Raw genomic sequence first — 489,965 nt, 5'->3', positions numbered from 1 at the left:
CAAAGGAAGCTGTTCTTGGATACTCTTCAGCACCTCCTTTAATCCTACAAGTTGGTAACCATAACACGAGGGCACAGGCTCTGGGCATGCCAGCTACTGATAAATGTTCCCCTGTCCCAATATCAGTTGTACTTTAATACAGATATCCACTGCCTCCTACTGCGGGGAGTTCCACAGTTGACTGATTTATAATGGGAAAGGAGAAATACTTCATTTTTAAGGTTGCTGTGTGTGACTCACAGGGCACCTGCCAAAATAGTTGCATATATGAGGATATCTACCCAGAGAACTTCAGATATTGGGCAGCATAGAAATGTAATAAATACAATACATTATCGGTTTTCTGATGGCACTCTTCAAGTACTTGAAAGGTTGTCACAGAGAGGAAGGCCAGGATCTCTTCTCGATCATCCCAGAGTGCAGGACACGGAATAATGGGCTCAAGTTACAGGAAGCGACCACTGAGAAGGCCCTCTCCCTCATTGCTGCCTTCCCTTCGAGGAGGCACTTGGAGGAGGGCCTTGGATGCTGAATGTAGTGTATGGGTAGATTGTCATCCCCTCCTGCCCCCCATGCCCCACACACACACATGTATCCCATTTTAACTTGATTCCAGAAACTAGGCTTGATTTGCTGTACAGTCCATTCACCGCTCTTTCCTTCAGGAGGATATGGAGGAGGGGTTTGCTCAGCCTCCTATGTTCCTGGCTTCCTCATTCAAGCCTGGGTTTTAAACTAATTTTCTCGCATAAAATTTAATTCTTAAAGATTCTTCATAACACCTAAAAACCGATGTACCAGAGCACAAGCTGCCAACAACTAGTAACAAATATGGAGCAAGTCCTATTCAGTAGCTTCCTGCAAGAAGAAAAGACAATGTATCTTACATCATTTCCCATTATATCCTGACAGCCTATTCTATGGAAAGGTTTCTCATGAACCAGATGTTAGTTTGAAACTAGGACATTTCAGGTAAATCGATTTGTGCTCCTTTTAATGAGCACATTATTCTAATGGCCCAGTTGTCTTATGTTTGTTCTTGGATCCTATGTTAGAAAAGTGGCTCATTCGAGGGTGCCAGAAAACGGTTGTAAGATATCTTTCGTTAATCTAAAAGTATTGAACAGAAATGACAGCAACCTGTCTTTTCGGCAAGAACGCATCTAGTGCTAGGGGTTTTTCAACCAGTAGAATTACATAAGGTATTAAAACTGGAAAGAGTATTTGCTTCTCCAAATAGTCCAAGATGACGCTTTTATTCTCTCCCCCCCTCCCCCCACATTGTGCACTATAAAGGGTTAGCCAGCATTTTCAAGCCAGTAAAATTATCAGGTGCCTTGTATCCTGGAGGCTTCTAGAGAGAATGGAAGCAGAGAACGTGCTCCCGATGACGTCAGCCGAGTAAATAATACCGTGCGTTGAAATCACCAGAGTATGCATTGCCCTTTCAGCAACAACGCTATACAGACCAGATGCCTCTTTTTGTGCCCTAGTTCTTTATTTTAAAACCAAAAATTACTGCAAATTGGAGTAGGAATTCAAATGAGCAGAAGAGAGGAAGGGGCCCAAAGAGAAGCAGAACCTCCCCACCAGCACTATGAAAAGTTCTGGGCAAGGAAGTGATGTTTCGAAGGGCTCCATTCCATTTGTCCATAGACTTCTATGCAAACATGGAATCTCCAAATTCAGATCTGTTTGTGTGTCTCTTTTATTCAGCCCTCAGATAAGAGACTGGAAGCATATCTTGCTCACTCGTGCTCTCTTTCCTAGCCCAAACAAGTTTCCAGTTTTTTAGTAACCTAGAATAAATCTCAGCAAAACTACACAAATGTACAAAATGTTGCCTAACTCATTTGGATCTCAGGATTTGTATTTCCTGGTGGCAGAACCCACACGTCAAATGTTTTGATGTCCAAAGCTGTACCCCACATGCTGGCTCTGGCCACCAAGCAGTCCCCTTTCTGTGGCTGATGGCTGTCTGGACAGATATGGCTCCAGGTAATGGTCTTACATTTATACAGTGCTTTTCAGTGCGCAGCAGTGAAGCAGTGCCAAGGTTTGAGAAGTGCCCTTTGGCGAGAGCAGCGTGATGTGAAGCCCTTTGCATGGATTTGTCAAGTGTGGGAAGGGTTAAGCCCTCCAGCTCCCCTTCTGCTCATTCATCTCAAACTTTCAACAAGTGGCAGTCACCTAGGCAGATGCGTTGGCATGGCAACGGCTCCAAGGAGACACTGTTCAGCCTGGCCTGCAATCACCTTGAGCGCTGCCCTGCGTGCTCTGCACTCGCTCTCAGCCCCCCCCCCCCGCCGCCATTATGGTTACAGCAGCACTTTGATTAGCGTGAATAATTCATACGCCTCTTGGCAGCCTTTCCTGGGGCGGCTGCACCACACACCAGGGGCCGGTGAGGGCATGAATAAATTTCCCACTGGGGAATGTTCCCCAATGGACCAAAGACATCAGTTCATATTCAGCGGGGCTCTTGACTGAGTTGCTTGTGCTGGATGGATCCTTTTATCCAGCTCTTCACAATTGAAAGTTTCTTTCTGTGCATTACAGTAACTTGGACTAAAAGTTGGGACAGCCAGTTTGACCCAGTGGCAGCAATAATCCTGAGTATACTGGACATTTCAAGGGCTCCAGCGACCCTTGCAATACCACTGCAAGGTGGGCCACAGTTATCCCCCTAATGTAGGGAGTTTACTGACACAGTTGCTTGTCCAGAGCCCAGCCTAGGGTGTTCACTGCAGAGGCAAGATTTCAGCTGGAGGCTTGCAGATTCGCAATGTACATTCTTAGCCATGATGCTGCTCCAGCTTCCAAACCTGGTGACTGAAACTGGATTTTACTCCATGGGAGCATTGTGGGACAGCATCCTGCACCCAGTTTCCTAGTTGTAGGCTGGCTGCCTTACAGGAGACTGTACGTTTGAGAGCCTGCTACAGTATTGAGTCAACAGACACCTGAGTGTAGATCTGAGAGACTGGAGATGCCAACGTTCATCTTGACTTGGCCTCAAGACTCAGAACTTGTCTCTTGGCCTCGGTGCTTCATCTGTAAAATGGGGTTAACCCCGATTTGTTTTTACATTACTGTTGTTATTGCAAAGACAATAAACACTTCGCATTAGAACTGCTAGATAAATGATTAGTAGCAAGTGAACCTATTTGCCTCTTTGGAACATCAGAGGGGACAGAATTCAAGACACTGGCTGGACCAGGAAGTATCCTGCGATCTGCTAGTTGAACCAGGTTATTCATTTCTCTTCCTTTTCTTTCCCCCACCCCCAGTCCCACAGCTGGCCTCAAGATTTGAGGGGTACACCTCCTGCCACAGCAAGGCTTACAGCAGTTGTCAAAGAAATAGGTTCTTTTGAAATTTGACAAAATGAACCCATTATCATTATTATTATATTTAGGCCACCTTTAAGGGTAAAATACCCTCAAGGCAGCATACAGGATAAAAACCATACAAAAATATACAAATAGGCAATAAAGATTCAATCACCTCCCTTTCTCACGCTCTTTCCCTAAAAGAAAATCCCGGTGTGGGCTGCACAACCACACCCTCCCACCCCACCTCGCCCTTTCACCACTGGAGTTGGGCATCAGTTTCTTTAGGCTAGCTGAGCAAAGGGGCCCCATATTGATTCAGGCAGCTGTGGGCTTGGCTGACCCTGTCAAGTGGAAAGAGGTGACCATGTTACCACACATCTGCTCCTGATGAGTGGCAAAATTCTCCCTTCTGCTTGATAAGATGATACCCATGCAGGGCCAACCCTACCAATAGGCAGAATGAGATGGCTGCCCCAGGCAGCAGATTTTTAGTGTCATGAAAGGACAGCAAATGCTTAGTTATTTGTCATTGTATTTTCACTGCCAGGGCTGGGGAGAGGTGCTTGTAGGATTTTCTGGCTCATGTGCCAAAATAACTTGGCTGGCTTTGGGTACTGTGCACCTTGACTTGGGTGGAGGGGTGGCATGGGGGCACCATTTGCTGCTCTGCCTCAGGAAACAAAATGTCTTGGGCCGGCTCTGCACTGATGACTAAGGTCCCCAAGGTGAGAGCAGTCTGTAGCTAAGTGGGCCCCCTCCATGATGTTCCAGCATGTATTTATTTTGTAAAAGAAAATGTGTAGAGATCAGGAAAAGTTTGCAGGCAGAATTCTATCCAGTTGCTCACTGGGATAATTGAACACTATAGGCCCCTTATTTTTTTAAACAGTTTACAAAATAAATTTGTCTTACTATTTAATTAAATTAAGGCAGCCATCTTGTACCTGCTTACCTGGGAGTAAGTCCCATTGAACTCAGTGGGACTTACTTCTGAGTAGACATGGATAGGATTGCACTGTAAATACTTTAAATATATCAACCCACCTCTGTTCATGTTCTGGTTGTGCTTTGATGATTCTGTGCCCTCTTACCACAAAATTTCCAGCCACAGACTTGCCTTGCAGTAGTTTTGGATAACTATCTGGGTTTAAAGAACCACCTTGCCAAGTAATGACATGTATATCATGGTAAATTCCCACTTGACCATCTGTATCTTGCCACTGTTTTATTGTATGTATTGTGTTGAACAGACTGCGTTCATCTAATGTAGCCCTGCATTTCTGAATGCTGGTTTGTACATTGTGTATTCTGACATGGATGCTAATTTCCATGTCAGGAGAAGTGTGCCTTCCTCCCCACCCCACCCCACTCGTATGAAGGGTTTATGATTGGGTCAACCAGAGCTGTAGTTTGGAAAGTGTTTAAGCAGCTCTGCCAGTTCTCATAACCACCCCACTGATACTGACATTCCCAGGATGCTTTGGGTGAAGCCATGATGGTTCAACCATTTCCCAAGATGTTTTGGTTTTGTGGCTCCCAGAAACAAAGCAAGGAATTCTGTGCCTAGGAAAATGTGTCTTCCTCCTACGGGTTACAAAATATTATGATCGTGCCATAGAATGTTTTTCCTCCTCACCCTGTTCCTCTTAGCTCGTGTCCCCAGTGCACTTCAAAGCCCTGTGACTCCCGAACCTCCTTCGCTTTATCAACTATTTATTTATCCTTGTTCCAGTTCAAAGTCCAAAACTTTTCCCCCCACCGCCACCCCACCCTGGTTTGTTAACGTTTTTCTCGAAAACACACACATTTTTGATAAGCCGCCAGCAGGGCTGGGTTGCATGTTCTCTTTCTGTCAGTACCAAGGGGAATTGATTCTGGCACTGCATGGATTGCATCAAGAGTTGCTCCAGAGGTGAAGGGAAGAATGAGTCGGAGGAACTTTAGTTCTTTTATCTATATTTAACACCCATTACTATGACAACTAAATACTTCCCCTTTTTATTTGTTACAAGTTTTTTTTTTTTTTAAACAGGTTGGACAAACATGCACCCTTATCAGTGGACTAAAGATGACCAAAAACCTCTTGACATTAAATAAATAAATAACAGTGTGAAAGAGTGATAGTCTAAAGTGCTGAATAATTATTAAATATATACAGCACCATCAATGTACATTGGCTAATTTTATTCTGCAAAGCACAAAGAAAAAAGAAGAAAGGTCCTTGCCCCAATGACATTACACTCAAAATTCTGACAGCAGGAGAGGATTCAAATGGGGAGGAGAGGTAGCACCCCTAGGTGTTCTCTGGTGGAGTTACCAGCAGTCCAAGGCTTGCAAACCAATCTTTCTTTCTTTTTCTTCCCTTCCTTTGTTCCTTCCTTCCTTCTTTCTCTCAGTCAACAGCAAGACTTAATAGCATGATTAATGCAAGGAGGTAGTTGGCTTAGCTCCCTCTTTCCTGGCTGCTCCACCAATCATCCCCCATGGAAAAAGTCATGGGGGGAACATCAACATCAACTCTAGGGACAGAAGTAGCAGGGCCTGCACATGGACAGAAAACATTATGGTGTGGTTTTTCTCCTGCAGTGTGTAAGTATGTGTGAGAGAGAGACCTGGGGCTAGCTGAAGCATTTGCATTGCTTGCCTTTCTGCCCTCTGATGGGAATTCAAAAGAAAACAGAGCCCTTCTGAATGCTGATTGAGGCAGTGACTGGGACAGAGCCAAAACCAACTCCAAGTCAATGGGCTCCCTGGCAAAGTTTCCTCACATTCCTCCGGGCTGCCTGGTCACAAGGCAAAGTGCAATGACGCAACCCTCTCTATTTACCCAAAGAAGCCACGGCCCAGCAAAGCCCTCTTTCCTGGCTCCTTCCCTCCCCCTGATGCTGCCTGGTGCCTGCTGAAGAGGTCAAGCCTTCTGGAAGGCACGTTGATGCTGGGGGAGTCAAGATGTGTGTGCGTGTTTTAAGAGCAAAAGCAAAAGACGCAGTGCCTCCCCAGGGCTTAAAAATGTGCATTTGCTGCCTGAATCACGCCCTGGAATCCACTCACCTGCTGCATTTTGGGGATGTGCTCTCCTCTCCTCTTTCTCCAAGGCTTGTTGGTTCCCCAAGTACCAGGCAACGGAAGTAATTTGAACTTTGAGAACCAACAAACATGGTTGCAGCCAGCCAGGGCGGAAGGGGGAGGGAGGAACTGCCTACCTCATTATTTTAAAGGGTGGTCCAGCTACCTTGCCATTTTATCAGGATTTCAGCATTTAACCTTTTACTTGTGTTAGGTTAAGAGAAAATAGAAGCATTTAGAAAGTTAAATTTCAGTAGTGTACTGTGTGTGCAAAATGGGTACAGTTGGGGGGAGGGGGGCAAAGAAAGAACCATTTTACAAATGCTTAATTCCTTGATAAAATGCTTCATATATGTATGTTTTATGTTTTGTAACTTGGATGTGCAGCCCTGTGGTTGAGATCTTGCACTTGAGTTATTGGCTCTGCACATATTCCTACTTCTTGTTTTGTGCTTGTGGTGGCACATTGTACTACTTTGGATTGCGGTAGATGGCTGGTGCTGGCCTCATATCAGCTGTGGAGGCTTCCCTTCTTCTGGAGTTAAGACTCTCACCCCAGCATGTTTGAAAAAGAGATGCTCAGAACTCTGCAGGTGATTGGATTAAATAGAATGACTGTGTTAATAAATACACCTTTTTCAGCACCTAAGGGGCTCTGTTGTTCCCTTTCTGGTTGTTGGTTTGGTGCCAGCTCCCCCCCCCCTTTCCTTTGGGGTAAAGAAATGCACAAGGCAGTGGCTGATCTCCGCCTCTGGTAGCTTGATACTGTAGGTACCAGTGGAGGATATGCTGCAGCCTGAGGCTCTGAGCTACTCAGTCTCCTTTTCTTAGTATGCTAACTGTTGCCCATTTGGGTTCATGGCAGCTGTACTTACAAGGTTTGGTTTTGGTGGTGTTGCGAGCTAGATTTCTTCAGTACCATTACTATTTATGCAGCACATGGTGCTTTTAAAAAGAACAGTTCTGACAGGTCCTTACCAGCAAGGGGCTTACAATTTAAAATACACCCAGAGAAACAACAGAGGAAATACGGTGGGGGTGGGATGTGGGCAGGAGTAAACAGGCCAAGAATATGGGATTATGTCATTTACGTGAACTTTGGCTTAGCTACAAGAGGCTATTGGGACTAGGGAGCTGTCTGAAAGGCTTCCTGGAAAAGGTGAGTTTTGAGAAGGGACTTCTAGACGCAAAGGAGGGTGTTACTGGGAGGCATAAGGGGCAACAAAAAGGGCAGAGTCATTTGAGAGAGCACGAGACCTTTGGGTAGCAGAGGGGGAGCTGGGCAGCCAAGATCACAGGAAGGGATGTGGTGAGACAGGAGCTGAGAGATGGGGGAGGGAGCAAGGCCATGGAGGATTTTGAAGGCAAGTATAAGATACTTCATTATTCTTTCTTCCGCTCCCCCCACTCACCCCCAGTGCAGCACTGGTTCTGTACCAGAACTCACAAAATTGCGCCAGGGACTCTTGAACCTAAACCTGTCCACTGGCTTGGGCAGTTTGCAGCTCTATGCATCCTGAGTGTCAAAAACCTGAGTGTGACAATACCTTAGCGCACAACCAATGTTTATGCTATTTTTTCATGTCAAGAAAACCTCTTTGAACTAGTCTCCCCACTCCCCCTTAACCTGGTCAGTACAACAACGCACAGCTTGATCATAAGCAGGGTGGGGTCAAATGAGGCAGCCTTCACTGACTTGTAGGTCTGAGGTTCTCTATCTCTGCTCTACGCTTTCTCCCCACATGGTCTTTCTTTCCCAAGAGTTTGTCCTGTTTGCATGCCAAAAATCCGCCCCCAAGAAGACACAGGAAAAGCTTCATTCCGTCAACCCTTCAATATTTGCTCTTCCGAGCAAGCTGTTAGCAAAATGTTTCTTGCTGGCTTGAGCTTGTTTTGACGGGTGGTTCCTCTTGCTGGAACATTGCCCCAGAATCTCTGTCTCCCCTCCAGCTTGTTTATGAAGCTATCACTGTTGACATTCACAGGGTGGTGGTGAATTATTCCATGTTGATCAGAAAGAAGTGTGTGTGATCTAGTGTATGAGATGTTTAGATTGTCAAGAATGGTGATTTTGCACCAGATACCAGACTCTGCCTACACTGCTTGTCCCCGCTCCACCAGAAGAGATTAATGCCTCTGGCAGACTCGTTCCTCAGTAGCCAAAGTCTCCCGATGGGGCACTTCTAGCTTCTTTGGTGCAAATCACCAAGCCTGCTGTCTGTCAACCCCAATAAACAGTGCAATTATTCCCTTCTTTTAAAAGGAAATGTTGGGGTGATGACAGAGCAGTCAGTTCTGCACGTTTTACTTAGCCTTCAATAACTATTTCTCTGTTATTTCAAATATTCATTGGCATGTAATAGAAAGACGATGAGACGTCTACTGATACCGTAAGGCTAACACCCTTATTGTGACATCATTTTATTTAACATATTAAATGTTTTTCTACCAAAAGAAAAAGCCAAATTAAACTATTACAGAACATAAATTCCTACAAATAAAAACAGAATGAATTATGGGGTTTTCATAGGCAGGGGTCTTGGATGGGGTTGTGCTCCCCCTACAGGGTAGAGGAACATAAGTCTAGGGATTCTCTTGGATTCACCTCTGTCACTGGCGGCCCAAGTGGCCTCGAGAGCAAAGTGGCCTCGAGGGCCCAAGTGACCTCTTACAAACGTTGGTATGACAGCTATGACCATTCCTGGACAGGGATATCCTGGCACTGTGATCCATGCATTCGTAACATCAAGATTGGACTACGATCAAGTACTTTATGAGGGGCTGCCCTTGAGGTTGGTTCGGATGCTGCAGCTAGTGCAAAATGCAGCAGCAAGGTTGCTCAGTGGAGTTTCCCACTGTGTACATATAACTCCTGTGTTGAAAGCTCTGCAGTGGCTTCCAATTAGCTTCCAAGCCATGTCCAAGGCATTATTGCTGGTTTATAAGACTCCAAGCAGCTCAGGACCAGGTTATATAAGACAGGGGTGGGCAGAAGGTAGATCTCCAGAAGCCTCTGCCACTGTGGCCAATGGTGAGGAATGCTGGGAGCTGAAATCCCAAACAGCTGGAGATCTATGTCCTGCCCACCCCTGAGCTAAGAGACCACTTTCTCCCACATAGGCCACTGCGGTCCTAATGTTCTGAGCAGAAGGACTTGCTTACCGTACCTCAGCCTACTGATGTTCATGTGGTTACTGTATGGTGGAGGGCCTATCCCGCTGGGGCACTCACCATGCGGAATGATCCGCCCACTGCGAGCAGGTGGGTTCCCAGTGTGGGGTGTGTCCACCGACAACTTAAGACACATTCATTCGAGCGAGTGTTTTCCTGACTGCTAGCATTGCCAGCTACCCGAGGATATTTTTATACGATATCTTACTGGTGTTTTGTTACGTATTAATCCATTTTATTATATTATGTTATGATTTTATTTTGTGAACCACTTTAGATTATTTTTAAAATGAAAAGCAGCATATCATTCTCCTAAAACATAAATACTTCAGCCTTCCCCCAATCTGGCGCCCTCCATATATGTTGGACTACAACTCCTATCATCCATAGCCAGCATGGCCAATGGCTGAGATGGGAGTTGTAGTCCAACACATCTAGAAGGCGCCATGTTAGGGGAAGACTGGTTTACTTCATCAGATGCATATTTCACAATATATTTGTTAATCTTTCTGCTAGCACAGGACTCATTTTTATTAGAACAGATGAAGGCCCAGATTACATAGTTGGTAGGACTGCATAGTAAAGCTTTCCCTGGGCTCTACCATTTGAGGGCAGGAGTTTGTATGTGTGAATGCAAAAAACTTGCAGACAGATACAGAAAAATATGAGGGAGAATGCTGCGCTGAATCCTTCTCTCCTGATGAGCTCGTTTTCTATATGAAAGACATGGGGGGGTTATTTTGGCATGGGGGAATACTCAAATGTGAACATACACCTTTGGCCGGAAGTGGTACAGTCCAAAAAAAACTTTAGCGTGGTATTCTGCAGCTTCTCTAAACTGACCGAAATAGGGTTACCCTTTCGTAATGAAAAGGGTTCCCTATGTTTTTGGGGTGGTGCTAGCAGGGAGCAGGATAGGGGCTAAAATGCAATTGTTAATGCAAAAAGACAAGAAAGGAACATCACCCTGCAGCCACTGAGCAGTGGGCAGAAAACATTTGTGGGGAGACAGCAGCTTGGCTGGAGCAGCCTCGCCCCTGGAACACAGGCCAAAGTGCCTCTGCCTGCACCTCAGTGAGGCCATAAATCATTAGCCCAGCAGGCAGAATAGGTGGGAATTGTTTAAAACTGTAGAAGTAGCCTGTGACCTGCTCAGAATCTAGTGCTGGCCAAGGAGCCTGGCCTCTTGTGGCTCATGGCCTGACATACCTTGCTGTATTGCTTGGATTAGTAATCCAGAGGCAACTGGATCTGTTACTATGTTTGATGGGTCCAGGCATGCCAAGGGAATTCACAACCCACCTATTGGGATGAATTCCCCTGTTATCAACAGCACTTTGACTGTCTTGTTAGAATCTGCAAAAGGGTCCTGAGGTGTCCAGTTTTGCTTAATGAAGTAGTAAGAGGCACAGACTAGGGCAACTTGTGGAGTTGCTAGCTGAAAAGGGAAATGACCATGCCACACTAACAGTATTTGGCAGTCAGCGTGATACACACCAAGACTTCTGAACTGTGTTTATCTACGCAAAATTTGAAGCATGCAATGTCAGCTTTTCATTGCAAGTGGATATTAGCGGCTGATATTAATATTGATAACAATCAGTGGGCTCCCAACTGGAAGGTTAGTGGAGCTGAAGAAGCTGCTGGAGCAAAGGAATTCCTAGGAAGCAAAGACCCTCTTATTTTCTGTCTATGCCAACATCTCCTAGTTGAGAGCTCTGGCAGAAATAACCGATATTAATAAGCAAATCTTGTCTCAAAGCTGCAGTTTCCTAATCTAATAATAGGCCCTGAGCTTGCTGATGGCATGATTCATGCCATGTTGCATAAACCAGCTGCAAGGATCACTCCAGTCTCCAGAACATCGGCTTGAGACGTTGTGACTTACAAAACTCCCAGGTGCTCTATTTGCCTTTCTGTACCTGGCAAAGCATCCATAAGACTCCTCCCTGCCATAATAAGAAAATGGGAGGGGTGGGGAAGGGGGCTGCATGGACATTTTGCCCAAAGTGCAAAAACTACTTTAAGAAGTCACTGGTTTGTGTAATAAGATATTCCTAGCAGTGAGGAGGGCTAGCGGTTTGACTTTCCTGCAGATGTTAAAAAGCACAGGAGAACTTCTTCGGCATGTGAGCAGGGGGAAACCAGCGCAATCAGGAAGTGGCAAAAAGGCAGCTGTGCTGGTCCCAAAACCACAGGGCCCTTTGAGATGGTAAGTATTAGAAAGAGGGCCTTAAACTAGAATTATAAGATGGCATGAGAAACAACCAAAGCCTTGTGAGGGCAGGGTCGGGGGGGAGGGATGGACACTCAGTAATTTCAAGTAGCCTATAACAGGGAAATACCAGTGTACCTTTCACCACCTCAAACTAGAGGAAACTTATTTTGTAACTAACAAACAGAAGCACTATTTTAGGATGAACAGCCCCTCCTGCCTCCTACCCAGCTGTTCCACTTAGCGATACATGGTGCAGGCTAGTCTCCTTGGACACTTAAAATGCCAGCTCCAGCTTCAGAGAGGCCTCCTTTTCCCATCATGAAATAAAACACCCATTGCTCAGTCTCTTGCATGACGTCAACAATTTTCATCTACTTTTGAGTCCATGGAGAATGCAGCTAGACGGGGGAAGGGCAGGGGACAGCGCAGAGGGAGAAAGATGAGAGAAACCCTCTCACTCCTACACATATAGCACTCAGAAGTTCCATACATATTAATGTGTTTGGAGAGGCCAAAGACTATTTTTTAAATCAACACTAAAGACAGCCTCATAGCTGAATGAAACAGCCGTGTTCCATAGCAAAGGGTGTGCAACAAAAAGGAGAGCTCTCTTTTCCATCTCTTCCTAAATTTAGAAATGCTATGAAGCCAGACATTTCACAAAGAGCCTAGGATATAGAGAAGAGTAAAAAGAAAACTTCTAAAAAATGACGTTTTGGCAGCAGCTGACAACAAAGACAATGGATGTCATTAAAATAAAACCTGCTCACACAGAAGTCACGGTCCACGAAATTACATAATTAACAAAAGTCACAGTTTTTGAAAGTGCAAGTTATTCCCGCTCACTCTGAGTCGAGGAGGGCCATTTTCCCTTTAGACCCACTGGAGAGCTTTTGCATTCCTGCTGCTACTGCTGCATTCTCTCTCCAAAAAGGCCTCTGAAAAAAACCCCACTCCCTCCAGGGCAGGCAGGATGTTCTGCGGTGGAGGGGAAATGCTGAAAGACCCAGAGCACAGTGCTATCTTGCAGCCAGGGACTGGGTCATTTTCTCAAACAGAGCTTTCTGCTCCTGTTGACTCCCCAGCATAGAGACAACAGACTGTTCGATTACACCTGGCTAGTATTTTCCTAGAAGAATTTCTGGAAGTAAAGCACAGAACTCCAAACAATGGCAGATCATATCTCCTTAATACCTTTGCAGGACAGCCAACCAAAAATCGGAAACCTTCACAAGCATGTTTTTTCTCTCTACCACCCTATGCCACACTTACAAAAATGGGAGTGGACAGGTGGGATTAAGAAACCTGAAGCAGAAGCCAGTTTCTCTGGCTGGTTCTCTTTGGGTCCTGGGAGACTCTAGCTTCCAGTTCTTTTCCTGGCTTGCTTCAAGCGCCGGGGCTTCAGGATGGTATAGTTCATGTATGTAGTATGCTGGTCAGAGAGGAAGGGAACATAGAAGGCCCGAAACAACTTTGAAGACCTGGAAAACCAAGGAAGGTTTTAATAATAAAATGCATGACATACCACTACAGATTAATCTAGCAAACCTGACGATCCCACATGTAAAGTTGGGCATTGAAATGGGCTCATCCACAAACAGACGTGTTGGACAACAACAACTCTCATCCCCTAGCCAGCATTGTAGTCCTGGAGTTGAGGAAAGTTAACGTAGGGATTTCTGGAAATCCTCAGCTATGCAGCAGAAGCGGATTTTGGAAATAGAAAGACAATGGCCCCAAACTTTTCCTGACTAGGAAATTGCCCTCCAGGAGCCAGAGAACGGGGAGGGTAGTTGAGCATCAATTATAGGGAGATGTGTGCATTGGGGAGTGGGGCAAACTGGCCTGAAATGTGGCACATACTTTTGCTTCCTCAGCTGGGAGCCCTAATCCATATGGCCTCTTCCTCCACCAGAACTGGAGCGCTCAGCCAATGCAGAATTAAATGGACCTGGACAAAGCTGCTGCCTGTGTAGCATAATTAGTTGCTGGCTCCAAGTGCTCTCTAATTCAATTAGCAGCACCATTTATCAGAGCCAACTGAGAGTTACTGCGGCTCTCACTGACGTCAGTGGGGGACTTATTGTCTCCCAGAAGCCTCTGGTTCAGCAAGCGTGAATCCAGCAGCCGAGGTCATTCTGTTTCCCAGGGAAGCAGAGCGGTTGTGGCAGGAAGGATAAAGGCAAACTGGTCAGGCAGCACTGCCACCCACCCCCAGCCCCCACTGACTCTCTAGCGCCACCCCTGGGCCTTTTCCTCCAGGCCTGTGTGTGTTTCGCTATCTTTACACAATCAGTTCCAAGCACAAAGTCTGGCTCTCTTGGATGTAGAGTGCAGCCACACAAATGGGCCCACCCATGGCGAAATGCATCCAGAGCATGGAAGGCTGCCTGAGCAGCAGCAGCTGTGGTCGGTCTGGCGATGAAGGACTGATGGATTGATACAAGGCCTGGGGGGCAGGGAGGCAGCTGGCACCTTCCCCTGGAGGGTTCAGAAGTTCGGCTGCTGGCTGTACTGCAGTGGAGGTCAGCCTGGCTGAGTGAGGAGCAGTCAGCCTAAGGTCTAGGTCCGTTAGCCATCAGCCACATGACCTCCCTCCACCCTCCCTCTCCTCGGTCAAATTCCAGTCTCTAGAAATAGCCAATAACCACTAACCATTCCATTCCCCCCACCCCCTTCTCTATTCAGAGCCACTATGTTTGGATCAAAGGAGAAGCTGGCAGAACTCAAGCAAGTGCCAAAATCCAACATGCCCCACAGCCTTCTCTCAATCCCCCACCCCCCCGCATCTGAACCAGGAGCACAGCAGGCAGCAGATTGGCTATCTATGCTACAGGCAAGTCAGTGGAGGACCTTTCACCAGTGCCAGATTCCTACAAAAAGAAAGGGATGTCTGCTCCTGGGAATATCTAGAGATTACATTTATGCCAGGACGATGCCTCAGTACCTCTTTTCAATTGCAAGCCCCTCTCTCCTGGGACATATGAAGTAAAGAAGACAATAATCCCTCTGAGTTTGTGCAGTATGGAGGGTGGAATCCCAGGCAGACTTAAGTTTGGACAACTTCCTTTTCAGAAACTAAGATACTGGAGATAGTCATCTCACTTTTGGAAACATCTATACTAGCATCAGAAGCAAAGCGTTATTAAAAGTTCACATCCGAAAAACACTGAGCATGCCGCTTGCTCCCCACTCACAGGAGTATGCGCATTTACACAACCTATGGAAATCATGGACTCTGAAAACACCACCTAATGTCTTTAGAACAGAGGCTCAGAACCACTTTTAGCCCAAGGGCTGGATTCTACTTCGGAGAAGTCGGGGGGAGGGGGGCACACTGCAAAGGCAAACGTGGTGGGGCAAAAGGTCTGGGGCCAAGCATACCCCAAGCATCAGCATACTTTAGCTTAATGCTCTTATTGCTCGTAACTCAGCCTCAGGAGAGGCATTTCAACCTGTTAGAATGGGGGGAAAACTGCACAAAAGCCAAGAAACCACCAAATGACAGGCAGTTAGGGGAAAGGGGGCAAGGCCAGGGAAAGGGGGTGTGGTCAACTGGGGGACCCACGACTGCCAGGTTCGGCCACCAGGAGGGCCAGATTTGGCTGCTGGGCCTGAGGCTCCCCTTCTCTGCCTTAGAACATGGCCACAGCTAGACTCCGCATCAGCAGAAGGAGACACAGACACAGGCGCCTGCTTGGCCACTGCCTCCCCTGGTTGCCAGTGCTTTGAGCTCCACCCCCTGCCATCTTCTGGAGCTGACAGTCAGGCTTCTCTCCCCAGCTGGAAACCTATTAACACATCTCCCACTGCCACCATCCTCCTTGGGGAAATTCTTGCAGTGTCTGCTTCCCAACCACCCACTCACTGAGCTATTATACAAGAAAGGTAACAATTCTCAATCATGTTCTCTCTCTCCCTCCCTCTCTAAATTACAAAGAGAGAAATGTGGGGAACACCAGGGAAGTCAGGCAGGCAGCGAACACTAGAGCTAGAGACAGCGCTTCTGCCATCGCCAAGGATAGGCAGGAAGGGAAGAGGGAGTGGACTGCACTGAACCTTTGAAACACTCTCCCCTTTTCCCAGCTCAGGATGGCTCGCTGGGCTGGCAGATCCTTTCAGAAAGGAGGCACCCTGGGATGGGTAGACATGGAGCAAAACTGTGGCCAGCACAGGCGGTGCTCAGCAATTTCTGTGGTGGGGTGGGTGGGGAGGAAGAGGATAACACAGGGGAAAGGCAAATTTAGAAGTGAGGGGATGTGATTAACTTCACGTCCCAGTAGTAGTTTTAGCAGTCCACGGCTCACTTGTTGGCAGGGGTACGGAAGAGAAGAGCTGCTTGCTGGCCATTAACAGCCCTCTCTACTGGGGGAAACATTCCTTCTTGACCACAAAGACGCGACTGGCTGACCTCAAGCGTGACTCAAACTCTGTGCTGAGCCATTCCAAAAGGCAATGACTGGAAATGGCTTCATGCCTTCCAGCTCCCCAGTAGTGCATACTGTTACTGTTCCAGGCCAGCAGCAACAAGTGTGTGTGTGGGGGGGGGGGAGCAGGTGCAGGACGGCTGCATAGTTAAGGGCCGATACATTCAGCTGGTGTGCCTTTTTTTCAGGGCAGTCATTTTAATTGTCAGGTTCACCATCACAGGACCCATGCTCCCTGCCTTAGTTTTCCAGAGCTCCTCAATGCTTCCTAAACAGAATCTGCCCTCTGTAACACTCCTTTCCCTTGTGTGCGGCCGTCTCTTACCTTGAACTATCCAGGAAGGGCTTGTAAGCGATACTGATCCATTCATCTTTGTTCGCTGCATACCTTGGCTCCCTGGGCGCTTCAGTTGGGGTGTCTAAATCCACCAGGTAATGGCATTTGGAAATGTCAAACTGTATGAAGAGAGGGCATTTTGGGTAGGTTCCCTCTCCTTCAGGGATGCAGCCCAAAACATCAGGGCTCTCTCTCAGCAGGGACAAAAGAGCCCTGCCTGTCCCAGCCATACAAGAGGAACAACTGGGGTGCACTTGTGCAGCTGAAAAGGAGATGTGCGAGTGTCTCACACACCCACATTGTGGCTGCATATTGTAATGTGCAAAAGAGCCCTGAGGCTTAACTCGTATGTGGAAACAAGTTCCCATAAAAATCAGTGGGATTTCTCTGTGTTAACATATTGAGCGCCCTTCCCCAACCCAGTGCCCTTCACATGTGTTACACTACCACTCCCAGAATCCTCTGGCCAGATGCTGGGAGTTGTAGTCCAACACATCTGGAGGGCACCAGGCTGGGGAAGGCTGGTCTCAAGGGCTAGGAGCATCAGATCTGCTTGATTAATGCAAATCTACTCAGATTAGGGCTGAATGGAAACAGTCCATGTCAGTTTCATCAGCCTTATTCCTAAAGGCCCCTTTGTCCTTCCTCATTTGTATACCATAACAACTTGGCGACAGAAGTTAAATTTGCCAGAAACACTGAGAGTCAAGGCACCAATAGCAGAACCAGTTTTTATAACAGAAAGCACTTCCTAAGTTATTTAAATCCATTGCGGTTCTCCAGCTATTGCTCCAAATGTAAAGGGACAAACAGGAAATAACCACTGGTCAAATAGGAAGTTCCAACTCCCCACTGCTATGACCTTAGGCAGGGCAAAGTGATGATGTTTGGGGGGCAGGGGTGCTGCCAGAGTCTTAAAAAAAGAAAAAAGAAAAGACAGTGCCACTTACGTATCTAGAGGGCTCTTCCCGGTTTTGGTCATTCATGTCTGTTGGAATGATGCGTGTGGCCACTGGTCCCTTGGCAAATGGTTTTGGCAACTGGCCCCTGAATTCTGACGGAATGAACTGAAGCTGCCAACTGCAAGAGTAAGAGGGATAGAAAAAAATTATATAAAAGCCTTTCCCCCACCCCCTTTAACTTGCACACAAAAAGACACAGGCAGGGGCCAAGCAAGAGAACGGTCATAAATGCAGCGAGGGCTTACCACTTAACGCTACGCAATGACTCACACTCCCAGGGATTTGCAGACCATGGGATAGTGTTGTGCACGTGATTTCCTGGATTGCAGCCTTAGTAGGAAAACTAGGGGTGCGTTTTCACAATCCCATTATCAGTTGTTAACTACACTTCATATTACAAATTCTAGGTGCTCCCCCGCCCCCAAACTTAGAGGGATGCAAAACAGGGAGAAATGGAACGCTATAGCTGTGACAGGTTGATAAGCCAGGGATGGCGGGCGGAGGAAGACAGCAGCATTCCTGGGAACATAAACAGAACAAAGACCCATTGTCAGGAAGAGGGAAAATGAACAGGCTACTGCTGGCACAGGACCTTTTAAAAATCCACATTTTACCAGTAAGTGCCACAGAATGTTTGAGAGTCAAGTATCATTCTGAGCACACCTGCTGCAGCAGGACCAGAGTTACCCTAACAGAAGGAGCTTCAATGGGGCAGGGGATTTGGACAGGCGTTTTGTTCTCCACACTCCATAACCAACACTTTAAGAATGCAGCCCTTGGCTGCCATCTGGACCCTAATCACCTGCAAGTCAAGAACTAATCTCAGCTCATGTAATGGTGCTGCAGTTTTGATGTAGAGTTTTGTTCCTCTTAATAACTGCTCCCTTGTGCCGGGGTTGGGATTTAATGCCTCATTCTCTCTCCCTCTCTCTTTATTTAAGACGCCCATCTGGCACTTTATGATCTAGGTGCCCTTAGGTTATTAAAACCTTGAATTTACAGCTACAGTAACGTCTCTGCAGGGGCGCTGCCTTGGTCTGAAACAGCGGAGGCAGTTAGAAGTGAAGCCTGATAAGAGTGTCAATGATGCCAAGAAGACTCAAATGCAATACGGTGTCAATCAGTCGCCAAACCGCTTTTTTAAAAGCCCCAAACCCTTAACATTCTGCCAATCCAAATTCAAGGTCAAGACAAGCAGTATTGGGCACAAGCTGACCTGATTTCCATTGTATCTCTTCCTTTGCATAAGTGATTCTGGGAAGTGCTGCTATCTTGCATAACTGAGGCTGGTGTGGGGAGGGGTAAGGAACTTGCCCCCTCTGGACCTCTAGTTAGCTTATTTAGCCCCAGCTTCCTCCCCCACCTTCTGAAACCAGCAGGCATGGCCTTCATCCTTTCCACATAAGGCCTAGAAACCTTGTTTTCTGAATGCCTGAAGTGGATTTTCTTAAGAAACTGAATTCTGCACCCAGCACCTCATTCTGCATTTTTCCTGCAGAATTGCGACATACACCACTGCCCAGTATTCTTCAGTAGAGAGAGCTGTGGGTCACATTGGGGGGAGCTGAGCTAGTCCTGCCACCCCTCTGGGCACTTCCCTTTCCATCCCACAGACCTCAATGCCTTTCTCTGACCCTTGCAGTGGCCAACAACAACCCAGTCCCAGCCACCAGCTGTGCATGTACAGGGGGAATGTGGGCAGTTGTGACCAGAGGGCTGGCAGTTTCTGTGACTGGCTGACTCAAAGGATGTGTGTGACTGACTTCTCCCAGGGTGGGTGAGTGGGGCACAGGTCATCGAATGGGTCCACCCAAGAATGTAATCCTGGTCTATTCCCAGACATACTCACTGAGAAAGATGAATCTTCACAGACGTAAGAACGTAAGAGCCATGCTGGATTAAAACTAAGGGTCCATCTAGTTCAATGTTCTGTTCACACAGTAGCCAGCCAGATGCCCTAATGGGAAGCCCACAAGTAGGGCAGTGCAATAGCACCCTTCCACCCATGTTCCCTAGCAATTGGCTCTGATACTGGAGGTAGCATATAGTCATCAGGACTAATAGCCACTGACAGCCATCTCCTCCACGCATTTGTCCAATCCTCTTTTAAAGCTATCAAAAATAGTGGCCATCACTACATGTTGTGGTAGTGAATTCCATAGTTTAACAATGTGCTGTGTGAAGAAGTCCTTTTATTTATTACATTTGCAGTCAGGGCCAGAAATATTGGAACAAGGATAACTGTTTTGGCAGTTGGCCTCTGTACACCACCACATTGAAGTTGAAAGGAAACACACCCAGATGGGAGCGAAGTCAGGACTTTCAGCTGTAATTCAAGGGGTTTGACAAAAGTGGGGCACTAACCATTCAGGAAGGACAGCCAGTGGCATACACACATACACCCATCATTGGGGGCTCATAAGTAATGGAACAAACCAACATCATCTCAAACTTAAGGACTGCCTTTAATACCTAGATGAAAATCCTTTGCAGTCAATGACTGCCTGAAGTCTGGAACCCATGGGCATGACCAAATGCTGAGTTTCCTCCCTCGAGATGCTTTGCCAGGCCTTCACTGCAGCTGCCTTCAGCTGCTGCTTGTTTGTGGGTCTGCCTTCAGTCTTGTCTTCAGTAAGTGAAAAGCATGCTCTACTGGGTGTAGATCAGTTGACTGGCTTTGCTGTATGTTTTGGGTCATTATCCATCTGCAAGATGAAGCGGTGTCCTATCACTTTGGCAGCATTTGGCTGAATCTGAGCAGAAAGTATAGCCCTATACACTTCAGAATTCATCCTGCTGCTTTTATCAGCAGTCAGATCATCAATAAACACCAGTGACCTGGCTCCATTGGCAGCCATACATGCGCATGCCATAACACTGCCTCCACCATGTTTGACAGATGATGTGGTATGCTTTGGATCATGAGCTGTTCCTTTTCTTCTCCATACTTTTCTCTTCCCATCATTCTGGTACAAGTTAATCTTGCTTTCATCAGTCCAAAGAATCTTATTCCAGAACTGGGCAGGCTTTTTTAGGTGTTTGCTGGCAAAGGCTAATCTGGTCTTTCGGTTCTTGAGCGTTACCAGTGGTTTGCACCTTGTTGTGAAGCCTCTGTATTTACATTCATAAAGCTGTCTCGACTGTAGATGTTGACAATGACATGCCTACCTCCGCAAGAGCGTTCTTGGTCTGGCTAGATGTTGTGAAAGGGTTCCTCTTCACCCTGGGCAGCATTCTGCAGTCATCCACTTTAGTTGTCTTCCGTGGTCTGCCAGGCCTTTTGCTGTTGCTGAGCTTGCCAGTTAATTCCTTCTTTTTCAGGATGTTCCAAACTGTTGTGTTGGCGACTCCCACTGTTTTTCCTATCTCTCTGATGGGTTTATTTTGTTTCCTCAGCCTAATGATGGCCTCCTTCACTCGCATGGACACCTCTTTGGACCTCATGTTGGGGGTTCCAGTGAACAGCTACCAAATGCAAATGTCCCACTCAGAACCACCTCCAGGCCTTTTATCTGCTTGATTGGTCATGGGGTACCCAGGAAACAAGCCACACCTGGCCATGCAGCTGCTTGTCAACCATTCGTTCCATTACTTATGAGCCACCAGTGATTGGGGGGGGGGGTGTATGCCACTGGCTGTACTTCCTGAATGGTTAGTGCCCCACTTTTAACAACCCCCTTGAATTACAGCTGACAGTCCTGACTTCGCTCCCATCTGGGTGTGTTTCCTTTCAACTTCAATGTAGTGGTGTACAGAGGCCAACTGCCAAAACAGTTATCCTTGTTCCAATATTTCTGGCCCTGACTGTATATCCCACCTTTCTTCTACCTTTCAAGGTGGCTACATGTGGTTCCCAGGTAGTCTCCCCTCCAAGCACTGACCAAACCCAAACCTGCTTAGCTTCAGCAAGGTGGTTACCTCATGTGCCTTCAGACTATGCCCTGGACCTGTCCCAAATCTCCACCCACCAGCTTCGTAGGATGACCCCACGTTCTAGTATTATGACAAAGGGAGGAAAATGTCTCCCTATCCACTTTTTCCATGCCAGGCATAATTTTGTACACCTTTATCATGTCTCCCCTTACTCACCGTTTTTTCTAAACTAAACAGTCCCAGACATTGTAACCTTTCCTCGCTGGGGAGTTGCTCCAGCCAGACATATGTGAATTCAAATCCAGAAAAAAAGAGCCATCACCTGTACTCTTGGCATCCACATGCCCAGGATGTGTGTATGTGTACCTGGCCCCTTGTGAACCCTCACAGAATAAAGCCTGCTTGTGCTTTTGACAATAAACTTACTTTTCTGGCAGGAGGAAGCTGCTGGGAAACCGGTGCCATTCCTTCCCTACGCAAACATGAACCGGCCTCCCCTCTGGCACCGTATGGATTGTTGGGTCAGTGGCAATTCTGTGGAATTCTGGGTACAGGTCAAGAGGCCCATGGTAACCTGTGGGGAAGAAACACTGCATGTAAAAAGAAATGAGAAGATCTGGCGGTACCTTTGGGGCTGAAGAATGCTGGCACCCCCTTAAAAGCCAGCGTGAGCTTCCTTGAGCTTTGACAAGCTCCAAAAACTATGGACACATATCCTCCTGCTGACCCACCCTAGGAGAGCCAGGTCGGCCCCCAGGAGCTGGTAGGGAATTCACACTCAGGGAGCTGCTTGATGCCGAGTCAGACCTAGTTAGTACTGTCTGCACCGACCAGCAGCGGCTCTCCAGGGTTTCAGGCAGAGGCTTTTCCGGCCCTATCAGGAGTCACCGGGGATTGAACCTGGCACCTTCTGCGTGCAAAGCATATGCTCTGCCACTGAGCCACGGCCCTTCCCTCAAAAGTACAGATGGGGGCTGGGGCAAGAATGACTTGCCTAAGGGTCGTGGCACCGGCAAGATTCAAACCAGGGACTTCCTGATTTGTACCTCAGTCTCCTAGGCACTTATGCCAGTTCTTCTATTAAATCTTGTAATTCCAAAAGGGGCCCCTATATGTGATTTGCTAAACATCCTAGTTGGATGACTTAACAGCGAGTTCAGAACACACTGAAGGGCTTTTATGAATTTTCAGGCCACCTAATCCCGAAGGCTCTAGATGGGTAATGGTACCCTTAAATCCATATAAAAGCAAAGGGGGGGATTCAGAGGTGTTAAAATCCCACCACTCCCACCAGAATTAATCACCATCACCAGTACAGGCAAAAAAGGCTGACACCCCCACCCCACCGAAAGAAGCCCCGGCTCAGACTTTGGCAACTCTCCCAGAAGCAGAAACTCTAAAGTTGCAATTCAGGCACCAGAAATGCCTTGCCACTTCCTACGCAGATGGTAAAGCGCCCCTGTCCACCTAAGAGATCATTGCCGGGGAGGACCAGACAATCCCTGCAGCATGGTGGGGTATTTGTGAATTAGTCTGCGACTAATACATAGGAGGGCAGCCTCTCCAAAACCAACCTCTGAACAAAGCCACGGAACGCGACAAGGACAGGAGCCCGAAGACAAAGACCGTGCCCAGTGCCAGCCAGTTAGAAGAGACCGTGTAGTGCTCCAGACGATAACGCTGGAATATGAAGTGGTAACATTTCTAAGAGGAAGGGAAAAACCAAAACATGAATGTAATTTAGACTAAAAGAGGGGAGGCTAGAGTAGGGACCACTCTGATAACTATGGAAGCAGAGGATGGGTTCAGTGAAGAAACCTCAAATGGCTGCTCCACACCTGTTATTTCTACATAGGTTCAGGAAAGACACTGCACGAGACATGCACACCATCACACGGGGAAAAAGAGTCACACAAGTTTCTGGTTTGCCAAGAATGCACACCTCCGGAGCAACAGCAGTTTCTGGACATGCATAATTGTGGCAAAATACATGCACACCACCTTCAAATGAGATGATTTATACCTTTTAAAAAAAACGTATTTTCCCCTCATTCCCATGTAGGAAAAATGTAATGTGTGGAAACATGCCTGAAAATTCCTGAGAATTGGCTACCTGACTGTGATATTTCAGGCCCTATTGTTGCAGGCTTGTAGGAAGGCCCTGGAGACCTATTTGTTTACTCTGGCCTTACCCTGACTATGTTTTACTGGACAGTTAAACTCTGTAGCTGCAATTATGCTAGGTTTTAGGAATGTTTTATTGCTGGTGTCTGTTGTTTTATGAAAATGTGCTGCCTTATTACTGTATCATTTTGTTGTAATTTTTATTAGATGAATGTTAATGTTGTAAATCACCTCAGGGGGGCTTCTGCCCTGAAAGGCAGCCTAGAAATATTTTAAATACAATAAACACATATGTCACCAACTGATGGCCTTACTACCTCGACTGCTTGTCTAAATCCACATGAAATCTCAGATGAATGGGGCTAGTGCAGGAAAACTTGTGGCAGGATTTTCAAAAATTAATTAATTAACTTGCACTTCAAATAAATGCAGTTCGGCATCACTGACTATTTTGGTGCCAGTCGCCCACCTTTGTGCTTTTTGGCACATTCCCACACCGACTTTGTGAGCACCTGTTCCAGCAATATACTGCACAGCTGGGAGTACAGGTAGGGGGAAAAAGACTTGTAGTGTGTGCTGGCTATGAAACTGCATCAGTTCTCAGATGGGACAAAACCAGAATGGAAGTTGAGAAAAAGATACTAGACACAAAACAGCCCCCCGCCCCCCAGGGGTAATCTGCAGATTCACCTGGCAAATATCTTAGAAAATTGCAGACTTCTCAGGATCTCCCATCTTCCAGTCTGATTAACCACTGGGGATGTCAAGATGCGGCTACATATGTCGATCCATCAAGCAGATACTTAAAAAAAAAGAACGCTATCTAGCCAAGGAGGCAGCACCTTGGAAGAAAAGTGCTGCATGTTGATGGTTGGTATTCTGGGATTCTGCTTGCGTGAACAATTCCACAGAATCAGATGCTGAGAATCTCATCTTTTTGTTTCACGACAAAGGTTTCTAGCCCTTACGGTTAAAAGGCACACAGTGCTCAGGCCTGGAACTGGTGCCTCAGAGCCATCAGGGGGAAAAAACACTGCCCCGTGTGGACATGTCCTTTGTTTAGGTGAAGGGCCCTTAAGAAATACCACACTCTTCTCCACTTGCACCCCCACACTATCATCACCTCCCTCCCAAAACACACCTGGAGGGCAGAGAGTGCCACAGCTCCACAGAGACAAATAAGGGGGTAGATGGGATACAGAAACCTCTCCTCTTTGTGAGGCTGGGTGAAGAAAACCAGGATCCAGATGTACACGGGAGAAAGCGTCAGCCAGTAAGGGCGGCCCAGATTCTGAACTGGAAAAAACAAAAGGTTGGCTGAGGGAGGGTCCCAAAAGGAGAGGGGTTCAAGGACCACATGGGCAGCTGGCCCAGGACCCCGCCGCAGAATGTAGGTCTTTACTCTTTGGCTGTTTCTTTCAACTCTCTGTGACAAGGGCTGCAAGGTGGAGAAGTCAATGCAGGCTTCACATACTGCAGAGGCAGCATATCTCGGAAGACCAGATGTGAGGGACAAACGACAGAGGGGAGATCACTGCCTTCATGCCCTGCATGTAAACTTCTCAGAGGTGCCTGGCCTGTTGCTGCTGGAAACAGAATACTGGACTAGGTGAACCCTTGGCCCAATCTAGCAAGGCAACTCTTATGTTCTTCTCAAGAGTGACCCAAAGCTTAATGGAGCTCAGATGCGAATCCTGAGTCCCATATGAGCAAGGGCTTCTTCCGCTCCTTTTCAACATCGGAATGCTTTGCACATGTGGAGCACCAGGTTCACATCGCAGCACTTGAGCGCACACAAAGCCATGAGATTCCAAGCAAGGATAGATAATTAACTAACACGCATACTCTCAAGTCCCACATATAAATACCACCAGGTTTATTAGCCCAGCAGCAGGAAAAACGAGAGCTCTCTGGAATGCCAGCTACCTGCTAGGTGCTGTACAAGTTCATCCAAAGGGGAAATCTTCCAGGAGCTTAAGATATTGAGGCCAAAGATGCTTGCTTAGGGAGGGGCACTTCCAAAACCTCCATCACTTCATTACAGTAGCAACAAGAGTAGGCCAAGAACTCTCAAAGCACACTGTTTCTCTGTTTAAAAACAAAACAAAACACCCTTCATCGCCCCTCAAATGAAGCAGGAAGTCATTTATTTGAAAATAATAGCAGTTACTCCAATTTGCAAAGGTTGCGGAGGCAGCTCAATATGTGTCAAAAATGTGAATTGCCCCCAAAAGGAAAAGCTTGGGTGTTCAACAAATCAAGACTGTACAGCATTTCACAAGACCAAGAGAACAAGGCGTGCAACAGAAGGGACCCCCCACTGCTTAGGGACACAATCTTCTAAGCAGAAAGGCATGAAATGGGTAGTTGCAGCAACCCCCGCTGCTGGGCTTGGCTGGCAAGAGACCTGCCTATGTCCCAGTGCACACAGTGCCCTCTGCCGAACATGGGAGGTTGGTGCACTCTGCTGGATGTCCCTGGAAGTACAAGCTGTCATGTCTTACACCAAGGGTGGGGTGAGGTGCGGGGCAGAAAGTAGAATGTGGACCACTGGTCAATGTCTGGTGGGCCTTCTAGCACCCATTGGCTGCTGGGATTTTATTTGTTTTTGTTAACAAATGTTGAACATTGGTCTAATCCAGAATGGTGCTTCTTGCACTCTTAAGTAAGACAGCATACTCAGGGTCATCTAACACAGATCAGTTAAGGCTTAATTGTTTAGAGATCCTGAGTATATACTCCTGCTTTGCAAATTTATCCATCAGTGAACTTCAGCAATGCTAACAAAAAAATAAAATTAGTCAGTGCCAGACCAAACCAAGTCCATCCTCTGCCTAAGACATAGTGAGAATTCTTTCGAGTTCCTCTCTGTTCATATTTCTTAACAATGCAATGTGCAAAGAAGGAGTTTACACTTCTCTCCTGTAACATAGCTGGGCTGCTGCCATTTTCAAGTTGTTTACTTCCTGTAAATAGAGCTGGGATAAGTTAGCCTACAGGTAGCAAGGAAATTGATTTTTAAAGAATCAAGTAAACTTCTCTAAAAAGGCAGAATGGTGTGGGACTCGGGGAGGGGTGGGGGTGGACAGGAGGCATGCTCGCTGGTTTCCCTTCTTTTGTGTTTAAAGCAACCCTGGATGGCGTGCTTCAGCAATGTGGTAGCTCACCCAAAGCACATACAGCCATTGAATTATAATAGTAAAAACTGCAGAAGTAGAAAAGGCAAGGAAACTGAAAATAGGCAGGTTGTATGGGCAAAGCATACTATCAACTTATTTTAAGAACATATACCCTGCTTTTAAATTTAACAAGAGATGTCCAAAGCTGCTAAGCACCACCAGTACAGGTCAGAGACAGGGTACAAGGCCCTGCTGCCCAACTGCTGGAAGATCTTGCTCAGGCCCTACTCAAGACTTCCAAGATTTCCCCAGAAACGGCCTAGGACTTCTAATGCTTTTCTGGCAGTCAAAGGGGCTAGAAAGTTGGTTTAAGTGTATTAATTTTTTAAGCTGAAATTCTCAGCATACCAAATTCTGCACCAGATTCCTTGTTTGCACAGCAGTTCCATGGATGCAAAGGATATTGGGCAGAGTTTTGCCAGTGCCAGTGAATAAAGCTGCACTCACAAAAGAAGCTCTCCTCCAACAGGCATAGCTTGAGACATCACTTACCATGAAATTTCTGCAGTAGGCTTTCCATGAGGGAGGTCAACGGCAAGGCCAGGAGCGCCAGGGCAAAAGCCACATTGAAGTTCAAGAAGCCGTTTACAAAGTAGAAGGACCAGGGCTCCGTTCCTAGGGGAAGATAAAAAGGCAATTGTAGGAAACCTTTTCAAGGATCTATATTCCCACATGGGTCACTGAAGAAGGCTACAGAGCCAGGATATGCCCCATTAAACAAAGCAGCGGCCACACTCTAATGTAGGAGATGCAGTCTCCAGGGCAGTAGCAAAGTTGTCATACCAACAAATTCCGGACCAGAAATTCCTCAGGCCTCTTAACAACAGAAGGAGCAGCTCTGCTGGACCACAGCAAAGGCCCGCCCAGCCCAGCATCCCGTTTCCCACAGTGGCCAACTGGACACCTCTTCTGGAAATCCCACATGCAGGCCTGACGACCACAAGCCTCCCTCATTATTGTTCCCAATTATCTCATATTCCAAAATATACCGCCCTTGACTTGGAGGCTCTCTATACCCGTCACAAATAATAGCCATTAGGTCATCCATCCTCAGATATGACTTACTTTTTAGCTTGTACACCTACAATAATGTAGTTATGTACTCACCTAAAATGTAGATGTTACACACAAGTATCAAAAACATGTACATCATAGAGGAACACTTGCCAGAGAGCTGGGATTGATTGCAGTTCCTTACTGAGAATACACTCAGTGGTAAACACAGGTTTGTTTAAGGGGCTGTCTGTCTCTCTATGGACTTGGTTATTAAGATCTGCAGGAGGGGCCCTTTTGATGGTGCCAGCACCCGCAGAGGCCTGTCGGACACGCATGAAAGGGCTTTCACCTATGGGCTAATGGAACGCACTCCCCCAAGAACTGCAATTGGCCCCCGTTTTGTCTGCCTTTAGAAAGGGTGTAAAGATTCATATTTTCAATTTAACCTTTTAAAATACATAGTTTTAATGTTATTACTGTTTGTAATGTACTTGGTTTTTTATTTTATTGTTTTAAATTGTTGTATGCTGCCTTGATGGTGTTGTAGCAGATAAGACGATACATAAATGTTAATAATAAATAATACATTTGTTGTTGGCTAAAGTCTGAAATGGCTTTTCATGGCCTGCTAATTTAACTGGCATAGTATCTGCAAGCGTCCAATATTTTATTTTCCCCTTTTTCTGTCCTACATTTTCAAGTTAATATGTCCAGTAACTTGCTGGCCTTAATTATGCATTCTTTAACCCGTCTGGGACAGCGAGCATGATTGTCATGGTGCCCTCAGTTCCATGGCAGCAGGTTCCTCCCCACAACAAAAAACGAATGGTTCTTCCTACTCCTCCCTCCACTTAATTTTTCAGCAAAGACATTTTCCCAATTTAGAAGGTTTGGCAGAAGCGCAGGATGTTCAAGGGATTAGAATAGTTCTGGGGTAACGCTGCACTGCGTATCTGGTGCTATAAAAAGCACACGAGGAACAAAACCACTTGCAAGCCCCAATTTAGAACAATTCATTCAGCAGCTGATCACACAGAGCCCTGTGACGCTAACACCCTCTCTGAAATCCTCCTCCGCCCTGGCACTCCAGCGCTCTTCCCCTGGTTTAAGATCTATGGCGACCCACAGAGGAAGGCAGGCTGCCTTCAGGTGGTGAGGAGGTTGCCAGAGGAGGAATGAGATTGTTGTCACTCCTCCCAGTCCAGCATACATATCCTGGGAAGCCATTATAAGCAGGGCGGGGGACAGCCCTCAACAGAGAGAAGGAGTCAACCCTCATATGCACCAACAGGGAAATCAACCCCCTCATTGTGTGGGTTTTTGAACTTGTGGTGATCCTTTTCAGGGCCAACGAAGCCTACACAGCTTGCTTCCAAGCCAGGGACAAGAGCAAAGTAACAAGGATTGCGTTGCTTGCCTTCGTTCCCCTGGACGCAGCTTTAATAATATGCCACTCTGAGCTGCCATGCCTTAGAGCTGTGCTGATTAAATTCTGGGCCAGTCTGGCTACCATGTTACACAACACTGTTCAGGCACAAATGGAAAAGCACAGCCACTGCCATGTGGATTATCATGCAGCAACAAAACACAGATAGCATTGCTGGAGCCAGTATTGCCACGAGCAAGGCCGTGCTTGTTTTAGTCCTCATCCCCTCCTAAAAATAAGCCTAAGTACATGTAACTGAACAGAACAGAACATGCATTCTTCCCTTGTTTACATTTGACTCCATCTTCCTGCCCTCCTTTTGTCGCTTCCCCTCTGTCAAATTATAGATTGTAATCCCTTCGGGGCAGCCTTCCATATGTTTTGGACTACAACCCCTCTCAGCCACAGCCAGCATGGGCAAATGGTCAGGATGATGGGAGTCATAGTCCAAAACATCTGGAGGGCATCAGTTTGGGTAAGGCTGGGTTACAGCATTGGACAGGGAACACCTAGGATTCAATACCCCACTCAGGCATAAAGTTCTAGGGGTAAACTCGACCAGTCACCACCGTTTAGGCCAGCTTCCCGCGCAGGATTTCTTCGTTTATCATTAAGTACTCTTCTATCCAGCTTTTCCTTTGGAAAGCTCAAAGTGACTTACTTGGCTGACAGCCGATCATGATGTGCTAAGGTAGTTGCAAGAAGGCAGTGGGGGCACTGCAGGTACACCACCCTGAATTCCCTGAAGGATGCAATCATGATGAAATAGAACAACCCTGACTCAGCCATGAAAGCTTCCTGGGTGGCCTTGAACACATCACTCTTGCTCAGCCTAACCTGTTCTTCTGCCTTGGCCTCCTTGAAGGCAGGAGAGAACTGTGAAATTAGGAAATGGAGCCATTTAGACTTCAGCACTAGCAAGCAGCTGTCAAAGGCCAGTGTAGTGGAGTGGTGAGAGTGACGGACTGGGAGTCAGGAGGGCCGGGTTCTAATCCCCACTTGGCCATGCAAGCTCACTGGGTGACTTTGGGCCAGTCACAGACTCTCAGCCCAGCCTACCTCACAGGGTTGTTGTTGTGAGGATAAAACAGAGAGGAGGAGGAGAATGTAAGCCGCCTTGGGTTCCTTGCAAGAGGAAAAAAGGTGGGATATAAATGCAACAAACAAACAAACAAAGGTGCAAGGATCCTGATGGTGGAAGCACAGGTTCAGCAGGCCTACAGCAACCCGTGGGTTCCCTTTGGGGTGACAGCATCTTGCTGGGCACCCTCTGAGAATATCTACTTTAGCTCTGAGGGAAGCCCTGCCAGCCACTTGCTTCATAAGCACCATGCAACAAACTCCTTGGCCTCAGTGAAACAAACTGACAGTTCAGCCACCAGAAAAGCACAGACTGACGGCAGATCAAGTCCTGCTGTTGCTACTCAGGACTTGCCTGCAATGTGCTGAACCATGAAGAGCAGCAAAGGCCACTTTACACATCTCCCTGTTTGATCAACTCACACAGCTTTTGAGCGACACGCAGGGACTTGCATCACAGTGCCATTGCAACACAGGTCACATGCTGGCGCCATTTCCACTTAAAGAGGGGCTGGTGGTGAAATCTGACAGCTGAAGAGCAGGGAGGAGGAGGAGACACCACCGCCGCCTCCTCAGTAAGCAATCAGGAGTCGAATGTGCTTTCCCCAAGGTGGCTTAGCATCAACAGTCCTGTCATCAGTCGACAAGCCTCCCCACTGGCCTTAGAACTCAGGACATTTCACCTAAGCCACGGGATTCTTTTCTGTTTACATGGATGGGCAGTTCACTGATGAGGCCGCCGCCGCTGCTTCTGCTTCCCCTCAATACCTGTATCTGATGGACAAGATAGGATATTTGTAAGATGGAAAGCCGCTATAGCAGGGCTGGGCATCTTTGGAAAGTCCAAGGGCCATTTTCAGCCTGGGGCAGTGTACACTCCAAAAGGTGCCTGGGGAAAACATCAGCAGCAAACTTCTACAGAGCATTAAAAGGGACCAATTTAGCCTGCTCTTAAGCTAAACTGCTCTGTAGTGCTAAAATTGCTGATTCCCTCCCCCTGTGCTTTTGCTGAATTCAGCACCATGGGGGCCACACCAGGGGCTTGCAGGGGCTGCATGTGGATCACCCCTGCCCTACACCAATTTCTACACAGAAATTACTCACAAGATGTTCTCTCCACACACAGCCTGTCTTTAACCACCACTAACTGTTGTTGATATGCAGGGGTAGAGCACACACACTGCATGCAAAAGGTCCCCGGCTCAAATCATTTCTATACAGGGCTGGGAAAGACCCCTGCCTAAAGATCTGCTCAACATCAGGGTGGACAGTACTGAGCTAGAAGGACCACTGATCTGACTTGGTTACAGCAACTTCATAGGTTCCAGCCTTTGCCTCTCATCTGTTGAACTACAGACAGCAAGTTCCTTTGGGCAGAGATCTGTCTTTCTTTGCTTATGTTACTCTAAGTGCCCAGTACACCAACAATGCTGTATAAAAAAAACCCTCTCCTGTTCCTTCACTGCCACCTGACTTTTTCCACTGCTTTCTGACTTCCCTCACAATGCTCAGTTGTCAGCCCCTGAACCTCTCTCCAGCCCACCTTCAAGCACCCCGTCAAGCAGGAACTACATCAGGATTTTGCCATGGACAGTACAAGGCCCAGCGTACCACCCCTATATATCTGAGATTACACAACAGCAGTGCTTGGTGGATGGCTACAACTGTGGAAATAATCTAGGCCTAAAGCCTTGCAGGCGGAGCAGAAATGACATCATGGCACACAGCCAATGGTGGTTGGGTCAGGAGCAGATAAAAATGCAGGTTGGAGAGCCAAAGCCAGTTGTTCCAGGAAGAGTTTCTGCAAGAATGTGGCCTCCGAACTCCCATGCCATTTCATCAGTGGCCTCCTGCTAAATAAAGCTCATCAAAGCAGGGTCCAGTTAACTCTGTACCAAGGAAAGTCAAATTTAGTGTTGAGAATTAACAACAACAACACATTGTTTGCTGGCACTGAAACTAAATCTTGGAAAGAGAACATATTAGGCATTTGGCCAGTTCAGAATTTTTCTGCAAGGTGACAATGGGCAAGAAGTGGAGGAGAGAAGACTGGATAGAGACAAGAACATGGCGGTGAGGTACATGGGCAGCAAGAACAGATGACAGAAGCATGTTCCAAATTCTGAGGTGTCAGTGTCAAGTTTTTGTAGCCTGGAGTAAGCTACTTTACTCCAGGGTGTCCTGAATAAATTCTAGCCCTGAACAATAGCCATAGGAGAAGGAAAGGCAGTTGTTCAGAATGCTATTTTTCTGACCATCAAAAACCCTCTTTCAAGCCCTGTTTGTTTCTCTTTTCAAATATTTATTAGCAACCATGAGATGTAGAAGCTTGCTTTTGAAAAAACAAACACATGCCAGATTCCATGCTTGAGAGGTGAACCCAAAGACAGGTGGGACCGACATGGAAGTTTAATCTAAAGCCAGAACAAACAAAAATCCATGTAAACAGGGACCTGTCCTCGAGTCACCTTTGAGCATGTGCCTCAGTATCAGAACACTGTCTCAACATCCACAGCATTCTGCTCTTCATTGTGTTTTCAGGCTAGACAGTACTAAAGCAGCCCTCTCAATAGCATGAAGACATTACATAAGTGTCATTCTGAATAAGACACTTCAGAATTCAGTGGTCCCCAGAGAACAGTGGAGCCAGCTCATGCTCATGCACAAAATGTGGAAAGGTCAGGCTCAATACACTGACAGAAGGAAGAGGCTCCAAGGTCTTGTATGATGTGTTCTGCCATCATTTTGCAGAGATGAAGGACTCGCAGAAGGACAAAGATCACGCTGCCGTTACATACACAGGAAGCCAAACGCTGCACTACTTTAGGCACAGAACTGCCTCCAATTCAGGGCCTCAAAAAGACCTCCACCCGAGACCGTGGAGGCCCACTGTCAGTACAGAGTAATCAATATCAAGCAAGATGCACCAGTGGTCTGACTCAGGGTAAGGCAGCATCTTATGAAGCGATCATTCTTACCTCAGCCAAGACATCCAACTGCAAACTGATCTGCTTCCCAGCCCACAGCATAAAAGGGCATCCTCATTTGGAGCTCATCATTTGGAGGGGGTCAGGCATATGTCCATGTGCACCCAACTCCCAGACTACACACAGCCTGCCCCCGCCACACTGCACATGGAAATGAGACCAACACTACATAGAAATCCCACCCAGATCTTGCAGAAGGTGCATCTTTCCACAAAGCACCCCTCCCCATCATGCTTCCAGTTTAGTGCAGAAGTGCCAATCTAAGAACATGCTTGAATGCCCTTTGATCCCCTGGCGCCCGGATGACAGCATCAGCAACTCAAGCAAGTGCTTGGAGCAGCCATACATTTGGGGAAGCAAGTAAAGCAGTGTGGAATCCAAGACATTTGCTCTGGGAATCCCTTGCAACACTGCAGAGACTGCTGGGCTGCAACTCTTGGACTGTGCAGCAAAGCGGTATGAAGAAGCTCAACAAATTGGGTCAGCCATGGGAATAGCCTTGCCCCACCATCAAAAGGGAGGACAGGCTGGTGGGAACATGGGACAGGTCTTCTCTGTGGCAACACCCCAATAATGGAATTCCTTCCCTATGGAGGTGAGACTGGCCCCATGTTTGCACAGTTTTAGGTAGGCGATGAAAATAGCTTGAGTCTGTTCTCTGAGGTTTTAATGACAGGTTTGCTGTTGATTTGGTTCATTTGAACTTGTTTAATATTCTTTTTCTTTATGTACCCCACCTTGGGGGCTCTGTTTGGGGCTGAAAGGCAGCTTATAAACAACAAATAAATAAACCCACCAGAGCATGCACCAATTTTTACAGCATAGCTTGTATGATCAATCTCTCCAAACCTACCACCCCAAAACATTTCCTCAACTCCTACTCACCATAAAGATCTGGTCCGTGTGATGTGAAGACATTATACAAGACAATGTTGAGAGGAGCTATCACCAGCTTCCCATAGTGGTAACTGTCAACAGCCACCAGGGGCACCTTCAACAAGAACCATGTCACTCTTTATAAATCGGTTTCACATTTTGGGCGATTTCATATCAACGCTTGAATTTCCCACATTTATAAACTAAATACAGCTAAATTTATAAGCTAAATAGAGGCATCAACCAGAACTTAGGGCTGAACTACAAGTTACGGCAGACAGGAATGCCAGTGAAAATGGCATCCTTGAATCAAGTGCATGTGTGCGGATACACACATACACCCCTGACCCACAACATGTAGCATCACGTCTCCCATGTTGTGACATTATCACAATGTATTTTGCCTTGCCCCAATTCTACATTATTATCTACTGCTGGCAGGGGCAAAGTCGGCTTGCTGGAAATGCACACTGTGATGATTCAGGACGCAGGAGAGGATTTTACATGTTATGGGGGAAGAGAACTCAATACAGGGATGTTATTTTCAGCAGCAGTCCCCATGTCCAGTGTAAGGTGTCATTCTGCCCTTACCTTTAACTAGAAACCTGCAACCAAAGAATTGGCTTGTTAGTTCAAATTGTGGGAGAAGGGCTGTAGCTCAGCAGTAGAGCACCTGCTTTGCATGCAAGAGGTCCCAGGTTCAATCCCCAACATCTCCAAGTAGGGTTAGGAAAGAATTCTGCCTGAAACCCTGGAGAGCCTCTGTCTGTCAATGTCAACAGTACTGAGCTAGATGGACCCATGGTCTGACTCCGTATTAAGTAAGATTTCCATATTCCTACGTTCCATGTGAAATTCACTCTCTTTCACACAGATTCATATGCAAACCACATACAGACATGTCCTTGCTGACATCGTCGGGTCACCGGGTCACCAGGTCACAAAGTTGCAGTGGTCTAGGACTTTGCACCCCTCTGCTCTCTTAGCTCCCTGGCCTTCAATCTCCAGACATCTATGTCCTCCTTGCCTATTTCCTTTCTGCCAAGAATGCACAGCCTGTCTTTTCCCAGGCCCCTGCGTGAGGTTTTGCGCCAACCCTACTTTCTGTTCAGCTCCTCCATTCATCAGCCCTTCACCTACGCTTCTCCAGCTTCCCAGGCCACTGAACAGCTGCTTTGTTTGCTTAACAAGCCCTTAACGTTCTTTTACTCCTGTTCTGTCCTCACTGAGGGAAGGAAGGAGACTATAGCACCACTGCTGAACTGAACTTGACACTCTGCTCCCATCATTCCATTTTCCCCTCTAAGCAAAATCAATTTGGAGGACTCACCAAGAACACCACCAGTGCCACAAGAGACCACCTCAGGAAGCTCTTCCACCTTCTTTTCAGGATCAGGAAGTCAAATGCAATTGGAAGCCTAACAAAAGGAGCACCAAGAAGATATTTTTGTCACCCAAGGCCCTTTTCCCCTATTCTCAAACAAACAGCAACAACTATTTGAATCCCTGCTTGGATGTTTAATTGATCGATTATCCATGGAAAACTCCCTCCACCGCCAGCCCCCAAACAACCATCCAGAGACTTTTAATCAAGTGCCTACCTTGGAATATATCCCATTTCTAAATTATTCAAGCTTTTTCTTAGAAATTCACTTTATTTTTAAAACAGCAGAGAGTAGGGCATGAAATTTAGAAATGGTGGAAACTGAGAAGTAGCATGGGAATGCAGATGGCCAAAGCAAATATAGAGACAAGAGGGTTTTTGGAAAGGGCTCTCTAATGCGGAGGTGGACAGACTTCAGCCTTGAAGAATCTACATTGTTTTTTAATAGAACCCCGAGATCCACCAAGTTGGAGCCTGGTGCTAAAAGACGTACATGTAGAACTGAAGAATTCAGAGCCCAGGAATTTGTTTTGGGTAGCAGACTGAGTGGTACTTGCAGTTTTTAAATTCAAAAATCCATTTCTAGTTATACCGTCTGCTCCCCACAAGCTTTATTCCTTTCAGCAGGATAATTAAGGATGGGAGAGGGTGACATTTTGCTGCTGCTATTGTTAAATTATTGAGAGTCAGAAATCCATGCTACTCTATTGCAAATTACAGAGAGAGAGAGATTTGCCTTCTGCCCACCCCTACTCTAGAGACAGAAAAAATGTTGCAAATGCAGGGCAAAAAGAAATACAGTGAGAACATGTGAATGTGGTGCAGAGAAGCAGGAGATAAGTTAGAATACTCTTATAAGTAAGAGAGAATCCCCTTTTTTATTGGGAAAGTGGTATGATAAAAGCTTTTTGCCATCTCCCCTCCCTGCTCCTTTTCCTTGGGAAATACTACTACTACTATGTAAAACCTGCTTAATACCTACAGTGCAGTGTCTTAAAATATAACCTGCAGTGGCAGCCTTTCAAGCTCTCTGCTCAGAATTCTGCAAATCACAAGATGACAGACATTTCTTACTGCTGATTGTTAAAATAGAGAGAGGTGTGTGTATGTTTTCCGTTTATATGTTTGTATGTAAATGATTTTATATTATGTACAATATTGTATTTTTAAGGTTTTTAATCTTTGTAAGCTGCCCAGGGAGCTTTGGCTATTGAGTGGTATAGAAATGTAATAAATGACATGACATGAAATTTCTTAGCTTGAAAAAAAATCAATATTCAGTATTGGTTGAACATGTCCAATTCCCCATAACTGCTGAAAGTTCTCTTCCATTCTGAAGTCACTTGCCACATATTCTTGGAACTTCCTTCTGCAACCATGAGGACTAGAAAACTTCTTAATTAGAAAGAGTCTTCAAAAGCTGTGCAAGCGTCATAGAGTATGGATGGGAAGGGATACAAACAACTCTGTCCCAAAATACAAAATTCACACCTCTCCAAGTAACAGAAATTACACAGCTATATCCCCAAGACCAAAGTTACCAGGCCTTGAATGCTTCCATCCCCCGCATCCCCATTTTGCTTACCCAAGTGCTGCACTGAAAGGCCAGCCCATGATGGCTCCAGCAGCCACGCCCAGGACTGCCAGAGAGATTTTATCCATGTACCACCCAGTCATTGCTATTACTGTGCTGTACATGCAGAAGCTGCTGGGGAGGAAGGCTGAAATGAAAAAGAAGCAAAGGGGAGTCAGGATCTGGGAGCACATAGAAAGCATTTGCACTGCATCGCAGAGAACACAATACCATATCAAGGCTCCTTGGCAGGAGGAGGAGGAGGATTTTCCCAGCATAGTCCTAAAAACACGCAACACGGGAAAGGGGCCATAGCTCAGTAGAGCCCTCTCTCTGCCTGTGACCTTGAAAAGCTGCTGGCAATGTCAAAGCAGACAATGCTGGGCAGGATGGACCAGTGGTCTCACTTAGTATCAAGCAGTTCAGGGGGAAGAACCTCAAATTCCTCAGTATTAGCCAGTTCAGGGGGAGGAAGTTACACAAGAACTAACATAAATCACCCTTGGAATCCTTCCACTGGAAAAGGTGTTTCCTAAGCATCCCCTTGCTGACTGGCGGTCCACCCACCTTCCCCACTGGAAATATTTTTCAGCAGATCCTCTCTTTCTATCCTGAGATGCAGAGAGCTCAGGAGGCAAGTCAGGAACTTATTACAGCTACACATGAGGGATCTAAGCTAACTTCTTCCCCTCTCCAAAAATTTGTGTGGCCCCATGGTAAGCAAGGTGAATGGCTTTCATGCCCTTACTCTGCTGAAACTAAGTCCAGAAACACTCCTTGTACCTCGCCATTTCTTTCTGCAGAACCTGGATGCCCAGATGTCTGCATTGACCACCTACTGAAAATCCTTTTCGGAATCCTGAACCTCTTAGTATTTATTTTTGTTCAGGTTTCTAGTCCACACAAAGCTTGAGAAGTACAGGCAGTGTCAGCCAAATCTCAGTCAGGGAAAGCAAAAGAAGGGGGAGGAAAAGTTCACTTAGGAGTGTGACTTCTGCCCTCACACAACCTTCTGCTCTCTACCACTGGTCCATGTACCTCCCTCTGTCGTCACTATCCGAATCCCTACTGAATCAATGCAAATTCTGCACACACACAAAAAATCTCCTTACCAGATTCCAAGATGAAGTCGATTCCTACCTAATTCACTTAACTTACCAGCTGCTGAGCAGAACATCCCAGTACTGAGCACCAAGAAAGCCAACATGAGACGGCTCACATGCAGCCCGAATTTCTTGCACACTGCCCTAAGGAAGCAGAGAGGAGGGGCAGAACATGACATCGTTCCAGAAAACAGCTAAGAACTCACAGCATAACGAACAATACTGGGCTAGATGGGTCAATGGTTCACTATACTGCAGCTTCATTTTTAGATGAGCCTTATAGCTCAGTGGCAGATCATGTGGGTTGTGTTGGGGTTCCCTTGTTTCCCTGCTGAACTTCAAATAGCCAAATCAAAACACAGACAAGAGGCTTCTATCCTCGGCTCTTTAATCCTTTTACTTCAATGGGTCATACAGATGCAGTAACTCACAGTCTACAAACAAAATGTCTTCAGGGAGTTCAGAGGGAAGCTACAAAGGTTGAAAGTTGCCCACCGTTTGAGAGAAGGTGGTCACGCTTACCTAACTTAAGGGCGGGGGGATCTCCCTCTATCTCGTGAGGTCTCTACATGTAGCTGTTCCCGCTGGGCCAATCTGGCAGATCGCCTAAGCTCCACCCCTGCCATCTCTCTCTTGGCTCTGAGTCTGGTGTCTAAGAATTCAGACTCTCCAAGCCCCACCTCTCCCTGTTTGCCATCTCTCACAGGGGTGTGTGAAGAGAGGCCTTCTCCATCCAGCTGGACTATTGAAACCTGAGGTGTCTGTCTCTCCCTGTCTGGGAGAGTCTGGGAAAGTTCCTCCCACACGTTTTGCGGTTCCTCTTTGGAATCTGAGCTACTCTGCCACTACCTATGCTCAGAGGCACCCCTGACAGGTTGCGTGCAGAAGGCCCCAGGATCATCTCCAAGTAAAACGAATCTCAGGTGTCTGGTCTAGGAAAGACTTGGGAGAACTATTACAAGCTACTGTAGACCATAACGGGCTAGAAGTACCAATGGGCAGTAGAAGGCAGCTTCATATATTGTAGCCCTCAGGGCTCCTCCAAACTGCTAGTGTGACAGGAAGACAAGCTAATAACATGTTCTCTGGCCAATTCTACACTACGATTCCAGCTACTGGCATGTCTATGTAGGTGGCACCATACTACTACGTGTTATAACCTCGCATCTAAATAAGTCCTTTGAACTTCTCTAGCCAGCTCCCATTGCCTCTACTCCCTCATACCTTTTTTCTCTGTTTCCCAGGATCTGCTGGTATCCTTGCCCCAACCATATGTCAGCTGAGACTGAGGACTACCAAAAGCAGGAGGAATGCGATACAGCAATTCTGAGTTTAATACTGAGTTTAGCACTGTTTTATATCTTAGGTAAGACAACCCCGAAACTGCTCCAGCCCTTAAGTTCTCTAACTGCCTCAGGTCTTACAACATACCAAAGAACTGTAGGTATGTACTTGCCCTGGTGGTTTACCATGGCACAGTAATTTGGTGAACCAAGGAACAGCCTTGCGATAACACCCATGTCAACAGCATATTATTCACAACAGTAACAGAAGAAGCATTTTCTGTACTCACTTATAAAAATAAAGCTCACAAACACAACTCATGAAGGCCAGAAGACAGCGCAGGAAATAGAAGATGAGAACCTAGGAGAAATGGTTACAGTTTTAATCCTTTTAGAAGCGAACACTATTACACCCACCCTCCTCACCCTATGGTAAGACATCATAATGCCAGAGGTTGGACCAGATAGATTAATCAGTCTTTTAAAAGCATAGGATACTTGGTGAACAAAAAGAACCAAAGGTTGTTTTCAACTCCCGGGAGTTTTGGACAGATCCTAACCGTAGGCATTACCCTATTCAATGTGCAAAGTGGGTTAAATACCATACATGCCACTGCCACCATTACTCTGAAGGTGGTTTTTACACACATGTAGCAGAAAGGAACAGCCTGGGTATTCACTGTGGGGTCAGCAGAATATGGTCCAGCCTACAGTCTCCAGTTATAATAGTTGTTATCATGTTTAAAAAGAGACATTGCTTCCTTTGGTAGACAGTTGGCTTAACACACACACACACACACACACCAGCAAAAAATAGTTTGACAAGGATTATTATGGTTTTCACATCACATGATAAAGTAAATAATGGATTTCATGGGTTAAGCCACAATGAAAGTTAACAATATCAGAGCCCCATGTCAAAACAGCTGGCTGGACAACTTAATTGGTGAAATCCCTGTCCCGTCCCCCCCCAATACAATGACTTCTGTTTAGAGAAAGGCACACATGGTCCGACTGCAACAATGACATAGGAACAAGGTCCATGGTGGTGGGAGAGACTGAAGGTGGGAGCAAGCTCATGTGAGCCACAAAGAGAACAGCCCAGACACCGGGGTCATCAGGTCTTTCTAGCAACTGAACCCGGAGGGGCGGAGCATGAGGACACAGGCACTCCCCCAGTCTATAGTAACTATAGCTTCCTTGGGAACAAAGGCCTCCTCACAAGTAGGGTGCTAGGAAATGGAACAGGAAATAGGTGTGGCTTGGAAGGCTGCCTATAAAAGACAGAAGGCTCACCGCAGCTACTCTCAATATTGGCCTGGAGTCAAGGAGAAAAACTATGAATGGTTGCCAATGCTCTTCTGAGGCCTTGGGCAACTGGTTGGAGTGGTCTGGAAGGAAAATCCCACCCAGCACAAAGATAAAGTCAAGATAAGCATGTTACCTTGTTTGTTTGCAGAACTCTGGCATGGAACAAGGCTGGTAAGGCATGGAGCCACAGGTATGCGTAGGAGCGGATAGCGTAGATGGGAGAATATTCCCATGTCTGGAAGCCTTTACCGTAAACGAGGTAGTGCATCTATAGGATGCATTACAAATACAAGTCAGAAGGTGTCCTTATTCTTGTTTTAGTAGCATACATGTGCATACATCACACACACATGGATAAGAATGCTGAAGGCTAGGCCAGTTACAGGCGAAGTCTTGTCAAGAAGAGTGCTGGACTTGCAATGGCCATTCTTGTCCCTAGAAAGCCAGCATCTGCAGGATCGCAATCCTGCATCACACAAGACCAGGGGGTATAGCTGAGATATCACAACTTTAAATCCAGCAGCAATTCAAAAGCTAGATTAAATGTTTACCCACTTGCAACCCAGCAAGACACTTCATTACAGGCAAGGAAGCCACTCACAGGTTCCCAGTAGTTAAATGTCTCGTCACAGTCAGAGATGTTACTCAGCAGGGCAGCACAAAACCTGGCAGAGATTAGACACTTGAAAGCTGTAGATCCTTCAGGGGCCCAGACATGCCCTGCTTTGCTCCCAGATGGCCTAGGCAAGAGCCGAAAGACACAGGTGTTAGCCCTATTCATGGATGATATAGGGGGATGGGATCAGTGAGCAAGGTGACTGAGGCTTCTGGATTTAAAAATGGAGCATTCTTAAACATCCAGAAAGCCTTACAAAGTGAATATATCTGTATCCATGCATTTAAGACCTGCCACTTTTGGATAATTGCAGAGCGAAACTGCTGGTCTTGGAATATAACCCAATATGCAGATTGCTCAGTGAAAGCTGTTGGGAGCTGATTTTTAATCCATCAAAATACTGACTAGACCAAGCCTTGGTTGCCCTGTAGCCAAGAAGGGATGAGATCTCTACCCCACAGGACAGGTTGCTAATGGTGCCTATTTAAAATGCCTTCTCTCAGTTATATAAAGCTGAAAGTTGGGGTGGAGGGGGGTTGAATGCAGTGTGGGTCTGCAGAGGATAGAAAAGGTTCCTCCTGTGCAAGCACCGGGTCATTACTGACCCCTAGAAGAGAGACTGAAAGAACTGGGCATGTTTAGCCTTGAGAAGAGAAGACTGAGGGGAGAGATGATAGCACTCTTCAAGTACTTGGAAGGTTGTCACAGAGAAGAAGGCCAGGATCTCTTCTTGATCATCCCAGAGTGCAGGACACGGAATAATGGGCTCAAGTTACAGGAAGCCAGATTACGGCTGAACATCAGGAAAAACTTCCTGACTGTTAGAGCAATACGACAACGGAATCAATTACCTAGGGAGGTGGTGGGCTCTCCCACACTGGAGGCCTTCAAGACGAGGCTGGACAGCCACCTGTCAGGGATGCTCTGACTTGGATTCCTGCATTGAGCAGGGGGTTGGACTCGATGGCCTTGTTGGCCCCTTCCAACCCTACTATTCTATGATTCTATGATATGATTATGATTCTAGAGGGACACCGCTTACACTGGCGTTTTCATGGCAGACTATAGCAGGATGGTTTGCCATTGCCTTCCCCAGTTGTGACTACCTTTCCCCCAGCAAGCTGGGTCCTCATTTTACCGACCTCGGAAGGATGGAGGGCTGAGTCGACCTGAGCCGGTTACCAGGGACCCAGCTGCCGCTGGGATCGAACTCGGGTCATGGGGAGAGTTTCGGTTGCAATACTGCCGCCTACCACTCTGCAGAGACCCTATTCTGACTCCTGTGGGGCTCTAGGCAAATGGGACAACACCATCTGTCTGCTTTATGGCAACCATTGGCAGTGGCCGACTGAGAATCAATGGCGCTAGAGCAGCCTTCCCCAACCAGGTGCCCTCCAGTTGTGTTGGACTACAACTCCCAGCATCATTTGTAACTCTGATGCTGGGAGTTGTGGTCCAACACATGTGAAGGGCACCAGGTTGGGGGAGGCTGGGCTATAGGGTTTTAAAAGGGTGTGTGTGTCTTCTTCTTTTTAAATCAGCTTTCCAGCAAAAACAAGTAAAATCAATGTGACATTTGCTCAGTATAACACACCTGGGGAGGGCGGGGGGGCGACGACGACGACGCTTAAATCTGTAAGGAATTAATATCTGATTCCCCCCACCCCCCCTCGCGCAGCCACTATAGAACCCCCCTTCCCATATCAACCCCCCCACAACTTTTTAGAATCATCGCCCTCCCTTCCACCCATCCTAATTCCCACTCCTATCCAAACACCCCCATTTCTCAAGGCGTGTTTTCCACCCCTCACTAGCTACCCCCCTCAGCACCCGCACCCTCCGCAACTTCTCAAGGGGACTTTCCTGCCCCTCACCAGCTATTCTCCCTCCCCAATTTACCTCAGCCCCCCATTTCTCAAGAGGGCTTTTCCACCCTTCACCAGCTCTGATCTCGCCACCTACCGTTTACCTCAGGCAGCCCACCCCCATAACACCCCCCCGTTCCTTCCTCACCCCCCACGCCAGTATCGGCCACCTACTCGGCTTTGGCCTCCTCAGGGGCCGGCGGGGGCGCCTCCTCTCGCTGCCGAGCAGCGGCCGCCCCCGCCGCATCCCCGGCTCCCCATCGAGGCCGCTGCCGGGGCCCCTTGGCCGCCATGCCGGGTGTGGGCAGGAGTCAGGCCTCGCCGGCAAACTCCTCCCCTGCAGTCAGGAGCGGGACGCGTCAGAGCTGAAGGCGGCGGTCGCCATGATGGGTACGGGCAAAAGGCACGCGCAGGCGCAAGCCCTTCTCCAGTCTCCTGGCCGGGTGAACGTGTCTCCTGGCAGGACGGAAAGCGGATGCGCCGCTGTCCAGCCTTCCTGTTACGCGGCACGGAGGAGAGGTAGTAGCCTTCTAGCCTGTACCACTTCAGATTGCAGGTGAGGATGCATGTGCCGTTTTTTGAATGCGCCCTTAAAAAAAAAAAAAAAGTACACCTTGTATGTAATAAGCTAGTTCACGAACGTCGCCTTCCTCCTGACATGCTAGTTTACTACATGCAAGGACGTTATTAAAAACAGTCATGAGACCATTCGAAAATGTGACCAAAGTTCTTGCCCCCGCAGTCTTTTGTAGCGCAGGCCAGAATGCCACCACCCCAGTGCACAATGTGCAGAGCAGTTCTGAGCGATGTTATTCCACGTGTTGTTCGCCAAGGTACTGACACGCACACCCACGGGAAATGCATTGCTTGCATTGAGGGCAACCTACATAGCGTGTAGTACACACCACCCCCCCTTCATGGATCACTGCCTTGTTGTGGCGAAGGGGCTTGCGTAACTCAATGAAGCCATAAGCTATGCCGTGAAGGGCCACCCAAGACGGACAGGTCATGGCAGAGAGTTCTGACAAAATGTGGTCCACTGGAGAAGGAAATGGCAACCCACTCCAGTATTCTTGCCAAGAAAACCCCATGGAACGTATCACAAGGCTAAAAGAGAAGACGCCGGAAGATGAGCCCCTCAGGTCGGAAGGTGTCCAATATGCTACTGGGGAAGAGCAGAGGGTATTTCCAAGTAGCGCCAGAAAGAGTGAAGCGGCTGGGCCAAAGCCGAAAGGACACTCAGCTGTGGATGTGTCTGGCGGTGAAAAGAAAATCCGATACTGTAAAGAACAATATTGTTTAGGAACCTGGAATGTCAGATCAATGAATCAAGGTAAGCTGGAGGTGGTCAAACATGAGATGGCAAGATTGAACATCGACATCTTGGGAATCAGCGAACTAAAATGGACAGGCATGGGCGAATTTAATTCAGGTGACCATTATATCTACTACTGTGGGCAAGAATCCCTTAGAAGAAATGGAGTAGCACTCATAGTCAACAAAAGGGTGGGAAAAGCAGTACTGGGGTACAATCTTAAAAATGATAGAATGATCTCAGTACGAATCCAAGGCAAACCATTCAACATCACAGTAATTCAAGTCTATGCCCCAACCACTGAGGCCGAAGAAGCTGAGGTTGATCGGTTCTATGAAGACCTACAACACCTTCTAGAACTAACACCAAAAAAAGATGTCCTCTTCATCATAGGGGATTGGAATGCTAAAGTAGGAAGTCAAGAAATCACCGGGATAACAGGCAGGCATGGCCTTGGTGTACAAAATGAAGCAGGACAAAAGCTAATAGAGTTTTGCCAAGAGAACATGCTGATCATAGCAAACACTCTTTTCCAACAGCACAAGAGGCGACTCTACACATGGACGTCACCAGATGGTCAATATCGAAATCAGATTGATTATGTCATTTGCAGCCAAAGATGGAGAAGCTCCATACAGTCAGTAAAAACAAGACCTGGAGCTGACTGTGGCTCAGATCATGAGCTGCTTATTCCAAAATTTCGGCTTAAATTGAAGAACGTCAGGAAAACCACTAAACCGTTCAGGTATGACCTAAATCATATCCCTGATGAATATACAGTGGAGGTGAGGAATAGATTTCAGGGATTAGACCTGATAGACAGAGTGCCTGAGGAACTCTGGACGGAGGTCCGTAACATTGTTCAGGAGGCAGCAACGAAATCCATCCCAAAGAAAAAGAAATGCAAGAAAGCCAAGTGGCTGTCTGATGAGGCTTTACAAGTAGCTCACGAAAGAAGGGAAGCGAAAAGCAAGGGAGAAAGGGGAAGATATACCCAGCTGAATGCAGAGTTCCAGAGAATAGCAAGGAGAGACAAGAAGGCCTTCTTAAATGAACAATGCAAAGAAATCGAGGAAAACAACAGAATGGGAAAGACTAGAGATCTCTTCAAGAAAATTGGAGATCTCAAGGGAACGTTTTGTGCAAAGACGGGCATGATCAAGGACAAAGAAGGCAGGGACCTAACAGAAGCAGATGAGATTAAGAAGAGGTGGCAAGAATACACAGAAGAACTATACAGGAAAGATCTGAATGTCCCTGATAGCCATAATAGTGCGGTCACTGAACTTGAGCCGGACATCCTAGAGAGTGAAGTCAAGTGGGCCTTAGGAAGCATTAGTAACAACAAAGCTAGCGGAGATGACAGTATTCCAGCCGAGCTATTTAAAATCCTAAAAGATGATGCTGTTAAAGTGCTGCATTCAATATGCCAACAAATCTGGAACACTCAACAGTGGCCACAAGACTGGAAAAGGTCAGTTTACATTCCAATTCCAAAGAAGGGCAACGCCAAAGAGTGTTCAAACTACCGCACAATTGCGCTCATTTCACATGCCAGCAAGGTGATGCTCAAAATCCTACAAGCCAGGCTTCAGCAGTATGCGAACCGAGAACTACCGGAAGTACAAGCTGGCTTTCGAAGAGGCAGAGGAACTAGAGATCAAATCGCCAACATTCGCTGCATCATGGAGAAAGCAAGAGAATTCCAGAAAAACGTCTATTTCTGCTTCATTGACTACGCTAAAGCCTTTGATTGTGTGGATCACAACAAACTGTGGCAAATTCTTAAAGTGATGGGAGTACCAGACCACCTTACCTGTCTCCTGAGAAACCTGTACGAGGGTCAAGAAGCAACAGTAAGAACCAGACATGGAACAACCGATTGGTTCAAAATTGGGAAAGGAGTACGACAAGGCTGCATATTGTCACCCTGCTTATTTAACTTATATGCAGAGTACATCATGAGAAATGCCGGGTTGGATGAATCAGAGGTCGGAATTAAGATTGCTGGGAGAATTATCAACAACCTCCGATATGCAGACGATACCACCCTAATGGCAGAAAGCGAAGAGGATCTCAAGAGCCTCTTGTTGAGGGTGAAAGAGGAGAGTGCAAAAGCTGGTTTGAAACTCAACATTAAAAAAACTAAGATCATGGCATCTGGCCCCATCACTTCCTGGCATATAGAAGGGGAAGAAATGGAAGCAGTGACAGATTTTACTTTCTTGGGTTCCAAGATCACCGCAGACGGTGACTGTAGCCATGAAATTAAAAGACGCCTGCTCCTTGGGAGGAAAGCTATGGCCAACCTAGACAGCATAGTAAGAAGCAGAGACATCACCTTGCCGACAAAGGTCCGTCTAATCAAAGCTATGGTTTTCCCAGTAGTAATGTATGGCTGTGAGAGCTGGACTATAAGGAAGGCTGAGCGCCGAAGAATTGATGCTTTCGAACTGTGGTGCTGGAGAAGACTCTTACGAGTCCCCTGGACTGCAAGGAGGTCAAATCAGTCCATCCTAAAGGAAATCAACCCTGAGTGCTCATTGGAAGGACAGATAATGAAGCTGAAGCTCCAATATTTTGGCCACCTAATGCGAAGAGAAAACTCCCTGGAAAAGACCCTGATGCTGGGAAAGACTGAAGGCAAAAGGAGAAGGGGACGGCAGAGGATGAGATGGCTAGATAGCATCACGGATGCAATGAATATGAACTTGAGCACGCTCCGGGAGAGAGCGCAGGACAGGAAGGCCTGGCGTGCTATGGTCCATGGGGTCACGAAGAGTCGGACACGACTGAACGACTGAACAACAACAACAACACACCACCCCTGAACATGTTTACTTGAAAGTAATCCTAATGACTCCAGTGACAATTGCTTCCAAGTTAGTAGGCATATTATAATTGTGTGCATTTACTTGGGAGAAAGCTGGACTGAATGTGGAGCTGGGACTTGCTTCTGAGTAAATGTGCATAGGGAGGGGCTGTTGAGCTGCCGTTTCACTGAGCGTGTGCTCCAATTGTGCAAACATATCTGCCATCTCATCTCAAAAAACATTGGAGAACAAAGCAACAGGTTGGACGTGCAAAGTAGGAGTTACTGCTAAGTAAACATGTTCAAGATTGATTTATGAAATGCACAAATCTTTCTTTTTAATAAACATCCCAGTGTGCATTACAATTTATTTTGTGACAATAAAATAAAACAAAGGCCTCAAATGATGGGAGAGAAATGGGGTGGGGGGTGAGATCCTATGCATACATACTTGATGGTAAATCCCATTTATCAAAATGGGACTTAGTTGCAAGTAAACATACTGATAGCTACGGTGTTTTGCATGCCTTACATGCTTAACTGGATCCTGCATACCTATCCATCATTAAGTGATCTACCCCTATTATAGACTAAAGTTTTCCAAACACCACCTGTTGCACACAAACCAAGGAACAAGACAAAAATAGTTTTATGCCTCCATCTGTTTCATGTCTGTTTATATATATATATTCAGGCACTGTGAAAAATGCCCAGCTAGGAAAATATACCTCAGCCTATGCATATTTACTCAGAAGTAAGTCCCACTGAATTTAAACAGATGAAAGGCACAATCCTATGCATGCTTAGACAGAGAAAATGCCTACAACTCCCAGCATTCCTCTGCCAGCATTGCTGGCTAGGGAATGCTGGTAGTTGTAGGCTTTTTCTGTCTAAACATGCATAGGATTGTGCCCTTAGTCCCAAATAAGTATCTATAGAATCATCACCATGCAGTGAAATCTTAGCTTATGCATGCTTACTCAGAAGTAATTCCCACCATATTCAATGGTGCTTATTGTCTAGTAAGAGTGTCCAAGGTCACACCTTCAGTGGCATGCATCTCTGTATATGCACTTTGGAGTTCAACAGCAAATATATCACTGAGTGCTAAGTGTGTGAAAGTGAAGCACTGTAGTGTAGTAGCTAAGATGGACTGGATTGGGTTCAAGTAAGACCTGCATTCATCCCAGCTTTTGAGCATCCAAAATGATTAGTCAAGAACTGGCTGGCATCAGACCAAAAAGGTAGCCCATTCTTCTCCTTCCAGTTATGGCTGGACCCTGCTCAAGCTTAAACTCAAAAGGATTCTGTTACAGTCTCTTATTTTAGCCAAAGTAACAACTGCAGTAATCCCCTCTAAAAATGAGACAGCACTTGATTTGAGTCTTTGAAAGGCCTGCAGTTATAAATATCTCTGGATTTTGTCACTCATTCTCTTTGCATTCAGCCGCCTACAGGTGCAGGCATTTCTGAATTCAGATGTGCTGCTGCTGCTGCAAAAGTGTAGTGGAAAGAGCAGCCTTCTTCAACCTGATGCCCTTCGGATGTGTTGGACTGCAACTCCCATCATGATGGATGGAATTATGGGAGCTGTAGTCCAACACATCTGGAGGGTACCAAGCTGGGGAAGTCTGGGAGTGTTTTGGACTTCTGATGGGGAAGACCCAAGTTCAAATTGTTGTTCAGCTACAAAGTCTGCTAAGGGTGCAATCCTATGCATGCTTAGACAGAAAAAAGTCCTACAACTCCCAGCATTCCCAGGCCAGCATGCCTACTGACCTTAAGCCAGCCACCATCTCACAGCCTACCCTACCTCACAGGGTTGTTGTGAGGCAGAGAAGGAATGAACCATCTATGACCCCATGAGCTCCTTCAATAGAGGGCAGGTAAAATGTCATTAAGAATTATCTCCAGTGCATCCCTTAAAGATGCCAGAATTCCACTTTAGAAATGTTATCCTTCAAATACACGAACTGAATAATTAAGCACATAAAGCTTAGGAGTTTCTTCTGTTTATGCCATTCAATATAACAGAAACAGGGTAGAAGAAACATATGAAATGGCCTTATATTGCATCAGGTCACTGGTCCATCTAGTCCACCACTGTCTTCTCTGACTGGCTGTTGGCTCTTTGATTAGAGCTAGATGCAATCACAATAGTCTACAACAACAAACTTCATATAAGAACCACCCACCAAGAGTGATACAAATGAACAAGATTTAAACAGATGAACTTTATTATATTAAGGGGCATAAGGGGGGGGAAAGTGTCAGGCGTATATACCCGTCAAGCCCACCCAGCCGTTATGAAAGGCATTTGGCTGGCCTGATGCAGCACACCGTGTTAAAAGCACACTCCCACTGCAATATCCAGACTTCTCACAGCAGCCTGAATTTGGTCTCTGACAAACTCTGTCTGTGGAGGACGAAGAGCTACCTCAGAGTCACGTGCAGAACACGCTGGATTTCTTCCCTCAGCTTTATCTGCAGGGCTGCCACCTGCTGGCAAGTGAGCGCTTTGTCACAAGACTGGTAAGTGACCCTGTAGCAGAGGCTGGTTTGTGCCGTGTCAGGGTGCAAAAAGCTGTCCAACAGTTGGACAGACACAACTGTTTCACCAGATACGCACCTAGCAATGGTATGAAACTGGGCTTCGTTAAATCTTTCCAGTTCTGGAACCCAGAAGCTGATGTCGTGCACATACGAGGGTGGATAGAGTGAAAAGCTCTTGAAAGGGCCTAAACGCCCTCCTGTAAACTGATTCAGGAAACGCTTATCAGAAGTCCAGAGCATGCGCCAGTCAAAGATTCCACATACTTGCATGGCCAGAAGATCAAGGTTCAATGAAGCACAAACAATTTCTTGATCAATGCTCTTTGGCTGCCATGGAGCAGTGCCAATTGACCCTACACAAATTTCCTTTGGGTCACAATTAGAAGCATCAAGGGTCACAGTGATAAAATATTTTGATTCATGCAGCTGGGGTTCAGTAGTTACAAAGGCATTTAGTTGTGTAGTTTCTGGTCCGACTGTTGTACAGTCCAACTTGACACCTGAAGGCTGGAGAAGCAAGCTTAAAGTGCTTGTGAGGTTTTCTGCTAGGGCTTCTGCAAGTCCTACACGTTCTAAGCCCTTATTAACCACACAGATAAAGACAGTCTCATGAAAAATGGGCAGAGCATGAGCAGACAGCTTGCATTTCCTAAAGACCGGTCCACTGAGGACCAGGAGAGTCCCAGGTGGAAATTCTGCTTGTTGTACGACTGTATGAAGAGAAAGCAGCAAGGAAGGTCTGAGATAATACTGTCCCAAGACCCAGTTGCTTTCCCAGAGCATCAAGTCATGACATTGATCACTACCACCCCAGCCAGGAAAACCAGAAGGGAAGGCAAAGGCCTCTGTATCCCTTGCAGTTTTGTTAGCCACAGCCTTGGGGTTTGGGTTTCTTTTGGCAACAGGAACCATCCAAAAGGCATCCAGAAGGGAAGGGGAGCTGGGGCTGCCTTGGAACACCAAGGAAATGGAAGAGTTCACTTTCTGAACTGGGAAGGATTTGCCAAGCTCATTGATGAGCTTTTCATTTATTGTCCTTACAGGATGCTCCAAATTCATATCGAGGAAACACCTATTTCAAATAGTAAAATATAGAAGAAATCAACATTATCAAGCAAGTCACTAAAATTAGTTTATATATATTATAAAACAACATATTATTCACATAGTACCAAATGTACGAAGTGCTATATGATCCTTTGCCCATTCATCATTATTCCCATGTCACAGATGGAAAGACTCAATGGCTGCAAACCTATCTTCCACATCCAAGCCAGACTGGGTTGTTTGTCTCCTATCAGGTGGAGCCCCTTTTCCAGTAACAACAGCAGGAGATCATGACTTGTCCAAGGTTACACAGAGATCCCATAAATCAGGATTTGACTCTAGCAGAGATCCATTAAGCCACACTAACCTTTACATAGTACAAAGTTTAAGATTATACTTCAATCCCAAACATACTTACTTGGAAATAAATGTAACTGAAGTCAATGGAACTTACATCCAAGTAAAGACAGTGAGGATTGGACTGCAAACCATAAATGCATCTCAATGCTAAGACAATAGCACACAGTTTCAAATTTCTACTTGAGCACAGTGATCAGTTAAGTGGCTATGTTTTGCATGGATAAATTCGTAAGATCTTGACACTCAGTAACATACCTGTTAATTTTGTCTAGAAATATCTCTGGAACTAGGAAGGAAACCAATTTGCCTTCCAGCTCCGTTTGACAGATCATAGGTCTGGGATGCGGAAAAGGCAAACTCCATGTGAATATGTGGTTCAGAGCTCCTTCTACACAGAAAGATTTATCCTGACTCCTAGAAATAAACAAGGCAAGAATGTTTTGAGGTACATCATCTGACACTTTTGACTAGCATAAGCATGAAGCCAAAAATTTAAGCTGAATTACATGAACTGATTAACAGTAAACCAATGAGACTGAAAATCCTGGGTGATAAATGCTAGATTGTCTGAAAGCATGAGGTGGGATCTTCGAAGTAAGACACTGGAAGTTATCTCAGACTCCTTCCAGACATCCCTACATTTTTGTAGGTCTTTACTGGAGGTAGAGCCAATCCATTCTATCAACAAAGTCTTGAGAACTCTACTGCTAAAGAAAAAATAATCTTAAACAGGAAGTTTCATATTATACTACCCAAGTAACAGATGAAAGACTGTTGTGTATGATTTCCCAGCCTACAGAACATGCGTGGTGTTTCTTCCATTAGAGGAGGCATCACAAGAGGCAGGAACAGATGCTAATATGGTGGTTGCTATGGCAACACCCCAGATGACATCTGAGATGCCACCAACTGCTGTGCAGTACCTGCAGGTTACCTGTAACCTGTGCATTTATATCCACAAGCATCCCTGATATTAAATGGATGAACATCACTCAGGATAAATCCCGCCTCTGCTGCCATGGCCACTATTTGCCAGCTGTTGTGCCACTCTCTCACTGGCTGGTCTGCAGGGGTGCCACCCTGCCCTCTGCAAAGTGCCACATGGACCTCTCCTTTCTCTGCCAGGACTTCTGCGCAGCTGGAATAAGAACAGACAAAGGATGGGCAGCATTCTCCTGTGGCTGATGCAGCAAGTGGGCTGTTTCCAAGAAGTCTCTAAATTGTATTGCTTTTAATGATTGGGAGTGGGAGAGGTATGTGAAAGGTACAGTTGAGGAAGAGGAAAGAAGAGTGTACATGACTGATTGGTTACTCTGCCTGGCCTCTTCTGAAAGGAATTTTTAGCAAAGTCATCAAAATATTGCACAGAAAGGACAACATGTAGGGTGCTATTGCATGGTGCCTGTTTCTTCCCATAGGCATCTGGTTAGCCACTGTGGGAACAGAAAGCTGGACTAGATAGGCTTATGGTCTGATCCAGCATGGCTCCTCTTACATTATGTAGTGCTTATAATTTCTTAGCTATGTTGCGCTAAACATGGACTCTTACAGTCCTTGTAAGTGGGAAGGTAGGCTGGAAAAGTTGCAAATGGAGTTAATAACTCTGGGTGGCAGAGGTCTTTGTTTTCTACTTGTTCTATTCCCTCATTGCAACACTATCAGCTTCCTCCTGCCACTACACTGCCCTTGCAGAAATCTTCCACTTACAGTGAAGATTTATATATTGGGCTGAAAATAAAGCATACAAACTGAACCTGCTTGCCTGTACAAAGCAAGCAAACCTAAAACATATCTGGCTCATGTTTATCTATCTTACTAGCAAATCTACCTGGCTTCATATGGATGGGGATAGCCCTTTGTTTGATAGAGCAAAGCCTTCAAGCAAAGTTATGCAGCTGTCAGAGTTGGACACATTGCACCCACCTCATCTGAGTGAAGCTACAGTGGCTGGCCCCCCTAGACATGGCTATGTGCTGGTTAGGGCAGTCTGCCACCTAGAGACTGAAGGTGTTACTGCAGGTGTCAAACACATTACAATTAATTCATGCATTTTAAAAATCAAATAATCCCAAGCTTCATTCCCCTAGGGTCCCCTTAGTATGCATGCAAAGTTTCAGGTGTCTTGGTTTCAGGGTTTTGGAGCTATGGCATAGACAGAAAGACACATTTCCTCTTTTATTCTTATTAAGAAAACTGAAGACAGAGCTTCTGATACAAAGTAGTTATAGCACTACAACAGACACACACAGTAACAGAAAAGAGAACACTGTCTTGCTTTGTTTTGTCCTCACCTGCAGAAAAACCTGGCAAGAAGCTCCCTGTTCTTTTTCACTCCAGCTTTTCTCCCACAATGGGGGAAGTTGAAATAAATGCGAACAAAATTTCTCTCAGATGGCAAGAAGTACTCTTTCAGTTTTGTGCAATCAACACAAAAGTGAACTTCAGCTCCTGAAATATTAAAAGAAAAATAAATGGGTGGCTTAAGATAGTAGAAGGTTTTGGATCAAGTTCACCTAAGGCAATGAACAACAAAATGTAAGTATAAAAGTATACGTATACAATAAATATAACATTACAATAAAACTTTAAACTACAAAAACCCAACTATACACTAAAATATAATTCAGCTAGTAATTTTTTTCCCCAGAGCTACATTAATAAAGCAACAGGATTTTCTATTCCCAGTGCTGTGAAGAAGACTGGAAGCAAATCCACAGAGTCCTTAGGGCTTTTAGGTGCCCCCTCCAAACCGCACTTCCTTGCCTAAGGACAATACACCAGCCGCGCACAGAATCCAGACATAATAAAAAGCTCCAGGCAACCCACTTACAACAAGGAACTTCAAGAAAGGCCCAGGCAAGGTTGCAAGACTGCCATCTGGAGATTCTTTATATAGCTCTGAAAGGGCTGAGGAACAAGATGAGAATGCAGTTGTGATTTCCCCTACACGCCATTCCTTTCCCAAGTCCCTTCATCCAGCCTCTTTCCTCTCACCTGCCATGGTGCAAAAATGAAGTCCAGCTTGCTGGAGCAAGCAGAGAAAAGGACAGCTGGCAGAAGCTGGGCTGAAGCAGCCATGGTCACTTATTCAGCATCTTTGCAGGCCTATGAAGGATCGCCACCCCACTCCCCAGAGTCACAAGACAATTTTGACCTGGAAGAAATGGTTCTCCAAATACAGCAATCAGAAGATACACACCAAGCAGGGTTTTTTTTCTTTTTCTTTTTACCTGTGTCCCTCAGATATTGGATGTTGGACTTGGCAAGAGCTTGTCCAGAAACTGCGTCTTCACTGTCATAGCAGGTAGCAACAATGTGAGTTTCACAGCCCCTCACTTCACATAAAGCAGCTGAGAAGGAAAAGTTTCCTTCTCCAACCAGGAGGAAGTGCGGTCGATGATGCAGAGACCTCATGGTGGCAAAGTCTTAAATTGAGAGAAAGTAAGAGATGAGGCTGGTTTCCAAGATATTGTCATCCTAAGATACAAAAGGTCTGCAAAGGCAGCACCTTCTGACAATACAATAGGGGCCAGCACAGCTAATAGCAGAGCAGCATACAAAATAACCTTCTTTAGGCAGGCCAGAAATTCAAAGAACTCACAAGCAAACTAAGCCTGAAATCCTATGCATGGTTACACAGAAAAAAAAGTCCTACAACTCCCAGCATTCCTTCCCAGCATTCCCTAACTAGCATGGCTGGCTGTGGAATGCTGGGAGTTGTAGGACTTCTTTACCTAACCATGCAAAGGATTGCACCCTAAGTGACTTTAAGGGGGGTAGTGGAGGACTTGGGGATGAATCTACAGCTTCCCTTATAAGCACAGCAGCTCTTCGTGGTTTCCCACTTTGAGAACTGTGACCTTTGAGCAGGGGTTGGCAACTTGTAGTCCTCCATATGTTTTGGCCTACAACTCCCATCTGCCCTAGCCAACATAGCCAATGGTCAGGAATCCTGGGGGTTGTAGTCCAAAACATTTGGAGGGCACCAGGTTGGGGAAGGCTCTTAGAAGGCACCTGGGCCATTGACCACTCCCAGCTGTGCTGTCAGAACACTGCTCTTGAACTAGTAGGTCGCAACCCACAAGTGAAGTTGACCTGAGCTCATGGTGCAACGTTTGCTTTGCTTTTTTTAAAGTAGAAATACAACGGTGGGGTTGCGGGGAGGGGAGAAGGTCCATCTACACTACACATCTGTACCCATTCTATATTAGTTTTAGCTATCATAGCAATCCAATCCAAAATCCTGGGAACTGTAATTTAATGGAGGCACGAAGCATTCCGTTAGAGATGCCTTCTCCGACCAGCCCAAACTGCAATTTCCATGGACCTTAGGAAAAAATAAGAGCAGTTAAGCTAACACGTATCCAGTGCAGATGTCCTGAGGGGCGTATGCGTGTGGAATAAACAGGGTCCCATTGTTTCAGGTTGGGGTTAAAAGAGCTAGCTGCATGCTTTCTCTCTGAATCGGTGGCATACTGACGCCGCCAACCCACGGAACCTACTGGGACATAGGGGCAATTGACTTACACAGAACCCGGCTTGTAACAACAACCCATGGGTTGTTTCGACTACAACTCCCATCACACACACACCCCAGCCAATCAGAGTAAAGATGATAATGAGCTAGGTCAGCCTTCCCTAAGCTGGTGCCCTCCAGCTGGGTGGGTTATGGGCATTCTTGCTGGGGAGGATGGGAGTTGTAGTCCACCACATCTAGAGGGCACCACCTCGGGGAAAGCTGTACTAATTAGCAGAGTTTCCCCTCTCTCGCCGCCACCCCCGGCCACACGCACCTCTTCCCAGTCCGCCTCAGAAGCCGGCCGGCCGCCGCGCTCGCTTTGCGCGTCACTTCCGCCAGCGAGCTCCGCCCCACTTCCGGCGCGCCTCGCTCGGGCGGTTGCCATAGAAACGGCTCCTTCCTTTTCCCTGAGGCGCGCGACCGGGTCGCTCACCGGAGGGAGGGGCCGGGTGGCGTCCATCCCCCCACGCCCTGGTGGGGCGAACTCCTCTGAGACGGAGGGAAGGCGGCGGCCTTAGGTAGGTGATCGGGAGGGGCCGTCTTGACCGTAATTATTAGCGACCTGCCCTTGGCCGGAGCAGCTGAAATGGAGCCTCCTTGTTCAGAGACAGTCCACCAGCTTTTTTCGCCTTTGACGATATAGTTGAGACCACTGTGGCTACTGGGAGAGCAGCATACAAAACACCCTTCTTTGGGAAGGCCAGAAATTAAAAGGAAGTCTCACAAGCACAATAATAAATAAGGTAGTAATAATAATAATAATAATAGTAATAATAATGGACTTTTAACATCCATGAAGGCAGCCCTCCGTAAAAAAACAAAACAAAAACTTCTTGGAGGGTAACAAGAAACAGAATTTTAGAGTTGGAAGGGGCCTTGAAGGTCGTCTAGCCCAAACTCCCTGATCAGTGGAGGAATCTTGCAAAGACAGCATCTCTGAAAGACAGCCATCTAGCCTCTGCTTGAATACCTCCAGCTCAGGAGACCCTCCAGCGCGTCCTGAGGCAGATGGTTCTGCTGTTAAACGGCTCTTATCCTTAGGAAGTTTCTCATCATGCATTTAGCCTAAATTGGCTTTCCCACAGTTTCCACCCATTGGTTCTAGTCATGCAGCCCTCTGGAGCAACATGTCTGTCCCACCTTTGGTTTCATAGCACTTGCACTGTTTGAAGTCAGCTGCCATATCTCCTGTTAATCTTCTGTTCTCCAGGCTAAACATACTCAGCTCTTTCAACCACTCCTGATAGGATTTCATTCCCAAATGCCTCACTCTCCTCTGGTAGTTATCCCCTCAATGAGCTCTACTTTGTCAATGTCTTTTAAAAAATGTAACACCCAGAACTGGACACAGTAATCCAGATACAGCCTGACCAACGCAGAACAGAGTGAAACTATGGCTTTGGGACATGTTTTGTTGTTCAGGACATTACACTTCTGTTAATGCAGCCTAAAACTGCAGTAACTTTTTTTAGCAGCTACATCACTTCTGGTTCATGCTCAAGAAGACAGGTGGTGGTGGAGGACGAGGAGAAAATGAGAGTGAGGTCACACCTCCCCTCATAAGCACAGAGAACCCACAGAAGCAGGTTCAGGGAGCAAGAAACAAGGTTGTCCAGCCACTTTGTGCCCTGCTTGCAGGCTTTCCAGAGGCATCTGGCTAGCTACTGCTGGAAACAGAGAAGCTGGACAATTTTCATTTATTTTTGTATTTGTTTATTTTTGTATGTTACTCTTCCCCCAAGAACCTCAGGGTCCCCTTGCTCTACTTTTTATCCTCACAACAACCCTGTGAAGTATGTTTGGCTTAGATACAATGACTGACAAAGATCACCCAATGCATTTCATGGCTGAGTTAGGGTTTGAAGTTGGGTCTTTGCAGTATGAGTCTGATGCTCCAACACTAGGATGGGAAACCTTGAGCCCACGGGCCAGTTTGGCCCAACAGCCCAGCCCATGAAGCCATGCCCCCTCAAAAGGAAGAAGGGGAAGGAGAAGTAATACATACGTTGATAAGTAAGTGTGCCTATGTATCCAATACCAGGGGCCCTGAAATTTTAGCCTCCAGTTTTCCTCTTACAACTGGTACTTCCAGGAGCTGTCTGAGTCCCAAAGTTGGGGCTTAGCCAGCTCCTGGAAGCACCAGCCCAGTGGGCTTCACTAATCCTTTGCCTTCCCTATGAAGTTCCCCCACTGCACCACTTGCCTTTAAACCAGGTAGGAGCTCATCCCTAAAAGCTCCTTGGAAAGAGCAGTGAAGTGCCTTTGAACATGTGCAAAGTATTTTCTGTTTTATTTCTGAGAGTCAAAACCAGCATTGGGGGACAGATGGGGTGCACAGCTTGGCTGCATTGGCAGGGTTGTGTCCCAGCTCCTCATCCGTACCGCTCTATGTAATTCCTAATAAGGCTGAGAAAGTAAATATAATAGAAAAAGATGTTGTGGCATTAGTTTTAACCTGTTTAGATACAATGCTGCAGCCTTAACTAACAAGATGGTTCTAGAGAACTCAAGGGGTGTGTAGCACAAGTGATCTTTGATAGTTTCAGATATCAAGCCTCATTACACAGCTGATGTGGCTGCTCCAAAACTTTGGTAGTATTTCTACCTCTGTATTGTTAAGCATGTTTACTCAGAAGTAAATTCCACTGAGTTCAATGTGGTTACTCATGAGTAAGTCCATGGGGGATTGCAGCCGTAGCCATTGCTTCGCGCCTAGGTACTTTGGCAAGGTCCAGAGGTAGCAATGTGGGGTAAAAGCATTTCACCCCATGGATGCACTGAGGCCAGTGACATCAGTCCTAGCTGATGATCAAGAAATTGCATCACAAACAAAAGTAATCAGTTTTTCTAGTTGCCTGCCTCAGTTGCTCCTACCACCTCCCTTTGTCAGAGCTGCTAAAGCCTTTCGCACTTTCCAACTAAGAACAGGACAAAGTAGCAAGGAAATGTGGGATTTGGATGAGACCAGTAGTTCATATACTACAACAGTTACTTCTGATTCAGAGGTATTCCCCTGCAGAATTCCACTTCCAGATTTCAGCCCAATCCATCCTCCAAGGTGTTCAAGCTTCCCTTTCCCACAGAATAATAACATCTGAGTTTGCTTTCATGGTATAATGGTAATTCTCATGGCAACCAATTTGCTGCATACATTGAAACTATCCCCAATGTACTTTGGTTAAAATCAAATCTTTCAAGAATAATATCATTGCCAGTTGTCAGGAAGTCAGACTGATTTTGGTGTAGGAAAAGAACTGGAGAAGCAAAAGGCTGAAACTGACATTTGTCAGGAATACAAAATTATTGCCTAAGCTGTAAAAAGTAAAAATAGTTATTCTCTGGCAACAATCCCAATTGTACTTGTGAGGAAGTAAGTCCCATGTAACAATGGGCCTTATGGAATTCTTATAAAAGCAAGTTTGGTTGCAAGACACCTAGTGTAGTGCATGAGCATCAAGCACATTAGTGCAGCCTTTCATTTGAGCACTAGCCTGCTCCCATAGGTGTCATGGAAGTGCATGCAGGCAAGTGAGTGGGCAGCATGGAGGGCTCTGTTACTCCTCTGAGCCCAGCGTAGAACCAAGCGGACTGCCAGAGGAGAGAAGTTCCCTCCTTTGTGCCCAGCATAGAGATTCAGCTCCCTGTCCCTTCTCTGCCAGTCACCAGCAGGCTAGTTTTCAGGCTAGCAACTTTTGTGGGCTCAGTCACAAGTCTGTATTCGTGGCCTTGAATAAATGGCAAATAGCAGCAGTATTAGAGGACACACATACTTTAAGAACAGTTGTTCAATTTGTGTTTTCTCTGGGCTTATCTACACTACAGATGTACAGTGCAGATTTATTCAGAAAGAAGTTGTGCCAATTCTGACTGGACTTTCCCTAGTAAGTGTGCATAGGACTGCAGCATTACAGTGCAAGCTTGTGGTTGTTTATTTAGAAGAAAGTCCCACTATGTTCAATTGGGATTTCTCCCTAGTACAGTAGTGGGCAACTTGTGGCCCTCCAGATGTATTAGCCTACAACTCCCATCATCCCGCACCATTGGCTATGCTGGCTAAAGATGATGGGAGTTATAGGCCAAAACTTCTGGAGGGTCACAAGTTGCCTGTACCTGCCCTAGTAAGCGTGTTTAGGATTGTAGCCTTAACCTTATTTAATAGTTATCCCCTCTCCCTAGGGGAGTCTGGGAACTGAAGTTCCGTGAGGATGCAGCTGGGGATCTCGTAACAGAATTCTCAGCACATCTTCAAATAAATTCCCAGGATTCTTTGAAAGAAGACAGGACAATTAAAGTGGTCTAAAGCAGATATGTTTGTAATGTAGCTATGCCCTCAGTTGTTGCCTGTTCTTATTTTTCTTTTCTTTATCTCTTCCCAGGCCATGTCCCTGTCTTGCTTCTTTAACCCCCATCATGGCTGTTTATTACATGCCAATGGCCACGGGGAAGTGTGGACAGATTGGAACAGCACGTCCAAGTTCTTCCAGTACGGCTGGAGGTGCACCACCAATGAGGACTCTTATGCCAACAAAACCCTTTTGGGGAACTGGAACGAGGAGCGCTATGACATTCGGAAAGTGCTGCAGCCCAAGCCTCTCCCTTCCCAGGTTAGAGTGTCGGCTTCCCACCGACCTGCTTGTTAGCTTGCAGCATAAACTGAAATACTTGATTCTCTAGCACTTTGTGTGTAATTCTGTTTGTAACATGCCAAATGCAGGTGCTTCTGGATGAGACTTTTATTGTGCTATCACCCTGCCTCATTCACAGAATTTTATAGGGCATCTAAACATCGTTATCTTCCACTCGCAACCCTCCCATGTTTCCCTACCACTCCCTCCGTCTTTTTTCTCACTACAGAAAATCCGTTAAGGAGAAAAAGATAGAATGCCTTCTGATTGGTAGCCGTAGGGTCCCTCCATCTAGAAGCACGCATGTCCTACTTGTGGGTTTTCCGCAGGCAGCTGGTTGGCCATTGTGTGAACAGAATGCTGGATTAGAGAGACCCTTGGTCTGATCCAGCCTGGCTCTTCTTATGTTCACTCCCCTGATTCAAACCCAGCCTTGAGAGATCAGATTCTTGGTCTTGGACTGAGTTCACCTCCCTGCTCAGCTATGAAGCTCTCTGGGTAACCTGGGGCCAGTCATTCTCTCTCAGCCTAAGCTATCTCACCCCATTGGTATGAGGATGAAAAGGCGGAGGTGGGGGCAGGGCGGGGAGAGAAAATGTGCAGCACTGATCCCCTTGGAGGACAGGTGGGATACAAATGTAATTCATATATTAATAAAATAATTGTTCTGATGTAATTTATCTTTGAAGCTAAGCGTGTCTGGATCTGGATTGGCCCAGTATCTAAATAAGATATCACCATGCATATTGCTCAGAGTACCATGAGGAGGAAGCACAATACACAAAATGTATTATTAGATAGCATTCCTCTGTATTCTGTTGTCTTTGCTTGCTTGCTTTCTATGCAGTTCCTCGTTTATTTTCCTTGGCTGCTATCCTATGCATACTTCTGTGGGAGCAGGCCCATTCCACACAGCAGGGCTTACTTCTGAGTAAACATGCATATGAGTACAGTATTAGTCACTTCATATTTCCCCCTGTTGCTGATTATCCCTTCTGCTGAGCTTCAAACCAATCTGCAAAACAGTTTGCAAGTGGAGATGCTTTAGTGCTAAGGCTCTTCCTATTAAGGTTCTACCTGATTTAACGAAGTTGACTTCTTAACTAACCATGCATTCAATCTGGGCTTTCCCTTTCAGTATGCTCACTACTATGAGTCTACCTACTCGTCAGACTACTCCAAGGAAATGCCTCACAGTACAAGAAGTAGGTGCATGAAACTGAAATGTAGGCAAATAATTTAAGGGCAGCAAGGAGATTTTGAGGGCATCTAGTCCCTCCCTCAGAATTGAATCCTCCTGAACCCAAATATTCCTAACAGATTTGTCCAAATAGGAAGAATACAGACAGTGATGGTGTATAATCTGGGGTTCCTTGTGGGGCCAAAAGTCAGGTTAGAATTGCAATAAGTAAAGAAATAGCACTCATTTACTTCTGGGATCAATGTGCACCACTGCAAAGGGGCCTGTAGGAACAGGAATAAATCCAGCAAAATGCATCCAGATGTCCAAGCAATCTGGATGTGCCAGTGAACTATTCCACTCCCTCTCCCTTCAAACTGGTCAACTATCCTGGGTGACTGTTCCTGTTTAGAAAGTGGTGGGTACTGGAGCGTGAAAGAGAGTCCATGGTTTTGAAAGCAAGAAACAAAAACATACAAGATTCTGTGTGTGGTATGCAAATTACACAGGTGAACAACTCCACCTGTAGGTGATGACCGCCACCAAGGTGCAAAACCCCCCACAATGCAATTGTGATCAAACAGGGGAGCCTATTTTGCTTTCCTAACATCCCACCTCAGGTTTTCAGCTCCCTTTTAGATGGGCAGAAGCTCTGGTTGCCTTTGGCATCTGCCAAGTTAGCTCAGTGTGTTTGTTCCATTTGGCTGGCTTGCAAATCCCCAGCTTCCTGCCTTGCTTTGAGCTCCTCAGCCTTGTCTTCTCTCTACTCTTAGGAGTTACACGAGATGCTCATTGGTTCCCTGGACACCAGCCAGAGCTGGAGCCTCCTCCAATCAAGCCAACTGCTCGGTCGTGTTACATGATCGATTATGCGCCTCCACACGGCAGGGGAGCCTGCTTGTTGGTTGACGGGAAGCCCAAGGAACCAGAAGGGACCCAGCTGAAGCCGTAAGATAACCAAGGGCCTCTCTTCAGCCTCAGGACCACTTGGAAGGCCCTGCTTACAAGACTCAGTGGCCCCCAGCTCCCTTCCTGATCTATCCACTGGAAAGCCAGGCTGCCATGCAGCAGATCACAAACTGCATCTGTAAATAAAAGAATGTGCGCCAGAGTGAGGAGGAGGTTTTCTGTGGTTCTTGGGGCTTCATGTCTCCGTGTTTCAGTTCTGGTTACTGCCCTTTTCCTTCACATTCTGTGAAGGGCTGTCTGACCCTGTGCCTTCCTAGCCATCCAGTTTGTTTAGCTCTGTAGCCAAGGATAGAAGAGCCAGTAAGGTGTTTTGTTTTTTAAAAACATTGGTTGTGGTTGCTCAGCAGCAGCAGCCCTCTCCATGTGCTCAGATTCACTCTCTTTTTTTTAACAATCAATTCACATGCTTTAGGACTGAGTCCTGTCTCAAATGAAAGCTGCCCCTAAGAATGAGGGAAGAAGCCACCAGATGCTGACTCATTGGTTTATTTGTTAGTAATCAAGCATAATCGCTTATCTTAGCACAAATAAATAAGAACAGCCAGTCAGTGAAGCTGTCTGCTGTTTGTGTCCAATGGAAAGGCTTTCTTGAACATAAAAGGGTGGGTCTCTACAAGCCATCTACTTCCTTGGCCCTGCTGGTAGGGCAGATTTCTCCTCCCTTGCAATGGGGATGCTGCGCTCAGGAACTTCCGTTGACTTCCTTGGTCCATTCACTGTCAGGACGCCGTCTGAAGAAAGGGAGGAGGTGATGGAGAGGGGATCCACGTCAGCTGGGATCCGGTACTTCCTGCTGAACTCCCTGGCAACGTAACCATGTTCGTCCTTTCCGAACGAGAGCGGGGGGGGGGGGGGGGAAGCACAGCATAACCAAATATGGCTAGTCATGAATTGTGTACTTTGGGGAGAACCAAGAGTTCAGTGTTGAAGCACCTGCTTTGCATTCAAAGGGACCTGGGTTCAATCCCCAGGCTCTCCAGTTGAAGGAGCTGAGGTAGCAGGGCCAGGAGGTAGCAGGGCCCCGCCCGACTTCTTGGAGAGCTGCTGCCGTTCAGAGGAGGCAGCGCTGAACGAGATGGGCCAGTGGTCCCTTCATACGCTTCAGCTCTGGCCTTTACAGGCTTAAACCAAAATACTAAGAGATTAAGTGGGCCTTCCTATTTCCTCTGCCTGCAAACATCTTTTTGAGGCTCTTCTGTGTGACAGGTAACATGGCAATGTTAACATCTCCATCCTTGATGGGCACCCTTCTTTAGAAGGGGTCAGCCCTGCCATTCCTCCCACGCCACCTCACCTGCCAGACACGTTAGTTAGAAGATTAGACCAACCTGGCGCTCCTCATGTTTCCCAAGAACTTCAATCACGTCTCCCAAAACCTTGACTTTTAGCTCCTCGGGAGAGAAATGCTTCACATCAAGGTTGACAGAAAACTTGTCCTTATCCAGTCGCATCTGCTGACAAAAAAACTGGTTAAGGCAGTAATGGTATTTAATGTCTACTACATGTTGGGTGCTCTATGTAGAACAAATAATCAGGCATGGACCCTGTTTGTGGGCTTACAGTCTACAGGAGGTTGTTGGCTATTCCATTTCTCCAAAATGAAAGACTGCTCTGCTTGCTACCTTCATGGTAGTGTGGAAATGGAAAAGATACAGAAAAGGGTGATGAAAATCATCAGGGCTGTGGAGCACCTTCTTTAGCAGAAAAGGCTAAAGCACCTGGAGCCTCTGAGCTTAGAAAAAAAGACAACAGAGGGGGGCGGGGAAAAATTTGTAAAATCCTGTATATGAACAGAGACATTTTTCTTCCTCTCTCATAACACTAGAACTGGGATCATCCAATTGACTGACAGGAAATTTAGGGAAGGCAAAATAAAGTCCTTCACACACCGCATAATTAATTTATGGAATTTCCTGCCACAAGATGCTCAGATGGCTTTCAAGGGGGGTTAGACAAAATCATGGAGGATCAGGCCATTCATCGTGATGGCTAAATAGATCCACTTCAGAGGCAGCGTGCTTCTGAATACCAATTGCTAGGGAGCAATAACAGGAGAGGGCTATTGCCTTCATGTCCTGCCTGTGGGCTTCCCAGAGGCATCTGGTTGGCCACTGTGGGGAAGACAACGCTGTGCTAAATGGGCCTTTGGTCTGATCCAGCAGGGCTCTGATGTTCATCATACGGAGAAAGGGGAACATGGCTTTGATGTGATGAATTCTCCACACCAGTATCATAGGTCCAGGAAGGAGCTCTTGTGCTGGCATGGAAACTCTCCACCAGAGGAAATGGAAAGACTGAAGAGATCCACCAATGTGACTATCAGAACCACCTTTGTGAGTGAACACTCTAAAAACAAAAGTATATAAATCAGGATGCATGTGGACGACAATGAATTTCTCATGTCACACAAAAGCATCAACATGCCCATAAACCCAGCTTTCCTTGAGCATGTGCTTTCTTCGTATGTTCATTCTGCAGGAGCCAATCTTTTTGTTAAAACTAAGATGAAATATCTCTGTTCCCCACTGAGTGCCTTTTCCCATGCAAATCTCTACCACGGGAAAGCCCTTCACCTGACATACAATTCTCTTCCGGTATTCCAGGGGTGGGCAACATGTGTTCCACCAGATGTTTTGGCCTTCAACACCCAATGGTAAAGGAGGTTGAGAGTTGTGGGCTAAAACATCTGGAGGGCCACAAGTCACCCACCCTTGCTTACAATCAAGCCCCTCTTTAAATACATCTCTTCACCCTGACTTGTCTGGATTGACCCTCCCCCCTTTTACTTTATCTTCCTTTCCTCCCTATATATGTTTTGTTCTTAGATTGTAAACTAGTGAGCAAGGCCTGCATTGGGTTTTTTAATTTTTGTACAGCCCCTAGCAGTTTTAGGCTATGAGAATAATATGAATTATGCATGATGCAACTGCAAGTGTCTTAATAGTAAATACTGTAGTCCAAATAGTCCAAACTGACGGAATCTTCGTGCATGGAATGAATGATAACTATAAGCAGGCAATAATAATGTTAACTTTCAGCCAGAACATACAGGAATGGCCAGTCAAACAGTTGCCAAACTTCTAGTCATTCATGGATGTAATTTCTACCCTTGTCAACTGCAGTATTCTTGCTCCTGGGAGATTCTCAACAGTAGCCCACAGGCTGTGGAACTTGCTTCCTTCGAAAACCTGGTTGTATTTCAGAGGTTGGGGCCGCAACCCACAAGAACATCTCCTGCATGAGCTGCATAGACACGGATACTCTTGCACAGCTCTCCTTAATTTCAGTAGGGCATGCAGAAGAGAGCTTCCCAGTAGGGAAATGTGCCCAAATCTACCTTTGCGAACATTCTTACACTGATTTTTGCATTTCCAGGGTTTATCACTCACATGCAGTCTACATTTGAATTTTAAACTCTCTCTTTTCTGCTGTCTATTCTGTGTGAATAATTTTCATAGATTATTCCAGTCTAAAAGGTAAAATTAGAGTGCTTCCAGAGGAGGCTTTCATTATGCTACCACCCTTCCTCATTCACAGAATTTGCTGAGGGATCCTGATGATTTCTTCAGTTTGTAGCCATCCTGTGTTTTCCCACTGCTTCTTCAATCTCTTTTCTTACCAAGAAAAATGCCTTTTCTTTGGTAGTGCTGGGAGCTCTCTGTCTGGAAACACCCTTCTGGTCACTACAGAAAACAGGTTTTAGTGGCCAAGGTTAAGGGGGATGTTGATTTCCTTGGCCTTTATTCTTAGTGAGAATGTTGTTTTTGTCATGGATGTTTATGACCCTGTTTTAATGCTAATGCCCTTCAGCTCATATAAATATCCAGCTAACACATTTAATCAATAAAGGGCAGTGATTCTGAAGGTGACAGGCCTACCTCCACCTGGACCAAGCGCCTATCTGAGAATTAGAGCTCGTTTTTTTAACGAGAAGATATATTACCTCTGAGAGTCTGCTCTCTAGCCAGCTTGGGTTCCTTAGGATGAACGGTCTCAAAAAGAAAGAGCTGAGAGCCGAGGAACCGGGGAGCAGTTCGGATTCCAAAAGGTGCTCCCCGAAAGTCTGGTTGAAGATGTGGCTGGGCAACAAGGTAGACAGCAGAGGTCTGCGGAAGAAGGGGTGGTGAACGGTGATATCCATCTGGCTTGGTCCCGAAGGAGACAGTGGGCAGCAGTGCGCTCCCACAAGCAGCAAGCTGGGGCTTTATATGCTCCCTGGTGCCAGGCTGTGCCCAGGCTGAACTCTCTGGAACGGTGATGTCAGGCATTTCATTATCCCTGCTCCCCCATCTGCACCATTCAGCACTGGCCAGCAGATTAGTTGCAGATTTGTACACTCCACTCAGCACCCACATTGCTGAGGGAAAAGGACACAGCTAAATTCTAGCAGGTCAGCATGAAATCTCCTCAACCCACTCCTTTCTGGTTTTTGTTTTTTTTAAGTGCCCGGTCAGGCTGATCTGGCATTCTCCGCTACTTCAGATGCCAGCGCGCATCATGCAGTTACTATCTTTGTCTCACAAATAGAGAAACAAGGGACTTCTGTCTCTCTGTTGCTCGGAATCTGGTTTGTGATGCGGTCCATTTGTCCATCCCGTCCTTCCTGCCTTCCCTGACTGTGTTATGGCAGGAAATAGTTACTCAGGGAGCTCTCTCTCTCTCTCTCTCTCTCTCACTCAGAACTAAGAGTTGGAGTTGCCCAGTGAAGTTGATCTGGGGCAAGTTTGGGGCAGACAAAAAGAAGTATTATTGAATTCCGTGTGGACTTTGCTTATAAAACTCACTATCACAAGATGTGGTGGTTGCTGCCAGTTTAGGTAGCTTTTTGAAACAGGGTTAAATTGATCAATGGAGGCTACAGCCCCTGATATCAGCCAGGATATCTAAACACAGGACTTCTGTGATCAGATGCTGGAGGCAAACAGTGCATAACCACCATCTTCGGGCCCAGTTTGCTATCTTCCATAGGACTTGGGGTGGTTATTGCTGGTGGAAAGGTAATGCTGGAGTAGATGGACCCAGCAAGGAGTAGATGGACATAATGCTGGAGTAGATGGAGCCATTTCTTTCCCTCCCTCTCTCCCCCCTCCCCTTCCTTCCTTCCTTCCTTCCTTTCTTCCTTCCTTCCTGGCTCTTGTAGTCCAACGTGCCTGGAGGGTGTGACATTGGTGGTGCAGGCTGTATCCAGTTGGTGCTTCTGCCCTATTTGGATCTGGAGACCTTGGAGTGTTTACTTCCTTTTGTCCCACCCTTGAGCCAAATGCTTTTGATACAGGCTGCTAAGAATAAGAGGTGACTCATCTAACCCACTGGGTTAAATTTAAAACTGGGTGCATTAAGTCTGATTGCTCAGGCTCATGAAAGGATAAGCAGGGCCACTGGCAGACATTACACCGCCTCCAGCTGAGCATGACATGAATGCGGCCGAACCTGTTCCCAGTCTCTGTTCTTCTTTCTTCGCCCCCACAACCCTCCAAGGGTGTAACCACTGCAAGTGTGTTGGTGGTATCCCTTGCTCGGCGTTTCCTTTTGTCAGATCAGTAGTCGTGCTTGTATGCTGTGGCCGAGCCTAAGCACCCCAGCAGAGACACCTTGAGAAACTCCCAAGTATCAAGAAGCCAGTTCCGTGTACATGGCACTGTTTCTCCATTACCTGTTGCCAGGTGGAGGGCAAAAACAGGCCTTCTGTGACCTGCTTTGTAAGCTTCCTAGGGTGTCTGGCTGACCCCTGTGGGAAGTGGGATGCAAAACGAGATGGACCCTTGGTTTCATTCTCCAGGAAAACAATCTCTGTGTTAGTGCAGCACCTGTCCATGTTTCCTTGGAAGTATGTCTTACTCTCAAGTAAGACTGCAGTCCTAAGCACGCTTATAAGAGAGCAATGTACCATTTAACACAAGGCACTTGCTTCTGAGTAAATGTGCATTAAATCAAGCTGTAACTTTGCTTGCTTTTATGCAACAGAGATGTAACTAAACTTGCATTTTGACTTGGTGAAGGAGCTGACTTGAAATGTTGCTCCTCTTTGAAATGTTCGCTTTCAAACTTTGCCCTATTTTATGTCTGTGTTCACCATTCAGGATCACCTTAAAACTAAAAGAATTCCTTAAGTATTGTCGATAAATATTTATATTGTCCCCAAGCTCTGAGGCATGTAATAACTTGTGAAATTCAATCATTTGCTCTGATGAGCTCTGTGTGATGAGCATGATCCTCCAATGCATGTTTACTCAGAAATAAGCCCCACTGAATTCAATGGGACTTCCTATTAAATGAGTTTAGGGCTACAGCCTTAAATCCTAGAGGTGCATCTACTCTACAATTTAAATTGTACCAAGCACACTCAGTTTTACCCCACACAACTTAACCTATGCGTACAACGCATGAGTGCATGTGCGCACACACCATGCTTATTAGAATTCCTGCACTATTTAAAAAGAAAAAGAAAAGCAGCTTTGGGGAGTGATTAGAAGCGGAAGGAGAGAGGGGTGCTTACCATCAGCTTCTCTGCTCCAAATTGACCCCCTTGTTAATTTTTCTGCCCATGGGGCTCACAACACGGGCACATTTTTGCCTAATGTGCAGTTAGCCCTAAAGGCTGCAATCTAATACACCAGCCTTCCCCAACATGCTGCTCTCCAGATGAGTTGGAGTACAACACCAGTTGGCCTTAGCCAGCATGGCCAATCGCCAGGGATGGTAAGAGCGGAAGTCCAAAACACCTTTAGGGCACCAGGTTGGAGAAGGCGTGCTCTACACGCTTACCTGGGATGTGTGTTCTAGTTAACTCAGTGGGACTTCATCTGAGTAGACATGCATAGGGTTGTGCCATAAAGATAGGAGCATGTGGGACGACATCTTATCTAAGGTAGAGGCAACAGCGCTGTAGTGTGTGTACCACAGTTCTGTGCATGCCAGAGGTACACAGAATTTGCTACTGGGAGCAGAATTTGGTACTGGGATCCTACAATCTCAGCTGACTTTTTTTTTTATTTTAAGTTGCTAGTTCTTATGGCTGCAAAGGAATGTTTAGGAGTGGGTCCGCAATGCTTGGCGAACTCGCAGGAGAGCAATGAAAAGTTGAAAAGTGCAGTGTAGTGGTGAGAGTGTTGGACTGGGAGCCGGGAGATCCAGGTTCTAGTCTGCACTCGACTATGGAAGTTCACTGGATGACTTTGGGCCAGCCACAGACTCTCAGCCCAACTTACCTCACAGGGTTGTTGTTGTGAGGATAAAATGGAGAGGAGGAGGATAACGTAAGCCGCCTTGGGTTCCTTGCAAAAGGGAAAAAGGCAGGATATAAATGCAATAAACAAATAAATAAATAATCAATATCCACTTATTTTTCCTCTCCTGTCGCCAGCACAAGCTGTGCCGCTGAGGAGTTCCTTTTCATTCTGATGGACAGTGTGCAGGAGAACATCCTGCCGGATTGTGCCCTTATGAGAAGACTTTCCACTGGGAAAGCAGGGCTCTTTGTATTTTGAAATGGCCCAGGCTCTCCCTCCAGCCATCCCGCGACAGCCAGGACCAGATGGGGTTGAAGTGGGACGGAGCTGAGCTGTTGGGTTGGGGGACGGGACAGGCACACTCTGCCTGGTAGCTTATGGCAAGGGACCAGGAGTGCTACAGCGCCAAGGTCGAGGGCAGGCTGCCTTCTCCAGTTTCATCTCATGTAAATAACAAGGCAGACAAGACGTCTGTGCACCTGCTACCCCAAAGGATGCTCAAGAGGTCTCTGGTTTCACCCCATTAGAATCTTTTTTAAAAAAACAAAATGTTTTTATTAAGTTACGCTGTGCAGGCAAAAGTGGGGACCTCTTCTGACATTCTGTGAAACGTTTCTACAAAGTGCATAGCAAAAGGCAGTTTAACTCATTTAGTTCATACTTGCAACAAGCCTGTAAGTAGACAGCTACCCCACTGCCCGTTTTATAGAAGGGAACGGATGCCAAGAATAAGTTTGGGTGCGGTGGAATTTGAGCGCATGTTTCCCCTCTGGGTCCAATATATTTAGTCCACACTGACTCTCTACATCAGCCTCCTCCATCATGGTGCCCTCCAGATGTTTTGTACTAGAACTCCCATAACCCCTGACCATTGCTCATGCTGGCTAGGGCTGAAGGGAGTTGTAGTCCAAAACATTTGTCATGTTGGGGAAAGCTGCTCTGTATTGCTGGCGAGAGGGGGAAACCCTTGTTACTGATCACATTTGCGTCTTGTCCTGCCTCCACGGGTCTCTGGAAGGTTTGCAAGGGGGTGGTCCAGTTTATCTTGAAAGAGGCTCTAGTACACCCTCTCCTGAAGAGGCTCTGCCTGGACCAGGAGGTGTGTGACAACTATTGCCCCATTGCCAATATCCCATTTTGGGGCAAGGTGCTTGAGCATGTGGTGGGTAGGTAGCTTCAGACGTTCTTGGAGGAAACTGATTATCTGGACCCATTTCAGTCTGGTTTCTGGCCAGGGCACGGCACTGAAATGGCCTTGGCTGCTCTGAATGGCGACCTACTCTGGGTGAAAGACAGGGGGAGTGCTACCCTGTTGATCTTCCTGGATCTGTGGCTTTTGATACCATTGATCATGGTGTCTTACTGGATCAGCTCTGTGGGATGGGAGTTGGGAGCACCATGCTACAGTGGTTCGCCTCCTACCTGCAGAGCCGATTCCTGAGAGTGGTCTTGGTGAATTCCTTGTTCTACCCCATAGCTATTAAGCTGTGGGGTGCCACATGGTTCTGTTCTATCCCCCATGCTGTTCAACATCTATATGAAGCCATCAGGTGAGGTCATTAGGAGTTTGGGGGTGGGTTGTCAGCAGTACACTGATGATGCTCAGCTCTACTTCTCCTTGTTGTCAGAGGCAGCTGGGGTGGTGAAGCTGCTGGACCAGTGCCTGGAGGCTGTAATGGGATGGATGAGGGCCAGTAAATTGAAGCTGTATCTTAACAAGATGGAAGCTCTGTGGATTGGTGGTTTCCAAGTCCGGGAATTGGGTAAGCAACCTCTCCGGGATGGGGTTGCACTCCCCCTGAAGGAGCAGGTGCATAGCTTGGGAGTACTCCTGGACTCCGTGACCTGAAGTAGTTGGGGCCAGCTTTGGCTGATCGGCCAGCTATGGCCTTTCCTGGACAGGGAAAACCTAGCCACAGTAGTGCACGTGCTGGTGACTTCCTGAGTAGACTATTGCAGTGCACTTTATGTGGGGCTGTCCTTGAAGACAACTCGAAAGTTGCAGCTAATGCAAAATGTAGCAGCTAGGCTGCTGACCGGAACACCACATAAAGATAATGTAACACCACTTTTAAAGGAATTGCACTGGCTGCCAATATGTTTCCGGTCAGAATTCAAGGTGCTGGTGATGACATTTAAAGCCCTAAGCGGCTTGGGAGCTCAATAGCTGAGGGATTGCCTCCCCCTATATATGCCTGCCCGAGGACTGAGAGCTGTTGGAGGAGCCCTCCTCTGCATTCCACCAGTGCGAGACATACATTATGGTGGGACGTGGGAGAGGGCCTTCTCTGCTGTGGCACCCTGGTTGTGGAATGCCCTCCCCTTGGAGGCCTGATTGGCACAGACACTGGTTTCATTTTGGTGCCAAGTTAAAACATGGCTTTTTACCAAAGCCTTTGAGGGCTACTTGGATTCCCTGAGTTTGTACACTGTTAACTGTTTTATTGTTTTAGATTTTAAATTGGTATTAGCTAGCTTAATGATTTAATATGTTTTTAGCTATTTAAATTATTTATTGTTTTACACTGTTTAAATTGATTTTATCTGTACGCCGCCCTGAGATCGTAATGATAAAGGGTGGGATACAAATGTTTTAAATAAATAAAGAATCTTCACGACAATCCTGTGAAGTAGATTAGGTTGAGAGTGAGACTGGCCCACAGTTGTCCTGTAAAGGTCATGGCGGAGCATTGGGAATGTGTGTTTTGGGAGGGATGCATGTATGAAAGACAGGATTCTCAGATATTCTCAGTATCTGTATCAATTATGTATGATGCCAATGTTTGGTTTCTAGTCTGTTGTTTTCTCATTGTCCATGTGATGGTTTAATACCATGCACAGTAAAACTGACACCAAAGAGAAACTTGGATGGTGGCCCCCTTCAGGAGCAGGTCTTGATAAAGAGGGGAGCCTTTCTCTCACTACCGGGTCAGCACACTCCGGGCCCACACATTGGGAATTAGGGGGCAAGGCTTCTAAGCAAGACCTAGTACCTGTCTGTGATTAGAAATCAGGATGTTCCTCCTTTCTGCCACACTGTCCAGGGCACACTTCCTTTCTGTCTCCCTGGCAGGATAAAGATGGCCATTTACCAAGCAGTTATTTAGAGAAGGCCCCAAGTTCAATCTTGGGCACCTTCAGGTAGGGCTAGGAAAGACTCCTGCCTGAAATCCTGGAGAACCATTGCTGCCAGTCAGTGTCGACAGCACTGAACTAGATGGAACAAGGGTCTGACTCCGTATAACACAGCTTCCTATGTTCCTGCGTACATTTGTTTACTCAGAGGTAAGTCCCACTATGCTTAGTAGGCACACATAGGATTTTTGCAACCCTGGAACCTATAACCACTAGCTAACCTGATTGCCAGAGCCCATATAAGAAACAAAGCCCTACGAGGAGAGACTGAAAGAACTGGGCATGTTTAGCCTTGAGAAGAGAAGACTGAGGGGAGATAGGATAGCGCTCTTCAAGGACTTGAAAGGTTGTCACAGAGAGGAAGGCCAGGATCTCTTCTCAATCATCCCAGAGTGCAGGACACGGAATAATGGGCTCAAGTGACAGAAAGCCAGATTCCGGCTGAACATCAGGAAAAAAATCCTGAGTGTCAGAGCAATACGACAATGGAACCAATTCCCTACCACACTGAAGGCATTCAAGACGATGCTGGAGAGCCATCTGTCAGGGATGCTCTGACTTGGATTCCTGCATTGAGCAGGGGGGTTGGACTCGATGGTCTTGTAGGCCCCTTCCAACCCTACTGTTCTGTGAGTCTATGAGTCTATGATTCTATGATATAGGGAGACAAGCAAGCCCTCTTGGAATAAACTCTCTCACTTGAGATCTGTAAACAATGCTTGCACAGTGGCATGTTTCTGTTTCATCATTGGAGCAGCCACCCAGAACAACTCTTTGGGTATCCTTGCTATGTGAACATACATTACATGGATGGTGTCACTAAAGGCACTCGCCAAGGCAGTCACGGGGATCACCATGTGACAGGGTGGCCACTTATGAATCACCAAAAAAGAAGAAATGCATCACCCAACAAAGAGGAGAGTGCTTTGCATAAACTTTGAATATATATCTATAATTGCAGTTTAGAATAATTTATATAGAAATACACTACATCTCACCATAGATAAGGTGTATGAGAGAGCACCTCCTCCCTTATCAACCTGCCTGGTCAATGAGGTCATCAGATGAGGCACTCCTGGTGGTTCCGCGTGGACCTACGGCCTGATTGGAATCCACCCAGAGAAGAGCCTTCAGTGTGGTGGCCTCCTTTCAGAGGAACTCCCTGCTCCTGAAAACAACTTTATTTCAAGAAGCCTTCCTTGATTGACCAGCCACGGTTTTACTGGCATTCTGTTTCTTTTAAACAAACCCTTTTAATAGGGTGTTTTTATTATTTTTATCTGTTATTGTTCACCACTTCAGAATCTGTTTAGATGCAGAGCGGTATATAAATGTTGTGAATAAAATAAATAACTAAATAGTGTGGAAGACTGTGGCCAGGTGATCAGGGTGTCTGCCTGTGGAGCCTGTAGTTCAGGTGCTGTCGATGGGCCACTGTTCTGATGGTTCTTTAAACCAGAATTGGACAGGACAGCCTTTCAGATAGAGGACTGCCCTCTGTAAAAGAGGACACATGGCCGTGCTACAATGGCACCAGAGGGGAGGGCAAAGCCTGTGGGTTTGATTGCCCAGTTGTCCCAGGACTCTGCTGGTCTGGGAGAATCACAGATTTCTGACATTTCTAACAGCTGCAACCACATTGTCAGAGACGGCAGCAACTTCATGCTGCCTTCAAACAGTGAAAAGATGTCTCTCCGGTGGAATGTAGCAAGGAGCATTCTGGTCGTCATCACTGGGGGCGCAGCGTTCCAGGGCCCGACTGTCTATTTTGGTCCCGGTTTTATCACTTACTCCTCCCCGTGGAATTTGCCCGATGAAAACGTCGCAACCGAGCTGCCGCCTTGGTGAGGAGACGCTGAAACAGGTACTCAGAGAGGTTCATTCCCAGCAGAGACGATGGCTGAGCGCACCATCCCTCACGCCCACCCCATGAGTGCAGAATACGAGTTTGCCAACCCCAGCAAGATTTACGATCAGAACTTTGGAGAAGGTAAGGAAGAGGCCAGCCGGCCGGCCCCACATTTCCCTTTCATTTCACATAGTCAGGGCAGAGACAGTTGCATTCATACTGTTCCAAAGGTGGGCTGATAATTCTGACTCTGTGATTGTGAGAATTTTCTGGAACTGCTAAATCTGGATTTAAAAAGCGCCCACCATACACATACACATGCAGAATTGTAGAAAAGTTCTTATGAGCTTGCATGGAAAGAGTGCTTGAGGCCATCCTTCTACCACACTTTTGCCACCCTGACTGTGTGAACAAAAGCAGAATGGATAGCAGTTGTGTGGCAATGGCCATCTTCATGGGTCTGATGAGACTTTTTGAAAAATAAAAGTAAAATAAAGGACTGGAAACAATGTCATTTTCTGGATTTACCCCCACGATCCAGCTTGTGTTTAAATTTTTGTGTCAGGCCAAATCTTGTGTTTCCCTGACAGTCTGATCCCATGCATGCTCACTCAGAAGTAAATCCTACTATATTTACTTATACCTATTGCCAGGTAAGTGTATAAAGGTTTGCAGCCTGACACTGCTGTCCAGAATTGTAGGAAGCAGCGCTGGTCCGTTAGAGAGAGAAATAACCTCAAAGCAACACTAGCATAATATTTAATAGGACCAATGGAAAAGTCACAGGAGGAGCGAGCGAGCGAGCTTTTGAGTTAATCGAAATTCTTTTTCGGGGGAGATGTTTAAGCAAAACAAAACAAAAAATGGGGAAAGAAACAGACACTGCTGGACATGATGGGAAACCTAAGCCAGCAATTTCTAAGTCAGTTGGAATGGTGGAGGAGTTATGTGGACTAAGTGTGCAATCTCAGGCATGGCTACTCAGACGTGAGCCTGACTGAGCTTGATGGGACTTACTCCCAGGTAAGGGTGTACAGAAGGCTGGGCAACTCCTGGGGCTTGGAGAGGCACATTGGACCTTCTGGGACTGCGCAAGGGCTGACGCTGAAGTGGCCTTTGCCAAAATTGCAGTGATCCTGCTGTTTAGCAGGCTCTCAGGAGATCCATTCTGCAAGGAGACAGAGCGCGAGAGGGGAGCCATTCTAGCGCATCCTGCTTCCCTGCAGAAACAGCAATTCTGCTGAGAAACGGGGTGTGCAGGGAGTATGCACCCTGTTTCTCAGGTGAACTGCACTCTGGACAGCCCCACGCAACAGGTGTTTGGCAGGCTGATGTGAGTCTAATTCGGCTGGTTCACAGCTTGGATTGCTCCTTTAGGGTTCTGGCTGAAACCCGGAGCAGATTCACCACCCCACTGACATCGGAGCCTCCAGCCTCCACTAGCTAAAGGCTCTGCTTCTGTATGTTTTCTTCATTTACTCCGCAGGGCATAAGAAGAGCCCTGCTGGATCAGACCACAGTCCTATCCAGTCCAGCATCCCATTTCCCATAGTGGCCAACCAGATGCCACTGGGAAGGCCACAAGCAGGACATGAGCGCATTGATCCTCTCCTGCTGCAATTCCCCAGCAACTGTATTCAGAGGCACGGTGGTAGTATGCAGCCATCACAGCCTCTAGCCATTGATAGCCTTATCCTACACAAATTTGTTGAATCCACTTTTAGAGAGCCAGTGTGGTGGTGTAGTGGCTAGCATGTTGGACTGGGAGCCAGGAGATCTGGGTTCTAGTCCCCACTCGGCCATGGAAGCTCACTGGGTGTCTTTGGGCCAGTCACAGACTCTCAGCCCAACCTACCTCACAGGGTTGTTGTTGTGGGGATAAAATGGAGAGAAGGAGGAGGATTATGTACGCTTCCTTGGGTTCCTTAAGGGAGGAAAAAAGGCGGGATATAAATGGAATGAATGAATTAATTAAAGCTGACTAATTTGGTGGCCATCACCACATTTTTTGGTAGCAAATTTCACAGTTTCACTATGCATGGTGTGAAGAAGTCTTTCCTTTTGTCTGTCCCAAATCTCCCACCATTCAGCTTCATTGGGTAACCCCGGATTCTAGTATTATGAGAGAGGGAGGAAAACGAGACCCTACCCACTTTCTCCACATTGGTCATTTTATACACCTCTATCATGTCCCTTTTTTTCTAAGCTGCAAAAGCCCAACTGTCATAACCTTTCCTCATAAGGTTTTTTTCCCTCTGCATTTTGGTTGCCCTTTTCTACACCTTCCTTAGTGATGTGATTATTTGGTAATTATGCCTCCTGTCAGAAAGGCAGTTAGCAGAGAAAAAACAAAAGGCAGAATAGAATGAGCATTTACCAGTCCCATGTGCACACAAGGCTAAAAAAAGGAGACCACACCCTTCTTTAGTGAAGAAAGGTAAAAGAGTTTACTCACAATGTGCTTGCATTTATTATAAAACAGAGTTTTCAAAATCAGAGTTTGTTCAGTTCATTTTGTGTTCTATAACACTGGCAGGAGTAAGAAAGCAAACACAAGTGCTCCCAGCAATGGTGGAGGTCCGGCCGGGGGAGGAAGGAAGGGGAACAGCAAAAGGAACAAATCACAGGAAACCACACTGTAAGCTAGAGAGATTCTAAGACTAGCTGTAGCCTACATTCTCATGAACTAAGTAACTGCAACACTGCTCCCTTCCAGTAACTTGTAGATGAGGTTGCAATATTCCCAAAACTTAGCTCAGCGATAATCTGTTCGAAGTGTGGTGACCAGGACTGTACACAGTATTCCAAGTGTGGTTGCGCCAGAACAAAGCTGGGCTGATGGCAATGTGGAAAATTAAAAGGGGTGGTGGTGGTTTAATCCAGCCACCTGACGCTGCTTAGAGTGCTGGGCCAGGAAAAAAAAAAGTAAAGAGGAGCCCAGGGCAGGTGCAAAGAGCACCCGCTCCAGAACACTAGGGCCCTGGCTGCTGCCCAAGGATGCCTGGTGCTGACACCAGGCCTGGAAGCATCCCTCAAAGGCAATAAATGGGGAGAAAAGTGGGATTTGCTCAGGATAGGAGCCACAAATTGGGTGACCAGGGATAGTAGCCAATATTAGTCCTACTTAGAGTAGACCCATTGAAATGAGTCCTATTCATTTCAGTGGGCCTACTCTAAGTAAGACTGATTCGATCCCAGGTGTCCTCTTTCACAGAGGCCTGTCCTCTATTTGAAGGGCGGTCCTGTCCAATTTTGGTCTAAAGATAAAGAGCCCTCAAAACTAGTTAGCAGACTGAACAGGCAGGCACACAGGTCACCTGCTCACGCCCTCTTCCACACTGTGGTGAGATGTACTCTATTTCTATTTCAATCATAATATTTATTTCTAAATTTGCATCTATGCACATGGATTAGCGTATGCAAATATCGTGCAAATCATTGTCCTCATTTGTCCTCTTTTTTATGATGCTTTTCCTCTTTTTTTGGTGTTTCATACGTAGCCACCCTTAACTAGCCTGGGGAACCGGGATAAGCTAGAGCATATGTTGTGGAAGTAGAAGGGTAGCATTCCAGGCATAAGGGAGGGAGAGATCTGGGGCATCTCTACACCAGCCTAAAATCCTGCCTTTAAACTGGGGCTTTCTGCTTCACCTGCTTCCCCGCCCCCCATCTGAGCCTTCCATATCTTTCATTGATCTCACTCCCCCTCTTGCCACTTTTACTCTTTTCATGGAGGGAACTGAAGAGGAACATAGCAGGGTAATTTGATAGCTCATTATCTGAGATCTATTTAAAAACGGAACAAAGGGCATTTAGTGCAGGAGACGCCCTGGAGGGTCACCTGGGCGTCATCTAAAGTGCCCGCAAACTTCCGTGAAGGAGCCATCTCAATCGCAGGATAAAAGCTCCCTGTGAAGAAAGCCCTAGTCATGAAGATTAGACCGCAAGGCTCAGTTGGGTTGGCTTCTTTTTTTGCAAGAAGCTAAAAAGACTGCCAGCTGGAGAGAGACCCCTCTCAAAGAATGAGATTTCCCTCCCCACTCCCCACCCTTCCTGCCACTGATCCAGGACAGTTTGTGGAATGTGGTTGGCAAGAAGCTACTTTAGGAAAATGCTGCCAAGCAGAGACTTTTTGGAAGCCCAGTTAGGCAACAAAAAGCTGAGCTGGTGGGTTGTACACAAAGCCCTGGCTGGACTCGTAGTGGAAAAGAATGCCGAAGGCAGCATTAAACTATTCAGCACACTTCCAAGCACCACCAGAACACAGTGGAAAGGGGGGAGCCCCCAAAGAGAAACTGGTGGGATGACAGCGACGGATGCATAAAAGAGCTTTTGTTCTTTGTGCCAGGCTGCAGTCAGTAATCCTTGCTAGCCATGAATGGATCTGTCAGTTTCACTTTCTCCCACATTCAATTTTTAGTTATGTTTGAATTTCAAGTTCTTTCTGTCCCATTGATGAAGAAATTTGAGGATTTTGGTAAGACCTCATCCAAAAAGCAAACTGAACAAAATTGTCCCCCATGCCTACTGATCCCTTGGCAAGCACCATGTGCTTCTCTGGCTTCTGGGCCTGGCATAATGTCCAGGCTGAAGATGAAAGGTGCCCATGCCATCCGTAGGCCATGCACTTGGGAGTGACAGCAGCAACAGTGCGGGTGATAGGTGTGGGGAAGCAAGACAGAAGAGAGTGTGCTACAGGAGTGGAGAGATGCCCAGAGCGTGGGAGAGAGATGGTTTCCCCCTCCTCTCCAAATTGGAGACTCCAGAACCTGAGATGGCCCAGTCCACTTGGCCTGGTAACAGACTGAACATATGACTTTATATTTAGTCAAACCATTTATTTATAATTTATTGATTACAATTCTTCATCTGCTGCCTTTCAAGATACAAATCCTACCAAGGCAGCTTATGAGTAGCATAAAATAATATATATTATTTTATATAAAATAATATATAAAAGTAATGTATAGTCATCATGACTAGTTACCATTAATAGCCTTCTCCTCCATGAATGTGTCCAATCCCCTTTTAAAGCCATCCAGATTGGTGGCCATCACTACATGTTGAGTTAGTGAATTCCATAGTTTTTAATGATATGCTGTGTGAAGAAAGACCTCCTTTTGTCTGTCCTGAATCTTCCACCACTCAGCTTCATGGGATGACCCCAGTATTATGAAAGAAAGAGAGATGCTTTTCTCCCCATCACTTTCTCTACACCATGCATTATTTTGCACACCCCTATCATGTCTCCCCTCGCTCGCCTTTTTTCCAAGCCGATCAGCCCCAAACATTGTAACTTTTCATCATACGGGAGTTGAACCAGCCCCTTGATCAATTTGCTTGCCCCCCCTTTTTTTAGTAAGTTATGTTTTCTGTACTCAATTATAGCAGAATCTATGAATGACTATTGCTTCTCTCTTTTAGGCATTTCCCCTGGAGAAATTCTGACCCCCACCTTATACCATGGCTACTACATCAGACCTCGGATTAACAAGCAGTTGGACCGAGGGATCTCAGAGGTCAATCTCAATGATCACAAATTCCAGGTGTTCCTCGATGTCTGCCAGTTCACGCCCGATGAGATCACCGTCCGGACCGTGGACAATCTCCTGGAGGTGACGGCTCAGCACCCACAGAAAGCTGACCGACATGGCTTCATCTCCCGCGAGTTCACCAGGACCTACATCCTCCCACTGGATGTCGATCCTCTGTTGGTCAAAGCCAGGGTGACCCATGATGGCATCCTGAGCATAGAGGCTCTGCGGACAGGGAAGGAAGTGAAGGCCAAAATCAACGAGGTGAAAATAACGTGCCAAGAACAGCCAGCAGGGAAAGAAGGAAGCTCAGGGGAGAAATCCCGGCCCTAAAACATCCTTCAGCACTGCCACAACTTTGGGCAGGGTGGGTGGGTCTGAAAGAAGGTTTTCATGTCCACCAAGTGAATGCCCACTTGTTTAGTTTAGTAGGCTCTATCTGCTCAACAAAGGTACATTAGTTTTATTCAGGTATCACGGCTTCCCCCAAAGAATCTTCAGAACTGTAGCTTGATGGAATGCTGAGAATTCTCTTTTGGGTATCCCTAACCTCCTCGCAAAGAACTACAATCCCCAAGACTCCCGTGGAAGAGGGAAAGAAAGGCCCTTAAACTAGTTTAAGTCTATAATATGTGCGTGCCCCAAATGAATTGAACTTCCTTTTTCCTCTCAAACCATTACAGCACTGCTGCTGTAGTACAAACCACCATTAGTTAACAGTGGTACTGGCCTGTCAGTGATCTGCATCAGTGTGTTCACACGCCCATGATAACAAAAGTTGTGGGTGGATTGTTCCTTTTGATGTGGGGTTGTGTTTGGCAACTGATTACGTACCTGCACTATTTTCAGCTCCAGAGTATCAGCAACCCTTTCCACAGTTATGTTCTCTTAAAATTCCCTGTTGCTCACCACTCACCCCGACCCACACACAAACCTTCTTTTCTTCCTAGCAGCTTTTACTCATCTACTGATTAAATGTGATTTTTAAGATCAAACGAAGGAGTCTGTTTTCAAATCTATTGATAAATAATACCCTGAAGGGGGAAAAGGGAGAAAATAAATAAATATAAGCAGTTAAGTGCAGGTGAAAAATAAATCAACTTTAAGCTGGTTGTAGAAAAACACAGAAAAAAGACTGGGACATCTTGTAACTTGCATAGAGACCTATGCTTTTAATAGAAGTCTTTCTCCTGTCATATTACTATTGACATTAACCTCTCTCTCTCTTTTAATTGTTAAATGTTCTGAGTGTATGAATTTGTTTTTCAAAAAACAGTCATGGAAATTGTGTGCTTGCATGCACAAGCCTTTTTGCCTAACACAGTACCTCTGTACCCACAATAGCACTACCAGTTGCCATGTGTGTACTACTGAGGGAATGCAAGCACAACAGCCCCAAAATGTTTTAATGGTCCTGGACAAACATCACTTGGTGCTTAACTGGACCTGACAGGGCAAAAGGGTGCTGTGATGGCCAAGAGCTGTAGGAACCATAGGGATGTATTATTGTATGTATGAAAATGTATTTCATTTATTTCTATACTGCCCAATTTCCCTCTGGGTGGTTCACAAAAATTAAAACCATGGAATGCAGCATAAAACAATATAAAATATAATTTTATTTATTTACCTCTATACCGCCAAATAGCTGAAGCTCTCTGGGTGGTTCACAAAAATTTAAACCACAGAGTGCAACATAAAACAATATAAAATATAAAAGCTTAAAACCACAATATAACAATACAACCAGAATGAAACCTAGCAGCAAAGCAGAGATTTAAAATACAGATTGAAAACATCAGAGCTAAAAGATTAAGAAGCTAAAATGCTAAAATACTGGGAGAATAAAAAGGTCTTCACCTGGCACCAGAAAAAGAACAACATAGGCGCCAGATGAACCTCTCTAGGGAGCTCATTCCACAGCTGGGGGGGGGCCACAGCAGAAAAGGCCCTCCTCCTGGTAGCCACCTGCCTCACTTCCTTTGGGAGGGGCTCCCAGAGAAGGACTCCCAAGGATGATCTTAGGGTCTGGGCAGGCACACATGGGAGGAGGTGATCCTTCAGATAACCTGGCCCCAAGCCATTTAGGGCTTTGAATGTTAATACCAGTACTTTGAATCGGGCCCAGAAATGGATTGTACAGATTTTGTAAAATCCATTCTGTCTTGTGTTTCCCAGATTGCCAGGTGTCTTTTGTTCCATCATCTGCTCATTGACGGAATCAGGTTTTTTAAACCAGAATTTTGTTCTACTTATGCTCATTTGCATTGGTGCCAATGTGCTTTAGCACTAATGCACGCTTGTGTAAATGTTAGTGCAAATCCCCCCCAGAAGTGAATAACTGGTCTGCAAGTCTGTGGAATCCACACAACTTGAAAAAAACTGATCCACTGCAGAACCCACAGATCAGATTCATAGGAATCCGAACTCATTTGAATCCATCACGGATTTCCCTGACGTCCCTAAGTAACCATGCTCAGGATATTCAGTGTTACAAGAATCCGCACTACAGTCTCAAATGGGGTGAATGGATATATTTCAGCTGGATATACTGTTGTTCAGTAGTTAAGTCGTGTCTGACTCTTCGTGACCCCGTGGACCACAGCACGCCAGGCCTTCCTGTCCTGCGCTCTCTCCCGGAGTGTGCTCAGGTTCATATTCATTGCATCGGTGATGCTATCTAGCCATCTCATCCTCTGCCGTCCCCTTCTCCTTTTGCCGTCAATCCTTCCCAGCATCAGGGTCTTTTCCAGTGAGTTTTCTCTTCGCATTAGGTGGCCAAAACATTTGAGCTTCAGCTTCAGTATCTGTCCTTCCAATGAGCACTCAGGGTTGATTTCCTTTAGGATGGACTGATTTGACCTCCTTGCAGTCCAGGGGACTTGTAAGAGTGTTCACATATGTTTACTTTCTCGTGCTGTGAGAATAAGACAGCCATAAAACTACAACTGAAAGGCCGCACATGTGTGCCGTATCTAGTAAGCCACATCATTTGGAAGGCTCATAAAAAATAAAATGAAAATTCAGGTGTGTGAACCACATGTCTGCAAGGCTGGGTACATAACAGTTTCTCATGTTGAAATCACTTTCACGTTCAAACAAGCTTGCCCTCTTGATTGACTTCTGCCTCCACAACAAACCTGTGAGAGAGGCCATTCTTATTGAGCCCCATAACATGGCCTTTTGTAGTGCAAGGGACCTCAGGGTACATTGCGTGAGGGCCATCAAAAGTTGATGTGAAACAGCATAAAACTGAATACAAGAAGTCTTATACAGTCAGGGCCAGAAATATTGGAACAAGGATAACTTTTTTGGCAATTGGCCTCTGTATACCACCTCACTGAAGTTGAAAGGAAACACACCCAGATGGGAGTGAAGTCAGGACTTTCAGCTGTAATTCAAGGGGTCTGGCAAAAGTGGGGCACTAACCATTCAGGAAGGACAGCCAGTGGCATACACACACACCCATCGTTGGTGGCTCATAAGTAATGGAACAAACCAACATCATTTCAAACTTAAGGATTGCCTTTAATACCTGGATGAAAATCCTTTGCAGTCAATGACTGCCTGAAGTCTGGAACCCATGGACATGACCAAATGCTGAGTTTCCTCCCCTGAGATGCTTTGCCAGGCCTTCACTGCAGCTGCCTTCAGCTGCTGCTTGTTTGTGGGTCTTTCTGCCTTCAGTCTTGTCTTCAGTAAGTGAAAATCAGGTGACTGGCTTGGCCATTGAAGAACATCCCACTTCTTTGCCTTGAGAAACTCTGGGGTAGCTTTTGCTGTATGTTTTCGGTCATTATCCATCTGCAATATGAAGCGGCATCCTATCAGTTTGGCAGTATTCGGCTGAATCTGAGCAGAAAGTGTAGCCCTATACACTTCAGAATTCATCCTGCTGCTTTTATCAGCAGTCAGGTCATCAATAAACACCAGTGACCCGGTTCCACTGGCAGCCATACACGCCCATGCCATAACACTGCCTCCACCATGTTTGACAGATGATGTGGTATGCTTTGGATCATGAGCTGTTCCTTTCCTTCTCCATACTTTTCCCATCATTCTGGTACAAGTTAATCTTGGTTTCATCAGTCCAAAGAATCTTATTCCGGAACTGGGCAGGCTTTTTTAGGTGTTTGCTGGCAAAGGCTAATCTGGCCTGTCTGTTCTTGAGCATTACCAGTGGTTTGCACCTTGTTTTGAAGCCTCTGTATTTACATTCATAAAGCTATCTCTTGACTGTAGATGTTGACAATGACATGCCTACCTCCACAAGAGCGTTCCTGACCTGGCTAGATGTTGTGAAAGGGTTCCTCTTCACCCTGAGCAGAATTCTGCAGTCATCCACTTTAGTCGTCTTCCGTGGTCTTCCAGGCCTTTTGCTGTTGCTGAGCTTGCCAGTTAATTCCTGCTTTTTCAGGATGTTCCAAACTGTTGTGTTGGCCACTCCCACTGTTTTTGCTATCTCTCTGATGTGTTTATTTTGTTTCCTCAGCCTGATGATGGCCTCCTTCACTTGCATGGACACCTCTTTGGACTTCATGTTGGCAGTTCCAGTGCACAGCTACCAAATGCAAATGTAACACTCAGAACCACCTCAAGGACTTTTATCTGCTTGATTGGTCATGGGGTATCCAGGGAACAGGCCACACCTGGCCATGCAGCTGTTTGTCATCCATTCGTACCATTACTTATGCGCCACCAACGATGGGTGTGTGTGCATGCCACTGGCTGTCCTTCCTGAATGGTTAGTGCCCCACTTTTGTCAAACCCCTTGAATTACAGCTGACAGTCCTGATTTCGAAAAGGTGTGTTTCCTTTCAACTTCAATGTGGTGGTGTACAGAGGCCAACTGACAAAACAGTTATCCTCGTTCCAATATTTCTGGCCCTGACTGTACGTTTTAAAAGTTATTTAATGCACCCAGAGTGCAGTCCGATGCCTGTTTAGACAGAAAGTTGTCCTACAACTCCCAGCTCTCGAGCCAGCTCCATAAATACATGATGCTTTATAGAGTGACAACCCCCTCAGCCCCAGATCCCTGCCCCCAAAACCTTGCAATCTACATTTCAGCAGAAGGGGAGACAGCAGAGGGTGGAGAGGGGAGAAGGGCAGAGGCAAGGGCAGCTGGGGCAAAGGCAACTGTTTCAGGGGTTTTGCTAAGGTTTTTTTTTAAAATAATTAATCAGCGCTTTATTAAACAATTAATAACCCTTTGAAAAGACATGCCATGTTTGTCAGCCATCCCCAGTGCTCCTTGGCCAGAATGTAGGGATGATCCAATAGCAAGTTTCCTTCTTACTGAGCAGTTGGGTAGGAAGCAGCAGTGTTTTCCCTTATATTTCTGCAAGCAAAAGAGGGCTAGAGACCTAACCTTAAAACCAGAAAAGAAAGAAATGCAAGCTGGAAATTCAAGGCAGGGCCTGGAATATGCCTGGAGGGGGCACCTCCTGTCCCAGGATAACCATGGCCCTTCCGCAGAGAGCATCTCGCCTAAGTCACCTGGGGAGTCCCGAGCAGAGCTGCCTCTCGCTCAGGTCTCGCCAGGCCCAGCCAGCAGCCCTCCACCCTCTTTCCTACTCTGGTTTTCAGTGGGCCTTCCATACAAGCTTTAAAAACATTTCCATCCTGCCTTTCTTTCAAGAGGCTGAAGGCAGTGGGCATACACAGTTCTCCCCTCCCCGCCAAGTCTGTCCTCACAACAACCCTGTGAAATAAGTTAGGCAAAGAGAAGGTGATGGCTCATGATCACCCAGTGAGCTTCATGCCCAAGTGGGGATTTGAACCTAGGTCTCCATGGCCAAAGTCAGGCACCCCGTCCACAATAAGCATAGCTGCACTTAGGCCTGCAGTCCATATGCCTGCAACATCAGGGGAACCATTCACCTTTCAGGGCAGTTCTGTATTCACAGGTCCGTCTCCCTTCCATCTTTCTTGGTCCCGAGTGGCTGTAATGAACTTTAGGATGAAATTCTCCATGGCTGGGCACTGTCCCCCCTGCTCCAGTCAGTATCCAGTTTCCTTCTAGGCACATTATCCCCCCCCCCCCCGACCGACACACACACACACGTATGTCTCTCGTCAGGCCCCAAAGGAGTGGGGCTTGCTTCTGGCCCCATGCACAGCCTGGAATCACAGCCCCGGACTTTTGTCAACTAAGCACAAAACCCTGCACGATGGCATTGTTCAGCCTGGGTGCTGAGACCCAGACTCCCTTTTGTGCCCGCAGACATATTATGAAAAGGGAATGTGGACTGGCAGCCAAGAAGCAGCTGGCAGGGACAGTGTTTCTGGTGCCTTTCTGTTTCCGCAGTGGAGCTGAAACCCAGCCCATGTCCAGAGAGGGGCTTAAAGGAGCAGACTTGCAAGCTAGAGTTTGTTTCATTTCTGAGTCTCAGCGCAGGGCAAGGGAAATGCAGGGATATTTTTGAAATCAAAACAAGATCCAGGGGCTGCATTCACATACGCAAAGCCTGATGTGACTGGAGGGGTGATTCAGGGGTCCCGGGTCCACTCCGGCGCCATCTGCACTTTGAGTGTGCCAGCACAGAGCGGAGGCTCACTGTCTCTTAAATGAGCAGATGCTCTGTGTCTCTCACGCAGGCTTCCCCAACCGCGCACCTGCCAGATGTTTTGGATCACAACTCCCATCCTCCCCAGCCATGTTTTGCGGTCCAAAACATATGGAGGGCGCCTGGCTGGGGAAGGCTGCGCCAAAGCTGGATATAGTAGGAATCAGCCGGTGCTCTTTCCAGAGCATAGAAACGTGTTGAGGTCTGTGTGCTTCCTTTGCACGTCTCCCCTGCTTTCAAAAAACAAAATGGCGAACACCAGTGGAGCCGTCTCCATGGTCCCCATCTAGCCCTGGTCCGGCCTTGGCTCATCCGTTCCAAGAACTGCCCACACGTTGGCAGATCTTCGAGGGAATGATGAGGGGCAGATCTCCCATCAAGCTGGCTTAGAATACTGAGTCAGACCATCTAGCTCAGGGCTGCCCTGACTGGAGGTGGGGGCCTCTCGAGGGTCTTAGGCAGGGGGCCTTCCAAGCCCTCCCTCCTGATCATATATCCCCTCTGCTCTCAGAAAGTCAGTATGCATGGCAATACCAGTTGCTGGAGAACAGAAGCGGGAGGGCGCTGTTGCACTCTTGTCTTGCAGAGGGCTTCCCATTGGGGCATTTGGTCGGCCACTGTAGGAAACAGGATGCTGGGTGAGAGAGGCCTTTGGTCTGCCCCAGCACAGCCCTTCTTATGTTCTTATTTGAAGATGCCAGGGATTGAACCTGAGATGTCGAGGCCTTGATGGAGACTTGGCACCGTCCTGATTTTCCTCTCTACTGCCCATCCTGCCTTCTGCCATGGGAGAGGGAGCCAGCACCAATCCTGAACTGTCTGTTTCCCGCCTCCCAGCTGAGCAGATCAGAGGAAGCTGCTCCAGCTGGTCCAGGGACTACAGAAGCAGGCAAGCTCCCAGACAGCAAGCGACCAGAGCGAGCGAACAGGGGGAGCAAACGGGAGTTGGCCAGGGGAGTTGCAGTAGTAGAAGAGCCAAAGGAGACAGAGGCAAAGAGGCAATGAGGCAAAGAGATAAGTGGGCTGCAGGAAGCCCAGGGGGCTGTCTTTTTTCCTTCTGAGTGGCTGTGAGCTCACTAGGTGCTCCTGAGAGCTCCAACTGAATTGGGGGTGTGTGGCCTGAGTACTCCCAGCAGCTGTGGGCAGGAAGCCTCAATCTGTTTCCCACCTCCCAGCTGAGCAGAGCAAAGCAGAGGAAGCTGCTCCAGCTGGTCCAGGGACTACAGAAGCAAGCAAGCTCCCAGAGAGCGAGCGACCAGAGGGAGTGAACAGGGGGAGCAAACAGGAGTTGGCCAGGGGAGTTTGGCAGGGGAGGTCAAGGGGGAGGCCCCTAACATTTTTTTAAAAATTATTTTTCTTGTAACACACACTTCCACACCAGTGGGACTCTGCTTTTAACCTCTAGTGAGTAGAGGAGCCGGCACAGGCTAGTCTAGAACAATCACAAAGCTAGACACAAAAAGGGAAAAGAGGCTATGGAAAGAAAAGACTCTCCAGTGGTGGTGACCTGCAAGGTGTGTGCCATGCTTGTTTTCTTGCCTGAGAACAACATGGCCTACACCTGCAACAAGTGCAAGTTGATCACGCTGCCGGAAGAAAAAGTAAGAGGACTGGAGCGGTGACTGTCGACCCTCCGGGGAATAAGAGAACAGGAAGAGTTCTTGGACAGAATGGGGGAACTACAGCAGCAAAGTGAAGACCAGAAGCTTGAAGACCAACAGCAAGATGAGGCAGAAGTGGGAAATGCTGAGGTGAAGAAAAATGCAGTAGAAGATACTCCTTGGAAAAGAGTGACAGTTAGGAGAAGAAGAACTAGATGCCACTCTGCACCAGTGGAAGCAGTGGAGCTGTGGAACCGATTCCAGGTACTTGAGGATGAGACTGGAGGACAGCCTGCAGAGGAAGAATGGAGAGAACAGCTCTAATAGCGCCCAATAATAGTCTTCAGAAACATGTAGGAAGAAAGCCAGACTATGAAGCACATCGTCTTTGATGTCTATATGCTGTTGCCCAGAGTATGGGAAACAAACAGAATGAACTTGAACTATTAATACAAGAGGGAAATTATGACTTGATAGGTTTAACTGAGACTTGGTGGGATGACTCTCATGACTGGGATACAGCAATTGAAGGATATAACTTGTTCAAAAAGAACAGGAGGAACAGAAAGGGAGGTGGGGTTGCACTATATGTGAAAAATACATATCTCTGCACAGAAATACAGGAGGAGGAGCTTGGTAGCCCCATCGAGAGCATCTGGATCAAAATAAATGGAGCAAAGAATAAAAGGAATCTGGTGGTATGAGTCTACTACCGGCCACCCAATCGAGGAGAAGACGAGGATGAAACTTTTGAAAAGCAAATAACCAATATTTCAAGGAAGCATGATGTAGTAGTAATGGGGGACTTCAATTTCCCCCATATTTGTTGGGAGACAAATTCTGCAAAACATGGTCCCTCCAGGAAATGCCTGACTTGTGTGGCGGATAACTTCCTCCTACAGAAAGTAGAGGAAGGAACTAGAGGATTGGCTATCCTTCACTTGATCCTAACCAACAGAGATGACTTTGTGGATAAAGTAGCAGTTACAGGAACTCTGGGGGAAAGAGACCATGTTATACTTGAGTTCTTGGTTCTAAGGGAAACAAAAGCTGAGTGTAGTCAAACGCGTACCCTGGATTTTAGGAAAGCTGATTTTAATAAAATTAAATTTTAATAAATTTATTTATTTTTAATAAACTCAGAACAATGATCAGTAAGGTCCCATGGCAAGCGACTCTAATGAGAAAAGGAGTCCAAGATGGGTGGGAGCTTTTAAAAAGGGAAATTCTCAAGGCACAATTACAAACAATTCCAACAAAAAAAAAAAGGTGGAAGACAACAGAAGAAGCCAATGTGGCTTCACAAAAAGCTGAGAGATGACCTGAAAACAAAAAAGGACACATATAGGAAGTACAAAGAAGGCCAAGCAACAAAGGAAGAGTACAGGCAGGTAGCACAGAATTGCAGGGATTGCGTCAGGAAGGCTAAAGCTGAGAACGAGCTGAGGTTAGCGAGGGATGCTAAAAGCAACAAAAAGGCTTTCTTCAGATACGTGCATAGTAAAAGACAGAGGAAAGAAATGGTGGTTCAGCTATTAAATAAGGATGGCAAAATGATAACAGATGACAAAGAAAAGGCAGAGGTGCTCAATTCCTACTTTGGCTCAGTCTTCTCCCAAAAGAGGGTCTATGACCCCCCTGGCAAAGGCGAAGTACAGGCTGAAGGGGCAGGATTGCAGCTTGAGATCGATAGGCATACGGTCAAGGAACACCTCATTACTTTGAATGAGTTCAAATCTCCAGGGCCAGATGAACTGCATCCTACAGTAATAAAGGAACTGGCAGAAGAACTCTCAGAACCACTGTCTATTCTCTTTGAGAAATCATGGAGGATGGGTGAAGTGCCAGATGACTGGAGGAGGGCTAATGTCATCCCTATCTTCAAAGAGAGTAAAAAGGAGGAACCTGGGAACTACAGACCAGTCAGGCTGACATCAATCCCTGGGAAAATTCTGAAGCCAATTATAAAGCAATCTATCTGTAAGCACCTTGAAAACAATGCAGTGATTACTCAAAGCCAACATGGATTTGTCAGGAACAAATCCTGCCAGATGAATCTGATCTCATTTTTTGATCAAGTAACTTCCCTTGTGGACTGTGGGAATGCTGTGGACATCATATACCTTGACTTCAGCAAAGCTTTCGACAAAGTGCCCCATGATATCCTGATGAGCAAACTACCTCAAAGTGGGCTAGATGAAACAATGATCCAGTGGATCCACAGTTGGCTACAGAATCGGACTCAAAGAGTGCTTATCAATGGGATCTTCTACAACTGGGGAGAGTTAATGAGCAGGGTACCACAGGGCTCAGTGCTGGGCCCAGTGCTCTTCAACATTTTTATGAATGACTTGGAGGAGGAGGTGCAGGGAATTCTGATCAGATTTGCAGATGACACAAAACTGGGTGGGATAGCGAATACTTTGGATGACAGAAACAAAATGCAAAGTGATCTTGATAGACTGGAGCGCTGGGCTGAAAACAACAGAATGAAAGTGTATAGGGATAAATGCCATGTTCTGCACCTAGGAAAAAGAAACTAAATGCACAGTTTACAAGATGGGGGATATGTGGCTCCACAACACTGCAATCGAGAAGGATCTTGGAATTGTCGTCGATCACAAGCTGAATATGAGCCAACAATGTGATGTGGCTGCAAAAAAGGCAAATGCTCTTTTGGGCTGCATTAACAGAAGCATAGCTTCCAAATCCCGGGAAGTACTAGTTCCCCCCAGTCAGCACTGGTTAGGCCTCATCTGGAGTATTGTGTCCAGTTCTGGGCACCACATTTTAAGAAGGATGCAGCCAAACTGGAGAGGGTTCAGAGGAGGGCAACAAAGATGATCAGGGGACTGGAAACAAAGCCCTATGAAGACAGACTGAAAGAACTGGGCATGTTTAGCCTTGAGAAGACTGAGGGGAGATATGATAGTGCTCTTCAAGTACTTGAAACGTCACAGAGAGGAAGGCCAGGATCTCTTCTCGATCATCCCAGAGCGCAGGACACGGAATCATGGGCTCAAGTGACAGGAAGCCAGAATCCGGCTGAACATCAGGAAAAACCTCCTGACTGTTAGAGCAATACGACAATGGAACCAATTCCCTAGGGAGGTAGTGGGCTCTCCCACACTGGAGGCGTTCAAGACGAGGCTGGACAGCCACCTGTCAGGGATGCTCTGACTTGGATTCCTGCATTGAGCAGGGGGCTGGACTCGATGGCCTTGTGGGCCCCTTCCAACTGTACTGTTCTATGATTCTATGAAGCTGCCTTGTACCGAGTCAGGCCCTTGTTCTATCTAGTGGTGTCTATGATGATTTTCCAGTGTCTCAGGCAGAAAAGGGATTTCCCCATCACCTGCTCCCTGGGAACCTAAGAAAAGCCCTGGACTAGATGGACCAAGGGTACATCTAGTCCAGCATTCTGTTCACACAGTGGCCAACCAGCTGTCAATCAGGAACCCACAAGCAGGGCATGAGCACAACAGCACCTTCCTGCCCATGTTTAGGGATGTACAAAAGTCACTTACTTTTTGCGGATTATGTTGATGGTGGGGGGGGAGACATTCCGTCACTCCCCCCGGAATCCTCGACGGGGGGGGGGGGAGGCGATCCGTTCCTCCCCCCCCCCCGTAATCCTCCACGGCCAGCTGTTGTCTGCGGTAGCTCCGTGGAGCAGCCGGCCAGGCCCAGCCTGGCCAAAGCCGTCTGCAGCTGGATTTCCGGCTGTGGAGGGCTCTGGGGAAAAAAAACAAAAAAAGCATGTACGCAAATGGCGGCGGCTACGGCCGCCGCCATTTGCGTTCGTTATTTTTGCCGTCTTAATCTACGTAAATATTTATGTAGACTAAGACGGCGAAAATAAGGGGAACGCAAATAGCGTAGCGGACGCTATTTGCGTTCCCCTTATTTTCGCTGTCTTAGTCTACGTAAATATTTACATAGCCTAAGATGGCCCAAAATAAAGAATGCAAATGGCGGTGGCCGTTGCTGCCGCCATTTGCGTACGCTTTTTTTTTTTTTTTACCCAGTCATTTTAGGCTACGTAAAAACTTACGTAGCTTATCATGTCTTGGTAAAAAAACCCACAAAACGCCGCAAATGGCGGCAGTGGCAGCCGGTCGGAAGACCAGCTGCCGCTGCCGCTGCTGCCGGAGCCGCCGTCACCCGGAAGATCTGCCCCAGGTAAGTCTTGTCCTGGGGGGGATTCAGGGGGGGCAGGGGGGTGGCAGGCCATTCCGCCACAGATTTCGGGGGGCCGAATGCACTGGCATGGCATTCCATGGCGGAATGCTCTGCCATCCCTACCCATGTTCCCCAGCAACTGGTGTACACAGGCTCACTGCCTCTGGTACTGGAGGTGGCATAGAGCCATCAGGACTAGTAGCCACTGAAGGCTTGATTCTCCCTGACAGTTTGAACTGGGGACTGAACGCGCTCCCCATCCCCCGCCTTCTGCATGCAAAGGATATGCTCTATCAGTGAGCCATGAGCCTTTCCTGGGCCACAGGGCACCCCCCACCTACATTTTGCTGGAGATCTGAGCGGATGGAGTACATCCTCCTTCTCCTGCGCTTGCCATATCCTGCAGAGGCAAAATAATTTATGATGCAGAAGAGCAGGCTGAGCCCCTTGGAGCCCTGGCTTTGTTTCAAAACTGGTCTCATCTTTGTGTGTGTGTCCGCCCTTTTATTTTCCTGGAAGAGTTCATGCGCCTTTAACAGCTGCATATATTGCGCAGAAATCAAACAGGTGCTCGCTCCTCTCCCCCTGGCACGGAGAAGATGCTGTTATGGGAAAGTCTTCGCCTGTTGAATTTCCTACTCGTTTTGCAGCAGTTCATGGCTCAGGTACCTTGTCAGGGGAGAAAGAAAAGTCAAAAGGTAGTTGGCCGCCCTGCTGTCAATTAAGGGTGTGCCCGCCACAACCCGGTGAAAAAAGGGACGGAGGATTTATTTATTTATTTCATTTCTATACCGCCCAATAGCCGGAGCTCTCCGGGCGGTTCACAAAAACTAAACCGGGACGCTGGGCCCGGCCCAGGTCGCAGTCTTCAAGCTGCGCCGCGCAGCAGAAAGCCAAGCGAGGAGGAGCCAAGCGCGCGGCCCGGCGTTGGCCGGGAGGCTCGCCTGGCCTTTGGCACGGGCCCGCTTCTCGACGGAGCGTCCATCCGCCCCCGCCGCGCGCCTGCCTCGCCCTGAGCGGCCGCCCCGGCCAAGCCGCGGGCGGAGGAGAGCGAGGCAGCGGCCTCCTCGGGGGAGGCGCCCAGCAGAGGGCACGCGCGGCTTCGCCTCCCTCGCCGGAGAGCGGCCCGGCCCGGCCCGGCGCGCCCTCGGCGGGATCCGCCAGGGGCGGGACGAGGGGCCGGGGCATGCAGGCGCCGCGCGCCCGCAGGACGAGGCTTCGCCCCGCGGCGCGCCGACATGGGCAACCGCTGTGCCTGCGCGCGGAGCTGGTGAGCCGGGGCGCGGGCGGCGCAGGCAGCCGCGCGCTTGGGGGGAAGGCGCTTCCCCGGCCGGGGCTCGGGCCGGCCCAGGCCCCGCTCCCTCCCGGGCCGGCTCTGCCGAGCCCCGCGGCTCGCCGGAGCCCCGGGAAGCAGCCGCGGGGAGGGGGCCGGTCGGGGGTCGCCGCTCCGCGGCGCGGACTGCCGCGGGAGGAGGGCCCGCTGCCCCGCCCCAGGAGCCCGGCTCGTCCTGGCCGCTGCGCGCGGCGAGCCGGTCGGCAGCGGGGGGACCCGCGCTTGCGCGCGCCGGGGCCTGCGCCGGAGGCAGGCGCCAGCGGCGCTCAGCCCCAGGCGCAGTCCGCTTTCGGGGCAGAGCCCCACGCTGGAAACTGCGCCTTAGGGACAAGGGAGGCTCTGAACATGCACAGAGCGCTTTGTCCGTACCTGCGGCAGCGGCTGCACATCAGCCATCTCCAGCGGGGCACCCTCCAGAGGTGTCGGACTGTACCCCCCCTCCCCTCGCCTCCCCTCCCCACCCCACCCCATACTGGCTGGGAGATTATGGGAATTATATTCCAAAACATCTGCGGGGCACCCGTTGGGAAAGGCTGCACCAGAGAGGAGGCGGCGGTCAGAGGGCATGAACGCGAGAGGCAAGCTGTGCTCGAGCGCCTCCCCTTTATAACCAGCAGCCGTTCCTCGAGGGGAGAGGGAAGCAGGCGGCTGGCTACCCTGCCCAGGGCTCCAGCCACTGTAATAGCTGGAGGCAGGGTTGCCCGCGTTTCCACTGGTCCCCTCTCCCGTGCCAGGAGCAGCAGTTTGTTCTGCACAGACTTTGGCAGGCGACTGTGTTTATAATCGCCACGCCGTGAAAAGTTTCGCTGGCTAGTTTCTGCATATCACGTGGCGATGAAACGCATAATCCCAGATCACGCCGGGACTGGGCGGGGAGGTGATCAGGTGGCCCTCCTCGCCAGCGTGGAAGCCGCCTCACAGCCCAGTGGGATCCGTCTCTACTGAGCTCCTTGGAGCACCTGGGTGGGAACTAAAATCTCTTAGATTTAGAGAAGAATAAGAAATGCTTGTCCTCCTGTTGCAGATGAGGGACTTAGCATAAGAAAGAGTGCTGTGCATGACAAAAGGCAAGATTTGAACGAGACACCTCCTGACGGTTCCTCAGTCTCTTAGCCATTCTCTTTTAGGGGGTTCCAGCCGCAGTTTGGGCGGTTGAGGGACTAAACAAGCTTAACCGGGTGTGGGCTTCCAACAGCTATTTTGGCTGTGTCAGTAGCTCCTTTACCCTAGATTTGGGGTTTCTCTCCTCTCCTTGTGTCCCAAGTTGTGGGGGAGGGCTGATCTCCAGGCGGGCAGCGGTATCCCCTTCATTTCGGCTGCCCAATTGTGTTTACCTCCTAACTAGTAGAAAGAAGCGGCAGGAAGGTCCCCCTTCTCTGGCAAGTGTGGAAATATCTCCTGGAAGAGTAAAGCCCGTGAGTCTCTGCGTTTGTGTGTGAGTGTCTGCCAGGTTGCGCTAAACAGGAGGAGGAAAGGCTCCCATGAAAACAAATCCTGATTTTCAGTTTTGCTGTGATGTTGATGGATCGCACTTGAACAGAGAAACAGCATCATCTAGTGGAGAGAAAGTAGGATGTTTTCCCTGATAGACTAAACTTTTCTAAATTTGGCGTAGGGGTGGCTTTTCAATTCAGTGGTTCATTTCTAAAAAGAAAGGTACATGTCCCATTCCTCCCCACCCCACCCTGTTCTCGCCTGGGATACTTTGCATGACTCCTGGATCTTCCAGCACTAACTTAACAACAAACGACGGCTTGTAAAATCGTGGACCATACCAGCAACAAGAATTAAAATCGCACCAAACTATTAAGTGCAGATAGGTCATCTTAGATTGGAGTAGCTTGTTGCTTTGTGTGGGTAGTTCAGCATCAATCTGGATTGGGCCCTATGTGATTAAAGTAAGAAAGGGAGAGGAAGAGAGAGAGGAAAAGAGAATTGAAAATAGTGCATGTGTGCGTGTGTGTGTAAAAGAGAGAGAACCCTCCCTCCCCCCTGCACTTTGCAGTAATGATTTGAAGTTACTTGCCTTAATTTCTCTTCTATGTGCAACTGGGGGTTGGTGCTGAAACAGAAAGATGTGGGTCAAATGGACTGCTTCTGTGTTACTGCGTGGATCTCCTGCTGCCCAGTCTTCTGCTTTGATGGCATGATCTCGAAGTTAATTTGCCTCAGTTTCTCTTTTCCGTACAATGGGTTGCTACTGTAGATAACTGACCCCTTGGCTCTGCCTACTGCAACCACTTGGTTTTGCCCACCATTATTTGCCCTGCCCTCTGCCCCACCAGTCCCAAATGGGCACCAGCTGCCACTGTCTTAGACCCTGGACTTAATGGCAGTGGAGGCTGGTGGCTCTAAAGGAGTTATCCAAGGTGTGAAACACCTTCGAGAGGGTTCTGACTGGTTCTGATTGAAACCCAGGGCAGACTTACCGCCCCACTGACATTGGAGTCACCCGCCTCCACTGCTTAATGGTTTTATGGGAGGCCCCCTCTTGATGTGGCAATGTGTATTATTCCTCTTCGAAATCTGGTGAGCCAGCTGTACTGTGTTTGAGGCCCCTCCTACGCATTCTACTGGGTGGGGCCCTTGGCGTCCACCCCAAAGTCCTACCCCGAATACACAACTACACCAAACTGCTGGTCTGCAGGCACCCTTGAGATGAGGCACTGAGCCTCAAGATGAGGGCAAACCCAGCTTCCCATGGCCATTCAAAGCCAGTCTGGGGCAATGAGGATGAATGAACAGAAGAAACCAGATCTGAGACAGCCCTTTCCCATCCTTGTGCCCAAGACCCTGATTAATGACTAGGGATGTCTGGATTTTGTAAAATCCGTTCCATCTGTGTTTCATGGATTGTCTGGCATCTTTCATTCCGTCATCTGCTCATGGATGGAAACAGATTTTTTGGGAGAATTTTGTCCACTTGCGCAAGCATTAGCACAAGTGTGAATTTGCGCAAATCTCCCCAAAAGTAAAAGAATAGTCTGCGAGTCCACACGACTTGGAAAAAGCCAGTCCACTGTGGAATCTGCTGGTGGGATTTGTAGAAGTCCAAACTCATTTGAATCCATTGCAGATTTCTCTGACATCCCTACTGACGGCACAAGGAACAGGAAGGCTTCTCTTTGCTCCAAATGGGAAATTGCATTGCCTTGAATTGCCGTGATCCAATAGACTCTGGCGATGGGCTGCAGCCTACTGCAGCAGATCTGAACTTGCAGAGAACCAAATTCCCCTACCCCAGCGAGAAATGTTGTGGTGAGGGAAGGTCCTAAAGATACATCTGTAAGGGGTGAGGCCAGGGTGAATATCCATGCATAACGCAGCCGGAACCTACATATAGGTAGCAACCTGATTTGTTGGAAAGTGATTTAGGATACAGTCCTATGCATGTTTAAACAGAAAAAAGTCCTACAACTCCCAGCATTCCCCAGCCAGCTTTTTTCTGTCTAAACATGCACAGGATTGCACCCTTCATTGCTTTACATATTAATAAAAGTAACATTTTATTTTATGCAGTGTGTTACTCATTTTTATTATGTTTACATTATACCTTTCCTTTAAGGAAATCAAGGTAGCATACCTAGTTCTCTCCTATCCTCTCCCACTGGCCCAATTATATCTTCAGAACAACCGTTTAGGGTAGGTGAGGCTGAGAGATTGTGAATGGCCTGAGGTCACCCAGTGAGCTTCGTGGCTGAGTGGGGGTTTGAACCCCAGTCTTCTTAGGCCTAGTCCAACCACTATAGTACTCTGGTGTACCATTTATTTTAAATTATTGTGTTTAAAATAAGGGCCTAGGGCAACTTTTCCTAACCTGGTGCCCTGCAGACATTTTGGACAGCAACTCCCAGCTTTCCTGATCATTGGCTGTGCTGCCTGGGAGTGATGGAAATCCAAGCCATTTGGAGGGCACCAGTTTGGGAACTGCTGGCCTAATCTGTTTAAACATGGGGTGGGGAGAAGTTAGGCTAGGGGTGCTCAGTTTGGAATAGGAACACTTGGCTCTGCCTGCCAGTGCTCACACAGGAAGCCCTTTATAGCTCTTCCTGTCTGGCAGGGTCCAGTGGCTGGCCTGGATGGCGGGGACAATTCCAGAGCCTGAGAAAACGTCACTGGCCTGGAAAACGCTCCAAACAGCCTTTCTGGAGCTCACCCCATGGGGCAGCTGCACTCAGACACAAAGGTCCTGGTTCCGAGCCTGCTGGTTCCTGACTTTGACATCTTTTATTTACGCAGTAATTACAGAGAATTCATGACTGTAGAGCTTTGAATTCCAGTGTTTCCATTGTCCTTCAGTCTCTTCTAAGATCAGCTTTGTAGCATTTTCCCAGGGCTGGCCCTACCATTAGGCAGAGTGGATCAGCTGCCTTAGGCAGCAGAAGCTGGGAGGTGGCAGTAAGGTGTTTGAGGAAAGAGCTGTAGGCCACACAGCCTGCGTTGTGCCCCATAAGCTAGCTTGCTGCCTCTGGGTGTGGTGGAGGATGCGTTCCCATTGCCAGTGTTGAAGACTCTGCTCAGCTCTGAGACCTGGCTTGGTACTTTGGCTCTGACTCAACTCCTAGCTCCCCTCTGACTGCTGCTTTTTTGCCCAACCTAGACGGTCCATTCCAGAGAAAACAGCTTGCCTGGAAACACCCTCCTTTTATTTGTAATGCTTAGAACACCTTTTAAAGTCCAATCTATACTGTACACAAAATCGAGCTTTCCTAAGCTTTACTTGCAACCTTATTTCAGGTTGCAAGTAAAGAGTTGCATGTTCTTGAGTGTGTGCGTGTACACATATTAATCCTACTCCCTGAGATTTCGTTTTTATTTGTGTGTGTGTGGGGGGGTTGGCAGGAGGGGAGAGCAGAGTGAACCCTTCCCCCTCCAGCTGCAATCCCCTTGAAAATCACCCCGTGCATGGCAATTAAGCTAAGCAACCTCCCCGCTTCCATTGGCACCAACCCCGGTGCAAGCTCTCTTGCCGTGTGAAGCAGGAAAGAACACTTGCCACCATATTGAGCCCCTTCCCCCTGCTGCCGCTGCATTGCACCCCTTTTTCCTGTCCTGTGCCACCTTACCTTTGCAGCGATGCCGGCTCTATGGAGAACTGCATGACTGCAAGAAGCACCTGCCTGGATCTTGTGGGAGCCCCGCAGCCACTTCTTCCGACTGCACAGCTCTTGACAAGTGAAGCAGAGGGCGGGGGGCTGCTCCAGAGAGCCTTGCTGGTCACTCTCTCACTGTGGCAAATGCCATGGCAGGAGAGTGGCCAGCGGGGCTTTTTAGAGCACCCTCCAGAGGAGGTGGGGTAGTGGCAGCAGGCTGTCCTGGGGGTAAACAGTGCAGTTCACCACTCTGCCGCCTGATGTGGGCACTTCACTCTGCTTCATGGGTGGGCCAGCCCTGATTGGCACCAATGGATACTCGGGGCTCTGGGGAATAGCACTGGGTTCCTAGGAAATAGATTTGGAGCTGGGGCCCTATGGACCCAGGCCTAGCAACACTCCCACTGCCTGGTTCTGTTGGCTGTAAAATAAGGAGCCTTGAGTCACTCAGGTGTGGCAAAATTAGCCAGACACTGCAGTCAAGATTAGCAATATCCCAGCTGTGAGGCAGCGCTCACATGCAAAAAAACAGGGCGTGCACGTTGTGTGTGAGTAGGAATAAGTCTCAAAGGGTATACTTTATTGAGAACATTTTGTATTTGGGGTGGAGAGGCAGCAGCAGCCAAATTGCTCGAGAGCTCTCCTGTTCTTGTCTATTCTAATTCTAGCTGATCTGGTTGAGGCTGGGAGATGCACCATCCATCTCCACTGGGGATGTGCTGCGCTGGAGATTAGCCCACAGACAACCCTTGGAATAGCTGCTGCCTGCAGGCGGCTTGTTAAAACGTCCTCCACTCTGCCAGGCAATACAAGGGAAAAGTAGCTTGGAAAGCCGATACCTGGCCTTGTATTTCTTAGGAAACAGGCCAGGGATGCCAGTGATTATATTTAAACCTGGGCTATTTCAATTGCACTGCACAGCCTTGCAGGAGAGAGAGAAGAATGAGTGGATGCTGGTGTTGAGAGATGGGCAGAAAAGCTGCCAGTGGATCTTTTATGCTGCTCTATCTGACTCCCCTTTATATGGCAAGAGGCAGCGTGTTCCTCTGTCGTTGCTAGCAAGATGGAGAACACTTAAGGGCACCATCCTATGCATGTTTAGACAGAAAAAAGTCATCCAAGGCCCAGCACTGGGTGTTGGAGGACCTTTTTCTGTCTAAATATGCATAGGATTGCATCTGTAGACTCTTAAAGTTTAGAGAAGAATGCAGGATGTATGGTTTTTTTTTTAAATCCACAGTGCAATCCTATGCATATTTACTCAGAAACAAATCCCACTGTGTCCAGTGGGCCTTACTCCCAGGTGAGCGTGTGGAGCAGTGCAGCCACAGTGATGAAGGTCAGTAGCTCTGATTCACATGGCAAGCTACTAACATAAGAACCTAAGAAGAGCCCTGCTGGATCCGACCAAGAGTCCATCTAGTCCAGCATTCTGTTCACACAGTGGCCAACCAGCTGCCCGTGGAAACCCACAAGGAGGACATGAGCACAACAGCACCCTCCCACCCATGTTCCCCAGCAACTGGTGTACACAGGCATACTGCCTCTGTTACTGGAGGTGGCATAGAGCCATCAGGACTAGTAGCCACTGAAGGCTTGATTCTCCCTGACAGTTTGAACAGGGGACTGAACATGCTCCCCACCCCCTGCCTTCTGCATGCAAAGGATATGCTCTATCAGTGAGCCATGAGCCTTTCCTAAGATACAGTGACTGGTTCCACAGGGCTTTGAACTCTGGGCTTCCCAGTCCTAGTACAACACTCAAATGACTAAACCCCCCACCAAAGCCTCTGCTTGAAAATGGCAAAGAAAAACAGAACGCTCCAATTCAGCAACATGAACAATCGCGTTGGACTACAGAAAGGGCTCAAAAGTTTTGGATCTCATGGAGACAAAAGGCAGCTACAGAACAACTTGTCCTGTGTGACTGTGTGGAGGAGAGCAGGCATCCTTATTACGGAACCTCACTGGTAACAAAAGGCAGTGTGTGGTTTGGGGAAGGGGAGAGCAGCGGTGGTGGCCTGTGTTGTATAGTCTGCTCTCTCTCTCTTCCCAGGATGCAGTCAGGGTGGACTTGCTGCGGGATGCTTTGCTGTCCTGCCCGCCTTTGGCTTCCGGGGAGAGCTGGGGTGCGTGTGCTGCTTCAGGAGCTGGGCATTTGTTTCTACAGAAGGTCACAGAGCTGCTAATGGTGGCTCCCTGCCCAGCAGGACTTGTCATTTCCAATCCTTTCCGTGGAAAAATGGCTTTTTAGATGGGGAGGTTAGCAACCGCTTCCCCGCCTCTCACTGCCCTCCCGCCACTGTGTTTTTCCATATGCCATTCAAGACAACATCACCAGCGCATCCTTAAATATCCAAATAACATTTGTGGGACGTGGTATTTCCTCCTCCCCTCTGGCATGTTGTGGGAGCAATGCTGAGGCTTGGAGTGGCAGTGCCGTAATGCGGAGCTGGAACGGGGTTGCCGCCTGTCCCCTTGCCCCGGCAGAGGCAAGATTCTTGATGTTCATCCATCCCGGCACTGCCTCTCTCTGTGGAGAGAAGCTGCACCTGTTGAATGTTTGCAGCTGCCAAAGGCACAGTGATTTGGTTGCTTCATACAAACGGAAATGTCTTCAAGAAGCTCAATTTTATTTGCAGGTTATTTCATACACAACCCGAAGGGCAGAGTAATCTTATACTCCAGCATTTATTTATTTGTTACATTTATATCCTGCCCTTTTTCCTCTTGCAAGGGATTTAAGGCAGCTTACATGGTCCTCCTCTTCCTCTCCATTTTATCCTCACAACAACCCTGTGAGGTAGGTTAGGCTGAGAGTTAGTGAATGGCCCATAGTTGCCCAGTGAGCTTCACATAGCCAAGTGGGTACTAGAACCTGGATCTCCAAGTCCCAGTCCGACCCTCTAACCGCTGTGCCACACTGGCTCTCTAGTATGCTGGAGTAGAGAGAGAGAGATGCCACCACTATGCTGGCACAATATTTGCCGTGTCCTATGCTATCCCAGCCCAGAACAGGAAGGGGAAAACTCACGGCCCTGAAAAGCACAGAAAGGAGCAATAACAACTGCACCTTCTACTGCATGGGAGGGCAGCATCTGGCCTGAGGGTCTAATTTGGCCCGCAGAGGTTCCCCATCCAGTGTGCAGAGACTTCCTGGATTCCTCGGGGTGCGGTGGGGGCTTGGCTTACAGTACAGGAATCTCTACTGTTATCTCCCGTCTGTGATGGGAGATAACAGTGCGAGCAGGAGCAGGGTGGGGCAGAAGATGGGAGACAGCTGCAGCAGTTGGAGTTTATAAAATTATTGTCCCCTTCCCTGCCTTACCTGTGTGGGGTGTTCTGTCCAATTATGCCCAATTGTGGCAGTGGAGTGGGGAGTTGTTGTTGGGTGTTTGTATCTGCAGTTCCAAGGGGAGGCATCTGCTTAGGATTCGAGGCAGAGATGTGTTAGCAATGGGATCAAGTTCCCATGTGTGCTCTGAAGACAGGCTGTTTTTTGCAAAGTGCTCTCTTTTTCTGAAAAGCACATGTTCTCCCTGTGTCCCATCACCGGAGTTCCCCCTTGTGAGCTCTCAGTGTGCACAGCCTGACACCAGAGAAAGCTAGGCCCAGGCCTCTCACCCTGTCTTCTGAGCTGTGGTCTTTCTATGTGGGGTTTATCTTTTGGTGGCGGTGTGCTGTGATTGGGTGCAGATTTGCACCAGATCCTGTACTCCCTTGTGTTGACGTGGCAGAGTGGGGTGGGCAGTCGTTTTGTTTTGTTTTCCCTTCCAGTGAGTTTGTTTGCTCATTTATTTATTATATTTATATACCACTAAATATAATAAAATGCCTAAGTGGTTCACATATAAATATTAAAATCACATTTAATAAATATTGAAAGCACAAAATTAAAAACAATTCCAATTACAATAAAAGCAATACAAGGAGCAGTAAGATGGAGTGGCGTGATGAATGTAACCACAACCTGAGCATTTGAAGGATGCCACATTTTATGCCTCCTGAGCTGCATGGGAAAGGGTTTTCCCAGGGGCAGGTGCCACTACCAAGAAGGCCCGCTGTCGGGAAGGAATTTTTCTTACACTAGCTCTGCAGCTGGGGTAAAGTTCCGCTGAGGTTTGTGGCATGTTCAGGATCTGAAGGGGTATAAGGTACCCCTTATAAGAGTTAGTGAATGGCCCATAAGCCTGCTCCTCCCCTGTCCCGCTCACATCTCCACCCTCTTTGGCTGCTGCACCGGTGGAATTGTGCCAGCACAGTAGATACACCAGAGCAGAGTTGTGCTGGTGTATCTCACATTTTGCTGCCATCTTTATTTGGGTTCATAAGAGTGGTTTTGTGTTTTGGAGTTCAGAATCCACCTCTGCCTTGTACTTCGATTCTTGGGCAAGTTAACTTTTCTTTTAGTCTGACCAGTTTGCTTTCTGGGAAATGAGTGTTTTGTGACCAGCCATGCCAGAATGGCAGCCATTTTCTGAATGGGCAAGACCCACTCACCCTCATGACAGACATTTTGTGAGAGCGCCCATGACAATTTCAAAATTTCAAATGTGCCCACAGACCCAAAAGGGTCAGAGACCCTTGCCTTAGGCTGAGCAACTCTGGCCTGGAAGGCTGTCTTTGGTAGGGGGGATTTGCCATTTTGGCCACTAGATGAGGGTGACCAGGTGCAAAAGAGGATGGGGCTCCTATACCTGTAAATGCTGGGCTCCACCTCAGGATCCATTCACAACACAGCTGGGCTCCACCCTTAAACCTGACAAAGCTCCAACCCCCTTTCCTGAATCCACCAACGCACACACACACAGCGCTGCCTTCCTCCTCCACTCCAGGCCCTGCTCAGACACCGGAATGTTCTATTTCAAGAGTTGGCAACCCTAAGAGGAGAAAAGATGGCATCCTTAGGCAGGAAACGAGATTGCCAATGCTTCGCTGAACCTTCATTGCCTCTTTTTCCTGCATCTCCTGTGCCAAAGAACCTGCCCATGACCCTCCTTGCTGCTTGCAAATCAAGCCTGCCTCTTCACTCCTGGCTCCTCTGTGTCGCTCACAGATCTTGATCCAAAGTGTATTTATTTGGATGTCATCCTGCTGAGTTTATTTATGTATGTGTTTGTTTACTTTTGAAATGTAGATTAGATTACATTTATTATTTTTATCCTGCTTTTCTGTCCCAAGGACATGCAAAGCAACTTCCAGAATAAAAAGGAGAAGTAAAAAATACACAATTGTCATGAAAGCAAAGCAGATAAGAACCACCACCAGCAGCTAAAACCAGATCCAAAACAGCAAATTCAAAAACCAGAATGACATAATGGCAGAAAGCTGGCAGATCAAAGGCATGTAAAAGAAAAAAAAAGCCTCCAATAAGCACCTAAATACTAAAAGAGAAGGGGTCTGACAGACCTCCATGGTGGTGGGAGTGTGGGCCCCGTGGAGGCTGGTGGCAGTGGGTCAGTGTATCTGTTCCGGGTTTCAGTCAGAACTCTAAAGGAGCTATCCAAGGTGCTTTGGAGTGGTTTGCTGCCCCGCTGACATATATTGGGGCAGTGAATCTGCTCTCATATAGGGGTGAGACCAGCAACAGACCTTCAGGTGCTGATCTTAACTAAGGGGCAGGCTAATATGGGAACAGATGGTCCCTGAGGTAACCTGGCTCCAAGGCATTTAGGGCTTTTAGCGGCTAAAACCAGCACTTTCAGTTGAGCCTGGAAACAAATAGTGCAGCAGATGATGTAAGACCAGAGAACTATGCTCCAGTCTCTGCATTCCAGATACAGAGCTTTTCTTCACGGTGTTGTTAATCAGCTGTTAATCCGCTGTATCTACTTTTGGTTTCATGGCAGAATTGAGATTTGAGCATTACAGGAGGAACATTTCCTTTCCTGCTTTTCCGCTACATAGCTTCTAGGTGGCACTGTGGTATAGTGGAATAGTGCAAATACACAAGAGAAAAAACGGTTTCTTTCACTTTAAGAATTAAATGCCACATTTCCCCTGCTCTAAAATAAATCGCTGAAAGTGCTGTTACACACAGAAGTGAAACTGGAGGATCATGATATCATCTAAAGAACCCATAAACAATAATGAGTAGGGAATGACAAGCACATGATAAATGCCTCATGCAGAATTCTGGCTGTGTCCTTTTGGGCCAGTTGAGGTTTCCAGACCTCTTTAAAGACAGCCCCATGTAGAAAGCATTGCAGTAATCCAGTCTGAAAGTAGCTTATGTGCTGCTGTTCTTCCCTCCACCAACTTACTTAAATTCAAGGGATGGGAGAGGAAGCATATAGTCCCCCAACCTGCTCCTGATCTTTTAGCCATGGTTCGAGATCTCACCAATGTTAAATTTGCCCAGGGTCTATATTGCCATGGATGGGGATGAAGGAGCACCGTATTTCGGACTCTTTAGACCTGAAAACATTCCTTCTAAAAACGAGTAAGCAGGAGCCAAGATCAATAATCAAAAGAGCTGCCTAGCCTGGTATTGCAAAACACATTTCTCTGACAAACAGCTGAGGGCAAGGTTGGTGTACACAGAATGAAGCCATTCACTTTAAAATGTGTCAGCTACCCCTAGAACTGTGGGACTTTCTGTCTGGTGTGTTTAAGATCAGAGCTGTCAAGCAGTAATAAGCAGAAACAGGGCTCACGCAGGAGATCTTTCAAGCGGATTCTTCCTCCTGAATGTCTCCTTAGCAATAAGCAGACATTCAGGGTGCACAATCCATCTGCATGAACCCTGTTGATAGTGCCCTTCTGAGTTCAAAGCAGAGACTGTGCATCCTGGGTGTGCCTGACATATTACGGTGGTAAATCATAATTCCCTCTATTTCTGATGTTCAGAGGTGAGTGCCGATACTTATGCAGTAAAAACAGCTCCTCCATGCACAAAGGGGAGATATATAAGTAGGCTTGGGGGAACCCCATGGTTTGCAGAAGTACAAAAAGAAAAGAAAAAAACTCTTGAGAGTGGGGATCCCCAAAACAGCCCAATGAGGATGTTCAGTGGCCACAGAATGCTAACTGACTGTCAGGAGTGGGGTGAAACAAAACTGGGTGGGAATGGAATTTAGTATTGTGGAGGACGGCATGGCTGACTCACTGGAACACTGAACAGAAGCACTCCACACTGCAACATTTTGTTACAGGTCCCTCTTGTATATACTAATAGCCAACTCATTTTCCGCGTGCCTATCCTTATGTAGCCAAAATGACACTACACAAGCTCAAGACGGAGGTATCAGCAGGCTTGGGGGAGAATTCCGAGGTTTGCAGAAGTATCCCAAAACTAGAAATAATCCATCGGGGAGGGGGGAAAATCCAAACAGCGCAATGAGCACTGAGCATGTTCAGCAGGCATGGAATGCTGAATAGGAGATCATTTTGTTGCAGATTTCACTTGTAAGCATTAATACTTATTTATGAAGTAGCAGTCCAAGTGTCACCAGAGGATTTATTTATTTATTTAATTTCTTAATTGCCCATCTGGCCGGTCACCCAGGCACTCTGGGCAATGTACAGCAATACAAACAGTTTTAAAACAATAAAATTCTACATTAAAAACATCATATTTCTAAAAATACCCTAACCCACCCCAAATGCCTGCTTGAGCAACCACTTTTTTAATGCTTGGTGGAAGCTCATTAAAGAGGGGGCATGGCAGAGTTCCCTAGGGAGGGAATTCTACAGAGTGGGGGCTACCGCAGAGAAGGCCCTCTCCCTTGTCCTCACCAGCCTAGCTGTCCTGGCTGATTGGATAGAGAGAAGGCCATCCGAGGCTGATCTTGTTAAGCAGCCTGTCTGGTGTTACTGGAGGCTCTTGAGATAGGCTGGGCTGGAACCATATAGGGTTTTAAAGGTCAAAACCAACACCTTGAATTTGGCCCAGCAAACTACTGGTAGACTGGATTCAAAGTTCATGCACCTCTCTGTCTCTTTTATTTTAGGAGCTGTCCTTCACCGTTTAAGAGGAAAAAAGAAAAGCCAGGTAAATATAATTCCCCTGCATGCAGATGTTTGTAATGCATGGGTGTAAGTGAGGCATGGGACTCTTATTTGGAGCACCCTTGAATGTGGCCAGATGTTTACCAGATGTTTGAAGCTTCAATCCGCCCTGTGCGTATCACCCGAATCTTCTGCCCTGTTCCAGGGATACTGAGCTCGTAACACCACAATTCTGACCAAACACAGTTACTCGAGAGTAAGTGCTGTTGGTTTCATGTGATCATGTTGGTGATCATGGGCACAGTCCCCTGGGAAATCTCTTCCTGAAGATTAAGAACTTCTGGGGGAGGTATGGGGTGTGGGGAGCAGGGGGAGGTGCTATCAAGGTGTTTTTGCAAGTTCCATTTATTTCAATGCGTCTTCCTCTGGAAGAAGGTTCTGGTGGATTGTGCCTTGTGCGAGGAAGACAGTCCTGGTTCAGATGTAGCACTCCTGATTTCTAACCACGGGCTAAGAAATCGGGAGTGGGCTGCAAGATCACCTGCTACCTCCCCCAAGCCCCTCCTCTCACAGGTAAAATCTCCCCTGCCTTTCTCCTGATGGTCTTGAGCACAGACTTTCTTCTCCTGGTGGTCTTGACCATGGCCTACCTTTATTGGCCTTAGCCATAGTCTTCTTGCCCCGATTACCTTGAGCATTGCCTTTCTTTCCCCAGTAGCCTGGACCATGGCCCTTCGCACTGACTGGCTGAGCTACGTTTCTCCTTTTCCCCCTGGTCTTAACTGTACTTAAGGAGTATGTCTGCCCTACCCTGAAATATGCTAACCAGATTTCCTCTTAGTCATGGTTTGCAAACCAGCTTCAAACCTTGGTTCTGATGGTTAGCACTAACCATGCGTAATGTCAGTGCAGGTATAACCCTTGACTGTAGCCCTGTTCAGGTGTTCAAAACGAATGGATGAAGAAGGCCATGGGGTTGCAAGCATAAGCCCTTAACCTCAAGCCTCTGGCCACATGGGAGGGAGCTTCAGACTGTGGCGCATTTAGCATGAAGGTCTGAATGGGGCCTTTTTGCTCATTCAGCTGAACATGCACAGGACTGAAGCTCCCTGAAGGGACCAGGATATCAAAGGTGGGCCTTTCCTCTTCCCTCCTCAACCCTTTTATCTTGTCTGTCATGTCTTTTCAGATTGTAAGGCTGAGGGCAGGGATGGTCTTGCTGTACAGCTTGCATGTAAGCCACTCTGGGAGTCTTTTTGGCTGAGGAGAGGGATAAAAACACTTTACAAAAATAGTAAATTATAAATATATAACATGTGCAATCCCGCTCCTCCCCTTTATGCATTCATTTTGTTTAAACTTTATTAAATGTACCAAAGAAAATTAAAAGTGGGGAAAAAACATAAATACAAATATCGACTTCAATGCATTACAACTATTAGATGACAATATAACTTAAATTAACAAAGAACACAAACCCAGTATCTAGTATATTTATATATATGTATTTTAAAAATGAGAGAGAGAGAGAGAGAGAGAGAAAGAAAAAGAAAGAAAGAAAGAAAGAAAGAACGAGCGAGCGAGCCATGCTGGATCAGACCGAGGGTCCATCTAGTCCAGCATTCTGTTCACACAGTGGCCAACCAGTTGTCTACCAGGAACCCACAAAGAGGGCATGAGTGCAACAGCACCCTTCTACCCATGATCCCCAGCAACTGGTGTACATAGGCATACTGCCTCTGATACTGGAGGTAACACATAGCCATCAGGACTAGTAGCCACTGATAGCCTTTTCCTCCATGAATTTGTCCAATCTCCTTTTAAAGCCATCCAAATTGGGGGCCATCACTACATCCTGAGGTAGTGAATTCCATAGTTTATCTATGCGCTGTGTGAAGTAGTACTTTATTTTATCTGTCCCGAATCTCCTACCAATCAGCTTCATGGGATGACCCCGTGTTCTAATATTTTGAGAGAGGGAGAAAAATGTCTTGCTATGTACTTTCTCCACACCAGGCGTAATTTTGTACACCTCTATCATGTCTCCCTTGCCTTCCTTTTTTCCAAGCTAAACAATCCCAGCTGTTGTAGCCTTCCCTCATAGGGGAGATGCTCCAGCCCCTTAATCATTTTAGTTGCCCTAGTAGAAGAAAAACATTCTACTAAAAATACATTTAATTACAAAACAATCAACTCAATTAAATTAGTCCAGATTGCTTGGAAGTTCTCTTCATTGCCTCTCCATCAAAAAAAGCCACTTCAGTTGTCGACAGACACATATCAGCTATCCACTGCGGTAAATCAGGAGTGGATTTGCCCTTCCAGTGCTGAACGCCTTGTGGGGTGGGTCAGCAAAGCTGGTGAAGGAAGGTTGGGAGGAATTCATGATGGAGAGAGGAAGTGCATGATCTCACACCCTGCTCTCAATTAGCCACGGTTGGAGACATCCTCTCCAACATTTTCTCAGATGAACATGAAGACATGCCTGTTATATCCCAAGGATTTCTCCGCTCCTCATTCCCACTCTTCTGTTATATGTCTGTGACCAGAAATAGGGACAGTTCCTGGTAAACAGTTGGAGGCGGAGTGTACGTTGAGATCAGAGTGTTATGTCTACCCAGGCCATGAGGATAAAGGAATATCCTCATTCAGATTGTTTGCACCGAGCTGAAAGCATCATTGTATCCTAAAAGCAAGAAGGGGCCAGGAGCGGCAAACAGAAGAGCTACCTGGCAGCTCAGTGCCGACCTAGCCTTGCAAAACACATTCCTTGACAAACAGCAAAGTTAGGAGAGAAATAAACAGAATGTTCCTAAGTTTTCTCGGAGGGCTTGAAAAGAAAGCTCTGACCTTGTGTTCCTTCTGCTAGATGTTGCCATGGACACTGTAGTCCACTGCACCCCAGTGTCTCGTGGAAAGCTTTCTGCCAAAGAAATAGCTCTGAGCTTTCTCAAGGGAGAGGGAGGGAGTCATGTGCTCACAGTCGTTCTGCTGAGTTAAAAATTGGCAAAGGTCACAAAGAGAGGTCCTCATGCATGACACAGGATTACTCCAGCCTCAAATACCTGAATACTAACTAACTCAGGCTTTGCCAGTCTTCCCCAACCTGGTGCCCTCCAGATGTGTTGGACTACAACTCCTGTCATTCCCATGGCCAGGCTGGGTGAATGTCTACATTCACAAAAGAGGATCTCAAGTACTGTTTTCTGAAAGGCCACATTCTGTGATTGTCAATTTGTTATTCAAACAACATGGTTTTTGGATTTGGATTGCCAATACATTATTCAAACAAATGATTAGGGATGGGTGAACAAGCAATGTTCATGTTTGCCCAGATTCTCCGAACATCAGCTTTTCGTCTTGTTTACAATCTCCATTTGATTTGTGCAAACAGGAAAATTGTGCAAATTGAATGTAATCAAACAGAAAGTTGCGCAGAAAATTTGCGTCTTTCTCAAAGTTGCACAACTTCCCCCATAGACTAAAGTGTGAAATTGAGCAATTTTAAAATTGTGCAGTTGCAAACTGGTTGTTGGATAAAAAATTGCGCATTTTTCGAATGCGACCATGCGCTCGACGATTTGCTGACATTTTTGGAGAACATGTTCTCCTGCTTGTGTCCATGTTTGGGGTTGCAAATGGGGCTTTTGTGGGCACAAACAAAATTCCTGGACATCCCTACCCATGAATTTACAGTCCTGTGTTTGTACAAAATTCTTGTACATTCCTACACATGACTTTGCAGGCATGTATTTAGTGGCAGAATCACTGTGTTGGGCTTTTGCAGTTTGTTGTTGTTGTGGAAACAATATATATTTGTTCTCATTCTCCCTTCACAAACAACAAAGGATTTGGATTTGTGAAATATTCGTTTTCAGTAGATCCGTAGAGAAAGTACGAATGCAGTAAGCATGTTCCCATCCATCCACTGTCCAGGTAGATGGATGGGAACCTGGGTTTGAATAATGGAATTCTACTCCAGGAAGCCTATTGGAAACTTCAGAGGGCCCACATATTATTAGAGGCTTCCCCAAACCCATGAGGTCTAGAAACTTGGTCTTTTTAAATTAAATCTTACATTCTTAGGATTCTGCATGAGCCATCCTATTCTAGTTTAGCCTCAAGTTCCAATAATTTGTTTAGGACCAGCTATATTATTTCCCCAGTTATCAGCTGTTTCTTCTACAGGTACAAGAATCCATAAGCCAAGTATACAGCAGCCAGAAAGCAAAAAGGTAAACTGCCTCCCAGGAGATTTTACTACTAATTGCAAGAAGTTGCTTTCAGGTTCTAAAGGCATAATGTGTGCTACTGACTCAGTCCCATCTTAGTGAGTGGTGACCTTGAGTTGAACTGCTGCATAGTAGTCCAACCTTACAACCTTCCCCTCAGCCCAAATTCGTACATGCAACTGGCCAGATGGGTGGCTATGAATTACAACCATGTGAGCACAGCTCCCTGTGTTTAGTTGATTTTGTCAGTGGCTACATACAGCTCAGTCCATTTTTAGCCACATTACTGCAGTACATCTGCTTTGTTGCATTTATGTTGATGCATGCTTATCTGCAATTCTGATGTCATTAGCAATTGTGAATGCATAACTATGGGTTAATAGATACTCTGGAGTCCCTAATCTGGAATTATTCAAGAATTTGTACATTAGCTCTTGTATTCTTGTGCCTGGTGCTGGAAGGACCTTCATTTCAACCCTTCATTTCAATGGGTCTTGAGCAAGAGAAATTTCTAGTGGATTGTGTTCCATGTGAATTAATAAAATGAGGCACCATATGGACATTCCACCTTGTGCACTAACATTTCTTGGGCTGGCTCTAGTTTAAAGGATTTGCCTTCTTTAATATTTCTGTCTGTTCTCTGTGAAGGGCTTTGATGTTGCTCCAGTTTACGATGATGTCTCAGACTTCCCAGTCTATGCCACCGTGAGCAAGCCCAAGTACATGAAGCGTGATGACACCAGTGTGCATTATGCAGACATTCAGGTCTTCAGCAAGATCCGGGAGCGTTCGGCTGAAGAGGTGAAAAGCTTCCAGTCCCAGAACGCCACAGAGTACGCCACACTCAACTTTCCCCAAGCCCCACTGAAGTATGACAGCAAGAACGGGACTCTGGTATAAGAGCTGAAAGCCCTCTTGCTGTCCTTTGACAACAGAAGTATGTCACAGAGTGAGATGCTATGGATTTCATGCCTGATGTCAGGAGCTGGGCTCTTTTGGTCTGCAAATTTTTAGAGAACCTTCATCTTTCGGTGCCTCTGGTTGGGCATTGTTGTTGTAATGGGAGCAAAACTTTGGCCTTGGGTGTGCCAAGAAAAGGACCGTTTGGGGGAGAGATAACAAGAGACATATCTAAGGAAAGTGGAATCTCTCCTATGTGTCCTTTTAAAATATGAAGATATCACGGGGGAAACAAGCCATGTGATGAAATGGGTGCAACTGGAAACTTGGAGTAAAGAATATAGACGTTTGCGAGATCTTTTTTTTCTCTCCAAAATCCATAGTTGCTGGATTTCGTTACCATGTTAAGTATCTATGCCAGCTGAAATTACAGCTGGGGAGTACAGTTACGGAAGTAATGTGAGAGCAATTTAATTTTAAAAAGTAAACATGTACTAGCATAATCTAAAATGTTATGGCAAGGTATTTCAGGACAAAGTTACCAGAAACTTTTTCATCTGAGTTGCCCTTAACTCAGCTATAAAATCCCGTTCACATCAAGAGGATTATTCCTGTGAGGAAGGGATGTCAAGTCCTTTATTTGTTGGAAAATTCAGCGCATATCTCCTCCTGCATGGAATGTATTGGTACAAATTCACTTTGTCCCATGTAAGAAGTGGCCACTTTCTTTGGCACCTTAGCACATTTTCTCTGATATAAGAACATATGTGTAGAGAACACAAATAGGAACAGTGTTTATTGTACAGTGTCAAGATAGGACTGATATTTAAGATAGTTTTTGAGGCAGAAACGTCACCACAAGGTGGCTTTCCCACCCAGTTTTCAGCAGTTGTTGTTTTGTGGAAGGGGCATTATGGGGTAAGATTGCAAGTTTCCACATCCTAAAACCAGTTTATTTTCTAGTACAGGCAAGGGATGCAAGGTCTGCCAAGGCTTTTCGAATTTCAGTGGGCACTTGCAAAGTGGGCTCATCATTTCAGGGGAAGTGCTGTGAGGGGTCTTTGGTGGAAAGCACAGATGTTACCTGCAGGCTTTGCAATTGTTTGCTGTTGTTAGGAACATAGGGAGCTGCCTTATAGTGAGTCAGACCACTGGACCATTTAGCCCAGTATTGTTGACAATGACTGGGAGTGACTCTCCAGGGTCTCAGAAAAAATTATTTCCTAGCCTTACCTGGAGAAGCCAAGGATTGAATCTGAGACCTTCTGCATGCAAAGCAGGTGCTCAACCACTGAGTGATAACCCTTGTTCTGGCATATTTACTTACGTGATAACTTGCACATCAGAATTACTCTCTTAAAAATGAGGATCATAAATGGCATAAGCTTATCTTTGGCACAGTAAAAACCTGCAGCACAGAGCAGAGCTGCAGTTGGCATCCCAAGGCACCTGCTGAGGCTCACGACCCTGCAGGGGGCTCCTAGAGCTTTCTGGTCCTGCTGCTGCTCTCCCTGCCCCATCCACCTTACTATCACTGCCTGTTCACCTGCCCTAGCTGAGCATGCAAGCAGAAGCAAGAATGAAGAGATGGAGCATCACCTGTCCTGATCCACCAGAGATTCCACTGGCGCAGGGAGGCAACGGCCCAGGTAAGATGGTGGGAGGCAAAGCTGTGAATTAGAGCTGACCTGCAGTGGGAACATGGTCAGGACCCTGGACAGAACTGAAGGTGCTGATCCAGAGGCCAGAGGCTAGGTTTCAAAGTCATTGTCAGCAAGCCTGAAACTACAGCAAGAGTTCAAGTTGCCTCTGCACTGGCCTGCAGCAACTGCCAGAGTTTTATGGTATGACCAAGAGCATCAGTCTGAAAGCTCCACTGCCTCTGAGGGCTACATCCGATCAGATTAAAGGGTCAGGGCCTTTTTATGTAATCGTTGGCTCTTTATAGGGCAAGGGTGGGCAACTTGTGGCCCTTCAGATGTTTCCACGTGCAACTCTCATTGGCCCTAGCCAGCATAGTTAATGGGGAGGGATGCTGGGAGTTATAGGCCAAAAACAGCTGGAGGCCCACAGGTTGCCCACCCCTGTTCTATGGATGGATGTTTGGAGTACTGGCATATTAGGCAGGGAATGCTCCTCCTTGCTGCTGTTCAGAGGAATTTGATGTCTACTCCTTGGAGTCTGATGGTATTGGCACCTCCTTGGGGTTCAGGGGTACAGGATTTAGGGTGAGGGCTCCTACTAGGAAGGCCCAGGGAGTGATTCAGTCTCCTCTTTGGAGCTACTGCTGCTTTAAGACTCTACCTCCAAAGGCCCTTGGTTTGGGGTCTTGACATCACCCTCCACTCCCCTTGTACCCTCCCTCTGGACAGTTATGGGGATTGGGCATAGTGAGGGCAAGCAAATGGACAGTGGTGAAGAGGAGCTGGGCCCACTCAGAGAAGGGGTGGTGGTGAGGCCATCTTCTTCAAGGACCGTCCAAACCCTGGAGCCATCATTGGCCCAGAGCACAGTTGGGTCATCCACAAAAGAAATGGCCCCTCTGGACAATTCCTTCTCCCTCCACATATTGCTAACCTCACCAGCCCTAGAGACTTGGCTCTTTCCTAGAAAAAGATTTGGGGTGTAGAATAGCAATGTAAACATGGCACCTGCACACTGTCTCATTCTGGACTTGGCTATACACGATGGTAGAACTGCATTATGTTGTCACAAATAAATTGGTTCTTCCATGTATATATATTTTTTACGCTTGGCAAAACTAGAAATGGGACATGTGAAATTTGTTTTCCAACCAAGTCATTTGATGCAACTGGATAAACAGGGCCTTGGGCTTTTTTATATTCTGCACTTGAAATAACAGGAATAAAACCGGCCTCAAATGAGCTACAGAAAGCCAGGGCTTGCATTTTATTTCCATTTGCCCAGGGGAACTCTAAGCTTGCAGATGGATGTAGTATTACATGATTGGTTTTAGAGGGACAATGTATTTAACAGATAATCAAATGTTCTCCAGGGAAATACAGCAATTTTGCCTGTTCAACAGGCGCTAAATAGATAAAATGTGAACATTTAATGTGTTTTGAAACAATTTACCTGGAGAACTCATTTTTATTATTTGCACTGAATTTCATAGCTCATGTAGATTTCCTGTGCCTATTTATTTCTAGAACCAGAATTAGGCCAGACCAGAAATTGATGATGTTTGGTTCCTAAACTGCTTTTGTTTGGGCTATGAGCCAGAATCCTGACAATTTCATCTTCACTTTTAAGAGACTGTACTTCTAGTCCTCAAAGTAGCAGAAGGAATACATAAACAGAAACCAAGAGGTAAAACAAGGAGGATTTCACTTTATGAAATCTTGTTATTTCTAAGCTGATTTCAGATTTTAAGAGGTTTACTCAGGATTTTGAAAGTTGGAATTTGTAATAACAAGTCCTTAGTCGCTTTTGGTTAATGGTGCAGCTGGTGAGAAGATATTTCATTGGTTGTTTAGTAAACAATTGAAGCATGAAATTGAAGCATGAAAAGAATTTCCTCAGCTTACAATAAACTGGTCAATATGATTAGCTATTTATTTGCTTTTCAGCAGTATTGTATCTTCTTGATGATGAATCATGCATGTAGCAGGAGTTAACTGAGCTGCATTGCCATCAAAGATAAAAAAAAGCATACCTGTTACTGTCCTTGAACAAAGTATAACAACTAAATATGGTGCCAGATCTCAGTTGCTGCTCATCTTCAAAACATTTTGAAAGTGTTTCCGACTTTGGAAATTGCACAAATGGCATCACAGAGGAAGCACAAGATGTTCCTTACTTGAGGATTAGCACCAGCTAAATTATGTTAATTGCATGTTAATGTAAACATACAGATCAGCTGTCATTTGTAGCTCAGGAAATGTGACCTTGATGTCACGCAGGGTCGTGTGCATCCCTGCATCAAATGATCCTTCAGTATAAGGTCCTTCAATGGATTAATTTTAGCTGGCCAGCCTTATGAACACTTGTATGTACGGCCTCCAAAATGACTCAAAGCACACCAAGAAAGGTGGACTACATGTTTTTTGGTACTCCTGATGAATGTATGTGGTTGAAATGTTTTGCTGGAACTCCAGAAAGTCTTTTTTTTTTTTTTTTGTCACTGTCATTCTTGTTCATGTTTACTTTCAGGCATGCATTGAATAATTAATAAAAGTTGAGCTTCCTGGGTCATAAAATTGGCCCCATCACATTGAGGTACATCGTGGAAGTTCTGGACTGGCTTATACTGGCAAAATGTAGAATTAAGCAGTTTGTTATTCTGTTAAATATTATAAGAAGGAAAGCTATTCCTGTTTATCTTCAGCAATAGCAAAGCTGAAAAGCAGAGAAATCTGTATATATCCTGAACCATTCTTATTTTATTATAGTGATTTGTATAATGAAAAGTATAATCTAATGAAGAGTTCTACAAATAGAAAATTTTTGGGAAAGCGTCTCTATGGAAATTGTCTCTGAAAGGCATTTTTCTCCTTCAGCATTGTATTAATTATTCATGAAATTACTGGAAATAGTTAATAAAGAATGTCCTGGCTCCTGGGTTTAGGGGCTGCATGTTTTATAATTAAAAATAAATATTTTTATAGTCAACATAAGAGATTGTGCTGTTTCTGATTGCTCTTTGTGAAAAGATACCACCCTAATGATGTATATGATTTTATTTTGAACCTTGTTATGATGAAAGCATACTGGCTATTTGATTAGAAGCTCACAAATGCTCAATCCAAGAACCTATTTTAAATGCAAGTGCTCAGTTTTGAAACAAGTTGATAAAGAGAACAATGCCTCTGAGTGTATACAAAGTGCATTACGTCACAATGAGGTAATTGCAACTCATTCCTAAACATCTGGGCCTAGACTTATCAAAGAGTGCGGTTCCATGTAGTTTGAGCCCCCAACAGCTCTTCCCTAAGTCATCCACTGCCCTTTATCCATTTTGTGGGTCCAAGAATTGCTGAGAAAAGAAGGAATGCTTTGGGTTGTGGTGATGGGTGAAAACATGTAAGGCACTAGGGAATGGGGCTGGTCTTAATAGGGTGGTCATTTAGAGGACAAAAGCTGACACAGATTTGCATTAAATGTGCATATGCTAATATGTGTAGCTGTGCAATTAGAAATAATTACTATAATTATTCATTTAATTCATTTAATTCCTATTTAAATGAAACTACAGTCCCACTCACCAAAGTTGAGAAGATGGTAACCAATTTAGCTGTGTGCTTGTGCAGTCTGCTGTACTAGTGATATCTGTTCATGGGCAACTTCAAGGCCCTTGCTCTTTAAACCAGACTTGCACTGGACAGTCCTTCAAATAGAGGACCATCCTCTTAATAGCCTTGCAAATAAAGCACTGTCCTTGGTAAAGTAGGACATGTGGCCACCCTAGGCCTCAAATCAGGCCCTCCTGAACTAGAGCACACTCTCAGGTCTCTCAGCTAACTAGATGGAATAGACTCTATGGGTCAAGGGCCACCCTCTGGGTGGTACACACATAAATACTATCAGTTGACCCCACAAGCCAATGGGAACCCACAAAGGCCTGTAAGGCCTAATCATCCAAGTTAGCTCCTCAGTCTGAACAAGTTGTGCTTGCTCTGGAACCTGACCATCTGCCCATCTTCAGCCACATCATCCACTTCTGGCTGGCCCTTGGGACTTTGGTCTGTCTGTATGGGAACCAGAGATCTAGTTGTGATCTGTATCTGAGGTTGGCCGAGGCCTGATGAAAAGGGACAACTCCTTCTTTTAAGGAATGTGCTTTTAAAGTGGCAGCAACTCTATCTACTTAAGATGTACAAAGCAAGGGTGCATAGACTCAGGATCTCATTAAAAGGGCTAATTAATCTGTGTTCAGTGATCCTGAGTGTCCACTCTTGCTTATGAATTTTAATAAAACTCTTGCTGGATCAGACCAAAGTCTTAGTCAAAATTCAAAATTGGCAAGCATTAGACTAGACTGTGCACCTAAAACCAGCCAGTAGTCCACCAATGGACCACGTTCTCTGTTCTACCTGCCCCTACTCTACATAGTTCTCAATGAGATGGTCAACCTGTGTACAGACACTTGCCTAGCTGAATGTTCCTCCATATAACGTACATTTATGCATATAGAAAACTGGCTTGTCAGAGAGTTGGTGAGGTAACTCTCTGTGCCTGATAGGCTAGCTTTCTCTGTGTAGGGATATGTTTGTATGTGGGTGGGTGGGTCAGGAAGGCAAGAATAGTCCTGCAGTCTGACATAAGATTTTTTCAGATAATGCAAGACCTCCTTCTAAAGAACTCCTTTTCTTTTTCACTGTCTATTCTCTTTGAGAAATCATGGACAACAAATCATGTTTTGAAGATAGGGACAACAAATCATGTTGTCCCTATCTTCAAAAAGGGTAAAAAGAAGGAACCTGGGAACTACAGACCAGTCAGTCTGACATCAATCCCTGGGAAAATTCTGCAGCAGATTATCAAGCAATCCATCTTTAAGCACCATGAAAACAATGCAGTGATTACTCGAAGCCAATGTGGATTTCTCAAGAACAAATCCTGCCAGATGAATCTGATCTCATTTTTGGATTGGGTAACCTCCCTTGTGGACTGTGGGAATGCTGTGGACATCATATACCTCGACTTCAGCAAAGCTTTCGACAAAGTGCCCCATGAGATCCTGATGAGCAAACTAGCTCAAAGTGGGCTAGATGAAACAACGATCCGGTGGATCCACAGTTGGCTACAGAATCGGACTCAAAGAGTGCTTATCAATGGGACCTTCTCAAACTGGGCAGAAGTAACGAGCAGGGTACCGCAGGGCTCAGTCCTGGGCCCAGTCCTCTTCAACATTTTTATGAATGACTTGGAGGAGGAGGTGCTGACAATGCTGATCGAATCTGCAGATGACACAAAATTGGGCGGGATGGCTAATACTTTGGAAGACAGAAACAAAATTCAAAGTGACCTTGATAGATGAGCACTGGGCAGAAAACAACAGAATGACATTTAATAGGGATAAATGCCAAGTTCTGCACCTAGGAAAAAGAAACTAAATGCACAGTTACAAGATGGGGGATATGTGGCTCAACAACACTACAAGCAAGAAGGATCTTGGAATTGTTGTAGATCACAAATTGAATATGAGCCAACAATGTGATGTGGCTGCAAAAAAGGCAAATGCTCTTTCGGGCTGCATTAATAGAAGCATAGCTTCCAAATCCCGGGAAGTACTAGTTTCCCTCTACTCAGCACTGGTTAGGCCTCATCTGGAGTACTGTGTCCAGTTCTGGGCACCACATTTTAAGAAGGATGCAGACAAACTGGAGAGGGTTCAGAGGAGGGCAACCAAGATGATCAGGGGACTGGAAACAAAGCCCTATGAAGAGAGACTGAAAGAACTGGGCATGTTTAGCCTTGAGAAGAGAAGACTGAGGGGAGATATGATAGTGCTCTTCAAGGACTTGAAAGGTTGTCACAGAGAGGAAGGCCAGAATCTCTCTCGATCATCCCAGAGTGCAGGACACGGAATAATGAGCTCAAGTTACAGGCAGCCAATTCCGGCTGAACATCAGGAAAAACTTCCTGTTAGAGCAATATGACAATGGAACCAATTCCCTAGGGAGGTGGTGGGCTCTCCCACACTGGAGGCATTCAAGATGATGCTGGACAGCCATCTGTCGGGGATGCTCTGACTTGGATTCCTGCACTACAGAGAAGGGGGTTGGACTCAATGGCTCTGTAGACCCCTTCCAACCTTATTATTCTATGATTCTTTGAGGATCATCTGGTGTTCTTGTTTTGTTCTTCTCCTTCCTTTCCCCCCGTTTCTTCAACTTTCTTTTTATCTCTCCTTCTCCCTGCTTGGTTAATTATTTATTGATTTATTTGTTATGTGTCTGGAAGTATGAAGAGTGGTTGGATATGTAAAGGGCTAATTTAAAAATCCATACTTTTTAATTGGGAGGAACATTTTACAGAGGATTTGAAATTGCAAGGACTCTGTTGAAGGGACAGGGGAGGCAGGAGAATTAAATGGGGAATGGAAAAAATATATACATAGTGTTTGAAACGCACTAATCTTCTTAAATATCCATTCCCTCGTATTTTTTCTTATCTCTGTGCTTCCCCTCTTGAGGCCCTTTATGTGCAGAACTCTCTTTTCTTTTAAATATTGGGTTGGCTTCCTCTTTATCTAAACTTTCTCTCTTGTATTTTAGTCTTTATTCCTGGGTTAATTATTACATAATTTATTTCACTTTCTTCCAGCTTGTGCAAAGTTCCACTTTCCTTACAACTCAGTCATGGATTTGTGGTATTCTTTCTTACATTTTTGTACAGCACCTAGCACATGTTATAAATAATACATGAAAATGGCGATGTATCATCATCATCATATTATTGGTTGACAAGTTTATAGTAAAATTAATCACGAACCAGTCCCAATATGAATGTGTACACTAAATTTTGGCAAGTCTCTTGAATGTGTATGAGTGCTTTCTGTTTTATTGAGGCTGAAATCCTATATACACTTACTTGAGAGTAAATTCTACTGCACTCAATGGGACTTACTCCTAAATAGACATGCAATGCATTTCTGTTGATATCTGTGTGTACTTTCGTTTTGTTTTTTTCCTTGCAAGATTTTCATTAAATACAATAGGGTGGATCCAGACTTAGGGCACAATCCTATGCATGTTTAGACAGAAAAAGTCCTACAATTCCTAGCATGCCCCAGCCAGCAATGCTGGCTGGGGAATTCTGGAAATTGTAGGGCTTTTTTCTGTCTAAATATGCATAGGATTGCACCAATACAAAATTGCGTCCTACAATATTTGTTCTTCAGTCGTTCAGTTGTGTCCGACTCTTTGTGACCCCATGGACCATAGCAAGCCAGGCCTTCCTGTCCTCCGCTCTCTCCCGCAGTGTGCTCAAGTCCATATTCATTGCATCGGTGATGCTATCTAGCCATCTCATCCTCTGCTGTCCCCTTCTCCTTTTGCCTTCAATCTTTCCCAGCATCAGGGTCTTGTCCAGGGAGTTTTCTCTTTGCATTAGGTGGCCAAAATATTTGAGCTTCAGCTTCAGTCTCTGTCCTTCCAATGAGCAGTCAGGGTTGATTTCCTTTAGGATGGACTGATTGGACCTCCTTGCAGTCCAGGGGACTCGTAAGTGTCTTCTCCAGTACCACAGTTCAAAAGCATCAATTCTTCGGCGCTCAGCCTTCCTTATAGTCCAGCTCTCACAGCCGTATGTTGCTACTGGGAAAACCATAGCTTTGATTATAGGAACCTTTGTCGGCAAGGTGATGTCTCTGCTTCTTACTATGCTGTCTAGGTTGGCCATAGCTTTCCTCCCAAGGAGCAAGCGTCTTTTAATTTCATGGCTACAGTCACTGTCTGCGGTGCCCTTGGAGCCCAAAAAAATAAAATCTGTCACTGCTTCCATTTCTTCCCCTTCTATATGCCAGGAAGTGATGGAGCCAGATGCCATGATCTTTGTTTTTTTTAATGTTGAGTTTCAAACCAGCTTTTGCACTCTCCACCTTCACTCTCAACAAGAGGCTCTTTAGATACTCCTCGCTTTCTGCCATTAGGGTGGTATCGTCTGCGTATCTGAGGTTGTTGATAATTCTCCCGGCAATCTTAATTCCGACCTGTGATTCATCCAACCCGGCGTTTCTCATGATGTACTCTGCATATAAGTTAAATAAGCAGGGCGACAATATACAGCCTTGTCGTACTCCTTTCCCAATTTGGAACAATTTGGTTGTTCCATGTCCGGTTCTTACTGTTGCTTCTTGACCCTCGTACAGGTTTCTCAGGAGACAGGTAAGGTGGTCTGGTACTCCCATCTCTTTAAGAATTTGCCAGTTTGTTGTGATCCACACAATCAAAGGCTTTAGCGTAGTCAATGAAGCAGAAATAGACATTTTTCTGGAATTCTCTTGCTTTCTCCATGATGCAGCAAATGTTGGCGATTTGATCTCTAGTTCCTCTGCCTCTTCGAAACCCAGCTTGTACTTCCGGTAGTTCTCGGTTCGCATACTGCTGAAGCCTAGCTTGTAGGATTTTGAGCATCACCTTGCTGGCATGTGAAATGAGCGCAATTGTACGGTAGTTTGAACACTCTTTGGCACTGCTCTTCTTTGGAACTGGAATGTAAACTGACCTTTTCCAGTCTTGTGGCCACTGTTGAGTGTTCCAAATGTGTTGGCATATTGAATGCAGCACTTTAACAGCATTATCTTTTAGGATTTTAAATAGCTCAGCTGGAATGCTGTCATCTCCACTAGCTTTGTTGTTAGTAATGCTTCCTAAGGCCCACTTGACTTCACTCTCAAGGATGTCCAGCTCAAGTTCAGTGACCGCACTATCATGCCTATCAGGGACATTTAGATCTTTCCTGTATAGTTCTTCTGTGTATTCTTGCCACCTCTTCTTAATCTCATCTGCTTCTGTTAGGTCCCTGCCTTCTTTGTCCTTTATCAGGCCCGTCTTTGCACAAAACGTTCCCTTGATATCTCCGATTTTCTTGAAGAGATCTCTAGTCTTTCCCATTTTACTGTTTTCCTCAATTTCTTTGCATTGTTTATTTAAGAAGGCATTCTTGTCTCTCTTTGCTAGTCTCTGGAACTCTGCATTCAGTTGGGTATATCTTCCCCTTTCTCCCTTGCTTTTCGCTTCCCTTCTTTCCTCAGCTACTTGTAATGCCTCATCAGACAGCCACTTTGCTTTCTTGCATTTCTTTTTCTTTGGGATGGATTGAGTTGCTGCCTCCTGAACAATGTTACAGACCTCCGTCCATAGTTCCTCAGGCACTCTGTCTATCAGGTCTAATCCCTTAAATCTATTCCTCACCTCCACTGTGTATTCATAAGAGATATGATTTAGGTCATACCTGAATGGTTTAGTGGTTTTCCCTATGTTCTTCAATTTAAGCCGAAATTTTGGAATAAGCAGCTCATGATCTGAGCCACAGTCAGCTCCAGGTCTTGTTTTTACTGACTGTATAGAGCTTCTCCATCTTTGGCTGCAAAGGACATAATCAGTGTGATTTCGATATTGACCATCTGGTGATGTCCATGTGTAGAGTCGTCTCTTGTGCTGTTGGAAAAGAGTGTTTGCTATGATCAGCGTGTTCTCTTGGCAAAACTCGATTAGCCTTTGTCCTGCTTCATTTTGTACACCAAGGCCATGCTTGCCTGTTATCCTGGTTATTTCTTGACTTCCTACTTTAGCATTCCAATCCCCTATGATGAAAAGGACATCTTTTTTTGGTGTTAGTTCTAGAAGGTGTTGTAGGTCTTCATAGAACCGATCAACCTCCGCTTCTTCGGCCTCAGTGGTTGGGGCATAGACTTGAATTACTGTGATGTTGAATGGTTTGCCTTGGATTTGTACTGAGATCATTCTATTGTTTTTGAAATTGTACCCCAGTACTGCTTTTTTGTTGACTATGAGTGCTACTCCATTTCTTCTAAAGGATTCTTGCCAACAGTATTAGATATGATGGTCACCTGAATTAAATTTGCTCGTGCTTGTCCATTTTAGTTTGCCGATTCCCAAGATGTCGATGTTCAATCTTGCGATCTCCTGTTTGACCACCTCCAGCTTACCTTGATACATTGCTCTGACATTCCAGGTTCCTAGACAATATTGTTCTTTACAGCATCGGACTTTCTTTTCACCACCAGACACCTCCACAGCTGAGTGTCCTTTTGGCTTTGGCCCAGCCGCTTCACTCTTTCTGGCGCTACTTGGAAATTCCCTCTGCTCTTCCCCAGTAGTATATTGGACACCTTCCGACCTGAGGGGCTCATCTTCCGGCGTCATCTCTTTTAGCCTTGTGATATGTTCCATGGGGTTTTCTTGGCAAGAATACTGGAGTGGGTACAATATACAAAAACAGTATTATTCCAGAAAGCCTTCCTTTTCCCTTTGCAGAATTCTCGCTCCTCTTTGTTAACTGTTATATACTGTTTTTATGCAATGTTGTTTTTATTGTTGGATTTTTTGTTAAATTGTTTTTAATTTAGTATTTGTATATAGGCAGGTTATAAATTGAAATAATAATAATAATAATGTTCTTTCTAAACATGCATAGAACTGCATCCTTACAAGGTTGTGTCCTCCAACATACAAACAGTTGTAGGGCTTTTTTTCTGTCTAAACATGCATAGGATTGTGCCTTCAGTCATGCTTACAACAGGCCCATTGAAATCAATGGGGAAAGTCAGTCATGGTTGACCGAAGTCCCATTGACGTCAAGGGCTCTGCTCTAAGCATGATGTAAAATGTGGATCCAACCCGATGTGTTAAAACTAAAATTAATAAAATGTAAAGAATAAAAAATAACATTAAAAATGTATCTGGCCTGTCAGGCGGGGGGTCCTCCACACACGCTCCCCTCGCAGAGGGGCGAAACTGCCGCAGGCCGCCGGGCGAGGAGGAGAACTAGGCCGCGGCGCCCGTCGCCATGGCGACGAGAACGCGCCGGCGGAGCTGCGGCCTGGGAGCGGAGTGCGTCCTGAGGGCCGCGCCAAGCACCTCGCGGGGGGCAGGCTGGATGAGGTCCGGCTGAAAGGACGCGGGCGGCGGCGGCTGCTTGGCGAAGCTGGGTAAGGTAGCCACGACGCCGGGGCATAAGCCGTTCTCCCCCTCAAGTCACCCCCGCGCCTCCCCCATGGCTCCAGATCCCATGGAGGCATCCAGCACTGCGCCCCCAAAAGCAGGCAACCCCAATGCCGCGACGCCTTCGCTCCTTCCCGGCGTCCTCTCACCGCAAGCGACTTTCCCCCGCAGTAGCAGCACCAGGTCTCGTGGGAAAGGGCAGGAGGAGCGGAGCGGGGGGACTGTGCAGTTCTACCCAAACCAGCAAAAGCACCGCCATCGCGACACACTCAAAAAGTTATTTGCAAATGCTCGTTCGTTACTAAAAAGGGCAATACAGGGATTTTGCTTGCTGGGGGGGCCGGGCAGGTTGTGCAGTCTGGTATGATGTCTCATGCATTTCCCTTCCCCTCCGGCTTGCAGAATTACTTAGGGCACAATCCTATGCACGTTTAGACAGAAAAAAGGCCTATAAGTCCCAGCATGGATGAGGAATGCTGGGAGCTGTAGGACTTTTTCCTGTCTAAACATGCATAGGATTGTGCCGTTATTTTATTTAGCGATGACCCTCTTCAAGCGAAAGGCCTTTAAGGGCGCAATCCTATGCAAGAAACAAAGCCCCACAACACCCAGCATGCCCCAGCGTGGGACTTGTGGGACTTTTTCCTGTCTAAACATGCATAGGATTGTGCCGTTATTTTATTTAGCGATGACCCTCTTCAAGCTAAAGGCCTTTAAGGGCGCAATCCTATGCAAGAAACAAAGCCCCACAACACCCAGAATGCCCCAGCGTGGGACTTGTGGGACTTTTTCCTGTCTAAACATGCATAGGATTGTGCCGTTATTTTATTTAGCGATGACCCTCTTCAAGCGAAAGGCCTTTAAGGGCGCAATCCTATGCAAGAAACAAAGCCCCACAACACCCAGCATGCCCCAGCGTGGGACTTGTGGGACTTTTTCCTGTCTAAACATGCATAGGATTGTGCCGTTATTTTATTTAGCGATGACCCTCTTCAAGCGAAAGGCCTTTAAGGGCGCAATCCTCTGCAAGAAACAAAGCCCCACAACACCCAGCATGCCCCAGCGTGGGACTTGTGGGACTTTTTCCTGTCTAAACATGCATAGGATTGTGCCGTTATTTTATTTAGCGATGACCCTCTTCAAGCGAAAGGCCTTTAAGGGCGCAATCCTATGCAAGAAACAAAGCCCCACAACACCCAGCATGCCCCAGCGTGGGACTTGTGGGACTTTTTCCTGTCTAAACATGCATAGGATTGTGCCGTTATTTTATTTAGCGATGACCCTCTTCAAGCGAAAGGCCTTTAAGGGCGCAATCCTATGCAAGAAACAAAGCCCCACAACACCCAGCATGCCCCAGCGTGGGACTTGTGGGACTTTTTCCTGTCTAAACATGCATAGGATTGTGCCGTTATTTTATTTAGCGATGACCCTCTTCAAGCTAAAGGCCTTTAAGGGCGCAATCCTATGCAAGAAACAAAGCCCCACAACACCCAGAATGCCCCAGCGTGGGACTTGTGGGACTTTTTCCTGTCTAAACATGCATAGGATTGTGCCGTTATTTTATTTAGCGATGACCCTCTTCAAGCGAAAGGCCTTTAAGGGCGCAATCCTATGCAAGAAACAAAGCCCCACAACACCCAGCATGCCCCAGCGTGGGACTTGTGGGACTTTTTCCTGTCTAAACATGCATAGGATTGTGCCGTTATTTTATTTAGCGATGACCCTCTTCAAGCGAAAGGCCTTTAAGGGCGCAATCCTCTGCAAGAAACAAAGCCCCACAACACCCAGCATGCCCCAGCGTGGGACTTGTGGGACTTTTTCCTGTCTAAACATGCATAGGATTGTGCCGTTATTTTATTTAGCGATGACCCTCTTCAAGCGAAAGGCCTTTAAGGGCGCAATCCTATGCAAGAAACAAAGCCCCACAACACCCAGCATGCCCCAGCGTGGGACTTGTGGGACTTTTTCCTGTCTAAACATGCATAGGATTGTGCCGTTATTTTATTTAGCGATGACCCTCTTCAAGCGAAAGGCCTTTAAGGGCGCAATCCTCTGCAAGAAACAAAGCCCCACAACACCCAGCATGCCCCAGCGTGGGACTTGTGGGACTTTTTCCTGTCTAAACATGCATAGGATTGTGCCGTTATTTTATTTAGCGATGACCCTCTTCAAGCGAAAGGCCTTTAAGGGCGCAATCCTATGCAAGAAACAAAGCCCCACAACACCCAGCATGCCCCAGCGTGGGACTTGTGGGACTTTTTCCTGTCTAAACATGCATAGGATTGTGCCGTTATTTTATTTAGCGATGACCCTCTTCAAGCGAAAGGCCTTTAAGGGCGCAATCCTATGCAAGAAACAAAGCCCCACAACACCCAGCATGCCCCAGCATGGGACTTGTGGGACTTTTTCCTGTCTAAACATGCATGGGATTGGGCCCTAAAAAACTAATAAAAATTAGTGTGGGTACTGGAAATGTTAAATGGAAGGTGTCAAATGTGTGTGTTTGTTATGTGTATGTGTTTAAAGGGATACTAGGGACAATCTTACCTTCCCCTCATTAGGTAAATCAGGGCATGTTTGTTCTTTCCATTAAAAAAAAAAATTGTTATTATGCCCGTGATGAGCATTTTAGCTGAAAAGGGCATCAGGATTTGATATCTTCAATTAAACTGTCAAATGTACTACTGTTTGAATCTATTCTCATTGATATAAACATGCAGAATGGCCTCTATATATCCAATTGATTAGATTAGTTTTTTAAATTATATTCCACTTTTCCATAGAAAACTGCAACCAAAAGTGACTCGCAATACATAGAAATAACCATACAGCAATATTAGCATTGGAGCACACCTCCTCAGTATGTGGCTGCTGGATCACCAGTTGTCTGTTCTCCATGTTTTTACCCAGATCTAAGAACTTTACTGTACTGAATTTTGAAGTGTTTAATATTTAGAATTATTGGGAGCATACTGAAAATATAGAGATCTGTGGTACATAAATGTAAAAATATTGTGCATTAATCAGGAAATATGAATGTTGATGTCAAAATTGTAGTCCAGAGTGCGACAGTCAAGCTGCTACGTTACCGTTACCACACATTTTTTGGACTGGGTTCACACAGCATGACAGGTTGAGTATGGGTTTGAACCATGGGTTGTTCTTGAATCATGGGTTGCTGTGTTATGTGAACCTAGCTGTGTGAACAAACTATGGTTTGTTAACCACAAACAATCCATGAACAGAACACTTGGTGTCTTGGTTTGTATGAGATATCACGCACACAATGAGTTGTTTAACCCCCAATGAGGTGTGCTGTGTGCCATTTGGAATATGTAACCCCCATAGAGGCGATTGGGGGGTTGCTGTGTTGTCTGAACCTGGCTACCATGGTTTATTTGGGAGTTAAACAACCCTCACATAACCCTACTACAAACCATTGTTGCTGAGTTGTGAACTGTGGGTTGTTTGTGATCAACAAACCATGGTTTGTTAGCATGGCTGGGTTCACGCAACACAATAACCTACAGTTCAATAACAATCCATGGTTCAACAACAACCCACGCTCAACCCATATTTAACCTCTACTCTGTGTTATGTGAACGAGGTCTTTGTGTGGGACAGAGCCACTGCCTTAAATAGACAGAAATCATGATGCTTCTTCCTGGTGCAGAAATACAATTACACAGCTCTGAAAGGCATGGAACCTCTGTCCATTAAAAACAATAATTAGCCATCCTAATGGACAGAGACTTGCTCATGCCACTTCCTCTGACATATCACTTAATGTAAAAACAGACATGGACCATATGTCAGCTGCAATCCTAAAGCATACTGAAGAGCCTGGAATAACTGACGACTCTAGTTCAGTCCTTACAATCACTAATATGGATTGGGAATCCTCACTCTACCTACATATATCAACAATGCCCTTATCTGGACAGAGACAGCCTAGCTACAGTTATCCATGCTCTGATTGTCAGGTTTCCCTATCTCCCCAGCACACTTGCTCAGGCAATCTGACACCGGACACCCAAATCAGTGAGATTTTTTCATTGCAGGAAGTCCTATGGCAAAAGCTTAATGGTTACACTCTTCAGAAATCATATAGCTGATGATCAGTAGCTATAGGCTCTATGTAATTCCAGAACAGTCCAAAGCTAAACACTACTACAGTGACTGAAATCTTCATCAACATGGTTTCCCTGTTGCCATCTCCACGGTTCTGAACACAAGGGAAGGGACTCTGGATTTCTGATGCCTGGAATTCCAGGCAATTCTTACATGGGGTTCCAAACCCCAGACAAGGAATGGGAATGATTCCTGGAATGACCCCTCAGGCAATCAAGGGATAAATTCTTGAAAGGCCTAAACAAATCACACCCATAGAGAGACCAACTTTGAATCTTTTGTTGATAACTCCAGGCTACATGGTCGAGGCCTATCAAGATCAAGGGAAGGGTAAACCCAGACACGGGAGGAGTTCTGTGCCACTGCTTTTTATTAGTAACTCCACACTGCATGTGTCTAGGCAGAGAAAAGTCCAAAAGTCGTAGATCAAACCCAGCCTGCAAGTACGCTGAGCTGATGACAAACAAAGATACAGTCCACAGCAAACGAGAGTTCAAGTCTATGAAAAGCCTCACAGTACTTTTCAATGCAAGTCTTTAGCAATCCAAAGTTCCAATTAGGGGAGAGTTCACGTGCAGAGTGCTTCCAAAAGCCCAGATGATGATGCAGCCAAACAGAGAAGGCTTCGAAGAATGAAGACAAGATGTTCCTAGCAAAGGCTCTTTGCCTTTGCATCAGCTTAAAAAGGAAGGCATGACTGTAAGACACCCCTTCTGGATCCCTTGACAGACAAGGGCCTTTAGCCTTTCAGCAAGGCCCCTGTCTAAATAGGGCCTCACTGCTCAACCCTCTAACAATGATGCCTCAGCCTGGGCAATCATTCAGCAAACCCCACCCCACTTCTGTCATGTCCTCATAGACAGTTCCAGCCTCCTTGCCTGCCAAGGCCAGACCAGCAGGTGGACAGGGAGTCGGGTGACTCCCCTGGCTCTGCTCTGAGAACACTGACAGAGCTGAGCTCACTCGGAATTTGGCATTCCAGAGGCTGAATAGGCCCAAAGACTTTCAGGCTACTTCTAATCAAATCCTGGCTATAACCTACAAGGCCCACTGCAGTACGGAAGCTAGGCCCTGATACTGGTAATCTCTCGTCTGGATTACTGCAATGCGTTATACATGGGGCTGCCTTTGAAAATGTTCCGGAAACTTCAACTGGTCCAAAACAGGGCAGTGAGATTGTTAATGGGGACTTGCCAGTGGGATCAATTATGCCAGTACTTTTCCAGCTGCACTGGCTGCCAGTCCATGTCCAGGCCCAATTCAAAGTGCTGCGATTAACATTCAAAGCCCTAAAAGGCTTGGGGCAAGATTATCTGAAGGATCGCCTCCTCCCATATGTCTGTGCCTGGACCCCAAGATCATCTTCAGGGGTCCTTCTCTGGGAGCCCTTACCAAAGGAAGTGAGGCTGGTGGCTACCAGGAGGAGGGGCTTTTCTGCTGTAGACCCACAGCTGTGAAATGAGCTCCCTAGAGAAGTTTGCCTGGCACCTATGTTGTATTCCTTTCAGCGCCAGGTGAAGACCTTTTCCCAGCATTTTAGCATTCTAGTTTTTTAGCTCTGCTGTTTTAAATCTGTATTTTAAATTTCTGCATTGCTGGTAGGTTTTATTCTGGTTGTACTTTTATATTGTAGTTTTAAGCTTTCATATTTTATTTTGTTTTATACTGTACCTTATGGTTTTAATGTTTGTGAATTGCCCAGAGATCTTCTGTTATTGGGTGGAACAGAAATAAATAATACATGCAATTGAAAAAATGGCAGAAAAGCCATGTCTGTCATTTAAAAAACTGGATTGGTGGGCTAAAAGAATAGCGTGCTAGAAGATAACAGGCACATAATGGCAATCCGTGGGTTGTTTAGATCATGTGTTGTTGGGGCCATGAGTTAGGGAACAAGCATGCTGACTTCTGCATGTTCACCACTTCCATTTTGAATCAGCTTTAATCAACAACGCAGGATTGGGGCATTCCTTGGTTTGTTTGATGTGATCTCTGAACCTGGCATTCTGGGTTGTTTAGGGTTAAGCAACCCAGAGTTTAACCCAGCAGTAACCCGTGGTTTGTTGTTGGGTTACACTCTGGGTTGTTTAACACTACAACTACCCAGAGTTCTGGGTTTGGACATCACATCAAGCAACCCAAGAACAGGGTGTTCCTGGGTTGTTGATTAAAGCTAATTGAAAGCAGCGCGCTCACTCCCTTGCTCATGGTCCTAAGAATTCATGGGTTAAGTAATCCATGTACTGGTGTTGCATGCGAACCAGGTCAGTGATCTTTGGACTCAAAGTCTATCTAGTCTCCACTATTAATTATTCTTATGAATTACTTCTTACTTTAAATCCCTGGTGTTACACATGCCAAATCCCAGAGTACAGGGTTTGAAATTAGGGGAATTTTGTCAGGCCTGTGGAAAAATGAACACTTTGTAGGCATGTTCTGTTATTTTAACAGCATATCTAATTACACTTTTCCTGACATCCCCTTGTCTTCGTGTTGTTTGCTGCAGGTTGTAGAGAAGACATCTCTTGTAAAAACTGAAAATGGACTGTTGTTTGTTACTGCAGTATTGTCACTCCTTCCTGATAGCAGGGTTTCAATCTTCCTGACCCAGCTTCCAAAGGACTGAAATGGGGACCCCTGTCAAAACAGAACCTTGTAATCTGTCACACCCAACTGAAACTTCGGTAAGGATAGGAGGACTGAATGGTTTGAAGGGTACATATTATAACTTTTCCCCCCAATCACTGTAATTCTTGCATTGTTTGCTCTTTCCCCTTTGATCTCTCTGTGATGAGGTAGTATAGTGGAGATAAGTAGAAAATGATTTTAGCATTGAACTAATTCTCACAAAAAACCTCCACTTCTTATTTACATAGGGCAACCTACTGTCTCACATTTCCAAAATATATAATAATGCAAACTGGGCTGTAGATGTTGGACTGTAACTTGTCTCTCCCTCAACAAGCTGGAGGAAGAACCCATGGTTTGTTGCTGCGTTGTTGCTCTGGCTTGTTGGGGGAGAGACAAGCCAGAGTTCCTGGTTCACATGGAATGCTAAACATACTGTGGATAGAAGGTCCATGGGTTGTTTTGCCACTCCAGCTTGCAGTGGGAGCAATCTGTTGTTGTTGTTCAGTTGTTAAGTCGTGTCCGACTCTTCGTGACCCCATGAACCATAGCACGCCAGGCCTTCCTGTCCTCCGCTCTCTCCTGGAGTGTGCTCAAGTTCGTATTCATTGCATCGGTGATGCTATATAGCCATCTCATCCTCTGCCGTCCCCTTCTCCTTTTGCCTTCAGTCTTTCCCAGCATCAGGGTCTTTTCCAGGGAGTTTTCTCTTTGCATTTGGTGGCCAAAATATTTGAGCTTCAGCATCTGTCCTTCCAATGAGCAGTCAGGGTTGATTTCCTTTAGGATGGACTGATTTGACCCCCTTGCAGTCCAGGGGATGCGTAAGAGTCTTCTCCAGCACCACAGTTCGAAAGCATCAGTTCTTCGGTGCTCAGCCTTCCTTATAGTCCAGCTCTCACAGCCGTATGTTGCTATTGGGAAAACCATAGCTTTGATTATACGAACCTTTGTTGGCAAGGTGATGTCTCTGCTTCTTACTATGCTGTCTAGGTTGGCCATAGCTTTCCTCCCAAGGAGCAAGCGTCTTTTAATTTCATGGCTACAGTCACCATCTGCGGTGCTCTTGGAGCCCAAGAAAATAAAATCTGTCACTGCTTCCATTTCTTCCCCTTCTATATGCCAGGAAGTGATGGGGCCAGATGCCATGATTTTAGTTTTTTTTAATGTTGAGTTTCAAACCAGCTTTTGCACTCTCCTCTTTCACCCTCAACAGGAGGCTCTTTAGATCCTCTTCGCTTTCCTCCATTAGGGTGGTATCGTCTGCGTATCTGAGGTTGTTGATAATTCTCCCGGCAATCTCAATTCCGACCTGTGATTCATCCAACCCGGCATTTCTCATGATGTACTCTGCATATAAGTTAAATAAGCAGGGCGACAATATACAGCCTTGTCGTACTCCTTTCCCAAGTTGGAACCAATCGGTTGTTCTATGTCAGGTTCTTACTGTTGCTTCTTGACCCTCGTACAGGTTTCTCAGGAGACAGGTAAGGTGGTCTGGTACTCCCACCTCTTTAAGAATTTGCCACAGTTTGTTGTGATCCACGCAATCAAAGGCTTTAGCATAGTCAATGAAACAGAAAGAGACGTTTTTCTGGAATTCTCTTGCTTTCTCCATGATCCAGCGAATGTTGGCGATTTGATCTCTAGTTCCTCTGCCTCTTCGAAACCCAGCTTGTACTTCCGGTAGTCCTTGGTTCACATACTGCTGAAGCCTAGCTTGTAGGATTTTGAGCATCACCTTGCTGGCATGTGAAATGAGCGCAATTGTACGGTAGTTTGAACACTTTTTGGCACTGCTCTTCTTTGGAATTGGAATGTAAACTGACCTTTTCCAGTCTTGTGGCCACTGTTGATTGTTCCAAATTTGTTGGCATATTGAGTGCAGCACCTTAACAGCATCATCTTTTAGGATTTTAAATAGCTTAGCTGGAATACTGTCATCTCCACTAGATTTGTTGTTAGTAATGCTTCCTAAGGCCCATTTGACTTCACTGTCTAGGATGTCCGGCTCAAGTTCAGTGACTGCACTATCATGGCTATCAGGGACATTAAGATCTTTCCTGTATAGTTCTTCTGTGTATTCTTTCCACCTCTTCTTAATTTCATCTGCTTCTGTTAGGTCCCTGCCTTCTTTGTCCTTTATCATGCCCATCTTTGCACAAAACGTTCCCTTGAGATATCCGATTTTCTTGAAAAGATCTCTAGTCTTTCCCATTCTATTGTTTTCCTCGATTTCTTTGCATTGTTCATTTAAGAAGGCCTTCTTGTCTCTCCTTGCAATTCTCTGGAACTCTGCATTCATTTGGGTATATCTTCCTCTTTCTCCCTTGCTTTTCACTTCCCTTCTTTCCTCAGCTACTTGTAAAGCCTCCTCAGACAGCCACTTTGCTTTCTTGCATTTCTTTTTCTTTGGGATGGGTTGAGTTGCTGCCTCCTGAACAATGTTACAGACCTCCGTCCATAGTTCCTCAGGCACTCTGTCTATCAGGTCTAATCTCTTAAATCTATTCCTCACCTTCACTGTATATTCATAAGGGATAGGATTTAGGTCATACCTGAATGGTTTAGTGGTTTTCCCTATGTTCTTCAATTTAAGCCGAAATTTTGGAATAAGCAGCTCATGATCTGAGCCACAGTCAGGTCCAGGTCTTGTTTTGACTGACTGTATAGAGCTTCTCCATCTTTGGCTGCAAAGGACATAATCAGTGTGATTTTGATATTGACCATCTGGTGATGTCCATGTGTAGGGTCGCCTCTTGTGCTGTTGGAAAAGAGTGTTTGTTATGATCAGCGTGTTCTCTTGACAAAACTCGATTAGCCTTTGTCCTGCTTCATTTTGTACACCAAGGCCATGCTTGCCTGTTATCCCGGTGATTTCTTGACTTCCTACTTTAGCATTCCAATCCCCTATGAAGAAAAGGACATCTTTTTTTGGTGTTAGTTCTAGAAGGTGTTGTAGGTCTTCATAGAACCGATCAACCTCCGCTTCTTCGGCCTCAGTGGTTGGGGCATAGACTTGAATTACTGTGATGCTGAATGGTTTGCCTTGGATTTGTACTGAGATCATTCTGTCGTTTTTGAGATTGTACCCCGGTACTGCTTTCCCCACCCTTTTATTGACTATGAGCGCTACTCCATTTCTTCTAAGAGATTCTTGCCCACAGTAGTAGATATAATGGTCACCTGAATTAAATTCGCTCATGCTTGTCCATTTTAGTTCTCTGATTCCCAAGATGTCGATGTTCAATCTTGCCATCTCATGTTTGACCACCTCCAGCTTACCTTGATTAATTGATCTGACATTCCAGGTTCCTAAACAATATTGTTCTTTACAGCATCGGATTTTCTTTTCACCACCAGACACATCCACAGCTGAGTGTCCTTTTGGCTTTGGGCCAGCCGCTTCACTCTTTCTGGCGCTACTTGGAAATACCCTCTGCTCTTCCCCAGTAGTATATTGGACCCCTTCCGACCTGAGGGGCTCATCTTCCGGCGTCATCTCTTTTAGCCTTGTGATACGTTCCATGGGGTTTTCTTGGCAAGAATACTGGAGTGGGTTGCTATTTCCTTCTCCAGTGGACCACATTTTGTCAGAACTCTTCACCATGACCTGTCCGTCTTGGGTGGCCTTGCACGGCATAGCTTATGGCTTCACTGAGTTACTCAAGCCCCTTCGCCACAACAAGGCAGTGATCCATGAAGGTGGGGAGCAATCTGGCTAGTTCCCAATAACACAGAATTTTAAAAAATGGTGAGTTGTTGTGACGTGTGAAACAGGCCAGTGAATAGTGATCACTGTCACCATCAGATGGTGATGATGGCAAAGGAACTTGAGATTGTATTCTTTATATTACTGTTTGTGTACGCAGGATCCTCAAGGAAGTTAGCTCTGTTTACAGCTACAACAGCTAAGTGGAATCTCCATATGCTGAGGCAGTATACCGTAGTTCCTGATGCTGGAGAGAAATGGGATGATGATGATGCCCTCCTTATGAGCACCCAGAGACGTTTGGTTGGTTACTCTTTGAAATAGAATGCTAGATCAGATGGGTCTAGTTTGATGCAGCAACTCAATTATTCAGTTCTTACGATGGCACAGTATATTACAATTCATAAGATGTGTAATTAGAAGATTAAATAATTATGCACTTTGTTCTCTTTCCACTAGCTTGCACCGAGGGTGTTATCTGTGTTTCGGTTGAAAGTACTGAATGGTCTACACATTTATGAAGAATTTCTGAAGACACAGTAGTAGCTTTTATCCATTGTTGGATAGTAGCATGGTGTTATTACAACACTCTTCTACAGCCTGAAACATTAGCACTTCAGCCTGGTGTATTGGACAGGTAGAACTTTGTATTATAGCCCTGTATTGGCCCCAGGCCTGTAACCAAGCTATCAGTAGTGTTAGAGGGGCCTAAAGATCCGTAATGCTTTGCTTAGGTTCATTATTAGTGCAGTTCCCTTGCTAGTGGGCCTCTGAGCATGTGAGATGAGTCAAAGGTCGATAGTAGCAGCCTCAGCACATTCCATGCTAATGAAGGCTAGTATCTTATCAGGGCCTAGTATGTGCCTGGGAAGTGAAGCTACAGTCAGGGCCAGAAATATCGGAACAAGGATAACTGTTTTGGCAGTTGGCCTCTGAACACCACCACATTGAAGTTGAAAGGAAACACACCCAGATGGGAGCAAAGTCAGGACTTTCAGCTGTAATTCAAGGGGATTGACAAAAGTGGGGCACTAACCATTCAGGAAGGACAGCCGGTGGCATACACACACACCCATCATTGGTGGCTCATAAGTAATGGAACAACCCAACACCATTTCAAACTTAAGGATCGCCTTTAATACCTGGATGAAAATCCTTTGCAGTCAATGACTGCCTGAAGTCTGGAACCCATGGACATGACCAAATGCTGAGTTTCCTCCCTCAAGATGCTTTGCCAGGCCTTCACTGCAGCTGCCTTCAGCTGCTGCTTGTTTGTGGGTCTTTCTGCCTTCAGTCTTGTCTTCAGTAAGTGAAAAGCATGCTCTATTGGGTTGAAATCAGGTGACTGACTTGGCCCTTGAAGAACATCCCACTTCTTTTCCCTGAGAAACTCTGGGGTAGCTTTTGCTGTATGTTTTGGGTCATTATCCATCTGCAATATGAAGCGGCGTCCTATCAGTTTGGCAGCATTCGGCTGAATCTGAGCAGAAAGTATAGCCCTATACACTTCAGAATTCATCCTGCTGCTTTTATCAGCAGTCAGGTCATCAATAAACACCAGTGACCCGGTTCCATTGGCAGCCATACATGCCCATGCCATAACACTGCCTCCACCATGTTTGACAGATGATGTGGTATGCTTTGGATCATGAGCTGTTCCTTTCCTTCTCCATACTGTTCTCCTCCCATCATTCTATTACAATATACAAGTTAATCTTGGTTTCATCAGTCAATCTTATAATATACAAGTTAATCTTGGTTTCATCAGTCCAAAGAATCTTATTCCGGAACTGGGCAGGCTTTTTTAGGTGTTTGCTGGCAAAGGCTAATCTGGCCTGTCTGTTCTTGAGCATTACCAGTGGTTTGCACCTTGTTGTGAAGCCTCTGTATTTACATCCATAAAGCCGTCTCTTGACTGTAGATGTTGACAATGACATGCCTACCTCCGCAAGAGCATCCTTGACCTGGCTAGATGTTGTGAAAGGGTTCCTCTTCACCATGAGCAGCATTCTGTGGTCATCCACTTTAGTTGTCTTCCATGGTCTTCCAGGCCTTTTGCTGTTGCTGAGTTTCCCAGTTAATCCCTTCTTTTTCAGGATGTTCCAAACTGTTGTATTGGCCACTTCCACTGTTAATGCTATCTCTCTGATGGGTTTATTTTGTTTCCTCAGCCTAACGATGGCCTTCTTCACTCGCATGGACACCTCTTTGGACCTTATGTTCGGAGTTCCAGTGAACAGCTACCAAATGCAAATGTCCCACTCAGAACCACCTCCAGGCCTTTTATCTGCTTGATTGGTCATGGGGTACCCAGGAAACAGGCCACACCTGGCCATGCAGCTGCTTGTCAGCCATTCGTTCCATTACTTATGCGCCACCAACGATGGGTGTGTGTGTGTGCTACTGGCTGTCCTTCCTGAATGGGTAGTGCCCCACTTTTGTCAAACGCCTTGAATTACAGCTGAAAGTCCTGACTTCGCTCCCATCTGGGTGTGTTTCCTTTCAACTTCAATGTGGTGGTGTACAGAGGCCAATTGCCAAAACACTTATCCTTGTTCCGATTTTTCTGGCCCTGACTGTATGTTTATGCCAAGCAGCAAGTGTCTGTGCTTGGAAAGTTTCCTTCTGAACAAGCACTGTATGCCTATGCTGGGAACAAATGCTAATTAATGCTTGCTGTTGTCATGCTGCCTCACTACTAACATGTATGGTATAAAACCCATTTTACCCCATGGCTCTGGGTTCAGAGAAGCTGTCTGATCCAACCATTGGGTATGCCTGTGTGCTGATTGTACTCAATAAAGTATCTCCTTTTAAGTAAACCTGGATCTGATTTATCACTATCTTGGCACCTCTAAATTAAAGAGTTCGAAGTGTACTGCAGGGGCAATACAAGCCCCAAGTGATTAATCTTACCTTAAACAGTACAAAAGTGGTAACTTCCATCAAATGCATCTCATCTTTATTATCATCAGTGGCAATTTTCCAGTTCACTATATTGAGAAGATGGCTCACACTTTTACACATAGAGATACAGTTCTGTATTTAAGTGAACTAATAGTAGATGTTATTTATTGGAAAGTGAACATCATTTTTTGAGGGAATTACTTGCAGGTTAATTTCTATTTTGAATAAACTAAGAAGCTGGGGCTGCTATGTAGTTCAGTAACGAGGAGAGAAAACTAAAAGTGTCATGCATGAAATAAGAAGAGCATTGTATTTCAAAAAACTTGCAAAGATTTTGTCTGGGCAGGGAGATGATAGATGTGAAGTGCTTCATTAGTGGGAGAGAACATACATTTTATTGAAATTGGCCACCAGAGGGCACTGTCATCAATGGATTGTAATTTTGTTTTTTGAAGGTCACAGGTGGGCAGTCCACACAAAACAGCTCCCGTAAAACCCTTGCTTGGCTTCCTATATTTGTATTCACTTGAGGCTGTTTTAAGTGGTAGCTCTTATAATGAAGATTTTTTCAAGAATAATTTCAGGTGAACATCTGGAGTCTTGTGTAATTGTGTGTTGGACCATAGCTAGTGTCTGGGAATGGGGTAGGGAGTTCTGTTGTGGGTGGGTGTTGTACAGGATGCCTGAAGATGGTGATGTGATGTTTATGTTGAATTGAATCATAGAATCATAGAATAGTAGGGTTGGAAGGGGCCTGCAAGGCCATCGAGTCCAACCCCCTGCTCAGTGCAGGAATCCAAGTCAGAGCATCCCTGACAGGTGGCTGTCCAGCCTCGTCTTGAATGCCTACAGCATGGGGGAGCCCACCACCTCCCTAGGTAATTGGTTCCATTGTCTTATTGCTCTAACAGTCGGGAAGCTTTTCCTGATGTTCAGCCGGAATCTGGCTTCCTGTAACTCAGGTGTCAGCTGTGAGCCAGACAGCGCTGTACCAACTCTATATGACGGCTGCGCCCCTACCTTCCCGATCATCTGCTCCCATCTGTAGTACATGTCCTGGTCTCCTCTCATTTAGACTACTGTAATGCGCTCTACGTGGGGTTACCCTTGAAGACGGTTCGGAAGCTGCAGCTGGTACAGAACGCGGCGGCTCACCTGATTAAAGACAGCCGCTGGTGAGATCACATCACTCCAGTGCTGAAGGAGTTGCACTGGTTACCAGTTGTTTTCCGGGCCAAATTCAAGGTGTTGGTTTTGATCTTTAAAAGCCTATATGGTTCCAGCCCAGCCTATCTTAAGGAGCGCCTCCAGCAACACCAGACAGGCCGCTTAACAAAATCAGCCTCAGATGGCCTTCTCTCTGTCCCATCAGCCAGGACAGCTAGACTGGTGAGGATGAGGGAGAGGGCCTTCTCTGTGGTGGCCCCCACTCTGTGGAACTCCCTCCCTAGGGAACTCCACCATGCCCCCTCTTTAATGAGCTTCCGCCACGCGTTAAAAACATGGTTGTTCAGGTAGGCATTTGGGGTGGATTAGGGTATTTTTAGAAATATGATGTTTTTAATATAGAATGTTATTGTTTTAAACTGTTTCTATTATTTTACATCGCCCAGAGTGGCTGGGTGACAGGCCAGATGGGCAATCAATCAATCAATCAAATAAATCAATCAATCGAGCCCATTATTCCATGTCCTGCACTCCGGGATGATCAAGAAAAGATCCTGGCCTTCCTGTCTGTGACAACCTTTCAAGTAATCGTATCTCCCCTCAGTCTTCATTTCTCAAGGCTAAACATGCCCAGTTCTTTCAGTCTCTCTTCATAGAGTTTTGTTTCCAGTCCCCTGATCATCTTGGTTGTCCTCCTCTGAACCCTCTCCAGTTTGTCTGCATCCTTCTTAAAATGTGGTGCCTAGAACTGGACACAGTACTCCAGATGAGGCCTAACCAGTGCTGAGTAGAGGGGAACTAGTACTTCCCGGGATTTGGAAGCAATGCTTCTATTAATGCAGCTCAAAAGAGCATTTGCCTTTTTTGCAGCCACATCACACTGTTGGCTCATATTCAGCTTGTGATTGACAACAATTCCAAGATCCTTCTCGCTTGTAGTGTTGAGCTACGTATCCCCCATCTTGTAAGTGTGCATTTAGTTTCTTTTTCCTAGGTGTAGAACTTGGCATTTATCCCTATTAAATTTCGTTCTGTTGTTTTCTACCCAGCGCTCCAGCCTCTCAAGATCACTTTGAATTTTGTTTCTGTTTTCCAGGGTATTGGCTATCCCACCCAATTTTGTGTCATCTGCAAATTTCATAAGCATTCCCTGCACCTTGTCCTCCAAGTCATTAATAAAAATGTTGAAGAGCACTGGGCCCAGGACTGAGCCTTGCGGTGCCCTGCTCGTTACCTCTGCCGAGTTTGAGAAGATCCCATTGATAAGCACTCTTGGAGTCCGATTCTATAGCCAACTGTGGATCCATTGGATCCTTGTTTCATCTAGCCCACTTTGAGCTAGTTTGCTCATCAGGATCTCATGGGGCACTTTGTCGAAAGCATTGCTGAAGTCGAGGTATATGATGTCTACAGCATTCCCACAGTCCACGAGGGAGGTTACTTGATCAAAAAATGAGATCAGATTCGTCTGGCAGGATTTGTTCTTGACAAATCCATGTTGGCTTCGAGTAATCACTGCATTGTTTTCAAGGTGCTTACAGACTCATTGCTTGATAATCCGCTCCAGAATTTTCCCAGGGATTGATGTCAGACTGACTGGTCTGTAGTTCCCAGGTTCCTCCTTTTTACCCTTTTTGAAGATAGGGACAACATTAGCCCTCCTCCAGTCATCTGGCACTTCACCCGTCCTCCATGATTGCTCAAAGAGAATAGATAGTGGTTCTGAGAGTTCTTCTGCCAGTTCCTTTATTACTCTAGGATGCAGTTCATCTGGTCCTGGAGATTTGAACTCATTCAAAGTAATTAGGTGTTCCTTGACCATATGCCTATCGATCTCAAGGTGCAATCCTGCCCCTTCAGCCTGTACTTCACCTTTGCCAGGGGGGTCATAGACCCTGTTTTGGGAGAAGACTGAGCCAAAGTAGGAATTGAGCACCTCTGCCTTTTCTTTGTCATCTGTTATCATTTTGCCATCCCTATTTAATAGCTGAACCACCATTTCTTTCCTCTGTCTTTTACTATGCACGTATCTGAAGAAAGCATTTTTGTTGCTTTTAGCATCCCTCACTAATCTCAGCTCGTTCTCAGCTTTAGCCTTCCTGACGCAACCCCTGCAATTCTGTGCTACCTGTCTGTACTCTTCCTTTGTTGCTAGTCCTTTTTCCCACTTCCTGTATGTGTCCTTTTTTGTTTTCAGGTCATCTCTCAGCTTTTTGTGAAATCACATTGGCTTCTTCTGTTGTCTTCCACCTTTTCTTCTTGTTGGAATTGTTTGTAATTGTGCCTTGAGAATTTCCCTTTTTAAAAGCTCCCACCCATCTTGGACTCCTTTTCTCGTTAGAGTCGCTTGCCATGGGACCTTACTGATCATTGTTCTGAGTTTATTAAAATCAGCTTTCCTAAAATCCAGGGTACGCGTTTGACTACACTCGGCTTTTGCTTCCCTTAGAACCAAGAACTCAAGTATAACATGGTCTCTTTCCCCCAGAGTTCCTGTAACTGCTACTTTATCCACGAAGTCATCTCTGTTGGTTAGGATCAAGTCAAGGATAGCCGATTCTCTAGTTCCTTCCTCTACTTTCTGTAGGAGGAAGTTATCCACCACACACGTCAGGCATTTCCTGGAGGGGCCATGTTTTGCAGAATTTGTCTCCCAACAAATATGGGGGAAATTGAAGTCCCCCATTACTACTGCATCATGCTTCCTTGAAACATTGGCTGTTTGCTTTTCAAAAGTTTCATCCTCGTCTTCTCCTTGGTTGGGTGGCCGGTAGTAGACTCCGACCACCAGGTTCCTTTTATTCTTTGCTCCATTTATTTTGATCCAGATGCTCTCGATGGGGCTACCAAGCTCCTCCTCCTGTATTTCTGTGCAGAGATATGTATTTTTCACATATAGTGCAACCCCACCTCCCTTTCTGTTCCTCCTGTTCTTTTTGAACAAGTTATATCCTTCAATTGCTGTATCCCAGTCATGAGAGTCATCCCACCGAGTCTCAGTTACACCTATCAAGTCATAATTTCCCTCTTGTATTAATAGTTCAAGTTCATTCTGTTTGTTTCCCATAGTCTGGCATGAGTATATAGACATCGAAGACCATGTGCTTCATAGTCTGGCTTTCTTCCTACATGTGTCTGAAGACTATTATTGGGCGCTATCAGAGCTGTTCTCTCCATTGCGGTGCATGAGCCTTCATCCGTTGTTATCCCCAACTTTACCTCTCCCTTCCCCGTAGGATTCAGTTTAAAGCCCTCCTGATGAAGTTCTTCATGCTGTGGCCAAACACATTCTTCCCAGCCTTTGTGAGGTGCAAACCATCCCTTGCCAACAGCCCATCTTCCAGGAAGTATAGCCCGTCGTCCCAGAATCCAAATCTCTCGCGCCGGCACCACCTTTGTAGCCAGTCATTCACCCGGAGTATTTTTCTTTCCCTTTCTATCCCTCTTCTAACTACTGGAAGGATGGATGAGAAAACTATCTGGGCCCCAAAGTTCTTGAGTTTCCTTCCCAAACCTTCAACGTGATTTCTTCGTAGCTCCGCTTGGTGGTATCATTTGTTCCCGCATGGATGAGAAGAAAGGGATACCTGTCAGTGGGCTTTATGAGTGCAGGCAACTTTTCAGTCACGTCTCTAATCCGTCCTCCCAGGAGACAACATACCTGGCAAGTCCACAGGTCTTCGCGACATACTTGGGTCTCGATCCCACTCAGCAAGGAGTCTCCCACTACTACTACTCTTCTCTTCTTCTTGTTGTAGGCCTGGGTTTCATTGCCTCTGCTTGACTGGCCTTCGGCCTCTTGCTCACTCTCATGCAGGTTCCCCTGTAATTCTTCCTCTGCAGGCTGTCCTCCAGTCTCATCCGCAAGTACCTGGAATCGGTTCCACAGCTCCACTGCTTCCACTGGTGCAGAGTGGCGTCTAGTTCTTCTCCTGTCACCCTTTTCCATGGAGTATCCTCTACTGCATTTTTCCTCACCTCAGCATTTCCCACTTTTGCCTCATCTTGCTGTTGGTCTTCAAGCTTCTGGTCTTCACTTTGCTGCTGTAGTTCCCCCATTCTGTCCAAGAACTCTTCCTGTTCTCTTATTCCCCGGAGGGTCGGCAGTTGCCGCTCCAGTCCTCTTACTTTTTCTTCCAGCAGCATGATCAACTTGCACTTGTTGCAAGTGTAGGCCATGTTGTTTTCAGGCAAGAAAACAAACATTGCACATACCTTGCAGGTCACCACCACTGGAGAGTCTTGTCTTTCCATAGCCTCTTTTCCCTTTTTGTGTCTAGCTTTGTGATTGTTCTAGACTAGCCTGTGCCTGCTCCTCTACTCAGTAGAGGTTAAAAGCAGAGTCCCACTGGTGTGGAAGTGTGTGTTACAAGAAGAAGAATAATAAAAAATGTTAGGGGCCTCCCCCTTGACCTCCCCTGCCAAACTCCCCTGGCCAACTCCTGTTTGCTCCCCCGTTTGCTCGCTCTGATCGCTCGCTCTCTGGGAGCTTGCTTGCTTTTGTAGTCCCTGGAGCAGCTGGAGCAGCTTCCTCTGCTCAGCTGGGAGGCGGGAAACAGACTGAGGCTTCCCGCCCACTCAGCTGCTGGGAGTACTCAGGCCACACACCCCCAATTCAGTTGGAGCTCTCAGGAGCACCTGGTGAGCTCACAGCCACTCAGAAGGATAAAGGACAGCCCCCGGGCTTCCTGCAGCCCACTTACCTCTTTGCCTCTGTCTCCTTTGGCTCTTCTACCACTGCAACTCCCCTGGCCAACTCCTGTTTGCTCCCCCCGTTTGCTCGGTCTTGAAAAAGACTGAAATCTGCCATACAAACAGGGATGAGGAGGACAGCTTCAACTGCTTTTATTTGTAAAGAACACATTTACAGTTCCCAAAGCATCTCCCTTCTGCAGCTTTATCCTGCAAATCCTTGACCTAGAAGTAATATTATATCTGGGTACATTCTGAGCATTAGCAAGGCCACACATTATTTATTTATTTTTCCATGGCACACTTGATTGTAAAATTCTTCCAGCACTGAAACGGAGCCAAGAGCTCATTCTCTTGGTTGTTTTTTGTGCAGAAAATGTATAAATGGGTTTCTTTATCTCTGGTGCAGGGTCTGGGAAAGCTAGGATTCAGGCTTGAAATCGGTGTTGGTGTTTATTATTTCTAACGTGCCTAAAAGCTGTTTGATTTTAACTCTAATCCAGATTTGCAGTGTTTTGCTACTTTAACAGGGTGCCAGATTGATAGTACTGCATTCTGTTTTGTGTTCCAAACACAGAATCAAGCTTATATGAGGGTCTAATTCTCTTATAGCAGAAGCTGGTTGTACACCAGACCAAAAATCCACTGGCTGATTAAATATTTACATCCTTGCCAGAAAACTGCAGAGAGCAGTCAGAGAACATACTCCCCCCCCCCCCCGATATTGCATGGCACCTTTCTCAGATATAAGTCAGTAGATGACAGGTACTCTGGCCATTGTAACCTCCCAACAGTTCAGTCATTTCCTCCCAAAGACCTAATGTTAGAGTACCATGGGGCCTTTTGGGGTTTAGTAACCTTAGGCTTAGAGAGTGACCTGGCCAAGGCAGTATACAGCCAAGTGAGATACAACACTGCATGTGTCACTTGAAGTTGTGTCTTTTTCAAATAGTCAGTAGCTACTGTGTGTGTGTGTGTGTGTGTGTGTGTGTGTTTGGGGCCACAGGTTAGGTTTAAAAAACCCTTTTTCCTCCTCCACTGCTGTCCTGATGAAAACCATCCCCACCCCATGATAGCTATTAGCCCCAGGATGGAAGCTCCCATTGGCTTCCATCCCAGGGCAAATAGCAGTTGTGGGGTGGGAGCGATTTTTGATAGGACAATGGCAGGGGAGGAAAGGTTAAATCATCCCTTCCTGTGTGCTGCAGACCTGACGAAAATCAGGCCCCCACCAGTGACTATTAAAAACCAAAACCAAGACAGTACTTCAGGTGATGTATTTAATGTCATGTCTACTTTGGCCCTTAGTGAGTCCAGCTCATTTTATTTTGCTAACCTTGATTCATTCTCTCTGTGGCTGACAAACTGCATGTCATACCACCTGCTTGTTTTTCAAAGCGCGGTGTCATTTGTTTATTTATTTGAAGAATTTATATTCTGCCCTTGAATAAAAATATTTTCAGGATGTCTTACAAATGAAACAAATAAACAAGTAGAACAATAAAATACATAGTACAATTCTTAGAATAAAAAAACAGCAAAGTCAAAAGATAGCAGACAAAAGCAGCATAGATAAAATGGTGAGTTACAAGGTCTGGGGGAAAAAAAAAGGTTTCCTGGCAACAAGAAGTCATTGGAGGAGGTACCAGGAGAACCTGTCTGGGCTCATAACCCCACTGGATTGGGGCCTTGTGCTAGAAGATGAGTACCGTGATGAATATAGCCTCAGTCCCTTATTTGCATGAGCCATTGCCATGCATAGTGTACTTGGCTTCCCTTTCAAAGTGGCGTGAGTGTGGCACTGTGCCACGGTCGCCTCCAGTCCAGTCCCTGTTTTGTAAGGTTTTTCCAAGCAATGGTGCCATATGGGGGGCTCATGGTGGAACTGGCGATTAGTACTTCGGATGATTTTATTACCCCTTCCCAGTACCACTTCTGTTGACAGCAAATTTGCCTCCCAGACAGGCCAGAGTAGTCTCTCTCCTGTGAGCTCATTTATTATGACTTCTACAGCTGAATAAAAGGTTACATTGTCTGCTGTAACTTAGCCGCAGAATAAGCTCTCCAGAGCAGCTGGCAACATCCGCTGCTTTGGTCAGGCAAAATGTTTCCTTGCCTCTGGTCTGTGGGGTGGAAGCACTGTTGGAGCACTAGGTCTAACTTCAGGGATGCAGCGCATTGTTCAAATGCATTTGATCCCTATGGTTCACAAAGGCAGTGCGCATTGATCCGTGTGCCTGATTGGGACCACTGCAGAATCACCAAGGAGTGCGTGCGTGCGTGTGTGTGTGTGTGTGTAGGCACCATGGCTCAGTGATAGAACACACATTAAAATTAATGCATTTGAACCCAGGGGAGATTTATAGGCTGAGGGACATATGCTTGCTCCCTCCTCCCTTCTGTGGAGCAGCCTCCTCAGGGAAATGGAGTAGACAGACCCCTCCCTAAGGGGGTTATAGGGGTACAGCATGGCAGGGGCCATGCATAGGGGTGCCAGTGGGGATGACTTCACTCAGACGTGGCAGAGATAATGTGTCCAACTCTGACAGCTGTGACAATTTGCTTGAAGGCTTCTCTGTATCAAACTGTAGGTTATTCCAACCCATATGAAGCCGGGTCAGTTCGCTAGTTAATAATAAAAGTCATAGCTTCTGACTCCAGGGTCTCCTCATTTATCAGTAGGACCAAACCTCATTAATGCTCAGTGAAAACTCACTAATCCTGGTGGAACAGCAGATGCAAAACCTGTGGAAATATCTGAACAGCTGCCATAATCAATGGCTCCAACAAACAAATCTTTCAGGAGACAGTTGGAACTTGCACATGCCTTTCAAAACATGTGGTTTTTCTCACCCGATGTCCTCAGAGCTGGCATAGCAGGGTGAAGCCAGACAGTCGCAGGAGAAGGGCACAGTCCTGTAGGAAGTTCTTCTGCCAAGTCTCACTCAAATGAACAGGGGTCTCCCATTCATTTCAAAGCTGCTTGTGTAGGAGAACTTCCTGTTGGATCTTGCCCCCAAATGGTAAAAAGCAAGAAATTTTATCTTCAAACTGTCTCGTTTATCTCTACTTCAGTTTTCTGCCTACCAAGCAATGTGTATATTTCATTTCATGATTGAGATAGCTTTTGATTAACCGCTGGATTTTATGTTTTCAGAAAGGGGGATCAACCGTTGTTCGTTCTTCCCAGCAAGCTTTCAGAGGGTCCCAGGTGCAAACTGAAAGCATCTCTGTACCTGGTACAACTTAATTTGAATGTCTGCAGCCTCCTCCTGCTTTCCATCTTAAGACTGTAATCAAATGCAGACTCCATGGCTTAAACATCAGCCACTCCCCCACCCCCATCTTTTGTTGTTGTTGTTGTTGTTATTGTTATTGTTGCTTTGTTTACCATGTTGCCTTATGAAGGGTTCTGAAGAACTTCAAAGCTTGCACAGTACTTTGTGACCTTTGAATTGGCCTAATAAATGTATTAGGGCTATAAGGAAACATTCTTTTGGAATTTGCTTTTGGCCCGCATAGCTACCTTTGCTTTTGATGTCACATTTACATAAGAACAATGATATAATTCTCATCCTCAGGTGTCAGCTTGCACAAAATGTGCTTCATGTCTAGAGTGCAATTTGACTCACCTTTTTTTTAACCTGAAAAAGAGCTCTATGTGAAGCTCAAAAGCTCATCCACCAAGAGGTGTTGGTTTGATAAGCAGCTTGATCTAGTGCTTCTGTTTCATAAGTAAATAGTGCACAGAAGGGGTTAAATCCTGTATGTACCTCCGTCATCACATTGCTATCAATATTATTCAGTAGGATTATCTCAGTCTTTGTAGATTGGAAGGTTGGTTTATCCCCCCCCCCCCCCCCGGTACTTCTGATGTAGGGCAGGGGCAGTCTAAGCAAACTCTCTGCTGTGAAAATGTCAGCATCTGGATTTGAGAATTTATTGAAAAATAGAACATTTTAAAATGGTAAACCACCAGATTTGTTAAGAACTTGAAGACACTTAAATATCTGCCACCGTGTTACACAGTTCATTGTAAGAAAGCATTCAATTTGGCTTCACTACATACCCACCCCCACCATTATCCTAAGTTATTGGATGCTTCAGAAGAGGAACTTTGACATTCTGCATTGTTAATGCCCAGATATTGGTTCTGTGGGCATTTTTACTATGCAGCAGTAGGCAAACCTTTTGTAATACAATCTGGGGTTTGGGGGCTGGGTGGGTTGGTGGGTAGGTGGGCAGAGCGGATGGGTGGGCAGAGAGAGCAGCATCTAGGCATCATAACTGCAGAGACTGGGAACATTCTTTTCTGTCTCCTGAGGCTACGGGGCTCATGCTTATTGCATGAGAAAAGGTTGTGTATAAATCTTAATCCTGGATGCATTGAGACAACAATTGTTTTTATCTTAAATGTTTTAAGAATAATGAAATTGGGACTTGATGGCTTTTTATGAAGACCACACAGCATTCATTCATTCATTCATTCATTCATTCATATTCTGTCGCTATCTTTCTCTTATATATAGATATAATATAATTTAGAATCTTGATTTTTTTGAATTCTTGCTCTCTACCATAACAGTTATGCATGTTGTTCCTGGCCTTTTATGCACTGCACAGCTTAAACTCCAGAAGCGGAGAACTCCAGTTTTCTTTTTCTTTTCTTTTTAAAATCAGGTTTCTAGACCTTGTGGTATCAGAAGAATTGGGCCACTTCTGCTAAAAGATGCAAAAAAAAAAAAAAATTGGCTGGCTGGGACATGGAATTTCACTACTCTAGCTTGTGCTCTCTCCCTTCTCTTAGCCTCATTTCCTGTCATTCTGTGTCTCCTATGTTCTTACATGATTTTTGTCTTACCCCATCTTCATGCTAGGTCATGTTTTTTAAAATCCCCAAATTTATAAAAGAAAAAAAAAAAAGATTGTGACAATGAGAATGAACAGTCAAAGTTAAGCCAATATGTGGAAATAGCTTATAATTTGTTTGTGAGTGCCCAGCATAGGACTTTTTTTTTTGAAACAACAACAGTATGTAATTGATACATTGGTTTTTGTTCCAGTTCCTTGTAGTTTCTAATACTTGTGCTGTAATCCTGTGTACACTTATTTGGGAATGAGTCCCACTGAGTTTCTTCTGAGTAACAATACATTGGATTGAACTGGAAGGCAGAAACATTCTTCATTTTAAGTGTGCTATTTTGTTCAGGAATGTACAGCCAACTTCACATGGCGAAATTATTAACTAATGACTTCAATAGTGGTGGGAGGGAATTGTCCCAGGACCATTCTTGCATAATACTGCATCTGGTTTTGTAAACCTAAGCAGTGTTAAATATCCCCATCCCATTTTGTTCAGTGAAAAAGAAGGGGGATGAAGTCATTGGTTGAGACAAGTAAATGTTTGTCTGCATCATCACATTTTCATGCAATCTGTCCCTAAAAATATCAGAAGGAGCTGGTGCTGGCTACATCTCATCACTGTCTCTCAGTTGTTCCAGATCAGTATTCAACCTCATTGGTTTCTTAAAGATACCTACTTTCCCAATTTTATACCCCAGATAGATCACAAGTGGTTCCAGATGGAGTGCTCCTAGTGGTACCACTTAGAAGGCATTGTGCAGCCATTCTGTCTTTTTCTCATTAATGGATTTTCCATTTAGAAAAAAAGATGGAAGAAGTGGTGGGAAAACACGGGAGGGTTACAGGTGGAAAAATTCCACGGATGAGGCAGTGTGAGGGTGCTATAAAAGCCTCATGTGGAAGCACGCATTCTCACAGGGGTATACCATGCTCTTTCTGTATGCTGCATTACATTTCATAGAATCATAGAATAGTAGGGTTGGAAGGGGCCTATAAGACCATCCAGTAAAATCCCCTGCTCAATGCAGGAATTCAAGTCAAAGCATCCCTGACAGATGGCTGTCCAGCCTCGTCTTGAATGCCTCCAGTATGGGAGAGCCCACCACCTCCACACCCATACACTACATTTATTGGTGTATAATGGATGCATAGCTATAATTTTGCAAATTCAGCTCTATTTTTAAAAATCCCAAGTGAAGGAAGGGTGTTGTATGGGAAAAGTGCAGTAAAAATGAGTAGTACAATGTAATGCTGTTGATGCTTACTCAGACGTAAGTCCCACTCTGTTCATTTGGGCTTACTCTTAAGTAAGCATGCATAGCCCCTTCATGGATCACTGCCTTGTTGTGGCGAAGGGGCTTGCGTAATTCAGTGAAGCCATAAGCTATGCTGTGCAGGGCCACCCAAGACGGACAGGTCATGGCGGAGAGTTCTGACAAAATGTGGTCCACTGGAGAAGGAAATGGTAAGCCACTCCGGTATTCTTGCCAAGAAAACCCCATGGAACATATCAAAGGCTAAAAGATATGAGGCCAGAAGATGAGCCCCTCAGGTCAGAAGGTGTCCAATATACTACTGGGGAAGAGCAGAGGTATTTCCAAGTAGCGCCAGAAAGAGTGAAGTGGCTGGGCCAAAGCCAAAAGGACACTCAGCTGTGGATGTGTCTGGTGGTGAAAAGAAAGTCCGATGCTGTAAAGAACAATATTGTTTAGGAACCTGGAATGTAAGGTCAATGAATCAAGGTAAGCTGGAGGTGGTCAAATGTGAGATGGCAAGATTGAACATCGACATCTTGGGAATCAGCAAACAAAAATGGACAAGCATGGGTGAATTTAATTCAGGTAACCATCATATCTACTAGTGTGGGCAAGAATCCCTTAGAAGAAATGGAGTAGCACTCAAGGTCAGTAAAAGGGTGGGAAAAGCAGTACTGGGGTACAATCTCAAAAACGACAGAATGATCTCAGTACGAATCCAAGGCAAACCATTCAACCTCACAGTAATTCAAGTCTATCCCCCAACCACTGAGGCCGAAGAAGCGGAGGTTGATCGGTTCTATGAAGACCTACAACACCTTCTAGAACTAACACCAAAAAATATGTCCTTTTCATCATAGGGGATTGGAATGTTAAAGTGGGAAGTCAAGAAATAACCAGGATAACAGGCTAGCATGGCCTTGGTGTACAAAATGTGGCAGGACAAAGGCTAATAGAGTTTTGCCAAGAGAACACGCTGATCATAGCAAACACTCTCTTCCAACATCACAAGAGGCGACTCTACACATGGACATCACCAGATGGTCAATTTCGAAATCGGATTGATTATGTCCTTTGCAGCCAAAGATGGAGAAGCTCTATACAGTCAGTCAAAACAAGACCTGGAGCTGACTGTGGCTCAGATCATGAGCTTCTTGTTGCAAAATTTTGGCTGAAATGGAAGAACGTAGGGAAAACCACTAAACCATACAGGTATGACCTAAATCCTATCCCTTATGAATATACAGTGGAGGTGAGGAATAGATTTCAGGGATTAGACCTGATAGACAGAGTGCCTGAGGAACTATGGATGGAAGTCCGTAACATTGTTCAGGAGGCAGCAACTCAATCCATCCCAAAGAAAAAGAAATGCAAGAAAGCAAAGTGGCTGTCTGATGAGGCTTTATAAGTAGCTGAGGAAAGAAGGGAAGCGAAAAGCAAGGGAGAAAGGGGAAGATATATCCAACTGAATGCAGAGTTCCAGAGAATTGCAAGGAGAGACAAGAAGGCCTTCTTAAATGAACAATGCAAAGAAATCGAGGAAAACAATAGAATGGGAAAGACTAGAGATCTTTTCAAGAAAATCGGAGGTCTCAAGGGAACGTTTTGTGCAAAGACGGGCATGATAAAGGACAAAGAAGACAGGGACCTAACAGAAGCAGATGAGATTAAGACGAGTTGGAAAAAATACACAGAAGAACTATACAGGAAAGATCTTAATGTCCCTGATAGCCATGATAGTGCGGTCACTGAACTTGAGCCAGACATCCTAGAGAGTGAAGTGAAGTGGGCCTTAGGAAGCATTAGTAATAACAAAGCTAGTGGAGATGACAGTATTCCAGCTGAGCTATTTAAAATCCTAAAAGATGATGCTGTTAAAGTGCTGCACTCAATATGCCAACACATTTGGAACAATCAACAGTGGCCACAAGACTGGAAAAGGTCAGTTTACATTCCAATTCCAAAGAAGGGCAATGCCAAAGAGTGTTCAAACTTCCGTACAATTGCGCTCATTTCACATGCCAGGAAGGTGATGCTCAAAATCCTACAAGCTAGGCTTCAGCAGTATGTGAACCGAGAACTACCGGAAGTACAAGCGGGGTTTCGAAGAGGCAGAGGAACTAGAGATCAAATCGCCAACATTCGCTGGATCATGGAGAAAGCAAGAGAATTCCAGAAAAACGTCTATTTCTGCTTCACTGACTATGCTAAAGCCTTTGATTGTGTGGATCACAACAAACTGTGGCAAATTCTTAAAGAGATGGGAGTACCAGACCACCTTACCTGTCTCCTGAGAAACCTGTACGAGGGTCAAGAAGCAACAGTAAGAACCAGACATGGAACAACCGATTGGTTCAAAATTGGGAAAGGAGTACGACAAGGCTTCATATTGTCGCTCTGCTTATTTAACTTATATGCAGAGTACATCATGAGAAACGCCGTGTTGGATGAATCACAGGTCGGAATTAAGATTGCCTGGAGAATTATCAATAACCTCCGATATGCAGACGATACCACCCTAATGGCAGAAAGTGAAGAGGATCTAAAGAGCCTCTTGCTGAGGGTATAAGTGGAGAGTGCAAAAGCTGGTTTGAAACTCAACATTAAAAAAACTAAGATCATGGCATCTGGCCCCATCATTTCCTGGCATATAGAAGGGGAAGAAATGGAAGCAGTGACAGATTTTATTTTCTTGGGCTCCAAGATCACCGCAGACGGTGACTGTAGCCATGAAATTAAAAGACGCTTGCTCCTTGGGAGGAAAGCTATGGCAAACCTAGACAGCATAGTAAGAAGCAGAGACATCACCTTGCCGACAAAGGCCCGTCTAATCAAAGCTATGGTTTTCCCAGTAGTAATGTATTGCTGTGAGAGCTAGACTATAAGGAAGGCTGAGTGTTGAAGAATTGATGCTTTCGAACTGTGGTGCTGGAGAAGACTCTTACGCATCCCCTGGACTGCAAGGAGGTCCAATCAGTCCATCCTAAAGGAAATCAACCCTGACTACTCATTGGAAGGACAGATACTGAAGCTGAAGCTCAAATATTTTGGCCATCTAAGGCGAAGAGAAAACTCCCTGGAAAAGACCCTGATGCTGGGAAAGATTGAAGGCAAAAGGAGAAGGGGACGGCAGAGGATGAGATGGCTAGATAGCATCACCGATGCAATGAATATGGACTTGAGCACACTCCGGGAGAGAGCGGAGGACAGGAAGGCCTGGCATGCTATGGTCCATGGGGTCACGAAGAGTCGGACATGATTTAACGACTGAACCACAAGCATGCATAGGGATCAGTTCAGTAACATGAAAGGCAACTTGACAAGGATGCTGATGTGGTCAAACTTATTTCCCCCCTATCCCCACCCCAGCCACTCTGTGCTGTAATTATTGATTGTAATGACCAAGTCAGGAAGAATGTTTTTAACTATATTTAGCTTCCTTTAGTTGTTAGATACAGTGTACCCTAACATTGAAGGTAAAGGTGTCCCCAACCAGTCGTGTCCGACTCTAGGTGCGGTGCTCATCCCCGTTTCTAAGCCGAAGAGCCAGCGCTGTCCGAAGACGCTTCCGTGGTCATGTGGCCGGCATGACTGAACACCGAGGTGCACGGAACGCTGTTACCTTTCCCGCCGAGGCGGTACCTATTTATCTACTTGCAATTTCTTGCTTTCGAACTGCTAGGTTGGCAGAAGCTGGGACTGAAGACGGGAGCTCACTCCGTCACGCAGCACTCGGGTCTCGAACTGCTGACCTGCCGACCTTCCAGTCTGCAGTTCAGCGTCTTAACCACTAAGCCACCGCGGTCCCACTGAAGAGATGGCTATAAATCAGGTAGTGTGGTTTGTTGCATCTGCACTGGCAGTGGGTTCCAGCTTTTTGCAAAGTTTATCCGCACAGTTTCAAAGTTGGGAGTCATTTTAGCCTGACTTCTTTTTCGAATACATTCCATTCTTAGCTGAGCCAGGTTTGACCCCCCACCCCCACTCCTTCCTCTGTCTAAGTCTAATTGCTTACAGTCTGCTCAATGTCAGATGGAGGGGCCAGCGTCTGGAAATAGGTTTCAGATGTTTTTCCTGTCCAGTTCCTGGGCCTGCATCGGGTAAGCTGGAGTGTTTCTATAGGAACAGAGCAATGTGACATCGCGCTTGCTGCTCCCCCAGTGGCTCCCTCCCGAGCATGCCCAGTACGAGTCTTGACTTTGGCTCAAATATACTGTTTGCAGTAACGGGCTGCACATATGGGACTATGAACGAGGTCCCCCATGAGCAGCAAGTCTTTGTCTTTAGGAGGAGGAGGAGGAGAAGGAGGAGGAGGAGGTCGTGCCCCAGGCTGGAGGATTTGCTCTGTATGCTCGGAGAACTCAGCCCTTTGGGTGGGCTTTGGAAGAATGCTTGCCTGTTTGGCCCGGGGAAATTTATTGGATATTCTGCATGAGGGCTTCACAGAGGTAAATAAAACAGTCTTTTTTCCTCTGTTGCATCTCTCGCAAAGCCAAAGTCCTCTGTGTTTGAAACAGGAAAGAGAGTCAGACCTCGGCATGAGCGGAAGAGAGAGTTGAGGGACTGGGGTGAAAGCACTGGGCAGCCTCACTGATGCTTTGCGGAGCATCGTTGGTTTTGGAGAGTTTCTGTAAGTGATTCCTAGCTAGCTGTTTATGCACCAAGGTGCAGCAGTAACCTTTGCTGTCCAGTTCAGCAGTAATGTAAAGTGCAGTAATGTAAAGTGCAGCCCTGTGGAGTTGGCAGGTTCTTACCACTCTTGATTAGTGTTTGAAATGCTCCTGGTAATGCTGTAAAGTCTATAAAGTCTATTTTATGGGCATCTAGGGCCCTTGAGTAGGAGCTTCTGTGTTCGTTGCTTTTATTTATCTTCCATCTTGTTTTAACCAATTGGAGACTTTGAAATCAGCACACCAAGGAAAAATACTCAGAACAATTCTTTCAGCTTCTGCAGGCACAGTTAGGCAAGTTAAACCTTTTAGTAGGGGGAGGAGATTCCTGTCTGACTCTGGGTTGATGGTGAAGGGGGCCACCTCCTAGCTCATATTCCAAGCAATTAAGTGAAATAAGTTCAGTCCTCTCTACTTGCCTTTACCAAGGAATGCCATTGGTGATGGTACAGCTAAGTCACTGCTGTTAGGGAAAGGCTTCCTGTGTATGCAAGCCCAGAAGGGAGGAGACCAACGTGAGACTTATTCTCCTTATACTCCACGATCAGGATTAGCAGTTGTTTCCTTCCTCACCTGATGGAAGTCGCATTGCATTGCTTACCTAACCTGACATCTTGTTTGGTTGCTTGTGGTCCCACTTTTGTCTGTTGCCAGCCTCTGCTTCTCATGAATGTTTAGGTCGTCTTTCTTAATTAGAAACACAGATCTCTTTTGAGCACAGCCAGAAAGTGAGGCTGGGAATTGCACAAGGACAACCTCAAACTTTAAGGACCTGGATGGGGACCTTTCTCTCTCTGTAGTTTTCTCTCAGTGCTGCTTTCCCTTTTCATTCTGAGTAGCCTTCTACCATTTATGGGTGTTATGTTGGCAGGCTGCCCTTTAGTTTCTCCTTCTTCCTATCTTCTGGGGTACTGAGGGAAGAGGCAGAGCAGTCCTGAAGGATACTTCCTGATCTGTGCCCAGGATTTGTTGTTCATTGTTTATAGTAGCAAACAGTGGAACTTACTTCCAAGTAAATATGCATATGAGTGGGCTTCAAACATGACTTGCCTGAGGCTAGCCAGAGTTCACTGTAGACAAATAGCCAAGTCTTCTGCCAATTACATTTAAATCTGCATGTGACAGTCTTGCAAATAAGTCCATCAAAGTTATTAGCCCACAAAACTTCTAGTCTGTCTCCCCACACATGCCTGTGTGGCCCAAAAGGCGTGTGTGTGTGTGTGTGTGTGTGTGTGTGTGTGCGCGTAACCCAACTATTATAAAGTTTTCCTGCCTGATTGCCTGAAGGCAGTTCTTACCACTTACCACATTCCACCCTAGTCTACACATTTTTCCAGTGACAGTATGTTGTTGCTGGACTGTCAGGAGCATTCCCCCAGTTGCAAGTGCTACTATCAGGAAAGATATTTGGGTCCCCTGCAGCAAGTGAGGAACAACAGTTGTTGATTATCTGGAGTTGCCCCAGCCAGGTCATGACTGAGTTAGGAATTAAACTTTAGGTCTTTGGGATCTCAGTCTAATGCTTTGTCTACTGCACCACTTTGCCTTTCCTATCACTACTTCAGCCACTATGAGGTGTGGGAGCACATTATGACTTCTTATACATCTACTCCATTACCATCTTATTACTACTTTGAGAAACTGCCAAATAGGGTGGTAAGATAATCTTAGCCTTATTTTTTAATATCTGAAATAGGCCATGTTCTCAACTTCCACTTAACAGCAGAAATCTCTATAACCTTCTGAGCATGTTTCATGGTGCTGATTTTGACCCGCAAAGCCCTAAATATCATCATGAGCTTCATAAGACTACCTCCATTATATGCCCTCACAATGTACAAAATCAGTCCAGAGTATCCTCTTAAGTAGACCATCAAAAACCCCCACTTAAAAATAAGGGAACATAGCTGTTCTTGGTGGCTGTTCACCAGCTATAGAATTTCTTCCTTTGATTAGCCTTAGTTAGACTGAACATATTCTGAATGTGATGTAACACTTTCCTATTGGGTCTGTAGTGGCTGGGGATAAAGGGTTTTTTGCAATATATTTTTAAGTGAAGCTTTTAACAACTATATTAATATTGTCGATATATGTATAATTATAAGCATTTAAAGAAGATTTCAGAAAGGTGGGCTATCTTAATAAATACAAGGGCAGCTGGAAAGACTAAACAGAGCAGATTTGGGCTTGGGTTTAGGGCAAAACTAGACAAGATGATGGAGATCTATGTGCATACAATTTTTTCCTAATGAGATAAGCAGCCATTTTTGCTGGGAAAACAATGTGGGGAGAAGGGATTAAGTCCTTCCTTCAGCACCATCGCATGACTAGCTTCAGTTTGGCAACTTAAAGCTAAAAGGAACTTAATATGATAGAATGCTACCATTGTTGGTCCTCAGGCATAAGGAGCAAAGCTGCTTGGCTATTGGTATCACACTTGCAGTTTGGAGAAGCTAGGAGCTGTGATTTGTAATCACGTGCTTTGATCTACTAGGAAAAAAAGGGAGGTGAACTCTAGGTGCACAGGAAAAGGTTTATTAGGCCCAATATATTTTGTAATAAATCCTTCAGGGACACTATAGACATAAATAATATAAAACCATGATAGACATATAAACAAAAACTTCTAATCAGAAGAGAATCCTGTAATTGGGAGGTTTTTGAATTATAATCCTTTAAATTGGAACAGTTCCACCTGAGCTGTAGGAATTGCCTGAAAGGTAAATTGTGTCTAATATGATGTGGATATGAACTACCACATCTTGAAGATATGTTCCTATCCATGGGTTTCCTGTATATAGTAGTACTTAAATATACTCCTTCCTTAATAACCAAAAGATCCAAAAAAATCATACTGATGTCATCATTTTGTTGTTGTTCAGTCGTTCAATCGTGTCCGACTCTTCGTGACTCCATGGACCATAGCACGCCAGGCCTTCCTGTCCTGCGCACTCTCCCGGAGTGTGCTCAGGTTCATATTCATTGCATCGGTGATGCTATCTAGCCATCTCATCCTCTGCCGTCCCCTTCTCCTTTTGCCTTCAGTCTTTCCCAGCATCAGGGTCTTTTCCAGAGAGTTTTCTCTTCGCATTAGGTGGCCAAAATATTTGAGCTTCAGCTTCAGTATCTGTCCTTCCAATGAGCACTCAGGGTTGATTTCCTTTAGGATGGACTGATTGGACCTCCTTGCAGTCCAGGGGATGCGTAAGAGTCTTCTCCAGCACCACAGTTCAAAAGCATCAATTCTTCGGCGCTCAGCCTTCCTTATAGTCCAGCTCTCACAGCCATACATTACTACTGGGAAAACCATAGCTTTGATTAGACGGACCTTTGTTGGCAAGGTGATGTCTCTGCTTCTTACTATGCTGTCTAGGTTTGCCATAGCTTTCCTCCCAAGGAGCAAGCGTCTTTTAATTTCATGGCTACAGTCACCGTCTGCGGTGATCTTGGAGCCCAAGAAAATAAAATCTGTCACTGCTTCCATTTCTTCCCCTCCAAATGCCAGGAAGTGATAGGGCCAGATGCCATGATCTTCGTTTTTTTAATGTTGAGTTTCAAACCAGCTTTTGCACTCTCCTCTTTCACCCTCAACAAGAGGCTCTTTAGATCCTCTTCACTTTCTGCCATTAGGGTGGTATCGTCGGCATATCGGAGGTTGTTGATAATTCTCCCGGCAATCTTAATTCCGACCTGTGATTCATCCAACCCGGCATTTCTCATGATGTACTCTGCATATAAGTTAAATAAGCAGGGTGACAATATGCAGCCTTGTCGTACTCCTTTCCCAATTTTGAACCACTCGGTTGTTCCATGTCCGGTTCTTACTGTTGCTTCTTGACCCTCATACAGGTTTCTCAGGAGACAGGTAAGGTGGTCTGGTACTCCCATCACTTTAAGAATTTGCCACAGTTTGTTGTGATCCACACAAAGGCTTTAGCGTAGTCAATGAAGCAGAAATAGACGTTTTTCTGGAATTCTCTTGCTTTCTCCATGATCCAGCGAATGTTGGCGATTTGATCTCTAGTTCCTCTGCCTCTTCGAAACCCAGCTTGTACTTCCGGTAGTTCTCGGTTCGCATACTGCTGAAGCCTAGCTTGTAGGATTTTGAGCATCACCTTCCTGGCATGTGAAATGAGCGCAATTGTGCGGTAGTTTGAACACTCTTTGGCGTTGCCCTTCTTTGGAATTGGAAAGTAAACTGACCTTTTCCAGTCTTGTGGCCATTGCTGAGTGTTCCAAATTTGTTGGCATATTGAGTGCAGCACTTTAACAGCATCATCTTTTAGGATCTTAAATAGCTCAGCTGGAATACTGTCATCTCCACTAGCTTTGTTGTTACTAATGCTTCCTAAGGCCCACTTGACTTCACTCTCGAGGATGTCTGGCTCAAGTTCAGTGACCGCACTATCATGGCTATCAACGACATTACTATCATGGCTATCAAGGACATTAAGATCTTTCCTGTATAGTTCTTCTGTGTATTCTTTCCACCTCTTCTTAATCTCATCTGCTTCTGTGAGGTCCCTGCCTTCTTTGTCCTTTATCATGCCCGTCTTTGCACAAAACGTTCCCTTGAGATCTCCAATTTTCTTGAAGAGATCTCTAGTCTTTCCCATTCTGTTGTTTTCCTCCATTTCCTTGCATTGTTCATTTAAGAAGGCCTTCTTGTCTCTCCTTGCTATTCTCTGGAACTCTGCATTCAGTTGGATATATCTTCCCCTTTCTCCCTTGCTTTTTGCTTCCCTTCTTTCCTCAGCTACTTGTAAAGCCTCATCAGACAGCCACTTTGCTTTCTTGCATTTCTTTTTCTTTGGGATGGATTGAGTTGCTGCCTCCTGAACAATGTTACGGACCTCCGTCCATAGTTCCTCAGGCACTCTGTCTATCAGGTCTAATCCCTGAAATCTATTCCTCACCTCCACTGTATATTCATCAGGGATATGATTGAGGTCATACCTGAATGGTTTAGTGGTTTTCCCTGCGTTCTTCAATTTCAACCGAAATTTTGGAATAAGCAGCTCATGATCTGAGCCACAGTCAGCTCCAGGTCTTGTTTTGACTGACTGTATGGAGCTTCTCCATCTTTGGCTGCAAAGTACATAATCAATCTGATTTCGATATTGACCATCTGGTGATGTCCATGTGTAGAGTCGTCTCTTGTGCTGTTGGAAAAGAGTGTTTGCTATGATCAGCGTGTTCTCTTGGCAAAACTCTATTAGCTTTTGTCCTGCTTCATTTTGTACACCAAGGCCATGCCTGCCTGTTATCCCGGTGATTTCTTGACTTCCTACTTTAGCATTCCAGTCCCCTATGATGAAGAGGACATCTTTTTTTGGTGTTAGTTCTAGAAGGTGTTGTAGGTCTTCATAGAACCGATCAACCTCCGCTTCTTCGGCCTCAGTGGTTGGGGCATAGACTTGAATTACTGTGATGTTGAATGGTTTGCCTTGGATTCGTACTGAGATCGTTCTATCATTTTTGAGATTGTACCCCGGTACTGCTTTTCCCACCCTTTTGTTGACTATGAGTGCTACTCCATTTCTTCTAAGGGATTCTTGGCCACAATAGTAGATATGATGGTCACCTGAATTAAATTCGCCCATTCCTGTCCATTTTAGTTTGCTGATTCCCAAGATGTCGATGTTCAATCTTGCCATCTCATGTTTGACCACCTCCAGCTTACCTTGATTCATTGATCTAACATTCCAGGTTCCTAAACAATATTGTTCTTTACAGCATCGGATTTTCTTTTCACCACCAGACACATCCACAGCTGAGTGTCCTTTTGGCTTTGGCCCAGCTGCTTCACTCTTTCTGGCGCTACTTGGAAATACCCTCTGCTCTTCCCCAGTAGTATATTGGACCCCTTCCGACCTGAGGGGCTCATCTTCCGGCGTCATCTCTTTTAGCCTTGTGATACGTTCCATGGGGTTTTCTTGGCAAGAATAGTGGAGTGGGTTGCCATTTCCTTCTCCAGTGGACCACATTTTGTCAGAACTCTCTGCCATGACCTGTCCGTCTTGGGTGGCCCTGCACGGCATAGCTTATGGCTTCACTGAGTTACGCAAGCCCCTTCGCCACAACAAGGCAGTGATCCATGAAGGGGGATGTCATCATACCATACCTGAAAATGTACCTTCATATCCCTGGAACTGACCCATTAGAAAAGCAACAGCTTAAACCTTAAATGTTCCTTGTCTCAAATACATCATCAGTATTATGCCACCACACATGCAACAATTGCAAAAATGGATTGTAAGATAAAGAGAAAATGTGTTTGCTCTCATGTAAAGCTATCTCTGGATCCATGGTTGGTCCCATAGCAACACCCTTGATTTGCCAAGACTATCATTAAAAGGAAAACAATTCTTGTGTAATGCAATGTCAGACAAACAGGAGATAAAAGTGTGTGTGTGTGTGTGTGCGCGCATGTGCATGCACGTTTTCTATTCCAAGTTTTTTCAACAATCAGCAAAACCTCCACCTGTGGGGTGCTTGTGTGGAGTGATTTCACAAGGTAATCAGGATGTCACCCTAATGTATGGTGACAACTTGTCAGAATCATGTATATAAGAATGAATAGTTGCGTAATTTGGTTTATTTTATATTTTGTAATCCACTTGCTTAGATGCATTTTTGTATTTTGATTTCCTGTGTATATGTATATTTTACTATTTCAGTGGGAATTTTCTAAATGATAAACAATTTGCTTGACCTTTTCCTGGTGGTTGTTGATATTATGAGAGTGCTCAAAGTTTTACCATATTTTGTTCATATGTGTATCAGCTACCCTGAAGAAGGAGTTACCCTGCAATGTGTCAGGCCCAATAAACCTTTTCCTGTGCACCTAGAGTTCTCCTCTGTTTCTATTCCTGTGATTGATGCCTTCCCATTTGGTGTTCTTCCTTTGATCCATTAGCCATACTCCTTCCACTTTACCTTCTTAAGGGGGTTTATTCTTGAGCCCACCTAGTTTTGAAACAGTTGCAGTCCCCCAGGTGGGTGTGCCATCACAATGCCTGATGCTGATACAGGATGCTTGCTGGGAGAGAGAACCTTTCAGGGCATGATTGGAGCAGGAGTGGGAAAGTGGCCCAGTACCAGGGCCATATAAAAATGCATCAAGAGTGGAAGGATTTTAGCATTAATAGCATATTTTAGTCATATGCACTTAGGAAATTTCAAATGCTGTTTTCATAAGCATGACAAGTGCTTAACCGCGGTTGATGGACCTGTTGCATGAAGCCTGCAAAAGCTGTCAGTTTTGGCTGTCAAATGTGAAGAAGTTCTGAGGTCTGGCTTTGAATAATCATGATAGTAGAGGCTTAGATATAGTGCAAAACAATGAGTTTGGGCTTCTTTTTAACATTCATTTCCTTATTTTGGCTCCTTTAGCAGTTTTTGTCACTGTATGTTAAATATATTTATACAACCCTGAAGGCTAAAAACTTACTGTTTAATCAGAAGACATGTCAATATTCATGAATGAAAAAGTGCATAAATACAAATACACAGGAGATATCTGTGTGTGTGCATACACAGGAGAACATATGGCTTCCAAGTAATCCCCATCTCGTTTCTACATTCATTTAAACCAAAATACACTTGTGGCTTCAGGAAGATTTGGCAATGCACCTTTGTTGGTGGTGGCCATAACACAGTGTGATAGAGCACCTGCTTTGCATGCAGAAGGTCCCAGGTTCGATCCCCGGCTTCTCCAGGTAGGGCAAGGAAAGAATCCTGCCTGAAACCCTCGAGAGCTGCTGCCAGTCAGTGTTGACAGCACTGGGCTAGATGGACCAGTGGTCTGACTCAGTATAAGGCAGCTTCTTATGTTTCTATGTTCCACTGTTAGTCTGTGGTTGGCACTTGGGAATCTGGATTTGTCAGATGGGACTAGATAGATTCCCTTTGCAGCCTCTCCTACCAGCCCAGTTTCATTAACCCACAAGAAGGGTCATGAGACTGAGACTGAAAGAGAAAGAGGTCTTTGTCACCTGATAGGAGGAGGGTCTGTTCTGTACCTATCAAAACATGTTTTCTCAAACTACATATACCCAAAGAAGGTGAACAAGAAAGAGAAGGTAGGAGCAGCAGCTACCTTTCTTTCTTGCACACTCCATTGCCTTGAAACAGCAGAGCTCAGAGGAGGAAGCGCTGCTGGGGGATTCCTAGCTGCGGATCCCCCCCTTTTAAGCCTCTGCAGCAAGACATGGGAAGGATGGAGTGATGGCTCTTTATTGTTTGATTATCTCTCCTCATCAGCAATAGATATGGATTGGATGCTTTTCCTTCAAAATAAGTGGCAGTGCTTGTGCTTAATTTAATGTGTAGTTTGACTCAGTCACTAGCATAATCCTTGACTTGTGAGGAGCCCTATAAAGCAGGGTCCAGGGTAGCATATGCCCCTTTGATTTTAAGCATCCTTGGGCTAAATGAGCCTTCAGCTGATTTAAATCAGAGCAGTCGCGGTTTAAGAGCTGGAAGGTCCCTTATGGGAATCGCACAGTCCCCAGCCCTTGGCTCATTAGTGGATTATGTTCTGCAGTTAGGGTGCTTTGCGGCTGTTTCTAAAGGATGCCCTCATCACTTGTGGCAGTTTCATAATTCAGCATCTTAGTGGGATTGTGACATGAGAATGCACGGCTGCTGTAAGTGGTAGGTTGCAAGAGAAAAATAAATCCTAGAAAGCAAGACCTTGGCTGTAGTTCTGTATTTGTGATTTAACTGAGAAATTACAGCTCTCAAAAGCAAACAACCCAAGAGCACTGTGAGGAAACTCATTTGGAGGGGCCATGGTTGATAATGTAAGGCTTGAACTGGGTTCTCCTGAGGCTTCCCGTAGTGTCTCAATTTCTGATCTCATCACAGTTTTACCACACTGGAACTCTGTTGTCATTATTATTTCTAGTTCTTTCTTTTGCGGTGTGGTCTGAAATATTTTTTGCCGTATCAAGTGTGCTTGTCACTTGCCCATCTGTTTGCAAAGTACCAAGCAGACGTTTCATCACCCATTAGAAAAACACAGCTGAGATTTTACATACACAGATTTATGTAGTGGGGGTTGGGGTTTTTTCCTTCCCATTGTGGTTATAATAGTGAGCTGTGATCCAGTGCCGTGGGTCCTGGGTTCAAATCTCTTCTCAGCCATGAAGCTCACTGGGTGATCATGAGCCAGTCACCATCCCACTTATCTAACAAGGTTATTATGTTCACTACCTTGACCTCCTTGGAGTAAGGAAGGGATGTGAATGTGATATATAACTAATGATACTACGATCCCCTCACTCTGTAGGTAGTGAGCTCTTCTGGGACAGGAAAAATGACTAAATTGTTAAGCTGTTGATTCCATTTATCACGAGGCTGTGACTTGGCCATACTTGGAAAGAGGGGCAGGGGAATTATTTCCTTCCCCAAAGCACCAGAATGACAAGAGATGTGATTTAGCAGGCATTCAAATGGCCCTTTGATTTCTCCGATGTGATGGAACCAGTTGAGATTTCTGATGAAAGAAGGCCTTGCTTCAAAGTACAGGGAGTAACTAGTTAGAGGAGTTTGGTTGTGAAGCAAAGGGCCTGTTCTTTATGAATCAGGAGGCAGGAATATGGAAATATTTTTTTTGCTTGAACTGATGATGATAACAAAATAATCCTCACCTTCAAAAACTGCCAGGGGGAAAATCTCTGAGGTTTCCTGTGTTGAAAGGGAATGGTGGGATTGGATTTTGTAGTGTAGAAAGTGTATGCAGACCTGATTTTGCTGAGACACAGAGAGCATTTCTGAGCTCCAGCAGTTGTTTTTTTTTTTGGTAGTGGCGGGGAAAGAGGGAGTGAGGGGGATAAAGATTTGTATTGAGGAAAACATGACTCTTGTGCTTTGGAATTTGTCTGTTTTTCTAAAGTGAATGGAGTAAGGTAACTTGTTGGGCTTTATGCAAGAACACCATTCATATTATTTCTTACAGATTCAAGGTGATTATGCTCTAAATTTGACACCTATGCCTCCATTAAACTCATGCATGATTGTCCTTGGAAACAGACTAAAAATCAGGGGGAAATGTTCCAGCTATTTTTAAACCTACAGAACCTGTTGCTAGGCGCTGCTGTGCTCAAGGTGGTGAGGCAACAGAAATAACAGGAAATGGGTATCAATATAGGCTGGGGAGAAAGTCTGAGGTGGATTAGCTTCTCAGACCTCTGGGTCGCACTGCAGCCATTCTTAGATCTGGTTCGCGTAACACAGCCAGCTCATCATTGGTTATTTACAGTCAGAGGCAGAAATATTGAAACAAGGATAACTGTTTTGGCAGTTGGCCTCTGTACACCACCACATTGAAGTTGAAAGGAAACACACCCAGATGGGAGCGAAGTCAGGACTTTCAGGTGTAATTCAAGGCATTTGACAAAAGTGGGGCACTACCCATTCAGGAAGGACAGCCAGTGGCATACACTCCCCCCACATCGTTGGTGGCTCATCAGTAATGGAAAGAATGGCTGACAAGCAGCTGCATGGCCAGGTGTGGCCTGTTTCCTGGGTACCCCATGACCAATCAAGCAGATAAAAGTCCTCGAGGTGGTTCTGAGTGTTACATTTGCATTTGGTAGCTGTTCACTGGAACTCCCAACATGAGGTCCAAAGAGGTGTCCATGCAAGTGAAGGAGGCCATCATTAGGCTGAGGAAACAAAATAAACTCATCAGAGAGATAGCAAAAACAGTGGGAGTGGCCAACACAACAGTTTGGAACATCCTGAAAAAGCAGGAATTAACTGGCAAGCTCAGCAACAGCAAAAGGCCTGGAAGACCACGGAAGACGACTAAAGTGGATGACTGCAGAATTCTGCTCATGGTGAAGAGGAACGCTTTCACAACATCTAGCCAGGTCAGGAACGCTCTTGCGAAGGTAGGCATGTCATTGTCAACATCTACAGTCAAGAGACGGCTTTATGAATGTAAATACAGAGGCTTCACAACAAGGTGCAAACCAGTGGTAACGCTCAAGAACAGACAGGCCAGATTAGCCTTTGCCAGCAAACACCTAAAAAAGCCTACGCAGTTCTGGAATAAGATTCTTTGGACTGATGAAACCAAGATTAACTTGTACTAGAATGATGGGAGGAGAACAGTATGGAGAAGGAAAGGAACAGCTCATGATCCAAAGCATACCACATCATCTGTCAAACATGGTGGAGGCAGTGTTATGGCATGGGCATGTATGGCTGCCAATGGAACCGGGTCACTGTTGTTTATTGCTAATAAAAGCAATAAACAGCAATAAATATTGCTGTTGTTTATTTATTGCTGATAAACAGCAATAAATATTGCTGTTGTTTATTTACTGCTGATAAAAGCAGCAGGATGAATTCTGAAGTATATAGGGCTATACTTTCTGCTCAGATTCAGCTGAATGCTGCCAAACTGATAGGATGCCACTTCATCTTGCAGATGGATAATGACCCAAAACATACAGCAAAAGCTACCCAAGAGTTTCTCCAGGCAAAGAAGTGGGATGTTCTTCAATGGGCAAGTGAGTCACCTGATCTCAACCCAATAGAGCATGCTTTTCACTTACTGAAGACAAGACTGAAGGCAGAAAGACCCACAAACAAGCAGCAGCTGAAGGCAGCTGCAGTGAAGGCCTGGCAAAGCATCTTGAGGGAGGAAATTCAGCATTTGGTCATGTCCATGGGTTCCAGACTTCAGGCAGTCATTGACTGCAAAGGATTTTCATCCAGGTATTAAAGGCGACCCTTAAGTTTGAGATGATGTTGGTTTGTTCCATTACTTATGAGCCACCAACGATGGGTGTGTGTGTATGCCACTGGCTGTCCTTCCTGAATGGTTAATGCCCCACTTTTGTCAAACCCCTTGAATTACACCTGAAAGTCCTGACTTTGCTCCCATCTGGATGTGTTTCCTTTCAACTTCAATGTGGTGGTATACAGAGGCCAACTGCCAAAACAGTTATCCTTGTTCCAATATTTCTGGCCCTGACTGTAACTCATGATGAGCTGTAGTGCATATTGGGCATGTGGCACAGCTGATTTGATTGCACAACCCCTGATCAGGCCAATCCAAGTTTGCACTGTGTTGTCTGAACCCAGTCAACATGGTTAGTGCAAGGGTTAAATAAACCTTGCTTAAGTTACAATTTGCAGAAGGCATTAAGCAAGGGTTGTTTAACTCTTGAATAACCCACGATGACTGGGTTTGGACAACACAGTGCAACCCCAGTCAGCTCGATCTGGAGTTACTCAATCAAAATGGCGGCCACACATGCCTGGCATGCACCACAGCTCATCATGGGTTAAATAACCCATGATGAGCTATCTGTGTCATGTGAACTGGCCATTATTGTCTTTTTCTTGTTAGTGTTACAGGCAGGAAATACTAAGTGAATTGAAATCAGGTAGGGTAGGAAACAGGTCTGGATGTAACCTAAGTGATAGTCCAAGACACTTAATATCTCTTTCACAGCAAAATCATCCAGAAAAGCTTATGCTTCTTTAGGGTATAAAGTCCCACAACCAATTTTAATAAATAAAAATAATACTTGGCATTTCTACAGCTCTTTTCCTATGTGTTCGAAGTGTTCCACATACATTATCTCAGTAATCTATATAATAGTCTTCACCTGTAAAATATGTGTATTAAGTGGTTGCCTTTGGCCAGGTTCTACAGCCTTGTAAGTAAGCCCACTAAAGTCACTAGCCTGCCCTTTCTTTACTAATCCTCTTATACACCACAAAAGAAATCAGAAGATGTTGCTAAGTGATGACATTTTTGCTTACTGGTTAAGTTAAGATGGGCCTGGAATGTAATTCCAACTGGGCACTTAAATTAATCTTAAATTAATCTTAAATTAATCTTGTGGGGCCAATATGAGTGTATCCATACCTGCAGTCATGCATTTGAGGAACTCCCCCCCCCCATTTCCCATTAATTTAAAAACAACCAAAATGCAAACTGACCAAGCTCTGGCTGGGAGATTGCAGAGATCATCTAATGTAGATAATGTCTAGGAGCTTAGAAATCATGCAAGGCTTTAGCCATATTATGGCCTGATGCAGTTAATGCCTTGAGCTTCGTTGCTTGGTTCAGTAACATGGGCATGCAGGGCACTGAATGCTATGAACATAGAAACAACAACCTCTCCTGCTTTGAACATACAAGATCCACTGGCCACCTACCTAAGCTTATTTTGTAGATATCATTCACAGGAATGCTGGAAAAACAGACACATGTAGAGCAGAGGGAGAGATTCGGAGATCCATACTTCATTAAAAAGAGAAATAAAGCATGGAACCATAATGTAAATAACACATATTAAGTGAATTTATTATGATTATATGCTTATAATGTATAATTTAATTCCATTGCAGAATTGGATTTTCTAGTTGCAGAATGCGTTGTGTGAGTGTGCGTGCGTGTGCGCATGTGCGTGTTTGTGATTACCGCAGTTTTGTCCTTCCTTGTTGGCATTTGCCTTTTGACTTGCAGTGTATTGGTGAGGAGTAAATATTGATGTGCAAAGGGAGATTTTTTCCCCCTCTCAACAGTCATTTTCCTGAGTCCTGTAATAAGGCAAAATCTCAAGACCAGAAAAAGCAAAATATGCTTTAGAGTTAAAGTGTCCTTTATTGTGCTTTAGCTAGCCCCAAATCTTTGCCTGCCTACTTGGTTCTTTTTTTGCCACCGGTGTTTTTTTTACCATTCATGCTTTTAATCCGGATGTTATCACGTGTTCTGCAGACTCTCATCCTCTCAGCCATATTGTGTAACATTTCCAAGGGGAAATTGTATACATGTCTTCTGCATTTCTGCTTCTTTGATTGTCATATTGGTCTCCTCCAGTCCAGACCATCCATCTCATCATCATTCTTGTCACAGGAATCATAATACTGGCCATGTTTTGATGCACATGGATAATTTCAAGTTTCTGAAAAGCAAGTATCATTTTTAAATAGTATTTGAAAAGTTAGGTGCATGTAAAGAGTTCATATAGCCCAGCCTTCCCCAACCTGGTGCCTTCCAGCTTTGTTGGACTACAAGTCCCAGCATCCCAAGCCAGCATGCTGGCTGGGGGATGATCATAGGTGTAATCCAACACATCTGGAAGGGTGATATAGCCCTTAAAGGGGGGGGGGGGAGCCCAACCTGTCCCTTAGAATGAAATTGACTAGAACAGAAAATGTTTAGTATGTAATCTAGTTAATTTCACATAATTTAATTCTGTTGGACTGGGGCAGGGATGGGCAACTTGTAGGCCTCCAGATCAGGGGTTGCTAAGATGCACCCATGGGCATCACTGCACCCGCAAAGTCAGGCAGAGAGAGAGAGAAACCAGAGAGCAAGAGAGAAGGAAGGAAGGGGAGCCAGCGAGACAGAAGGAAAAAAAGAAAGAGGAGTCAGAGAGAGAGAAGCCAACGAGCAAGAGAAAAGAAGGAAGGAAGGGGAGCCAGAGAGACCAAAGGAAAGAAGGAGAAAAAAAGAAAGAGGAGCCAGAGAGAGAGAGACAGACAGACAGACAGAAGAGCCAGAGACAGAAGCCAGAGTGATTAGAACACACATAGAGGGCGTATTCATGGGGAACTCCTAATGTTTTTGTGATTGGCCCCTCATACCACTACAGCAGGCAATTTGTGGTGGTGCCCAAAACATTTTTTCAAAATGCCAAATGTGCCCATGGGCCCAAAAACATTGGAGACCCCTGCTCCAGTTGTTTGGGCCTACAACTCCTATCAGCCCTAGTCCCAGGCTTGATTCCCAGCTTCTCCAGGTAGGGCTAGGAATAATTCCTGCCTGAAACCCTGGAGAGCCACTGCCATTCACTGTGGACAATACTGGGCTAGATGGACCGATGGTCTGATTCAGTATAAGGCAGCTTCCTATAGTCCAGCATAGCCAGTGGTGAGGGATGATGGCCAAAACATCTGGAGGGCCACACGTTGCCCACCCATGGACTAGGGGATGCACCTACCATGAGTAAAATGGAGTAAACAGTCTTTATCCTCTGTGGCAAAGTTCCTCTTTTCCCCATTTACCTTAGTTTTATAGTGTTATCAATAAACTGGTGCTGGAACAAGATGAGTGCTATGTGGCAGCACAGGGGAGAATTGCTCCAGATAAATAATGGTTCTTAATGCTTCTCCACTTTAACCTGCAGGGGCTTTTTTGGTCATCTTTTCCTCCCTTCACTCTCCCCCCCCTTGAATTGGCACCATTGTGAAGCATAAAGAATGACAGATCACAGCATGCAGCATGCAGTATGCCTCCTCTGTCAGAAGCAGATAATGTGAAGAATTGTGGTCCAGACATACCCTAATTCTGACTTCTTGTTTCAACTGAGGATTTAAAATAGCAATAATAGAAATGTAGGTGTATTGTACAGTTGCAATAAATGGAGCCTCAGAACCCTTTTGCTGTCTGAAGTTCTGAAGAATGATCCATTGTGATTCAGCAACTGAAAGAGCAACAGGAGATTCCGGATTCATTTCCTTTTAAAACTTTTATGCTGACCTTAAAGGTATGTGAAGAACACATACCGCATGCTAAATATGAGAGAGGAATACTGCCCGAGAGCTTGTACCTGAAAAGAGCAGCTACTTTCCCATCTGTAGAGCTAAGGCAAAGTAGGCTTTCTTTTGGAACACAAAGCCATGTTAATATAAATAGGATTACGCCTAACTCCATGACAGTCCCAGCAGTCAGTGCCCTGTATAGTAAGTCCAATGCTGAGAATGATGCTGGGAGAGATTTGGATTTTGGTTCAGGGCTCACATTCCTGCCTCAGATTGGTCTTTGGCCAAAGCTCAGAGTGATCAGTACTATTAACAGCAGCAGATAATGAAGTAAACCTTGGAGGACTAAGGAGACGGCAGGTCAGGGAAAGTGGCGAATCCAGTCCCTATAGCCCCTGCACCTCCTGGATATCACTGCGAGGCTGATACCATCAGGAACCGATGAAGGGACACCCTCAGGAAATTGTTAAATACTGTGCTGTTTTGATATGTCTGTAAAGAGCAAGAGCAGGCTGCTTAACCATGTTACAAGAACCAATGTAATGGGTCCAAAGGGACTGCTATGCACCATCAAAAGGACACAGGTGGATGGCGTGAGCAGCTGGGAGGATACATTTTAAAGAAGACTCAGGACAGTGCTGCCTGTCCCAGGTTACGGTTACTCAGTACAGTTTTCTCTGTGGCAGTCAAATGCCGTCCTTCGGCTTTTCCCATCGCTACTGTTATTGTTTAATATCTATTTAGTCCAAGCAGTATATTGGTTGCTGTGCAGGACAGAGGAATGATGTGGCCCCTGCCCAGGAGGGCTTTCAGTATACATCAGACAGACAGTATGATGAGGGAGAACTCTGGGATTTGCAAATGCATTGTAGGGATGAGGCTGATGCCAGTGGAGGTGCTGTCTGAAATCCTTAGTGTTGTAAGATCATACATTTGCAATGGAGGATAGGGCCTCATAATCTACAGACATTCAGGAGAGTGCAAAGCCAGGATATCAGTTTGCAGGGTACATATAAAGGGGAAGGTGTGACAGGATAAGGAAAGGCAGGCAAGACTTCAGGCACTTTGGAGTGAAGACAGTTGTGTGTGCTGCAAATCCTTTCCTCTCCTCTTCACAATTTTTATCAAGGTTAGTGCCTTACTGCACTGCACCTGCCTAACTACTTAGGTTGGTGGTGCAGATGACACATGTTATAGGGAGCATGTGGATTGCCACATGCATGTGTACTGGCACTGACCTGCAGGAAATAATTGGTGCAGTGGTGCACTGAAGAGCGGGTGGGGTGGGGGAAGCTAGAAGCTCTTAAGTAAGTAAAAGCACGGCATATGAAGCAATTCCTTGGTGAATTAACTACTCACTTAAAGTAGTTGGGATTGGTAGCAAGAATATTGGCCTAAGGATATTGCTGGGTCCAGATACTAGCTGTGGAAGTAAGGTCCTCTGAGGAATTCATATTCCCCCCAATAAAAAGAACAGCGGGTAAATTTTTAGGCTTTAAAGATGAAAGCCGCTAATTAGTCCTGCACAGAAATCTTCCCTAGGGAGAGAAAAAAATAATGAGAATGGAAGCTTACCACTGTCTCTGGCTTCTTTCTTCACTGCCTGCAGTTGTATCCAGACATCATATAATGTTACTTATCTTGGTTAACAATCCCCAAATTAACATTATAGGTGTCCTTTTTTCTTTTTATCCTGTTATTCTTCTTAGTTTGCTGTGATTTCCATGCAGGGCCAAAACAGAATGGAAATTTTGGTCACAGTTTAACATGCAAAGGAATTTTTTAATTAAAAAAATCCAAGCATTTAGCCAAGTTACGAATAATTCATAAAAAGAAGTAATGTATGGAAGAGGTTTACATTCATATGCAAATGCTAGATATTAGGGGTGTGCACCCACCATAAGGTTCAGTTCAGATCTGATTAAGTGATTTGGAAAGCAGCCCAATTTGGGTTGAACAGATTCTGAGGCTGCCCACTTTGACTCAGGTCCAAAACCTGGTATGGAAATCCAAATCTTTATGCCTCTCATCGATTATCATTGGAAATCAGTTAACAGCTATAATTTTATCTACATTTGTCAGAATTAGATGAAATTTGCAAGCATAACAGTCCTGTATGCGGGGATTATGTCTGCCACATTTCAGACAAATAGGTGCAGTGGGTTTTCTGCAACATACCTTTAAATTTTTGTTTTTTGGCAGAATTGGATGAAATTTGCAGAGGTTGTCCCTTTTGATGGGACTGAGTCTGCCAAGTTTCAGGTGCATAAAGCTTTTGCAAGAGCAGTCTGTACAGCTTGGGGGTTTCCAAAAGTTTTTATGAAAATGACATATAGCATAGAGGTGGCCCTAGTTACGAAACCTGAAAAATTTCAGAAGGATAGGTGCAATGTTATTGTTTTGAAGGGGAGTGTTCAAATTGGGTGGAGCGTGTTAGTGCTTCACTTTCCCTTACCCCTCTACATGCTGGGGGGGGGGAGATTTAAGGGCAGGTAGAGGGGCTAAGGAGTTACAATGAATTAAAAACAGTTTAAGACTTTTTTATTTTATGCTCAGTTGGCACCAGAGTCACAAAAATGCAATAGGATAGAGGGGATGATGGATGTGGAGCATAGAGTGGCAGAGGCAGAAGGACTTGAACATCCAGCATTTTCCAAGGAAGCACCTGGTGCTACACCCTCCCAGGTCCTACAGACTCCACCAACATCTTTTGACGTTCCTGCTCCTGGGAGAGAGAACAAGCAAGGAGCACTGAACACTGGATCAGTCATATGCTATATAACTTCAGTATCCCACCTCCAAAGCATTGAGATTGGAGAGCCCTGGTAAAACCATTCACTTTGATTAGAAGTTAGATCTGCCATCACAAAACTCCACCCCTCCTCTTCCTTCCGCCTCTCCCCACCCTGATGTTTTCCTTATATGGAGAGATGTATAAATTGGGGAGAAATGTATACATGTTTGGAGACACACCGTGACCCTCCAAATCCTTGAATCTTCAGGTCTGTTCAGATCTGAATTTGGTCTGTGTCAGAGGATCCCCACTTTGATTCAAATATCTCTTGAATTTGTCAGAATCAGCCCACTTTTGTTTCTGGATCTGGGATTTGGCTGAATCTGATGCACACTCTTGCTAGATATACAAGGATACAACTTGGGTCTCACTTGCTAGTTGACAGGGCTATCTGTGGTTAAGGCATTTCTGCAACAGATAGAAAACTGGTATTTTGTATACGCATATTCAGAGACATCCTGGTTACTACAAAAAACTGAAGATGAGATATACTATGTCTGAAGATGGGTCTCAAGTGAGAGACCTGAGAAATGAAATCTTCCTCTTCAGGAGCTTGCTGAAATCAAGCCAAGTCACATACTCAGTAGAATAGAAGGGTGTAGGAGTTCCTTCTTCACATGCATGGACCAAGCTTAGATTGGGAGAAGTACCATTTCCTGTAGTATGCAGGAAGGTGTCTTTGCTTTCAGAATGCAAAGTGTATTTATTCATATGGATATTTTAAATAAAGGTACAGCTAGCCTTATATTCTGCTCCTAGATTAGGGACTCTGTGTAGAATACCTCGCTGTATTAACATATTCACAATTTAATCGAGATGCACAAGACAGTATGTAAAGAAGTATTGTACAAAATACTTTTCAATTTGACCATTCAGAAATCTTGAGGGCTGTCCAGTGCCCTGTGGTTGTCTCTTTTCTGTGCATTTAACACCACTCTGCCATTCTTTAGTCATTAAACTTTAATGTCTTCTTATTTCTGTCGCCTGTTAATCTCTCAGCTGCCAGGAATGACAAGCTGCTGCTGGGGATCTTTCCTTTTGTAGGAACTGAAAACTCAGTGGAGTCTTGCAGGAAAGTCATAAGTGTTGAGAGTCTTCTGGACACATAATAAACCTCAAAGTGCTACAGGAAGATCTTACACTCTGAAAGGGAAAGATTACCCAAACTGCTAATTAAATGAGAAATTGCAGCAAGAGCTCCTCTTTGTGAGATGAGCATCACTGCTCAATAATAATGAGGGAAGTCTCTGTCCTTTGAAAGGGACTGATAAAGTGGAAATTTGCAAAGGATATAAATGAAATAAAACAACAACAAACAATAAAGGTATAGAAATGATTGGTTAAAAAAATCATGTATTTCTTGATATAATGAATGATAAAGCCATGGCTAGAGTATTGGACTGGGACTCGGGAGACCCAGGTTCTACTCTCCACTTGGCCATGAAGCTCTTAGGGTGACTTTGGGCCAGTCACGGACTCTCAGCCTAACCTACCTCATAGGGCTGTTGTGAGGATAAAATGGATAAGAGAAGGATCGTATCAGCTCTGTTGGGTTCCTTGCGAGAGGAAAAAGGGTGGAATGTAAATGTAAATAATAAATAAAATGTATTTATGTATTTACTCGAAGCCAACATGGATTTGTCAAGAACAAATCCTGCCAGACGAATCTGATATCATTTTTTGATCAAGTCACCTCCCTTGTGGACCGTGGGAATGCTGTAGACATTATATACCTCGACTTCAGCAAAGCTTTCGACAAAGTGCCCCATGAGATCCTGATGAGCAAACTAGCTCAAAGTGGGCTAGATGAAACAAGGATCCGGTGGATCCACAGTTGGCTACAGAATTGGACTCCAAGAGTGCTTCTCAAACTGGGGAGAGGTAACAAGTAGTGTATCGCAGGGCTCAGTGCTGGGCCCAGTGCTCTTCAACATTTTTATGAATGACTTGGAGGAGGAGGTGCAGGGAATTCTGATCAAATTTGCAGATGACACAAAATTGGGCGGGATAGCGAATAGTTTGGAAAACAGAAACAAAATTCAAAGTGATCTTGATAGACTGGAGCGCTGGGCTGAAAACAACAGAATGACATTTAATAGGGATAAACACCAAGTTCTGCACCTAGGAAAAAGAAACTAAATGCACAGTTACAAGATGGGAGATACGTGGCTCAACAACATGACAAGTGAGAAGGATCTTGGAATTGTCAATCACAAGCTGAATATGAGCCAACAATGTGATGTGGCTGCAAAAAAGGCCAATGCTCTTTCAGGCTGCATTAATAGAAGCATAGCTTCCAAATCCCGGGAAGTACTAGTTCCCCTCTAGTCAGCACTGATTAGGCCTCATCTGGAGTACTGTGTCCAGTTCTGGGCACCACATTTTAAGAAGGATGCGGACAAGCTGGAGAGGGTTCAGAGGAGGGCAACAAAGATGATCAGGGGACTGGAAACAAAGCCCTATGAGGAGAGACTGAAAGAACTGGGCATGTTTAGCCTTGAGAAGAGGAGTGGAGATATGATAGTGCTCTTCAAGGACTTAAAAGGTTGTCACAGAGAGGAAGGCCAGGATCTCTTCTCAATCATCCCAGAGTGCAGGACACGGAATAATGGGCCCCAGTTACAGGAAGCCAGATTCCGGCTGAACGTCAGGAAAAACTTCCTGACTGTTAGAGCAATATGACAATGGAACCAATTCCCTAGAGAGGTGGTGGGCTCTCCCACACTGGAGGCATTCAAGACGTTGCTGGAGAGCCATCTGTCGGGGATGCTCTGACTTGGATTCCTGCATTGAGCAGGGGGTTGGACTCGATGGCCTTGTAGGCCCCTTCCAACCCTACTATTCTATGATTCTATGATTTATTAAAATGTATTTTAATAAAAAGTGAATACCCTGCACAAGGGGTACAATACAGATTAAATTAGGTGCACTGAAAAGTCCCATTGAAATTAATGGGCTGAGCACTAAGTTTACTCTTAGAAGTCATTGATTTCAATCCTATGTTTGTTCAGACGCAAGTCACACTGGATTGGATCCAGACTTAGTCATATTAGAGTAGATCCATTGAAATCAGGGGTTGCAATAGGTCTAATCTAAATATGACTGGCTGTGGCATGCTGGGAGTTGTAGGACTTTTTTCTGTCTAGTCTGGTCCAACCCACTAAAGTGGAAGTTCAGTGGAACTTACTCCCTGGTGAGTGTGCTTGGAATTGTAACATTAGGTATATCTTGTCTATTCTGGTATCTGCGTGTTTACATTGGCTTCAAATTGTGCTGAACTTCACAAAATTTAAAATGCATTTATTTAAAAATAACAAAGAGTCTTTTGGCACCTTGAAGACTAGCACATTTATTTTGGCATAATCTTATGTCAGAATAAATTGGTTAGTCTTTAAGATGCCACAAGACTCTTTGCTGTTCTGCTGTAGTAGGCTAACAGGGCAATTTTTCTGAAAATTATTTAAAAATGTCTACCCTGCCATTCAGCTCCAAGAACCCTTAGGGCAACATACAAAATAACACCGTTTCCATAAATAGTAATGCAGTTTACCCGAACAATAATAAAATAGATGGATACAACCAATAATGAACATAGATCTAAAACATGAAACTAACATATATCAATCCAGCACAGAAATGATGGGTAACTCATTAGCAAAAGTCTGGAAACCTATGGACCTAATGGGTTTATTTTGGGAAGATGTTCTGCAAGGAAGGCCCCGGCACAGAGAAGGCCCCATGTCAAAGGGAGACAAGTATAATCTCCACTAGGAGTTCAAAGCAGAGCTTCCCTACAAGTGGGGAGCTCATATGGGAGAAGTGTGCTGCCCAATACCTTGCGATCAGGCTGTTTAGAGAGATTTAAAGGTTAATACCAGCACCTTGAACTGAACACAGAAGCTAATCAGTAACCTGTGAAGCTGTTTCAGTGCTTGCATTATATGCTCCTTATGGAGCAGCTGCATATGTTCAAATGTAACCTTCCCCCTGCCACCCCCCACTCCAAACATATTACGGTAACAGCTCTTATCTGTCTGGTTCTGCAGAATTCTACTCCAATTTCTGGGTGTTCTGTATTGTATTGGATCCCAACAGTCTGCTCCACCCTCCCAATGCCCCCTGTTTTTTGCTGAGCAAGCATGGCCAACAAACATCAGTGGCCGAGGCAGATCAAGCTGCGTTGTGTTGCAACGACTGAAGTTGGATTTCTCTTGTCAGCATGATTACAAGTGGTGCTGTGATCAGAATGTGACGTTATGGTGGATGGGCTGCAAGGGAGCATGTACTGTGACTGACATTGTGGAGATGATGTGGAAGCAAGGCTTAAAAACTGCCACGTCAGCAGAATAGCAGGGAGCTTAGTGGGAAGGGAGGCAATACTGTAAAAGGAATAAACTTGATTATGTCGCCTGAATGGTACAGGCTCGTGTCTGTCCCAAGGGAGTTCCACCTGCAAGAGGATTCCTTCTTTCTGCTGTACTGAAGGATGGAAATTATATATTTTCACATCAGTGTTAATTACTGATAACTGCATGTCTTTTTATGTATGTATGTTTTGAAAATATTTGTAACCTACCTTTCAACTAAAAATCTCCAAGGCAACACAATAGTTAATGAAACATTTTGACGGTGACGGGGTGGGGTGGGGGGGGCGAGGGTAATGCTAGTGTATTTTTTATGAATTGTTGTAAACCGCCCAGAGAGCTTCAGCTATGGGGCGGTATAGGAATGAAATAATAATAAAAAATAATAGTAACATTTAAAGGACTATATAAAAATACGCAAACATACCAGTTCTTAAAAATGCCCTAAAAATACTGATTGGCACGTTGAGCAGAGCAGCAGGAATGGGGGTTGGGATGATAATCAGTGGACCCGAAAGTCCTCTAAAAGAGAGGCACCTTGGTCTGGGATCTAAAAGCACATAGAGAAGGAGTGAAGTGAAATTCTCTATGGAAGGAATTCCATAAAAGGCCCTGTCCCATGCCCACCTGCTGTAGTTCATGTTGTGGGGGGCATGTGAAGCAGGGTCTCTGAGGAAGACCTACCTAACCCATGAGTAGGTTCATTCTATTTTAAGGCAAGGAGTTTTTAAATAGGCATTTCAGAAAAATAAAGATTCCAGCCCTGACTTCCACACATGAATGAACTGCACATATCACAGACACCATGGAGAGTATTGCTAATGCTTTACCACTCAGTAACTGTAGACTGGGTATAAATGATAGAGATCTATGTAGTCCCTACAACATGCACATTCCTCTCACTATTGTCTGTGTTTACAGATTTTGCAGTTTTTTGTAGAGCTTCTGTTTGATGAGAGACAGCAGTAGACCAACATAAGTGTGTGTGTGTGTGTTTGTGTGTGTGTATGTATGTGTGGTGTACACCACGAGAAACAGCACCTCTGTCATCCCACCTCCGCAGTGTTTGAAAGTGTAGTGTCAGCAAAATCCAGAGACTCCTTACGTACATGAAAGCTCCAATGTGTACATTTAATGTCCTATGTTTCTGGGAAGACTTCAGTGGTAGGAGCTGCTCCTCGCCTTTATCCTCATTTTATGCGCACAGCTGAGCCTGAGAGTGAAGTTAGTGGAGTCGACCTTGTGTGTACCTGAGTTCATCTTGTATGTCAGCATGGGCATGGCATTTTGGATTGGAGCCCTTGTTACTTTATGTAAGGATGCAGTTGTGCAAAGGGTAGGAGCAGCCTGCTAGTCCACTCAAGCAACCAGCCTTGTAAATACAACCTGATTCCAAATGACTATCCTGAAAAAGTGTTACTAGCCTTCTGGGGCTGGTAGACTGAAGGAGAGAGAGAGCTGAATGTCCATACTGGGTGTGAAGGAAGGTGCTTTCCTCCTGTAGCAGTCAACTTGGTTTATATGCTGGGTGTAGAGGAGGGACAACATGCTCTATCACTCCTCCGCCAGCTGATTCACTCGCCTGCTTGGAACTTCATGAGCTGTCCTGTATGCAGTTCCTGGCTGCTGATTGCTACCTGGCTTGTGCTTAAATACAAAGCTGCAAGCAAGTGTTATTTCACATGCCCAGGCTTCAGGCCTGGGCATGGGACAGAAACGGCCTTGGTCGCCTTGGTGGATGATATGAAGAGGGCTCTGGATAGGGGTGAATGCTCCTTCCTTGTTCTCCTCAACCTCTCAGCGGCTTTTGATACCGTTGACCACGGTATCCTCCTGGACCGTCTGGAGGGGTTGGGCATTGGAGACACTGTATTGCGGTGGTTCCGGTCCTTCCTCTCCGGCAGGTACCAGAGGGTAGCACTGGGAGAGGAGGTTTCGGACCCGTGGCCACTTACTTGTGGGGTGCCACAGGGTTCCATCCTCTCCCTGATGCTATTTAACATCTATGTGAAGCCACTGGGGGCTATCATCAGGAGGTTTGGGGTGCAGTGTCATCAATATGCGGATGACACGCAGCTCTACCTCTCATTCAAATCTTCACCAAGGTTGGCCGTAGAATCCCTGTCCAAATGTCTGGAGACGGTGAGTGGCTGGATGGGGAGGAATAAGCTGAAGCTGAACCCTGACAAGACCGAGGTACTTTTGGTGGGAGACAAGAGGAGGCTGGGGGATGTTGACCTGGTGTTGAATGGGGTACGGCTACCCTTGAAAGACCAGGTCCACAGCCTGGGGGTCATTTTGGACTCCCAGCTGTCCATGGAGGATCAGGTGTCAGCTGTGAGCCGGACAGCGCTGTATCAACTCCATCTGATACGGTGGCTGCGCCCCTTCCTTCCCGACCATCTGCTCCCATCGGTAGTACATGCCCTGGTCTCCTCTCGTTTAGACTACTGTAATGTGCTCTACGTGGGGTTACCCTTGAAGACGGTTCGGAAGCTGCAGCTGGTACAGAACGCGGCGGCTCGCCTGATTAAAGGCAGCCGCCGGCGAGATCACATCACTCCAGTGCTGAAGGAGTTGCACTGGTTACCAGTTGTTTTCCGGGCCAAATTCAAGGTGTTGGTTTTGACCTTTAAAACCCTATATGGTTCCGGCCCAGCCTATCTTAAGGAGCGCCTCCAGCGACACCAGACAGGCCGCTTAACAAGATCAGCCTCGGATGGCCTTCTCTCTGTCCCATCAGCCAGGACAGCTAGACTGGTGGGGACTAGGGAGAGGGCCTTTTCTGTGGTGGCCCCCACTCTGTGGAACTCCCTCCCTAGGGAACTCCGTCATGCCCCCTCTTTAATGAGCTTCTGTCGTGCATTAAAAACGTGGTTGTTCAGGCAGGCATTTGGGGTGGGTTAGGGTATTTTAAAAAAAAAATATGGTAAAATTTTATTGTATTAAATTGTTTTATGGTGGGTTGTACATCGCCCAGAGTGGCTGGGTGACCAGTCAGATGGGCGATTAATAAATTAAATAAATAAATAAATAAATAATTTGGTAATGGCGTATTCTGAATCCTTTTTTCCAGCAACAACTGCAAGCTTATGTGGCCTGGGTGAATTCACAGCTGAAAAAGAAGCCGGCAGTTAAGCCAGTGCAGGACCTGAGGCAGGATCTCCGAGATGGGGTTGTCCTGGCTTCTCTCGTCGAGATTGTAGGTCAGTAACATCAGTGCTGGCTCCAGGTTTTTGAGGGCCCTTGGACAAGGCACCCTCAGTGGACCCCCTCTCTCAAGGACTCTACTTTCTCATCGGCATCGGCATCAGCTGCTATTGCTTCTCATCTTCTTTCTCATAATTGCTACTACTTGCTTGACAGGCCGAGAGCCAGTGAGCAAGTAGGCAGTGGTATCTGGTGCTCCTCCATCTCGCCACCTCTGTTGTTTGGGTCAGAATGAGAGGTGGGTGAACGAGGCAGGTGAGGAGGAAGAACAACTCCAGGGGGCTCTTGTCAGTGGGCCCCTGCTGGGATGTGGGATCTTGGCAGGTGCCCGACCTTGCCTACCCTTGATACTGGCCTTGGGTAACACGATGGGCACATCCCCCTCCTTGCAAACATTTTAGGATTATTTTCACCTGCACCGTCCTCTGCAGCCTGGATTGAGCTGACCTAGAGTGCAGCACAACACAGGAAAGTGCACAGCAGAGGACCGTGTGCGTGGTACTCCCCTTGTTTTTAGTGGTACCTTACCAAGATGCAGTCCAGTCCTAGCAGTGTTGCTGTGAATTGAAAATTGGGTGTTGGCACTCAAGGGGAGCTGTGTGCACAATGGCTCCCATGTGCCCGGACTGCTGAGGGTGGACCCCTAAGTGATTGCTGGGGAGGGAGGAGAGAAATGGGAGGGATGGTGGGACAGGCCAGGCAGGGCTCCTTTAGCATCAGGTAGGCTCAAGCTGACCACAGCCTGCAGATGACAACTTGTGGATCACAGAAGCAAGCATCCCTTTAGCTTTCTTATTCATCCCTTGCTAATTTTGAGTTTTGTGATGTCCAGTAAATGCCAAAATGGTCTCAGTGACTAACTGTCTTAAGGAAATGATTAAAGGATTTCCCTCACGCACAAGCCTATTATTAGTAGTAGTATTATTATTGCCTACATATAGTAAGAGCCAGTTAAACTGCTAGGACTGTAGAAGTGTAAAGGAAATACAATTCTTTTTCTTGTTATTACAAGGCAGGAGATGAGTTGGATAGAACAATGAGACACCATGGGAGTGGAGTGTATGTGTGGGTGGGTTGGGTAGAAGAACTAGTGAAGTTTGCTGCACAAGAAGCTGCAGAATGAAGACTGCATCCAGTTTTCTTTTTCTTTCTGAATAAGATAAGCTACTCTCCTGACGCAGAAAGTCCTTATATCTTTAACCTTTCTTTTCCTACCGGAGTTTAAAACTTGGATTCCCTCCTAGACCCATATTTATTTATAAGGAGGAAAATGGTAGGGTTTGACATATGGTTGTGAGATAATGCCACTCTTTTCAAAGGCTTCATGGTGCAGCATGCCAGCAGGAGGACATGGGCTAACTCCAGCTGATACAACGGATAATGAAAGATCCCTCTTTGCCAGCTACGTTACAGGGCATATGCTTTGCCTAGTTATTCTAGTCTTTCAGTGCCCTAAGAAGATGGCATAATCATAACTTGTACTCTGCTCAGCATCATAAGGGAAGTGATTGCTGAGGCTGACAACAATCCCCCTCCACCTGTAACTGCTACAGTAGGCAGTTATTGCCACACTGGTCCATTCTGCTTGTTAATTACGCTGTCTCTTTTTCTCAGCTGGAGAGCAACTGAGTGGAGTGGAGGTCAGTCCCACCAGCCAGCAGGAAATGAAGGCGAATGTGGAGAAAGTCTTGCAGTTTGTGGCATCCAAAAAGATCCGTATGCACCAAACATCAGCTAAAGGTGAGGCCTTTTTAGTCCTATGTATATAAACCAATGAAACTGCAATGCACATAAATTCCAGTCAAGAGAAACAGCAGTTCCTCTTGCGTTTGCCATCATTTCCGTGACTGAGTACAGTGGAAAAGAGACATAAAAGGCATTGCTAAATGGTTTTCAACCTTGCCCTGGCATTGACTTAGTCACAAACATCACATGAATGGAGGGAGATGTTCCCTGGGTCTTGTTGGTTTCAGAGTGTCCTCAGTGGAAGTATTAGTTATCTTGGGGCACTGGGTGTTGGCAACAAGGAGCACAATGGCTTCAGTTGAAACAGAAGGCGCATGACTGTCTCACTTTTTCCAGGAGAAGAACACAGCCCTGCAGGTTATGGACATCAACTGCGTATCCTGTATGCAATAGTGGGGAACAGGATTCTCTTTGTGTCAACAACAGTGCTGTTGAAAGTTGTGCAAGTTTTTTCTTTCTCAGTGAGATTTTTTTCACATTTTTATGTAAGCTGCATCAGGACAATTTGGGCCTGACATTTCATGGCATCCTGGAAAACCTGGAGATTCTTCTCACTTTTACAAGTGATTGGACATCCTACAATTTAAGATGGAGTCTTGGGAAACTGTACATAGGTTTGTATTGTCAAAGGTTCCTATAGTTGAGCCTCTGGCATTAGCCCAGCTATTTGTTTATAAAATTGAGTCTATCATATTGTTGTGAAGATGGGAAGACAGGAGTTTTTTTTTTTTTATCATGCAATCATCCTGCCTGATTAATGGAATTTTATGGGAGGTCTAGACGTCAAGGTCTTCCACTTGTAACCTCCAATGCTTTTCCACCACTTCTTTCATCTCCCCCCTCCCCTGCCCAATCCATTTAGAATGAAAAGAAGGAATAGCTGCACAATGCCCTTTGATTGGTAGCACTAGGAGCTGTCTGGAAGCCCCCCAGAAGATAGCAGGATAGAGTCAGATTGAGGCTGAGAGTATTTTTCCATCTCAAATAGGATAGAATAAGTTATTCAGCAGCCTGAATGGAAGTGACACTTGCCTTCTGAGACTTTTGTCATGGGAATGATTGCAAGTGCTGGCTGGATCAGTTTTGTGAAGAGTGCTGGGCCCCGTATAAGATGAAGGGTGTGTGACTGAAAGTACAGCATCCCAACTGTAGATTGAGTTGTTGATATTTAAACCATCCTCAGAAGCTTTACCTCTTACATTCATGTGGGTTCTGGAAAGCAGGTGACATTGCTCATCAAGTGACATTGTTAATAATCATTCCATTACATGGAATGGGTATTAAGTGTTTGGGGTTTCTGTGATCATTCTCTTTGGGCTTACCCAAATAATCAGTAAATGCTTGCCCCAGTCATGTACTTCTGGAGAGGTGTAGTGGGGGAACAATTGGCCTCTGAAGCTTTATACATACATAAAACACTAAAGAAATCACAAACTGTGAGCATGGGATGGGGGGTAGGAAATTGTGTTCTCACAAGCGATTTGATGTCTGTGACATTTGATTGTATGTGGTATGGACTGTTTTCTGAAAATAAGTAAAAACCAGTTAACCAAAAAAATGCAAAACCTGTACATCCTTAGCAGTACCTTGAAGGAAGAAATCTGGATCATGTGCAACAAATTAGTTGCAACAATGTGTTTCATGGCTGTTCCTTTCTTAGTCTTATGAGAATAAAATAGATGTGCGGGTCAGTCATTTCACTGCTTTTTTCCTCCCAGCCTACCTCTGATACTAGAAGTGAGGTGTGCAGGGAGAAAAGATAGAGCACAACAGGGTAAGTAGGGAGAAAGAGTCTGGATTTGCTTCCACATCGACTCCTTTTTGCATAAGAAGTAGACTCCCCCCCACCCAACTTTATATGAGAATGGGGGAAACACATACTTAAGATAAATGTGATTGGCCTGCACACCTAGTTGGGCCCTAATTGGGGTTATTTCCTGGAAGATATCCCCCAAAGTAGGGATGTCCATTGCTGGGAAATCTGGTTCTTCTTTGGCTTGATGAGTTCCGCAGCGTGTATGACCTGCTTTGTGTCTGTGAGTCAAGCTGCTGGTTGATCCCCAAACTCCAGAAACTTCTTTTGGAAGGTTCTGCAATTTTCTGAGCAGTTTGTGCAAATTATGGCAGAATGCAGAAATTACGCAAATTTGACCATAAGTTGTGCAAATTTGGCCATGAGTTGTGCAAATTCGGCTGTAATTTGCACAAATTGCAGAACCTTCCCCATGCTGCAGATCAAGTCAGCACCACAGTGGGAACAGAAACAAAGTCCAGGGGCCGAGAATAGGAAAGCTTGTCGAACTCCACCCCCCAAACAGATTTCTTCGACATCTGTACCCATAAGACATGAGAGTTGCCCAACAGGTCTGAATGTATGCCATGCAGTTAAAGTCGTGTCCTGTAGGTGGCAGCCACTGATTTTATTTTGTATCACTTATTCAGCGGTGTTCTCACAAGTCCTAATGGATGCAACTCCATATTAAGAAGGATGTGGGACAGCCTGAAAAATGGTAGCTCCAAATCACGTTCCCTCACTTCCTCCATACGTTGTAATTCAACTTAAGTATGTGTCCTGATGTTATGACGATATGCATTTTTTTGCCTCCATTCCTCTTCATTGGCTGCTGTAGTTGGGAGCAGGAAATGCATATGTAATGATAGCAAGACACAGGGTAAGTTGGACTACATATAATGGAGGGTGAGGAAGGAACTCAACATGGGGTCATCATTTTTGGTGACAGTCCCTTGTTCTTTGTGACATGGTATTCTGCCTTTAGAATGCCCTTCTTGAGTTTAACTACAGTCACTACAATTGGCCACAATTGGGCTTCCGACAAATAACCTTGCTGTCTGGGTTTGATTGTATTTTATAGACATCGTTGATGGGAACCTGAAATGCATCATGAGGTTAATTCTTGCCTTAGCTGCTCATTTTAAACCTGGCTCAAGCAAAACAGCCAATCAGGTCCCATCTAGCATCATGGGAAAGAGCTCAGTGGAAACAGGAATGTCATCAGCCAATCACAGGCCTCACTCAGCCACTGCGGTTGCCCAGAGTGCAGTGGCTGCCTTGGCAGATGTCCGCCAGGATGTCTCGCGCTTGGGACGTGATGTTTTCCGGCACAAATGGAGGTATGTGATATGCTCAGAACTACAGCACAAACAGAAGACTTTGTTGAGGAGCTTTGCTGATATCTGGATTCAGGAATGAGTGTTCCTAGGGTGGATTGGCTAGTAGCCTTGTTTTGGGTGCGGGGTGGGGGTGGGGAGTGTTTTTGCTTTCCTCTCCAGCATGCAGTTTGGCTCACTTGCTGGAGACATCGGGAGATATTTGCTTGTGGCATGCTGGTGTGGATTTTGCAGGTAGACCGGTGATGGCAAAATGCCATGTCAGCCAATGAAAGGGGATATTGGAGCTGTAGGCTGATGGAAAGAGGTTAACAAAAGGCTGAAAGGCTTTATTTTCTCAAACAGGTGGGATTGGTGACCTGTCCCCTTCCAGTAACCCCCTCATTTTGGGTCAACGGTTGCCACTGTTCCATTTTCCTGCAAGCTCCATTTCATTTGCTGTGTTCTTGTAGCAGCTGCTGTTTGAGGCCCAGACGGTGTAACCAGGGAGGCTGTGAGCGGTTTTTAGAATCCGCACACTTTAAAATTAATTACTATATGCAAAAAAGTTGTGACCTTCTAAAAAAAAAAAAAACTGGGTGAAGAGGCAATACTATTCAAATCCTGCAGATATTCTTCATTAGATTCTGTCTAGAATGAATCCAAGGGGGAATTTGTCTTTATTTTACCCTGCTTGCCCTTATTCATGATGCAATCTCTATCTTCAGAGATAGCAGCCTGGATGAAGAGATTGAGCATCCATACTGGAGTGTCCGAGCGCTGGTACAGCAATACGAGGGGCAGCAAAGTGTGTCTTCGGAGTCCCACTCCTCCAGGTAATAGATGTGCTACTTGTAGAGGCAAGGCACCCCCCTGGCTCAATGCTTATCCACATCTATCCTTTATAGAGGCCAGCGCTGAACTAATTTTTAAAAATATGCAAGGCTCTTTTCAGTGGACACCGTGAGCTGCATGAGATCTTCCATCTGATGCAGACTTTCGTTTCTTCATAATCTCCGCTTTCATTTTTCTGGCCCTCATGGATATAGATATATGTTTGAGAAAGATCACGGCTTTCAGAAGGCCCAGAAACAAAAGGATTCCCAACGCAGTTGTCATGCTGTGGGGTTCTGATGGGTTTTGCCATCTCCCGTTGGTTTTAGCCCCTTTGCTTCTGTTCCTCAGATTCCCCAAACCTATGTCTCCTTGCCTTCCCCCTCCTCAGACCTTATAGAAATAGTTCAGGATCCACAAAAAGGCACTATGCTGTTCAAATTATATGAATCTTTATTCAGTTTATGATTCTGTGGTCATATTCATAAGTGTTTAGCAGTTTTCCTCCAATTCCTCCACTGAGATACAGTGGAGAAGGATCAGACTCTTCTCTGCCCTCAAAATGTGTTCCCATAATTTCCCCGAAAACTCCTCCCCAGCGCTTTGTCTGTGTTTTCCATTGTTCTTTAGTCCCTGTTGAAATCTTCCTCACAACTGTACCATCAGAAAGTTTGCCCTCTCAACCCAGAATGTTGTGTGTTGGTCAGTTTCCCTACATCTGCCAATTTGCATGCTGTTTTCTGCTCACTAGGCGTTTTGCTACATGCCAAATCTGGGTTTCTATTACGTGCATTTTCTTTTTTTGGTGCAAAATTCACAGGGCACAGTAATAGATCAGCTGTTCCAAGAGACCTCCTTTTCTCTGTTGGAGACATGAGAAGGGGAATGAACCTTTGATGCCATGGTGGAGAAAGCCTGACGCCCTGTAGAGGGACCTTTCATGGCCCAGTTGGGTAGAAAAAGCTGATTAAAGAGACTGTTGTGAAAAAGGAAAATAAAAAAAACAAGAAAAAAGTGTGTGTGTGTGTGTGTGTGTGTGTGTGTTTGGTGGGGGATGACTCCCTTTCTGTGACTGAAAGCAACTTGGGCTTAGTTGCTGTTCTTAGTTGCTGTTCCATGATGCCCTCATCCATATCACTTTTTTCATTCACCTTTCATTATTTTGTTTCCCTACCATCTTCCAAGCCCACCCACTGCTCTGGATTTTCACATTCACTTGGGTTCCTCTTTTAAATTCTGTAAAGCCCCCTGCTCCCTTCTCCTATAACTCCTGTGTGAAGGAAAAATAAGAGTTCCCCATGGTTCCTATAGCAGGCGTGTTGCCTTGAAGACTTGGGACTAGGGAGTGAAGTACTCACACCTTGCTATAAATAGCCCTGCTATCGTGGCTGTGGACTCAGAGGACGTCGCAAGCTAACTGAGGTTTGAGCCAGGGCAGTAGTTGAGATGGAGGCTCTGGGAAAGGCATCTTGCAGGATGTGGTGTTTGACTGTAATTACAGCTTATTTTTACTTAGGCCCGCCTGACCAAGAAGGCTGAACTGAGTACCCTGGGTGCCTGTACAGCCTGTTCAGCTGAAATCATTCCTGGTCCCTCTGCCGGCTTATAGGGCTATGTCTGTGAATGCAATAGTGCAAGTCTGTGAGTCAGCTGCACATCAGGGCTGTATGTGACCCACCCAGTGAATGTTTGTTGCACATAGATGTCTGCACTCTGAAAGCAATCTCTTACAGTCTCTTTCCACACTGTGCTGTTCCTCACTGAAGAGTTAGAATCTGTATTCCAGCCTCTTCCTCTTACTGCAGACCTCTAGGAGTTAAGAGTGCAGATGTTCTCCTGGTCAGCCCCAACTTACGGGCTGTGATCCTGAGATAGTTGTGGTCCACAAAGCTTCCTCATATATCGCAACGAGCACTGCAGAATAGAGAGTACATACATAGTTCTCCTGTGTTTTCCCCACTCCCTTTTTGTTTAGGAATGGAGAAGAGAGAGGGGGTGGGATAAGAAACACTCGTCATTTTTGCATATCAGTTCATTTACATACATGCAAATTTAAAATGTCCACTGGTTTAGATTGCAGCTCTACTTTAAAAAAAGGGTTCTAGGAGGCATGCAGATAAATACAATAAAAACAGGATGCCTGCTTTCAAACCGATCCATGCACTTACACTATGTATAGATATCTTAAACCATTTCAAAGAGCGAGATGGAGCAGGGGATCCCCACATTTTGCTGTAACAAGCCTAATTAAGTCCAGAAATAAATACTATAAGCCTTCAATAATTTAACTTAAAAAGTGGGTGGATAGGTGAGTAGGTAGACAGGTGGGCTCTTACGATAGGCATTGAGGCCAGACATAGTAGAGGGAAAGAACATGGTGTCCTTTAAGGGATTAAAACCTTGGCAAAATTGAGGAGATGCTCCAATGGTCACTGCCACTATCAGCCAATGCAGGTCCACAGCTACCTTTCCTACAGAACAGCTCTTCAGTCCAACCTCCTACTCTAAGGCAGAGTAAGCAAAGCACCACTCAACCCACCAGCCCACACAGATCAACTTGTGGGGAGGTAAGTAGTAGGGCAGGGTGCCTCCTAGCCTAGGAAGATATACACAGAAAACTGTGGTGAGAATCTGCCAGAGTAGTTCTGCCTTCCCTAGCAACTGTGCCAGCTCCGTGGTTTAGGGTATGTGGGGTAAGGAAAGACACTGCCACCAAAAATACCTTTCGAAAGAGAACCAAATGGAATTCCTACTCATGTGGGCTCATTAAAAACTGCATGGCGCATTTCACAAGAGTTAGGGTGATTGGCCCACAGAGCCCTGGCCTGATTCCAGGGTGGGTAATTACAATTTGCCTCCTGCAGTTCCCTCGGCTATGCTAATTGGCAACAATTTCCCCCCTTCCTTCCTGACCTAAACTCTGCTATTGCACTGGTAAACAGTGGCTGACAATTTTGATAGCAGGCAACATGGTGATTCCACTATCCGGGAATGCCACGAAGTGCTTCAGGATTTTTTTCATAGCTGTATTGGTAGATAATGTGTTCATGCTTTTCACAGAACATGGTGTTACCACATGTCTAAATGTTTTGGGCCCTCCATGGTCAGATATTACTTCATCCCCCATGTCCTTCTGAATTCTCTCTAGAGCATCTCCTTGATTGTGTTATCTGTGCACTTTTTGAATACTGAGGACAAAAGGAGAGGGGTTCTGCAAGAACTGCTTTACCGTTTCCAACAGCTTCCAGCCAGATGTTCCTTGAAAGCTTCCCCAGAAGGCAAGAAGCTGATGGCCTTCTCCAGTTGTTGTTTTGTTCCCAGCTTTCGGTATTCAGAGGTATAGTGCCTCTGTGGATGGAGGTTCCATGTTGTTACTGTACTTAATACTGATTGGCTATGTCAGGGGTGGGCACCTTGTGGCCCTCCAGATGTTTTGGCCTACAACTCCCAGAATCCCTCATCACTGGCTATGCTGGTTAGGGCTAATGGGAGTTGTAGGCCTAAACATCTTGAGGGCCATAAATTGTCCACCCCTTGGCTATGTCCTCCATTACTGTGGCTGTTCCAAAGTTCAGGAACTTTCTTCCTATTAACTTTCACCATATTCCATGTCTAAGCATCTGTCAGGAGCCATGTAGTGGTTGTGGATAAGAAGGAACTGGGTGGTTTGACCATGTCATGTCACACCTTGTCTTGGACCCACAGGCAAAATCTGTATGTAAAGGGGGACCAGAACTCCAGCCATCTCCATTTTGGGTTTCCTGTTGAGACATAACCCTTTCCTGATGGTGTTAAAGCTGTCTGAACTTCCCCAAGATTAGTTTGAGCTTTGTTGACTCCTCCCTGCAGGCACATTGCTTCCTGTACAGCTGTGCTCATAGCATCAGAGACAGGAGAAGACTCCAAAGATTTGACAGGTTTAATCCAGGGTGCACATTTTTGAGAGTTTTCCTAATCCTACAGGGCTGAGAAGCAGGCAGAAGGACTGACAGCCTGCTAGGAAATTGATTGGAGATTATGTCAAACTGGAGTAAAATGCTTTTTAATTAAACCTGGGGCTGTGCTGTGATGTGTAATTAGATTTCAATCATAATGTCTTGAGAATGGGAGATATTCTCCATCCGTTAAATGTGGATTTGTGTGCTGGCTTTGTAACTGTGTACAGACAAAGGGCAGAAATTGCATTGTGAAACTTAGCAGCAAGACCCAAGAGAGAGGTTGAAAGCAGGAGAGATAAGGTCTTGGGACTGTGTCCATGCTATAGCAGGGAAAAACTTGTTTCTGTGTGTGGGTAGGGTTGGGGGGAAAGCAAACATGGAAATTCTATTAATTTCTCCAGAGTAGGGTCCTGGATGGAGACATCAGATCCAGGCTATCCTACAGAATGGTTCTCTCTCCATCCTCACCCCCCTTATGGGTATGTGTTTGGCTCCCAGCAGTGCCAAATACACAACTTGTTCTGTGTGAAAGGAGGCAGACGACTAAGCCTTTGATGGAGAAAGGCATCTGAAGCTGGTAACCAAATCCAGAGCCATCACAGACACAGAGAATGCCTGTTTAAACTGCAGCAGTAACTGCCAAGCTGGAAAGGATTTATCTTTCTCAAGCACCATCACCATCAGTAAGAAGAAGGGTGTGTGTGTGTGTGGTTAGGGAAGATAATAGCTGCAGGATAGACACAGCCACTCAGAGGAAGAAATCAAGTTTAGTTAGCATCAAGACTGATTTGTGATGCCTCTGAATATTATGAAAGGGATTTAAAAACACACACTAGGTTATATACCCAAGATTAGTTACACTTTAACACACTTCTTTAACCACTCTGTCATATTCACAATGAAGTGGCAAAAGGATGGATTTTTCTCTCCCCTGCTCTTTCAAATAATGCTTATAGGTGAAGGATGGTTTCTAATCTGGGTTAACAACTCTAGTTCTTCAGGATTAACATGGGACACCCAAGATGTCCCCACACATGACAGGGGAGGGGCCATGGCTCCGTGACAGAGCACATACACAAGATCCTGGGTTCAATCCCTGGCATTTCTAGTTAAAGAGGAACTTGGGTAGCTGAGCCAGTAGAGGCCTCTGCCTTAAATTTGGAGCGCTGCAGCCAGACAAATGTTCTGACTCAGACTAGTTAATTTGGTGGTCTAATCTGAGTTTGAATTTGCACCTTTGCAACCCAGTGGGTCAGAGGATAAAGCCCGATCAGTGTGAAAGTCCACAGACTCAAGATTCTAATTGAAACAAATCAATTAGTGTATTGATACACAGTGCTTAAAATAATATTATCTTCATATAGAAAATGATATTAACTTGAAGACAGACACAGTAACATTCATATTTAGAAAATATTATAACCTGTCAGAGAAGGTAATAAGAAATTAATCAACCAATCAACCAACCAACCCACCAACCAACAAAACAATACAAATGATTTAAAAATGGTGTAAGAATGGTATTGAAATGTCATTAACAAAGCAATCAAAGCAATTTCAATATTAATCCTAGGCCTACGTCTTCCCCTAGCCCATAACTTGACTATTAATAGACTATGATAGGCAAAATTCATATCTACCAATCCAGTGCAGTGGGCCTCAGATCCTTCCATCTCCATGAGAGCCTGTCAGCACAGTGAGACAGAGGTTCCAACTGTCTCCAGTCAAGCCATACCAGCGGGAAAGGAAATGGAAAATATCCAAAAGTATCCCAAAGAAGAAGGGAGCAGCAGCAGCAGAAGCCACTGTATGTGCCCAGAATATATGAAGCAGCCCTATACTGAGTCAGATCCTGGATCCATCTAGCCGGTATTGTTGACATTGACTGGCAGCAGCGCTCCAGGGTTTCAAGCAGGGTTTTTTCCAGCTCTACCTGGAGATGCTGGGGATCAAACCTGGGACCTTCTGCATACCAAGCATGTGCTCTACCACTGAGCCGCAACCCCTCCTAACATCTCTTTATATTGATCAGAGGCAGGAGCAGATTCCTGTGCCCCATCTTTTATGTCAGTTTCCTAACCTTGCATGAACCTACACAAGGCATATCTAGGGAGAAGTGTAACAAGGACCCTGCTTTTCTGCATATTTTGGGAGAGGTCAGTTTGACATATGACACATCAATACATAATTTCAGCTCATTCTTCCAAACATTCACATAATGTTAGGAGTCCATGTCCTCTTTAAGCCTGTTGTGGCTTCTACTGTTAGCATCTTATTAGATATGATGCTTTCCCCTCATCAGGTTTTTATCATCAAGTAAGATGCCAAAAATGCAAAGAAATCGAGGAAATCAACAGAATGGGAAAGACTAGAGATCTCTTCAAGAAAATTGGAGATCTCAAGGGAACGTTTTGTGCAAAGACGGGCATGATAAAGGACAAAGAAGGCAGGGACCTAACAGAAGCAGATGAGATTAAGAAGAGGTGGAAAGAATACACAGAAGAACTATACAGGAAAGATCTGAATGTCCCTGATAGCCATGATAGTGCGGTCACTGAACTTGAGCCGGACATCCTAGAGAGTGAAGTCAAGTGGGCCTTAGGAAGCATTAGTAACAACAAAGCTAGCGGAGATGACAGTATTCCAGCCGAGCTATTTAAAATCCTAAAAGATGATGCTGTTAAAGTGCTGCATTCAATATGCCAACAAATCTGGAACACTCAACAGTGGCCACAAGACTGGAAAAGGTCAGTTTACATTCCAATTCCAAAGAAGGGCAACGCCAAAGAGTGTTCAAACTACCGCACAAAGAGTGTTCAAACTACCGCACAATTGCGCTCATTTCACATGCCAGCAAGGTGATGCTCAAAATCCTACAAGCTAGGCTTCAGCAGTATGCGAACCGAGAACTACCGGAAGTACAAGCTGGGTTTCGAAGAGGCAGAGGAACTAGAGATCAAATCGCCAACATTCGCTGCATCATGGAGAAAGCAAGAGAATTCCAGAAAAACGTCTATTTCTGCTTCATTGACTACGCTAAAGCCTTTGATTGTGTGGATCACAACAAACTGTGGCAAATTCTTAAAGTGATGGGAGTACCAGACCACCTTACCTGTCTCCTGAGAAACCTGTACGAGGGTCAAGAAGCAACAGTAAGAACCAGACATGGAACAACCGATTGGTTCAAAATTGGGAAAGGAGTACGACAAGGCTGCATATTGTCACCCTGCTTATTTAACTTCTATGCAGAGTACATCATGAGAAATGCCGGGTTGGATGAATCAGAGGTCGGAATTAAGATTGCTGGGAGAATTATCAACAACCTCCGATATGCAGACGATACCACCCTAATGGCAGAAAGCGAAGAGGATCTCAAGAGCCTCTTGTTGAGGGTGAAAGAGGAGAGTGCAAAAGCTGGTTTGAAACTCAACATTAAAAAAACGAAGATCATGGCATCTGGCCCCATCACTTCCTGGCATATAGAAGGGGAAGAAATGGAAGCAGTGACAGATTTTATTTTCTTGGGCTCCAAGATCACCGCAGACAGTGACTGTAGCGATGAAATTAAAAGACGCTTGCTCCTTGGGAGGAAAGCTATGGCCAACCTAGACAGCATAGTAAGAAGCAGAGACATCACCTTGCCGACAAAGGTCCGTCTAATCAAAGCTATGGTTTTCCCAGTAGTAATGTATGGCTGTGAGAGCTGGACTATAAGGAAGGCTGAGCGCCGAAGAATTGATGCTTTCGAACTGTGGTGCTGGAGAAGACTCTTACGAGTCCCCTGGACTGCAAGGAGGTCAAATCAGTCCATCCTAAAGGAAATCAACCCTGAGTGCTCATTGGAAGGACAGATAATGAAGCTGAAGCTACAATATTTTGGCCACCTAATGCGAAGAGAAAACTCCCTGGAAAAGACCCTGATGCTGGGAAAGACTGAAGGCAAAAGGAGAAGGGGACGGCAGAGGATGAGATGGCTAGATAGCATCACGGATGCAATGAATATGAACTTGAGCACGCTCCGGGAGAGAGCGCAGGACAGGAAGGCCTGGCGTGCTATGGTCCATGGGGTCACGAAGAGTCGGACACGACTGAACGACTGAACAACAACAAGATGCCAAAGTCTCACACTGACTGTCACTAAGATTCAGCAAAATACCAGGCAGCCAGCACAGAGCTGGATTTTTTCATTGCTGTCATCCATTTTAATCCATCATGGCTGGTCTGATATCTGTTGAATTCAGTGGTGTTCTGGCCCTAGCATGAGCAGACCAGCAAGTATAAGGCAACTTTGTCCCAGTGATAGGAAAGACATTTTCATTATCACTTGGGAATCTCATAATGTATGTTGACAAGATAATTTCTCCCACTATAAAGTTTGCCCCCACTTAATACAGGAGAAGACACACCCAGCCTGCCTAGTTCACACAGTAGTAGCAAAGAGCTCTGTGGTGGTAATGCACTTCGACCAGGGGACATCTGTTCATAGGAACCCTTTTCCTACCTAGCCCTCAGCTGAATTAAAAAATGCATTTGTGCAACTTCAGAACTGCATGTGCAAAGTCATTCACGCATATGCATCAACACTGAGAGAGGAGTATAAGGCACTTTTGATGAAACTCCTGCAAATTCCCTAATATGGGGTGTTGTACATAGAGCTCAGTGAAGCCATAAGCTATGCCGTGCAGGGCCACCCAAGACAGACAGGTCATGGCGGAGAGTTCTGACAAAATGTGGTCCACTGGAGAAGGAAATGGCAAGCCACTCCAGTATTCTTGCCAAGAAAACCCCATGGAACATATCATAAGGCTAAAAGATATGACACCGGAAGATGAGCCCCTCAGGTCGGAAGGGGTCCAATATACTACTGGGGAAGAGCAGAGGGAATTTCCAAGTAGCGCCAGAAAGAGTGAAGCGGCTGGGCCAAAGCCAAAAGGACACTCAGCTGTGGATGTGTCTGGTGGTGAAAAGAAAATCCGATGCTGTAAAGAACAATATTGTTTAGGAACCTGGAATGTCAGATCAATGAATCAAGGTAAGCTGGAGGTGGTCAAACATGAGATGGCAAGATTGAACATCGACATCTTGGGAATCAGAGAACTAAAATGGACAAGCATGGGCAAATTTAATTCAGGTGACCATTATATCTATTACTGTGAGCAAGAATCCCTTAGAAGAAATGGAGTAGCTCTCATAGTCAACAAAAGGGTGGGAAAAGCAGTACTGGGGCACAATCTCAATAACGTTAGAATGATCTCACTACGAATCCAAGGCAAACCATTCAACCTCACAGTAATTCAAGTCTATGCCCCAACCACTGAGGCCGAAGAAGCGGAGGTTGATCGGTTCTATGAAGACCTACAACACCTTCTAGAACTAACACCAAAAAAAGATGTCCTTTTCATCATAGGGGATTGGAATGCTAAAGTAGGAAGTCATGAAATCACTGGGATAACAGGCAAGCATGGCCTTGGTGTACAAAATGAAGCAGGACAAAGGCTAATAGAGTTTTGCCAAGAGAACACGCTGATCATAGCAAACATGCTTTTCCAACAGCACAAGAGGCGACTCTACACATGGACATCACCAGATGGTCAATATCGAAATCAGATTGATTATGTATTTTGCAGCCAAAGATGGAGAAGCTCTATACAGTCAGTCAAAACAAGACCTGGAGCTGACTGTGGCTCAGATCATGAGCTTCTTGTTGCAAAATTTTGGCTGAAATGGAAGAACATAGGGAAAACCACTAAACCATACAGGTATGACCTAAATCATATCCCTTATGAATAGATTTAAGGGATTAGACCTGATAGACAGAGTGCCTGAGGAACTATGGATGGAAGTCCGTAACATTGTTCAGGAGGCAGCAACTCAATCCATCCCAAAGAAAAAGAAATGCAAGAAAGCAAAGTGGCTGTCTGATGAGGCTTTACAAGTAGCTGAGGAAAGAAGGGAAGTGAAAAGCAAGGAAGAAAGGGGAAGCTATATCCAACTGAATGCAGAGTTCCAGAGAATAGCAAGGAGAGACAAGAAGGCCTTCTTAAATGAACAATGCAAAGAAATCGAGGAAAACAACAGAATGGGAAAGACTAGAGATCTTTTCAAGAAAATCGGAGATCTCAAGGGAACGTTTTGTGCAAAGACGGGCATGATAAAGGACAAAGAAGGCAGGGACCTAACAGAAGCAGATGAGATTAAGAAGAGGTGGAAAGAATACACAGAAGAACTATACAGGAAAGATCTTAATGTCCCTGATAGCCATGATAGTGTGGTCGCTGAACTTGAGCCGGACATCCTCGAGAGTGAAGTGAAGTGGGCCTTAGGAAGCATTACTAACAACAAAGCTAGTGGAGATGACAGTATTCCAGCTGAGCTATTTAAAATCCTAAAAGATGATGCTGTTAAAGTGCTGCACTCAATATGCCAACACATTTGGAACACGCAACAGTGGCCACAAGACTGGAAAAGGTCAGTTTACATTCCAATTCCAAAGAAGGGCAATGCCAAAGAGTGTTCAGACTACCATACAATTGCGCTCATTTCACATGCCAGCAAGGTTATGCTCAAAATCCTACAAGCTAGGCTTCAGCAGCATGTGAACCTAGAACTACCGGAAGTACAAGCTGGGTTTCGAAGAGGCAGAGGAACTAGAGATCAAATCGCCAACATTCGCTGGATCATAGAGAAAGCAAGAGAATTCCAGAAAAATGTCTATTTCTGCTCCATTGACTACACTAAAGCCTTTGATTGTGGGGATCACAACAAAATGTGGGAAATTCTTAAAGAGATGGGAGTACCAGACTACCTTACCTGTCTCCTGAGAAACCTGTACGAGGGTCAAGAAGCAACAGTAAGAACCGGACATGGAACAACCGATTGGTTCAAAATTGGGAAAGGAGTACGACAAGGCTGCATATTGTCGCCCTGCTTATTTAATTTATATGCAGAGTACATCATGAGAAACACCAGGTTGGATGAATCACAGGTCGGAATTAAGATTGCTGGGAGAATTATCAACAACCTCTGATATGCAGATGATACCACCCTAATGGCAGAAAGCGAAGAGGATCTCAAGAGCCTCTTGCTGAGGGTAAAAGAGGAGAGTGCAAAAGCTGGTTTGAAACTCAACATTAAAAAAACTTAAGATCATGGCATCTGGCCCCATCACTTCCTGGCATATAGAAGGGGAAGAAATGGAAGCAGTGACAGATTTTATTTTCTTGGGCTCCAAGATCACCGCAGACGGTGACTGTAGCTATGAAATTAAAAGACGCTTGCTCCTTGGGAGGAAAGCTATGGAAAACCTAGACAGCATAGTAAGAAGCAAAGACATCACCTTGCCGACAAAGGTCCGTCTAATCAAAGCTATGGTTTTCCCAGTAGTAATGTATGGCTGTGAGAGCTGGACTATAAGGAAGGCTGAGCGCCGAAGAATCGATGCTTTCAAACTGTGGTGCTGGAGAAGACTCTTACGAGTCCCCTGGACTGCAAGGAGGTCCAATCAGTCAATCCTAAAGGAAATCAACCCTGAGTGCTCATTGGAAGGACAGATACTGAAGCTGAAGTTTAAATATTTTGGCCACCTAATGCGAAGAGAAAACTCTGGAAAAGACCCTGATGCTGGGAAAGACTGAAGGCAAAAGGAGAAGGGGACGGCAGAGGATGAGATGGCTAGATAGCATCACTGGATAGCAATGAATATGGACTTGAGCACACTCCGGGAGAGAGCGGAGGACAGGAAGGCCTGGTATGCTATGGTCCATGGGGTCACGAAGAGTCGGACACACGACTTAACGACTGACCAACAACAACATAGAGCTTTGGATTCCTTCCCTGTAACCCTATTCTGAGGGCTCAGGGTAAATTACAGTGTGCTTTACAGAAACAAAATGTATTGGTATATAGGTGTGTTTTGTGCCTGTTACACTGATGTGCACAGTGATTATAGCACTGTGACTGCAACTGCCTCACTATCCCTGGCCACCAAAAGTTGGAATACAAATGGCTTCTTGCTACAGTGTGTTAGGTACGCAGGTTTGCCTTGATGCCTGGCCTCCTTGGTACTCAAAATGTCTTTTGCATAGATGTAAAGTGTATTTGCCTTGGTCCTGCCCAGCTGTACTCCTTTTCTGTGAGATCTTTGTATATACCAAAGGTAGCTGTTGCCAATAGTAACTGAGGAACAGGGTGTGACTGCCAGGCTCAAGTTATTTTATTTCTCTTTAGCTCTGTGCCTCACTTTTCCCAGCTGTGAAACGTGGACAGTGCCTCTGATTGTGACTCTGAACCCTCTGGTGGTTGCGAAATACTTGGAGGTAACCCCATTGCAGGGGCTAGCAGAAAGACAAGCCATGTGTGTTTTTGAATTGAATTTCTGTCTATGATTCCTTTGCTGTTTTGATCCCAAATATCATCCTGTCTTAAGCAACGTTGTATTTACTGTTGGTGTATGTTGCTGTTTTTACTAAAACAGAGGGAGAGACTGAGAGTGGGAAAGAGAGCTGCCTTGTGGCTCCTGGTTGCCAAATGGAAATTTCTCCCAAAAGGAAATAAATCAACATCAGCAAATGAGTTACTCAAAGTCGGCTGGAAAAGACGCCACCATCTTATAAGTGTCTCAAATCTATTTTATATAGATGAACAGCCTCTGCTACATCTGGCCATTCCTCAACATGGGCAGAGACCATGTCTCTTAGATCCCCATCAACACACACACACACACACACACACACACAGCATATATTCATTATAGAGTGAATGTACGTTCTTGATGTCACAATTTCTGCAAGGAAAAAAAGTACTGCTAAGGAAAATCAGCAGACATGATTCACTGAGGAATTGCCCAAATAATCCTGCTCTTCCCAGGCACATGAAGCACATCTCCCTCCCCTCCCTCTTCTCCTCCCGGCCCCTCCCCTCTCATAGACCATCCCTATTCTCCACCCTGGGTTTAGACATCTCAGAGAATAGGTTTCTGCCTCACACAGCCCTAGTGACAGCAGGAGGGAGCCGGAGCTGCAGAGAGCAAAGCAAGAGGCAGCACACATACGCACTCACGCATGCACACGCGCGCGCGCACACACACACACACAGGACCGGCTGATTGCTACATACTGTGTTTCAGAGACAGGATCCAAGGCTGGAGGAGCAGTTCCTGTGACTTGCTTTTGGGTCTCCTTAGTGGCTGTTGAGAAGCCGAATTGATCAGAATGGGATGAGAAACAGGACTTGCTATCCAGACTGATATCCTTGCCGTTGAAAAGAATTTGAGCATACGTCAGACCAAAATGCAACAGTGCAAAACAAACAACAACCCAACAGGCGACCGAGCAGAGCGAACCCAGGCTGCTGAATTTTTGGCCTCTGCCTCCTCCCCAAGGCACGCTCGAGGGCTGCAGATTTGTCACCGACCTGCTTCTGCCAAGGAACCAGAGCTCTTCTTCCCCCTGCTCCCTTCTTCCTGCTGTGAATTTCTTGGCTCGCACGAGGGAGTCCACCTGGCAAACATTTCTCTGTTAGTTTGACAGGAGACGACGTCCTTGGCGCAGAAATTCCGAGCACGTGAAGAGATGAGGCATGCCTGTGGATGGGACCTGTGGAAAATTGAGGCTCCCTAGGAGACTGGCCCTGTGAGGCCAAAGGTCAAGGGGGATCATGGGAGGGAAGCAGGTCAAATGGTGAGCCACCGACTGTTGCCGCTATCATTTAACTGTGTGTGGGGGGTGGTCATTCGTAAAAATGGGCAGGGGATGCAGACTTAGCTGCTGTGACCCATACAGTGGTCCCTCATTAGCTGCTCATGTGGTTGATTTTGTTAGCTAAGGAACCAGGCAACGCTGGAAGGAATTATGCAGAGCAGTTTTCCTGCACCATAAATCCTGCTGGAATTCATTTAATTTTCCAGACCCAATTTCTCTGCATTTTTAATATCGGCTGATGAATTGGGATTTTTAAAAAAGGAAATCAGATTCGAAAGAGTCAAATGCACAACCTCTCTTGGGAGCTGATGCCAAGGTGATGGGTTTCCCTTCCCCTAAAGCTCTTAACAAGCAGGATATATGATGAATGGAGATGACCTTTAACCAGTGTTTTGGGCTCCAGGTACACTTCCTGACGTGGTGGGTTGCTTTCTTTTCGAGGTGGTCTGATGACTGTCACTGGTAATCCATCGGCCAAAGAGCTGTAAATGGAACTGGACTGGCACGATTATCTCATGCCTTGTGAAACTACCTTGAAACTGAGCTGTGTCTGTAAGGTTGCTATTAAAATCCTGCTGTAGATGCATTTTGAAGTGTTGTTGAGCTTTCTCTTGTCTGTTAATCCCAAGGTTCTTTTTAAAGGGTGGGGGCAGATCTCGTACACAACTGAAGAGAAGTGTTATTTTTGTGGGCCAGCATTGCCAGATGACGTCTCCCAGTGTCTGTTTAGTACTGCCATCTCCCACCTGCACCCCACCTTAATCTCATTTCACCTTCTCTGGGCTGCCCTGTTGGGTTGCTACCTTTTAACTGGTCTTGCTCCTCTGCCTTTAATAGAAGCCTGCTTGATGTGCAGATTTTTTTTTTTAACGTTGGCAACCCTACTGACCTGTGTGACTTTTTCTGCCTCTCCCTATTAGATCAGGATGTTATTTCCATGTTGATGCCACAAAATGAGAGATGTAGAAGACTCTAAGATATCTTGATCTTAAAGAATCAGAACAAATCCATTCTGCTTCCAATAGCAGCCAGCCAGCTGCCTCTGGAAGCTCACAACCAAAATGTGAAGGCAATGGCATTGTCCTGTTGTTTGTTCCTAGCGTCTAGTCTTCCATGGCATATTGCTGCCATGCATGGAGGTTCCATTTAGCTATCATGGCTGGTCTGTAGGTTGATCCTAAAGAAGCTTCTGGAGTTGGACAGAGGGAGTTCCTTGTGTGTCAGCTGTGCTGTTTTGACATATCTGGCACGGCCAGGGACTGGGATGATTGCGCTGCTGAAGCCTCCTAGCCCATATTGCTGGGGTGGCGCAGCATAGTCGAAACCAGTGGTCCTTCAGAAATGGATGTACAAAATGCACAACTTCGAGTTTTGTGCTGCTACTTCCTGCATTTTTGGCTTGGTCTTAGCACAACTAGCAGTGTGGGAACCTGTGTTGAAGCTCTTGGATGCAGCCTACCTGGAATAGAATAAGTGGAGTGAGCTGAATTTTTTAATTATAGTACTCAAAAGGAATAACGCTGGTAAAGTCTTGATCTGTGAATTTAAATGGAACATTCTAAGAACAGGTCATCTTCATCCCAAGTTTATGAGATGCTTTGATATTACTAGTCGTGTGTGCATGTGTGCGCACATGCATGCACGCTCCATGACCTAGCTATTGCCATTCCAGCTGTGGAGGCCAACTCAAAAATGCTGGGAAATCAGGCAAATGAGTTAGCAAGCATCTTCTATCTTTGTTTTTAATCTATTCTGTTTTCTTCACCCTTTTTTCTTTTTCCTTTGTTGGCATTATCTTTTGTTTCTCTCTGTCTGGGAAAATGATACATTAACTCTTGCTCACACTTGCAAGGAGAAATTCTTTAGGGACATGTTAAATGGGTCAGTGAGTCTCAGATGCCTTTTACTGTTGTCTGGGTGATGGATATGGGAAGAATTTCAGGGCGGGGGGTGGAGAGAAAGTTTGAGTGGTTGGACTAGAATGAGCATCTGGAATGACTGACACTTAAAAAAGAAAAAGAAAAGCTTGTGTTCAAGAATGTAAGGCCAGATCATGACTTGGTGTCTTCGTCCCCATGGGAATTCAGTTTTACTAAAAATAACATATTTGACTTCTGGCTTCAGTTGTACATGGCCCTTAGAAACAAGGACCAAATGAGAAAACAGATACTGTGGATAGCCATAGTTAGCAACTTTCAACATCCAAGGAAAAAGTTGTAGCAAGAAGTGTTTGTAAGCAAAACTCCTGATGTACAGTGTAGAATAAGCTCCTTGACTTTTGGGGGTAGTGCTAGTCCTTGTGTACGCGTGCGCATGCACGTGTGTGTTTGCGTGTGTGTAAAAGAAATTATAAAAACAGTTTCTCCAGTAGCACTTTGTTTAGCTGCCAGCATTTTGGATAGATTTGGGTGGGGGTGGCAGTAGAAGTGACCCTCCTAATCAGGCAAGGGAGGCAGCTGTATCAGGTGGCAGATTCAAGTGCCACCAAGGGTAAATTTGACTCGTGCAATGCAATCCTTTGGGAAGCCTCCCTTTGCAATGGGCCTTTCAGAGGTGACGGATTATGCCCCATTATTAATGAGTAGAAAGGTGTTACCATTGTGGGTTTTCCAACAGCCCTAGTTGGAAGGCACAGTGACCCCCTCTGATTAACCTGTGATAGTATTTGGTGCAATTGACATTCTTGCAGAGTAACCTTATTTCACATCCAGAGTGATTCCATCGCTGCGAGTTTGCACTGAAAAGATTGGTTGCCTTCTCTCCCCTCCCACAGCCTCACATCGCCTAGCCCCATAAACAGTGCAAAGAGTGAGTCCAGTGCTACACCTTCAGAGGAGAAGGCAAGATTTGACATTGTTCGTGAAGAAGAAGTGGACACTAGAACAGGTAGGGGAGCAAACTGCCAACCAGCTAATAGTTCTAATTGTGAACTTGGAGATCCACATCAGTCACTTGGGCTGCTACAGTCTTCCACTATTTGAGAAACTGCAGATAGCAAGGACCATCTTAGAAGAGGCATTTCATCCCCACCTTCTCTTTCTCTTTCTCTTTCTCTTTCTCTCCCTCACACACACACATGCGCGCACGCGCGCACACACGCACACTTGCATGACTAGTATGGCCAGGCATGTACCATCTAAAAACAAGGCAAGTATGCTGCTTGCTTCAGAACTATTGTTTCTACTTGTATGTAAATTTAGTCTATTAAGACTCATACAATTAATCAACTGAGATTTCTTTAATAAGGTGACAGCCCTACTCTTGGTACCTCAGTTCAGGGCAGGAGCCTTATTCTTGCCCCGCAGCCAGGGCTGCGGGGAACCTTGTACCAACTCAGAACTGTATATATCATGCAGTAATGAAACATCCTTGCCATGCTATTTAAGGCAGGGGTGTTAAACATACAGCCTGGAGGCTGGGGGGCTTTGGGGGCTCTCCTGGTGTACCCAGTGTGCCCTGTAACACTGCTGCTGTCCTTCACACAAATTACTGAACCATTTTTCTTTCATTGGTGAAGCCAACAATTTTGGGGGTGGGGAAGATTGGGGTGTGTGTGCTCCTAGGTGGAGAACTTAGCTGTTTGACCCTCTCAGATTTTAGCTGTTTGATCCACCCCTGCCCTCATCTGTGGCCTAGGGTCTTCCCTGAAGAAGGCTCAGAAATGGGATCTGGTCAATAATCTGAGATTACTGGCTCTCACAGAACTATTTGGCATTTCTAAGGGCCTCTTCATAACATTTTGTAAAGTGTAAAGCTAAGATGCTTTAAAGGCAGAGAGCTATGACTGCATATACAGCTCCCGCTTGAATGTGTACAACTCTGCGTAAAATGTGGAATAGTCCTCAATGTTCCTGAACCAAATTGTTTGGGCATTTTTTTACACCCATGTAATCTTTATGTTGCTTTTAATGAGCAATCTGCCCGTCGTCCAATGAGCTCAGCACAGCATCCATGATTCTCTCCCTGCTCTTTTATCATCACAACTACCCTGCAAGGTAGGTTAGACTGAGAAAAAAAATGACTGGCCCAAGGTCACCCGGCGGGATTCACAGTTGAGTGCGGTTTTGAACCTGGTTCTCCATGGTCCTAGTCTGACACTCTAACCACTGCACCATACTACCTCTCAAAACTTTCCCACATTTGAAATTCAGATAATCTGCATTGGCCAGAATATACAGTTGATTTTGAAAACATATTTTTTATCCTGTATAAAAATAAGATTCACCAGGGATGCATTCCATATTTCAAAGCATGCTGACATGTCCTGTTAGAAACACCCTAGCTCCCAGATATAAATTGTGCAGCTTTCTCCCTGATTCTAGGACTGGTGTGAGTTTAGGGCATAAGCCCATCTGATTTTAAATCCCAAATCCACAGTGACTGGGACACATCTGTAGTGTCTCTGGGAGACTCGCTTGGTTGATGCTGTGAAAAGAAAAGAAAAAGGTCCCAGAGAAGTCCCTTTTTATTATTCACAGTGCAGGGAAGGATGCTTTGTGCTTAGATCAAGCGGCAAGAGGGGGAAAACCCTCAAACAAAAGTCTGAAATCCCCTGTCTGAGTGAGTCTGAATTCATAATGCACAGGAGCTCAAATAGAGCCTGGGAAAAGGGGGCTTGAGGTCTTTTGAGGCTTCCCCTCAGTCATTTGGAGTGGCTCTTTAAAAAGTATTAGACTGTACTTAGTTTGGGTTTTTTCCAATAATAACAAAAACAAACAATTATATGTAGCATTTCTATAAAGTTTTAGTGAGCATTTAAAGCACTCTACAACTTTATTATCTCAGTAACCCTTACAGCAGTCCTCTGAGGTAAGCATTTCCCAGGTAGGGAGGGGTGGGTTGAGGCTGAGAGATAGTTGTTTGCTTGAGATAATCTGATCAATTCATGGTTGCATTGAGATTTGAGCCAGGGACCTCTGGGCTGACCATGCATACTCTTACAATGCAGTTGTAAGGATGTTTACTTGGAAGTAAGCCCCATTGCGTTCAGTAGAATTATTCCCAAGTAATCATACATAGGATTGCAGCCTTAGTCACTATTCCAGTTCCACATGTACCCATCTGTCCCTGCTTTGTTTCAAGCAAATGTTATTGTCTCTAGAGAATTCATATATGGCTAGCATGATTTGATTGCAGTGGTTAATTGGGTCACATTCTCCTACTGTTAATTTCCAGTTATATAGTACTGCTTAATTTACAGTTGTGATTGTGTTTGGCCTCTCAGTAACCCTGTGAGGTAGGCCACCATGATTCACATTTCACAGGTAGGGGACCTGAGGCTTAGAGGGACTTGCCCAGGTGAAGCAGAACTTCATCCAGGTTGAGCTATCTAACCGCTTGGTTATATTTGGGGATAGCAGATGTTAACCACATCTGTTTAGCATATCTGTAGACCGAATAACATGGAAGGGATATGTTCCCTGCACAGAGTGTTTACAATCTGCATTAGATAGGTAGCCACCCAGTAAACAAGGGTGGGAGGAGAGACATTGGGGAATAGGTTTCAAAGTAAGAAGCTGTACAAACAGAGGAACCAGCATGCCATAAATTGAAGCTGGAGTGGCTTGCAGATGTCCTACTGAAAAATACTGGCATGGCAGTTGGGCCTTGAATGAATTGGCATGTTTGGCAGTGGGACAGAGACTCTGTTAGTGTGAATATAGCCTAAGCACCTGCCGATTCCCAAATGCAGTAACTAGAGTGAGACAGTTGTTCAGATTATTACAGTGCATCCACCTGAGATCTGAACCTTTGCCTAGCTGAGTTTTCCCCTTAGGACGTAGCATCCTGCTTGTGAACAAAAGGATACCCTTAATGGTAGAAAATTGTGATGGTTAGGGACTGACCTAGAGATATGTAGTCTATTATCTTCTCTCTCTCTCCTGCCCTGACCTCCGCATGTCTCTTTCAAGTGCAGAGAAAACTAAAGTTGTATCAATCCAGAGTTGTTCAATAAATGTTGTTTTGCTTGCAGAAGAGACAGGCTCTCTCTTTCCCTCTGACTGGCAGTCAAGGTGCCCTGCGATAAGCTTGGAGACTTCATGGGAGGAGCAGCTTCTGGAACAGCAAGATCACTTAGAAAAGGAAATTGAGGAAGCAAAGAAGATGATTTCAGGATTGCAGGTATCAATTCTTCCCCCTCCTCAGCCTGCATTTGTTCTGGTTTCTTTGCCAACTTTTAATAGCCACGCAGAAGTTGGTCTTGATGTGTGCACCACTGGTGTGGGCTTCAGAAGCTGCTGGTTCCGTTCCTGGCTCAACTACAAGCCTTCAGCAGTTTGTAAAAAGTGACTTTCAGCCAGTCCTGAGGTAGGCAGTTCTAGAAATCCTGACGCAGTCTGGAGAGGACTCCTTGAACTTTAATGCTAATTAATAAACGTGCTGAATGAATGCTGTAGCGCTGAGGTGGCATGCACACACAAGATGCACAGTAAACATTCACAAAATGGTGCTGGCACTGGGCTTAGGAGAGGAGGGATCTATATAATTCACCACACCAACTATGTTCTCAATAATTTGCAAGGAGTGATTGGATGCACCATCTTGGTGATGCATTGTTCTTCTCCCAGATGCAGAGTGCTGGGTAAATGTGGTATCCCTATGCCAGAAGTGTGATCTCGGGTGAAGAGGTCTGGGCTGTGCATATTGAGTGGGTACCAGGTACATGTTATTCTGCTAAAAAGAGAAAAAGAAAAAAGGGACATATAAAAAGACCTTTAGAACAAAGGAGGTGATACCTTCCTCGGATCAACAGCAGATCAAAGTGCTGGAATTCAAGTAGTCGCTCAGGGGCACAAAAAATCAAGGTTTCTAAGAAGCCTGAGGTAAATGGTGAAATTTGGGCTGCAATCCAGCGTGCTTCTACCTGGAAGTAAGCTCTGCTGAACACAGTGGGACTTCTGAGCAACCATGCGTAGGATTGCACTGTTCATGTTTTTCCTGACAGGTTTTTGGTGCAGAACTGTGATGCTGTTGCTCCACCTCTGGCCCGCCCCTGGCTACCTGAGCCACTTTCTTCTCTGCCTCTCTGTGGGAAGATCAGGCACTTTGCTCCTTGTGGCAAAGACTCTGAACTCTGTTGAGCAACAGGGTGTTCTGTTCTGGGAACTGTGCTGGTTTTGAATTGTAAATGTTTAGATATGAGTAAACAAAGGCAGCATTGTCCTCGCAGCATCAGGCAGTGCAAGCGGGGAGGGTGCATTTGCTACTGGCCTGTGAACAGGAGACACAAAAGGCTTAAAAGGAGGCAGCAGGACTGTTTGGTGCCCTGGTGAAATTTGGTGGCCTGATGTACCTGCTGAGTTCATGCACACCCCTCTTTATTTTTTTGTGCTCTGGGAGCCAAAGGAGGCAGCTGGTATTGGGGATGGCAGCTGCCTGGCATTGCTACCCCTTATCTCCCAGGAGGAGGGAGGAAGCAGCTGATCCCGCTTCCCAGGAAATTGGATCTGAATAGTCAATTTTCCCCTTTAAAGCCTCTAGATCTTGAGGGTTTGATTGAAGTTCCAGGGCTTAGTGAGCTCCTTATGGAAGCCTGACAAGTAGCAGCCCTGACTAGATATCCTGCTGGGCAAACTTTTGGAGCTTTGGGCAATGTGGAATACAAATGGGTAAGGGCTTGGCATTCTGCCAGGGTCGCCCACCCCACCCCTTGAGCTGAAGTATGAAACCGGTGGCCTTTGGAGCATGGACTTTCTGGATCTCAGTTGTGCTGTCCCTGCCAAAGGACAGCTGTATTCACTTCCAGCCCTCTCTCTGGAATCAAAAGTCAAAATAAATCCTGTCTGCAAGATAAAGGCCACTTCTTGCCTGGCAGCCTCCCTATTTAAACGCTTGCCGGCTCCTGTTTCCTGCCAGAGTTTTGGGGACCCCCAAAACAACCTAATGAGGATTGAATTTGCCCACTAGCCAGAGAATGTTGACTGCCTATTGAAGGGGGAGGGAACTGAAAACCTGTGTGTGTGTGTGTGTGGCGGGGCAGCGGGGCGTAGAATGGGAATGCTGGGAAAGGGCATTGCTCACTAGCTGGAACCCTGAACAGGAGTGCTCCATGGTGCAACATTTTGTTGCCAGTCCCACTTCTAATAACACAGTAGGCTAAAGGCCATGGAGTGTTTATGAACATTCCAACTGTGCAGGAAAAACCTTTCAGCCATATAATTTTGTAAAAACATAGGGAAGTAAAAGATCAATTTGGCTAGGAAAAGTTCTACATAGGACCACCACAGACATGTTATATACAGGCCATCTCTAAACTCTATGAAGTGCTAACGGAGATGTGGGGTTTCTTTCCTTCTGGAGGGGCCCCTGATTACCTTCCATTGAACTAGCTTAGGAACGTGTAAGCATGGAAGCTGTCTGGGTGAATACAGCTGTCTTCATAACCCTATCTGCAAACTCCAAATGTTCTGTGAAATACACCTGTTGGTTGAAAGGTTTACAGAAACCTCTTGATTAGTCAAGCGGATGGATCCAACTTTATCATGCTTAGTCTCCCAAGCAATAACTATTTTAACTTGCAGAAATGGGACGAGAGGGATATGGTTGTACAGCTGAATAGCGTTGTTAGGAATGGTGCATCCAACTAGGAACCAATCCATGGACACTAATAATTGACATGAAAGTCCAAAGGATGGATACACGAAGTAATTAAAGGAGGGACTGTGGCAAAGTCCGCTCTTTGCTTACAGCCCAGGTTCAGTCCCCAGCATCTCCAGTTGAAAAGATCAGGTAAGCAGGTAATGTGAAAGACCCCTGCCTGTACTTGGAGAGTTGCTGCCAGTCAGACTAGATGACAGTGGGATAGACAGGCCAACCATCTAGCCTGGTACAAGACAGCTTCCTTTGTTCCTAAAATTAAAATCCACTCGCTCCTTCTCTTTAATAGCAGTACACAAACTTTCAAGATTTCACAGAACTCTTCACTGGGCAGAGTAAAAAGGTAGTAAACCTTTAAAGTATAGACAGAGCAGTGACTGACCAAGAAAGAGATCTTGGGGTTGGGGTAGACAGCTCGACGAAAATGTCAACCCACCGTGTGGCTGCTGCGAAAAAGGCAAATTCCAAGTTAGCTGTAATTAGGAAAGGAATCAAAAATAAAACTGCCAGTATCATAATGCCCTTATACAGCTTGATAGTGCACCCACATTTGGAATGCTGTGTACAGTTAGGGATGTACAGATTAGGTAAAATCTGTTCTGTTTGTGTTTCGTGGATTGTCAGGTGCCTTTTGCTCTGTTGTCTGCCCATCCACGGGATCTGATTTTTTTTTGGTTTCCAAATTTGTGCAAGTTCACATTTGCGCTAATGCACATTTGTGCAAATTCGCATATGTGAAATGTGCAAATCCCCCCAGATGTGCATTTTCATGCTTTAGCCTATGGGGAAAATGTGCATTTTTGGCTGGGTTTTTTATTTTGCATATTTTTCTATGATGAAAATTGCACAAAATTTGGGAAAGTTAGAAAAACTGTCCATGAGTCCACAAAGTCTGCCCAACTTCCCCCCTGGAAGCTGGTCTGCTGTGGAATCTGTGGGTTGGATTCATGAAAATCCAAACTCATTTGGTTCTGTTGGCAGATTTCTCCGACATCCTTATGTACGGTTCTGGTCACTGCAGCTATAAAAGGGTATTGTAGAGCTGGAAAAAGTGCAGAAAGGGGCAACTAAAATGATCAAGGGTCTGGAGCAACTCCCCTATGAGGAAAGGTTACAACATCTGGGAATGTTTAGCTTAGAAAAAAGTTGAGTGTGCGGAGACATGATAGAGGTGTACAAAATTATGTGTGGTGTGGAGAAAGTGGATTGGGAGACTTTTTTCTCCTTCTCTCATAATATTAGAATCTGGGGTTATCCCATGAAGCTGATTGGTGGGAGATTCAGGACAGATTAAAGGAAGCAGAATAAGACTGTTAATGGAGGTAAGATAAGATTCTCATGGAGGATAAGCCTATCCATGACTACTAGTCGTGGTCACGATATGCTACCTCCAGTATCAGGGGTGGTACGCCTATGTACACCAGGTGCTGGAAAACATGACTGGGAGGGTGCTATTGCATTCATGTCTTACATATGGGTTTCCCATGGGCAGCTGGTTGGCTACTGTGTGAACAGAATGCTGGACTAGATGGACTGTTGTTCTGATCCAGAACGGCTCTTCTTATGTTCTTAGCAAGCCAGATGATAAGTGAAGACCTTCGCACTGCTGATAACAGGCTATTGGTGTCTGTATTGTTCTCTCCTGGATATTTTTCAGTTTTGGCTCCAGAAGGGCCTGATCTGAAGCAGCAGCCTCTCTCCTTCCCTTAAAATTTTTGTTTGTAATGTCATTGGGGATAGAATCCATTTTTGCGCAGTTAGGCTCCAGTTGTCGAAGCAGACTAGTCTCTCATCCCAGCCTGATCCTCTCCAGAAGGGGTTGAATTTCTCTCCGGTGGTTTCCATGGAGGCATCTGATTAGGCATTTCCCTTTGCCATTGTTGTTTTGCCAGGCCTTGCTTCTCAATGGGTCATTACCTGAGGATGAGCAAGAAGGATCGTTCGTCCTTTGTGAACAGGAGGTCTGCCCCGAAGAGCAGCTGGTGAGTAGGAATGTCTTTTCTTCCAAAGTTCCATTCTGAGACTGCTTTGTGTGTTATTTCTGTTCAGGCACTGGCAAATAACTGCCACATTTTGCATTCAGATCATAATCCGAGGCCGACTGGACCAGAGCATGGAGGAGAATCAGGAGCTAAAGGTAAGAGGCAGCCAGCTAGACAGTCAGGATGGGCTTCTTTGGCTCCTGGGACACTATAAAACTCAGCAGCTTTGGGGCCAGCATCATAAGGGTGCTAACATTTGGGGACCATTAGGGAAGCGTGTGGGCATAGTCTTTGGAGATGAGAGGATAATGACATCTGTATTCTTTAATCAGTTACATAATGCAGGGAGGGGGGTACTGAGAGCCTTGGTGCTGGGAATGAGGGTGGGGGGAGAAGTTTAAAATTGTATTCTGAAATATTGTAAGCCACTTTGTGCACTTGATGGTCAAAGAGCAAGAGATATACCTAACAAATAAATATGTGAGATGGGAAACTTTGTTTACTTGCATTTTTCACTTCTCAGTGGAACACCTGTGTTTACAAGGGAGGAGTTGAATGCTCAGTCCAGGAAACAAAAGCTGCCCAGGGCCAGGGGGTTCTAAGTTTTGGCAGGGCCTGCTGCAGGCATTGTGGAGACATGTAGCATTGATCACTGTTTGCAAGTGTGATCTTTGCTATGTTATGGTGGAAAGAGGGGGCAACCATCATTTAAGCAACCCTAAGTCTAATGATGGGCTTTTCTGCACAGTCATTATTTTTAATTTCTGAAAGCACTTTGGATCAAACATGGAAGTTCAGGCTTCCAAATTTTCATAATGAGGCTATCTCACACATGTTTTCTCCCTGGATCGTATCAGTGGCTGTAGTGTACAATCAGGAACAAAGGATATCTTCCACCACAGAAAGGCAGCAGTGTTTCCCTCTGTTATGCCCTTGCACTCATCGTGGGAAGCCAGCTGTACAAACTGCATAGGCCATGATGCCCCTGGACCGTGTCAGCTGCTCAGACTGTCAGGGACCAGGCCTGGACTATGGAGTTCGGAAGCAGCTGAAATAGCATGCCTGACCCCAGAAAATATAGCACTCTCAGTATCCCACTAGGTCTCTTTACAAATTGATAAAAATAAACTGCCGTATTTTCAGGTTTTCCTGTATAACTATAAGGATGAAACATTTGTACTGGGTTCCACTGGAGTCATGGCATTCTGTATTCTTTCATTGCTTCCACCATATGATTGTTGCTGTTCAAATTTCTGTACCCTCTTTTCTTCCCCTGCCCATTCTGACATCTCTTTTCAGCAACTGAGTGAAGTAAGCCCAACTTCATATATGTTGTTCAAGGCATTCTTGAAACTGGATTATCTGTGAAAGTTGCCCTATAGCTGGGTAACTAACCAGGGCAATAGTTAAGATTTCTAACCATGTCTGAAGGTAAACACACTTTCATTGGCGAGATAAAGCAGCTCAGGAAAAAAAAGCCAATCCTGTCAGGTCTGCTTCATCTGGGGCCTGCACAGAAGTTGGCTGCAAGCCCAGGACTATCACTGGAAGTTGCATTCTCAGCACTGAGCTGAAAGAGAGATTTGAGGGATTGATGGTTTTCCCATTTGCCATTTAATGTCAAGTGCTTAAGACAGCAGTGGATGTCCAAATGGGCATTAACACTGACATTGATTTCTTCTTCTTGGTTTCTCTGGGCTCATTAAAACAGGTCCTGCTCCAAAATTTTGTTTGATTTTTCAGGCACAAGAAAGGCTTTCTTTAAATCATGGGGAGGGAGAAATATGAACTCTGAAGGGATGGAAGAGATGGGGTTGATTTTGAGGTGATGTTGTGGAGATGTCATAGTAACCTAACTTCACTGGTCTTGCAGAAGGAGTTGCAGAAGCATAAACAAGAAGCTCGAAACCTGCAGGGAGTAAAGGTGAGAAAAGAAGGATTTACTGTTGAACATTGCCTATTATTGTAGTTCGGTGGAGTCAGAAGAGGAACACAGAAATAGCTCATCCAATCTCCAACATTGGATCACACATTCTTTTCAAAGGTTTTCTGTACTTCTGTGCATCTTTGGAGGCTTTTCGCTAGGTGCCCCCCACCAAATGAGGTATTGAGGCAGTTGCTGCTAAGGAGAGAGGGCCTTTTCAGTGGCGGCAGCCCAGCTGTGGAAAGCTCTTAGCAAAGAGGTTTGCCTAGTACCTACTTTGTGGTCATTTCAGCACCAGGAAAATGCCTTTTTATTTTCCTGGGCCTTGTAAGACTGCTTAAAAACTCTGAAGTGTTTTAAATTCTGTTTTATATCTGCTGTTCTAATGTTTTATGGTTGATGGTTGTATTTTAACATTTTATTGATGCTATAAGCCACCCAGGGAATGTTGGTATTAGGCAGCATATACATTTGGTATGTAAATAAATAAGAAGCCAAACTGGTAGCAGGAAAAACTCACCTGCTGACACACGTGGAAAAATCCACCTCCTGACCCAGTTACAACACATTAAAACTTGCTTGGAGGGTGTCCCCTTGAACTTCTGGAATCTCTTCAGTGATGCCCACTGCATATTGCGAGAATGTTGTCTTGAAGAACCAGTGAGGACTTGCAACTTCCATTCTCCTCATGAGAAAAGCAGCAGACTGGGGGTCTTGAATCTTTTACTCTACTTCTGGATCTGTCATTCCCACAGGGCCAATACTGACATTATGTGATATACAGTTAACTCCCCCCCCCCCCGCATTGCAGACCGAACTTTGTAGTTCGAGAGTGAGAAGTTCCCCCAGCTTGGACTATATGAGTGGTGGGCAAAGACACTTCTATCCAGGAAGATAAATGTTTCATAATACCAGTATATGTTGCAATGTGTGAATGAGATGAAAGGTATGCACCTAGTTGTAATGTCCTCCAGATCATAAATGTGCAAGAAGATAGACTGCTCTCCCCAAGAATCTGTTAGCGTCTTTTCTTGGAAGCCCTGAGCATCTTCTCTTGTTCATAGCATTCTGTCTGCTGTGCTTGCCATTTCCCAGTGGGTGCATTGTCCAGGGGGAAATTAAAATGTGAAGAATAGCTGAGAAAAAATGTGAAGTCAATGTGAGCAACATTTGCGTTGGTGCTGAATGTGCAAATGCTGATTTATGTGTCTGATTACACGTACTCCTATTGATGCTGGCATGGGGTTCTGCAAGCAGTCTGTAATGCTGGCCTGGAAGTAGCCTTTGCTCTGGGGCTCAGTTTCTAAGAGACATGCTGAAATAGGCAGGGCTGGACTGTTAGGCCCCTGACATTTTTGAAGTTAGCCTGTAAGAACTGTGGTATTTTTTCCATCCCCCCCACAAGACTGCTGGCAAAAGATAAGGTGCTGATACAGAACCTAGGAAGCTGAAATACTTTCCTAACCCTGAGAACAGGATATTCAGGCTGGGGATTTGGGTGAATTCAGACAACTGATGTCCCCAGTAAGTGCTCTCTTTGCAGTTTTCCATGTACCAGGGATCAGGTGGAATCAAGCTGTCCGTAGGGGTGTATCAAGCAATGGACTAGCAGCCAACACTTGTTGGACAAGCTGGTCCGGTCACCTTCCCATGGCATGACAATTGCAAACATCAGTGCTTGCTTTGGGCATATGATTAAATGAATCTACCTTTTCCTGATGTGCTGTCTGGTGAAGAAAATTGCTGCGGCTTGGCTTCATGGATCAGACCATTCCTAGAGGGGCGACATACAAGGGATCTGCAGCTAATCCAAGTGCTGTGCTTGGCCATTTCCAGCTTGTTTATATCCCTGCTTGCTCAGATCTACATCTTGCTGTGCCAGCCATGTGATAATTGGCTCCAGAGCAAGAGGTATTTTTAGTGCTGCTTCCATGCTTGATGTTGTCGTAAGAAGAAACCTGTGAGAATGATCCAAAGAGGAATAGCCTTCACAGAAACATGAAACGAGAGCTGTGGAAATACTCCCTGGCTCAGCCAGAAATCATAGAATTGCAGGACTATTTTCCTCACAAAGCTATTCCTCCTATGCTGGAGTAAAGGGCAATTTTAGTAATATAAATTCAGACCTCTCGAGGAAGAGAGCTGAGCCTCATGTTGAACTTTTAAAAAACAAAAACAGGATCACTAGGGATCACATTCCTGACTGATCCCCTAATATAGGCCTAGTTCTCAGAAACAGTAGGTAAGGCAATAAGCCTCTGTCTGGACTGTACCACATTAGACTACAGGTGGGGCCCACATAATTGAATGATCCTCTATTAATTTTTTTTTAAACCTGCATGGAGAGAACTAGTGTGCCAGGGAGATGTGTTGTAGCCTAGCCTGACATGCCAGTTTTCTGTGTGAAAAAATATTTGTTTATTTTTTTTACAGAGGAGCCTTCAATCATGAGCCCCCACCTGCAGTCTGAAGTGATACAACCTGGACACAGGTTTACCACTTCATTTGCAGTTTGTGAGAACAAGGCCATTATGTTCAGTTAAGCCTGTAGAGAGCACTGTCAAGAAACTTTGTACAGCGATATTCAAAATGTCGTGTTCTTAGCTCTACAGCTCTGGCTGATATTTGCCTTTTTCTGGTGCGTGGATGGCATAGATGGAAGTTGGGTGATGATAGTAGGAGTTGACTCTGTGCCACCCAACAGCATCTGCAAGGGTATATCTTCCTGCCTGTATTTCTTCACTTTAACTACCTTCGCAACCACCGGGGTACCTTTTGAGATGCTGGCAACTGGCCGAAGTGGAGCTCAACAGTGGTGGTGGCTGTGGGATCCTGGAGTTAAGTCTAAATGGCTCACCTGGGTTGTTCCTTCGGTGCTAAGAACCATCCACTGTACACTGGCCTGTTGCACTCCCTTTCCCGCTCCCTTCTGTTGTTTATCCATCATGTTGTAGTTTGCGTACACTGTGACTAGAAGTGTGCTTCCTCAGAAGCAAGTCCCACCGAGTTCAGTTAGACTTGCTTCATAGCATGTGTGCTTAGGATTGCAGCCTTAAGATGGCGCGCTTATTTCCCCAGGATGCCTTGCAGCAGCGGCTGGCCCAGCAGGATACTCTGATTCTTCAGCTAAAGCAAGAGTTGCTGAGAACCAGCATGGACAAGGAAGAACTGCATAGCCAAAACGTGAGTGGGTCCTTTTGTGTTGCAGACTCGCATGTGAGGTTTCTTCTGCAGAGACTGGAAGTTACGGGGTTTGGGGCAGGGACCGTATCTTAGTAGTAGAGTTCATGCTTTGCATGCAGAATGCCCAGGGTCCATTCCCCCAGTATTTCCAACATAAAGGATCATAAAGGATCAGGTAACTAACAGGTGATGTGGAAAACATCTGCTTGAGACACTGGGAAGCCACTACCAGGAAGAGTCAACAATATTGGGCTAGGTGGACGGTATGACATGTTATAAGGTAAGTTCTTGTGTTTCAGTGGGACAAGGAGGCACTGCAGGTTGAGGGAGAATATGCTGAGAATATGCTTGGGGAGCTGGAAGGCCAACAGTAACAAGACTACATGGGAAAGTTAACTGCTACAAATGCAGGGGCCTATTTAATGTCTTCCATACTCCATCACCTCCCTGTGTCTGTTGTCTTTTGTATTTCCCAACTCTGCTGGGAAGGGAGAAATGCTTTCCTAGAACCATTGGCCGTAGAGGCTGGCACAGATTTGCAAGTCTTTTCGTCCAGCCATCCTGCACATCCAGGTCCTAGTGTGCTGTAAGGGAAGCATGCCATGCCAGAGAGGCCTCCAAAGAAAAGCTTAGCCCTGCATCAGCTCAGTGTCAGAGCTGAGCCAGATCCACACCTGTTGACGTGTTGCTTAAATTCTACATTGAGGAATCCACCATGGATAGGGAAGGGGCAAGGAAGTGGAGAACCAATGGCACATGTTGCTCTTGTCCCCTCTGCTGTACAGGGGAGCAGGAAGGTTCATGTTGAGTTCTGTGCCTGGTCCCTGGCATCTGGGGATACAAGCTGCACACCAGGCTCAGTGTTCAAAACGTTACTTGTACAGGCCGATCTACAGAGGAAGGTTGAAGAGAGGAATCGACTCCTGGCAGAATACAAAGTAAGGGAATCTTCCTTCCTTGCCAGCATTGGGGCTGGGGCTGGGGAGGTCATCCCTGCAACATAGAGATATGGTAACCCGGAAGTCTTTGTCGTGCCTCTGTAATACCATGTGTGTGTTTCTGACCGCCCCCCCCTTCATCCCTGGGCTCTGTTGGGCCGAGCTCCTACAGTATCCATGCAGCACAGTACACCAGGGCCCAGCCAAGCTTCCCTTCCCCCAAAGAAAGCCACGTTGCAAGAGCTATGTGGACTGTGCTGACCTTTGCCCCCAACTTTGCTCCCCTCCAGCGTGAGCCTCCTTCCCCTGCTGATGACCCCAATTCCCACTATGTTGCAGAAGGAGCTGGGCCAGAAGGATCGGCACTTACACCAGCACCAGGCCAAGGTGGAGGAAATGCTGCGGCAGCTCTCCGAGGCCAGCTATCAGCAGGTACTGACACCCTATGCCCCCACCTCCAGCCCCAGCCCCCCTCCTGGCCGTGTTGCTTGCTGACCCCCCCCCTTCCCTTCGCAGGCAGAGTTGGAGCGAGAGCTGGGGCACAAAGAGGCCCTTCTGGCTCAGTGCACGAAGAAGGGCGCAGAGGAGGTACGTGGTGCCTTGCTTTGGGGAAGCAGCAACGCCAAGCCTCCGTGTGCCTGGCACAAAGAGGACAGAGCTTCACAGCTTGCCTTTTGCAGGTGCTGTTTTTGCGGTTCCAGCACAAACCTCTGTGCTGCAGTGGAGACAGCAGCAAAATCACAAGATCAAGACAGACGTAATATAAAAATGGGACGCACAGCAAGACCCTCAGCTGTGGGTTCCGCTCCTCTTCTCCTGGCTCTGCAGCTGAATTGACTGATGTGCAGGCTAGCAGATTAACAGTGGCTCTGCTGCCAGGCTCCCACCCCCCCCCCCCAATTCGTCAGGCAGGTTCTTTGCCTTTTTAACAAATTCACCACGTGTACCTTTACTCAGCTCATTTGTCACTTTATTAATTTAACAAGGGGGGAATATTTCATCTTAAGTGCAAAACAGCTCTGGGAATTTGGGAGAGAGGGGTTGCTTGGTGACATTAAGGGCACCCGCCAATCAGCATGATGCACAGTTGGCTTCTGCTGCAAAGGTGCTTCCAAATGTGGGCCCCACTGCTTTAAAAACGTTCTGTCCATCTTTACCCTGGATCAATGGTGGCAAATGAGGCCGGTACCCGAATTCCTACATAGCGCTGTCTCCTTGAGAACTGCCTGTGACAAGGGCCTTGCCACAAAAGGGTCTGTCTGTCTTGCAAAGCAGGTGATCGTCTACAGCGACCATGGCTCCCAGAGCAATGGCTTCCTCCAGACATCAGGAAAAGGAGCTGCTTCCACAGCACACAGAGGGGTAAGTACTTTCTGGCTCCATATTGAGAGGCCCTCTCTCAGTGCTCCGTGGAGCACCCTTGGCTGTGCAAGCCAACTGCTGGGTGGGCAGAGAGGTGATGAGCCCTGAGGGACTTGGGGGCTGTGCAGGGTGAAGGCTCTTTGCAAAGTCAGGCAGTCTTCTCCTGCTTTCTCTGACCTCTCCTGGTCTCCGGGACAGACCAACGACCTGCAGCTGGTACGCGAGGCGCTACGCAGTTTGCGGAACAGCTTCAGTGGCCACGACCCACAGCACCACACCATCGACAGCCTGGAGCAGGGCATCTCCAGCTTGATGGAGAGACTGCACCGCATGGAGGTGCAAAAGAGGCAGGAGAGAAGGGTAAGAGGTGTTGCTGGGTCAGATGGACTAGTGAACCTGGGTGGCTCTTGCCTTCCCCTGCAGTGTGTGAGGCTTGGGGGTCCACCTGCGCAGCTTGCGTGGAGGAATCGTGGCTCCATAAACACCTTGAGCTCGCGTGGAGGGTGTGCCACTGCTGGCTTGGCTGTGTTCCCTTTGTGCCATGCAGGCAGGTGAGGGGCTGGCGTAGGCTCAGCTCCGGGCACTTGTGTTTCCTGTGGACCCAGAAAAGCACTCTGTGAAAGAGTTGTAGGAGAAATTGACATTATGACAAAGGGGGAGGCCTGTGCAACCCTGGGTTGACCCTGGAGGGATCGTTGTGTCAGAGGAGCTGATGATGCATGTTGAGCCACAGTAATTTAAATGTCAGCTCTGTTTTTTCTAGATAGTGTCAGGGAGAGGGGTGGGAAGGAGGTGGTGGAAGTTTGGGAGTCCTGACTTCTGTTCCTGGTTTTGTGGTTAATGGAGGATATTAAGATAAGGAGCTGAGGTGAGTGGGCTTGGGGTGTCATAGCATAGTAGCATTTGGACTGTGTTATGCCAGACACGTGCTGGTTCATGCTCTTGGCTCCCATGACTGTTCCAGCTTGCCACATGCCCTTTGACAGACTTCTTGGCCCTTTCCTGTTGGAGCTCCCCCCTCTAGGATGCTCTGAGGGCGACTCGATTACAGTCTGGAGACAGCTGTGAAGCTGCTAGAAAGCCTCCATTAGAAAGCCCTTGCTGTAGGGCTTTTTAATCCCTTGTCTCACCAGTTGTTGTCCTTGTGGGGAGGGGGTCATTTTTGAGCAGGCTCTTGCTGGCATTACGACAGTGGGTGGCCCCTTTGTCTCCGAGCAGTGTGCACGCTTGCGCTAGGCCTTTCAATCAGTGTGCCCCATCTGTTATTTTTCTCTCCGGTGACCTTTCAGTTGGAGCTTCGTGTGTGTGCAACTGTTGCTCAGCAGGCAAAACTGATGTCTGGCTCAAACCTTGCAGTCTCTCGGGCCTTTATGATCCTTGGTAAGCTCAGTGACGCAAGGGCAGTAAATGGACGCACATCATAACAGTCCATTTAGACCAGCCCTCCCCAAACTGGTGCCCTCCAGATGTGTTGGGCTACAGCTCTCATAATCCCTGGCTAGGGGTTATGGGAGTTGTCCAGCACATCTGGAGGGCACCCGGTCAGGAAAGGCTGATTTAGACCCTTCAACCAGGGGTTCATAGCGGTCCTCCAAGCCTCCCTGAAATATAACCCGGACAAGAGCATTCCATGCTCAAGCCAATCTTGCCCTCGGTTTCTTCAAACAGCAGAGAAGAGAGTGGGCATGTGCAGAGTGTCTCTCCCTCATTCCTTTGGTTTCCCTCTCCAGGTCCGAGGGAAGTCACCTGCCAGCCATGCAACGAACGAGTACCGAGACTCCTGGCCCTCCAGTGAGTGCAGTCCCTCTCTTATTCCAGTTAGGAGTGCTCTGCTTCGGAGAGCTTTTGTATATGGGGCATTTATTGTGTGCTTGTCATTCCCTAATCGTGGTTGTTTACAGGACCCTCCAGTTTCATGTCTGTTTTTAAACAGCACCTTCAGCGAGTTTTTTTAGAACTGGGAAAATGAGGTATTATTTCTGAAACCAAAAGAAAATGCCTTTTCCATTTGTGTATTTGTGCTATTCTGCTACATCACAATGCCATGCAGAGGTTAGGTAGTGGCAAAACCGGAGAGGAAACGCTCCTTGTGTAGTGCTCAGATCCCGATTCTGCAGTGTAACCAAAAGTAGATGCAGCGGATTAATAGCTTCGTGTAGAAAAGCCCAGAGGTTACTGGGATACTGGGAAGAGGCTGCTGAGCAGTGCTGCTCTTGGCAAAACAGGGCAGCCTTGCTTGGCACTCCCATCGCCCACTCATCCTCCTCCCTGTTCCCCCGTCTTTGACTGTTTCTTTCACCAACTGTGATTGGTTCTAGAAGCCTGTCTAGGTATAGTTGTTGGCACAAAGGGAACTGCTGCAGTCCCTGGACATTACTGAAGTATAAATAATCAATAGCCACAATTAATATTTACTCTCTTGAGATCAAGCGGAAAGCACCACATTCTTTTCAGATACCTTATGTGGCTTACTCCAAGCAAGTCCTGTCCTCTAGTGGCCATGGTTGGTAGTGCAGGCTGTTTTTGCCTTGCTCTTCCATCATTGTTTTGACTCAGATATTTAGGCATCCTGTTTACTGAAGTTTTTAGCCCTTAACAGCACAATCCTATGCATGTTTAGACAGAAAAAAAAGTCCTACAACTCCTAGCATTCCCCGGCTAGCCATGCATAAGATTGTGTCCTAATTATGGGAACAAAACTCCCCCCACCCTTCGTTACAATATAGTAACTGCTTTATTATGTGTCGGTACACTCTGTAAAAAAAAACCAGCACCGTATATTAAGGGAATTAGCAAACTGGTAATGAATTGGGCTCTTTAGACTGGGAGGAACAGGCGTAACCGATGTCTGTGGGTGTGTGATCCATGCCCACCTTTATCTACACTGAAGACTGTGCTGGGCACAGTGGCAGTATTTTCCTTACACTCATGAGCAAAGTTGCTTCATGTTGCCTAATTCCTGGTTAAATTGGTTCATAAAACACCACACCCCATGACCCTGCTCCCTGTTTATAGGAAGACAGTACAGATGTGGCATGAGGGCACACGCACATGGCGTTTCGAAAGGCGGAGGCAGATGTACCCCCAGTGCAGATGCACCCACACTTTCCTCCTATGCAGGTCCCTTGCTTGCCCACACTGGAGGTGGCATTGGTTTTAGGGCCAGTGGGGGCATAGCAAGAGTGGTGCTTTGAGTTTGCCAAAGAAAACATTCTTGATTTCTCATAGGCTGGATTTTTGCCAGTAACCCCAGAAGTTGCAGACAGAATGACTGTGTAGTGCAGGGGCGCCCTTCTTTCGCCTGGACTCCCCATAGGCCGCAATCTGCTGGGCGACCTAGAATAATGCTAATGTTTTTAAGAGGGAAAAAAAGCTGTCCATAACACTACGGAGTGCCAAAAGGTCAAATTTAACTTGTCTGTGAACTAAATTTGACATTTTGGGCACTCTGTAGCGCTACAAACACCTTTTCCCCCCTAAAATGTTTTCATTACTAGTGGTTTTTTTTTTTGCAGGGGTGACTTGTGGGCTGCATGTTACTCACCCCTGGTGTAGCAGGAGAGGTAATGTGTGGGCTGGATTCTGTGTAATCCAGTCATATTATGCTAAGAGCATCCCTCAATCCTAGTCTGGTGACAGACTAATGCCTCTGTAGATATGTGAACATGGATTTATGTCAGGTTGGGGCCTCTAGCTGTTGAGAGTGGGTGGACTCTCATGTTTCCCTTCCCAGGCCTCAGCTGCTTTTGGAGTTGAATACAATGAGAAGGATGTCATCTCACTGTGTTGTGGCTGAAACCCTTTCTTTCTTTCTTTCTTTCTTTCTTTCTTTCTTTCTTTCTTTCTTTCCGTCCTTCCTTTGCAGAACTGCCTCATTCTCACAGCACCCCTGCAATGAGCAGCAGTGCCTGCACCAAAGTGCTCTACTTCACGGATCGCTCCCTCACACCGTTCATGGTCAACATACCAAAGAGGTGAGGCTAGCAGCTCAGTGTTGGGCCCCTGTTACAGGGGACTTAGTAGGAATGTGCACCTCCACGGGATTCTGTCTCCCAGCACGCATTGTGAGAGCTGCAGCGGAGAGGCCACGTCTCATTCCAGTGAAGCCAACACACCCCTTTTCTGCGCTTGTGCATTTGCAGGTTAGGTGAAGTGACTCTGAGGGATTTTAAAGCAGCTATTGATCGGGAAGGAACACACCGGTATCACTTCAAAGCCCTGGATCCAGAATTCGGCACAGTCAAGGAGGAGGTATGTGGTGGTCTCTAGTTAGGGCTTACTTCCAGCTTTGTTCTGTGTGTGCAGTTGCTGTATGACCAGTGCCATGCACTTGCAGAGGGCGTCAGAATAGCAGTGGGTTGGGGGCTCTGTGCTCCCGCTTGGCCTGTATCTTGTGAAGTGGAAGCCCAGGAGCAGAAAGGTCAGTGATGGCACAGTGGCTGGGGGTGAGAAGAATCACACCCTAAGGCATGTTTGCAGGATGTGCATAAAATAACCTGACTGTCCGACAGCCACCCTTTGTGGACTCCAGGAAGAAAAGGGAGTTTCCAGACAGATCAGCTGCTGAATGCTTTCCCAGTGCCAAAGCTCTGGGATCCCCCCCCTCCTTTGACTTGGCTTGTCAGAGACAATTTTGCTGAAAAGGCAGTATTCAGCTTAAGTGATGTAATTAAAACACCTAAATAAAATTAGGCTGTTGTGTATAGGGCCAGGACCCACTTGCACATTGCTGCTGAATATCTAGATGCGTACAAGCCCCCCCAGTCATCCCTTAGTGCGCAGAACAAGGCTCTGATGGAAACTTGTGAGATGCCGCAGAATGTGCGAAAAAAAATGCATGCCATTTGAAGAAGGGCAAGTTTCTGTCTCTCTTAATCCTTATAGACACCCTGAGCGAGTGAGTAGAGATAGGTGGGCCATGTCTGGAAGATCTGGCTTCATGTCCCTCTCTGCTGTGGGCTCACTGTATAAGGCCTTGGGCAAGTCATTGTGTCTCAGGATCAGTAACCCATCTTTAAAAAGGAAAGACATTAATAAATGGTTGTCCCATTGAGCTCCAGATTAACTGTCAGCATGAGAACCATATCATCATCATTTTACTTTTATTGGTTTATTATTAGTATTAGTATTGTTTATGTATGGATTTCAAGTATTCCACAAACATTATCTTTGCCCTTGTTACAACAGACTTGTGAAGGAAGCTGCTAGTTTTATTACCTCCATCTTTCAGATATGGAGCTAATGCTGAGAAAACAGTAGTTTGCCCTAAAATCACCCGGGGAGACCATGGTTGTGGGCAAGTTTGAAGTGGGGCTTCCTAACACTCAGCTTGCTCTCTTAGCTGCTCTGTCATGGCAGTGTTCGACCACTTAAAGCACATCCCGGGAAGTGCTCGGGGAAAAGCTTCAACTCACTTCTCACTCAGAGAGCCTGTGTCGTTGGGCCATTTGCCGTAACATTTGTGGAGATCCTCGCTTCATTGACAAGGGCATCTCTGTTTGCTTTTCCTGTAGGTTTTCCATGACGATGACATCATACCTGGGTGGGAGGGGAAGATTGTGGCATGGGTGGAGGAGGACCATGGGGAGAACTAATTGGACACCTCAACTCTCTTTACCTTGAAGATCTGCCACTGTCTGGAGCACTTGCCAGATACTGACCAAAAAGCATGTGAACTGAAATGCATCTGACTCCAACTGCCAAAACAAAAGAATGGACTTCTCTGCAAAATGATGAGTGTGACGTTTGTCGCATGCAAGGATGTCTGGCACTTGAGTTCCACAGCCAAATGTTGTGAAGTTCAAAAGTCCCATACTGTGGGGAACAAGCCACCTCTCTTTATTCAGTCAATGTTGGCCTTAATTATGTGTTTTTCTCTGCCTCCCATTCCTACTGCTGTTAGTAATCTAGAGAACTTTCATTGGTGGCATACAGTATTACAAGAAACCTTGCACTTATGGCTAAAACTAGAAACTGTGACCTCCAGAGGCAGGCAGAGCTGTTGCAGCTACGTTCTCCATATCAGGAGCTCTTGCCAACCAATCATTCCAAATGACTCTCTGCTCCACACACTTCCCTGCAGCAAAGTCCTCTCAATTTTGTCAGCATCAGGAACCAACAGGACCTTCTGGAGAAAGACAAGCAGGTTGGAATGTGGTCCAGATCAAAGATTCTCAAATTGGCAGCATCAGGGCAGAGTGGGATGGTGACTTCTGCTTTTGTTGTTTTGCTTGCCTGTCCTGAAAATCTTGAGACTTGAAACAATTTTTGTTTTTGTATCGGCAAAGAAGGCTACAGAAAGTTCCGTGTCTCATCAAGTGGCAGAACAGTGTCCTGTCCAAGCATTTCTGGATGCTCTTTGATACACTGTCTCTCCCCCAATCAAAACAGTAGGAAAGTATAGGGTTGAGACCCTTAGATGGCAGCTTCTCTGTGTTTTTCCACAGCTCAGGATTGATCCACAATACTGCTTTTCTCCAACCACTAGCTGAGCTCTTTTCCAGGAAGCCTGTGCTAACACCCATATGAGACTGGGATCTCTGGTTGCCATTGGAATATTTATTTGAGGTTGGAGAGCAGTGGAACCACATTGAACCCTTCACCAGGGACAGTTTCATGTGGGTTTTATCACAGGATTTCTGGCATGAGAGGGGTGCCTGTGTGAAACTACCTTCAAGAGAGCAGAAAGAGGGCAAGGCACTTGATCTTTCAGGTGCCTGGTTTAAAGCTGTTGCTTACAACCGCCCCACTTGCAGTGGCTGTCTTTTTTCCTTCTTCCTGTGGAGGTGGTTCTCTTTCTTATGGCAAATGGGTCACCTGCCTTATTCTCTTCAAGCAGGATCTGCAGTTTTTCCCACCACTGCTCAGCCCATCCTGAATGTGTTTGCAGTGACGTGCAAAACTGGAGGCTTCTGCTTGTGGTGAATGAGTCTGTCATTTGTCTTATCCACTGCAGGCACCTTGAGCTGGGCAGTTGCATGAGGTGGCCCTAAAGTGTACACACATACACTCACTCTGCTCTCTCTTCACTGAAGACCTCTATCGCAGAGCATTAAAAATTTGGACAGAGGTGGTAGCAGTAAGACACAGTGGAGTGAACCGTGTAGGTTTTATGGGAAAACCCTTGGGGGCATGCCAACATAGTTTTTTGGGATACACTGACTTGCATCTCTACATGCTCAAATTAGTCCCCTGGTAATCTGATCTGCAGACTGGAGCTATTACAGGGTTAGCGCAGTCAGTACTGAGGGATGAGCACACCCAGTTTAATTCAACGTGGTACTTTTTCTTGGATCTGGACTTTCTGTTTTTCTAGTTGTGCTTTAAAACACTGAACTTAGGCACGTAGGAGGTATCTTCTGCTAGTGCAGCTTTGGCGTTGCTGAACTGAAAAGTAGATGGTGTTTGGTGAAGTCCTGATTTTCCTTTTAGCCACCCCAGATTGCCGCCTCCACCAGCCCAGCTCCATGTTCCTTTTCCGCTCTTCCTTCCGTCGCAGCACAGTACTTTGAAGCCAGTGCTGCAAGCCTGCATGTCTTTGGTGCATGCATGAACACTCTGAATGGATGTCCGTGTGTCAGTCAGTCTGTGTCTTTTTCATGTGAGGCTGAAAGTTTGAAGGAGAATTTGGCTTTTATCATTTTATAGATTTTAACGTCCTTTTTGTAAACTTGCTCCTGTTTTTTGGAATTATTTTGTATCTGTTTATGTTGTTGTTGTTGTTGTAGTTCAAGGACAGTGTATATTTTTATACCAGTGCAAGTGCTTTTTTCCTGTATATTTCTGCACACACATTGTACTGTACTTTACCCATTTTTCTAGAGGATGCTAATGTTTTATACAGCATCCTGTTAATGCCCCATGTGGCTCCCATAACTAGCTTTATTTTACTATGAAGGTGTAACAGGTTCCTAATGGTTTTATATTTTGCCCGCTATTTCTTGTATAGGCAGCATTTATGTGGTTTTTGTCTTACCACACCCTAAGTGTACAGAAAGAGCAGTAGTGCCTTTCTAACCCCTGCACTTGTTAGCATCTGCTCCTGCTGTTAGCATTCAGAGTGCAGTCTTTGTTGTTATTCAGAACAGCAACTGCAAAGTGGACTTGGGAGTGTGGGAGAGTTTATTAATAAGGGGAAAACATCCCGTCCCCCCAGGATAAAGAAAAATGTTCTTCCTCTTGTGAGATTACTGGTTTCTCTGTTGCATGAGTTTGAGTCAGTTGCTAAAAGACAGCATGGAATTATCTTTACTAAAAAAAAGAAAGAAAAGAGAATTGTCCAGTTTATGTCAGCAAGAGATGTGCTTTAAGGTCAGACCTGTACCTGCTTTTCACAAACATACTTCATTTAAATTGAATTAATTTTCCCCTATCGTACAGGCTCGTAGCCAGAAATGTGGTGGTAGTAGGGAGAGAGGACAAAGAAAGTTCGTCTCAGGAAAGTCGAAAATGATTATGGTTAGTTGCAATCCTGCATGCTGTAAGGCTGTTTAAATCCCACAGTCATTGATGGGATTTAGTTATTCTAAGAGTATGCAGCATTGCAGCCCAGGTCTTTTAGTATTAAGGGTGAAGTTGCAGCTTATATTTCCCAGTCCTCTTTATTAGTGTTGTAACCTGTACCTCTGGTTTGACTTTGTTCCTGCAGTAATAACACTGAGGTTGTATCTACACTACTGTCTTAAAACTGGTTTAAGTTACACTCTCTCTCCTTGGAGAATCACAGGAAAGGGCCTAGACATCTCTAACAATGAATCTTTCACACATACCCTCCAAACTACAGTGCCAGGATTATTTGGGGGAAGCCCTGACATCTGGTTTAAATCCTGTATAAGTTTGTAGTGTAGATGTGTCCCAGGTTTATTTACCCTCTCCTCATTTTATGGGTAAGGAGAGCAGGGCAAGGCATAAAATAGGCCTTGAGTAATATGAATCATTCATGGAATCAGAGGCCAAAAGAGATTATAAAGGGAGGGTGAAGGGAGTTCTCTTCCTATTAATTTTATCCTCGTTCTTTATACCTGATTTATACCCCAACATCCTAGAGTTGTTCTGCTTCCTTTTCAAATTCTGCTTCTGGGTTCATATCCTTGCAGCACGAGCCATGCAAGCTACTTATAAAATACTCTATTTTGCATAGAAATGCTGAAGTTCGCAAATATTGCTATTAAGGTGAAGATTACTCTCAGTCTCCCTGTGTACTCGCTAAGAGAGGCCTGAAGCTTCTTTGTGTGCTGAAACAGTTGGACATATTTTGGATTTGTGGACTAGGACTTTAAAGGAAAACAACCTTCAATAAAGAGAGTTTGCAAACCAAGTCCGATTTGTTTCTTTGGGGGGCAAGAAGTGGGAGAGTCTTTCCAGGTGCATTGGGGATGGCAGAAATCTTTCCTGCATGTAAACAGATGTGTACAGTGTCTGTGTGATGTACTGAGGAAAGACCAGCAGCCGCTGAGGATGCAACGGATAGAAGGTGTGCAGCCTTGCTGTGGTGTGGGAAAGGGGGCTTCTATCCTGATTTGAGGGCAGCTGAAGGTCTTGGCAAAGGGAAGGATAACTTTCCACCCAAATGTATCTGTGCAAGTCGCCTGCTGCATTCCTTTGCAAGAAATTGTGTAATGAAAGGCTGCCGACTACATACTGTTAAGTAGAGGAGCTGCAGCTACTTTCTTAGATGTGTTTTCAAGGAGCCAGTAGCATTGTACGCGGTCTGCAGTGTGCCTTTTAATACTTGGTGGCACTCGGTGTGTGTGGAAAGCTGTAGCTGTCTTTGGTGGAAAGAAATTGCCCCAGGGCCTGTGCTTCTCACCACACACGCTTGCTCAGCATCAGGTATTTAAATGAGCAATTCAATTCAATTAAATGACAATTCCTGAATTGTCCCAAGCATCAGGTTATGCCCCCTGAGCACTTAAAGCCCACCCTAACTGACCCACTAATCACAAGTTGGCAACCCTATTGGATAAAGGCCTGGTTTCCAATCTTAGTTCAGCGGTACACTTTTTATTAGATCCCCTGTATGCAGATCATTAATATCTTTAGGTTTCTGTCAGTATGATTCTGTATGTATTTTGAAAAATTAACCATGAAAAAAAACCCAGATCATTATAAAACATTATTTGTGTATATGAACTATACTATTTTATTATATGAACTATTTATTTTTATAAATAAAAATGCACAACATTCATATACTCCACAACTGCACCAGCTTAACTGTCCCTGTTGCATCTCCCAAATCACTGAGCCTATTTTGCCTCTTGGGGAGTTTTTAAAGGATGCCTTTTAAAAACTTACCTACATGGGCAGTATCTTCTCTCCCATCCTCCCAATAACTGCCTATTGAGACAGTAAATGCTGCTACATGTGTTTAATATACAGCTATTCTGTAGTACGTTCACCCAAATCCATTGGGACATTAAACATTCTTAAGTTTTAAAAGCAGGAACAATTGTGGCCAGTTTGCTAACACACTTTGTTCAGACGCCTGTGCAAGACAGGTTGTTGCAAAGTAAATGAGTGCAGTTTACACGTGATGAAAGCTGTGTGTTTGTATTTGTTTGGGTATGGAATGACAGTGAGTGAGTACAATTTACTGCTGGGACTTTCATCACTATGTTTGTACGTGTGTGTGTTTTATATATGGAAAGACAGACAATAATCCTTGCTGTGAGAATTTCTGGTGGACCACCTAGGGTTGCCAGGTTTCTTGCAAAGAATGCTGAATTGATGTGGTCTTTGGTCTGATCCTGATCACAACAGCTCCCTGATACTGGGTTGTATCCAATGTTAGTTCAGCTTAGAGTAGACCTACTGAAATGAAGGAGACGTAACTTAAACTAAGATTGGAAACAGCCCGCTGAGACCATCTAGCCCAGCATGTTCTGTTCTGGTGGGCAACAGGGAGGTCTTTCCCAGCAGCACCTGGTACCTGAAATCAGAGATGCCAGGATTGTACAGGGCATCTTCTGCAGGCAAAGCATGTGCTGTGAGCTACGGGGCCTTCCCAAGTGAGGCCTGTCTTATGTCCTTAAGCAAGAGCACCTATTCGGGATCACAGGACGAAGTTACACCTTAATTACTTCCTTTGAAAATGTAAAACTAAATGAGTGTCAGGATGCTGCCTTTTGGACTGAGCCCTGTAGCTGTCCCTTTGTAACAGGAGTTTGTTCCACAGACATTAGCAGGTGTTGATCATGTTGAGCTCTGTGGTGCCATGAAAAGCTTCACACCTGGAGTGATTTCTGCATGTAGGTAACAGCGCAGGAGCGGGCTAAGCTGGTGGTTTGCTTTCCTCCTGCTGGTTAGCTGGAAACCTTAAAGTCTGCTCTACACAGGATGAGCACTGGAAAAACATGTCCTCATGTAAGCCTTCCATGTATGCCCGTTCACATTTCAATGTATTTGCTGTGCATGAGGGCCCACTCGTTTAACACAAGCATGCAAGCCGAGCATCCACCCTAGCCGTTGCTTGCTGGGGTGCTACCTTTATTTGTTCATAGCATTTTAATCTCACCCTTCAATCAAAGAGGCTCTCAGAGCAGCTTACAAAGATGAAATAAGACAGTCCTTCCCGCAGTCTTACAGTCTAAAAGCCATGACACAAAAGGAAATGGGACTGGGACGGAGGAGGTAAAAAGCACAACTCGAGCATTAGATTCTCCGTTGCAAAGTTCATCGGGGCACGGAGTTGGGTCTCAGCTAAGCGGAAGGGCCGCTGCTTCCTCTTCCTCCGAAGTCCTCGGCAGCGTGAGCGGATAGAGGCAGGCTGAATCCGGGCAGGCCGCAGGGTGCCCGCCTGCTGCTCTCTCTCCCTCTGACGGCTGGCACGCGGGCCGGCAGCGCGTGCACGAAGTGTGTGACAAGCTTACTCAGCTGAGGGCTTTTCCAGCGCTCGTGTCCTCCGTAATCAGGCTGTAGGGTCGCCAGCTGGCCTTTTCCCATGGCCTGAGCCCTGGACAAGTGTTGGACCAGGAGGCCTGGGTTCAAATCTCTGCTCAGCAATGAAGCTCACTGGGTGACCTTTTATTTTGTGTGCGCGTGCGTGTATTAGTCAGAAAAAATACAGTCGACTGTACTCGGCTGCAATTTGATCAGAAGTCTGAAGACATCCTAAAAATCCAAGCCAACGATACAATAATAAAAATAATAAAATCACGCAACACCAAGACGATTAAAAAAAAAAAAAAAAGCGCGGCGGACGGCAGGCGCCAAGGGACAAACGCGCCCGCCCAGTCCCCCGACTCCGCGAGCAGCTCAGCCAGATGCGCGCGCAGCCCGCGCGGCCGCCTTAGGTCGGCGCGGCAGCCCCGCCCGCCCGCCCGCTTCCCCGCGCTTGGCGGCCGCCGTTTGCGACGGCGTCGCGCGCCCGGCCCGTTCGTCCGCGCCGTGCGGCACTGCCCGCCCCGGGGAGGAGGGAGGTCACCCGCTGGCGTCGTCCCGCTCGGCGCCTGGCAGGGAGCGCGGCGGCGGCGACGACGAGCGCCGGCCGGGCCTCCTCCTCGGCTGAGGGAGGCGCGACGCGGGCGGGATGTGGCGCGCGCTGGCGCGGCGCGCGGCCCAGCAGTGCGCGGCCCCGCGGAGGGGCGCGCGCCCGGTGGGGCAGCCGCTGCCGGGGCGCGCCTGCGGCAGCGGCGCCGCCGCCGCCTCCTGGGGGCGCCGCCGAGGAGGCGCGCGCTGGCTCCCGCCGCCGGGCGGCAGGCGGGCCTGGGCCCCGGCCCCGGCCGCCCCCGCCCGGCACTGGTGCAGCCGCCCGCCCCACCAGAAGGTGAGGGCGCGCGGCGCGGCGCGGCGCGGCGCGGCCGGGGCGCCCATCCCCACGCGGGCGCCCCGCGGGGCGTCGGGGCTGCTGGTTGCCCCGTGGAGGGTTCGGGGCCCCTGCTGTCTGGGGGGACCCGGCCGCGGCCTTCGCCGGCAGAGCTGAGCTGAGCTCTGGCTTCCCTTTTCTGGAGGCTCGGCGCGGCTGCCTGGCCAGGGAGCGGCCCCCCCGGGATGCGGGGGCCCCTCGGGCGCTGCGTCGCCCCTGCTCAGGGCGCTGCTTGTCCGCCGCCGGGCAGCCTGTGCGCAGGGCCGCGCTCGTGGGGCCCTCCTCGCCGTGCCTTGCGCCTGGCGCTGTTTGAAGGGGTTTCGCTGTCAGCTGTAACCCCGTTGGGATGGCGTAGGGGTGCCCGCTTTCCTGTTGACAGCAGCCCCTTAAGCCAGGCTTGTGAGTAAGCCTACGAGGGCTGCTAGCCTGCAGTCGTTCGCCTGTGCCAGCCTGCTCGAAGGGCAGAGAGCCCCAGTCGTCCCGGAGCTCGCCACAGCGTTTCCATGCTGGGAGCGGAGGGAGAGGGCTCCCTCCCTCTCAGCCCGGCTGGTTTCTGTGCTGGATTGCTGAGGAGGCATGGAGTGCTCTGTTCCTCCTCTGCCATTCTGCTCACTTGCCTACATACGTGTTTTGGCCTGTAGTTCCCAAGTGAGGGCTTAAATGCAAGGCTCCCTTAAGCGACCCAAAATTACCTTTTCTCTTATTTGCATTGTAGTCAGCACCTGTCTTGGTTTCTGTATGTATTTATTTGGGGAAGGGGGGTTACAGTAAAAATCCACATAATATTATCAAGGATATGGTGTGTGTGTGTAAAAAAGTCTCTTCTGGTGTACGGCAGTGTTCAAGTTCTAGGCTCTTGCCCCCAGAGAGAGGGGTGAGAAAGCATTTCAGATGGAATTGTTGTGGGGTTAGGTTGGCTGATGGAGATGTCAAGCCACAGAAATGGCCCTTCATTTGTACATCGCCTGGCTTTTAGGTGATATAATAGATTATTGCTACTTCAGGTCTCCTTTCTCTCCTATCACCAGACATGCCTTAAGTAGGGCACAGAGATTATTTCTAGGCACCCCCATATCACCATTTAGGGACTGGCTGTTTGGTGCTGTCAGGCACCTTATTATCCAGGGCTTGAGGACCTTTCTTTCTTTCTCTGCTACACGGTACCCTGTGATTAGTGCCTGGAGACTCCTGCCTACTACTTGCAGGAATTATGTCTCAGCTCAAGACCTATCAATACCGGTATCCAACAGCTAGATATGCATGCAGGGGGAAATACAGGAGCCCTGTTTTCTCTTGTTCACAAATCAAAGCTTCTTTTTAGAAAGGGGTGGGCGGGGTCTTGGAAAGTGAGCTTGAAGACCTGTTGATGCCAACTCACAAGGACAAAGAATGGGGGCTTCATCCATCACCGTGCTCAGGATGGAGAGTTGCTCTTCTTAACTGCCTGTTCCATTGTAGGTGCCTTTGCCTGCTCTCTCCCCTACGATGCAGATGGGGACTATTGCACGCTGGGAGAAGAAAGAAGGGGATAAGATCAACGAGGGGGATCTGATTGCAGAGGTATCTTGAAAATGGCATAAGCTGCTGGTCATTAGCCTTTCAAACTAATTGGCTGGAGAGGCCTGCTCTGGATTTTGCCCCAGATCATCTTCTTTTGGGCAAACAGATGTCACTAATACCATGTTTGTTTGGTGGTTTCTGAGCAAGCTCTCAGAATAGACTTCATAGCAACATCCTGGAGGGATGTCATTCTCCTTCATCCCCTAATATTTCTCCTGGCCAGCTGTGGATGAAGGGGAGTCAGGAGTAGATTCACAAAGGAATCTTTTTTTCTTTTGCTCTGATGGTCATCATCAGTAACGCGATGTTGATGAGGCGTAGCTCAAGTAAATTGCATGTTTCTTTGCTGTAACATTGCTCTGTGTGTATGTATGAAGGTGGAGACAGACAAAGCAACTGTGGGGTTTGAGAGCCTTGAAGAATGTTACCTGGCCAAGATCCTGGTGCCAGAAGGAACACGGGATGTTCCCATAGGAGCCATAATATGCATCACTGTGGACAAGTGAGTAGTTTTGGGAGCATCTTTGTAGAATTACCTTGTTTGCTACCATTTGCTTTAGTTTCCTTCACTCTCCCAGCCCCCTGCCTCACCTTTGTCAAACTATTCCATTTTCTAGAATAGCCTCCTACAGCTTCTCTCTATCGAGTCATCCTCTCCTTTTAGATTAAACACTGCCTCCAAACCCCCTTCAGCAGCAAAACCTTTCCTGGACCCCCTGTATTGTCTTGTATTGGTTAGCCCTCTCTCCAGTGCTAAAATCTCTAAAACAAGAGGTTCTGGAGTTCAAATTTACCTGGAAGCACTATCCCCAACCCCCTCAGGTGATTGCCATTATGCAGCTATCTAAATGAGGCACTCTGCACATGAACAGAGGGACTCCTATATTTATGTTCCAGTGCATTGAAACAGCTTTTAGGGCTAGGCTTAAACTCCTTTTTCAAGCCTAGTCCTCTGCCCTTGATCCTGCCCACCTTACTTGGACTCAAAGCCCTCTGGATAGGGCCCACATTTTTCTGTGCTCTCTACTGCTGTATACTTGAGTGTGTTGCTGGTGCATGCCGATGTTCATGTTGATGCGGGGCATCCCAGATGACTCCCTTACACCTTTAGGCACGTTGTCTCTTTGTACTGGCTCAAGGCTCCTTCCTGCCTTCTCCTAGGCCTGAGCTTATTGATGCCTTTAAGAATTACACTTTGGATTCTGCAGCAACTGCCCCGCCAGCCTCAGTGCCTCCTCCTCCTCCTCCAGCAGCAGCAGCAGTTCCCCCCACACCAGCAGCTCAACCCTCTGCTCAGGCTCCAGGCAGCTCCTATCCTCCCCATATGCAGGTATGGTATAGGCTTTAATTATTATTATTCTTATCCCCACCCCATCCCTCTCTCTGTTTCCATCCTCTGTAGTTCATTTTGCTTTGCCTTCAAGACTTAGTCCTATTTCTGGGCTGCAGCATCAGTGCAAGCCATGAGCTTCATTTGCTCTAGCACCAGGAGTGCAATTGTCCCATTTTAACTGACCCTAAAGAGCGGTAGAATAAGAAGTTACTGTCCTTGAGTGATTGGCAAGCAAGGCTGGGTGGGGACAAGACAACTAGTGGTAGCAGCTGGATGAGTTTGCTCCCTGCCGATAGAACACCAATATTTGACTGCGCTGACTAGAGAGTGAGGAAGGTCCTTTGAACGCCATTCGTGTGAGTAGGAACGCCTTCTACCTCATTACCTACAGTGGTGGTGGAGGAGGAGAAATTGACTATTCAGTTTTATGTTTGGTGCTATTATGCCCTCAGTTTCTCTTTTAAATCAAACCTTATATAAGGAAGGCAGATCAGAGACGTAGCAGTACTGCTGGCCTTGCCTGTTGGGGTCAGGGTTGTCGCTGCTAGATTTTAAGAGATGCAGTAACAAAGGGTGTTGCCCTCTCCGATTCCTTAGATTCTTCTCCCGGCCCTCTCACCTACAATGACGATGGGCACAGTTCAGAGATGGGAAAAGAAGCTTGGTGAGAAGCTGAGCGAAGGAGACTTGTTGGCAGAAATTGAGACGGACAAAGCTACGATAGGTGAGAAGTTCCTAAATCCAGACAAATAAAGGTTTGGGGGATGCTTGGCCATTTGCATTTCATGAGGAGTATGCAATCTGGACAAGATCCCCCTTTTTCCTTCTTACAGCACTAGATGATCCTGCAGAAGCAGAACACTAAATGCGTGTGGTAGGACTGTGATGTCTCCAAGACTGATCTCAGTAATTTTTTTTCCCCTGAACATTCTCTCTCTCTCTCTCTCTCTCCTCTTAAGGCTTTGAAGTGCAAGAAGAAGGTTACTTGGCAAAAATCTTGGTGCCGGAAGGCACAAGAGATGTGCCCTTAGGAGCCCCACTCTGTATCATTGTGGAGAAAGAGTCCGACATTCCTGCATTTGCAGACTACAGAGATGCTGGAGTGGCAGATCTCAAGCCTCCAGTGCCACCGCCGCCTAGTGCCGTATGTACAACCTTGGGGCTATCTCTGAAGGGAAAGATTAGTGTTGGGGACCTCGACTGTGATCACGTTGAGCACAGATTTTGACTTTTGCTTCACCTGTACAGGAGGATCTTTCTGCTGCAAATGGCCTTTTTAAATTAATTCCTCATACAGGGGATGCAGGAGTGTTTCTGCAACCTACTCACCTGTATGATATCCCCTTCCAAACAATTCCAAATAAAGGGACTACAAGTCAATTTAGGGAGAAACCATTTCTAACAGGCTGATTCAACTGCCTGCTAAACCTTGTTCTTGGGAGGCTTTTTCTGACTAGTTGAGACTGTTTAGTATATTTCCTGAGAAATGGGTTTATTATTTTTTATACAATCCTCTTTCTCGTCTCTTGTGCCACTTCCAAGTACGATGGTTTCCTTGGCCAGCTCCTGTTAGGGCTTTGCCATCTTGGGCCATGCCAGGGTCAACACAATTTTGCTGTGTATTGGACCTGAGGGGTCTACACTGTGCCCCATGCCCAGCAGACTTCCGTCTGTGCTGTAGAGTCAGACACAGGATGGGGTAGGAGCACTGGGGAGTTACCAAAAGTATCCACAAGCCAGCATCTAGCTAACCACTCTGCCTCCCCTTCCTCTCAAGATTGCAGTGGCAGCTGCTCCTTCATCTCCACCCCAGCCTGCGGCCCCTCCTTCAACCAAGGTTCCTGCACATAAAGGGAGGGTAATAGTCAGCCCCCTGGCAAAGAAACTGGCAGCAGAGAAAGGAATTGATCTTTCACAGGTGAAAGGTGAGTGACTAATCTCAGTGAGCTTTTGACATCCCACCCCCTGATTTGCTTGGTCAGCTGTTACGTGAAGCATTTTCCCTTTTGTTTGTCTCTACCAGGTACAGGACCAGATGGACGGATAACAAAGAAAGACATTGACTCATTTGTGCCACCTAAGGTTGCCCCGGTGAGTAGTGAACAGAACTGCAACATCCTGTTACTTCTGCCTTGGTTGCTTCGAGGTTATGGACTCATTTGACAAACCTAAACACTTACTGAGAGCTATCACCAGAGTATTCTCTGAGCCAGTGCTCAGTATCAGGACGTGACTTCAGTGTCCGTGTGAGAAAATATGTTTGAGGATGTTCCAAGTGTCTGTCCTTCACCACCAGGTAACCCAACAATTCAAGGGGTATTGAGTCCTGGTGCTTTTGTTCTAGAAGTCCAGAACTGGTTGCACTTCCTGTCCCAAGCTGACATCCTTTTAGAGGTTCTTCACCAGCAACATGATGTGAATAGATTCTTTCTTCTGTCTTTCTAAATGTAGCTACATGGAATTATGTGCTGATAAATCCTGATGAAAGATTTGCTTCCCACCACTGCTGATTATGCGCTTTTATGAGAGCACTGTGGGTACGCATGGAAATATGTAGAATTGTAATTACAGGCCAACATGCGGATAGGGCAAATCAATATGCAAAGCATGCATCTTCACCATCACAGCCTTTTAACCTACCTTTTTGTCCTCACTTTGTATTGGCACTCAAACCTCTAAACTTCCCTTGCCTTTTTAATCCTTTCTTGCCAACTACACTAAGCTCCTCCGGATTAAAGTTTTGCTTTAAGACATATCAGTGGGCTGTAAGTTAATTTGCTGGTGCAAGCATCGGAATTTCTACAGTGTTCTGTAGACTGTAGAAAACAAGACAACAAGAAGGTAGCAGGGTCCCAGAGCTGTTGTCTTTTCACGTATGACAGTGGCAACACTTTAAAACTCACCCACTGGAATAAACTGAAGAATAATGTGCTCTTCCTCCACCCTCCCCAACAGTACTTTGGCTCCTCTCTTCACAGTCCTTGTAACTAAAAAAGCTTTTCTACATACAGGCCCGGGCAGCAGAAGCAGCACCTCCTCTGCCTACACCAACAGCTGCTGCAGCCCTCCCCACAGGCGTCTTTACAGATATTCCAGTCAGCAGTATTCGCAAGGTAAGGCATTACCTTTCCTGCTTTAGAGAGACTGCTAATAGAGCACCCCATGGGAAGGGGTGGTCCCTGCTGTCCTTAAGGAGGCAGTAGTGTGGCCACTCCTGAAGAAGCCCACCCTGGACCCAATGGTATTAGACAACTATTGCCCAGTTGCAAATACCCCTTTCTTAGGGAGGGTACTGGAGAGAGTCGTGGTGGAACAGCTGCAGGGACTCTTGGAGGATACTGATTATCCAGACCCATTCCAGTCTGGGTTTCGATCTGGTTATGGGACTGAATCAGCCTTGGTCGCCCTGATGGATGGCCTTTATCGAGAGAGGGATATGGGAAGTGCAACCCTGGTACTTCTTCTCAATCTCTCATCAGCTTTTGATGCCATAAACCATGGTATCCTCCTGGATCAACTGCACGGGATGGGCATTGGAGGCACTGTGTTACAGTGGTTCCGGTCCTACCTGGGGGCTGATTTCAGAGACTAACATTGGGTGACCATTTCTCGGCCCCTTGGCAACTGAGTTATGGGGTTCCACAGGGTACCATCTTGTCCCCAGTGTTGTTTATTGGGAGCTGCTGGGAGCAGTCATTAGGGGATTTGGAGCCAAGTGCTATCAGTATGCTGCTTACACACAGCTCTATCTCCCTGTGACATCTGAATCAGGTGAGGCTGTGCAAGTCCTGCATCAGTGCCTAAATGCAATAGTGGGCTGGATGAGGGCCAATAAACAAACTGAATCCTGGCAAGACGGAAGCTCTGTGGGTCAGTGGTTCCTGGGTCGAGGGAATAGGCTCATTGCCTGTTCTGGATGGGGTTGCATTCCCTCTGAAGGATCAGGTTTGTAGTCTGGGGGTACTCCTATATCCATCACTGTTGCTGGAGGCCCAAGCGGCCATGGTGGCTCAGAGTGCCTTTTACCAGCTTCGGTTGGTTCGTGAGCTACAGCCTCTCCTGGACAGGGATAGTTTGGCCACAGTGGTACAGGTGCTAGTAAAGACTGGAGTACTGCATTGCGCTTTTTATGGGGCCGCCCTTGAGGCTGGTCCAGAAGCTGGAGCTACTGCAGAATGCAGCACCTTGGCTGTTGTCAGGAGCTGCTCCTTTTCAGCATATAACTCCTTTGCTGAGGGAGCTGCACAGGCTGCCTATTCACTACCGGGCCAGGCTTATGGTATTAGTACTAGTATACAAAGCCCTAAACAACTTGGGACCAGGATACCTGAGAGAGCGCCTTCTCCCTTATCAACCTGCCTGGTCATTGAAGTAATCAGAGGGCATGCTGGTGGTGGTTCCACATGGACATATTGCCCAACTGGAGTCCACCTGGAGCCTTCAATGTGGTGGCCCCTTCCTATGGTCCCTGCCTCTGGAAGTCAGGCAGGCACAACACTGGTTGTTTTCGGTGCCTCATGAAAACAGGTCTTTTCCAGGAAGCCTTCCTTGGTTAACCAGCCTCGGTTTTATTGGCACTCTGTTTTTTAAAGAATAATTTTAATATCATGTTCCATTCTTTTTATCTTTTGTTCACTTTATCTCTTGTTCACCACTTCAGAATCTGTTTAGCTGTGGAGTGGTATACAAATGTTGTAAATAAATAAAAGGCAATAACCCTTCCTTAGAATCATTAAAACGTAAGGGCTTGAGCTGAAGGCTTGTGGACCACACCTCTTCCGTGGTTACTGAGGGCAGGAGGTACTAATAAAGGGCTCACATGAGCAAAGGGAGGTGCGTGTTCCTAGGCTTTGTTCCAGTTGAGGGTGAGGATGAAGGGATTAGGCCAAAGGTTTTGCAGGAATGGTGTGTTTTGAGTAAGGATTTAAAAGAAGAGAGAAAGGCAGCGCTTGACTGAGAGTTGGAGGGGACAGCTTTTGTGTGGTGCTTTTTTTTAAAAAAAGAGGCTTCCTTAAAAGCCACCTAACTTTAGTTTGACACTCACTTAGCAGAATATGTTGCATCTTAACACCTTACTGTCCTTATCTGCAGGTGATTGCCCAGCGTTTGATGCAGTCTAAGCAAACGATACCTCACTATTATCTCTCCGTTGACGTAGACATGGGAGAAATACTGGTGCTAAGAAAAGAACTCAACCAGGTAGCATGCTGTATGGAGAAGGATTGTAGGTAGTGCATAAAACAATATTGTGGCCTCCTATGTCGCAGGGGGCTGCTTCTTGGGTCTCATTTATTTGAACTTTTCCGTCGTACCAAGCTAGATGTATAAGCAAATTATGTACCTGGCCTTCTACTCATGGATATTTTAGCAGTGTAAAAGTTGACATCTGTCCCTCACGTTTCCCACAGCTTTGCATTCCCAACCAAGATCACAGAATGTGTAACCTGAGAATAGAGGCTGTAAAGGGAAGATGACTAATTCAGAGGCAGTTCTGTGGAAAGGGATGGTTTTCACTCCCTTGGGAGAGCTGACATAATTAGGACAGAAGTGAAGGGGGAGTAGCATGGCACTCTTGGAACTGAAATCTCATATTAAATTAGAATGAAAACCAGAACTTTCTTAGGCGGGTGTAGTGGGTTCAGTTTGGAAATTTTAGGAGGAGATGTGGAGACCATTTTGTGAACTGAGTGCAGTAGCTTTCCCAGTCTGGTTGACTTGGCTGCATTGGAAAAGACATTCAGCCTGCTCTTGCTTGTGTAGGCTCCGATTTGAATTCACTTAATAAGGTGCCTGTGTATGGGATAGCAGTTCCCCTCAATTATTTTAATTATTTGGGAAACATGGTTGTGTGGATGAGTCCTTTTTTGGCCTTCTGTGGTGATTCTGTTAGATGAGCAGTCTGGCAAGCATTTCTATCTTCTGTCTTATCTTTGCAGGAGGTGCCACAGAACACTAAGCTTTCTGTCAATGACTTCATTATTAAGGCTTCAGCTCTGGCTTGTTTGAAGGTGCCTGAAGCAAATTCCTCTTGGCTGGACACAGTCATTAGGCAGTAAGTGTACAGTCTTAAGGTAGCTAATAAAGTTCTTCATAACCAACAGTTGCATCTAACAGCATCCTGGAGTTTCTGGCAGAAATGGAGTTGCAGTAACATAGAGCATATGGGGCTACTGTTTGACACCTTTCTTTTGGATGTAGCTCAGAGAGCGGGAGGTTGGCTTATTGTAGAAAGCAGTCACAATCAGATTGTAAGAAGTACCTCTCCATTTTTATTTAAATCTGAATTTATTTTGAGTCTCGCTTGGCTCATCATGTAGATGATCCCCCCTCCTTTCTGTCTTCCAGGAATCACGTAGTCGATGTAAGTGTTGCAGTCAGTACCCCAGCAGGGCTTATAACCCCAATTATATTTAATGCGCACATAAAGGGATTGGCTTCCATTAACAAAGATGTTGTAACGTTGGCAACCAAAGCTCGCGAAGGCAAACTACAGCCGCATGAATTTCAGGTGAGGAACTTGGAGCAGGATTGACTCCTGAAGCGGTGACTGTACTCTGCATTTTCAGAGAAACAAGATAAATGTTTTGTAGTGGTAATGGTTGGTTATGAAACAGTTTTTCAGGGTGATCCTTTTCTGTACTTCAGGTAACATACCATGCACAGTGATTTGTACAGCTATCTTAATGTATGTGTTTCCTTACAGGGAGGAACTTTTACAGTGTCAAATTTAGGAATGTATGGCATTAAGAATTTCTCTGCGATAATCAATCCACCACAGGCTTGTATTTTGGCTGTTGGTGCTTCTGAGAAAAGGCTGGTCCCAGCAGATAATGAAAAGGGGTAAGTGGGTTTGTTTCTAAGTAGCTCCTTTAAGAGGCAACTCCTAAGACAGCCTTCCCCAACTTGGTGCCCTCTGGATGCTTTAGACTACAACTCCCAGGATTCCTGACCATTGAAATCCAGAACGTCTGAAGGGCACCAGCTTGGGGAAGGCTGACGTAAGGGAATCTCACCATATTTTGTGAAGGAGAAAATACTGAAAATAATAAATGGTAGCTCTGGTTGACTGATTTGTCGGTTACCTCATACTTAACAGAAACTTTCTCCCTCTGTTAGGTTCCTCAGAAAATTATTTTGAAGCATTGATGCTTAAATGTATAATCAACTAATGCAGAGGTGGGCAGGCTTCAGGCTTTCTGGATCTGCTTTTGTTTTTTACGAGGACTCTCAAGTTCCCTGAGTGGGAGGGGCCATAGCAAAGGATATTTTGCCAGTGCCCCTGCTTTGCCTGCCAGAGGTCCCAGGTTCAATCCCTGGCATGTCCACCTAGGGTGGGGAAAGACCCCAACTGAAACCCTGGAGAGCCATTGCTGCCAGTGAGTGTAGATCAGCCTTCTTCATTGTGGTGCCCTTCAGATGTGTTGTACTTCACCTCCCAGCAGCCCCAGCCAGCATAGCCAGTGGTCAGGAATGCTGGGAGTTGTAGTCCAAAATATCCGGAGAGTACCATGTTTGGGAAGGCTGGTGTAGATGGTCAGAATGGGTATAATGAGCAGGTGTTTTGAGCCAGCACTGCCCTGGCAATGGTAGCCCAAAATGTTTTGCTGCCTGAATCAAAGCCCAAAAGGTGTGCTTCCCCTCCCTTCACCCTGGTTTACAGCTAAAACTTCAAAACAAAACACCTTGCTTCACTTTCAGGCACTGTCGGTCTGCTCTTCATGGTGCTGGCTGAAGCAGGTAATTTCACCCTGCTGCCTGACTGGGCCAGGCCTGACTCAATGAGGGCAGACGTATGCTTAGAATTAAGAGAGAGCATTGACTCTGTGCTCATAAATTTTCAGGACCAGTTCAAAATCTGTTCACATGCAAAGCCACTCTTGGCTTCTTCCAAGTTTTCTTGGTTTCAGTGAACTAGTTTAAAAAGGATATTTTCCCCCAACTTGCTATTGGGAGTAAGGAACTTTCACTGATCTATTACAGTTCACCCAGAGATCCCAGTCTACCCTCTGCCCATTCCTGAACTAATGAGAGGGCTGAAAACCAGACTGTAATTTAAAAAAAAACACAACCCAGTGGCCTTTAATTGGTTGGCTACAATCTGAAGTGCTTCAAAGTGAATATGTGTTGCATTGGGGCTGCTAGTAGCATTTGTGTAAGATATTGTTGTTTGTCTTTCCTTGATATAATAAGCTGTACCAAAACAGGATGGCAGCACCAAGTCAGTAGGGGTTGGAAACAGTGGAATCAATAGGCGCAAAATGGAACTGTTTCAAAGAACAGGAAGCCCAATGTGGTTTAATCCAATGCATTTCATCGGGGGAGATTTGTTTATAGAAAACTCTAAAAAAAATAGCTGTCTTAATTCCTGTCAAGGCTCTCTGAATATATTACATTTTTATTCTGCTTTAAAAAAAAATCCTTTGTTGGATGTATTTAAGCAGAGGCTGGATATCCGTCTGTCAGGGATGCTTTAGCTGCTTCTTGCATTGCAGAGCCTGCATTGAGCAGTGGGTTGGACTTGATGATCTTATATGTCCTTTCCAACTTCGTGATTCTATGAAATGTTACTTGCACTGATTAATTTGCAGAGGGTTAAATATTTGGGATGGTTTCTTTCTCCCCAGGTTTGATGTGGCCAGTGTGATGTCTGTTACGCTTAGCTGTGACCACCGCGTTGTGGACGGAGCAGTTGGAGCCCAGTGGCTTGCTGAGTTCAAAAGGTTCCTTGAGAAGCCAGCCACCATGCTGCTATAATCTCTTGAGGCCACCAGGACTTTCTTAGGTCACATCAATTCATTCTCAAGAAGCTATTTATATATTTAGGGTTTAGACTCTTACACAAATGTTCCTTTATTTTTTAAAATATATATATCTAAAAATATATATACAGTTGCTGGTAATTTATATTACCCGTTGTACAGATTTAAATGGTTTGCAAGAGGCTTCCTGGAGCTGAGTACAGCTATACTGTATTTTATACAGTGAGTAAGTGTGCAAACTTTCCCCCTCTAAATAGCCCAGAGTGTTTTAAAATCATGTGGGAGAGCTCATGTTTCCGATTAAGGGAACACAGATGCACCCAGGAACCTGAATGACTCCGTGTTGTCAGAAACAAGAGAGCCAGATTGTAAAAGCAAAGAAAACGAAAACCGGAGTTGAAATACCTGGTGGCTTAAATCTCCAGTCTGGCACAGAAAGTGAACCTGTTTCTATGTTCTGTTCTCCTGTCCTTTAGATTAGCAGGCTGTCATGAGGGATAGAACAGAACAGGCTTCCTAACAGTTCACATTCCAGCTTATTTTAATTCAGTTATTCAGACCTTTAGCCACAGGAACCCTTTTAGAGCACTTTAATGCAAAAGGGAAGCTTTAGTCAGACCACCCAAACTGTATTGGCAGAAGTGCTTTTTGAAATATTTCTAATAATACACCCCTTTAGTGAATTTTCATGACTTCACCGTGTTTTTTTCTTTGCATTAAATCTTTCATTTTAAGACTGCTTCCATTTAGTTTAGTGGATGCTGCTTCACTCCAAGCAGGAGTCATCGTTCAGGGAACTGAAGTTCTGTAGAAACTAAAATATACAAAACAGTGCAGCCCCGTTATCTCAGTTCCAACATTAGGGTCCTTCCCCTGATAGTCTGACTGAGGAAGCTCTGAGAGGTGTTGAGACTAGGTGCAATCCAGCTGGTACTTGTCCTGTCATTGAAGTGAATGTGAGGTCACCGTCTTCCTTCATTTAAACAAGGATTATGTAGAAAAGAAGGCCCTGGTGAATTGTGACCGCGCCCTAATGAAAAGTTAGTTTTGCTTACTTTCCATTGAAATCAATAGGACAAGCTGGTCATGACTGCTTTTTAAAGTCCTATTTATTTCAGGTTAGGTGCAGCTACCCTTTACTGGATCAGGGCCACTGATCTGTAACAACTTCGTTGTTTTGCCCATCCCAGCCTTTGGGAAGCAGCAGAATTCCTTCAGTCCTGTAAATAGTGTAAAAAATTAAATTGCTTGAAATGGATTTTGTTTGAAATTGTGGCCCAACACATTTATGACTGTGCTAGTAATGAGAAGGATAGACTAGTGGAAAACACTCCCATGTTTGCTTTCCAAAGATTTTAATTTAAAAAGGAGGATCATGTAATTGCTAAGTGACGTGACCTGGAGAGCTAAGTAGGCAGTTGAATATACCCCAGATGGTTCTGTATCATATACATTGCATTAAGTATTGTCTCTTGTAAATTTGTGCTACCAAACCCACTAAAGATAATATTCAAGATTATACTGTGGAAATTAAATATTTTTCTGAGACCTAACTAATGTGTTTTTGATTTGGTTGCAGTTATGCCTAAAAAGTTTACCATTTTGGTAAGAAGTAAGTTGCACTTAATATCCTCAGTTCCAGACTGGCTAGTTAAGCCAGTTGTGTTCCATTAAATGTTTGAAATTTATTAGACTGCTTTTCCTTGTCGCTGGTGCTTTTTCTTTGAGGAGGGGTGTGAGGAGCTGACCCCACTGCTAATACAGATTGGTGGGGCTGCTTCCTTAACTGAACCAACAAAACACGAATCTAACCTTATTCTGTCAAGAGGGTGGGAGTAGGGAGAGATCTGTCACATGCGCTTTGGATGGCCTGCGCCACTAACTTGGTAGCTGCTCTGAATGTGTTTCAGGTGGTTTTAGAATCCAAGTTGACTAAAGCTTTGCAGTGTAATAATTCAAAATCTGAATGAGCTTTTTGCAGGGAACCATTGTCCTACTGACTGTTCTGTTGACAGGGAATGACCAGTCTCTTTAATTTTTCTTCTTTGACTACTGGAGCAGTGTATTTGCTGCTGTAACTGAGGAACAGTATGGGCAGCTTTTAGCTAGGCACTGGGGCGTGGGAGATACTGAGAACACGGGGCGAATGGACTTACCGGTTAAGTCAAAAGGCAGCTGTTTTTTTAAACTGAAGCAGGAGAAGAACTGCTTCAGTTACAAAACCAAGCTGGCTTTTGATTCAAGAGATCAGGAGCAACTGATAAGTTGGGTCCCTTTGCCTAGTGTTCTCAGCATGCCTCTGTCAACCACCTGCATGTGCTATCTATATAGTATCCTGGGAAAGTGTGTCTTTACTTTTGCTGTCTCCTGTTGAGCACTGGGCTTAGAGAGCTCTCAAATTGGTGTTGGGGCACAATTTAAATTCAGAAATCACTGGCTGTCTTGTATTGTTTCAGTTAATGAAGGAATCAGTCAAGATGTAAAGTTTATTATTGCTTTATACAGTTCTCACACGCGTTGGTCTCTTACAGTTTGCATAATTCAGTAGAAACTCCATGCATTACAGAAAATATTCAAAATAAGTACTGAGATACTTTCTATAAGTATTGCATTTCAGTTCTGTACTTAGGAACATACCTTATCTCCTGTCAGCACGTTACTGGCTCTCTGTATCTGTCCAAAGGGCAGCTGGGATTCCTACTCCAAGGCACAGAGGAGTAAAATATGGGCAAGCAGCCAGTAGGCTTAATATTAACCAGTGCAAAATATTTAGAAGTGCTGAGTGAGCATATTATAAATATATAACACATGTCAGCTTTGCTAGTATCACTTCTAATGGCACACAGGCATTGTGATATGCAAGACACCTTTCCCCTTGTAAAATGTCGCTGCTGTAGCTTCTTCACTTACAGACTCTGGAAGATCCAACTGCAATCTGTATTTGTCAGGGCATTCAATCAATACATCATCCTAAAAGGGAATAGAAGATACTTTGTGAATGAGGTACATGCAGTTCCTACAAGTGAAGCATGCCTGATGGATATGGGCTTGCCTGAAGAGAAGGCAGTTACAGTGTAATTCATGACAGACTCACCTTAGAAACACTCAGGTTACACTCAGAGACACAGCACACCTCTGGCAATTCAACTTTCAGTTCAATCTTTAGAGGCTTCCCATTCACATCCTTCCTGGTGGTGATTGCATAGGCTGGTGTGCACAATTCCTCTGGCACCTCTGTACTGGAAATCTCTTTGATGAGGCATGTTTTAGAAGGCACACTGTTCTTCATCAGCAGAGTAAGCTCGCTGCTATCTTCCTTGGCTATAATATTTCTCATTTGGCCGAGTGTCGCTTCTTCCCATAATGATTTTCAGACGTGGAGTTAAACAATATTTAAATGGGTGGTGTAGCTACAGAACAAGTGTAACTGAACTGCCCTACCTCCCCTCTTATACACCAGCAGCAAAAATAGTTTCCTTTGCCATGCCAATTCTATGCAGCCATTTGCCCACACCACGTGTATGGCTAAGGCAGGGGCAGGATGTGTGCAGGTATGTGTGCTCCACCCCCAAGTGTCCCTGGCTACCACACAGACCTTCATGCATTAACTGCAAAGGTCTGTACAGGGTCTGTAAACACGTTCAGCTGAATGCAATTGCACAGCTCCCATGATCAGGAACCCTGCCTTCTTAGAGTTCCCAATCATAGCAGCTGTATAAGCATGTTTGGCAGACCTTTGTCCTCACTACACACTTCTGAGTAGCAATGAATAGGATTGTACTGCAATTCTATGCATGTCAATAAAATGTAGGTAAACAACAGTTCTGAAGCAAGATGATGCACATCTGTTACAGCAGGCATCTTAGAAGAGGCATTTTCTCCTTTGTTAAAGAAAAAGAATCCCCTTTTTAAGATGGTGTTTTCCATCTGCAGTTTAACATTTGTATTAAAATTTTCTTTAAGGAGGGCTCTTCAGTCTATTAAAAGTTTATTTAAAATCTATTAATTTAATAACTGATTAAAAGAGAAATAAACTGAGACATGCTCAAGCCAGGATGGCTTTTGTCAGTGTCATCTGTAAGTATCTCTTCTGTAGAATATAACTTGCATCCCAGACAATGATGTGGGAAGGTTTTTTACACTGCTTCTTTCAGTCTTGGTAATGACTTAGAAGGTTACTTACCATTCCTCGTGTTCTTCTGGGACAAAACCACAGGTGCCTGCTCTCTTCTCAAGCTCTGCCTCATCCTTTCAAGGCTTCCTTTCAGTTTAAATTTTGCAATACTGTAGGAGTGTGACAGAGTGATGTTGTAATGCTCCTCGATATACTTGAGTGACAGACGTATCAACTGGTCCTTCTCTACTGGGTCATCCTTTCCCCTTTCAAGAATGGATGGATTGTATGCAATATCAAGGACACTGTAAAGCTCTACAAGAACGAGAAATATAATTACTGTACCAAGTACATCCTGTTGTAGGAGACAATAGGGCATACCCAAACACTAAGTCTAGAAACCTGTTATTTTTAAGGCATGAACTTAAACACTGCCATTCTCAAGAAGTGAGAGGATACTTAAATTTGTTCTGGCTGGAGTGCATATTATCTTGCTACTTGGGCAGCTAAGACTTATCAGCATATAATGTTCATTACATTAGCCAACATCTAGCTCCCAGTGATGGCCCCTCCCTCCCCCAACTGACTGCAGAAAGGGGTCTGAGGAAGCATCTTGCCCTGAGGAATGGGAGAAGAAACAGATTGTTGTTCAGTCCTGTCCGACTCTTCATGACCCCATGGACCATAGCATGCCAGGCCTTCCTGTCCTCCGCTCTCTCCCGGAGTGTGCTCAAGTTCATATTCATTGCATCGGTGATGCTATCTAGCCATCTCATCCTCTGCCGTCCCCTTCTCCTTTTGCCTTCAACCTTTCCCAGCATCAGGGTCTTTTCCAGAGAGTTTTCTCTTTGCGTTAGGTGGCCAAAATATTTGAGCTTCAGCTTCAGTCTCTGTCCTTCCAATGAGCAGTCAGGGTTGATTTCCCTTAGGATTGACTGATTTGACCTCCTTGCAGTCTGGGGGACTCGTAAGAGTCTTCTCCAGCACCACAGTTCGAAAGCATCAATTCTTCGGCGCTCAGCCTTCTTATAGTCCAGCTCTCACAGCCATACATTACTACTGGGAAAACCATAGCTTTGATTAGACGGACCTTTGTCGGCAAGGTGATGTCTCTGCTTCTTACTATGCTGTCTAGGTTTGCCATAGCTTTCCTCCCAAGGAGCAAGCATCTTTTAATTTCATGGCTACAGTCACCGTCTGCGGTGATCTTGGAGCCCAAGAAAATAAAATCTGTCAGTGCTTCCGTTTCTTCCCCGTCTATATGCCAGGAACTGATGGGGCCAGATGCCATGATCTTAGTTTTTTAGTGTTGAGTTTCAAACCAGCTTTTGCACTCTCCACTTTCACCCTCAGCAAGAGGCTCTTGAGATCCTCTTCGCTTTCTGCCATTAGGGTGGTATCATCTGCATATCTGAGGTTGTCGATAATTCTCCCAGCAATCTTAATTCCGACCTGTGATTCATCCAACCTGGTGTTTCTCATGATGTACTCTGCATATAAATTAAATAAGTAGGGCGACAGTATGCAGCCTTGTCATACTCCTTTCCCAATTTTGAACCACTCGGTTGTTCCATGTCCGGTTCTTACTGTTGCTTCTTGACCCTGGTACAGGTTTCTCAGGAGACAGGTAAGGTGGTCTGGTACTTCCATCTCTTTAAGAATTTGCCACAGTTTGTTATGATCCACACAATCAAAGGCTTTAGTATTCTTGCCAAGAAAACCCCATTCATTCATTCATTATTGCATTTATATCCCGCCTTTTTTCCTCTTGCAAGGAACCCAAGTCGGCTTACATTATCCTCCTCTCCATTTTATCCTCATAACAACCCTGTGAGGTAGGTTGGGCTGAGTGTGTGTGACTGGCCCAAAGTCACCCCGTGAGCTTCCATGGCCGAGTGGGGGCTAGAACCCGGATCTCCCAGCTCCCAGTCCAACACTCTTGCCACTACACCACACTGGCTCCCATGGAACGTACCACAAGGCTAAAAGAAACAGATTAGACTTGAACTAAGAAGAAGAGAAACTGCAGCAGAGAAGAAAGAGGAATACGCTGGCAAAGAATATGCCAGCCCAGATGAGCAATAGATGCAGTTCATACCTGAGTTCAATTGACATATTCCCATCCATCTGGGCAACTGAATCAAGCACTATCCTGCTCTCTCTTTCTCCCCACCCCCCGCTATGCTCTGGGACTCTTGACTGAAGAGTGGGACAGAAATCCTTTGAATAAAAAATACTGCTGCCATCTTCAATCCCTCTTTGGAGAGGGACAATGTTCACTACAAGACTCTGGAGCAGATTTTAGAAGTAACAACTGTGCTACACAGGAAGCTAAGTCTTCTCCAACAAGCAAAGCTGACCTGATTCATCAGACATCTCCTCCATTTTGCCCGCGCTTAATGGCACTGGCTCAGAAAGTGAGTGGGGAGCTGCGACCTTATTCCACGTACAGAGGTTAACGAATAATAATTTTTCAGTAGGATCCTGCAAAAAAAAAAAGCAAAAAACCCCATTTAATTGTTAGAGCAGGACAGTTCATTTCATTAAGAGACAAGGCATTCCATTTCATATAGGCAGGACCACAGTCAACCCCTAGTCTGTCCCCTCTGGTGTGTATTTGTGGTCTTGGATACAGACCATGTGTTTTTGTATGACTTGAAAAAAAACAATTGGATCTCATGTTTCAGTTCCTGTTGCAAATAAATAAAACATATACCTAGGAAAAATTAAATTCAGAGGTTTATAAGCAGACTATACAATGCAAATAAAGTACACACTTGTGCCTATCACATCTGCATAATCTGTTCTGTTAAATCAAGTAAAGATCTGCCCAATGCAGAAGTGGCTGATATCAATCCTTTGGGTTTTGCATTCCTTCTTGCTGCACAACGTACCAAGATAAAGGCCTTCAGGCACAGGTATGGCTCTGGAGGTGCATAATACTGCTTTGCATCCTTTAGTTGTTGCTGCATGAATCGGTGGTAACTCTCAGGATCACTCTCGGCCATGTCGTCTAGCATCGTCCAGACCTGGGTCACTTTTGCCAGCATGTCCTCTGAGTCACAAAGGGTCTCCATTGTCTTCCAAGCAGTATAAAGCTTTAAAAAGCAGCAGAAGATAAGGTTCTGAAGTGATGCTGCAGGGACTTCTAGTGCTCTCCCTGGCTGTGGTGTAAAATCTAATTGAGGGGAAAAAAATACTGTCGCTCTGCTTGGAGACTTTCCTCTGCCCCTTGAAAGCCCCCCTCTTCCAACACTTGCCTCAGTTCCACTTCTAAAGCAATTGAGCTAGTCTTGCAGGGTTCTCTTTGCCATCTTTTTGTTCTGGCTCCTGTCCCTTTAAAACAGCTGTTTGATGGGCATGAATGCAGCAGAAGCACTTTTCTAGGCAGGGACATGCAGTGATGTAAGAAGCTTCACCTGCTGGAAGATAATGTAATGCAGGAGCTAAAAGAGTACACCAGAAAATCCCCAGTTCAGTTCTGATGCCACCCATGAACTCCCCAAGGCACACACCTGTCCAAGTAAGCCCCACTGAACACTGTGGAACTTACTTCTGAATAAACATGCAGGGGCCTGTGGCATGAATGCTTTTAGGCAACCCTCTCAGCCCTGCCTTCCACCCCCCCAATCTGCAACAGGAGGGTAATGATGCTGGCTACTTTACAGGGATGCTTCTTTCATTTTGTATTTATAGTCCATCATTTGGAAGAAGAACAATCCAGTATGGTGTCTAAAATGAAAAGCAATGCAAGGAAAATACAGTAGCAAAATCAGAACAAATAAAACCTAAAAGCAGCTGATAAAAGCTGCAGCATGACACTCTCAGCAGATGTTATATAGTTGAGAGAATGAATGGGAGGCTACAATCCTGTACACGCTTACCTACGAGTATGCCCCACTGAACCCAAAGCAATTTCCTTCTCAGTAGACACGTACACAATTGTGCCTTGCGAAAATTCAGAAAATGCTATAAAAAGGCAGAGGCTGTGTTCCTATACACACTAACTGGGAGTAAACCCCACTGAAAATACTTGGACTTACTTCTGAATAAACATGTATAGAGTGGCGCTGTCAATATCGTTGAATTTCTTTCTGTTTTAGACTGCAATCCTATACATACCTACCTGGGAGTAAGCCCTATTGAACTGAATAGGACTTACTTCTGAGTAGACATGGCGCTTTCAATATCGCTGAACTTCTGCTTGTTTTACCTGCCAACGACACACTGGGTTGCGCCAAAGCAGAACAAAATCTATTTATATCTTGCTTCTCCTCCGGAGGGCCCAAGGTGGCCCCCCTCCTCCTCCTGCTCCTCCTCGTATGCTCACAACAGCCCTGCGAGGTAGCCTAGGCTGAGAGTCAGCGGCTGGCCCAAAGTCACCCACGGCCAAGCGGGGACTTGAACCCGGGTCTCCCCCGTCCCAGTGCAACACCCCCGCCGCTACACCACACACACTGATCCCTGGCCGTGCCTACTCGAGAGCAAGCCCCACTGCCTGCCCCAAGGGGCGCAGTCTGCGCGTATGCGAAGAGCCAGAAAAAGGATTTCTGAACAGCAGCAGCAGCAGCGCTCCCCACCTCTCCCGCTCGGCGGCCCAGGCCGTTTCCGTGGCAACCCCCGGAAGCGCCTCCGGCGGAAGCGGAAGTGCCGCGTCCCTCTTCCCCCGGCTCCGCTCGGCCCGCGCCTTCCGCGTTCCGGGGCCCCGCGAGCCTCCGTGGCGCCGCCGCCGCCGCCGCCGCCCCCCCGTGCGGGCCGCTGACCTTGCGAGGCGACGTGCCCCCCAGGGACGCCCGGGACTCGGGTGTCGAAGGAAGAACGTGTGGATGGGGGACTCGCCTGCGACTCGTGTCCTGGGCTGACGCGCTGGTTGTTGGTGAGGGGAAGCTGGTGTGTGTGTGTTGTGTTACACCTTTAGCCACGTCTCGTTTCAGGGGATTCAGGCTGGCATACGTGGCCCTCCCGCTTAGATTTAAGGTGAGGGATAGATTTCAGGGATCAGACCTGACCGACAGAGTGCCTGAGGAGCTGTGGGCGGAGGCCCGTAACGTTGCTCAGGAGGCAGCAACGAAATCCCTCCCAAAGAAGAAGAAATGCAAGAAAGCCAAGTGGCTGTCCGAGGAGGCTTTACAAGTAGCTCACGAAAGAAGGGAAGCGAAAAGCAAGGGAGAAAGGGGAAGATACATCCAATTGAATGCAGAGTTCCAGAGAATAGCAAGGAGAGACAAGAAGGCCTTCTTCAATGAACAATGCAAGGAAATCGAGGAAAACAACAGAATGGGAAAGACTAGAGATCTTTTCAAGAAAACTGGAGATCTCAAGGGAACGTTTTGTGCAAAGACGGGCATGATAAAGGACGAAGAAGGCAGGGACCTAACAGAAGCAGATGAGATGAAGAAGAGGTGGCAAGAATACACAGAAGAACTATACAGGAAAGATCTGAATGTCCCTGATAGCCGTGATAGTGCGGTCACTGAACTTGAGCCGGACATCCTAAAGAGTGAAGTCAAGAGGGCCTTAGGAAGCATTACTAACAACAAAGCTGGCGGAGATGACAGTCTTCCAGCTGAGCTATTTAAGTTCCTAAAAGATGGGATCGAGACCCATATTTAGGGATCGATCATTGAAGCTGACCTGAGGAAACGGCATTAACGTCAAGGCAAGAACCACCCGCCCCCGGAATTCCTGAGCGCTGCACAACCTCAGAATCGGGTCCTTTTAAAATATCTTAGTGAATTAATCTCGAATAATAGCTGCCCTGTTCCTTCCTACATGCCATCAGTGATTAAAAATCTCAGCATGCATTAAGAGACATGGGCACACTCTATGGGTATGACAACAGAATTCTTAAAGGGTAACTAATTGGCATTAAGTGATCTGGAGTATCCAGCAGCCAAGGAGGCTCTGAGGCTTCTTCTCTTTCACCAGTTCAATTTTATGACAAGGGATGCAAGTGTTCCCAAAGCATGTGAGGAGAGCAGCCATCCCTGGGAGAACTTGATGGCAGTGGAGATAGGTTCAGTCCCTTGCTCCTAAATAATGTGATGGTTCAGAGAACCAGCTTCCTAGCATCTTATTAGTCTTTGCATTTTCCTATCAAATGTGCAACTTATACTTATAAATATGTAGTGTCCCATCCCCCCGCCCCGAATCGCAAGCTGCTGAGTTTACAATGTAGGGGCTTCTTTGAATATGGACAAACCTAGCTGGCTCACACTTTCCCTCCCATGTAAGACACAGGACAAGTTCCTGGAAGCCTGAGAATTTGCACCACAAACTTTTTAGGGAAGAGATTATAAATCTGTCAGCACCAAACATTGTCATTTGTTTTCTTTCTGTTCAGGTTTTCTTTTCTGAACAGACATTTAATAGTTTTACATACTTTGTGTTCCCAATAGGGTTATTTTCTGCTCTAGAAGACCTTATATAATTGTCATTGACTTCTTTCAGGGTACTTCGTTCGCTGCCCATTTTATGCCTTGTGCTAAAGGATGTCCCGTGTCCCTTTGGGGAAAGTTCTTCTGCGAAATGTCATTCGCCATACAGATGCCCATAACAAGGTAAGGAGTGGTCTGTGTTGTTACCCAGGTGGGGATGTTAAATTGGGATCTCCTCCATATCGTTCCAACAAATGTCACTTGGTTGGGTACCTTCATTAATGTATTTCTTTATGTATCTCAGATTCAAGAAGAGTCGGAAATGTGGAAAATACGGGAGATGGAAAAGCAGAGCAAAGACATACACTGGGGCAAGGAAAAGAGAATGCTTCCTAATAGTTCCAGGTGGGACTTCAATATGCCAGGAAATGTTCCTGCTGTCTAGCAGCAGAGGGGAAATTTCTATTGGTGCCTTTACTCTAACCTCTCATTTAGGGGCTACCTTGCATTGCTCAGGAGTCTGTGCCTGTTTCAATCAACATTTGGGACTTAAAAGATACTTGGCTGTGCCCTCCTCTCCTGTTTGTCCTTTAGCTATTCAGTAGCCCTTCCCTTCCCCACCAAGAGCTGGTCCCACATGCTATGACATGGCAGCCTGATCTTAGCAGAATTGTGGAGAAGGAAAGGCCAGGGCTTCTCCTAACAGGAACTTTAAAAGAAACTGAAGCTGTTCCTGGGCCAGGGAGTAGCAATCCTATCTCAGCAAATGCCAAATCTCATCCTTTATTAACTTTACATCATGGAGAAGCTGGGGAGGTGCATGTTTTCCCTTCAGTCTGGCACTGTTTCAGAGAAAGCTACACTGGTGGAACAGCTCTTTTGTTTTACCCTGGCAAACATAACCCCCTTGCTGCATATATGTAAGGCAGCTAGGCTAAGAAATGGAGTGACCCACCCGTGTATTTCTGAGAAGGCAAGGGTTGTGTGTGGAATTCAAGCTCAACATCTGCAGGACCCTGGTTCTGGCCTTTTCTATGAATTCCTTCTACAGCCTTCCAAATATTCTGGCCTACAATTCCCATCAACTCTAGCCAGTATTGGCAATGGTGAAGGATGATGGGAATTGTAGGCCAAAACATCTGGAGAGCCACAATTAGTCGCCCCTTGTTCTATAGAAAGTTTCCCCCGTAGAAATGTAATAAGACTACTCTCTTTGTCTCTACAGCAGCCGGATGCGTAGTGATGGGTTTGACGAGGACAGCCAGCAAGCCAACTGGAAGGCGAGGAACATGGCTCCCATGCCAGCGATGATGGAAGATGACCTTCGGCATGCCCGATACTGGAACAAGAAGCTCTATGAATGTGAAGCTAACATGCCGGACAGGTCTTAAAGATTATTATTTATTGTTGTTAATAATAGAACACCATCAGTGAGCATGGTGTTTTACTGGGAAAAATTAGATACCAGACTTTTGCCTTAAGGAGTTTACAATCTAAATTACAATTTTGAGGAGGTGGGGTGGGAGGGCAAGGGAGGAGCACGAGCAAGTTCAGTTACATATCCTTAGGAACATAGGAAGCGGTCTTCTGCCGAGTCAGGCCGCTGGCCTCTCTAGCTCAGAATTCAGTGCACCGTGGCAGCAGCTCCACAGGGTTTCAGAGAGGAGCTTTTCCCAGTCCTACAAAGTGTTTTGCTCTCTCAGCAATCTTGCGATGTAGAGGCACAATTCCACCCCCCCCGCCCTCAGTCTGCAGTGGGTCAGTTCAACAAAGGTTGCATCAGGTGATTTTGCTGTGTTGTTCAGCTCTGTGTTCACATAGTTTTTTATGTTTGTGACCATCCTAAATGGTTTTGGTGTTTTCTTGCAGGTGGGGCCACAGCGGATACAAAGAGTTATATCCAGAAGAATTTGATACGGACAGGTAAACCACATAGACTTCCTAAAAAACCAGCAACCTGAGTAAGCCTTTTCAGACATAGTGCTAATTTGTAGTTTAGCATTAAGCCTCGTTCTTCCCCCGGCCCTCTGGTGCAGCTGCAAGGAGATAGGAAGCTTCTAAACTAAGCCGAGTCCCCCACTTACATCTGAACTCAGAGGAACTCTGGTTAAATTATGGTTTGTTCAAAAAAACCTAGATCAAACCATGGTTTATAATTCTGGCTTGTTCACACTAACCTGGGTCCCCAGAATTTGTATGCAACATGGAATTCTGGTTAGCTTAAAGGTGGCTTGGTGCATGTAATGCCAGACTCTGCCTGAACTGAGCCACGGTCTTATTTCTGTGTTACAAAATAAGGAAGGTACATATCTTTAGGCATCTTACTTCTTTGCGGCAATGTTTAGAGTCCCTATAGAAATATATAGTGAACGTATGGAATTGCCTTATGCCGAGTCAGACCATTACCCTATCTAGCTCAATTTGCTCCAGCGGTGGAGAACCTCCGACTCACCAGGCCTGCTCAACTGGCCCACCACCTCTTCCACCAGAACACGCCACCTCACAAGCTGCTTTTCCATCATCCCCAGATAGCATGGCCACTGCCCATGACTTGGGGTTGGCTGGTTTAGAACATTAAAAAGCCCAAAGCTTTCACCATCTTGGTTATTTTACAGTGACCAGCGAGAGGAAGATGAACAAAACTCTGTGAATGGAAAAAGAAAATCTCAGTCTGGCAAACAGTCTTTTCTTGAGCTGTCCAAAAGGAAAAAGGCCAAAAAGTCACACAAGAAGAAGCGGAAAAAGAAATCTCACAAGAAGCGAAAGAAGAAGAAACGGGAGCAACTGAGCACAGCAGTGGATTCTTCCCAGGAATCTGAATGTTCAGAGGGAGATACTGGGAAGAGGAAGCGGAAACGTCATAAAAAGGCCAAGAAGACATCAACAAGGGCAGCAGCCTCTTCCTCAGGACAGGACAGTGACTCTAGCAAGGCAAGCAGTTGTGCCTCCAGCACCTCTGAGGACAGTGAACCAGAGGAGAAACAGGAAAGGCAGCTGAAGAAAAAGAGGAGGAAACACCACACATCTGTGCCAGAAAGATGCAGCGAAAGGGTGCAGGAGAAGCGCAGCAAGAGGAAGAACTGGAAAGTGGCAGCTGATGAGAATTCAGAGGAAAGTTCTGATGAGGACTAACAAAAAGGGACCAGCTTGTCTGTGTTTGTGGTGGGCTTATTTTCTAAGAGAACAGATCTTACCTCCAACTGCTGCCCCCTTGAAACAAATAGCAGCCTGAACTGGCTGCACAACGGCTCTCGGATCTGAGCTCTGCAAAGCTTGGTAACTTGCAAGGGACATCCTTTCCCTTTCATGCCGATTGGAAACCAGACAGGAACTGAGAGTTCTTAGCCAGAGCTCCTATTAGTCCACTCCAGATTCTGGCTGGATACCCATCTGTTCGTAACAATATAAACTCTTAAATCAAAAAGTGCTACTTTTAAGAGACAGCACAGAAGGGAACTTGATGATGTGGGGTCCCCTTTGCTTTTTAAAAACCTGACTGTATTTTTAATGGCCAGTGCATAAATCCTAATTGCAATAAACAACGAAGGAAAGAGGTTAGAAGCTCCCCAAGCTGCCAACATCCATTTGCTATGCACCCTTATCACTTGAGTGGTGAAGCAGATGGTTGTGGACAAGAGATGGCAGCAGGTACACAGATCAAGCAGAGAGCAAGCAGCATGGGCCATGTGGCCAACCTAGGCTCATGTAAGACCCACTGTGGTGCAGAACTATCACACAACCACCATAATGAGCTTCAAAGTAAACTGCCTCTGCTAACCATCTTGTGGACAGATGGAGCACAGAGCCACGCCAGCCCTGCAAGAATACGTTCAATACCCATCTGCTGTATTTCTTCTGTAAAAACGGTTGTCATCTTTGCTGAGAACCGGTGATTATTCAAGCTGCTTCCTCTTGCAGCTCTGGCTACATAATTATGGAATCCCTCTCCCAAGCAAATGTTAGGAAGTGAATAATAAAGCAGATGGAGTGATGGCGCAGGAGTTCTTAGTGATCAGCACAGAAGTGGCCAAGACCTTGCTCCCTCTGGTCCTTCCCTGGGGATGCCTCTCTAGGAAATTTAAACTTCGGACACAGATTTGTACCCTTGAAGGATCCATGGTGTAACTGGCCTGAGGTTGAGTTGGCTTTCATGCAAAGCTCTTCTGAGCTCCCAAATGCACATATGCCACCTTTGTGTTAGGAGGCAGTAGGAGAGGTGGATTTGTTCAGAAGGTTGGCTTAGCTCACCACACAGCCCAGGGGCTGCAAAGCATATGCTTAACATACATTAATCATAATCTCTTCCCCCATTTCTTGCTTTTTAATTCTCTCAGAGGTGTATTTACACCACAGATCTAACTTGGTTAACAGCAATTTCCTCTTCCCCAGAAGGGCTTGGGTGCTCCAGGATTGGGGTCTTGGCATCCTCAGCAAACTGCAATTCCCAGACTTCCTTGGGGGAAGCCATGACAATTAATCAGCTCTAAAACTGCTCTGTTTGCAGAGTAGATAATGTCCATATTTCTTCTTTTACAGAAGGGGACTGCTGCAAATGCAAGGCACGAACTCAGGATAATGGGCTGGTTAGAGTGGGGGCTCAGCCCTCCCCCCCCCCCCCCCGGCTCCCCAGTTGTTTACTGTTAATGGTTCCATATCATATTCCTTATCTCAGTAACATGCTGCAGGAGCTTTGCTTTTACCAGCCACTTTGATCACTTTTTTTCCTTGGCCTGCCTTCCTCTGCAAAGACAACAGTCTGGCTTCCCATGTCTGTAGAATCATGTCCTAAAGAGTAGAATGCCAGGTTTTCTGTCCTGTGTTGTGGTACCAGCATATAAAACTTATTTTTGAAAAAAATTCTAATGTGTTGATATAAAAAGCAAAGCAACTGAAGTACTTTCTATACAAAATTGAACTATTTTTTATATGTGTAAAATACTGGCATGAATATGTTCAAAGTGTCTGCAAGAATAAACAGTATTGATTTCAGCCATTGAAATGGAAAGTGTGCTGCTGCATTACTAATTTTAACACCAGACAATACGCAGAGATTCTTTGGGGGATGAGGGGGAGGCACTCAGGATTACATTCCAAGTGAGCATATTTGGCTTTGTGGTGAATAGTGCAAGTTCGAGCTTTGTAGAAGGAACATTCTTAAATAATGAATTAGGAGAGAAACAGTGCAATATAAATGTTTTGGAAAGGAGTTCCAGTTGAGGGTGGGATGAGGAGCAGTGGAGCCTATGGTACTCTTCACTGACCCTTTCAAATGCAAGCCAGAAAATCTTAAACTCCAGTTGCAGAATAGTGTTGGGGGCTCCTACTACAGATCTCTGGTAGAGATCTAGAAAGCACCACCTGAAAATGGTGGTGATATGGTGCACATGATCCTGCTATTCCCCAGCTCTCTCCCCAACTGCTACCACAGGATTAGGCCAGAATTTCCTTGCTTGCAGGGAGGAAATGTGCCAAACAGGCTTACTGGTATTGATTCCAAAAGAAGATATTGGTTTCAGTGCTGATTTGTGTCCCTTTGAAATAGACACACAGCACAATCCTATACATGTCTACTGAGAAGTAAGTCCCACTGATTTCGTTGAGGCTTACTCCTAGGTAAGAGAGTATACGATTGCAGCCTATGGGAATGCCACATCGGAATGGATTTACCTTTTGGTTATAATCACAGCAGTAGTAACTACAAATTTTAAGTTTATAGTTTTGAACTGTGAAACAACTTTTGATTCTTTACCCAGACGAAGGACTACACAGACAGCCTATATGAGGTGTAAGTTAATAAACAGGGACCAAGAGGCAGCTACTTTAGCAGTGAGTTTGCAAAAACTCAAACAATAGTTTGCAGTGATTTCCTGAAAACATGTACTTTTAACTTTGAATTTTAAAAGTAAGCTATTTACCACCTGGGCACATCGTATCCTTATTACCCTACAACTGGAGGAAGGCAAAGCAGCCAGAATTTCTGCTAAACAGAGTCAACTTGTTTAGACAATTCTTCTCAATTTATTATCCTGTATGTGGTCAAGAGGTTGTTCTACATGACCCAGTTCAATGCCACTCAGGAAAGAACAGTTACAGACTTGCATAAGTGGCTGGTCAACCATTTCTGCACTGAGGTAGAACTTCTAACCAAGTAGGGATACAAGGAAGATGGGTCACTGTTAAGTCCGCTGACTAAAATAGACCTCTGTGCAGCCATCAATGCCCTCCTTTCTGGACTATCTGTGCAAAGCGATTGGTGATGGACAGCGTTGTGTCTATGAAGCGGTTGACGCAGTTGGCCAGACAGGTTTCTGTTCTGGAGTCTAGCTTGGAGCCCGGTTTGTCGACGCATTTATCCCAGCAGACTTCCATGAAGTTGTGTACCTGGAAGGGAGAATGGATACAAGCATCTGTAATCAGGAGCAGGTCCTGGTTATCACAAATTTTGGCTTGGCTACTAAGGGCAGCCAAGATTGTGGACCCCCAGATTAAGACAATAAGTGACAGGCAGTTTGGTCTAAGTCATTTGATACTCTGTTCCTTCAAAGATGATTGATCAGAAGAGGAAGAATAGGGACTTCTTTGGTCTTTTGAATTATGGGAGGCATGAATACCATGGCAATATTACCTCTACTGCAATTTAAGAGGTCTAACGCAGGTTATCGCAGGTTAAGAGAACTCTGTGGGGGGGAGGGGGGCTATACAGAGAGAGAAGGGACAAAGGCAAATAAGGAATGAAACCCACTGCCAGCTTAATGTGATCTGGTGAGGAACAATTCCTGAAGGGAGTGGGATGCTACAATGGGTGGTTCCTGGCAGGCTTCAGAGGCGGTGTTTGCGAAAAGGTTGCAATTCTAGTGGCCCCCATGGGAAGTGCCACTTTGGGTTCTTGGGGTGGACGACTGGGGGTGGGATGGAGAAGCTGTTCAGAGGTTCTTATGGAGAAGCTGAATATCTTAAAACAGACCAGGCTAGGGGAGGGGGCCAGAAGGGAGTCACTGTGACTTCTAGGTGAGGAGGGCGTGCAAGGCAAGGACAGCCCTTTTCAGCAGCCTGGCCATCAGAAAACCTTTCTAAACAGATAAAACTGGCAAACTGTAGCTCAGCTGTCTGCAACCAAGGGCCCAGTTCATGTTTTGTGGGAGGGGTGTGTGGTGGTTGTGTGTGCATTTGGAGAATGTGCTTTAGAAGTACCTGGAGGGGGAGAAGAGTTCTGAATCCGCCTCACAAAGAGAGAAGGGCACAGTTCTGTGGCCATGCGAGCGCACAGCGCCTTTGGAAGGCGGGGGCACGGAAAAAAAACTGATTGCCACGATGGCTATGTATTATCTACGGCATCAGAGCCAAGATGCCTCTCAGTACCAGTCGCTGGGGGAGATGAGCGGGAGGCCGCTGCTGAACTCGCGCCCCGCGTGCAGGCTTCTCACTGGGGCAGCTGGCTGGCCCCCGTGCGAACAGGATGCTGGACGGAACGGGCCCTTGGCCCGATGCAGCACAAGGCTCTTCTTGTGCTCTTGCCGCCAAATTTGGGGCGGGCGGAGGGGAAGGCGGCCCGCTGGCGCGGCCGGAGGAGGGCTGGGGAGGGCCCAAATCGCCCACTCGGCGGCGGGGCGCGCCGGGCGACCCGGGCCGCCCTCCGCCTCCCTCCCGGCGCGGCTCGCCCGACGCGCGGGGGCAGGGCAGGGGAGCGCGGGGGCAGGGCAGGGCAGGGCGCGGCAGAGGCCAGGGCGGCCCCGCAGGGCCCCGCGGCGCGGCACCTGGGCGGTGAGGCGGGCCCGCTGCTCCTCGGCCGCCACCAGGCGCTGCAGCTCCGAGACGTCGGCCTCCGTCGCCAGGTCCGCCATGGCGGGGCTCCGCCAGCCGCCTCCCGGCAGGGCCTCCTCGCGGCTGCGGCCAGCGTGCCGGGCTCCCTCTCCCCGCCTCGCCGAGCGGAAGTGCGCGGCGCCCTTCCGCTTCCGGGTCGCCGAGCGCCCTTGGGGCCGCCGGAGCGGGAGGGGGAGCGGGAGACCGCGGCAAGATGGCGGCGGCGCTGCTGCGGGCGGGGCTGGGCCGGCCCCGGGGCGCGGGCGCCGGTGAGAGCGTGCGCGGGCTGCCGGGCTGCCGGGCCGGGGGCCGGGGGCCGGGGGCCGGGGGCCGGGCCTTCCCTCCGCGGGGCGGCCCTGCCGGGGGCCGGGGGCCGGGCCTTCCCTCCGCGGGGCGGCCCTGCCGGGGAGAGGCGAGGGCCCCGCCAGCCGTCGCCCCTTGGGGGGCACCTGGGAGCGGGTGGGGCCTCCCCCGCCCGTGCCACGGGCAGAGCGCTGCCTTCTCTGCCCGCGCGGGGCTGTTCCCGGAGCGGGAGGCGAGTCTGCAGCCGCTGCTGGAAGCGCAGCGCCGGCTCCCCCGGCAGGCTCGGGCCTGAATTGTAGCAGCCCAGAGGCGCGCTGGAGCTCAGCGGGTTCTCCCAAGAAGCTGCCTTGTCCCGAGTTCGGGCCCTTGGTGCCGCCGGCTCCGTCCCGCCTGCGACAGCTTTCCCCCAGATGGGGCCCTCCCTCCAGATGCGTTGCGCCGCAGTTCCCATCACCCCTAGCCAGCGTGGCCCTTCAAAGACTCGGCAGGGAGCCTTTCCCAGGCCTACCTGGAGACGCTGGCAGGAATTGCGTGTGCTCTGCTGCTGAGCTGCGGCCCGTGGGGAAGGGTGGCTCCGGCAACCCTCTATCACGTAGTCTTCAAGGGTAGGGCAGGCGTGACTGTTTGTGGCTTCCCTTAATTTATGTGGTACTGTGCTGCCCTCTCTCCCCGTATCCGTGATTGCGGATGGAAGTTGGTAAGGGGGTGCCCTTAATTAACAGACAGTGGTGAGGGGCGGTGTCCTTGTTTGGTTGTTCATTTCCCTCCGCCACGCCATTTTGCTGCCTGAGGTAGGGCAGCAGATAGCGTGCGCACACAAGTCAAAGTGCATCATTCCCAAGGGCAGTGAAGTTATTTTGGCACATGAGGCGAAAATCCCACAAACACATTCTCCTTCTCCCTGGCAGTAAAAATACACTGATAGTAAATTAAATAACAATGTGCTGCCTTTTCAGGTTACCCAGAATCAGCTGCCTGAGGCGGTTGCTTTACTCTACCTAATGATAGGCCCAGACCTGATGTATCAGCTCTGGGGCAGGGAAGCTTCTCCTTTCCAGGCCTCCCTCCAAAGCTTCCTTTTAGTTTAGAGAGCTTGCTGCCAAAGGCTTGCTTTGCTGCATGGGACTGCAACTTTGTTCTTTGGAAGGTGTGGTCTTTGGAGCTCTCTAGATGGGTAATTCTCTCCCCCTACCTAAGAAAAGCTTCTTCCATTTTTGTGGGCCTGGGTTTTTTGCTACTATCAGACTTGTTTGATTTTGTGACTGATTTCCCTTTGCATTCTCTCCGTGTGCGCTACCTTCCAGATGGGGCTGCCAAGGGGTCCCCTCTGGGGCAGGATACAATTGCTGCTTCCTGAATGAAGGGGGGGGGGGAAGCAGGAGAGGAATGGCATTCCCTTTGGACAGAGGCCGAAATCTCTCTCTCTCTCTCTCTCTCTCTCTCCCTCCCCCCTCTATTCATAAAACACATCTTTATTTGGTGAGTGTGTGAATGACAGACAGCCTTGTACAGATAAGGTCAACACAGTGTGTTCTTTCCCATGAATGTGAGAGCGTGGCACTTAACAACCCAATCTAAAAGCACCTAACTGTTTGGCAAAGAGGGCTCTGTTAATTACATACATAAGTCATCGGCTTAAAAACATGACTGTCTCAAGGCACAGATAATATGAAGCAGGCTGAGTGTCCTTGCTACCTTGGCAAACTTTTTGTGACTCACAGCTTGGGATAATCTACAGCAGCCTGCCAGGTCCTCCGTTGCCTTGAGACATGCCACTACTTTGGCAATTGTTGCCATAATCAAAGTGGCCATGCTTGTGATGGGAGACCTGTGTAGCATTACTGTTTTGAATGGAAATAAGAGCTTTTAAACTGGGTGTTTATGTATATGGGCCTAACCATATTCATTCATTTATTCTCTCATGCACACGTGGACCATACCCCACTGGTTGAGGAATATACAGTAATGTGGGATGGGATTTTGGAATGCTTCCAAAATTCCTGTAAAACTGGGATCTGGAGGGCATCTAGTTCTGTCCATTATCTAGCACCCCATCCACATTAACGCCTGGGCTGCTTCACATATGCATGCTCGTTGCTTGAATGTGGAAGTCCTGGAGCGTCTCTTTTCTGCACTGTGAGAAGTGTTCCTTAGAAGACACTCCTTCACCACTTTGATGTCTTGGTGCTTCTGGTGCATAAACTTGGAGTTGGCAGTAGAGGCTCCTGTCATTCAGTGGCTGGATGAGCTGCCATCTCTTTACTATATCAGAGTTTGTATCTTTTATTCCCAAGAGCTTCCCTTCCAAAATCCTTTTCTTTTGTGACATGTAAGCCTTTCGTTAGCACTTTTTATTGCACCTAGCAGACTTAGTAAAGTCTGGAGAGTAAAGCACTCCTCTTTCTTGAGTGAAATGCCTCTGTTCTACCCACAGTTCTCCTGAACAAGGTTCTGTTGACTCGGACAGCGGTTGCTTGTGCTCCCACCGAGGAGCACCGTACTCTGGTGTGCAAAATCCATACATCCCCCAGGAGTTTAGGTAAGTCTTCTTCCAGTTCCTGCTGTGTTTTTTGTTTCATGTGTCTGCGCCAAACTGTGCAACTTGTTTGTTGCTGGTGTTGCAATAATCCATCTCATCTTTACAAGGAGAAGCCTGGGGCATGCTGAGAACAAAGTGCTTTCTCTAGTTTCCTTGGTCATGTTTGTGCAAATATTTTACTTCGTTTCTATTTTAGACTTTATCCCATCCTTTCCCAAAGGTCTGGGGCTGATTATAGCATTACCAAAGCAACTTTTGAATCAATAATTACAAGAATTAATGGCTGCTAGTCATGTTGACTATAGGCTACCTTCAGGATCATAGGTAACATGCTGCTGGATGCCAGTTGCTGGGAAACAACAGTGGGAGGGGCTGTGGCCCTTATGCCCTGCTTTGGGTTCCCCATTGGCATCTGCTTAGCTGTCATGAGGCACAGGATGCCAGATTAGGTAGGCCTTTGGCATCCAGCAGGGCTCTGACGTTCTTAAGAAACTCCACTCCTCCTACTCACACAGCTAGCCTCGTGGCTGCAGAGAACAGCTTGGGAATGTGTAGGGAGCACCTGAAAACCCAGAAAAGTGGGAACAGCTTCGTGGAACTTCAGTCCTCAGCATTCTCCTATCTGCTTCCTGGACCATGCTGGTACCATCCAGCACTCCCTGCCAGTCTCTGTTCTGTCCTTGCCTTCTGGCTTCCCAGTTGTTACTAACAAATCCTGATTCTTCTAAAACTAACACGTCACCAAGGTGTGTGTCTTCCGTTGCATTACAAATGATGTGCGCTAGTGTTAATATGCATACTTTGCTTAATTTGCATCCTTTTATTCTGAACTCAAATGATGTGGTGAGCAAATGCAAGGCACTGAATTGAATCCCCAAGGCTGTAGGTTCAAACCTCGGTTGTTCATGCACTGGGTGGCTGCCATCTGCTGCAAAAGGGTGGTGGGGCTGCTCTTGGGTTAATGGGAAAGCACCACTTGGTGTCCTGCCTGCAGTGCAACTTCGTTGTGTACTATAATAGTCAGTGATGAACTTTAATGTTTCCAACCTGTTTCAGGTGGGACATTGAGGTGGATTTTTGGCTTCCAGGTACATTGAAATAATTGGGAGCTACACGAGAGCCCTGCAGTGAATGAGGCTAATGTAAGATAACATTTTGGGGGAGTTCTTTGGAGACTCGCTGATTTGTGTTGCTCTTTCCTTGAGGTCCCATGTGGTGCTTTATTTGGTAGTTAGATCTGCGTTGTCTTGATCAAAGTCTTTCTTCTAGAAATTGTTATGGCACTCCTGAACTGTAATACGTCTCCCATGGTGGGTCAGGGGACTCAGTGTCCCCCCTATAATATAAATCATGTCCATTGTGTGATATGTGTCTCAATTAAAATACTCACATAAAATGTATGCATTTGGGGTCTCCCAACTCATGTAATGTACATCCTCAGTCTTGAATGAAGTTGGCATTTTTCCTGGTGTGTAATCATTCCTTTCTTCTCAAGGTCCGTTCTAGTTGTGGTGCATTCCCCCCGCTTGTTGCATCCTTAAAGCTGTTAATCTCCTGCAGTTTGATATATGCAGAATTCTGAACAAAATCTGGTGATTGGCTCACAACTTGGATTCTTGGAAATCTTGCCTCTCATTTTATTTTTAAAATGCAAGTTTCTAGCCCTCATGGCTGTGGTGATATGTGTGGGCACACTCAGGCCATTTGTACAAAAGCTTCGATATTCAGAGGGCCAAGCTTGTGTACTCCCCCTCCCAAGGCTACCTGCCTCTCCTTTCTGAGCTCCAGTTATGTTCCTCTACCAAGACACCCTCAACTGTCCCTCTTACTTGTGCATGTACTTCTGCCACCAACCTGCTACAACACCAAAAAGAGAAAGGTATGCAAATATCCACTATTGGGTTCAGAATAACGCATGCAAATGATTGCAAAGCAAAATGCATAAATTGCATTGGTCTGCAAAATTTGGGCTCTTAATTTGGTGGGAACAGGCAAGGGAGGATGAGGCTTTTGGTGCTATCAAGATACCTGTCCTTCTCTATCCTGGACACTTCCTCACCTAAACAGATAATTTCTGTGTGTTTCAAAAGAACTAGAAGACAGGAATTGTCTCTACCCATCCAGCCCAACAAACATGACACGGCTAGCTATGTGCCTCCCTGCGTGACTGGTGCTGGGGACCAATGGAATAACTTTCTGTTCTTTGCAGGAGTCCTGCAGGAACTGGTTGTTGTTGTTTTCTCCTGGGGCAATATGGCCCTTCCCCCATTAATTTGTTTGGCCCCAGGTCTGGGACAACGCTTGCACTGTTAGCATTTCCACTTGGGGAAATTCAAATGGTTTGATCCTAGATATGAGGAAGCTCGTGTTAAATTTTGGGAACCCTTTTGGAGGGATAGAGGAAAACCTCTTAAGTCCTTCTAGCTTTCTCCAATATTTCCTGCATTTTCAAATTTTGAACAGTTAAAGTAATTTTTATTTCCAACTCCCAACCAGCACCAGATCAAATATGCTTCTTCTCTCTGTAGCTGGTTCCAATGCTGCATCTCTGCACTGGACAAGTGAGCGAGCAGTCAGCGTCTTACTGCTCGGGCTCCTGCCTGCAGCCTACCTGTACCCTGGACCAGCCGTGGACTACTCGCTGGCTGCAGCTCTCACACTCCATGGTCACTGGTAAGTCAGGAGAGAAGAAACATGGGAAACTGCCTTATACTGAGTCAGACCCTTGGTCCATCTAGCCAGTACTGGCGACACTGACTGGCAGCAGCTCTCCAGTGTTTCAGGCAGGATTCTTTCATATCCCTACCTGGAGAAGCAGGAGATTGAACCTGGGACCGTCTGCATGGAAAGCAGGTGCTCTGCCATTGAGCCATGGCCAGCCAGGACTGCTGTGTGTTGTCTCTTCTGTTTAGTTTGGAGCCCTGGTTAGTCCAGCTTTTCAGCCCTGGTATCCATGTAATCTTGACATAATAGCTCTGGAACGTTCTTCATCCGGTGACTTCCATTTGTGGTCCGGAGGCCATTCAAATGTGGTAGTAAGTTCAAAGTGATGAGATGCACTTCAAAAAGCTCTGGGATGCTCTTGGCTTTCCAAGTTGCTCATCTGAAGGCAAGTGAGCTTGTAAACAGTAGCCTGATTGTAACCTGAAAGAGGGGTGCCTTTCAGTTCCATAGAGATGGGCAATGGCCTGTTTCCTTTCATTTACTTAGTACATTTGTAACCTGCTTTTCTACAGAATCATAATTTCTGCTGACTAACCAGGATATGAGGGCAGGATTGGATCTTGGTTAATAAGCAGGTTTAAACCGCAATTCCAGTTTGGATGTAACGGGAATAAGACTGAAAGTGTTGCATCAGAAAGCACCATGCTGTTGACTGCCACATGCTGGAGGGGCAAAGCGGGAGTAACTGCCTTCCCCCATGCTCTATTGGTGAGCTTCCCAGGAACATCTGACTGCTGGAGGCAGAGTGCTGAGACAGGAAGGATCTTAGTTGTATGCCACAGGTAGCTCTTAAGATGTGTTCAACTTCTCAGGTTCTCTTTCCAGATGGGGGGCAACAAAAACAACAGTCTTGTGGCATCTTAAAGACTAACAAATGTATTATGGCTTAAGATTTTGTGGACTATAGTCCACTTCATCAGAGGCATGAAGTGTTACTGAGAGTTTCAGGTATATATACAATACACATGATAGGGAAGGGTGGGGATTGCAAACAGTGAGGTCAGGGAATGCTGGGAGTTGCAGGACTTCCTTCTGTCTAAACATGCATAGGATTGTGCCCTAAGAAAGATTACAATGCTTGGCGTTCTTTAGCTTAGAAAAAAGTTGTATACAGTTATACATGGTATGGAGAAAGGGGGAGAGAATTTCCCCTCTCATGGGACTAGAACCTGGGTCCATCCAATGACAGACAAGGAACGACTTCTTCACACAGTACATAGTTGATCTATGGAATCTGCTACCACAGGGTGTAATGGTGGACACTTTTACATATTTAGCCTTTGCCGAGTGTTTTTAAACTGTAGATCCAGTATTTAGGAAGCCTTTGGCTGCCAGTTAACTGTAACTGATCAGTATGCTTCAAACAAAGCGTAAACCAAACATTGTTTGAGGTAGATTCAATTTTGTTTTTTTGTTAATAAGAATTCATAAGGAAAAAAATCTTTGGATTATTTTTTATTTTTATTAGAAATATATTTATAATATCACATCAAAATATAACATGCATAAAATAACATAAAAACTTTTCTTTCTGTTAAACAGAGCTTTACTAAAGATCCTTAGATCTTAGTAGCTTAACAGGAAATAGAATTTCCTAAAAATAAAATTTATTCTTAGAATCTTAGTCCTAATAATTTTAATTTAGTCCTTAAAAAAGAGAGATCTCATTCTAAGTACCAAGTTCCCTATACGATTCTGAATAGGCTATTCGGCTGACAGGTATCAGACCTGGTGAGCTTCTGATAAGAAGCTCCCTTTTTTCAAACCCAACACATACTTATACCTTTTTGTGTAGAAAGTATCTCATATTATCTGCTGTCCTATAAATTAGGGGTTACAGTCTTAATTATCTTACTGCCAACAAATCTGGAACACTCAACAGTGGCCACAAGACTGGAAAAGGTCAGTTTACATTCCAATTCCAAAGAAGGGCAATGCCAAAGACAGTTCAAACTACTGTACAATTGTGCTCATTTCACATGCCAGCAACGTTATGCTCAAAATCCTACAAGCTAGGCTTCAGCAGTATGTGAACCGAGAACTACCGGAACTACAAGCTGGGTTTCGAAGAGGCAGAGGAACTAGAGATCAAATCGGCAGCATTCGTTGGATCATGGAGAAAGCAAGAGAATTCCAGAAAAACGTCTATTTCTGCTTCATTGCAGAAATACTAAGATACTAAAGCCTTTGATTGTGTGGATCACAACAAACTCTGGCAAATTCTTAAAGAGATGGGAGTACCAGACCACCTTACCTGTCTCCTGAGAAACCTGTACGAGGGTCAAGAAGCAACAGTAAGAACCGGACATGGAACAACCAACTGGTTCAAAACTGGGAAAGGAGTATGACAAGGCTGCATATTGTCGCCCTGCTTATTTAACTTATATGCAGAGTACATCATGAGAAACGCCGGGTTGGATGAATCACAGGTCGGAATTAAGATTGCCGGGAGAATTATCAACAACCTCAGATACGCAGACGATACCACCCTAATGGCAGAAAGCGAAGAGGATCTAAAGAGCCTCTTGTTGAGGGTGAAAGAGGAGAGTGCAAAAGCTGGTTTGAAACTCAACATTAAAAAAACTAAGATCATGGCATCTGGCCCCATCACTTCCTGGCATATGGAAGGGGAAGAAATGGAAGCAGTGACAGATTTTATTTTCTTGAGCTCCAAGATCACCGCAGACAGTGACTGTAGCCATGAAATTAAAAGACGCTTGCTCCTTGGGAGGAAAGCTATGGCAAACCTAGACAGCATAGTAAGAAGCAGAGACATCACCTTGCCGACAAAGGTCCGTCTAATCAAAGCTATGGTTTTCCCAGTAGCAACGTATGGCTGTGAGAGCTGGACTATAAGAAGGCTGAGCGCCGAAGAATCAATGCCTTCGAACTGTGGTGCTGGAGAAGACTCTTACGAGTCCCCTGGACTGCAAGGAGGTCAAATCAGTCCATCCTAAATGAAATCAACCCTGAGTGCTCATTGGAAGGACAGATACTGAAGCTGAAGCTCAAATATTTTGGCCACCTAATGCGAAGAGAAAACTCCCTGGAAAAGACCCTGATGCTGGGAAAGACTGAAGGCAAAAGGAGAAGTGGACGGCAGAGGATGAGATGGCTAGGTAGCATCACGGATGCAATGAATATGAACTTGAGCACGCTCCGGGAGAGAGCACAGGACAGGAAGGCCTGGCGTGCTATGGTCCATGGGGTCACGAAGAGTCGGACACGACTTAACGACTGAACAACAACAACACCAAACGTTCCTGAAAAGTAAAACTTACAAAAAAATGTGCACATACTCATTTTAGGCTAGGTAAGATCAATTCTGAATCATACCTTGAGAAGATAATTCCTTACTAAAAATTTGCTATTTAAACTCAAGATTACAATTTTTCTAGACATCTATATATCAAACGTTTTAGGGTGCAACCTCTCAGCTGAAGTTGTAGGACTTTTTCTGTCTAAACATGCATAGGGTTGCACTTTAAATGTGTATACCTTACACAATATTTTTTGCTTATTAACTGATAAACAAAAACTTTGCCCTAGAATAACACAGTCTCACACCTGTTCATTACTCAAATAAGCCTTTGCCCTAGTGATGGGGCTTTAATTCAGCTTTTTTCTCTTTGGATACCATCCAGGTCATCTTGACAACTGTGTTTTAATGCCAGTAATCCAGAATTCATTGTGAACCTGCATGTGCCGTTGTGTGTTTTCTCCTTAACACAATTACAACTTATTTACATTTTCAAATTTGTAAGTATTTATCATTAAACAATTGGCATTTGCATTTTATAATAAGACAACCTACATTATTTTAAGAGAGGGTGGTTAGCAGTTTCTCAATAGCTTTCCCAGCAAGCCAATAAAGTAAAATCAGCTATTTCCTAAAAATCCAGGATACCGCTAACTTGGATGGCTTTAAAGGCGGAATTAGACACATTCATGGAGGATAAGGCTATCAGTGGGTAAAAGGCAAACTGAAGGCAAAAGGAGAAGGGGACGGCAGAGGATGAGATGGCTAGATAGCATCACCGATGCAATGAATATGAACTTGAGCACGCTCCGGGAGAGAGCGCAGGACAGGAAGGCCTGGCGTGCTATGGTCCATGGGGTCACGAAGAGTCGGACACGACTGAACGACTGAACAACAACAACAACGGGTACTAGCCATGGTGGCTATATCTGACCTCCAATATTGGAGGCAATTTCTGGGGCACAACAGCAGGAGGTTGCTATTGCACTCATGTCCTGCTTGTGGACTTCTCAGAGCCATCTGCTTGGCAGGTGGCTCTTACGTTCTTACCCGGTCTTTTCCTTGTCAGTTCTTTAGTTCAACACTAGAGGGCGCTGTAGTACTTAAAATACCAAGTTTGGCCAGAATAGATTTACAGATGCTGCCATCCTGCCTGATACCAGGCACACTGGTAATAAAACCTCACGCTGCAAAATACCACATTTAAAACATCGGTGAGTTACATTTAAAAAAAAAATGCTACCAACTCAATAATGAAGCAATATACAAATAACAGCTCATAGATGGTAATTACCCAACCAGCAGTACAGCGCAAGCAATTTTTAAAGACTTTTTACTTTCCCTAGAAAGGAGTGAACAGCAGAGGCCACACAAACTTTTCTGGGAAGAGAATTCTATAGGTGGGGCACCACCACTGAAAAGACTGTCCTAGTAACTAAACTAAACCCCAGAAGGCAGGAGAATTTAGAACCCTAAATTCTTCTGATGATCTAAGTATCTAGGCAGATTTCTCTTGGGACAGGTTGTGTTTCAGGTACCTTAACCCTAGATTGTTTAAGGCTTTATAGGTCAATAGCTGCATTTTGAACTGAGCCTGGAAACCTACTCATCTACCAGTGAAATCCTTGCTCTTTGCAGTGCACTACTGCATTTTGGAACAGCTGTAGCAGAGAGTGCAGTTGGCAAGATACACTTTTCACTGCAGTCTCTGTCTGGGTATCGAGAAGGGAGGCCAGGCACAAGAGAGCGTCCAAGTTGCAAACCGGAATGTAACCCGGTCTAAAACAGGTTATACATCTACACTGACAATCACCTTCATCTTGTCTGGATGTAACCTTAATGTATTAGACCCCATCCAGCTCTTGACTGATCTTTACTGTTTAGAATATTAGCAACTTGAGCTGGAACAGATAAAATCGAGCAACGTGTTTTAGATCACGGATGGGAAACCTCTGGCCTTCAAATGTTGCTGGACAGCTCCCATCTTCACTGACCATTGCGCATGCTAGCTGGAATTCATGAGAGTTGGAGTCCAACAGCTTTGAGAGGGTCACGTGTTCACCTCTGCTTTAGATGGACTGGAGTACTAACATTAATCCTTTGGGCTGGATTTGGGGAATGTTCATTTGCAGTGTTTCTCCTTCTCTTCCCGCCCCCCCCCCCCCCAGCGCAATGAGAGATAGATGGACACTATCTGCACACTATACAAACAAGGGGTGAGCTTGTGGCAACTGCTGTGTTATTGTTGCTTTTGTTTTTACTGCAACCCAGAGGTCCATCAACCAGAGCAAGTCCAAAATAGTGGCATGTGTTTGTGGGTGGAACCGGAGGCAAAATTGGGTCTTGGGGTGGAGCCAATGACTTAACGCATGTGTGTCACACTCTGCGCGCACACACACAGAGTGAGCCTTCATATACAAGTACAGATCTACATCTGAGTTACTGCAGATCAGGGTTTCTAACACAACACACTAAAAGTGGATAGCAGAGCTTCACAAAGTCCTGGTCAACGGCAACTAAAATGTCCTTTTTATAGATGAGGAACACTGAGGCTGAGATATTAGTGCAAGGTCAGCCACGGCAGATATATTTTTTTTAAATCTACTTGCAGTTTTACCCGAGTTTTTAAACTATTGGGAGCCAGACTCCTGGAGATCTACTGCAGATCACCCAAGAACTGCCAGTAGATCCCAATCTATCTTCTGCTCACCCCAATATAGAAAACCATTTTCTTTCTGGTTAGAAGAACACTATTACAAGTGAGGCAAAAGCTAAGCCTTCCACTGTTGTTATAGGACAGTTTTTCTAGGGTGGCTTAATGCTTGAAAATGCATCACTAATGCATTAATTTAATGCATCTGATGAAGTGGGCTTACGCGCTTGAATGCTCATGTTGTGATATTTTTCTCAGCTTTTGAGGTGCCACTGGACCTCTGGAGGGTTTTGCTGCAATAGATGCTAGTACAGCTTCACACAATGCAAAGCCAGTCTCTTCTGGAGTAGGCGGGAGAAGGATCTCCAGGCCAGGCCCTCTCCTGCCCTTGGGAACTTCTCACAACTGTGAGCCAGTGTGGTGTAGTGGCGAGAGTGCTGGACTGGGAGTTGGGAGATCCAGGTTCTAGTCCCCACTCGGCCATGGAAGCTCACTGGGTGACTTTGGGCCAGTCACAGACTCTCAGCCCAACCTACCTCACAGGGTTGTTGTTGTGAGGATAAAATGGAGGAGGAGGAGAATTATGTATGCCGCCTTGAGTTCCTTGGAGGAAAAAAGGTGGGATATAAATGTAATAAATAAAATAAATAAACTGTCCAACAGCCACAAGAGAAGATTTCTCTTGGAAGTGAGGTGTGTTCAAAGGAAGACCTTGATTATGGGGCAGGCCATAAGAACATAAGAGCCCTGCTGGATCAGACCTAGGGTCCATCTAGTCCAGCATCCTGTTCACATAGTGACCAATCAGCTGTCAACCAGGAAACCACAAGCAGGACACGCATGCAACAGCACCCTCCCCCCATGTTCCCCAGCAACTGGTGCACATAGGCTCACTGCCTCTGTTACTAGGGGTAGAACATAGCCATCAGGACTAGCAGCCATCGACAGCCTTCTCCTCCAGGAATTTGTCCAACCCGCTTTTAAAGCCATCCAAATTGGTGGCCATCACTACATCTTGTGGTAGCGAATTCCATAGTTTAATTATGTGCTGTGCGAAGTAGTTCCTTTTATCTATTCTGAATTTCCCACCAGTCAGCTCCATGGGATGACCCTGAGTTTAGTATTATGAGAAAGGGAGAAAAGAGTCTCCCTCTCCACTTTCTCCACGCCATGCATAATTTTGTACACCTCTATCATGTCTCCCCTTACCCTCCTTTTTCCCAAGCTAAACAATCCCAGGTGTTGTAACTTTCCCTCAGAGGGGAGATGCTCCAGCCCTTGGATCATTTGAGTTGCCCTTTTCCAGTGAGGGCTTTTCCTCCCTTCGCAGGGTGACTCATCAGAACTCCAGCATAGGTCGCTGTTAGAGGGAGAGGCTATTCTGTTGTGTGGGCGGTTTTCCTAAGCTAAGCACATTCACTCCGTAAAGTAGAATGATTCATTCAGGTGGCATTGTGGCAGTTTTTATTGCTCAGCCTGCCAAGGGTGAGGCTGTAACAGTTTCGAAAACAGTTGATTTGTGATTAGGAATGGTGGGGAAGAAACTGAGACTTTCCTCTCTTAGCTTTCCTGTGTTTGAATTCCACTGGGCACTTCCTTGCTCCAAGCAATGGACGATGCTGCTCTTTGACGTGAGTGGCGTCTCCAACCTTGCAGAGGAAATCTGGCTCCGAGAAAGTGTTGCTTTTCCTCTTTGTTTTTGTCCCCCTTCAGCTGAGTGGTGGGAAGGTCAGGGCCAGTTTCCGTTGTAAGAGAGTTGAAAAGGATCTCTGTAAAAATGTGTACATTTGCAGATGTGCAGCTTGAGCTTGATGTGCGAAGGTGATGTGCTGCAGGCGGGTCGTGTTGCTTCCATAGCGGAATCTCTGCAGGCTCCAGAACTCAACAAGGCAAAGGTACAGCAGGCTGCTTTTCCCAAGCCTCTCCTTTCAGCAGCTGTTTTGAAGTTCTTTATAAGAATAATAATATTTAGCAATTCTATGGCACATGTCAAGTGGTCCCGTGCATTATTTCAGAATTCGTTTACAAGTGTGGTGTAGTGGCTAGAGTGTTAGACTGGGAGTTGGGAGAACTGGATTCTAGTCCCCACTCAGCCATGGAAGCTCACTGGGCGACTTTGGGCCAGTCACAGACTCTCAGCCCAGCCTACCTCACAGGGTTGTTGTTGTGAGGATAAAATGGAGAGGAGGATTGTGTACGCTGCCTTGGGTTCCTTAAGGAGGAAAAAAGGTGGGACATAATTGTAATAAATAAATATTATGACCACCCTATAAGGTTGGCCAGTATTATCTTCCCTATGTTGCAAGTGTGGGGCTGAGGCTGGAAAAAGCGAAGCTAGTGAGTGTGGCTGAGGTGTGATTTGAACCAGGGACTGCTCAGCTCATGCTCTTAACTGCTGTGCTACACCAGCAGCTCATGCCTGTGCCTAGCTACTCGTGTCTGTGAATTACAGGCAAGTCCCTGTTAGTTCTCTCTAGCTGGCCAGCTATGCCAGTTGCAGGCCAGCTTTAACAAAAGCAATAAGACAGCCTTCTGCAGCCTGGTGACCTCCAGATGTGTTGAACTGGCCGTGCTGGCTGGGGATGATAGGAGTTGCATTCCAACACATCTGGAGGGCAGTCGGGTGGGGGATGCCACAGTAACGGATATCCCTTAGTATCCCTCTCATCATTGTCTTTGGCAGACGGCTGACATGGGGTAGAGGAGTTCTTAAAGGATACTTCCCAACTGTATGTTAGCAAAGGGAGAAACGAAGCTACGCTCTACCAGTGAGGAATCGTGCAAGAGGAACTGGTATCTGAAAGGGGCTGCCTCTGCGCAGGCACACTTTCCTCTGGGAAAAATTGGTTCCTTGGTGTGGCTGGCTGAGTTAGTTTTGTTGCTGTCCTGAAGAGTAGTGGCTAGTACTGGGGTTGGATTAAATTATTTATTTTAAGTATTTTTATTCTGCCCTTCAACCATATTCGCAGCGCAAACAATGGAAATGCAGATACAAAAAACATAACAAACGAAATGCCACAAAACCATAAAAGCAGCATAAAACAGTCAGCAGAATTGAAATTGTAGCTTGAGAGAATTAAATGGGCTTTGCATGACGCTGAAAGGGCAATAAAGAAGGTGAGCCTCTCTGCGGAGAGTGTTCTGCAACTGGGGCGCCACCACCAAGGAGGTCTGTTGAAAGCCTTAAAGGGTAAATGTTTTTCTTAGGAATGTGAAACAGAAAGCCATGTGATGCCTTTTGTTAGTAGTAGTTAGGCCTTCTCTCTCTGTCAGTTGTGTCAGCAGAAATGTATGCTCTGTTTGTTGGTTTTGCCTAAATTTGATATAAAATAAGAGGAAGAGAGTCTCCAGAGTCCTCTGTCTCAAGGGAGCTCTTCTGCTAGACCCAGTCTGCAACATTTTGGTGCCGAAACCCAGGAAAGAACATACTGCAGTCTAAGGTCAGGAGCAGAATGGCTGAGGCCTTGGAGAGACTGAAACACAAACAGGCTACAATCAGAACCCTGACTACTAAACTGTTGTAAAAAAAAGAAAGAAGAATCTGAATTGAACAGACCTGATGCAAATGTAAATTTGCTTGAACAAAGTTTGAGTAAATGAACTTGATCAGGGCATTGAAGTTATGGTAACTGAGCTGGATGACTTAGCGAAAAAGGTGGAGGCTGCGTAGCATTATAAAGTTCATATTGCATGGAAGACTCTCGTGGCAAGAGCAACTTTTGAAGGGGCAGAATGCGAGTCTTCATCTTCTTCAGAAATAAGTGGGGCCCCTCAACTCCTGATGGTTAAGCTTCCAAAATTGATGATGGATAGGTTTTATGGAGATACCAGCTGCTGATGAGGATTGTGAAGCCAGTTTGAAACCTCCATTCATCAGAACACCAGACTAAGAAAGGTAGATAAACTTAATTAGCTAAAATCCTGTCTGGTTGGGTCAGCAGCCAGGTCAGTGGCAGGACTCCCAATATCAAAAGCAGATTATGAGGCACCAGTGAAGGTTTTGCAGGATAAATTTAGGAGGAAGGACTTGGTTATCCACGCGCACAAGAACAAATGGCTAAGCCTGAATACAGTTCAAAGATCAGCTGACATTATTGCACTATGCCAGTTGTATGATGCTTGTGAAATTCAGATACGCAGTCCGGAGACTGTGGGAGTTGTATCAGATACCTATGACAGTCTTTTGTGTCCAATACTGATGAAGATGATCCTTGAAGATATGATACTAGAATCTACCCACAGGAAAGATGCCACTGATGAACGAAAGGTACCAGAACTCATGGGATTCCTCCAAAGGGATGTTGAGAGCTGAGAACGAAATTCAGTTCTGATGAGAAGTGGAGTTACAGCCAAAGATGGTGATAGTTCACTGAAAGGCAAACTAAAACAAACACAGCAATATGTAGAAGAGAAGAAAGACTGGGATACTGCGCCATCTGCAGCGGCACTGTACGATAGCTCCAGAAACAACCTGTACATCCTGTGAAGACTCTAATCACAAAGCAGAGGATTGTTGTCTTTCAGAAAGAAAGGCGAAGCTGAAGAAGCAAGGCAAATGTTTCATATGTCTAGGGTTAAGACATATTGCCAAATTCTGTAAAGCATTTTACAGTCTGTCCCAGTTGTGGAAAACATCACCACAAATCAGTTTGCTCTCAAGACCCAAACCAGAAATCTGCTCCGGAGAAAAGTGCAGAGGTTAAATCCACCATTACTTCTGAAAATCGTAACAGATGAAGAATCCCTCATTTTAGAATAGTTGCAAGCCTTCTGAGAATTAGCATCTATTGGCATAATGGAAGAAACAGAGGGGAAAGTAAGGTGTGAGTAAGAAATACTACAAGCATTTGAAACGTCATTGAAATATAAGGAGATATGAAGGGAGGCTATCATGGAAACCATCCTGACCTGTCTTACCAAATAACTATCTAGTAGCCAGGAAAAGGTTTAATTAACTAGTTAGGGGACTTAGAATGGATGCAGTACTCTGAGAGGTACTGTAATGTCACTGAAGAACATCTCCATGAAGACATCACCAGAGATGTCTGCAGTGAATCCATACGTAAAAGGGAGGAGGCAATCGACTACCTTCCTCATAGTGCAGTCATCAGAGAGGATAAGGTAATCACAGAGTTGAGAGTAGTGTTTGATTCTTCATCCCATGACAGGGACTGTTCCTCACTCAATGATTGCTTAAGACTGGACCAAATCTGAACCCAGATTTGTATGGGATCCTTATCAAATTCTGTCAACGCTCAGTGGTCTTCACAGCAAACATGCTAAAGGCATTCCTTCAAATAGCAATAGCAGAAGAGAATCGGGTAACAGTAAGATTTTTGTGGATGAAGGAACCATTGAACTTTAAAGAAGAACCAGAATTAAGTATCTTGAAGATGACTGGAGTATTTTTTGGTGCTTCTCCCAGCCCTTTTCTGCTTGCAGCCACTATAAGACATCTAAAAAACTGCCCTGCTACGAGGCTGGGAAGACACAGGACTGGCTGCTCTGCACTGCTGGACTGGTGAGAGAAGAGACCTGAGGGGAGAGGATTGTTCCACCGTTTACAGCTGGCTGGCTGCTTGCTGCCTGTAAACGCCCCCCGCCCCCATCTCCCAGTATCCTGCCTTGCGTCGGCTGCGCTGACTGCAGAGTGAGGGGGAGTAGCTGCCGAAGTTTTCTCCAGCCAACCGGAGCAGAGTGCTCTCTCTGAGCCTGAGACCTCCAGGCATCGTGGAGACTTAAAAACTGCCCTGCTACGAGGTGGCGGGCCACCACCGGCGGGGGCGACACCAAAGGGGGCGCGCCCCTTTGGTTTGCCCCTTCAGTTTGTCACGAGGGTGAGGGTGCCTTCCATCTTCTCTTCCTTTTGGATTACTTACATCCTGGTCATCTGTTGATTGCCAGTGAGGTGTGTGAAGTGAGGTGTCCCTGAGTGAGACCATGGACCCTCTGCCAACAGCAGTTCTTCTTATGTTATTGTTGCCACCCTGGGTGAGAGACGGGGGATAGAGGCTTCACATCCCACAACTACTTCTCTGCCCAGGGTGGGATCCTGTGGTAGCTTGAAGTGGAGCTTCCCCTGGGTAAGAGCCGGGGGGTGGCGGGGGGAGAACTGCTTTGCCACCATCCAGGTGAGATAGAATGAGCATGAACCGATGGAAGACGGTTACATGGTGCTTTACTTGTTCTCTGCTTTATTTGGTTGATTAACAAGCCTGATGTCCTAACTGTGACCAGCACCTGGCTACAACCACAGTTACAAACTGTGACTGTATTAGTTTGGTTGGGAGTGATTGTTGGATGAGTGGAGTGTATAAGTTGAATGGTTGATTGTATATTTGAATGGTGGGTGGCTATGGAGAGTGTTTGGATATGTTATGGCAGTAAGGATGTGCCTAGGAGACTCTAATGCAGGGACCCATGGAGGAGGCACCACTATTCCAGTGACTTGGGGCAGAAGGAGATACGGCAGGAGGAGGGGGTTGGGACATCAGTAGAATGGGCCACAGGTGTTTATACACTGTTCCCCTTCTACCCTCCTCCTCTAGCTCTCATGTAGCTGGTAGCTCTCCCACTGTGCCCTCCTGTCTTGTGGTGCTGCTATTTAATGCCAGATCGGTCTGCAATAAGACCGCACTCATTCACGATTTAATCGTGGATGAGAGGGCCGACCTGGCGCGTATCACTGAGACTTGGGTGGGTGAGCTGGGTGGAGTCAACCTGACTCAGCTCTGCCCACCTGGGTACTCAATGCAGCACCAACATAGGTTGGAGGGCCAGGGGAGGGGGGAGTTGCCGTGCTTCATAGAACTTCCATCTCTATCACCAGGAGACCACTCCACCTTGGAGCGGGCCTTGAGGGGTTGCATCTGGTGTTGGGCCATAGAGACAGATTGGGGATGCTGCTGGTGTAATGCCCACCCTGCTGCCCGACATCCTCCCTGACTGAGCTGGTGGAGGCAGTCGCAAGTGTGGTGTTGGAGGAACCCAGGACGGTGGTTCTGGGTGACTTCAACTTCCATGCTGAGGCTGTCTCTGGAGTTCCAGCTCAGGACTTCATGGCCTCCATGACAACCATGGGGCTGTCTCAGTATTTCATCGGCCCAACACATGAAGCGGGGCACACCCTTGATTTGGTTTTTGCTCCAACTTGTGAGATGGGTAGTCTGAAGTTTGCGGGGCTCCAAGTAACCCCATTGTCATGGTCAGACCATTTCCTGGTGAGATTTGAACTTACGGCATTACTCTCCTCCTGAGGGGGTGGGGGGCCTATTCGGATGGTCCGCCCTAGGAGACTGATGGAATCCAATGGATTTCTGAATGCTCTTGGGGATTTTCCAGTGGAGAGAGCTGGTGATTCAGCCGAGGCCCTAGCCTTACTGTGGAACAGTGAGATGCAGAGGGCCATCAACATGATTGCACCTGAGTGCCCTCTCCGGCACTGTGGAGCCCGTTCTGCTCCCTGGTATACTGGGGAGCTGCGGTCAATGAAACAGGCTGAACGTCAGCTGGAGCGCAAATGGCGCAAGACTCCAAGTGAAGACTGAGCACGCTCTAGAGTGCATAATCGTGCCTATTGCGTGGCAGTGTGGGCAGCAAAGAAGGTTTATTTTGCTGCCTCCATTGCATCCTCAAGTAGCCATCCAGCGGAGCTCTTCCGGGTGGTCTGGCGGAGGTTGTTAACATCTTCCGCCGTAAATGGACCCTGGCCCTGTCGAGTACCCGCTGTGACCTTTTTGCATCGCACTTTGAGGACAAAATCGCTTGTCTTTGCAGCGACCTTGATTCTGTTGTTAGTGCAGTACCACTTGAGGTGTCTGATGCCACCATCTGCCTGATTTTGTGGGATCAGTTCCAGTTGTTACGGCCTGATGATGTGGACAAGATGCTTGCAATAATGCGACTGACCACATGCCCTCTTGATCCCTGTCCCCCCTGGCTAATAAAAGCTAGCCGAAGGGGTATGACTGGGTGGGTCCAGGGAGTGATAATTGCTTCCCTACGGGAAGGGGTGGCCCCTGCTGTCCTTAAGGAGGCAGTAGTGCAGCCACTCCTGAAGAAGCCCACCCTGGACCCAACGGTATTAGACAACTACCATCCAGTCGCAAATACCCCTTTTCTAGGAAAGGTACTTGAGAGGGTTGTGGCGAACCAATTGCAGGCACTCTTGGAGGATGCTGATTATCTAGACCCATTTCAGTCTGGGTTTCGTTCTGGTTACGGGAATGAATCAGCCTTGGTTGCCCTGATGGATAACCTTCATCGAGAGAGGGACAGGGGGAGTGCAACCCTGTTAATTCTGCTCAATCTCTCATTGGCTTTTGATACCATTGACCATGATATCCTCCTGGATCGACTCCGTGGGATGGGTATTGGAGGCACTGTGCTACAGTGGTTCTGGTCCTACCTACGGGGCCGATTTCAGAAAGTAACATTGGGTGACTGTTCCTCAGCCCCTTGGCAATTGAGCTATGGGGTGCCGCAGGGTACCATGTGTCCCCAATGTTGTTTTAACATCTATATGAAGCCACTGGGAGCGGTCATTAGGGGATTTGGAGCTAAATGCCATCAGTATGCTGATGACATGCAGCTCTGTCTCCCTGTGACATCTGAATCAGGAGAGGCTGTGCAAGTCCTGAATCAGTGCCTAGACTCAGTGATGGGCTGGATGAGGGCCAATAAACTGAAGCTGAATCCTGGCAAGTCGGAAGCCCTGTGGGTGAGTGGTTCCCGGGTCTGGGAGACAGGCTCATTGCCTGTTCTGGATGGGGTTGCACTCCCTCTGAAAGATCAGGTCTGTAGTCTGGGGGTACTCCTAGATCCATCATTGTTGCTGGAGGCTCAAGTGGTTGCGGCAGCTCGGAGTGCCTTTTACCAGCTTTGGCTGGTTCGCCAGCTACGGCCTCTCCTGGACAGGGATAGCTTGACCACAGTGGTACAGGCATTAGTAGCCTCAAGACTGGATTACTGCAATGTGCTGTATGTGGGGCTACCCTTCAGGCTGGTCTGGAAGCTGGAGCTAGTGCAGAATGCAGCAGCTCGGCTGTTGTTGGGAGCTGCCCCTTTTCAGCGTGTAACTCCTTTGCGGAGGGAACTGCACTGGCTGCCAGTTCGCTATCGGGCCAGGTTTAAGGTATTAGTACTAGTGTACAAAGCCCTAAACAACTTGGGACCAGGATACCTGAGAGAGCGCCTCCTTCCCTACCAGCCTGCCCGGTCACTGAGGTCATCAGAGGACATGTTCCTGGTGGTTCCACATGGACCTATGGCCTGGTTGGAATCTACCAGGAGAAGAGCCTTCAGTGTGGTGGCCCCCTTCCTGTGCAATTCCCTGCCTTTAGAGGTCAGGCAGGCGCCAACATTGTGTTCTTTCCGGCGCCTCCTGAAGACGTTGTTCTTTCAAGAGGCCTTCCTTGCATGACCAGCCGTGGTTTGTTGAACTTTGTTGGGATTTGTCTTTTTAAAAATGTTTTAACTTTTTTAAACTCTTTTAACCATTATTTTATCCTTATGTTGTTCACCGCTCCGAAATCTTCTGATGAGGAGCGGTATATAAATATTGTAAGTAAGTAAAAAAACAAACAAACAGTACAACCTGGAGTATCCTGATAAATGCAGAATGCTAGATTAATGTTTTTATGTTAATGACTTAATATCAGGAACTGACAGTGTAAATTAAGCTTACAGTATGTGAAGACCAGAGAAATATTGTTGACAGCAGGAATGGATCTCTTGAAATGGAAAACTTATTTAAATGAACTGCAAATGCATTTGCAAGATGAAGTGGATGACTCCCACCTGAAAATGCGAGGTCTCAAATGGTATGAAGATTTGCCAAATGATTTGGCCTGAAAGTGGTGTCCGAAACTACCAAAATTGGAGGAACTGAGCATACCAAGATGGTATTTTCTGGCTACAGAAAATAGCCAGATACCATTAGCGCTGACCCCAGCTCACTTTTTTGTTGGGCAGAGATTAACAACCCTACCTTCTCAGGTATTAACAACCCTTCGTGGATCACTGCTTTGTTGTGGCGAAGGGGCTTGCGTAACTCAGTGAAGCCGTAAGCTATGCCGTGCATGGCCACCCAAGACGGACAGGTCATGGCAGAGAGTTCTGACAAAATGTGGTCCACTGGAGAAGGAAACCCACTCCAGTATTCTTGCCAAGAAAACCCCATGGAACGTATCACAAGGCTAAAAGAGATGACGCCGGAAGATGAGCCCCTCAGGTCGGAAGGTGTCCAATATACTACTGGGGAAGAGCAGAGGGAATTTCCAAGTAGCGCCAGAAAGAGTGAAGTGGCTGGGCCAAAGCCGAAAGGACACTCAGCTGTGGATGTGTCTGGTGATGAAAAGAAAGTCCGATGCTGTAGAGAACAATATTGTTTAGGAACCTGGAATGTAAGATCAGTGAATCAAGGTGAACTGGAGGTGGTCAAACATGAGATGGCAAGATTGAACATCGACATCTTGGGAATCAGAGAACTAACATGGACAAGCATGAGCGAATTTAATTCAAGTGACCATCATATCTACTACTGTGGGCAAGAATCCCTTAGAAGAAATGGAATAGCACTCATAGTCAACGAAAGGGTGGGAAAAGCAGTACTGGGGTACAATCTCAAAAACGACAGAATGATCTTAGTACGAATCCAAGGCAAACCATTCAACATCACAGTAATTCAAGTCTATGCCCCATCCACTGAGGCCGAAGAAGCTGAGGTTGATCGGTTCTATGAAGACCTATAACACTTTCTAGAACTAACACCAAAAAAAGATGTCCTCTTCATCATAGGGGATTGGAATGCTAAAGTAGGAAGTCAAGAAATCACCAGGATAACAGGCAAGCATGGCCTTGGTGTACAAAATGAAGCAGGACAAAGGCTAATAGAGTTTTGCCAAGAGAACACGCTGATGATAGCAAACACTCTTTTCCAACAGCACAAGAGGCGACTCTACACATGGACATCAGCAGATGGTCAATATCGAAACCAGAATGATTTTGTCCTTTGCAGCCAAAGATGGAGAAGCTCTATACAGTCAGTCAAAACAAGACCTGGAGCTGACTGTGGCTCAGATCATGAGCTGCTTCTTGCAAAATTTCGGCTTAAATTGAAGAACATAGGGAAAACCACTAAACCATTCAGGTATGACCTAAATCATTTCCCTTATGAATATACAGTGGAGGTGAGGAATCGATTTCAGGGATTAGACCTGATAGACAGAGTGCCTGAGGAACTATGGACGGAGGTCCGTAACATTGTTCAGGAGGCAGCAACGAAATCCATCCCAAAGAAAAAGAAATGCAAGAAAGCAAAGTGGCTGTCTGATGAGGCTTTACAAGTAGCTGAGGAAAGAAGGGAAGCGAAAAGCAAGGGAGAAAGGGGAAGATATATCCAATTGAATGCAGAGTTCCAGAGAATAGCAAGGAGAGACAAGAAGGCCTTCTTAAATGAACAATGCAAAGAAATCGAGGAAAACAACAGAATGGGAAAGACTAGAGATCTCTTCAAGAAAATCGGAGATATCAAGGGAACGTTTTGTGCAAAGACGGGCATGATAAAGGACAAAGAAGGCAGGGACCTAACAGAAGCAGATGAGATTAAGAAGAGGTGGAAAGAATACACAGAAGAACTATACAGGAAAGATCTTAATGTCCCTGATAGCCATGATAGTGCAGTCATTGAACTTGAGCCGGACAGCCTCAAAAGTGAAGTCAAGTGGGCCTTAGGAAGTATTACTAACAACAAAGCTAGCGGAGATGACAGTCTTCCAGCTGAGCTATTTAAAATCCTAAAAGATGATGCTGTTAAAGTGCTGCACTCAATATGCCAACAAATTTGGAACACTCAACAGTGGCCACAAGACTGGAAAAGGTCAGTTTACATTCCAATTCCAAAGAAGGGCAATGCCAAAGAGTGTTCAAACTACTGCACAATGGCGCTCATTTCACATGCCAGCAAGGTGATGCTCAAAATCCTACAAGCTAGGCTTCAGCAGCATATGAACCGAGAACTACCGGAAGTACAAGCGGGGTTTCCAAGAGGCAGAGGAACTAGAGATCAAATCGCCAGCATTCGCTGGATCATGGAGAAAGCAAGAGAATTCCAGAAAAACGTCTATTTCTGCTTCGTTGACTACACTAAAGCCTTTGATTGTGTCGATCCCAACAAACTGTGGCAAATTCTTAAAGAGATGGGAGTACCAGACCACCTTACCTGTCTCCTGAGAAACCTGTACGAGGGTCAAGAAGCAACAGTAAGAACCGGACATGGAACAACCAATTGATTCAAAATTGGGAAAGGAGTACGACAAGGTTGTATATTGTCGCCCTGCTTATTTAACTTATATGCAGAGTACATCATGAGAAACGCCGGGTTGGATGAATCACAGGTCGGAATTAAGATTGCTGGGAGAATTATCAACAACCTCAGATACGCAGACAATACCACCCTAATGGCAGAAAGCGAAGAGGATCTAAAGAGCCTCTTGTCGAGGGTGAAAGAGGAGAGTGCAAAAGCTGGTTTGAAACTCAACATTAAAAAAACGAAGATCATGGCATCTGGCCCCATCACTTCCTGGCATATAGAAGGGGAAGAAATGGAAGCAGTGACAGATTTTACTTTCTTGGGCTCCAAGATCACCGCAGACAGTGACTGTAGCCATGAAATTAAAAGACGCTTACTCCTTGGGAGGAAAGCTATGGCAAACCTAGACAGCATAGTAAGAAGCAGAGACATCACCTTGCCGACAAAGGTCCGTCTAATCAAAGCTATGGTTTTCCCAGTAGTAATGTATGGCTGTGAGAGCTGGACTATAAGAAGGCTGAGCGCCGAAGAATTGATGCTTTCAAACTGTGGTGCTGGAGGAGACTCTTACGAGTCCCCCAGACTGCAAAGAGGTCAAATCAGTCCATCCTAAAGGAAGTCAACCCTGAGTGCTTATTGGAAGGACAGATACTGAAGCTGAAGCTCAAATATTTTGGCCACCTAATGCGAAGAGAAGAGTCACTGGAAAAGACCGTGATGCTGGGAAAGATTGAAGGCAAAAGGAGAAGGGGACGGCAGAGGATGAGATGGCTAGATAGCATCACCGATGCAATGAATATGAACTTGAGCACGCTCCAGGAGAGAGCGGAGGACTGGAAGGCCTGGCGTGCTATGGTCCATGGGGTCACAAAGAGTCGGACATGACTTAACGACTGAACAACCACAACCTTCTCAGGAAAATAAGACAAACTTTCTCAGAGGTGGGAATATCAACAAACTTTGATTAATTTATTTTTGAATAGATGGCGAAGGGAAAACATCATGGAATTAAGATCTGCACATTGCAGCAATTCCTCAAAACAGAGCACGGAGGTCAAGGTGAATTACTTTGTCCTGATTCATGAGGATAAAGTGCCTAAGGAAACATTCCAAGGACGCGATAACTGGGTCCGCTTATGTTCTGTATGTCTGCTATCCCAAACAATTATTAGAAGACTTGTCCACTTGTTGTATCCTCTGGAACTTTAAGAAGGAGATGAAAGTTCATCTGGCCAGAGGATGTTGATACTGTAAAGGGTTAATGTTTTTCTTAGGAATGTGAAACTGGAAGTCATGTGATGCCGTTTGTTAGTAATAGCTAGGCCTTCTCTGTCAGTTGTATCAGCAGAAATTTGTTCTTTGTTTTGTTTGTGCTTTGTTTGTTTTTGCTTAAGTTTGATATAAAATAAGAGAGCCTCCAGAGTCCTCATCTTCAGGGAAGCAGTTCTCATGGATCTGATCCACAGCAAGGTCTGCTATCATGGGCCTTGTGGGAGTGGACAGGATGGGGGCAAAGCTGTTATGTTCCTCTCCCAAACAAAAAAGATCACCCAACATTGCATCTCTAGCTTTGGCAATCTCTGAAGCTACTTGAACATAGGTGATGCCATATACCAGCCTTCCCCTGGCTGAGGGATTCTGGCAGTTGTAGGCCAACACCATACAAGGCCTCGCTAGGTGTTTTGTTCCAGGGCTGCCCATGCTTCATAGGATACATAGGAAGCCAAATCCAGACTGTTTGTTTTCTCAAGCCCAGTCCTGGCTACTCTGACTGGTAGTGGCTTTCCAGGGTCTTGGTCAAAGGTCTCTTGCACTACCTGCTACCTGATCATCTTTTAATGAGACAGTGGGATGGGAAGTTTTCCACTACTATATTCTCCACCCCCCACCCCCCCCGAAAATGATCTGTTTTTAGAAATGCATCATTTCATGACATGCATTGGGCTGGGATCCTCTGGTCCCTGGGGAGGTGTCCCAGGGTTGTCAGGTATTTTGGATCTTGCATTCTGAGATCGGGGGGGGGGGGTCCAACCTTGGAAGGGGAGATCTGACCTCACATCTCCCCTCCTAGCCTCTGTGGATCTTTCTGTGGCCCTTGCCTCTCCACATAACAGCTCTGACCTCGGTAGAGGCGGGGCCGGGGGGAATTCATGGGCATATTGGGGGAAGGGCTTGGATCCATAGTTTTCCCATTCCTGCAGCATGTATCTCTGAATAGGAGGAAATGTACTGATGAAGTGGGTTATATAGTCCATGAAAATGTATACCAGAATAAATGTCTTTAAGGTGCCACAAGACTCTGCTGTTTTTGCTGCAACAAACATGGCTACCCCTCTGGAAATGAGTATTTTTTGTTTATGATTTCGCCTTTTCCCTTGGACTGACAGCAGTTCATAGGAAGATCCACTTTTGAATGATGTCCCTCAAGAGGGTCTGGGTTTTTCTTATAATGATCCAAGATACCCTGAGTTTTTCATCACCTCAAATGCCTGAGCTAACTTGCTTCATTTCATCACTGATTTGTAGTATTCAAGTTCATGAATTCATCTTGTTGTTGCATGATTTCCTGGACTTTCTCATTTGTGACTGGTATCGCTCTTTCATCATCTGCCTGCCTGCCATCGGGAAAAAAACAACAAGCATCTCCCTCAGTGTAGAGACTTTTCTTTCTGAAGGCAAAATAACATGTTGAATAAATCAACAATTGAGACATGTGACTAAGCCCTCCTGCTAGTCTTGACTTGTAGGCACGGGGCTGGCCTAGAGGCCTGGCTATTTGCATGTGATGGTCTGTAGGGGAACATTTGGTGATTTGTAAAGGGAACTTGGTCCTTGTAGCCATGCCCTCTGAATTTGAAATTCTGTTTAGCTTGTGAACTTCTCAGTTATTGAGTTCCAAACTGTGTTCATATTTGAAATGCATGAGGTTTTCCCACTTCCCTTTTGGCTTTAAAAAAAAGGATCGACCAAGATGGCTTTACAGGACAGTCTTTGTCTTTAGGTCACAGGGGCCATAGCTCAGTGGTGGAGCATCCGTTTCCATGCATAAATCCCAGGTTCAATCTCTGGCATCTTTAGTTAAAAGCAATGGGTAGCAGGTGAAGCGAAATCCTGGCAGAGTCCCTGGAGAGATGCCAATGGTCAGAGCACACGATGGTTGGCTTAGTAGTATTATTTTTGTGGATGAAGGGTGTCATAGAAAACTTAAAAATAAATAAAGCTATTGTTCCATCAGTGTACATGGTGCTTTACAAAGTACAAGAGGACATATCCCTGTTCCGATGAGCTTACAGTTTAAAACTCAGCACAAGATGTGACAAACAGAAGTCTCCTCCTTTGACCAGGTGAGGTAGGACGGGCTGCAAGACACCCTTTGTTGTATCTAGAGCTTTTGAAAACCCTGACTTAAGGGTTTATGGAATGATATCCCCAGCGAGGCCTGCCTGACACCAACATTGTTATCTTTTCTGTGCCAGGTTAAGACGTTTCTCTTTTTCTCAGTCATTTGGCAGCATATGATGAGTTTTAATCAGGTTCTGTATTTGTCTTATGATTGCTTGCTTAATTTTTTTTAGATAATCTTTGTAAACTGCCCAGAGAGCTTTGGCCATGTGGTGGTATGGAAATGTAATAATAATAATAATAATAATTTCATACTACACAAAAGAACTAAATCAACCCCAGTTTCCAATTGAGTACATATATTTCAAGAACCAAGCAGAGAGTAATTGAGCAGTGGTTACTTGGTTTTAAAATAAAAGGAAACATAGAATTAGCTAACTAAATTTAACTCACCAAAGCAGCTTATAGACGAGTGGGGGTGGAATGAGGCCCACCTTGGGCTCCACAGCATGGCAGGGTCCAGCCTTGAATATTTGCCAGCTGATCAAAGATAAATGAAGATTTTCCTAACAAAGGTATTTCTGTGGAGGTTGGGCAGGTCCCAGAGAGAAAAATTCAAACGGACCCGTCAATGGCTTGGGAGGACTGGATCATGAATCCTCCAGGTCAGGGGTGTCTAGCCTCTTTCAGCCAGAGGGCTGCAATCCATTTTAGAGCAGTTTTCGGGAGCCGCATTCCTGTAGTGGGCAGGGCCAAACTACAAAAAACATCAGCCTGTTTTAGCTTAAAGCTCTTACTTAAGAGAGGCACTTTCCTGGGATCCTAATCTGGCTCTCTGTGGTTCCCCAGAAGGCCACATCCCCTGCTCCTGGCCCCACCCTGAACACCAATTATGCAGCGTTTTCCCAGGTTTTGTGCAGTTTCTCCCAGTTTTAAAACTGGGAGAAACTGCACAAAACCTGGGAAAACACTGCATAATTGGTGTTCAGGGTGGGGCCAGGAGCAGGGGATGTGGCCTTCTGGGGAACCACAGAGAGCCAGATTAGGATCCCAGGAAAGTTAGATTTGGCCCCTGAGGTTCTGCACCCCTGCTCCAGGTGATTCTTGCAAGTCCCTATTTAACATGAGGCTGAGTCACGGGGCAAGGGGAAGGGACAGCCTGGGTTGTGTAGTAATGCAGATTTTGAGTGCCTATCAATGCCTGGTCATGCCTGGGCATGATCTTTGTTCAGAGTCATTTCTAGAAAGCAAGGTGGGGTGGGGAGGTTTGGTTTGTCAAACAGGGGAAAGTCTAGAGGAAGTGGGGACAGCTATAAGCAGTTAGCAATGTGTTGTGTTTTTCCTGTTGTACATGCTTATTCTCTGTTTCAGGTTCGGTTCCAGTAGGACACAGGAACAAATGGTCTGATCTAGTATAAGGCAGCTACCTATGTTCAACCTCACATCAGTAATTTTAGGATCATGGGGCTTGGCTAGAGATGAAGATCACCTTGGCTAGTCCTCCCCCCTGCCCCCCCTTCATACCCCATACCCCAACCCCTAGGGCAGGGTCCTCCAGGCATTAAACTGCATCTAGGCCACATTAATCCATTCCATCCCAGTGAAGTCGAGCCAGAAGTAATGAGCTTGGACAAAGCAGGTGTCAAAGGCTAGCACACCAGCCTAACTCAGGGTGCAGTTTGATAAGAATCCTGTCATTTGTGCTCCCCGCACCTCTGCCGGCCAAACCCATCAACTTCCAAAACTGAATTCAGCTGATTCTGTAGACATGGGTTTGGGGAAAATGGTTATTAATAACAGCCTCTTAACTTGAATGTGCTGAGCAAGCGCTGTATCTTCAGCAGACTCTCCAAATTCATGGTCACTGCCTGGATTCCAGGGGTTCGTAACCCGTTGACCTCTTGGCAGCTACAGAAGGGTTGGCACGCACACACACGCGTGCACACGCACACTTATTCTTTTGGGAGAGGGACAGGGGGAGTGCGACCCTGTTGATTCTCCTGGACCTCTCAGCGGCTTTCGATACCATCAACCATGGTATCCTTCTGGATAGGTTGTCTGGGTTAGGAGTTGGAGGCACTGCACTACAGTGGTTCCGCTCCTACTTGGATGGCCGATTCCAGAAGGTGGTGCTGGGGGATTATTGCTCTGTGCCATGGCAATTGTGCCATGGGGTTCCACAGGGCTCTATTTTATCTCCCATGCTGTTTAACTCTACATGAAACCGCTGGGGGAGATTATCCGGAGGTGTGGGCTGAGGTGCCATCAATATGCAGATGACACCCAGCTCTATCTCTCTTTCTCATCAAAACCAGGTGAGGCAGTGGCTGTTCTGAATCAGTGCCTGGGCACGGTAATGGACTGGATGAGGGCTAATAAACTCAATCCAGACAAGACGGAGGTACTGTTAGTGGGTGGTTCGTCTGCCTGGCTAGGTGATATTCAGCCTGTTCTGGAGGGGGTTGCACTCCCCCTAAAGGATCAGGTTCGTAGTTTGGGGGTGCTCTTGGATCCAGAACTGGCACTTGAGGCACAGGTGAACTCAGTGGCACGGAGCACTTTTTATCAGCTTAGGCTGGTATACCAACTACGCCCTTATCTGGACAGAGATAGCCTAGCTACAGTTATCCATGCTCTGATAACTTCTCGTCTGGATTACTGCAATGCGTTATACGTGGGGCTGCCTTTGAAAATGGTCCGGAAACTTCAGCTGGTCCAAAATAGGGCAGCAAGATTGTTAACAGGGACTGGCCTGCGAGCTCATATTATGCCAGTACTTTTCCAGCTGCACTGGCTGCCAGTCCATTTCCAGGCCCGATTCAAAGTGCTGGTGTTAACATTCAAAGCCCTTAACGGCTTGGGGCCAGGTTACCTGCAGGATCTCCTCCTCCCATATGTGCCTGCCCGGACCTTAAGATCATCGTCAGCGGCCCTTCTCCGTGAGCCCTTGCCAAAGGAAGTGAGGCGGGTGGCTACTAGGAGGAGGGCTTTTTCTGTTGTGGCACCCCGGCTCTGGAATGAGCTCCCTAGTGAGGTTCGCCTGGCGCCTACATTGTATTCCTTTCGGCGCCAGGTGAAGACCTTTTTATTTTCCCAGGCATTTTAGCTTTCTAAATTTTTATCTTTGCTGTTTTAAATCTGTATTTTAAACTCCTGCACTGCTGCTAGGTTTTATTGTGGTTGTATTGTTATATTGTGGTTTTAATGTTCTATATATTTTAAATTGTTTTATTGTGTGTTGTTTGGTTTTAATTTTTGTGAACCGCCCAGAGAGCTTTGGCTATTGGGCGGTATAGAAATGAAATAAATAAATAAATTTTGCCCCAGCAGTGAAATTTACCCCTTAAAGCAATCGCTCTCGGGTGTGTGTTGTCCTCCACAGTCTGAGGCATTCTCACTGTGAGCATGCTCAGCCTGGTTCAATTAAGAAAGCAAAGAATGCTTTATGCTGGAATGGAGCAAGATTCTGTGTCGATTCTTCTGTGATGAAGACAGCTAACACTCCTCTGAAAAGTCACCAGAGATTATGCTGACTTCAGGATTAGCCAGAGTTCCTGGCCTGTGGAGACTGCCCTAGAAAACATTTGGAAGTCGGTAGAGCTCAGATGTTTGTATATTCAGCCTGCTTCCTTCATGTTTTTTCTTCCTTGCAGGGGCCTCGGGCAAGTAGTAACTGATTATGTCCACGGAGAGACATCTATTAAAATGGCCAACACTGGCCTCTATTTGCTCTCGGCAATCACCTTTGCTGGCCTCTGCTACTTCAACTACCACGATGTGGGCATCTGCAGGGCTGTGGCCATGCTGTGGAGCCTCTGAGACGCAATGTAACCTGCCAGCAAAATATGACGATTGTTCATCGCTGCCTCTGCTTCATTATTGCTAATTATTACGAAGTCATTGAATGAGGGAGAAATAAGCAACAAAGGGTCCCACGCTGCACACAGCAGAACGGCTTGAGGAAAGAGGCATCCAAATCCAGGTCAAAAGCTTTAGCCATTCAGCAAAATCTGGGATCTCTTGACAGGATGAGAATTATACTTGAGACAGGATAGAATCGGGGTGGGGGGATGGAAGCTCTGGCGTTAATTGGGGGCAAAATAGCAGTGGTTACAGTGGCAGCTGTTAGATGTGGCTGACCTTTTTCCTGACAAATGGCAGCTTGATTTAAACGGATGCAGCATAAGTGATCTTGATTTACTGTCTCATGTTTTTTGTGCAGATGTTGCAATTAGTGAATCGTGTACACAGCATCTCATGCAGCACTCAGACAGTTGCAGTGCAAAAGGGAAGACTTTTATTTATGTACAATAAAGAATTTATAGAACCCTCAACTGTTTGATTCTGCAATCCATTTCTTACCCCTTCAGCTGTCTCTGTTGCTTACCTTTAAAAACATCACTATTTTCTCTTTAGGTAGCTAACAGCAAGTAGGGCTGTGAGCTTTATTTGATGGATTAATCAACAAATGCTTTAGTTGATTGATTGGTGGGGCTAAGAGCACCTTTAGCTTTTTGAGGCTCTTTTGGTTCTGTTGAATTGATATAATGGAGTTAAATTTTTAAAAGAAAATATTAAAAGCAGGTAACACTTTGAACTGAGCCTGGAATTGAATAGTGCTCCTCCCAGCACCAGCTGAGTCCTTTTCTCCATACATGGGACTCAAGCAAAGGGGGGGGGGGGACATGAATGGACATGGCCACAACCACTGGTATCATCCAGCCTGCAGAGCCTGGCAGGGGGCAATTCATCCCCACCCTATTTTTGTTTGCTCCCCTGCTTTAATTACTTGCAGTCTGTGCAAAGCCAATTCAATCTGCCAAGCAAACTATTTTCTATAATGTTTAAAGCATATGCTAGAGAGCAAGCCATGGCTGAGTTTCCCTGTGACACCACTACACATTTTCAGACTCCTTGTAGAAAAGATGCAGTCAACCTGCTGTGGAAACAAGACGGGGGAACTCTTCTCTTATTCTAACACATGAAATAGCGTGTGGTTTAAACCTGACCCTTCAGTTCTTGCAAAAAAAAATAATGGCATTTTTATCTCTGGATCAGTGTGGAATACAAAAGCCTTGAGGACAAGTACCCATTCAAGTCACAGAACCTCCTCCCACCCAACATTTGCCCAAGTTTGGCAGCTCTGGTGCTCGTGGCCAAGCTCTGCATGAGCAGGGGCTTCCCTTTGGTAATGTCTGGATACACATACAGCATAGCGCTTTAGACTGAACCCCTGGCCTGTCTGTTATTTCATACAACTCCTTGATCATAAGGTCTAGAAACTTGCTTTTAAAATGACCTCAGATTTAGAGGTGTCCGCTGTAAGTTTTGTGCCAGGAGCCAAGAACTCTTTATAGAATGCTTTATTTGTACTGGATGTATATCAAATGCAATTCTCTTTCGACTTCATCTGTTTGCTTAATTCCTCTACTTACTGTCAGTTTTTAGCTACGTTGCCCTTGCTCCTGGCTGCGAATCTCTTCCTTTTGTATTAGGGGTGTGGGTGTACGGCAGTGGTTGTTGTTGACTGTCATTTCCAACACTGCCTTTAGTTAAGTGCTAATTGTTAGTCTAGTTTGTTTGTGGTTGTCACTTTTAAAGTCTGTCATCTGTTGCGTGAAATTGAATCTTTACAGCAGAGGTCCCCAACGCAGTGTTCATCGGCGCCTGCAAAACTAAAAAAAAAAAATCCCCATTTTAAAAAAAATGCCCTACACAACTTGGGGCCAGGATAACCGAGAGAGCGCCTTCTCCCTTGCCAACCTGCCTGGTCACTGAGGGCATCGGAGGGCACACTCCTGGTGGTTCTACCTGGAACTACGGCCTGACCGCAGCCCACCTGGAGAAGAGCCTTCAGTATAGTGACTCCCTTCCTACGGAACTCCCTGCCTCTGGAGGTCAGGCAGGAACCAGCACTGGGTTGTTTTCGGCACCTGCTGAAAACAGCTCTTTTCCAGGAAGCCTTCCTTGGTTAACTAGCCTTGGTTTATTGGCACTCTTGTTTTTTTAAAGAATAATTTTAATGTTCCACTCTTTTTAGCTTTTGTTCATTTGATCTCTTGTTCACCCCTCCAGAATCTGTTTAGATGTGGGGCGGTATACAATTATTGTAAATGAATATATATACACGGATTTGTATAAATCCATAGCAGTGAATACATATGAAATGCATACAACTTTCTAGCAATTATACATGGGCTTCAACAAAAGTGGACCAAACATCCAAACTGCTATCCATTTGAAGATGGTGTCTATGTGCCACCCATTCAGATATTGAAAGTGTTATAAGGTCCTCAATCCATTGCATTATAGGAGGTGAGTGTTTATCCCTCCAATGTTACAATATTATTCTGTCAAAACAGCACAGAGAATCCAATTACTGTGACCATTTGTTAATTTCTAAGAAGCAGATAAATAATTTAGAAGTGTCTACATCAGTGAATATTAACAACTGTCCCAATACAAAATTTATCTGTGTAATAACCTCCTCCCAAAAAGCAACTACTGGATATTGCCAAAACATATGTTTAAAAGAAGCATTAGCTATATTGCACTGCCAACAATTAGCCGAATTAGGCAATCTCTTCTTAAAGAGACATCGCAACGTTCAATAAACACGAAACAAAACATTTTTGCTGAATAAGGTGCAGCCTAGGATCCATAGAGGTGACAGATGCCAAAGTGGTGGGGCCCACAGTAGTTTCTAAAATTCCCAAATGTGCCCACAGGTCCAAAAAGTTTGAGGACCCTTGCTTTAGAGGCTCTGCAGTTACTCCTTTGTGTATTGCAGCCTTCTAAGATGTGGTGCAGGCGTTTTAACGAGTTTCTAACTTTTATAATAGCAGGTTAGAAAAATGCACACTTTTATGAGAATATTTTTATTTATGTATTTATTTCATTTCTATACCGCCCAATAGCTGAAGCTCTCTCGATGGTTCACAAAAATAAACTATTAATAAATCAATATTCATATAGAAATTATTAAATTCAGTTATTCAAATTATTTTTAAACTTTTAAATCAGGTGGGCAACATGTGGTGGTGGTGGACTACAACTCCCATCATCCCTCACCATTGGCTATGCTGGCTGAGGGTGATGGGGTTGGAGTCCAGCAACATCTGGAGAACTACATGTTCCCCACTACTGGTTTAAATTGAACCACTGTATTTGCCAGCGTTTTCATGGTGTGTGTTGATTTGCAACTTCACAAGCACTTGCAGCCTATCACCTTTGCAAAGCTGATTTTTCTCAAGAAAAACATTGTTGATGGCTGCTTTTGCCGATGTGGGCTATTTTGTTGCATACCTGTGTGTGTTGCTTGGCCTCTGCTTTTACAATGATTGTTGGAATAGTTCTTAGTCATAAGATTGAGCCTTGTAAACTTGTAAATGTTATGTTATGAAGCGGTTTTGTTTTCTTGGCTTTGCATGGTATGATGGTTCCACTCTCTTCCTGCTTCTCACGGATGATGCAACAGACCTGGTAATAAATGAGTCACTGGGAGTATACTGTTTACAACAAAACACTTCCACCCAGCTTGATGGAATTGCAGTTCTGCGTGTGAACCATTTTTATATCAAGTGCCATACTTAGAGCACTTTCTCTACTTGAGGATTTATGTAGTGGGTTTTTGTTGCAGACACTGCAGTCGGGCAGGGAATATTGGCCATAGTGGATGGTGTTTTGAACCTAGGACTTTTTCATATTCCCTGTCTCCAGTAAAAGGATTTTAGGTAACTAGGCTAGGAAAGGACAATATGTGAGACCTCGGACAACAGATGGAACTGGACTAGATGGACAAGTAATTTGATTTGGTAAATGGTGGCTTCTATATTCATTCATATTGGCCAATTATGGATAGGAAAAAAGGAGACTGCACCAGAACACACCAGTTTTTTTAAAAAGAGGAAAAGCCTCAAAATGGTACAGAGATAGAAGGAACCTTAATAAGAGTTATAAAATGTCCAGTACATTTTGCTAGACTCCTTCTTCAGGGCACTGAGGAAAAACATTGTATTTCAAAATACACAATACAAAATTATTTATTAGCTATTGGATTAACTATTATATATAGCATCCACATTCATGAAAAACCACACAGAAAGGTAATAGGGAGTGGGATACCTTGTTTTTTACTTCCAGGTTTTGTGGTGTATAATAGACAAGGTTATTTTATAATTCTTTATCAGCTAAGGCCCGTGATAGCATGTGATACTTTAAAATTACAGTATTCTATATTATTGGGTTTACTACAGTTTGTACAGCCTCATTTGTATTTTCTTCTTTGGGGGGGAATGGGGAATGGTTTATCTGTGTGGATTCATCCACTTCATCCATTGCTTCCTTTTTCTTTACGATCAGTCTTCTGGCATGGCCATTTTCAGTTTTCTCAAAGGCAAGGAAGTAGCCTTCTTCCAGTGCAGACTCAAACATGAAGTATTGCCCATCACCTTCGGAAAATGGGGTTTTGATGAAGATCACATTGCTAGTTGTTCCGTCAATTCTTTTTGGAGCATCTCCTTCCTGAAATTGAGAGAAATACAGTCCTGGTCTATCTGTCTATCTAAAAGGGAAGGCCAGGATCACAGAAAGCTTGAAACATGGCTCAGACCATTAACCTGGGGCACAATGGTGCATGATTCTAAAAGCAGCCAGATCCTATGACTCTGCTAAGCAGCCAGTTTGATGAAGTACTTATCTGATGGTTAGGAAGGCTTCTTAGTTTCTGAATTAAATCTGCATCTCTGTCAGGGCTAGGCAACCATTTGGAAATTTGAGAAACTTGTGAGGACAACCATAAAATGGCTACCATATGTGGGCATGGCTAGACACAAAGGTCAAGTAAACCTCCCAGTAGCATTCATGGGAAATTAATGTGGCAGCTGCTAGAGGCTCCTGTGCCTCTGTGAAGCAATCCCAGCTTCCAGTAAGAAAATATAAAAATATGATTTCAATAAGAAGTGGGGGGAGGAGTGTCTCTCGGTGGGCAAGGAAGTTGCCTGGGGGCACCACGCTGCCTACCCCTGATTTCTGTAACTTGAGCCTTTTGTTGTAAACTAGGCACAAGCAGCAGGTTCCTGCCCATGCAAGCAGTTTGACAATCTCTTGGTACATACAGTGAAATGTATGGTGCTTACTAAGCCCTTGCAGTTAACAGCAATTTGCCATGTTCATAGCAGTGACTTCTTAGAGATGGCTCTACCGTGCAGCAAGGTGAAGCAATGGATTTTGTGCTTCAGGTACTAAATGGTTTGGCTGTTTCTGGTCCTGGTCAACCATACTGCTATGGACTATATTTGTGGTTGTCTGGTGTATGCATTGAGATGGCTTGGATGTAATGCCAAACCATGATTTGTTGTGATAGTTGAACCAATGCCATCTGACAAGCCATGGTTTTTGAGTGACCACTAAACCCAGATCTGAAACCTTGTTTGAGAACTGATTTGCAGACTACAGTCTGGGCAAATTAGTTGGGTGTTCCATCTGAATTGCCTTATTATAGTCTGGGATGTTGCTTCATTTTCACAGGCCGCTGTTTGGGACAGCATCCAGGGATTCTTGGAAAGGCTGGAGAAGTCAGAAACCACACAACTCATAGCATGGAATCTAAATGATATAAATCATGGTTTGACATTACATCTGAACCAACCTACAGTGGGTTGGATCCAGATTTAGTAAAAACGTAAACCCATTGAAATTAATGGGACTTACGTTAGTGACTAAAGTCCCATTGATTTCAGTGGGTCTACTCCGGCCTTTTCCAAGCTTGTGCCCTCCAGGTGTGTTGGGCTACAATATAGGGCCAAAGACCATGCTGCCTGAGAATGGGAGTTGTAGTCCAACACTTCTGAAGGGCCCGAGCTTGGGGAAGGCTGGGCTACTCTCAAGTCTGGATCTAACCCACTGTGTATTATGAGAACATACATGGAGACAATGATATTATTTAACCGATTTAAGTGTTTTTACTGGGCTTTTCTGAAAGCGTTCAAGGTGCCTTACAAGTTGTGAGCAAACTGGGATAGAATATAAATGTGGAACAGTTGATTGCTCACTGGTAAAATCAAGCACTGACATTCGCACCTCGTTACAGTTTTTTTGTTTGTAGACTTGACTTGTGGACATCTCTACTAGAGAGTCAAGAGGGAAGGAACCCTAAAGGTATAGCACTTCAAAACAGCGTTTATGGCAATTGGCAGTGGCTTACCCGAAATTCCACCCACATTTTGCTGCCGCCTTTCGCGACACACATGCAGTAAGTTCTACTCTGCCATTCGGTGGTGAAGGCCACTGGCAATCCTCTCGGCATAGTGTCTTGATAACTGTGGATGTCGAATTTGATTCCAGGCACTGCATATAAAGGACAAATGATCAGCTTCCTTTTTTCTGAAGTACCTAGCAGTACCAAACAAAGCCCAGGCCTTGGCTCCTATGACTGCTCCACTTTCATTTATGTTTTTTGCCTATGATCAACATCATTCTCCACTCCTTCCTTTGACCCACAGCAGGGGTGGGAAACCTCTTTCAGTGTGAGGGCCAAATTCAATTTTGGAAAAGCTCTTGGGGGCTGCGTTCCAGTGTTGGATGGGAACAAAAATACAGAAAAACACAGACCCACACCCAGCAGTTTATAACTTAAAGGTCTCACTGTCAGTAACAAAGCCTTTAAAATGGGGGGAAACCTGCAGAAAAGTGGGAAACCACCCAACAATCCATGGTTAGGGGACAGGTTAGGAGCCAAAAGAAGGGGGTATGGCCTTCTGGGGAAACCCAAAGGGTTGGATTTGGCCCCTGGGCCTGTGGTTGCCCACCCTGATCTACAGGATACAGCCCCCCCACCAATGTATGCTGGAGCGTATCCCTTGCGCCAAAGGAATATTGAGTTACTGCACCAAGAAATCTCAAAGTATGTCCATTTGTATCAGGGACTGAAAAAAACAACATTTGACTACCAACACAGATTATGTGGCCTTTATGAGATTAGATGATGGACTTCGTAGTGGGGGCCAGAGCATGTATTCAACACAACTAGAAAGCAAGCACTGGTTCTTTGCTTGAGGTAAGCAGATTCAGGTGGAATTGAGGGATGACTTCAGATGTCTGCATCAACTTACTTTTTTCCCCTCAACCTGATATATGACCTTTCACATTTCAGCCAAGGGGAATGCGGTAACAGGATCTGTAAATACCTGCATCTGAAGAAGAATCCAGTGTATCTTGAAAGCTTGCTTTTAGTGTTTTTAACTATCAGTTTGTCCAGTAAAAATGCAGGTTCAAGATACTCTGTTGAATATCTAAATGCATTTGCTGGCTTGAAATTCTGCAAAGAAAGGGGTTTCACAACTCCCTTGGCACCTTGTTTCATTACTGAACTGCTCTTATACTTACAAAGTTACCTCCGGAGGTATGACCTAATTATACATCTGTAAAGTTTTAAAAAATTACTTTCTGCCCTGTCCTCAGTGACTTGTTTTGTGAAACTCCCATTGGCAGTTTTGTGAACCACTATTGCCGTGTTCCCCAATCTGGCACCCTCTAGATGTGTTGGAACTGCAACTCCCATAATTCCCAGCTAGCATGGTCATCAGCCCAACTATTGGGTGGTATAAAAATGTGATAAATAGTCTGAGGTTATCAATGGCTGTTGTTCTCAAATGCATGAAATGTGGGGAAATTTGGGGTGGGATAGATGAAATCTGTTCAGACTTCAGGGAGGTGTGGAACAGTTACTGTACCATTTCGCATTTCTTGATCGGTCATAGACTCAAATATTGCCTTGGAATCTGCATGAGCATCTGGCTTTGCTATGAGGACTTCATTCTTTTTTGTTCGCAAGATTTGGGCGCTGTCACATTTTCCAGATTTTCTCCAGCTGTCCGTTTCTAGACCTTTGAATAGATATGCGAAACATGAAGTCAGAATGTGGTCTGTAGATTTTCTCTTCCAGAACGTAATGCACGTAATAATGGCCATATTATAAGAAATGGGTACTCTGATGTGGGACCACGTCCTGGCCCTTGAATCTCATTATGACTTGCAGAATAAACTTTTTCATGCAAGTTCACTCTGGCAAGCCTAGATTTCCCCCACCCACGCACCCTCCAAACATGCTGTATGTAATCATCCCGGAATGCTTATGAAAATTGGACAAATTATGACCAGAGGTTAACTCCAGGTGGAATTAAGGCTGATCTGAAGTTACTTTCTTTCCATTTTGTTTTCATTTATTCTCAGTTGCAGAGTTCAGGCATAGTGACGTTGGTTTAATAAAACATGTCTTATTAGACCTGCATTGTGCCAGTGTGTTTCCTCCTCCCCTTTTCTTCTACACCATAATATAAAACTTCTCAGATTTGTTAAGCCACATTTCTCATTACATTCAAACCGGGAACTGTGGCTTAAGGTATGTTTACTGACCAGGATATGAAATAAGGATCCAGTCCTGGTTTCATATCCTGGATTGTCTACAGAGGTTAATCCACAGTTTCCCTGTTCAATAAAACCACAATAGAAGTACCAAAGCCAGGTGACTCAATGATGATGGAGCCAGCAGTCACAACACTTGTTCTCAATTTAATCATAGTTTTGGGGGCTGAGATAATTACATCTAAACTGGGCTAATGCAGCCTCTTTGGCAATTTTTCAATATCCTTCTTGCAATGTTTTATTCATTTTTGTCTGTCTTTTTAGTTACAGAACACTACATTCAGTGGTGGTATTATATCTAGAGCTGGTATATAAATCTAGCCTACATGATTTTATATACTGAAAATGTGGTGACTGCATCATGTCATATATCCCACCATAACATTATCATGTTTACTACATGATATTCAGTTGGGCATTTTATTTGCATAAGCCATTTTTGAAGCAACAAAAGTTGACAATGGAAAAAATAGCAATATACATAGCATTAAAAAGAACTGCTTTTCCACAAAATTTGCAGAGAACTCTGCTCATTTGGTGATAAAATACCCGATGAAACTGCAGTTTTTGACAGAAAAATTGAATACCATAAAAACTTAACACAGCTCTAATTTGTCAAGACAAGCAATCAAGGCATGAGGCACAATTTGTAGCAGAGGATTTTTCATGCTTACCTTCGTCGTCTTTGTTCCAGCCAAGCAACAGAGAGGGTGAGAGAAAGGGAAAAGATGTTAGAACTCTACATCCACACAAGTGGTCATTTGCTGGCTAGTTTAATCTCAACCCCCAGAATAAGATAGAATCCACTTCTTTAGCTTTCCGTCCCTGTCACCAATTGGTGTAGAAATATGCACCTCAAAGAAATTGGCAAATAAATTGTGTAAATAACAGAAACGGATTCCTTCCACGTTAGCGTTCATTAAAAAAAATAGTTTCCTGGCTCAAAGGGTAAAAAAGGCCATTTCAATCAAAGGCTCAAACAGACAGAAATAGAACTTCCTCATTCCATAGTACCCCCAGACAGTATCTCCTTCCTTCTGCTGCATCATATTATTTGGCATATCATATTATTTGGCCTATCTGCCTGCCTGTCTGTCTATTTACAATACTTATATACCACTCCACATCAAAAGATTTTGGAGCAGCGAACAGCAAAGTTAAAGAATAAAACACCATGTTAAAACAAAACTTTTTTAAAAGAAACAAGTTCTGATAAGACTGAATTTAATAAACGGCAGCTGGTCACTCAAGGCTTCCCAAAATAACAATGTCTTCAAGAGGCACCGGAAGCAACACAATGTTGGCTTCCAGTGCCTCCTGAAGGCATTATTTTCAGAAACTTTCCTTGAGTGACCAGCTGCGGTTTATTAAATTCAGTCTTATCAGAACTTGTTTCTTTTAAAAACGTTTTAATTGTTTTAACATGGTGTTTTACTCTTTATCTTTGCTGTTCGTTGCTCCAAATTTTTTTGGTGCAGAGTGGTATATAAATATTGTAAATAAATAAATAAGCCAAATTATCTGATGCAGTAGAGGGAGGAATATATTGTCTAGCCCGGTGATGTGTAGTATGACCAAACTAGCTCTCCCAGTTTCAGTTCTACTGCCTGAAACCCTTTAATCAGAAATGCCAGACACAGAACTTGGGACTTTACCCATGACAAGAGTGAGCTCTATTACTAAGGTGTGGCCAGTTTTCGAAGTGCAGAAAGTAGCAACAGAAATGGATTGGGTATCCATAGGCAATGGAGAGCAACTCCCTAATCACTTGCCAACAGGCAATCTTTTATTTTGTTTATTGGGTCATGTTTTTGCTCATATCACCCTCAGTTTTTCCAAGACTCTCAGCCCACATCATCTACCATAGCTGAGGGGAGACACAATAGAGGTGTACAAAATATGCCTAGTGTGGAACACAAGAAGAGCTCTGTTGGATCAGGCCGAAGGCCTATCTAGTCCAGCATTCTGTTTGCACAGTGGCCAACCAGCTGTCCACAGGAAACCCACAAGCAGGACATGAGTGAAACAGCACCCTCCCACCCAAGTTCCGCAGCAACTGGTATACACTTGCCTGTGATACTGGAGATAGCATATAGCCATCAGGACTAGTAGCAATTGATAGCCTTCTCCTCCAGGATAGTGGAGAAAGTGGATAGGGAGACATTTTTCTCCCTCTCTTACAATACTAGAACCCAATGGAGGTCATCACATGAAGCTGACTGGTGGGAGATTCCGGCCCCGTAAAAGCAAAGACTTCACACAGCAGAGTTAAACTATGGAATTTGCTATTGTAAGATGTAGTGATGGCCACCAACTTGGATGGCTTTAAAAGGGGATAAGACATATTCATGGAGGATAAGGCTATCAGTGGCTACTAGTCCTGCTGGCTATATGCTACCTCTAGTATCAGAGGCAGTATGCCTATGTATATCAGTTGCTGGGGAACATGGGTAGGAGGGTGCTGTTGCAGTCATGTCTTACTTGTAGGTTTCCCACAGGCAGCTGGTTGGCTGCTATGTGAACAGAATGCTGGACTATAGGCCTCTGGTCTGATCCAGTACAGCTCTCCTTATATTCATTTTAATTCAGAAATATTACTCTGTCCCTATGGTGCTTTCTTTGGATATACTTATTCCCAGTCCAACTCAGAGTTAAGAGTGTTTAAATTCATTGAATACTCTGATTTTAAACTGTGGATTGGCCTGTTTCAGCCATGGCAGAGCTTGAAAAATATTTCAAATTTCTAAGCACCAGCCTTAATTGAGGAAAGGCCTACTATTCGACATTTAGACACCAGAGCTGCTCAGGGCTATGTCAAAGATTCAAATTCCTAAGCACCAGTATAGAATGTCTAGCTGTGTCAAGAGGCCTAGGTCCTACTCTCAGTGTCTGGGAGCAGCAGGGGTTGGGTGCCATCCTCTACAGTGCCACCAAATGACAGGGTGAAGGATTAGTCACAGAATCCCACACAGAATCTAATTCAATAAGCCAGCCAAGAGTTACCTTCAGAAAAGAGGACCACACCATTTTTGAAATGCACTGGAACCATGCAAACTTTATCAGCATTCATCTTTGCTCCCTGGGAAAGTGGAGGGAAGAGACATGTTAGGAATAGATATCAGATCTCTCCAAAGTGACTCAAGATATAGGGTACTTCACTGCTCCATGCTCAGATGCTCAACAGTGCCTGGGGCAGAACTAGGGAAGAGACGATACAGCAGCTTTCCCCAACCTGGTGCCCTTCAGCTCTTTTGGACTACAACTCCCAGAATTCCTGTCCATTAGCTGTGGTGGCTGCGGCTGATGGGAATTGAAGTACAAAACATCTGGAGGACACCAGGTTGGGAGAGGGTGCTGTACAAATCAGGACAACTGGAATTAGTACTAAGGCTGTTAACTAATAAGAAACATTTTACCCGATCAAATAATTTCTTGGGTTTCAAATGATAAGAAATTTAATAAGTAAATTAAATTTAAATACATGTACATATTGCAATGCCCACAAAGGTGCCATTTTGAGGATCCTGGGGAAAGAGCAGCTTTTCTTAAAATGGAATCTTATAGCTCAGGATAAAAGGACAAGAGGTGTGGTGTTTGTTTGCTTTTTGCAATATTCCAGTTTGAGAGCCATTTGAGGTGTGGAATGCAGTTTTCCTATTGCCCACACTTCTTGTGACAGTTGCTTCCCTTGCTTCTTTTATCCCAACATGGTTCCTGCACCCTCTGCACCAATGATAGGGCACCTGTGGTCCTCCCAATGTTATTGGACTACAACTGTCAACATCCCTGACCACTGGTCATGCTGGTTGTGGCTGCTGGGAGTTGGGGTCCAACAACATTGAGAGGGCCACGAGTTCCCTAACTTACAGCAATAAGGCTATAGATACAATTGGTATAAGGAATAACACCTACATCATTTGACCATGAATTTCAGAGGGTGAAATGCTGTGATTGTGGATTATATGGCCAATATTGATGCAGGTCATCATGTCCACTTTCCTGCTTTATTAGGTTGCCAACTATTTTACTAGCCTTGCTCCTGTGCTTTTAAAAGTAGCGATATGTAGAATTTTAGCTAATGAAGCTTTTCCTAGCATGAAAATTAAGTGATGTGAAAAACTTTATCAGCTTAATTTTTGAACATCAGGCAGCAATTAAAGGGGAGCGCTGACAGGAGAAAAAAATGTTGGCAGCCTAAGATACATGGTGCTTCTTGTTTACACCTGCTTTCTTTTTTTGGCTCATGGAACTTTAAATTACATATATGGCTAATCTATGGAAAGCCTGTCTTGACTGGAGTGTTAGACTACTTCTGGTCCCTTCCATGTATTTCACTGGGGTGAACATCAGTATCTTTAGGATATACCCAAGCGTCCAGATTCCAGACTCCCAACTATTTAATAAGAAGAGAGGCTAAATCAGATCAGTGGAAACACAGCAGGAGTTCCCAGGGCTGGCAGACACCTTTTGACAATATTTATAAGGCCAAAAGTATGGATTCACCCAAAGTTATTTGCTTTCCGTCACTGTGGGCAATGCCGTCCTGAAGGGAAATTGCACAAAACTATCTGCCTAGTTTATCAAGCATTTCTGATGACAAAACTATTGCTAGGGGTTTCCCAGACAGTTGTTCTCTTGTGCAATACATGTGCACTTATTACGCATATGTTGATGGGTATACATACATATTTCAAGGTAGAACATCTGTTGTGAGAAAACATATTTTTTCCCAATAACACATGTGGGCATTAAAGAGAGATGACAAGGATGTGGTGGCTGCATATTTCTTAAGAAAACAAGTTATAACTTCCCACTTCTCTGTCACAGACTACTCAGACATTTCCTTCTTTATTATGACATCGCTGGATCATTTGTCAGAAGTTACTGGTCCACATAGCCAAGGAACACAACATGTAGACCTTCTTGCAGGGCCTGTATATTTTTGGTACAATCGGCATGCTCCCCCCCCCTTGGTGTTTCATTGAAGTTGAATTAGTCTACAGTTCCTTGCAGGGGCAGGGGCCTAAAACATCTGGGGCTCATGCCCAAAGGATGAAAAATTGCACAAATTTGCACATGCTAATTTACATATGCAAATATATGTGTACATAATTATGAATAATTACTATAATTTAAATGTTATAGAAGGCAAGCTAATTAACCTCTTGCTTGCTTTCAGGACAGAACTGTGCAATGTCCCAAATTGTGCTGGTTTAAAACTTGCCCTCCACACATCTATACTTTTCCTTGGTCTTTCAGGCCCAAATCCAGATGGGGAGGATGGAGTGCCTGGGACCAGCAAAGAGCTGTATGGCACCATTTCCCAATTAATTGCAAACTGAACATGGCACACCAGCAAGGGCGAGTGTGGGAATGCATTGTAGGCTATAATAACCTGTGCTCTTAGGCTGCAAACTTACAGTTACTAGGGAGTAACTCCCATTAAACATAGTGGGATTAACTTCTGAGTAAATCCTCACTTGCTTCCCCCCGCCCCAATCACCAATAAGCACAACAGGATTGGACAGAAACCTCGGGACTGGGGGACGTTGTTTTTCTGCTCCAGATCCCTGGGCTAGGTGAGGAAGCAGAGAGAGCCACCGGGAAAAGTAGCTCTTCATTTTATTTCAAATACTTTATTTTGATAGTTTCTGGGATTCTAGAACACTTTTTTTTTTTAACATTTCTTGTGTTATAACTTATTGAAATCCTGAAATCTGCACCAAATGTTGCAATTTCTTGCAACCTCATCATCATACAACTCTTAAGGTACCACAGTGCATAGTTGGATACCTTTATTAGGACCATCCAAAATTCCTAATACAGGTATTGCCTAACTGTGGATTCTGGTTAGGGATGTACGAAAGTCACTTACCTTTTCGCAGGTGTGATTCGCGGTGGGGGGGAGGCGCTCCGTCCCTCCCTCCGGAATCCTCCCTGGCTGGCTCTGCTCCACGGCGGCTCCACAGAGCCGCTGGCCAGAGCCATCCACAGCTGGAGTTCTGGCCGCGGCCGGGCTGCTGCGGACGCAAATGGCAGCCGCCGTAGCGGCTGCCATGATAGGCTACGTAAGTATTTACGTAGCCTATCACGGCAAAGAGCAGGAACGCAAACGGTGGCTGCTACACTGTTTGCACCGCTGCTCTTTTCGTGATAGGCTACGTAAGTATTTACATAGCCTATCACAGTAAAGGCAGCCACGCAAATGGCGTAGTGGCCGCCATTTGTGTGGCTGCCTTTACCATGATAGGCTATGTAAATACTTACGTAGCCTATCACGAAAAGAGCAGCAGCGCAAACAGTGTAGCAGCCGCCGTTTGCGTTCCTGCTCTTTGCCGTGATAGGCTACGTAAATACTTACGTAACCTATCACGGCAGCCTGGCAGGATACAAATGGCGGCTGCTATGGCGGCTGCCATTTACGGCTGCAGCAGCCGGCTGAAAGACCAGCCGCCGTCGCCGCCGGAGCTGCTGCCGCCCCAGGTAAGTTTCGTTCCAGGGGGATTCCGCGGGGTGGCGGGAGGCCGTTCCGCCACGGGTTTCGGGGGGCCGAATGCCAGTGCATTCACTGAAATCCATGGCGGAAGTCTCCATCCCTAATTCTGGTTTTTTATTTCTCATGGATCAGCATGGCTACCTTTGTGTTTGGTTGTTTGCTTTTTAAATTGCCAAAGTTATCAATCCCTGGTTTCTCTCTACATCCACATAGTGGGACTATCTTCCAGGGGAATGAAGCAGGTTGCAGCTCTGAGCACTCCTCTAAGGAGTAAGACTCCAATCCTACATACACTTACCTGAGAGTAAATCCCATTGAACTCAGTATGACTTACTTCTGAGTAAACCTATTTAGGATTACCCAGTAAGTTTGATGTTATCCTGAACACGTTTCCCTATCCACAGATCTCTTTGTACCCCTAGTTGTTTCCCTATCCCACATAATTTCCTGTATGATCTCAGCTACCTTTCCCCACCCAACAGTTCTCTATAACCATGTCCAGTGCCAGCCCCAAGACATTTTGCTGCTTGAGGCAGATCGGCAAATGGCACCTTCCTCTCCAACCCCAGTTAAGGTGCACAGTAGTACTCAAAACCAGTCAAGTTGTTTTGGCCACTGAGGCAGAAAATCCTGCAAGGACCTCTCCCCTTCCCTGGCAGTGAAAATACAATAATAATCAACAAATTAAATAATGAATAATTTGCTGCTTTTCATGACATTCCAAATCAGCTGTCAGAGGCAGTTGCCTCAAGTTCTAAAATGTGTGTGTGTGGGGTTTCTTTAAAGCACCCTGTCTTCTAAGGGCATCCCTATTTGTAAAAAGGTATGTATGGACAGGGAGAGGAGAGCATTTGATTTCAGAAAAAAAAAAACTTCAGGCAGAAAGATTCAAGGGAGGCAGCAAGAGGGGAAACACATGGGGGCAAAAAGCCAGCTAGTCCAGGGGGATCAGATGCAACAGGGATAATCAGGGCTCCTGTACCTTTATTTCAGCAAGTGCCATTTTTCTCCAGTTACATGAAAAGCAACAACTTTCAAAATAATTTTCTGTACAGTGGACTCCTGCCCATGAAAGCTTATTATGCCACAGTAAATGTCTGAGTCTCTAAGGTGCATTGCGGCTTTTGAACACAAAAGAACAAGAAACCCCTACTCCTCCCACAGCTATTCGTCTTTCTCTAACCTAGTACAACTCCCTGATGCCAAGAAGGACCAGGAACCCAAGAGAATCTGGCCATATGGATCATGCAAAAAGCAGATGCACTCCAGAAAGATGACTGCAGAGCCAAGGAGCTCCAGACACACTCAAACAAGCCAGGGCAAACCATACGCACATACATTACCTTACCCCAAATTCAAACATTGCTGCTCATTCAAAGCCTTTTTGCAAGCAAACCCACTTCTCCCCCGCCCCCCCTGCCCCCGGTAAGGGGCCTGGGCCAAGCTTGGAGGAAGCAACTGATGAGAAAGGCATCTGGCACTCCATTTGCTATGTGAGCAGCCGACGCACCTGCTCTTGCCTGGGCCTTGCTGCCTACAGTGGCCCAGGGCACAAGTGCAGTTTCCCGGTAGCTATTGGCTGGGCGGGTCTCTGCAGACTCAGGCACACTTCGAAAGCTGGGTGACTGGTGCTGTTACGCACTTTTGGACTCTGGACTTAAAATAATGAGCGGGCTGTGGAAGGAAAGGTGGCAGTCTCCCCCCTAGTTTAAAAGGTGGTGCCTTCATGCTACACTCCCTGTTAGTTTGCTAAGGGAGTGAGTCCCGCGATCTCCCAGTAACTGCAAAGTTACTGAGTTCAGAGGGAAGAAGGCTTGTATTAAGACAGATGACGGCAACTGGGGCAGCTCTAAAGATCTGGGGCCCAGCACAAAAAGGTCTGGGACCATGCCCAGGTGAGACTCTTATGATATCACCCATGGTTCCTTGATCAGTGCTCCAGTTGTGTCCCCCTCTCCCAACCAATGCTTGATAACAGTGTTCCCTGGAACTGCAGAGCCAGCCCTACTGCACTAGCAATCCAAGCAGTTGTTTGGGGGCTGTATTTGTAACAGTGCCAAAGAAGCAGTGCATTATCCAAGATATACCCCAGCAGCATCCTTTGTGAGGAATTCTGGAGTGCACGTCTTGGATTTGGGGGAACAGATTCATAGGCTGGTTATCATGGTGGGTTGATTTAAATCATGGTGATTAAAATAAAGTTTCCTATTGGTAGTTCTTCATATATTTCCTAAACTGTTGTGCAAATCTGACCACTACGCCACGTTAAGTTATAACTAAATAGGGTATTATTTACACTGATCTTACACTTTCTTTGCGTAGTATCCAATATTAGTCCTACTTAGAGTAGACCCATTAAAATGAATGGGACTTAAGTTAGTCATGACTAACTTTTGTCCCATTCATTTCAATGGGTCTATCCTAAGTAGGACTAATATTGGATACTATCCTTTGTCTCACTGTATACATTTTGTACATGTTCCTCCCTCCCTCTCCCCCCCCCTCCTCCTCCTCCTCCTTTACCTATAGAGGCAATTTCTTTTAAAAACACTATATAGGTCTTTCTTATGGCCAGTGCCCATGACAATTTATGAGTTTAAGTATGGGAATATAGAAACGGACCCACTGGACAATTTTGTCCTCTTAGTTTCTCTTCAGTGTTGCTCCTTTTTGCTTTATTCTGTGTTGGCCCAGGACCACCATGACAAAAACAAAGTAGCAAACATTAAATGCCCATGACTGACAAGCAAGGCCTGATAGTTACTGGACAGACCAAAGCAATTTCTTTTCATCAGATGAAAATGAAATGTCTGTGTTGGGAAGGTAGAGTGTAAATATTCGTTTATGAGAAATTATCAAATTGGTTCTTCATTTAAAATAAAATTTTAAAAAGCTGTCTTTAATGTCTTGTATCTGGTGGAAACACTGTTAGTGAAAGGATTATCTGTAGGGCTAACATGCTTATTTTATTTATTTATTTATTTATTTATTTATTTCTATACCGCACAACAGCTGAAGCTCTTTGGGCGGTTCACAAAAATGAAAACCACAAACTGCAGCATAAAACAATATAAAATATAAAAGCTTAAAACCCCAATATAACAGTACAACCAGAATAAAACCTAGCAGCAATGCTGAGATTTAAAATACAGAGTCAAAACACCACAGAGCTAAAAGATTAAGACGCTAAAATGCTAAAATACTGGGAGAATAAAAAGATCTTCACCTGGCACTGGAAGGAGAACAACATAAGGTGCCAGGCGAACCTCTCTAGCGAGCTCATCCCACAGCTGGGGGACCACAGCGGAAAAGGCTCTCCTGGCAGCCACCAGCCTCACTCCCATCGGTGGGGGCTCTGGAGAAGGACCCCTGAGGATGATCTTGGGGCCTGGGCAAGCACATATGGGAGGAGGCGATCCTTCAGCTAACCTGGCCCCAAGCCATTTAGGGCTCTGAATGTTAATACCAGCACTTTGAATTGGGCTGGAAATGGACTGGCGGCCAGAAAAGTACTGGTATGTCTTTCATTTCTACACCGCCCAATAGCCGAAGCTCTCTGCAGGTGACTGTAGGTGGGCTCTCTCTGTCCAGATAAGGGCATAGTCGGTACAGCAGCCTAGGCATGTATCCAGAGTAGTTGATATTAACCTCGTCATTCAATACCGGTACCATTTAATGTTATTCCGAGGAACGAAATATTTCACAAGGTCTTCTCACGGAATCTTGCTGGCTTTTGGAACCCGCTATTCGGGTTGGCCACTGCTTTTGCGCGCCGGCCCCGCGGCACTCAGCGCCGCGCCCGCCTTGCCGGGCAGCCGGAGCGAGGCCGGCCGGCCGCCGCGGCCCGCCCGCCCTCCGTCCCTCCTCGCCGGGCGCCCGGCCAGCGCCCGCGCCTCGCCGGCAGGCTCAGCGGAGCTCGCTGGCCGGGGGCGGCGGCGCGGCCGGAGCGCCTTCCTTCGGCGCGGAGGGCTCACCGGCCGCCAGTGGCCAGCCCGCCTGCGCGCAGCAGGAGCCGAGCGGCGAGGCCGCCGGGCGCCCCGGCCCGCCGCACACGCCCCCCGGCGGCGCGAGCCTACCTGCCTCCTGCCGCAGCCAAGCCGCGGGGGACTGCTCCGGCCGAGCGAGGGCGGGCGACTGGCGGAAGCCGCGAAGGCGGCGCGGGTCGCTCGGGGGCCGCGCCGGGCGGGGCGCTGCGGAGGGGCCGACGGGCCGCAGGCCGGCGTCGGGCTGCGCGGGACGCCGAGAGCACGCCGCGCCCGGCCAGAGGCGGCGGGCGGGGGCAGCTCCTCCCGGGCGTGCCTGCGCGGCCGCGGGGCAACGGGGCGCGCTCGGCCGGAGCGGCGGCGCGGCCGGGGGCGCGCCTGCGGCAGGGGTGGGCGGCAGGGGCGCGGCGGGAGGCCCGCTGCTCCTCGCCCGCTCGCCCCCAGCGCGCCGCTGCCTGCCCCGCACGCCCGGGGCGCCGAGCCTGGCGGCGCGCTCCGGGCACGCCGGCCCCGGGACGCCCCGGCCGAACCACGAGCCCGGCAGGACTCTCGGAGCGCGTCAGCGAGCGCGCGCGCGGGCGGCGCCGACCCGGCAGGCGCTGCTGGCTTGGGTTCCCGGAAGGCTTTCGGCGGAGCTCCTCACCGAAGCCTCCTGAGCAAACCTGGCAGGCACGGATTCAGCGGAGAGGGCCGCGTGTGGATCTGCGACTGGTCAAAGAACAGAAAGCAGGAATGCGTGGCGAATTCTCTCAGTGGAGGGATGCAAACGGGGGGCGGCGGCACAGCGATCTGTATTGGGACTGATGCTTTTCAGCTTGTTCGTAAACGATCTGGAATCAGAAGTGAGCAGCGCAGTGGCCAGGGTTGCTCATGACACCGAATTATTTAGGGTGGCTAAAACAAAACGGGATTGCAAGGAGTTCCGAAAGGATCTCTCCCAACTGGGAGAATGGGCATCAAAATGGCAAATGCGGGTCAATGTAAGCAAGTGTAAAGTGATGCACGTTGAGGCAAAAAATCCCAACTTCACCTATATGTTGATGGGATCTGAGCTAGCCAAGAAAGAGGTCTTGGGATTGTGGTGAGCAGCTCAAGGAAAATGTCGACCCAGTGTGCAGCTGCTGTGAAAAAGGCAAATTCCATTTTGGGCATAGAAAAGGAACTGAAAATAAACTTTCATAATAATCACAACGCCTTTATAAAGCTCCATAGAGTGACCGTACTTGGAATACTGTGTACCGTTCTAGCCACCACAGCTAAAAAAGGATACTGTAGAGTTGGAAAAGATGTAGAAAAGGGCAACCAAAATGATCAAAGGGGTGGAGCAACTCCTGTATGAAGAAAGGTTACATCTGGGACTGTTTAGCTTAGAAAAAAGGGGAATAAGGGGAAACGTGATAGAGATATATGCAATTATACATGTGGAGAAAGTGGATGGGGACATTTTTCCGCCTCTCAAAATACTAGACCCCAAAGGGGTCATCCCATGAAGCTGATGATGGGTGGGAGATTCAGGACAGAGAAAAGGAAGGACTTCTTCACACACCACTTAGCTAAACTATGGAATTTGCTACTACAAGACATAGTGATGGCTGCCAATTTGGATGGCTTTAAAAGGGGGTTGGACAAAGTGATGGCAGTTAAGGCTATCAGTGGATACTAGTCATGATGCAGTGTAGTACTTGCAGTACCAGAGGCAGTATGCCTATATATACAATTGCTGGAGAACATGAGTATGTGTGTGTATGTGGGTGGTGCTATTGCACTGATTTCCTACTTATGGGTTTCCCATGGGCATCTGCTTGGCCACTGTGTGAACAGAATGAGGTTCAGTCCTAGGAATGTCCAAGTAGGACTGGGAAACACCCCTCTCTGAAACCCTGAAGAGCTGTTGCCAGTCAGTGACAATGCCCAGTCAGATAGCCCAATGGTCTGACTTGGCATAAGGCAGCTCCCTATGTTCCTCCCAATTTTGTTGTTCACCACCTCAAACTTTTAGGAAAGGTGGGGATATAAATGTTTTAGACAGATATCAATGTTTAATGATCCGATGGCCCCACAGGCATCAGATTTCTCTCCTCATCCATAAACTGGATGACCAGATAGCTTAAAAGACACACCTGCCCCATTCTCACTTTTTTCAGCATTAAATCAGGAGTGGCTAAGTTCTCAAATGAGAGGTGATGGAGCTGGTGCTTAGTCGGATTCCTTGACTAGGAAAGCTCCTACAGAAGTTGGCAAACCTGGATCTATGACTCTTTGAAACCTTTTGTGATTGCTTAGTCGTTAGTCATCCCTTACTTTTCCATACACAGGTCTTTCCATATTCAGATTGCATATCTACCTGAATTAATTTTCCCTATATACAGATACAGTTACCTCAAGGGTGTCCCACAACAGCTGGGGTGTCAATACATAGCAGAACTAGCAGTGGAGAAGCTCATCTCTCCATCATTTAACTCTTCTAGATTAATAATCTTCCATTTTCTTTTAATCTGTTACAGAAAGCATATATCTGCCTTTGCCCTTAAGTATACATGAAGAGTTCCTACCTTTACCAGCATTTTTAAATGCCCATAATTCTTTATTTTAACACCCTTGGGGTGCTTACTTAGACAGCGAAAGGAAATTTAAATGTAATTAAAATTTCATCAATAAATTCCTTCTGAGTCCATAAATGCCTACCTAGAACAGGAAAATGGTTACATACATGTGAACACATTTTAATGATATTAATATAGAAGCCATTGCTGATAGCTGATCATTAGTGAACAGTTTGCTGTGAACAGAGTTGTATTTTCTAAATTTCCAAAAGTCCTTACCATTTTATGAGGAAAAATTAAGTCTGTGCATGTACTGCCCTCACAAGGTCATAGATATATTACATATCACCTTTCTTCCCCTTGAGCAAAAGCAGAGTATGATAGCAAGTGGGAATTTGCACAGAATCACTAGCAAAAACACTCAGTCATTCTTACCTCTGTATACACCTTTAGAATTCAAACTGTGCATTGTAAAATAACAGGTAACTCTAATGCTTTTGATATATGTATATATTTGTAAAAGGGAATATTTGCCTGGAGCCCTGCTGGAGCCTACGGCAGGCTGCACATATAAATAAATGCTTTAAATGAGGTGTCAGTTTGGTATAATAGAATCATAGAATAGTAGGGTTGGAAAGGGCCTACAAGGCCATCGAGTCCAACCCCCTGCTCAATGCAGGAATCCAAGTCAGAGCATCCCTGACAGATGGCTGTCCAGCCTCGTCTTGAACGCCACCAGTGTCGGAGAGCCCACTACCTTCCTAGGTAAGTGCTTCCATTGTTGTATTGCTCTAACAGGACGTTTTTCCTGATGTTCAGCTGGAATCTGGTTTCTTGTAACTTGAGTCCATTATTCTATGCCCTGCACTCTGGGATGATCGAGAAGAGATCCTGGCCTTCCTGTCTATGACAACCTTTCAAGTACTTGAAGAGCGCTACTATATCTCCCCTCAGTCTTCTCAAGGCTAAAGATGCCCAATTCTTTCAGTCTCTCTTCATAGGGCTTTGTTTCCAGTCCTCTGATCATGTTTGCTGCCCTCCTCTGAACCCTCTCCAGTTTGTCTGCATCCTTCTTAAAGCGTGGTGCCCAGAACTGGACACAGTACTCCAGATGAGGCCTAACCAGTGCTGAGTAGAGGGGAACTAGTATTTCTCGGGATTTGGAAGCTATGCTTCTATTAATGCAGCCCAAAAGAGCATTTGCCTTTTTTGCAGTCACATCGCATTGTTGGCTCATATTCAGCTTGTGATCGACAACAGTTCCAAGATCCTTCTCGCTTGACGTGTTGTTGAGCCACGTATCCCCCCGTCTTGTAACTGTGCATTTGGTTTCTTTTTCCTAGGTGCAGAACATGGCATTTATCCCTATTAAATGTCATTCTGTTGTTTTCTGCCCAGTGCTCCAGTCTGTCAAGATCACTTTGAATTTTGTTTCTGTCTTCCAAAGTATTAGCTATCCCACCCAATTTTGTGTCATCTGCAGATTTGATCAGCATTGCCTACACCTCCTCCTCCAAGTCATTAATACAAATGTTGAAGAGCACTGGGCCCAGGACTGAGCCCTGCGGTTCTCCACTTGTTACCTCTGCCCAGTTTGAGAAGGTCCCATTGATAAGCACTCTTGGAGTCCGATTTTGTAGCCAACTGCGGATCCACTGGATTGTTGTTTCATCTAGCCCACTTTGAGCTAGTTTGCTCATCAGGATCTCATGGGGCATTTTGTTGAAAGCTTTGCTGATGTCGAGGTATATGATGTCTACAGCATTTCCACGGTCCACAAGGGAGGTTACTTGATCAAAAAATGAGATCAGATTCATCTGGCAGGACTTGTTCTTGACAAATACATGCTGGCTTCGAGTAATCACTGCATGGTTTTCAAGGCGCTTACAGATGGATTGCTTTATCATCTGCTCCAGATGATAAAGCATCATATCAGTACTTGTTTTGATAGCCTAACCTATTTAGCATCTTCAACTCACTTTACGTGAGTTAAATGTATGGGTAAGTTATTAAGAAAGTTGGGTATGCATTCTCTGGGCATCTCAAAGTATACAACTGAAGAGAACACATCCAGCTTTCTTAGTAACTTCACTGTTTTATTTCCTCATTTTGTGTCAGTGATGGGAGTTGGAGATGCTAAATAGATTAGGCTGTCAAACTGAGTTATTTTGTATCACTGTTGTCAGTGTGCTTATGTTTCAATATGGCCTGTGTCATTGGGGAGCAGAGGGAGTATTACTGGAATCAAGGCTGCATTCAAAGGTACAGGATTTTGACAAGAAGGAACTGAAAGAAAGAGAGGAAGTAGCTGGTTTTATGTGTGTTTACACTGCCATCTGTCAGTATCCAGGAAATGTCAGTATGTTCTGGGCAGCAATGGAATGTGCTAAATGAATTTGTAGACTGGGATAGTTTTCTTTTGTTTGATAAAAGGTTGATGATGCGAGAGCCTTGCATCCACTTCCTTGTCTCACTGATACCAATATATAAATTACAGTTTTAAAATGGCCTATGGCAAAAAGCAATAAGCCCTTTTGCATTTGTAAACTGTGATGTAATCAACCTATAGCTAGAATATCTGTCTGGGCGAGAGAAACTCTTGTCTCTAAGAGTACTGTTCTTCCAGGAAATTTCTTACAAAAACAGTTAGTGTCAGGAAAATTTGCTTTCTGTGTTCAGATCAGCATAATAACAGTTCCTGCCAGATATTCCTCTCACTTGTTGGAAACTTTAATTTCCCTTTAGTGTTTGTATTTACAATTATAGTTATATTGGCATTGGCTCCTAGGAGGACAGTTTATCCACAGATTAGTAATGTGGCAAACTATTCAGCTGAGAAACTATTAAAAATCCATTTGAAAGCATCTTTAAAATGCCGGGGGGGCTGTTTTACCACTGTATTAAGTCTGCAAATTACTTTAAAATGCCGTTTTCATATTCACATTTTAACAAGCATCGCTACTTACCATATGATGGAAGTGTCTGTAGCATATACTTCTTCTTCAGGACCTACTGACAGAGTCTTGACTATTTTACTGTAAGGCTGCAAAAACCACCATTTTAAATTCAGTTTCTGGTTTTCCTGCCCTAATTTCTTTTTCCAGATGTAAACCTTTCTAAGAATTTAATTCATTTTCATCTGCCTGAAAGCCCAATCCTAAATGCCAGTTGCTGGCCAGGTAGTAACTTATTATGGTAATACAATTAACACACAGCATAACAGTTCTGATTTGCCATAGCTCTGTTCCACAAGATGCTCACCAAGATCATTGTCACAAGCTGTTCTTTGCAACATCAGGATGCGAGTGTTATGTACAGCATGTACAGGACTGCAGCTTATAGTGGATGATATTAAAGCAAATGAAGCTATTACAATGGAACAGACAAATTAATTAAAGGAAAGTACAGATATGTTCAGTCGTTCAGTCGTGTCCGACTCTTCGTGACTCCATGGACCATAGCACACCAGGCCTTCCTGTCCTGCGCTCTCTCCTGGAGCGTGCTCAAGTCCATATTCGTTGCATCGGTGATGCTCTCCAGCCATCTCATCCTCTGCCGCCCCCTTCTCCTTTTGCCTTCAGTCTTTCCCAGCATCGGGGTCTTTTCCAGGGAGTCTTCTCTTCGCAAAGTACAGATATATGAGACTGTTAATATAAAGTAGAAACTAGCAGTTAGAAGGTTCCATTTCAGAGAAAGAGATTAAAGGGGAATAGTGCTTCAGCTGGACACAACCAGGCGGGATACATGCATAATAAAATACGGCTGCGCTGTTCACCGTACCAACTTTTTATTTTCCCAGGCATTTCAGCTTTCTAAATTTTTAGCTTTGCTGTTTTAAATCTGTATTTCAAACTCCTGCACTGCTGCTAGGTTTTAGTGTGGTTGTATTGTTACATTGTGGTTTTAATGTTCTGTATACTTTAAATTGTTTTATTGTGTGCTGTTTGGTTTTAATGTTTGCGAACCGCCCAGAGAGCTTCGGCTATTGGGCGGTATAGACATGAAATCAACCAGCCAACCAGCCAACCCCAGACACGGCCTGATACAGCAACCCGGTAGAGGATACGAAGGGCAGTGTCTGGATGGGAGGCGCCTCCAGCAGCGGAGGCGGTATGCCTATGCCCATCAGTGGCTGGGGAACATGGGCAGGAGGGTGCTGTCGCACTCGCGCCGAGCTTGTGGGCTCCTGGTCAACAGCTGGGTGGCCGCCGTGTGGGCAGAACGCTGGACGAGGTGGACCCTTGGCGCGATCCAGCAGGGCTCCTCTTACGTTCTTGGGAGGGAGGGGCCGGCGGTTGTTCATTCAAAACGTTTTATTTCGTGTTCAAACATCGTGCCAAGGGGGCAAGCTGAAAGCTGCCCCGCACGTGCCGGCAGCCACACAATAAGCCCGCCCGAAGGCGGCGCCGCTCGGCCCCCTCTCCTCCCGCGGACCTGAGCGGGGAGGACGACGCGCCTCGCCGCCGCCCCGCCCCGCCCCCACTCGCCCTCCCATTCTCCCGCCAGAACTGCCGCGGCACGCGCCGGCCGTTAGCGGCCGCCTGAGGCGCGGGGGGATGGGCCGCGGAGGCGCGCGCGGCCTAACCGCAGCCGAGCGCGTGCGTGTGTTCGCGCGCGCGCGCGGCCTTTCCTCCTTCCCCGCCGTCAGCGCGCCGACGAAGGCGTGTGGGGTGATGGAAGGAGGAGGACGGAAGGCCCTCCCAGGGGCGTACGCGGCCGCGCGAGAGAGGGGGAAGGTGTGGGAGCGCTGGGATGTGGGGCTGCTGCCCTGCGGAGCGTCGGAGAAAGGACTTGCCAGGGTGCCGCCATTACGGGGCTCCTGATGTAGCCGCGCCTGTGAGGCGGTGGAAGGAGCGCGCGCGCGCGCGCACCCGCCGTCTTCTCCGTGCCGCGCGCTGTCGAGGAGTGTCCGCTGGGGAAGGCGTAGGTGCGCTGAGATGCGCGCCAGCTGGGGCTGAGGGACGCGCCCCCGGCGCGTGGGGTTCCGAATAGAGGGCGCCGAGGGGCGGGCGAGGTCGTTTGCGCGCGCGGGAGAGTGTGCGGGAGACTGGGAAGGGGGTTTTCTGCTCCTCTGCATAAATCCGTGGGGTCGAGAAGTAAGGGCCGCTCCTTCGCTTTGTGGCTTGGGGGAAAGAAAGTCAAAAGCCATAGTCCAGAGATACCTTTATCACAGCCAAGTAACATTTCGCAGTAGGGGGCAAGCTTTTGAGTTCTCCAAAAGTGGGTGATGCAAAAAAATAAAAAAAAATAAAATAGGGTCTGTGGGAGGAAATGGTTATATTTTTTAAAAATCCCAAGGTTGGTGGGGGTAAACCCTTAAAAACAATTCGCTAGTACTGGATGGTGACCAGCATTTCTCAGAATTTGCCACAAAAATTGGTTGAGATGAGTGGGTTACGCATCACGAAAGTATAGAGAGTTGATATTCAGAGCAAAAACAGCTGGAAATACACAAGGCAAAAAAAGAATCCTCCTGCTGCTTTTTGAGATATCCTTCCTCTTTCTCAAGGGGTGTCTGCCCTTTTCACATGTTCATCTGAATGCATTGGCCAGTGGAGTGAGATTGCACCTGCTCATGGCCGTGAACGCTCTTGAAGAGCCCACAGACATATGAACTGTATGTGTGTAGCCTATGTCTGCATGATCTGAGACCCTCCCTGTGCAAACGTTACCCAAGCACACAGATGAAGGATATAAATGTACAGTTTCATACTTCCATCAAATGGGTCTGAATGGTGGGGCCAAGGCCAGCAGCGGCAATCCTGATCCCTTCCCCCCACTCTCCTGTTTGCATGTTTAGATAAACGTATGAAAAGCGCTATAGTGTTTAGAGTTAGATCTGCTCATCTTGTTAGTATTGATAGCCAATATGTTTAGGTTAAATAAACTTGCTCAACCATATTTCAAAATAAGGATTTTTTCCAATGTTTCCTACATGGATGTTTGTTGTTTTTCTTGATTTTGGACTTCTCCATAGTTCAAACGATAATATTTCCAATTGGGGGGATTCTAGAAGACAGTCATGCAACTATCATGGCACCATTAACGTAATGGACTAATCATTATTGCCATATACAGTCCTTGATTGCTCACGTAAAGGGATGGATCATCATCTTTTAATACATTTCTCTGTTTATTGTTGTTGTTCAGTCGTTAAGTCGTGTCCAACTCTTCGTGACCCTATGGACCATAGCACGCCAGGCCTTCCTGTCCTGCGCTGCCTCCCGGAGTGTGCTCATGTTCATCTTCATTGCATCGGTGATGCTATCTAGCCATCTCATCCTCTGCCGTCCCCTTCTCCTTTTGCCTTCAGTCTTTCCCAGCATCAGGGTCTTTTCCAGAGAGTTTTCTCTTCGCATTAGGTGGCCAAAATATTTCAGCTTCAGCTTCAGTATCTGTCCTTCCAATGAGCACTCAGGGTTGATTTCCTTTAGGATGGACTGATTTGACCTCCTTGCAGTCCAAGGGACTCGTAAGAATCTTCTCCAGCACCACAGTTCGAACGCATCAATTCTTCGGTGCTCAGCCTTCCTTATAGTCCAGCTCTCACAGCCATACGTTGCTACTGGGAAAACCACAGCTTTGACTAGACGGACCTTTGTCGGCAAGGTGATGTCTCTGCTTCTTACTATGCTGTCTAGGTTTGCCATAGCTTTCCTCCCAAGGAGCAAACGTCTTTTAATTTCATGGCTACAGTCACCGTCTGCGGTGATCTTGGATCCCAAGAAAATAAAATCTGTCACTGCTTCCATTTCTTCCCCTTCTATATGCCAGGAAGTGATGGGGCCAGATGCCATGATCTTCGTTTTCTTAATGTTGAGTTTCAAATCAGCTTTTGCATTCTCCTCTTTCACCCTCAACAAGAGGCTCTTGAGATCCTCTTCGCTTTCTGCCATTAGGGTGGTATCGTCTGCATATCGGAGGTTGTTGATAATTCTCCCGGCAATCTTAATTCCAGCCTGTGATTCATCCAACCCGGCGTTTCTCAAGATGTACTCTGCATATAAATTAAATAAGCAGGGCGACAATATACAGCCTTGTCGTACTCCTTTCCCAATTTGGAACCAATCGGTTGTTCCATGTCCGGTTCTTACTGTTGCTTCTTGACCCTCGTACAGGTTTCTCAGGAGACAGGTAAGGTGGTCTGGTACTCCCATCTCTTTCAGAATTTGCCACAGTTTGTTATGATCCACACAATCAAAGGCTTTAGCGTAGTCAATGAAGCAGAAAGAGATGTTTTTCTGGAATTCTCTTGCTTTCTCCATGATGCAGTCAAAGTTGCCGATCTCTAGTTCCTCCGCCTCTTCAAAACCCAGCTTGTACTTCCGGTAGTTCTCGGTTCACATACTGCTGAAGCCTAGCTTGTAGGATTTTGAGCATCACCTTGCTGGCATGTGAAATGAGCGCAATTGTACAGTAGTTTGAACACTCTTTGGCATTGCCCTTCTTTGGAATTGGAATGTAAACTGACCTTTTCCAGTCTTGTGGCCACTGTTGAGTGTTCCAAATTTGTTGGCATATTGAGTGCAGCACTTTAACAGCATCATCTTTTGGGTTTTAAATAGCTCAGCTGGAATACTGCCTTTTCCGCTAGCTTTGTTGTTTGTAATGCTTCCTAAGGCCCACTTGACTTCACACTCTAGGATGTCCAGCTCAAGTTCAGTGACCGCACTATCATGGCAATCAGGGACATTCAGATCTTTCCTGTATAGTTCTTCTGTGTATTCTTTCCACCTCTTCTTAATCTCATCTGCTTCTGTTAGGCCCCTACCTTCTCTGTCCTTTATCATGCCCGTCTTTGCACAAAACGTTCCCTTGAGATCTCTGATTTTCTTGAAAAGATGTCTAGTCTTTCCCATTCTTTGTTTTCCTCGATTTCTTTGCATTGTTCATTTAAGAAGGCCTTGGCTCTCCTTGCTATTCTCTGGAACTCTGCATTCAGTTGGATATATCTTCCCCTTTCTCCCTTGCTTTTTGCTTCCCTTCTTTCCTCGGCTACTTGTAAAGCCTCATCAGACAGCCACTTTGCATTCTTGCATTTCTTCTTCTTTGGGATGGATTGAGTTGCTGCCTCCTGAACAATGTTACGGACTTCCGTCCTTAGTTCCTGAGGCACTCTGTCTATCAGGTCTAATCCCTGAAATCTATTTGTCGCCTCCACTGTATATTCGTAAGGGATATGATTTAGGTCATACCTGAATGGTTTAGTGGTTTTCCCTACGTTCTTCAATTTAAGCCAAAATTTTGCAAGAAGCAGCTCACGATCTGAGCCAGTCAGCTCCAGGTCTTGTTTTGACTGACTGTATAGAGCTTCTCCATCTTTGGCTGCAAAGGACATAATCAATCTGATTTCAATATTGACCATCTGGTGATGTCCATGTGTAGAGTTGCCTCTTGCACTGTTGGAAAAGAGTGTTTGCTATGATCAGCGTGTTCTCTTGGCAAAACTCTTATCAGCCTTTGGCCTGCTTCATTTTGTACACCAAGGCCATGCTTGCCTGTTATCCCGGTGATTTCTTGACTTCCTCCTTTAGCATTCCAATCCCCTATGATGAAGAGGACATCTTTTTTTGGTGTTAGTTCTAGAAGGTGTTGTAGGTCTTCATAGAACCGATCAACCTCAGCTTCTTCAGCCTCAGTGGTTGGGGCATAGACTTGAATTACTGTGATGTTGAATGGTTTGCCTTGGATTCGTACTGAGATCATTCTATCGTTTTTAAGATTGTACCCCAGTACTGCTTTTCCCACCCTTTTGTTGACTATGAGTGCTACTCCATTTCTTCTAAGGGATTCTTGCCCACAGTAGTAGATATGATGGTCATCTGAATTAAATTCGCCGATGCTTGTCCATGTTAGTTCGCTGATTCCCAAGATGTCAATGTTCAGTCTTGCCATCTCATGTTTGACCACCTCCAGCGTCCTTTCGGCTTTGGCCCAGCCGCTTCACTCTTTCTGGCACTACTTGGAAAATACCTCTGCTCTTCCCCAGTAGTATATTGGACACCTTCCGACCTGAGGGGCTCATCTTCCGGCGTCATATCTTTTAGCCTTGTGATACGTTCCATGGGGTTTTCTTGGCAAGAATACTGGACATTTCCTTCTCCAGTGGACCACACTTTGTCAGAACTCTCCGCCATGACCTGTCCGTCTTGGGTGGCCCTGCACGGCATAGCTTATGGCTTCACCAAGTTACGCAAGCCCCTTCGTCACAACAAGGCAGTGATCTATACAAATTCTGTCACTTTTTTCTAAAGCTTCTGTATCAATTTTTGGGGAGTGAGTGAGGAAACGTTGTGAACTTATTTTGCACTTACACTGGTTTTTTTCTTAATATGCTTTTATCTTGCAGTACCATAACAAGAAAAAAAGTCTTATTTCTCAAATATGACACTGCATTTTTTATCAGGTAACAATGACAAGTAACCCAGTAAAGTCTGATGAAAATAGAAGTAAACGTAAAAAGGAAGGGAAGGTGAGAACAAGAGAGTGTTTTTATTTTTTAAATTACAGCTGTTGCCATTTCAATTTGGGTTGGGTTTGTTAAAGCCTCTGAGGCATATACAGATATAAATATATGTGGGTGTGGAATTCTGTGGGCATAGTTCTGCAGGATGAAAAGATTGTTCCAGTGTTTTGCTGTTTGTTTTCCATTGGTAGAATGAAGTTTCAGAAAATCCACAGTTGTCTCCATTTGAAAAAACAGATTTGTCTCTTTCTGAAAGCTCCCCGTCACTTCACAAAACTGAAGCCCTGGAAAAAGTTTTAAATGGTGATGTTTTAAAAAGAATATCAACCATTCTTACCTATAACTTACAATAAACCCGTGCATCTATGTTTTAATTAAAACAAATATTTATATTAACAGATACAAGCAAAGAAATCAATGCTCTGTTATCAAAATATGCTCATATTTTAAGGCAAGTAAAATTCTATTTATTTTATTTCCAGCATTTATACCCATAGTCAACTAAACTGTTGATATTTTCAAAATTGTATTTATGTCACTTTCATTCATTAAAAAGCAGAACAGATGAGTTATTTCTTTCTCACATTGTCACAAAATTCTTTCAGCTGGAATAACTGCTGTATTTGAGATTCATGATATGTGGCGGTGTAGTTTCAGGAAATACAGTCTTCAGTTGGGTGTGTTCTGATTTTTCACTCTGTTCATGGATGTATCTTCTGTCGTAACATTTATGGTTAGACAGGTGCTTCAAAATTGAACTGATCACTACTGTCATTGTGTGCAGTGTGTTCAGAACAAAACACATAATCTATTTTTTGTTCCAATCTTACTGCACATTGACATTACAATTAATCACATTTTCTATAAGCACCACCGTTGTTTCTACCCTGAGCCAGAAAACATGTGAATATAATGCTGTACTTCAACAATGAGAAAATATACTGCTCTGTTTGCTTTTTAACAGCCAACTATGTTATTGTTAAAATGTTTGCAAACTGAGTAGGTATCAGCAAAAATCTGTAGATATTAAAGATCTATAGATAACTATTTTAACTATAGGTGTTCTCTGTTTTGTGTAAATAAAGTGAGAGAGCAGCGATGGATGCTTCATATGTAGAAGAGCTTCAAGGAATCCTGAAAGAAGCTGCTTCTATAGAACATCACTTGAAGTTGAAAAGAGAGAATCTAAGGCACAAGTTTGCAGCGATTGCAGGCCCTCTACAAAGTGAAAATGGTCTAGCTAGCAAATCTATCTGAAATCTATAACCCAGGCTGCATGTTTAGAATTGTATAGCTGAGAATGGAACACCCTTTTATCTGTCTTGATTCTTCTACTGATTCAAGATATCCAACCCTTTTCAAAGCAGTGTAGCCTTATTTAAAAAGAGCGTCGGTAGTTATAATGAAATAGTAATTAGGGTATTGGTTTTAGAACAGTTATGTGGGACTGTGTTTTTATGAGCAGGCTCTTGCCTATAATATATTTTTTTAAGTTTGGTTGGGATGTCATATATCAGGAGGACAGAATGGAGAGATTCTGGTATACTATACCTAACATACAATGCTCAGAGAAAAAGAGGGATGGAAAAGTTATAAACATTACACAGTTTGATTCTAAATATGATCGAGAAAATGACTTATTTTGACTGATGCTTCTGTAGGCATAATCCAGACCATATTAAGCACTTTCATCTCATTGATTTCAATAGAAGTAAGTTAGTGCAAGTTGTCACACTGAATCTTTGAACAGTGATTCACTTTGGATGGTTTGAGCTCAGTATGTTTTGATAAAACCACATTTAATACTAAACACCTGTTGCATCTAAATAGTTTTTAGAAGGCTGGTTTTTCTTGCTGTGTATTTTATTATTTTGTATTTTCCTTTACCAATATTTAGAATTTGGGGGGACTCAGCAGCTGAAAATAAACAGAAAGGAAGCAAGAGTTTTGTAAACAATTACCTTGTTTTGCTTGTGCATAGTATTTGCCAGACTTGCTTGTCCCCAAATAAAATCATGCTTTCTTAATGATCTGCAAAACTGGTCTCCAAAAATGGGGAAATTATTTTATGCAATATGTAAAGATGTATTATTAAACTATTAGTAGTTATTTCCATCTGTTAACATTGCCTAAAACCTGTTTTTCATTGTCATTGAGAAATATAATTCCTGAAGGGTCTGAGTGCCACTTTTCCTTCCATAATCCACTTTCCTGTTTTAGTGGGTGAGGTTTGAATTGAAGATTAATTGGGCCTAAAGCTGTCACATCTGATCAGCATAGCTAAGCTGGTAATTACTTTTTCTCCTAAATCTTTTCCATCCTATTGTTTAACCTGCAGCTTTCCTAAATAACCCAGAAACAGTTGTCAACTGGCTCAAAAACTTCCCAGCCCAGCAGTTTGCAACAATCTCCGATAAGGCCTCTAGCTCCTGCTAGCTAAGAGTTGCAGACCTGATCTGCACACAGCACTAACTCATGGTTTATTTAACCCATTGTTAAATAAACAGTTGTTGTTTCTGGGTTGTCATGATGTGACAATCCAGCCATGCTAACAAACCATCGTTTGTTAACCATGAACAACCCCAAAAAAGAACCGATGGTTTGTTGATGGGTTGTGAACTCTTGTGTTGTTTAAACCATGGGTTCACACAACTTGACAAGCCAGAGTACAGGTTGACAATGGTTTGCGTGAGAGTTGTTGAACCTTGGGTTGTTGTTGAATCGTGGGTTGTTGTGTGAATCCAGCTGTACTAACAAGCCATGGTTTGTTAACCACTAACAACCCACAAAGAGAACCCATGGTTTGTTATTGTGTTGTGAACTATGGGTGGACCCAGAACTGTGGTTTCTTCATGGGTCATTTTCATGGGTTGTTTTACTAGGCTACAGAGGTGGTGGGAAAGAGTGGTAACACCCCCCCGCCCCCGCAGCTGCTGTACATGTCAGTACTACAGTGCCACAAAGGTATTTGGGATACAGGATGGAGTGGGTAAGGGAGGAGGGAAACAACAAACGAACCCAGGGATTGAGAAGACAAACAACCATTTGTTCGATTATCTGCCAGATGATTTGGTTGCCTGTGCTAATGGAGTGGAGGGCATGCATTAAAGTAGCAGGAAATTATGAGTCATGCCCATACTTTGTAAAATTTAGAATATTATGGAGCATAGTGAGCTTCTAAAGTTTTTGTTAATTAATGCTTTATTCTCCTGATATATGTGGCACATAAATGTATAGATGTGGGTATATTATTTTATAGACCATTTACCAGTACTTCTTCATTTTGGCTTATGGAAATCCAGGACATTATATTGACCATTGCCTTGTTTTGCTTGATAGAAACTATTCAACAGTAACTTTGTAATACCCCACTTCTTACATCATCACATTTCACTCTTCAACAAGATAATGTAGAGGTAGAAAACCCCAATTATACTGGGGAGACAAAATAGTAGTACTGAATTTTTATAGGTTAATCTTTGTTTTAGTAAAAATTAATGGAAACTACTGTCAACAGCAATACTTGTTAGAGAGTACTTGCATTTGGTCATCTACTTTTCTCTGTTCCAAACTTGAGCAGTGTTTTCTTCCCCCAGTGTACATTCCAGTGTTATTCTAGGATATCTATCAGCGGGATGGGGCGTGGGGCCTTGTTTGCCAATGCCCCGGATTGTTCTTTCTACTAGAAATATGGCTGCTGCTGGTGGAATGCACAGTTGTGCATTTGCAACAGACCTATGAAATAGATTTCGCACATTCAACCGAGAAAAAAATCTCTATGTACCAAGCAAAAAGTAGGCTTAGCTGAGCAGTTCTTTGAGAGAAATCTGAGACTCTGGAGAAGGTAATATATATTGACCTCTATCTCCATTTCTCCATTGTGAGTACATCATCCTTATAAGCAATCTCTTGACACAGTCTTCCCAAAAAGGCAAAGGTGTTTGACTATTTATACATTTATTGAATGTATTAGTCTTTGCATGACCTAATTCTTCTGGGTGATGTACAATAAAGCAGTTTAAACACATACAGTCCAATCAGATATGACACAACACTAAAGTCCAGCCAAACCAACCAAACAGATTAATGGACCAGAAAAAAGGTTACATATACAAAAACAAAATTGTGTGAATATGCACACAAAAATAAAAATGAAAATCTTTTACTTTTTAAGTAAAATCTGTAGTGTATATACACCCAACTACTCATTTACATGCATCATTTGCAATGTGTGCAACCGTGCTTGGAAGGACACAGAAGAGCAACTAATGGTACCAAACTAGGGGTATCTAGTTTGTAACACACTATACAAGTTGTGTTTCAGTTTAACAAACATATAATAGGAGCTTTTCCCTAGAATTAATATGTAGTGTGCACACACCCATATGATCCAACCCATATGATCCAACTCATATGCGCAACAAGGCCATTAAGGACACAAGGTCTCTATTTAACAATGTACAAAATACTTCTTAATAATACAGTGGGGTGTAATACCAACCATACACAAAGTATATTCAAAGTGTCAATGCAACAACGATAAACAATACTAGATTGTCTTAAACTTCACATACTATAATAACACCGTAATTACAATATGTAGGAAGACAAAACTCCAAAATGTGATTTACTTTCCATATTTCTTCAGAATGGTGGAAGGAGGCGGGGTGTGCAAAGCTGGCTGAGTCCCTTTTGCTTCTCTGTTGGAGAAGCTAAAGGAACTCAACTGCTTCTCCTTTACGCCCCCCCCCCATTCCCCCTTGCAGGAAGGAGACGGGGCATGCAAAGATGGGGAGAGCTGACCTAGTCTCTCTTGCCACCCCATTGGAGGAGCAATGGGGGATAGTCTGGCTCAGCTTTGCTGTGAGCGGGGCTTCCCTAATCTAGAAAGCCCATGGGCAGCAAAGTCTGGTCCGTGGCCCAAGTGCCAGGTGGAAGATCTACCCGATGCTTGGGCCAGGGAGTATATTATGTCAGGTGGGCATGGTGACACCCGCTGACATCAGAGAGACCCAAAAGTAGGTCTTCACTTGTGATATAAAAGATGCGGATAATGTGGGGACATACAGGGGGCTCAGGGAGGCCTGTGTGCAAAAGGGATAATTTGGAGTATGGTGACAGTAGCAGAGGCACAACTGAGCCAGATAGCAGCAGAACATAAAGAAGGATTAAGAATTTAATGCATATATTACCATGTCAAGGTATACACAACAGACTGTTCTTCAAGGAGAGAGCTGCTTGGATTACAATACTTTTACTTTGTCAGGCCTTGACTGGCCTGAACAGGTTACAGCTAGGGATGTACAAAAGTCACTTACCTTTCCGCGGATTCTGTTCATGGTGGGGGGGAAGGCGTTCTGTCCCTCCCTCCGGAATCCTTGACGTGGGGGGAGGCGATCCGGTCCTCCCGGAATCCTTGACGGCCGGCTGTGTTCCGCGGTGGCTCCGCGGAGCAGCCGGCCAGGCCCAGGCCAGAGCCGTCTGCAGCCGGATTTCCGGCCGCGGAGGGCTCTGGGCAAATAAATAAATAAATAAATGTGTACACAAATGGCGGCGGCTATGGCCGCCGCCATTTGCATTCCTTATTTTTTGCCGTCTTAGCCTACGTAAATATTTATATAGACTATTACAGCAAAAATAAAGGGGAACGCAAATAGCGTAGTGGGCGCTATTTGCGTCCCGTTTTGATTCGCCGTTTTAGCCTATGTAAATATTTACGTAGGCTAAAACGGCGAATCAAAAAGGGATGCAAATAGCGCCCACTACGCTATTTGCATTCCCCTTTATTTTCGCCGTAATAGTCTACGTAAATATTTACATAGACTAAGATGGCGAAAAATAAGGAACGCAAATGGCGGCCGTAGCCACTGCCATTTGCGTATGAGTTTTTTTTAAAAAAAAACGGGATGTGATAGGCTACGTAAGTCTTTACGTAGCCTATCACATCTCTGTAAAAAAATACAAAAAAAACTCCGACAAGACTGCAAATGGTGGCGGCGGCGGCGGCAGCCGGTCGGAAGACCAGCCGCCGCCAAAGCTGCCGCTGGAGCCTCTGCCACCGCCCGGAGCATCCACCCCGGGTAAGTCTCATCCCGGGGGGATCCGTGGGGGGGCGGGGGGGCAGGCCATTCCGCCACAGATTTCGGGGGGGCGAATGCACTGGCATTCGGCCTCACCAAGATCCGTGGCGGAATTCTCTGACTTCCCTAGTTACAGCTTCAGTTTTAGCATGATCCCCTGCCCTAACTATACAAAGGATTAGAAATAACAAGAAGGGAGAGGATCAAGGGAGAAGGATAGAAAGGACATAAAAAGCTACCTGGGATTAGGGTCTAGCTCCTGTGGAACAAGCACCACATGCTGGGGCCTCTTATGGTCTGTTGCCAAGTGTCCCTTCTGTATGACATTTGCCTGAGTGTGCACCTTCAGACATGCAACCTTGACACTTGAGCATCCCAAAGTGTAGCACCTTGCGGGGTTAAGGGGATTTGGAGATTGAAGACACAGTTGCTTAGCCGAGGAGTAATTTACTGAGAGGAATTAAATGATACATTCAAAATATCACAGTAAGGCATTAGGGATTTTATATGGTTAAATTTAATTCACAAAGAGAACCACTTCTAATTATTAAGGCATACTTTATAGACAAATTAAGTTATTCTGGCATAAGCTTTCATGGAGTCCGTCCACTTCATGACAGGCTTTTTAGTGCATCTTTTCCCCTTAAAATGGCTCCCCGGGCATTAAAACCCAGGCATGGTATTACTGGAAATGACCTGGTCAAGGGGTGGGGCTGCCCACGGGGCTTTCAGACACAGGCTTGCCCCTTCAGACTAAGGCAGCAGTTTGCTCCATCCGTTCTCAGAGAGCAGCCTCTGATTCATTCATTTCTCCCAATCAAGCAATCGCACTATGTTGCCCCCTCAGAGTAACACAGAAATTTTCTCTCTCCACCCAGGAGGAGACAGGAGGAGAAGGGTGGAAAAGAGGAAAGGGGTTAAGAGCTAGCCTGCTGTTCTTATTATAGCTTCTGTTTTCTATTCATCAAAGCGCAGTAGTGCTCTTTCAATCAGTTTGAATACCATGGAATGGAATTTAACCCATTCATAGTTTGCAGCTTGTTTTTCCCATTCATTTATTTTTTTTACAGTTGCAAATGGTGGATGATAGGGGAAAGGTGTGGGGTTAAACTGAGGGAGCTCAGTTCAGTGTGCCAAACTTCCTTGAGCAGGGGAATGTGGACAGGGGCAGGGAACTCATTCGCTGAGCAGAATCTCCTGGGCTGATGATGTTTAGTTCTACTCCACTCAACCCGCAAGCTTGGATTTCAAGCATTGTGGTGTGTGATCAACCCATGATAAGCAGGGTTTTAAGCAGTATCTGGCATTTGGCAGAGAAGGAAGGCAGTTATATTTTATTGGAGACCCTCATTTTGCCACATGGAGAATCCTAAATGAATTGATGAGTCATGCTGACTCCACCTCAACCCTGTAATGGACCTATCCCGTCCTTTGCAGCAGCTGCTTTTGAAAATGAAAGAAGAGTGAACTGGGCCCATTGCATGAGCCTGCCAATTCTGTCTAGCACTGGAAGCCTGGGGGGCAGAGACCTTCTAGGGGAATCTGGAGGAGGCCTGAGCCCTCATACCCCCTTCCATTTACACCCTCGTCCCTCCCAATCCAGACTGGTTCCGACTTTCTTTGAAATGTACTTTCTGTTGACCAGGAAGAGACAGGAATAGCAACCTAGGCTGGATCTACACTTACCACCTTTTTTCGCTTCCAATGAAGTTTCACCGCCCGCCTTTCACACTACGCAGTAGCCGCCTTGAATTGGAACCGGAATTTCCCACTTCCGTGCTCCTGCTTTCAATACCCTAATATCCTGGTATTTCCCCTTAACGTGCTCTGATTTTCCACCTTCGCTACCGTATCCGGTCGTAGTCCCCTCCCCTGCCTGTCCATATATGGTGGTGTTTATATTTCCCTCCTGTCCAATCACAGCTCTCAACGGCCCCATATCTTCTTCTGGCCACTGATCGCATAGCTTCCTCAGCAGCCCCCGTTTCCTCAGCAAGAAGCAAAGGACTGGATGGGCACGCACTTGTCTGATCTCGGAAGCTAAGCGAGGTTGGCCCCGGTCAGTAGATGGATGGGCGACCGCCTGGGAATCGGGCTTCCTGCACTGAGCAGGGGGTTGTTCTATCCCTTCAAATGAGACTAAGTTTTACCCCCTCCTATGCCCCGCTCCGGATGGTTTTTTTTAAATTAAGGCGTTATCCTTGCAGTATCAGGGCTTCTCCATGATGGTTTTTTTTTTTCTAATTCAGGCATGATCTTTGAAGATTCGAAGTTGTGAAGCTTCACAACTTCAAATCTTCGAAGATCATGCCTCAATTAGGAAAAAAAACATTGCGGAGAAGCCCCGATTTTGCAAGGATAATGCCTTAATTTAAAAAAACACACATCCAGAGCGGGGGATAGGAGGGGGTAAAACTTAGTCTCATTTGAAGGGATAGAACAACCCCCTGCTCAGTGCAGGAAGCCTGATTCCCAGGCAGTCGCCCATCCAACTACTGACTGGGGCCGACCCTACTTAGCTTCCGAGATCAGACAAGTGTCAAGAGCTCCTTGAAGGCCTCTCTCAGTCTAATCCAGTAGCCAAGTCCAGACGCAGACAAAGGGATTCTTTTCAAAGCTTTATTCCTCTTTTACAACGTAACAACTCTACTGTTAGCAACTAGATGTGAGCAGCAGAGTACCTATGTCCTAAGTTGGAACAGTTGGTCCCCGTTTGAAAGAGAATCACTGGCAGACCCTGAACTTATGGGCTAGGGAGAGTCCCTCCCCTTTTCCCTTGGATCCTCTGGGCGCAACCGTTGTTTGCACGCCAACCGGGCACTATGCCTCCTTTCCGCGCCCTCCATTTGGCACCGCTCCCTGCGTCGGCGTCACGCATCCAGCAAATCTGCTTCCCGCACTCTGTCACTCCCAGGACTACTATCTAAGCTAGGAATGCTGGTGGGAGGAATCTCTGTCAGCTGTTGGCCCTGGGAAAGATGAGCGCGCTCCTCTCCCAGGAGCAGCTCCTCTTCCTCAGAATCAGAACTACTCTGGGATTCTATGGGCTCAGTGTCCACCCTGACAACAAGCGCGTGCAGGAAAACAGCAGGAAAACAGCACAGTGCTCCAGTGTGAACCAAGCTTGCGCATTCGATGAAGCGCTGCAACGGGGAAAATGGGTGAGTGTGAATAATCACGTTTTAATGCGAGAGCGTTTAACCCGATGGGACACCGAATTCATTGCGATGGCGGGCACAATGTAGATCGGCCCCTGGTGTCTGGACTGGACTACTTGCCCAGTTAAAAAAATAAACGGAAGCTTAACTGGAAAATAAAACTTACTTCCTTCCTATTTGCCACAGGATGTACATTTGAATATTTTGAGACAGCTCACAGTAAGTATGATTTGTTTATTTGAAATAATTAACTGATCGCAAATCTCATTAGGAGATTCTGAGATACACCACTCTAAAATAATTCTAAATGTGCTATTCTTTTTCTTGCTAAAGGAGAGTGATTCTTGGCATTAACTTGCCCTTAGTGCAAAGAGGGAACACAGTAGCCTGATACTGCATAAGAAACGTATCGCCAGCTTTGTGCAGCCTCATCCCTGTTCCCACTGCAGAAAAGGCTGAGCCAGGCTTTTATTCTGAAATGATGTGTTCAGCCAGCCTGCTCTATATTCCCATCAGTGCTAGATTCCTTGTGCCATCTTTGGTATAGACAGCTTACGCAGTTTACTTGGGATCTGTTGCCTTTATTTGAGTTCCATACCACACGGATGCTTTCCCTTATCTTTTCGTTCATCAGCCTCCTGTTTAAGAATGTGGCTCATTTCCTTTGGTCTGTGCTCCAGTACATCCCAGGTAAGATTTCCATTTTCTCCAAGCCTACTGCTAGGGACTGTTTTTAAGCAGTTTTAAACTGTTGGATGGACTGGATGTAGAGATCTCTCTGGGGTGATGCAAAAGATCCAGTTATTCTTCAGAAGGCATGTACTGATTATATCTGTTTCTCTAATTTAGAGAATGCAGATTTGGGACTGGGATCTCATCTGTAAACAGCTGCCAACAGCGATCTCTGCAGCCAGGCCGCTATCTGGATAGTTTTATAAGGATGGGGCTGTTCAAAAAATGGAACAGCCAACTAAACCTTTTACCTCCTCTCCACATCACAGAAATCTGGAAATATAAGGACAAACTCCCTAAGGGATGATCAGCTCAAGGCATATGTAGTGAATTTCTCATTGGAATAATGGGGGCTGAACTCAGAGGTTTCTTAAGTTGCCTTATTATCCAGGGGCTATGCTGACAGCACTGGGGACAGATTCCTCAATCAAATCTGTCCTTTTGTTGATGAGTTCTGACATGAAAATGCTGCCTTCTGTCAGATTTTCATCAGGATGGAGAGAGAAAGCAATGACGGAATTATCCATAGATAGTGAATTCAGCTTGGTGCTATTATGTAAGTGTTTACTGATACTATCGTTGCAAGCTTAGTAAGGACAAATGCCTGCCTTGAGCAATATATCTTTTACTCTGTGTATTGTTTTGCCTTATGTCTACTTCGATATCAGTGTAATGCTTTTTTGGAACAAGAACTGGGCAATATTATTTCCATGGGAGAAAAGGAACATTTAGCCACAACAGTAATCTAAAAACTGATTCTCAACCAAATTATTTTTGTTCTCTAGTTTTCACCCTTTTGGGGAAAACTTGTTTCAACTTTGTGTATGTTTGGATCACCAAAACAAACAAAAAGAGCACACACACACACATGCACACACACACTGCTAGAAAGCCATAACTATCATATCTAACAAATCTTAGATACAAAAGGATTTCTGGGAGTGTTGAAACTTTTCTCTTATAAAATTCTCCTCCAAACTGCAATCATGAAAACATTCTCAGTTTTTATACCATGCTATCCCTAGTGCATCATCTAAAATAAATCTCCAGCTTTGCTCATATAAGGACTACCAGGTTTTCCTTACTTCTGCTCTCTCTCTTACAAAGTGTGTTCCAATTAATGCTAGAGATAAATCTGGCCTTCATATTTTCAAAATCATTGCTTCTTTATCATAGTATGCTTTGGAGCAACTCGAAATCTTTTGCACTGGGCACAAACCAAATCTTTCTGCAAATTGCTTCCTAATTATTCTTCTACCATGCCCTTTATCAAAAACATATGTTTCTCTTCACTACCATCTCTGTTTCTTGTTTAACTTTCAGGCCAAGGAAGAGTTATGTAAAACTTGCTCACTTCTTTGTAATATTTTGCTGAGCCTAATAAAGGTATTATACTACTCTTGCTTTTTGGATTTATTCCCAATTTAAGCTACATAACAAAAAGGATACTTTAGAAATCTGAGGACTGGATTAATGTGGCAAGCATATTACTGGCTTATTACTTATATGTGTAAGCCACTCTGGGATCCTTTTCAGATGAAGAGCAGGGTTAAAAAGCTTTAAATAAATAATACATATAACCCTCTTCAGAGTAGCTAGCTTTCAATATATATGCACCTTTCATGGTTCTGAGTTACAAAGATCACAGCATTTCTGCTAGTTGCATTCTTTGATTATGGCCCTCAAAAGATTTCAAATTAATCCAGAGAGAGGAAGAAAACCAACAAAATCAAGAATAATTATTTCATAGTTATTATGTAATTTGCTTAATCCCACTCATCCGTGCGGCATACCCAAAGTAAAGATTTTGGGTTTGATCCAAATATTGTAAAGCTTAGAGTAGATCCACTAAAATCAATGGGACCGACAATTAACTCAACAACTAATTTAAGTACCATTGATTTCAGTGGGTCTACTCTGAGCATGACTAAGTCTGAATCCAACCCATTATTTAAAATCTGTGACAGAAGGATGCCCAGTTTAAATGCAAAGTTGCAAATCTGAAATATATTGTTCTGAAATCCCTTTAAGTATCTTATATGGCTTATTAGATTATATTGGCAGCTTCACTTCCCATCCTTTGTTATTCATGGTATCAATTTTTTTCTCCAGAGCTTATGCATGATTAGCATAGCATGTTTCAACGAACCTTGAGTTCCATGTGGTAAAATTCTTGTTTCAAGTTTGTATTAATTCCTTACCTACTCTAACCTTTCTAGTAATAAGACATCAAAACCATAAATATACCTCCCTCCGCCTTCCAGGAGAATCTAACCACCCCCAAAGCTGGAGCTCAATGCCCTAAACCTACCCCTCAGAAAGCCCATCCCTGTCTCCCCATCTAAAGAAAACCAAGTCCCACGTATTCCCTCTCTCCCCCAACTGAAAAAGCAACAGCCGATCAGGAGACACCATTTAAGTCTGAGCATTCTAACTCCCCCCTCCCCGCTACTTACCATAGTCATTAGGAGAAAGAATATGTCAGAACACATCAATCAAGCAAACAAACAGTAAAATATAGCATTAAACAACAAAACAAAAAGACTATTCTCTCCTCACGAGGAGGAGGGTGGTGGCAGCGTCCTAATAAAGTGGTTGCTTAGGTTATAGTTGATGTGTTCCTTTCACACACACTTACTCTGGTATTACCTCAAGGAAGAGGTTGAGAGATTAAAGAGGTACTGAAACTCTGGAGCTAGAATCAGTACTTGGTATTATAAAAATATTTATGAGGAGTGGTGATGTTATAATAATCACAGGTGGGGGAAGGGTGATACGGCACAAGGAGCAATTGGGGGAAAAAACAGAGGACAGAAAACTCTTGAATGTATGAGGAAAAGTTGAAAGAAGAGGATAAGTTCCTGTCAGAGCACAGGTGGGAAACCTCTGGCCCACGAGCCAAATGTGGCCCACAAAACCTCCAGTGAGGTCCTCCCCCCCCCAAAGCCCTTGTCACTCAGAGGAGGTGGGAGAACAGCTCCCAACTCAGCCATAGCCTTGAGGAGCACTCCTCAAGCTGGTGGCTCAGTCGCTTTGCTCTCCCCCCACCAGATGCTTCACCAAGGCCTTGCCAAAAGCAGCTCAGTGAGAGTGTGTTTGTGTGAATGGGCTATGTGTGTGTATGGGTTGTGGGGGGAGACGCATGCGAGCAGTGGCTCAGCCCACTTTGGGTAGTGCCCCAGTGTGGGACCAATTTGGTCCTTGGGCCATGAAGGGTTCTCAACTCCTGCCTTAGAGTAAAAGGAGAAGCTAGTTAAGGAAGAATAAATCAAGGAGAGAATTAGGGAAGAAAGAGAGCATGGTTAAGCCTGCCATAAAACAACATTACCTCAGGACATAGAGTGGACAAAAGACATCACTGAAGAATTAAAGCTTTAATGACAAAGTTAATGGCTGGCAAGGTAGCGTGGGGGTACTACAAATGCACTTATCAGAATCAAGAATCTTGAAATTAATTATATGGTGAGAGATGTAAATTAACAATGATGATGGAGATTTCCTCCTTGGAATGAAGTGTATTTTCATCTTCTTAACATGGGTGCAAATTGTAATTTATGTGCGTGATGAATTAATTCAGATGTTCTGTTTGCCACAAGGACAGTGCGGTCTGGGATGGAAGATTGGAACAGACCACTCTTGCCCAGAGTAGAGCTGTGAATTCAATCTTTACAATGCAGCCAGAAGTAGAAAAAAATGCCTTTTGGTATACTCATGCTGAGAGTCGCGCAGGAAAGAGGACGGTGGCTGATTAACCACCAGCTTATTAACTTACTGCACATGAGTCACAATGCCTATCAGAGCCATTTTCTCTGGAAACCGGAAAAACTCCCTATAAGGAAGTTTTTCTCCCTTGTTTACTTGTTTGTATAAATACCAAAGTCACCTATTGTTCTGGGTTCAGTCCCGAGGGGCCATGTTGGTCACTCCTGACTGCACCACACCTTGGTGTCTTAAGCAATAAACATCTGCTCGAACCTAAAACATTCTGAAGCGTCGTTCTTCAAGAGAAAAAGTTTTTCTCCAACAAGCCCAATGTGGAGGCCAGATGTCCAGTTTTTTACCGGGCCCATTCATTTATCGCTTCCCCCCGTTTCTATTGTTTTTGACATACAATAATCCATTCCCTCTTGTACAAATCCATTCTTCAGAATGGTCTCCCACAGTTGTAACTGTGTCGAATTGACTTCATAAATTGAACTGTCCTGTTGATAACACTTGGGGAGCACACAGGACCAAGGACACTGTTGCCTTCCTGTTTGCTGACCTCTTGCTTTCTCTCCACAGTTATACAGAGGCTCATGTTGAACCAGAAACAGCAACAAGTCACCTTCAGCCACCGGAAGGGCTTGGAATGCATCTTGCCACTTATCTCCAGTGTGGAAGAAACACCTCAGGTTATCCCAACAAAGGTGGAAGGGCGTGTCCCCAGATGGCTGAAAGGCAAACTGCTGAGGAATGGGCCAGGGAAGTTTGAGTTTGGAAAAGATAAGTAAGGCCTGTTTGGATTGTTGTTGTTGTATGCTCTTCTGATCATTAATTAATTCTAAAACTTAGATCGGGATGGTCAACTTGTGGCCCTCCAGATGTTTTGGCCTACAACTCCCACAGCCCTTCACCATTGGCAATGCTGGCTAGGGCTAATGGGAGTTGTAGCCCAAAACATCTGGAGGACCACAAGTTGCTCAGCCCTGCCCTTCTATACAAGTCTATTAATCTGTTACATCTACTTTCAGTTTCGCTGCAGGATTGCAATTCGAGCACTACACGAGGAGTTCCTTTCCTGCTTTTTCACTGCATAATTTCTAGGTGGCACTGTGGTATAGCAGAATAGTACAAATACACAAGCGGAAACAGTGTTTCCTTTCGCCATTTGCCCTGCTCTTAAAACAACTCGCTGAAAGTGCTGTGAAACTGGAGGGTCACTACACTGTCTAAAGAACCTGTAAACAGCCATGAGCAGGGAACGACAAGTGCACAATAAGTGCCTCATGTAGAAAAGCTCAGCGACTGCAGCTCTTTATGGGTCAGGCCCATAGAAGCCATTCAGAAAAGTTATAAGCCACACATAAATATGCTCTCCTATATGTAGGGAGTCAGTTGTGTCCTAGAAAGAAAAGAACCATATTCTGAGAAGCACCCTTGCCTGGCCAGCTGGAGACCATGCCACAGAATATTGCTACAGGGGACCTGTGAAGTGTCAGTTGACAAGGCTGGCCTACAGGGCATTCTGGCAACCAAATTAGTGACAGTAACAACACACATGGCTTGTCCTTAGGGGAGGAGTGAGGAAACTTAGGCCTGGGGGCCAAATCCAGCCCTTCTGGGGTCCCAGTCTGTCCTCTGAGGTTCCCTAGATGACCATATCCCTTCCTCTGGCCCCACCCCATTTCCCCCAACTGCTGACTGTTTCGTGGTTTCCCAGGTTTTGTGCAGTTTTTTCCCCATTGTAAAAAAGTCAGAATGCCGCTCCTAAGGCTTAGTTACTGGCAGTAAGCACTGTAAGCTAAAAAGGGGGTGGCATTTTTGGCCCTACCCCTTTTGCCTTTGGCAGCACCCACCACTGGAATGCAGCCCCCAAGAGCTTCTCCAAAATTGAATTTGGTCCTTTGGCTGAAAGATGTTCCCATTCCTGTCTTAGGGCTTAAAAAATGCATTTGCTCCTCTCTCTCTCTCTCCCCCTCTCCCCCCCCCCCTCCACACACACCCACATGATATCTCTAGCTGGAGGGGATTAGAAGGAAGTCGTCAGTGTCCTGGAGACAAATAATTTAGTAATAAGAAATTATTGCATCCCTCCTTTAGAAGTTTTCTTTTTAAATTGAGATGAATGAGATTTGTATGCACAAGTTTGGGATATATATTTCCCCTCTTTTTTTGCCTGGAAAGAGAACAGATAGGTGTGTCCTCATCAGAGCCCTTTTTTGAAAGCAGCATACTCCTAATATTGCTGTTACTTTCATGTGTAATTTTATATGGGCATCACTCCATGTACACTTTTCATCATCTGTGATGAGCTGAGTGGGTGTGCTTGGATGCTTAAAAGTTGGCAGGAGTTGAGCCTGGGAAAGAGAAAGCAGGAGTGGAGATAACACACCATGTCCCTTTCTTCTCCTTTGATTGGGTTTCTCTTCTCCCATGGAAGGTTTAACCACTGGTTTGATGGCATGGCCCTGCTGCACCAGTTTGAGATCGAGGATGGGGTTGTGAAATACAGCAGCAAGTTCCTACAAAGTGATTCCTATATGGCTAACAGCAAGAACAACCGGATCATGATTTCTGAGTTTGGGACCTTGGCCATGCCGGACCCTTGCAAGACCATTTTTGAGCGTTTCATGTCAAGGTTTGAAATGCCAGGTAAGTGTGTTTCTTAGATCAGCTCCACCCACATCATGCATTTGATGTTGGTGTTTTTCTTAGGGAAATGCTGAAGGAAATTGTACAGGGAGGTGGAGATGGGAGGGGGTAGGTAGGTTTCAGTACAAAGCTGCCCTGACTTGGGCCATATATTCATTGCCTGCCCTTGAGCTCCATCCTTGGTAATTTTCAAACAAAAAAAATCCTTAATACATTTCTGCCTCTTGATTTGCAGAAATAAAAAACAAAAACTGTTCATAACAAAGGCAAACATGATTAAATGTTGGGAGTGCAAGAGGGAAAGGGGCTATAACTGGCTATCATCTTAATCACATGCTCTACCAAAGAGCACTGTGGATCATCTCATGATGCTCTGGGATCTTCTGGAGGAGGCCCTTCTCGCTGCACCACCAGCATCCAAGGCACATTTGGTGGGGATTTAGGAGAAGGCCTTCTCAGTGACTGCTGAGGGAGGCCCATTCAGCACTGTCTCTGATGACTTTCCACTGTCAGGGAAATATCTTTTTATTTTAACAGGGACTTTAGCCTGACAGGTTGATGGATCTGAAGTGTGTGTGTGTGTGTGTGTGCATGGTAATAGATTGGATTAAGGCAAACAAACTGTGACTATCCAGACATTTATTATTTATTATCATTCGACATGATGGAGGTACTGTTGGTTGGTTGCTCATCCACTCAAGTGAATGATATTCAGACTGTTCTAGATGGAGTCACGCTCCCCCTAATGCAGGGGTGGCCAGCTTGGGCCCTTCAGGTGTTTCCCGTCAGTCCTAGCCAGCATAGCCAGTGGTGAGGGATGATGGGAGTTGTAGGCCAAAACATATGGAGGGCCACAAGTTTCTCACACTGTCCTAAAGGATCAGGTTTGCAGTCTGTGGTACTTATTGGAGATAACATCAGGGATTCCTTTCCCATGGAAGGGGGCAGGGCCTGGTTTATATGTATCTATACCACTCTAGTGAGCCTGGGGTTTTTGTACTACATCCACAAACCAAGCCAATCTGGGGATTTTTGTTGTAGAATCAACAGACAACTGCAATGTGAACTATGTGATCTACAAAGGTGACTATTATGTTAGCACAGAAACCAACTTAATGCACAAGGTGGATCTGGAAACTCTTGAAACAAAGGAGAAGGTAAAGGAACACAGAAAACCACCATATATCAGGTTGGACTATTTGTCAATCTCATTCAATATTGTCTGCTGATTTGTGGTGTGGTGGTAAACTTTGAAGTGCAGGAGCTCCCATCCCTCATAGTCATGCCACCAAGGAGAATCTAAAAATGCAGGTAGCTGTGTTTATCCATATTTACGTATATATGTCTCTCTCTCTCTCTCTCTTTCTCTGTGTATGCATGGGATAGCTCACAACAATATATTGTTGCTAGGAAAATCCATTTATTTATTTATTCATTCTTTCATTTCATTCCATTCCATTTCATTTCTATACTGCCCAATAGCTGAAGCTCTCAGCTAATGTGAGGATTACAGCTAAGTTCAAAGGGAACAGGGACATCTGAAGGGTGATGGTGGTAGTGGCAAATGACATCCAACATCCCTGCTAATCAAAAAGTCCTGGTGCTTTGAACCTGCAAGCCCTGGCTCCAGTACACCGCTGCTACTGATTGGCAGCAACTCTCCAGGCAGTCCAAGCATACCCACCTGATCCTTCGGAGATGCCAGAGATTGAGCCTGGGACCTTCTGTATGCAAAGCATGTTCTCTGCCACTGAGCTGTGTTCCCTCCAGGTTCAGAAAGGGCATCTCTCTGTACACAAGTTGCTAGGGAACATGAGCAGAAGGTGCTATTGCACTCATGTTCTGCTTGTGTGCTTCTGACAGACCTCTGGTTAGTCTCTGTGCAAAACAGGATGCTGGACTAGATTGAGCTTTTGATCTTATCTAGCAGGGCTCTTAAGATCTTAGAAGACAAAGCAACAGTTGGGACAGGGTGGTTAGGGTGCCAGACGGTGGAAGCATTTCTCAGGTGGGATTGAAGGTTGAAAGGTGTTAGTTTACTTTTAGTATACAATAAGACATAGTGATGAGGAAACCATCTTGGGTGAGGCATGCAGTTTGAGTGAGGCTTGGCCTGGTCTATACATATGTAGTAGAATGAAGTGGGAATAATGTGGTAGAGCCCTGAGGAGGTAGAACAGAGTCTGCCATTTCAGACTGTAGATGGGAGGATCACATTTTGTAATGTTTCCTATGTAAATAACTCACTAAAAGTAGAAAACTAGAGAACAGGTAGAACACTTCTACCTGCTGGGCTAGTTTTCTATTTGCAAGATATATATACACACACACACACACACACACACACACAGAGGAGCATTCAGAAATGAGATTCCCTTTCCTGAATTATAAAGAGGTACAGCCCTTTCTTTGCCTTAGCACTCTACCATCTCAATCTACTGCATGTGTCTATGAGACAGTAAGTTGGACTCTATGCCATCTGCTAAGAAGTTAAATGGTCTATCTGCTAAAATTTGATTAACAGAGATATCCAATTAGCAGTGTTCATAGCTAGCTGCAAAGGTAGTGCCACATGTCCAGTTTATGCCAGGGCTGGAGAAACATTTCTAAATCAATACTTTTCACTCAAGACCCTGAAAAATCTTTGTACTTGCAGGTGAACTGGAGAAAGTACATTGCCGTGAATGGAGCAACTGCCCACCCACATTATGATCCAGATGGGACAGTGTACAACATGGGCAACTCATATGGGAAACATGGTGAGGACTCCCAGATGGCTCAGGGAGAGGCAGGCTTGTCTGACTGGCTTGGGGAAAGCATCTTAACATTTGCATGGGATTCTTGTGTGTCTGTGCCAGGGCTAGGCTGGATTCTGAGCTCCATGTGCAGTTTAGACATAACCCACATTTTCAGTGTTTAGGGTTTCCTAGTTCCATCTGCTCTGGGTCCTTCTTGGCTTCCTCAGCAGCCCCCTGGCTCTAAGCTAACAGAGTTAATTAACAGTGTTTTGCAGATGAATTTAGGAAGCCTGGACAATTCTGAGAGGAAGCCAGGAAGGGCTGCCGCCTCATGCCAAGACAGAATGTGTTTACACATGTGGGACTCCTCCTTGACACTGAGCAAACTAAGGTCAGCTCCAGAGGGTGGCAACACCAGGCATTTGCAAGGACCCCAAGGCAGGCAAAAGCCCCCTTCCCGCCCCATTCTCATTTTGCAGAGAGCACCCAAGAAGGTCAGAGGAAGTGCAAGAACATTCTTGGTTTGCAAGCACTGCCTCTTCCACATTTAATGCCCAGGGACACCTTCCCCTGCCCACCCCCATGCCTGTTTACTCAGAGGTAAGCTCCACTGTCTTCAGTGAAGCTTACTCCCGAGTACATGCTGGCTGGGAATGATGGGAGTTGCAGTCCAGAGTATCTGGGGGTCACCAGGTTGTGGAAGGCTTCCCTAGCAAATGCATTTACAAGTGCAGCCTATGTATTGCTGGACTAGGGAGAGTGATGTAGAATTTGGGATGGGTGCGAAGTGGGGAGAGAACATATTTTAAACTGAAGTATTTGAAGTATTTACTTCCCCCCACCCCGCCCTTTGTGGACCAACAGAGTTATCTTTGTTTTCTTAGGAGTATTTACTGTAACTGTCAATATGTAGTAATGAAGGGAAGGAGTAGGGATTTTGTGTTCCTAAGAAAAACATCCAGCACCTGGTATTGTAGAAGCTTAGGCAGCCAACTTGCTCTAATTCGCCTTCAGCAATTTCTGGAATTTGTTGACCTTTCAACAAAAGGTCTGTTCCCTTGCATCAGTTCCTTTCAGTTTACAGTGTCAGGACATGTGAACAGCAGGCAAAATGGTCAGGCTGCTCTTGTTATATAAAACACTTCGGGCAGGTTCTGAAAAAATAATTTAAGTCTGTAAAAATACATGAGTCTTATTACACATTCCTCTTTATCTTAAAATCTGCAGAATGTGCTTTGCATTCTATCCTGCTACTCATATTTCACTCTCATTCAGTATGTGTCAACATAGCTTCAATTTAGAGGATTAGATGTCTGTTGTGGTATCATTCAAGGATTAGCTGAAGACAGGCAGCTCATAAAGACAGGTTTTATTTGCAGACTGAATATTTCAGTATATACAGTATGCTGCTTGCATGTCTTCCTGGTCACTCTACCCTTTTAACTCTGCTACTACCAACTGAGAGCCAAAGTACACCTTACTTTAAAGACTAAGGGCTTCTCCACACGAGGCATTTATCCCACAATTTACTCCTCCTTCTTCCGGATTCTTTGCAGGATTTTAAATCGACTCTTGACACAGCTGTTTTTTCTTTTCTACATGATGCTACCTGCCATTTACACAGGTGGGTAGAGTCTGGCGGGATGTTATCAGATGTCAGCAGCATTGTACGCCCTCATCACCCCCTCTGGGGTAGCCCTTGCCCCTGTCAGCATGAACTTTCCATTTCAACTTGGTTGCCTCCCCTTTTCATTTCTGCTGCCTCCGATCCCTACCTTGGCAAGTTCTATATACAATCCACAGTACTTTTGGAACTACAGAAGTCTCCCCCACCCCATGTGCACAAGTCAGTATTGTCCCCGTAGAAGCAAGCATGAACAGTTTCTCTTTTGTGTATACACTGGGAGAAAGGATTGAGTGGACTGAGTGGAAAGGGCTTGCATGTGCTCATGTTTGCCTGTGTGGCACGTAAGGGCCGTTGCAACGCTCCCCACCCCCGCTGCCCATCTGCTTAGGCATCCCTGAGACGTGGAGCTGAGCACAGATTGGCTCCATTTCGCTCCTGTGCCTCACTCGCTGCCACACTGCATTAGTGAAACTCTGGGATGGTGCACCTCTGGAATGGCAGAGGAGCAGGAGTTCAAACAAGGTGTGGAGCTTGGTTCCATTTTTGTCCTGTCCCTCACTTGCTTTTTTGTCTCCCCCAAATGTTGAGCAGGGCTATGTTTCCATAGGGATGGCGGAAAATTCTGCCACGGACCCCAATGAGTCTTTTGAATGCGCCTCCGGAGTCCATGGCAGAATGGAGCACTTACCTCCACCTCCCTTCGGAATCCTCTTCGGCCGGATCCTCCCTGGCTGGCTCCGTATCGCCAACGATACGGCCGCCATTGCCGTGCCGCATCGCTGGCTGCGGGCTCAGTCCGGATGCAAATGGCGTAGCGGACACCATTTGTGGCCGTAAAGCTCTTAGATTAAGCTAAATGCAGCTGTAAATGGCTGCATTTAGCTTAAACTAAGGGCTTTACAGCTGCAAATGGCGTCCGCTACGCCATTTGCATCTTGTGGCTTTTCCTGCGATAGGCTGTGATTGGGGAAACATTGCAACAAAGCTGGAAACAAAGTGAAGCTGATAGTGTGGAAATGTGCCTCGGGTTGAGGGTTTCCTGGTGCTGCCAAGAAATCTCACAGACATTGTGGGCAGGTGGAGCAGCAGCCGTGTTAGTGCAATGCTGCTCTGCTGGGAAACAGTAACGAATGATGCAGAGGTGGAACGGTGCAGGTGCAGTGGGGCAACACGCCCACCACACCATCGTCACTGCCGTCGTCATCATGACTGCACCCCCCAACAACCTGCAACGACCACCCACACGAAGTGGGGTTTTCCCGCAATGGGAGAAGTACACGGGCAGGCCATGGTGCTCCTATAGCGAGGGTTGAGAAAGTACAGCAGTTTTTCCATTTTGGAAATAACATGGGATAGGTGGGGGGAAATGTCAGGGAAATCACTGGAGGAACACAATGGCATGTAAAGCACCTGCAAAATACCGCATATGAGGAATAACCATCGCACTACAAAGCGCTGGTGTAGAGAAGCCCGTAGTAAACAACTGCAGCCCTAGCAAATGGATTACTATTTGGCAATATAAATTGTAGATGAGATGGCTCCAATCTGGATTGGGACCACAGAAGGAAGGAAAGGGTTAAAGCCCTCCTAACCCCCATCCCCCATACAAGGATCCTGATCCAGATTGTGCCTCCTGTGCTTGCACTAGAGCAGGGGTGCACAACTTTTTCGGCCCCAAAAGGGCTGGAGGCAGCACATGTCTATGTCTGAGAGCACAAAACGTACACACACGCTCTCTTCCTCCCCCCACGCATATACATATTACAGTGCGCAGGGACAGGAAGGTTTAAACCTCCCCTCCCTTCCCATTGAGATCTAGGGGTTGTCGGGTGGAGGTGGAGATGAAAGCCTCTTCCATCCCCCAGCGATTGTCACCAGTGTTGCTGTTTCCTTGCCACAACTAGCAGTAGAGAAACAGCAATCTCAGAAACCAGGGAGCAGTCATTCTCCCCATCTGTGCCACGGGGAAACATGGGCAGGGTCCTGCCAGCTTTAGGGGCTGCTCAGGGAATGGCCAAGGGCTGCAGGTTGTATACCCTTGCTCTAGAATAAAAATGAAGGGGAAAAAAGGCGAAGCTGCTTGCTACATCTTTAAAGTCAGGTGTGCTTTGGGCCTGACTTATTCCTATTTGGAACTGTCAGGGAGGTATATTGTCATCACAGTGTCCCTTTTCAAGCCATTTGATCTCCGCAGCCTGCAAAGGCACCTTCAAGCTGGATTAGCCCTCTGCTGGTCCACACAGCTGCAGGGGATCAGAGAAGACTGTGCGACTCGTACATCTAGACATGAGGATATATTGGGAAGGGAGATGCCTTCTCTTTAGACTCCTCTTGCTCTCTCAGTTGCATGTTTTAATGCCATGGAAAGCATGGGACTTTGCACAGCTGCCTTCAGTCTGGGCCATTGGTGCAAGCAGTGTTTGCTCAGTGCTCCTAACATGGTTTGTGGTACTTGGACATATAACTGCTCCAGTCATGTTAATAATGCCAGTGACAGATCAGACAAGGAGGACTGGCCCAGAGTCTTCTATTGTTTTGCAATTCACAGCAATGATTTCAGTGCAGACACATGCACGTCAACCCTTCCTGATAGCCACCTCTTCCTAAAGGACTGTATGCAGAGCATGCTTATGTTGTATCAGTACCCCCTGGGCTTGTTTTCCCCAAACCCGTGATGTCTTTGCAGCCCATGTTAACTGGGATTGGCCGAACCATGAATCGAGAGTGTTTCAGCACAGGCACTTTTCCTATGTGTAGCTGCACCACGATTCTTGTGCTTCCAGATGAAGTGTTTCTTGTGCAATCACCCTGCCTCATTCATGGAATTTACTGGCCGTGGGTGTGTTCAAATGACGTTTCCTTTCATTTCTACATGAGGCTTTTAACCCAAATCTTTGCTGAGGCTTCTGCTTCTGGATTCCTTGTGGGATTAAGATTGGCTCTTTACACATGTTTGTTTTGCAGGGGGTTTCTTTCTTTGCCTTTCTATATGTTCCATTAAAAAACACACTAGGTGGCACTGTGGTATAGCAGCAAATTGCACAAATACACTAGGTTTCATGCTGCCATTCAGAAATATACCAGACACCCCCCGCTAAAATGGTTACAAAGAACGGGAAAGGCCCTGGAGGATGACGATGTTGTGTAAAGGACCTGCAAACTACTGTGAATGAGGAATCATGAGCGCATAATAAAATCCTCGTGCAGAAAGGCTCTTGTAATCCTCACTTGTTTTTCCACCATTAAAAAACCCATTAAAGAGGAAAAGATGGAATAGTTGCACAATGGGTTTTATTGTTATCACTAAGAGCTCTCTGTGTAGAAGTACCCTTAGTCTGTGGTCACTAGGCCAGGGGATCTACACTGTTTTCCAGCTCCAGGCTAGAAAAACTGCAACAGGGGGTCTAGCGAGCCTGTAGCAATAGCTGGTGTCATTGGTCTGCTCCTTTTTGCACAGGAGCAGGAGGGAGTGGACATGAGGTTCCCCCCATAGTCCACTTTTTCTAATCTGTGGTGTATTAGTGGTCATGTTTCAAAAAGTGACAGAAGGTGCACATACCTTAGCTCAGTTGCTAAGATGAAGGCTTGTTAACCGCAGTGTGTCATCTCTGAAGACACTAGGCACATCAGCAAGAATGGAGCTGATGCCTAAAATCCATCTGCAGCTGGACTGCTGGCAGGATCGTTCCTGACAAAAGTGCTTTCTCTCTTCCAGGCTCCAACTACAACATAATTTGTGTCCCGCCGCAGATGCCTGGCTCCAGCGATTCCAGCCTTCAGGGTGCAAAAGTACTGTGCACCATTGCGCCAGAGAATAAGATGAAACCCTCCTATTACCACAGCTTTGGTGAGGGCTACCCTCCTTCCCCTCTGATGGAACTACCAGAGATGTGTACCAAAGGTGTTCGAAGTCGTAAGAATGGGATATCTACCCAGACAATGAGATGGTTCTTTTTCTTCTTTATGTGTACGTGTGTGTGCATGTGTATTTGCATGCATGCGAGTCTGTTCCAGCACTTGAGTCAATTCTCCCCGCCTGCCTGGTTATCGGTCTTTTTCCATCTCACTCCATATTCCATGTCTCTGAGTTATTATGGGGCTCTTTCGGGGTGGGCCCCCCCCTCATGGTTTTCCTGTTGATCTGGGGGTGTTCTGCAAATGTCGGGGTTGCCCTGAGTCTGCTGATGCCTCTCCCTTGCACATCGGCAATGCTGCTCTGGTCTTATAGGTGTGAGTGTGGGAAGATTCAAATTGGTATTAGCATTTAGGGTGATGAGACAAAATCAGGGAGAACAGCTGGCATTAGCCACGATCGCTAAGTGGAGCCTCCATGTTTAGAGGCGGTGTACCACTGAATGACAGTTGCTGGGGGCAAACAATGAGGAATAACTGCCATGATCCTTGTACATTGCTTGTGAGCTTTCCAGAGATATCTGGAGACAGAGCGGTGGAGCAGGTGGACATTTGCTTTGTTCTAGCATGACAATTCCTTTACAAACTGGATACTAAAGCATGCTACAGGAATAATATATAACTTATGCAAACAACATTCTGAGGCTGGATCCAGATGAGTGGCTGCTAGCGCTACACAATCATTGGTCTTCCATTGAAAGTTGTAAGTGGAACTGCAGTTGAGTTTCCCGCTAGTGGTAGTATTGTGCCTTTTCTGCGTGTGAATCCCACTATGTTCCATCCACACCAGGGGATGTGACAGCTGCTGTGGGTGGAGACAGCTGAAGCTCAGCCCATTCACTATAACCACTGCAGTGGGAGCCATTTTATGACTCATCATGATTATCATCGGTCTTTTAATTAGCACTAAAATGCTTTTCCATTGTTTTTTTTTAAAAAAAAGAAAGGAAGATGGGTATAGCATGATAACACCATAATGCTGTAATGCTATTTTTGTATTATGATGTTATAGTGCTATAACACTATGATATAATGACACTATATTTTTAAATGATATTTCAAAATGAAATTTTAGCAACATAATTAATGGTGATGACTAGAAAGGTTTTTTTTTTAAAAAATTAAAAAATTAACATTATAGCACTGTGGTGTTATAGTGCTATACCTCTCTTTCATTGAAAGAAACATTATAGCTGGGAAAGCATTTTAGTGCTAATTTAAAGATCAATTAAACAAAAACAAACTGGGTCATAAAATGGTGCCGACTGCAAGTGTTACAATGAATATGTGCTCAGCTGTGATAGGTTCACTTTTCCACTACGCCACTTCCCACATTAACACTCCACCCTTTTTAATAGATGGAAGGGTAGTGTTAGCAGCATCTACACCTCTGGAGATGGTGCTGCTCTTCTGTTCTTCTGAAAAAAGCTGGATTGTCTGCAGTCTAAGAAAAGATGGAAGAGCCACAGGGAAAATAGAGGATGACAGTGGGTGCTTCCAGACAGAAGGCTCCTAATGCTACCACTCAGAGGGCCTTGCGCAGTAATACTGTCTTTTCCCCCCTTAATTGATTTTCTGTGGTAAGAAAAAAGATGGAAGAAGAGGTGGGAAATATGGGAGATTTACCAGTGGAAGATGGTGTTGTCTGGAAACCCCCCCCCCCCCCAATAAAATCCTGTGAATTACACAGGGCAGTGGTGCCGTAAACCCTCATCTGGAAGCACCCAGAGTTTTGATGATTGTGTTGTGCAGCTGCCTTGTAAAAAGTGAGTGAATGAAGCATGGCGATTCCTGAGCATCTACTATGGATGCACCCAAGTACATGTATTTTATTCAGGGCATTATATAGGGGCTGTTGGATAATTTGAAATTCTTTTGGCAAGGAATGATTAAGCCAGCATGAAGGTTAGATGTGTGTTGGCAGAGGAGCCTGGTTAAGCAGTCGTGGCAGAAAGTAAGGTGGCAGGGCTTGGCAGCACTATGAGAAGAACTGGCCTAAAGCTTCATCATCTCCTTCTTCTAGGAATGAGTGAAAACTACGTTATCTTTATTGAGCAGCCTCTCAAAATCAACCTGTGGAAGTTTATTGCAGCCAAGAGTCTTGGGAGATCCTTTTTGGATGGGATCAGCTGGGAGCCTCACCAAAACACCCGCTTCCATATCATAAACAAGCTCACAGGGCAGGTACATGTTCGGTGTCCGCTGGCTCATGGTCTCAGACTTTCCTGCAGCGCCTCCCCCAGGCCCATCCAAAGCTGGCTTTTGCTACAGCAGGTCTAGCAGAATTGCTCGGTAGCCAGGAGTGTGCACTTCTCGGGTGCTGAAGGAACAACATCTCATCAGAGTATATTTATTCATGATGCCCCTTTGTTTTTACAAACACTTGCAAGTATCTCCTTCCTTCAAAATGTACTTCTGGGAATAAACAACAGGGGACAACCTAATTGCCTTCATGCCCTACTTGTGAGTTTCCAGAAGCTTCTGGCCATCCATTGGATAGAGAATGCCAGACTGGACAAGGACCGTGGCTGATCCAGGAAGGCAGTTCAAAAGTAACCTGGTTTTAGTTGACTGGCAGCCAGCTCTCCTAAAGTCAAATTCTTGCCAGAGTGCCAAGGTTTGCAGTTCTTTGCAAAGCAATTGGAGTGAATCCTATACACTGGGCAAACTCTGCAAACATCTAGTGTTAATTTGTGGTAAGACTCTTGCTAGGGATTTGGGGATCAGATTCCTCATGCATAGTTGCCTGGCTGTCACTTTGTGAGGTTTACGATGCCTCAACCCCCCACCCCATCACATAATACTGATAACTGTTTTGTGTCCCTGCCCCCCCTGCCTCCATTAATGTTGTACATAAGCCTCATCCTTTTGCAAGAGGAAGACACAAAATAGAGGCTGGTATGCTGACATCCTAGCTTTGCCCATGTATTAAAATTCTTTCAAGCAGCATTAATATAATTGAAAGCTTTCCGTGGGAATGTTCTGTGGGATGTTCTCTAGGTCAGGGGTCCCCAACCCCCGGGCCATGGACCGGTACTGGTTCGTGGCCTGCTAGGGACTGGGCAGCAGTAGGGTTGTGGGAACCCCCCCTTACCTTGGGTCCGCGAGGGCGGGGGAAGCGATCCATCCCTCCACCCCCACCGAATCCTCGCCGGCCGTGGCCGGCTCCACTCTGCGGCAAGTCCGCGGAGCTGCTGGCCAGCTCTGGCCGTGTTCTTTGCAGTAATAGCCTATTACTGCAAAGAACAGGGACGCAAATGGCATCTGCTACGTGGATGCCATTTGCATTCCAGTGTCAGGAGCACCCTAGCGGCCTCTTTCAGTAGACTCCAGTAGCCAACTCAAGACACAGACGAAAGGATTCTTTTCAAGGCTTTAATCCTTTTACAACTTAACGACTCTTTCAGATGCTAATCACCAGCGACTACGCAAGGAACAGCAGAGTGGCCTATGCGCCAAGTAGGCAGTTGATCCCTGTTTGAAGGAGAGTCACTTGAAGACCCTGAACTTATGGGCTAGGGAGAGATCCTCCCTCTTTCCCTTGGGTCCATGGGAGGCGGTCGTCGCTTGTGTGCCAAACGGGTGCTACGCCTCCTTTCCGCGCCCTCCATCGCTTGTTGCTCCCTGCGTCTGCGTCGAGCGTCTAGCAAGCCCCGTTCCCGCACTCTCTCACTGCCAGGGTCACTATCTATCTCAGGAATGCCGGCAGGAGGAATCTCTGCCAGCTGCTGTGCCTGTGAGGGATGAGCTGGCTCCTCTCCCATGGATTGCTGATCCTCCTCAGAATCAGAACTGCTCTGGGGTTCTATCGGCTCAGTTTCCACCCTGACACCAAGCAGCCGGAAGTCCGCCCCTGGCCTGTTCTTTGCAGTAATAGACTATTATTGCAAAGAACAGTGGCCAGAGGTCTTCCCTCAGCCGGCAGCTCCGCGGACCTGCTGCGGAACCAAGCCGGCCAGGGCCGGTGAGGATTCCGGGGGGGGGGGGGGGGGACGGATCGCTTCCCCTCCCCCGCGGACCCAAGGTAAGGGGGGTTCCCACACCCCTACTGCGGCCCGGTCATCCCCCTCCAGTCCGTGGAAAAATTGTCTTCCACGGACCGGTTCCTAGTCCCAAAAAGGTTGGGGAATGCTGCTCTAGGTGGTATTGAAGGGCTGAGATTCTCACTTGCATGTTTGTGTTCCTTGCACAGGTGTTGCCTGGGCGGTACCACAGCAAGCCTCTCATGTCTTTCCATCAAATCAATGCCTTTGAAGATCAAGGATGCATTGTCCTTGATCTTTGCTGTCAAGAAGATGGAAGTCCTATTGACATCTACTGCCTGCAGAACCTCCACAAGACAGGGGAAGCTCTGGACCAGGTATAGAATCATAGAATCATAGAATAGTAGGGTTGGAAGGGGCCTACAAGGCCATCAAGTCCAACCCCCTGCTCAGTGCAGGAATCCAAGTCAGAGCATCCCTGACAGATGGCTGTCCAGCCTCGTCTTGAATGCCTCCAGTGTGGGAGAGCCCACCACCTCCCTAGGGAATTGGCTCCATTGTCATATTGCTCTAACAGTCAGGAAGTTTTTCCTGATGTTCAGCTGGAATCTGGTTTCCTGTCACTTGAACCCATTATTCCGTGTCCTGCACTCGGGGATGATCAAGAAGAGATCCTGGCCTTCTTCTCTGTGACAACCTTTCAAGTCCTTGAAGAGTGCTATCATATCTCCCCTCAGTCTTCTTTTCTCAAGGCTAAACATGCCCATTTCTTTCAGTCTCTCTTCATAGGGCTTTGTTTCCAGTCCCCTGATCATCTTTGTTGCCCTCCTCTGAACCCTCTCCAGTTTGTCTGCATCCTTCTTAAAGTGCGGTGCCCAGAACTGGACACAGTACTCCAGATGAGGCCTAACCACTGCTGAGTAGAGGGGAACTAGTACTTCCCGGGATTTGGAAGCTTTGCTTCTATTAATGCAGCCCAAAAGAGCATTGGCCTTTTTTGCAGCCACATCACATTGTTGGCTCATATTCAGCTTGTGATCGACAACAATTCCAAGATGTTTCTTGCTTGTAGTGTTGTTGAGCCACATATCCCCCATCTTGTAACTGTGCATTTGGTTTCTTTTTCTCCTAGGTGCAGAACTTGGCATTTATCCCTATGAAATGTCATTCTGTTGTTTTCTGCCCAGCGCTCCAGTCTATCCAGATCACTTTGAATTTTGTTTCTGTCTTCCAAAGTATTAGCCATCCCGCCCAATTTTGTGTCATCTGCAAATTTGATCAGCATTCCCTGCACCTCCTCCTCCAAGTCATTAATAAAACTGTTGAAGAGCACTGGGCCCAGGACTGAGCCCTGCGGTACCCCACTCGTTACCTCTCCCCAGTTTGAGAAGGTCCCATTGATAAGCACTCTTTGAGTCCGATTCTGTAGCCAACTGTGGATCCACCGGATCGTTGTTTCATCTAGCCCACTTTGAGCTAGTTTGCTCATCAGGAGATCATGGGGCACTTTGTCGAAAGCTTTGCTGAAGTCGAGGTATATGATGTCCACAGCATTCCCACGGTCTACAAGGGAGGTGACTTGATCAAAAAATGTGATCAGATTTGTCTGGCAGGACTTGTTTTTGACAAATCCATGTTGGCTTTGAGTAATCACGGCATTGTTTTCAAGGTGCTTCCAGGTGGATTGCTTTATCATCTGCTGCAGAATTTTCCCAGGGATTGATGTCAGACTGACTGGTCTGTAGTTCCCAGGTTCCTCCTTTTTACCCTTTTTGAAGATAGGGACAACATTATTCCTCCTCCGGTCATCTGGCACTTCCCCCGTCCTCCATGATTTTTCAAAGAGAATAGACAGCAGTTCTGAGAGTTCTTCTGCCAGTTCCTTTATTACTCTAGGATGCAGTTCATCTGGCCCTGGAGATTTGAACTCATTCAAAGTAACGAGGTGTTCCTTGACCATATGCCTATCGATCTCAAGCTGCAATCCTGCCCCTCCAGCCTGTGCTTCGCCTTTGCCAGGGGGGTCATAGACCCTCTTTTGGGAGAAGGCTGAGCCAAAGTAGGAATTGAGCACCTCTGCCTTTTCTTTGTCATCTGTTATCGTTTTGCCATCCTTATTTAATAGCTGAACAACCATTTCTTTCCTCTGCCTTTTACTATGCACATAGCTGAAGAAAGCCTTTTTGTTGTTTTTAGCATCCCTCGCTAACCTCAGCTCGTTCTCAGTTTTAGCCTTCCTGACGCCATCCCTGCAATTCTGTGCTACCTGCCTGTACTCTTCCTTTGTTGCTTGGCTTTCTTTCTACTTCCTATATGTGTCCATTTTTGTTTTCAGGTCATCCCTAAGCTTTTTGTGAAGCCACCTTTTCATCTTGTTGGAATTGTTTGTGATTATGCCTTGAGAATTTCCTTTTTTAAAAGCTCCCACCCATCTTGGACTCCTTTTCCCGTTAGCATCGCTTGCCATGGGACCTTACCGATCATTGTTCTGAGTTTATTAAAATCAGCTGTCCTAAAATCCAGGGTACGAGTTTGACTACACTCGGCTTTTGCTTCCCTTATGTCAAGGGCTCCTTGGAGGCCTCTCTCAGTCTAATCCAGTAGCCAAGTCCAGACACATACAAATGGATTCTTTTCAAAGCTTTATTCCTCTTTTACAACTTAACAACTCTACTGTTAGCAACTAGATATGAGCAGCAGAGTTGTTGTTGTTCAGTCGTTCAGTTGTGTCCGACTCTTCGTGACCCCATGGACCACAGCACGCCAGGCCCTCCTGTCCTGCGCTCTCTCCCGGAGCGTGCTCAAGTTCATATTCATTGCATCCGTGATGCTATCTAGCCATCTCATCCTCTGCCGTCCACTTCTCCTTTTGCCTTCAGTCTTTCCCAGCATCAGGGTCTTTTCCAGAGAGTTTTCTCTTCGCATTAGGTGGCCAAAATATTTGAGCTTCAGCTTCAGTATCTGTCCTTCCAATGAGCACTCAGGGTTGATTTCCTTTAGGATGGACTGATTTGACCTCCTTGCAGTCCAGGGCACTCGTAAGAGTCTTCTCCAGCACCACAGTTCGAAAGCATCAATTCTTCGGCGCTCAGCCTTCCTTATAGTCCAGCTCTCACAGCCATACATTACTACTGGGAAAACCATAGCTTTGATTAGACGGACCTTTGTCGGCAAGGTGATGTCTCTGCTTCTTACTATGCTGTCTAGGTTTGCCATAGCTTTCCTCCCAAGGAGCAAGCGTCTTTTAATTTCATGGCTACAGTCACCGTCTGCGGTGATCTTGGAGCCCAAGAAAGTAAAATCTGTCACTGCTTCCATTTCTTCCCCTTCTATATGCCAGGAAGTGATGGGGCCAGATGCCATGATCTTTGTTTTTTTAATGTTGAGTTTCAAACCAGCTTTTGCACTCTCCTCTTTCACCCTCAACAAGAGGCTGTTTAGATCCTCTTCGCTTTCTGCCATTAGGGTGGTATCGTCTGCATATCGGAGGTTGTTGATAATTCTCCCAGCAGTCTTAATTCCGACCTGTGATTCATCCAACCCGGCGTTTCTCATGATGTACTCTGCATATAAGTTAAATAAGCAGGGTGACAATATGCAGCCTTGTCGTACTCCTTTCCCAGTTTTGAACCACTCGGTTGTTCCATGTCTAGTTCTTACTGTTGCTTCTTGACCCTCGTACAGGTTTCTCAGGAGACAGGTAAGGTGGTCTGGTACTCCCATCACTTTAAGAATTTGCCACAGTTTGTTGTGATACACACACTCAAAGGCTTTAGTGTAGTCAATGCAGCAGAAATAGACGTTTTTCTGGAATTCTCTTGCTTTCTCCATGATGCAGCGAATGTTGGCGATTTGATCTCTAGTTCCTCTGCCTCTTCGAAACCCAGCTTGTACTTCCGGTAGTTCTCGGTTCGCATACTGCTGAAGCCTAGCTTGTAGGATTTTGAGCATCACCTTGCTGGCATGTGAAATGAGCGCAATTGTGCAGTAGTTTGAGCACTCTTTGGCGTTGCCCTTCTTTGGAATTGGAATGTAAACTGACCTTTTCCAGTCTTGCGGCCATTGTTGAGTGTTCCAAATTTGTTGGCATATTGAATGCAGCACTTTAACAGCATCATCTTTTAGGATTTTAAATAGCTCAGCTGGAAGACTGTCATCTCCGCTAGCTTTGTTGTTACTAATGCTTCCTAAGGCCCACTTGACTTCACTCTCGAGGATGTCCGGCTCAAGTTCAGTGACCGCGCTATCATGGCTATCAGGGACATTCAGATCTTTCCTGTATAGTTCTTCTGTGTATTCTTGCCACCTCTTCTTAATCTCATCTGCTTCTGTTAGGTCCCTGCCTTCTTTGTCCTTTATCATGCTCGTCTTTGCACAAAACGTTCCCTTGAGATCTCCGATTTTCTTGAAGAGATCTCTAGTCTTTCCCTTTCTGTTGTTTTCCTCGATTTCTTTACATTGTTCATTTAAGAAGGCCTTCTTGTCTCTCCTTGCTATTCTCTGGAACTCTGCATTCAGTTGGATATATCTTCCCCTTTCTCCCTTGCTTTTCGCTTCCCTTCTTTCCTCAGCTACTTGTAAAGCCTCATCAGACAGCCACTTTGCTTTCTTGCATTTCTTTTTCTTTGGGATGGATTTCGTTGCTGCCTCCTGAACAATGTTACGGACCTCCGTCCATAGTTCCTCAGGCACTCTGTCTATCTATGCCATACGTAGATAGAGTACCTATGCCATAAGTTGGAACAGTTGGTCCCCGTTTGAAAGGGAATTACTGGCAGACCCCTGAACTTAAGGACTAGGGAGAGTCCCTCCCCTTTTCCCTTGGATCCTCTGGGCACAGCCGTTGTTTGCGTGCCAACCGGGCACTACGCCTCCTTTCTGCGCCCTCCATTTGGCACCGCTCTCTGCGTCGGCATCGTGCGTCCATCAAGTCTGCTTTCCGCGCTCTGTCACTCCCAGGACTGTTATCTAAGCTAGGAATGCTGGTGGGAGGAATCTCTGTCAGCTGTTGGCCCTAGGAAAGAGGAGCGTGCTCCTTTCACAGGAGCGACTCCTCTTCCTCAGAATCAGAACTACTCTGGGATTCTATGGGCTCAGTGTCCACCCTGACACCTTAGAACAAAGAACTCCAGTGCAACATGGTCGCTTTCCCCCAGAGTTCCTGTAACTGTTACTTTATCCACTAAGTCATCTCTGTTGGTTAGGATCAAGTCAAGGATAGCCGATCCTCTAGTTCCTTCCTCTACTTTCTGTAGGAGGAAGTTATCCGCCACACAAGTCAGGAATTTCCTGGAGGGGCCATGTTTTGCAGAATTTGTCTCCCAACAAATATCGGGGAAATTGAAGTCCCCCATTACTACTTCATCATGCTTCCTTAAAACATTGGCTATTTGTTTTTCAAAAGTTTCATCCTCGTCTTCTCCTTGGTTGGGTGGCCGGTAGTAGACTTCGACCACCAGGATCCTTTTATTCTTTGCTCCATTTATTTTGATCCAGATGCTCTCGATGGGGCTACCAAGCTCCTCCTCCTGTATTTCTGTGCAGAGATATGTATTTTTCACATACAGTGCAACCCCACCTCCCTTTCTGTTCCTCCTGTTCTTTTTGAACAAGTTATATCCTTCAGTTGCTGTATTCCAGTCATGAGAGTCATCCCACCAAGTCTCAGTTACACCTATCAAGTCATAATTTCCCTCCTGTATTAAGAGTTCAGGTTCGTTCTGTTTGTTTCCCATACTCTGGGCATTAGTATATAGACATCGAGGACCACGTGCTTCATAGTCTGGCTTCCTTCCTACATGTGTCTGAAGACTATTATTGGGCACTATCAGAGCTGTTCTCTCCGTTGCAGTGCATGCGCCTACGTCCATTGTTACCCCCAACATTACATCTCCTTTCCCCGTAGGATTCAGTTTAAAGCCCTCCTGATGAAGTTCTTCATGCTGTGGCCAAACACATTCTTCCCAGCCTTTGTGAGGTGCAACCCGTCCCTTGCCAACAGCCCATCTTCCAGGAAGTATAGCCTGTGGTCCCAGAATCCAAATCTCTCTCGTCGGCACCACCTTCGTAGCCAGTCATTCACCTGGAGTATTTTTCATTCCCTTTCTATCCCTCTTCTAACTACTGGAAGGATGGATGAGAAAACTATCTGGGCCCCAAAGTTCTTGAGTTTCCTTCCCAAAGCTTCAAAGTCTGACGTGATCTCTTCATAGCTCCGCTTGGCGGTATCATTTGTTCCCACATGGATGAGAAGAAAGGGATACCTGTCAGTGGGCTTTATGAGTGCAGGCAACCTTTCAGTCACGTCTCTAATTCATTCTTTCGGGAGACAACACACCTGGCGAGTCCACGGGTCTTCGCGACATACTTGGGTCTCGATCCCACGCAGCAAGGAGTCTCCCACTACTACCACTCTTCTCTTCTTCTTGTTATAGGCCTGGGTTTCATCGCCTCTGTTTGACTGACCTTCAGCCTCTTGCTCACTCTCATGTAGGTTCCCCTGTGATTCTTCCTCTGCAGGCTGTCCTCCAGTCTCATCCGCAAGTACCTGGAATCGGTTCCACAGTTCCACTGCTTCCACTGGTGCAGAGTGGTGTCTAGTTCTTCTTCTCCTAACTGTCACCCTTTTCCAAGGAGTATCCTCTACTCCATTTTTCTTCACCTCAGCATTTCCCACTGCCTCATCTTGCTGTTGCTCTTCAAGCTTCTGGTCTTCACTTTGCTGCTGTAGTTCCCCCATTCTGTCCAAGAACTCTTCGTGTTCTCTTATTCATCGGAGGGTCGACAGTCGCCGCTCCAGTCCTCTTACTTTTTCTTCCAATAGCGTGATCAACTTGCACTTGTTGCAGGTGTAGGCCATGTTGTTCTCAGGCAAGAAAACAAACATTGCACACACCTTGCAGGTCACCACCACTGGAGAGTCTTGTCCTTCCATAGCCTCTTTTCCCTTTTTGTGTCTAGCTTTGTGATTGTTCTAGACTAGCCTGTGCCTGTTCCTCTACTCAGTAGAGGTTAAAAGCAAAGTCCCACTTGTGTGAAAGTGTGTGTTACAAGACAAATAAATGGGAAAAAGTTAGTTAAAAATAAAATAAAATAAAAAATGGGAAAAAATCTGTAAATCTGCTTGGTGGACAATGTTGTATTCAAGACCTGGTTAAAAGACATCTTGAGAGTTGGAAATAGGGGGCTGCATCTGGGGGTGTCATTTTCAAGATTTACAAGTCATACTTTCACATTTGCCAGCATTGACATATAAAGATGGAAATAGGCCAATGAGCACACGTGGTCTCTCACATTTCTGCTGCCTCCTCCTGCTCTTTCCCTAAAATCTCCTGCAGTACAAAGAATTTTCTGCAGCCTCCTGCTGGCCAAGCTATTAAAATTTCATCAAGCCAGGAAAGTGGGTGCTGCTTCCCTGCTTCTGGATGAGAGAACAGCCACTGTGTTCAAGGGCATGCAGGGAATCTGACAGGAGCGTGGTGTAAGGCTGGAGTCTCCAACATGATGCCCGCGGGCATCAACGTGCCCAGAGACACCTCTCCTGGTACTCACCAGGCGCTCTGCTCCTCCTGATTTTTATTTTATTTCCTAAGAAGTTTTAATTAATTTTTTTTTTTTAAACTGGGAGGCTGGCATGCTACAAAGCAAAGTACTGCCCTCCACTGCCATGTTTATTTAGCTTCAAAAGAGGGGTTTTGTGTTTTGGGGCTCAGCCCTCACTTCTGCTTTGTACTTAAGTTCTTTTAGGACACAATCCTATTCTTTATGTCCTCGATGCTTATGAGCCTCTGAACTCGGAGGCTTATAATCATCCAATGTACAGTGGGAGGCACAGCAGAGCCGATCTTCACCTCCCCGTCCTGCATTTTAGCTAGATAGGCTTTTTTGCCCATTTAGCTGGGGTGCTTTGGAGGGGGAGGAAAGGAGGCTTGAGAGGCCTCAGGATAGCTCATATCCTGGCCTCTCCAGTCCCCTCCCCACCCACAGGAACGCCCCATTTACCTCCTACCTGAGGTCTATTTTGTGACCTTGGAGAAGTAGCCAGTGCAGTTCTCTCCACACGGGCTGTGAGACGGAGGGGGCGGGGGCAGGAAGCATGGATTCCCAGCTTGGTGGTCAGAGCACTGTCTCTGACCTTGGATCCAGGAATCTGAAATATCTTGTGGCCCCCCCAGATGCTGTCCAGGGCTATAGGATTGCTCCCTTAATGTTAGTTTTGAGACCAGTGTGCCCACTATGGTTGCCATTTTATGAATGGGAAAGCCCACCCACCATGACAGCCATTAGGTGAGAGCACCCACAACACTGTCTCAAAATGCCAAATGTGCCCATTGGCCCCACATTGTTGGGGACTCCTGGTGTAAGGTGCAAGATTGGCCTTGTTTAATATTTGGGAACTCCAAAGAATTAAGGCTGCAGTCCTGTTCTCACTCATCTATTGAACTCAGTGTAGACGTGTAGAGGATTGTGTTGTAAAATCACAGAAGGACTCTACATGTGTCTAGCTTCTCTGCTTTGTAGATTGCTTAGAGTACAGGATAATTCAGATGAGGTAGAGTGGGAGTTGCTCTTTGCTTCATTGTACCTGTTAATCTAGTGCTAAACTCAGAACCTAACCTTAGGACTATAAAGGTAAAAGGACAATGCAGTGGGGATTCCCCCCCCCCCCACTTGCTGGTCCCCAGAGGAAGGTAGAGAGGAATTTGGTGAAGGTGGAAGTTAGTGTGTGATTACTAACTAACTTCTTAGTTAGAAGAACTAACTTCTAACTAAGAAGTTAGTTAGTTCTAACTTAGTTAGTTAGTTCTAACTTAACTTAGTTAGTTCTAACTAAGTAAGTGGAGCTGCATTGTCCTTGGGGACACTTTTGGGATGGGGACTACAGTAGAGAGTGCAGCATTTCAGTCCATCTGAGCCCAAAGAAGATGCTGCAGCTATGCCTGAAGGCAACTGGAAGCTTAAGCCATCCTTCCCCAACCTGGCATCCTCCAGATGTGTTGGCTACAACTCCCATCATCCCCAGCCAGCTGTGATGGGAGTTGTAGTACAACTTATCTGAAGTGTGCCATGCTGGGGAAGGATGGCTTAAGCCATTCAGAAGGAAGAGGATTGAACCACCATTGGTGTGTTTAACATTTCATGTTCCTTAAAACTTTGCTACTTTTTATATTTATATTTATTTATATTGAGATTTCTGTCCTGCCTTTCTAGTGCTCTCACAGTAGTCAGGGAAGTTTTACAACAATTTAAAATCACAAGGTCATATATAAAGAGCATGTTCAATAAAAATACAATCATAATTACAACAGGTGCCCCGTTAATGACATTCACAGTGCAGTCCCATGCTTGTTTATTCAGAAGCAAGTCCCACACTGTGTTTAAGAGGACTCACTCCCGTGTAATATACATAGGATGCAGCCTTAACCCCTTAAACTCTTTGTGTCTGCTATGCCTTCTCTTCAGCTTTTCTCTTCCATTGGGGAAGACAGTTTGCAAAGCTCCAGTCTGGGGCAAGAAAAGTTATTTTGAACGGGAAGGAGCCCATGCTGGGAGGCAGAGAAATTATACTTTTCTCTCTAATAGTGGGTTCTTGCTCCCCATCTCCACACCAGAGTGGCAGAGTATTGTTCTTTCTTTTGCAATGACATCCTGTCTCCTTGGCAGGTCTATAATTCACTACCAAGGCCATATCCGTGGCGCTTTGTTCTGCCCATCAACATGAGTCCCAAGACACCTGTAGGGCAGAATCTTAGCCCCTTGACCTACACGTCGGCAAGAGCTGTGAAACAGGCTGATGGGAAGGTACGTGCTTCCGCATTGAACTTATACCTGGCATTTCCACACTGGGCTGATCTAACTGTCTGAGCTTTTCTACACGAGGCTGTTAATCACAATATCTACTTATGGTTTCATCATAGGGTTGAGATCCAAGTTCTACCCAAAGAGCTTTTCCTTTCCTCCTTTTCCACTACATAATGTCTAGGTGGTGCTGTGCTACAGGGGAGCAGCACAAATACATAAGTAGGAAACTACCTTTTATTTTGCTTTCAGAAATAATACCCCATCTTCCCCGCTCAAAAAACAAAACAAAAACAAACCAGGAAAGTGTTCTTAAAAAAGAAGTGAAACTGGAGGATCCGAATGTCCTCTAAAGAACCTGTAAACAACCATGAGAAAGGAACCATGAGTGCACGATAAATGCCTGATGTAGAAAAGTTATTTATGTAGTTGCGTTCCCCATCAACATGCTTCTTGCCAAAATAACATGCATATATTGGGTGCAAGCTGAGCAAACAAAGATTTTTTTTCCTGGAACAGACCAAGAGCCATTCTATTTACAAGAGTGGCCAGCCAGATACTTCTGCAAATTCACACGGATGGCATGGAGGAGCTATAACTAATCATGATGGGGATGAGGATGAGGATGGAGGCGATGTCCATCCCCTGTAGTTTTCTCCTGTTTGGGGTACTTGAAGTGTGCTCTGGAGACTCCATTTATCTATCTTGGCTAATAGCCTGGTAACAAGGAGCTTAGCCTCACCACCATTTTAAATATATGCCTTGACACTAGAACAGGGGTAGGTAACTAAATTGAGGTGGGGCCCTTGGTGGTAATCTCTCAGGGGCCACATACCAGGGGTGGGCAGGGCCAGAGCCAGCAGTGAGAGGGCGAAGCCGAAAGTGCGCCTGGGCAGAGCCAGTGATGCCTCTTTTCCTCTCCTTTTCTTCCTCCCCTTCTCTCTCTCGCTGTCTCCCCCCTTCTCTGTCCGCCAAAATCTCAACTCCACAGTTAGGCTTGGGGCAGGGGGGAGATAAAATAACAACGGGGAGGCACTCCAATTACAGAGAGGCAGCCCCTGAAGGAGACTTTTCTCCTAAAGGCCCAGTGGGCATAGTACACAATAAATAAGCACTATTGTGACTCTGTCACTTGTTTCTCTCTCTTAGAAAAAAAGGTCCCATTCATGCGAATGGAAACTTTTATTCTAAGGCTAATTGCCATGTTGGAAGGAATTTTTGTGCAGGAGGTTGATATGCAGCCCTCCACAGCTTTGGTCACCCCCCAGTTCCCCCCAGGCGTAGTAAGCAGGTGTATTCACATGAATAGGACTGTTTTTCTTAAGCCTAAATGCCAAGAGGGGTCTAAGGAGGCTGTAGACTGGACTGAAAGGCACCGTGGGCCAGAGGTTCCTCACCCCTGCTCTAACGCAATCAAGCCATCCAACGCACACTTCTGATTGGTTGTCCCGAGCCCTAAAGAGGGAAAGCTCCATGCCAAAGCAACGCCACCATCAGTAAACACATTGAACACTCATTAGCATCTGTTATGGGTACAGAATTGCATCCAGAATTCGCAGATAGACCTCTCCCTTGGCATTCTGCACTTTTGCACTCCGTACCCATAGCAAGCCCAGTTGCACCCTAGATAGCTGTTCAACCTTCTTTTGCTCTTTGTTGGCTATACTGGCTAGGGCTGGTGGGAGTTGTAGGCCAGAACATCTGGAGGGCCAAAAGTTACCCATCCCTGCTCTAGACCAAGGTCTTATAAAGGAATTCCTTCCAGTAAAAGTTTATTTCCTGTAACCACAGTGGTTTGGGCTGCTCCCTCCAGAGAGTTCATCTCCTGTATTCAACTTGTCTCCAGCATCCTCCCTCCTCTATTTTTCCTTCTCCCTCCAGCTTTCGCGTTATCATTTTGTACTTGGAAAGTTAGGCCTCAAGGAACTAAACATGGGTTTGGCAGCCTTGGGGGTGTCTCCACAGGTGATTTGCTGCGAGCTGGCTGCATTTGGAGGTCGTTTGGGGCACATGCAGGCTACCATCCCGCAGCCACCCTGGAGCTTTTTGCAGAAAAAACAGATTTCCTGAGACTGCTTAAAGTATGATTCTTTTCCTTAAGTCAGGTACTCTGCACTATAGTTGTTGTGTGCCCCAGCCCCCACATTTACTTTGGGTATGCTAGCCCTGCCCAGGTGTGCCTTTCACCCTGACCCAAGTCAAGGAGTGTTTCCTGTGCCTGTCTTTCTCAGCACAAACGTATGTGTGCCTACTCAGAAGTAGCTCCCTTTGTGGTCAATGAGGCTTGTTCCCAAAATAGGCATTCCCGAAGTTACTGAGATTCACATGAATCGAAATAACGCATTTAGGTACCTTAAAGCTATGTCAAAGTTGCGTGTCTTTGATGTTTGCTTCCTTGCTTTTTAGAAGTAATTAATTCATAGCTTTGCTTCTTTGCAGTATTGGGAGCTTCAGGAGAGGGAGAAGGCTGCATCTGTGTTTCTCTAATGTTTGCTTAGCTGTAAGGGGCAGGGGCAGGGAAGAAAGCCTTTCATGTTGGTTGATCAGCCCCTGCCAGTCTGATGACGTTCACTCCAACCCTCCCAACCCCTTTCCATTACATACAAAATAAACAGACTTGCATGCATTCTGTTGTGCATTCTTGATTCTGAGCTCAGAACCTGGACCATTTGGGGCTTTGGTACAACTTGTTTTAAGGCCCTTGTAAAAAAAGGAACCCGGGATGGCTATCATTGCCTTAGTGGACAGGAAGTGTGAATCTGAAAGCATGGACAAACTTCAAAGTTTGTGCATCACCTTTCCTCTGTCCCTTTACATGGCCTTGGGATAAGATGAACCATGAGGTTGGTGAGTTCAGTTCACCTGAAAACAGCCTACAGATAATGGGGAGAGGGACCATACCTCTGTAGCAGAGCACTGCCTTGCTTGCAGAAGGTCCCAGGTTTGTTCCTGGTATCTGCAAAAGAGCATTTTGCAAGTGACGGGAAAGTCCACTCTGCCTGAAACCCTGGACAGCCACTGCCAGTTGGAGTAGACCAAGGGTGGGCGGAAGATAGGTGGGGATCTACTGATAGATCTTTGGGTGATTTGCAATATATTGGCAAGGGTTTCTGACTTCCAGCTGTTTACCAGTAATCACAACATGATGATGTTTTCCACCTAAATTTGACTGCTGAAGAAAGTGGACTTTTTTGTGAAAGGACTGTGAGCTCAGTTCAGTTCTGGTACTGAAAACAAATCCACAGGCTTAGAACATGCTCAGAGGCACCCTGTTCCTTAATGCTACATGTATGGCTTTTGTGCTTGTTTCTAGTTGGTGGATCCTGCCTGAGGTTCTCCTATAAACCCCCCAAAGTAGATCCAACAAGCATAAAGTCTGCCCATCCCTGGTGTAGACAACACTGGGCTAGATGGACAAATAGTTTCATCTGGTGTAAGGCAACTTTCAGCATAGCTATAATGTGCTGATTCCTTTTCCAGATCTGGTGCACACATGAAAGTCTACATGACGAGAACCTCAAGGAAGCAGGCGGGCTAGAACTCCCCCAGATCAACTATGCTCATTGCAATGGGAAGAAATACCGTTTCTTCTATGGCTGTGGTTTTGGACACATAGTTGGAGACTCATTGATCAAGACTGATGTAAAAACCAAGGAGATGAAGGTGAACAGATGTGGGCTTCTCTGTGATGTAATCTGCGTTATTCCTGGGTTGGGGAGTGCAGAATCCAGCCCTAACAGCCACAATAAAGAGCCTGTTCTGTCCCCTTGTTTTTGCTGGCTAGATCTGGCAAGAGGATGGAATGTATCCTTCTGAACCAGTGTTTGTGCCAGAACCAAATTCTGCCGCAGAAGACAGTGGAGTCATTCTGTCCATAGTGCTCACACCCAAGCAGGTAATTTAGTCTCACTGCCTATGTAAATGGCCATTGTTCGGACATTAATTTTAGGGATGCTAAAATCCAGTTTTATCATGCACTCTAGCGAACAGTGGCATGCACAGGATAATATGTGGATAGATTAGGATACTTTGTTCTGCTTCAAATTGTTAGGACTTTCTGTAGCGGTGGTGCACAACTTGTGGCCCTCCAGATGTTGTTGGACCACAATTCCCATCATCCCTTATTATCAGCTATGTTGACTAGGGCTGATGGAAGTTGCAGTCTAGGGCCATAAGTTGCCCACTCTTGTTCTATAGCTTCCATATTCCCCTGTGTTACACTTTCCTAACAATTATGTAGAAGAGCACTGTAAGGGAGTGTTTTGGGTGGGAAAATACGACTACTTTAGTCTTGCTGTCTGACTTTGTTCTTGTTTCAGAATCAAGGCAGTTTCCTGCTCATTCTGGATGCTGAGAGTTTCACTGAATTGGGCCGGGCAGAAGTTCCTGTCCAAGTGCCCTATGGCTTCCATGGCATCTTTGTCCCGCATTAACTGAGAAACTGTTTGCTGGTAACCATAGACCAGAAAGGGAGCTTCATGATGCTTTGTGCCTAAAACTTCCCTTTTGTGACCTTGGGCAAGTCACTTAATCTTAACGTGTGTTGAACTCCACAGAGATGTTGTAAGGAAAAATATATGTGAGAGATAAGATAAATATTGCCCGTATATAAAGGTTGTTGTGTGTGTGATTTTAAAGGAGGTACTCAAAGATTATAAAGCTTAAATTTAACTTTTTTTGGCAATTTTAATCTTTTATCCTTTATTTTTGTATTAATTATCTGTACTATACGTCAATTATGTACATGTGATTAAAGCTCTTTGGGCATTTGCTGCATTTTTAGAAAACTTTACAGTAAAAACAAAGACACTTCAAAAAGCTCTGCACTTTTCGCAGGGAGACTGGCAAAAAAGAGAACACTCAGCACACCTTCACTACAACCTTTGCAGTGGATAGGTGCCATTTTATCACCCCGTGTATTTTTTTTAACCAGTCTTTTAATTAGTACTAAAATGCTTTTCCAAATATATATCACTTAAATGAAAGAGTGTTGTAATGCTAATTTTGTAAAACAAATGAAAAATAATTAATTTATAACCCTCCACTGTCTTTCCGAGCACTGCCATGCTAGCAGTGTGTATGCATGTTTTTCTTAATTAAACAGTTCTGATCCAAAATAAATGTTAAGCAGTTCTTGTTCTTGTTCTTTTCTTTTTTCTTTTTACATTTCACAAGCAATGATCAGGTAATCATGCTTAAATTAATAAGTGCTTTAGCACTCATTAAATCATTGATTTTTAAAAAAAAGATTGCTTGGATTTTTTTTTTTTTAATGGCTGCTCATATGAATTCGTCATAGTGGGAGGGATAAACAGAAACTGTGCAATGTGCCTGATAGCGTGGAGAGCCAACTGGAATTCTGCTTGTAGCTTACACTGGAAGAGCAATGATTAGTGGTGCTAGGAGCTGCTCATCTGGAAGCAGCACAGATGTGAAGCGCAACAGTGGGGTCCAAGGAGCTGCATACAAGTGGGTATGTTGGCAGGCGTAGCTTTTCCCTACGTGACAAGCTGCACTATTTTGATAATGCTTCCTTGCCTAGTTTCCTGCAGGCTATTTTTACTCATCCCAGGTGACCAGGTGCAGTTATTTACAAGATGCTGTAGCTGCTGCAGCAGATGGTATCAACTCCTGTCTGTTCAAGCAGGCTAGCTCCATTGGTCCCCCTCCCCTTTCTCCATCCCAAGTTCCTTTGTTAGTGCCTCTCCCTGTCTCAAAAAGCAAGAAGGCCAGAAAACAGTGAGTGCAACAGTGAATTTCCCCCACTTCCACAAAAGGTTACTCAAATGGAGCATTTGGCAGGGAGGATGCAGTCATGGCTGGTGGTGACAGATGTTTTTAGGACTGTTACAAAGCTTCCTTTGGTCAACTGCTGGGGACATAGGCACTGTGCATGCATCCATGAAAGCTGATGGAGCTGGTGCTTCTCCTTTATAGATGCTGCTGCTCTCATCTGTTTTGTAGAGTTGTATTTTATGAAGAGCTTTCACAGGCAAGTGCTTCTGGAGGTTTTCCCAGATGAACACAGCGAGACATTAGGCTTATCTGCGTCTTTCTCAGATGTGACTTAGAGGAATTCAAGAGAATGTGGTGGGTGGCAGAGGCAGAGAGGTATACTGAGTAGGGCGTGTCTGGTTTTGCAAAGTGAGAAGCAAAGTGGGTTTAACTGTGACAAAAACAAAGAAATCAGAATTCTGCACCCCACTGCAAGCCAAATCCTATGCTAAGAATAGTTTAATTCTTCAACCTGGATAAAACTATATAAATGTGCAAATATTTGCTTGGAGGGATGTGCGTTAACGGCTTTAACTCTTACTAAGGGGCACAGAGCTATGCAGAATATTGAAGACTTAGCCACAGCAGTGGAAGACATCTTTACTTCCCTTCCATGCTTTGGAGATTTCACCAAATAGTTTCAAGTCTATCTTGCAAAGGGATAGAAACTTGGTTTTTTTATTTTTTAAAAACCCAGGAGTCTTAGGATGTCAAAATTTGTGTTCAGTCCCAAATAATGCACACAGAATACACACAGAGCCCTGCATCTTATAAGAGTTTTGCTGTGTCAGGGGCTGTGCACACTCCTTGGAATTTTTTTAGCAATGTATTTTGAGTGATCTGCTTTGATTTCAGAGCTTTCCTCTTTACTTGTGGCATTTTTGTTGTTGTTGTTCAGTCGTTCAGTCGTGTCCGACTCTTCGTGACCCCATGGACCATAGCACGCCAGGCCTTCCTGTCCTGCGCTTTCTCCCGGAGCGTGCTCAAGTTCATACTTGTGGCATAACAGGATGTTTATTATCATTTTAGTTTCTCTTATACATATCAGAGTTAACGTACAAAATTTGCTGCTACTGGATGCGGTGACACCCACTAGTTTAGATGGCTTTAAAACGGAATTAGACGAACTCATGAAGAAGAGATCTATCAATGGCTACTAGTCATGATGGCTTTATGCTACCTCCAGGAGGCATTATTTCTCTGAATACCAACACTGGGGAAGAACAGTGGGAGAGGGCTATTGCCCTCATGTGGGTTTCCCATTTGGGCATCTGGTTGGCCACTGTGGGAAACCAGATGCTGGACAAAATAAGCCTTTGGTCTGATCTAGAAGGGCACTTATGTTCTTATTGTATACTAATTTCTCCTGCCCATCCCATCTCCCCAGGTGGGAAAAACACTGTAATGCTGTCTGAAACTGCAGAGATTTAAGTTTGCATTTCAAACTTATCAGATGTTGGTTTGTAGGCCCGTGCAGAGCCTTTATAGTTGGCCACCTGCTCTCACAATTAATGCTGAATTCTGTGATTCTGTGAATTCTATTCCAGTTTCTATTATACAACAGTCATTCATTCACATTTTAGCAGAAAAGGCTGGGAAGTGCAGAGAAGAAATGGGCTAGAGGGCACCCTCCCATGTGTGTTTACATTTTTATGCCAGAAGATCCCCATGCATGAGCCCCACAGGTCTAGTGCCTTTACCTTCAATGTATGCTTTCAAATCCATCAGGTCTACCAGCACCCCAGAAATGGGATTAATCTGGAAAGAAGATGAGTGGGCATCTCAGCAATCTATGGACAGATGATTTGGGAAAGTAGAAATTTCACTCGGGATTCTGGGTGGCTGCTGGAGATTTCTACAGCCATCGGGGAGAAACAGATGGGGGCTGGCAAGCATTATGGTCCAATGGACTGGGCAAGGCCCAGAGGTTAAGGGAGTCCCGCTGCATGAGGACAAGTGGCCTCTGCAGTTAATTCAAGGGCCTTCTGCATGGCACTCTTAACTAGCAGTGCTGGCTCCAGGTTTTGGAGGGCTCTTGAGCAAGACACCCTCCATGGGCCCCCTCCCTCAGTGAGTCCACCTTTTCACTGCCAGTGTCACCAGCTGCTATTCCTCCTAATCTTCTCTCTCCTATCATTGCTACCAATTGCTTCCTGAGCAGGCAGAGCCAGTGAACAAGTAGGCTGTGGCATCTCTTGCTCCTCCTTACCACCACCATTGCCTGAGCCAGAGTGAGTTGCAGGTGAGGAGGATAAGGACCCACATCTGCTAAGGACCCACATCCCGACAGGGGCCCACTGAAAAGAGCCTCCTGGGCTTGCTCCCCCTCTTCATCCTTGTAACCTGCTTGTTCACCTGCCTCTCATTCCAGCCCAGACAATGGTGGTGGTGAGGAGGAGGAGCAGGAGATGCTTCTGTCTGTCTGTCTGTCTGTCTGTCAAGCAAGGATAATGGGAAAGAAGATGAGGAGCAATAGCGGCTGGTGCCCATGGCAGGGAGAAGGTAGGCTCACTGAGGGAAGGGCCCATTGAGGGTGCCTGGCCCAAGAGCCCTCCAGAACAGACACTGGAGCTGACACTGGCAATTTGCAATACTTTTGCATTTTTGCATACCGGTGCTCCTAAACAGGATAGACAAATGCCTCTATGCCTGTCCCACTCACACCCAGCTACCCACCAGCCCTTCCCCATCCCACCCATTGCCTCACTTACTTCTCCATGGACAGTCACCACAACTAGAAGGAAGAAGGAGAGGAAGAAAAGAACAAGACACACAAGATCAGTGAGGTCTACAGATCATCTCAGCTTGCTTGTTCTTATCTGCAGATATTGGAATGGGACAGGGTTGCAGTCTCAAGTTAAACCTGTAAAAATGTGAACGTGCACAAGAGTTGTACAGCGAAAATTGAGGTGATGCTGCAGAAGCGTGTTTGCTAACTAACACAGCATCTGCATGGACAACGGATGCAATGGTGGCTGGAACAACAGACAGGTTTCAACAGATACCTACCTAACTTGGGATTTCCCCCATATTGCTGATTTCTATTTTAAGGTTTCCACTTTGCACCATGCCCGTTGATACTGATCTGAAGCGCCTACTGCTCTTCAAGCCTAGCTTTGCTCACCATTCCTGAGTTCATGGAAACATGCTGTTATTCCAGTCTAAGTCTGCACTGGCCCATTCTTCCCCCGATTCACCTCCAGAGAGGTATTCCAAAGCCACTTTTCAGTTTTGATGTCTCCTGTTGTTTGATTCAGGGGTCCCCCACTGATCTCCGAACCCCAGTTTATGTGACTCTATCCCTGGTCATCTAAGGGCCTGGTGATCTCCACGGAGGCTTGCTGGGTTTTCAGCCCACCACTTCTTTCTGTCATCTGTGCAGACCAAGACCTGCAGTTGCTCCACTGCTCCCCTCTGTGTCTGCACTGCAGATGGAGAGGATTACAAGGCTGCTAGTGGTTAGAAAAACAGACAGAGAAAATTCAGGCACCCATTCGCAATTCCTTTTCGACCTAGGTGGTACTGAAGTAAGCAGAGAACGTGAAGTCGTCCAGTTCCTCACCTTTATAAATGTGCCCATGCCTCTGACTGCTTTGCCCAAAAAGCTTCTTGTTCTCTGCATCACTCAACAATTTGCTGGAAAGAAAAGTTATGCAGGATTGATAGTGAACACAGGATGAGAGTCAGCTCTGCTAACCAACCTGTTAGTCCTAACTTTTTCTTGGTTAACTTGCTGCAGCAAATGAAAACAGAATTCTGTTGCCTGGAGGGGTCCCAGCCAGAAGTGCAGAAAAGCAGGTGTTTCATCACTTGGCACTGGCACCTCCCAGCATGACAGCTGTACACTACGGGCCTTGGAAGAGCCTGCCATCCACCCAAGGGGCCTTCAGCTCCTCTGCCAGGGCCCTCTGTGAGAAACACTTGCTGTGAATTTGGAAGCAGCTGCTTCTTAATACCCAGGAGAGAAACTTCCAGTCCCCACTGGAGCCAAGCAGACTCTTCTTGCTTCTGAGAGCTGGTTTAGAACCAATGGGTGGAAATTACAGGGAAACAGATTTTGGTTTAACATGAGGAGAAACTTCCTGACAGCGGGAGCTGTTCAGCAGTGGAACAGATTGCCTCAGGAGGTGATGGTTCTCCTTTGCTGGAGGTATTAAAGCAGAGGTTGGAGGGGCCATCTGTCAGGGATGCTGTAGCTGCATCCTGCAGTGCAGAGCCTGCATTGAGCAAGGGGTTGGACTAGATGATCTCTGAGGCACCTTCCAATTCCATGATTCTTCCTCTGATCTTGTCTCCCAAATCCTACTATTTCTTCAAGGAGTTCAAGATGCTGAGGACTAGCACCCAGTCCCTCTAGGTGGAGCCACAATTAAGATGGGGCAATTTCTATTGCAGCCATTGGCCAGAAACAGACTTCTCTTAATAGCCAGGTCTTCCCACTGTCTATACTTTCCACCAGCAGCTTCAGTGGGTGGCTTACTTTCAAGTGGTATCATGGAGAGCCAGCTTGTTTTGCGCATGGCAAAAATGTTCTCAAGTGAGAACTGGGCAAGCACAGGTGGCTTATGGGTTGCTTTCCTAACGGCCAATCAAAGGCTGTGCCGATGGACCCGAGCCCTTCCATCACTATACACATACCATACACTCACTTCACAGAAGGAGATGCACATATCCCCATACCCCAGCAAAACAGCAGACACAGGGTGAGATTTTGTGCATATATTCTTGTCATTAGTTTCACAGGCAATTTGATGGTGGAGGAAAGAGGCAAGTGCAGGACATCTTTAAGAGAAGGAAACATCCTTGACAACAATGAAAACAGCATAAAGAGCTTACTGTCTCTTCCCCGTGCCATGTTGCCCTTGTCTCTTTCATTCCTCCTTCTCTCCATTTGTTTTCCTTCCTTCTATTGCTTGTCTCCCCGCCAGTGCCATCTAGAGTGTACACTCCTTGAGGCAAAGATCTTTCTTCTTTGCTTATCTTACTCTGTAGAGTGCCATGATTGTTGATGGTGCAGCATAACAACAAAAACAACAATCAAGCAAACAAACATTCCAACAAGCACCTCAGCTAAGGCTATTTTTCCTGTTGCCTCTGCAGTCCTGGCGGGAGTAGTATTTCCAATTTCTAGATGCTGGCATCAAATAGTAAGCCTCCAATTTTTAATTTTCAAAATGCCTCAGCTTTTCAGCCACTCCGTTCTAATTCTCCAGCCAACAGCTATGGGTCCCAGATATATCCCTCCAACTGCCAGAAACTGCTAAAGGTGAAAGAGCCAGCGTGGTGTAGTGGATAGTGTCAGACTAGGACTGGCTAGGCTCAGGTTCAAATCCCCACTCAGCTATGTAGCTCCCTGGGTAACCGTGGATCAGCCACCAATCCTCAGCCAAACCTACCTCATAGGTTTGTTGTGAGGATAAACGGGGGAGAGGACCACTTGTGCCACCTTGAGCTGCTGAGAGGAAAGGCAGGATAAACCTCAGTAAAATAAGCAAATAAATAAGGATCAGGAAGCAAGTTACCAGGCCAGCCTGTGGGAAGCACTAAATGTATCTATCGTGGAGAAGGCAGCTGTCCTCAGAGGGGAGGTTCTCAGAGGGCATAGGTTCTGGAGCCCCCGGGGTCTGCATTACTAGAGCCAAACTGAGCCATCGTTGGTGGGCAGGGAGAGAGAGAGAGATGTTCTTAAGCATAGTGGTGGAGGCTTCAAAATATAAATAAACACCAGCTGCCCACCAAGTGATCAAGCCAAGAAAAATTGTGTATGGTCTGAAAGGCAAGACCACAGGATGGAGACAGGAACCAATCAATTCACCGAGAGGGACCATAGCTCAGTGGTAAACCACATGCTTTGCATGCTAAAGGTCACGGGTAGGGAATGTGTGGTCCTCCAGATGTTGCTGGACTGCCGCTCCCATGAGCCTTAGCCAGCATAGCCAACAGTGAGGGATGGTGGGAGTTGTGGTCCAGCAACATTTGCTAAAAGTTCCATCACTGGCATCTCTAGTTAAAGGGATCTCAGGTAAAAGCAGGGCTGGGAAAGACCTTCCTCTTTGCAAGCAGAATATGAGCCAGCAGTGTGATGTGCCTGCTAAAAAGGCTAATGCAATCTTAGGGCTCCAGATCAGGAGAAGTAGTAGTTTTCCTCTCTGATGCTCAGACTGTAACTGGAGTACTGAGTCCAGTTCTCGGTGTCATATTCTAAGGAGGACATTGACTGCCTGGAGCTGAACCAGGATGCTGAAGGGTCTGGAAACCAAGTCCTGTGAAGAACACTTGACAGAGCTGGGTCTATGTTTAGTCTAGAGAGGAAAAAAAAGATTAAGGGAAGACATGATGGCTGTTCTCAAATACCTGAAGAGCTGTCTCACAGAAGATGAAGCAGGCTTTTTTCCTGCTGGTCTAGAGGGCAGGTCTAGAAGCAATGGCTGGAAATTGCAAAGAAGCTGATTTCAGCTAAACGTTAGGAGAAGCTTCCTAATGGTAAGAGCTCTGACATGGGAAGAGACTATCTCAGGAGGTGGTGGGCTCCTTAGATGGAGTTATTTAAACAGAGGCTGGATGGCCATCTGTCAGAGGGGCTGTAATTGTAAGAGCCTTTCATTTCATTTCATTTCATTTCTTTCTTTATTTCATTTCTGTACTACCCAATAGCTGAAGCTCTCTGGGCGGTTCACAAAAATTAAAACCAAAAAACACAGAATGAAACAATATAAAATATAAAAGCATGAAAATCACAATATAACAATACAACCAGAATAAAACCTAGCAGCAATGCAGGGATTTAAAATACAGATTTAAAACACCAAAGCTAAAAGACTAGGAAGTTAAAATGCTAAAATGCCTGGGAGAATAAAAAGATCTTCACCTGGCACTGGAAGGAATACAACATAGGCACCAGGCAAACCTCTCTAGGCAGCTCATTCCACAGCCAGGGTGCCGCAACAGAAAAGTCCCTCTTCCTGGTAGCCACCTGCCTCACTTCCTTTGGCAGGGGCTCACGGAGAAGGGCTGCTGAGGATGATCTTAGGGTCCAGGCTGGCACATATGGGAGGAGGTGATGCTTCAGATAATCTGGCCCCAAGCCATTTAGGGCTTTGAATGTTAATACCAGCACTTTGAATCAGAACAGCCACTGCCTCACCTGGGCTTGATGAGAAAGAGAGGTAGAGCTGGGTGTCATCCACATATTGATGGCACCTCAGCCCACACCTCTGGATAACTTCTCCCAGTGGGTTCATGTCAACGTTGAACAGCATGGGGGATAAAACAGAGCCCTGTGGAACCCCATGGCATAATTTAGGGATGTGTGAACTCACCCGTGTCTGGATTCTCTGGACGCCCACCCAACCCCTGACCTGCTCACCGGTCCCTGGACTGTGCTCAAGCCCCTCCCATGCTCCCATCCCAAAAGAGTAGTTTGAACACTCTTTGGCATTGCCCTTCTTTGGAACTGGAATGTAAACTGACCTTTTCCAGTCTTGTGGCCACTGGATGTTTTTTTTAAAATTAAGGCGTTATCCTTGCAGTATCGGGGCTTCTCCATGATGTTTTTTTTTTTCTAATTCAGGCATGATCTTTGAAGATTCGAAGTTGTGAAGCTTCACAACTTCAAATCTTCGAAGATCATGCCTCAATTAGGAAAAAAAACATTGCGGAGAAGCCCCGATTCTGCAAGGATAATGCCTTAATTTAAAAAAAAACACATCCAGAGCGGGGGATAGGAGGGGGTAAAACTTAGTCTCATTTGAAGGGATAGAACAACCCCCTGCTCAGTGCAGGAAGCCTGATTCCCAGGCAGTCGCCCATCCAACTACTGACTGGGGCCGACCCTACTTAGCTTCCGAGATCAGACAAGTGTCAAGGGCTCCTTGAAGGCCTCTCTCAGTCTAATCCAGTAGCCAAGTCCAGACGCAGACAAAGGGATTCTTTTCAAAGCTTTATTCCTCTTTTACAACGTAACAACTCTACTGTTAGCAACTAGATGTGAGCAGCAGAGTACCTATGTCCTAAGTTGGAACAGTTGGTCCCCGTTTGAAAGAGAATCACTGGCAGACCCTGAACTTATGGGCTAGGGAGAGTCCCTCCCCTTTTCCCTTGGATCCTCTGGGCGCAACCGTTGTTTGCACGCCAACCGGGCACTATGCCTCCTTTCCGCGCCCTCCATTTGGCACCGCTCCCTGCGTCGGCGTCACGCATCCAGCAAATCTGCTTCCCGCACTCTGTCACTCCCAGGACTACTATCTAAGCTAGGAATGCTGGTGGGAGGAATCTCTGTCAGCTGTTGGCCCTGGGAAAGATGAGCGCGCTCCTCTCCCAGGAGCAGCTCCTCTTCCTCAGAATCAGAACTACTCTGGGATTCTATGGGCTCAGTGTCCACCCTGACAACAAGCGCGTGCAGGAAAACAGCAGGAAAACAGCACAGTGCTCCAGTGTGAACCAAGCTTGCGCATTCGATGAAGCGCTGCAACGGGGAAAATGGGTGAGTGTGAATAATCACGTTTTAATGCGAGAGCGTTTAACCCGATGGGACACCGAATTCATTGCGATGGCGGGCACAATGTAGATCGGCCCCTGGTGTCTGGACTGGACTACTTGCCCAGTTAAAAAAATAAACGGAAGCTTAACTGGAAAATAAAACTTACTTCCTTCCTAATTGCCACAGGATGTACATTTGAATATTTTGAGACAGCTCACAGTAAGTATGATTTGTTTATTTGAAATAATTAACTGATCGCAAATCTCATTAGGAGATTCTGAGATACACCACTCTAAAATAATTCTAAATGTGCTATTCTTTTTCTTGCTAAAGGAGAGTGATTCTTGGCATTAACTTGCCCTTAGTGCAAAGAGGGAACACAGTAGCCTGATACTGCATAAGAAACGTATCGCCAGCTTTGTGCAGCCTCATCCCTGTTCCCACTGCAGAAAAGGCTGAGCCAGGCTTTTATTCTGAAATGATGTGTTCAGCCAGCCTGCTCTATATTCCCATCAGTGCTAGATTCCTTGTGCCATCTTTGGTATAGACAGCTTACGCAGTTTACTTGGGATCTGTTGCCTTTATTTGAGTTCCATACCACACGGATGCTTTCCCTTATCTTTTCGTTCATCAGCCTCCTGTTTAAGAATGTGGCTCATTTCCTTTGGTCTGTGCTCCAGTACATCCCAGGTAAGATTTCCATTTTCTCCAAGCCTACTGCTAGGGACTGTTTTTAAGCAGTTTTAAACTGTTGGATGGACTGGATGTAGAGATCTCTCTGGGGTGATGCAAAAGATCCAGTTATTCTTCAGAAGGCATGTACTGATTATATCTGTTTCTCTAATTTAGAGAATGCAGATTTGGGACTGGGATCTCATCTGTAAACAGCTGCCAACAGCGATCTCTGCAGCCAGGCCGCTATCTGGATAGTTTTATAAGGATGGGGCTGTTCAAAAAATGGAACAGCCAACTAAACCTTTTACCTCCTCTCCACATCACAGAAATCTGGAAATATAAGGACAAACTCCCTAAGGGATGATCAGCTCAAGGCATATGTAGTGAATTTCTCATTGGAATAATGGGGGCTGAACTCAGAGGTTTCTTAAGTTGCCTTATTATCCAGGGGCTATGCTGACAGCACTGGGGACAGATTCCTCAATCAAATCTGTCCTTTTGTTGATGAGTTCTGACATGAAAATGCTGCCTTCTGTCAGATTTTCATCAGGATGGAGAGAGAAAGCAATGACGGAATTATCCATAGATAGTGAATTCAGCTTGGTGCTATTATGTAAGTGTTTACTGATACTATCGTTGCAAGCTTAGTAAGGACAAATGCCTGCCTTGAGCAATATATCTTTTACTCTGTGTATTGTTTTGCCTTATGTCTACTTCGATATCAGTGTAATGCTTTTTTGGAACAAGAACTGGGCAATATTATTTCCATGGGAGAAAAGGAACATTTAGCCACAACAGTAATCTAAAAACTGATTCTCAACCAAATTATTTTTGTTCTCTAGTTTTCACCCTTTTGGGGAAAACTTGTTTCAACTTTGTGTATGTTTGGATCACCAAAACAAACAAAAAGAGCACACACACACACACGCACACACACACTGCTGGAAAGCCATAACTATCATATCTAACAAATCTTAGATACAAAAGGATTTCTGGGAGTGTTGAAACTTTTCTCTTATAAAATGCCCCTCCTCCAAACTGCAATCATGAAAACATTCTCAGTTTTTATACCATGCTATCCCTAGTGCATCATCTAAAATAAATCTCCAGCTTTGCGCATATAAGGACTACCAGGTTTTCCTTACTTCTGCTCTCTCTCTTACAAAGTGTGTTCCAATTAATGCTAGAGATAAATCTGGCCTTTATATTTTCAAAATCATTGCTTCTTTATCATAGTATGCTTTGGAGCAACTCGAAATCTTTTGCACTGGGCACAAACCAAATCTCTCTGCAAATTGCTTCCTAATTATTCTTCTACCATGCCCTTTATCAAAAACATATGTTTCTCTTCACTACCATCTCTGTTTCTTGTTGAACTTTCAGGCCAAGGAAGAGTTATGTAAAACTAGCTCACTTCTTTGTAATATTTTGCTGAGCCTAATAAAGGTATTATACTACTCTTGCTTTTTGGATTTATTCCCAATTTAAGCTACATAACAAAAAGGATACTTTAGAAATCTGAGGACTGGATTAATGTGGCAAGCATATTACTGGCTTATTACTTATATGTGTAAGCCACTCTGGGATCCTTTTCAGATGAAGAGCAGGGTTAAAAAGCTTTAAATAAATAATACATATAACCCTCTTCAGAATAGCTAGCTTTCAATATATATGCACCTTTCATGGTTCTGAGTTACAAAGATCACAGCATTTCTGCTAGTTGCATTCTTTGATTATGGCCCTCAAAAGATTTCAAATTAATCCAGAGAGAGGAAGAAAACCAACAAAATCAAGAATAATTATTTCATAGTTATTATGTAATTTGCTTAATCCCACTCATCCGTGCGGCATACCCAAAGTAAAGATTTTGGGTTTGATCCAAATATTGTAAAGCTTAGAGTAGATCCACTAAAATCAATGGGACCGACAATTAACTCAACAACTAATTTAAGTACCATTGATTTCAGTGGGTCTACTTTGAGCATGACTAAGTCTGAATCCAACCCATTATTTAAAATCTGTGACAGAAGGATGCCCAGTTTAAATGCAAAGTTGCAAATCTGAAATATATTGTTCTGAAATCCCTTTAAGTATCTTATATGGCTTATTAGATTATATTGGCAGCTTCCTTCCCATCCTTTGTTATTCATGGTATCAATTTTTTTCTCCAGAGCTTAGCTGCTGAAGGAGTAATTGCTTTAACCCTGCAGGTGGATTCTTGATTCTTAAAGATAGAAGAAGGGATTTCACCATCAGTCTCTGTTGGAAGGATGTGTGCTTGGCGACTGAACTCGCCTAGGTTGCACTCAACAAAATAATTATTCCTAAGAATTATGTTTAAGATCAATAGGGAATTGGATTGTCCCATTCTGCCTAATCAGTGGATCACCACTTTGGAGTCTATACCTGTCATGTCTATGGTTCTTAGCCTGCATTTTATTCAGCAAAAAGTTTGTTTCGTGTTTATTTGTCACCGTAATGTCTCTTTAATAAGGGTTTGTCTAATTCAGCTAATTGCTGATGGTGCTATGCAGCTAATGCTTCTTTTAAACATGTTTTGGCAAAGTCCAGTAGTTGCTTCTTTTTGGGAGGAGGTTATTATATGGATAAATTTGGTACTGGAACAGTCTTTAATATTCACTGATGTACACACTTAAAAAAAATTATCTACCTGTTTCATGGAAATTAACAAATGGTCAGTGTAAATGGATTCTCCATGTCCTCTTAACAGCTAAATTACTGATATTACAACATTGGAAGGATAAATGCTCATCTCTTATAAAGTAATGGATTGAGGACCTTATAATGCTATCAACATTTGAATGGGTGGCATATAGATGCCACATTCAAATGGATACTAATTTGGATACCGCTTTTGTTGAAACGTATGTATAATTGCTAGGAAGTTCTTTTTCACACATATATACATTTCATATGTATTTATTGCTATGGATATACACAAATGTATGTATGTATGTATGTAGAAAAATGCTTAAGATGAGTGTGCCAGTCAGTATTTTAGATGGTGCTTGATAGTTGATACAAATTAGGTAACATTATCTATTTTAGTTAATTGAGCTAGGCTGGTGTGTAGGTGTGTGTTCTTTGTTCAATGAGCTTCACAGAACTTTTTTTTTCAGGCAGATTCTGAAAAACAGAGAGCCAATTTAGCCCTCATCTCAGTTCATGGCCCTGAAGGCACACTTTTATTTTCCCCCATAAAAGTTGATTCCTGTGGGATGAATTAGTGCTAGACCTGTGCACAACACCATGGTGAAGACGAAACTTACCCCCATGCCATTGACAATGGCAGTGGCCTCCATTGAGAGAGACTTTGTGGAGCATACAATATGATTCTGTGTTCCCCTTGGCCATGACTCAATACTTAGGGTGGTTCCAGATGAGGCATTTATTGTGCAATTGCTTTGCCAGTTTCATGGAATTTTGAATGGGGTCCATGTGACATTGTCTTCCACTCATAACTCTCCCATGTTTTCCCACCACTTCTTCCATCTTTTTTTCTTACCTTATTCATAAGGAGAGTGGAATAGCTGTATAATGTCCTTTGATTAATAGCACTAGGAGCCCTCCGTTTGGAAGCACCCTTTGTTGCGGGGAAAATGCACTACTTTCCTCAGCTATTGCATCTGATCTTCTAAGGTTGTCAACCCGGAAATAATTTCTGTTTCTTTGACAACTCCTCAGTAGGATAAGAACACATAGCTGTCAGGAGCCCTCTAGCTGCTTCTTACAGTGCCCTCCAATAGCCAACTCAAGACGCAGACGAAAAGGAATCTTTTCAAGGCTTTATTCCTTTACAACTTAATGACTCTTTCAGATGCTAATTACCAGCGACTAGCAAGGAACTGCACTGGGGAAAGAATAGCTGAGTGGCCTAAGCTCCAGGTAGGCAGTTGGTCCCTGTTTGAAGGAGAATCACTTGAAGACCCTGAACTTATGGGCTAGGGAGAGTTCCTCCCCCTTTCCCTTGGGTCCACGGGACGTGACCGTTGCTTGCACGCCAAATGGGTGCTACGCCTCCTTTCCGCGCTCTCCATCGCTTGTTGCTCCCTGCGTCTGCGTCCAGCATCTAGCAAGCCCTTTTCCCGCACTCTCTCACTGCCAGGGTCACTATCTATCTCAGGAATGCTGGCAGGAGGAATCTCTGCCAGCTGCTGTGCCTGTGAGGGATGAGCTGGCTCCTCTCCCACGGATTGCTGTTCCTCTTCAGAATCAGAACTGCTCTGGGGTTCTATCGGCTCAGTTTCCACCCTGACAATAGCTGCATCTTGCCAGATCCTGGCTCTCTTCGCACCTGGCATTTTATCCCACTACAAACTGGTCTTTTTGATTCCAGATCCTTTCCAGGATTTAGATTGGCCCTGTATACAGGCATCTCTCATAGCATTTCCCTCCACAATATACCTTTTCATGGCTGCATGGAAAAATCAGGACAGAAGGCCGATCCCTTGTTCCTGTAACATGATTGATGGCTCCACCTGTCCCTCCACTCCTCCCAGCAGGAGGGAAGTCGGAAGCCCTTCTAGTGGCTTTAAAGGTGGAGGGAACCCTCCTTCCAGATAAATTTCCTTGGGTCCTCATGGTGCTTCCACAGGAGGCTTCCCATTTACTGGCTTTCCCCCCCTCCCCCCATGCTGTTGTTCTTCCCCCTTATTCTGGCTACCCAATGACACTGCAAGGTGGGCTAGGAGAAGAGATAGTGGCTGGCTGGCTTCCCAATCGTACGAATGTTTTCACAGGGATGAGTGCAAGTCCATTCAATGTCTCTATGAAAAAAGCCCATTAAACTGGTGAGCAAAAGGGAGAAGAAGCAGTCAGTGAAGTCAGTGGGAGGGGAAGTTCCAAGTAAATGCATTGGAGGGGATGGGAGACCTTAAGACTGCTACTCTAAGTAGACTTACAATGCACCCCTATGCATGCCTACTCAGAAGCAAGATTTCAATGGCACTTACTCCCAGGAAAGGAAAGCCTTACAGCCAATGAGTTTACTCAGAAGTAAGCATGGCTGTGTTCAGGGGGATCTCGGAGAAGCATTTGGGATGGTTAACCACTTTACAGTTTAAGCATATGTAGTGGAATGGGAGAGAGGCAGAAACGGTCACTGGAAGTGTGGTCCGTGACCTGCCCCACCCTCCCACCAATTTGTTGTCATGACAATGTTATTCAACACCGCCCATCAACACCCCTAACACATGCCCACACAAAGTGGGACAAAGCGCTAAAGGGGTAATACACAGGGGGGAAATGGGGATTTCAATCGCAAGCACAGAAAATGCTGGGTTTTCCCCATTCTCAGATAACATGAGAAGAGGGAGGAGAAGTTGTGAAATAGCAGCAGGAGAGCAGCGGCATCGTTTAAAGCTTCTGCGAAAATCAGTGATTAAAGAAGAACGATCCTGCTAAAAAACCATTGTGTAAAGGTGCCCCCCCGTCTCTCTCTCTCACACACACACACACTGATGATGGAGCTAGATTTTGAATGCGATTTTCTGATGGAAACTCTGTCAGTGGTGATGGGGCGGATTCCCCTGTGCAAGCTTGGAACTCAGTTTGAAAAACCGAACTATTCCCGCCACTTCACCCCCTGCAACACATCCCCACCCCCAGGCTTGAAAATAGCTTGGTTTATTCCTTTATTCCAAGTCTAATGCTGAGCCAAAGTGGACCTCATTGTGCCCCAATGTTCTCATTAGGAACTCAATGGAGACCAATTCCTCCCCCAGCCGCACAGGGAGTCTCCAACCCCCTGCCCTCCTCCACCCACCGCCTACATGCCGCTCTGGCAGTGCAGCAGCGGAATGGAAGAAAGAAGGGAGGTTTTTTCTCTCTCCCTCCACTTTCAGACACCTAACACATGCTATGGATGTGTGCACTGTGCCTACTTGTCAGTGGAATAGGGTTTCTTGCTTTTACATATAGATTTAGTGCTTGACTTTAAAAGTTGTGTAACATGTAAAATCAACAGGAGAGATTTTTCCAGTTTGGGAAAAGCTCCATGCATTGGGCTGCTACAACTCTATTCATAAAAAGAAGGTGACAATTACAGTAAACTTCTGCAAAGAAACAAGAATTCATGTTGTAGGGGGTGAGGGCGCTTTTGAAAACAAGAAAGCAAAATCAGGAAGTTAATCTAATTTCACACATAATGTTGGACCAACTCCAGTGAAATATGTCAAACCTAAAAAACTCTGGTCCCAATCTGGAGAAATTTTAAAGTTCCACTTTAAAGTTCCACAAATCAATGGGACACATACTCTGGACCGGGCCTGTTAAGTTTAATTTCCATAGCTATCTTTGCCAGGCCTGTTAAAGCTGCATCCTCTCATCCCATCATGCTAGTACCAAAAGCAGCTCTGGATTCCGGGCATTAGACCAGATTTTAGCAGAACCTAATTGTACTTGCAGAGGAGAGGCAGATGAAGAGATAATTGCTTTAACTCTTTAGCTGCTCAATGATATTAGTGATATGTGTATGTGTCAAAGAGAGAGAGAGACTATATTTGTGTGTATATAATTTCTAGGCCATCCATCAGTATAACCTTTCAGGCTGGTGTACAATCAATAATAACTGATCTAATTGTTATTATTAATAAATAATACTAATAAATAATTGTTATTGTTTTAATTAAGGAGGAAAAAACATATTTACCAACTCTTAAGAGCTTCAGGCACAAGAGGCCATTTTCTTACTTGTACAGATGAGGAAAGGCAAACTGGGTTAGGAGGAGGACATGCTTTTCTTTTGTATTTCTGTCTTTATGAAAGGACAGCATTCTGTATTTCTCTGCCTCCCCCAACTCCCCTTCGCCCCACCATCATGTTCAGTGATGTGTGAATATCCCAGAGTTCTCTTCAGCTTCCACTCTCAAAAGCCATCATGCTCTCAATGACGTAAAATGATATTGCTTATGAGAAACTTTGATAACTGAAAGCACTGGGGAGGGACCCTACCCTAGCTCTGTGGGAGAGCACCTACTTTGCATGCAGAAGGTTCCTGTTTTGATCCCCAGCATCTCCAGGTAGGGCTAGGAAAGAATCCTACCTGAAACCCTGGAGACCCGCTGCCTGTCAGTGTCAAACTCACTATAAGGCTGCTTCTTATGATCCCATGTTCCTAATGGCAGGAGTCAGTCAGCTCTTCTACCTATAGAACTCATCATTAGGATGTCCCTGGACTGGACCCCTAGGATGGGGGAAAGAGAGTTAATGGCATTAAACTGATGCCTTGTGATGTTTTCATATGACTTCCCCTGAAGCAATTGGACTCAGCTTGGCTGTCCTATGTCTAGTAATCACCCACTGAAAGTTACCTTCTTTCCTTGATGGCTAAGGCAAAGGACACGGAACATGTTTAAGATGATAGCATAGGAGAGTGGGTGTAGAAACTGTGGTAAGATGAACAAGAAATTGAACAGACCTGCTTTGAGTAAGTTCTGATTTGGAGCCCTGTATTTAAAAAGGGGAGTGTAGCAAGACCTTCCATTTCTTGCTCTGTGTGGGTGTAGGTTCAATGTCCATGGCTTACTTCTTTCCTAGATCCATCTAACCTTCCTGCTGGTAAAAAATGAAACCGAGAATGTTGTGGTTTGAAAGAACAAGTTAAAAATTAAACTTTAATTACATGGCATAGCATGTTTCAACGAACCTTGAGTTCCATGTGGTAAAATTCTTGTTTCAAGTTTGTATTAATTCCTTACCTACTCTAACCTTTCTAGTAATAAGACATCAAAACCATAAATATACCTCCCTCCGCCTTCCAGGAGAATCTAACCACCCCCAAAGCTGGAGCTCAATGCCCTAAACCTACCCCTCAGAAAGCCCATCCCTGTCTCCCCATCTAAAGAAAACCAAGTCCCACGTATTCCCTCTCTCCCCCAACTGAAAAAGCAACAGCCGATCAGGAGACACCATTTAAGTCTGAGCATTCTAACTCCCCCCTCCCCGCTACTTACCATAGTCATTAGGAGAAAGAATATGTCAGAACACATCAATCAAGCAAACAAACAGTAAAATATAGCATTAAACAACAAAACAAAAAGACTATTCTCTCCTCACGAGGAGGAGGGTGGTGGCAGCGTCCTAATAAAGTGGTTGCTTAGGTTATAGTTGATGTGTTCCTTTCACACACACTTACTCTGGTATTACCTCAAGGAAGAGGTTGAGAGATTAAAGAGGTACTGAAATTCTGGAGCTAGAATCAGTACTTGGTATTATAAAAATATTTATGAGGAGTGGTGATGTTATAATAATCACAGGTGGGGGAAGGGTGATACGGCACAAGGAGCAATTGGGGGAAAAAACAGAGGACAGAAAACTCTTGAATGTATGAGGAAAAGTTGAAAGAAGAGGATAAGTTCCTGTCAGAGCACAGGTGGGAAACCTCTGGCCCACGAGCCAAATGTGGCCCACAAAACCTCCAGTGAGGTCCTCCCCCCCCCCAAAGCCCTTGTCACTCAGAGGAGGTGGGAGAACAGCTCCCAACTCAGCCATAGCCTTGAGGAGCACTCCTCAAGCTGGTGGCTCAGTCGCTTTGCTCTCCCCCCACCAGATGCTTCACCAAGGCCTTGCCAAAAGCAGCTCAGTGAGAGTGTGTTTGTGTGAATGGGCTATGTGTGTGTATGGGTTGTGGGGGGAGACGCATGCGAGCAGTGGCTCAGCCCACTTTGGGTAGTGCCCCAGTGTGGGACCAATTTGGTCCTTGGGCCATGAAAGGTTCTCAACTCCTGCCTTAGAGTAAAAGGAGAAGCTAGTTAAGGAAGAATAAATCAAGGAGAGAATTAGGGAAGAAAGAGAGCATGGTTAAGCCTGCCATAAAACAACATTACCTCAGGACATAGAGTGGACAAAAGACATCACTGAAGAATTAAAGCTTTAATGACAAAGTTAATGGCTGGCAAGGTAGCGTGGGGGTACTACAAATGCACTTATCAGAATCAAGAATCTTGAAATTAATTATATGATGAGAGATGTAAATTAACAATGATGATGGAGATTTCCTCCTTGGAATGAAGTGTATTTTCATCTTCTTAACATGGGTGCAAATTGTAATTTATGTGCGTGATGAATTAATTCAGATGTTCTGTTTGCCACAAGGACAGTGCGGTCTGGGATGGAAGATTGGAACAGACCACTCTTGCCCAGAGTAGAGCTGTGAATTCAATCTTTACAATGCAGCCAGAAGTAGAAAAAAATGCCTTTTGGTATACTCATGCTGAGAGTCGCGCAGGAAAGAGGACGGTGGCTGATTAACCACCAGCTTATTAACTTACTGCACATGAGTCACAATGCCTATCAGAGCCATTTTCTCTGGAAACCGGAAAAACTCCCTATAAGGAAGTTTTTCTCCCTTGTTTACTTGTTTGTATAAATACCAAAGTCACCTATTGTTCTGGGTTCAGTCCCGAGGGGCCATGTTGGTCACTCCTGACTGCACCACACCTTGGTGTCTTAAGCAATAAACATCTGCTCGAACCTAAAACATTCTGAAGCGTCGTTCTTCAAGAGAAAAAGTTTTTCTCCAACAAGCCCAATGTGGAGGCCAGATGTCCAGTTTTTTACCGGGCCCATTCATTTATCGCTTCCCCCCGTTTCTATTGTTTTTGACATACAATAATCCATTCCCTCTTGTACAAATCCATTCTTCAGAATGGTCTCCCACAGTTGTAACTGTGTCGAATTGACTTCATAAATTGAACTGTCCTGTTGATAACACTTGGGGAGCACACAGGACCAAGGACACTGTTGCCTTCCTGTTTGCTGACCTCTTGCTTTCTCTCCACAGTTATACAGAGGCTCATGTTGAACCAGAAACAGCAACAAGTCACCTTCAGCCACCGGAAGGGCTTGGAATGCATCTTGCCACTTATCTCCAGTGTGGAAGAAACACCTCAGGTTATCCCAACAAAGGTGGAAGGGCGTGTCCCCAGATGGCTGAAAGGCAAACTGCTGAGGAATGGGCCAGGGAAGTTTGAGTTTGGAAAAGATAAGTAAGGCCTGTTTGGATTGTTGTTGTTGTATGCTCTTCTGATCATTAATTAATTCTAAAACTTAGATCGGGATGGTCAACTTGTGGCCCTCCAGATGTTTTGGCCTACAACTCCCACAGCCCTTCACCATTGGCAGTGCTGGCTAGGTCTAATGGGAGTTGTAGCCCAAAACATCTGGAGGACCACAAGTTGCTCAGCCCTGCCCTTCTATACAAGTCTATTAATCTGTTACATCTACTTTCAGTTTCGCTGCAGGATTGCAATTCAAGCACTACACGAGGGGTTCCTTTCCTGCTTTTTCACTGCATAATTTCTAGGTGGCACTGTGGTATAGCAGAATAGTACAAATACACAAGCGGAAACAGTGTTTCCTTTCGCCATTTGCCCTGCTCTTAAAACAACTAGCTGAAAGTGCTGTGAAACTGGAGGGTCACTACACTGTCTAAAGAACCTGTAAACAGCCATGAGCAGGGAACGACAAGTGCACAATAAGTGCCTCATGTAGAAAAGCTCAGCGACTGCAGCTCTTTATGGGTCAGGCCCATAGAAGCCATTCAGAAAAGTTATAAGCCACACATAAATATGCTCTCCTATATGTATGGAGTCAGTTGTGTCCTAGAAAGAAAAGAACCATATTCTGAGAAGCACCCTTGCCTGGCCAGCTGGAGACCATGCCACAGAATATTGCTACAGGGGACCTGTGAAGTGTCAGTTGACAAGGCTGGCCTACAGGGCATTCTGGCAACCAAATTAGTGACAGTAACAACACACATGGCTTGTCCTTAGGGGAGGAGTGAGGAAACTTAGGCCTGGGGGCCAAATCCAGCCCTTCTGGGGTCCCAGTCTGCCCTCTGAGGTTCCCTAGATGACCATATCCCTTCCTCTGGCCCCACCCCATTTCCCCCAACTGCTGACTGTTTCGTGGTTTCCCAGGTTTTGTGCAGTTTTTTCCCCATTCTAAAAAAGTCAGAATGCCTCTCCTAAGGCTTAGTTACTGGCAGTAAGCACTGTAAGCTAAAAAGGGGGTGGCATTTTTGGCCCTACCCCTTTTGCCTTTGGCAGCACCCACCACTGGAATGCAGCCCCCAAGAGCTTCTCCAAAATTGAATTTGGTCCTTTGGCTGAAAGATGTTCCCATTCCTGTCTTAGGGCTTAAAAAATGCATTTGCTCCTCTCTCTCTCTCTCTCTCTCCCTCTCCCCCCCCCTCTCTCTCCACACACACCCACATGATATCTCTAGCTGGAGGGGATTAGAAGGAAGTCGTCAGTGTCCTGGAGACAAATAATTTAGTAATAAGAAATTATTGCATCCCTCCTTTAGAAGTTTTCTTTTTGAATTGAGATGAATGAGATTTGTATGCACAAGTTTGGGATATATATTTCCCCTCTTTTTTTGCCTGGAAAGAGAACAGATAGGTGTGTCCTCATCAGAGCCCTTTTTTGAAAGCAGCATACTCCTAATATTGCTGTTACTTTCATGTGTAATTTTATATGGGCATCACTCCATGTACACTTTTCATCATCTGTGATGAGCTGAGTGGGTGTGCTTGGATGCTTAAAAGTTGGCAGGAGTTGAGCCTGGGAAAGAGAAAGCAGGAGTGGAGATAACACACCATGTCCCTTTCTTCTCCTTTGATTGGGTTTCTCTTCTCCCATGGAAGGTTTAACCACTGGTTTGATGGCATGGCCCTGCTGCACCAGTTTGAGATCGAGGATGGGGTTGTGAAATACAGCAGCAAGTTCCTACAAAGTGATTCCTATATGGCTAACAGCAAGAACAACCGGATCATGATTTCTGAGTTTGGGACCTTGGCCATGCCGGACCCTTGCAAGACCATTTTTGAGCGTTTCATGTCAAGGTTTGAAATGCCAGGTAAGTGTGTTTCTTAGATCAGCTCCACCCACTTCATGCATTTGATGTTGGTGTTTTTCTTAGGGAAATGCTGAAGGAAATTGTACAGGGAGGTGGAGATGGGAGGGGGTAGGTAGGTTTCAGTACAAAGCTGCCCTGACTTGGGCCATATATTCATTGCCTGCCCTTGAGCTCCATCCTTGGTAATTTTCAAACAAAAAAAAATCCTTAATACATTTCTGCCTCTTGATTTGCAGAAATAAGAAACAAAAACTGTTCATAACAAAGGCAAACATGATTAAATGTTGGGAGTGCAAGAGGGAAAGGGGCTATAACTGGCTATCATCTTAATCACATGCTCTACCAAAGAGCACTGTGGATCATCTCATGATGCTCTGGGATCTTCTGGAGGAGGCCCTTCTCGCTGCACCACCAGCATCCAAGGCACATTTGGTGGGGATTTAGGAGAAGGCCTTCTCAGTGACTGCTGAGGGAGGCCCATTCAGCACTGTCTCTGATGACTTTCCACTGTCAGGGAAATATCTTTTTATTTTAACAGGGACTTTAGCCTGACAGGTTGATGGATCTGAAGTGTGTGTGTGTGTGTGTGTGCATGGTAATACATTGGATTAAGGCAAACAAACTGTGACTATCCAGACATTTATTATTTATTATCATTCGACATGATGGAGGTACTGTTGGTTGGTTGCTCATCCACTCAAGTGAATGATATTCAGACTGTTCTAGATGGAGTCACGCTCCCCCTAATGCAGGGGTGGCCAGCTTGGGCCCTTCAGGTGTTTCCTGTCAGTCCTAGCCAGCATAGCCAGTGGTGAGGGATGATGGGAGTTGTAGGCCAAAACATATGGAGGGCCACAAGTTTCTCACACTGTCCTAAAGGATCAGGTTTGCAGTCTGGGGTACTTATTGGAGATAACATCAGGGATTCCTTTCCCATGGAAGGGGGCAGGGCCTGGTTTATATGTATCTATACCACTCTAGTGAGCCTGGGGTTTTTGTACTACATCCACAAACCAAGCCAATCTGGGGATTTTTGTTGTAGAATCAACAGACAACTGCAATGGGAACTATGTGATCTACAAAGGTGACTATTATGTTAGCACAGAAACCAACTTAATGCACAAGGTGGATCTGGAAACTCTTGAAACAAAGGAGAAGGTAAAGGAACACAGAAAGCCACCATATATCAGGTTGGACTATTTGTCAATCTCATTCAATATTGTCTGCTGATTTGTGGTGTGGTGGTAAACTTTGAAGTGCAGGAGCTCCCAACCCTCATAGTCATGCCACCAAGGAGAATCTAAAAATGCAGGTAGCTGTGTTTATCCATATTTACGTATATATGTCTCTCTCTCTCTCTCTCTCTCTCTCTCTTTCTCTGTGTATGCATGGGATAGCTCACAACAATATATTGTTGCTAGGAAAATCAATTTATTTATTTATTTATTTATTCTTTCATTTCATTCCATTCCATTTCATTTCTATACTGCCCAATAGCTGAAGCTCTCAGCTAATGTGAGGATTACAGCTAAGTTCAAAGGGAACAGGGACATCTGAAGGGTGATGGTGGTAGTGGCAAATGACATCCAACATCCCTGCTAATCAAAAAGTCCTGGTGCTTTGAACCTGCAAGCCCTGGCTCCAGTACACCACTGCTACTGATTGGCAGCAACTCTCCAGGCAGTCCAAGCATACCCACCTGATCCTTCGGAGATGCCAGAGATTGAGCCTGGGACCTTCTGTATGCAAAGCATGTTCTCTGCCACTGAGCTGTGTTCCCTCCAGGTTCAGAAAGGGCATCTCTCTGTACACAAGTTGCTAGGGAACATGAGCAGAAGGTGCTATTGCACTCATGTTCTGCTTGTGTGCTTCTGACAGACCTCTGGTTAGTCTCTGTGCAAAACAGGATGCTGGACTAGATTGAGCTTTTGATCTTATCTAGCAGGGCTCTTAAGATCTTAGAAGACAAAGCAACAGTTGGGACAGGGTGGTTAGGGTGCCAGACGGTGGAAGCATTTCTCAGGTGGGATTGAAGGTTGAAAGGTGTTAGTTTACTTTTAGTATAAAATAAGACATAGTGATGAGGAAACCATCTTGGGTGAGGCATGCAGTTTGAGTGAGGCTTGGCCTGGTCTATACATATGTAGTAGAATGAAGTGGGAATAATGTGGTAGAGCCCTGAGGAGGTAGAACAGAGTCTGCCATTTCAGACTGTAGATGGGAGGATCACATTTTGTAATGTTTCCTATGTAAATAACTCACTAAAAGTAGAAAACTAGAGAACAGGTAGAACACTTCTACCTGCTGGGCTAGTTTTCTATTTGCAAGATATATATATATATACACACACACACACACACACACACACACACAGAGGAGCATTCAGAAATGAGATTCCCTTTCCTGAATTATAAAGAGGTACAGCCCTTTCTTTCCCCTTCATGGATCACTGCCTTGTTGTGGCGAAGGGGCTTGCGTAACTCAGTGAAGCCATAAGCTATGCCATGCAGGGCCACCCAAGACGGACAGGTCATGGCGGAGAGTTCTGACAAAATGTGGTCCACTGGAGAAGGAAATGGCAACCCACTCCAGTATTCTTGCCAAGAAAACCCCATGGAACGTATCACAAGGCTAAAAGATATGACGCCGGAAGATGAGCCCCTCAGGTCGGAAGGTGTCCAATATGCTACTGGGGAAGAACAGAGGGTATTTCCAAGTAGCGCCAGAAAGAGTGAAGCGGCTGGGCCAAAGCCGAAAGGACACTCAGCTGTGGATGTGTCTGGTGGTGAAAAGAAAATCCGATGCTGTAAAGAACAATATTGTTTAGGAACCTGGAATGTCAGATCAATGAATCAAGGTAAGCTGGAGGTGGTCAAACATGAGATGGCAAGATTGAACATCGACATCTTGGGAATCAGAGAACTAAAATGGACAGGCATGGGCGAATTTAATTCAGGTGACCATCATATCTACTATTGTGGGCAAGAATCCCTTAGAAGAAATGGAGTAGCACTCATAGTCAACAAAAGGGTGGGAAAAGCAGTACTGGGGTACAATCTTAAAAATGATAGAATGATCTCAGTACGAATCCAAGGCAAACCATTCAACATCACAGTAATTCAAGTCTATGCCCCAACCACTGAGGCCGAAGAAGCTGAGGTTGATCGGTTCTATGAAGACCTACAACACCTTCTAGAACTAACACCAAAAAAAGATGTCCTCTTCATCATAGGGGATTGGAATGCTAAAGTAGGAAGTCAAGAAATCACCGGGATAACAGGCAGGCATGGCCTTGGTGTACAAAATGAAGCAGGACAAAAGCTAATAGAGTTTTGCCAAGAGAACATGCTGATAATAGCAAACACTCTTTTCCAACAGCACAAGAGGCGACTCTACACATGGACGTCACCAGATGGTCAATATTGAAATCAGATTGATTATGTCCTTTGCAGCCAAAATGGAGAAGCTCCATACAGTCAGTAAAAACAAGACCTGGAGCTGACTGTGGCTCAGATCATGAGCTGCTTCTTGCAAAATTTCGGCTTAAATTGAAGAATGTCGGGAAAACCACTAAACCGTTCAGGTATGACCTAAATCATATCCCTGATGAATATACAGCGGAGGTGAGGAATAGATTTCAGGGATTAGACCTGATAGACAGAGTGCCTGAGGAACTATGGACGGAGGTCCGTAACATTGTTCAAGAGGCAGCAACGACATCCATCCCAAAGAAAAAGAAATGCAAGAAAGCCATGTGGCTGTCTGATGAGGCTTTACAAGTAGCTCACGAAAGAAGGGAAGCGAAAAGCAAGGGAGAAAGGGGAAGATATACCCAACTGAATGCAGAGTTCCAGAGAATAGCAAGGAGAGACAAGAAGGCCTTCTTAAATGAACAATGCAAAGAAATCGAGGAAAACAACAGAATGGGAAAGACTAGAGATCTCTTCAAGAAAATTGGAGATCTCAAGGGAACGTTTTGTGCAAAGACGGGCATGATCAAGGACAAAGAAGGCAGGGACCTAACAGAAGCAGATGAGATTAAGAAGAGGTGGCAAGAATACACAGAAGAACTATACAGGAAAGATCTGAATGTCCCTGATAGCCATGATAGTGCGGTCACTGAACTTGAGCCGGACATCCTCGAGAGTGAAGTCAAGTGGGCCTTAGGAAGCATTAGTAACAACAAAGCTAGCGGAGATGACAGTATTCCAGCCGAGCTATTTAAAATCCTAAAAGATGATGCTGTTAAAGTGCTGCATTCAATATGCCAACAAATCTGGAACACTCAACAGTGGCCACAAGACTGGAAAAGGTCAGTTTACATTCCAATTCCAAAGAAGGGCAACGCCAAAGAGTGTTCAAACTATCGCACAATTGTGCTCATTTCACATGCCAGCAAGGTGATGCTCAAAATCCTACAAGCTAGGCTTCAGCAGTATGCGAACCGAGAACTACCGGAAGTACAAGCTGGGTTCTGAAGAGGCAGAGGAACTAGAGATCAAATCGCCAACATTCGCTGCATCATGGAGAAAGCAAGAGAATTCCAGAAAAACGTCTATTTCTGCTTCATTGACTACGCTAAAGCCTTTGATTGTGTGGATCACAACAAACTGTGGCAAATTCTTAAAGTGATGGGAGTACCAGACCACCTTACCTGTCTCCTGAGAAACCTGTACGAGGGTCAAGAAGCAACAGTAAGAACCAGACATGGAACAACCGATTGGTTCAAAACTGGGAAAGGTGTACGACAAGGCTGCATATTGTCACCCTGCTTATTTAACTTATATGCAGAGTACATCATGAGAAATGCCGGGTTGGATGAATCAGAGGTCGGAATTAAGATTGCTGGGAGAATTATCAATAACCTCCGATATGCAGACGATACCACCCTAATGGCAGAAAGCGAAGAGGATCTAAACAGCCTCTTGTTGAGGGTGAAAGAGGAGAGTGCAAAAGCTGGTTTGAAACTCAACATTAAAAAAACAAAGATCATGGCATCTGGCCCCATCACTTCCTGGCATATGGAAGGGGAAGAAATGGAAGCAGTGACAGATTTTACTTTCTTGGGCTCCAAGATCACCGCAGACGGTGACTGTAGCCATGAAATTAAAAGACGCTTGCTCCTTGGGAGGAAAGCTATGGCCAACCTAGACAGCATAGTAAGAAGCAGAGACATCACCTTGCCGACAAAGGTCCGTCTAATCAAAGCTATGGTTTTCCCAGTAGTAATGTATGGCTGTGAGAGCTGGACTATAAGGAAGGCTGAGCGCCGAATAATTGATGCTTTCGAACTGTGGTGCTGGAGAAGACTCTTACGAGTGCCCTGGACTGCAAGGAGGTCAAATCAGTCCATCCTAAAGGAAATCAACCCTGAGTGCTCATTGGAAGTACAGATAATGAAGCTGAAGCTCCAATATTTTGGCCACCTAATGCGAAGAGAAAACTCCCTGGAAAAGACCCTGATGCTGGGAAAGACTGAAGGCAAAAGGAGAAGGGGACGGCAGAGGATGAGATGGCTAGATAGCATCACGGATGCAATGAATATGAACTTGAGCACGCTCCGGGAGAGAGCGCAGGACAGGAAGGCCTGGCATGCTATGGTCCATGGGGTCACGAAGAGTCGGACACGACTGAACGACTGAACAACAACAACAACACAGCCCTTTCTTTGCCTTAGCACTCTACCATCTCAATCTACTGCATGTGTCTATGAGACAGTAAGTTGGACTCTATGCCACATACATCTGCTAAGAAGTTAAATGGTCTATCTGCTAAAATTTGATTAACAGAGATATCCAATTAGCAGTGTTCATAGCTAGCTGCAAAGGTAGTGCCACATGTCCAGTTTATGCCAGGGCTGGAGAAACGTTTCTAAATCAATACTTTTCACTCAGACCCTGAAAAATCTTTGTACTTGCAGGTGAACTGGAGAAAGTACATTGCCGTGAATGGAGCAACTGCCCACCCACATTATGATCCAGATGGGACAGTGTACAACATGGGCAACTCATATGGGAAACATGGTGAGGACTCCCAGATGGCTCAGGGAGAGGCAGGCTTGTCTGACTGGCTTGGGGAAAGCATCTTAACATTTGCATGGGATTCTTGTGTGTCTGTGCCAGGGCTAGGCTGGATTCTGAGCTCCATGTGCAGTTTAGACATAACCCACATTTTCAGTGTTTAGGGTTTCCTAGTTCCATCTGCTCTGGGTCCTTCTTGGCTTCCTCAGCAGCCCCCTGGCTCTAAGCTAACAGAGTTAATTAACAGTGTTTTGCAGATGAATTTAGGAAGCCTGGACAATTCTGAGAGGAAGCCAGGAAGGGCTGCCGCCTCATGCCAAGACAGAATGTGTTTACACATGTGGGACTCCTCCTTGACACTGAGCAAACTAAGGTCAGCTCCAGAGGGTGGCAACACCAGGCATTTGCAAGGACCCCAAGGCAGGCAAAAGCCCCCTTCCCGCCCCATTCTCATTTTGCAGAGAGCACCCAAGAAGGTCAGAGGAAGTGCAAGAACATTCTTGGTTTGCAAGCACTGCCTCTTCCACATTTAATGCCCAGGGACACCTTCCCCTGCCCACCCCCATGCCTGTTTACTCAGAGGTAAGCTCCACTGTCTTCAGTGAAGCTTACTCCCGAGTACATGCTGGCTGGGAATGATGGGAGTTGCAGTCCAGAGTATCTGGGGGTCACCAGGTTGTGGAAGGCTGCCCTAGCAAATGCATTTACAAGTGCAGCCTATGTATTGCTGGACTAGGGAGAGTGATGTAGAATTTGGGATGGGTGCGAAGTGGGGAGAGAACATATTTTAAACTGAAGTATTTGAAGTATTTACTTCCCCCCACCCCGCCCTTTGTGGACCAACAGAGTTATCTTTGTTTTCTTAGGAGTATTTACTGTAACTGTCAATATGTAGTAATGAAGGGAAGGAGTAGGGATTTTGTGTTCCTAAGAAAAACATCCAGCACCTGGTATTGTAGAAGCTTAGGCAGCCAACTTGCTCTAATTCGCCTTCAGCAATTTCTGGAATATGTTGACCTTTCAACAAAAGGTCTGTTCCCTTGCATCAGTTCCTTTCAGTTTACAGTGTCAGGACATGTGAACAGCAGGCAAAATGGTCAGGCTGCTCTTGTTATATAAAACACTTCGGGCAGGTTCTGAAAAAATAATTTTAAGTCTGTAAAAATACATGAGTCTTATTACACATTCCTCTTTATCTTAAAATCTGCAGAATGTGCTTTGCATTCTATCCTGCTACTCATATTTCACTCTCATTCAGTATGTGTCAACATAGCTTCAATTTAGAGGATTAGATGTCTGTTGTGGTATCATTCAAGGATTAGCTGAAGACAGGCAGCTCATAAAGACAGGTTTTATTTGCAGACTGAATATTTCAGTATATACAGTATGCTGCTTGCATGTCTTCCTGGTCACTCTACCCTTTTAACTCTGCTACTACCAACTGAGAGCCAAAGTACACCTTACTTTAAAGACTAAGGGCTTCTCCACACGAGGCATTTATCCCACAATTTACTCCTCCTTCTTCCGGATTCTTTGCAGGATTTTAAATCGACTCTTGACACAGCTGTTTTTTCTTTTCTACATGATGCTACCTGCCATTTACACAGGTGGGTAGAGTCTGGCGGGATGTTATCAGATGTCAGCAGCATTGTACGCCCTCATCACCCCCTCTGGGGTAGCCCTTGCCCCTGTCAGCATGAACTTTCCATTTCAACTTGGTTGCCTCCCCTTTTCATTTCTGCTGCCTCCGATCCCTACCTTGGCAAGTTCTATATACAATCCACAGTACTTTTGGAACTACAGAAGTCTCCCCCACCCCATGTGCACAAGTCAGTATTGTCCCCGTAGAAGCAAGCATGAACAGTTTCTCTTTTGTGTATACACTGGGAGAAAGGATTGAGTGGACTGAGTGGAAAGGGCTTGCATGTGCTCATGTTTGCCTGTGTGGCACGTAAGGGCCGTTGCAACGCTCCCCACCCCCGCTGCCCATCTGCTTAGGCATCCCTGAGACGTGGAGCTGAGCACAGATTGGCTCCATTTCGCTCCTGTGCCTCACTCGCTGCCACACTGCATTAGTGAAACTCTGGGATGGTGCACCTCTGGAATGGCAGAGGAGCAGGAGTTCAAACAAGGTGTGGAGCTTGGTTCCATTTTTGTCCTGTCCCTCACTTGCTTTTTTGTCTCCCCCAAATGTTGAGCAGGGCTATGTTTCCATAGGGATGGCGGAAAATTCTGCCACGGACCCCAATGAGTCTTTTGAATGCGCCTCCGGAGTCCATGGCAGAATGGAGCACTTACCTCCACCTCCCTTCGGAATCCTCTTCGGCCGGATCCTCCCTGGCTGGCTCCGTATCGCCAACGATACGGCCGCCATTGCCGTGCCGCATCGCTGGCTGCGGGCTCAGTCCGGATGCAAATGGCGTAGCGGACACCATTTGTGGCCGTAAAGCTCTTAGATTAAGCTAAATGCAGCTGTAAATGGCTGCATTTAGCTTAAACTAAGGGCTTTACAGCTGCAAATGGCGTCCGCTACGCCATTTGCATCTTGTGGCTTTTCCTGCGATAGGCTGTGATTGGGGAAACATTGCAACAAAGCTGGAAACAAAGTGAAGCTGATAGTGTGGAAATGTGCCTCGGGTTGAGGGTTTCCTGGTGCTGCCAAGAAATCTCACAGACATTGTGGGCAGGTGGAGCAGCAGCCGTGTTAGTGCAATGCTGCTCTGCTGGGAAACAGTAACGAATGATGCAGAGGTGGAACGGTGCAGGTGCAGTGGGGCAACACGCCCACCACACCATCGTCACTGCCGTCGTCATCATGACTGCACCCCCCAACAACCTGCAACGACCACCCACACGAAGTGGGGTTTTCCCGCAATGGGAGAAGTACACGGGCAGGCCATGGCGCTCCTATGGCGAGGGTTGAGAAAGTACAGCAGTTTTTCCATTTTGGAAATAACATGGGATAGGTGGGGGGAAATGTCAGGGAAATCACTGGAGGAACACAATGGCATGTAAAGCACCTGCAAAATACCGCATATGAGGAATAACCATCGCACTACAAAGCGCTGGTGTAGAGAAGCCCGTAGTAAACAACTGCAGCCCTAGCAAATGGATTACTGTTTGGCAATATAAATTGTAGATGAAATGGCTCCAATCTAGATTGGGACCACAGAAGGAAGGAAAGGGTTAAAGCCCTCCTAACCCCCATCCCCCATACAAGCCTACTCTGTGGCGGTGAGGGTGGCAAAGAGGCAGTTCTTTTCCACCAGCATTGCATCTTCTCAGTGTCGCCCGGCGGAGCTTTTCCGAGTGGTTCGCGGCCTGTTACATTCTGGGCCAGGGAGAGAGACGGTGGAACCCTCGGTAGCACGCTGTGACGAGTTTGCGCGGCACTTTGAGGATAAAGTCGCTCAGATTCGTCATGAATTGGACACCACGATTAATGCAGTTCCATTGGTAGAGGCGTTCAGAGCACCGTCTGGTCCAGTTTTATTGGATGAGTTTCAGTTACTGAGGCCTGAGGATGCGGACAAGGTGCTTGGCCAAGTCCGATCGACCACTTGTGTGCTTGACCCTTGCCCTTCATGGCTTATTAAATCAAACAAGGAGGGGTTGTCCGGCTGGGTCCAGGAGGTTGTAAATTCCTCCTTGAGAGAGGGAGTGGTGCCTGCCGCTTTAAAAGAGGCAGTAATTAGACCACTCCTGAAAAAGCCTAACCTGGACCCAGAGGATGTTAACAATTATAGGCCAGTGGCCAACATCCCCTTCCTGGGCAAGGTGCTTGAGCGGGTGGTTGTAGGACAGCTCCAGGCACTCTTGAATGAAACGGATTATCTAGATCCATTTCAATCGGGCTTCAGGCCTGGTTTTGGAATGGAAACTGCCTTGGTCGCCCTGTGGGATGACCTCTGCCGGGAGAGGGACAGGGGGAGTGCGACCCTGTTGATTCTCCTGGACCTCTCAGCGGCTTTCGATACCATCGACCATGGTATCCTTCTGGATAGGTTGTCTGGGTTGGGAGTTGGAGGCACTGCACTACAGTGGTTCTGCTCCTACTTGGATGGCCGATTCCAGAAGGTGGTGCTGGGGGATTATTGCTCTGTGCCATGGCAATTGTGCCATGGGGTTCCACAGGGCTCTATTCTATCCCCCATGCTGTTTAACATCTACATGAAACCGCTGGGGGAGGTTATCCGGAGGTGTGGGCTGAGGTGCCATCAATATGCGGATGACACCCAGCTCTACCTCTCTTTCTCATCAAAACCAGGTGAGGCAGTGGCTGTTCTGAACCAGTGCCTGGGCACGGTAATGGACTGGATGAGGGCCAATAAACTGAAACTCAATCCAGACAAGACGGAGGTACTGTTAGTGGGTGGTTCGTCTGCCCGGCTAGGTGATATTCAACCTGTTCTGGAGGGGGTTGCACTCCCCCTAAAGGATCAGGTTCGTAGTTTGGGGGTGCTCTTGGATCCAGAACTGTCACTTGAGGCACAGGTGAACTCAGTGGCACGGAGCACTTTTTATCAGCTTAGGCTGGTATACCAACTACGCCCTTATCTGGACAGAGATAGCCTAGCTACAGTTATCCATGCTCTGATAACTTCTTGTCTGGATTACTGCAATGCGTTATACGTGGGGCTGCCTTTGAAAACGGTCCGGAAACTTCAGCTGGTCCAAAATAGGGCAGCAAGATTGTTAACAGGGACTGGCCTGCGAGGTCATATTACGCCAGTACTTTTCCAGCTGCACTGGCTGCCGGTCCATTTCCGGGCCCGATTCAAAGTGCTGGTGTTAACATTCAAAGCCCTTAACGGCTTGGGGCCAGGTTACCTGAAGGATCGCCTCCTCCCATATGTGCCTGCCCGGACCTTAAGATCATCATCAGTGGCCCTTCTCCGTGAGCCCCTGCCAAAGGAAGTGAGGCGGGTGGCTACTAGGAGGAGGGCTTTTTTTGTTGTGGCACCCCGGCTCTGGAATGAGCTCCCTAGTGAGGTTCGCCTGGCACCTACATTGTACTCCTTTCAGCGCCAGGTGAAGACCTTTTTATTTTCTCAGGCATTTTAGCTTTCTAAATTTTTATCTTTGCTGTTTTAAATCTGTATTTTAAACTCCTGTACTGCTGCTAGGTTTTATTGTGGTTGTATTGTTATATTGTGGTTTTAATGTTCTATATATTTTAAATTGTTTTATTGTGTGTTGTTTGGTTTTAGTTTTTGTGAACCGCCCAGAGAGCTTCGGCTATTGGGCGGTATAGAAATGAAATGAATAAATAAATAAATAAATAAATACAAGGATCCTGATCCAGATTGTGCCTCCTGTGCTTGCACTAGAGCAGGGGTGCACAACTTTTTCGGCCCCAAAAGGGCTGGAGGCAGCACATGCCTATGTCTGAGAGCACAAAACGTACACACACGCTCTCTTCCTCCCCCCACGCATATACATATTACAGTGCGCAGGGACAGGAAGGTTTAAACCTCCCCTCCCTTCCCAGTGAGATCTAGGGGTTGTCGGGTGGAGGTGGAGATGAAAGCCTCTTCCATCCCCCAGCGATTGTCACCAGTGTTGCTGTTTCCTTGCCACAACTAGCAGTAGAGAAACAGCAATCTCAGAAACCAGGGAGCAGTCATTCTCCCCATCTGCGCCACGGGGAAACATGGGCAGGGTCCTGCCAGCTTTAGGGGCTGCTCAGGGAATGGCCAAGGGCTGCAGGTTGTATACCCTTGCTCTAGAATAAAAATGAAGGGGAAAAAAGGCGAAGCTGCTTGCTACATCTTTAAAGTCAGGTGTGCTTTGGGCCTGACTTATTCCTATTTGGAACTGTCAGGGAGGTATATTGTCATCACAGTGTCCCTTTTCAAGCCATTTGATCTCCGCAGCCTGCAAAGGCACCTTCAAGCTGGATTAGCCCTCTGCTGGTCCACACAGCTGCAGGGGATCAGAGAAGACTGTGCGACTCGTACATCTAGACATGAGGATATATTGGGAAGGGAGATGCCTTCTCTTTAGACTCCTCTTGCTCTCTCAGTTGCATGTTTTAATGCCATGGAAAGCATGGGACTTTGCACAGCTGCCTTCAGTCTGGGCCATTGGTGCAAGCAGTGTTTGCTCAGTGCTCCTAACATGGTTTGTGGTACTTGGACATATAACTGCTCCAGTCATGTTAATAATGCCAGTGACAGATCAGACAAGGAGGACTGGCCCAGAGTCTTCTATTGTTTTGCAATTCACAGCAATGATTTCAGTACAGACACATGCACGTCAACCCTTCCTGATAGCCACCTCTTCCTAAAGGACTGTATGCAGAGCATGCTTATGTTGTATCAGTACCCCCTGGGCTTGTTTTCCCCAAACCCGTGATGTCTTTGCAGCCCATGTTAACTGGGATTGGCCGAACCATGAATCGAGAGTGTTTCAGCACAGGCACTTTTCCTATGTGTAGCTGCACCACGATTCTTGTGCTTCCAGATGAAGTGTTTCTTGTGCAATCACCCTGCCTCATTCATGGAATTTACTGGCCGTGGGTGTGTTCAAATGACGTTTCCTTTCATTTCTACATGAGGCTTTTAACCCAAATCTTTGCTGAGGCTTCTGCTTCTGGATTCCTTGTGGGATTAAGATTGGCTCTTTACACATGTTTTTTTTGCAGGGGGTTTCTTTCTTTGCCTTTCTATATGTTCCATTAAAAAACACACTAGGTGGCACTGTGGTATAGCAGCAAATTGCACAAATACACTAGGTTTCATGCTGCCATTCAGAAATATACCAGACACCCCCCGCCCCCCGCTAAAATGGTTACAAAGAACGGGAAAGGCCCTGGAGGATGACGATGTTGTGTAAAGGACCTGCAAACTACTGTGAATGAGGAATCATGAGCGCATAATAAAATCCTCGTGCAGAAAGGCTCTTGTAATCCTCACTTGTTTTTCCACCATTAAAAAACCCATTAAAGAGGAAAAGATGGAATAGTTGCACAATGGGTTTTATTGTTATCACTAAGAGCTCTCTGTGTAGAAGTACCCTTAGTCTGTGGTCACTAGGCCAGGGGATCTACACTGTTTTCCAGCTCCAGGCTAGAAAAACTGCAACAGGGGGTCTAGTGAGCCTGTAGCAATAGCTGGTGTCATTGGTCTGCTCCTTTTTGCACAGGAGCAGGAGGGAGTGGACATGAGGTTCCCCCCATAGTCCACTTTTTCTAATCTGTGGTGTATTAGTGGTCATGTTTCAAAAAGTGACAGAAGGTGCACATACCTTAGCTCAGTTGCTAAGATGAAGGCTTGTTAACCGCAGTGTGTCATCTCTGAAGACACTAGGCACATCAGCAAGAATGGAGCTGATGCCTAAAATCCATCTGCAGCTGGACTGCTGGCAGGATCGTTCCTGACAAAAGTGCTTTCTCTCTTCCAGGCTCCAACTACAACATAATTTGTGTCCCGCCGCAGATGCCTGGCTCCAGCGATTCCAGCCTTCAGGGTGCAAAAGTACTGTGCACCATTGCGCCAGAGAATAAGATGAAACCCTCCTATTACCACAGCTTTGGTGAGGGCTACCCTCCTTCCCCTCTGATGGAACTACCAGAGATGTGTACCAAAGGTGTTCGAAGTCGTAAGAATGGGATATCTACCCAGACAATGAGATGGTTCTTTTTCTTCTTTATGTGTACCTGTGTGTGCATGTGTATTTGCATGCATGCGAGTCTGTTCCAGCACTTGAGTCAATTCTCCCCGCCTGCCTGGTTATCGGTCTTTTTCCATCTCACTCCATATTCCATGTCTCTGAGTTATTATGGGGCTCTTTCGGGGTGGGCCCCCCCCTCATGGTTTTCCTGTTGATCTGGGGGTGTTCTGCAAATGTCGGGGTTGCCCTGAGTCTGCTGATGCCTCTCCCTTGCACATCGGCAATGCTGCTCTGGTCTTATAGGTATGAGTGTGGGAAGACTCAAATTGGTATTAGCATTTAGGGTGATTAGACAAAATCAGGGAGAACAGCTGGCATTAGCCACGATCGCTAAATGGAGCCTCCATGTTTAGAGGCGGTGTACCACTCAATGACAGTTGCTGGGGGCAAACAATGAGGAATAGCTGCCATGATCCTTGTACATTGCTTGTGAGCTTTCCAGAGATATCTGGAGACAGAGCGGTGGAGCAGGTGGACATTTGCTTTGTTCTAGCATGACAATTTAGGGTGATTAGACAAAATCAGGGAGAACAGCTGGCATTAGCCACGATCGCTAAGTGGAGCCTCCATGTTTAGAGGCGGTGTACCACTCAATGACAGTTGCTGGGGGCAAACAATGAGGAATAGCTGCCATGATCCTTGTACATTGCTTGTGAGCTTTCCAGAGATATCTGGAGACAGAGCGGTGGAGCAGGTGGACATTTGCTTTGTTCTAGCATGACAATTCCTTTACAAACTGGATACTAAAGCATGCTACAGGAATAATGTATAACTTATGCAAACAACACTCTGAGGCTGGATCCAGATGAGTGGCTGCTAGCGCTACGCAATCATTGGTCTTCCATCGAAAGTTGTAAGTGGAACTGCAGTTGAGTTTCCCGCTAGTGGGAGTATTGTGCCTTTTCTGCGTGTGAATCCCACTATGTTCCATCCACACCAGGGGATGTGACAGCTGCTGTGGGTGGAGACAGCTGAAGCTCAGCCCATTCACTATAACCACTGCAGTGGGAGCCATTTTATGACTCATCATGATTATCATCGGTCTTTTAATTAGCACTAAAATGCTTTTCCATTGTTTTTTTTTTAAAAAAAGAAAGGAAGATGGGTATAGCACGATAACACCATAATGCTGTAATGCTATTTTTGTATTATGATGTTATAGTGCTATAACACTATGATATAATGACACTATATTTTTAAATGATATTTCAAAATGAAATTTTAGCAACATAATTAATGGTGATGACTAGAAAGGTTTTGTTTTAAAAAAATTAAAAAATTAACATTATAGCACTGTGGTGTTATAGTGCTATACCTCTCTTTCATTGAAAGAAACATTATAGCTGGGAAAGCATTTTAGTGCTAATTTAAAGATCAATTAAACAAAAACAAACTGGGTCATAAAATGGTGCCGACTGCAAGTGTTACAATGAATATGTGCTCAGCTGTGATAGGTTCACTTTTCCACTACGCCACTTCCCACATTAACACTCCACCCTTTTTAATAGATGGAAGGGTAGTGTTAGCAGCATCTACACCTCTGGAGATGGTGCTGCTCTTCTGTTCTTCTGAAAAAAGCTGGATTGTCTGCAGTCTAAGAAAAGATGGAAGAGCCACAGGGAAAATAGAGGATGACAGTGGGTGCTTCCAGACAGAAGGCTCCTAATGCTACCACTCAGAGGGCCTTGCGCAGTAATACTGTCTTTTCCCCCCTTAATTGATTTTCTGTGGTAAGAAAAAAGATGGAAGAAGAGGTGGGAAATATGGGAGATTTACCAGTGGAAGATGGTGTTGTCTGGAAACACCCCCCCCCCCCAATAAAATCCTGTGAATTACACAGGGCAGTGGTGCCGTAAACCCTCATCTGGAAGCACCCAGAGTTTTGATGATTGTGTTGTGCAGCTGCCTTGTAAAAAGTGAGTGAATGAAGCATGGCGATTCCTGAGCATCTACTATGGATGCACCCAAGTACATGTATTTTATTCAGGGCATTATATAGGGGCTGTTGGATAATTTGAAATTCTTTTGGCAAGGAATGATTAAGCCGGCATGAAGGTTAGATGTGTGTTGGCAGAGGAGCCTGGTTAAGCAGTCGTGGCAGAAAGTAAGGTGGCAGGGCTTGGCAGCACTATGAGAAGAACTGGCCTAAAGCTTCATCATCTCCTTCTTCTAGGAATGAGTGAAAACTACGTTATCTTTATTGAGCAGCCTCTCAAAATCAACCTGTGGAAGTTTATTGCAGCCAAGAGTCTTGGGAGATCCTTTTTGGATGGGATCAGCTGGGAGCCTCACCAAAACACCCGCTTCCATATCATAAACAAGCTCACAGGGCAGGTACATGTTCGGTGTCCGCTGGCTCATGGTCTCAGACTTTCCTGCAGCGCCTCCCCCAGGCCCATCCAAAGCTGGCTTTTGCTACAGCAGGTCTAGCAGAATTGCTCGGTAGCCAGGAGTGTGCACTTCTCGGGTGCTGAAGGAACAACATCTCATCAGAGTATATTTATTCATGATGCCCCTTTGTTTTTACAAACACTTGCAAGTATCTCCTTCCTTCAAAATGTACTTCTGGGAATAAACAACAGGGGACAACCTAATTGCCTTCATGCCCTACTTGTGAGTTTCCAGAAGCTTCTGGCCATCCATTGGATAGAGAATGCCAGACTGGACAAGGACCGTGGCTGATCCAGGAAGGCAGTTCAAAAGTAACCTGGTTTTAGTTGACTGGCAGCCAGCTCTCCTAAAGTCAAATTCTTGCCAGAGTGCCAAGATTTGCAGTTCTTTGCAAAGCAATTGGAGTGAATCCTATACACTGGGCAAACTCTGCAAACATCTAGTGTTAATTTGTGGTAAGACTCTTGCTAGGGATTTGGGGATCAGATTCCTCATGCATAGTTGCCTGGCTGTCACTTTGTGAGGTTTACGATGCCTCAACCCCCCACCCCATCACATAATACTGATAACTGTTTTGTGTCCCTGCCCCCCCTGCCTCCATTAATGTTGTACATAAGCCTCATCCTTTTGCAAGAGGAAGACACAAAATAGAGGCTGGTATGCTGACATCCTAGCTTTGCCCATGTATTAAAATTCTTTCAAGCAGCATTAATATAATTGAAAGCTTTCCGTGGGAATGTTCTGTGGGATGTTCTCTAGGTCAGGGGTCCCCAACCCCCGGGCCATGGACCGGTACTGGTTCGTGGCCTGTTAGGGACTGGGCAGCAGTAGGGTTGTGGGAACCCCCCCTTACCTTGGGTCCGCGAGGGCGGGGGAAGCGATCCATCCCTCCACCCCCACCGAATCCTCGCCGGCCGTGGCCGGCTCCACTCTGCGGCAAGTCCGCGGAGCTGCTGGCCAGCTCTGGCCGTGTTCTTTGCAGTAATAGCCTATTACTGCAAAGAACAGGGACGCAAATGGCATCTGCTACGTGGATGCCATTTGCATTCCAGTGTCAGGAGCACCCTAGCGGCCTCTTTCAGTAGACTCCAGTAGCCAACTCAAGACACAGACGAAAGGATTCTTTTCAAGGCTTTAATCCTTTTACAACTTAACGACTCTTTCAGATGCTAATCACCAGCGACTACGCAAGGAACAGCAGAGTGGCCTATGCGCCAAGTAGGCAGTTGATCCCTGTTTGAAGGAGAGTCACTTGAAGACCCTGAACTTATGGGCTAGGGAGAGATCCTCCCTCTTTCCCTTGGGTCCATGGGAGGCGGCCGTCGCTTGTGTGCCAAACGGGTGCTACGCCTCCTTTCCGCGCCCTCCATCGCTTGTTGCTCCCTGCGTCTGCGTCGAGCGTCTAGCAAGCCCCGTTCCCGCACTCTCTCACTGCCAGGGTCACTATCTATCTCAGGAATGCCGGCAGGAGGAATCTCTGCCAGCTGCTGTGCCTGTGAGGGATGAGCTGGCTCCTCTCCCATGGATTGCTGATCCTCCTCAGAATCAGAACTGCTCTGGGGTTCTATCGGCTCAGTTTCCACCCTGACACCAAGCAGCCGGAAGTCCGCCCCTGGCCTGTTCTTTGCAGTAATAGACTATTACTGCAAAGAACAGCGGCCAGAAGTCTTCCCTCAGCCGGCAGCTCCGCGGACCTGCTGCGGAACCAAGCCGGCCAGGGCCGGTGAGGATTCCGGGGGGGGGGGGGACCGATCGCTTCCCCTCCCCCGCGGACCCAAGGTAAGGGGGGTTCCCACACCCCTACTGCGGCCCGGTCATCCCCCTCCAGTCCGTGGAAAAATTGTCTTCCACGGACCGGTTCCTAGTCCCAAAAAGGTTGGGGAATGCTGCTCTAGGTGGTATTGAAGGGCTGAGATTCTCACTTGCGTGTTTGTGTTCCTTGCACAGGTGTTGCCTGGGCGGTACCACAGCAAGCCTCTCATGTCTTTCCATCAAATCAATGCCTTTGAAGATCAAGGATGCATTGTCCTTGATCTTTGCTGTCAAGAAGATGGAAGTCCTATTGACATCTACTGCCTGCAGAACCTCCACAAGACAGGGGAAGCTCTGGACCAGGTATAGAATCATAGAATCATAGAATAGTAGGGTTGGAAGGGGCCTACAAGGCCATCAAGTCCAACTCCCTGCTCAGTGCAGGAATCCAAGTCAGAGCATCCCTGACAGATGGCTGTCCAGCCTCGTCTTGAATGCCTCCAGTGTGGGAGAGCCCACCACCTCCCTAGGGAATTGGCTCCATTGTCGTATTGCTCTAACAGTCAGGAAGTTTTTCCTGATGTTCAGCCGGAATCTGGTTTCCTGTCACTTGAACCCATTATTCCGTGTCCTGCACTCGGGGATGATCAAGAAGAGATCCTGGCCTTCTTCTCTGTGACAACCTTTCAAGTCCTTGAAGAGTGCTATCATATCTCCCCTCAGTCTTCTTTTCTCAAGGCTAAACTTGCCCAGTTCTTTCAGTCTCTCTTCATAGGGCTTTGTTTCCAGTCCCCTGAGCATCTTTGTTGCCCTCCTCTGAACCCTCTCCAGTTTGTCTGCATCCTTCTTAAAGTGCGGTGCCCAGAACTGGACACAGTACTCCAGATGAGGCCTAACCACTGCTGAGTAGAGGGGAACTAGTACTTCCCGGGATTTGGAAGCTATGCTTCTATTAATGCAGCCCAAAAGAGCATTGGCCTTTTTTGCAGCCACATCACATTGTTGGCTCATATTCAGCTTGTGATCGACAACAATTCCAAGATGTTTCTTGCTTGTAGTGTTGTTGAGCCACATATCCCCCATCTTGTAACTGTGCATTTGGTTTCTTTTTCTCCTAGGTGCAGAACTTGGCATTTATCCCTATGAAATGTCATTCTGTTGTTTTCTGCCCAGCGCTCCAGTCTATCCAGATCACTTTGAATTTTGTTTCTGTCTTCCAAAGTATTAGCTATCCCGCCCAATTTTGTGTCATCTGCAAATATGATCAGCATTCCCTGCACCTCCTCCTCCAAGTCATTAATACAAATGTTGAAGAGCACTGGGCCCAGGACTGAGCCCTGCGGTGCCCCACTCGTTACCTCTCCCCAGCTTGAGAAGGTCCCATTGATAAGCGCTCTTTGAGTCCGATTCTGTAGCCAACTGTGGATCCACCGGATCGTTGTTTCATCTAGCCCACTTTGAGCTAGTTTGCTCATCAGGATATCATGGGACACTTTGTCGAAAGCTTTGCTGAAGTCGAGGTATATGATGTCTACAGCATTCCCACGGTCCACAAGGGAGGTGACTTGATCAAAAAATGTGATCAGATTTGTCTGGCAGGACTTGTTTTTGACAAATCCATGTTGGCTTTGAGTAATCACGGCATTGTTTTCAAGGTGCTTCCAGGTGGATTGCTTTATCATCTGCTGCAGAATTTTCCCAGGGATTGATGTCAGACTGACTGGTCTGTAGTTCCCAGGTTCCTCCTTTTTACCCTTTTTGAAGATAGGGACAACATTATTCCTCCTCCGGTCATCTGGCACTTCCCCCGTCCTCCATGATTTTTCAAAGAGAATAGACAGCAGTTCTGAGAGTTCTTCTGCCAGTTCCTTTATTACTCTAGGATGCAGTTAATCTGGCCCTGATTTGAACTCATTCAAAGTAACGAGGTGTTCCTTGACCATATGCCTATCGATCTCAAGCTGCAATCCTGCCCCTCCAGCCTGCGCCTCGCCTTTGCCAGGGGGGTCATAGACCCTCTTTTGGGAGAAGGCTGAGCCAAAGTAGGAATTGAGCACCTCTGCCTTTTCTTTGTCATCTGTTATCGTTTTGCCATCCTTATTTAATAGCTGAACAACCATTTCTTTCCTCTGCCTTTTACTATGCACATAGCTGAAGAAAGCCTTTTTGTTGTTTTTAGCATCCCTCGCTAACCTCAGCGCGTTCTCAGTTTTAGCCTTCCTGACGCCATCCCTGCAATTCTGTGCTACCTGCCTGTACTCTTCCTTTGTTGCTTGGCTTTCTTTCTACTTCCTATATGTGTCCATTTTTGTTTTCAGGTCATCCCTAAGCTTTTTGTGAAGCCACCTTTTCATCTTGTTGGAATTGTTTGTGATTATGCCTTGAGAATTTCCTTTTTTAAAAGCTCCCACCCATCTTGGACTCCTTTTCCCGTTAGCATCGCTTGCCATGGGACCTTACCGATCATTGTTCTGAGTTTATTAAAATCAGCTGTCCTAAAATCCAGGGTACGAGTTTGACTACACTCGGCTTTTGCTTCCCTTATGTCAAGGGCTCCTTGGAGGCCTCTCTCAGTCTAATCCAGTAGCCAAGTCCAGACACATACAAATGGATTCTTTTCAAAGCTTTATTCCTCTTTTACAACTTAACAACTCTACTGTTAGCAACTAGATATGAGCAGCAGAGTTGTTGTTGTTCAGTCGTTCAGTTGTGTCCGACTCTTCGTGACCCCATGGACCACAGCACGCCAGGCCCTCCTGTCCTGCGCTCTCTCCCGGAGCATGCTCAAGTTCATATTCATTGCATCCGTGATGCTATCTAGCCATCTCATCCTCTGCCGTCCACTTCTCCTTTTGCCTTCAGTCTTTCCCAGCATCAGGGTCTTTTCCAGAGAGTTTTCTCTTCGCATTAGGTGGCCAAAATATTTGAGCTTCAGCTTCAGTATCTGTCCTTCCAATGAGCACTCAGGGTTGATTTCCTTTAGGATGGACTGATTTGACCTCCTTGCAGTCCAGGGCACTCGTAAGAGTCTTCTCCAGCACCACAGTTCGAAAGCATCAATTCTTCGGCGCTCAGCCTTCTTTATAGTCCAGCTCTCACAGCCATACATTACTACTGGGAAAACCATAGCTTTGATTAGACGGACCTTTGTCGGCAAGGTGATGTCTCTGCTTCTTACTATGCTGTCTAGGTTTGCCATAGCTTTCCTCCCAAGGAGCAAGCGTCTTTTAATTTCATGGCTACAGTCACCGTCTGCGGTGATCTTGGAGCCCAAGAAAGTAAAATCTGTCACTGCTTCCATTTCTTCCCCTTCTATATGCCAGGAAGTGATGGGGCCAGATGCCATGATCTTTGTTTTTTTAATGTTGAGTTTCAAACCAGCTTTTGCACTCTCCTCTTTCACCCTCAACAAGAGGCTGTTTAGATCCTCTTCGCTTTCTGCCATTAGGGTGGTATCGTCTGCATATCGGAGGTTGTTGATAATTCTCCCAGCAGTCTTAATTCCGACCTGTGATTCATCCAACCCGGCGTTTCTCATGACGTACTCTGCATATAAGTTAAATAAGCAGGGTGACAATATGCAGCCTTGTTGTACTCCTTTCCCAGTTTTGAACCACTCGGTTGTTCCATGTCTAGTTCTTACTGTTGCTTCTTGACCCTCGTACAGGTTTCTCAGGAGACAGGTAAGGTGGTCTGGTACTCCCATCACTTTAAGAATTTGCCACAGTTTGTTGTGATCCACACAATCAAAGGCTTTAGTGTAGTCAATGCAGCAGAAATAGACGTTTTTCTGGAATTCTCTTGCTTTCTCCATGATGCAGCGAATGTTGGCGATTTGATCTCTAGTTCCTCTGCCTCTTCGAAACCCAGCTTGTACTTCCGGTAGTTCTCGGTTCGCATACTGCTGAAGCCTAGCTTGTAGGATTTTGAGCATCACCTTGCTGGCATGTGAAATGAGCGCAATTGTGCAGTAGTTTGAGCACTCTTTGGCGTTGCCCTTCTTTGGAATTGGAATGTAAACTGACCTTTTCCAGTCTTGCGGCCATTGTTGAGTGTTCCAAATTTGTTGGCATATTGAATGCAGCACTTTAACAGCATCATGTTTTAGGATTTTAAATAGCTCAGCTGGAAGACTGTCATCTCCGCTAGCTTTGTTGTTACTAATGCTTCCTAAGGCCCACTTGACTTCACTCTCTAGGATGTCCGGCTCAAGTTCAGTGACCGCGCTATCATGGCTATCAGGGACATTCAGATCTTTCCTGTATAGTTCTTCTGTGTATTCTTTCCACCTCTTCTTAATCTCATCTGCTTCTGTTAGGTCCCTGCCTTCTTTGTCCTTTATCATGCTCGTCTTTGCACAAAACGTTCCCTTGAGATCTCCGATTTTCTTGAAGAGATCTCTAGTCTTTCCCTTTCTGTTGTTTTCCTCGATTTCTTTGCATTGTTCATTTAAGAAGGCCTTCTTGTCTCTCCTTGCTATTCTCTGGAACTCTGCATTCAGTTGGGTATATCTTCCCCTTTCTCCCTTGCTTTTCGCTTCCCTTCTTTCGTGAGCTACTTGTAAAGCCTCATCAGACAGCCACTTTGCTTTCTTGCATTTCTTTTTCTTTGGGATGGATTTCGTTGCTGCCTCCTGAACAATGTTACGGACCTCTGTCCATAGTTCCTCAGGCACTCTGTCTATCTATGCCATACGTAGATAGAGTACCTATGCCATAAGTTGGAACAGTTGGTCCCCGTTTGAAAGGGAATTACTGGCAGACCCCTGAACTTAAGGACTAGGGAGAGTCCCTCCCCTTTTCCCTTGGATCCTCTGGGCACAGCCGTTGTTTGCGTGCCAACCGGGCACTACGCCTCCTTTCTGCGCCCTTCATTTGGCACCGCTCTCTGCGTCGGCATCGTGCGTCCATCAAGTCTGCTTTCCGCGCTCTGTCACTCCCAGGACTGTTATCTAAGCTAGGAATGCTGGTGGGAGGAATCTCTGTCAGCTGTTGGCCCTAGGAAAGAGGAGCGTGCTCCTCTCACAGGAGCGACTCCTCTTCCTCAGAATCAGAACTACTCTGGGATTCTATGGGCTCAGTGTCCACCCTGACACCTTAGAACAATGAACTCCAGTGCAACATGGTCGCTTTCCCCCAGAGTTCCTGTAACTGTTACTTTATCCACTAAGTCATCTCTGTTGGTTAGGATCAAGTCAAGGATAGCCGATCCTCTAGTTCCTTCCTCTACTTTCTGTAGGAGGAAGTTATCCACCACACAAGTCAGGAATTTCCTGGAGGGGCCATGTTTTGCAGAATTTGTCTCCCAACAAATATCGGGGAAATTGAAGTCCCCCATTACTACTTCATCATGCTTCCTTAAAACATTGGCTATTTGTTTTTCAAAAGTTTCATCCTCGTCTTCTCCTTGGTTGGGTGGCCGGTAGTAGACTTCGACCACCAGGTTCCTTTTATTCTTTGCTCCATTTATTTTGATCCAGATGCTCTCGATGGGGCTACCAAGCTCCTCCTCCTGTATTTCTGTGCAGAGATATGTATTTTTCACATACAGTGCAACCCCACCTCCCTTTCTGTTCCTCCTGTTCTTTTTGAACAAGTTATATCCTTCAATTGCTGTATTCCAGTCATGAGAGTCATCCCACCAAGTCTCAGTTACACCTATCAAGTCATAATTTCCCTCCTGTATTAAGAGTTCAGGTTCGTTCTGTTTGTTTCCCATACTCTGGGCATTAGTATATAGACATCGAAGACCATGTGCTTCATAGTCTGGCTTCCTTCCTACATGTGTCTGAAGACTATTATTGGGCACTGTCAGAGCTGTTCTCTCCGTTGCAGTGCATGCGCCTACGTCCATTGTTACCCCCAACATTACATCTCCTTTCCCCGTAGGATTCAGTTTAAAGCCCTCCTGATGAAGTTCTTCATGCTGTGGCCAAACACATTCTTCCCAGCCTTTGTGAGGTGCAACCCGTCCCTTGCCAACAGCCCATCTTCCAGGAAGTATAGCCTGTGGTCCCAGAATCCAAATCTCTCTCGTCGGCACCACCTTCGTAGCCAGTCATTCACCTGGAGTATTTTTCATTCCCTTTCTATCCCTCTTCTAACTACTGGAAGGATGGATGAGAAAACTATCTGGGCCCCAAAGTTCTTGAGTTTCCTTCCCAAAGCTTCAAAGTCTGACGTGATCTCTTCATAGCTCCGCTTGGCGGTATCATTTGTTCCCACATGGATGAGAAGAAAGGGATACCTGTCAGTGGGCTTTATGAGTGCAGGCAACCTTTCAGTCACGTCTCTAATTCATTCTTTCGGGAGACAACACACCTGGCGAGTCCACGGGTCTTCGCGACATACTTGGGTCTCGATCCCACGCAGCAAGGAGTCTCCCACTACTACCACTCTTCTCTTCTTCTTGTTATAGGCCTGGGTTTCATCGCCTCTGTTTGACTGACCTTCAGCCTCTTGCTCACTCTCATGTAGGTTCCCCTGTGATTCTTCCTCTGCAGGCTGTCCTCCAGTCTCATCCGCAAGTACCTGGAATCGGTTCCACAGTTCCACTGCTTCCACTGGTGCAGAGTGGTGTCTAGTTCTTCTTCTCCTAACTGTCACCCTTTTCCAAGGAGTATCCTCTACTCCATTTTTCTTCACCTCAGCATTTCCCACTGCCTCATCTTGCTGTTGCTCTTCAAGCTTCTGGTCTTCACTTTGCTGCTGTAGTTCCCCCATTCTGTCCAAGAACTCTTCGTGTTCTCTTATTCATCGGAGGGTCGACAGTCGCCGCTCCAGTCCTCTTACTTTTTCTTCCAATAGCGTGATCAACTTGCACTTGTTGCAGGTGTAGGCCATGTTGTTCTCAGGCAAGAAAACAAACATTGCACACACCTTGCAGGTCACCACCACTGAAGAGTCTTGTCCTTCCATAGCCTCTTTTCCCTTTTTGTGTCTAGCTTTGTGATTGTTCTAGACTAGCCTGTGCCTGTTCCTCTACTCAGTAGAGGTTAAAAGCAAAGTCCCACTTGTGTGAAAGTGTGTGTTACAAGACAAATAAATGGGAAAAAGTTAGTTAAAAATAAAATAAAACAAAAAATGGGAAAAAAATCTGTAAATCTGCTTGGTGGACAATGTTGTATTCAAGACCTGGTTAAAAGACATCTTGAGAGTTGGAAATAGGGGGCTGCATCTGGGGGTGTCATTTTCAAGATTTACAAGTCATACTTTCACATTTGCCAGCACTGACATATAAAGATGGAAATAGGCCAATGAGCACACGTGGTCTCTCACATTTCTGCTGCCTCCTCCTGCTCTTTCCCTAAAATCTCCTGCAGTACAAAGAATTTTCTGCAGCCTCCTGCTGGCCAAGCTATTAAAATTTCATCAAGCCAGGAAAGTGGGTGCTGCTTCTCTGCTTCTGGATGAGAGAACAGCCACTGTGTTCAAGGGCATGCAGGGAATCTGACAGGAGCGTGGTGTAAGGCTGGAGTCTCCAACATGATGCCCGCGGGCATCAACGTGCCCAGAGACACCTCTCCTGGTACTCACCAGGCGCTCTGCTCCTCCTGATTTTTATTTTATTTCCTAAGAAGTTTTAATTAATTTTTTTTTTTAAAACTGGGAGGCTGGCATGCTACAAAGCAAAGTACTGCCCTCCACTGCCATGTTTATTTAGCTTCAAAAGAGGGGTTTTGTGTTTTGGGGCTCAGCCCTCACTTCTGCTTTGTACTTAAGTTCTTTTAGGACACAATCCTATTCTTTATGCCCTCGATGCTTATGAGCCTCTGAACTCAGAGGCTTATAATCATCCAATGTACAGTGGGAGGCACAGCAGAGCCGATCTTCACCTCCCCGTCCTGCATTTTAGCTAGATAGGCTTTTTTGCCCATTTAGCTGGGGTGCTTTGGAGGGGGAGGAAAGGAGGCTTGAGAGGCCTCAGGATAGCTCATATCCTGGCCTCTCCAGTCCCCTCCCCATCCACAGGAACGCCCCATTTACCTCCTACCTGAGGTCTATTTTGTGACCTTGGAGAAGTAGCCAGTGCAGTTCTCTCCACACGGGCTGTGAGACGGAGGGGGCGGGGGCAGGGAGCATGGATTCCCAGCTTGGTGGTCAGAGCACTGTCTCTGACCTTGGATCCAGGAATCTGAAATATCTTGTGGCCCCCCCAGATGCTGTCCAGGGCTATAGGATTGCTCCCTTAATGTTAGTTTTGAGACCAGTGTGCCCACTATGGTTGCCATTTTATGAATGGGAAAGCCCACCCACCATGACAGCCATTAGGTGAGAGCACCCACAACACTGTCTCAAAATGCCAAATGTGCCCATTGGCCCCACATTGTTGGGGACTCCTGGTGTAAGGTGCAAGATTGGCCTTGTTTAATATTTGGGAACTCCAAAGAATTAAGGCTGCAGTCCTGTTCTCACTCATCTATTGAACTCAGTGTAGACGTGTAGAGGATTGTGTTGTAAAATCACAGAAGGACTCTACATGTGTCTAGCTTCTCTGCTTTGTAGATTGCTTAGAGTACAGGATAATTCAGATGAGGTAGAGTGGGAGTTGCTCTTTGCTTCATTGTACCTGTTAATCTAGTGCTAAACTCAGAACCTAACCTTAGGACTATAAAGGTAAAAGGACAATGCAGTGGGGATTCCCCCCCCCCCTTGCTGGTCCCCAGAGGAAGGTAGAGAGGAATTTGGTGAAGGTGGAAGTTAGTGTGTGATTACTAACTAACTTCTTAGTTAGAAGAACTAACTTCTAACTAAGAAGTTAGTTAGTTCTAACTTAGTTAGTTAGTTCTAACTTAACTTAGTTAGTTCTAACTAAGTAAGTGGAGCTGCATTGTCCTTGGGGACACTTTTGGGATGGGGACTACAGTAGAGAGTGCAGCATTTCAGTCCATCTGAGCCCAAAGAAGATGCTGCAGCTATGCCTGAAGGCAACTGGAAGCTTAAGCCATCCTTCCCCAACCTGGCATCCTCCAGATGTGTTGGCTACAACTCCCATCATCCCCAGCCAGCTGTGATGGGAGTTGTAGTACAACTTATCTGAAGTGTGCCATGCTGGGGAAGGATGGCTTAAGCCATTCAGAAGGAAGAGGATTGAACCACCATTGGTGTGTTTAACATTTCATGTTCCTTAAAACTTTGCTACTTTTTATATTTATATTTATTTATATTGAGATTTCTGTCCTGCCTTTCTAGTGCTCTCACAGTAGTCAGGGAAGTTTTACAACAATTTAAAATCACAAGGTCATATATAAAGAGCATGTTCAATAAAAATACAATCATAATTACAACAGGTGCCCCGTTAATGACATTCACAGTGCAGTCCCATGCTTGTTTATTCAGAAGCAAGTCCCACACTGTGTTTAAGAGGACTCACTCCCGTGTAATATACATAGGATGCAGCCTTAACCCCTTAAACTCTTTGTGTCTGCTATGCCTTCTCTTCAGCTTTTCTCTTCCATTGGGGAAGACAGTTTGCAAAGCTCCAGTCTGGGGCAAGAAAAGTTATTTTGAACGGGAAGGAGCCCATGCTGGGAGGCAGAGAAATTATACTTTTCTCTCTAATAGTGGGTTCTTGCTCCCCATCTCCACACCAGAGTGGCAGAGTATTGTTCTTTCTTTTGCAATGACATCCTGTCTCCTTGGCAGGTCTATAATTCACTACCAAGGCCATATCCGTGGCGCTTTGTTCTGCCCATCAACATGAGTCCCAAGACACCTGTAGGGCAGAATCTTAGCCCCTTGACCTACACGTCGGCAAGAGCTGTGAAACAGGCTGATGGGAAGGTACGTGCTTCCGTTTCAACTGGGTGCTTTGGGGGCTGCTGCATTGAACTTATACCTGGCATTTCCACACTGGGCTGATCTAACTGTCTGAGCTTTTCTACACGAGGCTGTTAATCACAATATCTACTTATGGTTTCATCGTAGGGTTGAGATCCAAGTTCTACCCAAAGAGCTTTTCCTTTCCTCCTTTTCCACTACATAATGTCTAGGTGGTGCTGTGCTACAGGGGAGCAGCACAAATACATAAGTAGGAAACTACCTTTTATTTTGCTTTCAGAAATAATACCCCATCTTCCCCGCTCAAAAAACAAAACAAAAACAAACCAGGAAAGTGTTCTTAAAAAAGAAATGAAACTGGAGGATCCGAATGTCCTCTAAAGAACCTGTAAACAACCATGAGAAAGGAACCATGAGTGCACGATAAATGCCTGATGTAGAAAAGTTATTTATGTAGTTGCGTTCCCCATCAACATGCTTCTTGCCAAAATAACATGCATATATTGGGTGCAAGCTGAGCAAACAAAGATTTTTTTTCCTGGAACAGACCAAGAGCCATTCTATTTACAAGAGTGGCCAGCCAGATACTTCTGCAAATTCACACGGATGGCATGGAGGAGCTATAACTAATCATGATGGGGATGAGGATGAGGATGGAGGCGATGTCCATCCCCTGTAGTTTTCTCCTGTTTGGGGTACTTGAAGTGTGCTCTGGAGACTCCATTTATCTATCTTGGCTAATAGCCTGGTAACAAGGAGCTTAGCCTCACCACCATTTTAAATATATGCCTTGACACTAGAACAGGGGTAGGTAACTAAATTGAGGTGGGGCCCTTGGTGGTAATCTCTCAGGGGCCACATACCAGGGGTGGGCAGGGCCAGAGCCAGCAGTGAGAGGGCGAAGCCGAAAGTGCGCCTGGGCAGAGCCAGTGATGCCTCTTTTCCTCTCCTTTTCTTCCTCCCCTTCTCTCTCTCGCTGTCTCCCCCCTTCTCTGTCCGCCAAAATCTCAACTCCACAGTTAGGCTTGGGGCAGGGGGGAGATAAAATAACAACGGGGAGGCACTCCAATTACAGAGAGGCAGCCCCTGAAGGAGACTTTTCTCCTAAAGGCCCAGTGGGCATAGTACACAATAAATAAGCACTATTGTGACTCTGTCACTTGTTTCTCTCTCTTAGAAAAAAAGGTCCCATTCATGCGAATGGAAACTTTTATTCTAAGGCTAATTGCCATGTTGGAAGGAATTTTTGTGCAGGAGGTTGATATGCAGCCCTCCACAGCTTTGGTCACCCCCCAGTTCCCCCCAGGCGTAGTAAGCAGGTGTATTCACATGAATAGGACTGTTTTTCTTAAGCCTAATTGCCAAGAGGGGTCTAAGGAGGCTGCAGACTGGACTGAAAGGCACCGTGTGCCAGAGGTTCCTCACCCCTGCTCTAACGCAATCAAGCCATCCAACGCACACTTCTGATTGGTTGTCCCGAGCCCTAAAGAGGGAAAGCTCCATGCCAAAGCAACGCCACCATCAGTAAACACATTGAACACTCATTAGCATCTGTTATGGGTACAGAATTGCATCCAGAATTCGCAGATAGACCTCTCCCTTGGCATTCTGCACTTTTGCACTCCGTACCCATAGCAAGCCCAGTTGCACCCTAGATAGCTGTTCAACCTTCTTTTGCTCTTTGTTGGCTATACTGGCTAGGGCTGGTGGGAGTTGTAGGCCAGAACATCTGGAGGGCCAAAAGTTACCCATCCCTGCTCTAGACCAAGGTCTTATAAAGGAATTCCTTCCAGTAAAAGTTTATTTCCTGTAACCACAGTGGTTTGGGCTGCCCCCTCCAGAGAGTTCATCTCCTGTATTCAACTTGTCTCCAGCATCCTCCCTCCTCTATTTTTCCTTCTCCCTCCAGCTTTCGCGTTATCATTTTGTACTTGGAAAGTTAGGCCTCAAGGAACTAAACATGGGTTTGGCAGCCTTGGGGGTGTCTCCACAGGTGATTTGCTGCGAGCTGGCTGCATTTGGAGGTCGTTTGGGGCACATGCAGGCTACCATCCCGCAGCCACCCTGGAGCTTTTTGCAGAAAAAACAGATTTCCTGAGACTGCTTAAAGTATGATTCTTTTCCTTAAGTCAGGTACTCTGCACTATAGTTGTTGTGTGCCCCAGCCCCCACATTTACTTTGGGTATGCTAGCCCTGCCCAGGTGTGCCTTTCACCCTGATCCAAGTCAAGGAGTGTTTCCTGTGCCTGTCTTTCTCAGCACAAACATATGTGTGCCTACTCAGAAGTAGCTCCCTTTGTGGTCAATGAGGCTTGTTCCCAAAATAGGCATTCCCGAAGTTACTGAGATTCACATGAATCGAAATAACGCATTTAGGTACCTTAAAGCTATGTCAAAGTTGCGTGTCTTTGATGTTTGCTTCCTTGCTTTTTAGAAGTAATTAATTCATAGCTTTGCTTCTTTGCAGTATTGGGAGCTTCAGGAGAGGGAGAAGGCTGCATCTGTGTTTCTCTAATGTTTGCTTAGCTGTAAGGGGCAGGGGCAGGGAAGAAAGCCTTTCATGTTGGTTGATCAGCCCCTGCCAGTCTGATGACGTTCACTCCAACCCTCCCAACCCCTTTCCATTACATACAAAATAAACAGACTTGCATGCATTCTGTTGTGCATTCTTGATTCTGAGCTCAGAACCTGGACCATTTGGGGCTTTGGTACAACTTGTTTTAAGGCCCTTGTAAAAAAAGGAACCCGGGATGGCTATCATTGCCTTAGTGGACAGGAAGTGTGAATCTGAAAGCATGGACAAACTTCAAAGTTTGTGCATCACCTTTCCTCTGTCCCTTTACATGGCCTTGGGATAAGATGAACCATGAGGTTGGTGAGTTCAGTTCACCTGAAAACAGCCTACAGATAATGGGGAGAGGGACCATACCTCTGTAGCAGAGCACTGCCTTGCTTGCAGAAGGTCCCAGGTTTGTTCCTGGTATCTGCAAAAGAGCATTTTGCAAGTGACGGGAAAGTCCACTCTGCCTGAAACCCTGGACAGCCACTGCCAGTTGGAGTAGACCAAGGGTGGGCGGAAGATAGGTGGGGATCTACTGATAGATCTTTGGGTGATTTGCAATATATTGGCAAGGGTTTCTGACTTCCAGCTGTTTACCAGTAATCACAACATGATGATGTTTTCCACCTAAATTTGACTGCTGAAGAAAGTGGACTTTTTTGTGAAAGGACTGTGAGTTCAGTTCAGTTCTGGTACTGAAAACAAATCCACAGGCTTAGAACATACTCAGAGGCACCCTGTTCCTTAATGCTACATGTATAGCTTTTGTGCTTGTTTCTAGTTGGTGGATCCTGCCTGAGGTTCTCCTATAAACCCCCCAAAGTAGATCCAACAAGCATAAAGTCTGCCCATCCCTGGTGTAGACAACACTGGGCTAGATGGACAAATAGTTTCATCTGGTGTAAGGCAACTTTCAGCATAGCTATAATGTGCTGATTCCTTTTCCAGATCTGGTGCACACATGAAAGTCTACATGACGAGAACCTCAAGGAAGCAGGCGGGCTAGAACTCCCCCAGATCAACTACGCTCATTGCAATGGGAAGAAATACCGTTTCTTCTATGGCTGTGGTTTTGGACACATAGTTGGAGACTCATTGATCAAGACTGATGTAAAAACCAAGGAGATGAAGGTGAACAGATGTGGGCTTCTCTGTGATGTAATCTGCGTTATTCCTGGGTTGGGGAGTGCAGAATCCAGCCCTAACAGCCACAATAAAGAGCCTGTTCTGTCCCCTTGTTTTTGCTGGCTAGATCTGGCAAGAAGATGGAATGTATCCTTCTGAACCAGTGTTTGTGCCAGAACCAAATTCTGCCGCAGAAGACAGTGGAGTCATTCTGTCCATAGTGCTCACACCCAAGCAGGTAATTTAGTCTCACTGCCTATGTAAATGGCCATTGTTCGGACATTAATTTTAGGGATGCTAAAATCCAGTTTTATCATGCACTCTAGCGAACAGTGGCATGCACAGGATAATATGTGGATAGATTAGGATACTTTGTTCTGCTTCAAATTGTTAGGACTTTCTGTAGCGGTGGTGCACAACTTGTGGCCCTCCAGATGTTGTTGGACCACAATTCCCATCATCCCTTATTATCAGCTATGTTGACTAGGGCTGATGGAAGTTGCAGTCTAGGGCCATAAGTTGCCCACTCTTGTTCTATAGCTTCCATATTCCCCTGTGTTACACTTTCCTAACAATTATGTAGAAGAGCACTGTAAGGGAGTGTTTTGGGTGGGAAAAAGGACTACTTTAGTCTTGCTGTCTGACTTTGTTCTTGTTTCAGAATCAAGGCAGTTTCCTGCTCATTCTGGATGCTGAGAGTTTCACTGAATTGGGCCGGGCAGAAGTTCCTGTCCAAGTGCCCTATGGCTTCCATGGCATCTTTGTCCCGCATTAACTGAGAAACTGTTTGCTGGTAACCATAGACCAGAAAGGGAGCTTCATGATGCTTTGTGCCTAAAACTTCCCTTTTGTGACCTTGGGCAAGTCACTTAATCTTAACGTGTGTTGAACTCCACAGAGATGTTGTAAGGAAAAATATATGTGAGAGATAAGATAAATATTGCCCGTATATAAAGGTTGTTGTGTGTGTGATTTTAAAGGAGGTACTCAAAGATTATAAAGCTTAAATTTAACTTTTTTTGGCAATTTTAATCTTTTATCCTTTATTTTTGTATTAATTATCTGTACTATACGTCAATTATGTACATGTGATTAAAGCTCTTTGGGCATTTGCTGCATTTTTAGAAAACTTTACAGTAAAAACAAAGACACTTCAAAAAGCTCTGCACTTTTCGCAGGGAGACTGGCAAAAAAGAGAACACTCAGCACACCTTCACTACAACCTTTGCAGTGGATAGGTGCCATTTTATCACCCCGTGTATTTTTTTTAACCAGTCTTTTAATTAGTACTAAAATGCTTTTCCAAATATATATCACTTAAATGAAAGAGTGTTGTAATGCTAATTTTGTAAAACAAATGAAAAATAATTAATTTATAACCCTCCACTGTCTTTCCGAGCACTGCCATGCTAGCAGTGTGTATGCATGTTTTTCTTAATTAAACAGTTCTGATCCAAAATAAATGTTAAGCAGTTCTTGTTCTTGTTCTTTTCTTTTTTCTTTTTACATTTCACAAGCAATGATCAGGTAATCATGCTTAAATTAATAAGTGCTTTAGCACTCATTAAATCATTGATTTTTAAAAAAAAGATTGCTTGGATTTTTTTTTTTTTAATGGCTGCTCATATGAATTCGTCATAGTGGGAGGGATAAACAGAAACTGTGCAATGTGCCTGATAGCGTGGAGAGCCAACTGGAATTCTGCTTGTAGCTTACACTGGAAGAGCAATGATTAGTGGTGCTAGGAGCTGCTCATCTGGAAGCAGCACAGATGTGAAGCGCAACAGTGGGGTCCAAGGAGCTGCATACAAGTGGGTATGTTGGCAGGCGTAGCTTTTCCCTACGTGACAAGCTGCACTATTTTGATAATGCTTCCTTGCCTAGTTTCCTGCAGGCTATTTTTACTCATCCCAGGTGACCAGGTGCACAGTTATTTACAAGATGCTGTAGCTGCTGCAGCAGATGGTATCAACTCCTGTCTGTTCAAGCAGGCTAGCTCCATTGGTCCCCCTCCCCTTTCTCCATCCCAAGTTCCTTTGTTAGTGCCTCTCCCTGTCTCAAAAAGCAAGAAGGCCAGAAAACAGTGAGTGCAACAGTGAATTTCCCCCACTTCCACAAAAGGTTACTCAAATGGAGCATTTGGCAGGGAGGATGCAGTCATGGCTGGTGGTGACAGATGTTTTTAGGACTGTTACAAAGCTTCCTTTGGTCAACTGCTGGGGACATAGGCACTGTGCATGCATCCATGAAAGCTGATGGAGCTGGTGCTTCTCCTTTATAGATGCTGCTGCTCTCATCTGTTTTGTAGAGTTGTATTTTATGAAGAGCTTTCACAGGCAAGTGCTTCTGGAGGTTTTCCCAGATGAACACAGCGAGACATTAGGCTTATCTGCGTCTTTCTCAGATGTGACTTAGAGGAATTCAAGAGAATGTGGTGGGTGGCAGAGGCAGAGAGGTATACTGAGTAGGGCGTGTCTGGTTTTGCAAAGTGAGAAGCAAAGTGGGTTTAACTGTGACAAAAACAAAGAAATCAGAATTCTGCACCCCACTGCAAGCCAAATCCTATGCTAAGAATAGTTTAATTCTTCAACCTGGATAAAACTATATAAATGTGCAAATATTTGCTTGGAGGGATGTGCGTTAACGGCTTTAACTCTTACTAAGGGGCACAGAGCTATGCAGAATATTGAAGACTTAGCCACAGCAGTGGAAGACATCTTTACTTCCCTTCCATGCTTTGGAGATTTCACCAAATAGTTTCAAGTCTATCTTGCAAAGGGATAGAAACTTGGTTTTTTTATTTTTTAAAAACCCAGGAGTCTTAGGATGTCAAAATTTGTGTTCAGTCCCAAATAATGCACACAGAATACACACAGAGCCCTGCATCTTATAAGAGTTTTGCTGTGTCAGGGGCTGTGCACACTCCTTGGAATTTTTTTAGCAATGTATTTTGAGTGATCTGCTTTGATTTCAGAGCTTTCCTCTTTACTTGTGGCATTTTTGTTGTTGTTGTTCAGTCGTTCAGTCGTGTCCGACTCTTCGTGACCCCATGGACCATAGCACGCCAGGCCTTCCTGTCCTGCGCTTTCTCCCGGAGCGTGCTCAAGTTCATACTTGTGGCATAACAGGATGTTTATTATCATTTTAGTTTCTCTTATACATATCAGAGTTAACGTACAAAATTTGCTGCTACTGGATGCGGTGACACCCACTAGTTTAGATGGCTTTAAAACGGAATTAGACGAACTCATGAAGAAGAGATCTATCAATGGCTACTAGTCATGATGGCTTTATGCTACCTCCAGGAGGCATTATTTCTCTGAATACCAACACTGGGGAAGAACAGTGGGAGAGGGCTATTGCCCTCATGTGGGTTTCCCATTTGGGCATCTGGTTGGCCACTGTGGGAAACCAGATGCTGGACAAAATAAGCCTTTGGTCTGATCTAGAAGGGCACTTATGTTCTTATTGTATACTAATTTCTCCTGCCCATCCCATCTCCCCAGGTGGGAAAAACACTGTAATGCTGTCTGAAACTGCAGAGATTTAAGTTTGCATTTCAAACTTATCAGATGTTGGTTTGTAGGCCCGTGCAGAGCCTTTATAGTTGGCCACCTGCTCTCACAATTAATGCTGAATTCTGTGATTCTGTGAATTCTATTCCAGTTTCTATTATACAACAGTCATTCATTCACATTTTAGCAGAAAAGGCTGGGAAGTGCAGAGAAGAAATGGGCTAGAGGGCACCCTCCCATGTGTGTTTACATTTTTATGCCAGAAGATCCCCATGCATGAGCCCCACAGGTCTAGTGCCTTTACCTTCAATGTATGCTTTCAAATCCATCAGGTCTACCAGCACCCCAGAAATGGGATTAATCTGGAAAGAAGATGAGTGGGCATCTCAGCAATCTATGGACAGATGATTTGGGAAAGTAGAAATTTCACTCGGGATTCTGGGTGGCTGCTGGAGATTTCTACAGCCATCGGGGAGAAACAGATGGGGGCTGGCAAGCATTATGGTCCAATGGACTGGGCAAGGCCCAGAGGTTAAGGGAGTCCCGCTGCATGAGGACAAGTGGCCTCTGCAGTTAATTCAAGGGCCTTCTGCATGGCACTCTTAACTAGCAGTGCTGGCTCCAGGTTTTGGAGGGCTCTTGAGCAAGACACCCTCCATGGGCCCCCTCCCTCAGTGAGTCCACCTTTTCACTGCCAGTGTCACCAGCTGCTATTCCTCCTAATCTTCTCTCTCCTATCATTGCTACCAATTGCTTCCTGAGCAGGCAGAGCCAGTGAACAAGTAGGCTGTGGCATCTCTTGCTCCTCCTTACCACCACCATTGCCTGAGCCAGAGTGAGTTGCAGGTGAGGAGGATAAGGACCCACATCTGCTAAGGACCCACATCCCGACAGGGGCCCACTGAAAAGAGCCTCCTGGGCTTGCTCCCCCTCTTCATCCTTGTAACCTGCTTGTTCACCTGCCTCTCATTCCAGCCCAGACAATGGTGGTGGTGAGGAGGAGGAGCAGGAGATGCTTCTGTCTGTCTGTCTGTCTGTCAAGCAAGGATAATGGGAAAGAAGATGAGGAGCAATAGCGGCTGGTGCCCATGGCAGGGAGAAGGTAGGCTCACTGAGGGAAGGGCCCATTGAGGGTGCCTGGCCCAAGAGCCCTCCAGAACAGACACTGGAGCTGACACTGGCAATTTGCAATACTTTTGCATTTTTGCATACCGGTGCTCCTAAACAGGATAGACAAATGCCCCTATGCCTGTCCCACTCACACCCAGCTATCCACCAGCCCTTCCCCATCCCACCCATTGCCTCACTTACTTCTCCATGGACAGTCACCACAACTAGAAGGAAGAAGGAGAGGAAGAAAAGAACAAGACACACAAGATCAGTGAGGTCTACAGATCATCTCAGCTTGCTTGTTCTTATCTGCAGATATTGGAATGGGACAGGGTTGCAGTCTCAAGTTAAACCTGTAAAAATGTGAACGTGCGAAAATTGAGGTGATGCTGCAGAAGCGTGTTTGCTAACTAACACAGCATCTGCATGGACAACGGATGCAATGGTGGCTGGAACAACAGACAGGTTTCAACAGATACCTACCTAACTTGGGATTTCCCCCATATTGCTGATTTCTATTTTAAGGTTTCCACTTTGCACCATGCCCGTTGATACTGATCTGAAGCGCCTACTGCTCTTCAAGCCTAGCTTTGCTCACCATTCCTGAGTTCATGGAAACATGCTGTTATTCCAGTCTAAGTCTGCACTGGCCCATTCTTCCCCCGATTCACCTCCAGAAGGTATTCCAAAGCCACTTTTCAGTTTTGATGTCTCCTGTTGTTTGATTCAGGGGTCCCCCACTGATCTCCGAACCCCAGTTTATGTGACTCTATCCCTGGTCATCTAAGGGCCTGGTGATCTCCACGGAGGCTTGCTGGGTTTTCAGCCCACCACTTCTTTCTGTCATCTGTGCAGACCAAGACCTGCAGTTGCTCCACTGCTCCCCTCTGTGTCTGCACTGCAGATGGAGAGGATTACAAGGCTGCTAGTGGTTAGAAAAACAGACAGAGAAAATTCAGGCACCCATTCGCAATTCCTTTTCGACCTAGGTGGTACTGAAGTAAGCAGAGAACGTGAAGTCGTCCAGTTCCTCACCTTTATAAATGTGCCCATGCCTCTGACTGCTTTGCCCAAAAAGCTTCTTGTTCTCTGCATCACTCAACAAAAAGTGCTGGAAAGAAAAGTTATGCAGGATTGATAGTGAACACAGGATGAGAGTCAGCTCTGCTAACCAACCTGTTAGTCCTAACTTTTTCTTGGTTAACTTGCTGCAGCAAATGAAAACAGAATTCTGTTGCCTGGAGGGGTCCCAGCCAGAAGTGCAGAAAAGCAGGTGTTTCATCACTTGGCACTGGCACCTCCCAGCATGACAGCTGTACACTACAGGCCTTGGAAGAGCCTGCCATCCACCCAAGGGGCCTTCAGCTCCTCTGCCAGGGCCCTCTGTGAGAAACACTTGCTGTGAATTTGGAAGCAGCTGCTTCTTAATACCCAGGAGAGAAACTTCCAGTCCCCACTGGAGCCAAGCAGACTCTTCTTGCTTCTGAGAGCTGGTTTAGAACCAATGGGTGGAAATTACAGGGAAACAGATTTTGGTTTAACATGAGGAGAAACTTCCTGACAGCGGGAGCTGTTCAGCAGTGGAACAGATTGCCTCAGGAGGTGATGGTTCTCCTTTGCTGGAGGTATTAAAGCAGAGGTTGGAGGGGCCATCTGTCAGGGATGCTGTAGCTGCATCCTGCAGTGCAGAGCCTGCATTGAGCAAGGGGTTGGACTAGATGATCTCTGAGGCACCTTCCAATTCCATGATTCTTCCTCTGATCTTGTCTCCCAAATCCTACTATTTCTTCAAGGAGTTCAAGATGCTGAGGACTAGCACCCAGTCCCTCTAGGTGGAGCCACAATTAAGATGGGGCAATTTCTATTGCAGCCATTGGCCAGAAACAGACTTCTCTTAATAGCCAGGTCTTCCCACTGTCTATACTTTCCACCAGCAGCTTCAGTGGGTGGCTTACTTTCAAGTGGTATCATGGAGAGCCAGCTTGTTTTGCGCATGGCAAAAATGTTCTCAAGTGAGAACTGGGCAAGCACAGGTGGCTTATGGGTTGCTTTCCTAACGGCCAATCAAAGGCTGTGCCGATGGACCCGAGCCCTTCCATCACTATACACATACCATACACTCACTTCACAGAAGGAGATGCACATATCCCCATACCCCAGCAAAACAGCAGACACAGGGTGAGATTTTGTGCATATATTCTTGTCATTAGTTTCACAGGCAATTTGATGGTGGAGGAAAGAGGCAAGTGCAGGACATCTTTAAGAGAAGGAAACATCCTTGACAACAATGAAAACAGCATAAAGAGCTTACTGTCTCTTCCCCGTGCCATGTTGCCCTTGTCTCTTTCATTCCTCCTTCTCTCCATTTGTTTTCCTTCCTTCTATTGCTTGTCTCCCCGCCAGTGCCATCTAGAGTGTACACTCCTTGAGGCAAAGATCTTTCTTCTTTGCTTATCTTACTCTGTAGAGTGCCATGATTGTTGATGGTGCAGCATAACAACAAAAACAACAATCAAGCAAACAAACATTCCAACAAGCACCTCAGCTAAGGCTATTTTTCCTGTTGCCTCTGCAGTCCTGGCGGGAGTAGTATTTCCAATTTCTAGATGCTGGCATCAAATAGTAAGCCTCCAATTTTTAATTTTCAAAATGCCTCAGCTTTTCAGCCACTCCGTTCTAATTCTCCAGCCAACAGCTATGGGTCCCAGATATATCCCTCCAACTGCCAGAAACTGCTAAAGGTGAAAGAGCCAGCGTGGTGTAGTGGATAGTGTCAGACTAGGACTGGCTAGGCTCAGGTTCAAATCCCCACTCAGCTATGTAGCTCCCTGGGTAACCGTGGATCAGCCACCAATCCTCAGCCAAACCTACCTCATAGGTTTGTTGTGAGGATAAACGGGGGAGAGGACCACTTGTGCCACCTTGAGCTGCTGAGAGGAAAGGCAGGATAAACCTCAGTAAAATAAGCAAATAAATAAGGATCAGGAAGCAAGTTACCAGGCCAGCCTGTGGGAAGCACTAAATGTATCTATCGTGGAGAAGGCAGCTGTCCTCAGAGGGGAGGTTCTCAGAGGGCATAGGTTCTGGAGCCCCCGGGGTCTGCATTACTAGAGCCAAACTGAGCCATCGTTGGTGGGCAGGGAGAGAGAGAGAGATGTTCTTAAGCATAGTGGTGGAGGCTTCAAAATATAAATAAACACCAGCTGCCCACCATGTGATCAAGCCAAGAAAAATTGTGTATGGTCTGAAAGGCAAGACCACAGGATGGAGACAGGAACCAATCAATTCACCGAGAGGGACCATAGCTCAGTGGTAAAGCACATGCTTTGCATGCTAAAGGTCACAGGTAGGGAATGTGTGGTCCTCCAGATGTTGCTGGACTGCAGCTCCCATGAGCCTTAGCCAGCATAGCCAACAGTGAGGGATGGTGGGAGTTGTGGTCCAGCAACATTTGCTAAAAGTTCCATCACTGGCATCTCTAGTTAAAGGGATCTCAGGTAAAAGCAGGGCTGGGAAAGACCTTCCTCTTTGCAAGCAGAATATGAGCCAGCAGTGCGATGTGCCTGCTAAAAAGGCTAATGCAATCTTAGGGCTCCAGATCAGGAGAAGTAGTAGTTTTCCTCTCTGATGCTCAGACTGTAACTGGAGTACTGAGTCCAGTTCTCGGTGTCATATTCTAAGGAGGACATTGACTGCCTGGAGCTGAACCAGGATGCTGAAGGGTCTGGAAACCAAGTCCTGTGAAGAACACTTGACAGAGCTGGGTCTATGCTTAGTCTAGAGAGGAAAAAAAAGATTAAGGGAAGACATGATGGCTGTTCTCAAATACCTGAAGAGCTGTCTCACAGAAGATGAAGCAGGCTTTTTTCCTGCTGGTCTAGAGGGCAGGTCTAGAAGCAATGGCTGGAAATTGCAAAGAAGCTGATTTCAGCTAAACGTTAGGAGAAGCTTCCTAATGGTAAGAGCTCTGACATGGGAAGAGACTATCTCAGGAGGTGGTGGGCTCCTTAGATGGAGTTATTTAAACAGAGGCTGGATGGCCATCTGTCAGAGGGGCTGTAATTGTAAGAGCCTTTCATTTCTTTTCATTTCATTTCTTTCTTTATTTCATTTCTGTACTACCCAATAGCTGAAGCTCTCTGGGCGGTTCACAAAAATTAAAACCAAAAAACACAGAATAAAACAATATAAAATATAAAAGCATGAAAATCACAATATAACAATACAACCAGAATAAAACCTAGCAGCAATGCAGGGATTTAAAATACAGATTTAAAACACCAAAGCTAAAAGACTAGGAAGTTAAAATGCTAAAATGCCTGGGAGAATAAAAAGATCTTCACCTGGCACTGGAAGGAATACAACATAGGCACCAGGCAAACCTCTCTAGGCAGCTCATTCCACAGCCAGGGTGCCGCAACAGAAAAGTCCCTCTTCCTGGTAGCCACCTGCCTCACTTCCTTTGGCAGGGGCTCACGGAGAAGGGCTGCTGAGGATGATCTTAGGGTCCAGGCTGGCACATATGGGAGGAGGTGATGCTTCAGATAATCTGGCCCCAAGCCATTTAGGGCTTTGAATGTTAATACCAGCACTTTGAATCAGAACAGCCACTGCCTCACCTGGGCTTGATGAGAAAGAGAGGTAGAGCTGGGTGTCATCCACATATTGATGGCACCTCAGCCCACACCTCTGGATAACTTCTCCCAGTGGGTTCATGTCAACGTTGAACAGCATGGGGGATAAAAAAGAGCCCTGTGGAACCCCATGGCATAATTTAGGGATGTGTGAACTCACCCGTGTCTGGATTCTCTGGACGCCCACCCAACCCCTGACCTGCTCACCGGTCCCTGGACTGTGCTCAAGCCCCTCCCATGCTCAGCGAGCAGCCTGCAATCTCCCCAGCAGCCTCGCTGAGCTCTGCGATTGCCATTTAAAAGTAAAATAAAATGGTGATTGCAAAAATTTGCATGTTTTTGTATGCGCGAAAATTCGCATTTTTGTGAATAAACATATTCACATGTGAAATGCACATTTTTGTGAAGGAACACATTAATGTCTATGCGAAAATGTGCATTATTTGGAAAATGTGCATTTTTGTGCACACACGAATATGCGCATTTGCAAAAATGCACATTTTCACATGTGAACAAATGTGAGCATTTTTGCAGTCGCCATTTCATTTCTCAAAAAATGGCGACCGTGAAGCTCAATGAGGCTGCTGGGGTGAGTCCAGACCAGTTGCCAAGTGTGGGCAGGGGGTGAGCAGGGGAAGGGGCTTGGTGAGCGGAGCTTGGGGGTGCAGGCAGGAGTGGGTTCACCAGATTCTCGGGCTGAATCGGGCTCCCACACCATCCCTAGCAGAATTGCCATGGCGCAGAGCAGTAATCCCCCAGCACCACCTTCTGGAATCGGCCATCCAAGTGGGAGTGGAACCACTGCAGTGCAGTGCCTCCAGCTCCCAACCCAGACAACCCATCCAGAAGGATACCATGGTCGATGGTACTGAAAGCTGCTGAGAGGTCCAGAAGAATCAACAGGGTCACACTACCCCGTCCCTCTCCCAGCAGAGGTCATCCCACAGGGTGACCAAGGCAGTTTCCGTTCCAAAACCAGGCCTGAAGCCCGACTGAAATGGATCTAGATATTCCATTCCATTCAAGAGTGAAGCTGGAGCTGTCCTGCAACCACCCGCTCAAGCACCTTGCCCAGGAAGGGGATGTTGGCCACTGGCCTATAACTGTTAATGTCCTCAGGGTCCAGGTTAGGCTTTTTCAGGAGTGGCCTGGTAACCGCCTCTTTTAAAGAGGCCGGCACCACTCCCTCTCTCAAGGAGGAATTTACAACCTCCTGGACCCAGCCAGACACCCCCTCCTTCTTTGATATCATAAGCCATGAAGGGTTATTGTCAAGCCATGTCAAGCACACATGTGGTCGACTGGAATTGGCCAAGTACCTTGTCCACATTCTCAGGCCTCAGTAACTGCAACTCATCCGATAAAACTGGACCAGATGGTGTTCTGAACGCTTCTACCAGTGGAACTGCATTAATCGTGGTGTCCAATGCATGACAAATCTGAGTGACTTTATCTTCAAAGTGCTGTGCAAACTTGTCAGAGCATGCTACCGAGGGTTCCAAAGTCTCTCTCCCTGGCCCAGAATGTAAGTGGTCACAAATCACTTGGAAAAGCTCCACTGGACGACACTGAGAAGATGCAATGCTTGTGGAAAAGAACTGCCTCTTTGCCACCCTCACCGCCACAGAGTAGGCTTGATAATGAGCTCTATCCTGTGTTCGGTCAGACTCAGCACAAGTTTTCCTCCACCTGCATTCTAGCCGTCTCCCCTCTTGCTTCATTGCCTTCAGCTCAGGTGTATACCAAGGACCTGGCTGGGCTCTGCTCAGGGAGGAGAGGGCGCTTGGGCACAATCATGTCAACTGCCCAAGTCATCTCTGCATTCCACAGAGTGACCTGGACTTCAACAGGAGTGCCAGCCATACCAGCAGGGAAATCCCCCAGAGCTCTCTGGAATCCATCAGAATCCATTAGCCTCTGGCGGCAGACCATTTTAATAGGTCCCCACCCTTGCAGACCCCTTCATGGATCACTGCCTTGTTGTGGCGAAGGGGCTTGCATAACTCAGTGAAGCCATAAGCTATGCCATGCAGGGCCACCCAAGACGGACAGGTCATGGCGGAGAGTTCTGACAAAATGTGGTCCACTGGAGAAGGAAATGGCAACCCACTCCAGTATTCTTGCCAAGAAAACCCCATGGAACGTATCACAAGGCTAAAAGATACGACGCCGGAAGGTGAGCCCTCAGGTCAGAAGGTGTCCAGTATACTACTGGGGAAGAGCAGAGGGAATTTCCAAGTAGCGCCAGAAAGAGTGAAGCGGCTGGGCCAAAGCCGAAAGGACACTCAGCTGTGGATGTGTCTGCTGGTGAAAAGAAAATCTGATGCTGTAAAGAACAATATTGTTTAGGAACCTGGAATGTAAGATCAATGAATCAAGGCAAACTGGAGGTGGTCAAATGTGAGATGGCAAGATTGAACATCGACATCTTGGGAATCAGCGAACTAAAATGGACAAGCATGGGCGAATTTAATTCAGGTGACCATCATATCTACTATTGTGGGCAAGAATCCCTTAGAAGAAATGGAGTAGCACTCAAGGTCAATAAAAGGGTGGGAAAAGCAGTACTGTGGTACAATCTCAAAAATGACAGAATGATCTCAGTACGAATCCAAGGCAAACCATTCAACATCACAGTAATTCCAGTCTATGCCCCAACCACTGAGGCTGAAGAAGCTGAGGTTGATCAGTTCTATGAAGACCTACAACACCTTCTAGAACTAACACCAAAAAAAGATGTCCTCTTCATCATAGGGGATTGGAATGCTAAAGGAGGAAGTCAAGAAATCACCGGGATAACAGGCAAGCATGGCCTTGGTGTACAAAATGAAGCAGGACAAAGGCTAATAGAGTTTTGCCAAGAGAACACGCTGATCATAGCAAACACGCTTTTCCAACAGCACAAGAGGAGACTCTACACATGGACATCACCAGATGGTCAATATTGAAATCAAATTATGTACTTTGCAGCCAAAGATGGAGAAGCTCTATACAGTCAGTCAAAACAAGACCTGGAGCTGACTGTGGCTCAGATCATGAGCTCCTTCTTGCAAAATTTCGGCTGAAATTGAAGAACATAGGGAAAACCACTAAGCCATTCAGGTATGACCTAAATCATATCTCTGATGAATATACAGTGGAGGTGAGGAATAGATTTCAGGGATTAGACCTGATAGACAGAGTGCCTGAGGAACTATGGACAGAGGTCCGTAACATTGTTCAGGAGGCAACAACGAAATCCATCCCAAAGAAAAAGAAATGCAAGAAAGCAAAGTGGCTGTATGATGAGGCTTTATAAGTAGCTGAGGAAAGAAGGGAAGCAAAAAGCAAGGGAGAAAGGGGAAGATATATCCAACTGAATGCAGAGTTCCAGAGAATAGCAGTGAGAGACAAGAAGGCTTTCTTAAATGAACAATGCAAAGAAATCGAGGAAAACAACAGAATGGGAAAGACTAGAGATCTCTTCAAGAAAATTGGAGATCTCAAGGGAACGTTTTGTGCAAAGACGGGCATGATCAAGGACAAAGAAGGCAGGGACCTAACAGAAGCAGATGAGATTAAGAAGAGGTGGCAAGAATACACAGAAGAACTATACAGGAAAGATCTGAATGTCCCTGATAGCCATGATAGTGCGGTCACTGAACTTGAGCAGGATATCCTTGAGAGTGAAGTCAAGTGGGCCTTAGGAAGCATTACTAACAACAAAGCTAGCGGAGAAGGCAGTCTTCCAGCTGAGCTATTTAAAATCCTAAAAGATGATGCTGTTAAAGTGCTGCACTCAATATGCCAACACATTTGGAACACTCAACAGTGGCCACAACACTGGAAAAGGTCAGTTTACATTCCAATTCCAAAGAAGGGCAATGCCAAAGAGTGTTCAAACTACCGTACAATTGCGCTCATTTCACATGCCAGCAAAGTGATGCTCAAAATCCTACAAGCCAGGCTTCAGCAGTATGTGAACCGAGAACTACCGGAAGTACAAGCTGGGTTCTGAAGAGGCAGAGGAACTAGAGATCAAATAGCCAACATTCGCTGGATCATGGAGAAAGCAAGAGAATTCCAGAAAAACGTCTATTTCTGCTTCATTGACTACGCTAAAGCCTTTGATTGTGTGGATCACAACAAACTCTGGCAAATTCTTAAAGAGATGGGGGCACCAGACCACCTTACCTGTCTCCTGAGGAACCTGTACGAGGGTCAAGAAGCAACAGTAAGAACCAGACATGGAACAACCGACTGGTTCAAAATTGGGAAAGGAGTACGACAAGGCTGCATATTGTCACCCTGCTTATTTAACTTATATGCAGAGTACATCATGAGAAACGCCGGGTTGGATGAATCACAGGTCGGAATTAAGATTGCCGGGAGAATTATCAACAACCTCAGATACGCAGACGATACCACCCTAATGGCAGAAAGCGAAGAGGATCTCAAGAGCCTCTTGTTGAGGGTGAAAGTGGAGAGTGCAAAAGCTGGTTTGAAACTCAACATTAAAAAAAACTAAGGTCATGGCATCTGGCCCCATCACTTCCTGGCATATAGAAGGGGAAGAAATGGAAGCAGTGACAGATTTTACTTTCTTGGGCTCCAAGATCACCGCAGACAGTGACTGTAGCCATGAAATTAAAAGACGTTTGCTCCTTGGGAGGAAAGCTATGGCCAACCTAGACAGCATAGTAAGAAGTAGAGACATCACCTTGCCGACAAAGGTCCGCATAATCAAAGCTATGGTTTTCCCAGTAGGAATGTATGGCTGTGAGAGCTGGACTATAAGGAAGGCTGAGCGCCGAAGAATTGATGCTTTCGAACTGTGGTGCTGGAGAAGACTCTTACGAGTGCCCTGGACTGCAAGGAGGTCAAATCAGTCCATCCTAAAGGAAATCAACCCTGACTGCTCATTGGAAGGACAGTTACTGAAGCTGAAGCTCAAATATTTTGGCCACCAAATGCAAAGAGAAAACTCCCTGGAAAAGACCCTGATGCTGGGAATGACTGAAGGCAAAAGGAGAAGGGGACGGCAGAGGATGAGATGGCTAGATAGCATCACCGATGCAATGAATATGGACTTGAGCACACTCCGGGAGAGAGCAGAGGACAGGAAGGCCTGGCGTGCGGTGGTCCATGGGGTCACGAAGAGTTGGACACGACTTAACGACTGAACAACAACAACCCTTGCAGAGGGAAAAGGCTGCCGAGAGTCTAAACCTCAGCAGGAAGTTATCTGACCATGACAAGGGGACAGATGTTAATTCCCCCACTTTCAGATCACCTTCTTCCTGCCCAGTCAAGAAAAACCTGCATTGAGCAGGGGTTAGATTAGATGATCTCCAGTGCACCTTCCAACTCTAAAGTCCCATGATTCCCAAAGCCTTGGAGAACCGCTATCAGTCAGAGTAAGCAATGCCAGGCTAGATTCTCCAAGGATATGCCTAATAAGGTAGATTCACATATTCATATTCTTGTCAGCAGAACAGTGGAGGCTGGTGGCTCCTATGTCAGTAGGGCACTAAATCCGCTCCGGGTTTCTGTCAGAACCTTGGCTAGCTCCTTTAGAGTTCTGACTGAAACCCAGAGCAGATTCAGCAGATTCAGAGTCAACAGCCTCCACTGCAGCAGACCCAGCTTCATAACTTCTATAAATTCATAATATTATCTACATAATGGAGCATTAAGAAAGTGTTGTCTTTCTATAACACAGAGCAGTGGTCTTCGCCAGGTGGGTGTACATTAAACTAATGTGGGTCACACCAGTGGCATCAGTACCATTACCTTTTTATTTAAATAGTCTGAGAGAAGGAGAAAGATGCGGGGAAAGGGAGGGCATAGCTACATGACAGACTTGACTCTGAACAGGTTTCACACTTGTTTCCTGGGAACTGTAATTCTGTCATATGTAGGGGGCATGTTTCCATCCTATTGGTGTCACCTTGTTTGCAACTTTGTTACAATGTTTCCCCAGTCACATCTTCTCCTTTTCCTGTTTCCACAGCCCTTAAAGAGCCGGCTTATCCTCGCTGCAGCCTGGGGCTGTGTGCTGTTTCCACTGAGCTCTAATTGAATTATTTTCTTGATGGCTGGGTGGAGTCTGAGTGGAGTCTGGGCTGGGTCTGAGGACCTCATCGGTGTTCCCACCTCCTCAGCTGTGTTTCCAGGACAACGGAAGGAGAAGCTAATGGAGGAGTGTGGGTTTTTAAAAAAAGGAATCAGCTTTGCTGTGAAGAGAGGCTTCCCCCCTCTCTTTCTTTCTTTTCCCCCCTGAAAGTCTAGATGCACCAGCATTTCAGGAGCAAGCCTTACTGAACTGAGCACAATGGGAGTTACTTCCAAGTAGATACACATATGCTTGTGCTGGGAAAGGCGGGGGGAGAACACAACGAGGGAAACCAGCCCCATTTTAACCCAGAGGACCTCACTGACCACAACGGGAGTCACTTCTGATGAGACAGTAATGGATTTGTTGGGAGAAAGAGAGCAGTAAACACAAAGACAGAATGCAGCTCCCATTTTAACCCGCAGGATATCTCTAATGAAGCTGTGAAGTACTTTCTTCCCAAGGCCATTCATTGGAGCCTCGTAATCCCACTTGGGCACTTAATCGCACTTAAGGAATTGGGCTTTAACCTGTGCCATTTCAGTTGAGGGGAAATGATGTGGGCATTCAAAGGCAAGCCTCATCGACCACAATGGGAGTTACTTCTGAGGAGACACTAATGGGTTTCTTGTGGGAAAGAGATGGAAACCAGCCCCCATTTTAACACAGGATCTGTATATGGAAGCTGTGAAGGAGTTACGTCCTAAGGCAATGGACCAGAGACTCAAGATTGCACTTAACCGCATTTAAGGAACTGAGGGCTTTGATATGTGCCATGTCAATTGAGGGGCTTCTCTGTTATTTCTGTGGTCATTGAGAGGGCAAGCCTCATTCAGCACAATGGGAGAAAACACCCCTTGACTGGGGTCATGGGCTGTGTTTTGGTGCTTATTTTCAATGATGTCTTAAAAGTTGGTCCCTTGGCATCCTGCTCCAAAACAGTGATGAAACTTCTGGAAAACAGGGTGTGAAAGGGTTGGGTCACTGAGGTCAGAGTGACACGCCACAAAGACCGGGCTACACATCCTATGGGTGGGACAAATGATACTGAACCCAGTACGGTTGTGGAAACAGGTCAGTAATGGAGCCGAAGTGGAAATGTCAGACTATAACCAGTCTCAGAAGAAGCGGTTTTTCCATGTTAAAATGTGGAGCTGATGCTGAATGGCCATGACATCATGGAAACACAGAGTCCTCACCATGCAGCCAGGTTGGAGTAAATCGCTGGTGGAAACATAGCCAGGATCTCTAACATCAACTTCTCAGAATTGTTTGGGGGAGGCCATGGGAGCTAAACTACTACATAAGAACAGCCATGCTGGATCAGACCAAGGTCCATCTAGTCCAGCATTCTGTTCCCACATTGGCCAACCAGCTACCCACAGGAAACCCACAAGCAGGACATAACAGCACCCTCCCATCCATGTTCCCCAGCAACAGGTGTACATAGGCTCATTGCCTCTACTACTGGAGGTAGCACATTGCCATCAGGACTAGTAGAGATTTGGTGAAGAAGACTAAGGAGACGGACCTCTGCAGTCAGAGTAGAGATTTGGTGAAGAAGACTAAGGAGACGGACCTCTGCAGTCAGAGGTCAGAAGTATACACTCCATGTTGCCAAATGGAGTTAAGGGGGTGTCCCATTTTTTAAAAGGCTGAAGATGACTGAGGGAAGCCCTTTTCAGACATTCAGCTGAATGTGTAGAGAGGGGCAGAGGGATCGTGTGACTGAAGGTTTCTAAGGATCCTCAAACCCCCATACCGCATGGCTGAAAGGGGGATTAGAGCAGTGGTGGGCAGGGCTTAGGCTTATGGGATGATGGGATCTACTTTGTTTTTCACCAGAATCTAGGTGCAGGCAGGTGCAAAATCCTGGCTCAGAAAGGTGGACAATGAACTGCAGAAGATGTCTTTGAGCACAGACCAGGAATGTGTTTTCATCACCAGAACTGGAGGTCTGAGAGGCTGTATTTCATTCATAACCATCAATGGACATTTCATTAATGTGTGTTATTTATTTTGGCTCTGTGCTATTTTTTAAACTTCTTATCCGCAGGAACTTTTTCCACATGAAGAAAACTGTGTATGTTTATTGCAGGGTCCCCATTTGGCAAAGAGGATTGGGGAGGGAGGCATTCTCATTTATAGTTTACTCCTATCCCACCCAACCTCCCTTGAAGCTTTTTACATTTCAGCAGCCTAATTCAGGAGGGGGAAAAGACCCTTTTTGCTGATGCCGTTGTTAAACCATCGGGAGTCAGAAACCTTTGCCGATTTACTGCAAATCACTCAGAGATCTGTCGGCCGATAGCTGTCCACCTTCTGCCCACTCCTGCTGTAGGGCGTGCCGTGCAAGCACCCCTCATAAAACGCACGAGCCTTTCGTATTGGAATTGTTGTCGATCACAAGCTGAATATGAGCCAACAATGTGATGTGGCTGCAAAAAAGGCAAATGCTATTTTGGGCTGCATTCATAGAAGAATCGCTTCCAAATCCCGGGAAGTACTAGTTCCCCTCTACTCAGCACTGGTTAGGCCTCATCTGGAGTACTGTGTCCAGTTCTGGGCACCACACTTGAAGAAGGATGCAGACACGCTGGAGAGGGTTCAGAGGAGGGCAACGAAGATGATCAGGGGACTGGAGACAAAGCCCTGTGAAGAGAGACTGAAAGAACTGGGCATGTTTAGCCTTGAGAAGAGAAGACTAAGGGGGGAGATGATAGCACTCTTCAAGTACTTGAAAGGTTGTCACAGACAGGAAGGCCAAAATCTCTCTCGATCAGCCCAGAGTGCAGGACACGGAATAATGGGCTCAAGTTACAGGAAGCCAGATTCCGGCTGAACATCAGGAGAAACTTCCTGAGTGTCAGAGCAATACGACAGTGGAACCAATTACCTGGGGAGGTGGTGGGCTCTTCCACCCTGGAGGCCTTCAAGACGAGGCTGGACAGCCACCTGTCAGGGGTGCTCTGACTTGGCTTCCTGCATTGAGCAGGGGGTTGGACTCGATGGCCTTGTAGCCCCTTCCAACCCTACTATTCTACGATTCTATGATTCTATGTACCTCAAGCAAGCACCCGCTGCCTTGTTACGCCAATGTCCACGGAACCCGGGCTGAAAAGAGAAGTCGCCCCCACCGCCCTGCATGCCGGGTCGCAAGGGCGGGAAGCGCCTAGCAAGACCGAGCGCCAGGAAAAGGTCGCGACGCACTCCTGGCGCCCGACAGGCGCGCGCACACTCGGTTGTCGCCGGCACCGTCTGAGGCTGCGTTGCGTTCGTAACCGTCGATGGAAATCAGCGTGCGTTATTTTGGCTCTGCGCCACTTTTTTTAATTTTTTTTTTTGCGCAAACTTCGTATCCTCGGGGAACGTTTTCCACATCAAGAAAATCGTGCGCGCTTGTCGCCGAGCCCCCACTTGGCAAAGAGCCCTGCGAGGCGGCGGAGGCTTCTGATTCACGCTTTGTGCCATGCCCACTTACTCCAGAGTAAGCTCCATTCAACTGAGCGGCACTTCTGCGTACACAAGCATAGGACCGTGAGGCAGCTGTTGTTGTTGTTGTTGTTCAGTCGTGTCCGACTCTTCGTGACCCCGTGGACCACAGCACGCCAGGCCTTCCTGTCCTGCGCTCTCTCCCGGAGCAGCTGTGAGAGACGGTTACTTGCCACAACCTCTTCCTTCGCCGCAGGGATGGCCGCGAGGGATGGCGGAGGCCGCCCGCCCGCCCTCCCTCAGCAGGAGGCTGTGCAAAGTGCACCCCCCCCCCCCAACTACGTGTTTCGCCCACTGGCGCAACCCTCCTTTTAATGGCAGCCTTCGTCCTCAGGATGGCAAAGCTGCGGGAGGAGGCGAAGGGAGAGGCTTCAGCTGCCGCTACTGAGCATGCTCCCCGACGCGCTACGCATGCTCAGTACCGCTCGATCGGGACCGGGACGACTAGGCCCTGCCCTGCCCTGCCCCGCCGGGCGTTGCCATGGCGCCGCCTCTGCGCTCCGCTGGGCCCAGCCGCCCGGCCAGGGTGTCCCGCTGCCTCTCCTTCAGCGCCTCCCACCGTCTACACAGGTGAGGGGGGGGGAGATGGAGAGTCCCCCCGCACTAGCTTTCTTGCTTGCCCGGCCGGCCACCGCCCAGAATATGGGGAGGCGGGCGAGCTGAGCTGAGGAGTGCGCATGCGCGGGGCTCGAGGCGGGGTGGGTGGGCGCCGTCTAAGCGGGTCATGTTTGCCACGGCGACGTCGTTGGGAGGACGGGTAACGTGCGAAGTCAGTGATAAAGGAGAGAGTGCCTCTGAACACGTGCAGAGTGCTGAGCAAATAAGCGATGGGAGTCGCCATGTTTAAACAGCACACATTCTTAATTGATTGGGGGGGGGGCAGTTACCATTCCATACAATACCCTCGAGCGTGCATATAGTAATTTTCTAGCTTTCGAAGCAGTATCCCGTACATATCGGGAAGGGATATAACTGTTGCCTTCTCTCCCTCTCTCAGTCTTGGAGGGGGGTGTGTGTGAGTGGATGGATATCCAGGGGCTTGTTGGTGCCTGGGCTCGACAACAGAATTGTTGCGATATGAAAAGGTGAGCTCCGGGCTGGCTATGTGAAGGGTAACAGAAAGCGCCTTTGGGCATGTGCAGACCAATTCCACCCCATCATTGCAGAACAATATGAAGCTCCTGTTTTTTTTAAATTGTCGGGGCTGAGGAAGTTATCCAGGCCTTCATTTATGTTAGGACTGAGCCCCAGAATCTCCTGCAATATCAGCGGGAGTCATGAAGCATGACATTGAGGAGAAGGGAAAGTGCCCTCGAACATGTGCAGAGTGCACCCCCCTCTTACCACTGAGCTACTGCAGACTGTCTGTTCACTTTCCTAGAGTGATGAAGACACACCACTGTGTGGTAAGCATGGAAAAGGGTGAAGGTGGAGATTTTTGCCTCAGAATGAGCAATGCATCAGCTGGAGCCAACCATGACTCTGTCAAAGGTCCCTCTAGTGTCTGGGGAGGGGGTGAACCTAGACCTCCCCCTGTCCCTGAAAAGGGGTGCTGATGCCTTAGCATTTTCAATCATTGCACACCTCCTAGGAAATACTCAACTGTACTCTGTGGGGCTTCTGAGTCTAGGTTTGGGCTGTAAGCCTTAAATGTGAAAATGCGCCCCAGATTATTTTTGCAGCTAGACAGGTGGCATTTTTGGTCGTTTAAAAGAGCCTGACTAGTTTCTCTTTTCACTATGTTCGATTATGGGTTGTCCTTGAATCAATTAGTCAGAACTCCTGTGATTTAAAAATTGCAGAGTAATACGGTTGGAAAGGGCATTCTGGAGGAAACCTTTTCTTTTTGTCAAAAAAAAAAGCAAAAAAGAAACCTGTCTGTTTTCCTCTTTCATGAAGGACATCCATGAAATAAGGTTGGAAGTGACATTCAGAGAACCTGTCCGGAAATGTGTGTTAACTTGTGTAAAGCTAAACCTTGTTAAAACTGTAGTAAAGACAAAGTTGCCCTGTGATATTAGTGGCACATGTATGCATGCATGTGTACGAATTACATCAGCCTTTCCCAATGTGGTGCCCTCCAGATGTGTTGGATCACAACTCCTATCATTCCCATCAGCATGGCAGGGTATTCTATTTGGGAATGATGGGAGTTGTAGTCCAACACAGCTGGAGGGCACCAGGTTGGGAAAAGCTGAGTTACATGTTTAAAGGTGCAATCCTATGCATGTTAGTCCCCACTCAGCCATGGAAGCTCATTGGGAGACTTTGGGCCAGTCACAGACTCTCAGCCCAACCCACCTCACAGGGTTGTTGTTGTGAGGGTAAAATGGAGGAGGAGGAGGATTATGTACGCCGCTTTGGGTTCCTTAAGGAGGAAAAAAAGGCGGGATATAAATGAAATAAATAAATGCATGCCTGCATGCCCTACAACTCTCAGCATGCCCCGGCCAGATTGCAGCTTGAATCAGTGAAAATCATAGCCAGTAACTAGTTCTTTAATGCAATTCTCTCCCCTCCACAGCAAGTTGCTGAGTGATGAAGACAACAAGAAACTTTTTGGGAAATGCAATAACCCCAATGGACATGGACACAACTACAAAGGTGAGGAGCAGCTAACCTGAGCATTTCTGTACAGCCACAGAGGTGTGTGGTTTTAAAATTCATAGCATTAGGATAGGACTTGACTCCAAACTTACTGACTTTAAACTCTCCTGAGCAGAGGCTTGTTTGTACATAATCCCTGATAAATGTGCTGTATTCCTGGTGGTATATAATGGTGGTATTCCTGTGCAGGTGGTATTCCTTTGGATATATGTGAGAAAGCTTGTGTTGGAATGGAAAATCGATTGCATCAACAATCAAAATACTATTTTACTGGCTCTTTCTGCATGCAAATGTATCTTGCAAAATCCATGTGAATTTTGCATTACTGACACATTTTTCCATGTATTCCTCTGTAGAGAAAAAGCATTAAATTGTAGCTGGCCCTCAGTGGTTTTCCTTCTGTTCAGTCACTTCCTACCTTTGTGATCAACCCCACTGGTCTCTAAAAGCCCAATTTTAATGTCTGCAAACCCTCCTCCTCCATATCTTCTTAACACTTTGACTGTGCGGACATCCTGAATACAACATCTAGTCAGGCTTTCTCCCAACTTCTATCCCCCACCCCCCCACCCGGCTAACCTGCTTTTTGTAACATCTTGCCTGATAAAGAAATCTGGAGTTCTCAAAAGCTTGCACATTCTTTGTAATCTTTGAGTTGGCCTAATATAGTTATTACACTCTATGGATTTTGACTGGAAATGTAATAAATGAATAACTGATGTTGGAGACAACCAACCAGGGAGGGCTTTTGCACTCATGCCTTCCTCGCAGAATTCCCAGAAGCATGTTGTTGGCCACTGGAAACAGGAGGCTCAGCTAGATGGGCTCATGTCATGTTGCTTCTGGTAGGTGCCAAAAACCTACCCAAAGTAGGGGCCCTCCTGCTCCAAGAGTCCAGCACTTATGTCCTACTTGTGGGCTTACCACAGGCAGCTGGTTGACCACTGTGTGAACAGAGTGCTGGACTACGTAGGCCTTCGGGATGATACAGCAGGGACTGCCAAAAAGCCAAAAGCAAAGGACTAGAAAAAAAGGATGTTTTATTCATCAAAAGAAAAATGTTCCAACGCTTTTCCAACCACATGCAGGTACTTCTTCATGGACATAGCATAGGACTGGCATCTGATGAGCAAACAACACTTGTTGCATTGTGCTAATTTACCTGAAGAAGTACCTGAATATGATTGGAAATTCATTGGAACCTTTTTCTTTCATTGAATAAAACATCCTTTTTGCCTATCCCTTTGCTTTTGGCCTTTCAGCATTCCTTATGGGGTTCCCCTTTTTGTTGGCTTCTGATTCACGAGGACTCTTCTTACATTCTTATGTTTCATGGGTTCCCCCCCCCCCCCGCCCCAACACAGCAGTTTTCCTAGGAGCAGCCCTTCAGTTGGGGAGGAGAAAGCAATTGTGTGTGTGTGTGTGTGTGTGTGTGTGTATGTGTATACAAGCATTCATTTTTGAGTACTAACAAAAGCCCACCAGCTTTTATGCAAAAGGAACACTTGCAAAAAACCAACATGGGAATGTTCATGCATCCGTAGTTAAATGCAGCAGAAGGGACCTTTATCTGAAATGGTGACTCCCATGTCTCTATTCCTTTTTTCTCAGAGTAGTAGCAAATCAAATGGAACTATTTTTCCCTTTGTTGGCAAGTACCTATTCTTTTCAGTTAACATTTATATTAATGTGGGCAGAGGAAGATGAATGGAAAGAGATAGGGTGTTTTTTTTTTAAATAAAATCTTGCTGACGTTGATCAGTTTCTTGTGTGTGTCTTTATAGTTGGTTATCATAACTTGAAGCTCAACTCATGACTTGGTATTTGCTTCTGTTTTCTTCTTTTTCTAGTCGAAGTAACTGTACGTGGAGAGGTAAGTGTGGTCCTTTCAGATACTGAAATATGTTTCAGGTTGTTTGACATTAGCATTATATTTCTAACAACCACCTTGGGTTTTATCCAGTCAGCACTTGGGTGATATTTTGGTAAGCTCTAATAAAGGTTTCACCAACCTGTGGTTTTTGGATTTTGACCTAGAAAATGGAGGTGACTCTTAGTGTGCACTAGTGCGTTGAGTACAGAAAAAGGGATTTCCCTCATGACTGGAGGGGGTACTTGTGACTCTAGATTCCTCAAAATCTCCTGAGCACAAAGCTGTTTGTGGTGCACATCCAGGCCATGTCTCCCTTGCTTCCAAGATGTGGTGCCTTATTCATCCTATCTCAGAATCCAGTATCCGCTATGAGGGCTGGCTGTCCTGTCAAGATGAAGTCCAAGGATTACTTCCGCACCAAGCAGGCAGTCACAAATATCATATATTGTGGTACTTGAAGTTATTTCTTTATTACTCAGATTTGACAAACTGGTGTCATGATGGTTGTTGCCATTGAGATGAAAAGATGGGGGGACAAGGCGAAGTGGGTCCAGATTATTATCTGATGACCTTACCTCAGCAAGAGAGCTCCTGGTTTGCATGTAGAAGGTCTCGTAGTCAATCACCAGTGGAAGAATTCTAGGTAGCAGGCAATGAGAAAGACCGTGGAGACTCACTGCCAACCAGAGTGGACAAAACTGGGCTAAGTGGTCTGACTCGGTATAATTCAGCTTTGTATCAGGGGCTTTGAGGGAGGTACAAGGAGTTGATGAAAAGGAAGGGTGGGCCTCGTGGTGCCTGCATGCCTGGGTTTTCCCATTTTTGGAAAAAATAAAAGACATATACAAAGTTACAATGTTTTTGTTGTTTAAAAACACACACACCAGCATTAAACTTAGATCTCTGAGACCCAGTGCTATTGGGAAACAGTAGGCAATTTCTTTTTATCAGTACAGAAGGGAGAATTCTGATGCTACTGCCTTGAATGGATGTTGTCTCCAGTTGGAATTATAACTGTGATTTGTAGGGAGCAGGGATTAGCAGAAATTAAATATCTGAAAGAAGAACTTTGTTTTCTGAGCAGGAAGAAGAGCATGTCATTAGAAACTATTTCCATTCTCTTGCCCACTTCCCTCTGCTGGAACTGTTGTTTTAAACAGAATCTCTCATGCATCAGGGATAGAAAATCCTCCCTGAACACACCATGTAGAACTTCCTAGTCTCTCACCAACCGTTGGAGACCAAAGTCTTTTCCAATAAACTGCCTACCAACATCAGTGTGAGGTGCAGAAATGCACATTTTGGCTCTTAAGAGGGTGTCCAGGCCTTCTGATAGGGCTGGTTCCTTAACAGGGGCCATCAGAAGGAGGAGCAAAGTAGGATGTGTGCCTTATTTGGACTGAGATCTAAAGGTGGTAGACAGGCACATCTCTTTGTGGATTCCGTTATTGCCTCTCTTTTGGCCTACAGGTGTGTTTCTCTTGTCACAGTGAGATGGGATACCAATTTCTGCTCCATCCAACAAGCTTATTTCTCTTTGAACAAGTGTGTCTGTGACTCACCTGACCAAGTGAGAAAACAGTGGCTATATGGACAGACCTCACTCAGCGGCAGATATGTAAATCCCAGCTGAGTGTTTTGGTCTTCAAGACTTAAAGATTACGTGGGTTGTCGTCCCTGAAACCTGCTCAAGCCAAATAACATGATGTGGTACCACAAAACGTATATTTATTGCTCAAACAGTATTAGAGAATAACAAAACTTTGAAATGATAAAAAAGCAAATCACGTGACTACATACAGTGCAGTTAGGATGATTACAAGCACAATAGAAATCATGGCTAGTGAATTTCTTAGTAAGATTAAAGTTCTGTTCTTCTCAACCAACAAAGCAGTCATCATTAAGATCTTCCAGTTACCAATCTGGTAAGATCGGTTAGCACAGGTTAGGTAATCATGTTTGGTACCCTTTTCATTCTGCCAGGAACTGTCTCTAAAACAGATGAAACCCTTGTCTTTTATAACATTTACGTTGATTACCTCATCCCAGGTTTCAGACTGTTCATACCACTAATCCTGGTTCTACTATCTAACCCCAGTAATAGCACTAGTTCTTTTGTTTTGAACACACATCTGTGCATCTTGACTTTTTGGATTTAGTCATATCTTCTGATCATGACCTCAGGAGGGCCTTTCCTTAATGCAGCCTGGTTTACTTGTGGGTTTAGAAGCATTCTCGCTTAGGTTTCTCTCCCCATGAGGTAATGAGTTTTTTGCTTCCCGGAATTAACCAGGCCACTTGTGGCAACTCTCTTTGCCTCGTTTCCAAGAATACTTTCCAGCACTCACCGTTAGCTGATACATAGCTCTATTACCGATTGTTTGCAGTTAGCGTACATAGATTTGTATGAATAGCACATTCATACTTTGTGACAACAGGGGACCTGCTTGTGGCAGTCTGTTGTCTGCACGTGGCAGCTGCCTTCTTGTAGTTGGCCTGTCTCATCTCACGCATTGTCCACAGACAGAACCTCTAGTTCTGCAGGCCTCCGTGGAAGAACAGTGCCTGCGGTGAAGGACCTGGCCAGTAGTCCCATTTCAGGGGCCAGGGGGGACCCTGCCTGCCGTGCTCCAGTAAAGCCAAGTCCTGAGCAGCAGCCTAACCAAGGGCTCACTGAGTTTAGCTGGGCTTGGTGGCCAAACCAAAATATTTGCCCGAGGACCTTTCACTCCCAGTTCTGAACTTAGATGGCCTCGGGAGTGCAGCACCCAAAGAATCCCCAGCTTTCAAGCTGAGGACAGTGCACAGATCATCCCCGCAGTTGGGCTGGGCTTCAGAGGCCCTCCAGGAGCTTCATTTATTATTATTAAATGTATTAATCGCCCATCTGGCTGGTCACCCAGCCACTCTGGGCAATGTACAACATACAATAAAAACAGTTTAAAACAATAAAATTATACAATAAAAACATTTTCTAAAATACCCTAACCCACCCCAAATGCCTGCCTGAACAACCACGTTTTTAATGCACGGCGGAAGCTCATTAAAGAGGGGGCATGACGGAGTTCCTTAGGGAGGGAGTTCCACAGAGTGGGGGCTACCACAGAAAAGGCCCTCTCCCTTGTCCCCACCAGTCTAGCTGTCCAGGCTGATGGGACAGAGAGAAGGCCATCCGAGGCTGATCTTGTTGAGCGGCCTATCTGGTGTTGCTGGAGGCGCTCCTTAAGATAGGCTGGGCTGGAACCATATAGGATTTTAAAGGTCAAAACCAACACCTTGAATTTGGCCTGGAAAACAACTGGTAACCAGTGCAACTTCTTCAGCACTGGAGTGATGTGATCTCACCGGCGGCTGCCTTTAATCAGGTGAGCCGCCGCGTTCTGTACCAGCTGCAGCTTCTGAACCGTCTTCAAGGGTAACCCCACGTAGAGCGCATTACAGTAGTCTAAATGAGAGGAGACCAGGGCATGTACTACCGATGGGAGCAGATGGTCGGGAAGGAAGGGGCGCAGCCGCTGTATCAGATGGAGTTGATACAGTGCTGTCCGGCTCACAGCTGACACCTGAGCCTCCATGGACAGCTGGGAGTCCAAAATGACCCCCAGGCTGCGGACCTGGTCTTTCAAGGGTAGCCGTACCCCATTCAACACCAGGTCAACATCCCCCAGCCTCCTCTTGTCTCCCACCAAAAGTACCTCGGTTCATCCCAAGGTTAGCCGGGTCCACAAGCATGTTGAGCAAAATTGTGGACCCTTAAGCCTGAGCTTGATCCTCGTGAGCAAGGACTTCCAAATGATGCTTTTAGGACTGCCGCCCAGGCTTTGTTTTGTATTTGCCTTGTAGATCGACCCCACTACCGGGATGGTGATCAACCTTGTGGATCTAAAAGACTACATGGAGGTAATAATGATGTGTTTTTGCAGTGATTGCCAAAGTGCCCCATGGATGAAGTGGGGAATCGTGCGTTGTGGAGACTGGGAGACTGGATGTTGCCATGAGAGAGAAATCTAATGATGGAGGGGACATGCGTGGTATTGGAGTGCAACCTGAGAGTGTTTGCATCTTCATGCAAATGGGTGGAAGATAAGAGGCAGGGGACACAGAAGGCTCCAAAACAGAGGCCAGGGGGGTGGAGGGCAAACCGACTGCTTGTCTCCCGAGATCTGAAATGTATGTGGGGGAATCCTCCCACTGGAAAAGGCTCAGTTGGAGACTACAGTGCACCAGTATTCTGAATCCTTTGCCAGAGTGGTGGTGGTGGTGGCAGTTTTCAATCCAAGCAATGAAATATTTCTTGCCCGCCTTTATACACAAGACAGGTCTCCAACAACATGATCCATTAAAATAGCTGGAAATAATTGCACATATATCACAAGAATTAACAGCCGACCTGCTGTTACGAAGTATGCTTTATTTTACATAGACATGCATATCGCATACATGTAAACCAAACACATACTTGAGGGATCTTTTGGCGTTGAACTCTGGGCACTTAGGAAAACCTGATACCGCCCCAGATTGAGAGAGTCAGAGACCACAACAAGGTCTTTGAAATCAATTCCTTGATTTATTAAAGAGGAATTTAAAATGAATTAAAATCACACATCAGGGGAATTAGAACTATACATACATTTGGGGAATTAGAATCGTACATTAACACTCAGAAGGTTAAAGATAAGCATTTAAAGTCAGTAGTGAAGTACACTGGAATGCATAGAAGTGTGTGTGTGTGTGTGTGTGTGTGTGTATAGGAGAGAGAAAGTGTTTGGGGGAAGGAACTTTCAGCTTGGGATGATTTGAATGGGGGAGTAACAGACTGGGAGGATTGAGACAGTTTTAGAGAGTTTTAGAGAAAATGCAGGGTTTGGGGAGAAAGTGGATGGAGAAAGAGCTAAAGCCTAGGAGTTTTGGAGTTTGGTATTGGGTGGAATATTAAGAAATGGGAAGAAAAGAGAGAGAAGGGGAAGAAAAGGTGATGCAGGGATTTACCTCTCCTTATCTGCTGCCTTGTGAAGTGATGGGAAGCTCTGTTGAGTTCTTTCTCTGGGAAAGAAGGGGAGAAAGAAGGGAGGAAAAGGGGGTGGGGGTTGCTCTTTTGAGCAGAAAGGATGGAAGGAATCCTCTTTCCTTCTTTCCCTAGCTGCTTGTTCTGTGAATTTCAGTTGCTGTTTTTATCCTTTTTCTCTCAGGATGTAGTAATCAGAATAAAACAAAACAAATCTTTCATACGAGATGTGGGAGCATGGATTTTTAGGTGTCAGACATTAAGGGAAAAAAGAAGGCAATGGGATTCTCTTTCTTTCCTGATGTGAGGAAAGGATGGGAGTTGATGGGTGCATATTTCTGGCTTTCACAGGTCCAGGTGAGCAAGATAGCCAGGGGGATTTTGGTGATGGTCTTAAGCAAAGGTGACAAAAGAGTCATGTAGGCATGCTTGCTTACAAAATATTGGGTTTTCAGGGTCTTACAGCTTTAAAAGGGATTGAATTCTTTTTTTCCCTTTCTATTTGGCTTAAACAGGAAGGTTAGAAATCAGCATAAAATATTTTCATGGTAAGGGCTTCTGTAGTTGTTGTCCTGAGGCAAGACCTGAAATTTGCAAGTGATAATTGAGGAATTAAGGCAATCAGAGCACAGTGGCTGGCCAGAAAGTTTATGCAAGAAGTCTACATCTCCTCTTGGGTTGTGCAAGGCCTTAACATCCTATGGGACCTGTTTTTCTGCCCTTCTCCAAGACCAAAAAACCTTAGTCCCTGTCCAGATACAGGCCACATTTTCCCAGATCAGCAGAATTTTGGGGTACTTCATAACACTGCAAACAGTGCAGGCCTGCCCTCTGTTCTGGAGCACGGTTTGCAGATGTAACTGCCTGACTCTCTACCCTTAGGAAGCCATCATGAAGCCTCTTGACCACAAGAATCTGGATAAGGATGTTCCCTACTTTGCTGATGTTGTAAGGTAGGCAATTCTCAGGTCCCTGCCCTTAGCAGGGTAATTTCCTGATGCTGTTCTGGGATTGCTGAGTTTCTCTTACTCAAACCCAAATTGCATACGCTCTTTAGGCAAAGTAATGTCACTTGCCTTCCGTCTGGGTAAATCCCACTGTGACAGCAGAAGAGCCCCATAGAAGGTTCCTCTGCTTTCCCTCCCCATTTCATAACTTCTGGCACATACTGCCTGCACACTTGTAAAACTTTCTGTGCCAGTGGTGAGGGCTACAAGCTTTTTTTCAAGCTAACACAGCATCTGTTAGTTCTCTAGAGCTCTTTTTGTGGTTCCTCTGATACTGTTTCCAAAGTGATGGTTCTGATTTATCCTGGTATGTGTCCCCATGCTGCCCTAATAACACCACACTGTTGTGGGTGATAAATAGATGGTGATGTAATGTGAGTGGGTCGGTTTGTCCTTGCTGATTTGTACTCAGATAGGGCTAACCTCAGTAACAGTTTCTTACATGAGTGTACAGATACCTGTACATGTGTATTAGCACAAAAGCCTTTAACTTCCTGAAACTCAAGAGTAATCTCTGAAAATATTCAGGGAAGTGTGGGGGTACGTCTTCAGTGCAGGCCTCTTGCAGATCGTTGTGCAATGATCTGTTGATGCAACCATTGTAGTGAGCAGAAGCAGCTTCTCCCTCTGGTTGTGGCACATCCCTAGTCTCAGTGTAGATGTCAGAACTGTAACTAGAAAGGCAGAATACTTAACTCACATAGTTTTTCTCAACAGTACTACTGAGAACGTTGCTGTGTTCATCTGGGAAAATCTTCTGAAGCGCCTCCCTGTGGGAACTCTTTATAAAGTCAAAGTGTATGAAACAGACAAGAACATTGTTGTTTACAAGGGAGAGGAGACCATTCCCAAGAAATGAAGTGTGTTTCTTGATGTGTGTTAGTCCATTGTTGAAGGAAGAATCCAGTCCATCAATCAGTCAATCAGTCAATCAATCAATCAATCAGTCCAATCAAAGGATTAATGAACTTTATCTGATAAGTGTAGCCATCAGACATGTAGAATACATATATTTGCTAACATTTTATTTTAAGGAGGTGATAATGAGGCAATCATGCCAGAAGCAGATCTTTTATGTAGTTCAGTGGCGTCTGAAGTTGCTGCTTTCTTGTTGCTTCTGAGTCAAAGTTTTCCATTTGTTCGGACATAGCAACATAGGAAGCTGCCTTCTACTGAGTCAGATCCTTGGTCCATCTAGGCCAGTATTGTCAACACTGACTAACAGCAATGGCTTCCTAGGGTTACAGGGAGTTTTTCCTACCCTACTTGGAGACCTGGACAGTGAGGAAGATGCAGAATCTCTGTCTTTTTATGTTCATTTCTGTTTAGATGGCACAAGAGAGGATTCACTCCTTTTCAAAATCCAGAGTAAGTCCAGTACTTACTCTGACTGGCAGCAACTTTTCCAGGTCTCAAGCAGGTCTTTCTTTTACATCACCTGCTTGCTACCTGATCCTTTTAGCTAGAGATTCTGCAGGTTGAATCTGGGATCTTTTGTACGCAAAGCAGTCAGTGCTCTACCTTTGAGCCATTGTGGTTTCTTCCCATTATTATTTTTAGGTAAGAATATGAGCTGTGAAACAGGGTCCCCAATTCAGATGTCGCTTCTGCCATGAACTTGGTCACTGTCCCTTGGCAAGTCGCTTTTTCAGTGTCACCCTTATGATATGGGAAGAATCATTTCACGCTCCTTTATAAGGTTGTTGAATCAACCAGTAGATATGTAACACTAAATGCTATTGTAACTAAATGGGAACTAATATTATTGTCATGTGTTGTTTCCACTGAGATTGTAATTCTCCTGACCAGTAATCATTAAATGTTATTTTTGATAATTGGTTTTGGATTCTTTTTTCAGAAAGAGAAAATAAGAATAAGAAATGGCCACAAAATGTGATGATGGCCAATATTTTAGATTTTTTTTTTAAAGAAAGGATCAAGACAATGACTATTATTTATGTATTTAATACATTTCTATGCTGCCTTTCTGCCAAGGATATCAAGGCAGTTTGCCATTTTTAAATACAGAAACGAACAAAATGTTACCAAAAACACCTCCCCAAAGCTGCCACAGTATAGTCCTCTCCAGCAGATTGAAGGTCTCTTGAGGAGCCGATGGCAAGAGCTCTCTGCTCTGGGCTTCTCTTCTGCCATTCCCAGGGCACACAGATCGTAAGTTGTCCCAGGGAAGGTGGGGGAGGGGATGCCCCAACACTCCTCTCAGGCCATCGATGGTCCCTTCAGGAGCCAAGGGCACAAGCTCCCCAGCCTCAGCTTCTTCCTCCCCTTTCAGCAGGCAGCTTGGCAAATCACAGCACAGGCCTTGGGTGGCCACTTAGGTATTGCCAGAAAAGAGGAATTTCATCACCAAGGATGCCAGTGTTATTCTGAAAGTGAGGAGTGAACCTATATCCCCTTTGCCATGGCTGAACCGCTTCAATTTGAGGTTTTGACTCTTGGCAGCCTTTCCCCTCTGCTAGGCGGGCGGACCTATTGCAGTGGCTCAACGTGTTCCCTGTGTTCAGAGGCAACACGCTTCTGACACACAACAAGGGTTGGCTGTTGCTGTCATGCCCACAAACAAATGCTATAAGGCGGAGGTTTGGGCGAGGCAGAACCTATCCTGTGGCTGGACACCCCCATGTAGTTGTGACATGGTGGTAAAAAACTAACGCAAACTGATTGAAAACAGAACTGCTTCAAGAACCCCATGAGACAAAGAGCAAGAGAAGTCCTGCCCCCCACCCCCAATCCCCCTTTCCATGGAACTCCCAAGAAGAGCAGAGGCTGCATAAGAGAATTAGTGGGTCGTCCCACCGCCCCCCTGCTCCTCTTGTAAGCTGACAAGGCCCAAAGAGCGCAGTTTGTCTGCGGCACTCCATGGCTCCCAGATGGTACTAAGGTTAAGCAACACCTTAAGTCTTCTGTTGGATTGTGGCCAGGAAGTTGATCACTGGTGCTGACTTGCTGTCTGTTGATGCTGGCATCTGTATGTGCGAACTGATGACTCCATTGCAAAGCATTGTGTTTGAAGTGATGGGACAGTTTGATGGCAGATTCGTACACGCAAGCCCCCACGTAAAGCTGCAACAAGTGATGAATGTGCTTTTGGGAACCAGGTCCTCAGTCAACTCCATCTACTGGAGAAAGGGACTGAAACTGGCAGGATGCCAAAGGATCGCATAAAAAAGAATAATGCCTTTTAAAGAAAGAAACCAAGCACAAAATTTTCCATACCTTAAACATATCACAAGGACTGTTAGGATATTCACGTGGTGTCTTGTAGCCAATCTACACTAGGGTGTTTTTGCATGCCACATCACACTTGCCAACCTGTAGTCCCCCTGTGATTTCTGCCTCTATATTCAAGTATTTTGCAGACCAGTTTTATGATGGCTTTTTTCTTGAGGTGTTCCTGCACTAGTGATTACGGTGTGGGCAAGCACTGCACGATTATGGTTAGTACTAGCAGGAATGTCTTCAGCCTGCAGAATCGGTTTCAGGTGTGCATGTGTGTGGGAGAGAGTGGCCCTGTTTGGATGTAACGGTGGCATCTGGCAGCAATTTGTGGGTTAAGAACAAGGTTTGAGTTAACATGGAATTGTTTATCCCACAAATAATGGGATAATGCATTGGTAGGTTGTTCCAGGAAACTGGAAGTGGCTCGTGCATGGCACACATCTGGCAAAGAGGAGAGCAAGGTGCCTGGAAAGGCAAAGTAGCTCTGAAACTCTGAGAGGCTGAAGAGAGGGAGAGAACTCAACCCTTCCCTCCTCCTTACTGGGAATATCTCTGTACAAAGAACATGCCCAGGCATCTATAGGCACCCCAAATCTGCATTACTACACATTCCCAGCTGACCCTTCCCCTTCCGCATGTTCTCTCTCTCTCTCTCTCTCTCTCTCTCACACACACACACACACACACACACACACACACATCACTCATACTTCTTTTAAATCGATATATGCAGGAATTACCTGGGGGCTACATGATCAGGAGCATCTCTACACCAGCCTAAAATCCTTCATCTAAATCTGGGCTTTCTGCTTGCATTTTAAATGCAGGATCACAACGGACTCCCTTTACATGTGCTTCCCCCCCTTTCCCAGCCCTTTTCTCCCATATCTGAATCTTCCATATGTTTCATTATGCAGCCGCTAGATGGAGCTGTGGTCTAGCTCCTCTTATTGCTAGATTTCCTCTTCACAAGGGAACTCAAACGAAACTCAAGCGTGATTATTTGATAGCTCATTATCTCTGATCTTTTAAAAAATGGAATAAAGGTTGTTTAGTGTGGGAGACGCCCTGGAGGTTGACGACGTCATCTAAAGGACCCGCAAACTGTCGTGAGTAACTAATCTCAATAGGAGGATAAAAGCTCCAGGTGGAGAAGCCTCATAAGATGTTGCAGTGAAACCACCCACAAAATAAGTCTGCACAATAAGTCCGCACAGTTAAACATCTACACAGGTGTGCATGCATTCACCAAAGGTGTGTGTGTGGGGGGAGACATAGATTGTGCTGTAATAGGGTTAAGGCAGCAGGCTTGGCTGGCTGGGGTGAGAAAAGACTGCTTTCAGGTGAGGAAATTCTTGCAAACTGGATGTTGGGTGTGTCCCCCTTCCTTCCTTCCTTCCTTCCTTCCTTCCTTCCTTCCTTCCTTCCTTCCTTTCTTTCTTTCTTTCTTTCTTTCTTTCTTTCTTTCTTTCTTTCTGGCAATCATGCTACAAATGGCTAATGCCACTATGTGTGAGCAATTGGACTAGTACAAATGCTGTGGATTCATTTGCAAGGCAGAGATAAGAGACAGAATTAATGTTTTCTCAAATTTATTTTGCAAGTTTGACCCGGGAAGTGCAACTGAGAGTGTTTGATGCCTTCCTCACCTGGTCTTTATATTTCTCTTTGCATTCTTACCTAAATAACTGAGAATCTTAATATCCATAGAACAGGCAGCTACAAAGGTGGTTGCTGCACATAGGAACTGGACGTTGGGTTCAAATTCTAGCTCTGCCATGGACTTACTAGGTGGCTTTGGGCATACGAATATAAGGAGAGCCATGCCAGATCAGACCAAGAGTCCATCCAGTCCAGCATTCTCTTCATACACTGGCCGACCAGCTGTCTACAGGAAATCCACAAGCAGGACATGAGTGCAACAGCACCCTCCCACCCATGTTCCCCAGTAACTGGTGTGCATAGGCATACTGCGTCTGATACAGATGATAGCACGTAGCCATCAGGACTAATAGCCATTGATAGCCTTCTTCTCCAGGAATTTGTCTAACCCCCTTTTAAGGCTATCCAAATCAGTGGCCATCACTATGTTTTTGGTAGCAAATTCCATAGTTTGACTATGTGCTGTGTGGAGAAGTCTTTTCTGCACTTTTCCAGCACTACAATATCTGTTTTTAGGTGTGGTGATGAGAACTGAACATGGTACTCTTAAGTGTGGTCACACCCTAGATTTGTATAAAGGCAGTATGGTATTGGTAGTTTTATGCTCAATTCCTTTCCTTATGCCTAACACGGAGTTTTCTTTTTTTACAGCAACGGCACAGTGGGTTGACATTTTCACTGAGCTGTCCATCACAGCCCCAAGATCTCTTTCTTTCTTCTTCACCACTAGCTTAGATCCCATCAGGTTATCCTTGAAGTAAGTCATTCTCACTGAGTCACTCTCACTGAGATTCACTGTCCCCTGTGTAAAATCTGTGACGGCTGTGGGGAAACACTGATCCTCGCAGGGTGATACTAACTGAGCATATATGGAGTGTCTGTTTATGGACTGATAGGTAATTGTAGTAAATTTGCTCCCCTGAAGCAACTTTATTATGCGTGTACTTTGAAGAAGAAATACCTGCGCATCGCACATTGCATAGAAGGAAGGGCAACAAAAACAGATGTGTATGAATAAGTGGATGGCCAGCTCCTGAGCAGGGACTGTGTCACTTTGATGTTATGTATGGTGCCTAACAATGAAGTAAATGAGTGGAGCCTCGTGTGGCGCAGAGTAGTAGGCGGCAGTATTGCAACCGAAACTCTCCCCACGACCTGAGTTCGATCCCAGCGGAAGCTGGGTCCCAGGTAGCCGGCTCAGGTCGACTCAGCCCTCCATCCTTCCGAGGTCGGTAAAATGAATACCCAGCTTGCTGGGGCAAAGGTAGTCACGACTGGGGAAGGCAATGGCAAACCACCCCGCTATAGTCTGCCATGAAAACACCAGCGAAAGCGGTGTCCCTCTACGGGTCAGCAATGACTCGGTGCTTGCACAGGAGGAACCTTTCCTTTTTCCAACAGCAGTTGTGGCTCCTTGTGACTGATTTTTTCCAACCATTAGTACCAAACTTGACATGCATAATGTTGAAAGAAAAGGGTATGTTTTCTCATGATGGATGTGTATCTTTCAGACTGAGCACCCTGGTGTTGATCCCAGAGTCAGCATGGATGATTGGTAATACAAACAAAGGGCCAGCGTGGACTTCAAGGGGTGGGTGCTGAACTCCTTTCATTTAGAGCTGCCACTCAAATATGGGCCAGTTTACACGCACTTGCTTTTTCTAGCCATGATGTTAAGTGCATCGTAAAACGATGCACTTCATTAAGTAATATGCCAAAACAATGGTGGGGAAATGCCTTTTTGGCATTAACCAGCTAACTGTTTCCCACTAGACCAGGACTGCTGAAATCCATAAGCTTAATAGCGCTTGAATTGTTCAATGTTCAGTTTCTGTTTATTCAATAAAACCTCAGCAAAATGTCTTGCATTGTTAGCACAATACATATAATCTTGGCATTATGAAACTGCCCAATGAACTGTATAAGCCATGGGTCTTAATTAAGGCAGATTGGCTAATAAGGACAAGGCTTGGTGACTGCAGCAACACCTTTTGATGGCTTTTGCCCAGGTGTCAATGACTCATCACAGATATAACACTGCAGGTAGAAGTTTTACTTCTCTTGACCTCCACACATAATGCTTTGCAACTAAGTAGGTCCAAATATTTAGCAGCCAGCGATCAAGCGTTGTACATGCATGTGTGAATCGGCTTAGCAAAAAAAGCTGGTTCCTTGCTGCATAATGCTGTAACACAGGGCAAGATTACACACATGTAGTTTTTGCAGAACTTTCTAACTACCAGGCTAGAAAAATCTGCAGTGCTATGTTTAGACACTATAACTGTGCCCCACCCCTGGTAATCTTCCTACCATTGGCAAAGAATACAGTCAGTGCCAGAAATATTGGAAAGGAAACACACCCAGATGGGAGCAAAGTCAGGACTTTCAGCTGTAATTCAAGGGGTTTGACAAAAGTGGGGCACTAACCATTCAGGAAGTACAGCCAGTGGCATACACACACCCCCATCATTGGTGGCTCATAAGTAATGGAATGAATGGCTGACAAGCAGCTGCATGGCCAGGTGTGGCCTGTTTCCTGGGTACCCCATGACCGATCAAGCAGATAAAAGGCCTGGAGGTGGTTCTGAGTGTTACATTTGCATTTGGTAGCTGTTCACTGGAACTCCCAACATGAGGTCCAAAGAGGTGTCCATGCGAGTGAAGGAGGCCATCATTAGGCTGAGGAAACAAAATAAACCCATCAGAGAGATAGCAAAAACAGTGGGAGTGGCCAATACAACAGTTTGGAATATCCTGAAAAAGAAGGAATTAACTGGCAAGCTCAGTAACAGCAAAAGGCCTGGAAGACCACGGAAGACAACTAAAGTGGATGACCGCAGAATTTTGCTCGTGGTGAAGAGAAACGCTCTTGCGAAGGTAGGCATGTCATTGTCAACATCTACAGTCAAGAGACGGCTTTATGAATGTAAATACAGAGGCTTCACAACAAGGTGCAAACCACTGGTAACGCTCAAGAACAGACAGGCCAGATTAGCCTTTGCCAGCAAACACCTAAAAAAGCCTGCCCAGTTCTGGAATAAGATTCTTTGGACTGATGAAACCAAGATTAACTTGTACCAGAATGATGGGAAGAGAAAAGTATGGAGAAGGAAAGGAACAGCTCATGATACAAAGCATACCACATCATCTGTCAAACATGGTGGAGGCAGTGTTATGGCATGGGCATGTATGGCTGCCAATGGAACTGGGTCACTGGTGTTTATTGATGACCTGACTGCTGATAAAAGCAGCAGGATGAATTCTGAAGTGTATAGGGCTATACTTTCTGCTCAGATTCAGCCAAATGCTGCCAAACTGATAGGACGCCGCTTCATCTTGCAGCTGGGTAATGACCCCAAACATACAGCAAAAGCTACCCAAGAGTTTCTCCAGGCAAAGAAGTGGGATGTTCTTCAATGGCCAAGTGAGTCACCTGATCTCAACCCAATAGAGCATGCTTTTCACTTACTGAAGACAAGACTGAAGGCAGAAAGACCCACAAACAAGCAGCAGCTGAAGGCAGCTGCAGTGAAGGCCTGGCAAAGCATCTCAAGGGAGGAAATTCAGCATTTGGTCATGTCCATGGGTTCCAGACTTCAGGCAGTCATTGACTGCAAAGGATTTTCATCCAGGTATTGAAGGTGATCCTTAAGTTTGAAATGATGTTTGTTTGTTCCGTTACTTATGAGCCACCAACGATGTGTATGTGTGTATGCCACTGGCTGTCCTTCCTGAATGGTTAGTGCCCCACTTTTGTCAAACCCCTTGAATTACAGCTGAAAGTCCTGACTTCGCTCCCATCTGGGTGTGTTTCCTCTCAGCTTCAGTGTGGTGGTGTACAGAGGCCAACTGCCAAAATAGTTATCCTTGTTCCTTGTTCTGGCCCTGACTGTAGTTTGCAAATAAGAACATTGCAAATGTCCTTATAGGGGATTATCACATTGAACTCATAATGAGCGTTAATATGATGCATGGGGAAATAGCTCTCCCAGGCACACACCCTTCTGCTACTAATACATAGTTTCTCTTGTATACAACAAAGTTTCTGTCGGATTCATAGACCTTGATTTTGTACAGGCACCCAGGTGGAAGGATTTTTTTCAAGATTGTTCCAGATGTACACAGCTACGTTCTCTGTTGTGCTGAAGAATGAACAGAGGGGTTGGTGAGGAAAAGGAATAGAAGTCAGGAGATTAAACAAGTTTTTGTACAAAGGTAGCACTATTTACAAATCTGTCTCAGTATACACCCATTGCTTCTTGTCTGTGACTTTAAATCAAGTCTCTATAGACTCTGCTCTGATGTAACCTTTGTCTGAGCCAGGAAAAGTGGATAAGGCACCTGATGTCTCAAAACTGGGATTCTGACAACACAACCCAGGTACTTTCTGGGCCACTGCGGCAGCTTGCTGGAAGAGGGAGTTGTCAGCCTGCTCTTTACTGTGCTTCCGTACTTATGCAGCAGGCCAGTAGGTGGCACTGCAGCTTCTATTCAACAGCAGTCAGCTGATCCCCAAAGGGCCAATTGGGTTCCATTTGGCTCTATATAACAGAAGCCCCTGGCTTGGCTCTCCAGTCTGAACAACTTGTTCCTTGGGTGAAGATCAGCTGTTCTGAATTCCCATAGCTGTTTGGTGCTTATTTAGCCTCAACTGTCACCCCTGATAGACCTCTATAAAGTACACCTATTTTGTATTGCTTATTTAGGAAAGGGATATGAGTTATATTTTAGATTTCTACTCCCAACAGCCCCAGCCAGCATGGCCAATGGTCAGGAATGTTGGGAGTTGTGGTCTGGAGGGCACCAGGTTGGAGAAGAGTGCTCTATACTCTTAAGGACTAGAAACTTTGCAGTTTTTCTTTAAAGAGCAGATTTAGGGATGGTGAAAAGCTTCTTGGAATACAGAAGCAGCCCTGCCTAAATAGGACTTTAGCTATTACAGAGGTAGTGGGCAGGGAAAGAGGGTCAATGGAGTTGGTCGTAGAATGGCCTTTCACGGCACACTGCATATCTGTACAGACCTTCCTAGTCTCCTGCCTATGCACCCCTACTACGCAAATAGGTCTCTAAATTCTTATTTAGACGTCTTATTTAGAGACCAAATAAGTCTTTGAATTCACATAAAATGATTATGATAATAATAAAAATAGCTTAAATATTAGTGAACAATTCTTATGCAAAAATTCAGATTTCTATTTGGAGTCAATGGGCCTCCCTGGATATATGAGTTTGAATCCCAGCTCCGTCTTGATTAGCCAAGAGGGTTTGGGCATATGAGTCTCTCTCTTTGACTTCAGTTACCCCAGCTGTAAAGTCGAATTATAAATGGCCTACTCTGCCTGCAGAAATTTCTCACTGAAATTATTTAATAGTGGTTAAATGATGATGGAGAAGAGATCCTGGCCTTCCTCTCTGTGACAACCTTTCAAGTCCTTGAAGAGCGCTATCCTGTCTCCCCTCAGTCTTCATTTCTCAAGGCTAAACATGCCCATTCTTTCAGTCTCTCCTCATAGGGCTTTGTTTCCAGTCCCCTGTTCATCTTTGTTGCCCTCCTCTGAACCCTCTCCAGTTTGTCTGCATCCTTCTTAAAATGTGGTGCCCAGAACTGGACACAGTACTCCAGATGAGGCCTAACCAGTGCTGAGTAGAGGGGAACTAGTACTTCCCAGCATTTGGAAGCTATGCTTCTATTAATGCAGCCCAAAAGAGCATTGGCCTTTTTTGCAGCCACATCACATTGTTGGCTCATATTCAGCTTGTGATCGACAACAATTCCAAGATCCTTCTCACTTGTAGTGTTGTGGAGCCACATATCCCCCATCTTGTACCTGTGCATTTGGTTTCTTTTTCTCCTAGGTGCAGAACTTGGCATTTATCCCTATTAAATTTCATTCTGTTGTTTTCTGCCCAGCACTCCAGTCTATCCAGATCACTTTGAATTTTGTTTCTGTCCTCCAAAGTATTAGCTATCCGGCCCAATATTGTGTCATCTGCAGATTTGATCAGCATTCCCTGCACCTCCTCTTCCAAGTCATTAATGTTGAAGAGCACTGGGCCCAGGACTGAGCCCTGCGGTACCCCGCTTGTTACCTCTGCCCAGTTTGAGAAGATCCCATTGATAAGCACTCTTGGAGCCCGATTCTGTAGCCAACTGTGGATCCACCGGATCGTTGTTTCATCTAGCCCACTTTGAGCTAGTTTGCTCATCAGGATCTCATGGGGCACTTTGTCGAAAGCTTTGCTGAAGTCGAGGTATATGATGTCTACAGCATTCCCACAGTCCACAAGGGAGGTTACCCAATCCAAAAATGAGATCAGATTCATCTGGCAGGATTTGTTCTTGAGAAATTCATGTTGGCTTCGAGTAATCACTGCATGGTTTTCAAGGTGCTTACAGATGGATTGCTTTATCATCTGCTCCAGAATTTTCCCAGAGATTGATGTCAGACTGACTGGTCTGTAGTTCCCAGGTTCCTCCTTTTTACCCTTTTTGAAGATAGGGACAACATTAGCCCTCCTCCAGTCATCTGGCACTTCACCTGTCCTCCATGATTTCTCAAAGAGAATAGACAATGGTTCTGAGAGTTCTTCGGCCAGTTCCTTTATTACTCTAGGATGCAGTTCATCTGGCCCTGGAGATTTGAACTCATTCAAAGTAATTTGGTATTCCTTGACCTACGACTATCGATCTCAAACTGCAATCCTGCCCCTTCAGCCTGTACTTCACCTTTGCCAGGGGGGTCATAGACCCTCTTTTGGGAGAAGACTGAGCCAAAGTAGGAACCTCTGCCTTTTCTTTGTCATCTGTTATCATTTTGTCAACCTTATTTAATAGCTGAACCACCATTTCTTTCCTCTGTCTTTTACTATGCACGTATCTGAAGAAAGCTTTTTTGTTGCTTTTAGCATCCCTCGCTAACCTCAGCTCGTTCTCAGCTTTAGCCTTCCTGACGCCATCCCTGCAATTCTGTGCTACCTGCCTGTACTCTTCCTTTGTTGCTTGGCCTTCCTTCCACTTCCTATATGTGTCCTTTTTTGTTTTCAGGTCATCCCTAAGCTTTTTGTGAAGCCACATTGGCTTCTTCTGTTGTCTTCCTCCTTCTCTTCTTGTTGGAATTTTTGTAATTGTGCCTTGAGAATTTCCTTTTTTAAAAGCTCCCACCTGTCTTGGACTCCTTTTCTCATTAGAGTCGCTTGCCATGGGACCTTACTGATCGTTGTTCTGAGTTTATTAAAATCAGCTTTCCTAAAATCCAGAGTACGCGTTTGACAACACTCGGCTTTTGCTTCCCTTAAAACCCAGAACTCAAGTATAACATGGTCGCTTTCCCCCAGAGTTCCTGTAAGTGCTACTTTATCCACTAAGTCATCTCTGTTGGTTAGGATCAAGTCAAGGATAGCCAATCCTCTAGTTCCTTCCTCTACTTTCTGTAGGAGGAAGTTATCCACCACACAAGTCAGGAATTTCCTGGAGGGACCATGTTTTGCAGAATTTCTCTCCCAACAAATATGGGGGAAATTGAAGTCCCCCATTACTACTACATCATGGTTCCTTGAAATATTGGCTATTTGCTTTTCAAAAGTTTCATCCTTGTCTTCTCCTTGATTGGGTGGCCGGTAGTAGACTCCGACCACCAGGTTCCTTTTATTCTTTGCTCCATTTATTTTGATCCAGATGCTCTCAGTGGGGCTGCCAAGCTCATCCTCCTGTATTTCTGTGCAGAGATATGTATTTTTCACATATAGTGCAACCCCACCTCCCTTTCTGTTCCTCCTGTTCTTTTTGAACAAATTATATCCTTCAATTGCTGTATTCCAGTCATGAGAGTCATCCCACTGAGTCTCAGTTACACCTAAAAAAGGTAAAGGTGTCCCCAACCAGTCGTGTCCGACTCTAGGGTGCGGTGCTCATCCCCGTTTCTAAGCCGAAGAGCCAGCGCTGTCCGAAGACGCTTCCGTGGTCATGTGGCCGACATGACTGAACACCGAGGTGCACGGAATGCTGTTACCTTTCCCGCCAAGGCGGTACCTATTTATATACTTGCAATTTCTTGCTTTCGAACTGCTAGGTTGGCAGAAGCTGGGACTGAAGACGGGAGCTCACTCCGTCACGCAGCACTCGGGTCTCGAACTGCTGACCTTCCAGTCTGCAGTTCAGCATCTTAACCACTAAGCCGCCGCAGCCAGTTACACCTATCAAGTCATAATTTCCCTCTTGTATTAGGAGTTCAAGGTCATTCTGTTTGTTTCCCATAGTCTGGGCATGAGTATATAGACATCGAAGACCATGTGCTTCATAGTCTGGCTTTCTTCCTACATGTGTCTGAAGACTATTATTGGGCACTATTAGAGCTGTTCTCTCCGTTGTGGTGCATGAGCCTTCGTCCATTGTTACCCCCAACTTTACATCTCCCTTCCCCATAGGATTCAGTTTAAAGCCCTCCTGATGAAGTTCTTCATGCTGTGGCCAAACACATTCTTCCCAGCCTTTGTGAGGTGCAACCTGTCCCTTGCCAATAGCCCATCTTCCAGGAAGTATAGCCCGTAGTCCCAGAATCCAAATCTCTCTCGTCGGCACCACCTTCGTAGCCAGTCATTCACCCGGAGTATTTTTCTTTCCCTTTCTATCCCTCTTCTGACTACTGGAAGGATGGATGAGAAAACAATCTGGGCCCCAAAGTTCTTGAGTTTCCTTCCCAAAGCTTCAAAGTCTGACGTGATTTCTTCATAGCTCTGCTTTGCGGTATCATTTGTTCCCACATGGATGAGAAGAAAGGGATACCTGTCAGTGGGCTTTATGAGTGCAGGCAGCCTTTCAGTCACGTCTCTAATCCATCCTCCCGGAAGACAACATACCTGGCGAGTCCACGGGTCTTTGCAACATATCCTGAATCCTTGACTCCTCTGGTGATATCATTCACCCCACCCCACCCAAGCTCATGGTGCCTCTCTCCATGCAGAGAGAAGTGTGGAGTTCCACAGCATATGTCTCCTTTGTGTGCCATGTGGTGTCCCAGTCAAGATGGTGAGCAGGATGTGAAGTCTCTCTTGGCCACTGTCTTTAGGAGCGGCTCCTCCAGGCGCTTGCTGAGCCAGGAGCCTCCTTTGTGTGCTGCTTGCAATCCCAATTCAGACAGCATGGAGCGAGCAAAGGGAACCAGTGATCAGAGATGATAGCGGGGATCCCTCTCCCTGCAGAAAGGGGGAGGGGCTTCAGAGGAAAACTTCCACAGGCTAGATGCAAAACCTCCACAGGCCACATTTGGCCCATGGGCCAGGGGTTCCTCATCCCTGGTATATGGGGAAGAGTCTCCTGTACAAATTCTAAGACATGGGTAGGTTTATTTGGCTCCTACCTCTGTATGAACGCCAGTTGGTTCATCCCCATTCTGAAGAGGATAAGGACTGCTCTTGATGATTCAGACCCGCATCCCTTGAGTCTAGTATTCTGTTTCAAATAATGGTCAGCCAGATGCCTTTAGCAGCTCATAATCAGGGCATGTAGGTGAAAGGCCTTGCCCTGTGCCTTGCCCCTGCCATCTGCTCCTGCTAGAGAGGCCGGCTGAAGTTCCATTCAGCTATCATGCAATGGCCATGCTGCCTGGGGGATGGCCAATATATTTGGAGGGTACCAGGTTGGGGAATGCATGCTGGTCCAACCTCGGGGTGGCCATAAGGAACCTCTGGATCTCCTGGTAGATCTCTTGGTGATTTGCAGTAGATCAGCAAGAATGTCTGGCTGCTAATTATGTACCAAAAGCAGCCACAAAACGATTCCCCTAAATTAGGCAGCCAAAATGGAAAAAAGCTTGGGAGGAGCATTTTTCATGTGCAGAAGTTCTGTGAGTTCCATTCAGTCCTGGTACTCCAAACAAATTCCTTGGCTCAGAATTCTTTAATTCTAAGTGCAGGTCTTGTTCACCAGGCTCCAGCGAGTGGATCTTGGGGTTCTAGTGAAACAACAACAAAGGAGATCCTGCATCCTTGATGTCTCCTCCCACCGCTGCACACCATTTAAAAGGGAAAAAAATCCCATCTGAGCCAAGGGCCATCACATCTTGTAGTGAACTTTATAACTTAATTACATGTTTTACAAAGTAGTACTTCCTTTTGTCAGTCCTAGATCTCCTTCAGCTTTAGTGGGTGACCCTGGGTTCAGGGTGGCTTAGTGGTTAAGACGCTGAACTGCTTAAGATGCTTAGTGGTTAAGACGCTGACCGGAAGGTCGGCAGGACAGCAGTTCGAGACCCGAGTGCTGCGTGATGGAGTGAGATCCAGTCCCACCTTCTGCCAACCTAGCAGATCGAAAGCATGAAATTGCAAGTAGATAAATAGGTACCGCTTCAGCAGGAAAGGTAACAGCATTCCGTGCACCTTGGTGTTCAGTCACGCCGGCCACATGACCATGGAAGCGTCTTCGGACCGCGCTGGCTCTTCGGCTTAGAAATGGAGATGAGCACCACACCCTAGAGTCGGACACGACTGGTTGGGGACACCTTTACCTTTAACTTTTTATTGGGTTCTAAAGATCCCCTTCATGGATCACTGCCTTGTGGCGAAGGGCTTGCGTAACTCAGTGAAGCCATAAGCTATGCCGTGCAGGGCCACCCAAGACGGACAGGTAATGGCAGAGAATACTGACAAAATGTGGTCCACTGGAGAAGGAAATGGCAACCCACTCCAGTATTCTTGCCAAGAAAACCCCATGGAACGTATCACAAGGCTAAAAGATATGACACCGGAAGATGAGCCCCTCAGGTCGGAAGGGGTCCAATATACTACTGGGGAAGAGCAGAGGGTATTTCCAAGTAGCGCCAGAAAGAGTGAAGTGGCTGGGCCAAAGCCGAAAGGACACTCAGCTGTGGAGGTGTCTGGTGGTGAAAAGAAAATCAGATGCTGTAGAGAACAATATTGTTTAGGAATCTGGAATGTAAGATCAATGAATCAAGGTAAGCTGGAGGTGGTCAAACAGGAGATGGCAAGATTGAACATCGACATCTTGGGAATCAGTGAACTAAAATGGACAAGCATGGGCTAATTTAATTCAGGTGACCATCAAATCTACTACTGTGGGCAAGAATCCCTTAGAAGAAATGGAGTAGCACTCATAGTCAACAAAAGGGTGGGAAAAGCAGTACTGGGGTACAATCTTAAAAATGATAGAATGATCTCAGTACGAATCCAAGGCAAACCATTCAACATCACAGTAATTCCAGTCTATGCCCCAACCACTGAGGCCGAAGAAGTTGAGGTTGATCGGTTCTATGAAGACCTACAACACCTTCTAGAACTAACACCAAAAAAAGATGTCCTCTTCATCATAGGGGATTGGAATGCTAAAGTAGGAAGTCAAGAAATCAGCGGGATAACAGGCAAGCATGGCCTTGGTGTACAAAATGAAGCAGGACAAAGGCTAATAGAGTTTTGCCAAGAGAACACGCTGATCATAGCAAACACTCTTTTCCAACAGCACAAGAGCCGACTCTACACGTGGACATCACCAGATGGTCAATATCGAAATCAGATTGATTATGTCTTTTGCAGCCAAAGATGGAGAAGCTCTATACAGTCAGTCAAAACAAGACCTGGAGCTGACTGCGGCTCAGATCATGAGCTGCTTCTTGCAAAATTTCGGCTGAAAATGAAGAACATAGGGAAAACCACTAAACCATTCAGGTATGACCTAAATCATATCCCTTATGAATATACAGTGGAGGTGAGGAATAGATTTCAGGGATTAGACCTGATAGACAGAGTGCCTGAGGAACTATGGACAGAGGTCCATAACATTGTTCAGGAGGCAGCAACTAAATTCATCACAAAGAAAAAGAAATGCAAGAAAGCAAAGTGGCTGTCTGATGAGGCTTTACAAGTAGCTGAGGAAAGAAGGGAAGCCAAAAGTAAGGGTGAAAGGGGAAGATATACCCAACTGAATGCAGAGTTCCAGAGAATAGCAAGGAGAGACAAGAAGGCCGTCTTAAATGAACAATGCAAAGAAATCGAGGAAAACAACAGAATGGGAAAGACTAGAGATCTCTTCAAGAAAATCGGAGATCTCAAGGGAGCGTTTTGTGCGAAGACGGGCATGATAAAGGACAAAGAAGGCAGGGACCTAACAGAAGCAGATGAGATTAAGAAGAGGTGGAAAGAATACATAGAAGAACTATACAGGAAAGATCTTAATGTCCCTCATAGACATGATAGTGCGGTCACTGAACTTGAGCCGGACATCCTAGAGAGTGAAGTGAAGTGGGCCTTAGGAAGCATTACTAACAACAAAGCCAGGGTAGAAGGCAGTCTTCCAGCTGAGCTATTTAAAATCCTAAAAGATGATGCTGTTAAAGTGCTGCACTCAATATGCCAACAAATTTGGAACACTCAACAGTGGCCACAAGACTGGAAAAGGTCAGTTTACATTCCAATTCCAAAGAAGGGCAGTGCCAAAGAGTGTTCAAACTACTGTACAATTGTGCTCATTTCACATGCCAGCAAGGTGATGCTCAAAATCCTACAAGCTAGGCTTCAGCAGTATGCGAACCGAGAACTACCAGAAGTACAAGCTGGGTTTCGAAGAGGCAGAGGAACTAGAGATCAAATCGCCAACATTCGCTGGATCATGGAGAAAGCAAGAGAATTCCAGAAAAACGTCTATTTCTGCTTCATTGACTACGCTAAAGCCTTTGATTGTGTGGATCACAACAAACTGTGGCAAATTCTGAAAGAGATGGGGGTACCAGACCACCTTACCTGTCTCCTGAGAAACCTGTACGAGGGTCAAGAAGCAACAGTAAGAACCAGACGTGGAACAACTGATTGGTTCAAAATTGGGAAAGGAGTACGACAAGGCTGCATATTGACTCCCTGCTTATTTAACTTATATGCAGAGTACATCATGAGAAACGCCAGGTTGGATGAATCACAGGTCGGAATTAAGATTGCCAGGAGAATTATCAACAACCTCAGATACACAGTTGATACCACCCTAATGGCAGAAAGCGAAGAGGATCTCAAGAGCCTGTTGTTGAGGGTGAAAGAGGAGAGTGCAAAAGCTGGTTTGAAACTCAACATTAAAAAAACTAAGATCATGGCATCTGGCCCCATCACTTCCTCGCATATGGAAGGGGAAGAAATGGAAGCAGTGACAGATTTTATTTTCTTGGGCTCCAAGATCACCACAGATGGTGACTGTAGCCATGAAATTAAAAGACGCTTGCTCCTTGGGAGGAAAGCTATGGCAAACCTAGACAGCATAGTAAGAAGCAGAGGCATCACCTTGCCGACAAAGGTCCGTCTAATCAAAGCTCTGGTTTTCCCAGTAGCAACGTATGGCTGTGAGACCTGGACTATAAGGAAGGCTGAGCGCCGAATAATTGATGCTTTCGAACTGTGGTGCTGGAGAAGACTCTTACGAGTGCCCTGGACTGCAAGGAGGTCAAATCAGTCCATCCTAAAGGATAGGGATGGACGAAAGTCCCTTACCTGGTCCCGCAGCTTTTTTTTGGGGGGGGAGGTGCTCCGGTTCCCCCCCCCGAAATTCTTGGCGGGTGGGGAGGCGCCCCGCTCCTCCCCGCCGAAATTCTGGCCGGGGGGGGAGCGCCCCGTCTCCCCGGCCGCGAAAGAAAAAAGTAAAGTGTAAAAAATAATAATTTAAAAAAAATGATCACGGCCTATCACGGCTGACTGAAAAGAAAAAAAAAATCGCGTACACAAATGGCGGCGCCCATGGGCGCCACCATTTGCGTACACGCTTTTTTTTCCCAAAGTCAGCCGTGATAGGCTACGTAAAGATTTACGTAGCCTATCACGGCTGACTTTGAAAATCTAGCCGTGATAGGCTCCGTAAATCTTTACGTAGCCTATCACGTGTGTTGTTTTTTTTACTTTACTTGGAAATGGCGGTGGTGGCAGCCGGTCGGAAGACCGGCCGCCGCCGAACCGCCACCGAACAGCCGCCGGGACCCGCCGCCGCGAGGGACATTCGCACGAGGTAAGTCCCATCCCGGGGGGGGGGGGGTGTCGGAGAATTTCCCCACCAATTTCGGGGGGCCAAATGCGTTGGCATTCGGCCTCCCGGAGATTCGTGGAGAAATTCTCCGACATCCCTAGGAAATCAACCCTGAGTGCTCATTGGAAGGACAGATACGGAAGCTGAAGCTCAAATATTTTGGCCACCTAATGCGAAGAGAAAACTCTCTGGAAACACTGTGATGCTGGGAAAGACTGAAGGCAAAAGGAGAAGGGGACGGCAGAGGATGAGATGGCTAGATAGCATCACTGAAATGAATATGGACTTGAGCATGCTCTGGGAGAGAGCGCAGGACAGGAAGGCCTGGCGTGCTATGGTTCATGTGGTCACGAAGAGTCGGACATGACTGAATGACTGAACAACAAAGAGCTGTAGAAAGAAAGAAATGCTTCCCACTCCACTCCGCTTGTAATTCTATGTGCCTCTGTCATCTTTCCCCCTCTCCTTAAGTCTTCTAGACTAGAAAGCCTTAAACACTTGAATCCACATGGCCTTAAGGAAGATCCAGAGCACTTCAACATCCAAATGAACGTTCTCTGCTTGTAAATGGAATAAAAGAGGCCACTCTGTATTGAACAAACATCAGATTTTAAAGGGACGGTGTTGCTCCTGCTTTCTAGACATCTCATTAGTAGCCCTTGCAAAAATGATGCATGAGAGACAAAAAGGCCTTTTTATAAAACTGTAAAAGGCAAACTGGATTTCCTGATCCTCAGAGATCTATTAGAAAGATGGATGGCAGTTGATGTGACTGGGGATTTACCTTCCTAATTGCTGAGCCAGGGAGGAGCTGCCAAACCGGCTCCAGGTGTGTGGCTGAGTAGGGTGGGGGTTGTGCCAAGGTGGTGTGTTGGTCTTTCGTGATCCAGATCAAGTGGAGCTGGTGTTGGAATTTGGGCACAGCTGAGAATTCCCTTGGGAGGAAGAAGAACAGCTGTCAACACTGTGGTTTTAATCTCCGTTTGGGAGGCCTGAATCAAGGAGGAGGAGGTGGTATTAGAAAATAAACAGGAGATTTTAGGGAGGGACTCTCCTGGGCCTAGAGGGTGGAACTGGGGCCCAGTTGATACAGCCTGCCTGCCTGCCTGCCTGCCTGCCTATTACTTTATGCATTTTTATCCTGCTTTTCAGACAGTTGTCTTCCAAAGCATCTCAAATCAATGCGAGAGATGCCTTCCCATCAGGTGTACAAACTAGAAATGGCCAGGCACACGGGGGAAGGGGAGCGGAGGGAAAAGGAAGAGGAGGGAGATCAGTTTTTCGAGGCCAGAACAAGGTGGTGAGCGAGAAGTGGGCGTTGAGATGCTTGTCGGGCCGGGCTGCTCTTCCCTTGCGGGCGCCCTTGCTCAAATGAAGCGCTTGCTCCTTTGGCCCGTGGCTGGGGCCAGGGTGTTCTTTCCCCATCCTTCTGCACGCCCAGCAGGGCAAGCCGCAGTTGGAGCCGGGGGTCTTTCTGGCAGGGAAGGGGAAGCGGGCCCCTGCAGCTGCCCCTCCTCTGGCTGAAGGGTGGGCCACGATGCGCTACCCCTTGGCTCGAGGTCATTCCTGGGAAGCAGCAGGTGCAGCCCTCTGTCCTCTGGCTGATACTACTAGTTGTGATGGCTATATATTACCTCTAGGAGAGGAGGCAACTGTCTCCCAGTTGCTGGGGAACACGGGAGGGAGGCTGTTGTTGCATGCATGCCCTGCTTGTGGGCTTCCTGTTGGAGCATCTGGTTGGCCACTATGGGAAACAGAATCCTGGATGAGATGGGCCTTTGGTCTGATCCAGCATGGGTCTTCGTAGGTTCTTATGGAGCTTCCCCAGAGGTCAGGAAGGCTGTGACTTTGTTGTTTATGCTTGAGCTGCCCTTTTAAAGAAAATCAGGCACAGCCCTAGTTCAGCCTTCCCCAACTTTGTGTCTGCCATGTGAGTTGGATTACAACTCCCATCAGTGGTCAGGCTGGTTGGGGGTGATGGAAGTCGTTGCCCAACATATCGGGAGGGCACCAGCTTGGGAATGGCTGCCCTCTTTTCTCATTCCTGCCATTAAGAAATCACTGTCCCTGCATTTGCCTTATTTAAATGTTCTTGGATTGAGCTGCTGGAGAGGTGTCATTCTTCAGGGATCAGCCCCCTCCCTCTGTCTCTAGAAGCTAAATCCCAGAGTGGGGAGAGACTGAACCCCCTCTTGGTTTTTTAACTCCATGAGGACTGGCGACTGCAGAGTAAACAGACACGTTTGTAAGGGTGATGAGGTGGGCCTTGGTCTGTGATCCTCAACAGGTTGTCACAAAGACGACCCTGTTTTCATCTGCCAAAGGTTGGAGAGGGTGTTTTGTTGCATAAGCTTCTCTACTCCTGTCTCCAAGCGATGACGGGCCAGCTGGTGGGTTTGTTTGGCAACTGGAAGTACCGTTTCACAATGGAGTCAGCTGATGGCAAGGATGGAGGGAAGATTATTTTTTTATCGTTGTTAAGTCAAGTCTAACTTCTCTTCACTCTCACTTTGTTCAGTCATTCCTGATATGCCCAAGTGCCACGTCTGACATTCCTTTGTGGCCATTTTTCTTGTCCAAGCTGCAACCTTGGGCTTATGTTATTGACAAGAAGCTTCACAGGTGCCAGTAGGGTTGGCGGGCCCAAGAGCTAACCGAAGCTGGTGTTGTGGATAGAATGATGGACCAAAAACATGGAGACCCAAATCCCTGCTCGGCTATGAAGCTCCACAGGTGATCTTGGGCCTGTCACTCTCTCTCAGTCTAATCTACCTCACAGGACTGTTGTGAGGATAAAATACGAGTGATGGAGAGAGCCACGTATGCCCATCTGAGCTCCTTGCAGGACGAGTGAGATAAAAATGTAATACATTAAAAACCTCTGACAATGCAGTTGGATACATGTCTACTCAAAAGTAAGTCCCACTGAGTTCACTGGTAAGTATGTATAAGATTGCAGACCGAATGTAGTGAAATGATGTAGATTTTTTTAAATAAAATGTTTGGTCCTTTTAATCTGATCTTTATGTTATTGACTCACCTTGCATAACTTTCTGATCAGCCCAAAGTCTGTGGAATTGGACTGGCTCCTGTCCTTTTTTGCCCTGCCCCAGGCAGATGAGCTGATGCTAATCGTACTTCCAGGTCCTGCCTGACAATCCCTCCCTATGGAATCACCCCTTTGGGATGCAGAAGGCAGGCCTACGCAGGCCTGGTGGTATCAGTCAGGATCAAAAGGCTGCACTGTGCTGCGCACGAGATGAAATAATACAGTGGCAGGCAGAAAAGTGCCTTCCTACCTAGGCTAACAAAATAGTCCCAAGAACTGCAGGACGGGTTCTGCCAACAGTGAAGGAGGTTAGCACTGGGCAAGCAGTCTGGCCCCTCAGCTGCTGACAACAGGCCTGCCTGCACCCTCCTTCCAGCCCAAATCACGGGCAACCCTTTTGAAGCATCAGCACTTCTGAGGAAGAGGGGTGGGAAGCAGGACAGAAGCCCCAACACACTGGGGAGGCAAGAAAAGAGCATAGGACAGGCAAGGCATTCCATCAGAGCTTAAGCTGAGCCAGGCCTCAGCCCCAGAACCTGTTTCCAAAGCCAGAGAAATAGTCCTGGAAATGTCTGCAGTAATAATAAAGGAGTATTGTCCCTGAGCATGAGCAGAGTGCCTTTCCCATACCCTTCAGGGACCACAGCCAGCTTCTTCTCGTAGAATCATACTGCTGGAAGAGGCCATTGAGTCCAACCCCCTGCTCAGTGCAGGAATCCAGTTTCAAGCATCCCTGACAGATGGCTGTCCAGTCCCTGCTTGAAAAGCTGCAGTGACGGAGAGCCCCTCACCTACCGAGTCTGACTGCTCTGACCGTTAGCAACTGAAATCCGCCTTCCTGTAACTTAAGCCTGTTATTTTGTTTCTTACAGTCTTGGATGACACAGGACAGGTGTGGCCCTCTCCTGTGTGACAATCTTTTAGGTCAGGGGTCCCCAACGTGGTGCCCGCGGGCATCACAGCACCCACAGGCACCTCCACTGGCACCTGCACAGCTTTTCACACTCTAGCCTGTTAGGAAAAAAAATTAAAACAAAAAATGGAAAAACGCGGGGGCGCCAGGTTCTCCTTCCTGTTCCTGAACCTGCCTCTGATCCGCTCTTCAGCAGGCAGGAAGAGAAGGCAGGGCAAAGGGGAGAGAAGGAGCGAGGCTTGAGCCTGGCAGGGGGGAGAGAAACAGCGAGGTAAAGCGATGGAGGGGAGAGAAATAGCGAGGCTAGGGGCTAGGAAGGAAGGGAGGGAAGGAGAAGGCTAGGGGTGGGGAAGGGAGAGAAATAGCGAGACTAGAGGCTGGGAATGCAGATAGCAAGAGCTAAGGGGAAAGGTCTCTGTGGATGGAAGAAGATTGGGTGGGACAGGAAGCACTCTTTCCATTTCCTTCTCAGCCTCTAGCCTCGCTATTTCTCTCTCTCCCCCCTCCTTAAATAACCAGGCGCCCACGGCAGCCATTATGTGACTAGCCACATCCTCCATGGGAGCCATTTTGTGGTGGTGCCCACAGCAGTTTCTCAAATTCCCAAAGTGCCTACAGGTCCAAAAGGACCGGGGACCCCTGCTTTAAGTGCTATCATATCCCCACTCAGTCTTCTTTTCTCAAGGCTAAACGTACCCAATAACTTCCATCTTTTGTTGTAGGACTCAGGATTAGGGGAAAGAGTTTCCAGGTTAGAGAAATGCATACCTGAACCCCAATAACTCTCATTAAGCACTGCTGCAGCCTCCGCCTTCCAAAAACACATACCAAAAATGTGCACTCAGTATCTGAGTGATGCCAGTTCTTTGAGACGTCTTTTCAGAGATTTCTGCAGGCCATTTACAAATTTTAAGTAAGTACACACAGACATAGTATTAGCATGTTTATGTCGTCTAATACAGTTGAAATGTTCATGTATACAAATGCATATTCATGTGTTGTATTGTCCATATTTTTATACCCCCTGAAGAAGGCCCAGAAATAGATGCCACAGGGCCAAAATGCATTGGGCAACTTTGAAGAATATAACTTCATTTTCCTACATCCTGAGACTTGTTTGCTCTTTTTATTGGGCATCTTTCCAAGGGCCTGAATGAGCCCTGGGGCTGCCAGCTGCCGATCCCTATGACGTCTCTCCCATTTTACTCGCTAGCTCAATTATCTCTTCCTTGTTGCTCAATCATCCTCCCAAATGCATCCTCTTTTGATGCTCCTCCCCATGTGATAGCAATGTCTGTCTTTGCCCAGTGATCACACCCAAGCCAAGAAACACTCATCTGGAGATGGATTCCTTCAGACAATGCCCTCCCCACACTCTTGCGAGGCTGGGGGAAGAGTTTGAAAATGGGAACACTCTGGTTCAAAGTATCCAGTCTTTTCCCATCCAAGTTTTATATTTTACACGTTTTTATTTATATGTGTGATTTCTATTCTGGCTTTTCTTCTTCTGATGAAATTGCCATTTGGCCAACACAATGGCGATGTCATAATGCCAAAGTATAACCCTGGGGTCCTTTATTTCTTAAGATTTTAAAAACTATTATTATTTTAAACTGAGAGGCTGGCTGCTGTAAAGTGAAGTGCTCCCCTCCGGCACCACTTTTATTTGGGTTCATAAGAGAGGTTTTGTGTGTTGGAGTTCAGCCCCCACTTCTGCCATATGTTCTTGAGCAAATTTTCTTTTAGTTTTACCAGTTTAGCAGTTTAGTTTCCCACGTTGCCATCTGGGAAATGAGTGTTTGTGATTGGCCATGTCCATCATGGCATCCATTTTTTGAATGGGCAAGTACCACCATAGCAGCCATTTTGTGAGAGTGCCCATGACGCTCTCTCAAAATTCCAGATGTGCCCAGCAACCCAAAGAGGTTGGGAAGCTCCGGCCAATGGAAGAATGGTGAAATGGAGCACAATTCTCGATGGCAAACCACCCAATATCTGTATCTGAAGTGTCTGTAGATCTAGGTTATGTGTTATTCAGCAAAAACTCTTGTTTTGGGTCTATTGGATGTCACAATGTCTCTTTAAGAAAGGTTTGTCTAATTCGGCTAATTGTTGGAGGTATAATAAGCTTATGCTTCTTTTAACCATACATTTTGGAAATGCCCAATAGTTGCCTGTTTTTGGGAGGCAGTTATTGTATGGATAAATCTTGTATAGGAACACTCTTTAATTTTTACTGATGTACATGTTCTTTTAAACTATTTACCTGCTTCCTGCAAGTTAACACATGGTCAGCATAAATGGATTTTCCTCGACCTTCTGACCGCCAAAAGACTGATACTACAACATAGGAAGAATAAATGCTCACGTCCTCCAATGCAATGGATTGAAGACCTAACAACACTAGCAACGTTCGAAAGGGTGGTATATATGTGTCACTTGTGAATGGGCATATATATGGATATTTTGTCTGCTTTTATTGAAGTTTATGTATAATCCACTTTTTCTAGAATGCTGTAATAACAGACTTTTAATGTATGTAGTTCTACTATATATTTTCCTTTCTCTTGACCCTCTTTTTTTGCTTTTTGTTTTGTTTTGTTTTTGTTGAAGTTTACAATAAAAACAACAACAAAAAAACCCCATGAACAACCCATGAACAGAACCTATAGTTTGTTGGTGGGTTGTGAACTGTGGGTTGTTCGTGGTTAACAAACCATGGTTACTTAGCACAGCTGGGTTCAGACAGTGCAACAATGCACAGTTCGACAACAACCCATGCTCAATCCACACTCAACCTTGACTGTGGGTTATTGTGTTGTGTGAACCCAGCCATTGAATGCTCTGGTGTATTGTGGAAAGTTTAAATGTGGGGAATTCAAAGTGCCTGCTTCCCAGCTGCTTGCTGCCGCCACTTCTGGCAGGTAGGGGGTGTAACCTTTACCTCTGTGGGTTCTATGGGGTTTAGCTGGAATAAACGTGCAAGGATTTGAATTAAACAAACTTTCTTTAGTTAGAACCACAGTTATACATAAAACAATACAGGAACTGGCCACATGGAGCTAAATTTTTAACTAGTCTGTTAACATAAGAACAATACAAATAATAATTTCTCATAGTCCAAAGAGAAATATGTGTGTCCTGCTTGCAAAAATGTGGTAGTCAGAAATGGAAGCAGTGACAGATTTTATTTTCTTGGGCTCCAAGATCACCGCAGACGGTAACTGTAGCCATGAAATTAAAAGACGTTTGCTCCTTGGGAGGAAAGCTATGGCCAACCTAGACAGCATAGTAAGAAGCAGAGACATCACCTTGCCGACAAAGGTCCGTTTAATCAAAGCTCTGGTTTTCCCAGTAGCAACGTATGGCTGTGAGAGCTGGACTATAAGGAAGGCTGAGCGCTGAAGAATCGATGCTTTCAAACTGTGGTGCTGGAGAAGACTCTTACAAGTCCCCTGGACTGCAAGGAGGTCAAATCAGTCCATCCTAAAGGAAATCAACCCTGAGTGCTCATTGGAAGGACAGATACTGAAGCTGAAGCTCAAATATTTTGGCCACCTAATGCAAAAAGTCACTGGAAAAGACCCTGATGCTGGGAAAGATTGAAGGCAAAAGGAGAAGGGGGCAGCAGAGGATGAGATGGCTAGATAGCATCACCGATGCAATGGATATGAAGTTGAGCACACTCCGGGAGAGAGCGGAGGACAGGAAGGCCTGGCGTGCTATGGTCCATGGGGTCACGAAGAGTCGGACACGACTTAACGACTGAACAACAACAGATAGCTTTAGTCCCAAAGCAACAGCACAAGAGCAAATGGCAAACTTTGTAAATTGTAGCACGAAGGTCATTGGCCTGCAATAACAATGCAAAGAGAACAAATGCCCAAAATACAAAACTGTGCACATCCCCTTGCACATCAAGCATGCACATATATGCAGTTTACATTCTACATGGTGATAAGAGCTGATGCTTACTATTCAGCTGCCCTGCACAACAAGGTGACTGTTTTCCTCCTGGCTCTCTCCCGAATGATGACTTTGCCCCACTGGGCTAAATCAACCAGTTCATGGGGATTACTGGGCACACCAATGTAGGAGGGAGGCCAGCAGGTGGCACTTTGCCAAGGATGCCCTTGCCCTGTGGTAGGGTGGCCACATGCCCTGACTTTTGTGAACCACCCAGACAGCATCTGCTATTGGGTGGCATAGAAACAAACAAACAAACAAACCACTTTACAGAGACTGTCCTCTCTTTGCAGGGCTGTCAGGGGAGAGGCCTTTATTTGAAGGCATCCTCCGTTTGAAGGGCTGTCCAGTCCAAGTCTGGTTTAAAGATAAAAGAACCCTAAGAAGGGAGAGCAACAGGGGACTTGGAGTTGCCCATCGACAGTTGGCCCTGAACGGCAGGCACACAGCTCACCTGGTTACAGTCTTCCCCACTGCAGTGAGATGTATTATATTTCCAATTAAATGACAGCCATTTTTCCTAAAAGTGTGGCTGCACATATGAATTGACATGTGCGCATTTCATGCAGATCGGTGCCAGCCTTTGTCCTGTTTTTTGGCAATGGCTAAGTGGCCACCCTACCCTGGGTTTAGGCTTTAGCAGCAGAGATAAGGGCTGTTCCACAGCAGCTGGCTGACTTCAGACCAAGCTGATGAAGACACCAGATTGGAACGCAAGATGAGGGATGTCACACCTCATCCTGTTCTTCCTCCGTTTTGCAACATCTCCCTGTTGTTTACCTGTCCAGTAACATCGTGTGTGTGTGTGTGTGTGTGTGTGTGTGTGTGTGTGTGTGACACAGAGAGAGAGAGAGAGAGAAACTTCATTTATTTCTATATTTATCTGGGGCACAACATGTCAGGAAGTTATGTGATGTGCTGTTGAAATGCACCAGTTTCGTCTAGTTTAAAATAGTTATCAGATTGGGGGTGGAGATGAAGCCCCCCCCATCCATGTTTGGCATCAGTAAATTTTTCATTACCACAAACCTATGGTTATGGGACAAGCACTAATGTAATGTGCCCTTCAGTTTAGAGGTGGGGTGTAGAATGTATGTGTAACCTGGCCAAACCCTGGCTCTCCAAGTCCTGCTGTTCAGGACCCATGCAAGGAAGGGTACTCTGCACATAGAGCAGGGGTGCAGGACCTCGGGTCTGGGGCCAAATCCAGCCCACTTGGGGTCACAGTTTGACCCTTTGGGTTTCCCCAGATGGCCTTTCCCCCTTTCCCCTGACTGCCCCCTTTCCCATCTTTTGTGTATTTTCCTCCATTCTAAAAGCTTGAAATGCCTCTCTTAAGGCTTAATTACTTGCAGTAACAACTTTCAGCTAAAATATGCTGGTTTTTTTGGCCCCGCCCCATTGCCTTTTGCCCCACCAACCACTGGAATGCAGCCCCCGAGAGCTTCTCTTAAATGGAATTCAGACCTTAGTCTGAAATAGGTTCAGAACATAAGAACATAAGAGCCCTGCTGGATTAGCCCAAGGGTCCATCTAGTCCAGCATTCTGTTCACACAGTGGCCGACCAGCTGTTGACCAGGGGCCCACAAGCAGGGCATGAGCGCAACAGCACCCTCCCGCCCATGTTCCCCAGCAACTGGCATACATAGGCTCACTGCCTCTGGTACTGGAGGTAGCACATAGCCATCAGTAGCCCGTGATAGCCTTTTCCTCCAGGAATTTGTCCAACCCCCTTTTAAAGCCATCCAAATTGGTGGCCATCACTACATTCTGTGGTAGCAAACTCCATGGTTTAACTGTGTGCTGTGTGAAGACGCCCTTCGTTTTATCTGTCCTGAATCTCCCACCAATCAGCTTCGTGGGATGACCCCTTTGGGTTCTAATATTCTGAGGCTTTGAGATTGCTCCTTCACGGACGTTTGGGGGCTCTTTACATGATGCCGTGACCCTCCTGCGCTAAATGTCCTCTGTTCCATTTTTAAATAGATCACATATAATAAGCTATCAAATTACCCTGTTGTGTTCTGCTTCAGTTTCCTCCGTGGAAACACTTAAAGCAGCAAGAAGAGGAGTGAGATCAATGAAAGATAATGGAAGACTCAGATATGGGGAGAAGGGCAGGGGGGAAGGAAACGCATGTAAAGGGAGTCAGTGGTGATCCTGCATTTAAAACGGAAGCAGAAAGCCCCGGTTTAAATGCAGGATTTTAGGCTAGTATAGAAATGCCCTGAGAGAGGGAGAAAAATGTCTCGCTCTCCACGTTCTCCACGCCATGCATAATTTTGTAGACCTCCATCATGTCTCTCCTTTCCCTCCTTTTTTCCAAGCTAAACAATCCCAGCTGTTGCAACTTTCCCGCATAGGGGAGATGCTCCAGCCCCTTGATCATCTGAGTTGCCCTTTTCTGCACTTTTGCCAGTGCAGGTTCGACACGCCTGTTTTAGAAAAAAAGAGATGGCTGTAGTGTGCATGCGCACGTACATATGTGCTACGTCTAAGCACGCATACACACACAAACTGCCATTATCTTTTTTGTTCCCTTTAAATCCTTTCATATTAAAGAATTAATAAAAATATTTTGTAGAAATATCAGAGCATCGCCTCTTACCTTGACGGAGCACTTTTCAGAAGTGTTAGTTAAATAATTTGTGTCTGGCAGAAATAAACTGAAACTATGGTGACTGCAATGTAGTGTTGACTTCAGAATGGCACAGCTCAGCCTTGCATTAAGAACATTCACACTTCAGGACCGTGGTTTAGTTTCTTTGAGGTACTGGGGAAATTAGGCAGTCAGGCGGCTGCCTCAGGCAGGAGATGGTGGGGGGTGGACAGCAACAACAGCAACAGCTGGAGGACAGAGCGTTGTTTGCCATGTGCCCTCTAAGCGCACCTGCAGCCTTCAGGAGGGCTAAAGTAAGGTTCAACTGGGAGGGGCCAAAGGTCAGTGGTGGAGCCCCTGCTTTGATCCCCGGCATCTCCAGGTTGTTGTTGTTGTTTATTCGTTCAGTCGCTTCCGACTCTTTGTGACTTCATGGACCAGCCCACGCCAGAGCTTCCTGTCGGCCGTCGCCACCCCCAGCTCCCCCAAGGTCATGTCCGTCACCTCCAGAATATCATCCATCCATCTTGCCCTTGGTCGGCCCCTCTTCCTTTTGCCTTCCACTTTCCCTAGCATCAGCATCTACTCCAGGATCTCCTGTCTTCTCATTATGTGGCCAAAGTACTTCAGTTTTGCCTTTCATATCATTCCCTTCAGTGAGCAGTCTGGCTTGATTTCCTGGAGTATGGACTGGTTTGACCTTCTTGCAGTCCAAGGCACTCTCAGAATTTTCCTCCAGCACCACAGTTCAAAAGCATCTATCTTCCTTCGCTCAGCCTTTCTTATGGTCCAGCTCTCAAAAACTCCTGCCCGAAACCCTGGACAGCCATGGCTGCCAGTCAGTGTCAGCAATACTGGGCTAGATGGACTAAGGCTTGAATGTGGGTCAGGCAGCTTCCTAGGTTCCTAACGGCCAGTCCACTCTGCTTCTGCACATGGAGTTGGGGGGTGGGGAGGCACCATCTCATCCTTTGCCTCAGGCTGAAAAATACCGTGGACCAGCCCTGCTGAGTACATGCTGGGGCTACTTAGTGGTGAGGAAAGGCACTCTGTACATGCTCAAAGCTACTTTTCTTTGTTACTTTCCTAGATATTACAAGATTTAGATCTGCTGCTGAAGACAAACCACAAATGGAAATTAAACTCTGTGCCAGAGTCTGCCTTTTGTGAGGAACGGTGAAGTATCAATCAGTCAATCAATCAATCAATCAATCAATCAAATAAGCAAGCAGCACCTCCCAGACTTTGAAAGCTATTCTTAGCTGATTTTGTTTGAAGGAGTTTTTGCAAGTGACACTGTTCTACTAAAGGATATATTTTTTTGAAAAAAGCTTTAAAATGGTGCCAGAGACATTAATTGAGGCAAGAAGTCTGTAAGTGGCTATCAGCCATGATGGCTAAGTAGAAGCTCCACATTTTGGGGCAGAATGACCGGTGCTGGGGGAGAAATCACAGAAGAGGTGAGGCCTGTTGCCTTCATGCCCTGCACTTGGGCTTCCTGGAGGCATCTGGTTGGGGATCAGGATGCTGGGCTAGAACAGGCAGTGCCAGCAAATGGGCAAGAGAAGCAGCACCCCACCCTGCAATCGCTCGTCCCTGTGTTCACTTAAAAGAACAGCACTTTGCACATGGCCAGAGTGCATGTTTTTATTATCAATATGTCCTAAGCCAGCCTTCCCCAACCTGACGCCCCCCAGATGTGTTAGACTACAACTCCCAGCACCCCACAGGCTGGGGATGCTGGGAGTTGTAGTCCAACACATCTGGGGGGCGTCAGGTTGGGGAAGGCCATCCAAAGCATACTTGAAAGTGAACTCCATAAAAATCGGTAGAATTGCTTCAAAGGAAATAGATTTAGGATGAGAGCATTAACATGAAACATGACTTGTTTCTCTTTCAAAGATCTAACAGGTCGGGCAAAGGCCCCCCACTTTTAAGCAGTCCCTGGTGTTCCATGATCATGACGGCATGCTGAACTGAAAGCACAAGGGGACTTGTGTCAATTTCCTTTAGCATCCCAAGTGGTCTGCAATACAGTAGTCCTCATTAAAATGGATCTGGCATTCCACAGCACCAATAAATCCCGTTGTTATTCTGAGCATTGGATGCATATCAACATAAAGCGGATGGGGGCGAGAAGGTTTTCTGGCTGGAACTAGCTTGGGAGGTAGTTAGTGAGAGAGCGACCACAAACCTTAGAGTGGAAAAACCCATTCAAAGTCATGTCTGTGAATCCGAATGGAGGCATAACTAAACGGGGGAATGTAATGGAGGTCACTTTCTGGAGTTCACTTTCTGGAGGTCACTTTCTTCCCTGACCTTGAGAAAAATCAAACCTTGGACGTGCTCATGTTCCTTTTCTGCCAGCTCACATAGTCATCTGCTCGTTCTCACCCTCAAAAAAGAGAGGCTACAGTTGTAAGGGACATTACAAAGAAGTTTTATTGGGACCCAGGTCTTTAGAATAAAATACATTTCCAAAATACATTTCCCAAAGAAATACAGTCTGTACAAAAACCATCAACAGCAAATCCAGCCCATTTGGAACTCCAGCATTTTCCAGGGAGACCAGAGAGTTATCTGGGCATTTTAGAGCAAAGAAAATATTTTACAGTGATGGTGAGAATGCCCTGCCAGCAGGGGTTAATACAAGTTAACAGTGCCCTTTAACAGTAAAGGGATTTGTCTCCCCGCTGCACAAAATTCTTTTGCAGAGCATCTCCAGATGTAAGGGAAGAAAGGGTACACTTTGGCACATGGCTGTTCAAATCTGAGTTTAAATTGGAGCTTGGAATTCTGCAACAGTCTCTCCCCCCCCAACCCCCGGCCTTGCAGGAAGGTTTCCCATGTTACCACAAGCAATGCTCAGTTTGTCTCAGGGCTCCGAGATCATGAGAGCTCCAGTTCCAGCTTGTAGTATATGGCAGCGATAAGGAGCCTCATCTCCCATTCTCTAGTGCCCCCCCATGTGCCCAAACATAGACTGGTTTCTTACTCTCACCGCAGAATCAGAGAACTTTGGGGGCTGAAGGAAATTTAGGGGCTACCTATGTTTTTTCTCTACAGTCTCATAAAATAAAATTAAGCACCTCTTTTAAACATCTATTCCTGCCTCTTGCATTGGAACATCGTAGCACGTTTGGATCCAGAGCCGGCCCTATCGTTAGGCAGATCAAGGCAGTCTGCTCCAGTCACTGAGTTGGGGGAGTAGTTTGTCAAGTATTTAGCTTATCGTTATATTTTGCTACTGTGGTGGGGCAAAAGGAGCCCAGTTTGGATAGCTTTTTAAAACCCCCCACAGTGCTGTTTTTGGCTGTCGCACTACGGCTATCTGCTGAGACGTCTCTTGTGTTGACAGTTGGTCTATACAAGGTTTATTATAGGAAATGTGCAGTTATAAATATGCATACTTGTTAGCAGTGGAGAGGGGAGGAAAGAGAGACGGGGGAAAGGGGGGATATTCCCTTTGGGGAAGCGATCAGCCCTCCACTGAAGTATGCGTGAAGCAGTGGGAACGTGGGCACGGGCTTTATCCTAGGAGAGAAGCTTGTAGCCAAGAGAGACGGAGAGGAACTGCATGGCCGCCAGGAGGAAGGAGCTGGCTTGAGCCGCAGAGACCGAGCTGGATGGGCCTTTTGTCCACTGGTGGGAGGAAGCGAAGTTGTGGTGGGCCACCGTCGAGTTGAGCAGTATGTGGCTGTTGGCTGAGTTGCTGTGATCCATCGGCTTGTGGGAGACGGTGGCAGCAGGCAGTGAGGGTGTGGATGGCGTTGATGCCACAGCAGCTGCTGTCAAGTCTGAAAGGGAAAATGGAAATCGGATTAGCCAAGCTCATTGTGGGTTAGCGGAGAAAGATTTGGAGATGGACTTGGGGAAGATCCAGTTTCAAAGCCCCAACTTCTGTGGTACCAACACAAGATGGCCTCGCGCAAAAGTCTGTCTCCCAGACTTAATGGGGGAGAGGCTGTTGCTCAGCGAGAGAGCCCCTGCTTTGCAGGCAGAAGGTCCCAGGTTCAATCCCTGGCGGCATCTCCAGGCAGGGCTGGGAAAGATGCATCTCTGAAACCCTGTGGGAGAGCTACTGCCTGTTCATGTGGAGAGCTACACAGACTAAGGTTCTGATTCGGTATAAGGGAGCTCCCCATTTCCCAACTGCTAACTGGGAATTACATCAGCCCCTGTCCCAAGGTGTTCCCAGGACGAGTGACAAGGAGCTGCCTTGAGACTGAGAGCTGAAGTGGGCTATCACAGCAAATTGTCTGCTAAATCACATTTGCAACCTCCCTCCTCAATATCTTTCTCTGCGGTTGTTCATGTGGAAGAGAGCGAGTGGGGGAGAAAGATATTCACATAGAGAGGGAGAGGGTCTTGGGTGTGTTCTTGCAAAATTACCTTTCACCAGGCTCCGAGTCTGCAGCAGGGTTGTGCCGTTGGTAAAGGAGACGTAGACCCTGTTTTGTGAAACAGAGAAGGAAAGCCATGAACTGGGGGAAAGAATGAAATAATCTCTCAACAGCCCTGCCAACAATTAAGGATGGGAAAGTGGATGCTATATAACAGCCTTCCCTAACCTCCTGTCCTCTAGCTGTATTGGACTAAAACTCCCATCATCACAGCCAGCATGACTATTGGCCAAAGCTGCTGCAATGACAAACTCTTTTATTGGGGCATTGGGAAAACAAGAACTTCTCTTCGTCTTCGTCTTCGTCTTCGTCTTTGTCTTCTTTTATAGAATGAATCTATTTCAAGAACATCTAGGACCAAGGGGGAGCTACTGATGGTTACTGATCATCAGTAAGATTTATTTGTAAATATATTTGTAGGTTGACCCTCAGCCTAACCTCATGACCACTGAGAAACAAGGGAAAGCAGTTTTTAGGCTTGCAAGAGAGCAAAAAATAAAAATGCAACACAAATTAAAAAACAAACAAATGAATCATAAAATCATTGGATGGATGGCAGCTGTTTGCACCATTGGATAAGACCCTTCCCATTACACAGAACCATGCAGATATATGTAACAAAGCTAAGCAGGGTCAGCCCTAGTTAGTACCTGGATGGGGGACCGCCTGGGAATCAGGCTTCCTGCACTGAGCAGGGGGTTGGACTCGATGGTCTTGTAGGCCCCTTCCAACCCTATGATTCTATGTCTATGTCTATGTGTTATGCAGCATTTTTCTTAAAATGTGTTTTGTGCTTATGAGTCACTGATCTGGCCCTGTCAGCAAGAAGGGAACAGATTTCAGCAGCCTCCTCATGTCTAGGAATTCTGCCACAAAAAAATATTTGTCTAAGGGAGGTGTATAATGCAGAGTGCAACAGCTGATGGATAAGATCATAAGAACATAAAAAGAGCTATGCTGGATCAGACCAAGGGTCCATCTAGTTCAGCATTCTGTTCACACAGTGGCCAATCGGCTTCCCATGGAAACCCACAAGAGGACACAAGTGCAACAGCACCCTCCTGCCCATGTTCCCCAGCAACTGGTGTGCATCGGCATACTGCCTCTGATACTGGAGGTAGCACATAGCCATTAGGACTGGTAGCCATTGACTGCCTTCTCCTCCAGGAATTTGTCCAACCCCCTATTAAAGCCATCCGAATTGGTGGCCATCACTACGTCTTGTGGAAGCGAATTCCATAGTATGAAGATGTCCTTCCTTTTATCTGTCCTGAATCTCCCACCAATCAGCTTCATGGGAGGACCCCACAGCATTCTAGTATTATGACGGAGGGAGAAAAATGTCTCTTCTACCTCCTGACCTTCCAGGTAAGTGGATATTATGAACTGAAAGCAGCAGACCATAAATGCCGCCCTCCAAGGAAAACTGATCAATTCAAACTACAGTTACTGATAATTAATGATTGCTCCAGCCTTCCCCAACCTGGTGCCCTCCACATGTGTTGGACTACAACTCCCAGAATCCCCGAGCCAGCGATTCTGGGAGTTGTAGCCCAACAGAACTGGAAAGTACCAGTTTGGGGAAGGCTGCATTACATGATTGTTGGCTTAATTCCTTAATCTTTATGACTTCTCACATGAGAAATACGTTCCTGCACTCATCTCACTTCCATTATTTCTATTTTCCCTGACGATCAGATAATGGCTGTGTCTAGTCTTCTTTGCCCGACCCACACATTACTGCAACTCCTTGAGTAACTTGGCATAGTTTGTTAGGGGCATAAGAATTCTTTCGCTGGATCGCATAATCCTAGAGTTGCAGGGGGGTTGTAGGTCATCTGCAGGTAGGAGATTTTAGACCCTGGACTGGGCGGCCTTATGCCCCACTCCACTTTACACAGCCCTGGGCATTACTTCAGCTGTGAAAGGCACAACCAACGTTTCTCTTCTCCCCTCCCTTCCATTCCATCCCATGCTTTACAGCTGCTTCCAGATGCCTGATATGTTAGAGCAACCCCCCTCACCCATTTGCCAACCCTGATAAAAAAGGAAATACTCTGAGCATGTGCAGTTCTGCATTTTAAGGCACAATCCTATGCATGTTTAGACAGATAAAGAGCACTTTCGGCAAGTTTTTTTTAAGCAGGGAAGATGTGGCACTGAATTGTGAAAGTGAAAGAAAGTGCTATTTCCTCTTGTGTATTTGCGCTATTCTGCTTTATCACAGTGCCGCCTATAGGTTATGTAGCAGAAAAGCAGGGAAGGAAATGCTCCTTGTGTAGTGCTCAGATCTCAATTCTGCGATGAAACTGAAAGTAGATACAGCCAATTAACAGCCATTTAACAGCCTCGTGTAGAAAAGCTCTATGCCTATCTAGTCCAGTGGGCTGGACTGGCCAACCCTAGGAAGCTCAGAGTCAGGACATGTAGGCAAGGGCCACCATTCCAAGTTGCCTGTCCCCCTTGTCTGCTATTCAAAGATGTACTGCCTCTTTCCATGGAGGTTCTAGCTAGCGATTAGAGCTGAAAGTTGTTAAGAGACCACAGATATTTCATCTATCTATCTATCTATCTATCTATCTATCTATCTATCTATCTATCTATCTATCTATCTATTGCCTGCATACGTGTCACAATATCTCTCAACCTTACATACCTTACAGGACTGTTGTAAAGATAAAATGAGAAGATAAATATAAATCCTTTTCTTGTGGTTGATGGTTTTAAATTGTTTTAGTTATATGTGTGTCTCTGTGTATATTTATATGTTTGTATGTATATATTTTTTTAAAGATTTTAATCTTTGTAAACTGCCCAGAGAGCTTTGGCTATTGGGTGGTCTAGAAATGTAATAAATGAAATTAAGGGAAACTTTAAAGGCTGAGGCTGCTGGCTCCTTGGGGCAGATACCCTCCTGTGTACAAAATGACCACTTCCAACAGCAGCTGAACTTCTCACCTTATCAGTGCAGCCATCACATGGGTGTCTCTGGGAGAGGTCCAGCGTGTTCGGGTGCTGCTGCCGGAGATGTTTTTCTGCACAAGGTTCTCAGTGCCACTGCAACTAAACAGCTGGTTTTCGCTTTCCCACAGGCCACCAGAACTTTTTTCAGAAGGCACGGCTTGAAAGATAACAGAGGTGCCGTTTTCTATCCCGGTAATGGATACTGGAGAAAGAGAGGATAAGAGAATGGTAAGTTTTAGCAGGAAATAGTCAAATGCTCCAGGGAAGAAGAAGTGACTGCCTGTGACAGCCACCCTCAACCAAGCCCCCTCCAGAAGTGTAGGGCTACAACTCCCCCAGCATCCCCCAGCTAGCATGGCCTTGCCGGGCAGCTGACCCATGAGATGCTCAGCTGCTGGAGGAAAATCTCAGGAAGTCTAACACGTGTTTGGACTCCCACACATTCCTCCGTATGGGCACGGGGGCCTTGAGGGCAGGGAGGGCATCTCACTCACAGGGTGTGGCTAGTGCCCAGACTAGAAGGCTGAAGTTTGCTAAGAGGCATGAGTGGTTGCAAAAGAGAACAGAACAGAAGCAAGTCTCTGTTCAGGAGAAGAATCATGGGGAAAGGGAGGCAGAAATGGGGACGGCAGGGAATGGGGTGTTTTGGAAATCAGCTAAGGCAACATCACTGCATAGTCATGGGGCATGTGGCTGCACAACATCATTTGTACACAACATTGAAGAGGAACAGTTGAGGCCTGTTTGGACTCAGACTGAACACAGCTAGTGTAGCATTGTGAATTATTATGAATGAAAGGGCAGGTGGTTTCGGCACTGCACTAGTTCGAACCTCTGCCATGAATTTATTAGATGGCCTCAGTTCCGGTATCTGCAATATGAATATAATCAAACTGGCTTGTCTTAATATACATAATGCATTTTGAGCACCCTTGAGTTCTTTTCCATCTATGATGATAATGATGTTATTTCAGTACCTTTGTACTTAACTTTGGGATGAAGGGAGTTCAGGAGGTTGCTGCCTGTGGCTCTTAGCTAAGTTTATTTGGGGTGCAATCCTACACATGTTTGCACAGAAAAAGGTCCTAGGCCTTTTTTCGGTCTAAATGTGCATAGGATTGCACCCTTAAAATATTTTTACCTTGCTTCACTAATGCCTGAGGTGTCTTACAGAATTAATAGAAATGAGTGTAAATATAATGTACAATGTCATTTTTTCAAAAAAGCATATTTCATAGGCAATTGTCTAAAACAAAAAAAAAAGGCCCTGGGTCTCCGTTTGCCTGTGAATGGTGTCCTTTGCCATCTGCTAACCCCTCTGGTGTGTGGATGGCGATGGTTGTTTTATTATGGACTTGCTACATTTTTATCCCACCTTACCTCCAATGAGCAAGGTTCATGGCTTCCCCCAACACACACATATTGTATCTTCACAACAAACTTGTGTGGTAGGCTCAGATGACAGAGAGAATAACTGGCCCAAGGTCACAGTGTAAGCAGGGACCAAAGCCCCGGTCTGAGCCTTACCCCCACTCCAGAACACCACATTGGCTATGCCGTAAGTTAAAAAGTGAACCACTTTGTGCATGCTCAGAAGCATCCTCTCTATTGCATCACATCCTCCAGGTTTCAGGGCTCAGCCTTGATATGCAAAACCCAGCACTGTCCTTACCAGTTTTATACCTGGGATGGACCACAAACTAGGAATCAGTTGGCCAGCAAACCCTCCTCCCCAGAGCAGTGTGGGTCCCATGTTCATATGAAAGTGAAGGCTTCAGCTCTCAAGGATCAGAGCTAGTATCAAGGGTAGGCATGGCCAGGGAGCTGTCAAGGGCCACACCCCAGCAGGGGGGCCCACTGACAAGAGCCCCCTGGAGTTGCGCCTCCTCTTTGCCAATGCAACCTGCTTGTTCACCTGCGTCTTGCTCTGGTCCAAACAACAGCAGTGGTGAGAAGGAGGAGGAGTAAATGATGCCACAGCCTGCTTGCTCCCTGGCTGTCGGCCTGTCGCGCAAGCAAGTGGTAGCAATGATGAGAAAGAGGATTAGGCACAGTAGCAGCTGGTGACAATGGCGGTGAGAAGGGAGACTTACTGAGCGGGGGCATTGAGTGTGTCTTGCCCAAAGGCCCTCAAAAATTTGTAAGTGGACATCCTAAATGAAGTGAAGCTAAAGGATGCTCAACTCTTTGCTGACACACCCATCTCTTGTTTTCTTGGCCTCTCCCCTTCCTCCTTCTGCTGTTTCCCCACTTCCCAGTTTAAGCTACAATTGCTAGCTCCTTGGGGCAGGGACATCCCCCACTGCTTGATGTCCCTTAGGACAGCTTCATGGTTTTTTTTAAGGATGTGCCAAAGGATGCACAAAGTTTTTGTAACTAACACGACTTTCACAACAGCTATGTACCATACAGCTACACTGTTCAGAGAGCTCAGATTTGGCTGCTGTGTGTCCACTCTGCTTTCTTGCTCTCTGTACTGTGTGAAACAGCCCTGAGAGACTCTGACATTCAGTCTCCAGCCTTCATTCGTATTTCGAGGCCAGGGAAGCTGGCTGTCCCTGATGTTGCAAGGGGAGGCACCGGGCTGTTCTCCGAAAGCTGTTTGCAGTGCAGGCTGTTAAATTTTGGCTTCAGCAGTAAGGCTTTCATTCAAAGAGGCTAAAAGCTGCAGCAGCATCTCTTGTGACAGTTAAAAAAAAGATATTTGGAAATGGCAGGTATGATGCCACAGACTGCACACTGAATTTGGCAGTGGGTTCAAATGTCTTGCTAGGCTGGTTAAACTCACTGGGCAACTTTGGGCAAATTTGTGTGTGGCAATCTGATGAGGCCTTTTGCAAGATCAAAGCTGTGAAATTCTTTGGGCACTGAAAAATGCAATAGGAAAGATATTAAGCCCAATTCTCTGGTGGTGTAAGTCAGTATTTTCCCTTCTGGTATTGTCCGCATTTCTTTAATACCATTTTGTCCTTGCAGGCATTCATGTGGTAGTTTTATGGCTGGATCCTGTTTTCATCGAAACTTATACAACTTTTGCACCGGAGACTGCTTTCAGATGAGGCTTTTTTTCGTGAAATCTCCCCGCCTCATTGACAGAATTTTACAGGCTGTCCAGACACCACCACCTTCTGTTTGTAACCCTCTCGTGCCTTTCCACCACTTCTTCCATCTTTTTTCTTTCCACAGAAAATCCATTAAGAAGGAAAAAATGGAATAGCTGCACACAATGTCTTTTAGCTGGTAGCAGTAGGAGCCCTCTGTCTGGAAGCACCCTTTAAAAAGTGACCAACTGATAACAACATAATTTGTTATGAGCAGAGCATTTTTCCTGTGCAAAGGCCTTTATAAACCACATATCATCCATCCTTATAACAACAAACCTGTGAGGTGGGTAATAATCTCCCCATGTTACAGATGGGAGACGGAGGCCAACAGACACTGACTTGTATCCAAGTGAGTCCATGGCTGGCAGATTTGAACCCAATTGCACCATACTGTCTTATGATGGTGCTACTTTAGAGTTGGCTTTTCTATAACCAAAACTAACTGAAATGCCCCCTGGGAAGAATAGACACTAACCACAGAGGACCTTTCTATGGATCCTGTCATCCTGAAATAGCACACATCAAAGCCCACTCCTATCCTTCATCCCATTCCAGTGTCATTTCTGAGCTTCCCTAAATGTTGCATCCATTGGCTGCTGGGTGAGATGGGATCCACATGGAAACAGCAGAAAAGCTTTTGCTCATTTTGAAACCAAAATTTAGTAAACACAGCTTCACTCTGAACGCATACAGAGCATGCCAAAGAGCAAAGAAAGCCAGCAAGACAAATATTACAAAGTTCAATCCAGGTGGGCACTCCTGCTTACCTGTGTAGATTGCACCTGGCTTGTAATAAGGAGGATCCACATCCAGCTTGTAAGAGCCTCTGGTAATTGTGTTCTTGACGATGTCACAAGGTGGCTGCTGAAGGTATGCCGGCGAAACCAACAACACCCCGAGGAAAAGCAGCTGCAGCATGGGTTGGCCGGCAGTCATGATCACGCCTTTTCCTTCCCCTCTTCCTTACTGCTTCTGTTCAAGACCCACTTCCTGTCCTGTACCTGAGATGTGGAGAGGGACTGCAGCTTGCAAAGCTATTTATACTGTCAGGATGATGCAAATCCATCTCCTCGGACACACTCACCTGTGGGAGGTTTCATAGTGGTGACACATTTGATGTGTGTACTTCCTCTGAGATGCGGCCTAGCACCTGAATGACCCATCTGGGTTAAGGGAGCAAGACATGGTGGATGACTAGGAAGGAATGAATGTTGACATGAACAATCTTGTCTACACATGTAGCATCCTTAAAGCCAGGCCTAGTAATGGCAGCCCCCCCAAACATATTATTTCACCCATATATAAAAACTGAGTGTTCAAAGAACTGCATGTGCATTACCTTGTAATACTTATAGCAGCCTTCTTCTAACTGGTGCCCTCCAGGT

At 45.8% G+C, this 489,965-nt stretch overlaps 17 protein-coding genes and 2 long non-coding RNA genes across 68 annotated transcripts; 10 read left to right on the top strand and 9 right to left on the bottom strand.

The window, feature by feature from the left end:
• Positions 1-8,785: 8,785 nt before the first annotated feature.
• ALG9 (ALG9 alpha-1,2-mannosyltransferase) lies at positions 8,786-43,590 on the bottom strand. Of its 3 annotated transcripts, none has more exons than XM_084803542.1 (15): positions 43,367-43,590; positions 41,313-41,451; positions 40,845-40,979; positions 39,691-39,761; positions 38,173-38,261; positions 37,027-37,162; positions 35,388-35,475; positions 34,067-34,172; positions 27,185-27,307; positions 24,655-24,809; positions 22,964-23,093; positions 21,816-21,963; positions 17,505-17,634; positions 16,543-16,673; positions 8,786-13,271 (listed from the first exon to the last, which is right to left on the bottom strand). In XM_084803542.1, exons 1-15 carry the CDS (start codon positions 43,483-43,485, stop codon positions 13,148-13,150), a joined length of 1,824 nt encoding a protein of 607 aa, XP_084659668.1. In that variant the 5' UTR covers positions 43,486-43,590; the 3' UTR covers positions 8,786-13,147. The 3 variants fall into 3 exon arrangements, with proteins under 3 accessions (XP_084659668.1, XP_084659669.1, XP_084659670.1); XM_084803543.1 differs by having other exon boundaries at positions 9,793-13,271; positions 22,964-23,069; positions 43,367-43,547; XM_084803544.1 differs by lacking the exon at positions 16,543-16,673 and having other exon boundaries at positions 9,836-13,271; positions 43,367-43,547.
• Positions 43,591-49,323: 5,733 nt separating this feature from the next.
• Positions 49,324-56,126, bottom strand: FDXACB1 (ferredoxin-fold anticodon binding domain containing 1). Of its 4 annotated transcripts, none has more exons than XM_084803539.1 (6): positions 56,073-56,126; positions 54,510-54,704; positions 53,571-53,727; positions 52,214-52,417; positions 51,535-51,693; positions 49,324-50,944 (listed from the first exon to the last, which is right to left on the bottom strand). In XM_084803539.1, exons 2-6 carry the CDS (start codon positions 54,691-54,693, stop codon positions 49,753-49,755), a joined length of 1,896 nt encoding a protein of 631 aa, XP_084659665.1. In that variant the 5' UTR covers positions 54,694-54,704; positions 56,073-56,126; the 3' UTR covers positions 49,324-49,752. The 4 variants fall into 4 exon arrangements, with proteins under 4 accessions (XP_084659665.1, XP_084659663.1, XP_084659667.1 ...); XM_084803537.1 differs by lacking the exon at positions 56,073-56,126 and adding an exon at positions 55,477-55,554; XM_084803541.1 differs by lacking the exon at positions 52,214-52,417.
• Positions 56,127-56,159: 33 nt separating this feature from the next.
• Positions 56,160-63,123, top strand: CFAP68 (cilia and flagella associated protein 68). Of its 2 annotated transcripts, none has more exons than XM_084803545.1 (4): positions 56,160-56,316; positions 60,175-60,402; positions 61,562-61,628; positions 62,377-63,123. In XM_084803545.1, the coding sequence occupies exons 2-4, from the start codon at positions 60,178-60,180 to the stop codon at positions 62,553-62,555; spliced, it is 471 nt and encodes a 156-aa protein (XP_084659671.1). In that variant the 5' UTR covers positions 56,160-56,316; positions 60,175-60,177; the 3' UTR covers positions 62,556-63,123. The 2 variants fall into 2 exon arrangements, with proteins under 2 accessions (XP_084659671.1, XP_084659672.1); XM_084803546.1 differs by having other exon boundaries at positions 56,160-56,541; positions 62,377-62,719.
• A 70-nt stretch (positions 63,124-63,193) lies between these two features.
• Positions 63,194-66,807, bottom strand: CRYAB (crystallin alpha B). Its single transcript, XM_084803548.1, has 3 exons — positions 66,516-66,807; positions 63,901-64,023; positions 63,194-63,397 (listed from the first exon to the last, which is right to left on the bottom strand). The coding sequence occupies exons 1-3, from the start codon at positions 66,711-66,713 to the stop codon at positions 63,194-63,196; spliced, it is 525 nt and encodes a 174-aa protein (XP_084659674.1). The 5' UTR covers positions 66,714-66,807.
• A 7,937-nt stretch (positions 66,808-74,744) lies between these two features.
• On the top strand, positions 74,745-81,916 carry HSPB2 (heat shock protein family B (small) member 2). Its single transcript, XM_084803532.1, has 2 exons — positions 74,745-74,926; positions 80,210-81,916. Exons 1-2 carry the CDS (start codon positions 74,833-74,835, stop codon positions 80,650-80,652), a joined length of 537 nt encoding a protein of 178 aa, XP_084659658.1. The 5' UTR covers positions 74,745-74,832; the 3' UTR covers positions 80,653-81,916.
• An 11,847-nt stretch (positions 81,917-93,763) lies between these two features.
• On the top strand, positions 93,764-116,814 carry C6H11orf52 (chromosome 6 C11orf52 homolog). Of its 3 annotated transcripts, none has more exons than XR_014783693.1 (5): positions 93,764-93,941; positions 107,050-107,090; positions 111,236-111,282; positions 111,928-113,828; positions 115,350-116,814. XR_014783693.1 is itself a non-coding variant. In XM_084803534.1 (5 exons), coding segments are annotated over exons 2-5 (342 nt in total). In that variant the 5' UTR covers positions 93,764-93,941; positions 103,933-104,203; the 3' UTR covers positions 112,180-116,808. The 3 variants fall into 3 exon arrangements, 2 of the variants coding, with proteins under 2 accessions (XP_084659660.1, XP_084659659.1); XM_084803534.1 differs by adding an exon at positions 103,933-104,205 and having other exon boundaries at positions 111,928-116,808; XM_084803533.1 differs by having other exon boundaries at positions 111,928-116,814.
• A 7,857-nt stretch (positions 116,815-124,671) lies between these two features.
• Positions 124,672-227,370, top strand: DIXDC1 (DIX domain containing 1). Of its 5 annotated transcripts, none has more exons than XM_084803489.1 (21): positions 124,672-124,819; positions 131,470-131,647; positions 180,612-180,741; positions 182,360-182,485; positions 185,365-185,623; positions 186,328-186,435; positions 202,843-202,955; positions 206,044-206,192; positions 210,560-210,649; positions 210,751-210,804; positions 212,526-212,573; positions 215,652-215,756; positions 216,641-216,694; positions 217,034-217,126; positions 217,211-217,282; positions 217,970-218,056; positions 218,255-218,416; positions 219,787-219,847; positions 221,922-222,030; positions 222,199-222,307; positions 223,570-227,370. In XM_084803489.1, exons 2-21 carry the CDS (start codon positions 131,591-131,593, stop codon positions 223,648-223,650), a joined length of 2,067 nt encoding a protein of 688 aa, XP_084659615.1. In that variant the 5' UTR covers positions 124,672-124,819; positions 131,470-131,590; the 3' UTR covers positions 223,651-227,370. The 5 variants fall into 5 exon arrangements, with proteins under 5 accessions (XP_084659615.1, XP_084659614.1, XP_084659613.1 ...); XM_084803488.1 differs by having other exon boundaries at positions 212,523-212,573; XM_084803487.1 differs by having other exon boundaries at positions 212,523-212,573; positions 217,967-218,056.
• Positions 168,472-199,634, bottom strand: LOC146340411 (uncharacterized). The gene is made up of 4 exons (XR_014783692.1): positions 199,486-199,634; positions 171,953-172,090; positions 170,177-170,319; positions 168,472-168,795 (listed from the first exon to the last, which is right to left on the bottom strand). It is a non-coding gene; the product is annotated as an uncharacterized LOC146340411 (long non-coding RNA).
• Positions 227,371-230,496: 3,126 nt separating the features above from the next.
• On the top strand, positions 230,497-244,201 carry DLAT (dihydrolipoamide S-acetyltransferase). Its single transcript, XM_084803499.1, has 14 exons — positions 230,497-230,822; positions 232,320-232,421; positions 232,799-232,923; positions 233,583-233,751; positions 234,352-234,478; positions 234,714-234,898; positions 235,532-235,679; positions 235,778-235,845; positions 236,766-236,867; positions 238,846-238,953; positions 239,691-239,806; positions 240,100-240,262; positions 240,458-240,594; positions 242,379-244,201. The coding sequence occupies exons 1-14, from the start codon at positions 230,586-230,588 to the stop codon at positions 242,506-242,508; spliced, it is 1,917 nt and encodes a 638-aa protein (XP_084659625.1). The 5' UTR covers positions 230,497-230,585; the 3' UTR covers positions 242,509-244,201.
• A 784-nt stretch (positions 244,202-244,985) lies between these two features.
• PIH1D2 (PIH1 domain containing 2) lies at positions 244,986-251,242 on the bottom strand. 24 transcript variants are annotated; one of them, XM_084803507.1, is made up of 8 exons: positions 250,790-251,242; positions 250,181-250,359; positions 249,888-250,049; positions 249,522-249,805; positions 248,988-249,111; positions 246,697-246,942; positions 245,608-245,867; positions 244,986-245,483 (listed from the first exon to the last, which is right to left on the bottom strand). In XM_084803507.1, the coding sequence occupies exons 4-8, from the start codon at positions 249,702-249,704 to the stop codon at positions 245,346-245,348; spliced, it is 951 nt and encodes a 316-aa protein (XP_084659633.1). In that variant the 5' UTR covers positions 249,705-249,805; positions 249,888-250,049; positions 250,181-250,359; positions 250,790-251,242; the 3' UTR covers positions 244,986-245,345. The 24 variants fall into 24 exon arrangements, with proteins under 24 accessions (XP_084659633.1, XP_084659639.1, XP_084659637.1 ...); XM_084803513.1 differs by lacking the exon at positions 250,181-250,359 and having other exon boundaries at positions 250,790-250,840; positions 251,106-251,242; XM_084803511.1 differs by lacking the exon at positions 250,181-250,359 and having other exon boundaries at positions 249,888-250,046; positions 250,790-250,840; positions 251,106-251,242.
• Positions 251,243-251,321: 79 nt separating this feature from the next.
• NKAPD1 (NKAP domain containing 1) lies at positions 251,322-258,006 on the top strand. 2 transcript variants are annotated; one of them, XM_084803526.1, is made up of 6 exons: positions 251,322-251,503; positions 253,078-253,187; positions 253,309-253,409; positions 254,230-254,388; positions 254,874-254,927; positions 255,620-258,006. In XM_084803526.1, the coding sequence occupies exons 2-6, from the start codon at positions 253,119-253,121 to the stop codon at positions 256,134-256,136; spliced, it is 900 nt and encodes a 299-aa protein (XP_084659652.1). In that variant the 5' UTR covers positions 251,322-251,503; positions 253,078-253,118; the 3' UTR covers positions 256,137-258,006. The 2 variants fall into 2 exon arrangements, with proteins under 2 accessions (XP_084659652.1, XP_084659653.1); XM_084803527.1 differs by having other exon boundaries at positions 251,322-252,286; positions 255,620-258,000.
• On the bottom strand, positions 257,548-260,924 carry TIMM8B (translocase of inner mitochondrial membrane 8 homolog B). Of its 2 annotated transcripts, none has more exons than XM_084803531.1 (2): positions 260,759-260,924; positions 257,548-259,385 (listed from the first exon to the last, which is right to left on the bottom strand). In XM_084803531.1, exons 1-2 carry the CDS (start codon positions 260,843-260,845, stop codon positions 259,218-259,220), a joined length of 255 nt encoding a protein of 84 aa, XP_084659657.1. In that variant the 5' UTR covers positions 260,846-260,924; the 3' UTR covers positions 257,548-259,217. The 2 variants fall into 2 exon arrangements, 1 of the variants encoding a protein (XP_084659657.1); XR_014783691.1 differs by having other exon boundaries at positions 259,006-259,385; positions 260,196-260,924.
• A 61-nt stretch (positions 260,925-260,985) lies between these two features.
• Positions 260,986-366,467, top strand: LOC146340404 (carotenoid-cleaving dioxygenase, mitochondrial-like). 8 transcript variants are annotated; one of them, XM_084803490.1, is made up of 15 exons: positions 260,986-261,073; positions 263,542-263,646; positions 266,175-266,319; positions 332,718-332,773; positions 337,100-337,304; positions 338,958-339,169; positions 340,211-340,326; positions 341,826-341,928; positions 347,250-347,381; positions 349,470-349,630; positions 351,639-351,806; positions 361,093-361,230; positions 364,708-364,890; positions 365,012-365,122; positions 365,547-366,467. In XM_084803490.1, the coding sequence occupies exons 1-15, from the start codon at positions 261,019-261,021 to the stop codon at positions 365,658-365,660; spliced, it is 2,004 nt and encodes a 667-aa protein (XP_084659616.1). In that variant the 5' UTR covers positions 260,986-261,018; the 3' UTR covers positions 365,661-366,467. The 8 variants fall into 8 exon arrangements, with proteins under 8 accessions (XP_084659616.1, XP_084659617.1, XP_084659624.1 ...); XM_084803491.1 differs by lacking the exon at positions 332,718-332,773; XM_084803497.1 differs by lacking the exons at positions 260,986-261,073; positions 263,542-263,646; positions 266,175-266,319 and adding exons at positions 331,832-332,086; positions 332,270-332,302.
• IL18 (interleukin 18) lies at positions 293,943-311,424 on the bottom strand. 2 transcript variants are annotated; one of them, XM_084803529.1, is made up of 5 exons: positions 310,930-311,424; positions 303,361-303,436; positions 299,667-299,819; positions 298,139-298,281; positions 293,943-296,457 (listed from the first exon to the last, which is right to left on the bottom strand). In XM_084803529.1, exons 2-5 carry the CDS (start codon positions 303,425-303,427, stop codon positions 296,167-296,169), a joined length of 654 nt encoding a protein of 217 aa, XP_084659655.1. In that variant the 5' UTR covers positions 303,428-303,436; positions 310,930-311,424; the 3' UTR covers positions 293,943-296,166. The 2 variants fall into 2 exon arrangements, with proteins under 2 accessions (XP_084659655.1, XP_084659654.1); XM_084803528.1 differs by lacking the exons at positions 303,361-303,436; positions 310,930-311,424 and having other exon boundaries at positions 299,667-301,008.
• A 573-nt stretch (positions 366,468-367,040) lies between the features above and the next one.
• LOC146340403 (6-pyruvoyl tetrahydrobiopterin synthase-like) lies at positions 367,041-374,243 on the bottom strand. Its single transcript, XM_084807228.1, has 6 exons — positions 374,215-374,243; positions 372,525-372,593; positions 370,565-370,638; positions 369,714-369,736; positions 368,703-368,760; positions 367,041-367,261 (listed from the first exon to the last, which is right to left on the bottom strand). The coding sequence occupies exons 1-6, from the start codon at positions 374,241-374,243 to the stop codon at positions 367,041-367,043; spliced, it is 474 nt and encodes a 157-aa protein (XP_084663354.1).
• Positions 374,244-375,226: 983 nt separating this feature from the next.
• On the top strand, positions 375,227-420,919 carry BCO2 (beta-carotene oxygenase 2). 5 transcript variants are annotated; one of them, XM_084803482.1, is made up of 13 exons: positions 375,227-375,484; positions 376,116-376,171; positions 385,959-386,163; positions 387,825-388,036; positions 389,079-389,194; positions 393,957-394,059; positions 401,461-401,592; positions 403,904-404,064; positions 406,069-406,236; positions 415,518-415,655; positions 419,161-419,343; positions 419,465-419,575; positions 419,999-420,919. In XM_084803482.1, exons 1-13 carry the CDS (start codon positions 375,459-375,461, stop codon positions 420,110-420,112), a joined length of 1,725 nt encoding a protein of 574 aa, XP_084659608.1. In that variant the 5' UTR covers positions 375,227-375,458; the 3' UTR covers positions 420,113-420,919. The 5 variants fall into 5 exon arrangements, with proteins under 5 accessions (XP_084659608.1, XP_084659606.1, XP_084659609.1 ...); XM_084803480.1 differs by having other exon boundaries at positions 375,229-375,484; positions 401,461-401,646; XM_084803483.1 differs by having other exon boundaries at positions 375,434-375,700.
• Positions 420,920-438,609: 17,690 nt separating this feature from the next.
• On the top strand, positions 438,610-454,310 carry PTS (6-pyruvoyltetrahydropterin synthase). The gene is made up of 6 exons (XM_084803478.1): positions 438,610-438,752; positions 440,707-440,786; positions 442,640-442,662; positions 446,506-446,562; positions 448,550-448,620; positions 449,392-454,310. Exons 1-6 carry the CDS (start codon positions 438,664-438,666, stop codon positions 449,531-449,533), a joined length of 462 nt encoding a protein of 153 aa, XP_084659604.1. The 5' UTR covers positions 438,610-438,663; the 3' UTR covers positions 449,534-454,310.
• A 17,577-nt stretch (positions 454,311-471,887) lies between these two features.
• On the top strand, positions 471,888-479,771 carry LOC146340400 (uncharacterized). Its single transcript, XR_014783690.1, has 3 exons — positions 471,888-472,456; positions 473,824-473,964; positions 479,200-479,771. It is a non-coding gene; the product is annotated as an uncharacterized LOC146340400 (long non-coding RNA).
• A 756-nt stretch (positions 479,772-480,527) lies between these two features.
• On the bottom strand, positions 480,528-489,593 carry LOC146340399 (uncharacterized). The gene is made up of 4 exons (XM_084803477.1): positions 489,348-489,593; positions 485,471-485,678; positions 482,502-482,560; positions 480,528-481,906 (listed from the first exon to the last, which is right to left on the bottom strand). Exons 1-4 carry the CDS (start codon positions 489,514-489,516, stop codon positions 481,644-481,646), a joined length of 699 nt encoding a protein of 232 aa, XP_084659603.1. The 5' UTR covers positions 489,517-489,593; the 3' UTR covers positions 480,528-481,643.
• Positions 489,594-489,965: the final 372 nt, after the last annotated feature.

The sequence above is a fragment of the Heloderma suspectum genome, chromosome 6 (genome assembly GCF_057233095.1).
Source record: "Heloderma suspectum isolate Gila_16-S chromosome 6, 16-S_ref, whole genome shotgun sequence".
In the NCBI taxonomy this organism is placed as follows: domain Eukaryota; kingdom Metazoa; phylum Chordata; class Lepidosauria; order Squamata; family Helodermatidae; genus Heloderma; species Heloderma suspectum.
Note: the sequence above shows the minus strand (reverse complement) of the source record. Positions and strands in the feature narration are given on the sequence as shown.

Coding starts and splice junctions, on each gene's coding strand:
- LOC146340404 (XM_084803490.1), top strand. CDS start 261,019: ATGGCGGCGGCGCTGCTGCGGGCGGGGCTGGGCCGGCCCCGGGGCGCG. Junction 349,631..351,638: donor TAAACAAGCTCACAGGGCAG/GTACATGTTCGG, acceptor TTCCTTGCACAG/GTGTTGCCTGGGCGGTACCA. Junction 351,807..361,092: donor CAGGGGAAGCTCTGGACCAG/GTATAGAATCAT, acceptor TCTCCTTGGCAG/GTCTATAATTCACTACCAAG.
- IL18 (XM_084803528.1), bottom strand. CDS start 299,904: ATGGCCATTATTACGTGCATTACGTTCTGGAAGAGAAAATCTACAGAC. Junction 298,282..299,666: donor CGATCAAGAAATGCGAAATG/GTACAGTAACTG, acceptor CTTTATATGCAG/TGCCTGGAATCAAATTCGAC. Junction 296,458..298,138: donor AAATGTGGGTGGAATTTCGG/GTAAGCCACTGC, acceptor TCTCAATTTCAG/GAAGGAGATGCTCCAAAAAG.
- PIH1D2 (XM_084803507.1), bottom strand. CDS start 249,704: ATGGAGACCCTTTGTGACTCAGAGGACATGCTGGCAAAAGTGACCCAG. Junction 249,112..249,521: donor GCCTGAAGGCCTTTATCTTG/GTACGTTGTGCA, acceptor TTTTTTTTGCAG/GATCCTACTGAAAAATTATT. Junction 245,484..245,607: donor GTAACCTGAGTGTTTCTAAG/GTGAGTCTGTCA, acceptor ATTCCCTTTTAG/GATGATGTATTGATTGAATG.
- ALG9 (XM_084803542.1), bottom strand. CDS start 43,485: ATGGCGGCCAAGGGGCCCCGGCAGCGGCCTCGATGGGGAGCCGGGGAT. Junction 34,173..35,387: donor TGGCACTGGTGGTGTTCTTG/GTGAGTCCTCCA, acceptor TTCTTGTTGAAG/GTGCCCCTGGTGGCTGTTGA. Junction 17,635..21,815: donor AGCTTCCTCCTGCCAGAAAA/GTAAGTTTATTG, acceptor TTACTCTTGCAG/TTGGCAGCTTCAGTTCATTC.
- LOC146340403 (XM_084807228.1), bottom strand. CDS start 374,243: ATGAACCCACTGGGAGAAGTTATCCAGAG. Junction 370,639..372,524: donor GCTTCCCACAGGCTGGCCTG/GTAACTTGCTTC, acceptor TTTTCTTTCCAG/CAAATTGTTGAGTGATGCAG. Junction 368,761..369,713: donor TGGTGACTGTCCATGGAGAA/GTAAGTGAGGCA, acceptor TCTTCTTTCCAG/ATTAATCCCATTTCTGGGGT.
- FDXACB1 (XM_084803537.1), bottom strand. Junction 53,728..54,509: donor CCAATATCTGAGGGACACAG/GTAAAAAGAAAA, acceptor TTAATATTTCAG/GAGCTGAAGTTCACTTTTGT. Junction 52,418..53,570: donor CTTGCCAGGTTTTTCTGCAG/GTGAGGACAAAA, acceptor TTCTTATTCCAG/CTGCGCAGAAGTCCTGGCAG.
- BCO2 (XM_084803479.1), top strand. CDS start 376,087: ATGCTTTCCCTTATCTTTTCGTTCATCAGCCTCCTGTTTAAGAATGTG. Junction 376,172..385,958: donor TGTGCTCCAGTACATCCCAG/GTAAGATTTCCA, acceptor TTCTCTCCACAG/TTATACAGAGGCTCATGTTG. Junction 388,037..389,078: donor GTCAAGGTTTGAAATGCCAG/GTAAGTGTGTTT, acceptor TTTTTGTTGTAG/AATCAACAGACAACTGCAAT.
- DIXDC1 (XM_084803484.1), top strand. CDS start 154,451: ATGAGCAGCAAGTCTTTGTCTTTAGGAGGAGGAGGAGGAGAAGGAGGA. Junction 182,486..185,364: donor GCACCAAACATCAGCTAAAG/GTGAGGCCTTTT, acceptor TGTATTTTATAG/ACATCGTTGATGGGAACCTG. Junction 217,127..217,210: donor CCGAGGCCAGCTATCAGCAG/GTACTGACACCC, acceptor TTCCCTTCGCAG/GCAGAGTTGGAGCGAGAGCT.
- PTS (XM_084803478.1), top strand. CDS start 438,664: ATGGCGCCGCCTCTGCGCTCCGCTGGGCCCAGCCGCCCGGCCAGGGTG. Junction 446,563..448,549: donor ATCTAAAAGACTACATGGAG/GTAATAATGATG, acceptor CTCTACCCTTAG/GAAGCCATCATGAAGCCTCT. Junction 448,621..449,391: donor TACTTTGCTGATGTTGTAAG/GTAGGCAATTCT, acceptor TTTTCTCAACAG/TACTACTGAGAACGTTGCTG.
- NKAPD1 (XM_084803526.1), top strand. CDS start 253,119: ATGTCCCGTGTCCCTTTGGGGAAAGTTCTTCTGCGAAATGTCATTCGC. Junction 253,188..253,308: donor ATACAGATGCCCATAACAAG/GTAAGGAGTGGT, acceptor TATGTATCTCAG/ATTCAAGAAGAGTCGGAAAT. Junction 254,928..255,619: donor GAAGAATTTGATACGGACAG/GTAAACCACATA, acceptor GTTATTTTACAG/TGACCAGCGAGAGGAAGATG.
- TIMM8B (XM_084803531.1), bottom strand. CDS start 260,845: ATGGCGGACCTGGCGACGGAGGCCGACGTCTCGGAGCTGCAGCGCCTG. Junction 259,386..260,758: donor GGGCCCGCCTCACCGCCCAG/GTGCCGCGCCGC, acceptor TCTCCCTTCCAG/GTACACAACTTCATGGAAGT.
- LOC146340399 (XM_084803477.1), bottom strand. CDS start 489,516: ATGACTGCCGGCCAACCCATGCTGCAGCTGCTTTTCCTCGGGGTGTTG. Junction 485,679..489,347: donor GCCAGGTGCAATCTACACAG/GTAAGCAGGAGT, acceptor CTCTTTCTCCAG/TATCCATTACCGGGATAGAA. Junction 482,561..485,470: donor GTGATGGCTGCACTGATAAG/GTGAGAAGTTCA, acceptor TTCACAAAACAG/GGTCTACGTCTCCTTTACCA.
- HSPB2 (XM_084803532.1), top strand. CDS start 74,833: ATGGCTGAGCGCACCATCCCTCACGCCCACCCCATGAGTGCAGAATAC. Junction 74,927..80,209: donor CGATCAGAACTTTGGAGAAG/GTAAGGAAGAGG, acceptor TCTCTCTTTTAG/GCATTTCCCCTGGAGAAATT.
- C6H11orf52 (XM_084803533.1), top strand. CDS start 93,910: ATGGGCAACCGCTGTGCCTGCGCGCGGAGCTG. Junction 93,942..107,049: donor TGTGCCTGCGCGCGGAGCTG/GTGAGCCGGGGC, acceptor CTTTTATTTTAG/GAGCTGTCCTTCACCGTTTA. Junction 107,091..111,235: donor GAGGAAAAAAGAAAAGCCAG/GTAAATATAATT, acceptor TTTCTTCTACAG/GTACAAGAATCCATAAGCCA.
- CRYAB (XM_084803548.1), bottom strand. CDS start 66,713: ATGGATATCACCGTTCACCACCCCTTCTTCCGCAGACCTCTGCTGTCT. Junction 64,024..66,515: donor TAGAGAGCAGACTCTCAGAG/GTAATATATCTT, acceptor TTTTGTCAGCAG/ATGCGACTGGATAAGGACAA. Junction 63,398..63,900: donor GGAAACATGAGGAGCGCCAG/GTTGGTCTAATC, acceptor TCGTTCGGAAAG/GACGAACATGGTTACGTTGC.
- CFAP68 (XM_084803545.1), top strand. CDS start 60,178: ATGTCCCTGTCTTGCTTCTTTAACCCCCATCATGGCTGTTTATTACAT. Junction 60,403..61,561: donor CCAAGCCTCTCCCTTCCCAG/GTTAGAGTGTCG, acceptor TTTCCCTTTCAG/TATGCTCACTACTATGAGTC. Junction 61,629..62,376: donor AATGCCTCACAGTACAAGAA/GTAGGTGCATGA, acceptor CTCTACTCTTAG/GAGTTACACGAGATGCTCAT.
- DLAT (XM_084803499.1), top strand. CDS start 230,586: ATGTGGCGCGCGCTGGCGCGGCGCGCGGCCCAGCAGTGCGCGGCCCCG. Junction 230,823..232,319: donor GCCGCCCGCCCCACCAGAAG/GTGAGGGCGCGC, acceptor GTTCCATTGTAG/GTGCCTTTGCCTGCTCTCTC. Junction 240,595..242,378: donor CCAGCAGATAATGAAAAGGG/GTAAGTGGGTTT, acceptor CTTTCTCCCCAG/GTTTGATGTGGCCAGTGTGA.